At 40.3% G+C, this 576,716-nt stretch overlaps 7 protein-coding genes, 2 long non-coding RNA genes and 1 pseudogene across 15 annotated transcripts; 4 read left to right on the top strand and 6 right to left on the bottom strand.

Annotated features, from left to right (window-relative positions):
• Positions 1–170,858: 170,858 nt before the first annotated feature.
• On the bottom strand, positions 170,859–175,318 carry LOC120495483 (uncharacterized). Its single transcript, XR_016150731.1, has 3 exons — positions 175,055–175,318; positions 173,076–173,216; positions 170,859–171,387 (listed from the first exon to the last, which is right to left on the bottom strand). It is a non-coding gene; the product is annotated as an uncharacterized LOC120495483 (long non-coding RNA).
• Positions 175,319–237,728: 62,410 nt separating this feature from the next.
• Positions 237,729–257,792, bottom strand: LOC148964971 (uncharacterized). The gene is made up of 2 exons (XR_016150741.1): positions 257,565–257,792; positions 237,729–239,032 (listed from the first exon to the last, which is right to left on the bottom strand). It is a non-coding gene; the product is annotated as an uncharacterized LOC148964971 (long non-coding RNA).
• Positions 257,793–258,464: 672 nt separating this feature from the next.
• Positions 258,465–259,568, bottom strand: fibina (fin bud initiation factor a). The gene has a single exon (XM_039656642.2). The coding sequence runs from the start codon at positions 259,469–259,471 to the stop codon at positions 258,800–258,802; it is 672 nt and encodes a 223-aa protein (XP_039512576.2). The 5' UTR covers positions 259,472–259,568; the 3' UTR covers positions 258,465–258,799.
• Positions 259,569–260,422: 854 nt separating this feature from the next.
• On the top strand, positions 260,423–303,986 carry slc5a12 (solute carrier family 5 member 12). Its single transcript, XM_039656672.2, has 15 exons — positions 260,423–260,824; positions 262,462–262,527; positions 262,637–262,688; positions 268,409–268,476; positions 281,480–281,634; positions 282,096–282,236; positions 283,687–283,816; positions 289,946–290,034; positions 290,270–290,382; positions 296,334–296,401; positions 296,494–296,580; positions 297,229–297,401; positions 299,812–299,915; positions 303,393–303,502; positions 303,575–303,986. Exons 1-15 carry the CDS (start codon positions 260,471–260,473, stop codon positions 303,734–303,736), a joined length of 1,872 nt encoding a protein of 623 aa, XP_039512606.2. The 5' UTR covers positions 260,423–260,470; the 3' UTR covers positions 303,737–303,986.
• A 2,709-nt stretch (positions 303,987–306,695) lies between these two features.
• On the bottom strand, positions 306,696–456,311 carry ano3 (anoctamin 3). Of its 7 annotated transcripts, none has more exons than XM_089127566.1 (28): positions 456,248–456,311; positions 386,975–387,172; positions 380,649–380,779; positions 379,873–380,028; positions 373,004–373,104; positions 372,876–372,920; positions 372,446–372,580; positions 365,566–365,672; positions 361,928–362,014; positions 359,059–359,114; positions 358,833–358,954; positions 355,068–355,202; positions 354,797–354,893; positions 344,496–344,556; positions 337,845–337,927; positions 337,667–337,693; positions 333,106–333,246; positions 331,714–331,878; positions 329,700–329,736; positions 329,457–329,568; positions 323,790–323,847; positions 323,303–323,400; positions 320,650–320,795; positions 318,986–319,138; positions 318,562–318,709; positions 316,728–316,814; positions 316,521–316,626; positions 306,696–315,777 (listed from the first exon to the last, which is right to left on the bottom strand). In XM_089127566.1, exons 2-28 carry the CDS (start codon positions 387,168–387,170, stop codon positions 315,595–315,597), a joined length of 2,973 nt encoding a protein of 990 aa, XP_088983692.1. In that variant the 5' UTR covers positions 387,171–387,172; positions 456,248–456,311; the 3' UTR covers positions 306,696–315,594. The 7 variants fall into 7 exon arrangements, with proteins under 7 accessions (XP_088983692.1, XP_088983694.1, XP_088983691.1 ...); XM_089127568.1 differs by lacking the exon at positions 456,248–456,311 and adding an exon at positions 425,834–426,101; XM_089127565.1 differs by lacking the exon at positions 456,248–456,311 and adding an exon at positions 411,683–411,819.
• Positions 444,231–445,117, top strand: LOC148964970 (E3 SUMO-protein ligase ZBED1-like; annotated as a pseudogene).
• A 2,659-nt stretch (positions 456,312–458,970) lies between the features above and the next one.
• On the top strand, positions 458,971–464,914 carry svip (small VCP interacting protein). Its single transcript, XM_039656635.2, has 4 exons — positions 458,971–459,395; positions 460,170–460,220; positions 463,149–463,262; positions 463,907–464,914. The coding sequence occupies exons 1-4, from the start codon at positions 459,333–459,335 to the stop codon at positions 463,919–463,921; spliced, it is 243 nt and encodes an 80-aa protein (XP_039512569.2). The 5' UTR covers positions 458,971–459,332; the 3' UTR covers positions 463,922–464,914.
• A 707-nt stretch (positions 464,915–465,621) lies between these two features.
• On the bottom strand, positions 465,622–524,205 carry gas2a (growth arrest specific 2a). The gene is made up of 9 exons (XM_039656839.2): positions 524,067–524,205; positions 523,435–523,702; positions 515,911–516,059; positions 507,919–508,043; positions 486,191–486,332; positions 481,964–482,027; positions 479,958–480,162; positions 479,364–479,471; positions 465,622–468,613 (listed from the first exon to the last, which is right to left on the bottom strand). Exons 3-9 carry the CDS (start codon positions 516,056–516,058, stop codon positions 468,404–468,406), a joined length of 1,002 nt encoding a protein of 333 aa, XP_039512773.2. The 5' UTR covers position 516,059; positions 523,435–523,702; positions 524,067–524,205; the 3' UTR covers positions 465,622–468,403.
• On the top strand, positions 524,200–525,541 carry fancf (FA complementation group F). Its single transcript, XM_039656838.2, has one exon. The coding sequence runs from the start codon at positions 524,200–524,202 to the stop codon at positions 525,217–525,219; it is 1,020 nt and encodes a 339-aa protein (XP_039512772.2). The 3' UTR covers positions 525,220–525,541.
• Positions 525,542–548,976: 23,435 nt separating this feature from the next.
• slc17a6a (solute carrier family 17 member 6a) lies at positions 548,977–573,237 on the bottom strand. Its single transcript, XM_039656765.2, has 12 exons — positions 572,713–573,237; positions 570,856–571,111; positions 570,552–570,670; positions 569,006–569,120; positions 558,755–558,842; positions 558,586–558,672; positions 558,345–558,487; positions 555,065–555,214; positions 553,202–553,334; positions 552,990–553,100; positions 552,733–552,860; positions 548,977–549,428 (listed from the first exon to the last, which is right to left on the bottom strand). Exons 1-12 carry the CDS (start codon positions 572,796–572,798, stop codon positions 549,081–549,083), a joined length of 1,764 nt encoding a protein of 587 aa, XP_039512699.1. The 5' UTR covers positions 572,799–573,237; the 3' UTR covers positions 548,977–549,080.
• Between the last annotated feature and the right edge of the window lie 3,479 nt (positions 573,238–576,716).

Genomic DNA, 576,716 nt, shown 5'->3' with positions numbered 1-576,716 from the left:
AGGTTTTTTTTTTGGGCGAAAAATTAAGTTTCTCCAATCTTCCCAAATTCTGATAGAGGGCCATGAGACTTAGACCTGAGTGCAACAATGGAGGCTCTAGAACCTTCCAGAGCTGAGATATCGAAATTCAAAATTTCGACCAGAAAAAAAACGACAGTGTTACCCCTTACGTTTTTTTTTTTGGGCAAAAAATTAAGTATCCCCAATCTTCTCAAAACTCTGGATTCTGATAGAGGGCCATGAGACATAGACCTGAGTGCAACAATGGAGGCTCTAGACCCTTCCAGTGCTGAGATATCGAAACTAAAAATTTCGACCCGAAAAAAAAAACGACAGTGTTACCCCTTACGTTTTTTTTTTGGGCGAAAAAAAATTAAGTATCCCCAATCTTCCCAAAACTCTGGATTCTGACAGAGGGCCATGAGACTTAGACCTGAGTGCAAAAATGGAGGCTCTAGCCCCTTCCAGAGCTGAGATATCGAAACTCAAAAATTCGGCCCGAAAAAAAAACGACAGTGGTACCCCTTACGTTTTTTTTTTTGGGCGAAAAATTAAGTTTCTCCAATCTTCCCAAATTCTGATAGAGGGCCATGAGACTTAGACCTGAGTGCAAAAATGGAGGCTCTAGCCCCTTCCAGAGCTGAGATATCGAAACTCAAAAATTCGGCCCCAAAAAAAACGACAGTGGTACCCCTTACGTTTTTTTTTTGGGCGAAAAATTACGTTTCTCCAATCTTCCCAAATTCTGATAGAGGGCCATGAGACTTAGACCTGAGTGCAAAAATGGAGGCTCTAGCCCCTTCCAGAGCTGAGATATCGAAACTCAAAAATTCGGCCCGAAAAAAAACGACAGTGGTACCCCTTACGTTTTTTTTTTTGGGCGAAAAATTAAGTTTCTCCAATCTTCCCAAAACTCTGGATTCTGATAGAGGGCCATGAGACTTAGACCTGAGTGCAAAAATGGAGGCTCTAGCCCCTTCCAGAGCTGAGATATCGAAACTCAAAAATTAGGCCCGAAAAAAAAAATGACAGTGTTACCCCTTACGTTTTTTTTTTTGGGGCGAAAAATTAAGTTTCTCCAATCTTCCCAAATTCTGATAGAGGGCCATGAGACCTAGACCTGAGTGCAAAAATGGAGGCTCTAGCCCCTTCCAGAGCTGAGATATCGAAACTCAAAAATTCGGCCCGAAAAAAAAAACGACAGTGGTACCCCTTACGTTTTTTTTTTTTGGGCGAAAAATTAAGTTTCTCCAATCTTCCCAAATTCTGATAGAGGGCCATGAGACTTAGACCTGAGTGCAAAAATGGAGGCTCTAGCCCCTTCCAGAGCTGAGATATCGAAACTCAAAAATTCGGCCCGAAAAAAAAAAACGACAGTGGTACCCCTTACGTTTTTTTTTTTTTTGGGCGAAAAATTAAGTTTCTCCAATCTTCCCAAAACTCAGGATTCTGATAGAGGGCCATGAGACTTAGACCTGAGTGCAAAAATGGAGGCTCTAGCCCCTTCCAGAGCTGAGATATCGAAACTCAAAAATTCGGCCCGAAAAAAAAACGACAGTGGTACACCTTACGGTTTTTTTTTTTTGGGCAAAAAATTAAGTTTCTCCAATCTTCCCAAATTCTGATAGAGGGCCATGAGACTTAGACCTGAGTGCAAAAATGGAGGCTCTAGCCCCTTCCAGTGCTGAGATATCGAAACTCAAAAATTCGGCCCGAAAAAAAAAATGACAGTGGTACCCCTTACGGTTTTTTTTTTTTGGGCGAAAAATTAAGTTTCTCCAATCTTCCCAAAACTCAGGATTCTGATAGAGGGCCATGAGACTTAGACCTGAGTGCAAAAATGGAGGCTCTAGCCCCTTCCAGAGCTGAGATATCGAAACTCAAAAATTAGGCCCGAAAAAAAAAAACGACAGTTGTACCCCTTACATTTTTTTTTTTGGGCGAAAAATTAAGTTTCTCCAATCTTCCCAAATTCTGATAGAGGGCCATGAGACTTAGACCTGAGTGCAAAAATGGAGGCTCTAGCCCCTTCCAGAGCTGAGATTTCGAAACTCAAAAATTCGGCCCGAAAAAAAAACGACAGTGGTACCCCTTACGTTTTTTTTTTTTGGGCGAAAAATTAAGTTTCTCCAATCTTCCCAAATTCTGATAGAGGGCCATGAGACTTAGACCTGAGTGCAAAAATGGAGGCTCTAGCCCCTTCTAGAGCTGAGATATCGAAACTCCAAAATTCGGCCCGAAAAAAAAAACGACAGTGGTACCCCTTACGTTTTTTTTTTTTGGGGCGAAAAATTAAGTTTCTCCAATCTTCCCAAATTCTGATAGAGGGCCATGAGACTTAGACCTGAGTGCAAAAATGGAGGCTCTAGCCCCTTCCAGAGCTGAGATATCGAAACTCAAAAATTAGGCCCGAAAAAAAAACGACAGTGGTACCCCTTACGGTTTTTTTGGGCGAAAAATTAAGTTTCTCCAATCTTCCCAAATTCTGATAGAGGGCCATGAGACTTAGACCTGAGTGCAAAAATGGAGGCTCTAGCCCCTTCCAGAGCTGAGATATCGAAACTCAAAAATTAGGCCCGAAAAAAAAAAACGACAGTGGTACCCCTTACGTTTTTTTTTTTTTTGGGCGAAAAATTAAGTTTCTCCATTCTTCCCAAAACTCAGGATTCTGATAGAGGGCCATGAGACTTAGACCTGAGTGCAAAAATGGAGGCTCTAGCCCCTTCCAGAGCTGAGATATCGAAACTCAAAAATTCGGCCCGAAAAAAAAACGACAGTGGTACCCCTTACGTTTTTTTTTTTGGGCGAAAAATTAAGTTTCTCCAATCTTCCCAAATTCTGATAGAGGGCCATGAGACTTAGACCTGAGTGCAAAAATGGAGGCTCTAGCCCCTTCCAGAGCTGAGATATCGAAACTCAAAAATTCGGCCCGAAAAAAAAAAAACGACAGTGGTACCCCTTACGTTTTTTTTTTTTTTGGGCGAAAAATTAAGTTTCTCCATTCTTCCCAAAACTCAGGATTCTGATAGAGGGCCATGAGACTTAGACCTGAGTGCAAAAATGGAGGCTCTAGCCCCTTCCAGAGCTGAGATATCGAAACTCAAAAATTAGGCCCGAAAAAAAAAACGACAGTGGTACCCCTTACTTTTTTTTTTGGGGCGAAAAATTAAGTTTCTCCAATCTTCCCAAATTCTGATAGAGGGCCATGAGACTTAGACCTGAGTGCAAAAATGGAGGCTCTAGCCCCTTCCAGAGCTGAGATATCGAAACTCAAAAATTCGGCCCGAAAAAAAAACGACAGTGGTACCCCTTACGTTTTTTTTTTTGGGGCGAAAAATTAAGTTTCTCCAATCTTCCCAAATTCTGATAGAGGGCCATGAGACTTAGACCTGAGTGCAAAAATGGAGGCTCTAGCCCCTTCCAGAGCTGAGATATCGAAACTCAAAAATTCGGCCCCAAAAAAAACGACAGTGGTACCCCTTACGTTTTTTTTTTGGGCGAAAAATTACGTTTCTCCAATCTTCCCAAATTCTGATAGAGGGCCATGAGACTTAGACCTGAGTGCAAAAATGGAGGCTCTAGCCCCTTCCAGAGCTGAGATATCGAAACTCAAAAATTCGGCCCGAAAAAAAACGACAGTGGTACCCCTTACGTTTTTTTTTTTGGGCGAAAAATTAAGTTTCTCCAATCTTCCCAAAACTCTGGATTCTGATAGAGGGCCATGAGACTTAGACCTGAGTGCAAAAATGGAGGCTTTAGCCCCTTCCAGAGCTGAGATATCGCAACTCAAAAATTAGGCCCGAAAAAAAAAATGACAGTGTTACCCCTTACGTTTTTTTTTTTGGGGCGAAAAATTAAGTTTCTCCAATCTTCCCAAATTCTGATAGAGGGCCATGAGACCTAGACCTGAGTGCAAAAATGGAGGCTCTAGCCCCTTCCAGAGCTGAGATATCGAAACTCAAAAATTCGGCCCGAAAAAAAAACGACAGTGGTACCCCTTACGTTTTTTTTTTTTGGGCGAAAAATTAAGTTTCTCCAATCTTCCCAAATTCTGATAGAGGGCCATGAGACTTAGACCTGAGTGCAAAAATGGAGGCTCTAGCCCCTTCCAGAGCTGAGATATCGAAACTCAAAAATTCGGCCCGAAAAAAAAAAAACGACAGTGGTACCCCTTACGTTTTTTTTTTTTTTTGGGCGAAAAATTAAGTTTCTCCAATCTTCCCAAAACTCAGGATTCTGATAGAGGGCCATGAGACTTAGACCTGAGTGCAAAAATGGAGGCTCTAGCCCCTTCCAGAGCTGAGATATCGAAACTCAAAAATTCGGCCCGAAAAAAAAACGACAGTGGTACCCCTTACGGTTTTTTTTTTTTGGGCAAAAAATTAAGTTTCTCCAATCTTCCCAAATTCTGATAGAGGGCCATGAGACTTAGACCTGAGTGCAAAAATGGAGGCTCTAGCCCCTTCCAGAGCTGAGATATCGAAACTCAAAAATTAGGCCCGAAAAAAAAAAACGACAGTGGTACCCCTTACGTTTTTTTTTTTTTTTGGGCGAAAAATTAAGTTTCTCCATTCTTCCCAAAACTCAGGATTCTGATAGAGGGCCATGAGACTTAGACCTGAGTGCAAAAATGGAGGCTCTAGCCCCTTCCAGAGCTGAGATATCGAAACTCAAAAATTCGGCCCGAAAAAAAAACGACAGTGGTACCCCTTACGTTTTTTTTTTTGGGCGAAAAATTAAGTTTCTCCAATCTTCCCAAATTCTGATAGAGGGCCATGAGACTTAGACCTGAGTGCAAAAATGGAGGCTCTAGCCCCTTCCAGAGCTGAGATATCGAAACTCAAAAATTCGGCCCGAAAAAAAAAAAACGACAGTGGTACCCCTTACGTTTTTTTTTTTTTGGGCGAAAAATTAAGTTTCTCCATTCTTCCCAAAACTCAGGATTCTGATAGAGGGCCATGAGACTTAGACCTGAGTGCAAAAATGGAGGCTCTAGCCCCTTCCAGAGCTGAGATATCGAAACTCAAAAATTAGGCCCGAAAAAAAAAACGACAGTGGTACCCCTTACTTTTTTTTTTGGGGCGAAAAATTAAGTTTCTCCAATCTTCCCAAATTCTGATAGAGGGCCATGAGACTTAGACCTGAGTGCAAAAATGGAGGCTCTAGCCCCTTCCAGAGCTGAGATATCGAAACTCAAAAATTCGGCCCGAAAAAAAAACGACAGTGGTACCCCTTACGTTTTTTTTTTTGGGGCGAAAAATTAAGTTTCTCCAATCTTCCCAAATTCTGATAGAGGGCCATGAGACTTAGACCTGAGTGCAAAAATGGAGGCTCTAGCCCCTTCCAGAGCTGAGATATCGAAACTCAAAAATTCGGCCCCAAAAAAAACGACAGTGGTACCCCTTACGTTTTTTTTTTGGGCGAAAAATTACGTTTCTCCAATCTTCCCAAATTCTGATAGAGGGCCATGAGACTTAGACCTGAGTGCAAAAATGGAGGCTCTAGCCCCTTCCAGAGCTGAGATATCGAAACTCAAAAATTCGGCCCGAAAAAAAACGACAGTGGTACCCCTTACGTTTTTTTTTTTGGGCGAAAAATTAAGTTTCTCCAATCTTCCCAAAACTCTGGATTCTGATAGAGGGCCATGAGACTTAGACCTGAGTGCAAAAATGGAGGCTCTAGCCCCTTCCAGAGCTGAGATATCGCAACTCAAAAATTAGGCCCGAAAAAAAAAATGACAGTGTTACCCCTTACGTTTTTTTTTTTTGGGCGAAAAATTAAGTTTCTCCAATCTTCCCAAATTCTGATAGAGGGCCATGAGACCTAGACCTGAGTGCAAAAATGGAGGCTCTAGCCCCTTCCAGAGCTGAGATATCGAAACTCAAAAATTCGGCCCGAAAAAAAAACGACAGTGGTACCCCTTACGTTTTTTTTTTTTGGGCGAAAAATTAAGTTTCTCCAATCTTCCCAAATTCTGATAGAGGGCCATGAGACTTAGACCTGAGTGCAAAAATGGAGGCTCTAGCCCCTTCCAGAGCTGAGATATCGAAACTCAAAAATTCGGCCCGAAAAAAAAAAACGACAGTGGTACCCCTTACGTTTTTTTTTTTTTTGGGCGAAAAATTAAGTTTCTCCAATCTTCCCAAAACTCAGGATTCTGATAGAGGGCCATGAGACTTAGACCTGAGTGCAAAAATGGAGGCTCTAGCCCCTTCCAGAGCTGAGATATCGAAACTCAAAAATTCGGCCCGAAAAAAAAACGACAGTGGTACCCCTTACGGTTTTTTTTTTTTGGGCAAAAAATTAAGTTTCTCCAATCTTCCCAAATTCTGATAGAGGGCCATGAGACTTAGACCTGAGTGCAAAAATGGAGGCTCTAGCCCCTTCCAGTGCTGAGATATCGAAACTCAAAAATTCGGCCCGAAAAAAAAAAATGACAGTGGTACCCCTTACGGTTTTTTTTTTTTGGGCGAAAAATTAAGTTTCTCCAATCTTCCCAAAACTCAGGATTCTGATAGAGGGCCATGAGACTTAGACCTGAGTGCAAAAATGGAGGCTCTAGCCCCTTCCAGAGCTGAGATATCGAAACTCAAAAATTAGGCCCGAAAAAAAAAACGACAGTTGTACCCCTTACATTTTTTTTTTTGGGCGAAAAATTAAGTTTCTCCAATCTTCCCAAATTCTGATAGAGGGCCATGAGACTTAGACCTGAGTGCAAAAATGGAGGCTCTAGCCCCTTCCAGAGCTGAGATTTCGAAACTCAAAAATTCGGCCCGAAAAAAAAACGACAGTGGTACCCCTTACGTTTTTTTTTTTTGGGCGAAAAATTAAGTTTCTCCAATCTTCCCAAATTCTGATAGAGGGCCATGAGACTTAGACCTGAGTGCAAAAATGGAGGCTCTAGCCCCTTCTAGAGCTGAGATATCGAAACTCCAAAATTCGGCCCGAAAAAAAAAACGACAGTGGTACCCCTTACGTTTTTTTTTTTTGGGGCGAAAAATTAAGTTTCTCCAATCTTCCCAAATTCTGATAGAGGGCCATGAGACTTAGACCTGAGTGCAAAAATGGAGGCTCTAGCCCCTTCCAGAGCTGAGATATCGAAACTCAAAAATTAGGCCCGAAAAAAAAACGACAGTGGTACCCCTTACGGTTTTTTTGGGCGAAAAATTAAGTTTCTCCAATCTTCCCAAATTCTGATAGAGGGCCATGAGACTTAGACCTGAGTGCAAAAATGGAGGCTCTAGCCCCTTCCAGAGCTGAGATATCGAAACTCAAAAATTCGGCCCGAAAAAAAAAACGACAGTGGTACCCCTTACGTTTTTTTTTTGGGCGAAAAATTAAGTTTCTCCAATCTTCCCAAATTCTGATAGAGGGCCATGAGACTTAGACCTGAGTGCAAAAATGGAGGCTCTAGCCCCTTCCAGAGCTGAGATATCGAAACTCAAAAATTAGGCCCGAAAAAAAAAACGACAGTGGTACCCCTTACGTTTTTTTTTTTGGGCGAAAAATTAAGTTTCTCCAATCTTCCCAAATTCTGATAGAGGGCCATGAGACTTAGACCTGAGTGCAAAAATGGAGGCTCTAGCCCCTTCCAGAGCTGAGATATCTAAACTCAAAAATTCGGCCCGAAAAAAAAACGACAGTGGTACCCCTTACGCTTTTTTTTTTGGGCGAAAAATTAAGTTTCTCCAATCTTCCCAAATTCTGATAGAGGGCCATGAGACTTAGACCTGAGTGCAAAAATGGAGGCTCTAGCCCCTTCCAGAGCGGAGATATCGAAACTCAAAAATTCGGCCCGAAAAAAAACCGACAGTGGTACCCCTTACGTTTTTTTTTTTTGGGCGAAAAATTAAGTTTCTCCAATCTTCCCAAAACTCAGGATTCTGATAGAGGGCCATGAGACTTAGACCTGAGTGCAAAAATGGAGGCTCTAGCCCCTTCCAGAGCTGAGATATCGAAACTCAAAAATTAGGCCCGAAAAAAAAACGACAGTGGTACCCCTTACGTTTTTTTTTTGGGCGAAAAATTAAGTTTCTCCAATCTTCCCAAATTCTGATAGAGGGCCATGAGACTTAGACCTGAGTGCAAAAATGGAGACTCTAGCCCCTTCCAGAGCTGAGATATCGAAACTCAAAAATTCGGCCCGAAAAAAAAACGACAGTGGTACCCCTTACGTTTTTTTTTTTTGGGCGAAAAATTAAGTTTCTCCAATCTTCCCAAAACTCAGGATTCTGATAGAGGGCCATGAGACTTAGACCTGAGTGCAAAAATGGAGGCTCTAGCCCCTTCCAGAGCTGAGATATCGAAACTCAAAAATTCGGCCCGAAAAAAAAACGACAGTGGTACCCCTTACGCTTTTTTTTTGGGCGAAAAATTAAGTTTCTCCAATCTTCCCAAATTCTGATAGAGGGCCATGAGACTTAGACCTGAGTGCAAAAATGGAGGCTCTAGCCCCTTCCAGAGCTGAGATATCGAAACTCAAAAATTCGGCCCGAAAAAAAAAAACGACAGTGGTACCCCTAACGTTTTTTTTTTGGGCGAAAAATTAAGTTTCTCCAATCTTCCCAAATTCTGATAGAGGGCCATGAGACTTAGACCTGAGTGCAAAAATGGAGGCTCTAGCCCCTTCCAGAGCTGAGATATCGAAACTCAAAAATTCGGCCCGAAAAAAAAACGACAGTAAGTAAGTAAGTAAAATTTATTTGTATAGCACTTTTCTCAGATGAAGATCACAAAGTGCTTCACAACAAAAGAAAGCATACAACTCTCATAAATACATTGCATCACAAAAACAAAATAAAATACATAAAATAAATAAAATAAACAATACGTACACATTAGACCAGCCTAACCACCCTACAATCTAGTTAAAAGCCTCTTTAAAAAACAGAGTTTTCAGATGGTTTTTAAATTGTTCCACACAATTTAAGCCGCGTATGGAAGGAGGCAAAGCGTTCCACAACCTGGGTGCAACAACTTGGAATGAACGGTCCCCCCTAGTTTTAAAATGTGAAAGGGGGACAACTAATAGTCTCTGGCCTGTTGATCTCAGACTACGTGAGGATGTACGCAGCTGTATCAGGTCAGAGATGTATGGGGGTGCCTGTCCTTGTAGGGCTCTAAAAGTTAGGACCAAAATTTTGAAGTTTATTCTTAGTTTCACTGGTAACCAATGAAGTGAAGCTAAAACTGGAGTAATATGTGCCCTTTTACTCGTGTGGGTTAAAAGCCTAGCAGCAGAATTTTGGACAGTCTGGAGACGACCAAGATCCTTCTTATTAAGGCAAATAAAAAGACTGTTGCAATAGTCTAAGCGAGACGAGATAAAAGCATGAATGATCATCTCCAACTCGGCTTTTGACACTAAGGCTCTTATCTTAGAAATGTTCCTTAATTGAAAGAAACAGTTTTTAATAAGATCTTTCGAGTGCTTCTCCAAAGACATGGCCGCATCAAAAACAACACCTAAGCTTCTGAGACTGGGCTGAACAGACGAACCTAAGTCACCAATGTGTTGCCTTATCTGAGGGATGCTCTGCTCAGGGGCAATAATTAAAGTTTCAGTCTTGGCTGAATTCAACATTAAAAAGTTGTCATTCAGCCACTGCTTGATCCTACTCAGACAGTTCATCAAAGATGAAAGTTTAAAAAACTCAGTAGGCTTAAAGGAACAGTATAACTGAATGTCATCTGCATACAAGTGATAAGAGACATCCTGAAACTGGCTTATTATCTGTCCTAGAGGGAGCATATACAGAAGGAAAAGAATAGGTCCCAGGACAGAACCCTGAGGAACACCACTCGATAAACCAGCAGTATCTGACATTTTCTGATTTATATAAACACTGAAACTTCTACCAGTAAGGTAAGATGAAAACCATTTTAGAGCTGATCCGGATATCCCTAATAGAGCCTGAAGTTTATTAAGCATAATATTGTGATCAATAGTGTCAAAGGCAGATGTAAGGTCCAACAAGACTAACACTGTGTGCTTCCCAGAATCAGCAGACATCAAAATATCGCTTGAAACTTTCACCAGTGCAGTTTCCGTAGAATGTTTTTTACGAAAACCTGACTGATATTTATCAAAGATATCATTTATCTCTAAGAAATTAGTAAGCTGCTCTGCTACCACTTTCTCTAGAATCTTTGCCATGAAAGGGAGTTTAGATATAGGCCTATAATTCGAGGGTTGCAATGGGTCTAAACTGGGCTTTTTAAGAACAGGTTCAACAATAGCATGTTTAAAAAAGTCAGGAACCACCCCAGTTAAAAGAGAAGTATTGATCATTTCCACAACACAGGGGCCAATACTATCAAAAACCTGCTTAAACAGCATAGTTGGGAGAACATCACTCTGGCCATAGGAGGGCTTTAGCTTATCTAGCAGAGTAGTAATATCAGATGATGACACAGATTTAAAGGAGAAACACGGGTAGGAAAGAACCAAAGTACAGGCCTTGTATGCTGGAGGTGGTAAAATGCTAGCTCTGATATCCTTAATTTTCTCAACAAAGAAGTCAAGGAATACATTACTATTTGACAGAGTGAGCACCGCATTTGGAGAAACAGATGGAGAAACAATAGAGTTAATAGAGTCAAATAAGAATTTGGGGTTTTTCTTGTTGGAGGATATTAGCTGAGAGAAGTAGTTAGTTCTAGCATTCTTCAGAAGTTCATTTAGAGAAGCGGTTAATTCCCTAAGGTAGAGCCTGTGAACTTCGAGTTTAGTAGCTTTCCATAAGCGCTCTATTTTCCGGCGTTTACTTCTAAGGCTCTGAACAGATGAATTTATCCACGGGCAGGGCTTTTTAACAGACACAATGCTTGATTTCATTGGTGCCACTTCATCTAGAATTGTTGAACATTGCCTGTTAAAAGACTCCACATACACATTTACATCACTACAACCTCCTAGCTGGCATGGATCAAACAAAGTAGAAAACTTCCCAGCAACATCCTGGTTAAAAACTCTCCTCTGAGCCTTAATTCTCAGAGGCGGGGGGTCCCGTGGTAAATTCAGGTTAAAGAAAACACAACTATGGTCACTCACATGGACATCCTCCACACTCACATTTACTATCTCAAGACCTAATGAGAAAACAAGGTCCAGGGTGTGCCCCTTTAAGTGAGTAGGACCTGAAACATATTGCTTAAAGTTAAAAGAATCAGTGATAGATAAGAGATCTGTAGCTGCAATACATGACATATCATCAATATGAAGATTAAAATCTCCAATAATTAAAACTTTCTCCAGCTTGATTATGGAGGTTAATAAATCAGTAAAATCAGTGAGGAAGATACCTGCAGGGCCAGGAGGACGGTAAATTAACACACAATAAAATATGTTAACAGAACCGACCTTAATCATCTGTGACTCAAACGAGGAAAATGTTTCACAGTGGATTCCTCTGCATAAAAAACTGTCTCGGTACACAACAGCAAGACCGCCACCTCGGCGAGCCGTTCGAGGTGTCCCAATCGCTGAGCAACCTGCAGGGCAGAGCTCATTTAAGTGTACGGCTTCCTTATCCTTTTGCCATGTTTCTGTGAGGAACATAAAATCCGTCTTTTCCGTGAAAATAAGATCGTTAATGGCATGCGCCTTGTTTGTGATGGAACGAGCATTCAGCAGTGCTAAACGGAGCGATGATGGCAGACCGGTCTCCTTAATAGCAGGTTGTAGTGGCCGCAAACACCTAGCACAGTCACGTGATTTCCAGCGGTGTCGTGGGACCAATCGCTGGTCAGGCAGGTCGGACACAGACTGCAGTTTCCCAACTGCAAGTCCACCGCCGTCCGGTGGTAACCAAAGGGGATCCCGTCCAGCGGACAGGACGAGCTGAAGGCGACCCTGCGACAGAGCACCCCCGGCACCTATATCCCGAGGAAAAACCGGCAGCAGCCACCGCGGCTGCCGCCTGCAGAGAAGCCCGGGCACCCCCATCGCCGAAGACAGCCTCATCGCGACCCGAACGCCAGCTCTGCAACCCCTTTTCCTTCGTCTCTTCTTAGGATTTCCACGACCCCGAAGCAAAAATCGGCAATCAAATAGGCTGGGTACGCACACCAGCGGAGGTGGAAAAGTTTGACTGTAACTCTCCCAGCTGTTACTGAGTCCTTCCATATACACTCCAATGTTCATCAGGGTGACACGATCGTATGTCAGAACAGCGGTAGCACAGTGGTTTAAAGGCAGGGTTAATGTGACCATAAAAGAGATATACACAAACAAATAAAAACGACATAAATGAGACGCAGCAACGGCCATGCCAAACAAAGGCGCCATCTTGCTGTGCTGAGCTGCGCTCCTGGCTACGACCTTGTTGTGACAAGCCTGTGGTACCCCTTACGTTTTTCTTTTTTGAGCGAAAAATTAAGTTTCTCCAATCTTCCCAAATTCTGATAGAGGGCCATGAGACTTAGACCTGAGTGCAAAAATGGAGGCTCTAGCCCCTTCCAGAGCTGAGATATCGAAACTCAAAAATTAGGCCCGAAAAAAAAACGACAGTGGTACCCCTTACATTTTTTTTTTTGGGCGAAAAATTATGTTTCTCCAATCTTCCCAAATTCTGATAGAGGGCCATGAGACTTAGACCTGAGTGCAAAAATGGAGGCTCTAGGCCCTTCCAGAGCTGAGATATCGAAACTCAAAAATTCGGCCCGAAAAAAAAACGACAGTGGTACCCCTTACGTTTTTTTTTTTTGGGTGAAAAATTAAGTTTCTCCGATCTTCCCAAATTCTGATAGAGGGCCATGAGACTTAGACCTGAGTGCAAAAATGGAGGCTCTAGCCCCTTCCAGAGCTGAGATATCGAAACTCCAAAATTCGGCCCGAAAAAAAAAAACGACAGTGGTACCCCTTACGTTTTTTTTTTTGGGCGAAAAATTAAGTTTCTCCAATCTTCCCAAATTCTGATAGAGGGCCATGAGACTTAGACCTGAGTGCAAAAATGGACGCTCTAGCCCCTTCCAGAGCTGAGATATCGAAAATTAAAAATTCGGCCCGAAAAAAAAACGACAGTGGTACCCCTTACATTTTTTTTTTGGGCGAAAAATTACGTTTCTCCAATCTTCCCAAATTCTGATAGAGGGCCATGAGACTTAGACCTGAGTGCAAAAATGGAGGCTCTAGCCCCTTCCAGAGCTGAGATATCGAAACTCAAAAATTCGGCCCGAAAAAAAAACGACAGTGGTACCCCTTACGTTTTTTTTTTTGGCGAAAAATTAAGTTTCTCCAATCTTCCCAAATTCTGATAGAGGGCCATGAGACTTAGACCTGAGTGCAAAAATGGAGGCTCTAGCCCCTTCCAGAGCTGAGATATCGAAACTCAAAAATTCGGCCCGAAAAAAAAACGACAGTGGTACCCCTTACGTTTTTTTTTTTGGGGCGAAAAATTAAGTTTCTCCAATCTTCCCAAAACTCTGGATTCTGATAGAGGGCCATGAGACTTAGACCTGAGTGCAAAAATGGAGGCTCTAGCCCCTTCCAGAGCTGAGATATCGAAACTCAGAAATTAGGCCCGAAAAAAAAACGACAGTGGTACCCCTTACGTTTTTTTTTTTTGGGCGAAAAATTAAGTTTCTCCAATCTTCCCAAATTCTGATAGAGGGCCATGAGACTTAGACCTGAGTGCAAAAATGGAGGCTCTAGCCCCTTCCAGAGGTGAGATATCGAAACTCAAAAATTCGGCCCGAAAAAAAAAACGACAGTGGTACCCCTTACGTTTTTTTTTTTGGGCGAAAAATTAAGTTTCTCCAATCTTCCCAAATTCTGATAGAGGGCCATGAGACTTAGACCTGAGTGCAAAAATGGACGCTCTAGCCCCTTCCAGAGCTGAGATATCGAAACTCAAAAATTCGGCCCGAAAAAAAAAACGACAGTGGTACCCCTTACATTTTTTTTTTTTGGGCGAAAAATTACGTTTCTCCAATCTTCCCAAATTCTGATAGAGGGCCATGAGACTTAGACCTGAGTGCAAAAATGGAGGCTCTAGCCCCTTCCAGAGGTGAGATATCGAAACTCAAAAATTCGGCCCGAAAAAAAAACGACAGTGGTACCCCTTACGTTTTTTTTTTTGGGCGAAAAATTAAGTTTCTCCAATCTTCCCAAATTCTGATAGAGGGCCATGAGACTTAGACCTGAGTGCAAAAATGGAGGCTCTAGCCCCTTCCAGAGCTGAGATATCGAAACTCAAAAATTAGGCCCGAAAAAAAAAACGACAGTGGTATCCCTTATGTTTTTTTTTTTGGGCGAAAAATTAAGTTTCTCCAATCTTCCCAAATTCTGATAGAGGGCCATGAGACTTAGACCTGAGTGCAAAAATGGAGGCTCTAGCCCCTTCCAGAGCTGACATATCGAAACTCAAAAATCCGGCCCGAAAAAAAAACGACAGTGGTATCCCTTACGTTTTTTTTTTTTTGGGCGAAAAATTAAGTTTCTCCAATCTTCCCAAATTCTGATAGAGGGCCATGAGACTTAGACCTGAGTGCAAAAATGGAGGCTCTAGCCCCTTCCAGAGCTGAGATATCGAAACTCAAAAATTCGGCCCGAAAAAAAAAAAACGACAGTGGTACTCCTTACGGTTTTTTTTTTTTGGGCGAAATATTAAGTTTCTCCAATCTTCCCAAAACTCAGGATTCTGATAGAGGGCCATGAGACTTAGACCTGAGTGCAAAAATGGAGGCTCTAGCCCCTTCCAGAGCTGAGATATCGAAACTCAGAAATTAGGCCCGAAAAAAAAAACGACAGTGGTACCCCTTACGTTTTTTTTTTTGGGCGAAAAATTAAGTTTCTCCAATCTTCCCAAATTCTGATAGAGGGCCATGAGACTTAGACCTGAGTGCAAAAATGGAGGCTCTAGCCCCTTCCAGAGCTGAGATATCGAAACTCAAAAATTAGGCCCGAAAAAAAAACGACAGTGGTACCCCTTATGTTTTTTTTTTGGGCGAAAAATTACGTTTCTCCAATCTTCCCAAATTCTGATAGAGGGCCATGAGACTTAGACCTGAGTGCAAAAATGGAGGCTCTAGTCCCTTCCAGAGCTGAGATATCGAAACTCAAAAATTCGGCCCGAAAAAAAAAACGATAGTGGTACCCCTTACGTTTTTTTTTTTTGGGCGAAAAATTACGTTTCTCCAATCTTCCCAAATTCTGATAGAGGGCCATGAGACTTAGACCTGAGTGCAAAAATGGAGGCTCTAGCCCCTTCCAGAGCTGAGATATCGAAACTCAAAAATTAGGCCCGAAAAAAAACGACAGTGGTACCCCTTACGTTTTTTTTTGGGGCGAAAAATTAAGTTTCTCCAATCTTCCCAAATTCTGATAGAGGGCCATGAGACTTAGACCTGAGTGCAAAAATGGAGGCTCTAGCCCCTTCCAGAGCTGAGATATCGAAACTCAAAAATTCGGCCCGAAAAAAAAACGACAGTGGTACCCCTTACGCTTTTTTTTTTTGGGCGAAAAATTAAGTTTCTCCAATCTTCCCAAATTCTGATAGAGGGCCATGAGACTTAGACCTGAGTGCAAAAATGGAGGCTCTAGCCCCTTCCAGAGCTGAGATATCGAAACTCAAAAATTCGGCCCGAAAAAAAAAACGACAATGGTACTCCTTACGTTTTTTTTTTTTTTTGGGGCGAAATATTAAGTTTCTCCAATCTTCCCAAAACTCAGGATTCTGATAGAGGGCCATGAGACTTAGACCTGAGTGCAAAAATGGAGGCTCTAGCCCCTTCCAGAGCTGAGATATCGAAACTCAAAAATTAGGCCCGAAAAAAAAACGACAGTGGTACCCCTTACCTTTTTTTTTTTTTGGGCGAAAAATTAAGTTTCTCCAATCTTCCCAAATTCTGATAGAGGGCCATGAGACTTAGACCTGAGTGCAAAAATGGAGGCTCTAGCCCCTTCCAAAGCTGAGATATCGAAACTCAAAAATTCGGCCCGAAAAAAAAAACGACAGTGGTACCCCTTACGTTTTTTTTTTTTGGGCGAAAAATTAAGTTTCTCCAATCTTCCCAAAACTCTGGATTCTGATAGAGGGCCATGAGACTTAGACCTGAGTGCAAAAATGGAGGCTCTAGCCCCTTCCAGAGCTGAGATATCGAAACTCAAAAATTAGGCCCGAAAAAAAAACGACAGTGGTACCCCTTACGTTTTTTTTTTTGGGCGAAAAATTAAGTTTCTCCAATCTTCCCAAATTCTGATAGAGGGCCATGAGACTTAGACCTGAGTGCAAAAATGGAGGCTCTAGCCCCTTCCAGAGCTGAGATATCGAAACTCAAAAATTCGGCCCGAAAAAAAAACGACAGTGGTACCCCTTACGTTTTTTTTTTGGGCGAAAAATTAAGTTTCTCCAATCTTCCCAAATTCTGATAGAGGGCCATGAGACTTAGACCTGAGTGCAAAAATGGAGGCTCTAGCCCCTTCCAGAGCTGAGATATCGAAACTCAAAAATTCGGCCCGAAAAAAAAACGACAGTGGTACCCCTTACGTTTTTTTTTTGAGCGAAAAATTACGTTTCTCCAATCTTCCCAAATTCTGATAGAGGGCCATGAGACTTAGACCTGAGTGCAAAAATGGAGGCTCTAGCCCCTTCCAGAGCTGAGATATCGAAACTCAAAAATTAGGCCCGAAAAAAAAACGACAGTGGTACCCCTTACGTTTTTTTTTTTGGGCGAAAAATTAAGTTTCTCCAATCTTCCCAAATTCTGATAGAGGGCCATGAGACTTAGACCTGAGTGCAAAAATGGAGGTTCTAGCCCCTTCCAGAGCTGAGATATCGAAACTCAAAAATTCGGCCCGAAAAAAAAACGACAGTGGTACCCCTTACGTTTTTTTTTTTTGGGCGAAAAATTAAGTTTCTCCAATCTTCCCAAATTCTGATAGAGGGCCATGAGACTTAGACCTGAGTGCAAAAATGGAGGTTCTAGCCCCTTCCAGAGCTGAGATATCGAAACTCAAAAATTCGGCCCGAAAAAAAAACGACAGTGGTACCCCTTACGTTTTTTTTTTGGGCGAAAAATTAAGTTTCTCCAATCTTCCCAAATTCTGATAGAGGGCCATGAGACTTAGACCTGAGTGCAAAAATGGAGGTTCTAGCCCCTTCCAGAGCTGAGATATCGAAACTCAAAAATTCGGCCCGAAAAAAAAAACGACAGTGGTACCCCTTACGTTTTTTTTTTCGGGTGAAAAATTAAGTTTCTCCAATCTTCCCAAATTCTGATAGAGGGCCATGAGACTTAGACCTGAGTGCAAAAATGGAGGTTCTAGCCCCTTCCAGAGCTGAGATATCGAAACTCAAAAATTCGGCCCGAAAAAAAAACGACAGTGGTACCCCTTACGTTTTTTTTTTTGGGCGAAAAATTAAGTTTCTCCAATCTTCCCAAATTCTGATAGAGGGCCATGAGACTTAGACCTGAGTGCAAAAATGGAGGTTCTAGCCCCTTCCAGAGCTGAGATATCGAAACTCAAAAATTCGGCCCGAAAAAAAAACGACAGTGGTACCCCTTACGTTTTTTTTTTTGGGCGAAAAATTAAGTTTATCCAATCTTCCCAAATTCTGATAGAGGGCCATGAGACTTAGACCTGAGTGCAAAAATGGAGGCTCTAGCCCTTTCCAGAGCTGAGATATCGAAACTCAAAAATTCGGCCCAAAAAAAAAACGACAGTGGTACCCCTTACGTTTTTTTTTTTGGGCGAAAAATTAAGTTTCTCCAATCTTCCCAAATTCTGATAGAGGGCCATGAGACTTAGACCTGAGTGCAAAAATGGAGGTTCTAGCCCCTTCCAGAGCTGAGATATCGAAACTCAAAAATTCGTCCCGAAAAAAAAACGACAGTGGTACCCCTTACGTTTTTTTTTTTGGGCGAAAAATTAAGTTTCTCCAATCTTCCCAAATTCTGATAGAGGGCCATGAGACTTAGACCTGAGTGCAAAAATGGAGGTTCTAGCCCCTTCCAGAGCTGAGATATCGAAACTCAAAAATTCGGCCCGAAAAAAAAAACGACAGTGGTACCCCTTACGTTTTTTTTTTTTTGGGCGAAAAATTAAGTTTCTCCAATCTTCCCAAATTCTGATAGAGGGCCATGAGACTTAGACCTGAGTGCAAAAATGGAGGTTCTAGCCCCTTCCAGAGCTGAGATATCGAAACTCAAAAATTCGGCCCGAAAAAAAAACGACAGTGGTACCCCTTACGTTTTTTTTTTGGGCGAAAAATTAAGTTTCTCCAATCTTCCCAAATTCTGATAGAGGGCCATGAGACTTAGACCTGAGTGCAAAAATGGAGGTTCTAGCCCCTTCCAGAGCTGAGATATCGAAACTCAAAAATTCGGCCCGAAAAAAAAAACGACAGTGGTACCCCTTACGTTTTTTTTTTCGGGTGAAAAATTAAGTTTCTCCAATCTTCCCAAATTCTGATAGAGGGCCATGAGACTTAGACCTGAGTGCAAAAATGGAGGTTCTAGCCCCTTCCAGAGCTGAGATATCGAAACTCAAAAATTCGGCCCGAAAAAAAAACGACAGTGGTACCCCTTACGTTTTTTTTTTTGGGCGAAAAATTAAGTTTCTCCAATCTTCCCAAATTCTGATAGAGGGCCATGAGACTTAGACCTGAGTGCAAAAATGGAGGTTCTAGCCCCTTCCAGAGCTGAGATATCGAAACTCAAAAATTCGGCCCGAAAAAAAAACGACAGTGGTACCCCTTACGTTTTTTTTTTTGGGCGAAAAATTAAGTTTATCCAATCTTCCCAAATTCTGATAGAGGGCCATGAGACTTAGACCTGAGTGCAAAAATGGAGGCTCTAGCCCTTTCCAGAGCTGAGATATCGAAACTCAAAAATTCGGCCCAAAAAAAAAACGACAGTGGTACCCCTTACGTTTTTTTTTTTTGGGCGAAAAATTAAGTTTCTCCAATCTTCCCAAATTCTGATAGAGGGCCATGAGACTTAGACCTGAGTGCAAAAATGGAGGTTCTAGCCCCTTCCAGAGCTGAGATATCGAAACTCAAAAATTCGTCCCGAAAAAAAAACGACAGTGGTACCCCTTACGTTTTTTTTTTTGGGCGAAAAATTAAGTTTCTCCAATCTTCCCAAATTCTGATAGAGGGCCATGAGACTTAGACCTGAGTGCAAAAATGGAGGTTCTAGCCCCTTCCAGAGCTGAGATATCGAAACTCAAAAATTCGGCCCGAAAAAAAAACGACAGTGGTACCCCTTACGTTTTTTTTTTTGGGCGAAAAATTAAGTTTCTCCAATCTTCCCAAATTCTGATAGAGGGCCATGAGACTTAGACCTGAGTGCAAAAATGGAGGTTCTAGCCCCTTCCAGAGCTGAGATATCGAAACTCAAAAATTCGGCCCGAAAAAAAAAACGACAGTGGTACCCCTTACGTTTTTTTTTTCGGGCGAAAAATTAAGTTTCTCCAATCTTCCCAAATTCTGATAGAGGGCCATGAGACTTAGACCTGAGTGCAAAAATGGAGGTTCTAGCCCCTTCCAGAGCTGAGATATCGAAACTCAAAAATTCGGCCCGAAAAAAAAACGACAGTGGTACCCCTTACGTTTTTTTTTTCGGGCGAAAAATTAAGTTTCTCCAATCTTCCCAAATTCTGATAGAGGGCCATGAGACTTAGACCTGAGTGCAAAAATGGAGGTTCTAGCCCCTTCCAGAGCTGAGATATCGAAACTCAAAAATTCGGCCCGAAAAAAAAACGACAGTGGTACCCCTTACGTTTTTTTTTTTGGGCGAAAAATTAAGTTTCTCCAATCTTCCCAAATTCTGATAGAGGGCCATGAGACTTAGACCTGAGTGCAAAAATGGAGGTTCTAGCCCCTTCCAGAGCTGAGATATCGAAACTCAAAAATTCGGCCCGAAAAAAAAAACGACAGTGGTACCCCTTACGTTTTTTTTTTTTTGGGCGAAAAATTAAGTTTCTCCAATCTTCCCAAATTCTGATAGAGGGCCATGAGACTTAGACCTGAGTGCAAAAATGGAGGTTCTAGCCCCTTCCAGAGCTGAGATATCGAAACTCAAAAATTCGGCCCGAAAAAAAAACGACAGTGGTACCCCTTACGTTTTTTTTTTGGGCGAAAAATTAAGTTTCTCCAATCTTCCCAAATTCTGATAGAGGGCCACGAGACTTAGACCTGAGTGCAAAAATGGAGGTTCTAGCCCCTTCCAGAGCTGAGATATCGAAACTCAAAAATTCGGCCCGAAAAAAAAAACGACAGTGGTACCCCTTACGTTTTTTTTTTCGGGTGAAAAATTAAGTTTCTCCAATCTTCCCAAATTCTGATAGAGGGCCATGAGACTTAGACCTGAGTGCAAAAATGGAGGTTCTAGCCCCTTCCAGAGCTGAGATATCGAAACTCAAAAATTCGGCCCGAAAAAAAAACGACAGTGGTACCCCTTACGTTTTTTTTTTTGGGCGAAAAATTAAGTTTCTCCAATCTTCCCAAATTCTGATAGAGGGCCATGAGACTTAGACCTGAGTGCAAAAATGGAGGTTCTAGCCCCTTCCAGAGCTGAGATATCGAAACTCAAAAATTCGGCCCGAAAAAAAAACGACAGTGGTACCCCTTACGTTTTTTTTTTTTGGGCGAAAAATTAAGTTTATCCAATCTTCCCAAATTCTGATAGAGGGCCATGAGACTTAGACCTGAGTGCAAAAATGGAGGCTCTAGCCCTTTCCAGAGCTGAGATATTGAAACTCAAAAATTCGGCCCAAAAAAAAAACGACAGTGGTACCCCTTACGTTTTTTTTTTTGGGCGAAAAATTAAGTTTCTCCAATCTTCCCAAATTCTGATAGAGGGCCATGAGACTTAGACCTGAGTGCAAAAATGGAGGTTCTAGCCCCTTCCAGAGCTGAGATATCGAAACTCAAAAATTCGTCCCGAAAAAAAAACGACAGTGGTACCCCTTACGTTTTTTTTTTTGGGCGAAAAATTAAGTTTCTCCAATCTTCCCAAATTCTGATAGAGGGCCATGAGACTTAGACCTGAGTGCAAAAATGGAGGTTCTAGCCCCTTCCAGAGCTGAGATATCGAAACTCAAAAATTCGGCCCGAAAAAAAAACGACAGTGGTACCCCTTACGTTTTTTTTTTTTGGCGAAAAATTAAGTTTCTCCAATCTTCCCAAATTCTGATAGAGGGCCATGAGACTTAGACCTGAGTGCAAAAATGGAGGTTCTAGCCCCTTCCAGAGCTGAGATATCGAAACTCAAAAATTCGGCCCGAAAAAAAAAACGACAGTGGTACCCCTTACGTTTTTTTTTTCGGGCGAAAAATTAAGTTTCTCCAATCTTCCCAAATTCTGATAGAGGGCCATGAGACTTAGACCTGAGTGCAAAAATGGAGGTTCTAGCCCCTTCCAGAGCTGAGATATCGAAACTCAAAAATTCGGCCCGAAAAAAAAACGACAGTGGTACCCCTTACGTTTTTTTTTTCGGGCGAAAAATTAAGTTTCTCCAATCTTCCCAAATTCTGATAGAGGGCCATGAGACTTAGACCTGAGTGCAAAAATGGAGGTTCTAGCCCCTTCCAGAGCTGAGATATCGAAACTCAAAAATTCGGCCCGAAAAAAAAACGACAGTGGTACCCCTTACGTTTTTTTTTCGGGCGAAAAATTAAGTTTCTCCAATCTTCCCAAATTCTGATAGAGGGCCATGAGACTTAGACCTGAGTGCAAAAATGGAGGTTCTAGCCCCTTCCAGAGCTGAGATATCGAAACTCAAAAATTCGGCCCGAAAAAAAAACGACAGTGGTACCCCTTACGTTTTTTTTTTTGGGCGAAAAATTAAGTTTCTCCAATCTTCCCAAATTCTGATAGAGGGCCATGAGACTTAGACCTGAGTGCAAAAATGGAGGTTCTAGCCCCTTCCAGAGCTGAGATATCGAAACTCAAAAATTCGGCCCGAAAAAAAAAACGACAGTGGTACCCCTTACGTTTTTTTTTTTTGGGCGAAAAATTAAGTTTCTCCAATCTTCCCAAATTCTGATAGAGGGCCATGAGACTTAGACCTGAGTGCAAAAATGGAGGTTCTAGCCCCTTCCAGAGCTGAGATATCGAAACTCAAAAATTCGGCCCGAAAAAAAAACGACAGTGGTACCCCTTACGTTTTTTTTTTGGGCGAAAAATTAAGTTTCTCCAATCTTCCCAAATTCTGATAGAGGGCCATGAGACTTAGACCTGAGTGCAAAAATGGAGGTTCTAGCCCCTTCCAGAGCTGAGATATCGAAACTCAAAAATTCGGCCCGAAAAAAAAAACGACAGTGGTACCCCTTACGTTTTTTTTTTCGGGTGAAAAATTAAGTTTCTCCAATCTTCCCAAATTCTGATAGAGGGCCATGAGACTTAGACCTGAGTGCAAAAATGGAGGTTCTAGCCCCTTCCAGAGCTGAGATATCGAAACTCAAAAATTCGGCCCGAAAAAAAAACGACAGTGGTACCCCTTACGTTTTTTTTTTTGGGCGAAAAATTAAGTTTCTCCAATCTTCCCAAATTCTGATAGAGGGCCATGAGACTTAGACCTGAGTGCAAAAATTGAGGTTCTAGCCCCTTCCAGAGCTGAGATATCGAAACTCAAAAATTCGGCCCGAAAAAAAAACGACAGTGGTACCCCTTACGTTTTTTTTTTTTGGGCGAAAAATTAAGTTTATCCAATCTTCCCAAATTCTGATAGAGGGCCATGAGACTTAGACCTGAGTGCAAAAATGGAGGCTCTAGCCCTTTCCAGAGCTGAGATATCGAAACTCAAAAATTCGGCCCAAAAAAAAAACGACAGTGGTACCCCTTACGTTTTTTTTTTTGGGCGAAAAATTAAGTTTCTCCAATCTTCCCAAATTCTGATAGAGGGCCATGAGACTTAGACCTGAGTGCAAAAATGGAGGTTCTAGCCCCTTCCAGAGCTGAGATATCGAAACTCAAAAATTCGTCCCGAAAAAAAAACGACAGTGGTACCCCTTACGTTTTTTTTTTTGGGCGAAAAATTAAGTTTCTCCAATCTTCCCAAATTCTGATAGAGGGCCATGAGACTTAGACCTGAGTGCAAAAATGGAGGTTCTAGCCCCTTCCAGAGCTGAGATATCGAAACTCAAAAATTCGGCCCGAAAAAAAAAACGACAGTGGTACCCCTTACGTTTTTTTTTTTGGGCGAAAAATTAAGTTTCTCCAATCTACCCAAATTCTGATAGAGGGCCATGAGACTTAGACCTGAGTGCAAAAATGGAGGTTCTAGCCCCTTCCAGAGCTGAGATATCGAAACTCAAAAATTCGGCCCGAAAAAAAAACGACAGTGGTACCCCTTACGTTTTTTTTTTCGCGCGAAAAATTAAGTTTCTCCAATCTTCCCAAATTCTGATAGAGGGCCATGAGACTTAGACCTGAGTGCAAAAATGGAGGGTCTAGCCCCTTCCAGAGCTGAGATATCGAAACTAAAAAATTCGGCCCGAAAAAAAAACGACAGTGGTACCCCTTACGTTTTTTTTTTTGGGCGAAAAATTAAGTTTCTCCAATCTTCCCAAATTCTGATAGAGGGCCATGAGACTTAGACCTGAGTGCAAAAATGGAGGTTCTAGCCCCTTCCAGAGCTGAGATATCGAAACTCAAAAATTCGGCCCGAAAAAAAAACGACAGTGGTACCCCTTACGTTTTTTTTTTGGGCGAAAAATTAAGTTTCTCCAATCTTCCCAAATTCTGATAGAGGGCCAAGAGACTTAGACCTGAGTGCAAAAATTGAGGTTCTAGCCCCTTCCAGAGCTGAGATATCGAAACTCAAAAATTCGGCCCGAAAAAAAAAAACGACAGTGGTACCCCTTACGTTTTTTTTTTTGGGCGAAAAATTAAGTTTCTCCAATCTTCCCAAATTCTGATAGAGGGCCATGAGACTTAGACCTGAGTGCAAAAATGGAGGTTCTAGCCCCTTCCAGAGCTGAGATATCGAAACTCAAAAATTCGGCCCGAAAAAAAAACGACAGTGGTACCCCTTACGTTTTTTTTTCGGGCGAAAAATTAAGTTTCTCCAATCTTCCCAAATTCTGATAGAGGGCCATGAGACTTAGACCTGAGTGCAAAAATGGAGGTTCTAGCCCCTTCCAGAGCTGAGATATCGAAACTCAAAAATTCGGCCCGAAAAAAAAACGACAGTGGTACCCCTTACGTTTTTTTTTTTGGGCGAAAAATTAAGTTTCTCCAATCTTCCCAAATTCTGATAGAGGGCCATGAGACTTAGACCTGAGTGCAAAAATGGAGGTTCTAGCCCCTTCCAGAGCTGAGATATCGAAACTCAAAAATTCGGCCCGAAAAAAAAAACGACAGTGGTACCCCTTACGTTTTTTTTTTCGGGCGAAAAATTAAGTTTCTCCAATCTTCCCAAATTCTGATAGAGGGCCATGAGACTTAGACCTGAGTGCAAAAATGGAGGTTCTAGCCCCTTCCAGAGCTGAGATATCGAAACTCAAAAATTCGGCCCGAAAAAAAAACGACAGTGGTACCCCTTACGTTTTTTTTTTTGGGCGAAAAATTAAGTTTCTCCAATCTTCCCAAATTCTGATAGAGGGCCATGAGACTTAGACCTGAGTGCAAAAATGGAGGTTCTAGCCCCTTCCAGAGCTGAGATATCGAAACTCAAAATTTCGGCCCGAAAAAAAAAAACGACAGTGGTACCCCTAACGTTTTTTTTTTTGGGGCGAAAAATTAAGTTTCTCCAATCTTCCCAAATTCTGATAGAGGGCCATGAGACTTAGACCTGAGTGCAAAAATGGAGGTTCTAGCCCCTTCCAGAGCTGAGATATCGAAACTCAAAAATTCGGCCCGAAAAAAAAACGACAGTGGTACCCCTTACGTTTTTTTTTGGGCGAAAAATTAAGTTTCTCCAATCTTCCCAAATTCTGATAGAGGGCCATGAGACTTAGATCTGAGTGCAAAAATGGAGGTTCTAGCCCCTTCCAGAGCTGAGATATCGAAACTCAAAAATTCGGCCCGAAAAAAAAACGACAGTGGTACCCCTTACGTTTTTTTTTTGGGGTGAAAAATTAAGTTTCTCCAATCTTCCCAAATTCTGATAGAGGGCCATGAGACTTAGACCTGAGTGCAAAAATGGAGGTTCTAGCCCCTTCCAGAGCTGAGATATCGAAACTCAAAAATTCGGCCCGAAAAAAAAACGACAGTGGTACCCCTTACGTTTTTTTTTTCGGGCGAAAAATTAAGTTTCTCCAATCTTCCCAAATTCTGATAGAGGGCCATGAGACTTAGACCTGAGTGCAAAAATGGAGGTTCTAGCCCCTTCCAGAGCTGAGATATCGAAACTCAAAAATTCGGCCCGAAAAAAAAACGACAGTGGTACCCCTTACGTTTTTTTTTTTGGGCGAAAAATTAAGTTTCTCCAATCTTCCCAAATTCTGATAGAGGGCCATGAGACTTAGACCTGAGTGCAAAAATGGAGGTTCTAGCCCCTTCCAGAGCTGAGATATCGAAACTCAAAAATTCGGCCCGAAAAAAAAAACGACAGTGGTACCCCTTACGTTTTTTTTTTTTGGGCGAAAAATTAAGTTTCTCCAATCTTCCCAAATTCTGATAGAGGGCCATGAGACTTAGACCTGAGTGCAAAAATGGAGGTTCTAGCCCCTTCCAGAGCTGAGATATCGAAACTCAAAAATTCGGCCCGAAAAAAAAACGACAGTGGTACCCCTTACGTTTTTTTTTTGGGCGAAAAATTAAGTTTCTCCAATCTTCCCAAATTCTGATAGAGGGCCATGAGACTTAGACCTGAGTGCAAAAATGGAGGTTCTAGCCCCTTCCAGAGCTGAGATATCGAAACTCAAAAATTCGGCCCGAAAAAAAAAACGACAGTGGTACCCCTTACGTTTTTTTTTTCGGGTGAAAAATTAAGTTTCTCCAATCTTCCCAAATTCTGATAGAGGGCCATGAGACTTAGACCTGAGTGCAAAAATGGAGGTTCTAGCCCCTTCCAGAGCTGAGATATCGAAACTCAAAAATTCGGCCCGAAAAAAAAACGACAGTGGTACCCCTTACGTTTTTTTTTTTGGGCGAAAAATTAAGTTTCTCCAATCTTCCCAAATTCTGATAGAGGGCCATGAGACTTAGACCTGAGTGCAAAAATGGAGGTTCTAGCCCCTTCCAGAGCTGAGATATCGAAACTCAAAAATTCGGCCCGAAAAAAAAAACGACAGTGGTACCCCTTACGTTTTTTTTTTTTTGGGCGAAAAATTAAGTTTATCCAATCTTCCCAAATTCTGATAGAGGGCCATGAGACTTAGACCTGAGTGCAAAAATGGAGGTTCTAGCCCCTTCCAGAGCTGAGATATCGAAACTCAAAAATTCGGCCCGAAAAAAAAAACGACAGTGGTACCCCTTACGTTTTTTTTTTTGGGCGAAAAATTAAGTTTCTCCAATCTTCCCAAATTCTGATAGAGGGCCATGAGACTTAGACCTGAGTGCAAAAATGGAGGTTCTAGCCCCTTCCAGAGCTGAGATATCGAAACTCAAAAATTCGGCCCGAAAAAAAAACCGACAGTGGTACCCCTTACGTTTTTTTTTTGGGCGAAAAATTAAGTTTCTCCAATCTTCCCAAATTCTGATAGAGGGCCATGAGACTTAGACCTGAGTGCAAAAATGGAGGTTCTAGCCCCTTCCAGAGCTGAGATATCGAAACTCAAAAATTCGGCCCGAAAAAAAAACGACAGTGGTACCCCTTACGTTTTTTTTTTCGGGTGAAAAATTAAGTTTCTCCAATCTTCCCAAATTCTGATAGAGGGCCATGAGACTTAGACCTGAGTGCAAAAATGGAGGTTCTAGCCCCTTCCAGAGCTGAGATATCGAAACTCAAAAATTCGGCCCGAAAAAAAAACGACAGTGGTACCCCTTACGTTTTTTTTTTGGGCGAAAAATTAAGTTTCTCCAATCTTCCCAAATTCTGATAGAGGGCCATGAGACTTAGACCTGAGTGCAAAAATGGAGGTTCTAGCCCCTTCCAGAGCTGAGATATCGAAACTCAAAAATTCGGCCCGAAAAAAAAAACGACAGTGGTACCCCTTACGTTTTTTTTTTCGGGCGAAAAATTAAGTTTCTCCAATCTTCCCAAATTCTGATAGAGGGCCATGAGACTTAGACCTGAGTGCAAAAATGGAGGTTCTAGCCCCTTCCAGAGCTGAGATATCGAAACTCAAAAATTCGGCCCGAAAAAAAAACGACAGTGGTACCCCTTACGTTTTTTTTTTCGGGCGAAAAATTAAGTTTCTCCAATCTTCCCAAATTCTGATAGAGGGCCATGAGACTTAGACCTGAGTGCAAAAATGGAGGTTCTAGCCCCTTCCAGAGCTGAGATATCGAAACTCAAAAATTCGGCCCGAAAAAAAAACGACAGTGGTACCCCTTACGTTTTTTTTTTGGGCGAAAAATTAAGTTTCTCCAATCTTCCCAAATTCTGATAGAGGGTCATGAGACTTAGACCTGAGTGCAAAAATGGAGGTTCTAGCCCCTTCCAGAGCTGAGATATCGAAACTCAAAAATTCGGCCCGAAAAAAAAAACGACAGTGGTACCCCTTACGTTTTTTTTTGGGGGGCGAAAAATTAAGTTTCTCCAATCTTCCCAAATTCTGATAGAGGGCCATGAGACTTAGACCTGAGTGCAAAAATGGAGGTTCTAGCCCCTTCCAGAGCTGAGATATCGAAACTCAAAAATTCGGCCCGAAAAAAAAAACGACAGTGGTACCCCTTACGTTTTTTTTTGGGCGAAAAATTAAGTTTCTCCAATCTTCCCAAATTCTGATAGAGGGCCATGAGACTTAGATCTGAGTGCAAAAATGGAGGTTCTAGCCCCTTCCAGAGCTGAGATATCGAAACTCAAAAATTCGGCCCGAAAAAAAAACGACAGTGGTACCCCTTACGTTTTTTTTTTCGGGTGAAAAATTAAGTTTCTCCAATCTTCCCAAATTCTGATAGAGGGCCATGAGACTTAGACCTGAGTGCAAAAATGGAGGTTCTAGCCCCTTCCAGAGCTGAGATATCGAAACTCAAAAATTCGGCCCGAAAAAAAAACGACAGTGGTACCCCTTACGTTTTTTTTTTTGGGCGAAAAATTAAGTTTCTCCTATCTTCCCAAATTCTGATAGAGGGCCATGAGACTTAGACCTGAGTGCAAAAATGGAGGTTCTAGCCCCTTCCAGAGCTGAGATATCGAAACTCAAAAATTCGGCCCGAAAAAAAAACGACAGTGGTACCCCTTACGTTTTTTTTTTTGGGCGAAAAATTAAGTTTATCCAATCTTCCCAAATTCTGATAGAGGGCCATGAGACTTAGACCTGAGTGCAAAAATGGAGGCTCTAGCCCTTTCCAGAGCTGAGATATCGAAACTCAAAAATTCGGCCCAAAAAAAAAAAACGACAGTGGTACCCCTTACGTTTTTTTTTTGGGCGAAAAATTAAGTTTCTCCAATCTTCCCAAATTCTGATAGAGGGCCATGAGACTTAGACCTGAGTGCAAAAATGGAGGTTCTAGCCCCTTCCAGAGCTGAGATATCGAAACTCAAAAATTCGGCCCGAAAAAAAAAACGACAGTGGTACCCCTTACGTTTTTTTTTTGGGCGAAAAATTAAGTTTCTCCAATCTTCCCAAATTCTGATAGAGGGCCATGAGACTTAGATCTGAGTGCAAAAATGGAGGTTCTAGCCCCTTCCAGAGCTGAGATATCGAAACTCAAAAATTCGTCCCGAAAAAAAAACGACAGTGGTACCCCTTACGTTTTTTTTTTCGGGTGAAAAATTAAGTTTCTCCAATCTTCCCAAATTCTGATAGAGGGCCATGAGACTTAGACCTGAGTGCAAAAATGGAGGTTCTAGCCCCTTCCAGAGCTGAGATATCGAAACTCAAAAATTCGGCCCGAAAAAAAAAACGACAGTGGTACCCCTTACGTTTTTTTTTTTGGGCGAAAAATTAAGTTTCTCCAATCTTCCCAAATTCTGATAGAGGGCCATGAGACTTAGACCTGAGTGCAAAAATGGAGGTTCTAGCCCCTTCCAGAGCTGAGATATCGAAACTCAAAAATTCGGCCCGAAAAAAAAACGACAGTGGTACCCCTTACGTTTTTTTTTTTGGGCGAAAAATTAAGTTTATCCAATCTTCCCAAATTCTGATAGAGGGCCATGAGACTTAGACCTGAGTGCAAAAATGGAGGCTCTAGCCCTTTCCAGAGCTGAGATATCGAAACTCAAAAATTCGGCCCAAAAAAAAAAACGACAGTGGTACCCCTTACGTTTTTTTTTTGGGCGAAAAATTAAGTTTCTCCAATCTTCCCAAATTCTGATAGAGGGCCATGAGACTTAGACCTGAGTGCAAAAATTGAGGTTCTAGCCCCTTCCAGAGCTGAGATATCGAAACTCAAAAATTCGTCCCGAAAAAAAAACGACAGTGGTACCCCTTACGGTTTTTTTTTGGGCGAAAATTTAAGTTTCTCCAATCTTCCCAAATTCTGATAGAGGGCCATGAGACTTAGACCTGAGTGCAAAAATGGAGGTTCTAGCCCCTTCCAGAGCTGAGATATCGAAACTCAAAAATTCGGCCCGAAAAAAAAACGACAGTGGTACCCCTTACGTTTTTTTTTTTGGGCGAAAAATTAAGTTTCTCCAATCTTCCCAAATTCTGATAGAGGGCCATGAGACTTAGACCTGAGTGCAAAAATGGAGGTTCTAGCCCCTTCCAGAGCTGAGATATCGAAACTCAAAAATTCGGCCCGAAAAAAAAAACGACAGTGGTACCCCTTACGTTTTTTTTTTCGGGCGAAAAATTAAGTTTCTCCAATCTTCCCAAATTCTGATAGAGGGCCATGAGACTTAGACCTGAGTGCAAAAATGGAGGTTCTAGCCCCTTCCAGAGCTGAGATATCGAAACTCAAAAATTCGGCCCGAAAAAAAAACGACAGTGGTACCCCTTACGTTTTTTTTTTCGGGCGAAAAATTAAGTTTCTCCAATCTTCCCAAATTCTGATAGAGGGCCATGAGACTTAGACCTGAGTGCAAAAATGGAGGTTCTAGCCCCTTCCAGAGCTGAGATATCGAAACTCAAAAATTCGGCCCGAAAAAAAAACGACAGTGGTACCCCTTACGTTTTTTTTTTTGGGCGAAAAATTAAGTTTCTCCAATCTTCCCAAATTCTGATAGAGGGCCATGAGACTTAGACCTGAGTGCAAAAATGGAGGTTCTAGCCCCTTCCAGAGCTGAGATATCGAAACTCAAAAATTCGGCCCGAAAAAAAAAACGACAGTGGTACCCCTTACGTTTTTTTTTTTTGGGCGAAAAATTAAGTTTCTCCAATCTTCCCAAATTCTGATAGAGGGCCATGAGACTTAGACCTGAGTGCAAAAATGGAGGTTCTAGCCCCTTCCAGAGCTGAGATATCGAAACTCAAAAATTCGGCCCGAAAAAAAAACGACAGTGGTACCCCTTACGTTTTTTTTTTGGGCGAAAAATTAAGTTTCTCCAATCTTCCCAAATTCTGATAGAGGGCCATGAGACTTAGACCTGAGTGCAAAAATGGAGGTTCTAGCCCCTTCCAGAGCTGAGATATCGAAACTCAAAAATTCGGCCCGAAAAAAAAAACGACAGTGGTACCCCTTACGTTTTTTTTTTCGGGTGAAAAATTAAGTTTCTCCAATCTTCCCAAATTCTGATAGAGGGCCATGAGACTTAGACCTGAGTGCAAAAATGGAGGTTCTAGCCCCTTCCAGAGCTGAGATATCGAAACTCAAAAATTCGGCCCGAAAAAAAAACGACAGTGGTACCCCTTACGTTTTTTTTTTTGGGCGAAAAATTAAGTTTCTCCAATCTTCCCAAATTCTGATAGAGGGCCATGAGACTTAGACCTGAGTGCAAAAATGGAGGTTCTAGCCCCTTCCAGAGCTGAGATATCGAAACTCAAAAATTCGGCCCGAAAAAAAAACGACAGTGGTACCCCTTACGTTTTTTTTTTTTGGGCGAAAAATTAAGTTTATCCAATCTTCCCAAATTCTGATAGAGGGCCATGAGACTTAGACCTGAGTGCAAAAATGGAGGTTCTAGCCCCTTCCAGAGCTGAGATATCGAAACTCAAAAATTCGGCCCGAAAAAAAAAACGACAGTGGTACCCCTTACGTTTTTTTTTTTGGGCGAAAAATTAAGTTTCTCCAATCTTCCCAAATTCTGATAGAGGGCCATGAGACTTAGACCTGAGTGCAAAAATGGAGGTTCTAGCCCCTTCCAGAGCTGAGATATCGAAACTCAAAAATTCGGCCCGAAAAAAAAACGACAGTGGTACCCCTTACGTTTTTTTTTTCGGGTGAAAAATTAAGTTTCTCCAATCTTCCCAAATTCTGATAGAGGGCCATGAGACTTAGACCTGAGTGCAAAAATGGAGGTTCTAGCCCCTTCCAGAGCTGAGATATCGAAACTCAAAAATTCGGCCCGAAAAAAAAACGACAGTGGTACCCCTTACGTTTTTTTTTTTGGGCGAAAAATTAAGTTTCTCCAATCTTCCCAAATTCTGATAGAGGGCCATGAGACTTAGACCTGAGTGCAAAAATGGAGGTTCTAGCCCCTTCCAGAGCTGAGATATCGAAACTCAAAAATTCGGCCCGAAAAAAAAAACGACAGTGGTACCCCTTACGTTTTTTTTTTCGGGCGAAAAATTAAGTTTCTCCAATCTTCCCAAATTCTGATAGAGGGCCATGAGACTTAGACCTGAGTGCAAAAATGGAGGTTCTAGCCCCTTCCAGAGCTGAGATATCGAAACTCAAAAATTCGGCCCGAAAAAAAAACGACAGTGGTACCCCTTACGTTTTTTTTTTCGGGCGAAAAATTAAGTTTCTCCAATCTTCCCAAATTCTGATAGAGGGCCATGAGACTTAGACCTGAGTGCAAAAATGGAGGTTCTAGCCCCTTCCAGAGCTGAGATATCGAAACTCAAAAATTCGGCCCGAAAAAAAAACGACAGTGGTACCCCTTACGTTTTTTTTTTGGGCGAAAAATTAAGTTTCTCCAATCTTCCCAAATTCTGATAGAGGGTCATGAGACTTAGACCTGAGTGCAAAAATGGAGGTTCTAGCCCCTTCCAGAGCTGAGATATCGAAACTCAAAAATTCGGCCCGAAAAAAAAAACGACAGTGGTACCCCTTACGTTTTTTTTTGGGGGGCGAAAAATTAAGTTTCTCCAATCTTCCCAAATTCTGATAGAGGGCCATGAGACTTAGACCTGAGTGCAAAAATGGAGGTTCTAGCCCCTTCCAGAGCTGAGATATCGAAACTCAAAAATTCGGCCCGAAAAAAAAAACGACAGTGGTACCCCTTACGTTTTTTTTTTGGGCGAAAAATTAAGTTTCTCCAATCTTCCCAAATTCTGATAGAGGGCCATGAGACTTAGATCTGAGTGCAAAAATGGAGGTTCTAGCCCCTTCCAGAGCTGAGATATCGAAACTCAAAAATTCGGCCCGAAAAAAAAACGACAGTGGTACCCCTTACGTTTTTTTTTTCGGGTGAAAAATTAAGTTTCTCCAATCTTCCCAAATTCTGATAGAGGGCCATGAGACTTAGACCTGAGTGCAAAAATGGAGGTTCTAGCCCCTTCCAGAGCTGAGATATCGAAACTCAAAAATTCGGCCCGAAAAAAAAACGACAGTGGTACCCCTTACGTTTTTTTTTTTGAGCGAAAAATTAAGTTTCTCCTATCTTCCCAAATTCTGATAGAGGGCCATGAGACTTAGACCTGAGTGCAAAAATGGAGGTTCTAGCCCCTTCCAGAGCTGAGATATCGAAACTCAAAAATTCGGCCCGAAAAAAAAACGACAGTGGTACCCCTTACGTTTTTTTTTTTGGGCGAAAAATTAAGTTTATCCAATCTTCCCAAATTCTGATAGAGGGCCATGAGACTTAGACCTGAGTGCAAAAATGGAGGCTCTAGCCCTTTCCAGAGCTGAGATATCGAAACTCAAAAATTCGGCCCAAAAAAAAAAACGACAGTGGTACCCCTTACGTTTTTTTTTTGGGCGAAAAATTAAGTTTCTCCAATCTTCCCAAATTCTGATAGAGGGCCATGAGACTTAGACCTGAGTGCAAAAATGGAGGTTCTAGCCCCTTCCAGAGCTGAGATATCGAAACTCAAAAATTCGGCCCGAAAAAAAAAACGACAGTGGTACCCCTTACGTTTTTTTTTTGGGCGAAAAATTAAGTTTCTCCAATCTTCCCAAATTCTGATAGAGGGCCATGAGACTTAGATCTGAGTGCAAAAATGGAGGTTCTAGCCCCTTCCAGAGCTGAGATATCGAAACTCAAAAATTCGTCCCGAAAAAAAAACGACAGTGGTACCCCTTACGTTTTTTTTTTCGGGTGAAAAATTAAGTTTCTCCAATCTTCCCAAATTCTGATAGAGGGCCATGAGACTTAGACCTGAGTGCAAAAATGGAGGTTCTAGCCCCTTCCAGAGCTGAGATATCGAAACTCAAAAATTCGGCCCGAAAAAAAAACGACAGTGGTACCCCTTACGTTTTTTTTTTTGGGCGAAAAATTAAGTTTCTCCAATCTTCCCAAATTCTGATAGAGGGCCATGAGACTTAGACCTGAGTGCAAAAATGGAGGTTCTAGCCCCTTCCAGAGCTGAGATATCGAAACTCAAAAATTCGGCCCGAAAAAAAAAACGACAGTGGTACCCCTTACGTTTTTTTTTTTGGGCGAAAAATTAAGTTTATCCAATCTTCCCAAATTCTGATAGAGGGCCATGAGACTTAGACCTGAGTGCAAAAATGGAGGCTCTAGCCCTTTCCAGAGCTGAGATATCGAAACTCAAAAATTCGGCCCAAAAAAAAAAACGACAGTGGTACCCCTTACGTTTTTTTTTTGGGCGAAAAATTAAGTTTCTCCAATCTTCCCAAATTCTGATAGAGGGCCATGAGACTTAGACCTGAGTGCAAAAATTGAGGTTCTAGCCCCTTCCAGAGCTGAGATATCGAAACTCAAAAATTCGTCCCGAAAAAAAAACGACAGTGGTACCCCTTACGGTTTTTTTTTGGGCGAAAATTTAAGTTTCTCCAATCTTCCCAAATTCTGATAGAGGGCCATGAGACTTAGACCTGAGTGCAAAAATGGAGGTTCTAGCCCATTCCAGAGCTGAGATATCGAAACTCAAAAATTCGGCCCGAAAAAAAAACGACAGTGGTACCCCTTACGTTTTTTTTTTTGGGCGAAAAATTAAGTTTCTCCAATCTTCCCAAATTCTGATAGAGGGCCATGAGACTTAGACCTGAGTGCAAAAATGGAGGTTCTAGCCCCTTCCAGAGCTGAGATATCGAAACTCAAAAATTCGGCCCGAAAAAAAAAACGACAGTGGTACCCCTTACGTTTTTTTTTTCGGGCGAAAAATTAAGTTTCTCCAATCTTCCCAAATTCTGATAGAGGGCCATGAGACTTAGACCTGAGTGCAAAAATGGAGGTTCTAGCCCCTTCCAGAGCTGAGATATCGAAACTCAAAAATTCGGCCCGAAAAAAAAACGACAGTGGTACCCCTTACGTTTTTTTTTTCGGGCGAAAAATTAAGTTTCTCCAATCTTCCCAAATTCTGATAGAGGGCCATGAGACTTAGACCTGAGTGCAAAAATGGAGGTTCTAGCCCCTTCCAGAGCTGAGATATCGAAACTCAAAAATTCGGCCCGAAAAAAAAACGACAGTGGCACCCCTTACGTTTTTTTTTTCGGGCGAAAAATTAAGTTTCTCCAAACTTCCCAAATTCTGATAGAGGGCCATGAGACTTAGACCTGAGTGCAAAAATGGAGGTTCTAGCCCCTTCCAGAGCTGAGATATCGAAACTCAAAAATTCGGCCCGAAAAAAAAACGACAGTGGTACCCCTTACGTTTTTTTTTTTGGGCGAAAAATTAAGTTTCTCCAATCTTCCCAAATTCTGATAGAGGGCCATGAGACTTAGACCTGAGTGCAAAAATGGAGGTTCTAGCCCCTTCCAGAGCTGAGATATCGAAACTCAAAAATTCGGCCCGAAAAAAAAAAACGACAGTGGTACCCCTTACGTTTTTTTTTTTGGGGCGAAAAATTAAGTTTCTCCAATCTTCCCAAATTCTGATAGAGGGCCATGAGACTTAGACCTGAGTGCAAAAATGGAGGTTCTAGCCCCTTCCAGAGCTGAGATATCGAAACTCAAAAATTCGGCCCGAAAAAAAAACGACAGTGGTACCCCTTACGTTTTTTTTTTGGGCGAAAAATTAAGTTTCTCCAATCTTCCCAAATTCTGATAGAGGGCCATGAGACTTAGACCTGAGTGCAAAAATGGAGGTTCTAGCCCCTTCCAGAGCTGAGATATCGAAACTCAAAAATTCGGCCCGAAAAAAAAAACGACAGTGGTACCCCTTACGTTTTTTTTTTCGGGTGAAAAATTAAGTTTCTCCAATCTTCCCAAATTCTGATAGAGGGCCATGAGACTTAGACCTGAGTGCAAAAATGGAGGTTCTAGCCCCTTCCAGAGCTGAGATATCGAAACTCAAAAATTCGGCCCGAAAAAAAAAACGACAGTGGTACCCCTTACGTTTTTTTTTTTGGGCGAAAAATTAAGTTTCTCCAATCTTCCCAAATTCTGATAGAGGGCCATGAGACTTAGACCTGAGTGCAAAAATGGAGGTTCTAGCCCCTTCCAGAGCTGAGATATCGAAACTCAAAAATTCGGCCCGAAAAAAAAACGACAGTGGTACCCCTTACGTTTTTTTTTTTTGGGCGAAAAATTAAGTTTATCCAATCTTCCCAAATTCTGATAGAGGGCCATGAAACTTAGACCTGAGTGCAAAAATGGAGGCTCTAGCCCTTTCCAGAGCTGAGATATCGAAACTCAAAAATTCGGCCCAAAAAAAAAAACGACAGTGGTACCCCTTACGTTTTTTTTTTTTGGGCGAAAAATTAAGTTTCTCCAATCTTCCCAAATTCTGATAGAGGGCCATGAGACTTAGACCTGAGTGCAAAAATGGAGGTTCTAGCCCCTTCCAGAGCTGAGATATCGAAACTCAAAAATTCGTCCCGAAAAAAAAACGACAGTGGTACCCCTTACGTTTTTTTTTTTGGGCGAAAAATTAAGTTTCTCCAATCTTCCCAAATTCTGATAGAGGGCCATGAGACTTAGACCTGAGTGCAAAAATGGAGGTTCTAGCCCCTTCCAGAGCTGAGATATCGAAACTCAAAAATTCGGCCCGAAAAAAAAACGACAGTGGTACCCCTTACGTTTTTTTTTCGGGCGAAAAATTAAGTTTCTCCAATCTTCCCAAATTCTGATAGAGGGCCATGAGACTTAGACCTGAGTGCAAAAATGGAGGTTCTAGCCCCTTCCAGAGCTGAGATATCGAAACTAAAAAATTCGGCCCGAAAAAAAAACGACAGTGGTACCCCTTACGTTTTTTTTTTTTGGGCGAAAAATTAAGTTTCTCCAATCTTCCCAAATTCTGATAGAGGGCCATGAGACTTAGACCTGAGTGCAAAAATGGAGGTTCTAGCCCCTTCCAGAGCTGAGATATCGAAACTCAAAAATTCGGCCCGAAAAAAAAACGACAGTGGTACCCCTTACGTTTTTTTTTTGGGCGAAAAATTAAGTTTCTCCAATCTTCCCAAATTCTGATAGAGGGCCATGAGACTTAGATCTGAGTGCAAAAATGGAGGTTCTAGCCCCTTCCAGAGCTGAGATATCGAAACTCAAAAATTCGGCCCGAAAAAAAAAACGACAGTGGTACCCCTTACGTTTTTTTTTTCGGGTGAAAAATTAAGTTTCTCCAATCTTCCCAAATTCTGATAGAGGGCCATGAGACTTAGACCTGAGTGCAAAAATGGAGGTTCTAGCCCCTTCCAGAGCTGAGATATCGAAACTCAAAAATTCGGCCCGAAAAAAAAACGACAGTGGTACCCCTTACGTTTTTTTTTTTGGGCGAAAAATTAAGTTTCTCCAATCTTCCCAAATTCTGATAGAGGGCCATGAGACTTAGACCTGAGTGCAAAAATGGAGGTTCTAGCCCCTTCCAGAGCTGAGATATCGAAACTCAAAAATTCGGCCCAAAAAAAAACGACAGTGGTACCCCTTACGTTTTTTTTTTTGGGCGAAAAATTAAGTTTATCCAATCTTCCCAAATTCTGATAGAGGGCCATGAGACTTAGACCTGAGTGCAAAAATGGAGGCTCTAGCCCTTTCCAGAGCTGAGATATCGAAACTCAAAAATTCGGCCCAAAAAAAAAAACGACAGTGGTACCCCTTACGTTTTTTTTTTGGGCGAAAAATTAAGTTTCTCCAATCTTCCCAAATTCTGATAGAGGGCCATGAGACTTAGACCTGAGTGCAAAAATTGAGGTTCTAGCCCCTTCCAGAGCTGAGATATCGAAACTCAAAAATTCGTCCCGAAAAAAAAACGACAGTGGTACCCCTTACGGGTTTTTTTTGGGCGAAAATTTAAGTTTCTCCAATCTTCCCAAATTCTGATAGAGGGCCATGAGACTTAGACCTGAGTGCAAAAATGGAGGTTCTAGCCCCTTCCAGAGCTGAGATATCGAAACTCAAAAATTCGGCCCGAAAAAAAAACGACAGTGGTACCCCTTACGTTTTTTTTTTTGGGCGAAAAATTAAGTTTCTCCAATCTTCCCAAATTCTGATAGAGGGCCATGAGACTTAGACCTGAGTGCAAAAATGGAGGTTCTAGCCCCTTCCAGAGCTGAGATATCGAAACTCAAAAATTCGGCCCGAAAAAAAAAACGACAGTGGTACCCCTTACGTTTTTTTTTTCGGGCGAAAAATTAAGTTTCTCCAATCTTCCCAAATTCTGATAGAGGGCCATGAGACTTAGACCTGAGTGCAAAAATGGAGGTTCTAGCCCCTTCCAGAGCTGAGATATCGAAACTCAAAAATTCGGCCCGAAAAAAAAACGACAGTGGTACCCCTTACGTTTTTTTTTTCGGGCGAAAAATTAAGTTTCTCCAATCTTCCCAAATTCTGATAGAGGGCCATGAGACTTAGACCTGAGTGCAAAAATGGAGGTTCTAGCCCCTTCCAGAGCTGAGATATCGAAACTCAAAAATTCGGCCCGAAAAAAAAACGACAGTGGTACCCCTTACGTTTTTTTTTTGGGCGAAAAATTAAGTTTCTCCAATCTTCCCAAATTCTGATAGAGGGCCATGAGACTTAGACCTGAGTGCAAAAATGGAGGTTCTAGCCCCTTCCAGAGCTGAGATATCGAAACTCAAAAATTCGGCCCGAAAAAAAAAACGACAGTGGTACCCCTTACGTTTTTTTTTGGGGGGCGAAAAATTAAGTTTCTCCAATCTTCCCAAATTCTGATAGAGGGCCATGAGACTTAGACCTGAGTGCAAAAATGGAGGTTCTAGCCCCTTCCAGAGCTGAGATATCGAAACTCAAAAATTCGGCCCGAAAAAAAAAACGACAGTGGTACCCCTTACGTTTTTTTTTTGGGCGAAAAATTAAGTTTCTCCAATCTTCCCAAATTCTGATAGAGGGCCATGAGACTTAGATCTGAGTGCAAAAATGGAGGTTCTAGCCCCTTCCAGAGCTGAGATATCGAAACTCAAAAATTCGGCCCGAAAAAAAAACGACAGTGGTACCCCTTACGTTTTTTTTTTCGGGTGAAAAATTAAGTTTCTCCAATCTTCCCAAATTCTGATAGAGGGCCATGAGACTTAGACCTGAGTGCAAAAATGGAGGTTCTAGCCCCTTCCAGAGCTGAGATATCGAAACTCAAAAATTCGGCCCGAAAAAAAAACGACAGTGGTACCCCTTACGTTTTTTTTTTTGGGCGAAAAAATTAAGTTTCTCCTATCTTCCCAAATTCTGATAGAGGGCCATGAGACTTAGACCTGAGTGCAAAAATGGAGGTTCTAGCCCCTTCCAGAGCTGAGATATCGAAACTCAAAAATTCGGCCCGAAAAAAAAACGACAGTGGTACCCCTTACGTTTTTTTTTTTGGGCGAAAAATTAAGTTTATCCAATCTTCCCAAATTCTGATAGAGGGCCATGAGACTTAGACCTGAGTGCAAAAATGGAGGCTCTAGCCCTTTCCAGAGCTGAGATATCGAAACTCAAAAATTCGGCCCAAAAAAAAAAACGACAGTGGTACCCCTTACGTTTTTTTTTTGGGCGAAAAATTAAGTTTCTCCAATCTTCCCAAATTCTGATAGAGGGCCATGAGACTTAGACCTGAGTGCAAAAATGGAGGTTCTAGCCCCTTCCAGAGCTGAGATATCGAAACTCAAAAATTCGGCCCGAAAAAAAAAACGACAGTGGTACCCCTTACGTTTTTTTTTTGGGCGAAAAATTAAGTTTCTCCAATCTTCCCAAATTCTGATAGAGGGCCATGAGACTTAGATCTGAGTGCAAAAATGGAGGTTCTAGCCCCTTCCAGAGCTGAGATATCGAAACTCAAAAATTCGGCCCGAAAAAAAAAACGACAGTGGTACCCCTTACGTTTTTTTTTTCGGGTGAAAAATTAAGTTTCTCCAATCTTCCCAAATTCTGATAGAGGGCCATGAGACTTAGACCTGAGTGCAAAAATGGAGGTTCTAGCCCCTTCCAGAGCTGAGATATCGAAACTCAAAAATTCGGCCCGAAAAAAAAACGACAGTGGTACCCCTTACGTTTTTTTTTTGGGCGAAAAATTAAGATTCTCCAATCTTCCCAAATTCTGATAGAGGGCCATGAGACTTAGACCTGAGTGCAAAAATGGAGGTTCTAGCCCCTTCCAGAGCTGAGATATCGAAACTCAAAAATTCGGCCCGAAAAAAAAAAACGACAGTGGTACCCCTTACGTTTTTTTTTTTGGGCGAAAAATTAAGTTTATCCAATCTTCCCAAATTCTGATAGAGGGCCATTAGACTTAGACCTGAGTGCAAAAATGGAGGCTCTAGCCCTTTCCAGAGCTGAGATATCGAAACTCAAAAATTCGGCCCAAAAAAAAAAACGACAGTGGTACCCCTTACGTTTTTTTTTTGGGCGAAAAATTAAGTTTCTCCAATCTTCCCAAATTCTGATAGAGGGCCATGAGACTTAGACCTGAGTGCAAAAATTGAGGTTCTAGCCCCTTCCAGAGCTGAGATATCGAAACTCAAAAATTCGTCCCGAAAAAAAAACGACAGTGGTACCCCTTACGGTTTTTTTTTGGGCGAAAATTTAAGTTTCTCCAATCTTCCCAAATTCTGATAGAGGGCCATGAGACTTAGACCTGAGTGCAAAAATGGAGGTTCTAGCCCCTTCCAGAGCTGAGATATCGAAACTCAAAAATTCGGCCCGAAAAAAAAACGACAGTGGTACCCCTTACGTTTTTTTTTTTGGGCGAAAAATTAAGTTTCTCCAATCTTCCCAAATTCTGATAGAGGGCCATGAGACTTAGACCTGAGTGCAAAAATGGAGGTTCTAGCCCCTTCCAGAGCTGAGATATCGAAACTCAAAAATTCGGCCCGAAAAAAAAAAACGACAGTGGTACCCCTTACGTTTTTTTTTTCGGGCGAAAAATTAAGTTTCTCCAATCTTCCCAAATTCTGATAGAGGGCCATGAGACTTAGACCTGAGTGCAAAAATGGAGGTTCTAGCCCCTTCCAGAGCTGAGATATCGAAACTCAAAAATTCGGCCCGAAAAAAAAACGAAAGTGGTACCCCTTACGTTTTTTTTTTCGGGCGAAAAATTAAGTTTCTCCAATCTTCCCAAATTCTGATAGAGGGCCATGAGACTTAGACCTGAGTGCAAAAATGGAGGTTCTAGCCCCTTCCAGAGCTGAGATATCGAAACTCAAAAATTCGGCCCGAAAAAAAAACGACAGTGGTACCCCTTACGTTTTTTTTTTCGGGCGAAAAATTAAGTTTCTCCAATCTTCCCAAATTCTGATAGAGGGCCATGAGACTTAGACCTGAGTGCAAAAATGGAGGTTCTAGCCCCTTCCAGAGCTGAGATATCGAAACTCAAAAATTCGGCCCGAAAAAAAAACCGACAGTGGTACCCCTTACGTTTTTTTTTTTGGGGCGAAAAATTAAGTTTCTCCAATCTTCCCAAATTCTGATAGAGGGCCATGAGACTTAGACCTGAGTGCAAAAATGGAGGTTCTAGCCCCTTCCAGAGCTGAGATATCGAAACTCAAAAATTCGGCCCGAAAAAAAAACGACAGTGGTACCCCTTACGTTTTTTTTTTGGGCGAAAAATTAAGTTTCTCCAATCTTCCCAAATTCTGATAGAGGGCCATGAGACTTAGATCTGAGTGCAAAAATGGAGGTTCTAGCCCCTTCCAGAGCTGAGATATCGAAACTCAAAAATTCGGCCCGAAAAAAAAACGACAGTGGTACCCCTTACGTTTTTTTTTTTGGGCGAAAAATTAAGTTTCTCCAATCTTCCCAAATTCTGATAGAGGGCCATGAGACTTAGACCTGAGTGCAAAAATGGAGGTTCTAGCCCCTTCCAGAGCTGAGATATCGAAACTCAAAAATTCGGCCCGAAAAAAAAACGACAGTGGTACCCCTTACGTTTTTTTTTTGGGCGAAAAATTAAGTTTATCCAATCTTCCCAAATTCTGATAGAGGGCCATGAGACTTAGACCTGAGTGCAAAAATGGAGGCTCTAGCCCTTTCCAGAGCTGAGATATCGAAACTCAAAAATTCGGCCCGAAAAAAAAACGACAGTGGTACCCCTTACGTTTTTTTTTTCGGGCGAAAAATTAAGTTTCTCCAATCTTCCCAAATTCTGATAGAGGGCCATGAGACTTAGACCTGAGTGCAAAAATGGAGGTTCTAGCCCCTTCCAGAGCTGAGATATCGAAACTCAAAAATTCGGCCCGAAAAAAAAACCGACAGTGGTACCCCTTACGTTTTTTTTTTTGGGGCGAAAAATTAAGTTTCTCCAATCTTCCCAAATTCTGATAGAGGGCCATGAGACTTAGACCTGAGTGCAAAAATGGAGGTTCTAGCCCCTTCCAGAGCTGAGATATCGAAACTCAAAAATTCGGCCCGAAAAAAAAACGACAGTGGTACCCCTTACGTTTTTTTTTTGGGCGAAAAATTAAGTTTCTCCAATCTTCCCAAATTCTGATAGAGGGCCATGAGACTTAGATCTGAGTGCAAAAATGGAGGTTCTAGCCCCTTCCAGAGCTGAGATATCGAAACTCAAAAATTCGGCCCGAAAAAAAACGACAGTGGTACCCCTTACGTTTTTTTTTTTGGGCGAAAAATTAAGTTTCTCCAATCTTCCCAAATTCTGATAGAGGGCCATGAGACTTAGACCTGAGTGCAAAAATGGAGGTTCTAGCCCCTTCCAGAGCTGAGATATCGAAACTCAAAAATTCGGCCCGAAAAAAAAACCGACAGTGGTACCCCTTACGTTTTTTTTTTTGGGGCGAAAAATTAAGTTTCTCCAATCTTCCCAAATTCTGATAGAGGGCCATGAGACTTAGACCTGAGTGCAAAAATGGAGGTTCTAGCCCCTTCCAGAGCTGAGATATCGAAACTCAAAAATTCGGCCCGAAAAAAAAACGACAGTGGTACCCCTTACGTTTTTTTTTTGGGCGAAAAATTAAGTTTCTCCAATCTTCCCAAATTCTGATAGAGGGCCATGAGACTTAGATCTGAGTGCAAAAATGGAGGTTCTAGCCCCTTCCAGAGCTGAGATATCGAAACTCAAAAATTCGGCCCGAAAAAAAAACGACAGTGGTACCCCTTACGTTTTTTTTTTTGGGCGAAAAATTAAGTTTCTCCAATCTTCCCAAATTCTGATAGAGGGCCATGAGACTTAGACCTGAGTGCAAAAATGGAGGTTCTAGCCCCTTCCAGAGCTGAGATATCGAAACTCAAAAATTCGGCCCGAAAAAAAAACGACAGTGGTACCCCTTACGTTTTTTTTTTGGGCGAAAAATTAAGTTTATCCAATCTTCCCAAATTCTGATAGAGGGCCATGAGACTTAGACCTGAGTGCAAAAATGGAGGCTCTAGCCCTTTCCAGAGCTGAGATATCGAAACTCAAAAATTCGGCCCGAAAAAAAAACGACAGTGGTACCCCTTACGTTTTTTTTTTCGGGCGAAAAATTAAGTTTCTCCAATCTTCCCAAATTCTGATAGAGGGCCATGAGACTTAGACCTGAGTGCAAAAATGGAGGTTCTAGCCCCTTCCAGAGCTGAGATATCGAAACTCAAAAATTCGGCCCGAAAAAAAAACCGACAGTGGTACCCCTTACGTTTTTTTTTTTGGGGCGAAAAATTAAGTTTCTCCAATCTTCCCAAATTCTGATAGAGGGCCATGAGACTTAGACCTGAGTGCAAAAATGGAGGTTCTAGCCCCTTCCAGAGCTGAGATATCGAAACTCAAAAATTCGGCCCGAAAAAAAAACGACAGTGGTACCCCTTACGTTTTTTTTTTGGGCGAAAAATTAAGTTTCTCCAATCTTCCCAAATTCTGATAGAGGGCCATGAGACTTAGATCTGAGTGCAAAAATGGAGGTTCTAGCCCCTTCCAGAGCTGAGATATCGAAACTCAAAAATTCGGCCCGAAAAAAAAAACGACAGTGGTACCCCTTACGTTTTTTTTTTTGGGCGAAAAATTAAGTTTCTCCAATCTTCCCAAATTCTGATAGAGGGCCATGAGACTTAGACCTGAGTGCAAAAATGGAGGTTCTAGCCCCTTCCAGAGCTGAGATATCGAAACTCAAAAATTCGGCCCGAAAAAAAAACGACAGTGGTACCCCTTACGTTTTTTTTTTGGGCGAAAAATTAAGTTTATCCAATCTTCCCAAATTCTGATAGAGGGCCATGAGACTTAGACCTGAGTGCAAAAATGGAGGCTCTAGCCCTTTCCAGAGCTGAGATATCGAAACTCAAAAATTCGGCCCAAAAAAAAAAACGACAGTGGTACCCCTTACGTTTTTTTTTTTGGGCGAAAAATTAAGTTTCTCCAATCTTCCCAAATTCTGATAGAGGGCCATGAGACTTAGACCTGAGTGCAAAAATGGAGGTTCTAGCCCCTTCCAGAGCTGAGATATCGAAACTCAAAAATTCGTCCCGAAAAAGAAACGACAGTGGTACCCCTTACGTTTTTTTTTTTTGGGCGAAAAATTAAGTTTCTCCAATCTTCCCAAATTCTGATAGAGGGCCATGAGACTTAGACCTGAGTGCAAAAATGGAGGTTCTAGCCCCTTCCAGAGCTGAGATATCGAAACTCAAAAATTCGGCCCGAAAAAAAAACGACAGTGGTACCCCTTACGTTTTTTTTTTTGGGCGAAAAATTAAGTTTCTCCAATCTTCCCAAATTCTGATAGAGGGCCATGAGACTTAGACCTGAGTGCAAAAATGGAGGTTCTAGCCCCTTCCAGAGCTGAGATATCGAAACTCAAAAATTCGGCCCGAAAAAAAAAACGACAGTGGTACCCCTTACGTTTTTTTTTTGGGCGAAAAATTTAGTTTCTCCAATCTTCCCAAATTCTGATAGAGGGCCATGAGACTTAGACCAGAGTGCAAAAATGGAGGTTCTAGCCCCTTCCAGAGCTGAGATATCGAAACTCAAAAATTCGGCCCGAAAAAAAAAACGACAGTGGTACCCCTTACGTTTTTTTTTTTGGGGCGAAAAATTAAGTTTCTCCAATCTTCCCAAATTCTGATAGAGGGCCATGAGACTTAGACCTGAGTGCAAAAATGGAGGTTCTAGCCCCTTCCAGAGCTGAGATATCGAAACTCAAAAATTCGGCCCGAAAAAAAAACGACAGTGGTACCCCTTACGTTTTTTTTTTTGGCGAAAAATTAAGTTTCTCCAATCTTCCCAAATTCTGATAGAGGGCCATGAGACTTAGACCTGAGTGCAAAAATGGAGGTTCTAGCCCCTTCCAGAGCTGAGATATCGAAACTCAAAAATTCGGCCCGAAAAAAAAACGACAGTGGTACCCCTTACGTTTTTTTTTTCGGGTGAAAAATTAAGTTTCTCCAATCTTCCCAAATTCTGATAGAAGGCCATGAGACTTAGACCTGAGTGCAAAAATGGAGGTTCTAGCCCCTTCCAGAGCTGAGATATCGAAACTCAAAAATTCGGCCCGAAAAAAAAACGACAGTGGTACCCCTTACGTTTTTTTTTTTGGGCGAAAAATTAAGTTTCTCCAATCTTCCCAAATTCTGATAGAGGGCCATGAGACTTAGACCTGAGTGCAAAAATGGAGGTTCTAGCCCCTTCCAGAGCTGAGATATCGAAACTCAAAAATTCGGCCCGAAAAAAAAACGACAGTGGTACCCCTTACGTTTTTTTTTTTGGGCGAAAAATTAAGTTTATCCAATCTTCCCAAATTCTGATAGAGGGCCATGAGACTTAGACCTGAGTGCAAAAATGGAGGCTCTAGCCCTTTCCAGAGCTGAGATATCGAAACTCAAAAATTCGGCCCAAAAAAAAAAACGACAGTGGTACCCCTTACGTTTTTTTTTTTGGGCGAAAAATTAAGTTTCTCCAATCTTCCCAAATTCTGATAGAGGGCCATGAGACTTAGACCTGAGTGCAAAAATTGAGGTTCTAGCCCCTTCCAGAGCTGAGATATCGAAACTCAAAAATTCGTCCCGAAAAAAAAACGACAGTGGTACCCCTTACGTTTTTTTTTTGGGCGAAAATTTAAGTTTCTCCAATCTTCCCAAATTCTGATAGAGGGCCATGAGACTTAGACCTGAGTGCAAAAATGGAGGTTCTAGCCCCTTCCAGAGCTGAGATATCGAAACTCAAAAATTCGGCCCGAAAAAAAAACGACAGTGGTACCCCTTACGTTTTTTTTTTGGGCGAAAAATTAAGTTTCTCCAATCTTCCCAAATTCTGATAGAGGGCCATGAGACTTAGACCTGAGTGCAAAAATGGAGGTTCTAGCCCCTTCCAGAGCTGAGATATCGAAACTCAAAAATTCGGCCCGAAAAAAAAACGACAGTGGTACCCCTTACGTTTTTTTTTTGGGGCGAAAAATTTAGTTTCTCCAATCTTCCCAAATTCTGATAGAGGGCCATGAGACTTAGACCTGAGTGCAAAAATGGAGGTTCTAGCCCCTTCCAGAGCTGAGATATCGAAACTCAAAAATTCGGCCCGAAAAAAAAAAAACGACAGTGGTACCCCTTACGTTTTTTTTTTTGGGGCGAAAAATTAAGTTTCTCCAATCTTCCCAAATTCTGATAGAGGGCCATGAGACTTAGACCTGAGTGCAAAAATGGAGGTTCTAGCCCCTTCCAGAGCTGAGATATCGAAACTCAAAAATTCGGCCCGAAAAAAAAACGACAGTGGTACCCCTTACGTTTTTTTTTTCGGGTGAAAAATTAAGTTTCTCCAATCTTCCCAAATTCTGATAGAGGGCCATGAGACTTAGACCTGAGTGCAAAAATGGAGGTTCTAGCCCCTTCCAGAGCTGAGATATCGAAACTCAAAAATTCGGCCCGAAAAAAAAACGACAGTGGTACCCCTTACGTTTTTTTTTTTGGGCGAAAAATTAAGTTTCTCCAATCTTCCCAAATTCTGATAGAGGGCCATGAGACTTAGACCTGAGTGCAAAAATGGAGGTTCTAGCCCCTTCCAGAGCTGAGATATCGAAACTCAAAAATTCGGCCCAAAAAAAAAAACGACAGTGGTACCCCTTACGTTTTTTTTTTTGGGCGAAAAATTACGTTTCTCCAATCTTCCCAAATTCTGATAGAGGGCCATGAGACTTAGACCTGAGTGCAAAAATGGAGGTTCTAGCCCCTTCCAGAGCTGAGATATCGAAACTCAAAAATTCGTCCCGAAAAAAAAAACGACAGTGGTACCCCTTACGTTTTTTTTTTTGGGCGAAAAATTAAGTTTCTCCAATCTTCCCAAATTCTGATAGAGGGCCATGAGACTTAGACCTGAGTGCAAAAATGGAGGTTCTAGCCCCTTCCAGAGCTGAGATATCGAAACTCAAAAATTCGGCCCGAAAAAAAAACGACAGTGGTACCCCTTACGTTTTTTTTTTTGGGCGAAAAATTAAGTTTCTCCAATCTTCCCAAATTCTGATAGAGGGCCATGAGACTTAGACCTGAGTGCAAAAATGGAGGTTCTAGCCCCTTCCAGAGCTGAGATATCGAAACTCAAAAATTCGGCCCGAAAAAAAACCCGACAGTGGTACCCCTTACGTTTTTTTTTTTGGGGCGAAAAATTAAGTTTCTCCAATCTTCCCAAATTCTGATAGAGGGCCATGAGACTTAGACCTGAGTGCAAAAATGGAGGTTCTAGCCCCTTCCAGAGCTGAGATATCGAAACTCAAAAATTCGGCCCGAAAAAAAAACGACAGTGGTACCCCTTACGTTTTTTTTTTGGGCGAAAAATTAAGTTTCTCCAATCTTCCCAAATTCTGATAGAGGGCCATGAGACTTAGATCTGAGTGCAAAAATGGAGGTTCTAGCCCCTTCCAGAGCTGAGATATCGAAACTCAAAAATTCGGCCCGAAAAAAAAACGACAGTGGTACCCCTTACGTTTTTTTTTTTGGGCGAAAAATTAAGTTTCTCCAATCTTCCCAAATTCTGATAGAGGGCCATGAGACTTAGACCTGAGTGCAAAAATGGAGGTTCTAGCCCCTTCCAGAGCTGAGATATCGAAACTCAAAAATTCGGCCCGAAAAAAAAACGACAGTGGTACCCCTTACGTTTTTTTTTGGGCGAAAAATTAAGTTTATCCAATCTTCCCAAATTCTGATAGAGGGCCATGAGACTTAGACCTGAGTGCAAAAATGGAGGCTCTAGCCCTTTCCAGAGCTGAGATATCGAAACTCAAAAATTCGGCCCAAAAAAAAAACGACAGTGGTACCCCTTACGTTTTTTTTTTTGGGCGAAAAATTAAGTTTCTCCAATCTTCCCAAATTCTGATAGAGGGCCATGAGACTTAGACCTGAGTGCAAAAATGGAGGTTCTAGCCCCTTCCAGAGCTGAGATATCGAAACTCAAAAATTCGTCCCGAAAAAGAAACGACAGTGGTACCCCTTACGTTTTTTTTTTTTGGGCGAAAAATTAAGTTTATCCAATCTTCCCAAATTCTGATAGAGGGCCATGAGACTTAGACCTGAGTGCAAAAATGGAGGCTCTAGCCCTTTCCAGAGCTGAGATATCGAAACTCAAAAATTCGGCCCAAAAAAAAAAACGACAGTGGTACCCCTTACGTTTTTTTTTTGGGCGAAAAATTAAGTTTCTCCAATCTTCCCAAATTCTGATAGAGGGCCATGAGACTTAGACCTGAGTGCAAAAATTGAGGTTCTAGCCCCTTCCAGAGCTGAGATATCGAAACTCAAAAATTCGTCCCGAAAAAAAAACGACAGTGGTACCCCTTACGTTTTTTTTTTGGGCGAAAATTTAAGTTTCTCCAATCTTCCCAAATTCTGATAGAGGGCCATGAGACTTAGACCTGAGTGCAAAAATGGAGGTTCTAGCCCCTTCCAGAGCTGAGATATCGAAACTCAAAAATTCGGCCCGAAAAAAAAACGACAGTGGTACCCCTTACGTTTTTTTTTTCGGGCGAAAAATTAAGTTTCTCCAATGTTCCCAAATTCTGATAGAGGGCCATGAGACTTAGACCTGAGTGCAAAAATGGAGGTTCTAGCCCCTTCCAGAGCTGAGATATCGAAACTCAAAAATTCGGCCCGAAAAAAAAACGACAGTGGTACCCCTTACGTTTTTTTTTGGGGCGAAAAATTTAGTTTCTCCAATCTTCCCAAATTCTGATAGAGGGCCATGAGACTTAGACCTGAGTGCAAAAATGGAGGTTCTAGCCCCTTCCAGAGCTGAGATATCGAAACTCAAAAATTCGGCCCGAAAAAAAAAACGACAGTGGTACCCCTTACGTTTTTTTTTTGGGGCGAAAAATTAAGTTTCTCCAATCTTCCCAAATTCTGATAGAGGGCCATGAGACTTAGACCTGAGTGCAAAAATGGAGGTTCTAGCCCCTTCCAGAGCTGAGATATCGAAACTCAAAAATTCGGCCCGAAAAAAAAACGACAGTGGTACCCCTTACGTTTTTTTTTTTGGCGAAAAATTAAGTTTCTCCAATCTTCCCAAATTCTGATAGAGGGCCATGAGACTTAGACCTGAGTGCAAAAATGGAGGTTCTAGCCCCTTCCAGAGCTGAGATATCGAAACTCAAAAATTCGGCCCGAAAAAAAAACGACAGTGGTACCCCTTACGTTTTTTTTTTTGGCGAAAAATTAAGTTTCTCCAATCTTCCCAAATTCTGATAGAGGGCCATGAGACTTAGACCTGAGTGCAAAAATGGAGGTTCTAGCCCCTTCCAGAGCTGAGATATCGAAACTCAAAAATTCGGCCCGAAAAAAAAACGACAGTGGTACCCCTTACGTTTTTTTTTTTTGGGCGAAAAATTAAGTTTCTCCAATCTTCCCAAATTCTGATAGAGGGCCATGAGACTTAGACCTGAGTGCAAAAATGGAGGTTCTAGCCCCTTCCAGAGCTGAGATATCGAAACTCAAAAATTCGTCCCGAAAAAAAAACGACAGTGGTACCCCTTACGTTTTTTTTTTCGGGCGAAAAATTAAGTTTCTCCAATGTTCCCAAATTCTGATAGAGGGCCATGAGACTTAGACCTGAGTGCAAAAATGGAGGTTCTAGCCCCTTCCAGAGCTGAGATATCGAAACTCAAAAATTCGGCCCGAAAAAAAAACGACAGTGGTACCCCTTACGTTTTTTTTTGGGGCGAAAAATTTAGTTTCTCCAATCTTCCCAAATTCTGATAGAGGGCCATGAGACTTAGACCTGAGTGCAAAAATGGAGGTTCTAGCCCCTTCCAGAGCTGAGATATCGAAACTCAAAAATTCGGCCCGAAAAAAAAAACGACAGTGGTACCCCTTACGTTTTTTTTTTGGGGCGAAAAATTAAGTTTCTCCAATCTTCCCAAATTCTGATAGAGGGCCATGAGACTTAGACCTGAGTGCAAAAATGGAGGTTCTAGCCCCTTCCAGAGCTGAGATATCGAAACTCAAAAATTCGGCCCGAAAAAAAAACGACAGTGGTACCCCTTACGTTTTTTTTTTTGGCGAAAAATTAAGTTTCTCCAATCTTCCCAAATTCTGATAGAGGGCCATGAGACTTAGACCTGAGTGCAAAAATGGAGGTTCTAGCCCCTTCCAGAGCTGAGATATCGAAACTCAAAAATTCGGCCCGAAAAAAAAACGACAGTGGTACCCCTTACGTTTTTTTTTTCGGGTGAAAAATTAAGTTTCTCCAATCTTCCCAAATTCTGATAGAGGGCCATGAGACTTAGACCTGAGTGCAAAAATGGAGGTTCTAGCCCCTTCCAGAGCTGAGATATCGAAACTCAAAAATTCGGCCCGAAAAAAAACCGACAGTGGTACCCCTTACGTTTTTTTTTTTTGGGCGAAAAATTAAGTTTCTCCAATCTTCCCAAATTCTGATAGAGGGCCATGAGACTTAGACCTGAGTGCAAAAATGGAGGTTCTAGCCCCTTCCAGAGCTGAGATATCGAAACTCAAAAATTCGGCCCGAAAAAAAAACGACAGTGGTACCCCTTACGTTTTTTTTTTGGGCGAAAAATTAAGTTTCTCCAATCTTCCCAAATTCTGATAGAGGGCCATGAGACTTAGATCTGAGTGCAAAAATGGAGGTTCTAGCCCCTTCCAGAGCTGAGATATCGAAACTCAAAAATTCGTCCCGAAAAAAAAAGACAGTGGTACCCCTTACGTTTTTTTTTTGGGCGAAAATTTAAGTTTCTCCAATCTTCCCAAATTCTGATAGAGGGCTATGAGACTTAGACCTGAGTGCAAAAATGGAGGTTCTAGCCCCTTCCAGAGCTGAGATATCGAAACTCAAAAATTCGGCCCGAAAAAAAAAACGACAGTGGTACCCCTTACGTTTTTTTTTTGGGCGAAAAATTAAGTTTCTCCAATCTTCCCAAATTCTGATAGAGGGCCATGAGACTTAGACCTGAGTGCAAAAATGGAGGTTCTAGCCCCTTCCAGAGCTGAGATATCGAAACTCAAAAATTCGGCCCGAAAAAAAAACGACAGTGGTACCCCTTACGTTTTTTTTTTTGGGGCGAAAAATTTAGTTTCTCCAATCTTCCCAAATTCTGATAGAGGGCCATGAGACTTAGACCTGAGTGCAAAAATGGAGGTTCTAGCCCCTTCCAGAGCTGAGATATCGAAACTCAAAAATTCGGCCCGAAAAAAAAACGACAGTGGTACCCCTTACGTTTTTTTTTTGGGCGAAAAATTAAGTTTATCCAATCTTCCCAAATTCTGATAGAGGGCCATGAGACTTAGACCTGAGTGCAAAAATGGAGGCTCTAGCCCTTTCCAGAGCTGAGATATCGAAACTCAAAAATTCGGCCCAAAAAAAAAAACGACAGTGGTACCCCTTACGTTTTTTTTTTGGGCGAAAAATTAAGTTTCTCCAATCTTCCCAAATTCTGATAGAGGGCCATGAGACTTAGACCTGAGTGCAAAAATTGAGGTTCTAGCCCCTTCCAGAGCTGAGATATCAAAACTCAAAAATTCGTCCCGAAAAAAAAACGACAGTGGTACCCCTTACGTTTTTTTTTTGGGCGAAAATTTAAGTTTCTCCAATCTTCCCAAATTCTGATAGAGGGCCATGAGACTTAGACCTGAGTGCAAAAATGGAGGTTCTAGCCCCTTCCAGAGCTGAGATATCGAAACTCAAAAATTCGGCCCGAAAAAAAAACGACAGTGGTACCCCTTACGTTTTTTTTTTGGGCGAAAAATTAAGTTTCTCCAATCTTCCCAAATTCTGATAGAGGGCCATGAGACTTAGATCTGAGTGCAAAAATGGAGGTTCTAGCCCCTTCCAGAGCTGAGATATCGAAACTCAAAAATTCGGCCCGAAAAAAAAACGACAGTGGTACCCCTTACGTTTTTTTTTTTGGGCGAAAAATTAAGTTTCTCCAATCTTCCCAAATTCTGATAGAGGGCCATGAGACTTAGACCTGAGTGCAAAAATGGAGGTTCTAGCCCCTTCCAGAGCTGAGATATCGAAACTCAAAAATTCGGCCCGAAAAAAAAACGACAGTGGTACCCCTTACGTTTTTTTTTTGGGCGAAAAATTAAGTTTATCCAATCTTCCCAAATTCTGATAGAGGGCCATGAGACTTAGACCTGAGTGCAAAAATGGAGGCTCTAGCCCTTTCCAGAGCTGAGATATCGAAACTCAAAAATTCGGCCCGAAAAAAAAACGACAGTGGTACCCCTTACGTTTTTTTTTTCGGGCGAAAAATTAAGTTTCTCCAATCTTCCCAAATTCTGATAGAGGGCCATGAGACTTAGACCTGAGTGCAAAAATGGAGGTTCTAGCCCCTTCCAGAGCTGAGATATCGAAACTCAAAAATTCGGCCCGAAAAAAAAACCGACAGTGGTACCCCTTACGTTTTTTTTTTTGGGGCGAAAAATTAAGTTTCTCCAATCTTCCCAAATTCTGATAGAGGGCCATGAGACTTAGACCTGAGTGCAAAAATGGAGGTTCTAGCCCCTTCCAGAGCTGAGATATCGAAACTCAAAAATTCGGCCCGAAAAAAAAACGACAGTGGTACCCCTTACGTTTTTTTTTTGGGCGAAAAATTAAGTTTCTCCAATCTTCCCAAATTCTGATAGAGGGCCATGAGACTTAGATCTGAGTGCAAAAATGGAGGTTCTAGCCCCTTCCAGAGCTGAGATATCGAAACTCAAAAATTCGGCCCGAAAAAAAAAACGACAGTGGTACCCCTTACGTTTTTTTTTTTGGGCGAAAAATTAAGTTTCTCCAATCTTCCCAAATTCTGATAGAGGGCCATGAGACTTAGACCTGAGTGCAAAAATGGAGGTTCTAGCCCCTTCCAGAGCTGAGATATCGAAACTCAAAAATTCGGCCCGAAAAAAAAACGACAGTGGTACCCCTTACGTTTTTTTTTTGGGCGAAAAATTAAGTTTATCCAATCTTCCCAAATTCTGATAGAGGGCCATGAGACTTAGACCTGAGTGCAAAAATGGAGGCTCTAGCCCTTTCCAGAGCTGAGATATCGAAACTCAAAAATTCGGCCCAAAAAAAAAAACGACAGTGGTACCCCTTACGTTTTTTTTTTTGGGCGAAAAATTAAGTTTCTCCAATCTTCCCAAATTCTGATAGAGGGCCATGAGACTTAGACCTGAGTGCAAAAATGGAGGTTCTAGCCCCTTCCAGAGCTGAGATATCGAAACTCAAAAATTCGTCCCGAAAAAGAAACGACAGTGGTACCCCTTACGTTTTTTTTTTTTGGGCGAAAAATTAAGTTTCTCCAATCTTCCCAAATTCTGATAGAGGGCCATGAGACTTAGACCTGAGTGCAAAAATGGAGGTTCTAGCCCCTTCCAGAGCTGAGATATCGAAACTCAAAAATTCGGCCCGAAAAAAAAACGACAGTGGTACCCCTTACGTTTTTTTTTTTGGGCGAAAAATTAAGTTTCTCCAATCTTCCCAAATTCTGATAGAGGGCCATGAGACTTAGACCTGAGTGCAAAAATGGAGGTTCTAGCCCCTTCCAGAGCTGAGATATCGAAACTCAAAAATTCGGCCCGAAAAAAAAAACGACAGTGGTACCCCTTACGTTTTTTTTTTGGGCGAAAAATTTAGTTTCTCCAATCTTCCCAAATTCTGATAGAGGGCCATGAGACTTAGACCAGAGTGCAAAAATGGAGGTTCTAGCCCCTTCCAGAGCTGAGATATCGAAACTCAAAAATTCGGCCCGAAAAAAAAAACGACAGTGGTACCCCTTACGTTTTTTTTTTTGGGGCGAAAAATTAAGTTTCTCCAATCTTCCCAAATTCTGATAGAGGGCCATGAGACTTAGACCTGAGTGCAAAAATGGAGGTTCTAGCCCCTTCCAGAGCTGAGATATCGAAACTCAAAAATTCGGCCCGAAAAAAAAACGACAGTGGTACCCCTTACGTTTTTTTTTTTGGCGAAAAATTAAGTTTCTCCAATCTTCCCAAATTCTGATAGAGGGCCATGAGACTTAGACCTGAGTGCAAAAATGGAGGTTCTAGCCCCTTCCAGAGCTGAGATATCGAAACTCAAAAATTCGGCCCGAAAAAAAAACGACAGTGGTACCCCTTACGTTTTTTTTTTCGGGTGAAAAATTAAGTTTCTCCAATCTTCCCAAATTCTGATAGAAGGCCATGAGACTTAGACCTGAGTGCAAAAATGGAGGTTCTAGCCCCTTCCAGAGCTGAGATATCGAAACTCAAAAATTCGGCCCGAAAAAAAAACGACAGTGGTACCCCTTACGTTTTTTTTTTTGGGCGAAAAATTAAGTTTCTCCAATCTTCCCAAATTCTGATAGAGGGCCATGAGACTTAGACCTGAGTGCAAAAATGGAGGTTCTAGCCCCTTCCAGAGCTGAGATATCGAAACTCAAAAATTCGGCCCGAAAAAAAAACGACAGTGGTACCCCTTACGTTTTTTTTTTTGGGCGAAAAATTAAGTTTATCCAATCTTCCCAAATTCTGATAGAGGGCCATGAGACTTAGACCTGAGTGCAAAAATGGAGGCTCTAGCCCTTTCCAGAGCTGAGATATCGAAACTCAAAAATTCGGCCCAAAAAAAAAAACGACAGTGGTACCCCTTACGTTTTTTTTTTTGGGCGAAAAATTAAGTTTCTCCAATCTTCCCAAATTCTGATAGAGGGCCATGAGACTTAGACCTGAGTGCAAAAATTGAGGTTCTAGCCCCTTCCAGAGCTGAGATATCGAAACTCAAAAATTCGTCCCGAAAAAAAAACGACAGTGGTACCCCTTACGTTTTTTTTTTGGGCGAAAATTTAAGTTTCTCCAATCTTCCCAAATTCTGATAGAGGGCCATGAGACTTAGACCTGAGTGCAAAAATGGAGGTTCTAGCCCCTTCCAGAGCTGAGATATCGAAACTCAAAAATTCGGCCCGAAAAAAAAACGACAGTGGTACCCCTTACGTTTTTTTTTTGGGCGAAAAATTAAGTTTCTCCAATCTTCCCAAATTCTGATAGAGGGCCATGAGACTTAGACCTGAGTGCAAAAATGGAGGTTCTAGCCCCTTCCAGAGCTGAGATATCGAAACTCAAAAATTCGGCCCGAAAAAAAAACGACAGTGGTACCCCTTACGTTTTTTTTTTGGGGCGAAAAATTTAGTTTCTCCAATCTTCCCAAATTCTGATAGAGGGCCATGAGACTTAGACCTGAGTGCAAAAATGGAGGTTCTAGCCCCTTCCAGAGCTGAGATATCGAAACTCAAAAATTCGGCCCGAAAAAAAAAAAACGACAGTGGTACCCCTTACGTTTTTTTTTTTGGGGCGAAAAATTAAGTTTCTCCAATCTTCCCAAATTCTGATAGAGGGCCATGAGACTTAGACCTGAGTGCAAAAATGGAGGTTCTAGCCCCTTCCAGAGCTGAGATATCGAAACTCAAAAATTCGGCCCGAAAAAAAAACGACAGTGGTACCCCTTACGTTTTTTTTTTCGGGTGAAAAATTAAGTTTCTCCAATCTTCCCAAATTCTGATAGAGGGCCATGAGACTTAGACCTGAGTGCAAAAATGGAGGTTCTAGCCCCTTCCAGAGCTGAGATATCGAAACTCAAAAATTCGGCCCGAAAAAAAAACGACAGTGGTACCCCTTACGTTTTTTTTTTTGGGCGAAAAATTAAGTTTCTCCAATCTTCCCAAATTCTGATAGAGGGCCATGAGACTTAGACCTGAGTGCAAAAATGGAGGTTCTAGCCCCTTCCAGAGCTGAGATATCGAAACTCAAAAATTCGGCCCAAAAAAAAAAACGACAGTGGTACCCCTTACGTTTTTTTTTTTGGGCGAAAAATTACGTTTCTCCAATCTTCCCAAATTCTGATAGAGGGCCATGAGACTTAGACCTGAGTGCAAAAATGGAGGTTCTAGCCCCTTCCAGAGCTGAGATATCGAAACTCAAAAATTCGTCCCGAAAAAAAAAACGACAGTGGTACCCCTTACGTTTTTTTTTTTGGGCGAAAAATTAAGTTTCTCCAATCTTCCCAAATTCTGATAGAGGGCCATGAGACTTAGACCTGAGTGCAAAAATGGAGGTTCTAGCCCCTTCCAGAGCTGAGATATCGAAACTCAAAAATTCGGCCCGAAAAAAAAACGACAGTGGTACCCCTTACGTTTTTTTTTTTGGGCGAAAAATTAAGTTTCTCCAATCTTCCCAAATTCTGATAGAGGGCCATGAGACTTAGACCTGAGTGCAAAAATGGAGGTTCTAGCCCCTTCCAGAGCTGAGATATCGAAACTCAAAAATTCGGCCCGAAAAAAAACCCGACAGTGGTACCCCTTACGTTTTTTTTTTTGGGGCGAAAAATTAAGTTTCTCCAATCTTCCCAAATTCTGATAGAGGGCCATGAGACTTAGACCTGAGTGCAAAAATGGAGGTTCTAGCCCCTTCCAGAGCTGAGATATCGAAACTCAAAAATTCGGCCCGAAAAAAAAACGACAGTGGTACCCCTTACGTTTTTTTTTTGGGCGAAAAATTAAGTTTCTCCAATCTTCCCAAATTCTGATAGAGGGCCATGAGACTTAGATCTGAGTGCAAAAATGGAGGTTCTAGCCCCTTCCAGAGCTGAGATATCGAAACTCAAAAATTCGGCCCGAAAAAAAAACGACAGTGGTACCCCTTACGTTTTTTTTTTTGGGCGAAAAATTAAGTTTCTCCAATCTTCCCAAATTCTGATAGAGGGCCATGAGACTTAGACCTGAGTGCAAAAATGGAGGTTCTAGCCCCTTCCAGAGCTGAGATATCGAAACTCAAAAATTCGGCCCGAAAAAAAAACGACAGTGGTACCCCTTACGTTTTTTTTTGGGCGAAAAATTAAGTTTATCCAATCTTCCCAAATTCTGATAGAGGGCCATGAGACTTAGACCTGAGTGCAAAAATGGAGGCTCTAGCCCTTTCCAGAGCTGAGATATCGAAACTCAAAAATTCGGCCCAAAAAAAAAACGACAGTGGTACCCCTTACGTTTTTTTTTTTGGGCGAAAAATTAAGTTTCTCCAATCTTCCCAAATTCTGATAGAGGGCCATGAGACTTAGACCTGAGTGCAAAAATGGAGGTTCTAGCCCCTTCCAGAGCTGAGATATCGAAACTCAAAAATTCGTCCCGAAAAAGAAACGACAGTGGTACCCCTTACGTTTTTTTTTTTTGGGCGAAAAATTAAGTTTATCCAATCTTCCCAAATTCTGATAGAGGGCCATGAGACTTAGACCTGAGTGCAAAAATGGAGGCTCTAGCCCTTTCCAGAGCTGAGATATCGAAACTCAAAAATTCGGCCCAAAAAAAAAAACGACAGTGGTACCCCTTACGTTTTTTTTTTGGGCGAAAAATTAAGTTTCTCCAATCTTCCCAAATTCTGATAGAGGGCCATGAGACTTAGACCTGAGTGCAAAAATTGAGGTTCTAGCCCCTTCCAGAGCTGAGATATCGAAACTCAAAAATTCGTCCCGAAAAAAAAACGACAGTGGTACCCCTTACGTTTTTTTTTTGGGCGAAAATTTAAGTTTCTCCAATCTTCCCAAATTCTGATAGAGGGCCATGAGACTTAGACCTGAGTGCAAAAATGGAGGTTCTAGCCCCTTCCAGAGCTGAGATATCGAAACTCAAAAATTCGGCCCGAAAAAAAAACGACAGTGGTACCCCTTACGTTTTTTTTTTCGGGCGAAAAATTAAGTTTCTCCAATGTTCCCAAATTCTGATAGAGGGCCATGAGACTTAGACCTGAGTGCAAAAATGGAGGTTCTAGCCCCTTCCAGAGCTGAGATATCGAAACTCAAAAATTCGGCCCGAAAAAAAAACGACAGTGGTACCCCTTACGTTTTTTTTTGGGGCGAAAAATTTAGTTTCTCCAATCTTCCCAAATTCTGATAGAGGGCCATGAGACTTAGACCTGAGTGCAAAAATGGAGGTTCTAGCCCCTTCCAGAGCTGAGATATCGAAACTCAAAAATTCGGCCCGAAAAAAAAAACGACAGTGGTACCCCTTACGTTTTTTTTTTGGGGCGAAAAATTAAGTTTCTCCAATCTTCCCAAATTCTGATAGAGGGCCATGAGACTTAGACCTGAGTGCAAAAATGGAGGTTCTAGCCCCTTCCAGAGCTGAGATATCGAAACTCAAAAATTCGGCCCGAAAAAAAAACGACAGTGGTACCCCTTACGTTTTTTTTTTTGGCGAAAAATTAAGTTTCTCCAATCTTCCCAAATTCTGATAGAGGGCCATGAGACTTAGACCTGAGTGCAAAAATGGAGGTTCTAGCCCCTTCCAGAGCTGAGATATCGAAACTCAAAAATTCGGCCCGAAAAAAAAACGACAGTGGTACCCCTTACGTTTTTTTTTTTGGCGAAAAATTAAGTTTCTCCAATCTTCCCAAATTCTGATAGAGGGCCATGAGACTTAGACCTGAGTGCAAAAATGGAGGTTCTAGCCCCTTCCAGAGCTGAGATATCGAAACTCAAAAATTCGGCCCGAAAAAAAAACGACAGTGGTACCCCTTACGTTTTTTTTTTTTGGGCGAAAAATTAAGTTTCTCCAATCTTCCCAAATTCTGATAGAGGGCCATGAGACTTAGACCTGAGTGCAAAAATGGAGGTTCTAGCCCCTTCCAGAGCTGAGATATCGAAACTCAAAAATTCGTCCCGAAAAAAAAACGACAGTGGTACCCCTTACGTTTTTTTTTTCGGGCGAAAAATTAAGTTTCTCCAATGTTCCCAAATTCTGATAGAGGGCCATGAGACTTAGACCTGAGTGCAAAAATGGAGGTTCTAGCCCCTTCCAGAGCTGAGATATCGAAACTCAAAAATTCGGCCCGAAAAAAAAACGACAGTGGTACCCCTTACGTTTTTTTTTGGGGCGAAAAATTTAGTTTCTCCAATCTTCCCAAATTCTGATAGAGGGCCATGAGACTTAGACCTGAGTGCAAAAATGGAGGTTCTAGCCCCTTCCAGAGCTGAGATATCGAAACTCAAAAATTCGGCCCGAAAAAAAAAACGACAGTGGTACCCCTTACGTTTTTTTTTTGGGGCGAAAAATTAAGTTTCTCCAATCTTCCCAAATTCTGATAGAGGGCCATGAGACTTAGACCTGAGTGCAAAAATGGAGGTTCTAGCCCCTTCCAGAGCTGAGATATCGAAACTCAAAAATTCGGCCCGAAAAAAAAACGACAGTGGTACCCCTTACGTTTTTTTTTTTGGCGAAAAATTAAGTTTCTCCAATCTTCCCAAATTCTGATAGAGGGCCATGAGACTTAGACCTGAGTGCAAAAATGGAGGTTCTAGCCCCTTCCAGAGCTGAGATATCGAAACTCAAAAATTCGGCCCGAAAAAAAAACGACAGTGGTACCCCTTACGTTTTTTTTTTCGGGTGAAAAATTAAGTTTCTCCAATCTTCCCAAATTCTGATAGAGGGCCATGAGACTTAGACCTGAGTGCAAAAATGGAGGTTCTAGCCCCTTCCAGAGCTGAGATATCGAAACTCAAAAATTCGGCCCGAAAAAAAACCGACAGTGGTACCCCTTACGTTTTTTTTTTTTGGGCGAAAAATTAAGTTTCTCCAATCTTCCCAAATTCTGATAGAGGGCCATGAGACTTAGACCTGAGTGCAAAAATGGAGGTTCTAGCCCCTTCCAGAGCTGAGATATCGAAACTCAAAAATTCGGCCCGAAAAAAAAACGACAGTGGTACCCCTTACGTTTTTTTTTTGGGCGAAAAATTAAGTTTCTCCAATCTTCCCAAATTCTGATAGAGGGCCATGAGACTTAGATCTGAGTGCAAAAATGGAGGTTCTAGCCCCTTCCAGAGCTGAGATATCGAAACTCAAAAATTCGTCCCGAAAAAAAAAGACAGTGGTACCCCTTACGTTTTTTTTTTGGGCGAAAATTTAAGTTTCTCCAATCTTCCCAAATTCTGATAGAGGGCTATGAGACTTAGACCTGAGTGCAAAAATGGAGGTTCTAGCCCCTTCCAGAGCTGAGATATCGAAACTCAAAAATTCGGCCCGAAAAAAAAAACGACAGTGGTACCCCTTACGTTTTTTTTTTGGGCGAAAAATTAAGTTTCTCCAATCTTCCCAAATTCTGATAGAGGGCCATGAGACTTAGACCTGAGTGCAAAAATGGAGGTTCTAGCCCCTTCCAGAGCTGAGATATCGAAACTCAAAAATTCGGCCCGAAAAAAAAACGACAGTGGTACCCCTTACGTTTTTTTTTTTGGGGCGAAAAATTTAGTTTCTCCAATCTTCCCAAATTCTGATAGAGGGCCATGAGACTTAGACCTGAGTGCAAAAATGGAGGTTCTAGCCCCTTCCAGAGCTGAGATATCGAAACTCAAAAATTCGGCCCGAAAAAAAAACGACAGTGGTACCCCTTACGTTTTTTTTTTGGGCGAAAAATTAAGTTTATCCAATCTTCCCAAATTCTGATAGAGGGCCATGAGACTTAGACCTGAGTGCAAAAATGGAGGCTCTAGCCCTTTCCAGAGCTGAGATATCGAAACTCAAAAATTCGGCCCAAAAAAAAAAACGACAGTGGTACCCCTTACGTTTTTTTTTTGGGCGAAAAATTAAGTTTCTCCAATCTTCCCAAATTCTGATAGAGGGCCATGAGACTTAGACCTGAGTGCAAAAATTGAGGTTCTAGCCCCTTCCAGAGCTGAGATATCAAAACTCAAAAATTCGTCCCGAAAAAAAAACGACAGTGGTACCCCTTACGTTTTTTTTTTGGGCGAAAATTTAAGTTTCTCCAATCTTCCCAAATTCTGATAGAGGGCCATGAGACTTAGACCTGAGTGCAAAAATGGAGGTTCTAGCCCCTTCCAGAGCTGAGATATCGAAACTCAAAAATTCGGCCCGAAAAAAAAACGACAGTGGTACCCCTTACGTTTTTTTTTTTGGGCGAAAAATTAAGTTTCTCCAATCTTCCCAAATTCTGATAGAGGGCCATGAGACTTAGACCTGAGTGCAAAAATGGAGGTTCTAGCCCCTTCCAGAGCTGAGATATCGAAACTCAAAAATTCGGCCCGAAAAAAAAACGACAGTGGTACCCCTTACGTTTTTTTTTTCGGGCGAAAAATTAAGTTTATCCAATCTTCCCAAATTCTGATAGAGGGCCATGAGACTTAGACCTGAGTGCAAAAATGGAGGCTCTAGCCCTTTCCAGAGCTGAGATATCGAAACTCAAAAATTCGGCCCAAAAAAAAAAACGACAGTGGTACCCCTTACGTTTTTTTTTTTGGGCGAAAAATTAAGTTTCTCCAATCTTCCCAAATTCTGATAGAGGGCCATGAGACTTAGACCTGAGTGCAAAAATGGAGGTTCTAGCCCCTTCCAGAGCTGAGATATCGAAACTCAAAAATTCGTCCCGAAAAAAAAACGACAGTGGTACCCCTTACGTTTTTTTTTTTGGGCGAAAAATTAAGTTTCTCCAATCTTCCCAAATTCTGATAGAGGGCCATGAGACTTAGACCTGAGTGCAAAAATGGAGGTTCTAGCCCCTTCCAGAGCTGAGATATCGAAACTCAAAAATTCGGCCCGAAAAAAAAACGACAGTGGTACCCCTTACGTTTTTTTTTTTGGGCGAAAAATTAAGTTTCTCCAATCTTCCCAAATTCTGATAGAGGGCCATGAGACTTAGACCTGAGTGCAAAAATGGAGGTTCTAGCCCCTTCCAGAGCTGAGATATCGAAACTCAAAAATTCGGCCCGAAAAAAAAACGACAGTGGTACCCCTTACGTTTTTTTTTGGGGCGAAAAATTTAGTTTCTCCAATCTTCCCAAATTCTGATAGAGGGCCATGAGACTTAGACCTGAGTGCAAAAATGGAGGTTCTAGCCCCTTCCAGAGCTGAGATATCGAAACTCAAAAATTCGGCCCGAAAAAAAAAACGACAGTGGTACCCCTTACGTTTTTTTTTTGGGGCGAAAAATTAAGTTTCTCCAATCTTCCCAAATTCTGATAGAGGGCCATGAGACTTAGACCTGAGTGCAAAAATGGAGGTTCTAGCCCCTTCCAGAGCTGAGATATCGAAACTCAAAAATTCGGCCCGAAAAAAAAACGACAGTGGTACCCCTTACGTTTTTTTTTTTTGGGCGAAAAATTAAGTTTCTCCAATCTTCCCAAATTCTGATAGAGGGCCATGAGACTTAGACCTGAGTGCAAAAATGGAGGTTCTAGCCCCTTCCAGAGCTGAGATATCGAAACTCAAAAATTCGGCCCGAAAAAAAAACGACAGTGGTACCCCTTACGTTTTTTTTTTTGGGCGAAAAATTAAGTTTCTCCAATCTTCCCAAATTCTGATAGAGGGCCATGAGACTTAGACCTGAGTGCAAAAATGGAGGTTCTAGCCCCTTCCAGAGCTGAGATATCGAAACTCAAAAATTCGTCCCGAAAAAAAAACGACAGTGGTACCCCTTACGTTTTTTTTTTTGGGGCGAAAAATTAAATTTCTCCAATCTTCCCAAATTCTGATAGAGGGCCATGAGACTTAGACCTGAGTGCAAAAATGGAGGTTCTAGCCCCTTCCAGAGCTGAGATATCGAAACTCAAAAATTCGGCCCGAAAAAAAAACGACAGTGGTACCCCTTACGTTTTTTTTTTCGGGTGAAAAATTAAGTTTCTCCAATCTTCCCAAATTCTGATAGAGGGCCATGAGACTTAGACCTGAGTGCAAAAATGGAGGTTCTAGCCCCTTCCAGAGCTGAGATATCGAAACTCAAAAATTCGGCCCGAAAAAAAAACGACAGTGGTACCCCTTACGTTTTTTTTTTTGGGCGAAAAATTAAGTTTCTCCAATCTTCCCAAATTCTGATAGAGGGCCATGAGACTTAGACCTGAGTGCAAAAATGGAGGTTCTAGCCCCTTCCAGAGCTGAGATATCGAAACTCAAAAATTCGGCCCGAAAAAAAAACGACAGTGGTACCCCTTACGTTTTTTTTTTTGGGCGAAAAATTAAGTTTCTCCAATCTTCCCAAATTCTGATAGAGGGCCATGAGACTTAGACCTGAGTGCAAAAATGGAGGTTCTAGCCCCTTCCAGAGCTGAGATATCGAAACTCAAAAATTCGGCCCGAAAAAAAAACCGACAGTGGTACCCCTTACGTTTTTTTTTTTTGGGGCGAAAAATTAAGTTTCTCCAATCTTCCCAAATTCTGATAGAGGGCCATGAGACTTAGACCTGAGTGCAAAAATGGAGGTTCTAGCCCCTTCCAGAGCTGAGATATCGAAACTCAAAAATTCGGCCCGAAAAAAAACGACAGTGGTATCCCTTACGTTTTTTTTTTGGGCGAAAAATTAAGTTTCTCCAATCTTCCCAAATTCTGATAGAGGGCCATGAGACTTAGATCTGAGTGCAAAAATGGAGGTTCTAGCCCCTTCCAGAGCTGAGATATCGAAACTCAAAAATTCGTCCCGAAAAAAAAAAGACAGTGGTACCCCTTACGTTTTTTTTTTGGGCGAAAATTTAAGTTTCTCCAATCTTCCCAAATTCTGATAGAGGGCCATGAGACTTAGACCTGAGTGCAAAAATGGAGGTTCTAGCCCCTTCCAGAGCTGAGATATCGAAACTCAAAAATTCGGCCCGAAAAAAAAAACGACAGTGGTACCCCTTACGTTTTTTTTTTGGGCGAAAAATTAAGTTTCTCCAATCTTCCCAAATTCTGATAGAGGGCCATGAGACTTAGACCTGAGTGCAAAAATGGAGGTTCTAGCCCCTTCCAGAGCTGAGATATCGAAACTCAAAAATTCGGCCCGAAAAAAAAACGACAGTGGTACCCCTTACGTTTTTTTTTTTCGGGCGAAAAATTAAGTTTCTCCAATGTTCCCAAATTCTGATAGAGGGCCATGAGACTTAGACCTGAGTGCAAAAATGGAGGTTCTAGCCCCTTCCAGAGCTGAGATATCGAAACTCAAAAATTCGGCCCGAAAAAAAACCCGACAGTGGTACCCCTTACGTTTTTTTTTTTGGGGCGAAAAATTAAGTTTCTCCAATCTTCCCAAATTCTGATAGAGGGCCATGAGACTTAGACCTGAGTGCAAAAATGGAGGTTCTAGCCCCTTCCAGAGCTGAGATATCGAAACTCAAAAATTCGGCCCGAAAAAAAAACGACAGTGGTACCCCTTACGTTTTTTTTTTGGGCGAAAAATTAAGTTTCTCCAATCTTCCCAAATTCTGATAGAGGGCCATGAGACTTAGATCTGAGTGCAAAAATGGAGGTTCTAGCCCCTTCCAGAGCTGAGATATCGAAACTCAAAAATTCGGCCCGAAAAAAAAACGACAGTGGTACCCCTTACGTTTTTTTTTTTGGGCGAAAAATTAAGTTTCTCCAATCTTCCCAAATTCTGATAGAGGGCCATGAGACTTAGACCTGAGTGCAAAAATGGAGGTTCTAGCCCCTTCCAGAGCTGAGATATCGAAACTCAAAAATTCGGCCCGAAAAAAAAACGACAGTGGTACCCCTTACGTTTTTTTTTGGGCGAAAAATTAAGTTTATCCAATCTTCCCAAATTCTGATAGAGGGCCATGAGACTTAGACCTGAGTGCAAAAATGGAGGCTCTAGCCCTTTCCAGAGCTGAGATATCGAAACTCAAAAATTCGGCCCAAAAAAAAAACGACAGTGGTACCCCTTACGTTTTTTTTTTTGGGCGAAAAATTAAGTTTCTCCAATCTTCCCAAATTCTGATAGAGGGCCATGAGACTTAGACCTGAGTGCAAAAATGGAGGTTCTAGCCCCTTCCAGAGCTGAGATATCGAAACTCAAAAATTCGTCCCGAAAAAGAAACGACAGTGGTACCCCTTACGTTTTTTTTTTTTGGGCGAAAAATTAAGTTTATCCAATCTTCCCAAATTCTGATAGAGGGCCATGAGACTTAGACCTGAGTGCAAAAATGGAGGCTCTAGCCCTTTCCAGAGCTGAGATATCGAAACTCAAAAATTCGGCCCAAAAAAAAAAACGACAGTGGTACCCCTTACGTTTTTTTTTTGGGCGAAAAATTAAGTTTCTCCAATCTTCCCAAATTCTGATAGAGGGCCATGAGACTTAGACCTGAGTGCAAAAATTGAGGTTCTAGCCCCTTCCAGAGCTGAGATATCGAAACTCAAAAATTCGTCCCGAAAAAAAAACGACAGTGGTACCCCTTACGTTTTTTTTTTGGGCGAAAATTTAAGTTTCTCCAATCTTCCCAAATTCTGATAGAGGGCCATGAGACTTAGACCTGAGTGCAAAAATGGAGGTTCTAGCCCCTTCCAGAGCTGAGATATCGAAACTCAAAAATTCGGCCCGAAAAAAAAACGACAGTGGTACCCCTTACGTTTTTTTTTTCGGGCGAAAAATTAAGTTTCTCCAATGTTCCCAAATTCTGATAGAGGGCCATGAGACTTAGACCTGAGTGCAAAAATGGAGGTTCTAGCCCCTTCCAGAGCTGAGATATCGAAACTCAAAAATTCGGCCCGAAAAAAAAACGACAGTGGTACCCCTTACGTTTTTTTTTGGGGCGAAAAATTTAGTTTCTCCAATCTTCCCAAATTCTGATAGAGGGCCATGAGACTTAGACCTGAGTGCAAAAATGGAGGTTCTAGCCCCTTCCAGAGCTGAGATATCGAAACTCAAAAATTCGGCCCGAAAAAAAAAACGACAGTGGTACCCCTTACGTTTTTTTTTTGGGGCGAAAAATTAAGTTTCTCCAATCTTCCCAAATTCTGATAGAGGGCCATGAGACTTAGACCTGAGTGCAAAAATGGAGGTTCTAGCCCCTTCCAGAGCTGAGATATCGAAACTCAAAAATTCGGCCCGAAAAAAAAACGACAGTGGTACCCCTTACGTTTTTTTTTTTGGCGAAAAATTAAGTTTCTCCAATCTTCCCAAATTCTGATAGAGGGCCATGAGACTTAGACCTGAGTGCAAAAATGGAGGTTCTAGCCCCTTCCAGAGCTGAGATATCGAAACTCAAAAATTCGGCCCGAAAAAAAAACGACAGTGGTACCCCTTACGTTTTTTTTTTTGGCGAAAAATTAAGTTTCTCCAATCTTCCCAAATTCTGATAGAGGGCCATGAGACTTAGACCTGAGTGCAAAAATGGAGGTTCTAGCCCCTTCCAGAGCTGAGATATCGAAACTCAAAAATTCGGCCCGAAAAAAAAACGACAGTGGTACCCCTTACGTTTTTTTTTTTTGGGCGAAAAATTAAGTTTCTCCAATCTTCCCAAATTCTGATAGAGGGCCATGAGACTTAGACCTGAGTGCAAAAATGGAGGTTCTAGCCCCTTCCAGAGCTGAGATATCGAAACTCAAAAATTCGTCCCGAAAAAAAAACGACAGTGGTACCCCTTACGTTTTTTTTTTCGGGCGAAAAATTAAGTTTCTCCAATGTTCCCAAATTCTGATAGAGGGCCATGAGACTTAGACCTGAGTGCAAAAATGGAGGTTCTAGCCCCTTCCAGAGCTGAGATATCGAAACTCAAAAATTCGGCCCGAAAAAAAAACGACAGTGGTACCCCTTACGTTTTTTTTTGGGGCGAAAAATTTAGTTTCTCCAATCTTCCCAAATTCTGATAGAGGGCCATGAGACTTAGACCTGAGTGCAAAAATGGAGGTTCTAGCCCCTTCCAGAGCTGAGATATCGAAACTCAAAAATTCGGCCCGAAAAAAAAAACGACAGTGGTACCCCTTACGTTTTTTTTTTGGGGCGAAAAATTAAGTTTCTCCAATCTTCCCAAATTCTGATAGAGGGCCATGAGACTTAGACCTGAGTGCAAAAATGGAGGTTCTAGCCCCTTCCAGAGCTGAGATATCGAAACTCAAAAATTCGGCCCGAAAAAAAAACGACAGTGGTACCCCTTACGTTTTTTTTTTTGGCGAAAAATTAAGTTTCTCCAATCTTCCCAAATTCTGATAGAGGGCCATGAGACTTAGACCTGAGTGCAAAAATGGAGGTTCTAGCCCCTTCCAGAGCTGAGATATCGAAACTCAAAAATTCGGCCCGAAAAAAAAACGACAGTGGTACCCCTTACGTTTTTTTTTTCGGGTGAAAAATTAAGTTTCTCCAATCTTCCCAAATTCTGATAGAGGGCCATGAGACTTAGACCTGAGTGCAAAAATGGAGGTTCTAGCCCCTTCCAGAGCTGAGATATCGAAACTCAAAAATTCGGCCCGAAAAAAAACCGACAGTGGTACCCCTTACGTTTTTTTTTTTTGGGCGAAAAATTAAGTTTCTCCAATCTTCCCAAATTCTGATAGAGGGCCATGAGACTTAGACCTGAGTGCAAAAATGGAGGTTCTAGCCCCTTCCAGAGCTGAGATATCGAAACTCAAAAATTCGGCCCGAAAAAAAAACGACAGTGGTACCCCTTACGTTTTTTTTTTGGGCGAAAAATTAAGTTTCTCCAATCTTCCCAAATTCTGATAGAGGGCCATGAGACTTAGATCTGAGTGCAAAAATGGAGGTTCTAGCCCCTTCCAGAGCTGAGATATCGAAACTCAAAAATTCGTCCCGAAAAAAAAAGACAGTGGTACCCCTTACGTTTTTTTTTTGGGCGAAAATTTAAGTTTCTCCAATCTTCCCAAATTCTGATAGAGGGCTATGAGACTTAGACCTGAGTGCAAAAATGGAGGTTCTAGCCCCTTCCAGAGCTGAGATATCGAAACTCAAAAATTCGGCCCGAAAAAAAAAACGACAGTGGTACCCCTTACGTTTTTTTTTTGGGCGAAAAATTAAGTTTCTCCAATCTTCCCAAATTCTGATAGAGGGCCATGAGACTTAGACCTGAGTGCAAAAATGGAGGTTCTAGCCCCTTCCAGAGCTGAGATATCGAAACTCAAAAATTCGGCCCGAAAAAAAAACGACAGTGGTACCCCTTACGTTTTTTTTTTTGGGGCGAAAAATTTAGTTTCTCCAATCTTCCCAAATTCTGATAGAGGGCCATGAGACTTAGACCTGAGTGCAAAAATGGAGGTTCTAGCCCCTTCCAGAGCTGAGATATCGAAACTCAAAAATTCGGCCCGAAAAAAAAACGACAGTGGTACCCCTTACGTTTTTTTTTTGGGCGAAAAATTAAGTTTATCCAATCTTCCCAAATTCTGATAGAGGGCCATGAGACTTAGACCTGAGTGCAAAAATGGAGGCTCTAGCCCTTTCCAGAGCTGAGATATCGAAACTCAAAAATTCGGCCCAAAAAAAAAAACGACAGTGGTACCCCTTACGTTTTTTTTTTGGGCGAAAAATTAAGTTTCTCCAATCTTCCCAAATTCTGATAGAGGGCCATGAGACTTAGACCTGAGTGCAAAAATTGAGGTTCTAGCCCCTTCCAGAGCTGAGATATCAAAACTCAAAAATTCGTCCCGAAAAAAAAACGACAGTGGTACCCCTTACGTTTTTTTTTTGGGCGAAAATTTAAGTTTCTCCAATCTTCCCAAATTCTGATAGAGGGCCATGAGACTTAGACCTGAGTGCAAAAATGGAGGTTCTAGCCCCTTCCAGAGCTGAGATATCGAAACTCAAAAATTCGGCCCGAAAAAAAAACGACAGTGGTACCCCTTACGTTTTTTTTTTTGGGCGAAAAATTAAGTTTCTCCAATCTTCCCAAATTCTGATAGAGGGCCATGAGACTTAGACCTGAGTGCAAAAATGGAGGTTCTAGCCCCTTCCAGAGCTGAGATATCGAAACTCAAAAATTCGGCCCGAAAAAAAAACGACAGTGGTACCCCTTACGTTTTTTTTTTCGGGCGAAAAATTAAGTTTATCCAATCTTCCCAAATTCTGATAGAGGGCCATGAGACTTAGACCTGAGTGCAAAAATGGAGGCTCTAGCCCTTTCCAGAGCTGAGATATCGAAACTCAAAAATTCGGCCCAAAAAAAAAAACGACAGTGGTACCCCTTACGTTTTTTTTTTTGGGCGAAAAATTAAGTTTCTCCAATCTTCCCAAATTCTGATAGAGGGCCATGAGACTTAGACCTGAGTGCAAAAATGGAGGTTCTAGCCCCTTCCAGAGCTGAGATATCGAAACTCAAAAATTCGTCCCGAAAAAAAAACGACAGTGGTACCCCTTACGTTTTTTTTTTTGGGCGAAAAATTAAGTTTCTCCAATCTTCCCAAATTCTGATAGAGGGCCATGAGACTTAGACCTGAGTGCAAAAATGGAGGTTCTAGCCCCTTCCAGAGCTGAGATATCGAAACTCAAAAATTCGGCCCGAAAAAAAAACGACAGTGGTACCCCTTACGTTTTTTTTTTTGGGCGAAAAATTAAGTTTCTCCAATCTTCCCAAATTCTGATAGAGGGCCATGAGACTTAGACCTGAGTGCAAAAATGGAGGTTCTAGCCCCTTCCAGAGCTGAGATATCGAAACTCAAAAATTCGGCCCGAAAAAAAAACGACAGTGGTACCCCTTACGTTTTTTTTTGGGGCGAAAAATTTAGTTTCTCCAATCTTCCCAAATTCTGATAGAGGGCCATGAGACTTAGACCTGAGTGCAAAAATGGAGGTTCTAGCCCCTTCCAGAGCTGAGATATCGAAACTCAAAAATTCGGCCCGAAAAAAAAAACGACAGTGGTACCCCTTACGTTTTTTTTTTGGGGCGAAAAATTAAGTTTCTCCAATCTTCCCAAATTCTGATAGAGGGCCATGAGACTTAGACCTGAGTGCAAAAATGGAGGTTCTAGCCCCTTCCAGAGCTGAGATATCGAAACTCAAAAATTCGGCCCGAAAAAAAAACGACAGTGGTACCCCTTACGTTTTTTTTTTTTGGGCGAAAAATTAAGTTTCTCCAATCTTCCCAAATTCTGATAGAGGGCCATGAGACTTAGACCTGAGTGCAAAAATGGAGGTTCTAGCCCCTTCCAGAGCTGAGATATCGAAACTCAAAAATTCGGCCCGAAAAAAAAACGACAGTGGTACCCCTTACGTTTTTTTTTTTGGGCGAAAAATTAAGTTTCTCCAATCTTCCCAAATTCTGATAGAGGGCCATGAGACTTAGACCTGAGTGCAAAAATGGAGGTTCTAGCCCCTTCCAGAGCTGAGATATCGAAACTCAAAAATTCGTCCCGAAAAAAAAACGACAGTGGTACCCCTTACGTTTTTTTTTTTGGGGCGAAAAATTAAATTTCTCCAATCTTCCCAAATTCTGATAGAGGGCCATGAGACTTAGACCTGAGTGCAAAAATGGAGGTTCTAGCCCCTTCCAGAGCTGAGATATCGAAACTCAAAAATTCGGCCCGAAAAAAAAACGACAGTGGTACCCCTTACGTTTTTTTTTTCGGGTGAAAAATTAAGTTTCTCCAATCTTCCCAAATTCTGATAGAGGGCCATGAGACTTAGACCTGAGTGCAAAAATGGAGGTTCTAGCCCCTTCCAGAGCTGAGATATCGAAACTCAAAAATTCGGCCCGAAAAAAAAACGACAGTGGTACCCCTTACGTTTTTTTTTTTGGGCGAAAAATTAAGTTTCTCCAATCTTCCCAAATTCTGATAGAGGGCCATGAGACTTAGACCTGAGTGCAAAAATGGAGGTTCTAGCCCCTTCCAGAGCTGAGATATCGAAACTCAAAAATTCGGCCCGAAAAAAAAACGACAGTGGTACCCCTTACGTTTTTTTTTTTGGGCGAAAAATTAAGTTTCTCCAATCTTCCCAAATTCTGATAGAGGGCCATGAGACTTAGACCTGAGTGCAAAAATGGAGGTTCTAGCCCCTTCCAGAGCTGAGATATCGAAACTCAAAAATTCGGCCCGAAAAAAAAACCGACAGTGGTACCCCTTACGTTTTTTTTTTTTGGGGCGAAAAATTAAGTTTCTCCAATCTTCCCAAATTCTGATAGAGGGCCATGAGACTTAGACCTGAGTGCAAAAATGGAGGTTCTAGCCCCTTCCAGAGCTGAGATATCGAAACTCAAAAATTCGGCCCGAAAAAAAACGACAGTGGTACCCCTTACGTTTTTTTTTTGGGCGAAAAATTAAGTTTCTCCAATCTTCCCAAATTCTGATAGAGGGCCATGAGACTTAGATCTGAGTGCAAAAATGGAGGTTCTAGCCCCTTCCAGAGCTGAGATATCGAAACTCAAAAATTCGTCCCGAAAAAAAAAAGACAGTGGTACCCCTTACGTTTTTTTTTTGGGCGAAAATTTAAGTTTCTCCAATCTTCCCAAATTCTGATAGAGGGCCATGAGACTTAGACCTGAGTGCAAAAATGGAGGTTCTAGCCCCTTCCAGAGCTGAGATATCGAAACTCAAAAATTCGGCCCGAAAAAAAAAACGACAGTGGTACCCCTTACGTTTTTTTTTTGGGCGAAAAATTAAGTTTTTCCAATCTTCCCAAATTCTGATAGAGGGCCATGAGACTTAGACCTGAGTGCAAAAATGGAGGTTCTAGCCCCTTCCAGAGCTGAGATATCGAAACTCAAAAATTCGGCCCGAAAAAAAAACGACAGTGGTACCCCTTACGTTTTTTTTTTTCGGGCGAAAAATTAAGTTTCTCCAATGTTCCCAAATTCTGATAGAGGGCCATGAGACTTAGACCTGAGTGCAAAAATGGAGGTTCTAGCCCCTTCCAGAGCTGAGATATCGAAACTCAAAAATTCGGCCCGAAAAAAAAACGACAGTGGTACCCCTTACGTTTTTTTTTTGGGGCGAAAAATTTAGTTTCTCCAATCTTCCCAAATTCTGATAGAGGGCCATGAGACTTAGACCTGAGTGCAAAAATGGAGGTTCTAGCCCCTTCCAGAGCTGAGATATCGAAACTCAAAAATTCGGCCCGAAAAAAAAAAACGACAGTGGTACCCCTTACGTTTTTTTTTTTGGGGCGAAAAATTAAGTTTCTCCAATCTTCCCAAATTCTGATAGAGGGCCATGAGACTTAGACCTGAGTGCAAAAATGGAGGTTCTAGCCCCTTCCAGAGCTGAGATATCGAAACTCAAAAATTCGGCCCGAAAAAAAAACGACAGTGGTACCCCTTACGTTTTTTTTTTCGGGTGAAAAATTAAGTTTCTCCAATCTTCCCAAATTCTGATAGAGGGCCATGAGACTTAGACCTGAGTGCAAAAATGGAGGTTCTAGCCCCTTCCAGAGCTGAGATATCGAAACTCAAAAATTCGGCCCGAAAAAAAAACGACAGTGGTACCCCTTACGTTTTTTTTTTTGGGCGAAAAATTAAGTTTCTCCAATCTTCCCAAATTCTGATAGAGGGCCATGAGACTTAGACCTGAGTGCAAAAATGGAGGTTCTAGCCCCTTCCAGAGCTGAGATATCGAAACTCAAAAATTCGGCCCGAAAAAAAAACGACAGTGGTACCCCTTACGTTTTTTTTTTGGGCGAAAAATTAAGTTTATCCAATCTTCCCAAATTCTGATAGAGGGCCATGAGACTTAGACCTGAGTGCAAAAATGGAGGCTCTAGCCCTTTCCAGAGCTGAGATATCGAAACTCAAAAATTCGGCCCAAAAAAAAAAACGACAGTGGTACCCCTTACGTTTTTTTTTTTGGGCGAAAAATTAAGTTTCTCCAATCTTCCCAAATTCTGATAGAGGGCCATGAGACTTAGACCTGAGTGCAAAAATGGAGGTTCTAGCCCCTTCCAGAGCTGAGATATCGAAACTCAAAAATTCGTCCCGAAAAAAAAACGACAGTGGTACCCCTTACGTTTTTTTTTTTTGGGCGAAAAATTAAGTTTCTCCAATCTTCCCAAATTCTGATAGAGGGCCATGAGACTTAGACCTGAGTGCAAAAATGGAGGTTCTAGCCCCTTCCAGAGCTGAGATATCGAAACTCAAAAATTCGGCCCGAAAAAAAAACGACAGTGGTACCCCTTACGTTTTTTTTTTTGGGCGAAAAATTAAGTTTCTCCAATCTTCCCAAATTCTGATAGAGGGCCATGAGACTTAGACCTGAGTGCAAAAATGGAGGTTCTAGCCCCTTCCAGAGCTCAGATATCGAAACTCAAAAATTCGGCCCGAAAAAAAAACCGACAGTGGTACCCCTTACGTTTTTTTTTTTGGGGCGAAAAATTAAGTTTCTCCAATCTTCCCAAATTCTGATAGAGGGCCATGAGACTTAGACCTGAGTGCAAAAATGGAGGTTCTAGCCCCTTCCAGAGCTGAGATATCGAAACTCAAAAATTCGGCCCGAAAAAAAAACGACAGTGGTACCCCTTACGTTTTTTTTTTGGGCGAAAAATTAAGTTTCTCCAATCTTCCCAAATTCTGATAGAGGGCCATGAGACTTAGATCTGAGTGCAAAAATGGAGGTTCTAGCCCCTTCCAGAGCTGAGATATCGAAACTCAAAAATTCGGCCCGAAAAAAAAAAGACAGTGGTACCCCTTACGTTTTTTTTTTCGGGTGAAAAATTAAGTTTCTCCAATCTTCCCAAATTCTGATAGAGGGCCATGAGACTTAGACCTGAGTGCAAAAATGGAGGTTCTAGCCCCTTCCAGAGCTGAGATATCGAAACTCAAAAATTCGGCCCGAAAAAAAAACGACAGTGGTACCCCTTACGTTTTTTTTTTTGGGCGAAAAATTAAGTTTCTCCAATCTTCCCAAATTCTGATAGAGGGCCATGAGACTTAGACCTAAGTGCAAAAATGGAGGTTCTAGCCCCTTCCAGAGCTGAGATATCAAAACTCAAAAATTCGGCCCGAAAAAAAAAACGACAGTGGTACCCCTTACGTTTTTTTTTTTGGCGAAAAATTAAGTTTCTCCAATCTTCCCAAATTCTGATAGAGGGCCATGAGACTTAGACCTGAGTGCAAAAATGGAGGTTCTAGCCCCTTCCAGAGCTGAGATATCGAAACTCAAAAATTCGGCCCGAAAAAAAAACGACAGTGGTACCCCTTACGTTTTTTTTTTTGGGCGAAAAATTAAGTTTCTCCAATCTTCCCAAATTCTGATAGAGGGCCATGAGACTTAGACCTGAGTGCAAAAATGGAGGTTCTAGCCCCTTCCAGAGCTGAGATATCGAAACTCAAAAATTCGCCCCGAAAAAAAAACGACAGTGGTACCCCTTACGTTTTTTTTTTCGGGTGAAAAATTAAGTTTCTCCAATCTTCCCAAATTCTGATAGAGGGCCATGAGACTTAGATCTGAGTGCAAAAATGGAGGTTCTAGCCCCTTCCAGAGCTGAGATATCGAAACTCAAAAATTCGGCCCGAAAAAAAAACGACAGTGGTACCCCTTACGTTTTTTTTTTCGGGTGAAAAATTAAGTTTCTCCAATCTTCCCAAATTCTGATAGAGGGCCATGAGACTTAGACCTGAGTGCAAAAATGGAGGTTCTAGCCCCTTCCAGAGCTGAGATATCGAAACTCAAAAATTCGGCCCGAAAAAAAAACGACAGTGGTACCCCTTACGTTTTTTTTTTTGGGCGAAAAATTAAGTTTCTCCAATCTTCCCAAATTCTGATAGAGGGCCATGAGACTTAGACCTAAGTGCAAAAATGGAGGTTCTAGCCCCTTCCAGAGCTGAGATATCGAAACTCAAAAATTCGGCCCGAAAAAAAACGACAGTGGTACCCCTTACGTTTTTTTTTTTGGGCGAAAAATTAAGTTTATCCAATCTTCCCAAATTCTGATAGAGGGCCATGAGACTTAGACCTGAGTGCAAAAATGGAGGCTCTAGCCCTTTCCAGAGCTGAGATATCGAAACTCAAAAATTCGGCCCAAAAAAAAAAACGACAGTGGTACCCCTTACGTTTTTTTTTTGGGCGAAAAATTAAGTTTCTCCAATCTTCCCAAATTCTGATAGAGGGCCATGAGACTTAGACCTGAGTGCAAAAATTGAGGTTCTAGCCCCTTCCAGAGCTGAGATATCGAAACTCAAAAATTCGTCCCGAAAAAAAAAACGACAGTGGTACCCCTTACGTTTTTTTTTTGGGCGAAAATTTAAGTTTCTCCAATCTTCCCAAATTCTGATAGAGGGCCATGAGACTTAGACCTGAGTGCAAAAATGGAGGTTCTAGCCCCTTCCAGAGCTGAGATATCGAAACTCAAAAATTCGGCCCGAAAAAAAAAAACGACAGTGGTACCCCTTACGTTTTTTTTTTGGGCGAAAAATTACGTTTCTCCAATCTTCCCAAATTCTGATAGAGGGCCATGAGACTTAGACCTGAGTGCAAAAATGGAGGTTCTAGCCCCTTCCAGAGCTGAGATATCGAAACTCAAAAATTCGTCCCGAAAAAAAAACGACAGTGGTACCCCTTACGTTTTTTTTTGGGCGAAAAATTAAGTTTCTCCAATCTTCCCAAATTCTGATAGAGGGCCATGAGACTTAGACCTGAGTGCAAAAATGGAGGTTCTAGCCCCTTCCAGAGCTGAGATATCGAAACTCAAAAATTCGGCCCGAAAAAAAAAACGACAGTGGTACCCCTTACGTTTTTTTTTTTGGGCGAAAAATTAAGTTTCTCAAATCTTCCCAAATTCTGATAGAGGGCCATGAGACTTAGACCTGAGTGCAAAAATGGAGGTTCTAGCCCCTTCCAGAGCTGAGATATCGAAACTCAAAAATTCGGCCCGAAAAAAAAAACGACAGTGGTACCCCTTACGTTTTTTTTTTTGGGCGAAAAATTAAGTTTCTCCAATCTTCCCAAATTCTGATAGAGGGCCATGAGACTTAGACCTGAGTGCAAAAATGGAGGTTCTAGCCCCTTCCAGAGCTGAGATATCGAAACTCAAAAATTCGGCCCGAAAAAAAAACGACAGTGGTACCCCTTACGTTTTTTTTTTTGGGCGAAAAATTAAGTTTCTCCAATCTTCCCAAATTCTGATAGAGGGCCATGAGACTTAGACCTGAGTGCAAAAATGGAGGTTCTAGCCCCTTCCAGAGCTGAGATATCGAAACTCAAAAATTCGGCCCGAAAAAAAAAACGACAGTGGTACCCCTTACGTTTTTTTTTTGGGCGAAAAATTTAGTTTCTCCAATCTTCCCAAATTCTGATAGAGGGCCATGAGACTTAGACCAGAGTGCAAAAATGGAGGTTCTAGCCCCTTCCAGAGCTGAGATATCGAAACTCAAAAATTCGGCCCGAAAAAAAAAAACGACAGTGGTACCCCTTACGTTTTTTTTTTTGGGGCGAAAAATTAAGTTTCTCCAATCTTCCCAAATTCTGATAGAGGGCCATGAGACTTAGACCTGAGTGCAAAAATGGAGGTTCTAGCCCCTTCCAGAGCTGAGATATCGAAACTCAAAAATTCGGCCCGAAAAAAAAACGACAGTGGTACCCCTTACGTTTTTTTTTTTGGCGAAAAATTAAGTTTCTCCAATCTTCCCAAATTCTGATAGAGGGCCATGAGACTTAGACCTGAGTGCAAAAATGGAGGTTCTAGCCCCTTCCAGAGATGAGATATCGAAACTCAAAAATTCGGCCCGAAAAAAAAACGACAGTGGTACCCCTTACGTTTTTTTTTTCGGGTGAAAAATTAAGTTTCTCCAATCTTCCCAAATTCTGATAGAGGGCCATGAGACTTAGACCTGAGTGCAAAAATGGAGGTTCTAGCCCCTTCCAGAGCTGAGATATCGAAACTCAAAAATTCGGCCCGAAAAAAAAACGACAGTGGTACCCCTTACGTTTTTTTTTTTTGGCGAAAAATTAAGTTTCTCCAATCTTCCCAAATTCTGATAGAGGGCCATGAGACTTAGACCTGAGTGCAAAAATGGAGGTTCTAGCCCCTTCCAGAGCTGAGATATCGAAACTCAAAAATTCGGCCCGAAAAAAAAACGACAGTGGTACCCCTTACGTTTTTTTTTGGGGCGAAAAATTTAGTTTCTCCAATCTTCCCAAATTCTGATAGAGGGCCATGAGACTTAGACCTGAGTGCAAAAATGGAGGTTCTAGCCCCTTCCAGAGCTGAGATATCGAAACTCAAAAATTCGGCCCGAAAAAAAAAACGACAGTGGTACCCCTTACGTTTTTTTTTTTGGGCGAAAAATTAAGTTTCTCAAATCTTCCCAAATTCTGATAGAGGGCCATGAGACTTAGACCTGAGTGCAAAAATGGAGGTTCTAGCCCCTTCCAGAGCTGAGATATCGAAACTCAAAAATTCGGCCCGAAAAAAAAAACGACAGTGGTACCCCTTACGTTTTTTTTTTTGGGCGAAAAATTAAGTTTCTCCAATCTTCCCAAATTCTGATAGAGGGCCATGAGACTTAGACCTGAGTGCAAAAATGGAGGTTCTAGCCCCTTCCAGAGCTGAGATATCGAAACTCAAAAATTCGGCCCGAAAAAAAAACGACAGTGGTACCCCTTACGTTTTTTTTTTTGGGCGAAAAATTAAGTTTCTCCAATCTTCCCAAATTCTGATAGAGGGCCATGAGACTTAGACCTGAGTGCAAAAATGGAGGTTCTAGCCCCTTCCAGAGCTGAGATATCGAAACTCAAAAATTCGGCCCGAAAAAAAAAACGACAGTGGTACCCCTTACGTTTTTTTTTTGGGCGAAAAATTTAGTTTCTCCAATCTTCCCAAATTCTGATAGAGGGCCATGAGACTTAGACCAGAGTGCAAAAATGGAGGTTCTAGCCCCTTCCAGAGCTGAGATATCGAAACTCAAAAATTCGGCCCGAAAAAAAAAACGACAGTGGTACCCCTTACGTTTTTTTTTTTGGGGCGAAAAATTAAGTTTCTCCAATCTTCCCAAATTCTGATAGAGGGCCATGAGACTTAGACCTGAGTGCAAAAATGGAGGTTCTAGCCCCTTCCAGAGCTGAGATATCGAAACTCAAAAATTCGGCCCGAAAAAAAAACGACAGTGGTACCCCTTACGTTTTTTTTTTTGGCGAAAAATTAAGTTTCTCCAATCTTCCCAAATTCTGATAGAGGGCCATGAGACTTAGACCTGAGTGCAAAAATGGAGGTTCTAGCCCCTTCCAGAGATGAGATATCGAAACTCAAAAATTCGGCCCGAAAAAAAAACGACAGTGGTACCCCTTACGTTTTTTTTTTCGGGTGAAAAATTAAGTTTCTCCAATCTTCCCAAATTCTGATAGAGGGCCATGAGACTTAGACCTGAGTGCAAAAATGGAGGTTCTAGCCCCTTCCAGAGCTGAGATATCGAAACTCAAAAATTCGGCCCGAAAAAAAAACGACAGTGGTACCCCTTACGTTTTTTTTTTTTGGCGAAAAATTAAGTTTCTCCAATCTTCCCAAATTCTGATAGAGGGCCATGAGACTTAGACCTGAGTGCAAAAATGGAGGTTCTAGCCCCTTCCAGAGCTGAGATATCGAAACTCAAAAATTCGGCCCGAAAAAAAAAACGACAGTGGTACCCCTTACGTTTTTTTTTTGGGCGTAAAATTTAGTTTCTCCAATCTTCCCAAATTCTGATAGAGGGCCATGAGACTTAGACCAGAGTGCAAAAATGGAGGTTCTAGCCCCTTCCAGAGCTGAGATATCGAAACTCAAAAATTCGGCCCGAAAAAAAAAACGACAGTGGTACCCCTTACGTTTTTTTTTTTGGGGCGAAAAATTAAGTTTCTCCAATCTTCCCAAATTCTGATAGAGGGCCATGAGACTTAGACCTGAGTGCAAAAATGGAGGTTCTAGCCCCTTCCAGAGCTGAGATATCGAAACTCAAAAATTCGGCCCGAAAAAAAAACGACAGTGGTACCCCTTACGTTTTTTTTTGGGCGAAAAATTAAGTTTCTCCAATCTTCCCAAATTCTGATAGAGGGCCATGAGACTTAGACCTGAGTGCAAAAATGGAGGTTCTAGCCCCTTCCAGAGCTGAGATATCGAAACTCAAAAATTCGGCCCGAAAAAAAAAACGACAGTGGTACCCCTTACGTTTTTTTTTTTGGGCGAAAAATTAAGTTTCTCAAATCTTCCCAAATTCTGATAGAGGGCCATGAGACTTAGACCTGAGTGCAAAAATGGAGGTTCTAGCCCCTTCCAGAGCTGAGATATCGAAACTCAAAAATTCGGCCCGAAAAAAAAAACGACAGTGGTACCCCTTACGTTTTTTTTTTTGGGCGAAAAATTAAGTTTCTCCAATCTTCCCAAATTCTGATAGAGGGCCATGAGACTTAGACCTGAGTGCAAAAATGGAGGTTCTAGCCCCTTCCAGAGCTGAGATATCGAAACTCAAAAATTCGGCCCGAAAAAAAAACGACAGTGGTACCCCTTACGTTTTTTTTTTTGGGCGAAAAATTAAGTTTCTCCAATCTTCCCAAATTCTGATAGAGGGCCATGAGACTTAGACCTGAGTGCAAAAATGGAGGTTCTAGCCCCTTCCAGAGCTGAGATATCGAAACTCAAAAATTCGGCCCGAAAAAAAAAACGACAGTGGTACCCCTTACGTTTTTTTTTTGGGCGAAAAATTTAGTTTCTCCAATCTTCCCAAATTCTGATAGAGGGCCATGAGACTTAGACCAGAGTGCAAAAATGGAGGTTCTAGCCCCTTCCAGAGCTGAGATATCGAAACTCAAAAATTCGGCCCGAAAAAAAAAAACGACAGTGGTACCCCTTACGTTTTTTTTTTTGGGGCGAAAAATTAAGTTTCTCCAATCTTCCCAAATTCTGATAGAGGGCCATGAGACTTAGACCTGAGTGCAAAAATGGAGGTTCTAGCCCCTTCCAGAGCTGAGATATCGAAACTCAAAAATTCGGCCCGAAAAAAAAACGACAGTGGTACCCCTTACGTTTTTTTTTTTGGCGAAAAATTAAGTTTCTCCAATCTTCCCAAATTCTGATAGAGGGCCATGAGACTTAGACCTGAGTGCAAAAATGGAGGTTCTAGCCCCTTCCAGAGATGAGATATCGAAACTCAAAAATTCGGCCCGAAAAAAAAACGACAGTGGTACCCCTTACGTTTTTTTTTTCGGGTGAAAAATTAAGTTTCTCCAATCTTCCCAAATTCTGATAGAGGGCCATGAGACTTAGACCTGAGTGCAAAAATGGAGGTTCTAGCCCCTTCCAGAGCTGAGATATCGAAACTCAAAAATTCGGCCCGAAAAAAAAACGACAGTGGTACCCCTTACGTTTTTTTTTTTTGGCGAAAAATTAAGTTTCTCCAATCTTCCCAAATTCTGATAGAGGGCCATGAGACTTAGACCTGAGTGCAAAAATGGAGGTTCTAGCCCCTTCCAGAGCTGAGATATCGAAACTCAAAAATTCGGCCCGAAAAAAAAACGACAGTGGTACCCCTTACGTTTTTTTTTGGGGCGAAAAATTTAGTTTCTCCAATCTTCCCAAATTCTGATAGAGGGCCATGAGACTTAGACCTGAGTGCAAAAATGGAGGTTCTAGCCCCTTCCAGAGCTGAGATATCGAAACTCAAAAATTCGGCCCGAAAAAAAAAACGACAGTGGTACCCCTTACGTTTTTTTTTTTGGGCGAAAAATTAAGTTTCTCAAATCTTCCCAAATTCTGATAGAGGGCCATGAGACTTAGACCTGAGTGCAAAAATGGAGGTTCTAGCCCCTTCCAGAGCTGAGATATCGAAACTCAAAAATTCGGCCCGAAAAAAAAAACGACAGTGGTACCCCTTACGTTTTTTTTTTTGGGCGAAAAATTAAGTTTCTCCAATCTTCCCAAATTCTGATAGAGGGCCATGAGACTTAGACCTGAGTGCAAAAATGGAGGTTCTAGCCCCTTCCAGAGCTGAGATATCGAAACTCAAAAATTCGGCCCGAAAAAAAAACGACAGTGGTACCCCTTACGTTTTTTTTTTTGGGCGAAAAATTAAGTTTCTCCAATCTTCCCAAATTCTGATAGAGGGCCATGAGACTTAGACCTGAGTGCAAAAATGGAGGTTCTAGCCCCTTCCAGAGCTGAGATATCGAAACTCAAAAATTCGGCCCGAAAAAAAAAACGACAGTGGTACCCCTTACGTTTTTTTTTTGGGCGAAAAATTTAGTTTCTCCAATCTTCCCAAATTCTGATAGAGGGCCATGAGACTTAGACCAGAGTGCAAAAATGGAGGTTCTAGCCCCTTCCAGAGCTGAGATATCGAAACTCAAAAATTCGGCCCGAAAAAAAAAACGACAGTGGTACCCCTTACGTTTTTTTTTTTGGGGCGAAAAATTAAGTTTCTCCAATCTTCCCAAATTCTGATAGAGGGCCATGAGACTTAGACCTGAGTGCAAAAATGGAGGTTCTAGCCCCTTCCAGAGCTGAGATATCGAAACTCAAAAATTCGGCCCGAAAAAAAAACGACAGTGGTACCCCTTACGTTTTTTTTTTTGGCGAAAAATTAAGTTTCTCCAATCTTCCCAAATTCTGATAGAGGGCCATGAGACTTAGACCTGAGTGCAAAAATGGAGGTTCTAGCCCCTTCCAGAGATGAGATATCGAAACTCAAAAATTCGGCCCGAAAAAAAAACGACAGTGGTACCCCTTACGTTTTTTTTTTCGGGTGAAAAATTAAGTTTCTCCAATCTTCCCAAATTCTGATAGAGGGCCATGAGACTTAGACCTGAGTGCAAAAATGGAGGTTCTAGCCCCTTCCAGAGCTGAGATATCGAAACTCAAAAATTCGGCCCGAAAAAAAAACGACAGTGGTACCCCTTACGTTTTTTTTTTTTGGCGAAAAATTAAGTTTCTCCAATCTTCCCAAATTCTGATAGAGGGCCATGAGACTTAGACCTGAGTGCAAAAATGGAGGTTCTAGCCCCTTCCAGAGCTGAGATATCGAAACTCAAAAATTCGGCCCGAAAAAAAAAACGACAGTGGTACCCCTTACGTTTTTTTTTTGGGCGTAAAATTTAGTTTCTCCAATCTTCCCAAATTCTGATAGAGGGCCATGAGACTTAGACCAGAGTGCAAAAATGGAGGTTCTAGCCCCTTCCAGAGCTGAGATATCGAAACTCAAAAATTCGGCCCGAAAAAAAAAACGACAGTGGTACCCCTTACGTTTTTTTTTTTGGGGCGAAAAATTAAGTTTCTCCAATCTTCCCAAATTCTGATAGAGGGCCATGAGACTTAGACCTGAGTGCAAAAATGGAGGTTCTAGCCCCTTCCAGAGCTGAGATATCGAAACTCAAAAATTCGGCCCGAAAAAAAAACGACAGTGGTACCCCTTACGTTTTTTTTTTTGGCGAAAAATTAAGTTTCTCCAATCTTCCCAAATTCTGATAGAGGGCCATGAGACTTAGACCTGAGTGCAAAAATGGAGGTTCTAGCCCCTTCCAGAGCTGAGATATCGAAACTCAAAAATTCGGCCCGAAAAAAAAACGACAGTGGTACCCCTTACGTTTTTTTTTTCGGGTGAAAAATTAAGTTTCTCCAATCTTCCCAAATTCTGATAGAGGGCCATGAGACTTAGACCTGAGTGCAAAAATGGAGGTTCTAGCCCCTTCCAGAGCTGAGATATCGAAACTCAAAAATTCGGCCCGAAAAAAAAACGACAGTGGTACCCCTTACGTTTTTTTTTTTGGGCGAAAAATTAAGTTTCTCCAATCTTCCCAAATTCTGATAGAGGGCCATGAGACTTAGACCTGAGTGCAAAAATGGAGGTTCTAGCCCCTTCCAGAGCTGAGATATCGAAACTCAAAAATACGGCCCGAAAAAAAAACGACAGTGGTACCCCTTACGTTTTTTTTTTTGGGCGAAAAATTAAGTTTATCCAATCTTCCCAAATTCTGATAGAGGGCCATGAGACTTAGACCTGAGTGCAAAAATGGAGGCTCTAGCCCTTTCCAGAGCTGAGATATCGAAACTCAAAAATTCGGCCCAAAAAAAAAAAGACAGTGGTACCCCTTACGTTTTTTTTTTTGGGCGAAAAATTAAGTTTCTCCAATCTTCCCAAATTCTGATAGAGGGCCATGAGACTTAGACCTGAGTGCAAAAATGGAGGTTCTAGCCCCTTCCAGAGCTGAGATATCGAAACTCAAAAATTCGTCCCGAAAAAAAAAACGACAGTGGTACCCCTTACGTTTTTTTTTTTGGGCGAAAAATTAAGTTTCTCCAATCTTCCCAAATTCTGATAGAGGGCCATGAGACTTAGACCTGAGTGCAAAAATGGAGGTTCTAGCCCCTTCCAGAGCTGAGATATCGAAACTCAAAAATTCGGCCCGAAAAAAAAACGACAGTGGTACCCCTTACGTTTTTTTTTTTGGGCGAAAAATTAAGTTTCTCCAATCTTCCCAAATTCTGATAGAGGGCCATGAGACTTAGACCTAAGTGCAAAAATGGAGGTTCTAGCCCTTTCCAGAGCTGAGATATCGAAACTCAAAAATTCGGCCCGAAAAAAAAAACGACAGTGGTACCCCTTACGTTTTTTTTTTTGGCGAAAAATTAAGTTTCTCCAATCTTCCCAAATTCTGATAGAGGGCCATGAGACTTAGACCTGAGTGCAAAAATGGAGGTTCTAGCCCCTTCCAGAGCTGAGATATCGAAACTCAAAAATTCGGCCCGAAAAAAAAACGACAGTGGTACCCCTTACGTTTTTTTTTTTGGGCGAAAAATTAAGTTTCTCCAATCTTCCCAAATTCTGATAGAGGGCCATGAGACTTAGACCTGAGTGCAAAAATGGAGGTTCTAGCCCCTTCCAGAGCTGAGATATCGAAACTCAAAAATTCGGCCCGAAAAAAAAACGACAGTGGTACCCCTTACGTTTTTTTTTTCGGGTGAAAAATTAAGTTTCTCCAATCTTCCCAAATTCTGATAGAGGGCCATGAGACTTAGATCTGAGTGCAAAAATGGAGGTTCTAGCCCCTTCCAGAGCTGAGATATCGAAACTCAAAAATTCGGCCCGAAAAAAAAACGACAGTGGTACCCCTTACGTTTTTTTTTTCGGGTGAAAAATTAAGTTTCTCCAATCTTCCCAAATTCTGATAGAGGGCCATGAGACTTAGACCTGAGTGCAAAAATGGAGGTTCTAGCCCCTTCCAGAGCTGAGATATCGAAACTCAAAAATTCGGCCCGAAAAAAAAACGACAGTGGTACCCCTTACGTTTTTTTTTTTGGGCGAAAAATTAAGTTTCTCCAATCTTCCCAAATTCTGATAGAGGGCCATGAGACTTAGACCTAAGTGCAAAAATGGAGGTTCTAGCCCCTTCCAGAGCTGAGATATCGAAACTCAAAAATTCGGCCCGAAAAAAACGACAGTGGTACCCCTTACGTTTTTTTTTTTGGGCGAAAAATTAAGTTTATCCAATCTTCCCAAATTCTGATAGAGGGCCATGAGACTTAGACCTGAGTGCAAAAATGGAGGCTCTAGCCCTTTCCAGAGCTGAGATATCGAAACTCAAAAATTCGGCCCAAAAAAAAAAACGACAGTGGTACCCCTTACGTTTTTTTTTTGGGCGAAAAATTAAGTTTCTCCAATCTTCCCAAATTCTGATAGAGGGCCATGAGACTTAGACCTGAGTGCAAAAATTGAGGTTCTAGCCCCTTCCAGAGCTGAGATATCGAAACTCAAAAATTCGTCCCGAAAAAAAAAACGACAGTGGTACCCCTTACGTTTTTTTTTTGGGCGAAAATTTAAGTTTCTCCAATCTTCCCAAATTCTGATAGAGGGCCATGAGACTTAGACCTGAGTGCAAAAATGGAGGTTCTAGCCCCTTCCAGAGCTGAGATATCGAAACTCAAAAATTCGGCCCGAAAAAAAAAAAACGACAGTGGTACCCCTTACGTTTTTTTTTTGGGCGAAAAATTAAGTTTCTCCAATCTTCCCAAATTCTGATAGAGGGCCATGAGACTTAGATCTGAGTGCAAAAATGGAGGTTCTAGCCCCTTCCAGAGCTGAGATATCGAAACTCAAAAATTCGTCCCGAAAAAAAAACGACAGTGGTACCCCTTACGTTTTTTTTTTGGGCGAAAAATTAAGTTTCTCCAATCTTCCCAAATTCTGATAGAGGGCCATGAGACTTAGACCTGAGTGCAAAAATGGAGGTTCTAGCCCCTTCCAGAGCTGAGATATCGAAACTCAAAAATTCGGCCCGAAAAAAAACCGACAGTGGTACCCCTTACGTTTTTTTTTTTCGGGCGAAAAATTAAGTTTCTCCAATCTTCCCAAATTCTGATAGAGGGCCATGAGACTTAGACCTGAGTGCAAAAATGGAGGTTCTAGCCCCTTCCAGAGCTGAGATATCGAAACTCAAAAATTCGGCCCGAAAAAAAAACGACAGTGGTACCCCTTACGTTTTTTTTTTTGGCGAAAAATTAAGTTTCTCCAATCTTCCCAAATTCTGATAGAGGGCCATGAGACTTAGACCTGAGTGCAAAAATGGAGGTTCTAGCCCCTTCCAGAGCTGAGATATCGAAACTCAAAAATTCGGCCCGAAAAAAAAACGACAGTGGTACCCCTTACGTTTTTTTTTTCGGGTGAAAAATTAAGTTTCTCCAATCTTCCCAAATTCTGATAGAAGGCCATGAGACTTAGACCTGAGTGCAAAAATGGAGGTTCTAGCCCCTTCCAGAGCTGAGATATCGAAACTCAAAAATTCGGCCCGAAAAAAAAACGACAGTGGTACCCCTTACGTTTTTTTTTTGGGCGAAAAATTAAGTTTCTCCAATCTTCCCAAATTCTGATAGAGGGCCATGAGACTTAGACCTGAGTGCAAAAATGGAGGTTCTAGCCCCTTCCAGAGCTGAGATATCGAAACTCAAAAATTCGGCCCGAAAAAAAAACGACAGTGGTACCCCTTACGTTTTTTTTTTTGGGCGAAAAATTAAGTTTATCCAATCTTCCCAAATTCTGATAGAGGGCCATGAGACTTAGACCTGAGTGCAAAAATGGAGGCTCTAGCCCTTTCCAGAGCTGAGATATCGAAACTCAAAAATTCGGCCCAAAAAAAAAAACGACAGTGGTACCCCTTACGTTTTTTTTTTTGGGCGAAAAATTAAGTTTCTCCAATCTTCCCAAATTCTGATAGAGGGCCATGAGACTTAGACCTGAGTGCAAAAATTGAGGTTCTAGCCCCTTCCAGAGCTGAGATATCGAAACTCAAAAATTCGTCCCGAAAAAAAAACGACAGTGGTACCCCTTACGTTTTTTTTTTGGGCGAAAATTTAAGTTTCTCCAATCTTCCCAAATTCTGATAGAGGGCCATGAGACTTAGACCTGAGTGCAAAAATGGAGGTTCTAGCCCCTTCCAGAGCTGAGATATCGAAACTCAAAAATTCGGCCCGAAAAAAAAACGACAGTGGTACCCCTTACGTTTTTTTTTTGGGCGAAAAATTAAGTTTCTCCAATCTTCCCAAATTCTGATAGAGGGCCATGAGACTTAGACCTGAGTGCAAAAATGGAGGTTCTAGCCCCTTCCAGAGCTGAGATATCGAAACTCAAAAATTCGGCCCGAAAAAAAAACGACAGTGGTACCCCTTACGTTTTTTTTTGGGGCGAAAAATTTAGTTTCTCCAATCTTCCCAAATTCTGATAGAGGGCCATGAGACTTAGACCTGAGTGCAAAAATGGAGGTTCTAGCCCCTTCCAGAGCTGAGATATCGAAACTCAAAAATTCGGCCCGAAAAAAAAAAAACGACAGTGGTACCCCTTACGTTTTTTTTTTTGGGGCGAAAAATTAAGTTTCTCCAATCTTCCCAAATTCTGATAGAGGGCCATGAGACTTAGACCTGAGTGCAAAAATGGAGGTTCTAGCCCCTTCCAGAGCTGAGATATCGAAACTCAAAAATTCGGCCCGAAAAAAAAACGACAGTGGTACCCCTTACGTTTTTTTTTTCGGGTGAAAAATTAAGTTTCTCCAATCTTCCCAAATTCTGATAGAGGGCCATGAGACTTAGACCTGAGTGCAAAAATGGAGGTTCTAGCCCCTTCCAGAGCTGAGATATCGAAACTCAAAAATTCGGCCCGAAAAAAAAACGACAGTGGTACCCCTTACGTTTTTTTTTTTGGGCGAAAAATTAAGTTTCTCCAATCTTCCCAAATTCTGATAGAGGGCCATGAGACTTAGACCTGAGTGCAAAAATGGAGGTTCTAGCCCCTTCCAGAGCTGAGATATCGAAACTCAAAAATTCGGCCCAAAAAAAAAAACGACAGTGGTACCCCTTACGTTTTTTTTTTTGGGCGAAAAATTACGTTTCTCCAATCTTCCCAAATTCTGATAGAGGGCCATGAGACTTAGACCTGAGTGCAAAAATGGAGGTTCTAGCCCCTTCCAGAGCTGAGATATCGAAACTCAAAAATTCGTCCCGAAAAAAAAACGACAGTGGTACCCCTTACGTTTTTTTTTTTGGGCGAAAAATTAAGTTTCTCCAATCTTCCCAAATTCTGATAGAGGGCCATGAGACTTAGACCTGAGTGCAAAAATGGAGGTTCTAGCCCCTTCCAGAGCTGAGATATCGAAACTCAAAAATTCGGCCCGAAAAAAAAACGACAGTGGTACCCCTTACGTTTTTTTTTTGGGCGAAAAATTAAGTTTCTCCAATCTTCCCAAATTCTGATAGAGGGCCATGAGACTTAGACCTGAGTGCAAAAATGGAGGTTCTAGCCCCTTCCAGAGCTGAGATATCGAAACTCAAAAATTCGGCCCGAAAAAAAAACCGACAGTGGTACCCCTTACGTTTTTTTTTTTGGGGCGAAAAATTAAGTTTCTCCAATCTTCCCAAATTCTGATAGAGGGCCATGAGACTTAGACCTGAGTGCAAAAATGGAGGTTCTAGCCCCTTCCAGAGCTGAGATATCGAAACTCAAAAATTCGGCCCGAAAAAAAAAACGACAGTGGTACCCCTTACGTTTTTTTTTTGGGCGAAAAATTAAGTTTCTCCAATCTTCCCAAATTCTGATAGAGGGCCATGAGACTTAGATCTGAGTGCAAAAATGGAGGTTCTAGCCCCTTCCAGAGCTGAGATATCGAAACTCAAAAATTCGGCCCGAAAAAAAAACGACAGTGGTACCCCTTACGTTTTTTTTTTTGGGCGAAAAATTAAGTTTCTCCAATCTTCCCAAATTCTGATAGAGGGCCATGAGACTTAGACCTGAGTGCAAAAATGGAGGTTCTAGCCCCTTCCAGAGCTGAGATATCGAAACTCAAAAATTCGGCCCGAAAAAAAAACGACAGTGGTACCCCTTACGTTTTTTTTTTGGGCGAAAAATTAAGTTTATCCAATCTTCCCAAATTCTGATAGAGGGCCATGAGACTTAGACCTGAGTGCAAAAATGGAGGCTCTAGCCCTTTCCAGAGCTGAGATATCGAAACTCAAAAATTCGGCCCAAAAAAAAAAACGACAGTGGTACCCCTTACGTTTTTTTTTTTGGGCGAAAAATTAAGTTTCTCCAATCTTCCCAAATTCTGATAGAGGGCCATGAGACTTAGACCTGAGTGCAAAAATGGAGGTTCTAGCCCCTTCCAGAGCTGAGATATCGAAACTCAAAAATTCGTCCCGAAAAAGAAACGACAGTGGTACCCCTTACGTTTTTTTTTTTTGGGCGAAAAATTAAGTTTCTCCAATCTTCCCAAATTCTGATAGAGGGCCATGAGACTTAGACCTGAGTGCAAAAATGGAGGTTCTAGCCCCTTCCAGAGCTGAGATATCGAAACTCAAAAATTCGGCCCGAAAAAAAAACGACAGTGGTACCCCTTACGTTTTTTTTTTTGGGCGAAAAATTAAGTTTCTCCAATCTTCCCAAATTCTGATAGAGGGCCATGAGACTTAGACCTGAGTGCAAAAATGGAGGTTCTAGCCCCTTCCAGAGCTGAGATATCGAAACTCAAAAATTCGGCCCGAAAAAAAAACCGACAGTGGTACCCCTTACGTTTTTTTTTTTGGGGCGAAATATTAAGTTTCTCCAATCTTCCCAAATTCTGATAGAGGGCCATGAGACTTAGACCTGAGTGCAAAAATGGAGGTTCTAGCCCCTTCCAGAGCTGAGATATCGAAACTCAAAAATTCGGCCCGAAAAAAAAACGACAGTGGTACCCCTTACGTTTTTTTTTTGGGCGAAAAATTAAGTTTCTCCAATCTTCCCAAATTCTAATAGAGGGCCATGAGACTTAGATCTGAGTGCAAAAATGGAGGTTCTAGCCCCTTCCAGAGCTGAGATATCGAAACTCAAAAATTCGGCCCGAAAAAAAAAAGACAGTGGTACCCCTTACGTTTTTTTTTTCGGGTGAAAAATTAAGTTTCTCCAATCTTCCCAAATTCTGATAGAGAGCCATGAGACTTAGACCTGAGTGCAAAAATGGAGGTTCTAGCCCCTTCCAGAGCTGAGATATCGAAACTCAAAAATTCGGCCCGAAAAAAAAACGACAGTGGTACCCCTTACGTTTTTTTTTTTGGGCGAAAAATTAAGTTTCTCCAATCTTCCCAAATTCTGATAGAGGGCCATGAGACTTAGACCTAAGTGCAAAAATGGAGGTTCTAGCCCCTTCCAGAGCTGAGATATCGAAACTCAAAAATTCGGCCCGAAAAAAAAAACGACAGTGGTACCCCTTACGTTTTTTTTTTTGGCGAAAAATTAAGTTTCTCCAATCTTCCCAAATTCTGATAGAGGGCCATGAGACTTAGACCTGAGTGCAAAAATGGAGGTTCTAGCCCCTTCCAGAGCTGAGATATCGAAACTCAAAAATTCGGCCCGAAAAAAAAAACGACAGTGGTACCCCTTACGTTTTTTTTTTTGGGCGAAAAATTAAGTTTCTCCAATCTTCCCAAATTCTGATAGAGGGCCATGAGACTTAGACCTGAGTGCAAAAATGGAGGTTCTAGCCCCTTCCAGAGCTGAGATATCGAAACTCAAAAATTCGGCCCGAAAAAAAAACCGACAGTGGTACCCCTTACGTTTTTTTTTTTGGGGCGAAAAATTAAGTTTCTCCAATCTTCCCAAATTCTGATAGAGGGCCATGAGACTTAGACCTGAGTGCAAAAATGGAGGTTCTAGCCCCTTCCAGAGCTGAGATATCGAAACTCAAAAATTCGGCCCGAAAAAAAAACGACAGTGGTACCCCTTACGTTTTTTTTTTGGGCGAAAAATTAAGTTTCTCCAATCTTCCCAAATTCTGATAGAGGGCCATGAGACTTAGATCTGAGTGCAAAAATGGAGGTTCTAGCCCCTTCCAGAGCTGAGATATCGAAACTCAAAAATTCGGCCCGAAAAAAAAACGACAGTGGTACCCCTTACGTTTTTTTTTTCGGGTGAAAAATTAAGTTTCTCCAATCTTCCCAAATTCTGATAGAGGGCCATGAGACTTAGATCTGAGTGCAAAAATGGAGGTTCTAGCCCCTTCCAGAGCTGAGATATCGAAACTCAAAAATTCGGCCCGAAAAAAAAACGACAGTGGTACCCCTTACGTTTTTTTTTTCGGGTGAAAAATTAAGTTTCTCCAATCTTCCCAAATTCTGATAGAGGGCCATGAGACTTAGACCTGAGTGCAAAAATGGAGGTTCTAGCCCCTTCCAGAGCTGAGATATCGAAACTCAAAAATTCGGCCCGAAAAAAAAACGACAGTGGTACCCCTTACGTTTTTTTTTTTGGGCGAAAAATTAAGTTTCTCCAATCTTCCCAAATTCTGATAGAGGGCCATGAGACTTAGACCTAAGTGCAAAAATGGAGGTTCTAGCCCCTTCCAGAGCTGAGATATCGAAACTCAAAAATTCGGCCCGAAAAAAAACGACAGTGGTACCCCTTACGTTTTTTTTTTTGGGCGAAAAATTAAGTTTATCCAATCTTCCCAAATTCTGATAGAGGGCCATGAGACTTAGACCTGAGTGCAAAAATGGAGGCTCTAGCCCTTTCCAGAGCTGAGATATCGAAACTCAAAAATTCGGCCCAAAAAAAAAAACGACAGTTGTACCCCTTACGTTTTTTTTTTGGGCGAAAAATTAAGTTTCTCCAATCTTCCCAAATTCTGATAGAGGGCCATGAGACTTAGACCTGAGTGCAAAAATTGAGGTTCTAGCCCCTTCCAGAGCTGAGATATCGAAACTCAAAAATTCGTCCCGAAAAAAAAAACGACAGTGGTACCCCTTACGTTTTTTTTTTGGGCGAAAATTTAAGTTTCTCCAATCTTCCCAAATTCTGATAGAGGGCCATGAGACTTAGACCTGAGTGCAAAAATGGAGGTTCTAGCCCCTTCCAGAGCTGAGATATCGAAACTCAAAAATTCGGCCCGAAAAAAAAAAAACGACAGTGGTACCCCTTACGTTTTTTTTTTGGGCGAAAAATTACGTTCCTCCAATCTTCCCAAATTCTGATAGAGGGCCATGAGACTTAGACCTGAGTGCAAAAATGGAGGTTCTAGCCCCTTCCAGAGCTGAGATATCGAAACTCAAAAATTCGGCCCGAAAAAAAAACGACAGTGGTACCCCTTACGTTTTTTTTTTTGGGCGAAAAATTAAGTTTATCCAATCTTCCCAAATTCTGATAGAGGGCCATGAGACTTAGACCTGAGTGCAAAAATGGAGGCTCTAGCCCTTTCCAGAGCTGAGATATCGAAACTCAAAAATTCGGCCCCAAAAAAAAAACGACAGTGGTACCCCTTACGTTTTTTTTTTTTGGGCGAAAAATTAAGTTTCTCCAATCTTCCCAAATTCTGATAGAGGGCCATGAGACTTAGACCTAAGTGCAAAAATGGAGGTTCTAGCCCCTTCCAGAGCTGAGATATCGAAACTCAAAAATTCGGCCCGAAAAAAAACCGACAGTGGTACCCCTTACGTTTTTTTTTTCGGGCGAAAAATTAAGTTTCTCCAATCTTCCCAAATTCTGATAGAGGGCCATGAGACTTAGACCTGAGTGCAAAAATGGAGGTTCTAGCCCCTTCCAGAGCTGAGATATCGAAACTCAAAAATTCGTCCCGAAAAAAAAAACGACAGTGGTACCCCTTACGTTTTTTTTTTTGGGCGAAAAATTAAGTTTCTCCAATCTTCCCAAATTCTGATAGAGGGCCATGAGACTTAGACCTGAGTGCAAAAATGGAGGTTCTAGCCCCTTCCAGAGCTGAGATATCGAAACTCAAAAATTCGGCCCGAAAAAAAAACGACAGTGGTACCCCTTACGTTTTTTTTTTTGGGCGAAAAATTAAGTTTCTCCAATCTTCCCAAATTCTGATAGAGGGCCATGAGACTTAGACCTAAGTGCAAAAATGGAGGTTCTAGCCCTTTCCAGAGCTGAGATATCGAAACTCAAAAATTCGGCCCGAAAAAAAAAACGACATTGGTACCCCTTACGTTTTTTTTTTTGGCGAAAAATTAAGTTTCTCCAATCTTCCCAAATTCTGATAGAGGGCCATGAGACTTAGACCTGAGTGCAAAAATGGAGGTTCTAGCCCCTTCCAGAGCTGAGATATCGAAACTCAAAAATTCGGCCCGAAAAAAAAACGACAGTGGTACCCCTTACGTTTTTTTTTTTGGGCGAAAAATTAAGTTTCTCCAATCTTCCCAAATTCTGATAGAGGGCCATGAGACTTAGACCTGAGTGCAAAAATGGAGGTTCTAGCCCCTTCCAGAGCTGAGATATCGAAACTCAAAAATTCGGCCCGAAAAAAAAACGACAGTGGTACCCCTTACGTTTTTTTTTTCGGGTGAAAAATTAAGTTTCTCCAATCTTCCCAAATTCTGATAGAGGGCCATGAGACTTAGATCTGAGTGCAAAAATGGAGGTTCTAGCCCCTTCCAGAGCTGAGATATCGAAACTCAAAAATTCGGCCCGAAAAAAAAACGACAGTGGTACCCCTTACGTTTTTTTTTTCGGGTGAAAAATTAAGTTTCTCCAATCTTCCCAAATTCTGATAGAGGGCCATGAGACTTAGACCTGAGTGCAAAAATGGAGGTTCTAGCCCCTTCCAGAGCTGAGATATCGAAACTCAAAAATTCGGCCCGAAAAAAAAACGACAGTGGTACCCCTTACGTTTTTTTTTTTGGGCGAAAAATTAAGTTTCTCCAATCTTCCCAAATTCTGATAGAGGGCCATGAGACTTAGACCTAAGTGCAAAAATGGAGGTTCTAGCCCCTTCCAGAGCTGAGATATCGAAACTCAAAAATTCGGCCCGAAAAAAACGACAGTGGTACCCCTTACGTTTTTTTTTTTGGGCGAAAAATTAAGTTTATCCAATCTTCCCAAATTCTGATAGAGGGCCATGAGACTTAGACCTGAGTGCAAAAATGGAGGCTCTAGCCCTTTCCAGAGCTGAGATATCGAAACTCAAAAATTCGGCCCAAAAAAAAAAACGACAGTGGTACCCCTTACGTTTTTTTTTTGGGCGAAAAATTAAGTTTCTCCAATCTTCCCAAATTCTGATAGAGGGCCATGAGACTTAGACCTGAGTGCAAAAATTGAGGTTCTAGCCCCTTCCAGAGCTGAGATATCGAAACTCAAAAATTCGTCCCGAAAAAAAAAACGACAGTGGTACCCCTTACGTTTTTTTTTTGGGCGAAAATTTAAGTTTCTCCAATCTTCCCAAATTCTGATAGAGGGCCATGAGACTTAGACCTGAGTGCAAAAATGGAGGTTCTAGCCCCTTCCAGAGCTGAGATATCGAAACTCAAAAATTCGGCCCGAAAAAAAAAAAACGACAGTGGTACCCCTTACGTTTTTTTTTTGGGCGAAAAATTACGTTTCTCCAATCTTCCCAAATTCTGATAGAGGGCCATGAGACTTAGACCTGAGTGCAAAAATGGAGGTTCTAGCCCCTTCCAGAGCTGAGATATCGAAACTCAAAAATTCGGCCCGAAAAAAAAACGACAGTGGTACCCCTTACGTTTTTTTTTTTGGACGAAAAATTAAGTTTATCCAATCTTCCCAAATTCTGATAGAGGGCCATGAGACTTAGACCTGAGTGCAAAAATGGAGGCTCTAGCCCTTTCCAGAGCTGAGATATCGAAACTCAAAAATTCGGCCCAAAAAAAAAAACGACAGTGGTACCCCTTACGTTTTTTTTTTTGGGCGAAAAATTAAGTTTCTCCAATCTTCCCAAATTCTGATAGAGGGCCATGAGACTTAGATCTGAGTGCAAAAATGGAGGTTCTAGCCCCTTCCAGAGCTGAGATATCGAAACTCAAAAATTCGTCCCGAAAAAAAAACGACAGTGGTACCCCTTACGTTTTTTTTTTGGGCGAAAAATTAAGTTTCTCCAATCTTCCCAAATTCTGATAGAGGGCCATGAGACTTAGACCTGAGTGCAAAAATGGAGGTTCTAGCCCCTTCCAGAGCTGAGATATCGAAACTCAAAAATTCGGCCCGAAAAAAAACCGACAGTGGTACCCCTTACGTTTTTTTTTTCGGGCGAAAAATTAAGTTTCTCCAATCTTCCCAAATTCTGATAGAGGGCCATGAGACTTAGACCTGAGTGCAAAAATGGAGGTTCTAGCCCCTTCCAGAGCTGAGATATCGAAACTCAAAAATTCGGCCCGAAAAAAAAAACGACAGTGGTACCCCTTACGTTTTTTTTTTTGGGCGAAAAATTAAGTTTCTCAAATCTTCCCAAATTCTGATAGAGGGCCATGAGACTTAGACCTGAGTGCAAAAATGGAGGTTCTAGCCCCTTCCAGAGCTGAGATATCGAAACTCAAAAATTCGGCCCGAAAAAAAAAACGACAGTGGTACCCCTTACGTTTTTTTTTTGGGCGAAAAATTAAGTTTCTCCAATCTTCCCAAATTCTGATAGAGGGCCACGAGACTTAGACCTGAGTGCAAAAATGGAGGTTCTAGCCCCTTCCAGAGCTGAGATATCGAAACTCAAAAATTCGGCCCGAAAAAAAAACGACAGTGGTACCCCTTACGTTTTTTTTTTTGGGCGAAAAATTAAGTTTCTCCAATCTTCCCAAATTCTGATAGAGGGCCATGAGACTTAGACCTGAGTGCAAAAATGGAGGTTCTAGCCCCTTCCAGAGCTGAGATATCGAAACTCAAAAATTCGGCCCGAAAAAAAAAACGACAGTGGTACCCCTTACGTTTTTTTTTTGGGCGAAAAATTTAGTTTCTCCAATCTTCCCAAATTCTGATAGAGGGCCATGAGACTTAGACCAGAGTGCAAAAATGGAGGTTCTAGCCCCTTCCAGAGCTGAGATATCGAAACTCAAAAATTCGGCCCGAAAAAAAAAACGACAGTGGTACCCCTTACGTTTTTTTTTTTGGGGCGAAAAATTAAGTTTCTCCAATCTTCCCAAATTCTGATAGAGGGCCATGAGACTTAGACCTGAGTGCAAAAATGGAGGTTCTAGCCCCTTCCAGAGCTGAGATATCGAAACTCAAAAATTCGGCCCGAAAAAAAAACGACAGTGGTACCCCTTACGTTTTTTTTTTTGGCGAAAAATTAAGTTTCTCCAATCTTCCCAAATTCTGATAGAGGGCCATGAGACTTAGACCTGAGTGCAAAAATGGAGGTTCTAGCCCCTTCCAGAGCTGAGATATCGAAACTCAAAAATTCGGCCCGAAAAAAAAAACGACAGTGGTACCCCTTACGTTTTTTTTTTCGGGTGAAAAATTAAGTTTCTCCAATCTTCCCAAATTCTGATAGAGGGCCATGAGACTTAGACCTGAGTGCAAAAATGGAGGTTCTAGCCCCTTCCAGAGCTGAGATATCGAAACTCAAAAATTCGGCCCGAAAAAAAAACGACAGTGGTACCCCTTACGTTTTTTTTTTTGGCGAAAAATTAAGTTTCTCCAATCTTCCCAAATTCTGATAGAGGGCCATGAGACTTAGACCTGAGTGCAAAAATGGAGGTTCTAGCCCCTTCCAGAGCTGAGATATCGAAACTCAAAAATTCGGCCCGAAAAAAAAAACGACAGTGGTACCCCTTACGTTTTTTTTTTGGGCGAAAAATTTAGTTTCTCCAATCTTCCCAAATTCTGATAGAGGGCCATGAGACTTAGACCAGAGTGCAAAAATGGAGGTTCTAGCCCCTTCCAGAGCTGAGATATCGAAACTCAAAAATTCGGCCCGAAAAAAAAAACGACAGTGGTACCCCTTACGTTTTTTTTTTTGGGGCGAAAAATTAAGTTTCTCCAATCTTCCCAAATTCTGATAGAGGGCCATGAGACTTAGACCTGAGTGCAAAAATGGAGGTTCTAGCCCCTTCCAGAGCTGAGATATCGAAACTCAAAAATTCGGCCCGAAAAAAAAACGACAGTGGTACCCCTTACGTTTTTTTTTTTGGCGAAAAATTAAGTTTCTCCAATCTTCCCAAATTCTGATAGAGGGCCATGAGACTTAGACCTGAGTGCAAAAATGGAGGTTCTAGCCCCTTCCAGAGCTGAGATATCGAAACTCAAAAATTCGGCCCGAAAAAAAAAACGACAGTGGTACCCCTTACGTTTTTTTTTTCGGGTGAAAAATTAAGTTTCTCCAATCTTCCCAAATTCTGATAGAAGGCCATGAGACTTAGACCTGAGTGCAAAAATGGAGGTTCTAGCCCCTTCCAGAGCTGAGATATCGAAACTCAAAAATTCGGCCCGAAAAAAAAACGACAGTGGTACCCCTTACGTTTTTTTTTTGGGCGAAAAATTAAGTTTCTCCAATCTTCCCAAATTCTGATAGAGGGCCATGAGACTTAGACCTGAGTGCAAAAATGGAGGTTCTAGCCCCTTCCAGAGCTGAGATATCGAAACTCAAAAATTCGGCCCGAAAAAAAAACGACAGTGGTACCCCTTACGTTTTTTTTTTTGGGCGAAAAATTACGTTTATCCAATCTTCCCAAATTCTGATAGAGGGCCATGAGACTTAGACCTGAGTGCAAAAATGGAGGCTCTAGCCCTTTCCAGAGCTGAGATATCGAAACTCAAAAATTCGGCCCAAAAAAAAAAACGACAGTGGTACCCCTTACGTTTTTTTTTTTGGGCGAAAAATTAAGTTTCTCCAATCTTCCCAAATTCTGATAGAGGGCCATGAGACTTAGACCTGAGTGCAAAAATTGAGGTTCTAGCCCCTTCCAGAGCTGAGATATCGAAACTCAAAAATTCGTCCCGAAAAAAAAACGACAGTGGTACCCCTTACGTTTTTTTTTTGGGCGAAAATTTAAGTTTCTCCAATCTTCCCAAATTCTGATAGAGGGCCATGAGACTTAGACCTGAGTGCAAAAATGGAGGTTCTAGCCCCTTCCAGAGCTGAGATATCGAAACTCAAAAATTCGGCCCGAAAAAAAAACGACAGTGGTACCCCTTACGTTTTTTTTTTGGGCGAAAAATTAAGTTTCTCCAATCTTCCCAAATTCTGATAGAGGGCCATGAGACTTAGACCTGAGTGCAAAAATGGAGGTTCTAGCCCCTTCCAGAGCTGAGATATCGAAACTCAAAAATTCGGCCCGAAAAAAAAACGACAGTGGTACCCCTTACGTTTTTTTTTGGGGCGAAAAATTTAGTTTCTCCAATCTTCCCAAATTCTGATAGAGGGCCATGAGACTTAGACCTGAGTGCAAAAATGGAGGTTCTAGCCCCTTCCAGAGCTGAGATATCGAAACTCAAAAATTCGGCCCGAAAAAAAAAAAACGACAGTGGTACCCCTTACGTTTTTTTTTTTGGGGCGAAAAATTAAGTTTCTCCAATCTTCCCAAATTCTGATAGAGGGCCATGAGACTTAGACCTGAGTGCAAAAATGGAGGTTCTAGCCCCTTCCAGAGCTGAGATATCGAAACTCAAAAATTCGGCCCGAAAAAAAAACGACAGTGGTACCCCTTACGTTTTTTTTTTCGGGTGAAAAATTAAGTTTCTCCAATCTTCCCAAATTCTGATAGAGGGCCATGAGACTTAGACCTGAGTGCAAAAATGGAGGTTCTAGCCCCTTCCAGAGCTGAGATATCGAAACTCAAAAATTCGGCCCGAAAAAAAAACGACAGTGGTACCCCTTACGTTTTTTTTTTTGGGCGAAAAATTAAGTTTCTCCAATCTTCCCAAATTCTGATAGAGGGCCATGAGACTTAGACCTGAGTGCAAAAATGGAGGTTCTAGCCCCTTCCAGAGCTGAGATATCGAAACTCAAAAATTCGGCCCAAAAAAAAAAACGACAGTGGTACCCCTTACGTTTTTTTTTTTGGGCGAAAAATTACGTTTCTCCAATCTTCCCAAATTCTGATAGAGGGCCATGAGACTTAGACCTGAGTGCAAAAATGGAGGTTCTAGCCCCTTCCAGAGCTGAGATATCGAAACTCAAAAATTCGTCCCGAAAAAAAAAACGACAGTGGTACCCCTTACGTTTTTTTTTTTGGGCGAAAAATTAAGTTTCTCCAATCTTCCCAAATTCTGATAGAGGGCCATGAGACTTAGACCTGAGTGCAAAAATGGAGGTTCTAGCCCCTTCCAGAGCTGAGATATCGAAACTCAAAAATTCGGCCCGAAAAAAAAACGACAGTGGTACCCCTTACGTTTTTTTTTTGGGCGAAAAATTAAGTTTCTCCAATCTTCCCAAATTCTGATAGAGGGCCATGAGACTTAGACCTGAGTGCAAAAATGGAGGTTCTAGCCCCTTCCAGAGCTGAGATATCGAAACTCAAAAATTCGGCCCGAAAAAAAACCCGACAGTGGTACCCCTTACGTTTTTTTTTTTGGGGCGAAAAATTAAGTTTCTCCAATCTTCCCAAATTCTGATAGAGGGCCATGAGACTTAGACCTGAGTGCAAAAATGGAGGTTCTAGCCCCTTCCAGAGCTGAGATATCGAAACTCAAAAATTCGGCCCGAAAAAAAAAACGACAGTGGTACCCCTTACGTTTTTTTTTTGGGCGAAAAATTAAGTTTCTCCAATCTTCCCAAATTCTGATAGAGGGCCATGAGACTTAGATCTGAGTGCAAAAATGGAGGTTCTAGCCCCTTCCAGAGCTGAGATATCGAAACTCAAAAATTCGGCCCGAAAAAAAAACGACAGTGGTACCCCTTACGTTTTTTTTTTTGGGCGAAAAATTAAGTTTCTCCAATCTTCCCAAATTCTGATAGAGGGCCATGAGACTTAGACCTGAGTGCAAAAATGGAGGTTCTAGCCCCTTCCAGAGCTGAGATATCGAAACTCAAAAATTCGGCCCGAAAAAAAAACGACAGTGGTACCCCTTACGTTTTTTTTTTGGGCGAAAAATTAAGTTTATCCAATCTTCCCAAATTCTGATAGAGGGCCATGAGACTTAGACCTGAGTGCAAAAATGGAGGCTCTAGCCCTTTCCAGAGCTGAGATATCGAAACTCAAAAATTCGGCCCAAAAAAAAAAACGACAGTGGTACCCCTTACGTTTTTTTTTTTGGGCGAAAAATTAAGTTTCTCCAATCTTCCCAAATTCTGATAGAGGGCCATGAGACTTAGACCTGAGTGCAAAAATGGAGGTTCTAGCCCCTTCCAGAGCTGAGATATCGAAACTCAAAAATTCGTCCCGAAAAAGAAACGACAGTGGTACCCCTTACGTTTTTTTTTTTTGGGCGAAAAATTAAGTTTCTCCAATCTTCCCAAATTCTGATAGAGGGCCATGAGACTTAGACCTGAGTGCAAAAATGGAGGTTCTAGCCCCTTCCAGAGCTGAGATATCGAAACTCAAAAATTCGGCCCGAAAAAAAAACGACAGTGGTACCCCTTACGTTTTTTTTTTTGGGCGAAAAATTAAGTTTCTCCAATCTTCCCAAATTCTGATAGAGGGCCATGAGACTTAGACCTGAGTGCAAAAATGGAGGTTCTAGCCCCTTCCAGAGCTGAGATATCGAAACTCAAAAATTCGGCCCGAAAAAAAAACCGACAGTGGTACCCCTTACGTTTTTTTTTTTGGGGCGAAAAATTAAGTTTCTCCAATCTTCCCAAATTCTGATAGAGGGCCATGAGACTTAGACCTGAGTGCAAAAATGGAGGTTCTAGCCCCTTCCAGAGCTGAGATATCGAAACTCAAAAATTCGGCCCGAAAAAAAAACGACAGTGGTACCCCTTACGTTTTTTTTTTGGGCGAAAAATTAAGTTTCTCCAATCTTCCCAAATTCTAATAGAGGGCCATGAGACTTAGATCTGAGTGCAAAAATGGAGGTTCTAGCCCCTTCCAGAGCTGAGATATCGAAACTCAAAAATTCGGCCCGAAAAAAAAAAGACAGTGGTACCCCTTACGTTTTTTTTTTCGGGTGAAAAATTAAGTTTCTCCAATCTTCCCAAATTCTGATAGAGAGCCATGAGACTTAGACCTGAGTGCAAAAATGGAGGTTCTAGCCCCTTCCAGAGCTGAGATATCGAAACTCAAAAATTCGGCCCGAAAAAAAAACGACAGTGGTACCCCTTACGTTTTTTTTTTTGGGCGAAAAATTAAGTTTCTCCAATCTTCCCAAATTCTGATAGAGGGCCATGAGACTTAGACCTAAGTGCAAAAATGGAGGTTCTAGCCCCTTCCAGAGCTGAGATATCGAAACTCAAAAATTCGGCCCGAAAAAAAAAACGACAGTGGTACCCCTTACGTTTTTTTTTTTGGCGAAAAATTAAGTTTCTCCAATCTTCCCAAATTCTGATAGAGGGCCATGAGACTTAGACCTGAGTGCAAAAATGGAGGTTCTAGCCCCTTCCAGAGCTGAGATATCGAAACTCAAAAATTCAGCCCGAAAAAAAAAACGACAGTGGTACCCCTTACGTTTTTTTTTTTGGGCGAAAAATTAAGTTTCTCCAATCTTCCCAAATTCTGATAGAGGGCCATGAGACTTAGACCTGAGTGCAAAAATGGAGGTTCTAGCCCCTTCCAGAGCTGAGATATCGAAACTCAAAAATTCGGCCCGAAAAAAAAACCGACAGTGGTACCCCTTACGTTTTTTTTTTTGGGGCGAAAAATTAAGTTTCTCCAATCTTCCCAAATTCTGATAGAGGGCCATGAGACTTAGACCTGAGTGCAAAAATGGAGGTTCTAGCCCCTTCCAGAGCTGAGATATCGAAACTCAAAAATTCGGCCCGAAAAAAAAACGACAGTGGTACCCCTTACGTTTTTTTTTTGGGCGAAAAATTAAGTTTCTCCAATCTTCCCAAATTCTGATAGAGGGCCATGAGACTTAGATCTGAGTGCAAAAATGGAGGTTCTAGCCCCTTCCAGAGCTGAGATATCGAAACTCAAAAATTCGGCCCGAAAAAAAAACGACAGTGGTACCCCTTACGTTTTTTTTTTCGGGTGAAAAATTAAGTTTCTCCAATCTTCCCAAATTCTGATAGAGGGCCATGAGACTTAGATCTGAGTGCAAAAATGGAGGTTCTAGCCCCTTCCAGAGCTGAGATATCGAAACTCAAAAATTCGGCCCGAAAAAAAAACGACAGTGGTACCCCTTACGTTTTTTTTTTCGGGTGAAAAATTAAGTTTCTCCAATCTTCCCAAATTCTGATAGAGGGCCATGAGACTTAGACCTGAGTGCAAAAATGGAGGTTCTAGCCCCTTCCAGAGCTGAGATATCGAAACTCAAAAATTCGGCCCGAAAAAAAAACGACAGTGGTACCCCTTACGTTTTTTTTTTTGGGCGAAAAATTAAGTTTCTCCAATCTTCCCAAATTCTGATAGAGGGCCATGAGACTTAGACCTAAGTGCAAAAATGGAGGTTCTAGCCCCTTCCAGAGCTGAGATATCGAAACTCAAAAATTCGGCCCGAAAAAAAACGACAGTGGTACCCCTTACGTTTTTTTTTTTGGGCGAAAAATTAAGTTTATCCAATCTTCCCAAATTCTGATAGAGGGCCATGAGACTTAGACCTGAGTGCAAAAATGGAGGCTCTAGCCCTTTCCAGAGCTGAGATATCGAAACTCAAAAATTCGGCCCAAAAAAAAAAACGACAGTTGTACCCCTTACGTTTTTTTTTTGGGCGAAAAATTAAGTTTCTCCAATCTTCCCAAATTCTGATAGAGGGCCATGAGACTTAGACCTGAGTGCAAAAATTGAGGTTCTAGCCCCTTCCAGAGCTGAGATATCGAAACTCAAAAATTCGTCCCGAAAAAAAAAACGACAGTGGTACCCCTTACGTTTTTTTTTTGGGCGAAAATTTAAGTTTCTCCAATCTTCCCAAATTCTGATAGAGGGCCATGAGACTTAGACCTGAGTGCAAAAATGGAGGTTCTAGCCCCTTCCAGAGCTGAGATATCGAAACTCAAAAATTCGGCCCGAAAAAAAAAAAACGACAGTGGTACCCCTTACGTTTTTTTTTTGGGCGAAAAATTACGTTCCTCCAATCTTCCCAAATTCTGATAGAGGGCCATGAGACTTAGACCTGAGTGCAAAAATGGAGGTTCTAGCCCCTTCCAGAGCTGAGATATCGAAACTCAAAAATTCGGCCCGAAAAAAAAACGACAGTGGTACCCCTTACGTTTTTTTTTTTGGGCGAAAAATTAAGTTTATCCAATCTTCCCAAATTCTGATAGAGGGCCATGAGACTTAGACCTGAGTGCAAAAATGGAGGCTCTAGCCCTTTCCAGAGCTGAGATATCGAAACTCAAAAATTCGGCCCCAAAAAAAAAACGACAGTGGTACCCCTTACGTTTTTTTTTTTTGGGCGAAAAATTAAGTTTCTCCAATCTTCCCAAATTCTGATAGAGGGCCATGAGACTTAGACCTGAGTGCAAAAATGGAGGTTCTAGCCCCTTCCAGAGCTGAGATATCGAAACTCAAAAATTCGTCCCGAAAAAAAAAACGACAGTGGTACCCCTTACGTTTTTTTTTGGGCGAAAAATTAAGTTTCTCCAATCTTCCCAAATTCTGATAGAGGGCCATGAGACTTAGACCTGAGTGCAAAAATGGAGGTTCTAGCCCCTTCCAGAGCTGAGATATCGAAACTCAAAAATTCGGCCCGAAAAAAAACCGACAGTGGTACCCCTTACGTTTTTTTTTTCGGGCGAAAAATTAAGTTTCTCCAATCTTCCCAAATTCTGATAGAGGGCCATGAGACTTAGACCTGAGTGCAAAAATGGAGGTTCTAGCCCCTTCCAGAGCTGAGATATCGAAACTCAAAAATTCGGCCCGAAAAAAAAAACGACAGTGGTACCCCTTACGTTTTTTTTTTTGGGCGAAAAATTAAGTTTCTCCAATCTTCCCAAATTCTGATAGAGGGCCATGAGACTTAGACCTGAGTGCAAAAATGGAGGTTCTAGCCCCTTCCAGAGCTGAGATATCGAAACTCAAAAATTCGGCCCGAAAAAAAAACGACAGTGGTACCCCTTACGTTTTTTTTTTTGGGCGAAAAATTAAGTTTCTCCAATCTTCCCAAATTCTGATAGAGGGCCATGAGACTTAGACCTGAGTGCAAAAATGGAGGTTCTAGCCCCTTCCAGAGCTGAGATATCGAAACTCAAAAATTCGGCCCGAAAAAAAAAACGACAGTGGTACCCCTTACGTTTTTTTTTTGGGCGAAAAATTTAGTTTCTCCAATCTTCCCAAATTCTGATAGAGGGCCATGAGACTTAGACCAGAGTGCAAAAATGGAGGTTCTAGCCCCTTCCAGAGCTGAGATATCGAAACTCAAAAATTCGGCCCGAAAAAAAAAACGACAGTGGTACCCCTTACGTTTTTTTTTTTGGGGCGAAAAATTAAGTTTCTCCAATCTTCCCAAATTCTGATAGAGGGCCATGAGACTTAGACCTGAGTGCAAAAATGGAGGTTCTAGCCCCTTCCAGAGCTGAGATATCGAAACTCAAAAATTCGTCCCGAAAAAAAAACGACAGTGGTACCCCTTACGTTTTTTTTTGGGCGAAAAATTAAGTTTCTCCAATCTTTCCAAATTCTGATAGAGGGCCATGAGACTTAGACCTGAGTGCAAAAATGGAGGTTCTAGCCCCTTCCAGAGCTGAGATATCGAAACTCAAAAATTCGTCCCGAAAAAAAAACGACAGTGGTACCCCTTACGTTTTTTTTTGGGCGAAAAATTAAGTTTCTCCAATCTTCCCAAATTCTGATAGAGGGCCATGAGACTTAGACCTGAGTGCAAAAATGGAGGTTCTAGCCCCTTCCAGAGCTGAGATATCGAAACTCAAAAATTCGGCCCGAAAAAAAAAACGACAGTGGTACCCCTTACGTTTTTTTTTTTGGGCGAAAAATTAAGTTTCTCAAATCTTCCCAAATTCAGATAGAGGGCCATGAGACTTAGACCTGAGTGCAAAAATGGAGGTTCTAGCCCCTTCCAGAGCTGAGATATCGAAACTCAAAAATTCGGCCCGAAAAAAAAAACGACAGTGGTACCCCTTACGTTTTTTTTTTTTGGGCGAAAAATTAAGTTTCTCCAATCTTCCCAAATTCTGATAGAGGGCCATGAGACTTAGACCTGAGTGCAAAAATGGAGGTTCTAGCCCCTTCCAGAGCTGAGATATCGAAACTCAAAAATTCGGCCCGAAAAAAAAACGACAGTGGTACCCCTTACGTTTTTTTTTTTGGGCGAAAAATTAAGTTTCTCCAATCTTCCCAAATTCTGATAGAGGGCCATGAGACTTAGACCTGAGTGCAAAAATGGAGGTTCTAGCCCCTTCCAGAGCTGAGATATCGAAACTCAAAAATTCGGCCCGAAAAAAAAAAACGACAGTGGTACCCCTTACGTTTTTTTTTTGGGCGAAAAATTTAGTTTCTCCAATCTTCCCAAATTCTGATAGAGGGCCATGAGACTTAGACCAGAGTGCAAAAATGGAGGTTCTAGCCCCTTCCAGAGCTGAGATATCGAAACTCAAAAATTCGGCCCGAAAAAAAAAACGACAGTGGTACCCCTTACGTTTTTTTTTTTGGGGCGAAAAATTAAGTTTCTCCAATCTTCCCAAATTCTGATAGAGGGCCATGAGACTTAGACCTGAGTGCAAAAATGGAGGTTCTAGCCCCTTCCAGAGCTGAGATATCGAAACTCAAAAATTCGGCCCGAAAAAAAAACGACAGTGGTACCCCTTACGTTTTTTTTTTTGGCGAAAAATTAAGTTTCTCCAATCTTCCCAAATTCTGATAGAGGGCCATGAGACTTAGACCTGAGTGCAAAAATGGAGGTTCTAGCCCCTTCCAGAGCTGAGATATCGAAACTCAAAAATTCGGCCCGAAAAAAAAACGACAGTGGTACCCCTTACGTTTTTTTTTTCGGGTGAAAAATTAAGTTTCTCCAATCTTCCCAAATTCTGATAGAGGGCCATGAGACTTAGACCTGAGTGCAAAAATGGAGGTTCTAGCCCCTTCCAGAGCTGAGATATCGAAACTCAAAAATTCGGCCCGAAAAAAAAACGACAGTGGTACCCCTTACGTTTTTTTTTTTGGCGAAAAATTAAGTTTCTCCAATCTTCCCAAATTCTGATAGAGGGCCATGAGACTTAGACCTGAGTGCAAAAATGGAGGTTCTAGCCCCTTCCAGAGCTGAGATATCGAAACTCAAAAATTCGGCCCGAAAAAAAAAACGACAGTGGTACCCCTTACGTTTTTTTTTTGGGCGAAAAATTTAGTTTCTCCAATTTTCCCAAATTCTGATAGAGGGCCATGAGACTTAGACCAGAGTGCAAAAATGGAGGTTCTAGCCCCTTCCAGAGCTGAGATATCGAAACTCAAAAATTCGGCCCGAAAAAAAAAAACGACAGTGGTACCCCTTACGTTTTTTTTTTTGGGGCGAAAAATTAAGTTTCTCCAATCTTCCCAAATTCTGATAGAGGGCCATGAGACTTAGACCTGAGTGCAAAAATGGAGGTTCTAGCCCCTTCCAGAGCTGAGATATCGAAACTCAAAAATTCGGCCCGAAAAAAAAAACGACAGTGGTACCCCTTACGTTTTTTTTTTCGGGTGAAAAATTAAGTTTCTCCAATCTTCCCAAATTCTGATAGAGGGCCATGAGACTTAGACCTGAGTGCAAAAATGGAGGTTCTAGCCCCTTCCAGAGCTGAGATATCGAAACTCAAAAATTCGGCCCGAAAAAAAAACGACAGTGGTACCCCTTACGTTTTTTTTTTTGGGCGAAAAATTAAGTTTCTCCAATCTTCCCAAATTCTGATAGAGGGCCATGAGACTTAGACCTAAGTGCAAAAATGGAGGTTCTAGCCCCTTCCAGAGCTGAGATATCGAAACTCAAAAATTCGGCCCGAAAAAAAAAACGACAGTGGTACCCCTTACGTTTTTTTTTTTGGCGAAAAATTAAGTTTCTCCAATCTTCCCAAATTCTGATAGAGGGCCATGAGACTTAGACCTGAGTGCAAAAATGGAGGTTCTAGCCCCTTCCAGAGCTGAGATATCGAAACTCAAAAATTCGGCCCGAAAAAAAAAACGACAGTGGTACCCCTTACGTTTTTTTTTTTGGGCGAAAAATTAAGTTTCTCCAATCTTCCCAAATTCTGATAGAGGGCCATGAGACTTAGACCTGAGTGCAAAAATGGAGGTTCTAGCCCCTTCCAGAGCTGAGATATCGAAACTCAAAAATTCGGCCCGAAAAAAAAACCGACAGTGGTACCCCTTACGTTTTTTTTTTTGGGGCGAAAAATTAAGTTTCTCCAATCTTCCCAAATTCTGATAGAGGGCCATGAGACTTAGACCTGAGTGCAAAAATTGAGGTTCTAGCCCCTTCCAGAGCTGAGATATCGAAACTCAAAAATTCGGCCCGAAAAAAAAACGACAGTGGTACCCCTTACGTTTTTTTTTTGGGCGAAAAATTAAGTTTCTCCAATCTTCCCAAATTCTGATAGAGGGCCATGAGACTTAGATCTGAGTGCAAAAATGGAGGTTCTAGCCCCTTCCAGAGCTGAGATATCGAAACTCAAAAATTCGGCCCGAAAAAAAAACGACAGTGGTACCCCTTACGTTTTTTTTTTCGGGTGAAAAATTAAGTTTCTCCAATCTTCCCAAATTCTGATAGAGGGCCATGAGACTTAGATCTGAGTGCAAAAATGGAGGTTCTAGCCCCTTCCAGAGCTGAGATATCGAAACTCAAAAATTCGGCCCGAAAAAAAAACGACAGTGGTACCCCTTACGTTTTTTTTTTTTCGGGTGAAAAATTAAGTTTCTCCAATCTTCCCAAATTCTGATAGAGGGCCATGAGACTTAGACCTGAGTGCAAAAATGGAGGTTCTAGCCCCTTCCAGAGCTGAGATATCGAAACTCAAAAATTCGGCCCGAAAAAAAAACGACAGTGGTACCCCTTACGTTTTTTTTTTCGGGTGAAAAATTAAGTTTCTCCAATCTTCCCAAATTCTGATAGAGGGCCATGAGACTTAGATCTGAGTGCAAAAATGGAGGTTCTAGCCCCTTCCAGAGCTGAGATATCGAAACTCAAAAATTCGGCCCGAAAAAAAAACGACAGTGGTACCCCTTACGTTTTTTTTTTTCGGGTGAAAAATTAAGTTTCTCCAATCTTCCCAAATTCTGATAGAGGGCCATGAGACTTAGACCTGAGTGCAAAAATGGAGGTTCTAGCCCCTTCCAGAGCTGAGATATCGAAACTCAAAAATTCGGCCCGAAAAAAAAACGACAGTGGTACCCCTTACGTTTTTTTTTTTTGGCGAAAAATTAAGTTTATCCAATCTTCCCAAATTCTGATAGAGGGCCATGAGACTTAGACCTGAGTGCAAAAATGGAGGCTCTAGCCCTTTCCAGAGCTGAGATATCGAAACTCAAAAATTCGGCCCAAAAAAAAAAACGACAGTTGTACCCCTTACGTTTTTTTTTTGGGCGAAAAATTAAGTTTCTCCAATCTTCCCAAATTCTGATAGAGGGCCATGAGACTTAGACCTGAGTGCAAAAATTGAGGTTCTAGCCCCTTCCAGAGCTGAGATATCGAAACTCAAAAATTCGTCCCGAAAAAAAAAACGACAGTGGTACCCCTTACGTTTTTTTTTTGGGCGAAAATTTAAGTTTCTCCAATCTTCCCAAATTCTGATAGAGGGCCATGAGACTTAGACCTGAGTGCAAAAATGGAGGTTCTAGCCCCTTCCAGAGCTGAGATATCGAAACTCAAAAATTCGGCCCGAAAAAAAAAAAACGACAGTGGTACCCCTTACGTTTTTTTTTTGGGCGAAAAATTACGTTCCTCCAATCTTCCCAAATTCTGATAGAGGGCCATGAGACTTAGACCTGAGTGCAAAAATGGAGGTTCTAGCCCCTTCCAGAGCTGAGATATCGAAACTCAAAAATTCGGCCCGAAAAAAAAACGACAGTGGTACCCCTTACGTTTTTTTTTTTGGGCGAAAAATTAAGTTTATCCAATCTTCCCAAATTCTGATAGAGGGCCATGAGACTTAGACCTGAGTGCAAAAATGGAGGCTCTAGCCCTTTCCAGAGCTGAGATATCGAAACTCAAAAATTCGGCCCCAAAAAAAAAACGACAGTGGTACCCCTTACGTTTTTTTTTTTTGGGCGAAAAATTAAGTTTCTCCAATCTTCCCAAATTCTGATAGAGGGCCATGAGACTTAGACCTGAGTGCAAAAATGGAGGTTCTAGCCCCTTCCAGAGCTGAGATATCGAAACTCAAAAATTCGTCCCGAAAAAAAAAACGACAGTGGTACCCCTTACGTTTTTTTTTGGGCGAAAAATTAAGTTTCTCCAATCTTCCCAAATTCTGATAGAGGGCCATGAGACTTAGACCTGAGTGCAAAAATGGAGGTTCTAGCCCCTTCCAGAGCTGAGATATCGAAACTCAAAAATTCGGCCCGAAAAAAAACCGACAGTGGTACCCCTTACGTTTTTTTTTTCGGGCGAAAAATTAAGTTTCTCCAATCTTCCCAAATTCTGATAGAGGGCCATGAGACTTAGACCTGAGTGCAAAAATGGAGGTTCTAGCCCCTTCCAGAGCTGAGATATCGAAACTCAAAAATTCGGCCCGAAAAAAAAAACGACAGTGGTACCCCTTACGTTTTTTTTTTTGGGCGAAAAATTAAGTTTCTCAAATCTTCCCAAATTCTGATAGAGGGCCATGAGACTTAGACCTGAGTGCAAAAATGGAGGTTCTAGCCCCTTCCAGAGCTGAGATATCGAAACTCAAAAATTCGGCCCGAAAAAAAAAACGACAGTGGTACCCCTTACGTTTTTTTTTTTGGGCGAAAAATTAAGTTTCTCCAATCTTCCCAAATTCTGATAGAGGGCCATGAGACTTAGACCTGAGTGCAAAAATGGAGGTTCTAGCCCCTTCCAGAGCTGAGATATCGAAACTCAAAAATTCGGCCCGAAAAAAAAACGACAGTGGTACCCCTTACGTTTTTTTTTTTGGGCGAAAAATTAAGTTTCTCCAATCTTCCCAAATTCTGATAGAGGGCCATGAGACTTAGACCTGAGTGCAAAAATGGAGGTTCTAGCCCCTTCCAGAGCTGAGATATCGAAACTCAAAAATTCGGCCCGAAAAAAAAAACGACAGTGGTACCCCTTACGTTTTTTTTTTGGGCGAAAAATTTAGTTTCTCCAATCTTCCCAAATTCTGATAGAGGGCCATGAGACTTAGACCAGAGTGCAAAAATGGAGGTTCTAGCCCCTTCCAGAGCTGAGATATCGAAACTCAAAAATTCGGCCCGAAAAAAAAAACGACAGTGGTACCCCTTACGTTTTTTTTTTTGGGGCGAAAAATTAAGTTTCTCCAATCTTCCCAAATTCTGATAGAGGGCCATGAGACTTAGACCTGAGTGCAAAAATGGAGGTTCTAGCCCCTTCCAGAGCTGAGATATCGAAACTCAAAAATTCGTCCCGAAAAAAAAACGACAGTGGTACCCCTTACGTTTTTTTTTGGGCGAAAAATTAAGTTTCTCCAATCTTCCCAAATTCTGATAGAGGGCCATGAGACTTAGACCTGAGTGCAAAAATGGAGGTTCTAGCCCCTTCCAGAGCTGAGATATCGAAACTCAAAAATTCGTCCCGAAAAAAAAACGACAGTGGTACCCCTTACGTTTTTTTTTGGGCGAAAAATTAAGTTTCTCCAATCTTCCCAAATTCTGATAGAGGGCCATGAGACTTAGACCTGAGTGCAAAAATGGAGGTTCTAGCCCCTTCCAGAGCTGAGATATCGAAACTCAAAAATTCGGCCCGAAAAAAAAAACGACAGTGGTACCCCTTACGTTTTTTTTTTGGGCGAAAAATTAAGTTTCTCAAATCTTCCCAAATTCTGATAGAGGGCCATGAGACTTAGACCTGAGTGCAAAAATGGAGGTTCTAGCCCCTTCCAGAGCTGAGATATCGAAACTCAAAAATTCGGCCCGAAAAAAAAAACGACAGTGGTACCCCTTACGTTTTTTTTTTTTGGGCGAAAAATTAAGTTTCTCCAATCTTCCCAAATTCTGATAGAGGGCCATGAGACTTAGACCTGAGTGCAAAAATGGAGGTTCTAGCCCCTTCCAGAGCTGAGATATCGAAACTCAAAAATTCGGCCCGAAAAAAAAACGACAGTGGTACCCCTTACGTTTTTTTTTTTGGGCGAAAAATTAAGTTTCTCCAATCTTCCCAAATTCTGATAGAGGGCCATGAGACTTAGACCTGAGTGCAAAAATGGAGGTTCTAGCCCCTTCCAGAGCTGAGATATCGAAACTCAAAAATTCGGCCCGAAAAAAAAAAACGACAGTGGTACCCCTTACGTTTTTTTTTTGGGCGAAAAATTTAGTTTCTCCAATCTTCCCAAATTCTGATAGAGGGCCATGAGACTTAGACCAGAGTGCAAAAATGGAGGTTCTAGCCCCTTCCAGAGCTGAGATATCGAAACTCAAAAATTCGGCCCGAAAAAAAAAACGACAGTGGTACCCCTTACGTTTTTTTTTTTGGGGCGAAAAATTAAGTTTCTCCAATCTTCCCAAATTCTGATAGAGGGCCATGAGACTTAGACCTGAGTGCAAAAATGGAGGTTCTAGCCCCTTCCAGAGCTGAGATATCGAAACTCAAAAATTCGGCCCGAAAAAAAAACGACAGTGGTACCCCTTACGTTTTTTTTTTTGGCGAAAAATTAAGTTTCTCCAATCTTCCCAAATTCTGATAGAGGGCCATGAGACTTAGACCTGAGTGCAAAAATGGAGGTTCTAGCCCCTTCCAGAGCTGAGATATCGAAACTCAAAAATTCGGCCCGAAAAAAAAACGACATTGGTACCCCTTACGTTTTTTTTTTCGGGTGAAAAATTAAGTTTCTCCAATCTTCCCAAATTCTGATAGAGGGCCATGAGACTTAGACCTGAGTGCAAAAATGGAGGTTCTAGCCCCTTCCAGAGCTGAGATATCGAAACTCAAAAATTCGGCCCGAAAAAAAAAACGACAGTGGTACCCCTTACGTTTTTTTTTTGGGCGAAAAATTTAGTTTCTCCAATTTTCCCAAATTCTGATAGAGGGCCATGAGACTTAGACCTGAGTGCAAAAATGGAGGCTCTAGCCCTTTCCAGAGCTGAGATATCGAAACTCAAAAATTCGGCCCAAAAAAAAAAACGACAGTGGTACCCCTTACGTTTTTTTTTTTGGGCGAAAAATTAAGTTTCTCCAATCTTCCCAAATTCTGATAGAGGGCCATGAGACTTAGACCTGAGTGCAAAAATGGAGGTTCTAGCCCCTTCCAGAGCTGAGATATCGAAACTCAAAAATTCGTCCCGAAAAAAAAAACGACAGTGGTACCCCTTACGTTTTTTTTTTTGGGCGAAAAATTAAGTTTCTCCAATCTTCCCAAATTCTGATAGAGGGCCATGAGACTTAGACCTGAGTGCAAAAATGGAGGTTCTAGCCCCTTCCAGAGCTGAGATATCGAAACTCAAAAATTCGGCCCGAAAAAAAAACGACAGTGGTACCCCTTACGTTTTTTTTTTTGGGCGAAAAATTAAGTTTCTCCAATCTTCCCAAATTCTGATAGAGGGCCATGAGACTTAGACCTGAGTGCAAAAATGGAGGTTCTAGCCCCTTCCAGAGCTGAGATATCGAAACTCAAAAATTCGGCCCGAAAAAAAAACGACAGTGGTACCCCTTACGTTTTTTTTTTTGGGCGAAAAATTAAGTTTATCCAATCTTCCCAAATTCTGATAGAGGGCCATGAGACTTAGACCTGAGTGCAAAAATGGAGGCTCTAGCCCTTTCCAGAGCTGAGATATCGAAACTCAAAAATTCGGCCCAAAAAAAAAACGACAGTGGTACCCCTTACGTTTTTTTTTTTGGGCGAAAAATTAAGTTTCTCCAATCTTCCCAAATTCTGATAGAGGGCCATGAGACTTAGACCTGAGTGCAAAAATTGAGGTTCTAGCCCCTTCCAGAGCTGAGATATCGAAACTCAAAAATTCGTCCCGAAAAAAAAACGACAGTGGTACCCCTTACGTTTTTTTTTTGGGCGAAAATTTAAGTTTCTCCAATCTTCCCAAATTCTGATAGAGGGCCATGAGACTTAGACCTGAGTGCAAAAATGGAGGTTCTAGCCCCTTCCAGAGCTGAGATATCGAAACTCAAAAATTCGGCCCGAAAAAAAAACGACAGTGGTACCCCTTACGTTTTTTTTTGGGCGAAAAATTAAGTTTCTCCAATCTTCCCAAATTCTGATAGAGGGCCATGAGACTTAGACCTGAGTGCAAAAATGGAGGTTCTAGCCCCTTCCAGAGCTGAGATATCGAAACTCAAAAATTCGGCCCGAAAAAAAAACGACAGTGGTACCCCTTACGTTTTTTTTTGGGGCGAAAAATTAAGTTTCTCCAATCTTCCCAAATTCTGATAGAGGGCCATGAGACTTAGACCTGAGTGCAAAAATGGAGGTTCTAGCCCCTTCCAGAGCTGAGATATCGAAACTCAAAAATTCGGCCCGAAAAAAAAACCGACAGTGGTACCCCTTACGTTTTTTTTTTTGGGGCGAAAAATTAAGTTTCTCCAATCTTCCCAAATTCTGATAGAGGGCCATGAGACTTAGACCTGAGTGCAAAAATGGAGGTTCTAGCCCCTTCCAGAGCTGAGATATCGAAACTCAAAAATTCGGCCCGAAAAAAAAACGACAGTGGTACCCCTTACGTTTTTTTTTTTGGGCGAAAAATTAAGTTTCTCCAATCTTCCCAAATTCTGATAGAGGGCCATGAGACCTAGACCTGAGTGCAAAAATGGAGGTTCTAGCCCCTTCCAGAGCTGAGATATCGAAACTCAAAAATTCGGCCCGAAAAAAAAACGACAGTGGTACCCCTTACGTTTTTTTTTTTGGGCGAAAAATTAAGTTTATCCAATCTTCCCAAATTCTGATAGAGGGCCATGAGACTTAGACCTAAGTGCAAAAATGGAGGTTCTAGCCCCTTCCAGAGCTGAGATATCGAAACTCAAAAATTCGGCCCGAAAAAAAAACGACAGTGGTACCCCTTACGTTTTTTTTTTTGGCGAAAAATTAAGTTTCTCCAATCTTCCCAAATTCTGATAGAGGGCCATGAGACTTAGACCTGAGTGCAAAAATGGAGGTTCTAGCCCCTTCCAGAGCTGAGATATCGAAACTCAAAAATTCGGCCCGAAAAAAAAACGACAGTGGTACCCCTTACGTTTTTTTTTTTGGGCGAAAAATTAAGTTTCTCCAATCTTCCCAAATTCTGATAGAGGGCCATGAGACTTAGACCTGAGTGCAAAAATGGAGGTTCTAGCCCCTTCCAGAGCTGAGATATCGAAACTCAAAAATTCGGCCCGAAAAAAAAACCGACAGTGGTACCCCTTACGTTTTTTTTTTGGGGCGAAAAATTAAGTTTCTCCAATCTTCCCAAATTCTGATAGAGGGCCATGAGACTTAGACCTGAGTGCAAAAATGGAGGTTCTAGCCCCTTCCAGAGCTGAGATATCGAAACTCAAAAATTCGGCCCGAAAAAAAAACGACAGTGGTACCCCTTACGTTTTTTTTTTGGGCGAAAAATTAAGTTTCTCCAATCTTCCCAAATTCTGATAGAGGGCCATGAGACTTAGATCTGAGTGCAAAAATGGAGGTTCTAGCCCCTTCCAGAGCTGAGATATCGAAACTCAAAAATTCGGCCCGAAAAAAAAACGACAGTGGTACCCCTTACGTTTTTTTTTTCGGGTGAAAAATTAAGTTTCTCCAATCTTCCCAAATTCTGATAGAGGGCCATGAGACTTAGACCTGAGTGCAAAAATGGAGGTTCTAGCCCCTTCCAGAGCTGAGATATCGAAACTCAAAAATTCGGCCCGAAAAAAAAACGACAGTGGTACCCCTTACGTTTTTTTTTTTGGGCGAAAAATTAAGTTTCTCCAATCTTCCCAAATTCTGATAGAGGGCCATGAGACTTAGACCTAAGTGCAAAAATGGAGGTTCTAGCCCCTTCCAGAGCTGAGATATCGAAACTCAAAAATTCGGCCCGAAAAAAAACGACAGTGGTACCCCTTACGTTTTTTTTTTTGGGCGAAAAATTAAGTTTATCCAATCTTCCCAAATTCTGATAGAGGGCCATGAGACTTAGACCTGAGTGCAAAAATGGAGGCTCTAGCCCTTTCCAGAGCTGAGATATCGAAACTCAAAAATTCGGCCCAAAAAAAAAAAACGACAGTGGTACCCCTTACGTTTTTTTTTTGGGCGAAAAATTAAGTTTCTCCAATCTTCCCAAATTCTGATAGAGGGCCATGAGACTTAGACCTGAGTGCAAAAATTGAGGTTCTAGCCCCTTCCAGAGCTGAGATATCGAAACTCAAAAATTCGTCCCGAAAAAAAAAACGACAGTGGTACCCCTTACGTTTTTTTTTTGGGCGAAAATTTAAGTTTCTCCAATCTTCCCAAATTCTGATAGAGGGCCATGAGACTTAGACCTGAGTGCAAAAATGGAGGTTCTAGCCCCTTCCAGAGCTGAGATATCGAAACTCAAAAATTCGGCCCGAAAAAAAAACGACAGTGGTACCCCTTACGTTTTTTTTTTTGGCGAAAAATTAAGTTTCTCCAATCTTCCCAAATTCTGATAGAGGGCCATGAGACTTAGACCTGAGTGCAAAAATGGAGGTTCTAGCCCCTTCCAGAGCTGAGATATCGAAACTCAAAAATTCGGCCCGAAAAAAAAACGACAGTGGTACCCCTTACGTTTTTTTTTTCGGGTGAAAAATTAAGTTTCTCCAATCTTCCCAAATTCTGATAGAGGGCCATGAGACTTAGACCTGAGTGCAAAAATGGAGGTTCTAGCCCCTTCCAGAGCTGAGATATCGAAACTCAAAAATTCGGCCCGAAAAAAAAACGACAGTGGTACCCCTTACGTTTTTTTTTTTGGGCGAAAAATTAAGTTTCTCTAATCTTCCCAAATTCTGATAGAGGGCCATGAGACTTAGACCTGAGTGCAAAAATGGAGGTTCTAGCCCCTTCCAGAACTGAGATATCGAAACTCAAAAATACGGCCCGAAAAAAAAACGACAGTGGTACCCCTTACGTTTTTTTTTTTGGGCGAAAAATTAAGTTTATCCAATCTTCCCAAATTCTGATAGAGGGCCATGAGACTTAGACCTGAGTGCAAAAATGGAGGCTCTAGCCCTTTCCAGAGCTGAGATATCGAAACTCAAAAATTCGGCCCAAAAAAAAAAACGACAGTGGTACCCCTTACGTTTTTTTTTTTGGGCGAAAAATTAAGTTTCTCCAATCTTCCCAAATTCTGATAGAGGGCCATGAGACTTAGACCTGAGTGCAAAAATGGAGGTTCTAGCCCCTTCCAGAGCTGAGATATCGAAACTCAAAAATTCGTCCCGAAAAAAAAAACGACAGTGGTACCCCTTACGTTTTTTTTTTTGGGCGAAAAATTAAGTTTCTCCAATCTTCCCAAATTCTGATAGAGGGCCATGAGACTTAGACCTGAGTGCAAAAATGGAGGTTCTAGCCCCTTCCAGAGCTGAGATATCGAAACTCAAAAATTCGGCCCGAAAAAAAAACGACAGTGGTACCCCTTACGTTTTTTTTTTTGGGCGAAAAATTAAGTTTCTCCAATCTTCCCAAATTCTGATAGAGGGCCATGAGACTTAGACCTAAGTGCAAAAATGGAGGTTCTAGCCCCTTCCAGAGCTGAGATATCGAAACTCAAAAATTCGGCCCGAAAAAAAAAACGACAGTGGTACCCCTTACGTTTTTTTTTTTTGGCGAAAAATTAAGTTTCTCCAATCTTCCCAAATTCTGATAGAGGGCCATGAGACTTAGACCTGAGTGCAAAAATGGAGGTTCTAGCCCCTTCCAGAGCTGAGATATCGAAACTCAAAAATTCGGCCCGAAAAAAAAACGACAGTGGTACCCCTTACGTTTTTTTTTTTGGGCGAAAAATTAAGTTTCTCCAATCTTCCCAAATTCTGATAGAGGGCCATGAGACTTAGACCTGAGTGCAAAAATGGAGGTTCTAGCCCCTTCCAGAGCTGAGATATCGAAACTCAAAAATTCGGCCCGAAAAAAAAACGACAGTGGTACCCCTTACGTTTTTTTTTTCGGGTGAAAAATTAAGTTTCTCCAATCTTCCCAAATTCTGATAGAGGGCCATGAGACTTAGATCTGAGTGCAAAAATGGAGGTTCTAGCCCCTTCCAGAGCTGAGATATCGAAACTAAAAATTCGGCCCGAAAAAAAAACGACAGTGGTACCCCTTACGTTTTTTTTTTCGGGTGAAAAATTAAGTTTCTCCAATCTTCCCAAATTCTGATAGAGGGCCATGAGACTTAGACCTGAGTGCAAAAATGGAGGTTCTAGCCCCTTCCAGAGCTGAGATATCGAAACTCAAAAATTCGGCCCGAAAAAAAAACGACAGTGGTACCCCTTACGTTTTTTTTTTTGGGCGAAAAATTAAGTTTCTCCAATCTTCCCAAATTCTGATAGAGGGCCATGAGACTTAGACCTAAGTGCAAAAATGGAGGTTCTAGCCCCTTCCAGAGCTGAGATATCGAAACTCAAAAATTCGGCCCGAAAAAAACGACAGTGGTACCCCTTACGTTTTTTTTTTTGGGCGAAAAATTAAGTTTATCCAATCTTCCCAAATTCTGATAGAGGGCCATGAGACTTAGACCTGAGTGCAAAAATGGAGGCTCTAGCCCTTTCCAGAGCTGAGATATCGAAACTCAAAAATTCGGCCCAAAAAAAAAAACGACAGTGGTACCCCTTACGTTTTTTTTTTGGGCGAAAAATTAAGTTTCTCCAATCTTCCCAAATTCTGATAGAGGGCCATGAGACTTAGACCTGAGTGCAAAAATTGAGGTTCTAGCCCCTTCCAGAGCTGAGATATCGAAACTCAAAAATTCGTCCCGAAAAAAAAAACGACAGTGGTACCCCTTACGTTTTTTTTTTGGGCGAAAATTTAAGTTTCTCCAATCTTCCCAAATTCTGATAGAGGGCCATGAGACTTAGACCTGAGTGCAAAAATGGAGGTTCTAGCCCCTTCCAGAGCTGAGATATCGAAACTCAAAAATTCGGCCCGAAAAAAAAAAAACGACAGTGGTACCCTTACGTTTTTTTTTTGGGCGAAAAATTACGTTTCTCCAATCTTCCCAAATTCTGATAGAGGGCCATGAGACTTAGACCTGAGTGCAAAAATGGAGGTTCTAGCCCCTTCCAGAGCTGAGATATCGAAACTCAAAAATTCGGCCCGAAAAAAAAACGACAGTGGTACCCCTTACGTTTTTTTTTTGGGCGAAAAATTAAGTTTATCCAATCTTCCCAAATTCTGATAGAGGGCCATGAGACTTAGACCTGAGTGCAAAAATGGAGGCTCTAGCCCTTTCCAGAGCTGAGATATCGAAACTCAAAAATTCGGCCCAAAAAAAAAAACGACAGTGGTACCCCTTACGTTTTTTTTTTTGGGCGAAAAATTAAGTTTCTCCAATCTTCCCAAATTCTGATAGAGGGCCATGAGACTTAGATCTGAGTGCAAAAATGGAGGTTCTAGCCCCTTCCAGAGCTGAGATATCGAAACTCAAAAATTCGTCCCGAAAAAAAAACGACAGTGGTACCCCTTACGTTTTTTTTTTGGGCGAAAAATTAAGTTTCTCCAATCTTCCCAAATTCTGATAGAGGGCCATGAGACTTAGACCTGAGTGCAAAAATGGAGGTTCTAGCCCCTTCCAGAGCTGAGATATCGAAACTCAAAAATTCGGCCCGAAAAAAAACCGACAGTGGTACCCCTTACGTTTTTTTTTTTCGGGCGAAAAATTAAGTTTCTCCAATCTTCCCAAATTCTGATAGAGGGCCATGAGACTTAGACCTGAGTGCAAAAATGGAGGTTCTAGCCCCTTCCAGAGCTGAGATATCGAAACTCAAAAATTCGGCCCGAAAAAAAAAACGACAGTGGTACCCCTTACGTTTTTTTTTTTGGGCGAAAAATTAAGTTTCTCAAATCTTCCCAAATTCTGATAGAGGGCCATGAGACTTAGACCTGAGTGCAAAAATGGAGGTTCTAGCCCCTTCCAGAGCTGAGATATCGAAACTCAAAAATTCGGCCCGAAAAAAAAAACGACAGTGGTACCCCTTACGTTTTTTTTTTGGGCGAAAAATTAAGTTTCTCCAATCTTCCCAAATTCTGATAGAGGGCCACGAGACTTAGACCTGAGTGCAAAAATGGAGGTTCTAGCCCCTTCCAGAGCTGAGATATCGAAACTCAAAAATTCGGCCCGAAAAAAAAACGACAGTGGTACCCCTTACGTTTTTTTTTTTGGGCGAAAAATTAAGTTTCTCCAATCTTCCCAAATTCTGATAGAGGGCCATGAGACTTAGACCTGAGTGCAAAAATGGAGGTTCTAGCCCCTTCCAGAGCTGAGATATCGAAACTCAAAAATTCGGCCCGAAAAAAAAAACGACAGTGGTACCCCTTACGTTTTTTTTTTGGGCGAAAAATTTAGTTTCTCCAATCTTCCCAAATTCTGATAGAGGGCCATGAGACTTAGACCAGAGTGCAAAAATGGAGGTTCTAGCCCCTTCCAGAGCTGAGATATCGAAACTCAAAAATTCGGCCCGAAAAAAAAAACGACAGTGGTACCCCTTACGTTTTTTTTTTTGGGGCGAAAAATTAAGTTTCTCCAATCTTCCCAAATTCTGATAGAGGGCCATGAGACTTAGACCTGAGTGCAAAAATGGAGGTTCTAGCCCCTTCCAGAGCTGAGATATCGAAACTCAAAAATTCGGCCCGAAAAAAAAACGACAGTGGTACCCCTTACGTTTTTTTTTTTGGCGAAAAATTAAGTTTCTCCAATCTTCCCAAATTCTGATAGAGGGCCATGAGACTTAGACCTGAGTGCAAAAATGGAGGTTCTAGCCCCTTCCAGAGCTGAGATATCGAAACTCAAAAATTCGGCCCGAAAAAAAAAACGACAGTGGTACCCCTTACGTTTTTTTTTTCGGGTGAAAAATTAAGTTTCTCCAATCTTCCCAAATTCTGATAGAGGGCCATGAGACTTAGACCTGAGTGCAAAAATGGAGGTTCTAGCCCCTTCCAGAGCTGAGATATCGAAACTCAAAAATTCGGCCCGAAAAAAAAACGACAGTGGTACCCCTTACGTTTTTTTTTTTGGCGAAAAATTAAGTTTCTCCAATCTTCCCAAATTCTGATAGAGGGCCATGAGACTTAGACCTGAGTGCAAAAATGGAGGTTCTAGCCCCTTCCAGAGCTGAGATATCGAAACTCAAAAATTCGGCCCGAAAAAAAAAACGACAGTGGTACCCCTTACGTTTTTTTTTTGGGCGAAAAATTTAGTTTCTCCAATCTTCCCAAATTCTGATAGAGGGCCATGAGACTTAGACCAGAGTGCAAAAATGGAGGTTCTAGCCCCTTCCAGAGCTGAGATATCGAAACTCAAAAATTCGGCCCGAAAAAAAAAAACGACAGTGGTACCCCTTACGTTTTTTTTTTTGGGGCGAAAAATTAAGTTTCTCCAATCTTCCCAAATTCTGATAGAGGGCCATGAGACTTAGACCTGAGTGCAAAAATGGAGGTTCTAGCCCCTTCCAGAGCTGAGATATCGAAACTCAAAAATTCGGCCCGAAAAAAAAACGACAGTGGTACCCCTTACGTTTTTTTTTTTTGGCGAAAAATTAAGTTTCTCCAATCTTCCCAAATTCTGATAGAGGGCCATGAGACTTAGACCTGAGTGCAAAAATGGAGGTTCTAGCCCCTTCCAGAGCTGAGATATCGAAACTCAAAAATTCGGCCCGAAAAAAAAACGACAGTGGTACCCCTTACGTTTTTTTTTTCGGGTGAAAAATTAAGTTTCTCCAATCTTCCCAAATTCTGATAGAAGGCCATGAGACTTAGACCTGAGTGCAAAAATGGAGGTTCTAGCCCCTTCCAGAGCTGAGATATCGAAACTCAAAAATTCGGCCCGAAAAAAAAACGACAGTGGTACCCCTTACGTTTTTTTTTTTGGGCGAAAAATTAAGTTTCTCCAATCTTCCCAAATTCTGATAGAGGGCCATGAGACTTAGACCTGAGTGCAAAAATGGAGGTTCTAGCCCCTTCCAGAGCTGAGATATCGAAACTCAAAAATTCGGCCCGAAAAAAAAACGACAGTGGTACCCCTTACGTTTTTTTTTTTGGGCGAAAAATTAAGTTTATCCAATCTTCCCAAATTCTGATAGAGGGCCATGAGACTTAGACCTGAGTGCAAAAATGGAGGCTCTAGCCCTTTCCAGAGCTGAGATATCGAAACTCAAAAATTCGGCCCAAAAAAAAAAACGACAGTGGTACCCCTTACGTTTTTTTTTTTGGGCGAAAAATTAAGTTTCTCCAATCTTCCCAAATTCTGATAGAGGGCCATGAGACTTAGACCTGAGTGCAAAAATTGAGGTTCTAGCCCCTTCCAGAGCTGAGATATCGAAACTCAAAAATTCGTCCCGAAAAAAAAACGACAGTGGTACCCCTTACGTTTTTTTTTTGGGCGAAAATTTAAGTTTCTCCAATCTTCCCAAATTCTGATAGAGGGCCATGAGACTTAGACCTGAGTGCAAAAATGGAGGTTCTAGCCCCTTCCAGAGCTGAGATATCGAAACTCAAAAATTCGGCCCGAAAAAAAAACGACAGTGGTACCCCTTACGTTTTTTTTTTTGGGCGAAAAATTAAGTTTCTCCAATCTTCCCAAATTCTGATAGAGGGCCATGAGACTTAGACCTGAGTGCAAAAATGGAGGTTCTAGCCCCTTCCAGAGCTGAGATATCGAAACTCAAAAATTCGGCCCGAAAAAAAAACGACAGTGGTACCCCTTACGTTTTTTTTTGGGGCGAAAAATTTAGTTTCTCCAATCTTCCCAAATTCTGATAGAGGGCCATGAGACTTAGACCTGAGTGCAAAAATGGAGGTTCTAGCCCCTTCCAGAGCTGAGATATCGAAACTCAAAAATTCGGCCCGAAAAAAAAAAAACGACAGTGGTACCCCTTACGTTTTTTTTTTTGGGGCGAAAAATTAAGTTTCTCCAATCTTCCCAAATTCTGATAGAGGGCCATGAGACTTAGACCTGAGTGCAAAAATGGAGGTTCTAGCCCCTTCCAGAGCTGAGATATCGAAACTCAAAAATTCGGCCCGAAAAAAAAACGACAGTGGTACCCCTTACGTTTTTTTTTTCGGGTGAAAAATTAAGTTTCTCCAATCTTCCCAAATTCTGATAGAGGGCCATGAGACTTAGACCTGAGTGCAAAAATGGAGGTTCTAGCCCCTTCCAGAGCTGAGATATCGAAACTCAAAAATTCGGCCCGAAAAAAAAACGACAGTGGTACCCCTTACGTTTTTTTTTTTGGGCGAAAAATTAAGTTTCTCCAATCTTCCCAAATTCTGATAGAGGGCCATGAGACTTAGACCTGAGTGCAAAAATGGAGGTTCTAGCCCCTTCCAGAGCTGAGATATCGAAACTCAAAAATTCGGCCCAAAAAAAAAAACGACAGTGGTACCCCTTACGTTTTTTTTTTTGGGCGAAAAATTACGTTTCTCCAATCTTCCCAAATTCTGATAGAGGGCCATGAGACTTAGACCTGAGTGCAAAAATGGAGGTTCTAGCCCCTTCCAGAGCTGAGATATCGAAACTCAAAAATTCGTCCCGAAAAAAAAACGACAGTGGTACCCCTTACGTTTTTTTTTTTGGGCGAAAAATTAAGTTTCTCCAATCTTCCCAAATTCTGATAGAGGGCCATGAGACTTAGACCTGAGTGCAAAAATGGAGGTTCTAGCCCCTTCCAGAGCTGAGATATCGAAACTCAAAAATTCGGCCCGAAAAAAAAACGACAGTGGTACCCCTTACGTTTTTTTTTTTGGGCGAAAAATTAAGTTTCTCCAATCTTCCCAAATTCTGATAGAGGGCCATGAGACTTAGACCTGAGTGCAAAAATGGAGGTTCTAGCCCCTTCCAGAGCTGAGATATCGAAACTCAAAAATTCGGCCCGAAAAAAAAACCGACAGTGGTACCCCTTACGTTTTTTTTTTTGGGGCGAAAAATTAAGTTTCTCCAATCTTCCCAAATTCTGATAGAGGGCCATGAGACTTAGACCTGAGTGCAAAAATGGAGGTTCTAGCCCCTTCCAGAGCTGAGATATCGAAACTCAAAAATTCGGCCCGAAAAAAAAACGACAGTGGTACCCCTTACGTTTTTTTTTTGGGCGAAAAATTAAGTTTCTCCAATCTTCCCAAATTCTGATAGAGGGCCATGAGACTTAGATCTGAGTGCAAAAATGGAGGTTCTAGCCCCTTCCAGAGCTGAGATATCGAAACTCAAAAATTCGGCCCGAAAAAAAAACGACAGTGGTACCCCTTACGTTTTTTTTTTTGGGCGAAAAATTAAGTTTCTCCAATCTTCCCAAATTCTGATAGAGGGCCATGAGACTTAGACCTGAGTGCAAAAATGGAGGTTCTAGCCCCTTCCAGAGCTGAGATATCGAAACTCAAAAATTCGGCCCGAAAAAAAAACGACAGTGGTACCCCTTACGTTTTTTTTTTGGGCGAAAAATTAAGTTTATCCAATCTTCCCAAATTCTGATAGAGGGCCATGAGACTTAGACCTGAGTGCAAAAATGGAGGCTCTAGCCCTTTCCAGAGCTGAGATATCGAAACTCAAAAATTCGGCCCAAAAAAAAAACGACAGTGGTACCCCTTACGTTTTTTTTTTTGGGCGAAAAATTAAGTTTCTCCAATCTTCCCAAATTCTGATAGAGGGCCATGAGACTTAGACCTGAGTGCAAAAATGGAGGTTCTAGCCCCTTCCAGAGCTGAGATATCGAAACTCAAAAATTCGTCCCGAAAAAGAAACGACAGTGGTACCCCTTACGTTTTTTTTTTTTGGGCGAAAAATTAAGTTTCTCCAATCTTCCCAAATTCTGATAGAGGGCCATGAGACTTAGACCTGAGTGCAAAAATGGAGGTTCTAGCCCCTTCCAGAGCTGAGATATCGAAACTCAAAAATTCGGCCCGAAAAAAAAACGACAGTGGTACCCCTTACGTTTTTTTTTTGGGCGAAAAATTAAGTTTCTCCAATCTTCCCAAATTCTGATAGAGGGCCATGAGACTTAGACCTGAGTGCAAAAATGGAGGTTCTAGCCCCTTCCAGAGCTGAGATATCGAAACTCAAAAATTCGGCCCGAAAAAAAAACCGACAGTGGTACCCCTTACGTTTTTTTTTTTGGGGCGAAAAATTAAGTTTCTCCAATCTTCCCAAATTCTGATAGAGGGCCATGAGACTTAGACCTGAGTGCAAAAATGGAGGTTCTAGCCCCTTCCAGAGCTGAGATATCGAAACTCAAAAATTCGGCCCGAAAAAAAAAACGACAGTGGTACCCCTTACGTTTTTTTTTTTGGGCGAAAAATTAAGTTTCTCCAATCTTCCCAAATTCTGATAGAGGGCCATGAGACTTAGACCTGAGTGCAAAAATGGAGGTTCTAGCCCCTTCCAGAGCTGAGATATCGAAACTCAAAAATTCGGCCCGAAAAAAAAACCGACAGTGGTACCCCTTACGTTTTTTTTTTTGGGGCGAAAAATTAAGTTTCTCCAATCTTCCCAAATTCTGATAGAGGGCCATGAGACTTAGACCTGAGTGCAAAAATGGAGGTTCTAGCCCCTTCCAGAGCTGAGATATCGAAACTCAAAAATTCGGCCCGAAAAAAAAACGACAGTGGTACCCCTTACGTTTTTTTTTTGGGCGAAAAATTAAGTTTCTCCAATCTTCCCAAATTCTGATAGAGGGCCATGAGACTTAGATCTGAGTGCAAAAATGGAGGTTCTAGCCCCTTCCAGAGCTGAGATATCGAAACTCAAAAATTCGGCCCGAAAAAAAAACGACAGTGGTACCCCTTACGTTTTTTTTTTCGGGTGAAAAATTAAGTTTCTCCAATCTTCCCAAATTCTGATAGAGGGCCATGAGACTTAGATCTGAGTGCAAAAATGGAGGTTCTAGCCCCTTCCAGAGCTGAGATATCGAAACTCAAAAATTCGGCCCGAAAAAAAAACGACAGTGGTACCCCTTACGTTTTTTTTTTTCGGGTGAAAAATTAAGTTTCTCCAATCTTCCCAAATTCTGATAGAGGGCCATGAGACTTAGACCTGAGTGCAAAAATGGAGGTTCTAGCCCCTTCCAGAGCTGAGATATCGAAACTCAAAAATTCGGCCCGAAAAAAAAACGACAGTGGTACCCCTTACGTTTTTTTTTTTGGGCGAAAAATTAAGTTTCTCCAATCTTCCCAAATTCTGATAGAGGGCCATGAGACTTAGACCTAAGTGCAAAAATGGAGGTTCTAGCCCCTTCCAGAGCTGAGATATCGAAACTCAAAAATTCGGCCCGAAAAAAAACGACAGTGGTACCCCTTACGTTTTTTTTTTTGGGCGAAAAATTAAGTTTATCCAATCTTCCCAAATTCTGATAGAGGGCCATGAGACTTAGACCTGAGTGCAAAAATGGAGGCTCTAGCCCTTTCCAGAGCTGAGATATCGAAACTCAAAAATTCGGCCCAAAAAAAAAAACGACAGTTGTACCCCTTACGTTTTTTTTTTGGGCGAAAAATTAAGTTTCTCCAATCTTCCCAAATTCTGATAGAGGGCCATGAGACTTAGACCTGAGTGCAAAAATTGAGGTTCTAGCCCCTTCCAGAGCTGAGATATCGAAACTCAAAAATTCGTCCCGAAAAAAAAAACGACAGTGGTACCCCTTACGTTTTTTTTTTGGGCGAAAATTTAAGTTTCTCCAATCTTCCCAAATTCTGATAGAGGGCCATGAGACTTAGACCTGAGTGCAAAAATGGAGGTTCTAGCCCCTTCCAGAGCTTAGATATCGAAACTCAAAAATTCGGCCCGAAAAAAAAAAAACGACAGTGGTACCCCTTACGTTTTTTTTTTGGGCGAAAAATTACGTTCCTCCAATCTTCCCAAATTCTGATAGAGGGCCATGAGACTTAGACCTGAGTGCAAAAATGGAGGTTCTAGCCCCTTCCAGAGCTGAGATATCGAAACTCAAAAATTCGGCCCGAAAAAAAAACGACAGTGGTACCCCTTACGTTTTTTTTTTTGGGCGAAAAATTAAGTTTATCCAATCCTCCCAAATTCTGATAGAGGGCCATGAGACTTAGACCTGAGTGCAAAAATGGAGGCTCTAGCCCTTTCCAGAGCTGAGATATCGAAACTCAAAAATTCGGCCCCAAAAAAAAAACGACAGTGGTACCCCTTACGTTTTTTTTTTTTGGGCGAAAAATTAAGTTTCTCCAATCTTCCCAAATTCTGATAGAGGGCCATGAGACTTAGACCTGAGTGCAAAAATGGAGGTTCTAGCCCCTTCCAGAGCTGAGATATCGAAACTCAAAAATTCGTCCCGAAAAAAAAAACGACAGTGGTACCCCTTACGTTTTTTTTTGGGCGAAAAATTAAGTTTCTCCAATCTTCCCAAATTCTGATAGAGGGCCATGAGACTTAGACCTGAGTGCAAAAATGGAGGTTCTAGCCCCTTCCAGAGCTGAGATATCGAAACTCAAAAATTCGGCCCGAAAAAAAACCGACAGTGGTACCCCTTACGTTTTTTTTTTCGGGCGAAAAATTAAGTTTCTCCAATCTTCCCAAATTCTGATAGAGGGCCATGAGACTTAGACCTGAGTGCAAAAATGGAGGTTCTAGCCCCTTCCAGAGCTGAGATATCGAAACTCAAAAATTCGGCCCGAAAAAAAAAACGACAGTGGTACCCCTTACGTTTTTTTTTTTGGGCGAAAAATTAAGTTTCTCAAATCTTCCCAAATTCTGATAGAGGGCCATGAGACTTAGACCTGAGTGCAAAAATGGAGGTTCTAGCCCCTTCCAGAGCTGAGATATCGAAACTCAAAAATTCGGCCCGAAAAAAAAAACGACAGTGGTACCCCTTACGTTTTTTTTTTTGGGCGAAAAATTAAGTTTCTCCAATCTTCCCAAATTCTGATAGAGGGCCATGAGACTTAGACCTGAGTGCAAAAATGGAGGTTCTAGCCCCTTCCAGAGCTGAGATATCGAAACTCAAAAATTCGGCCCGAAAAAAAACGACAGTGGTACCCCTTACGTTTTTTTTTTTGGGCGAAAAATTAAGTTTCTCCAATCTTCCCAAATTCTGATAGAGGGCCATGAGACTTAGACCTGAGTGCAAAAATGGAGGTTCTAGCCCCTTCCAGAGCTGAGATATCGAAACTCAAAAATTCGGCCCGAAAAAAAAAACGACAGTGGTACCCCTTACGTTTTTTTTTTGGGCGAAAAATTTAGTTTCTCCAATCTTCCCAAATTCTGATAGAGGGCCATGAGACTTAGACCAGAGTGCAAAAATGGAGGTTCTAGCCCCTTCCAGAGCTGAGATATCGAAACTCAAAAATTCGGCCCGAAAAAAAAAACGACAGTGGTACCCCTTACGTTTTTTTTTTTGGGGCGAAAAATTAAGTTTCTCCAATCTTCCCAAATTCTGATAGAGGGCCATGAGACTTAGACCTGAGTGCAAAAATGGAGGTTCTAGCCCCTTCCAGAGCTGAGATATCGAAACTCAAAAATTCGTCCCGAAAAAAAAACGACAGTGGTACCCCTTACGTTTTTTTTTGGGCGAAAAATTAAGTTTCTCCAATCTTCCCAAATTCTGATAGAGGGCCATGAGACTTAGACCTGAGTGCAAAAATGGAGGTTCTAGCCCCTTCCAGAGCTGAGATATCGAAACTCAAAAATTCGGCCCGAAAAAAAACCGACAGTGGTACCCCTTACGTTTTTTTTTTTCGGGCGAAAAATTAAGTTTCTCCAATCTTCCCAAATTCTGATAGAGGGCCATGAGACTTAGACCTGAGTGCAAAAATGGAGGTTCTAGCCCCTTCCAGAGCTGAGATATCGAAACTCAAAAATTCGGCCCGAAAAAAAAAACGACAGTGGTACCCCTTACGTTTTTTTTTTTGGGCGAAAAATTAAGTTTCTCAAATCTTCCCAAATTCTGATAGAGGGCCATGAGACTTAGACCTGAGTGCAAAAATGGAGGTTCTAGCCCCTTCCAGAGCTGAGATATCGAAACTCAAAAATTCGGCCCGAAAAAAAAAACGACAGTGGTACCCCTTACGTTTTTTTTTTTTGGGCGAAAAATTAAGTTTCTCCAATCTTCCCAAATTCTGATAGAGGGCCATGAGACTTAGACCTGAGTGCAAAAATGGAGGTTCTAGCCCCTTCCAGAGCTGAGATATCGAAACTCAAAAATTCGGCCCGAAAAAAAAACGACAGTGGTACCCCTTACGTTTTTTTTTTTGGGCGAAAAATTAAGTTTCTCCAATCTTCCCAAATTCTGATAGAGGGCCATGAGACTTAGACCTGAGTGCAAAAATGGAGGTTCTAGCCCCTTCCAGAGTTGAGATATCGAAACTCAAAAATTCGGCCCGAAAAAAAAAAACGACAGTGGTACCCCTTACGTTTTTTTTTTGGGCGAAAAATTTAGTTTCTCCAATCTTCCCAAATTCTGATAGAGGGCCATGAGACTTAGACCAGAGTGCAAAAATGGAGGTTCTAGCCCCTTCCAGAGCTGAGATATCGAAACTCAAAAATTCGGCCCGAAAAAAAAAACGACAGTGGTACCCCTTACGTTTTTTTTTTTGGGGCGAAAAATTAAGTTTCTCCAATCTTCCCAAATTCTGATAGAGGGCCATGAGACTTAGACCTGAGTGCAAAAATGGAGGTTCTAGCCCCTTCCAGAGCTGAGATATCGAAACTCAAAAATTCGGCCCGAAAAAAAAACGACAGTGGTACCCCTTACGTTTTTTTTTTCGGGTGAAAAATTAAGTTTCTCCAATCTTCCCAAATTCTGATAGAGGGCCATGAGACTTAGACCTGAGTGCAAAAATGGAGGTTCTAGCCCCTTCCAGAGCTGAGATATCGAAACTCAAAAATTCGGCCCGAAAAAAAAACGACAGTGGTACCCCTTACGTTTTTTTTTTTGGCGAAAAATTAAGTTTCTCCAATCTTCCCAAATTCTGATAGAGGGCCATGAGACTTAGACCTGAGTGCAAAAATGGAGGTTCTAGCCCCTTCCAGAGCTGAGATATCGAAACTCAAAAATTCGGCCCGAAAAAAAAAACGACAGTGGTACCCCTTACGTTTTTTTTTTTGGGCGAAAAATTTAGTTTCTCCAATTTTCCCAAATTCTGATAGAGGGCCATGAGACTTAGACCAGAGTGCAAAAATGGAGGTTCTAGCCCCTTCCAGAGCTGAGATATCGAAACTCAAAAATTCGGCCCGAAAAAAAAAACGACAGTGGTACCCCTTACGTTTTTTTTTTTGGGGCGAAAAATTAAGTTTCTCCAATCTTCCCAAATTCTGATAGAGGGCCATGAGACTTAGACCTGAGTGCAAAAATGGAGGTTCTAGCCCCTTCCAGAGCTGAGATATCGAAACTCAAAAATTCGGCCCGAAAAAAAAAACGACAGTGGTACCCCTTACGTTTTTTTTTTTTGGCGAAAAATTAAGTTTCTCCAATCTTCCCAAATTCTGATAGAGGGCCATGAGACTTAGACCTGAGTGCAAAAATGGAGGTTCTAGCCCCTTCCAGAGCTGAGATATCGAAACTCAAAAATTCGGCCCGAAAAAAAAACGACAGTGGTACCCCTTACGTTTTTTTTTTCGGGTGAAAAATTAAGTTTCTCCAATCTTCCCAAATTCTGATAGAGGGCCATGAGACTTAGACCTGAGTGCAAAAATGGAGGTTCTAGCCCCTTCCAGAGCTGAGATATCGAAACTCAAAAATTCGGCCCGAAAAAAAAACGACAGTGGTACCCCTTACGTTTTTTTTTTTGGGCGAAAAATTAAGTTTCTCCAATCTTCCCAAATTCTGATAGAGGGCCATGAGACTTAGACCTGAGTGCAAAAATGGAGGTTCTAGCCCCTTCCAGAGCTGAGATATCGAAACTCAAAAATTCGGCCCGAAAAAAAAACGACAGTGGTACCCCTTACGTTTTTTTTTTTGGGCGAAAAATTAAGTTTATCCAATCTTCCCAAATTCTGATAGAGGGCCATGAGACTTAGACCTGAGTGCAAAAATGGAGGCTCTAGCCCTTTCCAGAGCTGAGATATCGAAACTCAAAAATTCGGCCCAAAAAAAAAAACGACAGTGGTACCCCTTACGTTTTTTTTTTTGGGCGAAAAATTAAGTTTCTCCAATCTTCCCAAATTCTGATAGAGGGCCATGAGACTTAGACCTGAGTGCAAAAATGGAGGTTCTAGCCCCTTCCAGAGCTGAGATATCGAAACTCAAAAATTCGTCCCGAAAAAAAAAACGACAGTGGTACCCCTTACGTTTTTTTTTTTGGGCGAAAAATTAAGTTTCTCCAATCTTCCCAAATTCTGATAGAGGGCCATGAGACTTAGACCTGAGTGCAAAAATGGAGGTTCTAGCCCCTTCCAGAGCTGAGATATCGAAACTCAAAAATTCGGCCCGAAAAAAAAACGACAGTGGTACCCCTTACGTTTTTTTTTTTGGGCGAAAAATTAAGTTTCTCCAATCTTCCCAAATTCTGATAGAGGGCCATGAGACTTAGACCTGAGTGCAAAAATGGAGGTTCTAGCCCCTTCCAGAGCTGAGATATCGAAACTCAAAAATTCGGCCCGAAAAAAAAACGACAGTGGTACCCCTTACGTTTTTTTTTTTGGGCGAAAAATTAAGTTTATCCAATCTTCCCAAATTCTGATAGAGGGCCATGAGACTTAGACCTGAGTGCAAAAATGGAGGCTCTAGCCCTTTCCAGAGCTGAGATATCGAAACTCAAAAATTCGGCCCAAAAAAAAAACGACAGTGGTACCCCTTACGTTTTTTTTTTTGGGCGAAAAATTAAGTTTCTCCAATCTTCCCAAATTCTGATAGAGGGCCATGAGACTTAGACCTGAGTGCAAAAATTGAGGTTCTAGCCCCTTCCAGAGCTGAGATATCGAAACTCAAAAATTCGTCCCGAAAAAAAAACGACAGTGGTACCCCTTACGTTTTTTTTTTGGGCGAAAATTTAAGTTTCTCCAATCTTCCCAAATTCTGATAGAGGGCCATGAGACTTAGACCTGAGTGCAAAAATGGAGGTTCTAGCCCCTTCCAGAGCTGAGATATCGAAACTCAAAAATTCGGCCCGAAAAAAAAACGACAGTGGTACCCCTTACGTTTTTTTTTGGGCGAAAAATTAAGTTTCTCCAATCTTCCCAAATTCTGATAGAGGGCCATGAGACTTAGACCTGAGTGCAAAAATGGAGGTTCTAGCCCCTTCCAGAGCTGAGATATCGAAACTCAAAAATTCGGCCCGAAAAAAAAACGACAGTGGTACCCCTTACGTTTTTTTTTGGGGCGAAAAATTAAGTTTCTCCAATCTTCCCAAATTCTGATAGAGGGCCATGAGACTTAGACCTGAGTGCAAAAATGGAGGTTCTAGCCCCTTCCAGAGCTGAGATATCGAAACTCAAAAATTCGGCCCGAAAAAAAAACCGACAGTGGTACCCCTTACGTTTTTTTTTTTGGGGCGAAAAATTAAGTTTCTCCAATCTTCCCAAATTCTGATAGAGGGCCATGAGACTTAGACCTGAGTGCAAAAATGGAGGTTCTAGCCCCTTCCAGAGCTGAGATATCGAAACTCAAAAATTCGGCCCGAAAAAAAAACGACAGTGGTACCCCTTACGTTTTTTTTTTTGGGCGAAAAATTAAGTTTCTCCAATCTTCCCAAATTCTGATAGAGGGCCATGAGACTTAGACCTGAGTGCAAAAATGGAGGTTCTAGCCCCTTCCAGAGCTGAGATATCGAAACTCAAAAATTCGGCCCGAAAAAAAAACGACAGTGGTACCCCTTACGTTTTTTTTTTTGGGCGAAAAATTAAGTTTATCCAATCTTCCCAAATTCTGATAGAGGGCCATGAGACTTAGACCTAAGTGCAAAAATGGAGGTTCTAGCCCCTTCCAGAGCTGAGATATCGAAACTCAAAAATTCGGCCCGAAAAAAAAAAACGACAGTGGTACCCCTTACGTTTTTTTTTTTGGCGAAAAATTAAGTTTCTCCAATCTTCCCAAATTCTGATAGAGGGCCATGAGACTTAGACCTGAGTGCAAAAATGGAGGTTCTAGCCCCTTCCAGAGCTGAGATATCGAAACTCAAAAATTCGGCCCGAAAAAAAAACGACAGTGGTACCCCTTACGTTTTTTTTTTTGGGCGAAAAATTAAGTTTCTCCAATCTTCCCAAATTCTGATAGAGGGCCATGAGACTTAGACCTAAGTGCAAAAATGGAGGTTCTAGCCCCTTCCAGAGCTGAGATATCGAAACTCAAAAATTCGGCCCGAAAAAAAAAACGACAGTGGTACCCCTTACGTTTTTTTTTTTGGCGAAAAATTAAGTTTCTCCAATCTTCCCAAATTCTGATAGAGGGCCATGAGACTTAGACCTGAGTGCAAAAATGGAGGTTCTAGCCCCTTCCAGAGCTGAGATATCGAAACTCAAAAATTCGGCCCGAAAAAAAAACGACAGTGGTACCCCTTACGTTTTTTTTTTTGGGCGAAAAATTAAGTTTCTCCAATCTTCCCAAATTCTGATAGAGGGCCATGAGACTTAGACCTGAGTGCAAAAATGGAGGTTCTAGCCCCTTCCAGAGCTGAGATATCGAAACTCAAAAATTCGGCCCGAAAAAAAAACCGACAGTGGTACCCCTTACGTTTTTTTTTTTGGGGCGAAAAATTAAGTTTCTCCAATCTTCCCAAATTCTGATAGAGGGCCATGAGACTTAGACCTGAGTGCAAAAATGGAGGTTCTAGCCCCTTCCAGAGCTGAGATATCGAAACTCAAAAATTCGGCCCGAAAAAAAAACGACAGTGGTACCCCTTACGTTTTTTTTTTGGGCGAAAAATTAAGTTTCTCCAATCTTCCCAAATTCTGATAGAGGGCCATGAGACTTAGATCTGAGTGCAAAAATGGAGGTTCTAGCCCCTTCCAGAGCTGAGATATCGAAACTCAAAAATTCGGCCCGAAAAAAAAACGACAGTGGTACCCCTTACGTTTTTTTTTTCGGCTGAAAAATTAAGTTTCTCCAATCTTCCCAAATTCTGATAGAGGGCCATGAGACTTAGACCTGAGTGCAAAAATGGAGGTTCTAGCCCCTTCCAGAGCTGAGATATCGAAACTCAAAAATTCGGCCCGAAAAAAAAACGACAGTGGTACCCCTTACGTTTTTTTTTTTGGGCGAAAAATTAAGTTTCTCCAATCTTCCCAAATTCTGATAGAGGGCCATGAGACTTAGACCTAAGTGCAAAAATGGAGGTTCTAGCCCCTTCCAGAGCTGAGATATCGAAACTCAAAAATTCGGCCCGAAAAAAAACGACAGTGGTACCCCTTACGTTTTTTTTTTTGGGCGAAAAATTAAGTTTATCCAATCTTCCCAAATTCTGATAGAGGGCCATGAGACTTAGACCTGAGTGCAAAAATGGAGGCTCTAGCCCTTTCCAGAGCTGAGATATCGAAACTCAAAAATTCGGCCCAAAAAAAAAAAACGACAGTGGTACCCCTTACGGTTTTTTTTTGGGTGAAAAATTAAGTTTCTCCAATCTTCCCAAATTCTGATAGAGGGCCATGAGACTTAGACCTGAGTGCAAAAATTGAGGTTCTAGCCCCTTCCAGAGCTGAGATATCGAAACTCAAAAATTCGTCCCGAAAAAAAAAACGACAGTGGTACCCCTTACGTTTTTTTTTTGGGCGAAAATTTAAGTTTCTCCAATCTTCCCAAATTCTGATAGAGGGCCATGAGACTTAGACCTGAGTGCAAAAATGGAGGTTCTAGCCCCTTCCAGAGCTGAGATATCGAAACTCAAAAATTCGGCCCGAAAAAAAAAAAACGACAGTGGTACCCCTTACGTTTTTTTTTTGGGCGAAAAATTACGTTCCTCCAATCTTCCCAAATTCTGATAGAGGGCCATGAGACTTAGACCTGAGTGCAAAAATGGAGGTTCTAGCCCCTTCCAGAGCTGAGATATCGAAACTCAAAAATTCGGCCCGAAAAAAAAACGACAGTGGTACCCCTTACGTTTTTTTTTTTGGGCGAAAAATTAAGTTTATCCAATCTTCCCAAATTCTGATAGAGGGCCATGAGACTTAGACCTGAGTGCAAAAATGGAGGCTCTAGCCCTTTCCAGAGCTGAGATATCGAAACTCAAAAATTCGGCCCAAAAAAAAAAAACGACAGTGGTACCCCTTACGTTTTTTTTTTTGGGCGAAAAATTAAGTTTCTCCAATCTTCCCAAATTCTGATAGAGGGCCATGAGACTTAGACCTGAGTGCAAAAATGGAGGTTCTAGCCCCTTCCAGAGCTGAGATATCGAAACTCAAAAATTCGTCCCGAAAAAAAAACGACAGTGGTACCCCTTACGTTTTTTTTTGGGCGAAAAATTAAGTTTCTCCAATCTTCCCAAATTCTGATAGAGGGCCATGAGACTTAGACCTGAGTGCAAAAATGGAGGTTCTAGCCCCTTCCAGAGCTGAGATATCGAAACTCAAAAATTCGGCCCGAAAAAAAACCGACAGTGGTACCCCTTACGTTTTTTTTTTCGGGCGAAAAATTAAGTTTCTCCAATCTTCCCAAATTCTGATAGAGGGCCATGAGACTTAGACCTGAGTGCAAAAATGGAGGTTCTAGCCCCTTCCAGAGCTGAGATATCGAAACTCAAAAATTCGGCCCGAAAAAAAAAACGACAGTGGTACCCCTTACGTTTTTTTTTTTGGGCGAAAAATTAAGTTTCTCAAATCTTCCCAAATTCTGATAGAGGGCCATGAGACTTAGACCTGAGTGCAAAAATGGAGGTTCTAGCCCCTTCCAGAGCTGAGATATCGAAACTCAAAAATTCGGCCCGAAAAAAAAAACGACAGTGGTACCCCTTACGTTTTTTTTTTTGGGCGAAAAATTAAGTTTCTCCAATCTTCCCAAATTCTGATAGAGGGCCATGAGACTTAGACCTGAGTGCAAAAATTGAGGTTCTAGCCCCTTCCAGAGCTGAGATATCGAAACTCAAAAATTCGGCCCGAAAAAAAAACGACAGTGGTACCCCTTACGTTTTTTTTTTTTGGGCGAAAAATTAAGTTTCTCCAATCTTCCCAAATTCTGATAGAGGGCCATGAGACTTAGACCTGAGTGCAAAAATGGAGGTTCTAGCCCCTTCCAGAGCTGAGATATCGAAACTCAAAAATTCGGCCCGAAAAAAAAAACGACAGTGGTACCCCTTACGTTTTTTTTTTGGGCGAAAAATTTAGTTTCTCCAATCTTCCCAAATTCTGATAGAGGGCCATGAGACTTAGACCAGAGTGCAAAAATGGAGGTTCTAGCCCCTTCCAGAGCTGAGATATCGAAACTCAAAAATTCGGCCCGAAAAAAAAAACGACAGTGGTACCCCTTACGTTTTTTTTTTTGGGGCGAAAAATTAAGTTTCTCCAATCTTCCCAAATTCTGATAGAGGGCCATGAGACTTAGACCTGAGTGCAAAAATGGAGGTTCTAGCCCCTTCCAGAGCTGAGATATCGAAACTCAAAAATTCGGCCCGAAAAAAAAACGACAGTGGTACCCCTTACGTTTTTTTTTTTGGCGAAAAATTAAGTTTCTCCAATCTTCCCAAATTCTGATAGAGGGCCATGAGACTTAGACCTGAGTGCAAAAATGGAGGTTCTAGCCCCTTCCAGAGCTGAGATATCGAAACTCAAAAATTCGGCCCGAAAAAAAAAACGACAGTGGTACCCCTTACGTTTTTTTTTTCGGGTGAAAAATTAAGTTTCTCCAATCTTCCCAAATTCTGATAGAGGGCCATGAGACTTAGACCTGAGTGCAAAAATGGAGGTTCTAGCCCCTTCCAGAGCTGAGATATCGAAACTCAAAAATTCGGCCCGAAAAAAAAACGACAGTGGTACCCCTTACGTTTTTTTTTTTGGCGAAAAATTAAGTTTCTCCAATCTTCCCAAATTCTGATAGAGGGCCATGAGACTTAGACCTGAGTGCAAAAATGGAGGTTCTAGCCCCTTCCAGAGCTGAGATATCGAAACTCAAAAATTCGGCCCGAAAAAAAAAACGACAGTGGTACCCCTTACGTTTTTTTTTTGGGCGAAAAATTTAGTTTCTCCAATCTTCCCAAATTCTGATAGAGGGCCATGAGACTTAGACCAGAGTGCAAAAATGGAGGTTCTAGCCCCTTCCAGAGCTGAGATATCGAAACTCAAAAATTCGGCCCGAAAAAAAAAACGACAGTGGTACCCCTTACGTTTTTTTTTTTGGGGCGAAAAATTAAGTTTCTCCAATCTTCCCAAATTCTGATAGAGGGCCATGAGACTTAGACCTGAGTGCAAAAATGGAGGTTCTAGCCCCTTCCAGAGCTGAGATATCGAAACTCAAAAATTCGGCCCGAAAAAAAAACGACAGTGGTACCCCTTACGTTTTTTTTTTTGGCGAAAAATTAAGTTTCTCCAATCTTCCCAAATTCTGATAGAGGGCCATGAGACTTAGACCTGAGTGCAAAAATGGAGGTTCTAGCCCCTTCCAGAGCTGAGATATCGAAACTCAAAAATTCGGCCCGAAAAAAAAACGACAGTGGTACCCCTTACGTTTTTTTTTTCGGGTGAAAAATTAAGTTTCTCCAATCTTCCCAAATTCTGATAGAGGGCCATGAGACTTAGACCTGAGTGCAAAAATGGAGGTTCTAGCCCCTTCCAGAGCTGAGATATCGAAACTCAAAAATTCGGCCCGAAAAAAAAAACGACAGTGGTACCCCTTACGTTTTTTTTTTTGGGCGAAAAATTAAGTTTCTCCAATCTTCCCAAATTCTGATAGAGGGCCATGAGACTTAGACCTGAGTGCAAAAATGGAGGTTCTAGCCCCTTCCAGAGCTGAGATATCGAAACTCAAAAATTCGGCCCGAAAAAAAAACGACAGTGGTACCCCTTACGTTTTTTTTTTTGGGCGAAAAATTAAGTTTATCCAATCTTCCCAAATTCTGATAGAGGGCCATGAGACTTAGACCTGAGTGCAAAAATGGAGGCTCTAGCCCTTTCCAGAGCTGAGATATCGAAACTCAAAAATTCGGCCCAAAAAAAAAACGACAGTGGTACCCCTTACGTTTTTTTTTTTTTGGGCGAAAAATTAAGTTTCTCCAATCTTCCCAAATTCTGATAGAGGGCCATGAGACTTAGACCTGAGTGCAAAAATGGAGGTTCTAGCCCCTTCCAGAGCTGAGATATCGAAACTCAAAAATTCGTCCCGAAAAAAAAAACGACAGTGGTACCCCTTACGTTTTTTTTTTTGGGCGAAAAATTAAGTTTCTCCAATCTTCCCAAATTCTGATAGAGGGCCATGAGACTTAGACCTGAGTGCAAAAATGGAGGTTCTAGCCCCTTCCAGAGCTGAGATATCGAAACTCAAAAATTCGGCCCGAAAAAAAAACGACAGTGGTACCCCTTACGTTTTTTTTTTTGGGCGAAAAATTAAGTTTCTCCAATCTTCCCAAATTCTGATAGAGGGCCATGAGACTTAGACCTGAGTGCAAAAATGGAGGTTCTAGCCCCTTCCAGAGCTGAGATATCGAAACTCAAAAATTCGGCCCGAAAAAAAAACGACAGTGGTACCCCTTACGTTTTTTTTTTTGGGCGAAAAATTAAGTTTATCCAATCTTCCCAAATTCTGATAGAGGGCCATGAGACTTAGACCTGAGTGCAAAAATGGAGGCTCTAGCCCTTTCCAGAGCTGAGATATCGAAACTCAAAAATTCGGCCCAAAAAAAAAAACGACAGTGGTACCCCTTACGTTTTTTTTTTTGGGCGAAAAATTAAGTTTCTCCAATCTTCCCAAATTCTGATAGAGGGCCATGAGACTTAGACCTGAGTGCAAAAATTGAGGTTCTAGCCCCTTCCAGAGCTGAGATATCGAAACTCAAAAATTCGTCCCGAAAAAAAAACGACAGTGGTACCCCTTACGTTTTTTTTTTTGGGCGAAAATTTAAGTTTCTCCAATCTTCCCAAATTCTGATAGAGGGCCATGAGACTTAGACCTGAGTGCAAAAATGGAGGTTCTAGCCCCTTCCAGAGCTGAGATATCGAAACTCAAAAATTCGGCCCGAAAAAAAAACGACAGTGGTACCCCTTACGTTTTTTTTTTTGGGCGAAAAATTAAGTTTCTCCAATCTTCCCAAATTCTGATAGAGGGCCATGAGACTTAGACCTGAGTGCAAAAATGGAGGTCCTAGCCCCTTCCAGAGCTGAGATATCGAAACTCAAAAATTCGGCCCGAAAAAAAAACCGACAGTGGTACCCCTTACGTTTTTTTTTTTGGGGCGAAAAATTAAGTTTCTCCAATCTTCCCAAATTCTGATAGAGGGCCATGAGACTTAGACCTGAGTGCAAAAATGGAGGTTCTAGCCCCTTCCAGAGCTGAGATATCGAAACTCAAAAATTCGGCCCGAAAAAAAAACGACAGTGGTACCCCTTACGTTTTTTTTTTGGGCGAAAAATTAAGTTTCTCCAATCTTCCCAAATTCTGATAGAGGGCCATGAGACTTAGATCTGAGTGCAAAAATGGAGGTTCTAGCCCCTTCCAGAGCTGAGATATCGAAACTCAAAAATTCGGCCCGAAAAAAAAACGACAGTGGTACCCCTTACGTTTTTTTTTTCGGGTGAAAAATTAAGTTTCTCCAATCTTCCCAAATTCTGATAGAGGGCCATGAGACTTAGATCTGAGTGCAAAAATGGAGGTTCTAGCCCCTTCCAGAGCTGAGATATCGAAACTCAAAAATTCGGCCCGAAAAAAAAACGACAGTGGTACCCCTTACGTTTTTTTTTTCGGGTGAAAAATTAAGTTTCTCCAATCTTCCCAAATTCTGATAGAGGGCCATGAGACTTAGACCTGAGTGCAAAAATGGAGGTTCTAGCCCCTTCCAGAGCTGAGATATCGAAACTCAAAAATTCGGCCCGAAAAAAAAACGACAGTGGTACCCCTTACGTTTTTTTTTTTTTGGGCGAAAAATTAAGTTTCTCCAATCTTCCCAAATTCTGATAGAGGGCCATGAGACTTAGACCTAAGTGCAAAAATGGAGGTTCTAGCCCCTTCCAGAGCTGAGATATCGAAACTCAAAAATTCGGCCCGAAAAAAAACGACAGTGGTACCCCTTACGTTTTTTTTTTTGGGCGAAAAATTAAGTTTATCCAATCTTCCCAAATTCTGATAGAGGGCCATGAGACTTAGACCTGAGTGCAAAAATGGAGGCTCTAGCCCTTTCCAGAGCTGAGATATCGAAACTCAAAAATTCGGCCCAAAAAATAAAAACGACAGTGGTACCCCTTACGTTTTTTTTTTGGGCGAAAAATTAAGTTTCTCCAATCTTCCCAAATTCTGATAGAGGGCCATGAGACTTAGACCTGAGTGCAAAAATTGAGGTTCTAGCCCCTTCCAGAGCTGAGATATCGAAACTCAAAAATTCGTCCCGAAAAAAAAACGACAGTGGTACCCCTTACGTTTTTTTTTTGGGCGAAAATTTAAGTTTCTCCAATCTTCCCAAATTCTGATAGAGGGCCATGAGACTTAGACCTGAGTGCAAAAATGGAGGTTCTAGCCCCTTCCAGAGCTGAGATATCGAAACTCAAAAATTCGTCCCGAAAAAAAAAAAAACGACAGTGGTACCCCTTACGTTTTTTTTTTGGGCGAAAAATTAAGTTTCTCCAATCTTCCCAAATTCTGATAGAGGGCCATGAGACTTAGACCTGAGTGCAAAAATGGAGGTTCTAGCCCCTTCCAGAGCTGAGATATCGAAACTCAAAAATTCGGCCCGAAAAAAAAACGACAGTGGTACCCCTTACGTTTTTTTTTTTTGGGCGAAAAATTAAGTTTATCCAATCTTCCCAAATTCTGATAGAGGGCCATGAGACTTAGACCTGAGTGCAAAAATGGAGGCTCTAGCCCTTTCCAGAGCTGAGATATCGAAACTCAAAAATTCGGCCCAAAAAAAAAAACGACAGTGGTACCCCTTACGTTTTTTTTTTTGGGCGAAAAATTAAGTTTCTCCAATCTTCCCAAATTCTGATAGAGGGCCATGAGACTTAGACCTGAGTGCAAAAATGGAGGTTCTAGCCCCTTCCAGAGCTGAGATATCGAAACTCAAAAATTCGTCCCGAAAAAAAAACGACAGTGGTACCCCTTACGTTTTTTTTTTGGGCGAAAAATTAAGTTTCTCCAATCTTCCCAAATTCTGATAGAGGGCCATGAGACTTAGACCTGAGTGCAAAAATGGAGGTTCTAGCCCCTTCCAGAGCTGAGATATCGAAACTCAAAAATTCGGCCCGAAAAAAAAACGACAGTGGTACCCCTTACGTTTTTTTTTGGGCGAAAAATTAAGTTTCTCCAATCTTCCCAAATTCTGATAGAGGGCCATGAGACTTAGACCTGAGTGCAAAAATGGAGGTTCTAGCCCCTTCCAGAGCTGAGATATCGAAACTCAAAAATTCGGCCCGAAAAAAAAACGACAGTGGTACCCCTTACGTTTTTTTTTTGGGCGAAAAATTAAGTTTCTCCAATCTTCCCAAATTCTGATAGAGGGCCATGAGACTTAGACCTGAGTGCAAAAATGGAGGTTCTAGCCCCTTCCAGAGCTGAGATATCGAAACTCAAAAATTCGGCCCGAAAAAAAAAACGACAGTGGTACCCCTTACGTTTTTTTTTTCGGGTGAAAAATTAAGTTTCTCCAATCTTCCCAAATTCTGATAGAGGGCCATGAGACTTAGACCTGAGTGCAAAAATTGAGGTTCTAGCCCCTTCCAGAGCTGAGATATCGAAACTCAAAAATTCGGCCCGAAAAAAAAACGACAGTGGTACCCCTTACGTTTTTTTTTTGGGCGAAAAATTAAGTTTCTCCAATCTTCCCAAATTCTGATAGAGGGCCATGAGACTTAGACCTGAGTGCAAAAATGGAGGTTCTAGCCCCTTCCAGAGCTGAGATATCGAAACTCAAAAATTCGGCCCGAAAAAAAAAACGACAGTGGTACCCCTTACGTTTTTTTTTCGGGCGAAAAATTAAGTTTCTCCAATCTTCCCAAATTCTGATAGAGGGCCATGAGACTTAGACCTGAGTGCAAAAATAGAGGTTCTAGCCCCTTCCAGAGCTGAGATATCGAAACTAAAAAATTCGGCCCGAAAAAAAAAACGACAGTGGTACCCTTTACGTTTTTTTTTTTTGGGCGAAAAATTAAGTTTCTCCAATCTTCCCAAATTCTGATAGAAGGCCATGAGACTTAGACCTGAGTGCAAAAATGGAGGTTCTAGCCCCTTCCAGAGTTGAGATATCGAAACTCAAAAATTCGGCCCGAAAAAAAAACGACAGTGGTACCCCTTACGTTTTTTTTTTTGGGCGAAAAATTAAGTTTCTCCAATCTTCCCAAATTCTGATAGAGGGCCATGAGACTTAGACCTGAGTGCAAAAATGGAGGTTCTAGCCCCTTCCAGAGCTGAGATATCGAAACTCAAAAATTCGGCCCGATAAAAAAACGACAGTGGTACCCCTTACGTTTTTTTTTTGGGCGAAAAATTAAGTTTCTCAAATCTTCCCAAATTCTGATAGAGGGCCATGAGACTTAGACCTGAGTGCAAAAATGGAGGTTCTAGCCCCTTCCAGAGCTGAGATATCGAAACTCAAAAATTCGGCCCGAAAAAAAAACGACAGTGGTACCCCTTACGTTTTTTTTTTGGGCGAAAAATTAAGTTTCTCCAATCTTCCCAAATTCTGATAGAGGGCCATGAGACTTAGACCTGAGTGCAAAAATGGAGGTTCTAGCCCCTTCCAGAGCTGAGATATCGAAACTCAAAAATTCGGCCCGAAAAAAAACCGACAGTGGTACCCCTTACGTTTTTTTTTTCGGGCGAAAAATTAAGTTTCTCCAATCTTCCCAAATTCTGATAGAGGGCCATGAGACTTAGACCTGAGTGCAAAAATGGAGGTTCTAGCCCCTTCCAGAGCTGAGATATCGAAACTAAAAAATTCGGCCCGAAAAAAAAAACGACAGTGGTACCCCTTACGTTTTTTTTTTCGGGCGAAAAATTAAGTTTCTCCAATCTTCCCAAATTCTGATAGAGGGCCATGAGACTTAGACCTGAGTGCAAAAATGGAGGTTCTAGCCCCTTCCAGAGCTGAGATATCGAAACTCAAAAATTCGGCCCGAAAAAAAAACGACAGTGGTACCCCTTACGTTTTTTTTTTGGGCGAAAAATTAAGTTTCTCCAATCTTCCCAAATTCTGATAGAGGGCCATGAGACTTAGACCTGAGTGCAAAAATGGAGGTTCTAGCCCCTTCCAGAGCTGAGATATCGAAACTCAAAAATTCGGCCCGAAAAAAAAACGACAGTGGTACCCCTTACGTTTTTTTTTTTTGGGCGAAAAATTAAGTTTCTCCAATCTTCCCAAATTCTGATAGAGGGCCATGAGACTTAGACCTGAGTGCAAAAATGGAGGTTCTAGCCCCTTCCAGAGCTGAGATATCGAAACTCAAAAATTCGGCCCGAAAAAAAAAACGACAGTGGTACCCCTTACGTTTTTTTTTTGGGCGAAAAATTAAGTTTCTCCAATCTTCCCAAATTCTGATAGAGGGCCATGAGACTTAGACCTGAGTGCAAAAATGGAGGTTCTAGCCCCTTCCAGAGCTGAGAAATTGAAACTCAAAAATTCGGCCCGAAAAAAAAACGACAGTGGTACCCCTTACGTTTTTTTTTTCGGGCGAAAAATTAAGTTTCTCCAATCTTCCCAAATTCTGATAGAGGGCCATGAGACTTAGACCTGAGTGCAAAAATGGAGGTTCTAGCCCCTTCCAGAGCTGAGATATCGAAACTAAAAAATTCGGCCCGAAAAAAAAACGACAGTGGTACCCCTTACGTTTTTTTTTTTGGCGAAAAATTAAGTTTCTCCAATCTTCCCAAATTCTGATAGAGGGCCATGAGACTTAGACCTGAGTGCAAAAATGGAGGTTCTAGCCCCTTCCAGAGTTGAGATATCGAAACTCAAAAATTCGGCCCGAAAAAAAAACGACAGTGGTACCCCTTACGTTTTTTTTTTTGGGCGAAAAATTAAGTTTCTCCAATCTTCCCAAATTCTGATAGAGGGCCATGAGACTTAGACCTGAGTGCAAAAATGGAGGTTCTAGCCCCTTCCAGAGCTGAGATATCGAAACTCAAAAATTCGGCCCGATAAAAAAACGACAGTGGTACCCCTTACGTTTTTTTTTTGGGCGAAAAATTAAGTTTCTCAAATCTTCCCAAATTCTGATAGAGGGCCATGAGACTTAGACCTGAGTGCAAAAATTGAGGTTCTAGCCCCTTCCAGAGCTGAGATATCGAAACTCAAAAATTCGGCCCGAAAAAAAAACGACAGTGGTACCCCTTACGTTTTTTTTTTGGGCGAAAAATTAAGTTTCTCCAATCTTCCCAAATTCTGATAGAGGGCCATGAGACTTAGACCTGAGTGCAAAAATGGAGGTTCTAGCCCCTTCCAGAGCTGAGATATCGAAACTCAAAAATTCGGCCCGAAAAAAAAACGACAGTGGTACCCCTTACGTTTTTTTTTTCGGGCGAAAAATTAAGTTTCTCCAATCTTCCCAAATTCTGATAGAGGGCCATGAGACTTAGACCTGAGTGCAAAAATGGAGGTTCTAGCCCCTTCCAGAGCTGAGATATCGAAACTCAAAAATTCGGCCCGAAAAAAAAAACGACAGTGGTACCCCTTACGGTTTTTTTTTGGGCGAAAAATTAAGTTTCTCCAATCTTCCCAAATTCTGATAGAGGGCCATGAGACTTAGACCTGAGTGCAAAAATGGAGGTTCTAGCCCCTTCCAGAGCTGAGAAATTGAAACTCAAAAATTCGGCCCGAAAAAAAAAACGACAGTGGTACCCCTTACGTTTTTTTTTCGGGCGAAAAATTAAGTTTCTCCAATCTTCCCAAATTCTGATAAAAGGGGCCATGAGACTTAGACCTGAGTGCAAAAATGGAGGTTCTAGCCCCTTCCAGAGCTGAGATATCGAAACTAAAAAATTCGGCCCGAAAAAAAAACGACAGTGGTACCCCTTACGTTTTTTTTTTGGCGAAAAATTAAGTTTCTCCAATCTTCCCAAATTCTGATAGAGGGCCATGAGACTTAGACCTGAGTGCAAAAATGGAGGTTCTAGCCCCTTCCAGAGTTGAGATATCGAAACTCAAAAATTCGGCCCGAAAAAAAAACGACAGTGGTACCCCTTACGTTTTTTTTTTTGGGCGAAAAATTAAGTTTCTCCAATCTTCCCAAATTCTGATAGAGGGCCATGAGACTTAGACCTGAGTGCAAAAATGGAGGTTCTAGCCCCTTCCAGAGCTGAGATATCGAAACTCAAAAATTCGGCCCGATAAAAAAACGACAGTGGTACCCCTTACGTTTTTTTTTTGGGCGAAAAATTAAGTTTCTCAAATCTTCCCAAATTCTGATAGAGGGCCATGAGACTTAGACCTGAGTGCAAAAATTGAGGTTCTAGCCCCTTCCAGAGCTGAGATATCGAAACTCAAAAATTCGGCCCGAAAAAAAAACGACAGTGGTACCCCTTACGTTTTTTTTTTGGGCGAAAAATTAAGTTTCTCCAATCTTCCCAAATTCTGATAGAGGGCCATGAGACTTAGACCTGAGTGCAAAAATGGAGGTTCTAGCCCCTTCCAGAGCTGAGATATCGAAACTCAAAAATTCGGCCCGAAAAAAAAACGACAGTGGTACCCCTTACGTTTTTTTTTTCGGGCGAAAAATTAAGTTTCTCCAATCTTCCCAAATTCTGATAGAGGGCCATGAGACTTAGACCTGAGTGCAAAAATGGAGGTTCTAGCCCCTTCCAGAGCTGAGATATCGAAACTAAAAAATTCGGCCCGAAAAAAAAAACGACAGTGGTACCCCTTACGTTTTTTTTTTCGGGCGAAAAATTAAGTTTCTCCAATCTTCCCAAATTCTGATAGAGGGCCATGAGACTTAGACCTGAGTGCAAAAATGGAGGTTCTAGCCCCTTCCAGAGCTGAGATATCGAAACTCAAAAATTCGGCCCGAAAAAAAAACGACAGTGGTACCCCTTACGTTTTTTTTTTTGGGCGAAAAATTAAGTTTCTCCAATCTTCCCAAATTCTGATAGAGGGCCATGAGACTTAGACCTGAGTGCAAAAATGGAGGTTCTAGCCCCTTCCAGAGCTGAGATATCGAAACTCAAAAATTCGGCCCGAAAAAAAAACGACAGTGGTACCCCTTACGTTTTTTTTTTTTGGGCGAAAAATTAAGTTTCTCCAATCTTCCCAAATTCTGATAGAGGGCCATGAGACTTAGACCTGAGTGCAAAAATGGAGGTTCTAGCCCCTTCCAGAGCTGAGATATCGAAACTCAAAAATTCGGCCCGAAAAAAAAAACGACAGTGGTACCCCTTACGTTTTTTTTTTGGGCGAAAAATTAAGTTTCTCCAATCTTCCCAAATTCTGATAGAGGGCCATGAGACTTAGACCTGAGTGCAAAAATGGAGGTTCTAGCCCCTTCCAGAGCTGAGATATCGAAACTCAAAAATTCGGCCCGAAAAAAAAACGACAGTGGTACCCCTTACGTTTTTTTTTTGGGCGAAAAATTAAGTTTCTCCAATCTTCCCAAATTCTGATAGAGGGCCATGAGACTTAGACCTGAGTGCAAAAATGGAGGTTCTAGCCCCTTCCAGAGCTGAGATATCGAAACTCAAAAATTCGGCCCGAAAAAAAAAACGACAGTGGTACCCCTTACGTTTTTTTTTTCGGGTGAAAAATTAAGTTTCTCCAATCTTCCCAAATTCTGATAGAGGGCCATGAGACTTAGACCTGAGTGCAAAAATGGAGGTTCTAGCCCCTTCCAGAGCTGAGATATCGAAACTCAAAAATTCGGCCCGAAAAAAAAACGACAGTGGTACCCCTTACGTTTTTTTTTTGGGCGAAAAATTAAGTTTCTCCAATCTTCCCAAATTCTGATAGAGGGCCATGAGACTTAGACCTGAGTTCAAAAATGGAGGTTCTAGCCCCTTCCAGAGCTGAGATATCGAAACTCAAAAATTCGGCCCGAAAAAAAAAACGACAGTGGTACCCCTTACGTTTTTTTTTTGGGCGAAAAATTAAGTTTCTCCAATCTTCCCAAATTCTGATAGAGGGCCATGAGACTTAGACCTGAGTGCAAAAATGGAGGTTCTAGCCCCTTCCAGAGCTGAGAAATTGAAACTCAAAAATTCGGCCCGAAAAAAAAACGACAGTGGTACCCCTTACATTTTTTTTTTGGGCGAAAAATTAAGTTTCTCCAATCTTCCCAAATTCTGATAGAGGGCCATGAGACTTAGACCTGAGTGCAAAAATGGAGGCTCTAGCCCCTTCCAGAGCTGAGATATCGAAACTCAAAAATTCGGCCCGAAAAAAAAAACGACAGTGGTACCCCTTACGTTTTTTTTTTTTGGGCGAAAAATTAAGTTTCTCCAATCTTCCCAAATTCTGATAGAGGGCCATGAGACTTAGACCTGAGTGCAAAAATGGAGGCTCTAGCCCCTTCTAGAGCTGAGATATAGAAACTCAAAAATTAGGCCCGAAAAAAAAACTACAGTGGTACCCCTTACGTTTTTTTTTTTGGGGGCGAAAAATTAAGTTTCTCCAATCTTCCCAAATTCTGATAGAGGGCCATGAGACTTAGACCTGAGTGCAAATATGGAGGCTCTAGCCCCTTCCAGAGCTGAGATATCGAAACTCAAAAATTCGGCCCGAACAAAAACGACAGTGGTACCCCTTACGTTTTTTTTTTGGGCGAAAAATTAAGTTTCTCCAATCTTCCCAAAACTCTGGATTCTGATAGAGGGCCATGAGACTTAGACCTGAGTGCAAAAATGGAGGCTCTAGCCCCTTCCAGAGCTGAGATATCGAAACTCAAAAATTCGGCCCGAAAAAAAAACGACAGTGGTACCCCTTACGGTTTTTTTTTTGGGCGAAAAATTAAGTTTCTCCAATCTTCCCAAATTCTGATAGAGGGCCATGAGACTTAGACCTGAGTGCAAAAATGGAGGCTCTAGCCCCTTCCAGAGCTGAGATATCGAAACTCAAAATTCGGCCCGAAAAAAAAACGACAGTGGTACCCCTTACCTTTTTTTTTTGGGCGAAAAATTAAGTTTCTCCAATCTTCCCAAATTCTGATAGAGGGCCATGAGACTTAGACCTGAGTGCAAAAATGGAGGCTCTAGCCCCTTCCAGAGCTGAGATATTGAAACTCAAAAATTAGGCCCGAAAAAAAAACGACAGTGGTACCCCTTACGTTTTTTTTTTTTGGGCGAAAAATTAAGTTTCTCCAATCTTCCCAAATTCTGATAGAGGGCCATGAGACTTAGACCTGAGTGCAAAAATGGAGGCTCTAGCCCCTTCCAGAGCTGAGATATCGAAACTCAAAAATTCGGCCCGAAAAAAAAAACGACAGTGGTACCCCTTACGTTTTTTTTGGGGCGAAAAATTAAGTTTCTCCAATCTTCCCAAATTCTGATAGAGGGCCATGAGACTTAGACCTGAGTGCAAAAATGGAGGTTCTAGCCCCTTCCAGAGCTGAGATATCGAAACTCAAAAATTCGGCCCGAAAAAAAAACGACAGTGGTACCCCTTACGTTTTTTTTTTCGGGTGAAAAATTAAGTTTCTCCAATCTTCCCAAATTCTGATAGAGGGCCATGAGACTTAGACCTGAGTGCAAAAATGGAGGTTCTAGCCCCTTCCAGAGCTGAGATATCGAAACTCAAAAATTCGGCCCGAAAAAAAAAACGACAGTGGTACCCCTTACGTTTTTTTTTTTGGGCGAAAAATTAAGTTTCTCCAATCTTCCCAAATTCTGATAGAGGGCCATGAGACTTAGACCTGAGTGCAAAAATGGAGGTTCTAGCCCCTTCCAGAGCTGAGATATCGAAACTCAAAAATTCGGCCCGAAAAAAAAACGACAGTGGTACCCCTTACGTTTTTTTTTTTGGGCGAAAAATTAAGTTTATCCAATCTTCCCAAATTCTGATAGAGGGCCATGAGACTTAGACCTGAGTGCAAAAATGGAGGCTCTAGCCCTTTCCAGAGCTGAGATATCGAAACTCAAAAATTCGGCCCAAAAAAAAAAACGACAGTGGTACCCCTTACGTTTTTTTTTTTGGGCGAAAAATTAAGTTTCTCCAATCTTCCCAAATTCTGATAGAGGGCCATGAGACTTAGACCTGAGTGCAAAAATGGAGGTTCTAGCCCCTTCCAGAGCTGAGATATCGAAACTCAAAAATTCGTCCCGAAAAAAAAAACGACAGTGGTACCCCTTACGTTTTTTTTTTTTGGGCGAAAAATTAAGTTTCTCCAATCTTCCCAAATTCTGATAGAGGGCCATGAGACTTAGACCTGAGTGCAAAAATGGAGGTTCTAGCCCCTTCCAGAGCTGAGATATCGAAACTCAAAAATTCGGCCCGAAAAAAAAACGACAGTGGTACCCCTTACGTTTTTTTTTTTGGGCGAAAAATTAAGTTTCTCCAATCTTCCCAAATTCTGATAGAGGGCCATGAGACTTAGACCTGAGTGCAAAAATGGAGGTTCTAGCCCCTTCCAGAGCTGAGATATCGAAACTCAAAAATTCGGCCCGAAAAAAAAACGACAGTGGTACCCCTTACGTTTTTTTTTTTGGGCGAAAAATTAAGTTTATCCAATCTTCCCAAATTCTGATAGAGGGCCATGAGACTTAGACCTGAGTGCAAAAATGGAGGCTCTAGCCCTTTCCAGAGCTGAGATATCGAAACTCAAAAATTCGGCCCAAAAAAAAAAACGACAGTGGTACCCCTTACGTTTTTTTTTTTGGGCGAAAAATTAAGTTTCTCCAATCTTCCCAAATTCTGATAGAGGGCCATGAGACTTAGACCTGAGTGCAAAAATTGAGGTTCTAGCCCCTTCCAGAGCTGAGATATCGAAACTCAAAAATTCGTCCCGAAAAAAAAACGACAGTGGTACCCCTTACGTTTTTTTTTTGGGCGAAAATTTAAGTTTCTCCAATCTTCCCAAATTCTGATAGAGGGCCATGAGACTTAGACCTGAGTGCAAAAATGGAGGTTCTAGCCCCTTCCAGAGCTGAGATATCGAAACTCAAAAATTCGGCCCGAAAAAAAAACGACAGTGGTACCCCTTACGTTTTTTTTTTCGGGTGAAAAATTAAGTTTCTCCAATCTTCCCAAATTCTGATAGAGGGCCATGAGACTTAGACCTGAGTGCAAAAATGGAGGTTCTAGCCCCTTCCAGAGCTGAGATATCGAAACTCAAAAATTCGGCCCGAAAAAAAAAACGACAGTGGTACCCCTTACGTTTTTTTTTTTGGGCGAAAAATTAAGTTTCTCCAATCTTCCCAAATTCTGATAGAGGGCCATGAGACTTAGACCTGAGTGCAAAAATGGAGGCTCTAGCCCCTTCCAGAGCTGAGATATCGAAACTCAAAAATTCGGCCCGAAAAAAAAAACGACAGTGGTACCCCTTACGTTTTTTTTTGGGGCGAAAAATTAAGTTTCTCCAATCTTCCCAAATTCTGATAGAGGGCCATGAGACTTAGACCTGAGTGCAAAAATGGAGGTTCTAGCCCCTTCCAGAGCTGAGATATCGAAACTCAAAAATTCGGCCCGAAAAAAAAACGACAGTGGTACCCCTTACGTTTTTTTTTTCGGGTGAAAAATTAAGTTTCTCCAATCTTCCCAAATTCTGATAGAGGGCCATGAGACTTAGACCTGAGTGCAAAAATGGAGGTTCTAGCCCCTTCCAGAGCTGAGATATCGAAACTCAAAAATTCGGCCCGAAAAAAAAACAACAGTGGTACCCCTTACGTTTTTTTTTTCGGGTGAAAAATTAAGTTTCTCCAATCTTCCCAAATTCTGATAGAGGGCCATGAGACTTAGACCTGAGTGCAAAAATGGAGGTTCTAGCCCCTTCCAGAGCTGAGATATCGAAACTCAAAAATTCGGCCCGAAAAAAAAAACGACAGTGGTACCCCTTACGTTTTTTTTTTTGGGCGAAAAATTAAGTTTCTCCAATCTTCCCAAATTCTGATAGAGGGCCATGAGACTTAGACCTGAGTGCAAAAATGGAGGTTCTAGCCCCTTCCAGAGCTGAGATATCGAAACTCAAAAATTCGGCCCGAAAAAAAAACGACAGTGGTACCCCTTACGTTTTTTTTTTTGGGCGAAAAATTAAGTTTATCCAATCTTCCCAAATTCTGATAGAGGGCCATGAGACTTAGACCTGAGTGCAAAAATGGAGGCTCTAGCCCTTTCCAGAGCTGAGATATCGAAACTCAAAAATTCGGCCCAAAAAAAAAAACGACAGTGGTACCCCTTACGTTTTTTTTTTGGGCGAAAAATTAAGTTTCTCCAATCTTCCCAAATTCTGATAGAGGGCCATGAGACTTAGACCTGAGTGCAAAAATGGAGGTTCTAGCCCCTTCCAGAGCTGAGATATCGAAACTCAAAAATTCGTCCCGAAAAAAAAAACGACAGTGGTACCCCTTACGTTTTTTTTTTTGGGCGAAAAATTAAGTTTCTCCAATCTTCCCAAATTCTGATAGAGGGCCATGAGACTTAGACCTGAGTGCAAAAATGGAGGTTCTAGCCCCTTCCAGAGCTGAGATATCGAAACTCAAAAATTCGGCCCGAAAAAAAAACGACAGTGGTACCCCTTACGTTTTTTTTTTTGGGCGAAAAATTAAGTTTCTCCAATCTTCCCAAATTCTGATAGAGGGCCATGAGACTTAGACCTGAGTGCAAAAATGGAGGTTCTAGCCCCTTCCAGAGCTGAGATATCGAAACTCAAAAATTCGGCCCGAAAAAAAACCGACAGTGGTACCCCTTACGTTTTTTTTTTTGGGCGAAAAATTAAGTTTATCCAATCTTCCCAAATTCTGATAGAGGGCCATGAGACTTAGACCTGAGTGCAAAAATGGAGGCTCTAGCCCTTTCCAGAGCTGAGATATCGAAACTCAAAAATTCGGCCCAAAAAAAAAAACGACAGTGGTACCCCTTACGTTTTTTTTTTTGGGCGAAAAATTAAGTTTCTCCAATCTTCCCAAATTCTGATAGAGGGCCATGAGACTTAGACCTGAGTGCAAAAATTGAGGTTCTAGCCCCTTCCAGAGCTGAGATATCGAAACTCAAAAATTCGTCCCGAAAAAAAAACGACAGTGGTACCCCTTACGTTTTTTTTTTGGGCGAAAATTTAAGTTTCTCCAATCTTCCCAAATTCTGATAGAGGGCCATGAGACTTAGACCTGAGTGCAAAAATGGAGGTTCTAGCCCCTTCCAGAGCTGAGATATCGAAACTCAAAAATTCGGCCCGAAAAAAAAACGACAGTGGTACCCCTTACGTTTTTTTTTTGGGCGAAAAATTAAGTTTCTCCAATCTTCCCAAATTCTGATAGAGGGCCATGAGACTTAGACCTGAGTGCAAAAATGGAGGTTCTAGCCCCTTCCAGAGCTGAGATATCGAAACTCAAAAATTCGGCCCGAAAAAAAAACGACAGTGGTACCCCTTACGTTTTTTTTTGGGGCGAAAAATTTAGTTTCTCCAATCTTCCCAAATTCTGATAGAGGGCCATGAGACTTAGACCTGAGTGCAAAAATGGAGGTTCTAGCCCCTTCCAGAGCTGAGATATCGAAACTCAAAAATTCGGCCCGAAAAAAAAAAACGACAGTGGTACCCCTTACGTTTTTTTTTTTGGGGCGAAAAATTAAGTTTCTCCAATCTTCCCAAATTCTGATAGAGGGCCATGAGACTTAGACCTGAGTGCAAAAATGGAGGTTCTAGCCCCTTCCAGAGCTGAGATATCGAAACTCAAAAATTCGGCCCGAAAAAAAAACGACAGTGGTACCCCTTACGTTTTTTTTTTCGGGTGAAAAATTAAGTTTCTCCAATCTTCCCAAATTCTGATAGAGGGCCATGAGACTTAGACCTGAGTGCAAAAATGGAGGTTCTAGCCCCTTCCAGAGCTGAGATATCGAAACTCAAAAATTCGGCCCGAAAAAAAAACCACAGTGGTACCCCTTACGTTTTTTTTTTTGGGCGAAAAATTAAGTTTCTCCAATCTTCCCAAATTCTGATAGAGGGCCATGAGACTTAGACCTGAGTGCAAAAATGGAGGTTCTAGCCCCTTCCAGAGCTGAGATATCGAAACTCAAAAATTCGGCCCGAAAAAAAAACGACAGTGGTACCCCTTACGTTTTTTTTTTTGGGCGAAAAATTAAGTTTATCCAATCTTCCCAAATTCTGATAGAGGGCCATGAGACTTAGACCTGAGTGCAAAAATGGAGGCTCTAGCCCTTTCCAGAGCTGAGATATCGAAACTCAAAAATTCGGCCCAAAAAAAAAACGACAGTGGTACCCCTTACGTTTTTTTTTTTGGGCGAAAAATTAAGTTTCTCCAATCTTCCCAAATTCTGATAGAGGGCCATGAGACTTAGACCTGAGTGCAAAAATGGAGGTTCTAGCCCCTTCCAGAGCTGAGATATCGAAACTCAAAAATTCGTCCCGAAAAAAAAACGACAGTGGTACCCCTTACGTTTTTTTTTTTGGGCGAAAAATTAAGTTTCTCCAATCTTCCCAAATTCTGATAGAGGGCCATGAGACTTAGACCTGAGTGCAAAAATGGAGGTTCTAGCCCCTTCCAGAGCTGAGATATCGAAACTCAAAAATTCGGCCCGAAAAAAAAACGACAGTGGTACCCCTTACGTTTTTTTTTTGGGCGAAAAATTAAGTTTCTCCAATCTTCCCAAATTCTGATAGAGGGCCATGAGACTTAGACCTGAGTGCAAAAATGGAGGTTCTAGCCCCTTCCAGAGCTGAGATATCGAAACTCAAAATTTCGGCCCGAAAAAAAAACCGACAGTGGTACCCCTTACGTTTTTTTTTTTGGGGCGAAAAATTAAGTTTCTCCAATCTTCCCAAATTCTGATAGAGGGCCATGAGACTTAGACCTGAGTGCAAAAATGGAGGTTCTAGCCCCTTCCAGAGCTGAGATATCGAAACTCAAAAATTCGGCCCGAAAAAAAAACGACAGTGGTACCCCTTACGTTTTTTTTTTGGGCGAAAAATTAAGTTTCTCCAATCTTCCCAAATTCTGATAGAGGGCCATGAGACTTAGATCTGAGTGCAAAAATGGAGGTTCTAGCCCCTTCCAGAGCTGAGATATCGAAACTCAAAAATTCGGCCCGAAAAAAAAAAGACAGTGGTACCCCTTACGTTTTTTTTTTCGGGTGAAAAATTAAGTTTCTCCAATCTTCCCAAATTCTGATAGAGGGCCATGAGACTTAGACCTGAGTGCAAAAATGGAGGTTCTAGCCCCTTCCAGAGCTGAGATATCGAAACTCAAAAATTCGGCCCGAAAAAAAAACGACAGTGGTACCCCTTACGTTTTTTTTTTTGGGCGAAAAATTAAGTTTCTCCAATCTTCCCAAATTCTGATAGAGGGCCATGAGACTTAGACCTAAGTGCAAAAATGGAGGTTCTAGCCCCTTCCAGAGCTGAGATATCGAAACTCAAAAATTCGGCCCGAAAAAAAAAACGACAGTGGTACCCCTTACGTTTTTTTTTTTGGCGAAAAATTAAGTTTCTCCAATCTTCCCAAATTCTGATAGAGGGCCATGAGACTTAGACCTGAGTGCAAAAATGGAGGTTCTAGCCCCTTCCAGAGCTGAGATATCGAAACTAAAAAATTCGGCCCGAAAAAAAAACGACAGTGGTACCCCTTACGTTTTTTTTTTCGGGTGAAAAATTAAGTTTCTCCAATCTTCCCAAATTCTGATAGAGGGCCATGAGACTTAGACCTGAGTGCAAAAATGGAGGTTCTAGCCCCTTCCAGAGCTGAGATATCGAAACTCAAAAATTCGTCCCGAAAAAAAAACGACAGTGGTACCCCTTACGTTTTTTTTTTTGGGCGAAAAATTAAGTTTCTCCAATCTTCCCAAATTCTGATAGAGGGCCATGAGACTTAGACCTGAGTGCAAAAATGGAGGTTCTAGCCCCTTCCAGAGCTGAGATATCGAAACTCAAAAATTCGGCCCGAAAAAAAAACGACAGTGGTACCCCTTACGTTTTTTTTTTTGGGCGAAAAATTAAGTTTCTCCAATCTTCCCAAATTCTGATAGAGGGCCATGAGACTTAGACCTGAGTGCAAAAATGGAGGTTCTAGCCCCTTCCAGAGCTGAGATATCGAAACTCAAAAATTCGGCCCGAAAAAAAAACCGACAGTGGTACCCCTTACGTTTTTTTTTTTGGGGCGAAAAATTAAGTTTCTCCAATCTTCCCAAATTCTGATAGAGGGCCATGAGACTTAGACCTGAGTGCAAAAATGGAGGTTCTAGCCCCTTCCAGAGCTGAGATATCGAAACTCAAAAATTCGGCCCGAAAAAAAAACGACAGTGGTACCCCTTACGTTTTTTTTTTGGGCGAAAAATTAAGTTTCTCCAATCTTCCCAAATTCTGATAGAGGGCCATGAGACTTAGATCTGAGTGCAAAAATGGAGGTTCTAGCCCCTTCCAGAGCTGAGATATCGAAACTCAAAAATTCGGCCCGAAAAAAAAACGACAGTGGTACCCCTTACGTTTTTTTTTTCGGGTGAAAAATTAAGTTTCTCCAATCTTCCCAAATTCTGATAGAGGGCCATGAGACTTAGATCTGAGTGCAAAAATGGAGGTTCTAGCCCCTTCCAGAGCTGAGATATCGAAACTCAAAAATTCGGCCCGAAAAAAAAAACGACAGTGGTACCCCTTACGTTTTTTTTTTCGGGTGAAAAATTAAGTTTCTCCAATCTTCCCAAATTCTGATAGAGGGCCATGAGACTTAGACCTGAGTGCAAAAATGGAGGTTCTAGCCCCTTCCAGAGCTGAGATATCGAAACTCAAAAATTCGGCCCGAAAAAAAAACGACAGTGGTACCCCTTACGTTTTTTTTTTTTGGGCGAAAAATTAAGTTTCTCCAATCTTCCCAAATTCTGATAGAGGGCCATGAGACTTAGACCTAAGTGCAAAGCCCCTTCCAGAGCTGAGATATCGAAACTCAAAAATTCGGCCCGAAAAAAAACGACAGTGGTACCCCTTACGTTTTTTTTTTGGGCGAAAAATTAAGTTTATCCAATCTTCCCAAATTCTGATAGAGGGCCATGAGACTTAGACCTGAGTGCAAAAATGGAGGCTCTAGCCCTTTCCAGAGCTGAGATATCGAAACTCAAAAATTCGGCCCAAAAAAAAAAACGACAGTGGTACCCCTTACGTTTTTTTTTTGGGCGAAAAATTAAGTTTCTCCAATCTTCCCAAATTCTGATAGAGGGCCATGAGACTTAGACCTGAGTGCAAAAATTGAGGTTCTAGCCCCTTCCAGAGCTGAGATATCGAAACTCAAAAATTCGTCCCGAAAAAAAAACGACAGTGGTACCCCTTACGTTTTTTTTTTGGGCGAAAATTTAAGTTTCTCCAATCTTCCCAAATTCTGATAGAGGGCCATGAGACTTAGACCTGAGTGCAAAAATGGAGGTTCTAGCCCCTTCCAGAGCTGAGATATCGAAACTCAAAAATTCGGCCCGAAAAAAAAACGACAGTGGTACCCCTTACGTTTTTTTTTTTGGGCGAAAAATTAAGTTTATCCAATCTTCCCAAATTCTGATAGAGGGCCATGAGACTTAGACCTGAGTGCAAAAATGGAGGCTCTAGCCCTTTCCAGAGCTGAGATATCGAAACTCAAAAATTCGGCCCAAAAAAAAAAACGACAGTGGTACCCCTTACGTTTTTTTTTTTGGGCGAAAAATTAAGTTTCTCCAATCTTCCCAAATTCTGATAGAGGGCCATGAGACTTAGACCTGAGTGCAAAAATGGAGGTTCTAGCCCCTTCCAGAGCTGAGATATCGAAACTCAAAAATTCGTCCCGAAAAAAAAACGACAGTGGTACCCCTTACGTTTTTTTTTGGGCGAAAAATTAAGTTTCTCCAATCTTCCCAAATTCTGATAGAGGGCCATGAGACTTAGACCTGAGTGCAAAAATGGAGGTTCTAGCCCCTTCCAGAGCTGAGATATCGAAACTCAAAAATTCGGCCCGAAAAAAAACCGACAGTGGTACCCCTTACGTTTTTTTTTTCGGGCGAAAAATTAAGTTTCTCCAATCTTCCCAAATTCTGATAGAGGGCCATGAGACTTAGACCTGAGTGCAAAAATGGAGGTTCTAGCCCCTTCCAGAGCTGAGATATCGAAACTCAAAAATTCGGCCCGAAAAAAAAAACGACAGTGGTACCCCTTACGTTTTTTTTTGGGCGAAAAATTAAGTTTCTCCAATCTTCCCAAATTCTGATAGAGGGCCATGAGACTTAGACCTGAGTGCAAAAATGGAGGTTCTAGCCCCTTCCAGAGCTGAGATATCGAAACTCAAAAATTCGGCCCGAAAAAAAAACGACAGTGGTACCCCTTACGTTTTTTTTTTTGGGCGAAAAATTAAGTTTCTCCAATCTTCCCAAATTCTGATAGAGGGCCATGAGACTTAGACCTGAGTGCAAAAATGGAGGTTCTAGCCCCTTCCAGAGCTGAGATATCGAAACTCAAAAATTCGGCCCGAAAAAAAAAACGACAGTGGTACCCCTTACGTTTTTTTTTTCGGGTGAAAAATTAAGTTTCTCCAATCTTCCCAAATTCTGATAGAGGGCCATGAGACTTAGACCTGAGTGCAAAAATTGAGGTTCTAGCCCCTTCCAGAGCTGAGATATCGAAACTCAAAAATTCGGCCCGAAAAAAAAACGACAGTGGTACCCCTTACGTTTTTTTTTTGGGCGAAAAATTAAGTTTCTCCAATCTTCCCAAATTCTGATAGAGGGCCATGAGACTTAGACCTGAGTGCAAAAATGGAGGTTCTAGCCCCTTCCAGAGCTGAGATATCGAAACTCAAAAATTCGGCCCGAAAAAAAAAACGACAGTGGTACCCCTTACGTTTTTTTTTCGGGCGAAAAATTAAGTTTCTCCAATCTTCCCAAATTCTGATAGAGGGCCATGAGACTTAGACCTGAGTGCAAAAATGGAGGTTCTAGCCCCTTCCAGAGCTGAGATATCGAAACTAAAAAATTCGGCCCGAAAAAAAAAACGACAGTGGTACCCTTTACGTTTTTTTTTTTTGGGCGAAAAATTAAGTTTCTCCAATCTTCCCAAATTCTGATAGAAGGCCATGAGACTTAGACCTGAGTGCAAAAATGGAGGTTCTAGCCCCTTCCAGAGTTGAGATATCGAAACTCAAAAATTCGGCCCGAAAAAAAAACGACAGTGGTACCCCTTACGTTTTTTTTTTTGGGCGAAAAATTAAGTTTCTCCAATCTTCCCAAATTCTGATAGAGGGCCATGAGACTTAGACCTGAGTGCAAAAATGGAGGTTCTAGCCCCTTCCAGAGCTGAGATATCGAAACTCAAAAATTCGGCCCGAAAAAAAAAACGACAGTGGTACCCCTTACGTTTTTTTTTCGGGCGAAAAATTAAGTTTCTCCAATCTTCCCAAATTCTGATAGAGGGCCATGAGACTTAGACCTGAGTGCAAAAATGGAGGTTCTAGCCCCTTCCAGAGCTGAGATATCGAAACTAAAAAATTCGGCCCGAAAAAAAAAACGACAGTGGTACCCTTTACGTTTTTTTTTTTTGGGCGAAAAATTAAGTTTCTCCAATCTTCCCAAATTCTGATAGAAGGCCATGAGACTTAGACCTGAGTGCAAAAATGGAGGTTCTAGCCCCTTCCAGAGTTGAGATATCGAAACTCAAAAATTCGGCCCGAAAAAAAAACGACAGTGGTACCCCTTACGTTTTTTTTTTTGGGCGAAAAATTAAGTTTCTCCAATCTTCCCAAATTCTGATAGAGGGCCATGAGACTTAGACCTGAGTGCAAAAATGGAGGTTCTAGCCCCTTCCAGAGCTGAGATATCGAAACTCAAAAATTCGGCCCGATAAAAAAACGACAGTGGTACCCCTTACGTTTTTTTTTTGGGCGAAAAATTAAGTTTCTCAAATCTTCCCAAATTCTGATAGAGGGCCATGAGACTTAGACCTGAGTGCAAAAATGGAGGTTCTAGCCCCTTCCAGAGCTGAGATATCGAAACTCAAAAATTCGGCCCGAAAAAAAAACGACAGTGGTACCCCTTACGTTTTTTTTTTGGGCGAAAAATTAAGTTTCTCCAATCTTCCCAAATTCTGATAGAGGGCCATGAGACTTAGACCTGAGTGCAAAAATGGAGGTTCTAGCCCCTTCCAGAGCTGAGATATCGAAACTCAAAAATTCGGCCCGAAAAAAAACCGACAGTGGTACCCCTTACGTTTTTTTTTTCGGGCGAAAAATTAAGTTTCTCCAATCTTCCCAAATTCTGATAGAGGGCCATGAGACTTAGACCTGAGTGCAAAAATGGAGGTTCTAGCCCCTTCCAGAGCTGAGATATCGAAACTAAAAAATTCGGCCCGAAAAAAAAAACGACAGTGGTACCCCTTACGTTTTTTTTTTCGGGCGAAAAATTAAGTTTCTCCAATCTTCCCAAATTCTGATAGAGGGCCATGAGACTTAGACCCGAGTGCAAAAATGGAGGTTCTAGCCCCTTCCAGAGCTGAGATATCGAAACTCAAAAATTCGGCCCGAAAAAAAAACGACAGTGGTACCCCTTACGTTTTTTTTTTTGGGCGAAAAATTAAGTTTCTCCAATCTTCCCAAATTCTGATAGAGGGCCATGAGACTTAGACCTGAGTGCAAAAATGGAGGTTCTAGCCCCTTCCAGAGCTGAGATATCGAAACTCAAAAATTCGGCCCGAAAAAAAAACGACAGTGGTACCCCTTACGTTTTTTTTTTTTGGGCGAAAAATTAAGTTTCTCCAATCTTCCCAAATTCTGATAGAGGGCCATGAGACTTAGACCTGAGTGCAAAAATGGAGGTTCTAGCCCCTTCCAGAGCTGAGATATCGAAACTCAAAAATTCGGCCCGAAAAAAAAAAAACGACAGTGGTACCCCTTACGTTTTTTTTTTGGGCGAAAAATTAAGTTTCTCCAATCTTCCCAAATTCTGATAGAGGGCCATGAGACTTAGACCTGAGTGCAAAAATGGAGGTTCTAGCCCCTTCCAGAGCTGAGAAATTGAAACTCAAAAATTCGGCCCGAAAAAAAAACGACAGTGGTACCCCTTACGTTTTTTTTTTCGGGCGAAAAATTAAGTTTCTCCAATCTTCCCAAATTCTGATAGAGGGCCATGAGACTTAGACCTGAGTGCAAAAATGGAGGTTCTAGCCCCTTCCAGAGCTGAGATATCGAAACTAAAAAATTCGGCCCGAAAAAAAAACGACAGTGGTACCCCTTACGTTTTTTTTTTTGGCGAAAAATTAAGTTTCTCCAATCTTCCCAAATTCTGATAGAGGGCCATGAGACTTAGACCTGAGTGCAAAAATGGAGGTTCTAGCCCCTTCCAGAGTTGAGATATCGAAACTCAAAAATTCGGCCCGAAAAAAAAACGACAGTGGTACCCCTTACGTTTTTTTTTTTGGGCGAAAAATTAAGTTTCTCCAATCTTCCCAAATTCTGATAGAGGGCCATGAGACTTAGACCTGAGTGCAAAAATGGAGGTTCTAGCCCCTTCCAGAGCTGAGATATCGAAACTCAAAAATTCGGCCCGATAAAAAAACGACAGTGGTACCCCTTACGTTTTTTTTTTGGGCGAAAAATTAAGTTTCTCAAATCTTCCCAAATTCTGATAGAGGGCCATGAGACTTAGACCTGAGTGCAAAAATTGAGGTTCTAGCCCCTTCCAGAGCTGAGATATCGAAACTCAAAAATTCGGCCCGAAAAAAAAACGACAGTGGTACCCCTTACGTTTTTTTTTTGGGCGAAAAATTAAGTTTCTCCAATCTTCCCAAATTCTGATAGAGGGCCATGAGACTTAGACCTGAGTGCAAAAATGGAGGTTCTAGCCCCTTCCAGAGCTGAGATATCGAAACTCAAAAATTCGGCCCGAAAAAAAAACGACAGTGGTACCCCTTACGTTTTTTTTTTCGGGCGAAAAATTAAGTTTCTCCAATCTTCCCAAATTCTGATAGAGGGCCATGAGACTTAGACCTGAGTGCAAAAATGGAGGTTCTAGCCCCTTCCAGAGCTGAGATATCGAAACTCAAAAATTCGGCCCGAAAAAAAAAAACGACAGTGGTACCCCTTACGTTTTTTTTTTGGGCGAAAAATTAAGTTTCTCCAATCTTCCCAAATTCTGATAGAGGGCCATGAGACTTAGACCTGAGTGCAAAAATGGAGGTTCTAGCCCCTTCCAGAGCTGAGAAATTGAAACTCAAAAATTCGGCCCGAAAAAAAAACGACAGTGGTACCCCTTACGTTTTTTTTTTCGGGCGAAAAATTAAGTTTCTCCAATCTTCCCAAATTCTGATAGAGGGCCATGAGACTTAGACCTGAGTGCAAAAATGGAGGTTCTAGCCCCTTCCAGAGCTGAGATATCGAAACTAAAAAATTCGGCCCGAAAAAAAAACGACAGTGGTACCCCTTACGTTTTTTTTTTTGGCGAAAAATTAAGTTTCTCCAATCTTCCCAAATTCTGATAGAGGGCCATGAGACTTAGACCTGAGTGCAAAAATGGAGGTTCTAGCCCCTTCCAGAGTTGAGATATCGAAACTCAAAAATTCGGCCCGAAAAAAAAACGACAGTGGTACCCCTTACGTTTTTTTTTTTGGGCGAAAAATTAAGTTTCTCCAATCTTCCCAAATTCTGATAGAGGGCCATGAGACTTAGACCTGAGTGCAAAAATGGAGGTTCTAGCCCCTTCCAGAGCTGAGATATCGAAACTCAAAAATTCGGCCCGATAAAAAAACGACAGTGGTACCCCTTACGTTTTTTTTTTGGGCGAAAAATTAAGTTTCTCAAATCTTCCCAAATTCTGATAGAGGGCCATGAGACTTAGACCTGAGTGCAAAAATTGAGGTTCTAGCCCCTTCCAGAGCTGAGATATCGAAACTCAAAAATTCGGCCCGAAAAAAAAACGACAGTGGTACCCCTTACGTTTTTTTTTTGGGCGAAAAATTAAGTTTCTCCAATCTTCCCAAATTCTGATAGAGGGCCATGAGACTTAGACCTGAGTGCAAAAATGGAGGTTCTAGCCCCTTCCAGAGCTGAGATATCGAAACTCAAAAATTCGGCCCGAAAAAAAAACGACAGTGGTACCCCTTACGTTTTTTTTTTCGGGCGAAAAATTAAGTTTCTCCAATCTTCCCAAATTCTGATAGAGGGCCATGAGACTTAGACCTGAGTGCAAAAATGGAGGTTCTAGCCCCTTCCAGAGCTGAGATATCGAAACTAAAAAATTCGGCCCGAAAAAAAAAACGACAGTGGTACCCCTTACGTTTTTTTTTTCGGGCGAAAAATTAAGTTTCTCCAATCTTCCCAAATTCTGATAGAGGGCCATGAGACTTAGACCTGAGTGCAAAAATGGAGGTTCTAGCCCCTTCCAGAGCTGAGATATCGAAACTCAAAAATTCGGCCCGAAAAAAAAACGACAGTGGTACCCCTTACGTTTTTTTTTGGGGCGAAAAATTAAGTTTCTCCAATCTTCCCAAATTCTGATAGAGGGCCATGAGACTTAGACCTGAGTGCAAAAATGGAGGTTCTAGCCCCTTCCAGAGCTGAGATATCGAAACTCAAAAATTCGGCCCGAAAAAAAAACGACAGTGGTACCCCTTACGTGTTTTTTTTTTGGGCGAAAAATTAAGTTTCTCCAATCTTCCCAAATTCTGATAGAGGGCCATGAGACTTAGACCTGAGTGCAAAAATGGAGGTTCTAGCCCCTTCCAGAGCTGAGATATCGAAACTCAAAAATTCGGCCCGAAAAAAAAACGACAGTGGTACCCCTTACGTTTTTTTTTTGGGCGAAAAATTAAGTTTCTCCAATCTTCCCAAATTCTGATAGAGGGCCATGAGACTTAGACCTGAGTGCAAAAATGGAGGTTCTAGCCCCTTCCAGAGCTGAGATATCGAAACTCAAAAATTCGGCCCGAAAAAAAAAACGACAGTGGTACCCCTTACGTTTTTTTTTTCGGGTGAAAAATTACGTTTCTCCAATCTTCCCAAATTCTGATAGAGGGCCATGAGACTTAGACCTGAGTGCAAAAATGGAGGTTCTAGCCCCTTCCAGAGCTGAGATATCGAAACTCAAAAATTCGGCCCGAAAAAAAAACGACAGTGGTACCCCTTACGTTTTTTTTTTGGGCGAAAAATTAAGTTTCTCCAATCTTCCCAAATTCTGATAGAGGGCCATGAGACTTAGACCTGAGTGCAAAAATGGAGGTTCTAGCCCCTTCCAGAGCTGAGATATCGAAACTCAAAAATTCGGCCCGAAAAAAAAAACGACAGTGGTACCCCTTACGTTTTTTTTTTGGGCGAAAAATTAAGTTTCTCCAATCTTCCCAAATTCTGATAGAGGGCCATGAGACTTAGACCTGAGTTCAAAAATGGAGGTTCTAGCCCCTTCCAGAGCTGAGATATCGAAACTCAAAAATTCGGCCCGAAAAAAAAAACGACAGTGGTACCCCTTACGTTTTTTTTTTGGGCGAAAAATTAAGTTTCTCCAATCTTCCCAAATTCTGATAGAGGGCCATGAGACTTAGACCTGAGTGCAAAAATGGAGGTTCTAGCCCCTTCCAGAGCTGAGAAATTGAAACTCAAAAATTCGGCCCGAAAAAAAAACGACAGTGGTACCCCTTACATTTTTTTTTGGGGCGAAAAATTAAGTTTCTCCAATCTTCCCAAATTCTGATAGAGGGCCATGAGACTTAGACCTGAGTGCAAAAATGGAGGCTCTAGCCCCTTCCAGAGCTGAGATATCGAAACTCAAAAATTCGGCCCGAAAAAAAAAACGACAGTGGTACCCCTTACGTTTTTTTTTTTGGGCGAAAAATTAAGTTTCTCCAATCTTCCCAAATTCTGATAGAGGGCCATGAGACTTAAACCTGAGTGCAAAAATGGAGGCTCTAGCCCCTTCTAGAGCTGAGATATAGAAACTCAAAAATTAGGCCCGAAAAAAAAACTACAGTGGTACCCCTTACGTTTTTTTTTTGGGGGCGAAAAATTAAGTTTCTCCAATCTTCCCAAATTCTGATAGAGGGCCATGAGACTTAGACCTGAGTGCAAATATGGAGGCTCTAGCCCCTTCCAGAGCTGAGATATCGAAACTCAAAAATTCGGCCCGAACAAAAACGACAGTGGTACCCCTTACGTTTTTTTTTTGGGCGAAAAATTAAGTTTCTCCAATCTTCCCAAATTCTGATAGAGGGCCATGAGACTTAGACCTGAGTGCAAAAATGGAGGTTCTAGCCCCTTCCAGAGCTGAGAAATTGAAACTCAAAAATTCGGCCCGAAAAAAAAACGACAGTGGTACCCCTTACGTTTTTTTTTTCGGGCGAAAAATTAAGTTTCTCCAATCTTCCCAAATTCTGATAGAGGGCCATGAGACTTAGACCTGAGTGCAAAAATGGAGGTTCTAGCCCCTTCCAGAGCTGAGATATCGAAACTAAAAAATTCGGCCCGAAAAAAAAACGACAGTGGTACCCCTTACGTTTTTTTTTTTTGGCGAAAAATTAAGTTTCTCCAATCTTCCCAAATTCTGATAGAGGGCCATGAGACTTAGACCTGAGTGCAAAAATGGAGGTTCTAGCCCCTTCCAGAGTTGAGATATCGAAACTCAAAAATTCGGCCCGAAAAAAAAACGACAGTGGTACCCCTTACGTTTTTTTTTTTGGGCGAAAAATTAAGTTTCTCCAATCTTCCCAAATTCTGATAGAGGGCCATGAGACTTAGACCTGAGTGCAAAAATGGAGGTTCTAGCCCCTTCCAGAGCTGAGATATCGAAACTCAAAAATTCGGCCCGATAAAAAAACGACAGTGGTACCCCTTACGTTTTTTTTTTGGGCGAAAAATTAAGTTTCTCAAATCTTCCCAAATTCTGATAGAGGGCCATGAGACTTAGACCTGAGTGCAAAAATTGAGGTTCTAGCCCCTTCCAGAGCTGAGATATCGAAACTCAAAAATTCGGCCCGAAAAAAAAACGACAGTGGTACCCCTTACGTTTTTTTTTTGGGCGAAAAATTAAGTTTCTCCAATCTTCCCAAATTCTGATAGAGGGCCATGAGACTTAGACCTGAGTGCAAAAATGGAGGTTCTAGCCCCTTCCAGAGCTGAGATATCGAAACTCAAAAATTCGGCCCGAAAAAAAAACGACAGTGGTACCCCTTACGTTTTTTTTTTCGGGCGAAAAATTAAGTTTCTCCAATCTTCCCAAATTCTGATAGAGGGCCATGAGACTTAGACCTGAGTGCAAAAATGGAGGTTCTAGCCCCTTCCAGAGCTGAGATATCGAAACTAAAAAATTCGGCCCGAAAAAAAAAACGACAGTGGTACCCCTTACGTTTTTTTTTTCGGGCGAAAAATTAAGTTTCTCCAATCTTCCCAAATTCTGATAGAGGGCCATGAGACTTAGACCTGAGTGCAAAAATGGAGGTTCTAGCCCCTTCCAGAGCTGAGATATCGAAACTCAAAAATTCGGCCCGAAAAAAAAACGACAGTGGTACCCCTTACGTTTTTTTTTTGGGCGAAAAATTAAGTTTCTCCAATCTTCCCAAATTCTGATAGAGGGCCATGAGACTTAGACCTGAGTGCAAAAATGGAGGTTCTAGCCCCTTCCAGAGCTGAGATATCGAAACTCAAAAATTCGGCCCGAAAAAAAAACGACAGTGGTACCCCTTACGTGTTTTTTTTTTGGGCGAAAAATTAAGTTTCTCCAATCTTCCCAAATTCTGATAGAGGGCCATGAGACTTAGACCTGAGTGCAAAAATGGAGGTTCTAGCCCCTTCCAGAGCTGAGATATCGAAACTCAAAAATTCGGCCCGAAAAAAAAAACGACAGTGGTACCCCTTACGTTTTTTTTTTGGGCGAAAAATTAAGTTTCTCCAATCTTCCCAAATTCTGATAGAGGGCCATGAGACTTAGACCTGAGTGCAAAAATGGAGGTTCTAGCCCCTTCCAGAGCTGAGATATCGAAACTCAAAAATTCGGCCCGAAAAAAAAACGACAGTGGTACCCCTTACGTTTTTTTTTTGGGCGAAAAATTAAGTTTCTCCAATCTTCCCAAATTCTGATAGAGGGCCATGAGACTTAGACCTGAGTGCAAAAATGGAGGTTCTAGCCCCTTCCAGAGCTGAGATATCGAAACTCAAAAATTCGGCCCGAAAAAAAAAACGACAGTGGTACCCCTTACGTTTTTTTTTTCGGGTGAAAAATTACGTTTCTCCAATCTTCCCAAATTCTGATAGAGGGCCATGAGACTTAGACCTGAGTGCAAAAATGGAGGTTCTAGCCCCTTCCAGAGCTGAGATATCGAAACTCAAAAATTCGGCCCGAAAAAAAAACGACAGTGGTACCCCTTACGTTTTTTTTTTGGGCGAAAAATTAAGTTTCTCCAATCTTCCCAAATTCTGATAGAGGGCCATGAGACTTAGACCTGAGTGCAAAAATGGAGGTTCTAGCCCCTTCCAGAGCTGAGATATCGAAACTCAAAAATTCGGCCCGAAAAAAAAAACGACAGTGGTACCCCTTACGTTTTTTTTTTGGGCGAAAAATTAAGTTTCTCCAATCTTCCCAAATTCTGATAGAGGGCCATGAGACTTAGACCTGAGTTCAAAAATGGAGGTTCTAGCCCCTTCCAGAGCTGAGATATCGAAACTCAAAAATTCGGCCCGAAAAAAAAAACGACAGTGGTACCCCTTACGTTTTTTTTTTGGGCGAAAAATTAAGTTTCTCCAATCTTCCCAAATTCTGATAGAGGGCCATGAGACTTAGACCTGAGTGCAAAAATGGAGGTTCTAGCCCCTTCCAGAGCTGAGAAATTGAAACTCAAAAATTCGGCCCGAAAAAAAAACGACAGTGGTACCCCTTACATTTTTTTTTGGGGCGAAAAATTAAGTTTCTCCAATCTTCCCAAATTCTGATAGAGGGCCATGAGACTTAGACCTGAGTGCAAAAATGGAGGCTCTAGCCCCTTCCAGAGCTGAGATATCGAAACTCAAAAATTCGGCCCGAAAAAAAAAACGACAGTGGTACCCCTTACGTTTTTTTTTTTGGGCGAAAAATTAAGTTTCTCCAATCTTCCCAAATTCTGATAGAGGGCCATGAGACTTAGACCTGAGTGCAAAAATGGAGGCTCTAGCCCCTTCTAGAGCTGAGATATAGAAACTCAAAAATTAGGCCCGAAAAAAAAACTACAGTGGTACCCCTTACGTTTTTTTTTTTGGGGGCGAAAAATTAAGTTTCTCCAATCTTCCCAAATTCTGATAGAGGGCCATGAGACTTAGACCTGAGTGCAAATATGGAGGCTCTAGCCCCTTCCAGAGCTGAGATATCGAAACTCAAAAATTCGGCCCGAACAAAAACGACAGTGGTACCCCTTACGTTTTTTTTTTGGGCGAAAAATTAAGTTTCTCCAATCTTCCCAAAACTCTGGATTCTGATAGAGGGCCATGAGACTTAGACCTGAGTGCAAAAATGGAGGCTCTAGCCCCTTCCAGAGCTGAGATATCGAAACTCAAAAATTCGGCCCGAAAAAAAAACGACAGTGGTACCCCTTACGGTTTTTTTTTTTGGGCGAAAAATTACGTTTCTCCAATCTTCCCAAATTCTGATAGAGGGCCATGAGACTTAGACCTGAGTGCAAAAATGGAGGCTCTAGCCCCTTCCAGAGCTGAGATATCGAAACTCAAAATTCGGCCCGAAAAAAAAACGACAGTGGTACCCCTTACCTTTTTTTTTTGGGCGAAAAATTAAGTTTCTCCAATCTTCCCAAATTCTGATAGAGGGCCATGAGACTTAGACCTGAGTGCAAAAATGGAGGCTCTAGCCCCTTCCAGAGCTGAGATATTGAAACTCAAAAATTAGGCCCGAAAAAAAAACGACAGTGGTACCCCTTACGTTTTTTTTTTTTGGGCGAAAAATTAAGTTTCTCCAATCTTCCCAAATTCTGATAGAGGGCCATGAGACTTAGACCTGAGTGCAAAAATGGAGGCTCTAGCCCCTTCCAGAGCTGAGATATCGAAACTCAAAAATTCGGCCCGAAAAAAAAAAACGACAGTGGTACCCCTTACGTTTTTTTTTGGGGCGAAAAATTAAGTTTCTCCAATCTTCCCAAATTCTGATAGAGGGCCATGAGACTTAGACCTGAGTGCAAAAATGGAGTCTCTAGCCCCTTCCAGAGCTGAGATATCGAAACTCAAAAATTCGGCCCGAAAAAAAAACGACAGTGGTACCCCTTACGTTTTTTTTTTGGGCGAAAAATTAAGTTTCTCCAATCTTCCCAAATTCTGATAGAGGGCCATGAGACTTAGACCTGAGTGCAAAAATGGAGGCTCTAGCCCCTTCCAGAGCTGAGATATTGAAACTCAAAAATTATGCCCGAAAAAAAAACTACAGTGGTACCCCTTACGTTTTTTTTTTTTGGGGCGAAAAATTAAGTTTCTCCAATCTTCCCAAATTCTGATAGAGGGCCATGAGACTTAGACCTGAGTGCAAAAATGGAGGCTCTAGCCCCTTCCAGAGCTGAGATATCGAAACTCAAAAATTCGGCCCGAAAAAAAAACGACAGTGGTACCCCTTACGTTTTTTTTTTGGGCGAAAAATTAAGTTTCTCCAATCTTCCCAAATTCTGATAGAGGGCCATGAGACTTAGACCTGAGTGCAAAAATGGAGTCTCTAGCCCCTTCCAGAGCTGAGATATTGAAACTCAAAAATTAGGCCCGAAAAAAAAAACGACAGTGGTACCCCTTACGTTTTTTTTTTTTTGGGCAAAAATTAAGTTTCTCCAATCTTCCCAAATTCTGATAGAGGGCCATGAGACTTAGACCTGAGTGCAAAAATGGAGGCTCTAGCCCCTTTCAGAGCTGATATATCGAAACTCAAAAATTCGGCCCGAAAAAAAAAACGACAGTGGTACCCCTTACGGTTTTTTTTTTTGGGCGAAAAATTAAGTTTCTCCAATCTTCCCAAAACTCTGGATTCTGATAGAGGGCCATGAGACTTAGACCTGAGTGCAAAAATGGAGGCTCTAGCCCCTTCCAGAGCTGAGATATCGAAAGTCAAAAATTAGGCCCGAAAAAAAAAACGACAGTGGTACCCCTTACGGTTTTTTTTTTTTTGGGCGAAAAATTAAGTTTCTCCAATCTTCCCAAATTCTGATAGAGGGCAATGAGACTTAGACCTGAGTGCAAAAATGGAGGCTCTAGACCCTTCCAGAGCTGAGATATCGAAACTCAAAAATTCGGCCCGAACAAAAACGACAGTGGTACCCCTTACGTTTTTTTTTTGGGCGAAAAATTAAGTTTCTCCAATCTTCCCAAATTCTGATAGAGGGCCATGAGACTTAGACCTGAGTGCAAAAATGGAGGCTCTAGCCCCTTCCAGAGCTGAGATATCGAAACTCAAAAATTAGGCCCGAAAAAAAAACGACAGTGGTACCCCTTACGGTTTTTTTTTTTGGGCGAAAAATTAAGTTTCTCCAATCTTCCCAAAACTCTGGATTCTGATAGAGGGCCATGAGACTTAGACCTGAGTGCAAAAATGGAGGCTCTAGCCCCTTCCAGAGCTGAGATATCGAAACTCAAAAATTAGGCCCGAAAAAAAAACGACAGTGGTACCCCTTACGTTTTTTTTTGGGGCGAAAAATTAAGTTTCTCCAATCTTCCCAAATTCTGATAGAGGGCCATGAGACTTAGACCTGAGTGCAAAAATGGAGGCTCTAGCCCCTTCCAGAGCTGAGATATCGAAACTCAAAAATTCGGCCGGAAAAAAAAACGACAGTGGTACCCCTTACGTTTTTTTTTTGGGCGAAAAATTACGTTTCTCCAATCTTCCCAAATTCTGATAGAGGGCCATGAGACTTAGACCTGAGTGCAAAAATGGAGGCTCTAGCCCCTTCCAGAGCTGAGATATCGAAACTCAAAAATTCGGCCCGAAAAAAAAAACGACAGTGGTACCCCTTACGTTTTTTTTTTGGGCGAAAAATTAAGTTTCTCCAATCTTCCCAAATTCTGATAGAGGGCCATGAGACTTAGACCTGAGTGCAAAAATGGAGGCTCTAGCCCCTTCCAGAGCTGAGATATTGAAACTCAAAAATTAGGCCCGAAAAAAAAACGACAGTGGTACCCCTTACGTTTTTTTTTTTTTGGGCGAAAAATTAAGTTTCTCCAATCTTCCCAAATTCTGATAGAGGGCCATGAGACTTAGACCTGAGTGCAAAAATGGAGGCTCTAGCCCCTTCCAGAGCTGAGATATCAAAACTCAAAAATTCGGCCCGAACAAAAACGACAGTGGTACCCCTTACGTTTTTTTTTTGGGCGCAAAATTAAGTTTCTCCAATCTTCCCAAATTCTGATAGAGGGCCATGAGACTTAGACCTGAGTGCAAAAATGGAGGCTCTAGCCCCTTCCAGAGCTGAGATATCGAAACTCAAAAATTCGGCCCGAAAAAAAAACGACAGTGGTACCCCTTACGTTTTTTTTTTTGGGCGAAAAATTAAGTTTCTCCAATCTTCCCAAATTCTGATAGAGGGCCATGAGACTTAGACCTGAGTGCAAAAATGGAGGCTCTAGCCCCTTCCAGAGCTGAGATATCGAAACTCAAAAATTCGGCCCGAAAAAAAAACGACAGTGGTACCCCTTACGTTTTTTTTTGGGGCGAAAAATTAAGTTTCTCCAATCTTCCCAAATTCTTATAGAGGGCCATGAGACTTAGACCTGAGTGCAAAAATGGAGGCTCTAGCCCCTTCCCCAGATAGCAAAATTGTTGTGGCCCAGATCCGGCCCACAGTTGACACTTTCATCTGGCCCACATACCGCGTGGAATGATGGCACTTGGGCGGACCGCTCCTGTTTGCCAGATTTGGGCCACAATTAAGCCATAGCAATGCCACATGTCAGCCATAAAAAAAATGAATGAAGCAGAACTGGCCCACATCTGGCCCACGCACCAAAATTGCTGTGGCCCAGATCCGGCCCACAGTTGAGACTTTCATCTGGCCCACATACCGCATGGAATGATGGCACTTGGGCGGTCCGCTCCTGTTTGCCAGATTTGGGCCACAATTAAGCCATAGCAATGCCGCATGTCAGCCATAAACAAAACAAATGAAACCGAACTGGTCCACATGTGGGCCAGATGAAAGTGTCAACTGTGGGCCGGATCTGGGCCACAGCAATTTTGATGTCTGGGCCAGATTTGGGTCAGGTGTGCTTCATTCGTTTTTATTATGGCTGACATGCGGCATTGCTATGGCTTAATTGTGGCCCAAATCTGGCAAACAGGAGCGGACCGCCCAAGTGCCATCATTCCATGCGGTATGTGGGCCAGATGAAAGTGTCAACTGTGGGCCGGATCTGGGCCACAGCAATTTTTATATCTGGGCCAGATTTGGGCCAGTTCTGCTTCATTAAATTTTTTATGGCTGACATGCGGCATTGCTATGGCTTAACTGTGGCCCAAATCTGGCAAACAGGAGCGGACCGCCCAAGTGCCATCATTCCACGCGGTATGTGGGCCAGATGAAAGTGTCAACTGTGGGCCGGATCTGGGCCACAGCAATTTTTATATCTGGGCCAGATTTGGGCCAGTTCTGCTTCATTAAATTTTTTATGGCTGACATGCGGCATTGCTATGGCTTAACTGTGGCCCAAATCTGGCAAACAGGAGCGGACCGCCCAAGTGCCATCATTCCACGCGGTATGTGGGCCAGATGAAAGGGTCAACTGTGGGCCGGATCTGGGCCACAGCAATTTTGATGCATGGGCCAGATTTGGGCCAGTTCTGCTTCATTCGTTTTTTTTATGGCTGACATGCGGCATTGCTATGGCTTAATTGTGGCCCAAATCTGGCAAACAGGAGCGGACCGCCCAAGTGCCATCATTCCACGCGGTATGTGGGCCAGATGAAAGTGTCAACTGTGGGCCGGATCTGGGCCACAGCAATTTTGAATGCATGGGCCAGATTTGGGCCAGTTCTGCTTCATTCGTTTTTTTTTATGGCTGACATGCGGCATTGCTATGGCTTACTTGTGGCGCAAATCTGGCAAACAGGAGCGGGCCACCCGAGTGCCATCATTCCACGAGGTATGTGGGCCAGATGAAAGTGTCAACTGTGGGCCGGATCTGGGCCACAGCAATTTTGATGCATGGGCCAGATTTGGGCCAGTTCTGCTTCATTTTATTTGTTTCTGGCTGACATGCGGCATTACTATGGCTTAATTGTAGCCCAAATCTGGCAATCAGGAGCGGACCACCCAAGTGCCATCATTCCATGCGGTATGTGGGCCAGATGAAAGTGTCAACTGTGGGCCGGATCTGGGCCACAGCAATTTTGATGTCTGGGCCAGATTTGGGCCAGTTCTGCTTTATTCGTTTTTTGTTTTTTTTTATGGCTTAATTGTGACCCAAATCTTGCAAATAGGAGCGGGCCACCCAAGTGCCATTCCACATGGGCCAGATGAAAGTGTCAATTGTGGGCCGGATCTGGGCCACAGCAATTGTGGTGTCTGGGCCAGATGGGGGCTAATTCTGCTTAATTTGTTTTGTTTATGGCTGGCATCCAGCATTGCTTTGGGCTAATTGTGGCCCAAATCTGGCAAACAAGAACGAACCATTCAAGTGCCATCATTACACATGCGGTATGTGGGCCAGATGGAAATTAATGCACTTAAGGCAGTCCCCTCCAGTTTGCCAGATTAGAGCCACAATTAAGCCATAGCAATGCCACATGTAACCAAAACACAAACCAAATACACAGCTGACCACAGTTGCAATCCTGTTTGCCAGATCTGGTCCACAAGCAGGAAATTTGTTCAGCCACATGTGTGTCAAGAATTACATAAATAGACTATAACTGTGTGTTTTTGTTTTTGCATGCTGTGACTGACACTAAGAAAAATATACACTAAAGAGAAATTTAAAAATGCCCCCTTTCTATGTTAAGAGAAGTTACAACAGATGATTTAAACACATTTCTGAAAACATTTGCATTATTTATTAATATTGTCAAAGAACAACCAAGTGCAAGTTTCAATTTTCAAAACTGGAAAGCAATCAAAAAAAATAGTAATAATAAACAAACACAAAATATGTGCATATAAAGCATCTTAGAGCTAAACAAAAAACAAAACATGTTTCCAGTTGGTCACATCCAGAGCCACCCAAAATTAAAGAAGTCGACCTCCTTGACTGGGCCCATCTGGCAATCTTGCAAGCCTTTATTGGATACACACAAAAAAAAAAACAATTGTTGACTCAGTAACAGAATGCTGATTTTCAAAGTGTTTTACTAGCAATAGTAGAAAAATGGACTGGACCTATCAGTGCATTAAACAGTTTGGTAAATCTAAAGGGCTATTTATACTTCTTCGTCGAACTCATGCCATAGCTACGTTGTAGGCTGTGTGTAGCGCACGTACCCTTCGGCGTACCCTGACGTGCACCTCTCCAAAAATGTAACAACGTGTCAACTCTAAAGAAATGCAAGAGCTGTGATTTGTCTGCCAGGACTGCTACCTCGGATTTCACATGCTCCCTCTACAAGAGTAATTGCACGTCAACGCGGACAATGACGCTAAAGTATAAATGAAAACCAACGCGTTGCCTACAGCATAGAAGCTTCGGCGTAGGTCCGACGCAGAAGTATAATGAGGCCTCAAGGCTAGGGTTGGGTATCGTTTGAATTTGAACGATTCTGATTCCGATTCCTTGTTTCGATTCCGGTTCCTAACGATTCTCGATTCTTTTAAGAGGCAGGGTCAAAAAAGTTGGATCGCCGACGTAAGGTACTCATGTTCGACTCGCGTGGTTATGCCAACACTTCCGGTAGACGCTTCTTCGTTGATGTTGTTCAGCGGTTTCTTCTTCCGCTCGGCGGACTGTGAATATCGAAAGTAGGAATCGAAATTTTAACTTTTGAACGATTCCGGGAAAAATGAAAAGTTAGTCTCGGTTCCAATCGATACTCGATTATCGATACCCAACCCTACTCAAGGCCTTAATTGTGAACATTAATTAATGTATTAACTAGTATTAACTAACATGAAGTGCATTATTTATTAACCATTTTTGGTAACACTTTACAATAAGGTTCATTAGTTAATATTAGTTAACTACATTAGTTAACTAATGAACTAATGATGAACATCGCTTATACAGCATTTATTAATGTTTGTAAACGTTAATTTCAATTTTTACTAATACTTTATTAAAATCTTGTTAACATTAGTTAATGTGCTGTGAACTAACATGAACAAAGAATGAACAGCTTTATTTTTTATTAACTAACATCAACGAAGATTAACAAATACTGTTACAAATGTATTGCTCATGGTTAGTTCATGTTAGTTAATACATTAACTATTGTTAACTAATGAACCTTATTGTAAAGTGTTACCCCTTTTTTAATGTTTCAGTCATTCACTGTTTGTTCATGTTAGTTCACAGTGCATTAACTAATGTTAACAATTACAACTTTTGATTTGTATAATTATATTATATTATATATAATTTTTTTACTGGACATTTTAAAGCTCATAACCATATTTTATTGTTACTTAAACTTAGAGTTTAGTGTTATGTTGCATCATGCAGTATTTCTGCTGAAGAGTAAGAGTCAATGTCTGTTACCTCAATAAATGTTAAAAGGTCATTCCTATTTTATTGTGTACATTTTAATTATTAACATTACAAGCACCCTCTTTTTATGACTAAAATAACAGGTAAGGGTAAAAAAAACTGAATTCTCAAACATGGAAAATGAAAAAACGGAATTAGCAAAAATGAAATTGGAAAAAACAGAATTTGGGAAAAAAATAAAACTAAAATATTCTAGGGCCATAATCAAGTATTCAGACAGACCATGGTATTATACACATGGCAAAAACACAATGTAGCTGACTTACAGGTGTCTTGGGACCTCCTTCGTTTCTTGCTTTCTCTTCTCCCTCCGTCTCGGTCACTTGACAGATGAAGCCATTTTTTAATAAATGTTTCAATTTCTTGATCGGTGGCCGTAGCTGTCAGTCTATTGGTTCTGACAGTTCCTAAAAATATAGAACATTGTAAATGCAAGGATGACAACTTTTAAAATCTTAGGACACAATTAGCAGGAATACAAGCATTGACCAAGTGCATACTTTGCCAGTGCCACTCTAAAGAACATTTGGCCCAAGGCAACAAGGACACATTTCGGACAAGGACACTTTTTGTTTCTTTTGTTTGTTTTTGCCAAAAAGGCACAAGTTCAACCTTTTTTTAGCAAACCAGGGTGACTAGGAACATGTATTTGTATAGATATGTTTTCTTGTTTCAGAGGAGTTTAAATATACCACCAGCAATTTTCTGTAGAAAATCACATCGACATATGTTATTAAGGTGAAAAGCATCCTGACTCAAAACAGTAAATAAAAAAAATAAAAATAAAAACAAAGCAGAAAAACTCATTTTAAAATGACTAGGGTATACTAAAAATGTGAAATACAAAGTAATAATACCTGAACCAACTTGCTCAATAATATCTATTAGGCTATTGTTACTTTGTAATCATCTCATAAAAGCTTTTATTGTAATAAAAAGCATGTAGTAATTTGTGCTTTCACAAAGTAATACAACTACAGTGCAGTATTACTGTATGCCCAATGTACATGAATGAAATATTACACTGGGCTTTTATACATTTTTTATTGTTGTGCCAAAAAAAGCTAGAGTTAAATATTTTCACCATTCAGAACTGACTGAAGATTGGCAAGATCGGAGCACAGACACTACCGGTCAAAAGTTTTAGATCAGTTAAATGAAGTCTCTTCTGCTCACCAAGGCTGCTTCATTTGATGAAAAAACAAAATGACAAACAGAAATATTGTGAAATATAATGACAATTTTGAAATGACTGTTTTCTATTTTAATATATATTAAAATATAATTTGAAAGCTGAATTTTCAACATCATTACTGTCGCTGATTACAGATCAGTTTTCAGTGTCACATCACACATGATCCTTCAGAAATCATTCTAATATGCTGATTTTATGCTCAAAAAACATAAATTATTATTTTCAATGTTGAAAACAGTCGTGTATCATTTTCCCCCCAAACTTCTATGATGACTTCTATGATTTATTTAAAATATAATCTTTTCTAACATTAGAAATGTCTTTACTGTAACTTTAGATCAATTTAACTCATCCTTGATGAATAATAGTATTTTTTAAATTTATTTCCCCCCCAAAAATAAAAAAATAAAATCTTACTGACCCCATACTTTTGAATGGTAGTGATTAATGTTACAAAAGCTTTCCATTTCAGAATAATTCTGTTCTTTTGAACTTTCTATTCATCAAAGAATCCTGAAATAAAAATGTAAAAAACTGTTTTCAACATGGATAATAATCATAAATGTTTCTTGAGCATCATATTATAATAATTTTTGTAGGATCATGTGATACTGAAGACTGGAGTAATGATGCTGTAAATTCAGCTTCGATAATAAATTACACTTCAATATATATTCACATAGAAAACCGCTGTTTTAAACTGTAATAATATTTCATAATTACTGATTTTTTTGGGGGGGGGGTTGTATTTTTTTTTATCAAATAATTGCAGCCTTGGTGAGCAGAAAAGACTTCTTTTAAAAACATTACCGATCTAAAACATTTGACCGGTAGTGTAGCCTACATTAGCAAATGTAAATACTTTTGGCGCCCCTATTCAATCGATACTTGTTCATTTCGCATTCGAGAACCATAATAGTTCTAGCTTAGAGTTATACTGCCAAAATGATCTTACTTCAAGTATAGAAGTTATTCCATTAACTCATACAACAATAGGTATGAAGCAATCGCCTAGCCCTAGAAAATATAAATGTATCGATTATATCTTACCTTGGTGATTGTTTGCAGTATTCGTCCTCCCTCAAACTGACAATCCTCTGGCTTGGTTTCGAGCTCCTTTTTCGCGCTTCACGGCTAGGTTTAAATTTAAAGGCCCAATCGTCGGTTTGGTTTTTTTTTTTTCTTCTTCTAACTGACGTTGGTTTCCAGCGCCTTTTTCAAATTTTACAGCTACGTTTAAATTTAAAGCCCCGAATCGTCAGTTTGATTTTTTTTTTTTTCAAAGACAACTTCACATGCAGTAAATATTTTGTTACAAAGAAAATAGAGATCTTATCTCTAATAAATAAGTAGGCCTAAGCTGAAGCAAAAAAAAAATAAAAAATAAAAATAAAAATTGAAAAAGTTTATTGTCAAAATAATAATATTTTCTCACAAGAGCTTCACTAATTGTCAGTCATTTAATTGTATTTCATTAATTATAATGTTAAAATTATAGATATTGTTTTATCTTTAAGAAAGATCATTTATAGACTAAAAGTGACTTTTGTATAAATTTATATTAAGCCAAAAATGTAATTAAATTTTCATTTATGTATTTAAATACGTTTATTTTGTTTTAAAATATTACAATATTTTTTTATATTTTCAATATTGAATTTTTATTTTATTTGATTATAGCTATTTTAAATATTTGAATATTGTACAAGTCCTGTACGTTTGTTATAAAAATAGCCAAAGTAGGCTACAACATGTTCCTGGCTCAGCATCTTTATTGATCCTGGAACAGCATTCATATCGACAAATTAGAATTGAAGTTTGAAGTTGCCAACCATGCTTCTAGATAAGTGTTATTAAAATGTCCCTCCTACTTTAGGGATCGGGTTAGGGATAGGACTATTTTTATGAACAGGAATTATGTGCCTTGATCAACAAAATTATGTTGATACAGGGACATGTACTTGGCAAAATCATTGTGCCCTAAGCTTTGCACAAATAGCAATTAAGTATCTTCTTGCACATCCCAAAACCATAAACAGCTCTTTATAAGTTTGAACTTACACAATTTTCTAAACACTCTACCTACAAAACATATGTGAGCAATTGTCATATATGTGGCCTTACATCCAGCCTATCTAAGGCCATGTGTCCACCAAAGCGTTTTTAGCTAGCTGAAAATGCTATGGCAATCTGAAAAGGCCTAGCTGTAAGCGATTATGTTTTGGCAGTGCAGAAGTCATGATGTCATGTTGTTTTGTTGAGACACTTTGTTGCTATACAGAATATCCGTGGCACAGTTTACTTTTTACTGATTTCCCTGATAATTTGTATAATGCTAAAAATGTTTGTATAGTATGAATGTCATATAGACACGTATGTTCGGAGACCAGAAATATTATTTTTCCATCTACTCTGCTATTTGATGTTGTACAGAAAGAATGTTTTGACAGTTGGTCAGTGTGGTATGTGTGGTCCATTGTGATTGGACAGTCTGGTAACAAGTGACAGTGATGACCGTTGATGACTCTCGTAAATCTGTAAAAAAAATGTGTTCAGCACTTTATAGCCAAATAAAAAAAATTAAAAACACTCAGCAAGTCGTTACAGCGTTTTAAAGACGCAGCACTCCCATTAAAAACAATTTAATAAACACACCGGTCACATAAAAAAAAAAAATGCATTGGTGTACACGAGACACAGCCGTGTCTGCTGCATCTATACCAAAAAATATTGTTAATTGTTGTTAAAAAAATTTCAAGGCAGTTTAAAATTCTGCCCTTTGAAGCTAAATTAGCCATTGTCAGAAGTGTTGAAAAGCCAGACTTGTCACGTAGGTTTACATGTAGGTTTACGTAGGTTTTTGGGGGGCAAAAACCATACTTTTGCCAAAACTGGCCCAAATACATTTTAAGATGAATGGGCCACATTTTTAACATTACATGTGGGCCACTTTTGGCTCACATCCATATGAGCCAGTGGTCACTGAGCCATATATTTGCCAAACCTGGCCCTGATGTGTTATGAGATAACTGGGGCACATTTGCAACATTATATGTGGGCCACTTTTGAATCACTTCTAGGTGAGCCAGTGCCAACTGTGCCATATCTTTGCCAAAACAGGCCCAGAATTGTTTTAAGATAACTGGGCCACATTTTCAGTATTGTATCTGGGCCACTTTTGGCTCACATCCAGATGAGACAATGGTCACTTAATCATATTTTTGCCAAACGTGGCCCAGGTGTGTTAGAAGATAATTGGGCCACATTTGCCACATTATATGTGGGCCACTTTTGGCTCACATCCAGATGAGCCAATGGTCACTTAGCCATATCTTTGCCAAATCCGGCCCAGATATGTTTTGGGATAACTGGGCCACATTTGCAACATTATATGTTGGCCACTTTTGGCTGACATACAGATGAGCCAGTGGTCACTGAGCAATATATATTTGCCAAACCCACCCCAGATGTGTTATAAGATAACTGGGCCACATTTGCCACATTATATGTGGGCCACTTTTGGCTCACATTCAGATGAGCCAGTGGTCACTCAGCCATATCTTTGCCAAACCTGGCCCAGATATGTTTTGAAATAACTTGGCCACATTTGCAATATTATATGTGGGCCACTTTTGGCTTACTTCAGGATGTACCAGTGCTTGATGAGCCATATCTTTGTCAAACGTGGCCCAGATGTGTTATAAGATAACTGGGCCACATTTTCCACATTATATGTGGGCCACTTTTGGCTCACATCCAGATAAGCCAGTGGTCACTCAGCCATACCTTTGCCAAATCTGGCCCAGATATGTTTTGAGATAACGGGGCCACATTTGCAACATTATATGTGGGCCACTTTTGGCTCACATCCAGATGAGCCAGTGGTCACTTAGCCATATCTTTGCCAAACCTGGCCCAGATATGTTTTGAAATAACTGGGCCACATTTGCAATATTATATGTGGGCCACTTTTGGCTTACTTCAGGATGTACCAGTGCTCGATGAGCCATATCTTTGTCAAACGTGGCCCAGATGTGTTATAAGATAACTGGGTCCCATTTTCCACATTATATGTGGGCCACTTTTGGCTCACATTCAGATGAGCCAGTGGTCACTCAGCCATATCTTTGCCAAACCTGGCTCAGATATGTTTTGAAATAACAGGGCCACATTTGCAATATTATATGTGGGCCACTTTTGGCTTACTTCAGGATTTACCAGTGCTCGATGAGCCATATCTTTGTCAAACGTGGCCCAGATGTGTTATAAGATAACTGGGCCACATTTTCCACATTATATGTGGGCCACTTTTGGCTCACATCCAGATAAGCCAGTGTTCACTCAGCCATACCTTTGCCAAATCTGGCCCAGATATGTTTTGAGATATTGGGGCCACATTTGCAACATTATATGTGGGCCACTTTTGGCTCACATCCAGATGAGCCAGTGGTCACTCAGCCATATCTTTGCCAAACCTGGCCCAGATATGTTTTGAAATAACTGGGCCACATTTGCAATATTATATGTGGGCCACTTTTGGCTTACTTCAGGATGTACCAGTGCTCGATGAGCCATATCTTTGTCAAACGTGGCCCAGATGTGTTATAAGATAACTGGGCCACATTTTCCACATTATATGTGGGCCACTTTTGGCTCACATCCAGATAAGCCAGTGGTCACTCAGCCATACCTTTGCCAAATCTGGCCCAGATATGTTTTGAGATAACGGGGCCACATTTGCAACATTATATGTGGGCCACTTTTGGCTCACATCCAGATGAGCCAGTGGTCACTCAGCCATATCTTTGCCAAACCTGGCCCAGATATGTTTTGAAATAACTGGGCCACATTTGCAATATTATATGTGGGCCACTTTTGGCTTACTTCAGGATGTACCAGTGCTCGATGAGCCATATCTTTGTCAAACGTGGCCCAGATGTGTTATAAGATAACTGGGTCCCATTTTCCACATTATATGTGGGCCACTTTTGGCTCACATTCAGATGAGCCAGTGGTCACTCAGCCATATCTTTGCCAAACCTGGCTCAGATATGTTTTGAAATAACAGGGCCACATTTGCAATATTATATGTGGGCCACTTTTGGCTTACTTCAGGATTTACCAGTGCTCGATGAGCCATATCTTTGTCAAACGTGGCCCAGATGTGTTATAAGATAACTGGGCCACATTTTCCACATTATATGTGGGCCACTTTTGGCTCACATCCAGATAAGCCAGTGTTCACTCAGCCATACCTTTGCCAAATCTGGCCCAGATATGTTTTGAGATATTGGGGCCACATTTGCAACATTATATGTGGGCCACTTTTGGCTCACATCCAGATGAGCCAGTGGTCACTCAGCCATATCTTTGCCAAACCTGGCCCAGATATGTTTTGAAATAACTGGGCCACATTTGCAATATTATATGTGGGCCACTTTTGGCTTACTTCAGGATGTACCAGTGCTCGATGAGCCATATCTTTGTCAAACGTGGCCCAGATGTGTTATAAGATAACTGGGCCACATTTTCCACATTATATGTGGGCCACTTTTGGCTCACATCCAGATAAGCCAGTGGTCACTCAGCCATACCTTTGCCAAATCTGGCCCAGATATGTTTTGAGATAACGGGGCCACATTTGCAACATTATATGTGGGCCACTTTTGGCTCACATCCAGATGAGCCAGTGGTCACTCAGCCATATCTTTGCCAAACCTGGCCCAGATATGTTTTGAAATAACTGGGCCACATTTGCAATATTATATGTGGGCCACTTTTGGCTTACTTCGGGATGTACCAGTGCTCGATGAGCCATATCTTTGTCAAACGTGGCCCAGATGTGTTATAAGATAACTGGGTCACATTTTCCACATTATATGTGGGCCACTTTTGGCTCACATTCAGATGAGCCAGTGGTCACTCAGCCATATCTTTGCCAAACCTGGCCTAGATATGTTTTGAAATAACAGGGCCACATTTGCAATATTATATGTGGGCCACTTTTGGCTTACTTCAGGATGTACCAGTGCTCGATGAGCCATATCTTTGTCAAACGTGGCCCAGATGTGTTATAAGATAACTGGGCCACATTTTCCACATTATATGTGGGCCACTTTTGGCTCACATCCAGATAAGCCAGTGGTCACTTAGTCATATCTTTGCCAAATCTGGCCCAGATATGTTTTGAGATAACTGGGCCACATTTGCAACATTATATGTGGGCCACTTTTGGCTTACATTCAGAGGAGCCAGTTCTCGATGAGCCATATCTTTGCCAAACGTGGCCCAGATGTGTTATAAAATAATTGGGCCACATTTTCCACATTATATGTGGGCCACTTTTGGCTCACATCCAGATGAGCCAGTGGTCACTCAGCCATATCGTTGCCAAATCTGGCCCAGATATGTTTTGAGATAACTGGGCCAGATTTGCAACATCATATGTGGGCCACTTTTGGCTTACATTCAGATGAGCCAGTTCTCGATGAGCCATATATTTGCCAAATCTGGCCCAGATGTGTTATAAGATAATTGGGCCACATTTTCCACTTTATATGTGGGCCACTTTTGGCTCACATCCAGATGAGCCAGTGGTCACTCAGCCATATCTTTGCCAAATCCGGCCCAGATATGTTTTGAGATTACTGGGCCACATTTGCAACATTATATGTGGGCCACGTTTGGCTTGCATCCAGATGAGTCAGTTCTCGATGAGTCATATCTTTGCCAAATCTGGCCCAGATGTGTTATAAGATAATTGGGCCACATTTGCCACAATACATGTGGGCCACTTTTGGCTCACATCCAGATGAGCTGGTGCCACTGTGCCATATATTTGCCAAAACTGGCCCAGATATGTTACAAGATAATTGGGCCACATTTGCAACCCTATATGTGGGCCACTTTTGGCTCACATCGCGTTGAGCCAGTGGTCACTCAGCCATATCTTTGCCAAACCTGATCTAGATGTGCTACAACATAACTGGGCCACATTTGCAACGTCAAATGTGGGCCAGTTTTGGCTCACTTCAAGATGAGCCACTGCCACTGTTCCATATCTTTGCCAAAACTGGCCCAGATATGTTTTAAATAACTGGGCCACATTTACAACATTATATGTGGGCCACTTTTGGCTAACATATAGATGAGCCAGTGCCACTGAGCCATATCTTTGCCAAACCAGGCCCAGATATGTTTTAAGATAAGTGGGCCACATTTGCTGAAACATCTGTGGGCCATATTTGGTTTACATCCAGATTAGTCATAGTCAATTGTGCCACATTTTTGCCATAAGTGGCCCGCATTTGGTTTGTCATATTTGGGCCATATTTATTATCTATCAAATGGGCCACTTTAGGCTAAGATTCAGATTACACATTGCCACGAGTGCCGCATCTTTGCCTAAAATGGCCCACATGTGATTTACATTTTTTGGCCCATATTTGCCATTTTACATGTGGGCCACTTCAGGCTCAGACACATTTGGTCCGGGCCATAAGAAGGCCACCAGTGCCGAATCATTGCCTGAAGTGGCCCACACCCGTCTGCTATCTGGGTCCAGAGCTGAGATATCGAAACTCAAAAATTAGGCCCGAAAAAAAAAAACGACAGTGGTACCCCTTACGTTTTTTTTTTTTTGGGCGAAAAATTAAGTTTCTCCAATCTTCCCAAATTCTGATAGAGGGCCATGAGACTTAGACCTGAGTGCAAAAATGGAGGCTCTAGCCCCTTCCAGAGCTGAGATATCGAAAGTCAAAAATTAGGCCCGAAAAAAAAACGACAGTGGTACCCCTTACGGTTTTTTTTTTTTTGGGCGAAAAATTAAGTTTCTCCAATCTTCCCAAATTCTGATAGAGGGCAATGAGACTTAGACCTGAGTGCAAAAATGGAGGCTCTAGACCCTTCCAGAGCTGAGATATCGAAACTCAAAAATTCGGCCCGAACAAAAACGACAGTGGTACCCCTTACGTTTTTTTTTTGGGCGAAAAATTAAGTTTCTCCAATCTTCCCAAATTCTGATAGAGGGCCATGAGACTTAGACCTGAGTGCAAAAATGGAGGCTCTAGCCCCTTCCAGAGCTGAGATATCGAAACTCAAAAATTAGGCCCGAAAAAAAAACGACAGTGGTACCCCTTACGGTTTTTTTTTTTGGGCGAAAAATTAAGTTTCTCCAATCTTCCCAAAACTCTGGATTCTGATAGAGGGCCATGAGACTTAGACCTGAGTGCAAAAATGGAGGCTCTAGCCCCTTCCAGAGCTGAGATATCGAAACTCCAAAATTCGGCCGGAAAAAAAAACGACAGTGGTACCCCTTACGTTTTTTTTTTGGGCGAAAAATTAAGTTTCTCCAATCTTCCCAAATTCTGATAGAGGGCCATGAGACTTAGACCTGAGTGCAAAAATGGAGGCTCTAGCCCCTTCCAGAGCTGAGATATCGAAACTCAAAAATTCGGCCCGAAAAAAAAAACGACAGTGGTACCCCTTACGTTTTTTTTTTGGGCGAAAAATTAAGTTTCTCCAATCTTCCCAAATTCTGATAGAGGGCCATGAGACTTAGACCTGAGTGCAAAAATGGAGGCTCTAGCCCCTTCCAGAGCTGAGATATTGAAACTCAAAAATTAGGCCCGAAAAAAAAACGACAGTGGTACCCCTTACGTTTTTTTTTTTTTGGGCGAAAAATTAAGTTTCTCCAATCTTCTCAAATTCTGATAGAGGGCCATGAGACTTAGACCTGAGTGCAAAAATGGAGGCTCTAGCCCCTTCCAGAGCTGAGATATCAAAACTCAAAAATTCGGCCCGAACAAAAACGACAGTGGTACCCCTTACGTTTTTTTTTTTGGGCGCAAAATTAAGTTTCTCCAATCTTCCCAAATTCTGATAGAGGGCCATGAGACTTAGACCTGAGTGCAAAAATGGAGGCTCTAGCCCCTTCCAGAGCTGAGATATCGAAACTCAAAAATTCGGCCCGAAAAAAAAACGACAGTGGTACCCCTTACGTTTTTTTTTTTTGGGCGAAAAATTAAGTTTCTCCAATCTTCCCAAATTCTGATAGAGGGCCATGAGACTTAGACCTGAGTGCAAAAATGGAGGCTCTAGCCCCTTCCAGAGCTGAGATATCGAAACTCAAAAATTCGGCCCGAAAAAAAAACGACAGTGGTACCCCTTACGTTTTTTTTTGGGGCGAAAAATTAAGTTTCTCCAATCTTCCCAAATTCTGATAGAGGGCCATGAGACTTAGACCTGAGTGCAAAAATGGAGGCTCTAGCCCCTTCCAGAGCTGAGATATCGAAACTCAAAAATTAGGCCCGAAAAAAAAAACGACAGTGGTACCCCTTACGTTTTTTTTTTTTTGGGCGAAAAATTAAGTTTCTCCAATCTTCCCAAATTCTGATAGAGGGCCATGAGACTTAGACCTGAGTGCAAAAATGGAGGCTCTAGCCCCTTCCAGAGCTGAGATATCGAAACTCAAAAATTCGGCCCGAAAAAAAAACGACAGTGGTACCCCTTACGTTTTTTTTTTGGGCGAAAAATTAAGTTTCTCCAATCTTCCCAAATTCTGATAGAGGGCCATGAGACTTAGACCTGAGTGCAAAAATGGAGGCTCTAGCCCCTTCCAGAGCTGATATATCGAAACTCAAAAATTCGGCCCGAAAAAAAAAAAACGACAGTGGTACCCCTTACGGTTTTTTTTTTGGGCGAAAAATTAAGTTTCTCCAATCTTCCCAAAACTCTGGATTCTGATAGAGGGCCATGAGACTTAGACCTGAGTGCAAAAATGGAGGCTCTAGCCCCTTCCAGAGCTGAGATATCGAAAGTCAAAAATTAGGCCCGAAAAAAAAACGACAGTGGTACCCCTTACGGTTTTTTTTTTTGGGCGAAAAATTAAGTTTCTCCAATCTTCCCAAATTCTGATAGAGGGCAATGAGACTTAGACCTGAGTGCAAAAATGGAGGCTCTAGACCCTTCCAGAGCTGAGATATCGAAACTCAAAAATTCGGCCCGAACAAAAACGACAGTGGTACCCCTTACGTTTTTTTTTTGGGCGAAAAATTAAGTTTCTCCAATCTTCCCAAATTCTGATAGAGGGCCATGAGACTTAGACCTGAGTGCAAAAATGGAGGCTCTAGCCCCTTCCAGAGCTGAGATATCGAAACTCAAAAATTAGGCCCGAAAAAAAAACGACAGTGGTACCCCTTACGTTTTTTTTTTTTTTGGGCGAAAAATTAAGTTTCTCCAATCTTCCCAAATTCTGATAGAGGGCCATGAGACTTAGACCTGAGTGCAAAAATGGAGGCTCTAGCCCCTTCCAGAGCTGAGATATCGAAACTCAAAAATTCGGCCCGAAAAAAAAACGACAGTGGTACCCCTTACGTTTTTTTTTTGGGCGAAAAATTAAGTTTCTCCAATCTTCCCAAATTCTGATAGAGGGCCATGAGACTTAGACCTGAGTGCAAAAATGGAGGCTCTAGCCCCTTCCAGAGCTGATATATCGAAACTCAAAAATTCGGCCCGAAAAAAAAAACGACAGTGGTACCCCTTACGGTTTTTTTTTTTGGGCGAAAAATTAAGTTTCTCCAATCTTCCCAAAACTCTGGATTCTGATAGAGGGCCATGAGACTTAGACCTGAGTGCAAAAATGGAGGCTCTAGCCCCTTCCAGAGCTGAGATATCGAAACTCAAAAATTCGGCCCGAAAAAAAAACGACAGTGGTACCCCTTACGTTTTTTTTTTTGGGCGAAAAATTAAGTTTCTCCAATCTTCCCAAAAACTCTGGATTCTGATAGAGGGCCATGAGACTTAGACCTGAGTGCAAAATGGAGGCTCTAGCCCCTTCCAGAGCTGAGATATTGAAACTCAAAAATTAGGCCCGAAAAAAAACGACAGTGGTACCCCTTACGTTTTTTTTTTTGGGCGAAAAATTAAGTTTCTCCAATCTTCCCAAATTCTGATAGAGGGCCATGAGACTTAGACCTGAGTGCAGAAATGGAGGCTCTAGCCCCTTCCAGAGCTGAGATATCGAAACTCAAAAATTCGGCCCGAAAAAAAAACGACAGTGGTACCCCTTACGTGTTTTTTTTTTTGGGCGAAAAATTAAGTTTCTCCAATCTTCCCAAATTCTGATAGAGGCCCATGAGACTTAGACCTGAGTGCAAAAATGGAGGCTCTAGCCCCTTCCAGAGCTGAGATATCGAAACTCAAAAATTCGGCCCGAAAAAAAAACGACAGTGGTACCCCTTACGTTTTTTTTTTTGGGCGAAAAATTAAGTTTCTCCAATCTTCCCAAAAACTCTGGATTCTGATAGAGGGCCATGAGACTTAGACCTGAGTGCAAAAATGGAGGCTCTAGCCCCTTCCAGAGCTGAGATATTGAAACTCAAAAATTAGGCCCGAAAAAAAACGACAGTGGTACCCCTTACGTTTTTTTTTTTGGGCGAAAAATTAAGTTTCTCCAATCTTCCCAAATTCTGATAGAGGGCCATGAGACTTAGACCTGAGTGCAGAAATGGAGGCTCTAGCCCCTTCCAGAGCTGAGATATCGAAACTCAAAAATTCGGCCCGAAAAAAAAACGACAGTGGTACCCCTTACGTTTTTTTTTTTTGGGGCGAAAAATTAAGTTTCTCCAATCTTCCCAAATTCTGATAGAGGGCCATGAGACTTAGACCTGAGTGCAAAAATGGAGGCTCTAGCCCCTTCCAGAGCTGAGATATCGAAACTCAAAAATTCGGCCCGAAAAAAAAACGACAGTGGTACCCCTTACGTTTTTTTTTTTTGGGCGAAAAATTAAGTTTCTCCAATCTTCCCAAATTCTGATAGAGGGCCATGAGACTTAGACCTGAGTGCAAAAATGGAGGCTCTAGCCCCTTCCAGAGCTGAGATATCGAAACTCAAAAATTAGGCCCGAAAAAAAAAACGACAGTGGTACCCCTTACGTTTTTTTTTTTTTTGGGCGAAAAATTAAGTTTCTCCAATCTTCCCAAATTCTGATAGAGGGCCATGAGACTTAGACCTGAGTGCAAAAATGGAGGCTCTAGCCCCTTCCAGAGCTGAGATATCGAAAGTCAAAAATTAGGCCCGAAAAAAAAACGACAGTGGTACCCCTTACGGTTTTTTTTTTTGGGCGAAAAATTAAGTTTCTCCAATCTTCCCAAATTCTGATAGAGGGCAATGAGACTTAGACCTGAGTGCAAAAATGGAGGCTCTAGACCCTTCCAGAGCTGAGATATCGAAACTCAAAAATTCGGCCCGAACAAAAACGACAGTGGTACCCCTTACGTTTTTTTTTTGGGCGAAAAATTAAGTTTCTCCAATCTTCCCAAATTCTGATAGAGGGCCATGAGACTTAGACCTGAGTGCAAAAATGGAGGCTCTAGCCCCTTCCAGAGCTGAGATATCGAAACTCAAAAATTCGGCCCGAAAAAAAAAACGACAGTGGTACCCCTTACGTTTTTTTTTTGGGCGAAAAATTAAGTTTCTCCAATCTTCCCAAATTCTGATAGAGGGCCATGAGACTTAGACCTGAGTGCAAAAATGGAGGCTCTAGCCCCTTCCAGAGCTGATATATCGAAACTCAAAAATTCGGCCCGAAAAAAAAAACGACAGTGGTACCCCTTACGGTTTTTTTTTTTGGGCGAAAAATTAAGTTTCTCCAATCTTCCCAAAACTCTGGATTCTGATAGAGGGCCATGAGACTTAGACCTGAGTGCAAAAATGGAGGCTCTAGCCCCTTCCAGAGCTGAGATATCGAAAGTCAAAAATTAGGCCCGAAAAAAAAAACGACAGTGGTACCCCTTACGGTTTTTTTTTTTGGGCGAAAAATTAAGTTTCTCCAATCTTCCCAAATTCTGATAGAGGGCAATGAGACTTAGACCTGAGTGCAAAAATGGAGGCTCTAGACCCTTCCAGAGCTGAGATATCGAAACTCAAAAATTCGGCCCGAACAAAAACGACAGTGGTACCCCTTATGTTTTTTTTTTGGGCGAAAAATTAAGTTTCTCCAATCTTCCCAAATTCTGATAGAGGGCCATGAGACTTAGACCTGAGTGCAAAAATGGAGGCTCTAGCCCCTTCCAGAGCTGAGATATCGAAACTCAAAAATTAGGCCCGAAAAAAAAACGACAGTGGTACCCCTTACGGTTTTTTTTTTTGGGCGAAAAATTAAGTTTCTCCAATCTTCCCAAAACTCTGGATTCTGATAGAGGGCCATGAGACTTAGACCTGAGTGCAAAAATGGAGGCTCTAGCCCCTTCCAGAGCTGAGATATCGAAAGTCAAAAATTAGGCCCGGAAAAAAAAACGACAGTGGTACCCCTTACGGTTTTTTTTTTTGGGCGAAAAATTAAGTTTCTCCAATCTTCCCAAATTCTGATAGAGGGCAATGAGACTTAGACCTGAGTGCAAAAATGGAGGCTCTAGACCCTTCCAGAGCTGAGATATCGAAACTCAAAAATTCGGCCCGAACAAAAACGACAGTGGTACCCCTTACGTTTTTTTTTTGGGCGAAAAATTAAGTTTCTCCAATCTTCCCAAATTCTGATAGAGGGCCATGAGACTTAGACCTGAGTGCAAAAATGGAGGCTCTAGCCCCTTCCAGAGCTGAGATATCGAAACTCAAAAATTAGGCCCGAAAAAAAAACGACAGTGGTACCCCTTACGTTTTTTTTTTTTTGGGCGAAAAATTAAGTTTCTCCAATCTTCCCAAATTCTGATAGAGGGCCATGAGACTTAGACCTGAGTGCAAAAATGGAGGCTCTAGCCCCTTCCAGAGCTGAGATATCGAAACTCAAAAATTCGGCCCGAAAAAAAAACGACAGTGGTACCCCTTACGTTTTTTTTTTGGGCGAAAAATTAAGTTTCTCCAATCTTCCCAAATTCTGATAGAGGGCCATGAGACTTAGACCTGAGTGCAAAAATGGAGGCTCTAGCCCCTTCCAGAGCTGATATATCGAAACTCAAAAATTCGGCCCGAAAAAAAAAACGACAGTGGTACCCCTTACGGTTTTTTTTTTTGGGCGAAAAATTAAGTTTCTCCAATCTTCCCAAAACTCTGGATTCTGATAGAGGGCCATGAGACTTAGACCTGAGTGCAAAAATGGAGGCTCTAGCCCCTTCCAGAGCTGAGATATCGAAAGTCAAAAATTAGGCCCGAAAAAAAAACGACAGTGGTACCCCTTACGGTTTTTTTTTTTGGGCGAAAAATTAAGTTTCTCCAATCTTCCCAAATTCTGATAGAGGGCAATGAGACTTAGACCTGAGTGCAAAAATGGAGGCTCTAGACCCTTCCAGAGCTGAGATATCGAAACTCAAAAATTCGGCCCGAACAAAAACGACAGTGGTACCCCTTACGTTTTTTTTTTGGGCGAAAAATTAAGTTTCTCCAATCTTCCCAAATTCTGATAGAGGGCCATGAGACTTAGACCTGAGTGCAAAAATGGAGGCTCTAGCCCCTTCCAGAGCTGAGATATCGAAACTCAAAAATTCTGCCCGAAAAAAAAACGACAGTGGTACCCCTTACGTTTTTTTTTTGGGCGAAAAATTAAGTTTCTCCAATCTTCCCAAATTCTGATAGAGGGCCATGAGACTTAGACCTGAGTGCAAAAATGGAGGCTCTAGCCCCTTCCAGAGCTGATATATCGAAACTCAAAAATTCGGCCCGAAAAAAAAAACGACAGTGGTACCCCTTACGGTTTTTTTTTTTGGGCGAAAAATTAAGTTTCTCCAATCTTCCCAAAACTCTGGATTCTGATAGAGGGCCATGAGACTTAGACCTGAGTGCAAAAATGGAGGCTCTAGCCCCTTCCAGAGCTGAGATATCGAAACTCAAAAATTAGGCCCGAAAAAAAAACGACAGTGGTACCCCTTACGGTTTTTTTTTGGGCGAAAAATTAAGTTTCTCCAATCTTCCCAAATTCTGATAGAGGGCCATGAGACTTAGACCTGAGTGCAAAAATGGAGGCTCTAGTTCCTTCCAGAGCTGAGATATCGAAACTCAAAAATTAGGCCCGAAAAAAAAAAACGACAGTGGTACCCCTTACGGTTTTTTTTTGGGCGAAAAATTAAGTTTCTTCAATCTTCCCAAATTCTGATAGAGGGCCATGAGACTTAGACCTGAGTGCAAAAATGGAGGCTCTAGTTCCTTCCAGAGCTGAGATATCGAAACTCAAAAATTCGGCCCGAAAAAAAAACGACAGTGGTACCCCTTACGTTTTTTTTTTGGGCGAAAAATTAAGTTTCTCCAATCTTCCCAAATTCTGATAGAGGGCCATGAGACTTAGACCTGAGTGCAAAAATGGAGGCTCTAGCCCCTTCCAGAGCTGATATATCGAAACTCAAAAATTCGGCCCGAAAAAAAAAACGACAGTGGTACCCCTTACGGTTTTTTTTTTTGGGCGAAAAATTAAGTTTCTCCAATCTTCCCAAAACTCTGGATTCTGATAGAGGGCCATGAGACTTAGACCTGAGTGCAAAAATGGAGGCTCTAGCCCCTTCCAGAGCTGAGATATCGAAAGTCAAAAATTAGGCCCGAAAAAAAAACGACAGTGGTACCCCTTACGGTTTTTTTTTTTGGGCGAAAAATTAAGTTTCTCCAATCTTCCCAAATTCTGATAGAGGGCAATGAGACTTAGACCTGAGTGCAAAAATGGAGGCTCTAGACCCTTCCAGAGCTGAGATATCGAAACTCAAAAATTCGGCCCGAACAAAAACGACAGTGGTACCCCTTACGTTTTTTTTTTGGGCGAAAAATTAAGTTTCTCCAATCTTCCCAAATTCTGATAGAGGGCCATGAGACTTAGACCTGAGTGCAAAAATGGAGGCTCTAGCCCCTTCCAGAGCTGAGATATCGAAACTCAAAAATTCTGCCCGAAAAAAAAACGACAGTGGTACCCCTTACGTTTTTTTTTTGGGCGAAAAATTAAGTTTCTTCAATCTTCCCAAATTCTGATAGAGGGCCATGAGACTTAGACCTGAGTGCAAAAATGGAGGCTCTAGCCCCTTCCAGAGCTGATATATCGAAACTCAAAAATTCGGCCCGAAAAAAAAAACGACAGTGGTACCCCTTACGGTTTTTTTTTTTTGGGCGAAAAATTAAGTTTCTCCAATCTTCCCAAAACTCTGGATTCTGATAGAGGGCCATGAGACTTAGACCTGAGTGCAAAAATGGAGGCTCTAGCCCCTTCCAGAGCTGAGATATCGAAACTCAAAAATTAGGCCCGAAAAAAAAACGACAGTGGTACCCCTTACGGTTTTTTTTTGGGCGAAAAATTAAGTTTCTCCAATCTTCCCAAATTCTGATAGAGGGCCATGAGACTTAGACCTGAGTGCAAAAATGGAGGCTCTAGTTCCTTCCAGAGCTGAGATATCGAAACTCAAAAATTAGGCCCGAAAAAAAAAACGACAGTGGTACCCCTTACGGTTTTTTTTTGGGCGAAAAATTAAGTTTCTTCAATCTTCCCAAATTCTGATAGAGGGCCATGAGACTTAGACCTGAGTGCAAAAATGGAGGCTCTAGTTCCTTCCAGAGCTGAGATATCGAAACTCAAAAATTAGGCCCGAAAAAAAAAAACGACAGTGGTACCCCTTACGTTTTTTTTTTGGGCGAAAAATTAAGTTTCTCCAATCTTCCCAAATTCTGATAGAGGGCCATGAGACTTAGACCTGAGTGCAAAAATGGAGGCTCTAGCCCCTTCCAGAGCTGAGATATCGAAACTCAAAAATTCGGCCCGAAAAAAAAACGACAGTGGTACCCCTTACGTTTTTTTTTTGGGGCGAAAAATTAAGTTTCTCCAATCTTCCCAAATTCTGATAGAGGGCCATGAGACTTAGACCTGAGTGAAAAAATGGAGGCTCTAGCCCCTTCCAGAGCTGAGATATCGAAACTCAAAAATTCGGCCCGAAAAAAAACGACAGTGGTACCCCTTACGTTTTTGTTTTTTTTTGGGTGAAAAATTAAGTTTCTCCAATCTTCCCAAATTCTGATAGAGGGCCATGAGACTTAGACCTGAGTGCAAAAATGGAGGCTCTAGCCCCTTCCAGAGCTGAGATATCGAAACTCAAAAATTCGGCCCGAACAAAAACGACAGTGGTACCCCTTACGGTTTTTTTTTAGGCGAAAAATTAAGTTTCTCCAATCTTCCCAAATTCTGATAGAGGGCCATGAGACTTAGACCTGAGTGCAAAAATGGAGGCTCTAGCCCCTTCCAGAGCTGAGATATCGAAACTCAAAAATTCGGCCCGAAAAAAAACCGACAGTGGTACCCCTTACGTTTTTGTTTTTTTTGGGCGAAAAATTAAGTTTCTCCAATCTTCCCAAAACTCTGGATTCTGATAGAGGTTCATGAGACTTAGACCTGAGTGCAAAAATGGAGGCTCTAGCCCCTTCCAGAGCTGAGATATTGAAACTCAAAAATTAGGCCCGAAAAAAAAAACGACAGTGGTACCCCTTACGTTTTTTTTTTTGGGCGAAAAATTAAGTTTCTCCAATCTTCCCAAATTCTGATAGAGGGCCATGAGACTTAGACCTGAGTGCAAAAATGGAGGCTCTAGCCCCTTCCAGAGCTGAGATATCGAAACTCAAAAATTAGGCCCGAAAAAAAAAACGACAGTGGTACCCCTTACGTTTTTTTTTTTTTGGGCGAAAAATTAAGTTTCTCCAATCTTCCCAAAACTCTGGATTCTGATAGAGGGCCATGAGACTTAGACCTGAGTGCAAAAATGGAGGCTCTAGCCCCTTCCAGAGCTGAGATATCGAAACTCAAAAACTAGGCCCGAAAAAAAAACGACAGTGGTACCCCTTACGTTTTTTTTTTTTGGGCGAAAAATTAAGTTTCTCCAATCTTCCCAAATTCTGATAGAGGGCAATGAGACTTAGACCTGAGTGCAAAAAAGGAGGCTCTAGCCCCTTCCAGAGCTGAGATATCGAAACTCAAAAATTCGGCCCGAAAAAAAACGACAGTGGTACCCCTTACGTTTTTTTTTTTTGGGCGAAAAATTAAGTTTCTCCAATCTTCCCAAAACTCTGGATTCTGATAGAGGGCCATGAGACTTAGACCTGAGTGCAAAAATGGAGGCTCTAGCCCCTTCCAGAGCTGAGATATTGAAACTCAAAAATTAGGCCCGAAAAAAAAACGACAGTGGTACCCCTTACGTTTTTTTTTTGGGGCGAAAAATTAAGTTTCTCCAATCTTCCCAAAACTCTGGATTCTGATAGAGGGCCATGAGACTTAGACCTGAGTGCAAAAATGGAGGCTCTAGCCCCTTCCAGAGCTGAGATATCGAAACTCAAAAATTAGGCCCGAAAAAAAAAACGACAGTGGTACCCCTTACGGTTTTTTTTTTTTTTGGGCGAAAAATTAAGTTTCTCCAATCTTCCCAAAACTCTGGATTCTGATAGAGGGTCATGAGACTTAGACCTGAGTGCAAAAATGGAGGCTCTAGCCCCTTCCAGAGCTGAGATATCGAAACTCAAAAACTAGGCCCGAAAAAAAAACGACAGTGGTACCCCTTACGTTTTTTTTTTTGGGGCGAAAAATTAAGTTTCTCCAATCTTCCCAAATTCTGATAGAGGGCCATGAGACTTAGACCTGAGTGCAAAAATGGAGGCTCTAGCCCCTTCCAGAACTGAGATATCGAAACTCAAAAATTCGGCCCGAAAAAAAAACGACAGTGGTACCCCTTACGTTTTTTTTTTTTGGGTAAAAAATTAAGTTTCTCCAATCTTCCCAAATTCTGATAGAGGGCCATGAGACTTAGACCTGAGTGCAAAAATGGAGGCTCTAGCCCCTTCCAGAGCTGAGATATCGAAACTCAAAAATTCGGCCCGAAAAAAAACGACAGTGGTACCCCTTACGTTTTTTTTTTTTGGGCGAAAAATTAAGTTTCTCCAATCTTCCCAAATTCTGATAGAGGGCCATGAGACTTAGACCTGAGTGCAAAAATGGAGGCTCTAGCCCCTTCCAGAGCTGAGATATCGAAACTCAAAAATTCGGCCCGAAAAAAAAACGACAGTGGTACGCCTTACGTTTTTTTTTTGGGCGAAAAATTAAGTTTCTCCAATCTTCCCAAATTCTGATAGAGGGCCATGAGACTTAGACCTGAGTGCAAAAATGGAGGCTCTAGCCCCTTCCAGAGCTGAGATATCGAAACTCAAAAATTCGGCCCGAAAAAAAAAACGACAGTGGTACCCCTTACGGTTTTTTTTTTTGGGCGAAAAATTAAGTTTCTCCAATCTTCCCAAAACTCTGGATACTGATAGAGGGCCATGAGACTTAGACCTGAGTGCAAAAATGGAGGCTCTAGCCCCTTCCAGAGCTGAGATATCGAAACTCAAAAATTCGGCCCGAAAAAAAAAACGACAGTGGTACCCCTTACGTTTTTTTTTTTTTGGGTGAAAAATTAAGTTTCTCCAATCTTCCTAAATTCTGATAGAGGGCCATGAGACTTAGACCTGAGTGCAAAAATGGAGGCTCTAGCCCCTTCCAGAGCTGAGATATCGAAACTCAAAAATTAGGCCCGAAAAAAAAAAACGACAGTGGTACCCCTTACGTTTTTTTTTTGGGCGAAAAATTAAGTTTCTCCAATCTTCCCAAATTCTGATAGAGGGCCATGAGACTTAGACCTGAGTGCAAAAATGGAGGCTCTAACCCCTTCCAGAGCTGAGATATCGAAACTCAAAAATTCGGCCCGAAAAAAAAACGACAGTGGTACCCCTTACGTTTTTTTTTTGGGCGAAAAATTAAGATTCTCCAATCTTCCAAAATTCTGATAGAGGGCCATGAGACTTAGACCTGAGTGCAAAAATGGAGGCTCTAGCCCCTTCCAGAGCTGAGATATTGAAACTCAAAAATTAGGCCCGAAAAAAAAAACGACAGTGGTACCCCTTACGTTTTTTTTTTTGCGCGAAAAATTAAGTTTCTCCAATCTTCCCAAATTCTGATAGAGGGCCATGAGACTTAGACCTGAGTGCAAAAATGGAGGCTCTAGCCCCTTCCAGAGCTGAGATATCGAAACTCAAAAATTAGGCCCGAAAAAAAACGACAGTGGTACCCCTTACGGTTTTTTTTTTTTGGGCGAAAAATTAAGTTTCTCCAATCTTCCCAAATTCTGATAGAGGGCCATGAGACTTAGACCTGAGTGCAAAAATGGAGGCTCTAGCCCCTTCCAGAGCTGAGATATCGAAACTCAAAAACTAGGCCCGAAAAAAAAACGACAGTGGTACCCCTTACGTTTTTTTTTTTTTTGGGCGAAAAATTAAGTTTCTCCAATCTTCCCAAATTCTGATAGAGGGCCATGAGACTTAGACCTGAGTGCAAAAATGGAGGCTCTAGCCCCTTCCAGAGCTGAGATATCGAAACTCAAAAATTCGGCCCGAAAAAAAAACGACAGTGGTACCCCTTACGTTTTTTTTTTTTGGGCGAAAAATTAAGTTTCTCCAATCTTCCCAAATTCTGATAGAGGGCCATGAGACTTAGACCTGAGTGCAAAAATGGAGGCTCTAGCCCCTTCCAGAACTGAGATATCGAAACTCAAAAATTCGGCCCGAAAAAAAAACGACAGTGGTACCCCTTACGTTTTTTTTTTTTGGGTGAAAAATTAAGTTTCTCCAATCTTCCCAAATTCTGATAGAGGGCCATGAGACTTAGACCTGAGTGCAAAAATGGAGGCTCTAGCCCCTTCCAGAGCTGAGATATCGAAACTCAAAAATTCGGCCCGAAAAAAAACGACAGTGGTACCCCTTACGTTTTTTTTTTTTGGGCGAAAAATTAAGTTTCTCCAATCTTTCCAAATTCTGATAGAGGGCCATGAGACTTAGACCTGAGTGCAAAAATGGAGGCTCTAGCCCCTTCCAGAGCTGAAATATCGAAACTCAAAAATTCGGCCCGAAAAAAAAAAACGACAGTGGTACCCCTTCGGGTTTTTTTTTTGGGTGAAAAATTAAGTTTCTCCAATCTTCCCAAAACTCTGGATACTGATAGAGGGCCATGAGACTTAGACCTGAGTGCAAAAATGGAGGCTCTAGCCCCTTCCAGAGCTGAGATATCGAAACTCAAAAATTCGGCCCGAAAAAAACAACAACACAGTGGTACCCCTTACGTTTTTTTTTTTTTGGGTGAAAAATTAAGTTTCTCCAATCTTCCTAAATTCTGATAGAGGGCCATGAGACTTAGACCTGAGTGCAAAAATGGAGGCTCTAGCCCCTTCCAGAGCTGAGATATCGAAACTCAAAAATTCGGCCCGAAAAAAAAAAAACGACAGTGGTACCCCTTACGTTTTTTTTTTTTTGGGCGAAAAATTAAGTTTCTCCAATCTTCCCAAATTCTGATAGAGGGCCATGAGACTTAGACCTGAGTGCAAAAATGGAGGCTCTAGCCCCTTCCAGAGCTGAGATATCGAAACTCAAAAATTCGGCCCGAAAAAAAAAATGACAGTGGTACCCCTTACGTTTTTTTTTTGGGCGAAAAATTAAGTTTCTCCAATCTTCCCAAATTCTGATAGAGGGCCATGAGACTTAGACCTGAGTGCAAAAATGGAGGCTCTAACCCCTTCCAGAGCTGAGATATCGAAACTCAAAAATTCGGCCCGAAAAAAAAACGACAGTGGTACCCCTTACGTTTTTTTTTTGGGCGAAAAATTAAGATTCTCCAATCTTCCAAAATTCTGATAGAGGGCCATGAGACTTAGACCTGAGTGCAAAAATGGAGGCTCTAGCCCCTTCCAGAGCTGAGATATTGAAACTCAAAAATTAGGCCCGAAAAAAAAAACGACAGTGGTACCCCTTACGTTTTTTTTTTGCGCGAAAAATTAAGTTTCTCCAATCTTCCCAAATTCTGATAGAGGGCCATGAGACTTAGACCTGAGTGCAAAAATGGAGGCTCTAGCCCCTTCCAGAGCTGAGATATCGAAACTCAAAAATTAGGCCCGAAAAAAAACGACAGTGGTACCCCTTACGGTTTTTTTTTTTTTGGGCGAAAAATTAAGTTTCTCCAATCTTCCCAAATTCTGATAGAGGGCCATGAGACTTAGACCTGAGTGCAAAAATGGAGGCTCTAGCCCCTTCCAGAGCTGAGATATCGAAACTCAAAAATTCGGCCCGAAAAAAAAAACGACAGTGGTACCCCTTACGTTTTTTTTGGGGGGGCGAAAAATAAAGTTTCTCCAATCTTCCCAAATTCTGATAGAGGGCCATGAGACTTAGACCTGAGTGCAAAAATGGAGGCTCTAGCCCCTTCCAGAGCTGAGATATCGAAACTCAAAAATTCGGCCCGAAAAAAAACCGACAGTGGTAACCCTTACGGTTTTTTTTTTTTGGGCGAAAAATTAAGTTTCTCCAATCTTCCCAAATTCTGATAGAGGGCCATGAGACTTAGACCTGAGTGCAAAAATGGAGGCTCTAGCCCCTTCCAGAGCTGAGATATCGAAACTCAAAAATTCGGCCCGAAAAAAAACCGACAGTGGTACCCCTTACGGTTTTTTTTTTTGGGCGAAAAATTAAGTTTCTCCAATCTTCCCAAAACTCTGGATTCTGATAGAGGGCCATGAGACTTAGACCTGAGTGCAAAAATGGAGGCTCTAGCCCCTTCCAGAGCTGAGATATTGAAACTCAAAAATTAGGCCCGAAAAAAAAACGACAGTGGTACCCCTTACGTTTTTTTTTTTGGGCGAAAAATTAAGTTTCTCCAATCTTCCCAAATTCTGATAGAGGGCCATGAGACTTAGACCTGAGTGCAAAAATGGAGGCTCTAGCCCCTTCCAGAGCTGAGATATCGAAACTCAAAAATTAGGCCCGAAAAAAAAACGACAGTGGTACCCCTTACGGTTTTTTTTTTTGGGCGAAAAATTAAGTTTCTCCAATCTTCCCAAAACTCTGGATTCTGATAGAGGGCCATGAGACTTAGACCTGAGTGCAAAAATGGAGGCTCTAGCCCCTTCCAGAGCTGAGATATCGAAACTCAAAAATTAGGCCCGAAAAAAAAACGACAGTGGTACCCCTTACGTTTTTTTTTTGGGCGAAAAATTACGTTTCTCCAATCTTCCCAAATTCTGATAGAGGGCCATGAGACTTAGACCTGAGTGCAAAAATGGAGGCTCTAACCCCTTCCAGAGCTGAGATATCGAAACTCAAAAATTCGGCCCGAAAAAAAAAACGACAGTGGTACCCCTTACGGTTTTTTTTGGGGCGAAAAATTAAGTTTCTCCAATCTTCCCAAATTCTGATAGAGGGCAATGAGACTTAGACCTGAGTGCAAAAATGGAGGCTCTAGCCCCTTCCAGAGCTGAGATATCGAAACTCAAAAATTCGGCCCGAAAAAAAAAACGACAGTGGTACCCCTTACGTTTTTTTTTTGGGCGAAAAATTAAGTTTCTCCAATCTTCCCAAATTCTGATAGAGGGCCATGAGACTTAGACCTGAGTGCAAAAATGGAGGCTCTAGCCCCTTCCAGAGCTGAGATATCGAAACTCAAAAATTAGGCCCGAAAAAAAAACGACAGTGGTACCCCTTACGGGTTTTTTTTTTGGGCGAAAAATTAAGTTTCTCCAATCTTCCCAAAACTCTGGATTCTGATAGAGGGCCATGAGACTTAGACCTGAGTGCAAAAATGGAGGCTCTAGCCCCTTCCAGAGCTGAGATATCGAAACTCAAAAATTAGGCCCGAAAAAAAAACGACAGTGGTACCCCTTACGTTTTTTTTTTGGGCGAAAAATTACGTTTCTCCAATCTTCCCAAATTCTGATAGAGGGCCATGAGACTTAGACCTGAGTGCAAAAATGGAGGCTCTAACCCCTTCCAGAGCTGAGATATCGAAACTCAAAAATTCGGCCCGAAAAAAAAAACGACAGTGGTACCCCTTACGGTTTTTTTTGGGGCGAAAAATTAAGTTTCTCCAATCTTCCCAAATTCTGATAGAGGGCAATGAGACTTAGACCTGAGTGCAAAAATGGAGGCTCTAGCCCCTTCCAGAGCTGAGATATCGAAACTCAAAAATTCGGCCCGAAAAAAAAACGACAGTGGTACCCCTTACGTTTTTTTTTTGGGCGAAAAATTACGTTTCTCCAATCTTCCCAAATTCTGATAGAGGGCCATGAGACTTAGACCTGAGTGCAAAAATGGAGGCTCTAGCCCCTTCCAGAGCTGAGATATCGAAACTCAAAAATTAGGCCCGAAAAAAAAACGACAGTGGTACCCCTTACGTTTTTTTTTTGGGCGAAAAATTACGTTTCTCCAATCTTCCCAAATTCTGATAGAGGGCCATGAGACTTAGACCTGAGTGCAAAAATGGAGGCTCTAGCCCCTTCCAGAGCTGAGATATTGAAACTCAAAAATTAGGCCCGAAAAAAAAACGACAGTGGTACCCCTTACGTTTTTTTTTTTTTGGGTGAAAAATTACGTTTCTCCAATCTTCCCAAACTCTGATAGAGGGCCATGAGACTTAGACCTGAGTGCAAAAATGGAGGCTCTAGCCCCTTCCAGAGCTGAGATATCGAAACTCAAAAATTCGGCCCGAACAAAAACGACAGTGGTAACCCTTACGTTTTTTTTGGGGCGAAAAATTAAGTTTCTCCAATCTTCCCAAATTCTGATAGAGGGCCATGAGACTTAGACCTGAGTGCAAAAATGGAGGCTCTAGCCCCTTCCAGAGCTGAGATATTGAAACTCAAAAATTAGGCCCGAAAAAAAAACGACAGTGGTACCCCTTACGTTTTTTGTTTTGGGCGAAAAATTAAGTTTCTCCAATCTTCCCAAATTCTGATAGAGGGCCATGAGACTTAGACCTGAGTGCAAAAATGGAGGCTCTAGCCCCTTCCAGAGCTGAGATATCGAAAAACGACAGTGGTACCCCTTACGTTTTTTTTTTTGGGCGAAAAATTAAGTTTCTCCAATCTTCCCAAATTCTGATAGAGGGCCATGAGACTTAGACCTGAGTGCAAAAATGGAGGCTCTAGCCCCTTCCAGAGCTGAGATATCGAAACTCAAAAATTAGGCCCGAAAAAAAACGACAGTGGTACCCCTTACGGTTTTTTTTTTTTGGGCGAAAAATTAAGTTTCTCCAATCTTCCCAAATTCTGATAGAGGGCCATGAGACTTAGACCTGAGTGCAAAAATGGAGGCTCTAGCCCCTTCCAGAGCTGAGATATCGAAACTCAAAAATTCGGCCCGAAAAAAAAACGACAGTGGTACCCCTTACGTTTTTTTTTTTTGGGCGAAAAATTAAGTTTCTCCAATCTTCCCAAATTCTGATAGAGGGCCATGAGACTTAGACCTGAGTGCAAAAATGGAGGCTCTAGCCCCTTCCAGAACTGAGATATCGAAACTCAAAAATTCGGCCCGAAAAAAAAACGACAGTGGTACCCCTTACGTTTTTTTTTTTTTGGGTGAAAAATTAAGTTTCTCCAATCTTCCCAAATTCTGATAGAGGGCCATGAGACTTAGACCTGAGTGCAAAAATGGAGGCTCTAGCCCCTTCCAGAGCTGAGATATCGAAACTCAAAAATTCGGCCCGAAAAAAAACGACAGTGGTACCCCTTACGTTTTTTTTTTTTGGGCGAAAAATTAAGGTTCTCCAATCTTTCCAAATTCTGATAGAGGGCCATGAGACTTAGACCTGAGTGCAAAAATGGAGGCTCTAGCCCCTTCCAGAGCTGAAATATCGAAACTCAAAAATTCGGCCCGAAAAAAAAAAACGACAGTGGTACCCCTTACGGTTTTTTTTTTTGGGTGAAAAATTAAGTTTCTCCAATCTTCCCAAAACTCTGGATACTGATAGAGGGCCATGAGACTTAGACCTGAGTGCAAAAATGGAGGCTCTAGCCCCTTCCAGAGCTGAGATATCGAAACTCAAAAATTCGGCCCGAAAAAAACAACAACACAGTGGTACCCCTTACGTTTTTTTTTTTTGGGTGAAAAATTAAGTTTCTCCAATCTTCCTAAATTCTGATAGAGGGCCATGAGACTTAGACCTGAGTGCAAAAATGGAGGCTCTAGCCCCTTCCAGAGCTGAGATATCGAAACTCAAAAATTCGGCCCGAAAAAAAAACTACAGTGGTACCCCTTACGTTTTTTTTTTGGGCGAAAAATTAAGTTTCTCCAATCTTCCCAAATTCTGATAGAGGGCCATGAGACTTAGACCTGAGTGCAAAAATTGAGGCTCTAGCCCCTTCCAGAGCTGAGATATCGAAACTCAAAAATTCGGCCCGAAAAAAAAAAAACGACAGTGGTACCCCTTACGTTTTTTTTTTTTTTGGGCGAAAAATTAAGTTTCTCCAATCTTCCCAAATTCTGATAGAGGGCCATGAGACTTAGACCTGAGTGCAAAAATGGAGGCTCTAGCCCCTTCCAGAGCTGAGATATCGAAACTCAAAAATTCGGCCCGAAAAAAAAAATGACAGTGGTACCCCTTACGTTTTTTTTTTGGGCGAAAAATTAAGTTTCTCCAATCTTCCCAAATTCTGATAGAGGGCCATGAGACTTAGACCTGAGTGCAAAAATGGAGGCTCTAGCCCCTTCCAGAGCTGAGATATTGAAACTCAAAAATTAGGCCCGAAAAAAAAAACGACAGTGGTACCCCTTACGTTTTTTTTTTGGGCGAAAAATTAAGATTCTCCAATCTTCCAAAATTCTGATAGAGGGCCATGAGACTTAGACCTGAGTGCAAAAATGGAGGCTCTAGCCCCTTCCAGAGCTGAGATATTGAAACTCAAAAATTAGGCCCGAAAAAAAAACGACAGTGGTACCCCTTACGTTTTTTTTTTTTGGGCGAAAAATTAAGTTTCTCCAATCTTCCCAAATTCTGATAGAGGGCCATGAGACTTAGACCTGAGTGCAAAAATGGAGGCTCTAGCCCCTTCCAGAGCTGAGATATCGAAACTCAAAAATTAGGCCCGAAAAAAAACGACAGTGGTACCCCTTACGGTTTTTTTTTTTGGGGCGAAAAATTAAGTTTCTCCAACCTTCCCAAATTCTGATAGAGGGCCATGAGACTTAGACCTGAGTGCAAAAATGGAGGCTCTAGCCCCTTCCAGAGCTGAGATATCGAAACTCAAAAACTAGGCCCGAAAAAAAAACGACAGTGGTACCCCTTACGTTTTTTTTTTTTGGGCGAAAAATTAAGTTTCTCCAATCTTCCCAAATTCTGATAGAGGGCCATGAGACTTAGACCTGAGTGCAAAAATGGAGGCTCTAGCCCCTTCCAGAGCTGAGATATCGAAACTCAAAAATTCGGCCCGAAAAAAAAACGACAGTGGTACCCCTTACGTTTTTTTTTTTGGGCGAAAAATTAAGTTTCTCCAATCTTCCCAAATTCTGATAGAGGGCCATGAGACTTAGACCTGAGTGCAAAAATGGAGGCTCTAGCCCCTTCCAGAACTGAGATATCGAAACTCAAAAATTCGGCCCGAAAAAAAAACGACAGTGGTACCCCTTACGTTTTTTTTTTTTTGGGTGAAAAATTAAGTTTCTCCAATCTTCCCAAATTCTGATAGAGGGCCATGAGACTTAGACCTGAGTGCAAAAATGGAGGCTCTAGCCCCTTCCAGAGCTGAGATATCGAAACTCAAAAATTCGGCCCGAAAAAAAAAAACGACAGTGGTACCCCTTACGGTTTTTTTTTTTGGGTGAAAAATTAAGTTTCTCCAATCTTCCCAAAACTCTGGATACTGATAGAGTCAAGTCAAGTCACATTTATTTATATAGCGCTTTTCACAATACAGATTGTATCAAAGCAGCTTCACAGTGATAACATGTAAGTAGCACAACACAGATCAACAACATTGCTAAACACTAAATAAATAACCCCAACTGAGCAAGCTCAAAGCAAGCCAAAAGCAAGGCGACAGTGGCAAGGAACCAAAACTCCATCAGATTGGATGGAGAAAAAACCTTGGGAGAACCCAGGCTCAGTCGGGGGCCAGTTCTCCTCTGGCTTACATTCATATTGTTTAAATATAAATATTAAATATAAATATTGTTTATGAATCAAACGGCGCCATAACATATCGCAGGCGTTGAGTCGTCTCATCACAGGCGTTGAGTCGTCTCATCACAGGCGTTGGGGCATCCGAAATCCCCGTGAGAGGCTGGACACAAAACTGGACCTGACGAACGCCATTTTTCTCGGGACAAGCGTCCCGAGATAACAGCAGAAAGGCAGATGGGAAATAATTAGCATAGCTGATGTTCATAATAATTTCCGTTATAACTCACAAACTCTCCGTAACCCGAACTCTCCGCAACCCAACCATACGCGCCGACCCGTTTGTCTAAAAGGCTGTCGAACCCCACTGGTGCGTTAAGCAGTTTCAGTGGCAAACGGTTCCGTATGGCATAACAGACGACTAGAAGGTAAGCATTATGTGAATGCTTGACTAAAGAGAAGCGTCTTTAATCTAGTTTTAAACTGTGTCAGCGAGTCAGAGGCTCGGACCGTATCGGGAAGGCCATTCCAGAGTTTTGGAGCTAAATGCGAGAACGCCCTCCCTCCTTTACTGGACTTCGATATCCTAGGAATGACCAGAAGCCTTGAATTTAGTGATCTTAAGGAACGCGGTGGATTGTAGGGCGAAAGAAGGTCCGTTAAGTACATAGGTGCTAAACCATTTAGGGCTTTATAGGTCAGTAGTAGTATTTTGTAGTTGATGCGGAACTTAATAGGTAACCAGTGTAGAGATGATAAAATCGGTGTTATATGATCATATTTTCTTGACCTAGTAAGAACTCTAGCAGCTGCATTTTGTACTAACTGTAGCTTGTTTATTGAGGATGCAGGACAACCAGCTAATAAAGCATTACAGTAATCTAGTCTCGAGGTCATGAATGCGTGAACTAATTTTTCTGCATCAGAAATAGATAGCATGTTACGTAGCTTAGCAATGTTTCTAAGGTGGAAAAAGGTGGAAAAAGGCTGTTCTTGTAACATATGAAATATGATTTTCGAACGACAAGTTGCGGTCTAGTATAACACCCAGGTCTTTTACTGTTGTGGATAAAGTAACAGGACATCCGTCTATATTAAAGTTGTATTGTGAGAGGTTTTGTGAGTAGTTTTTTGGACCAATAAGTAATACCTCCGTTTTATCTGAATTTAATAGCAGGAAATTACGCGTCATCCAGCATTTTATATCTTTGAGACACTCTGTCATTTTAGATGAGTTAGTGTTTTCATCTGGTCGTGATGAAATATATAATTGAGTGTCGTCAGCGTAACAGTGGAAATTAATTCCATGTTTTCTTATAATATTACCAAGTGGCAGCATATATATTGAGAATAGCAGAGGGCCTAAAACTGATCCTTGCGGTACTCCATAGTCTACTGACGTTATCTTTGATTTTTTCCCATTTAAACAGACAAAATGAGAACGGTCCGATAAGTACGATCTAAACCAGCTTAATGCCTGTCCCTGGACACCGGTGAAGTTTTGTAGTCGATCCAAGAGTATTATATGATCTATAGTGTCGAACGCAGCGCTAAGATCAAGTAGGACTAGTATTGAGATACAGCCTTGGTCAGAAGCTAAAAGTAAATCATTTGTAATTTTAACTAGCGCAGTTTCTGTACTATGATGCGGTCTGAATCCTGACTGGAATTTTTCATAGATATCATTTTCTTGCAAAAAAGAGCACAATTGAGCGGACACTACTTTTTCAAGTATTTTGGACATAAATGGAAGATTTGAAATGGGTCTGTAATTTGCCAAGTTATTTGGATCTAATTGCGGTTTCTTAATGAGCGGTTTTATTACAGCCAGCTTGTATATTTTTGGGACATGACCTAAAGATAAAGACGAGTTAATAATATTGAGGAGAGGCTCTTCCACTACAGGTAATAGTTCTTTCAGTAGTTTAGTGGGTATTGGATCTAATAAACAAGTTGTTGGTTTAGATGCAATGATAAGTTTATTTAGCTCCTCCTGTCCTATCGTTGTAAAGCGGTTTAGTTGTTCTAGAGGGTCCATAATTGAAGCTGAATCATAAGACACCATAGCGGATTGTACATTTATAATTTTGTTTCGGATGCTTTCTATTTTCGCATTGAAGTAATTCATAAAATCATTACTACTAAACTGTAAAGGTATATTTTGCTCTGGTGATGTCTGTTTATTTGTTAGTCTAGCCACGGTGTTAAATAAAAACCTTGGATTATTTTGGTTATTTTCGATTAGTTTGCGGAGATGCTCAGCCCTGGCTGTTTTTAGTGTCTTTTTATAACGTGACATACTGTCTTTCCACGCGATTCTAAAGACCTCTAAATTAGTTTGTTTCCATTTACGCTCTAAGTTGCGAGTTTCTCTCTTGATAGCATGCGTAGCACTGTTGTACCACGGTGCTTTAATTTTCTCTCGAACCTTTTTTAATCTAATTGGCGCAACAATATCTAATGTACTAGTAAGAATGGTGCTTAAACTGCTAGTCATTTCCTCTAATTCATCTGTTTGTTTGGGTTCACTTAGCAGCTTAGATAGATCAGGTAAGCTATTTAGAGGGCCATGAGACTTAGACCTGAGTGCAAAAATGGAGGCTCTAGCCCCTTCCAGAGCTGAGATATCGAAACTCAAAAATTCGGCCCGAAAAAAACAACAACACAGTGGTACCCCTTACGTTTTTTTTTTTGGGTGAAAAATTAAGTTTCTCCAATCTTCCTAAATTCTGATAGAGGGCCATGAGACTTAGACCTGAGTGCAAAAATGGAGGCTCTAGCCCCTTCCAGAGCTGAGATATCGAAACTCAAAAATTCGGCCCGAAAAAAAAACTACAGTGGTACCCCTTACGTTTTTTTTTTGGGCGAAAAATTAAGTTTCTCCAATCTTCCCAAATTCTGATAGAGGGCCATGAGACTTAGACCTGAGTGCAAAAATTGAGGCTCTAGCCCCTTCCAGAGCTGAGATATCGAAACTCAAAAATTCGGCCCGAAAAAAAAAAAACGACAGTGGTACCCCTTACGTTTTTTTTTTTTTGGGCGAAAAATTAAGTTTCTCCAATCTTCCCAAATTCTGATAGAGGGCCATGAGACTTAGACCTGAGTGCAAAAATGGAGGCTCTAGCCCCTTCCAGAGCTGAGATATCGAAACTCAAAAATTCGGCCCGAAAAAAAAAATGACAGTGGTACCCCTTACGTTTTTTTTTTGGGCGAAAAATTACGTTTCTCCAATCTTCCCAAATTCTGATAGAGGGCCATGAGACTTAGACCTGAGTGCAAAAATGGAGGCTCTAACCCCTTCCAGAGCTGAGATATCGAAACTCAAAAATTCGGCCCGAAAAAAAAAACGACAGTGGTACCCCTTACGTTTTTTTTTTGGGCGAAAAATTAAGATTCTCCAATCTTCCAAAATTCTGATAGAGGGCCATGAGACTTAGACCTGAGTGCAAAAATGGAGGCTCTAGCCCCTTCCAGAGCTGAGATATTGAAACTCAAAAATTAGGCCCGAAAAAAAAAACGACAGTGGTACCCCTTACGTTTTTTTTTTTGCGCGAAAAATTAAGTTTCTCCAATCTTCCCAAATTCTGATAGAGGGCCATGAGACTTAGACCTGAGTGCAAAAATGGAGGCTCTAGCCCCTTCCAGAGCTGAGATATCGAAACTCAAAAATTAGGCCCGAAAAAAAACGACAGTGGTACCCCTTACGGTTTTTTTTTTTTGGGCGAAAAATTAAGTTTCTCCAATCTTCCCAAATTCTGATAGAGGGCCATGAGACTTAGACCTGAGTGCAAAAATGGAGGCTCTAGCCCCTTCCAGAGCTGAGATATCGAAACTCAAAAACTAGGCCCGAAAAAAAAACGACAGTGGTACCCCTTACGTTTTTTTTTTTTTGGGCGAAAAATTAAGTTTCTCCAATCTTCCCAAATTCTGATAGAGGGCCATGAGACTTAGACCTGAGTGCAAAAATGGAGGCTCTAGCCCCTTCCAGAGCTGAGATATCGAAACTCAAAAATTCGGCCCGAAAAAAAAACGACAGTGGTACCCCTTACGTTTTTTTTTTTGGGCGAAAAATTAAGTTTCTCCAATCTTCCCAAATTCTGATAGAGGGCCATGAGACTTAGACCTGAGTGCAAAAATGGAGGCTCTAGCCCCTTCCAGAACTGAGATATCGAAACTCAAAAATTCGGCCCGAAAAAAAAACGACAGTGGTACCCCTTACGTTTTTTTTTTTTTGGGTGAAAAATTAAGTTTCTCCAATCTTCCCAAATTCTGATAGAGGGCCATGAGACTTAGACCTGAGTGCAAAAATGGAGGCTCTAGCCCCTTCCAGAGCTGAGATATCGAAACTCAAAAATTCGGCCCGAAAAAAAACGACAGTGGTACCCCTTACGTTGTTTTTTTTTGGGCGAAAAATTAAGTTTCTCCAATCTTTCCAAATTCTGATAGAGGGCCATGAGACTTAGACCTGAGTGCAAAAATGGAGGCTCTAGCCCCTTCCAGAGCTGAAATATCGAAACTCAAAAATTCGGCCCGAAAAAAAAAACGACAGTGGTACCCCTTACGGTTTTTTTTTTGGGTGAAAAATTAAGTTTCTCCAATCTTCCCAAAACTCTGGATACTGATAGAGGGCCATGAGACTTAGACCTGAGTGCAAAAATGGAAGCTCTAGCCCCTTCCAGAGCTGAGATATCGAAACTCAAAAATTCGGCCCGAAAAAAAAAACAACACAGTGGTACCCCTTACGTTTTTTTTTTTTGGGGTGAAAAATTAAGTTTCTCCAATCTTCCTAAATTCTGATAGAGGGCCATGAGACTTAGACCTGAGTGCAAAAATGGAGGCTCTAGCCCCTTCCAGAGCTGAGATATCGAAACTCAAAAATTCGGCCCGAAAAAAAAACGACAGTGGTACCCCTTACGTTTTTTTTTTGGGCGAAAAATTAAGTTTCTCCAATCTTCCCAAATTCTGATAGAGGGCCATGAGACTTAGACCTGAGTGCAAAAATTGAGGCTCTAGCCCCTTCCAGAGCTGAGATATCGAAACTCAAAAATTCGGCCCGAAAAAAAAAAAACGACAGTGGTACCCCTTACGTTTTTTTTTTTTTGGGCGAAAAATTAAGTTTCTCCAATCTTCCCAAATTCTGATAGAGGGCCATGAGACTTAGACCTGAGTGCAAAAATGGAGGCTCTAGCCCCTTCCAGAGCTGAGATATCGAAACTCAAAAATTCGGCCCGAAAAAAAAAAACGACAGTGGTACCCCTTACGGTTTTTTTTTTTTGGGCGAAAAATTAAGTTTCTCCAATCTTCCCAAAACTCTGGATTCTGATAGAGGGCCATGAGACTTAGACCTGAGTGCAAAAATGGAGGCTCTAGCCCCTTCCAGAGCTGAGATATCGAAACTCAAAAATTCGGCCCGAAAAAAAAAAACGACAGTGGTACCCCTTACGTTTTTTTTTTTGGGGCGAAAAATAAAGTTTCTCCAATCTTCCCAAATTCTGATAGAGGGCCATGAGACTTAGACCTGAGTGCAAAAATGGAGGCTCTAGCCCCTTCCAGAGCTGAGATATCGAAACTCAAAAATTCGGCCCGAAAAAAAACCGACAGTGGTACCCCTTACGGTTTTTTTTTTTGGGCGAAAAATTAAGTTTCTCCAATCTTCCCAAAACTCTGGATTCTGATAGAGGGCCATGAGACTTAGACCTGAGTGCAAAAATGGAGGCTCTAGCCCCTTCCAGAGCTGAGATATTGAAACTCAAAAATTAGGCCCGAAAAAAAAACGACAGTGGTACCCCTTACGGTTTTTTTTTTTGGGCGAAAAATTAAGTTTCTCCAATCTTCCCAAATTCTGATAGAGGGCCATGAGACTTAGACCTGAGTGCAAAAATGGAGGCTCTAGCCCCTTCCAGAGCTGAGATATCGAAACTCAAAAATTCGGCCCGAAAAAAAAACGACAGTGGTACCCCTTACGGTTTTTTTTTTGGGCGAAAAATTAAGTTTCTCCAATCTTCCCAAAACTCTGGATTCTGATAGAGGGCCATGAGACTTAGACCTGAGTGCAAAAATGGAGGCTCTAGCCCCTTCCAGAGCTGAGATATCGAAACTCAAAAATTAGGCCCGAAAAAAAAAACGACAGTGGTACCCCTTACGTTTTTTTTTTGGGCGAAAAATTAAGTTTCTCCAATCTTCCCAAATTCTGATAGAGGGCCATGAGACTTAGACCTGAGTGCAAAAATGGAGACTCTAACCCCTTCCAGAGCTGAGATATCGAAACTCAAAAATTCGGCCCGAAAAAAAAACGACAGTGGTACCCCTTACGTTTTTTTTTTGGGCGAAAAATTAAGTTTCTCCAATCTTCCCAAATTCTGATAGAGGGCCATGAGACTTAGACCTGAGTGCAAAAATGGAGGCTCTAGCCCCTTCCAGAGCTGAGATATCGAAACTCAAAAATTCGGCCCGAAAAAAAAACGACAGTGGTACCCCTTACGTTTTTTTTTTGGGCGAAAAATTAAGTTTCTCCAATCTTCCCAAACTCTGATAGAGGGCCATGAGACTTAGACCTGAGTGCAAAAATTGAGGCTCTAGCCCCTTCCAGAGCTGAGATATTGAAACTCAAAAATTAGGCCCGAAAAAAAAAAACGACAGTGGTACCCCTTACGTTTTTTTTTTTTTTGGGCGAAAAATTAAGTTTCTCCAATCTTCCCAAATTCTGATAGAGGGCCATGAGACTTAGACCTGAGTGTAAAAATGGAGGCTCTAGCCCCTTCCAGAGCTGAGATATCGAAACTCAAAAATTAGGCCCGAAAAAAAAACGACAGTGGTACCCCTTACGGTTTTTTTTTTTGGGCGAAAAATTAAGTTTCTCCAATCTTCCCAAAACTCTGGATTCTGATAGAGGGCCATGAGACTTAGACCTGAGTGCAAAAATGGAGGCTCTAGCCCCTTCCAGAGCTGAGATATCGAAACTCAAAAACTAGGCCCGAAAAAAAAACGACAGTGGTACCCCTTACGTTTTTTTTTTTGGGTGAAAAATTAAGTTTCTCCAATCTTCCTAAATTCTGATAGAGGGCCATGAGACTTAGACCTGAGTGCAAAAATGGAGGCTCTAGCCCCTTCCAGAGCTGAGATATCGAAACTCAAAAATTCGGCCCGAAAAAAAAAACGACAGTGGTACCCCTTACGTTTTTTTTTTGGGCGAAAAATTAAGTTTCTCCAATCTTCCCAAATTCTGATAGAGGGCCATGAGACTTAGACCTGAGTGCAAAAATGGAGGCTCTAGCCCCTTCCAGAACTGAGATATCGAAACTCAAAAATTCGGCCCGAAAAAAACGACAGTGGTACCCCTTACGTTTTTTTTTTTTGGGTGAAAAATTAAGTTTCTCCAATCTTCCCAAATTCTGATAGAGGGCCATGAGACTTAGACCTGAGTGCAAAAATGGAGGCTCTAGCCCCTTCCAGAGCTGAGATATCGAAACTCAAAAATTCGGCCCGAAAAAAAACGACAGTGGTACCCCTTACGTTTTTTTTTTTGGGCGAAAAATTAAGTTTCTCCAATCTTCCCAAATTCTGATAGAGGGCCATGAGACTTAGACCTGAGTGCAAAAATGGAGGCTCTAGCCCCTTCCAGAGCTGAGATATCGAAACTCAAAAATTCGGCCCGAAAAAAAAACGACAGTGGTACCCCTTACGGTTTTTTTTTTTTTGGGCGAAAAATTAAGTTTCTCCAATCTTCCCAAACTCTGATAGAGGGCCATGAGACTTAGACCTGAGTGCAAAAATGGAGGCTCTAGCCCCTTCCAGAGCTGAGATATCGAAACTCAAAAATTAGGCCCGAAAAAAAAACGACAGTGGTACCCCTTACGTTTTTTTTTTTTTGGGGCGAAAAATTATGTTTCTCCAATCTTCCCAAAACTCTGGATTCTGATAGAGGGCCATGAGACTTAGACCTGAGTGCAAAAATGGAGGCTCTAGCCCCTTCCAGAGCTGAGATATCGAAACTCAAAAACTAGGCCCGAAAAAAAAAAACGACAGTGGTACCCCTTACGTTTTTTTTTTTGAGCGAAAAATTAAGTTTCTCCAATCTTCCCAAATTCTGATAGAGGGCCATGAGACTTAGACCTGAGTGCAAAAATGGAGGCTCTAGCCCCTTCCAGAGCTGAGATATCGAAACTCAAAAATTCGGCCCGAAAAAAAAACGACAGTGGTACCCCTTACGTTTTTTTTTTGGGCGAAAAATTAAGTTTCTCCAATCTTCCCAAATTCTGATAGAGGGCCATGAGACTTAGACCTGAGTGCAAAAATGGAGGCTCTAGCCCCTTCCAGAGCTGAGATATCGAAACTCAAAAATTCGGCCCGAAAAAAAAACGACAGTGGTACCCCTTACGTTTTTTTTTTGGGCGAAAAATTAAGTTTCTCCAATCTTCCCAAACTCTGATAGAGGGCCATGAGACTTAGACCTGAGTGCAAAAATTGAGGCTCTAGCCCCTTCCAGAGCTGAGATATTGAAACTCAAAAATTAGGCCCGAAAAAAAAAACGACAGTGGTACCCCTTACGTTTTTTTTTTTTTTGGGCGAAAAATTAAGTTTCTCCAATCTTCCCAAATTCTGATAGAGGGCCATGAGACTTAGACCTGAGTGTAAAAATGGAGGCTCTAGCCCCTTCCAGAGCTGAGATATCGAAACTCAAAAATTAGGCCCGAAAAAAAAACGACAGTGGTACCCCTTACGGTTTTTTTTTTTGGGCGAAAAATTAAGTTTCTCCAATCTTCCCAAAACTCTGGATTCTGATAGAGGGCCATGAGACTTAGACCTGAGTGCAAAAATGGAGGCTCTAGCCCCTTCCAGAGCTGAGATATCGAAACTCAAAAACTAGGCCCGAAAAAAAAACGACAGTGGTACCCCTTACGTTTTTTTTTTTGGGTGAAAAATTAAGTTTCTCCAATCTTCCTAAATTCTGATAGAGGGCCATGAGACTTAGACCTGAGTGCAAAAATGGAGGCTCTAGCCCCTTCCAGAGCTGAGATATCGAAACTCAAAAATTCGGCCCGAAAAAAAAAACGACAGTGGTACCCCTTACGTTTTTTTTTTGGGCGAAAAATTAAGTTTCTCCAATCTTCCCAAAACTCTGGATTCTGATAGAGGGCCATGAGACTTAGACCTGAGTGCAAAAATGGAGGCTCTAGCCCCTTCCAGAGCTGAGATATCGAAACTCAAAAACTAGGCCCGAAAAAAAAAACGACAGTGGTACCCCTTACGTTTTTTTTTTTGAGCGAAAAATTAAGTTTCTCCAATCTTCCCAAATTCTGATAGAGGGCCATGAGACTTAGACCTGAGTGCAAAAATGGAGGCTCTAGCCCCTTCCAGAGCTGAGATATCGAAACTCAAAAATTCGGCCCGAAAAAAAAACGACAGTGGTACCCCTTACGTTTTTTTTTTGGGCGAAAAATTAAGTTTCTCCAATCTTCCCAAATTCTGATAGAGGGCCATGAGACTTAGACCTGAGTGCAAAAATGGAGGCTCTAGCCCCTTCCAGAACTGAGATATCGAAACTCAAAAATTCGGCCCGAAAAAAAAACGATAGTGGTACCCCTTACGTTTTTTTTTTTTTGGGTGAAAAATTAAGTTTCTCCAATCTTCCCAAATTCTGATAGAGGGCCATGAGACTTAGACCTGAGTGCAAAAATGGAGGCTCTAGCCCCTTCCAGAGCTGAGATATCGAAACTCAAAAATTCGGCCCGAAAAAAAACGACAGTGGTACCCCTTACGTTTTTTTTTTTTGGGCGAAAAATTAAGTTTCTCCAATCTTCCCAAATTCTGATAGAGGGCCATGAGACTTAGACCTGAGTGCAAAAATGGAGGCTCTAGCCCCTTCCAGAGCTGAGATATCGAAACTCAAAAATTCGGCCCGAAAAAAAACGACAGTGGTACCCCTTACGTTTTTTTTTTTTGGGCGAAAAATTAAGTTTCTCCAATCTTCCCAAATTCTGATAGAGGGCCATGAGACTTAGACCTGAGTGCAAAAATGGAGGCTCTAGCCCCTTCCAGAGCTGAGATATCGAAACTCAAAAATTAGGCCCGAAAAAAAAACGACAGTGGTACCCCTTACGTTTTTTTTTTTGGGCGAAAAATTAAGTTTCTCCAATCTTCCCAAAACTCTGGATTCTGATAGAGGGCCATGAGACTTAGACCTGAGTGCAAAAATGGAGGCTCTAGCCCCTTCCAGAGCTGAGATATCGAAACTCAAAAATTAGGCCCGAAAAAAAAACGACAGTGGTACCCCTTACGTTTTTTTTTTGGGCGAAAAATTACGTTTCTCCAATCTTCCCAAATTCTGATAGAGGGCCATGAGACTTAGACCTGAGTGCAAAAATGGAGGCTCTAACCCCTTCCAGAGCTGAGATATCGAAACTCAAAAATTCGGCCCGAAAAAAAAAACGACAGTGGTACCCCTTACGGTTTTTTTTGGGGCGAAAAATTAAGTTTCTCCAATCTTCCCAAATTCTGATAGAGGGCAATGAGACTTAGACCTGAGTGCAAAAATGGAGGCTCTAGCCCCTTCCAGAGCTGAGATATCGAAACTCAAAAATTCGGCCCGAAAAAAAAACGACAGTGGTACCCCTTACGTTTTTTTTTTTTTGGGCGAAAAATTAAGTTTCTCCAATCTTCCCAAATTCTGATAGAGGGCCATGAGACTTAGACCTGAGTGCAAAAATGGAGGCTCTAGCCCCTTCCAGAGCTGAGATATCGAAACTCAAAAATTAGGCCCGAAAAAAAAACGACAGTGGTACCCCTTACGTTTTTTTTTTGGGCGAAAAATTACGTTTCTCCAATCTTCCCAAATTCTGATAGAGGGCCATGAGACTTAGACCTGAGTGCAAAAATGGAGGCTCTAACCCCTTCCAGAGCTGAGATATCGAAACTCAAAAATTCGGCCCGAAAAAAAAAACGACAGTGGTACCCCTTACGGTTTTTTTTGGGGCGAAAAATTAAGTTTCTCCAATCTTCCCAAATTCTGATAGAGGGCAATGAGACTTAGACCTGAGTGCAAAAATGGAGGCTCTAGCCCCTTCCAGAGCTGAGATATCGAAACTCAAAAATTCGGCCCGAAAAAAAAAACGACAGTGGTACCCCTTACGTTTTTTTTTTGGGCGAAAAATTAAGTTTCTCCAATCTTCCCAAATTCTGATAGAGGGCCATGAGTTTTAGACCTGAGTGCAAAAATGGAGGCTCTAGCCCCTTCCAGAGCTGAGATATCGAAACTCAAAAATTAGGCCCGAAAAAAAAACGACAGTGGTACCCCTTACGGTTTTTTTTTTTGGGCGAAAAATTAAGTTTCTCCAATCTTCCCAAAACTCTGGATTCTGATAGAGGGCCATGAGACTTAGACCTGAGTGCAAAAATGGAGGCTCTAGCCCCTTCCAGAGCTGAGATATCGAAACTCAAAAATTAGGCCCGAAAAAAAAAACGACAGTGGTACCCCTTACGTTTTTTTTTTGGGCGAAAAATTACGTTTCTCCAATCTTCCCAAATTCTGATAGAGGGCCATGAGACTTAGACCTGAGTGCAAAAATGGAGGCTCTAACCCCTTCCAGAGCTGAGATATCGAAACTCAAAAATTCGGCCCGAAAAAAAAAACGACAGTGGTACCCCTTACGGTTTTTTTTGGGGCGAAAAATTAAGTTTCTCCAATCTTCCCAAATTCTGATAGAGGGCAATGAGACTTAGACCTGAGTGCAAAAATGGAGGCTCTAGCCCCTTCCAGAGCTGAGATATCGAAACTCAAAAATTCGGCCCGAAAAAAAAACGACAGTGGTACCCCTTACGTTTTTTTTTTTTTGGGCGAAAAATTAAGTTTCTCCAATCTTCCCAAATTCTGATAGAGGGCCATGAGACTTAGACCTGAGTGCAAAAATGGAGGCTCTAGCCCCTTCCAGAGCTGAGATATCGAAACTCAAAAATTCGGCCCGAAAAAAAAACGACAGTGGTACCCCTTACGTTTTTTTTTTGGGCGAAAAATTAAGTTTCTCCAATCTTCCCAAATTCTGATAGAGGGCCATGAGACTTAGACCTGAGTGCAAAAATGGAGGCTCTAGCCCCTTCCAGAGCTGAGATATCGAAACTCAAAAATTAGGCCCGAAAAAAAAACGACAGTGGTACCCCTTACGTTTTTTTTTTTTTGGGCGAAAAATTAAGTTTCTCCAATCTTCCCAAATTCTGATAGAGGGCCATGAGACTTAGACCTGAGTGCAAAAATGGAGGCTCTAGCCCCTTCCAGAGCTGAGATATCGAAACTCAAAAATTCGGCCCGAAAAAAAACCGACAGTGGTACCCCTTACGGTTTTTTTTTTTTGGGCGAAAAATTAAGTTTCTCCAATCTTCCCAAAACTCTGGATTCTGATAGAGGGCCATGAGACTTAGACCTGAGTGCAAAAATGGAGGCTCTAGCCCCTTCCAGAGCTGAGATATTGAAACTCAAAAATTAGGCCCGAAAAAAAAACGACAGTGGTACCCCTTACGTTTTTTTTTTTGGGCGAAAAATTAAGTTTCTCCAATCTTCCCAAATTCTGATAGAGGGCCATGAGACTTAGACCTGAGTGCAAAAATGGAGGCTCTAGCCCCTTCCAGAGCTGAGATATCGAAACTCAAAAATTAGGCCCGAAAAAAAAACGACAGTGGTACCCCTTACGGTTTTTTTTTTTTGGGCGAAAAATTAAGTTTCTCCAATCTTCCCAAAACTCTGGATTCTGATAGAGGGCCATGAGACTTAGACCTGAGTGCAAAAATGGAGGCTCTAGCCCCTTCCAGAGCTGAGATATCGAAACTCAAAAATTAGGCCCGAAAAAAAAACGACAGTGGTACCCCTTACGTTTTTTTTTTGGGCGAAAAATTACGTTTCTCCAATCTTCCCAAATTCTGATAGAGGGCCATGAGACTTAGACCTGAGTGCAAAAATGGAGGCTCTAACCCCTTCCAGAGCTGAGATATCGAAACTCAAAAATTCGGCCCGAAAAAAAAAACGACAGTGGTACCCCTTACGGTTTTTTTTGGGGCGAAAAATTAAGTTTCTCCAATCTTCCCAAATTCTGATAGAGGGCAATGAGACTTAGACCTGAGTGCAAAAATGGAGGCTCTAGCCCCTTCCAGAGCTGAGATATCGAAACTCAAAAATTCGGCCCGAAAAAAAAAACGACAGTGGTACCCCTTACGTTTTTTTTTTGGGCGAAAAATTAAGTTTCTCCAATCTTCCCAAATTCTGATAGAGGGCCATGAGACTTAGACCTGAGTGCAAAAATGGAGGCTCTAGCCCCTTCCAGAGCTGAGATATCGAAACTCAAAAATTAGGCCCGAAAAAAAAACGACAGTGGTACCCCTTACGGTTTTTTTTTTTGGGCGAAAAATTAAGTTTCTCCAATCTTCCCAAAACTCTGGATTCTGATAGAGGGCCATGAGACTTAGACCTGAGTGCAAAAATGGAGGCTCTAGCCCCTTCCAGAGCTGAGATATCGAAACTCAAAAATTAGGCCCGAAAAAAAAACGACAGTGGTACCCCTTACGTTTTTTTTTTGGGCGAAAAATTACGTTTCTCCAATCTTCCCAAATTCTGATAGAGGGCCATGAGACTTAGACCTGAGTGCAAAAATGGAGGCTCTAACCCCTTCCAGAGCTGAGATATCGAAACTCAAAAATTCGGCCCGAAAAAAAAAACGACAGTGGTACCCCTTACGGTTTTTTTGGGGGCGAAAAATTAAGTTTCTCCAATCTTCCCAAATTCTGATAGAGGGCAATGAGACTTAGACCTGAGTGCAAAAATGGAGGCTCTAGCCCCTTCCAGAGCTGAGATATCGAAACTCAAAAATTCGGCCCGAAAAAAAAACGACAGTGGTACCCCTTACGTTTTTTTTTTTTTGGGCGAAAAATTAAGTTTCTCCAATCTTCCCAAATTCTGATAGAGGGCCATGAGACTTAGACCTGAGTGCAAAAATGGAGGCTCTAGCCCCTTCCAGAGCTGAGATATCGAAACTCAAAAATTCGGCCCGAAAAAAAAACGACAGTGGTACCCCTTACGTTTTTTTTTTTGGGCGAAAAATTAAGTTTCTCCAATCTTCCCAAATTCTGATAGAGGGCCATGAGACTTAGACCTGAGTGCAAAAATGGAGGCTCTAGCCCCTTCCAGAGCTGAGATATTGAAACTCAAAAATTAGGCCCGAAAAAAAAACGACAGTGGTACCCCTTACGTTTTTTTTTTTTTGGGCGAAAAATTACGTTTCTCCAATCTTCCCAAACTCTGATAGAGGGCCATGAGACTTAGACCTGAGTGCAAAAATGGAGGCTCTAGCCCCTTCCAGAGCTGAGATATCGAAACTCAAAAATTCGGCCCGAACAAAAACGACAGTGGTAACCCTTACGTTTTTTTTGGGGCGAAAAATTAAGTTTCTCCAATCTTCCCAAATTCTGATAGAGGGCCATGAGACTTAGACCTGAGTGCAAAAATGGAGGCTCTAGCCCCTTCCAGAGCTGAGATATTGAAACTCAAAAATTAGGCCCGAAAAAAAAACGACAGTGGTACCCCTTACGTTTTTTGTTTTGGGCGAAAAATTAAGTTTCTCCAATCTTCCCAAATTCTGATAGAGGGCCATGAGACTTAGACCTGAGTGCAAAAATGGAGGCTCTAGCCCCTTCCAGAGCTGAGATATCGAAAAACGACAGTGGTACCCCTTACGTTTTTTTTTTTGGGCGAAAAATTAAGTTTCTCCAATCTTCCCAAATTCTGATAGAGGGCCATGAGACTTAGACCTGAGTGCAAAAATGGAGGCTCTAGCCCCTACCAGAGCTGAGATATTGAAACTCAAAAATTAGGCCCGAAAAAAAAAACGACAGTGGTACCCCTTACGTTTTTTTTTTTTTTGGGCGAAAAATTAAGTTTCTCCAATCTTCCCAAAACTCTGGATTCTGATAGAGGGCCATGAGACTTAGACCTGAGTGCAAAAATGGAGGCTCTAGCCCCTTCCAGAGCTGAGATATCGAAACTCAAAAATTAGGCCCGAAAAAAAAACGACAGTGGTACCCCTTACGGTTTTTTTTTTTTGGGCGAAAAATTAAGTTTCTCCAATCTTCCCAAATTCTGATAGAGGGCCATGAGACTTAGACCTGAGTGCAAAAATGGAGGCTCTAGCCCCTTCCAGAGCTGAGATATCGAAACTCAAAAATTCGGCCCGAAAAAAAAACGACAGTGGTACCCCTTACGTTTTTTTTTTTGGGCGAAAAATTAAGTTTCTCCAATCTTCCTAAATTCTGATAGAGGGCCATGAGACTTAGACCTGAGTGCAAAAATGGAGGCTCTAGCCCCTTCCAGAGCTGAGATATCGAAACTCAAAAATTCGGCCCGAAAAAAAAACGACAGTGGTACCCCTTACGTTTTTTTTTTTTGGGTGGAAAATTAAGTTTCTCCAATCTTCCCAAATTCTGATAGAGGGCCATGAGACTTAGACCTGAGTGCAAAAATGGAGACTCTAGCCCCTTCCAGAGCTGAGATATCGAAACTCAAAAATTCGGCCCGAAAAAAAAACGACAGTGGTACCCCTTACGTTTTTTTTTTGGGCGAAAAATTAAGTTTCTCCAATCTTCCCAAATTCTGATAGAGGGCCATGAGACTTAGACCTGAGTGCAAAAATGGAGGCTCTAGCCCCTTCCAGAGCTGAGATATTGAAACTCAAAAATTAGGCCCGAAAAAAAAACGACAGTGGTACCCCTTACGTTTTTTTTTTTTTTGGGCGAAAAATTACGTTTCTCCAATCTTCCCAAACTCTGATAGAGGGCCATGAGACTTAGACCTGAGTGCAAAAATGGAGGCTCTAGCCCCTTCCAGAGCTGAGATATCGAAACTCAAAAATTCGGCCCGAACAAAAACGACAGTGGTAACCCTTACGTTTTTTTTGGGGCGAAAAATTAAGTTTCTCCAATCTTCCCAAATTCTGATAGAGGGCCATGAGACTTAGACCTGAGTGCAAAAATGGAGGCTCTAGCCCCTTCCAGAGCTGAGATATTGAAACTCAAAAATTAGGCCCGAAAAAAAAAACGACAGTGGTACCCCTTACGTTTTTTGTTTTGGGCGAAAAATTAAGTTTCTCCAATCTTCCCAAATTCTGATAGAGGGCCATGAGACTTAGACCTGAGTGCAAAAATGGAGGCTCTAGCCCCTTCCAGAGCTGAGATATCGAAAAACGACAGTGGTACCCCTTACGTTTTTTTTTTTGGGCGAAAAATTAAGTTTCTCCAATCTTCCTAAATTCTGATAGAGGGCCATGAGACTTAGACCTGAGTGCAAAAATGGAGGCTCTAGCCCCTTCCAGAGCTGAGATATCGAAACTCAAAAATTCGGCCCGAAAAAAAAACGACAGTGGTACCCCTTACGTTTTTTTTTTTTGGGTGAAAAATTAAGTTTCTCCAATCTTCCCAAATTCTGATAGAGGGCCATGAGACTTAGACCTGAGTGCAAAAATGGAGACTCTAGCCCCTTCCAGAGCTGAGATATCGAAACTCAAAAATTCGGCCCGAAAAAAAAACGACAGTGGTACCCCTTACGTTTTTTTTTTGGGCGAAAAATTAAGTTTCTCCAATCTTCCCAAATTCTGATAGAGGGCCATGAGACTTAGACCTGAGTGCAAAAATGGAGGCTCTAGCCCCTTCCAGAGCTGAGATATTGAAACTCAAAAATTAGGCCCGAAAAAAAAACGACAGTGGTACCCCTTACGTTTTTTTTTTTTTGGGCGAAAAATTACGTTTCTCCAATCTTCCCAAACTCTGATAGAGGGCCATGAGACTTAGACCTGAGTGCAAAAATGGAGGCTCTAGCCCCTTCCAGAGCTGAGATATCGAAACTCAAAAATTCGGCCCGAACAAAAACGACAGTGGTAACCCTTACGTTTTTTTTGGGGCGAAAAATTAAGTTTCTCCAATCTTCCCAAATTCTGATAGAGGGCCATGAGACTTAGACCTGAGTGCAAAAATGGAGGCTCTAGCCCCTTCCAGAGCTGAGATATTGAAACTCAAAAATTAGGCCCGAAAAAAAAAACGACAGTGGTACCCCTTACGTTTTTTGTTTTGGGCGAAAAATTAAGTTTCTCCAATCTTCCCAAATTCTGATAGAGGGCCATGAGACTTAGACCTGAGTGCAAAAATGGAGGCTCTAGCCCCTTCCAGAGCTGAGATATCGAAAAACGACAGTGGTACCCCTTACGTTTTTTTTTTTGGGCGAAAAATTAAGTTTCTCCAATCTTCCCAAATTCTGATAGAGGGCCATGAGACTTAGACCTGAGTGCAAAAATGGAGGCTCTAGCCCCTACCAGAGCTGAGATATTGAAACTCAAAAATTAGGCCCGAAAAAAAAAACGACAGTGGTACCCCTTACGTTTTTTTTTTTTTGGGCGAAAAATTAAGTTTCTCCAATCTTCCCAAAACTCTGGATTCTGATAGAGGGCCATGAGACTTAGACCTGAGTGCAAAAATGGAGGCTCTAGCCCCTTCCAGAGCTGAGATATCGAAACTCAAAAATTAGGCCCGAAAAAAAAACGACAGTGGTACCCCTTACGGTTTTTTTTTTTGGGCGAAAAATTAAGTTTCTCCAATCTTCCCAAATTCTGATAGAGGGCCATGAGACTTAGACCTGAGTGCAAAAATGGAGGCTCTAGCCCCTTCCAGAGCTGAGATATCGAAACTCAAAAATTCGGCCCGAAAAAAAAACGACAGTGGTACCCCTTACGTTTTTTTTTTTGGGCGAAAAATTAAGTTTCTCCAATCTTCCTAAATTCTGATAGAGGGCCATGAGACTTAGACCTGAGTGCAAAAATGGAGGCTCTAGCCCCTTCCAGAGCTGAGATATCGAAACTCAAAAATTCGGCCCGAAAAAAAAACGACAGTGGTACCCCTTACGTTTTTTTTTTTTGGGTGAAAAATTAAGTTTCTCCAATCTTCCCAAATTCTGATAGAGGGCCATGAGACTTAGACCTGAGTGCAAAAATGGAGACTCTAGCCCCTTCCAGAGCTGAGATATCGAAACTCAAAAATTCGGCCCGAAAAAAAAACGACAGTGGTACCCCTTACGTTTTTTTTTTGGGCGAAAAATTAAGTTTCTCCAATCTTCCCAAATTCTGATAGAGGGCCATGAGACTTAGACCTGAGTGCAAAAATGGAGGCTCTAGCCCCTTCCAGAGCTGAGATATTGAAACTCAAAAATTAGGCCCGAAAAAAAAACGACAGTGGTACCCCTTACGTTTTTTTTTTTTTGGGCGAAAAATTAAGTTTCTCCAATCTTCCCAAATTCTGATAGAGGGCCGTGAGACTTAGACCTGAGTGCAAAAATGGAGGCTCTAGCCCCTTCCAGAGCTGAGATATCGAAACTCAAAAATTCGGCCCGAACAAAAACGACAGTGGTAACCCTTACGTTTTTTTTTTTGGGCGAAAAATTAAGTTTCTCCAATCTTCCCAAATTCTGATAGAGGGCCATGAGACTTAGACCTGAGTGCAAAAATGGAGGCTCTAGCCCCTACCAGAGCTGAGATATTGAAACTCAAAAATTAGGCCCGAAAAAAAAAACGACAGTGGTAACCCTTACGTTTTTTTTTGGGGCGAAAAATTAAGTTTCTCCAATCTTCCCAAATTCTGATAGAGGGCCATGAGACTTAGACCTGAGTGCAAAAATGGAGGCTCTAGCCCCTTCCAGAGCTGAGATATTGAAACTCAAAAATTAGGCCCGAAAAAAAAAACGACAGTGGTACCCCTTACGTTTTTTGTTTTGGGCGAAAAATTAAGTTTCTCCAATCTTCCCAAATTCTGATAGAGGGCCATGAGACTTAGACCTGAGTGCAAAAATGGAGGCTCTAGCCCCTTCCAGAGCTGAGATATCGAAAAACGACAGTGGTACCCCTTACGTTTTTTTTTTTTGGGCGAAAAATTAAGTTTCTCCAATCTTCCCAAATTCTGATAGAGGGCCATGAGACTTAGACCTGAGTGCAAAAATGGAGGCTCTAGCCCCTTCCAGAGCTGAGATATCGAAACTCAAAAATTCGGCCCGAAAAAAAAACGACAGTGGTACCCCTTACGGTTTTTTTTTTGGGCGAAAAATTAAGTTTCTCCAATCTTCCCAAATTCTGATAGAGGGCCATGAGACTTAGACCTGAGTGCAAAAATGGAGGCTCTAGCCCCTTCCAGAGCTGAGATATCGAAACTCAAAAATTCGGCCCGAAAAAAAAATGACAGTGGTACCCCTTACGTTTTTTTTTTTTTGGGCGAAAAATTAAGTTTCTCCAATCTTCCCAAATTCTGATAGAGGGCCATGAGACTTAGACCTGAGTGCAAAAATGGAGGCTCTAGCCCCTTCCAGAGCTGAGATATCGAAACTCAAAAATTCGGCCCGAAAAAAAAACGACAGTGGTACCCCTTACGTTTTTTTTTTGGGCGAAAAATTAAGTTTCTCCAATCTTCCCAAATTCTGATAGAGGGCCATGAGACTTAGACCTGAGTGCAAAAATGGAGGCTCTAGCCCCTTCCAGAGCTGAGATATTGAAACTCAAAAATTAGGCCCGAAAAAAAAACGACAGTGGTACCCCTTACGTTTTTTTTTTTTTGGGCGAAAAATTACGTTTCTCCAATCTTCCCAAACTCTGATAGAGGGCCATGAGACTTAGACCTGAGTGCAAAAATGGAGGCTCTAGCCCCTTCCAGAGCTGAGATATCGAAACTCAAAAATTCGGCCCGAACAAAAACGACAGTGGTAACCCTTACGTTTTTTTTGGGGCGAAAAATTAAGTTTCTCCAATCTTCCCAAATTCTGATAGAGGGCCATGAGACTTAGACCTGAGTGCAAAAATGGAGGCTCTAGCCCCTTCCAGAGCTGAGATATTGAAACTCAAAAATTAGGCCCGAAAAAAAAAACGACAGTGGTACCCCTTACGTTTTTTGTTTTGGGCGAAAAATTAAGTTTCTCCAATCTTCCCAAATTCTGATAGAGGGCCATGAGACTTAGACCTGAGTGCAAAAATGGAGGCTCTAGCCCCTTCCAGAGCTGAGATATCGAAAAACGACAGTGGTACCCCTTACGTTTTTTTTTTTGGGCGAAAAATTAAGTTTCTCCAATCTTCCCAAATTCTGATAGAGGGCCATGAGACTTAGACCTGAGTGCAAAAATGGAGACTCTAGCCCCTACCAGAGCTGAGATATTGAAACTCAAAAATTAGGCCCGAAAAAAAAAACGACAGTGGTACCCCTTACGTTTTTTTTTTTTTGGGCGAAAAATTAAGTTTCTCCAATCTTCCCAAAACTCTGGATTCTGATAGAGGGCCATGAGACTTAGACCTGAGTGCAAAAATGGAGGCTCTAGCCCCTTCCAGAGCTGAGATATCGAAACTCAAAAATTAGGCCCGAAAAAAAAACGACAGTGGTACCCCTTACGGTTTTTTTTTTTGGGCGAAAAATTAAGTTTCTCCAATCTTCCCAAATTCTGATAGAGGGCCATGAGACTTAGACCTGAGTGCAAAAATGGAGGCTCTAGCCCCTTCCAGAGCTGAGATATCGAAACTCAAAAATTCGGCCCGAAAAAAAAACGACAGTGGTACCCCTTACGTTTTTTTTTTTGGGCGAAAAATTAAGTTTCTCCAATCTTCCCAAATTCTGATAGAGGGCCATGAGACTTAGACCTGAGTGCAAAAATGGAGGCTCTAGCCCCTACCAGAGCTGAGATATTGAAACTCAAAAATTAGGCCCGAAAAAAAAAACGACAGTGGTACCCCTTACGTTTTTTTTTTTGGGCGAAAAATTAAGTTTCTCCAATCTTCCCAAATTCTGATAGAGGGCCATGAGACTTAGACCTGAGTGCAAAAATGGAGGCTCTAGCCCCTTCCAGAGCTGAGATATCGAAACTCAAAAATTAGGCCCGAAAAAAAAACGATAGTGGTACCCCCTACGGTTTTTTTTTTTTTGGGCGAAAAATTAAGTTTCTCCAATCTTCCCAAATTCTGATAGAGGGCCATGAGACTTAGACCTGAGTGCAAAAATGGAGGCTCTAGCCCCTACCAGAGCTGAGATATTGAAACTCAAAAATTAGGCCCGAAAAAAAAACGACAGTGGTACCCCTTACGTTTTTTTTTTTTTGGGCGAAAAATTAAGTTTCTCCAATCTTCCCAAAACTCTGGATTCTGATAGAGGGCCATGAGACTTAGACCTGAGTGCAAAAATGGAGGCTCTAGCCCCTTCCAGAGCTGAGATATCGAAACTCAAAAATTCGGCCCGAAAAAAAAACGACAGTGGTACCCCTTACGTTTTTTTTTTTTTGGGCGAAAAATTAAGTTTCTCCAATCTTCCCAAATTCTGATAGAGGGCCATGAGACTTAGACCTGAGTGCAAAAATGGAGGCTCTAGCCCCTTCCAGAGCTGAGATATTGAAACTCAAAAATTAGGCCCGAAAAAAAAACGACAGTGGTACCCCTTACGTTTTTTTTTTTTTGGGCGAAAAATTAAGTTTCTCCAATCTTCCCAAATTCTGATAGAGGGCCATGAGACTTAGACCTGAGTGCAAAAATGGAGGCTCTAGCCCCTTCCAGAGCTGAGATATCGAAACTCAAAAATTCGGCCCTAACAAAAATGACAGTGGTAACCCTTACGTTTTTTTTTTTGGGCGAAAAATTAAGTTTCTCCAATCTTCCCAAATTCTGATAGAGGGCCATGAGACTTAGACCTGAGTGCAAAAATGGAGGCTCTAGCCCCTACCAGAGCTGAGATATTGAAACTCAAAAATTAGGCCCGAAAAAAAAACCGACAGTGGTACCCCTTACGTTTTTTTTTTTGGGCGAAAAATTAAGTTTCTCCAATCTTCCCAAATTCTGATAGAGGGCCATGAGACTTAGACCTGAGTGCAAAAATGGAGGCTCTAGCCCCTTCCAGAGCTGAGATATCGAAACTCAAAAATTAGGCCCGAAAAAAAAACGACAGTGGTACCCCCTACGGTTTTTTTTTTTTTGGGCGAAAAATTAAGTTTCTCCAATCTTCCCAAAACTCTGGATTCTGATAGAGGGCCATGAGACTTAGACCTGAGTGCAAAAATGGAGGCTCTAGCCCCTTCCAGAGCTGAGATATCGAAACTCAAAAATTAGGCCCGAAAAAAAAACCGACAGTGGTACCCCTTACGGTTTTTTTTTTTTTGGGCGAAAAATTAAGTTTCTCAAATCTTCCCAAAACTCTGGATTCTGATAGAGGGCCATGAGACTTAGACCTGAGTGCAAAAATGGAGGCTCTAGCCCCTTCCAGAGCCGAGATATCGAAACTCAAAAATTAGGCCCGAAAAAAAAAACGACAGTGGTACCCCTTACGTTTTTTTTTTGGGCGAAAAATTAAGTTTCTCCAATCTTCCCAAATTCTGATAGAGGGCCATGAGACTTAGACCTGAGTGCAAAAATGGAGGCTCTTGTTCCTTCCAGAGCTGAGATATCGAAACTCAAAAATTAGGCCCGAAAAAAAAAAACGACAGTGGTACCCCTTACGTTTTTTTTTTTTGGGCGAAAAATTAAGTTTCTCCAATCTTCCCAAAACTCTGGATTCTGATAGAGGGCCATGAGACTTAGACCTGAGTGCAAAAATGGAGGCTCTAGCCCCTTCCAGAGCTGAGATATCGAAACTCAAAAATTCGGCCCGAAAAAAAAACGACAGTGGTACCCCTTACGTTTTTTTTTTTGGGCGAAAAATTAAGTTTCTCCAATCTTCCCAAATTCTGATAGAGGGCCATGAGACTTAGACCTGAGTGCAAAAATGGAGGCTCTAGCCCCTTCCAGAGCTGAGATATCGAAACTCAAAAATTCGGCCCGAAAAAAAAACGACAGTGGTACCCCTTACGTTTTTTTTTTTTGGGTGAAAAATTAAGTTTCTCCAATCTTCCCAAATTCTGATAGAGGGCCATGAGACTTAGACCTGAGTGCAAAAATGGAGGCTCTAGCCCCTTCCAGAGCTGAGATATCGAAACTCAAAAATTCGGCCCGAAAAAAAAACGACAGTGGTACCCCTTACGTTTTTTTTTTGGGCGAAAAATTAAGTTTCTCCAATCTTCCCAAATTCTGATAGAGGGCCATGAGACTTAGACCTGAGTGCAAAAATGGAGGCTCTAGCCCCTTCCAGAGCTGAGATATTGAAACTCAAAAATTAGGCCCGAAAAAAAAACGACAGTGGTAGCCCTTACGTTTTTTTTTTTTGGGCGAAAAATTAAGTTTCTCCAATCTTCCCAAATTCTGATAGAGGGCCATGAGACTTAGACCTGAGTGCAAAAATGGAGGCTCTAGCCCCTACCAGAGCTGAGATATTGAAACTCAAAAATTAGGCCCGAAAAAAAAACGACAGTGGTACCCCTTACGTTTTTTTTTTTTTGGGCGAAAAATTAAGTTTCTCCAATCTTCCCAAAACTCTGGATTCTGATAGAGGGCCATGAGACTTAGACCTGAGTGCAAAAATGGAGGCTCTAGCCCCTTCCAGAGCTGAGATATCGAAACTCAAAAATTAGGCCCGAAAAAAAAACGACAGTGGTACCCCTTACGTTTTTTTTTTTGGGGCGAAAAATTAAGTTTCTCCAATCTTCCCAAAAACTCTGGATTCTGATAGAGGGCCATGAGACTTAGACCTGAGTGCAAAAATGGAGGCTCTAGCCCCTTCCAGAGCCGAGATATCGAAACTCAAAAATTAGGCCAGAAAAAAAAACGACAGTGGTACCCCTTACGTTTTTTTTTTTTTTGGGCGAAAAATTAAGTTTCTCCAATCTTCCCAAATTCTGATAGAGGGCCATGAGACTTAGACCTGAGTGCAAAAATGGAGACTCTAGCCCTTGAAACCTTGAAAATAATAAATGTTTTTTGCATTTTAAATAATAGACCATTTCTCAGTGATCGTCAATAAATCAAAATTAGGCAATAATAAGCCTAATGAACTGCCCCCTGGTACCCCCTGGCACCTCCACCTCCCCTGGGGTGAGGGGAGGTGGAGGGGGACCACACCTGTTTTACAGGCCTCAGCCTTCTTTCTATTAGAAAACTAAATTACATTAGATACTAAATTACATGGCATCAGTAACTAGTTTAGTAAGTTTAGAAAATATTACCTTGCTGGGGAATGTTTTTGTTTCATTTTGACTTGGTTCACACTTCTTCTGGTTCCAGAAGGATTAACGTTTCACCTTATAAGAACCTAACATATAACTAGCCAATTATGTGCATTACTACTGTAATATTAAGAAATGTATGGAGGCCAACAAGTAAATAGGCTACTTGTCTATTTTTAAATGCCCCAGATAATTTTTGCCTAATGACAGGGGGAAATATCCCATTTATAATTTTTTTTTAAAATAAAATTTATAAAACTCATCCATTTACTCTGTCCGTTATTTTTTGCCAAGCCAACTCTCTTTCTTTTGCTGATGCAGCAATATTGTTTTTTTTTTTTTTTTTTTTTTTTTTTTTTTTTTTGTTATAATGGGCTTGTAGTCTTCATAAGCAAGCATTAAAACCTCCAACTCAGTTTCACCGAAGTATGTAGCTCAGTTTTTTGTGCCTTGGTTTCCATGGTGACTCCTGAAATCTGCGATCCATTGAAAATGTCTTTATGAACTCGCCGTGCACGCGCATTAACTCTGGGTTACCAATAGGAGGTTGATTAAACTAACTCCTCACAGGTGTTTTGGAACCGACATACCCAGAGTAAGCAAGTTTGGGGTTAATCAACCAAGAGTTCAAGGTTTATCTGACGGTAAGTTAACCTTGCTTTCTGGAATACACCCCAGGTTGAAGAAATGTTGTTTTGGCCACTTTGTTTGATATAATTACAACAATTGAACGTAAGCAAGAATGGGAATTGAACTCAGGTCTTCTTGATTAAAGCCCAACGCTTTATCAACTGAGCCACTGAATCTGTTGAGTTCAAGGGTGAATTGGATGGGGTTTTGTTGCGGGTTTGGTTTTATTTGTTGGAAAAATAAATATAGAAATATAATTTGATATAGTTTGAAAAAATATAGTTTGAACTAAACCGTGACATCTACACATTTTCCAAAGTGGACCAACATGATTATTTCACGTCTTGTCGTGATACGGGTTGGGCACTGAAGTTACAGGAGTTTCTTCCCGCAACGGAACTAGGTAGAGTATTTAAAAGGTTATGGTTAACACCGTTAACGTGGTTTAACGTCGATGTAATACGTTGTTTTAGCGTACCTTTTGCTTAAACGTGGAGCTGGGGGACGCCCAAAAAAATAGACATTTTACTCATTAGGCTGCTTCATTAAAAACGTGACATTTAGACGTGTTCTTCGGCGTGGATCCAGGCAAAAGAATCCTTTTCACCTTGAAAATAATAAATGTTTTTTTTTTTTTTGCATTTTAAATAATAGAACATTTCTCAGTGATCGTAAATAAAACATTCGGTTTAATGAAAACCTGACATCTACACATTTTCCAAAGTGGACTATTTAGGCTGCTTCATTAAAAATTTGACATTTAGACGTTTTCTTCGGCGTGGATCCAGGCAAATGAATGCTTTTCACCTTGAAAATAATGGGTTTTTTTTTTTGTTTTTTTTGTTTTTTGCATTTTAAATAATAAACCATTTCTCAGTGATCGTAAATAAAACAAAATTCCATTTTTCTCGGTTTAATGAAAACCAATAGGTCGTGATGGTAAGTTTCAGTTTAAGTGTAAGTTTCACGTTTGAGCATAGCTGTCAACCCTCCCGTTTTTTCCGGGTTTCTCACGTATTTTTGCTCTTTTCCCGCTGTCTTCCCGTTTTAGTATCTTCCCGTAAAATATCCCGTTTTTTTACTATGATTGTGTGAGACGTTCGAGCTCGGGCTGATTCGGCTTGAAGTCGTTTATCCTCGGATGCGGCGCCGCGCGCGCTGGCCGGAGACACACTGGCTGTGTGGCATGTCCGTTTTTATTTCGGCTCCCATGTTAACTAGTGATGGGAAGTCCGGTTCTTTTCCGCGAACCGGTTCTTTCGGACAGTTCGTTTTAATGAACCGGTTCAAAAAACCGTTTCACCAGTTCTTTTACGTCATCACGTAATGACGTCAATTCTATCATACCGCCGGTGTTCTGACATTCCATCCTACCCGTCAGATTGTCCTACCAAGGCTTACTGCGCATGCGCACATCAATAATACGTCATTTTTGTCACGCTGAACAACACGCCCATAATATTTTACTACTTGCGCGAGATCTTCTTCATCTGAGGTAAGTTTTTCACTATTTTTGTCAATTATTACTATACAAAGATATATAGCAGTAATGAGAACTGTTTACTCTCACATTCATACAAAGCAAATTCATATTAGCATTTTTTTCATGAAAACATTAACGTAAAATCATTCTACTCGTTTATTTCATACTGGTAGGACAATCTGATGAGGCATTTTGCAACGTAAAATCATCCTATCGTTTATTTCATAGGACAATCTGAAGAGGTAACGTTACTTTGCACTGTAAAATCACCGTAACATGGCCTAATAAGAAAATTCGGCAAAGTTACACAGAAATATTTTATGTAACTTAGTCACAGACGCGAAGCAGAAACGCTCAGTAGGATTTTACGAGGTAGGAAGAACCGATAGATATGGCTATAAATTTGCGCTACGGTAGGAAAATCTGACAAGGTAGGACAGATCGACAGAACACCGGATAAAAATACATTAAATTAAAGGCATTTGTAATCATAACTTCAGTCAAATAATAGTACGCATCCTCATAATCATCTTGGATAAGTTTCTTACATTTACATTTTGAAAACGAACCCTGCTGCAGCCTAGGCGATGTGCTAACGCGGATGTTTTACATGTTTTAAATATATAAAATGCATAAATGGTCTTCATCATTTTATTTGTTATTAAATAAACTTACATTTCGCCGATTCGCCCTCTCATTTAAGTCCTGGGTTCACCCGTACTACTGCGTGCTCATGTTTTTTTTTTTTTTTTTTTTTTTTTTTTTTTTGAACGTATTGTTTGTTTATTAAATATTTTAGCAACATAACATCTGTTAATATATACATTTTTTTTTTTTTTTTATTCAACTTTTACAAAAGCTTATAATGACATTTTACAGCAAAGACAAACACATAATGGGGAAAACACATAACAGATCTTACATTGTACAGAGTAAAACATTAAATTCTACAAACTATTTTTTCCAAAATTTGAGATGTTTTTATGCATTTCTTATTTCTAGTAGTTGAAATCAATGAGTCATGGAATATTTTAATATCTTTACAAAAGAAATTAAAAGATGGTTTTATAGACATTACTTTGGCTTTATGAATATGGAATTTCCCAAGAAGAATTATTAACTTTAAGGTGTTATCAATTATTTCTGAGCCAGTATTACAATCTAAGAAGACAATCATTGCCTCATCTATTCTGATTATTTTGTAGAATGTATCAAAAAACATCATAGAAACTTGCTTCCAGAAGTCTTCAGAATATTTACAATTACAAAATAAGTGTAATAGAGTTTCAGAGCCAATATTACAAAAACAACATAATGGAGAGAAGTCTTTCTTAAACTTATTAAGAAAAGCATTACAGGGATAATATCTGTGTAGTATTTTGAAATGAGTTTCTTTGACCTTATTTGGCAGTAAAAATGTATTACTTGCAGACCAGATTGTCTCAGAAGAGGGGACAGAAGAGAAGAATTGTTTCCATTTCACAATTGCTTTAGGGTAGCAACTTACATCTTGATTAAGACACTTTCTGATATAAGAATTATTACATTTCAGATCCAAAATATTCACACCTCCAATAACAAGTTTAGGAATCTGCCGCAACACTGAGTTGTAACTGAGATGCGCTTTCACAAGATGAAGTAATTTAATGGATATGCTTTTAACAATCATACGGTAGTCTCTACATGTAGATTCAATCCCTGAGAGAGCAATAAATTGTTGATAGTTATAGATCTCACCATTAGAGTTTAATAAGTCAGAAATAAAAATAACTCCCTTATCAAACCATTCTTTTTTATATATACTTTTCCTTTTAGATAATACATATTGGTTATTCCATATTATACAAGTGTGAGGGGAAAAATTATGTTTATAGGCAAGTTTCCATGCATCAAGCGCTTGCTTGTGAAAATTCGATAATTTTATGGGAAGTTTACTACATTTAAAGTCACATGATAATAAAAATTTTAACCCTCCACACTTTTCAAAAAACAAATTGGGGATATAAAACCATATAGAGTTATTCTGGGCCAAGCAGTGTTTTATCCAGTTAATTTTAAAAACGGTGTTAAGAGTACTGAAATCAAGAACGTTGAGCCCACCCTCCGAAAGAGCTCTAATAATCGTTTTTCGTTTTATATATTCAGTCCTGTTTTTCCAAATGAACTTAAAAATGGCCCTGTCAATATCTGTGCACATTTTAGAGTTAACATACAAGGAGAGAGCAGGATATACCAGCCTCGAAATTCCCTCAGCTTTGGAAAGCAGAACACGTCCATGGATAGACAAGTTTCTCTGAGACCAGCAATTAAACACCATTTTTGCTTTATGTAAACATGTAGTAAAGTTATTTTCAACTCTTTCATGTATAGATTTATTAATTATAATGCCAAGATATCTAACCTTTTCTTTTACTTTAATTCCACATATATCTGGGATAACAGAATGATGAATTGTCATAATCTCTGATTTACTCTGATTAACAAAAAGGCCAGAAGCATTTGAGAATTTTTTTAATGCCTCTAATATAATGGGGACTTGTCTTTTATCCTTCAGGAAAATGCATGTATCATCTGCCAGTTGACTGGTTAGAATAGTGCGGTCTGCAATTTGGATGCCCTCAATATTCAAACAATTCACTATATAAAGGTTAAGAAGCTCTGCAACCAACAGAAACAAAAAAGGAGAAATAGGGCAGCCTTGCCTGATGCCTCTCTCAATGACAAACCGAGGTGAAGTCCCATTAGCTAAGGATACATTACTATTGATGTCTTTATACAGGGTCTGAACAGTTTTCATAAATTTTGGACCGAAGCCGAATCGTCCTAATGCATCATACATAAAGGTGTGCTCTACTGTATCAAATGCCTTGTAGAAATCTAAAAACAAAATAAGTGCATCATCATTAACTAACTCAGAATAATCTAAAAGATCTAAAACAAGACGAATATTATTTGAAATGTGTCGACCTTTCATGAAGCCAGATTGTGTGAGTGAGATAACTTCTTCTAAGCAGGGTTTTAGTCTCCTAGCATAAACTGCAGCTAATATTTTGTAATCAGAATTAAGCAACGTTATAGGGCGCCAATTGTCTAAAAACAATTTATCTTTATTTGGTTTAGGAACTAAGGTAATAAGACCTTGTTTCATCGATGCAGATAGTTCCCCTCGATCTAAACATTCTTTAAAAACATCTAAAATTAAAACTTTTATATCATTCCAAAATGATCGATAAAATTCAAATGGTAACCCATCAGGACCCGGACTCTTATTGAGTGGGGTCTTTGTAATTAGAACGTCTAGTTCTTCCATAGTTATCTCTCCCTCACAAACAGCTTGACTATCTACACTTATAGATGAAATAAAAGGATCCACCTCCAAAAAAAAAGTATTTGAAAATTCAGAATGAAATGAAGAAGTATAAAGTCGTTGATAAAAGTCAGATACAAATTTTGAAATTTTGCCTTCATCAGAAGTGAGATTACCATTAATATTAAGGGTTGAGATCCTTTTTAACTCGCCTCTTCTTTTTTCTAAATTAAAAAAATATGTAGAGTTCTTTTCTCCAAATTCTAGCCATTTTGCTCTTGATCTGATGAATGCACCTTTGGCCTTTTCTGCATAAAGAACATCAAGGTCTTCCTTCAATAAATACAACTTCTCCCTGTCCTGTTCACTGGGAGATGACAGACATAAAATATTATTTATTTCCTTTATGATCGCAGAGCTTCTCGACTCCTTTGCCTTAGAGAGTCGTTTACCAAACTGTATAGAAAATTTTCGGCACTCATATTTAAAAAATTCCCACTTTGCAATAGCAGAGTCTGAATTAAGTTTACATTTCTCGATAATATTCTTAATGCCTGAGCAATATGAAGGAAGTTGCAGAAACGAAGTATTCATCTTCCAGTATCCTGGTCGCCTCTGAAAACTGTTACGAGCTTCAGATATTTCAAGATTGATACATGCATGATCAGTTAGAGGGGCAGGAGAAATTGTACAGGAGCTATTAAAAGAAACTAGGCAGTCAGATATAAGCCAAAGGTCTATTCTAGATTTTTGTGACATGTCTGCTTTAAACCATGTAAATGACGAGGTACTGTTTCCATGGACGTGTCTGTAAGCATCCAACAAAGAGAGCCTGCTACAAAAACCATTTATTACTAAATTAAGAGAATTAACATTAAGTCTTGGGGGGAATCTATCCAAGTGCAGATCAGGGGCTTCATTAAAATCCCCTCCCACAATAAATGCTGCTGAAGGAAACTTCGACTTTAAGGCAAGTAATTTTGTCGATAAAGATTGGAAAAGAATATGGTTTAAGTTAGAGCTATTAAAGCCATATACATTACATAAGATAACAACAGCATCTCCAGACTGAACAACAGTCATTATCCACCTACCCTCTAAGGAGAAGTGTGACTCCAGAATTTTACCACTAAAATTATGGTTAAATAAAATTACAACTCCCCCTGAGTGAGTAGACCCATGTGAAAATAAAGTTTTGCCTCCCCACTGTGCTGACCAAAAAGACTCATCATTAACACTAGAATGAGTTTCTTGTAGAAAATAAACATCTCTTTTTTTAGAATTACAAAATAAAAATAAAGCTTTTCGTTTAGTAAGATCGCGAATCCCCCGAACATTAAGAGAAAAACAAGAAAAGTTAAAAGACATTTAGGAATAGAAAACAAAAAAGGAACAATCTGCCCTACAGGGCAAACGAGTTAAGTATGCGAGAAGGAACAAAGTGCAAAACTTATCTCTTTAACCTTCCACACCAAGCATCAAATGGCTTAGATAATATCAAACCTATAAAAAATATTAACGTTAATAGGCCAAGGAAATGACATGAGAGAACAAAAAGGACACCTTGCAAAGGTTACATCCATCGACCTACTTGTATCAGAGGTTCAATGACCCTTTTTGGGACCAAAAGGAAACGTTAACATGATTCACATATTGTCCGCTGTAATCTTCTTTCCATCAATAATGGCAACCGATCCCTTGAACCCAGCTCGTTTTCCATCTTTCCTGGCTTGACTTACCAGCGGCCACAGTTTATTCCGTGCGTCCCTCGCCCGTTGTGTCAGATCTTCTGTTATTTTGATGCCTTTTTGTTTGAGAACTTCAGAGTTTTTCGCATCCATCCAGATGCGATCCCGATGAGTGCGTGACAAAAACTGCACAATAATCCTGCGTGGACTCGCGCCTCCTGTTTTCGGACCGACTCTGTGTGCAACATCAATGGACGTCTGAAGAACGTCTCTCAATCCTGGCGAGATTCGGGAAACAATATCCATTGCGATCATTTTAACGTTTTCTCCTGCTTCCTCCGGAACACCAGACATTTTCAGATTCCACCGTCTTTTATATGCCTCCAGTTCGTCGACTTTTTCCCACAGTTGTTTGTTTTCAGTGACCACAGCCGCTACTTGAACACCTAGTTCGTTAGTTTTAGCTACAGCCCTCTCCGTTTTGTCGGCAACTGAATCAACCTTGGTGGTGAGTTGGGATATCATGGTCGAATTGGATGTAACGGACCTTTCAATTTCCAGTAGCTTCTCCATGAAATCATCTTGCTTTTTTCCCAACCTCTCAATCGCCTTCAGTATATCATTTAGTATTTCCGAATTTAAAGGCTCAGATACCTGCCGTCGAATCTTCGGAAGAGGGCTGTTAATCGGGGTGTCTGAAGATTGCAAACAATCCATGCTTAGATCATCTTCGACTTCGGGGGTGAGTTTAGCATAATCGTGCACACGCTTCGGCTTCACACTTTCCGCCATTTCTTCCATTTATCTCAGGTTATGTTTCAGCAACGTGAGTTTCAGTCAATGCACTCGGCAGGCCACGACAGATGTTCAACAGTCTCAGAAGGCAATTATTCTCAATTCCAGCTTAAAAATGTCGTAGCATCATTCAAAACATACAGACAATTGTAGAAGCAAAGCAAAAATCACGGAAGGAAAAAATAGACTAAGTTTTGCACAAAAGTTTATGCGAGACAGAAACGATTCAGCTACTCAGACGCCATCTTGGCGCGAACTCAGCGTGCTCATGTATCAGCACAGGATCAGCCGGCCGAAAGAAAGTTCTGTTCAGAGACGGTGATATCACGCATGCGCAGTATCTCCAGCTCATCGGTTCTCAGTATCGAACGTGTCCGAAAGAAACAGTTCTCGGTTCTGCACTAGTGATTCAAGAGCTGCAACAACCAGTTCTCGACTCGAGAACCATAGCATAGGCTTGTATGTGCTGAGCTGAAACCTGAATATACAGTCGACAAAACTAAAAAAATCGATGCATGTCTGTCTCTAATATAGCCTTCTGCAGCCTATGCAGTATACATCATGTTTATAATGTGTTAACATAACGAATTAAATGTTTAATTCGTTATGTTAACACATTATAAACATTTACTAAGCAGTGCACCATTAAAACCTTGGCAAGAGTTTACATTAAAGATTTATATTGTTACTTAGAAATTAAACGAGCTGTTTAATTTCTAAGCTGAAAATATTATTTTAGTCTAATAATAAATGTTTAGTAGTTTGACAGTTTTAGAATCCAATCATTGTTTCCAATCGTCAAAATAATACAGTGATAATACAGTAATTATGTGATAAACATGTTTCCAAAATGTTTTATTTTTGTTACACTTACTGATGTTCAACTAAAGACATGGAAACGTACATTTCGTCCCTCAGAAAAAAATGCACGCATGCTCAGCTCATCAACTCATCAGTTCTCAATATGTCGAACGTGTCCGAAAGAAACAGTTCTTCTCGGTTCTGTACTGGTTATCCGACCGATGTACGTACGTTCGGTAGTACACGCATGCGCAGTATCAGCTGCTCGTGCTCATCACTTCTCTCAGCACCAACATATGTCTCCGTTGAGTGAACTTTTTGAGTTACTGGAATAAAATGTACTTCTGGATATTGGTTTATTTCGATTCGGAGGGACTGTGTTAACAGATTAGAGCTTGCACACTGCCCGCGTGACACGCGCGTCTTCAGAAAACGCGTGCATGCTAGAAATAGAACTGACGCCTATTTTTTCAAGCGACATGCAAGCGTGTTGAAAGCGTTTCCAGGCAAAAAAATAAATAAAAAATAGGAAACGATGTTTATATGTCATTTTGTACTCGAATAGCCTACATTTTACATTTTGATGTTTGAAAGTCAAGGTTTTTACATAAATTCAGATATCAATGTAATTTAAACAAATAATAATTATAATAATCGATTTATATTGCCATTAGTTTTGCCTATGTATAATTTAAGGTCATATAACATATGAATAAAATATCTTTTCTTTTTTTTTTTCATTTGTTTCTTATGCTCTTAACAATGTGATTACACGAAGAAGAAGAAAAAACTTTTGAAAAAAAAAAACGTTCTGGGCCTCAGGAGGATATAAAGATACGATAGGCTACAATAACAACAGTGTGTCTTCTGAGTGACGGTCCACCACCAGGCTAAATATAGGCTCTTTAAAACTACACAAAATGTGTAAATGTAATTGAAATAAACAGACTGCGCACTTCCCTATTTTGTGGGGTTGGAAGATGTGATAACAGTTGAAATTGTTGTCGCAAAGGCAAGAGCAACACACCGCTAATCCAAATGTAGATTTTTTTTTTCTTTAAATGACACTAGTTTCTAGGCTAGTTATTAACTCTTTAGACTTTTAAGGATTAGTGCTTTATTTTTAAAGTTTGTGGGTAAGAATCGTGTAAAAAAAAAAATCCCTTATTTTGGGGATGGATTCCGGGAAAACTCCCTTATTTTCAGTGTTCAATGTTGACAGCTATGCGTTTGAGGGGGTTTAAACCGTGACATCTACACGTTTTCAAAAGTGGACCAACGTGATTATTTCACGTCTTGTCGTGATACCGGGTTGGAGAAATGTTGTTTTGGCCACTTTGTTTGATATAGTCACAACAATTTAACGTAAGCAAGAATGGAATTTAAACTCAGATCTTCTTGCTTAAAGCCCAACGCTTTATCAATTGAGCCACTTAATCTGTTGAGTTCAAAGGTGTATTGAATGAATTTTTATTGACGGTTTGGTTTTATTTGTTGGAAAAATAAATATAGAAATATAATTTGACACAAGAGGGCAGTATAGGTCTATTTATGGTTTTGAGTTTAAACTAAACCGTGACATCTACACATTTTCCAAAGTGGACCAACATGATTATTTCACGTCTTGTCGTGATACGGGTTGGGCACTGAAGTTACAGGAGTTTCGTAACTAGGTAGAGTATTTAAAAGGTTATGGTTAACACGGTTAACGTAGTTTAACGTCGATGTAATACGTTGTTTTAGCGTACCTTTTGCTTAAACGAGGAGCTGGGGGACGCCGGAAAAATAGACATTTTACTCATTAGGCTGCTTCATTAAAAACGTGACATTTAGACGTTTTCTTCGGCGTGGATCCAGGCAAATGAATCCTTTTCACCTTGAAAATATTATTATTATTTATTTATTTTTTTTGCATTTTAAATAATAGAACATTTATGATGGACAGATGCACTTTTATGATTGATAGATGCACTTTTATGATGGACAGATGCACTTTTATGATGGATAGATGCACTTTTATGATGGACAGATGCACTTTTATGATGGATAGATGCACTTTTATGATGGACAGATGCACTTTTATGATGGACAGATGCACTTTTATGATGGATAGATGCACTTTTATGATGGACAGATGCACTTGATGGACAGATGAACATTTATGATGGACAGATGCACTTTTATGATGGACAGATGCACTTTTATGATGGACAGGTGCACTTTTATGATGGATAGATGCACTTTTATAATGGACATATGCACTTTTATGATGGATAGATGCACTTTTATGATGGACAGATGCACTTTTATGATGGATAGATGCACTTTTATGATGGACAGATGGACTTTTATGATGGATAGATGCACTTTTATGATGGACAGATGCACTTATGTGATGGACAGATGCACTTTTATGATGGATAGATGCACTTTTATGATGGACAGATGCACTTTTATGATGGACAGATGCACTTTTATGATGGATAGATGCACTTTTATGATGGACAGATGCACTTTTATGATGGATAGATGCACTTTTATGATGGACAGATGCACTTTAATGATGGATAGATGCACTTTTATGATGGACAGATGCACTTTTATGATGGACAGATGCACTTTTATGATGGATAGATGCACTTTTATGATGGATAGATGCACTTTTATGATGGACAGATGCACTTTTATGATGGACAGATGCACTTTTATGATGGATAGATGCACTTTTATGATGGATAGATGCACTTTTATGATGGACAGATGCACTTTTATGATGGACAGATGCACTTTTATGATGGATAGATGCACTTTTATGATGGACAGATGCACTTTTATGATGGATAGATGCACTTTTATGATGGACAGATGCACTTTAATGATGGATAGATAGTTATTTCAGGTGGGGATCATCAACATTTGCTTCTTAGACATCATAAAGACTGTAAAAGTACAAAAGTTAGAAAACATATATCAATATGGTCCTAAGGGCAGGAGTTCCAGTGATCCAATGTCACAATTTATTTTTCCTTTTGTTGGTGTTCATTTGAGTGTTTATGCACTATACATCATCTAATCAAGACAATCCTCATATCTATCAATTCCTCATGCAAAGACGAAGAGAAAATGGGGTAGATTGTGTCCGTAGGATGTATTGTTCAGAAGATTTAAAGTTTTCATTTTACGCAGCCAAAAATCAAGCACGGACACAAAAGATGATACAAAAAATCACATATGGGACAAAAATTTGCGCGGGGAACATCAAAATTAATTTTCTAGACACCTTAAGGATTACAAAAACTAGGTTAAAAAAGTATATCTTTCGGGTGCAGGTGAACCCCCCCTTCCTACCAGACTAGTCCCTCCCTCTCTGTGGAGGTGTTTTAGGACCCTCGCTTCCCGAGCTCTGGTGTTAGTCAAGCTAGCTTTCCCATCTACGAGTGTCAGCCCTCCTCTCCTTCGAGAGTCAAGTCAAGTCACCTTTATTTATATAGTGCTTTTTACAATACAGATTGTATCAAAGAAGCTTCACAGTGATAACATGAAAAGAATACAACACAGATCAATAATATTGTTGAATATTAAATGTCCCCAACTAAGCAAGCCAAAAACCAAGGCAACAGTGGCAAGGAACCAAAACTCCATCAGATGACAGCATGGAGAAAAAAACCTTGGGAGAAACCAGGCTCAATCTCTGCTTCAATGTCATCATGTTGAGGCCTCCGTACAAACAGCCCTCCAGGTAGAGCTTGAGAAGTGATCCCTCCCTCTCTGAGGAGGAGTTTTAGGACCCTCGCTCCCTGAGCTCTGGTGTTGGTTAAGCTAGCTGTCCCATCTGCATGGTTAGGCCTCCTCTCCTTCGAAAGTCTCCTTCTGAGGCCTCCATATTCCAGCCTGTTAGCTGGATGATGAAGGTGTAAGTCTGGTAGGCCCCCTTTTTCTAACAGAGTTATCCTGCTGAGGTCCACTTCCACTTTTCTGATCAGGGCTACTGCCCTCGTCAGTAGCGAGCGCATGGTGGCAGGCAACAACGAAATTCCATGGCACTTCACCGCAAGGAGAACCGAGTTCCACTATTCACAGTCATTGAAGTGCAGATGAAGAATGCAGATGCTAAAATCCTAATATTTAGGCCAGAACAACCGAGAACGAAGGGCTAGATTGGCCGCTTCATGAAGGCAGAGAAATCTGAGTAGCAGATGGCGTGCGCGAATTGGCGTGATTATAAACAGGCTTCGGACACACCCGGCACACCCAGAGGGCGTTCCCACTGCGTCTTAGCTACGCAGCGTTGAGTGAACCTATGGAGAAGAACAGACATAACGCATCATAACATTAACGGAGACAGGACAAGGAACTGATCAGAACACAGGGCTTAAATACACGGGACTAATGAGTTCATTAACAAGATGACTGGTGAACAGGATAACTAATCAGACACACTAGGAAACTGGGTCAAAATACATGCACAGGGAAAACAAAAACAAAACTATCAATCTGTCATAGCGAATGACATCATATGATCCCCATTCCAGCTTCAGCGAGGGACGAGTCAAGGATGGCCATTACTCTTCACTCTAATAGAGCCTCTAGCTGCCGCAGGAAGGCAGAATGATAATAACACCAATCATAAAATTTCTCTATAGAATTTTATATTGGGATTTTGTATGAAGAGTAATACGTCATCAGCGTTGATGACGTATTACTCTTCATACAAAATCCCAAAACATCACTAACAGAAATAATTCTGCCACTCAAACTGGACCAAATCAACAATCTTACAATTGAATATGACGTCACATGACACCAGCATGGACACACCATGCATGCACAATAAATAATATTACATTAGGAATAAACATATCCCAGAATCTCTCCGACTTATTTAACCTCAATTTTATTCAACTATTAAAAACAATAGAGGATGATCTAACTCAAATACGTTTCTAAAAAAGGGTTACAAAATAAAAATAATTTAAAAAAAAAAGCTCAATGAGGTCTAGCAGCACCAGAATTTCAGACCAGGCAGAATATCAAGAAATAATGTCAATAAATGTCTGATCTTCTATCAAAAAAAAATCTATGATCATCAAATCAACTCTGACAAGCCATGAACTCACACCATACAACTCTTATATATGGCATAATCCTGGTATTAGATAACGGTCTGCAGAACTACTCCTATCTTATGTACAAACACAAATCCCTGAAGAGCTTGTGTCAACTAGGCCTCATTGACACGACAGCCATCGGCACTGATCCTCAACAAATCCGTCTCCATACGCGCGTTATCACTCTGATCTTCTACAGATGAACTGAATAATATAATGCTTCTATCCAATCTGACTCCTGACCTATAATGCTGCCTGAATCATAATCATACAATGTTGGTTGTTGGTTCATTGGCCAGAGGAGAATCAACCAATTTTGGCTCAATTCTGGATCCATCCTGCCCTGTTACCAATGTGCAGGCTGGTGGTGGTGGTGTAATGGTGTGGGGGATGTTTTTCTGAGCATTGTTTCTGACCATGTCCATTCCTTCATGGCCATCCATCCTCTGATGGCTATTTCCAGCAGGATAATGCACCATGTCACAAAGCTCGAATCAAATTGGTTTCTTGAACATGACAATGAGTTGACTGTACTAAAATGGCCCCCACAGTCACCAGATCTCAACCCAGTAGAGCATCTTTGGGATGTGGTGGAACGGGAGCTTCGTGCCCTGGATGTGCATCCCACAAATCTCCATCAACTGCAAGATGCTATCCTATCAATATGGGCCAACATTTCTAAAGAATGCTTTCAGCACCTTGTTGAATCAACGCCACGTAGAATTAAGGTGAAAGGGGTCAAACACAGTATTAGTGTGGTGCTCCTAACAATCCTTTAGGTGAGTGCATATAAATGCACTAAACTAATAACTTTTTCAACCATGAAAGTGAACCATCACTGAACTTAGTTAAGTTCTTCTAAATCTGCTGTACAGCAGGAACAAACTTTGTTGCATTGTTTCCTGTTATCTTCCTGTTAAAGCTGCTATATATGTAAAAAGCCCTATATAAATAAAGCTGACTTGAATTGACTAGACAAATATCCAGTTAATTCTGTATATAATTGTACATAGAACACATCACACAGCACACAATGTTTAAAACGGTATTAAAACTTCTGACAGATGCAATCTTAAAATACCAGACTCTTACTTTCATGCATTCCTGTAATGTTTATTTTTAGGATTTGTAAAGCTTCTATTTCAGTGCCTGAGGAAACATAAGTCATGAACTTTAGTTTGGGTTCCTGAGATCTTCACTCCTCCAAACCACATTCACCATGACCTCAGACAGAAGATTTGCCTCATCCAAGCTAAGCATTCTTTGGATTCAAACTAAACTAAAAACAGTTCATTCAAAAAATATTGCTTGACTAAGAAAAATTTCTCATGTGGTGTAACAAAGTTCGTATTTAATATTTGTTTCTGATTGGCCAGTTGAAGGCACATAATTCCAGTGCTCAGATTTCTTGTTGTCCGTGCCTGTGGGTAAAATGTGGAACATTTTGTTTTAGAAAATCATTTGTCACTTGAGTATGAGTCACTGTTCATGTCTAGAAAGGGTAGATCTGTCTTTTTTACTGTGGTAAACATTCAAATTTTTGAAATCAACTCCATATCCATATTTGCGTCAGAAAAATGACTGGAAAATTGGAATATTAGGAAAAATTAGGAGATTCATGCTATGAATGCTTCAGTGTTTTTTTTTTTCTGGCTAGGATGTGCATATCTGTTTTTGTAAAACTCTTTGGAAGAAGGGTTTGCTAACACAGCATCTCACTTTCTTCATATGCTGGAATCTGAAACAGAAACAATAGAGAATCCACGTCTGTGTGTTTGCACAGATGTCTGACATCTAACTTTGTACAAATTGCATGAAACTCTTAGTTCAGTAGATTTCTGGAGCCTTCAACAAATAGGGTACAAAATAAAGCCTGAAGTATTTTATTATTTGTCATTTTTACCAAATGCTGAGTAAAAGGTTGCTGACACTGACCAATGTGTCAATCTAAATAGTATTTGAGAAATGTTTTATTTTCTGTTCCTTTTTTACAGGGTTATTATTAAAACGGGTTGTATGCCTGCTGTGTGCTATATTTGTCCAATCAGTGTTATTAACTTCATAAATATGCAAACATGAGATTGTAAAATCGCAAAAACTGATTACCCAGGATGAATTATTCCAGTATAAAAGGCCTATATGAAATATGGTGTTTGTCTTACATATGGAACAACATGACCCAGGATAATGTTTGCCCAGGGTTAAGAATGACATTTTCAAGTGTGAAAAGTCCATTTGGATCCCGAAATGAGTCCTCCTCCTGTTTCTGATTTGTTCTGGTTTTCACTTTGAACGTCCAAATACTAGACTAAACAAACGAATCTAGACTAAACATTTGAGTGCAGTTTGCACTGTGCAAAAGTTACTGCCGAGTTGGGTTGTTACTATTGTATTGCTAAATAGTTTCTATGAGTGTTTGCTAAGATACTCACAGGCCCAAGTCAAAAGGGCCTATTCTCAAGTATCTACAGTATGATATTCCAGTCTCTACCCCTTGTGAAAAAATAGGTACACTTTAGCATATTTTTAAATTAAGTAATTAAAGGATTAGTTCACTTTTGAAAAAACTTTTGCTGATAATTTACTCACCCCCATGTCATCCAAGATGTCCACGTCTTTCTTTCCTCATGCAGTCGAAAAGAAATTAAGGTTTTTGATGAAAACATTCCAGGATTTTCTCCATATAATGGACTTCAATGGGAACCAGACGGTCCAAGGTCGAAAAGAGATTAATAACAGTTTCAGATGCAGCTTCAAATGTCTTTAAACGACACCAGACGATGAATAAGGGTCTTATCATGCGAAACGATCGGTTATTTCAAAACTTATTCCAAAAATGTAACTTTTCTAAGGACAAATGCTAGCCTTGCTCTATTCTGTGAGGCGCGTTTGTAACGTCACGTAATATGTAATTACGTTCAAGAGGTCACGGGTGACGTAGCCGGAAGTGTCTAATTCGTACGACCTCACTCGTACGAATTAGTACGATTTTGCTAAATCGTACATATTTTACAAATTGGCCAATTCGTATGAATTCGTACGAATGACCTACCCCTTACCCCACCTCTAAACCTAACCATCACGTGGGTTTATACAAATCGCACAAATTTGTACGAGTGAGGTCGTACGAATTAGTACGAATTAGACACTTTTTAATCATGCGTCGAATTCGTACGAATTGGTCGTGAGATAGCGTAGGCCGACACTATGTTGCTGCCTGGAAACAAACATTTATGATCAACTGAAATATACTTCAATGTCATTTCTGTTTGAAAATTGTTTGTTACATTAAATATATTTTTGATTACACATTTGTAAAAATGATGCTGAAATTTAGTACAAAACTAAATTTTTAATGTAATACCGAAAACCATATGACAACATATGTTATAAAAGTACTTAATATATCAGTCATGATCACCAGCTGGAGTGTCCTGGTTGTTCTCTAAAGGGCACTCCACCCCGGACTGTTGTCATTCCCTCATAGACGTTGGCTACGTCCACATTAATCTGGATAAATTTGAAAACAGGGGTTTCGTTTAAAAACGCTCTCTGTCCACACTAGCGTTTTCAGGCGTTTTCCGACATTTCAGTGTGGATGAGAAACTTCTAAATTCACTTTACTGTGCATGCATGAAACTTCACAAAAGCTCACTGAGAGGGGAAAATAAATAATAAAGTTATCGCGCAATTCTTCTAACAGGATAGTTTTATTTAGCAAAATATCTCACCATCACTGATGCGTCCAGGTCGCATATGTTTGGTCTAAAACGCAACTGCTCTCCTGTTTTGCCGCAGGACAGCAAATGTGAGTAGACTACATTATCTGTCATCTTTGCGGTACTGTGCTATGAACAATAGCACAAATTAAGTAAATTAGAAAGTAACATATTTTAGCAACATTGTAAAAATGAATAACACATAACAGGCACAATACCGATAAACATGAATATCTATTGGTACTACATGGATCACATGACTAAACTTACATCATCGTTTTGAAATACCTCCGGTTTCACTGTCCACACTACGACGCGAAAACGGCGTTTTCAAATTTATCCACTTTGGAGAGCGTTTTCCAAACGATACGTTTTCGTTGACTTAAAACGGCGTCTCAGTGTGGACGGAAGGCCAAAATGGAGAGAAAAATATACGTTTTCAAACGAAAACGTATTACTGTGGACATGGCCTTTATTTCCCACTGGCCACACTCGTAATCAATGATTACTTCCACCTGTGTGTCATTACCTTGTTTGGCTCACCCTTTATAAGCCTGCTCGATTCAGTCATTCATTGCGAAGTCTGCTTTGTGTCACTGCAAATGTAATCCATTTATCCTGTGTGTCCTGGTTCTTTTGAGTTTCTCCCTGTTTCTTGGATCTCCCCGTCTGCCTCCCCCCTGCACTCAGTTAATGTCTGGATTGTGTGTTTGTGTATGACCTTTGCCTTTTCTGACTTAAATTGTGGATTACCCTTATAGTAAACCACTGCATTTGGATCCTCAGCCTTCACATCTCTGTCCAGTGCGTGGCAGAGTAAAAGTACTTTATGTGCTCTTTATTTATAATATATACTGTAGATTATTAATACATAATGATTTACTTCGATAGCCCACTTTAGACATTCTATTAACCATGGAGCTTCATGTCAACTAACTGTCATTAGAGTATTAGTAACTGTCTGCTAACACTGTATTTTGTTGGTTCCCCAACAGACACTCAACTGACTATAAGTAACTTGGCAACTACAAGTCATCTTATTCCCCTAACCCAAACTTAACAGCTGGCATGTAGTTGAAAAGTTACTTGTAGTTAAAATGGTCTATCGAAATAAAGTGTAACCTGTTCTTCAAAGTAAATACGGTCATGCAGGCGCCACACACTGAAGCATTTCACATTCTCCAGTGAGAAGTGCTGCTCATAAAAATGCACTTATGCATTTAACTTCACATAAAATATTTCATTATCCGTAACCTGAATAATGAAGCTATAGTGGTTGTGGTTTGGAGCTGGTGTGTGAGCGCCTGGAGGCTGGATGGGGCAGGGCAGGACGGGGTAGGCTTGTGTTTGGACTGGGGTCCCACTTGGGGAAAAGGGACTCAGAGGTGAGACACTCAAAGGAAGGCGGCGATCGGGATCAGCTCTGTCTCAGCATGCCAAACTTCAGACCGCCCTAAATTCCTCCTCATAGGAAAGTATTATCACTCATCGGATTTCTTTAAAATGTATTTTTATTTTACACTTTATTTTACTGTGTCCTTCTTACACGTTACATGTTGTTAGTATAGTGATTACTATTGTGTATAATTACATAACACTAAACCAAACCCTAACCCTAATTAAATACACAACCGGTAGTTACATTAGTAGTTAATTGTTATTACTCAGTATTTAAATGTGTAATTACACTGTGACAAGCTTTATTACATGTTTCTCCACCAGACACTTGGTGTACATAAAAAAGTGATTTATCCCCATCAAAACACTGAAAAAAATCGAAGAAACGTTTGCGTTCAGCCCCAAAGAGAAATGTTGTTTATATGATAATGACTGATGGAGTAACTGAAATAATATAAAACACACTTAACAGCTTAGAATGGATGAAGCTGTTCTTTGTTGACATAGTTTGTGTCAGACTTGTGTGTGTGTGCGATAGTAGGTGCGGGGGTGCTATGATGAGCACCAGCTGCTGTTTGTTTACCAAGGGCGGATTCCAGGAAGACACACTCACACAAAGGTCTGAGGAGCTAATGACAGTTACTACACTACCCATAACCCTCAGAAGAAACCTGTTGACATCATTACATTCATAGTCATACATGATTTGGCTGACTTGTGAGCATTTCAAATATTGATTACCACATCAAATCACATTGGTTTTCCACATGCTTCACCCTATTTTTGAGGACATTTTCATAAATTTAGTCTAAGTATAGCTAAATCTGCACACGCACACACACACACACGCACAGTGCAGATTTATTGTGTGACAAAGTAACAAACTACACAACCAAGAACACAAATGGCTTTACTGAAAGCTTGACTTGAACATAATTTGACAAAACCTTTCATGAGCTTAATAAACTTGTTAGAGTAAATATTCAATGCACGACAACAGACAAGATAAATATGAGGGAATTTATTTATACAAAAACAAATTACTTAAACTAGGAACACTTGGGCTGAATTCATTAAAAACGTACTTTTCAAGTGCTTTTTATTTGGAATACCTTCAGGGACATACTACATCTATAATTTTGAATTTATTCTTTGAATTTGTTATTTTTCAATGAATGGACCCTTTTCACATTTCTGGGGCTCTCAGATGTGTTAGTCTTCATAGTAGAGCACTACTATGGTGGTGAACAGGAGACGGCAGCAAATGTACTTTTAAATGTACTGCATTCCCATTTGCTCCAATAGCAAAAAAGAAAAAAAAAAAGAAAAGAAAAATCCATGATTGCATTTCCATGACTTTGTAAAAGAGGAACAAATATAGATTAATTGCAGCAGTCAGAAGAGAGAATGAAGTCAAAGTTGCCGTCATTTTCCCAACTGCAGTCCTAAGCCCCTTTCACACAGAGATTCCGGAAAATACACGGATAATGTGACCCAGCATTTGCCCCGGTTTTTCTTGTTTTCGGTTCATTCACACTGCCAGTGATTTGCCGGGATCTGTGAGTGCGTTCTCACACAACCCGTAAAGATCCCGGAAAGACACATGACGTTAGGACGAGACGTGTAACGTACGCGTCGAAAACATGTACACGCGCATACCGTTCCACAAAGCTGGTGAACGATTTCAGCTTCAGCGACGATCTCTTGGTCTCTGCTTTGTTCGAGTTTGCAGATATTTGTTCGTCCTTTCTTAGTTGATGACGAACACAAACTTTCTTCTAAGAGCAACAGAGTCGCGCGATGGCACTATAACACACTCCTTACGGCATTGGTCTTGGCTTTTGTTCGCACAGCGCGCGTTACGGGACTGATTCCAGCAATGTTACTAGGTCCCCAACCCGGGATCGATGTCGGTATCAATCCCGGGTCGTGTTTGCGTTCACACAGATCAACGCGCTGTGTGAAAGGGGCTCTAGAAACACCCTTGCAGCAGTAAATGTGTCTTCTCTAATTCTTCTCTAATCAAAGTGATAACACAAAAGTATAGCAGTATAAATGTAGATTTACATTAAAAAATAAAATAAAGATATGAAAACCTTGTCACGAGGTATACCTAAACCCGTGATCACAGTCTTTGAAAAGGGTCCATAACATATAGTAGCAACATGGTGTGAGAAGCTGTGACATGGTGAGGAATTGGCTGTGGCTGTGCCTGAGACTGAGACATCAATGACATGAACTGGACCCATTACAGACAATGGCATGGGCATCTCTGGCCTTCGAGGTGCCCTAACACTCATTAGTACTCGCGCCAGTGGCCTCACTTCATTCCCACGGCTCTCTGCCCAGACCTGCTTTCCACACCTGAAGACCTTGATTAAGCTAATTTACATGCGTTTGCTTAGGGATGGAGCTAAACTCTGCGGGAAAGTGGATCTCAAGTAGCCATAGAGTGAAAGGGAAGGATTAGACTGACAGAGGGTGTGAAAAGGCTCACAAATAGAAACTAGGAATATAGATAACCATGAAAACTGAAGTTCTTGCAGCAGCTTTAGCCTAGAAATGCTTACTGTGAGCAAGAATGTAACCTTTTCTCTTTCAGAGGTGAGGAAGGGACAAAAAATAGGGCTCTATGAAACAGTGGACCTGGTGTTTTTCCAGATAGATGATGGGCACTGGTGGATGGGACTGGTGCATGTGCCTTACATCCTGCCCTGCCTCTGTGACATGACTGGGGACAGAAGTGTCTGTGACCAGGCTCGACCTTAGTCAGTGAGACAAAAACCCTTCTTCTCCGTGTGAACAGAAAGAGCAGATGAGATTCCCCAGGATTATGGGCTGTATTGATGTCAGTGAGTGTATACAAGTTACTTTCTTGACCATACGGTCCTCTTAGAGAGATTGCGATACTGGAAGGGGATATCTGGCACTGTTTTAGACTGGTTTGTATCTTATTTGTTTGATTGCACATCTTCTTATTTTACTATGAAGTATGGTGTGCCACAGGGGTCGGTCTTGGGACCAATTTTATTTTCATTATATATGCTTCCTTTAGGGCACATTATTCGAAGACATGGTGGGCCCTATTTTAACGTTCTGAAACGCAAGTATCGAGCTCAAAGCGCAAGTAACTTTATGGGCGGGTCTTGGGCGCTGTTGCTATTTTCCCGGCGGAATAAATGACCCTTGCGCCCGGCGCAAGTTTAATAGGGGTTGGTCTGAAGTAGCTTCATTATTCATAGGTGTGTTTGGGCGTAACGTAAAATAATCAGAGCGTCATCCAGCATACCCTTTAAGAACAAGTGCGCATGTTGCATGGCGGATTGTTATTATAGGAGCGTTCACAGCCGATGAGACCGATGTTCTTGTTAGGGCAGTGAAAGATAGAGAAGTGACGTTGTATGGAGATGGGAGAAACCCACCCATATCAGCGTCAGTTAAACATTATATACGTATGTTTCTTGCCACTATTGGGCAAACAGGTCTGATCCTTCAGTACTACAATTAGCCTTAAAAAATTGGGTAATTGGGTTTTTCATCTTCATGGACACCACAATGATTTCCCTCATGTGTTAATATTTTTTCCTTGTTATAATGTATGATTTGCAAAAATAAAAACTGCTGCATCTGTGTTGATGAGAGAATCAAAGTGTATGCGTGTTGTGCACCCGCTACATTATGGCCAAGCATGAATAGCATTATGAACAACGCGCAACACGGAGTGGTGGAAGAAGTACTGAATCTTAGTACTTAAGTAAAAGTACAAATAACCAGATACATATTTACTTTAGTAAAAGTAGAAGTAACACAATGACAACCATACTTAAGTAAAAGTACCTGATTTTAAATGTACTTTAAGTATTAAAAGTAAAAGTAGCCTACTTGCATAACAATTGGTTGACTATTTTCTAATGATTAATAAAACATTTAATTCTAACTCATTCAACCTAATAATCCTATAATGATGTTCAATAATGATGGAAAAAAATGTTTTCTGAAATGTTTTTTCACCATTTCTGAAACAAGCTTGCAATAGGCAATATAAACCATGCTTATCCTTACTATATGTTAATAACTATGTTTGGCAGTAAACGCGATTCATTTATGGTGTAATTCTGAACCTCTTGGCTTGCCATAATCCTAACCAAACGTATATTACACACGGTGTGTTTCCTATGCATGTAAAAACAAATTTTCGCGTATAAATTGCACGATAAACACACTGCGTGCGAGACGCATTTAGTTGATGTATCTATGGCAACCAAACATCACTGGTGAGACAAACGTGCAACGAACGGACGGTCAGATTGCGTTTTGGCAGGGGGAAAAACTGATCAGAAAATGTAATGAAAATGTAACAGAAGTTGTAGAAATGTAGTGGAGTAGAAAGTAGAATAATTGCTGCAAAATGTAACGAAGTAAAAGTAAAAAGTATGCACTATTTATTCAACTTAAGTAAAGATACGTGAAAAATGTACTTAAGTAAAGTAACAAAGTATTTGTACTTTGTTACGTTCCACCACTGGCAACGCGCAGTTGATTTCTGGAAGTGTAAAATAGCACCAGGGAATGTTTGCGCCGAAACACGCCTCCTTTTTGTGCCGATCCGCCCAGGGAGCGCAAGTTCATTTCCTAGTTTACCGACGTGCGTCTGTGGAGGGAAAAAGCCCGCTTTGCGCGGTTGAAAAATAGGAAAGAAAGACATGCATTGGTGTATAAAGTCATTTGCGCCGGGTGCACGATAGAGCCCGGTGACTCTTTTCATTTTTATGCAAACGATACACAGTTACCTGCCCATTAAAGGTGACATATCATGCCCCTTTTCATAAGATGTATTATAAATCTATGGCGTCCCCAGAATGTGTCTGTGAAATTTCAGCTCAAAATACCACCCGGATCATTTATTATAGCTTGCCAAAATTGTCCCTTTTTGGAAGTTACAGAGAGACTCAGGAAGAGGTTCAACTTTTAGACAACTCTCTGCAGTTGTTGTGGAGTTACATTGATTGTCTCGTTTAACTTTTACACAAGTTGACAGTTGCCTGAGGTCTTTATAAGACAGCTATGACATGTTTTGGTCAAACAGTGTTCTGTGCTCGTCTGTGCAGCAACGACAGAGCAGTTTGCATGCTTTGCAAAATTTTACTCTGTTACTCCGTTTTACACTGTTGTCGCTTACATAAACCAAATAACGACACCACGGGTGGAAACGTGCAGATTAAGGGGTGATAATATTATGATTATATCCCCTTCCCTTCCTACGTCAGAAAGTGAACAAAATCAGACGGCTTATTTTTTGTCATGCTTGCAGAGAAAGGGTTGCCAAAATAAAGTTGGGTTGTCACTTTTCACATTTTTAGGGTTGGTAGATGCACAGGGGAAGTAATTAAAGTACTTAAAGCTGCAATACCTAAGATTTAGATGCCGCTAGAGGGCGCTACATTCAAAACAACAACAACGGCTTTGCTTGATGACGCCGTGGAGGAACGCGGAATGATGGGAACTGTTGTTTTCAACTCCACCGTGGATAAATCAGTCAGACGGGAATCGAAAATTAGTTGTCATGGATGAGGTAAAGTTCGATTTCTTTAAACGTTGCGTTTAATGACATGCTTGTTTTTCATTAAACTGAAATAACCGCAAGAAAAGTCAGGTTTAAAAGTAAATTAGTTACTGTACGAGTCACTGGACGAAGCTATGGTGGAGAGGGTTTGAAGGGGCAGGTCTCTTGCAAGGAGGTGAAGTGGCTGGTCCTCCTTGGTAACTTTATAAAAAATAAAAAATCAATTTAATGTACATTTGACACATCTTTTCATGTCGTGTAAGTATTCAACCACAGCTACAGTTTCACAAAATTAACGTTAAGGGGGTCGCACACCGGACGAGAAGCTGCAGCGCCGCGTCGCACCACATAATTATTCGAACACATTATTATCTATAAGTGTACACATACCGGCGGCACCATTCGGCGTCTGTCCGCGGCGCCCAGCAATGCCTCAGGACCGTGTTTAAAATCCTGCAGCGCCACAGAGCGCCATTTACATAGTTTTATATAAAATTTTAATTATTTTTGTCTCAAACCGTTGCTAATGGATCCTGACTTTGCCCTTTGCTGCAATATGCATTTAGTTTTGCAGTGATTTACAGAAATTAGCTGCTTGAATGACAATTGCTGATGTTATTATTAGATTTTTCAGGTGAGATTCTCAATTCATTCAGTTAATGGATGATCTGAGGTAAAGTTTTCAGAATGCAGACTCAGCAACGGTTGTATTTAATTGTACAGTACAATCATAACATAGAACAGACATAGAACAGACATTATCTTCATTTTCTGTCAACATGCTGGCCATACACTGATGAGAAAGTGCGCGTCCGGTGTTCGATACTGTGGAGTTGTCCTAAACGTGGCGCGACGCTTCTCGTCCGGTGTGCGACCCCCTTTACAGCCAACAGTTCACATTCCGAGAATAAATGAAAAGAATAATTGTGCTCCATTCCATAACAAATGCGCGAAACAAGCTGTCGTTTGTTGCTTGATAGACGCTAACGCACAACTACAACTTCCGCATTTGTCCAGGACTACACGCAGTACGAGCGGAAACCGAGGTAACGCGGATATGACGCGATTGACTAGCGGCTCCCAGCTCACCCCTGCTCACACGTCCTGTTTCCTTGGTTAAAATCTCAATTTTCTCGCGATTTAAACATTGTTTGAAACATATGGAATATTGTGAGTTGTCATCTTAACTAAATGTACAACACTGGCCTTGTGATTTTGGGATATTTTAATGCAAAAATCTATAGGTATTCCACCTTTAAACACGGAAGAAAATACTGTAGTCCCCTTTAAATCCACTGACCCTGCACTGTTGACTTTTTAACTTTTAAAGATACTGAGACATTTTACACGTTTTTATTTCATCACGTTTGAACTCTGCAGTCATCTTTTTAATTGCCTGAATCAAAAATCTATTGATTGACACCAGTCTGTTCAGAACTGTTCTGCATTACACTGGCTCCTGCTATGTTTTAGAATTGATTTTAAGATGTTACTGATTACATTTAGGCTTTACATCTTACACACCAGCTTTTACCCTTCTTAAACATACTTCTACCGAATTCCCTGATTTTATTTGAAGTACAATTTCGGAAATACTTTTATTTCTCAAATGTGTGTTGTTCTACTTCTGTTTGTTTTACAGTTATGGATTTGGCAGACACTTTTATCCAATGCGATTTACATTTTTGCATTTGCATTTCAAGGTACACATTTACATTCTTATTAGTTCTTTCCTTGGGAATCAAACCAATGACCTTGGTGTTGCAAGCACCTTCTGTTTGAGGGACAGGAAAGATTACAGTAAAAAAATGTAAAAAAATGTGGATAACGCACCTTCACTCTATTCCACTGTAGTAAGTGAAGCCGCCAGTGTCCCAATATGGCGCTGACATCTTGAGTCTGCGCAGTAGTGAGCGCGGATCAAGGCCCCGCCCACACTTGCACGGATTTGGTTAGCAGAGTTTATATACTGTAGGTGTTAAACAAACAGTTATGGAAATGTAGAAATTAAAGTTCTAGCATCAATCTCCTCACGAAGATCCCAAAACAATCCAGTTGGCGCCTCAGTGATCAATCATGACGTCACAACGGTCACATGCCCGTTTTTATCAAATTACTAAACAAAACCAAACTTATTTAAAGAACTAATATCAGCTTGATGAAAACTGTCTAAAATTATAGAATCCCTCTTTAGAAAAAAATTGAAATGTAATGTGATGTTTCGGTTGTCTCACCTTCATAAGAAAGAGTGGACTATACAGGGAATTACATTGGCAAAGCGGCCCACAGTCATTACATGGCACAGCATTGAGAATAGGAAGCACATTCTTACAGAGCTCTGGAGACAAGCTCAGTGTCCGCATTGGTGTAATATACTAGAGGAAAATCAATAAGCTATTTTAAATGAGCAGTTTTTATTGCAATTCTTAAGTGGACACTTTACCACGAGACAGCAAGAGGAGTCGTCATATTAGCAAATGGCAGGGAACAGTTATGTGGCTGACATTTATAGGTCACATTAAATGCCAAATTGTATTCATTTGACGCCCATGCTGACTTTGTGGAATGTACATGAATAAAGGACAGTGACATCACACTGACGGTATGCAATTCCTAATACAGTTTCTACATCTGGGGAGCAATCGATTAAAGGTTGTATCAGCGATTGTGGGTGACCTCACTTCTGTTTGTGTTTGAAGCGAGATCCCAAACAAACCAAGTTAGCTCACCACTCCCTCCCCTTTCGCGCATCATGAAAAAAACGATCATTAAAGGTCCCCTGACATGAAATTTTCACTTTCTGAGGTTTTTAACATTACTATTAGTTCCCCTAGCCTGTATTTAGTCCCCTCGTGTCTAGAATTTTCAATCGGTGTAAACCGAGCTTTGGCTATCTTTCTCTTCTCTGCAGCTCAGACGCACTGATCTTGAATCTTTATGACGTTATAACGAGGACAGGTTACCTCCCCTTTCTCTGGTAAATAAAAAATAAAATAAAAGTAATATAGACCTAAACATAAAGCAAATTTGTATGTGAACGCTTTACATAAATACAATATACGTAGGTAGGTCTAAATCCGGGTGATCACTTATTTCAGAGATAACACTGTCAGTATAAACATAGCCTATATATATCATCATATCGTCCAGCCCTAAAACTTTATGGTTTTTCTTTTGGTCAGTGTTAATTAAAAAAAAAAGTTTATTAAAAAACATCCAATAATGCAGAATATGCAATGATAAATATTTAATTGATGAGTTATTATATCACAATAAAAAATATATGGGTATGGTTTTACCCCTAAATTCAGCATATTGACACAAAATGATAACTGCAAATCCAGCTTTCGCTGACTGGAGTCCAGTGGTTTCATTTGCTCCTCTTTCTATAGCAGTCTGTAAAAATATACCTCCGATTTTTTGTCAAATTTCGTTGTAAAGTCAATCGCAAAGCTCTTTCCCACTTTATATGAGTGTTTGTTTTTCGCGGCATTCACGCTGAAAACATATACAGCCGCTCAGTCTTTTTGCCACTCACTGTGAGGAACTGCAGGCGCTCCGGCCGACGGTGACGTCACGCGCTATAAAGAACCTTTGTGCCAAAAGGGTTCTTTCTTGTCATTATGGAACCTTTTTCAGCATAAAAGGTTCTTTGGAGTTGAGTAAAGAGCTCTATGATTCATATATAGAACCCCAATTAACCCTTTTTTCTAAGAGTGAGTTTATGTCAAAGTTCTGTTCTTTTATTTAATAAAAAACACCGTTGCACTTGGATCCTGCTTCATAACAATATAATTACTAATTCAGAACAATCCCATTTTAAAAGCTAACAGATTGGTATCTCATTTTTTTAATGCAACTTATTGCAGTTGGCACATGAAAGCTACAATGAGCATCTGATATAATCTTACTTTAAACAACACCAACACATCATTCAAAGCCCTACTAGAAGGTTGGAAGATCAAAACAGCATCTCCCCCAGTATCTTACTTAAAATAAACATCTTTATTTATTCATGTAATTTTTTCAACAAAACCACTGAGACCAGATCCGAAATGTTACTGAACTGGTAACACTAAACCATTAGCATTCTTTCCTTGAGCTTTAACCTCCAGCAAGAATACAAATCTGAAAGAGAGGAAGACAAAGAAAACAGTCGCAGCCCAGGGGACTGTGGGGAGAAAACATCTACAAGTACTTCACTGTTCTGGTTAGAGATTAAAATTCAGCCGCAACACAGTGCTTTCGGTACAACATTATGGTTTATACTTCTGTGGTTTGGGTATGTTTTATGCTTCAGCGTAGTGTTTTGTCATGGATGGACTAGAGTTAAAGGTTAAAACTGTTCACCAGCAAATATCCCTGCATTCTTGTAGAGCTGGAAGTAGAAACGGTAGATTGTGTTTCTTTGTATATGCAGACTTTGATTATTCTTCCACATGGCAGAAAGAGACTTTCTGTTCTAATAACACAGGAAATACCAAATCTCAACCAGCTTGTTTAACCACCAACCCTCGAACTTCCTCAATCATCCGGCACTGAATGTCAGCGCTCAGCATTACACAGACAGCTGAGAGAGACCAGACGACTGAGTACCTAAAAACTCAAACTGCCGTTGTTTTCATAATGGAGATCTGACTACGCTACCTCACAACCAATTCGTACGAGTGATTAAAAAGTGCCTAATTCGTACTAATTCATACGACCTCACGCGTACGAATTCGTACGATTTGTCCAAACCCACGTGATGGGTAGGTTTAGGGGCGGGGTCAGGGGTAGTCATTCTTACGAAGTTATACGAATTGGCCAATTCGTAAAATATGTACGATTTAGCAAAAATCGCACTAATTTGTACGAGTGAGGTCGTACGAATTTTTACGAATTAGCCACCTCCCAAAATTTGTGCGAATTCTCGTGAGATCGGGTTGGATCTGATGGGAATTTTTTTAATTAAATCTTATTAAACAATATTTTTTATTTAAATAAAACCAGTTAAATTAGATGCTACACCTCATGAAGCGCATTTAAGGTTACCAGAACCTAAACGTGACTCATAGGTATCTAACAGTTTAATCATTTGTGCAACTAATCAAATAAAAAAAGGCATACACATTTAAAGGTGTATTAAAGTTTTTGCCTGTATAGAGTGCCGAAGTTGTCACGTTGTTGGCCAAAACGCGGAAGTGAGTTAGCATTTTAGCACTCCCGGCTCCCTCGCTCTAAAGTCTATGGGATTTTTCATTGGGTTTTTGCTAAATCGCCTGAATAAGGTCTGTGGTGAACAAAGCCTCTAAATATTTTCACGTTTTGATCTATGACATAAAACACACAGTTATAACCTTGTGGTTTTTTTAAACTTTATTGTTTCTGCTTATGTTTTTTTTTTTTTAAACTTTATAGGCTTCAAAATGTATAAATTTTGGATTAACTTGTAAAGATTATCTTGATAGACAAAATGTGTAAGGGTCATATCTCTTTGCTAAACACAGATCTTATTTTTTTTTTTTTTGCGATTTTCCAAAAGTCAATCGGGAAAATGCATAGCTTTTCGATGGAGGGAAGGAACCCATGCGCCGCTAGCTTCCGAGTTGTCCTACAAAGTGACATCATCACTTGGGCACTCTACAGGTGAATATATTTTAACTTACAGATATCACCATGACACTTTACCAGTTGATTACATGAATAGGAGTAAAAAAAATTATTGCAAGTTTTATGTAATTTTATGTTTAAATATGCTAATCAGGCTATATCTAATTAAATATGCACTCATTTGCATATTTTGAAGTGAAAAATCTGACCATTGAAAAAAACAATGTTCAAAATAATTTGAATTTTAATGAATTTTGTTGATAGATTCAGTGAAAAGACATTATCAGAAGGGATTCTGAATATCTCTTTTTGTTACCCTGTAAATCGGAAAATACTGCCAATTGCCATAAAAAAATGATTTCTGCCCTATTTTTAGGTATAAAATGTCATATAAATCAGGCCAAGACTGATATATTAACAAATCCCTTGGACAAGCCATCATAATATATTCAGGATTACGACTGTAACGTTAGCTGTATGCAGGTGCTACAGCATTTGCAAATCGTCACTAGGAGTGTGAGAAAAAATATTTTTAAAAAACGGCCTTTAAAGATTTTTAAGACAAAATTCCACTAATTTCTATATAATATATGCTTTAGGTCCAAGTAAAATACATATATCACACTGTTTAACATCCAAAACTAATTATTGCTTCATCCATCATGGTCATAACATCCAAAACAACACATCAGATTATCAATAGTCCATCACACAGGTGAATGTCTCTGACTGAGAGACTCCAACCACCTTAGGATCGCACAATTACAGATTTGATTAGTATTATATAGAATTAAATCGTCCACTTACTTCATGATTGGTTGCTGATAAACAGGAAATGACCATATTTGGATCCGGCAGCATTGCAAAGGAGAGAGAGAGAGAGAGAGCTTTCTAACGCCCTGTGTGATGACGGTGCAGACAGCGATCACGGAGCAGCGGGATGATTAAAAACGGCAACTTTTGATGAATTTAGGCGAAATTCACACACGCAAACACACAGAGTGTTGTAAAATAAAGACCTAAATGTGTATTTTGGACTTTTTTTCTACACAAGTCTGAAATAAGACATGTTATTGAAGACAAATTGCCCAAAATCTCAAAATTGAACGTTTTTGCCTGCCGTGTCTCGCCTTAAAGCATGAAAATAAATACCATAATATTGATATGATATTTAGGAAACATGCTGAGTTCACATATTCGTTTCTCTGAAAAACAGTTCTACAGCCAGTTATTTTACTTTGAAATGTGCGTTTGGGAATGTTTCTGTTTTTGTTTTGGTCTGTGTGATACCGCCCACTGCCAGTTCACCCAATAGGCTATTTCGACACCATGGGATGCCAGCGGGACAGAGACTGCAGATTCTACCCAACCTAAAAAGCCACGGTATCCATCTAAAACATCTGAACAAGAGCATATTGAAACACAGATAATCATCAACTCATCAACTTACAGTGTCCTCGCTTTCATGGTCAATTGCGCTTGTTCCTGTTGTGTGTCCTCAAAATGGCAACCCGCCAGCATGGAGTCTAAGGAGGAGGGGGCGGGGAAACAGCGATTACGATATTTTGGATTTGGACTGCAGTACCTATTTCGACCACTAGCTGTCTTCTTACAGACTGCACCTTTAAAGGAGTTCACTTAAAAAAAAAAAAAAAAAAAAATTCGCTGATAATTTACTCACCCCCATGTCATCCAAGATGTCCACGTCTTTCTTTCTTCAATCAAAAAGAAATTAAGGTTTTTGATGAAAACATTCCTGGATTTTTCTCCATATAATGGACTTCATTGGGAACCAAACGGTTCAAGGTCCAAAAGAGAGTTTCACTGCAGCTTCAAAGGGCTTTAAACGACAACAGACGATGAATAAGGGTCTTATCTAGCGAAATAATTGGCCATTTCAGAAATAAATAATTTTTTTTAGTTTTAGCTCAAATTCTCGCCTTGCTCTGTTCTGTGATGCGCATTTGTGACTCTCCTGTTCGAACTCGTTCATCAAAATGAACAAATCTTTTTTCGAGTCATGACTCGAAGGGTCCTAGATAAGACCCCTATTCATCGTCTCGTGTCGTTTAAAGCCCTTTGAACAGTTTGCACTGAAACTCTCATTTGGACCTTGAACCGTTTGGTTCCCATTGAAGCCCATTATATGGAGAAAAATCCTGGAATGTTTTCATCAAAAACCTTAATTTCTTTTCGACTGAAGAAAGAAAGACATGGACATCTTGGATGAAATGGGGGTGAGTAAATTATCAGTAAAAGTTTTTTTTTTTTTAAAGTGAACTAATCCTTTCATCTTGGTTGATTGCATGCCCAGAGACAAAAATTGCACAATGGAAATATTTAGAAAATGTTTTCAGAAATAAGACTTCTGTATTTTACATTTACAGACACACAAACATTTTTGGAGGTTTATAGAGGTACCTGCTAATACATGTTAATACATCTGAATTGGCATTACTTTTTTAAGTTTATATATATATATATATATATATATATATATATATATATATATATATATATATAAAGAAACCCTAATCCAAAATGGTTCTCTACTATTGAATTTTGCTTTATTTTTATGAGTGAAGGAACCTCAAAAGAGAGTTTCATGCATGGGAAATTTAAAGAATTTAACAGAGATGCAATAACAACCCAAGTTGGACTGTAGTCTGTCCAGAATATCTGAGTCTAAACACTCAGGTAGTCATTTTTCAGTCGGCTCAACCTCGACCCATGACTCCGAATGATCAGAGAGATGAGCTCATGTTTATCCTTGAGTCCGGAGGAGATGTCTAGGGTTTCCTGCAGGGTGTCCCTCACACTATACATGGGGTTGATAAAGTTATTGGTGAACTCATGTTCCTCTCTTTGCTCCGTCTCCTGGCTTTGCTTGAATTTCGTCTCCAACTCCAGAAGAGATTTCTCCACGTTTGTAAACGCATCGCTGATTTGCACAATCTCCCTCTTCAGGTATTTCGCGTAACTGTCCTCACCGTCCAGGTCGTAGGAAATGCTCTTCCCAAGGCTCTCCAGAACGCGCGCTGCGTCTTCAATCTGCTGTTTAACGATGATAAAATCCTCTCGAATGAGCGAGTCCTGGTCTTCCTCCAGTGGACATGGTCTGCGGTCGATCCATTTGAAAAGCATCTGGCATTTCTCCGGGTCTTCGGTCTCCTCGTAATCGCCGTCCGGGACGAAGAAATGGTGAAAAGTCCCGTTGGACATTTCGGGGAGTAAAGGTCCCGTGTAGACCGTAGCGCAGAGCGGCAATAAAAACAGACCGAGTGTGAAGGCTAACATGATAGACAGCTTCTGTCCACTCCGAAGGTCTGACTGACCTGACGGAGACGATGTCCACATCTGGAACTCCTCATGCGAGTATGCGCACTAGAGGAGACGCTCAAGGCTGTAATCTGAGTCCCGCGCGCTTTTACGCGCTCTCAAATGACCTCACTGAGCAAACAAGCACGGTGAAAGGAAAAGAAAAAAAATAGAGAGAGCTTTTAAACTTACTTTTTACGTAACCTATATATGTGTAACACTGTACTAATAACTCTAATTGGTTATATCATAGTTGATCATTTATCGGTCATAAACAAACATTGTAATTTACAGAATGATACCGAGTGAATACAAGAGAGGAACTAGAAAATCAGCATTAATTTACTTAATCCTATATCTGGGATGACTAATGGTCTGCACTTGACATGTTTTCACACTATTCTATTCTATTCTATTCTATTCTATTCTATGTTGGTCTTATTATACTTTTGACTGAATATTGTGATGTCCCTCAATGCAAGTGGATTTGAATCTGTTTGAAAATGTTTAACATTATCACATCTGTCAAAATGTGCAGCATTCAGCATTCTTTCTGCTTATGGCAACACTTTGTCAGCAGTGTGCCAGGATAAAATAAACATCCGACAGTTTCACGCATGATAAAGCCTTACAAACATCACTCAAGCACATAAGTTAATAAAGAAGTGAGATAATAATGAACAAAATGCTAAGCCAAGTAAAATATGTTGACAGTCACCATTACTGCCCTTCAGATCCAAAATAAACACTGATTACTTTGATTAAATAAAACATGATGATAGATAGATAGATAGATAGATAGATAGATAGATAGATAGATAGATAGATAGATAGATAGATAGACATCTTTGTGGAAATTCATGAAGTCAAGCGTGAGTACTGTAATGACTAATAGACCCCTCGACCCTTGTCTTCACTCATAAGCGTTTTTTAACCTGTTAAAACTCAATGATTAACACGATTAACATGTGAGGTGTCTGAACTGATCCTGGAGCCTAACGACCTGTTCCATCAGATTCTGTCTCTAACTAAAGAAACATGGAGAGCAATAGTCCCACTGTGGGAACCTTCCAGGTCGGGGACTATGTGGTGTTTGCGCTTCTGTTTGTGGTCTCCTCAAGTATTGGGGTCTTCTTCGCCATCAGAGAGAGGAACAAACCTTCATCTAAAGATTTTATGGTTGGGGGCCGTCAGATGACTTGCGGGCCGGTGGCCCTTTCCCTCACCGCCAGCTTCATGTCTGCAGTGACGGTGATTGGGACCCCATCAGATGTGTACAGATTCGGGGCCTCTTATATCATCTTTGGGGTCGCCTACACATTTGTGGTGTTTTTCACCGCAGAGCTTTTCCTGCCTGTGTTCTACAGGTCAGGCATCACCAGTACATACGAGGTATGAATGTGCATTTCAAATTCGCTTTTGTCGTTTCATATCGACACAACTCTTACTTACTAATAATAATACACATACACTTAAAAATATTTAGGGCTAAGTTTAAGATTTATGAACTTGAATTGAACATAAAAATTTCCAACTGGATTACAGTTTTAACAAAGTAATAAACTCAACATGATATATTTGCAAATAATAACTGAATATTGTTACAGCTAGCCCTATTTTAGGGCTATGTTCATTCATTTTTGATTGACTTATGTTGATTCCAAGTAATTTGAATAAATGCATTAATTAAAAACAAACAAACATTTATTTAAATCAAATCAAATCGATGTAAATAGTTAATAATAAAATAAAGTATGCCATGGTTTTTGTGTGCAGAAATCTTGTGAAATTTGTGACTCACAATCACAAATATGCATCACATTAAAGGAAGAACATTTTTGTTCACCAAAATACAATTTCTGTCATTAATTACTCACACTCATGCTGCTCCAGACCCGTAAGTCTTTCGTTCATCTTCTGAACAAATGAAGGTTGTTTTGATGAAATCTGAGAGATTTCCTTCCCTCCATTGACAGCTAAGCAACTACCACTTTGACGAAAGTTCCAACCCGATCTCACGGGAATTCGTACAAATTGCCACACGAGGTGGCTAATTCGTAAAAATTCATACGACCTCACTCGTACAAATTAGTACGATTTTGCTATATCGTACGTATTTTACGAATTGGCCAATTCGTATGAATTCGTACGAATGACCTACCCCTGACCCTGCCCCTAAACCTAACCATCACGTGGGTTTAGACAAATCGTATGAATTCGTACGAGTGAGGTTGTACGAATTAGCCACTTTTTAATCACTCGTACGAATTGATCGTGAGATAGGGTAGAAAGTTCATAAAGAGGTCATTAAACATAATCCGAATTGAGCGGTTTAGTCCAAATATTTTTGTCTCGATTGATTAATATGATGAACAAATTTAATTTAGGCTTTTATTTACATTGAAATGCCTAAAAAGATTTCGGATTTCATAAAAAAAATATATAAACCGAAGATGAACAAAAGCTTACAGGTTTGGAACAACACGAGTGTGAGTAGCTAATTAATGACATAATTCAAAATTTTTGAGTGAACGATCCCTTTAAGTTTTTTTTTTATTTTATGTTAAAACTGTAATCGAAATGAATAGAAATGCAATTCAACGACTTAATAGACCTTTACATTTTTGTGTAGTGTGTCTTTTTAATACTACACTGTAATAATCTCAAAATGTTTAAAATGTATTTTGTTTAGTCAAATAAAATCAAATATTATATTAGTTTTGTCAATCAAACTGACATTGGCTTACAAAAATAAAAACAAAATACTTTATGGTAACTTTTATGGCACATTTTTACTTTACAATACATTAATATTACATGATCACATTATTGCATAATATATTAATATTACCATATTCAAATCAGAAATAGCAAATCCAGCCCTGTCAGGTGTGATGTTGGCCAGATGTTGCTAGGCTTTTAGAGGTCATGACTTTTAGTAATAAATCCTGTGTCAGCTCTAGTTATGCAAGTTAGGGCCCAGCACGACACTTGTTTGTTCTGATTTGTAATTTGTGTTTTTCTCACAGTATTTGGAATTGCGGTTTGGTAAGCTTGTTCGGGTTTCAGCCACTATAATTTATATAATTCAAACGGTGAGTGTGATTCAATGTTCATACACTTAAAATGCATATTATGTAGTTTGTGGTTTGGTTTTTGACAAGTTTTTTTTTTATGCTGATTGTTCTGTTGTTAATTCCCCAGATTCTGTACACTGGAGTGGTAGTGTATGCCCCTGCTTTAGCTCTGAATCAAGGTTAGTCTGCATTCATCACAAACAAATAAAATAACTTGACTTGAATCTGAGTGGGTTGTTCATTTTTTTTTTTTTGAGATGCTTTAGGAGGATTTGTGAATGTATTTCCCATGTGCAAAAGAAGTGCACTTAATTGTATTGAATGTGCACTGGTAGTTTACTTCAATTCTTAAAATTATATTTAAAAAAAGAAAAAAAATATATATTAATGAAATAAAATTCCACTGAAGTGTACTTAATGACAGTGGACTTTCAAGACAAAAGTATACTTTTTAGGTCAAATTAAAGGTTTTATATTACAGTTTTCCTCAATCGCTGTTTGCTTGAACATCAGAACTCTATTGCATGTCTGCAAAATGTAACTCACCCAAAACATTTAATTCATGTTTCAAAACGTAATGTGGCTGAAAAAACTCGCACAATGCCACCAAAATTAAAAAAGTGTTTTTGGCAAAGTGTGAGCCCAGCATTAAAGGGATACTCCACCCAAAAATAAAAATTCTGTCATAATTTACTCACCTTTAAGTTGTTGTAAACCTGTTTGAGTTTCTTTCTTCTGCTGAACACAAAGGAAGATATAACGATTAAAAAAAAACAAAAAAAAACAGTTGTTTGGCACCTCTAACTTCCATTGTATAAAAAGAACTCTATAGAAGTCAATGGTGCCAAGATTTATGTAATTCAATTGAACATTTCCATCTGGATTTCAGTTTTAACAAAGTAATAAACTACATTATATATTTGCAAATAATAAGTAATAAACTCAACATGATATATTAGCAAATAATAACTGAATATTGTTTGTTCCAATGCTAGCCCAAGCTCCAATTGTTCTTCAAAATACTGAGCCCGTTCTCATCCCAAAGCGCCATATAGGACGCTTTTGCAAAAGCGTAAATATCCAACGCACATGGCACCCTTTAACGTAAAATGAGACGCAGATATATTTGGGCAGAAGGCGCCCCCTAGTGGTCTAACCCTTACCCTACACCATACCTAAACTTAACCATAACCGAAGCGTCTCATTAGACGTTAAAGGGTGCCATGTGCGTTGGATAGTTGCGCTTTTGCAAAAGCGTCCTATATGGCGCTTTGGGATGAGAATGCATTGAAATACTGTATCTTGCTTTGTGTTCAGCGGAAGAAAAAACTCACACAGGTTTGCAACAACTTGAGGGTGAGTAAATTATGACAGAATTTTCATTTTTGGGTGGAGTATCCCTTTAAGGTTGGTGTAAGGGGTAAGAGACGGGTGAACAATGTAATTCTAGATTTAATTAGAGCTGTTATTACATGCAGGTCTTTTATACATGTAAAAACACAATAAGTGCGTTATATCAAATATTTAATTTAAATGTTAGTACATAGTAATTAAAGACAACTAATATCAAGTGGGAACGAATATTTTCTATTTATACAGCACATTTATTTTTGTAGAAAAGTGTTACATGTAAACTGGAAATTCACAGTTCTTCCCCTAACACCACACATTCTTACACATTCATATTGCACTTCCATGACAAGAAACGTCCTGGTTGCGAATGCAACCCACCGTTCCCTAAAGGAGGGAACGGAGGACGTAGTCGACGGTCGACTGAATGGGGGTCGCATCAGAGAGCCAATGTTCTTCGAGTAATATTGAACGAGCCAAATGGAATTGTCATGCGTGATTAGCATCACACACTCCGCCCCCGCGTCACGGGTATAAATACGGAAGTGGATGCACACACTGGTTGCTTTTTCGCTGAGGAGCTGAGCATAATCCAGAGTCAGCAGGTCCAGCGGTAGTGGCAAGGGGACTATGTCCTCCGTTCCCTCCTTCAGGGAACGGTGGGTTTCATACGCAACCAGGACGTTCTCTTTCAGTCGAGAATGTCGGACATAGTCAACGGTTGACTGAATGGGGATAACCTTTGAAAATGCCACTAAAGCTGCCACTTTCCAGGGCCTATACAAAAGCCTCCTGATGCCCCCGCAATTTTAAGGTGGGCTTAGGCAAGGGAAGTCACTGTTGTTCCTAGAGGACCACTGGGAAAGCGTTCCCCATTCATTGGAAGGAAGGGACGCTGCGGAAGCCACATTCAATCCGGAGGGAGGTAATGTGGAGAATACACATGAACTGGGTGGATGACTGGGCAGTACGACATATGGAATATCACTGGAGTGGCTCCAGCCTATGACGGGGGGAGACTCACCGGACAGTGACGGCAGAGGGACTCTGCCGAGGGAAGAAACAGGCTCACTGTAGGGAGCCGTATCGTTGAAGAGAACACATGGAATCACCGTAGGGGCCGCATCATATGTACCCAACCTAACACAAGTTCTACACTTGCTTACGAGTGGTAGGCCTAACACCAGACATTCCGCACGTCCAATGATGGAGGGATGTGGAGGAACTCAACAGGGTTCGGTTTAAGGGAACTCAACTGGAGTAGAAGGCGCACATATCCAGTCCATAGGAGGGGAATGGTGCAGCAAGCCGACACTTGAACCGGGCTCATGGTGAAACTGGAAGAGCTGGTCTGAGGTCAAAGGCTTGTACACATCAAAACGCTATGAACACAATCCCAAGCACAACACCTGAGTGCGATGAACTTCACTGAGTTTCAGGAGCATTTCTGCTCAACATGTGAGAACTCACCCGGGGGGAGGGAGTGGATCAGTGACCTACTCCAAGAGCCTCCTCCTCCATCCTGGGCTGCCCACTCCGGAATGCTCTCGCTGTTGCTTGCCACCTGGCTTGGCAGTGCCTGGAGCGGGCTGGCCGTCCCTATTCCTTGGCTTCATGCTGAGGCCTGGCTGGAAGCTGCTGCAGATACCCAGCAGAAGCTGAGGCCAGGGAACGCACTCGGCGATGAGCATGCAGAGGAACTGCCACCAGCGGTGGGGTGGAGGCAGCAGCGGGGCAGGATGTGCCGGATGGCCTCCGTCTGCACTTGGGCAGCAGAGAACTGTTGGATGCAGATCTCTACCATGTCGCCGACCAGTCCAACCTGGGAGATTGGGGAGACCAGGAACCGAACCTTGTCATCGCCATATCAGCCAGGCTAAGCCAAGTATGGTGCTCCCACATCGATCTTGTACCATGACACTCGTACCCCAGAGGGAGAGGACGGATGCAGTGCGGTGCTCACCTATGAGTGCACGGTCTGGACTACCCTCGTGCATGTCAATGGGTGCCCTGGCCTGACAGACCTGTAGCAGCGCTATGGCATACAAGAGGAGGCAGCTTGCCCAAAGGCTTCTTAAACGCTGCCCATTGAAACGGACGAGAATTCACAGGCCTTAAGGGGGGACGAGAATCCCCCCGAAAGGCAGCAGCCGCCAGACACAGGTGCACCAGGTGCAGGTGCATAGGTGCATGACAGACCGCTCCAATTGAGGGACACCTCACAGCCCTTCACCGTTCCTCCATCAAGGGTAGTGAGGGGGAAAAGCTATTCAGGCAGTTTCTGGCAGAGAAAGGTGCCGTTCACCCTCTGATAAGCTCTCTGTGCATTTCGGAAAAGAAAAGCCCTGGGGTGGCAAGCTAAGAACCAATCCTCCAAACGAGACTGAACGGGACACGGTGGAGTTTTCACTCGAGCCCGGCATCCTTGGCGGCCCGTTTCAACATAGCTGACATTTCTGGATCTGGCTCGGGCAATGTTACACTACCAGAGGGAGATGACACAACCGAGTCGTCATCTCCAGAGGCCAGCTCACCCTCCGATGCTGCTATCGACATCTTATCCTTTAGAGGTACCCCCATTGAAACAGCTGATCGGTCCATTACAGAGGGACCAGTGAAGAGCCCACAGGGAATGGTTACCGGGTGAGACATCCATCTCTATCCTCCGATCACCCATCCCACATGGCACCCGGGGATGGGGGATGGTAATGGGGACTCGCACTTCGCGGACGAAGGCAAGTCTTAATCTCAACACCGCGACAGTCATATTCCCGCAATAAGAACATGAGCCATCCACAAAAGCTGTCTCAGCATGCTGAACATATAAATATATATATATATATAGACATAAAAATATAGCCCAAACACGTGATGCAACAATTGTGACCATCAGAAAGGAAAAGAGAAAGACCGCATCCAGAAACGCACAGGTGGAATGACATCTTGAAAAAGACGTAAACGCACCCGTGTTCCTCTTTCAGGAAATAGGACCCATCACCAGTGCCAGAGCACAAATGGGAATGACCGCGGCAACACAGAACAGTGAACTGAAACAGAGAAGCACTCACTTTTCTGCCCTCTAACCAGCCGTTAACACCGCACCGCTGCACTCGCGCAGTAGAACACCAGCACTGGGAGAGTCTTCCTGAAGAACACAGACACACTCGCTTGTTGTAAACCACAGCACTCTTCAGAGACAGCGAAAGGCAACTGGTGCGTGCATCCACTTCCGTATTTATACCCGATGCGAATCATGCACGCCAATTCCATTTGGCTCGTTCAATAGTACTCGAAGAACATTGGCTCTCTGATGCGATCCCCATTCAGTCGACCGTCGACTCTGTCCGACATTATAGACTGAAAGGGAACTGTGAGATTACATGCACAGTTTTCAGTTTACATGCAACACATTTCTACAAAAATAAACTGCTGTTGCTGTTTAGGGATTTAGATGTTCCCCCATGTTCAAAAATGGTAGTGATTGTGCAGGGCAAACTCAGTCTACTGAGTAACAATAGCCTACTGTATGCTTCCAGACTTGACTGGTTGATTGGCAAGATTGGGATTCCTATTTCATTACAATGGCAGGCCATTTGTCAGTTTAGCAGACATACAAACATTCCATGTAATAGATATTTATCCACACAAGTAGGATAAACAGTGCAACTTTTTTCCTTATTTTGTTGAATAATGACAAAATAATCCACAATTTTTTTAACTCAAAAACTGAGGTGCATAAGCTTAGATCAATGAAGCCTACGTCAGTCAGTTTAAAAAAGAAAATATCCTAATTAAAGGAAACAAGCTTGGACCCAATATAACGAGCAGTTTACAAGCAATATTTAAAAGGCTGGTCATTTTTGACTGCCAACATTAGAGGATACAGGGTTTTCAACAGCGTAAGCGTTAAAAGAAGAAAATCACATAAAATTATCTCAATTTCTGTCATTCTTTTAAGTGGAACCTGAGAAATGTAGGCGAAAAAATAAATCTCTATAAAGAACAAGCTTCATAAAGAGCAAAAAACAAACAAAAATGTATCTTTTGAGGTTATTCCCAATAAAGCATGGTTCACTAGAAGTTTATGCAGTTCCGGACAGACTTTGCCATTTTGACCTGTAGTTACAGTTGGTGCAGTTTAATAAAGTTCTGTTGGTTAATTTAGACTATTTTTACTGTATGTTTATTGTGACTTTTTATTTTAGTGGTTCTCAACTTTTTTTTATTCCATGCACCCCACCCTCTACCCTCTTGTTCCAATCCTATAAGCTGATATACACCCCTGATATACACCCCTGTTGTTATAAAAATAAACTTTAAACAAATAATTCAGTTTAATATTTGATTTGCTTGTTTTCTTGTTTATTTGTTTATTTATTTTGCATTTTAATGAAGATTATGTTAAATCATTTCATAATAATTTGGTCATCCCCTTGTGTGTTCCTGCCTCCTGGTTGATGATTTATATTAAAGTCAGCTCTACATTTAGGAGACATTCATGCATAATACCATGTATATAAATACATTCTTATTATTCTTTACCCATCAGTGACAGGATTTAATCTTTGGGGATCCATATTTGCCACTGGCATTGTCTGCACTTTTTACTGCACATTGGTGAGTGTTGAATAAAGCTTTGAACTGACTTGATCATGATTGTAATTATGATTATTATCTTTGATTATAAGTGTGATGGTGATGTGATTATGACTGTAATCGATTTAGTGTAATTGATATTATATTGGTTATCATTATGATTACTATACTATTCATAATCTAACAGGACTATGAACAGGACTAAGGGCACTTATGTTAAGTGAACTATTTGTTTGTGAAGGAGCAATCATCATACAAAGCAACAATATCCAGGAGATATTGTCTCAGTTATGTATGTAACCCTCATCCCCTGAAGAAGGGAATGAAGTTACATCAGGAATGATCTGATGAATCAGGGAACGAGGGTTACATAAGAGACCGATGCGTTCCCTATCAGTCAGTCATGTTCAACATTACGTCAGATGTGATCTGACCAATTTGGATCCCTACTCTACACTGGCACGGAGACTGACCCGGCGGGTTAGCCCCCACAGTAATCAACTGGTCACCCTGGCTATTCACCGAAGTAGCCATCTTCCTTTCAGAAGAGGAGTTAGATAGGGGTATAGACTAGAGGACTCTACCTCGTCTGAGGTACTTGAGGCTCGATTACAACACCGTGATGGTCATCATCCTGCAGTGGGTACATGACTCATCCACGAAATCTAGCTCAGTGTGCATGATGCCCAGACATGTGAGGCAACGATCGTGACTATCACCCAGAGCTAGTCTCATTCTCAGACATCTCGCCCACGAAACATTGGCAGAACTTCTGATACCAACCCGATCTCACGACCAAATCGTACGATTTCGACGAATGATTAAAAAGTGGCTAATTCGTAACCATCCATACGACCTCACTTGTACGAGTTAGTACGATTTTGCTAAATCGTACATATTTTACGAATTGGCCAATTCGTATGAACTCGTATGAATGACCTACCCCTTACCCCGCCCCTAAACCTACCCATCACGTGGGTTTAGACAAATCGTACAAATTCGTACGAGTGAGGTCGTACAAATTAATACGAATTATAGACACTTTTTAATCATTCGTCGATTTCGTACGAATTGGTCGTGAGATAGCGTAGCTGATACAGGATTTCCGGAGACTTGTTTGTCGCGTTCTTTATCGGTCTACCTGGAAACAAATGCCATGACTCCAAAACCCCTTGTGGAAGCAGTCATGTTTACAACTGTGACAATGAGTGCTTACCAGGATCAACTAAACGCTGGATTTTCAAAAGTATATGAAGTATGCGGCTCCATTGTTGCAGTAAACTTGCACACCATTTTTGAATGATTAATTTATTAGATGCACGCCGGTGTGTTGTTGTGGGGACATCAACAATGTATTGTCACGCCCCTAAACATGACGTGCAACAAAACAAACTTTGATTGGTTGTGTTACATGTCAGTCAAACGTCCTCTTGTGCGGTACTTGGCCAAGAAAAACTGTGATAGAGTCCAGACCATTGTGCCGTCAGTCTGAAGGCTACACCGGCGCTAGGTAAAGACTGCATCCAGAAACGCATGGAAAAACACATTTCACTTGATTTTCTTTACTACTATGCCCTTTTCAGCCCGTTCTCATCCTTTAGCGTCACATAGAACGCTATATGACAAAACGGCGCTATACTATGCACATGCCACCCTTTATCGTTAACATAACACGTGAACCCAAGTCTTCATAAATCCTTTAGCGTAATATGAGAGTACCCTACCCTACCCCACACCTAAACTTAGCCCTCACAGCGCGTGTTAAATTAACGATAACGGGTGCCATGTGCGTAGTATAGCGCCGTTTTTGCATATAGCGTTCTATATGACGCTAAAGGATGAGAATGCGTTGTCTTGATTTTATTTTTGGGGTGTACCAGAAAATGCTTGTTCAAAAAAACTCAAGATGTTAGGTCTGAGAACTCATCATTGACAGGGCTCAATCCGGAAGCGGGATAAACGGTTGTCTTTCAAATTCTCTCTGCACGCAATTGGATAGTTCTACAACCAATCAGAGCAACGAAGGAGGTGACTGCTGAGTCCCATGCGTTTTTCCACCAGCCGATCAAGTTGATATATTAAACTTTTACCGTATCCAGTTGGCAAATCTCCGAACACATCTATTTTTTTTTTTTTAAATGACTCAAGTGCCGTTCTTTGTTCTGGTTTCAAAGAAAAGCTTAAGTTCAAATCATCCAGAGTAGCGGTCAAAACCGTATCGAAAGACAGATGATCGCCAGCAGCAGCCATCTTTGTTTTCAAGTAGCAGTGAACCGTCGCAACTCTGTCATCATTATATTAAGCCCGCCCGCCGACTCTATACACGATGTGATTGGCCTGACCAGAGTTTGGTCTTTCCAACTAAAACGTCTATGGAGAGTTCCTAGACCACACTGGCTGCGAAATAATTTTTGCTGCCACTAGGTGCATCTAGATTTCTAGGCTAGACCTTGGAGGTTTCACAGAAGAAGAGTGAGATCATGGTGTACTTATTCCCGCAAAACGGCCCCACCTGGAGGAATTGTCCGAGGCTCTCTTCTAGGGCATGCAAGTTTACCTCATCGCTCACAGTGAGAGCTTACAGTCTCCAACAGGCAGTCTCTACACTGCATGCAACGGCCATCCTGCAAGTCTCCCTTCGGGCTACGAAGGTCACGCCACAGGCCCTGGATCGGGTGAGGTCCACATTGGTTGTCTAGGAGTGTGATCTGTGCCTAAACCTTGCAGAGATATGGGATGCTGAGAAAGTTTGCTTTCTCAACGTCTCTATTGCCCAAGACAGCCTCTTCAGTGAGACTGTAGAGGACTTCGCACAGCAGTTCTTGGCAGTGACAGAGGCCATAGAGAGGAAAGCGTGCAGCACACAATAACATATTCATCTAAAGCTGCTCTCAGCAGCGTGGGTGGCACCAGGAGCTTTGCTAATAGTATACCAGCAGTCATGTATTTCGAACTGATATATATATATATATATATATATATATATATATATATATACATATAATGGTTTAAAGAGCCCCTATCATAGCATTTGAAATGTTCCTATTTTTGTTTTAGGAGTTCCCAAAACGGTTTAACGTGTATGCTAGGATAAAAAACACTTTATTTGTCTTATAATAATTATGCATTTATTTTTAACTCATTTGCTCAACGACTCCCAAATGATTCGTTCGACGATTCATTTTCCCAAACACCTCCTTTGAGTGACGCGAATCTGCGGCGATTGGTCAAATGACCCAGTCTGTTGTTATTGGTAAACCGTAGGCAGAGACCGTCGGCAACGGAACGCCCATAAGCAGGATTATAGCTTGTCAAGTGTTGAAAATTGTATATAGTGTTTGAACAAAGTGTCAGAAAAAGTGCACTTTCCACACGGTCCCTTTTACTCGCGTCTCCGTCAAGAGCGAGCTTTCCCCGCGAAACTCACATTGCGGCAGCTTTTGAGGGGCAGTGCTTATTATATAGAGAGAAGTCATATTTGGCTAAGTCGTTTAGGAGGTAATTGCCATTTTCCAATGAATGTCTGGTGAATATCAAAAACAAAACTAACTTTACCCTGCTTAGAAGCTGCGCGGAGTGTACACAACACACACAACACAATATAATATATTGTGCATGCTACAGAAAACATAACAGCAAACATTATTAATATTACTTACAGATTGTGATTCGGAGGAGGACGAACCTGATCCATATACACTGGATACTGAGCTCTCCTTCAGGAACAACCGGCTTGCGAATGATTCGTCATTAAAATGATGAGAACACAAGGTTCGGGCTATACTGTTGTGGTATCTTTGCAAATATGAACTCTGACCACTGATTCTTCACATGCTCATCCGTGGACAATGGAAACAAGTGGCTGAACTGTCTTTGCAATGTAGAACACAGCGTCTTCTGGACATGATGCGATTCAGCTGAAGTATTCAAGTCTGCGCGCGCAGTTGTTGGGAGCGGCCAAACCTCTCTACGTCACGATGTAACAGCTAATGACTCGTTTCAAAAACAATTCATTTCATAGACTCAGAGTCGACTCTCACTTTTGAAAGACAATAACTTTATATACGGTGCACTTTCAGATATAAATCTTTGCAGGATGTTTTCATTCCCTTAGAGCTATATTCCACACTTCATGAACCATCATTTTCAAAAATCCATGATAGGGGCTCTTTAATTTAAAAAAAATTGTAACACTTTAGAAGTAACTATGCAGGAAGTAATGCAGGACTTTAGTACTACCTTAAAGGCTTAGTTCACCCAAAAATGAAAATTCTGTCAGTATTTACTCGCCCTCATGTTGTTCCAACCCCGTAAGACCTTCGTTCATCTTCGGAACACAAATTAAGATATTTAAGATATTAAGATCACTCCTGCATACTAGTCCATATAGGCTTCTTGAGGGAATGACTTGCTGTCCTTTAAAAGTCATTAAAGACATCGTTAAAATAGTCCAAGCGACTACAGGGGCTCAATCTTAAGTTTATCAAACGACGAGAACACTTTTGTGCGCAAAAAAAACGACTTTATTTCAACTATTCGTTTTTTTCTCCCTCTGCGCGAGTCAGGTTACTAGTTTAATAGCGTAAGCTTCTGTTATTGTACGTCACACGCATCACACACACGACCAGCGTCGGCCAATAGTGAGCCTACGTGTGACGTAGCTTTACGCAATCACACTACGTTAACTGACTACAGGCCCATGGAGAAGGAAGTGAACAGTTGAAATAAAGTCGTTATTTTTGTTTGTTTTTGCGCACAAAAAGTGTTCTCGTCGTTTGCTAAAGTTAAAATTGAGCCCCTGTAGTCACTTGGACTATTTTAACGATGTCTTTAATGACTTTTCGATGCCAGCAAGAGTTATTCCCTCAAGAAGCCTATGGACTAGTATGCAGGAGTGATCTTAATATCTTAAATAGGGCTGTAGTCAAGACCACCTTTGTCGAGTCCAAGACAAGTCCAAGACCAGGACTAGTCGAGTCCAAGTCAAGACCGAGTCCAAAAAGGTTCGAGTCCGAGGCAAGACCAAGTCCAGGACAGGAAAAAAAAGGTCTTCAGGGCCTGAATTTCGTTTTTGCCAAACAAAATTATTAAATTTATCTTGCCTAAATGTTTGTGCTCATTGCATTTTTTACAATGGGGTAATGTTGTTAAGAATTTACACAACACAAGGCTTGATTTAAATTGTTCAGTTAAAATGAAAAAAGTTACACAAATAAATACAATAAAGATACAAATATAAAGAGAAACGTTTTTGAATAGGTCTACTACTAGTATACATAGACAGAAACTGAATAAAGTAATCAAATTGAAAATAACACTGGATAGTATTTTAGTCCATTAAACACATAGGCTATTAATCCCGATTCCTTTAACTTAAAGCTCTCTTTTGTTGTTTTGACGACACAATTAATGACCGACACATATGGTTACTGTCACTTTAAGAGCTAGTGTATGGATTCTCTCTTCATTATACTGGCATGCGTTTTATGCATATTAAAGACAAAACCGACTATGTTTAGACCATTATTGAGAATGAGGAGTCACGTGCTTGGGCGGGGTCTGAGCTGGTCGGCCATGATGGTAGGAGAAGCTATCGGTTACCAGGGGCAACGCCTTTAGAACCCATAGACGCGAGTAAACATTCCAGAGCTCTTTAATTTTCGCGCATTTATTATTTTGGCAGGACAGAGATGGATCTAAGAATATGAGGAAAAAAAAGGAAGAAAGTAAAGCAAAGCTAAAAGATAAGGCGAAAGGAAAGGGACCTTACAGGAACAAACTCACACAAAGTGCAAAACAGCTGTATTTGGAGAAGCACCATCAATATATTTGTTCTTTTGCACTAATAACACTATTATTATTTTATTATTATTACTTATGTTGTCCATGAAACTTATGTTGTCCAAATAGCCTATTTCAGTTCTCAATAAATATTGTTAGGCCATATCAAGTTGTTTCAAACATTTATTTCAATGAAAAAAAAAAAGTAATAAGGCACTCAAACAACACTTTTGCATATGTTCGTTAAGGCACAGCAAACAGTGAAAATCGTATACTAAAGGCATCAGCAAACCCATCAATCCGCGTCTCCTCGTCAGGTCAGACTCTCCCTGCTGTGTCCATTTCGATAACCCCAAAAACTGTATTCCATTGTTCCTATGTTTTCCATATGTCTCGTGTGAGTTACTGGAGGAGTTCTTAACGCAGCAGTGACTTCCAGGCATGGTAAAACAGTGCGGTATTGCGAGAAACTCCTCTACTACCGAGCTAAAAACACACGTATACAATACTGTTTTGCCGTGGGAATCCTACCAACATGGCGGAGAGGGGAGGGGCTCTGTAAAATGACGTCAACTCCTCATTCTCAATACTCACGAAGATCGAAATTGACACGGTTTGGAGTGTTAAAGCAATATAGCTAATCCGTGAAAAATGACTTTTGTTACTGGCCAGCTGTTCTTGAGGTGGATTGTCTATGAATGTGCGCATATAGTCATCCCAGAGAGCGCACGAGGACTGATAGTTTCAAATTGCTTGAATGTTAAACTGGTAAAACTTAAAAAGACGTGCAAATGGTAAGCTTTATTCACGATGCACTACTGGCCCGAATGCAAGTGAATATTCTGTCATGTCCCGACTCCTGAACGCGAGTGTGTATTATCGCAGCAGCGCTTGATGCGCCTTCCACAACACATGAGAGAAGAGAAGACGCGGCACCGTTGAACGCTCACGCTGTTTGTGAAATTGCGTGTGGCAGATAGTTATTAAAAGAATGATTTAATTTTATAATCTGTGTGGATTACGATTGCGGGAATATCCCACATTATAAATGGGAGACCTGCAGGAATCATTAGAATTGTGCGCAACACCCAGTAGGCTAACTATAGTGCATGAGAAGACGCGCTCCGTTGTAGTGAGCGCTTGGTCGGTTAATTTGGGCAAGTTAACGTTACCCTGATAGGCTGGTAAAAAATGAACACACATACAAAAATGTTGGACTCGAGACCAAAAGCCATATTTGGCAAGACCAGTGGCCGAGACCGAGACAAGTCCGAGTCCGAATACCAGCGAGTCCGAGACAAGTCCGAGACCATAGAAAAACGGTCTCGAGTCCGGACTCGAGTCCAAGACCGGACTCGAGTACTACAGCCCTGATCTTAAATAGCCTATCTTAATTTGTGTTCCGAAGATGAACGAAGGTCTTACGGGGTTGGAACAACATGAGGGTGAGTAAATACTGACAGAATTTTCATTTTTGGGTGAACTAACCCAGACAGCAAACTGACATTGAATCAACGTGGAAACGACGTCTCTCATGACATTGAAACAACGTTGATTTTGCTCATCAAATTAACGTTGAACCAACGTCAGACGCGGCATTCTTCAAAGCTAAATGAAAATCGAAAATTGGTTTGCTTTCATAACGTTGAAACAACGTTGATTTCAAGTTGATTTTCAAGTTGATTTTCAGTTAGTTTTGAAAGAATGACGCGTCTGAAGTTGGTTTAACGTTAATTCGATGACGTCACGGTTTAACCCCCTCAAACATGAAACTTACACTTAAACTGAAACTTAAACTTACCATAACGACCTATTGGTTTTCATTAAACCGAGAAAAATGGGATTTTGTTTTATTGATGAGAAATGGTCTATTATTTAAAATGCAAAAAAAAAAAATAATAATTTTTTTTATTATTTTCAAGGTGAAAAGGATTCATTTGATCCATGCCGAAGAAAACGTCTAAATGTCACGTTTTTAATGAAGCAGCCTAAATGAGTAAAATGTCTATTTTTCCGGCGTCCAGCTCCACGTTTAAGCAAAGGGTACGCTAAAACAAAGTATTACATCGACGTTAAACAACGTTAACCGTGTTAACCATAACCTTTTAAATACTCGACCTAGTTCCGTTGCTTAGCAACGGGAAGAAACTGTAACTTCAGTGCCCAACCCGGTATCACGACAAGACGTGAAATAATTACGTTGGTCCACTTTGGAAAACGTGTAGATGTCACGGTTTAACCCCCTCAAACGTGAAACTTACACTTAAACTTAAACTTACCATAACGACCTATTGGTTTTCATTAAACCGAGAAAAATGGGATTTTGTTTTATTGATGATGACTGAGAAATGGTCTATTATTTAAAATGCAAAAAAAACCCCAAAAAATAAACATTTATTATTTTCAAGGTGAAAAGGATTAATTTGATCCACGCCGAAGAAAACATCTAAATGTCACGTTTTTAATGAAGCAGCCTAAATGAAAATGTCTATTTTTCCGGCGTCCAGCTCCTCGTTTAAGCAAAGGGTACGCTAAAACAACGTATTACATCAACGTTAAACCACGTTAACTGTGTTAACCATAACCTTTTAAATACTCGACCTAGTTCCGTTGCTTAGCAACGGGAAGAAACTCCTGTAACTTCAGTGCCCAACCCGGTATCACGACAATACGTGAAATAATCACGTTGGTCCACTTTGGAAAACGTGTAAATGTCACGGTTTAACTGATATAGTGATAGTTTAAACCAAACTCAAAACCATAAATAGGGCTATAGTAAGTAGTAAGTAAGTAAGTAAACTTTATTTATATAGCACTTTTCACAGACATGAAGGGTCACAAAGTGCTTTACAGTAAAAAAAACAAATAATAAAAGAAATAAAAACCACAACACACATTACAACACCACCATATAGCTAGTTAAAAGCTTGTCTAAAAAGATGTGTTTTAAGGTGTTTACTAAAATTTTCTACAGTGTCCAAAGCTCTCAAGACTAATGGAAGAGAATTCCAGAGCCTTGGAGCAACCACACAAAACGCACTATCACCTCTTGTTTTAAAACGTGTTCTAGGAACATTAAAAAGGTCTTGGCCTGAAGACCTCAGGGAGCGACCGGGAGACTGAAATTTATCATGAATATTATGTAGATTTAAAGCATTATTTAGCTGGTACGCCACAACCTTTTCTAGAATTTTAGAAATAAATGGCAATTTAGAAATAGGCCTATAATTTTTGTATGAAGCTGCATCAAGTTTGCTCTTTTTCAAGACAGGCTGAACTATAGCATGCTTAAAACAACTAGGAACCTGGCCCAGCTGAAGAGATAAGTTTAAAATTGAAACCAAACATGGGCCAAGATAATGTATGGATTTTAAAAGCAGAGATGTAGGTAGAATGTCAACTGGGCTTTGAGAAGGTTTCATCGTCCCAACTAATTTAAGGATGTCATTCAGGGAGATAGGGCAGAAAGAGTCCAATATTGAAGGTCTGACTCTGTGCTGATTAATCTGGGGGTCTGCTGACGGAACAATGCCTGCCCTGACAGTTCTAACCTTGTCCACAAAATAACGCAGAAAGTGGTTGCAGTCAGCATTAGAAAACACAGAGACACTACAAGTAGCAGGAGACACAATGTTGTTAATAGTATCAAAGAGAGCTTTAGGATTGTTTTTTATTTGCAGATATAAGATTGGTAAAGTAAGAGACTCTAGCAACCTTAATCATTTTGTTTAAGTCCATTAAAAGCTCTTTAAGATACAGGCGGTGGACTTGTAATTGAGTCACTTTCCATAAGCGCTCCGTTCCCCGACAAACACACTTTAGACTGCGGATGGCATCATTTATCCACGGGGCTGTATTAACAGCAGAAACTTCTCTAGTTTTAAGTGGTGCCACATTGTCCAACAGCAGGGTGCAGTGATCATTAAAGGCCTGTGCACAAGTGTCCACGTCATTCGAAATAAGGACCAGGCTTGAGTCAAATGCAGCTGAAAAACTCTCAACAGTTAATCAAACGTGAGCGAGACGCTCGTTTAAGAAGATCCTCATCACAAATAAGATCAAATAAAATGCAATTATGATCACTGACAAATACATCTTCAATACAAACATTATTAATGTTTACCCCATATGAAAGAACAAGATCGAGTGTATGTCCCTTGCTGTGCGTAGGACCAGAGACATGCTGAGTGAAATTAAAAGATTCAGTAGAAGCATTTTTGCAAGTATCATCATCCACATGGATATTGAAATCGCCAACAATAATCACTCTATTCAGCTTAATTATAGATGATAGAAAATCAGAAAATTCAGACAGAAAAGAGGCCACAGGCCCAGGAGGCCGGTAAACTAGGATACAATAGAATGCATTTGAATGACCAACCTTCATCATCTGAAGTTCAAACGAAGACGTGTCAGCGCTAACTGACTTCTTCTTCTTCTTTTCGTTTCATGGCCGTTCACTCCTTTGGAGTATTACCGCCACCTACTGTATACCTTACGCACATGATTAATGGATCTGATTAAGAAGGAGGGAAAGGAAAAAAAAAACCCATCCCATAGTATCAGAGCTCGTGTATCAGCTGACGCTGCGTGTTCAGCTCCTCCAGCTTCTACACTGAGCTTCTCAAACCTCCAGGATGATCAGAAACTTGTTCTCCTCCTCTGGCTAGATCCTGTGATCTAGTCCTGTAAGCTCTAAAAAAGTTATCACTTCCCTAAACCTTTCTCTATCACTCAAACCCTTTCCCAATAGGTCCATAATGCTCACTGGCCTGTTCTTTATATTTCTAAAAAGAGCCCTACGCTGATCTTCATAGCCTACTTCTACTGTTTCAAGTATGCCACATTCATCACACATACCATTACCATGCTTTCCCATTAATGCTAGTGTTGATTTTAAACCTGTATGACCCATCCTTAATCTAGAAATCATGACTTCTTCCTTTCTATGTCTTCCATAGCACGAATATTTTATCCCTACTGATTTTACAATACTATAATACCACCTACCTGTACTGCTACTTTCCCATCTTTGTTGCCATATTCTTATTATTTCTCTATTAATTATTGATCTAACTTCATTTCTTCCTAAAGGTATCTTAATATCTACCAAGTCTTTCCTTAATGCTTCTTTTGCTAATTTATCTGCTATTTAGTTTCCTACTATCCCAATGTGTGCCGGTACCCAACAAAAGTATTCAAGTATCCCCTCTATGTTCAGCCTATAATGTATAAATTTCTACCATCAAGTCTTCTCTGTCTGTTTTTGTTGATAGTATACTTTTAAGTGCTGATGCAGAATCTGAAAAAATTACAGTCGCCATCCTATTTGGCTTAGTCTGCTCTAACCACGGCAATCCTACAATTATAGCAGTTAATTCTGATGAATATGCGCTAACTGACTGGCAAATTAAACGTTTTTTACTGTAAACACCACAGCGAGATCTCCTCCCCGGCCTTTGAGTCTTGGCGTGCTGATGAAATATACTGCCATCTTGTGTCAAATTATATTTCTATATTTATTTTTCCAACAAATAAAACTAAACCCGCAATAAAACCCATCTAATACACCATTGAACTCATCAGACTCAGTGGCTCAGTTGATCAAGTGTTGGAGTTTAATCAAGGAGACCTGAGTTCAAATCCCATTCTTTCTTAAGTTAAATTCTTGTGATTATATCAAACAAAGTGGCCAATTTTAAGACGTGAAATAATCATGTTGGTCCACTTTGGAAAACTTGTAGATGTTTAACCCCCTCAAACGTGAAACTGAAATTTAAACTGAAACTTAAACTTACCATGACGACCTAAACCGAGAAAAATGGGATTTTGTTTTATTGATAATGACTGAGAAATGGTCTATTATTTAAAATGCAAAAAAAAAAAAAAAAACATTTATTATTTTCAAGGTGAAAAGGATTCATTTGATCCACGCCGAAGAAAACATCTAAATGTCACGTTTTTAATGAAGCAGCCTAAATGAGTAAAATGTCTATTTTTCCGGCGTCCAGCTCCTCGTTTAAGCAAAGGGTACGCTAAAACAACGTATTACATCGACGTTAAACCACGTTAACGGTGTTAACCATAACCTTTTAAATACTCGACCTAGTTCCGTTGCTTAGCAACGGGAAGAAACTCCTGTAACTTCAGTGCCCAACCCGGTATCACGTGAAATAATCACGTTGGTCCACTTTGGAAAACGTGTAGACGTCACGGTTTAATTGATAGTGATAGTTTAAACCAAACTCAAAACCATAAATCGGGCTATACTGCCCTCTTGTGTCAAATTATATTTCTATATTTATTTTTCCAACAAATAAAACCAGACCCGCAATAAAACCCATCTAATACACCATTGAACTCATCAGACTCAGTGGCTCAATTGATAAAGCCTTGGGCTTTAATCAAGGAGACCTGAATTCAAATCCCATTCTTTCTTATGTTAAATTCTTGTGATTATATCAAACAAAGTGGCCAAAACAACATCTCTCCAACCCATGATAAGACGTGAAATAATCACGTTGGTCCACCCTTTAACACTTCAGCTACTTCTTCTATTAACTAATGTGGAAACAACCTTAACTAATCAGTAATTAATTAATATCGAATTTAGGACTAAGATAGTTTCTTATTAGGCAATCAATAATTACTTAATGAAATTGGCATCATTAAGAACTAATAGTTAATTATGACAAATTATAAAGAATTACTGCCAATCACAACATTAATCAGACATAATCAGTCATTTTTGCTCTAAATATAGTCATAAAATGCATCACTAATTACTCAAGTGTTACCTAGTCACTCGTCTTCAAGGACTACTAGTGATCTGGACTATTATTTTAAAGTAAAAAACATGTTTTTCAGTTTAAAATACTGGTCCAGATCACCAGTAGTTCCTGCTTTGTGGTTGTGGTCAGGACAATAAATCAAGAACAATTGTGTTTTCCGACATGACTATATTGTCTATATAAAATGAAACGTGTAGACAATAAAAATGAAAAGTATCAATTCCTACACTGTTAATATATCATTATCATACCTAGAAATTATAATCTGTTTCATGAGAAAACATGAACTGTTTGAATTAACTTGTGAAATGTTTGATTGTTGAAATATTACTGTATATTTAAACCTTGGAGAAATGTTTAAAGTCTGGTGAATGGGGCATTCACATGGACTCAGTGGCTTGTGATCAGACAGAAACAGGAGAAACAGTGCCAGTGTGTGTGTGTGTGTTTAGGGTGGATTGAAGGCTGTGGTCTGGACAGATGCCTTCCAGATGGTGGTGATGGTGGCCGGGTTCCTCACTGTTCTGATCCAGGGAGCGAATAGAGCGGGGGGGATTGAGACTGTTTGGAGAACAGCTCATGAAGGAGGCAGACTGGAAGTCTTTGAGTATGTATGTGTTCAGACACTCAATTTACTGGTTATACTCTTTATTTCATTATTGTACACTCTATACACTTTATATCATTACATGTCATTATTGATTTATGATAGCCCATTCTCGCCCCCAGGGCGTCACCTAACTGACGCCTTGGGAAGCATTTTGACCATGCTTCAATATCTGACACTTTAGGCACCCTTTAGCATCAGTTAGATGACGCCCTAGGATCGCGTGTAACCCTACCCCAGACCTAAACCTACTCGCGTCATCTAACTGACGCTTTCCTTTAGCGTCAGTTAAATGACGCCATAGGATCGCGTCATGTAACTGACGCTAAAGGGTGCCTAAAGCGTTGAATATTGAAGCATGGTCAAAAGGTGATGCCTTGGGGTGAGAATACATTGTTTACCAGCATCAATGAGTTCATTTAAATAGTGATATTTTGTAACAGGTTCAAATATTTTTCCAGCTTTGACGTCAATCCTCTAAGGCGGCACACGTTCTGGACTCTCACTGTAGGGGGCACCTTCACATGGTTGGGTATCTATGGGGTAAATCAGTCAACGATCCAGAGATGCATCTCTTGTAAAACAGAAAGTCATGCACGCTGGTGAGCTCCCATTACACGTAACTTTCCATAATATTCTCAAAATCTGGTCATGCATTTAAAAAAAAAAAAAAGATTACCATTATATATAGTCTATAGAAAAAAAGACATTTATGTATTTAAACAAATACATTTATCTGGTCACTTTGCAAATCAATGTGTTTCATCATTAAAAGTGGAGAAAATTATTTAGCTTAAATTGTGAAAATAATAAACAATACTATTTTCACATTTTATATTGGAAATATCAATTGTTTACTCTAAAACTGTGAGAAAATCAAAGTTGTGCTCCACATTTTTGGTAGATATATATCAAAAAATGTACTTTCACTAAGATTTTGTTTGGGCGCAGTACCGAGCGTTTCCTCTAGATGAAATTCATCTAATGATGATTACCAAATTTCTGGAGGAACGCGTTCAGTTAATTTACACGAGTGGAGTGAACTCAGTCAATGATTACAGATTCAGCAATCTCACCTCACTCCATCGATATTGTTTAGCAGCATCCCTCCACACTTCCAGTCCTAAACACTTACATAGGAGGGAGTACTCTGGGTTCGGGCCAAACTCCGAGCTCGAAGCCCTCCCCCCGGACAGCACACCAAATACGCGTTTACCCATTACAAATGTAACACCACCGTATTACATTTGTTTCCAATGCAAGTCATTTTTGACCGTGAACAATACAAGTGTGTCTATTTTTTTTCCAGGACCGTGTAACTTTTTCGAATCATGTCCATGATTTACTTTTGTGTGTTCACATAACAAGTGGCAAAAAACATAACCTTTAGAAATACTGAAAAAACAAAACAAATGTAATTGGCCGAACAGCACTAGAGGGTTAATCTAACTTGTACTTCTACCATTTCCAAGGGAAACATTATAAAAAAAATTCTCCCTTTTCTTTGTGAATTTTTTATATTATATTTTATATATATATATATATATATATATATATATATATATATATATATATATATTCCAGTCAATAAATCTGTAGTCAACAGGTTTCAGACAGCATCTTAAACAGCATCTTACATAATAAGGACATTGAGAACACAGTAAATTAAACAGGATGCTTTCAAAAGTTTGTGCATCAAATATACTTTAACCAGTTAACTTACAATACTTTAGTACAATTAAAGTCGACACAAAATGAAAAGTCACCCTATTTTCAATATTATAGATCTTATCGTGAACAATTAATCTGTTTCATTTTTTTTTTTTTATGTTTTGAACTCGTGTTGTTTAATCAACATGATATTACTGGACCTTCTGATGAAACTAACAGACTTCTCTCTGGTGACATATGCAGGACTTCTCCAATCATTTAGTCCGCTTAAACCCCACCCCCAGCAAGCTCACGTTCTTCTGCCTCAAGTTTTCAAGCACCAGCTTTTCATTTATATTTTGAGTTCAGTTAATTCCAAAAATGGTATTCCTTTTGTCTTAGGGCTCTGTATCTGAATCTGCTGGGTTTGTGGATCATTTTGTTCTGTGCTGTGACATCTGGTCTAATGATGTACGCTTTCTACTCCCAATGTGACCCCTGGTCAAGTGGATTGGTCTCTGCACCAGACCAGGTGATGATCTCTAAACATTTATTTGAAATAAACCTCTAAAATATAATCACCTTAATGAAACAGTAGAGTATCCACATGTCAATGGTTTAATATAATTTGTTTAGCAGTATTATTAGTGGAACTCACTAGCAAAGTAACTATTGCTATATCACTATTCATTCTTTGCAGTCACGTGACACCATGGATAACTGGCGGGTATAGCGACAAACAGTGGCCAGCCAGGGGAATTGCAGCCTTGCAAATTTCTAATACTAAAATCAGTTAACTATTTAGACCATATGTTACCAAATGTTAAAATTAGATATCAAAAAAAGATTAACATACTTGGAACGTGTGATCCATACACAGCATCCGCTGATGTTTTCATTGCTTTGAAGCTGGCAAAGACTGAGATATTTACATTATATTATAGAGAATCCATCACCTTACACCGCACACACAATTAAAGCCTACAAAAGTACAGATAGCTATCTTTTTTTAAAGAGTGGATGGGTTAACACACTGTCCAATGGGAGGTGAAAAACAGGAATATCTTCATAATCAAAGCAAAGGTCCGTTTACTTATTGCAGCTATAAAACAAAGTGACATCTGTTCCATCGTGTGATGAAGTCTTCATCTGGATATGTACAGTACACCCTGCCTGGCTAGCAGGATGTCAAACATTGTAGCCTACCTGCTCATTTGGGGGATTGATTGTGATCCACTCCACATAGCATCAGACAACAGACGAGAGCAGCGAAATGCGTATAATCCTGTAAGCAATCTGTTAGGCTGTGATGTAGTACAGTAATTCATTGAATTTAAAGGGGTCATGAACTGGTTTTTAAATGTTATTATATTGTTGTCTGAGGTCAACTTAAGACGTTCGCTTGGTTTTTGCATTCAAAAACATCAAAATGAATAAGTAATAGGCTATTTTGTACCCAAGTTGTGAGCCTTCCTGAAAAACGGTCGGTTTTTATGGGCGTGTCGCGCTGAAGACTTGGAAATAAACGCCCACTGCTGCGAGTGGAGAACAGTTTTGCATATTATAATGAGTTTAACTCACCCGTCGGTGTACGTGGGGGAAAACGTCCAATGTTGTCAAATGGCAACCGGATTCGCCCATACATGTTCGACCCAGAGTCCGTGTGTTGCACATTTCCTGTCAGATCCAATATAGACGGCACAGCACCGTTCTTTACTCTTAATCGGTCTGCAAATCCAGTCTTGTTGACAAAACAATCCTCAGTGAAATGAAGCGAACAGACGACGATGTTTTACCCTCATCAGCTGGAACGTCATTAAAAATAAAGTTTATCCATGAAGTCCTACTGGAATCCAGAGGAAGCTTATGCAGCGACTGTCTTCTTTCACAACCAGGCACTGCAAAATATTCTGTATTGCTCGGTAGAATGATCCGGTTTCATCACGAGGTAGGCATGCAAGTTAGGCTACTTAGCTATGCGTGTAATGCGCGAATCGGTGGGCGGGGCTAAACCGGCCGTGTTGAAGTAGGTGTTGATCTTCTTCTGCGGGGGTGGTGTTTTAACCCCTTCGACGTCATAGTTTCCCACTTTTCAAAACGAGACGTTTTCAGAGGCTGGTGTAAATAAAAGCTTTTATTGGACTAACAAGGACGTTTTCAGTTCTGAAACTTACAGGATATTCTTATAATATGATAACCTCTTAGATATCAAAAGTAGGGATCGACCGATATGGATTTTTTAGTGCCGATACCGATACCGATTTTTTTCCCATCAGCCTTAGCCGATGACCGATACGGGCTGCCGATTTTCTTGAGCCGATATTTGGAGCCGATACATTTTGCTCCCTCAATTTACATCTTAAAAATAACATGATGTTAACAAATGTTACAGGTCTCAATTTAATAAAAGTAACATTTAACTAACTTCAAAAATGAATATTTAACAAATAGTAAAAACATGTGAGGTAGAACAAGAACAAGTAGATAAACAATTTAAAAAATATTAAAAACATGAAGTAGAACAAAAAAAGTTCAGTGCTGAAAATGAATATTTAAGCATAAATTAAATAATTACACTATTGCACACAGTAGCAACCAGCATAATAAAGTGCACAGTGCACACTGTACTTCATTTTAAAAGAAACGAACTATGTACTGCATGGTTTCAATTTTCCTACATAAAATAAAATGAGCATGTCTAGTCTCTAATATTACTGCGATTGCGAGGGAGACAAACTCCACACGCCCCAAACCTCAGCCAGGTGAGCGCTGAATAAATCTCCCACAAAAAGCACAGAATAACGTTGGCATTCCTTAATCCTATGACCAGAGTTCGTTACCGTATGCATACTAGGGCTGTCAAAATTGCTCAAATGGCGTTTGCATATTCCCTCTAAAAAACATATTCGAACATCCCGTTGCGCGTTTTGTTGTTGACGCGCATTACATCAATAACAGGACACATTAATAAAAAGAGACATAACTACTAGTATTAGATGGTTTATTTGAGTTTAAACATATTTGACAACGTATTAAAAAGCAAGTAAATCAACTAATGGCCAAGACCGCAGAGCTCACTCTGTCTCGCCCTGGACTCGCTCAGGCACTCTCTCTCTCGCCCTCACGGTCTCTGCGCGTCGGTTAAATGAACAACAAACAAATGTTGAGTGCTAAACAAGAGTTTTGTGCAAGCAATTTAAGGTTGCGAGTCGCGACTCTTGTCCCAAATATAGCAGGCTTCAGTTCATTCAGTGATTGAAGTTTCACAGTATATAACCGACAGTGAGCGCTCCGAGCGAGCTGTGCAGCTGTAGTAACGTTATTAGTCTGCAACCGCGGGCGTGTTTTTCCACATTCAAATATTAATTTTCACCTTCAAAATTAATAGATATTCGAATGTAGAATATTCATAGACAGTCCTAATGCATACTGAACGGATAACCTACACCTTAACTATTTGCAGCTTCTTAATACAATGGCAAGCAGTTAAGTTTTATAGACGAGGCATTCGCGTTTTCCATTTGGACCCACAAACTTGCTTAGTTGCAAGCACATAACAGTTATAGGGCGACGTGTTTCCATTTTTAAAGTGTTTGACAATATTTCAGGAGTCAAACATTTAAAAGATCCTTTGAAAGTTTAAGTTACCATTCTCGTGAAGAGCAGGTTGCACTCTGCTAGTGGAGGAGGGCGGGGCACGTGAACTGCAGCATCTCCAGCAGCACAGAGCTGCCCGTGGCCGCCTGTCTATAAATAACGGCGGGAAAAAAAAACTATCGGCGAAAGCGCAGCGGTGTATCGGCCGATTCCGATACACGTAAAAACCTCAAATATCGGCCCGATATATCGGCCGGCCGATATATCGGTCGATCACTAATCAAAAGCTCAAGGAAAATTTAATTTCTCAGTTCATCACCCCTTTAAAGGGTACATATCATGCTTTTAAATCATTCATTTTTACATATAAATCATAGGGATGCACCGAATATTCGGCCGCCGAAAATTTTCGGCCGAAAATGGCCCAAAAGTGCATTTTCGGTTTTCGGCCGAAAGACTTTTATCACCGAAACAATACGGCCGAAATGTTGTGATGACGCAAACAGAAACCGCGACCTGCACGTGCATGTCTGAAGCAACATGTCTGCGGTGTGGAAGTATTTCAGTGTATCTGAACCCGCGAGGAGATGGAAACCTTGTTTATCCACCTATATCTGCTCTAAACAATGCGTGCCGCCATGACGACGAATCCGGTTGCGAGCGGGTCAAGAGCGGTGCGCGCGCTGTCTGTGGAGACTCGAGCTGCGGAGGCAGGCGAAAGTATTAAACAAGGCAGCGCGAGTCTCCACAGACAGCGCGCGCACCGCTTTTTACCCGCTCACAACCGGATTCGTCGTCATGGCGGCACGCATTGTTTAGAGCAGATAAAGGTGGATGAACCAATTAAAAATTATAAATAAGACTCGCGCTGCAGAGGCAGGCGAAAGTAAACAAGGCAGCGCGAGTCTCCACAAACAGCGCGTGCATCGAGGCGTTTATACTTCGTTGCGCGTCTTGTTGTACTATTCCTTGAAACGACAGGGGACGACTCAAGTAGCTGTCCTCAGTCTAACCAATCAGGAATCGGTGAGAAGAAGACAGATAAATACATGACAATGTTTATTTTTTAGTATTCCACCACCAATACAAAAATAATCATGTAAAACCCAGTAAACCCTGAGATTATTGCTTGTTACATTACAAAAAAAATATGTATATGGGAACATGTATGTATAGAACTAAATTAATGCTCTCTTAAATATTTTCTGCATTCACTAAACATGTTTCATTAAGTTTCATGTACATTTGTATTAAACATGGACCATTGTTCATTTAAAAAGGCTTTTTATGCTATTGTATGCTAAATTTTTAAAATGTAACTAATTTAGACGTGCAAACTGGGTGCTAGTGTGATGAGAAGTTTTCGCTCGGCTTTGTTTTTGAGAGAACATTTCATTTTAAAACCTTTCTGCAGGCCAGTAGATTATTATTTAGTGTACACATGAGTGGGGTCAAGTTAAACATTTTAGTTTGAATTTTATTTTATACTGTGCATTGTGCTAAATAAATATTTGCAAATATTGTAATTTTTTTTTTTTTTAAATGTTATATTAATTTATGCAATTGCAATGCCTTGATTTTAGTAAAGTTTGTACACAGTCATAGCCATAAATGCAATGATACTAATAATTGGCATAATTTATTTCGGTGTTTTGGTTTTCGGCCTTGGTTTCCTCTTTTTCGGTTTTCGGTTTCGGCCAAGAATTTTCATTTCGGTGCATCCCTAATAAATCATACCATTGTGGTCTATATAAAACATAACTGCAATGCTTGGGTCTGAATTCCTCATTATTATAGCTCCACAAGCCCCTTTTCTACCCCTTTTCTGATGTGCATCTTTGAGCGACCCGTTTCAAAGCGGCCCCTTTAAATAAAAAGGAGATGCGTCATACCCCACACGCTCTCAAGGTCGATGAGTTCGCGGTCAGTTCAACTCCCCACGTTCGGCCATTATTGTAGTTTGATTAGAGATATACGATTATATACGATCCCTTAAAAGAACATTTTTATTCACACGTTAATAAAATGTCAACAACAGAAGACTTGTCCATCAAGCCTTACATATTGGAACCAGAGCGAGTGAGTTGATAAAGACGACGACGAACCTGCAGCAACAACCTTCATATGGATGTATTGGTATGCGAGTTAACTGTTTTGTGTTATTAGTGAAAGTCGACTATTTCTCTTGTTAAAACAAGCACACTGACAAGATAAATGACTACGGTCTAATCTTACCACAAACAATCTGTCAAACAAAAGCATCAGAAAAGCAGCTAAATGACCATTGATGAAACTCAAGAACAATAATACTGCAGACGTGTAACGTTAGTTACTTCAAAACAAAAACAAAGAAAGACAAAGGTACTGCTAAACCATGACCACCATGTGTTTTAAGAAAGTAAAGTACTTTATTTTTATTAACGATATTTACAGCTTATCGAAATGCTCTGTTCGTCGTCTCCAAAGATAGAAGGAATTTACCTCTCATTCAGACGAAGTCAATCGGCAAACCCTTCTGTATAACGTTACTGGCGGAGGTTGTTGAAGTGGGAATCATTGAAGTGCTTCAGGTCACTACATCCAAAAACCGCTTTTGACTTGCCCTCTCGTAACTTCTGCATCATTGAGCTCGGACTACAAAATTGGAGCGAGAAATAATAATGGCGGATTTCTCGAAGTGTTGGACCGGTAGTCGATGTCCTTATTTGGCAGTTCTGCTGCAAATACGCCGACGTTGTAGTTCAAAAAACGTCATAGAAAACAGAAAAATCTGAACAGGTTGAAAAATATGACCAAAACAGAATATAAAGATATAAACGAAGCACCTGAAGAGAATAATTGCATCTTTTCTTTACTTATAAACACTCCAAATATTCAACAAAATGCATTTAAGGGCTAAAAAAAGTGGATTTTGCATGATATGTCCCCTTTAAGATCCTTGACTAGTTTACTGGGTTTCGTTGCTAGAGAACGACGTTCTTGCCCGCCAGCCAGTACTTGTGACGTCACGTGCAAAGTATGAGTTGCTCATTTTGTTAACTTTAGCATATCCATTTCTTCTCAGCTCATGCCATATTTTGTGATGGAAATTCTTGGGGCATTTCCAGGACTGCCTGGGTTATTTGTCGCATGTGCATTCAGTGGAACTCTGAGGTAAAGCGGAGGCATTCTGTCTCTCAATGAGTTTCCAAAAGTTCACAGTAACATATGCGTTAATGTAGTAATATAGCTTACATTTAAATAAAAAAAATAATTTGCTTAATGTTTAATTATAAAGATGTTTCTTAGATTTAGAAATACGGTACCACTGATTTAGAGACATATATCTATATTTCATAATACTTCTGACCTATAAAAGGAGACATCATGTTCTGTTTCTCTTTTTCAGCACAGTAGCTGCCAGTATCAATGCGTTGGCCACGGTAATGTATGAGGACTTTGTGAGCCAGTGTTTTGGAGATCTGTCCAACCGAGCAGCCAACTGGATCAGTAAAGCACTGTGTAAATACAGTACATCCAATGTGTTCAAACCTTTTAAGGGATTCAATGGAGGATTCTCATAATGAGAATATTAATTGTGTCATATGGCATAAGAGCAGATTTATCACTGAGAAGTCTTACCTCAGTGGATCAGTACATCATTATGAGTCACAGCGGGGGGGAAAACAACCTGAAAAATCTGTCCGTTCTGCAACTTTAAATGGGCAGAAATGGAAATTCAAGAGATCATTGGATCTTCAGATTTTACCAAGAAACGTCTGACGTTTTAACAGGCAGAAGTAGGTCAAACAAACGGCAGAGTGAACCAAAACGAAACCCAAGCAACTGAACACTCATGAGAGCACAGCTTTATAAAGCTGGTCTAGAAATCATCAAGTTACACACTCAGCACTTGGAACATTAAGCAATGATCATTTCACCATAAATGAGTGATATTTGCAGATTTGAATGAATCTTGGAGAACGTCTTGGGTTATGACTAAAAACCTTGTTCCCTGAGAAGGGAACAAGACACTGTGTAGTTGAAAAACGACTCTTTGGGGACGCTCCCTAAGCATACGCTTCTGAGTATTGGTGTTGCGTCATGTCGTAACATGTGACGGAATAACCGGATGCATAAAAGTGACGCTGACACACACACACACACACATCAGCCTCTCGATGAAGCAAGCCGCTCAAAGGCCTCGAAGGGCATGGCAAGACGACTCAGTGTCTCGTTCCCTTCTCAGGGAACAAGGGTTATAGTCATAACCCGAGACGTTCCCTTTCGAGGGAACTCAACACTGAGTCATTGAAAAACGACTTTTTGGGGAACGAATGCCCACTCGGCCACGCACCGAATAGGCCTGTCACCGAATAGTGCCTGAATCAGTGAAACTGATTCAGGCACTCAGCTAGGACGAGAGCATGTGTGTGCCAGGTGGACAGACTATAAAACCTGATAAAAGTGTGCAGGGTAGCCCAACCGGCTGCCTCACAGATCTCCTGGAGGGGCACTCCCAAAAGAAGGGCCCTAGAGGACGCCATGCCTCTAGTAGAATGAGCCCTTACGGCCAAAGGTGAATGCAAATTGTGCACCTTGTAAGCCAAGGTAATAGCCTGAACAATCCAATTGCTAATGGTTTGCTTGGACGAGGTACAAGGTAAACACTCAAAGCTCTGACGGGGCAGAGCAAATGAAGCTTCTCTTCTTCTGCCGACACATGAGGTGGAGGATGGAATGCCTGCAGGACCGTAGACCGAGCCATATTAGCAGGCACTTTAGGCATATAGCCCGGACTCGGGTGCAAAAAGGCCTTTACTCTGCCAGGGGCAAACGCCAAGCAAGCTTGTGTCACTGCCAGGGCTTGGAGATCTCCCACCCTCTTAAGAGAGGTGATAGCTAAGAGAAAGACTAATTTAAGGGTAAGATCTTTAGGCGAAGCTGACTTGAAGAGGTTTGAAGGGGGCCAGGGAACGCGAGCCTGACCGTGCTCGTCAAAGCACGCCAGCTGGGAGCGCAGCACTCTCATAGGTAGTGTTTCACAGTTTCCACAGGCCCCTCGAGAGCTGCCCGGGGGTGCTGCGCTCCCAAACAGTTTATGCACAGAACATGCGTGTCCCCACCCGTAATGAAACGAGGGCAGGGGTGCACACACTTCCTAAACTGCTTGCTGGCCATTTTATGTACTGCATAAGACAAACAACACCAAATAAGACAGACAGCATTCAACACAGAGTGCTTGCTGAAGAGCGAAAGCTGATGTGTGTGTGTGTGTGTGTGTGTGTGTCAGCGTCACTTTTATGCATCCGGTTATGCTGTCACGTTACGTCACGATGACCAATCGGGATTGGATTAAGGCGGGCATACACTGTGCGATTTTCGTCCGATTTTGAGCCGAATTCTGACTCGTGCGACTCATTTTCGTGTCGGACCGATTTTCAGCTTTGTCGTGCGTCGTTTGTCGTGCAGTGTTCGTGCAGTGTACAGGGAGAAACGAGAGGCGATTAACCTCTCACGATCGACAATCGGATGGTCGGATGAATTTCTGGCATGTCAGAAATTTTGGTCGCTCCTCGTGACTATATCGCACAGTTGAAGCAAAGCTACGAACCGATTGCCCTAAACTCAGTGTTTTTTCCCTCACTGCACCTGCGCGAAAACAGAAGTTTAACCATTTCATCTGCAGCAAAAATAAAATTAAAATAAAAACGAGCTACAAATTACTGTTGCTTACCTCCAGTTCGTGTTGCAAAATGGATAATATTACCCACCGTCTTCAAGCCACCTGATATGTAACACCTCTTTTATTATTTTGTCAAACAATGTTTTTGAAATAAACCTGTTTTTAATTTTCATTGATGATTAATAATGGCAATGTTCGGACATATTATAGACTGTTAATAGTTATTTTATATATAATTCATTGTAATCGACTTAAATGTTTTAGACAATTTTTAATGAGGAGTAAGATTAATATTTTATTATCCTCACAGCACGTTGGTTATGTGCGGTGAAAATATTGCGTGGCAAATTAATTATAATAGCGGATCAATTTAATAGTAAAATTAGCCTATAGGCCTCCCCTAATAATGATAATATAATAATAATAATAATTAAATGCATAAATTGAAAATACTAAATCATCTTGATACTGATAGCAGATGCTTGTTTTGACAATATCTCTGGATACATGCACGTAAATAGGCGCAATCTAGGGGGTTATCGCAGATATTACACGTATAGTGTGAGCAGTGAAGTCGCAGCTCGACGATCGGACCGTACAGTGTGAGCACATAAATCCTGAACTTTGGCTTTGCATCGCATGCGATTTACTCGTTCAGTGTGAGTAGGTACCTTGCGGAAATCGCACAGACATCGCACAGTGTATGCCCGCCTTAAGTTTCATTCATACTTCAGAAGTGTATGCTTAGGGAGCGTCCCCAAAGAGTCATTTTTCAACGACAAAGTGTTGAGTTCCCTCGAAAGGGAACATTGTGCTTTAGAATACTTTTAAAAAGAGAACTTTTATTGTAAAAGAAAAGTTGTAAATTAGTACACTTTAAATATATTTCATTGGAAGAACTTTACATGTTTTCTGTTTGTCAACGCATCAAAACAAATGTACACTTTAGAGCACAACAAAAGATTACTAAAACATAATGATCGATAATGTACTTTTTAATTTCAAATTATTACAAAGTTCACTTTTGAGGAGTGTTACATGTGTTAAGAAACATTTATGAAAGTGTACTCTCTTTAAGTGGCTTTTGTTTAATTAATTTTATAGTACATGTAGCACCCTCTTCCCTCTCAATTATGACGTACTTGAGCTCTTAGGGCGGGTACTCAGGTTCGAATTTTAGTCTCTCGACTAAACTATAAGGGAACTCACTTAACACCCTTTAGCACAACTCCCTATTTCCTCAGTTTAGCTATAATCGGGCATTTTATGAGAATAACTTAACCCAAAAGAAATGAAGAGTTCAGATGCAAAAGCCTCTAAATGCCATTTGAAATTTTCTTCTTTAATGATGATTTTTTATCAAACTTGTATATTTAAGTTCAGTAATTTCACTTAAATGGCAATGATAATTGCCTATTAATTGTTATTTAAGTGAAATTACTGAACTTAAATATACACGTTTGATAAAAATCATCATTAAAGAAGAAAATTTCAAATGCCATTTAGAGGCTTTTGCATCTGAACTCTTCAAATATTCAATTTAACTTCCAAACAAACCAATCAGTAAGACTTGATGAAATCACTTCAAGTAAACAATTAAAATGTTTATTAACAAAAAATATGAAATTAAATAAAAAAATGGAAAATTTGAAATAAAAGGGAGGATAAATAAGCAGTAGGCCTAAATTACAATGTACTGTCTATTTTAAAATTGTCACAACCGGTCGGTTGGAATCCTAAAATTATACACAATTTCTCAGATTAATGTACTTTTAGAATTGAATATCAATCACAAATGAATATGAATTACAGTTGAGTATGACTCTTTTTACCCAATAATAAATCAAATGTCTCTCAATATGGTTTTACACTTTTTTAAATGCCCATACAAATAGGCTACATGAAACTTCACTTTAAAGTCCCCGTGAACCGGAAGTTGCAAACGATTTCTCTCCAGTGCTGTGACGTTTTCCAAGTGAAACGGAATATTGAACAGAGGGCAGGGTTTTACTCTAGCGCTCCTCCTCTCCATCTCTCGCTCATAACAAACTAACGGTTTGAGGGGAGTGGTTAAGCGTTTTCCCACCCAAGCTGTGAAACCTACGTCATCAGAAAAAGAAACCGTTCCAGACCGGAAGTAACTTTTCAGATTTTGATTAAAGATTACCAAGGTAAAACATTTGTTTAATATATTTTTACTTGCACGGATTAATTGTTCACCACAAGACTAGTAATATGCGCTAACAAAGCAAATAGGTTCAATTTTGATTTCACAGGGACTTTAACAGAAATGAATAATAATAAATACAACACCCCTCAGGAAAATAAACGGCAGTTATAATTTGACAAATAATCACATGAACTTTAGTGGGCCCACACACACACACACACACACACACACACACACACACACACACAATCAAGCTCACCCCTCGTTGCAGGCCTGTAACCGTTGCTCGAGTGCGTTGTGGCCGCAAAACAAAAGGATAATTGGCCGCTTCACTCCGAAGAGCCAAATAAATATTTAAGGTGATACCTCAACTCCGTAGTGAAAAGTCCTCCCTCGTTAGGAAGCTTTTCTCACTGATATGCGTCCTGGCGATCCTCGCAATCCCCCGTTGCCAGGGGAACCCTGAACCTCTCGGTGATTCAGGGCGCTACCTGGATCGTGCAGCTTCTCCTTATCACCGCTATTCACGCTGGTATTTAAAGTCCACTTTAGTATTTAGCTAACGTTACTCAGTCACTAATTCGTTTGTAGTAAGCACTAACTCGCCTGGAACTCACACAAGTGTACTGAACAGAAAATCAACTCAGCGTTCAGTTTACAGCCGGCAAACCTTACAAAACAAAATCAATGCTGCTAAATCAATACTTTTCTGATAGTTTCAATACTTTTCGTTGCTCAAAGAAATAAAATCAATAAATCCTATTCGGATTAATCGTGATTCTCTCTCACACATACATCGGCGCGCTTCGACACACACCTCCTTCGCCTTGACTCTTCCTCTATTCTTTCCCCTCCCCCTTCCCAAGAACCAATCAAACTTCACATTACGTAGATATAAGGTGGGCTTATTCAATAATTAACCAATGAATAACGGACAAACACCAACTTGTTGGTAAAACCCACGTTTTGCACATGTAAATTACAACCAAACTATCAGGCGAAACGATGCTCTTAAAGGGGTAGATACCCATAAAGACATTGTAAAGAACTATGTAATTCAGTACCCGAAACATTATCATTAAGGACCTAAATACTTTTGTTTAACTGTGAGGAGAAATCCCAGGGTTACATACATACAAGTACTTTTTTTAAAAATATACTTTTAAGATACACATATAATTACACATAAGTAAGTACACATATAATACAGTCCAGTACACTTATTTTTTCACAAAAGTTGATGAAACATGTGGTTTCACATCATGATGAATCGACAATAAGATTAGAAATGCCTTAATCTAGTATTCCATTTGATTGTGCAAAACTCTTCGTCATTGATGCATATTCTGTTCTTTAGATATTGATTCTATTGTATCGTTTTTTTTTTTTTTTCATTAATAAGGTGAAAACTTTTAAAAGAACTCTCCTCTTTGTCAATTTTTATAAATTATTTATACCCATTACACAAATGGTGTGAGATGTGCCAAATTTTCATACTTAGGGTTAGGGGTTTGTTCAAATTACTAACCCTGAATATAAGAATTGTAGTTATGCTTGACTAGAAAGAACTACTGTATTTCATTAATACTTCTACACTGACTGTCTGCTGATGATCAGGTGTGGTGTTTGGTGTGGCCTGCACTACTATGGCCGTGGGTGCTTCATATATGGGAGGAATTGTGCAGGTATGTGGCTCATGGTATTCTCATTTGGGTCCAGATGATCTGTTACTGCTTAGTTTCCTGTCGTTGAGTATCTTTTTCCTCTTGTGCCTCAGGCGGCCCTCAGTATCCATGGCATGTGTGGAGGCCCAATGCTGGGCCTGTTTTCTCTTGGAATCCTGTTTCCTGTCACTAACCTAAAGGTTAATCTAAACTTTCATACCAGACTTGTATAATGGTTGGATTTAAATTTTAGTTTTCTCTCAGTTTTGGAGTACTAGAGACATCTGAAATAATAGCAAAAAAAAAAAAAAAAAAAAAAAAGCATAAACATTTAAGTTTTTACATTTTTACATCTCATTTACCAATTACATTAGAATTTTAAAATACAACTTAATTTGCCAATTTTAAATATTAAATATTCAAATGCAATATTTAATCTTTCATAATGGTAAAATCTCCTATTTTTACTTTGTAAGACTTTAAATAATATAGCTGTTTCTTTTTTTTTTTAAATACTTTTATGTGTATTTATGAGCCTAACCTAACTTATATTAAAGCTAGGGCTAGGAAATGTGTTGCTATGAAGTCTATATAATTTTCTAAATAGTATATAATACAAATCAATAAGACAAAAAATCTTTTTAGAGATAAAATGTAACAAAAGCAATTTCCCCTATTTATCTGCAGAACCTATTTAATAGAAATTATGAATGAGTCTAAAAAATACTATCAACATTACATGTGCATTATTTTATCATGTAAAATAAAACATGAATTAATTTTTAATTTGTGCTTCACCAAAGTTCATATTGTTCACATCCTTTGTGATTTGTGGTCTTTAACTTTAGGGGGCATTTGGAGGATTGATTGTGGGCATCAGTCTCTCATTCTGGGTTGGTGTGGGAGCGTTCATTTATCCCGCATCCAGCAATAACACACATCCCCTTGAACTCAACACTGCAGGCTGCAACTACAGCATCTCAGCCGATGGATCCAACCAAACATTACTCTCCTCTGACAGGTGCGATATGCTTTTATTAGTCTTCTGAAGTTAAAATACAGAAGACCCCACATTTGTGGAAATTAATTTGTGTTTGTCAAACCATTTCATGGGGTACAAGAGTGCACTCAGTTGTCCTGGAAAATAAGAATGCAATTTCTATAAAAAATATTATCACAGACTAGACATAATGACCAACATCAAATGAAAGTAAATGATTACATTTTCTGACAGTGATAGTTTCTATCCTTTTTATAAGGAATACATATCATTCAGTTCAGCCATGAAACTCTGGGGTGAAGGACCCTAACATGCAATCTGCAATTACGTCATTACAGCATGGCACAAATTGATTGGCCTCTGCTAATCCTGCAGCCAATGAGACTGCTTGCTCAACATTTAAATAGTCTGGTTCAGTGTTTGTTGTTCAACACTATAGAGTTCCTCTGAACAGGGCAGTCTGAAGGATGTTGGGGGCCCCAAGCAAAATGGCCCCCTCCCCCACAAGCACACACAAACACACACACAAGAAAGCCTACAGGAACACGAGCATGGCCATACTGTTTAAGTTCACCCACACATATATCCCAACACTAGCACATTAAGATAAGTAATGAAAAAAGGATGTTCCTCTGCCTCTTTCTGGTTAAATAATGTTTATAAATGGGCAAAGTTACAAAGTATTTAACTAAAAAGACTGTTTGCTAACAGTTAACCCAGACAGCAAACTGACATTGAATCAACGTGGAAACGACGTCTCTCATGACATTGAAACAACGTTGATTTGCTCATCGAATTAACGTTGAACCAACGTCAGACGCGGCATTCTTCAAAGCTAAATGAAATCGAAAATTGGTTTTCTTTCATAACGTTGAAACAACGCGTTGATTTCAAGTTGATTCTCCGTTAGTTTTGAAAGAATGACGCATCTGACGTTGGTTCAACGTTAATTCGATGAGCAAAACAATGTCAGATCAACGTTGTTTCGATGTCATGTTTCCACGTTGATTCAATGTCAGTTTGCTATCTGGGAAATTACAATTATCTAAAGGTTAAATAACTAACAATTTACCATCTATTAATGATGGTTATTATAAAGTGTTAACGAAAACTACGTTAGCATTTCTAACTACGTTAGAAAAGATACGTTAGCATTTCCATATTTTGATATTAGAAGCGAAGGGGTGCAGCTGATTTCACAACCAGTGCTTAAAAACAGCCCAAGCTAATGTTTGATGCACGGAATTTATTGTGTGGTTTTCCTAACCCCCATTGCTAAATAGATTATCACGGTGGAATAGTTGTTTAACATGCTATGCCACTTTCATCAAAACCTATTGCAAAGCTATAGCAATGTCATTTCATTAAATACGATAAACAGTGATTCTGGAACACATCTGCGTCTTCCCAATCCTGTCAAAAACACAGTATGTAACCATATTCTGTCCGTTCGGGGAAAACAAATGTTGCACTGACTGTTCGTTACATTACAAGCAGCATTTTCCGTCAGGCAGGTAGCTAACATAAACATATTTTTGCTAGCCTACCTCCCCCAGCTCCACCTGCTTCGATATGCTACAGGATATGTGTATGTCTATTTATGCAGCAGCAGCAGCATATCTTACATGCTCACAGAAGTGTCTGTGTATCTATTGACAATAAAGGTCCTTGCACACTGAGTCCGAAATTCTCGTCCGAAATTTCTGCATGTTAAAAAATAAATACGACCTCACGTTGAGTTAATCACGCTTACACACTGCCCCCGAAACTTTCGTCAGTCATATTCAGATCGGGTTTGATTTTCTGAGTTTTTTGCATCCATAGCAAGCATTTTGATCGGTGTTTTGACAATTCAGAGACACCGAATGACAAATACGAAAAAACGTATACGGAAATTTCAGACTCAGTGTGAAAGACCTTTAGTCAGTTCTTGCTCTGCAGCAGCAGTGTGGCAGATGTAGTCCAGCAAAACCACACACTTAAACTTTGCCATTTTGAATAAGACACTAAAACTGTTTCAAGAGTTGTCATGATTGAAATGAATTGGTTTTTATTTGAAAAGTTTTTATAATATAATATAATAATCTATTGACAGTCCTATTTTTACTGTACAATTGTAAACATGATGCACTTTCATTATAATATAATTTAATAATCCTTTGTTGACAATTATTCATTACTTCAATGAGTTCATTGTTTCTGCGTTAAATTGTTAAATTGTGATTTTGACTGTTGACTGATTTTGTATTTCTGAAATACATTACTTAGGCAGTTATCCCAAATAATCAATCACTCTAAATTGTATTGTGGTTTACATTTTTCTGTAAAGATACGTTGAAATGTTGTTCATTGTGAAAAGCCATATACAAATAAATGTGAATTGAATTGAATTGAATTAATATGATGTAAATGATTTCTGTCTTGTGTTCAGACATTGGCTGGCTGATTCATGGTACTCCATGTCCTATCTATACTATAGTGCAGTGGGCTTTATTGGCACTATAGCAGCAGGCCTTCTTATCACACTGCTGACAGGTGAGAGCAAAATTTCATTAGCTCATCTATTCAATCACATACTGGCAGCAACAACAATAAAAAAATCTGCTGCTCTCAGAGATAGAGAAAGATCATTCCTACCAAAGAATCTGAGAGCTATGAATAGTCCTATCAAAGTTATTTTAAAGAAGTCATACATCAATTTATTCATACACGTATAATGTTAGTCAAGGTTGTCTTTCAGTCGAGACAATTAGTCAACGATGACTGAATGGGGATCAGGCTAGGGAGCCAATCGTCTTCGAGTACTATTGAATGAGCCAATGGAATTGGTGTGCATGATGACACACACTCCACCCCCATGGAGCAGGGTATAAATACGGAAGTTGATCCATGAACTAGTTGCCTTTTGCTTCGGGGCCGATCGTTTGGGTGTATCTGAAGTGTGCTGTTGGTTTCAACAAGCGAGTGTGTTGGTGTTCTTGTGGGAAGACCTTCCATTGTTGATGTCTCTACTGTGCGAGTGTAGTGGTGATGGACTTTTTATCTCAGACGACCGAGTTGATCCTTCACCCCTGCCCAGAATTGTGGAGACTTTGGGCTTGACATCTGAGGGGGCCCAGCTCATAAGTTCAGGTCTATCAACTGAGAATGTTGACCCCCCCCCCACCTCAGAGCTCCCTCCACGAGGAAACTCTACACCTTGAAGTGGAAATTGTTCACTTCCTGGTGCGGAGAGCACCAGCTGGACCCAGTTATCTGCCCTGTCGTTGTAGTGCTAGAGTTCCTACAGGAGCATTTCTCTGCAGATCTATCCCCCTTCCACACTAAAGGTATACATGGCGGCCTCAGCTGCTTACCACATCCCTTTTAAGTGGTGTATCCTAGGGGAGAAACCCTGTAATATGTTTCCTTTGCAGCACTGTTATGCGTCTGACCAAGATTCTTGGAGTATGGCTGCCTCAAAGGCTTTAATATTGGGGGTTTCCCTCCATGACATCTGTGATGTGGCAGGCTGGTTCCTTATCGCATACATATGTTAGATTTTATGACTTGGATCTAGGCTCCACTCCGGGGTCTAGGGAGCTTGCTTCTAAGTGTGCGCAATAACTTCACACACAACAGGCATTTGCTATTATGGCGTTCGTAGGTGTGGTGTTCCCACCGCATCTCGATGCAGCTCAAGTTCCCTTGAAAGGGAATGTCTCAGGTTACGTATGAAACCCTTGTTCCCTGAGAGTGTATGAGACACTGCGTCTTCCTGCCATACTCTCTGCATGCCTGTGACCAACTTGGTTCGGCTTTTCAGAATCTAGCGCGGCCTGTTTTCAGATGTGATTTATAGTTTCCTAGTTGATGGTCCCGGCGCACAGGCAATAGACACTGGTGCCGACGTCAGGAGTGCTGGAGGAACTCAGGGCTTTCGGGGAAGCTCACCTGAGGAAAATATTGCACATATCCAGTCCAGAGAGTGGAATGGCGAGCAAGAGAAGTATCCTGAGCAGGTCTGGTACTAGCTGGTTGAAGCGAGTACATGAGAGGACACTGGCTCCACTTGGAGATTGTAGAATCTAGCGAATGTGTTAGGTGTCGCCCAGCCTGCAGCTCTGCAGATGTCTGTTAGAGAGGCACCATGGGCTAGAGCCCAAGTGGACGCCACACTCCGGGTGGAGTGGGCAGTCACACCAAGGGGGCAAGGTGGTATGCTGGTATGCCAAGCAATGGCGTCCACTATCAAGTGGGGCAGCCTTTGCATGGAGAGAGCCTTTCCCTTCAGCTTTCCACCATGACAGACAAAGAGGTGGTCTGAGCTCCTGAAACACTGCGTTCTGTCTACATAGGTGCAGAGAGCACGTACTGGACAGAACAGTGCCAAGGCTAGGTCTGCCTCCTCCAGTAGCAGTGATTGCAGGTTCACCACCTGGTCCCGGAAGGAAGTGGTAGGAACCTTGGGCTCATATCCAGGCCGGGGTCTTAGGATCACGTGAGAGTAGGCCGGCCCGAATTCCAGGCATGCTTCATCAACGGAGAAGCTCCACTGATTGCAAAGGCTCAAGGGGAGCACTCTGCAGGGCAGTTAGAGCCACTGAAAGGTCCCAAGAGGGTGAAGAGGATTCAGTCTCCTCGCTCCTCTCAGGAACCTGACGATCAGGTCAGGTGCTTCCCCAAAGTCTTACCTTCCACTGGGTCATGGTGTGTGGCGATAGCGGCAACGTTGACTTTTAGGGGGGAGGGAGACAGCCTTCGCTCCAACCCATCTCGAAGGAAGGAAAGCACGACATTGAACGAACATCTTCTCGGTGAGAAGAGCACCAGTTGATGAAGAGGTTCCACTTCAACGCATAGACGTGTCTCGTGGACGGCGCTCCAGCAGAAGTGATGGTAGCCACCACCGCTGGTGGTAGGGTACTTAAACCTGCCCAAAGATCGGGACGAGGGTGCCACAGGGTGCCCCGTCCCTGAGAAAGAAGGTCCTTCTTCAGAAGAATTAGCCAGGGAGGTGCTGTCACGAGGAGTATAAGTTCGGAGAACCAGGTCCGGTTGGGCCAGTGTGGCGCATCCAGGATGACCTGCTCCTCGTCCTGCCCGTAGACAACTGAGGTTCGTCCACGGTTCTCCGACATGGGGTGAAGGTTTGACGGCAGGCCGGAGTCACTGGGACTCTGAGCGTGCCTTGATGCCATGCACACCTCAATGGCCAGTGCTGAAGCAGTCTCATATGAAGCAATCCAAGCGGCATTGCTGTGGATGCCATATGCCCCAGGAGCCTCTGAAAAAATTCCAGTGGAACCGCCCTCTTGCCCTTGAACTGTCTCAGGCAAGTCAGCAGTGACTGCATGCGCTCGCTCGTAAGCTGTGCTCATGGTGACCGAGTCGATCTCCATACCTAGAGAAGAGATCCTCTGCATGGGGCAGAGTTTGCTCTTCTCCCAGTTGACCCGTAGGTCCCTGTGTTCGCAAAACTGGTCTCGAGAGAGAGCTAGGATCAGCCAGTCATCGAGATAATTCAGGAATCTCACAAGTCCAGCATTTACGCTTCCTCAGCCCCAGTCCAAGGCAGAACCTGTGATCATGGACAGAACAGGACAGAACCTGTGATCTTCACCTGCTTTACCCCTTGTTATAAGCATAATAAGTGCCTTGGCCCCAAGTGTCTTCATTCTGGGCTAGCAGGACGGTCTCGGTTCTGTGATTGTAGCACGCTACAATTAGATTGTGTTCCTCATAGTGTCAGCAACTGATGCAATGTGAGGCAGGGGGCATTTGGGTTACTAATGTAAACTCAGTTCCCTGAGATAACGGGGTGGAGCATTGCATAGTTGGTCGTGCCACAACACTGGGCCAAGCAGTCTCGATGCCAAACTGCCAGCTCTTGTGACTGACATTACAACCAGTATGTTTTCTGGTATGTACCAGTTTTCTGCTCAATAACTTGTCTGGATGAACTGAGAAAGGAGTTTTATTTTGAGAAATTAGATACATTTTTGTATATAACTGCAATTCTGGTGTCTGCAGGACCAATGGACCCCAAAAAGTTGAAGCCAGGAATGACTCGATCACTAAAGGACGTGGTCTGCTTCTGCTCTGAGAGATTCATACACGCAGATTTTAGTGAAGACAAAGAGGTACTGAGCGTCTTTTAGAATGTGCCTTTGAGTTGTCTGAATGCAAACTGAACCTTTATTTGCTTCTATTAGGATTTGGGAGACTTTGGCAAGGCATGGGAGAAACATCCAGACCAGGAAGGTGTCATAAAAATGGAGATGGTCAAGAGCAGTAATGATAACCTGCAGGAGAATGCTTATACTAATGCTACCTTTGACCATAATGAAACTAATCAAGTTCAAGTAAAGCTGTAACTTTTTGAGTTCAGTATCATAAATGTAAATAGTGGTCAATGAAGTCAAAGAATACATCAGTTATTTAATTTAAAAGATACAATCAATATTTTATTACAGAAAAGTGTGATCCAAATCTATGTTACATACATGTTTTGTACAAATCCTGTATGCATACTATTATTCGCGTTACACGTAAACAATGACATCATAAACAAACGATCTCATAAACAGCCTTATATATAGCCTTAACTATACAAAATAAAATAATGTGGTGTAATTCAGAGCTGCATTGAACATTATTCAAGGTTACTGTTAATTTGCCAGTTTGAATGTGCTCCTGGACCAACATTTTAAAACCTGGAGTACTCAGTCCTGTTCCTGGAATATATCTTCCTGCAAAGTTCCCCTCCAATTCTATTCAATTGTACCTGAAACAGAAAATTAGGATCTTCAGGAACACTTGATAATTGCACACACGGTGTATTGGAGCAAGGCTGGAACTCTATAGAAAGGTCGATCTTCAGGTACAGGAATGAGCACCTCTGCCTAAAACTCATCTAATTTCTCCACTGAATCCCTACTTGTAACCCTTAGGCATACATCTGACCCTAACCCTGCTCCTAACCCATGGCCCTACCTCCTATTCAAAAGTAACCCTAATCTGTAATATTAAATGTAAACTCTAAACTCAAACCTCTATTTCAAAACTTGACTCTAAACTCAACTGACCCTAACCCGAATTTCTTGATTCCAACCTCCTAATTTTCTTCATAGGTACACTTCAACTATGAGATACAAAATGAAAAAAAAAAAAATTCAGGAAATCACATTGTAGGATTTTTAAAGAATTTATCTGTAAATTATGGTGGAAAATAAGTATTTGGTCAATAACAAAAGTTCAACTCAATACTTGGTAACATAACCTTTGTTGGCAATGACAGAGGTCAAACGTTTCCTGTAAGTCTTCACCAGGTTTGCACACACTATAGCTGGTATTTTGGCCCATTCCTCCATGCAGATCTCCTCTAGAGCAGTGATGTTTCAGGGCTGTCGCTGGGCAACATGGACTCCACAAACTTTCTATGTGGTTGAGGTCTGGAGACTGGCTAGGTCACTTCAGGACCTTGAAATGCTTTTTACGGAGCCACTCCTTTGTTGCCCGGTGATGTGTTTGGGATCATTGTCATACTGGAAGATCCAGCCACGTTTCATCTTCAAGGCTCTCACTGATGGAAGGAGGTTTTGGCTTAAAATCTCACGATACATGGCCTCGTTCATTCTTCCCTCAACACAGAACAGTTTTCCTGTCCCCTGTTCCTGTTCTTCCTCCAAACACGACGAGTTGAGTTTACCAAAAAGTTCTATTTTGGGTTCATCTGACCACATGATATTCTCACAATCCTCTTTTTGGATCATCCATACGCTCTCTGGCAAACTTCAGATGGGCCTGGACAAGTACTGGCTTAAGTAGAGGGACACGCCAAGCACTGCAGAATTAGAGTCCCTCTCGGTGTAGTGTGTTACTTAAGGTAGCCTTTGTTACTTTGGTCCCAGCTCTCTGCGGGTCATTCATCAGGTCCCTCCGTGTAATTCTTGGATTTTTGCTCACTGTTCTCATGATCATTTTGACCCCACGGGATGAGATCTTGCATGGAGCCCCAGATCGAGGGAGATTATCAGTGGTCTTGTATGTCTTCCATTTTCTTACAATTGCTCCCACAGTTGATTTCTTCACACCAAGCTGCTTGCCTGTTGTAGATTCACTCTTCCCAGCTTGGTGCAGGTCTACAATTTTCTTCCTGGTGTCCTTCGACAGCTCTTTGGTCTTGGTCATGGTTGGGTTTGGCGTGTGACTGTTTGAGGCGGTGGACAGGTGTCTTTTATACAGATAACGGGTTCAAACAGGTGCCAATAATACAGGTAACGAGTGGAGGACAGAGGAGCCTCTTAAAGGAGAAGTTACAGGTCTGTGAGAGCCAGAAATCTAGCTGGTTTGTGGGTGACCAAATACTTATTTTCCACCATAATTTACAAATAAATTCTTTAAAAATCCTACAATGTGAATTCCTGGATTTTTTTTTCTCATTTTGTCTCTCATAGTTGAAGTGTACCTATGATGAAATTTACAGACCTCTCTCATTATTCTAAGTAGGAGAACTTGCACAATCAGTGGCTGACTAAATACTTTTTGGCCCCACTGTACTATACACGATATGATAGGGAAGGAGAGAGAATTATAAGCAGGATATTTGTAGAAAGACTGCAGAAAGAGAAATGGCTGAGATATTACCAAAAGAGGAAAAGGTCAGAGGAATATAATTGGAAAAAGAAGGCAAGAGCTAAGACCTGCATTTACATTAGAAAAGCTTTCCAGTGCTGGAAAGATTACTGAGTGTCAAGGCCTAAAAACAGATGCCGGGTTACTTTGGTTCTGCTCAATACACAAGTAACATTGGTTTTGCTATGTTTCATAGAACCAATATATGCTGTTGTATACAATTGTTGCTAGACAGTGTGTTTTATTGAGGGCGCTGCAATAAAGGGAGGGGAGTGTTTCTATGGGCTATATGCACGCATAAATTCCGCATTTGACGCAAGGATGCTCGTCCATTTCCGGTTGTGGAGATTAAAGCGGAGGAAGACCGAGGAAAACGGGATTATGGCAGTCTTCAAAATTTACTGTCCTCCAGCCTTTGAAATGAAACGTACATACGTTTAGATGTAATTTTATATATAGTTATATTTATTTAATATAATTTTCAAAAGAAGCATAAACACAACGAGGGGTGTCTGTTTTATCTGTTTTTGTGACTAACGTTTCTTTAGTATAACCATGGAGTATAAAATTCAATATAAATTCTCGCTATTGCATTGGACTCTACGATCGGCGGAAGTTATCGAGCATCCCTAATCCTTCACCGGAAATACCGCCGTGCATAGAGCCCATTGAGTAGTGGTGTACTTTTTTGGGCGTGAATTTCAAATTTCTCAGAAATGGATTACTGCACCTTTAATCTGTTAAATTTCTAAAACCCAAACCAAAGCTAACTCTAATATCAGATACAAATATTTTTGTCAAGACCGAACCTCAACTCAACCCCATGAATGCAAGCTCATTCAAAGTTAACATAATCCTCACCAATGAGTCACATGTACGCTGTGATCTTGCAAACTCCCTTCTCAGACTTTAACGGACTGCATAAATCCAAAATAATCTAACTGGTGATATGCCAAAATATGAACACATCCATGATTGTGTAAATTTGAGTCAGAATGGCTTTGCAAACAATTTGCACAAAAAATAATTTTGCTCAAGTTTCATAATGAGGCCCATTTGGTTCTACACAGAGCCTAGAGTCTCTCTGCCATTTGAATATACAATTAAACAGAACTCTGAAATGGAATATTGAATTTAAAACTAATTTTACAGCATAATGGCATCCATCTTTTTAATTGTCACAATTGGATTTCTTTGAATTAGACTGACGATTGATGTTGCAGGAATCAAGTCAAGTCTGTGTAATATCTGTTAAGCATTGACTATGATTTTATAATACATGCTGTTACTCATTACTTCTAAACATTTGTATTGTTTCATGTGATTTTGACAGGCATTTTCAATGAAGACATGTTATACACTACCAAGCGTGTTTAATAAACCCTGAATGACATATGTTGCCCAATAGCCTGTAAAAATGTTAACGAGATTGCCACAAACCCATTAACAGCTGATCATTCGTGATGATGAACACATCTCGAAGATCTATCTTCTCTGGTTTAAGCAGATATAGGCCATGCACACTCCACAGTAAAAAGTGCACAAAAATACACAAAGGTTTATCAAGAGCCCTAGATGGGCTGGGCTAATAAATCAGGGCATGCATAGATTACAGTACACCAAGAGAATGGTGTATTACATAAAAAAAAACTACTTACTGTTTAAGATCAGCCTCACATTTTCAATCTAATGAGAACTGTTGGTCCTGCTTAGCATCCATAACATACAAAGCATCAAAGCAAAGATTGGTTTTCTAATACAGTGGTTCCCAACGGGTCTTGATTTGAATGGGACCCAACACCACGCTAAAATTGGGCTGTCCACATCACTACAAAATTAGAGCAGGGACTAGTTTTTGGGTTACACACAGTGATCAGTTTTAACATAGATTTTTATTTCAACTGTGATTCTAAATAGAGTTAACAAGAAATAAATAACACTCCTAAAGCGTTTTCATGAAATTAAACTTTAATTGGACCTTTCCCAGTGTAGTGAAGTATCTATAAGGCAAAAACACAATTTAAGCTTCTTTTTTGAGTTTTTTTTAATATCTAAACCCATATGGGGCCGGTACCCATGCAAATAGAAAGTGCAAAAATATATACCTAAAAAAGCAATACTTGATTCAAGCTAGGAAAATATGACAGAGTTCTCATCTGCAAATACTCAAAGGGCCTGAGGAGGACATGTAATGACTGTGTTCGAAATGGAATACTAGCGTACTTTTTGCATACGTACGGCATACTACATAGTATATTTATATTAGTATATTTTTTAAAGTATGTTAAAAAGAATAAATAACGAAATGCTAAATATTTTGAACAGTAGTATGCTACATAGTGGTCACATGGCCTCATTACATCTAGTTATTTCTAAAATGAAAATGTTTATTTTGCACTGTTGATCAGAACATGAGAAATGAGAATCATGGTTCATATTACTTTCAGTGGATTGTCAAACTATAATGTAAGGTCAAGTTGAGCGCATTGCATTTTGGGATACAGTATCAATCTCACACACTGCTCAACTGCACTTTTTTTTCCTCACATGTAGTAAGCCATAATCCATGCATACACAAAATGAACATACTTCACACAGTATACAAACTCCATACCGAAGAAACAGTATGAGTAGTTGGATAGTATGCTATTTCGAACATAGCCATTGTGTTGGGTTTTGAAAAACTGCGGCATGCTGGGAGCACTCACTTCATCAGCTTTACAAAACACTCTCTTTCACACACACACATGCAAACACACAATTATAACTGCACATTTAAACGTGCACACATACACACCCAAAGAAATTTAAACAGAGAAAACAAAACGTTTAAATTTACAAAGAAATGAAACAAAAAAGCATAATGTCGAATAAGAAAAACTGTCTTACATGTCTATTGTCCCAGTGTTAATTCTATCATCTGTTTTATGCTCTAATGGTAGACTGATTGATATGAGTTATGTTTGGAGTGGAATATTAGCTTACTGCTGCACAGTTTGTGTAGTATGTGAAACAGCATCCATTATGCAACGATAAATGTTTCAGACAGTAAGCCTAGTATGCTACATAGTTGCTACATAACTCAAGTAATGTCTAGTAAGCGAGTCATATTTTGGAAATAATATGAATTTTTTGGTATTCCAATCAAATAATTAATCAAAAATGATTTAATAATTAGTTCATTAATCAAACTGAAAAATTAGTGCTGCAGGATGACATATTTTTGTAGATGAAAACCTGGAAATGAGTTAGCATTTTAGCACTTCTGATTCCACTTCCTGAGTCATTGGGTTCTTGGTTAAATACATGAAATAAGGTTTTGGGTTGACGAGATCAAGATATTTTTATATACACCAATTCCCTTTCGAGGGAACTCGCAATGCGTCAATGATGCTGTGTGAACGCCCCTGCATGAATGCGTCTGAGCACTTGTGTCAACTAGTCCAATGGCGAGAAAGAGCGTCACAGGCGGGTAACTTCATGACCAGGAAAGGATAAAAGCACATCCAAAATCACCCCGGATCAGCTTCTGTGCCGTTCTGTGTTACTTTGTCTGTCATTTATTGTTGTCTGTCACGGTACACAAGCAGTCAATTTATATGAAATGGCGTCCAAACAAGTGTTTAAGCAGTGTGTTCCTCCTTGCCCTTGTTTCCTTATGGGTGGGAATTTTTGCTTTCAAGCTTTGTGTCATTTATTTGGGAGCGGAGCATGCGGTGTCAGCCTTTGAGGGGGCTGACTGCGAGCATTATGAAAGGCTGCCGCTTCACACCCTCCGCTCTCGCCTGTCACTCTTTAAGGAGTGTGTTTAGGTGAGGGTTCCCTTCGGCTCAGGCCCCGCTGCTACCGAGGCAGCACGGAAGCTCTTATCGTGGGGATCGCAAATGGATCTTACGGCGGGGTTTGAGACAGGCCCCGCCCTTTCTCAGCCTTTACCCGTGAGATCTAGCCTAGAAATCTAGATGCACCCTAGCGGCAGCAAAAATTATTTCGCAGCCAGTGTGGTCTAGTTACTCTCCATAGACATTTTAGCTGGAAAAACCAAACTCTGGTCAGGCCAATCACATTGTGTATAGAGTCGGTGGGTGGGCTTAATATAATGACGACAGAGTTGCGACGGTTCACTGCTACTTGAAAACAAAGAATGGCTGCTGCTGGCGAACAGCTGTCTTTCGATTCACTACTCTGGATGATTTGAACTTAAGCTTTTCTTTGAAACCAGAACAAAGAATGGCACTTGAGTCAATTTTTTTTAAAGATGTGTTCAGAGTTTTGCTGGATACGGTAAAAGTTTAATATATCAACTTGCTCTGCTGGTGGGAAAACGCATGGGACTCAGCAGTCACCTGATTGGTTGTAGCGCTATCCAATTGCGTGCAGAGAGAATTTGAAAGACAACCATATATCCCGCCCCTCAGATTGAGCCCTGTCAATGATGAGTTCCCAGACCTAACATCTTGATGTAGGTCTGGCATGCCAGGCTTTGTGAGATCCAGTGCTCTCTCTCCGGAGTCGGAAGCCCGTGCTGCAGTTCCTTCTGCTTCAGGAGAGGCACCGGTGCTTCAACTGTCTAGTTCTGAGGAATTGGACGTGTTGAGCATCAATATGGGGGAAGAAGAAACGCCAGCTTCTTCCCCAGTGCATGAGGAGCTGGTGGAGATACTCTGGTGGTGGAGGCGCTTTTTGTCATCCAGCTCAGTGCCTCCACCAAGGGGACTTCCCTTTTTCTACGATCTACATAAAGAGCTATCAAGATCGTGGAATAAACCTTTTTCTTCCAGTGTTTTTAGCCCTCAAGACCACGTTTATTCTGATATTAGGGGGTTGAAAGAATATGGTTATAGTACGATGCCGCCAGCAGAACAGCCGCTTGCCAGTTATTTATCCCCGGCATCGTTCTTGAAGTCCCCAGTGCTGCCTACTAAGCCTTTAAAAACGACTTCGACATTAGAGGGAAAAGCATTTACGGCGGCAGGTCAGGCCAGGGCATGCTTGCACACTATGGCCATTCTCCAAGCATACCAGGCTGACCTGCTGAGGGACCTGGAGACGAGCGAGGGGGCGGGGCCCGAGGTAGTTCGAGAATTAAGTTGGGCATCTAGCTCTCAGAGCCACAAAAGAGACAGCACATGCTATTGGGAGGTCAATGGCAGCGAATGTGGCTACTGAGAGGCATCTTTGGTTGAATTTATCATATATTAATTATAACGATATTTTTTTCCTTTTGGACGCACTGCTTTCGCCTTCTGGCCTCTTCGGCGAGTCTGTGAACACCCTTTTCGAGAGGTTTCAGGAGGCTAAAAAGCGGAGGCGTTCAAACGATATCCCCCTCACCGTCAACAGGTCCCTGGGGCTGCTGGCCGTGAGCAGCCCCTGTTGGTTAGCTCCTCATACTGAGCGCAACAGAAGAAGTGTGTTGCTTCGCGTGCTCTACCCCAAAAACCGTGGGGCGCGGGGCAACAGTCTCAGCTGTTGTCTTCTAAGCAGCAGGCCGATTAAGTAGCAGGCCGAGGACCGCTCTGTTAGTGAAGATGGGTTTGGCAAAGAAGTGGTCCTGACGCCCATGCGTCAGACTCCTGAGGGCAGCCCCCTCCGGGGTGGGGCAGTGTTCACCTCATCTTACGTCGTAATTACTAATTGTCCCGTACTAATGTCCCATCCAGGTGCCCTCAGGATACCGTCCTGCCAACTCTGACACCCTCAGCGCTTCAGGGCGCAGCGGTTTTCAGCGAACTCCAGACCCAACCTCTCTGCTACGATGTGGCGTCAGGTTCGCACCCTCTGAGGAGGCTCGAAAGTCAGTCAGTTCCAATATCTCCTGCCAGTATGCTTCAGGCCACCGAAGTGACAACTGTTTTTACACCAAAGGCCAGCCTCGAGAGGCTGGATCCCTTAGTAGAATATTTATCGGAATGGAAGATTCTGCCAAATATATCTCAATGGGTCTTGCATATAGTTGAGAAAGGGTACAGAATCCAGTTCGGTTCTCGTCCACCACGTTTCATCTGGGTTTTACTATCAGTGGTACACCCAGAGCAGGCTCTGGTGACGGAGCAAGAAGTGAAAACTCTGTTAGCGAAGGGAGCTATAGAGGAGGTTTCTCCGGACGACAGAGATACAGGGTTCTACAGCCGGTACTTCATTGTTAGAAAAAGGATGGGGGGTTGCGTCCCATTTTAGATCTTCGTCTTTTCTATCGCTCAGTCATGAAGTTGAAGTTCAAGATTCTGACATTAAAACAGAGAGTGACCCAAATCAGATCCAAGGACTGATCTCAAAGATGCATACTTCCATGTCTCCATCCTTCCTCAGCACAGGAAGTTCCTAAGGTCTGCTTTCGGGGGCAAAGCATACCAGTATCGGGTTCTTCCATTTGGCCTAGCTCTTTCACCCTGCACATTCACGAAATTCAGCTCTAGCCCCGCTCAGGCTGCAGGGCATACATATTCTGAATTGCGTCGACGATTGGCTTATCTTAGCAGTCAGAGGTGCTTGCGGTTTGGCATTGAGATGTCGTTCTTACACACATAAAAACTTTGGGGTTGAGGTTGAATGCCAAGAAAAGTGTACTTTCTCCAGCTCAGAGAATCACCTTTCTGGGGGTAGTGTGGAACTCGGTATCAATGAGGGCCATGCTCTCTCCTGCCTGTGTCACTTCGATCCTCACAGCCGTAAAAGAGTTAAGGCTAGGCCAGTCGCTCACTGTGAAACAGTTTCAGAGTCTGATGGCAGCTGCATCCAACATTATTCCGTTCGGCCTGTTGTGTATGAGGCCCTTACAGTGGTGGCTCAAGACCAAGGGGGATCCCACTTAGTATGAAAGGGAACGTCTTAGGTTACGACTGTAACCATAGTTCCCTGAGATAGGGAACGAGACGATGCGTCACTTTCGAGGTTGTCGGGGACATAAACGTTGTCTACTCACTAGTTCACTTTCACAGCCTTGCTGTGTTTACAATCGAATTCCTGCAAGTAACTTAATAGAGAATTTATTTATTTATTTATAAAGACTGAAAGAGTTTGAGAAGCTTAATGGTTGTGACATTGAAGACATGCAACCATGGTGTAGCTTGTTTATAGCCTACATTTAGCTTTTTATTTCTGGCGATTGTATTAAGACTTTAAAGGGATAGTTCACCCAAAAATCCGAGTGATTACAATGGCTCAATCTTAAGTTTATCAAGCGACGAGAATACTTTTTGTGCGCAAAAAACAAACACCCAAAATAACGACTTTATTCAACTATTCATTTCTTTCTTCGTGGGCCTCCAAGATTTCACATAGTGTAATTGCGCAACGGTTTTGTGTTGTACATCTCAAGGCTCCCTATTGGCCGACGGTGGTCATGTGTGTGATGCGTGTAACATACAACCTAGAAGCTTTGCGCAGTTTCACTACATGATATATCGAGGTCTACAGAGAAGGAAATGAATAGTTAAAGTCGATATATTTTTTTTTTTGCGCATAAAAAGTATTCTTGTCGCTTGATAAACTTGAGGTTAAGCCAATGTAGTCACTCTGACTATTTTAACGATGTCTTTAATAACTTTTGGGCCGGCCAGTTTCGATCCCTTAAGAAGCCTATGGAGGAGTGATCCAGCTCTCAGATTTAATACAAAATATCTTAATTTGTATTCCAAAGATGAACAAAAATCTTACGGGGTTGGGACAACACGAGGGAGAGTATTTACTGACAGAATTTTCATTTTTTGGTGAACTAACCCTTTAAAATTAATAAAAGCTGTTAATTTGAGAAGATTGTCATAATGAACAAAACATGTAAGAATCATAAACTTTTATTGGTCACGCAACTTGTTTTCAGCACTAATCCAAAAGAAGAGGGAACAAAATCATATTGGCGTGTTGTTGAAGCAGGGTGATGCTAAATTCTGGGTTGACCTACAGAAATACGTCATCACTGTAGCACTCTATGGTACTGTAGGTTATGTCGGAAGCATTGCATTATTGGATATTGCATTTTATTCAACACACTCTGGTTGTATGCTGAACACTTTTTCAATTGTAGTGTGTCATCTATGCATACGGAGAATTCACAGTACATACATGCAGTACTATATACTGTAGAGATCCACTTCCGTGAGCTTAGGTAGGTGGGCACATGGCCGGATGGAGCCATAAACACACAAAATACATCACAGCTGAGCAACAAACGCAGGCATCGGAACAGATACACTCACACATCAAATTCAGCACACACACTACAAAACCAGACATAGACAAGGACATAGTCTTTTATAAAATGATAATAATAAAAAAAACAAAGAAACAACATGCAATTAAAAAATAACATGCATGTTATTTATATCACCATTTTGCCAAAATTGGCAATTTATTTTACCTAGACAAAATTACATTGTATTGAAAGACAGATCTGCATATCTTTTCAAGGCGATGTAGAACATAAAAAACGTTCAATTGCATAAACAAACGGATTTTTATTTGGTAATTTTTTTTTTGTTTTGTTTTGTTTTACCAGAAACCACTTTTGTAACAAGAATCACAATGTGAGATGCTGGCAAAGCGAAGAGAGAGGGCGTATTCGGTAAATACGTTCGTAAGTAAACGTCGTCACATTGCCTGGCACCAGGTAGAGATCTGCTTCACAGCGGGATGATAGCTGCCACGCACAGAGATGCAGACAAGTAGACAAGCAGAGAACAGGAACAGCCCCTTCATCTGCATAGTAAACAATCCAACCGCACGAGTGCTCCATTCAGAACTATAATAGGACACAGATGAAAGAGCGCGTCTGCAGGCCATGCTGGGAAGGATTTGTGTTTAATGGATATTTTCAAAGTTATTTCTCATCTACACACTTGAGTTTACTGTGTATCAGAGAACACTGTAATCCATTGATTTAAAACTTGATGATCCGGCACTTGGATATAGCGAGGGTTCTCCTTCATATGACCTTCACTTTGAACTCTTTCAGCAGTGTACTCTGGAACAGACTTTTTCTTTTGACCATTGAGAAGGTAGGTGGGTCCATCCACGAAATATCATCAGAGCTTTCTCTGGTACCGTGGTTCTCAAACTTTTAAATGTGGCAAACCACCATTTTTTTTTCTAATGCCAGGTTGCTATTTTGTTCCATTCATAACTACTTTTAGCCAATTAACTAACCCAACTTTTTTTTTTTTAAGTACCCAATCAGTACAGTTTGAGAACTACTGCTCTAGTGAGTAAACACAATCAGCAGGATGGAAAAAAAACAGGATAATAGAGGTCTCAGGCAGGGTCATGTGACTGAGAAGAACCTCTTTGGTGCAGAGTAGAGCTGCCAACTCCTGGTTCCAAAGGCCCACTCGGAGATCAGGTTTTGATCTCAAATAAACACTGAATCCGCTCCCTGGTTTATTACAGCAATGAAAATCTGAAGTGGCCAGTCCATGCATGGAGTCAATGAAGCCAGACATCCAAGGCAACAGAACAGTCGTACATGAATGCCTGTGTTCACATTTGTGCTGCAGTTGCGCAAAGACGTTTGTTTACCACTCTCAAGCATTTATGTGCTTTTGTGGGTAGGGTATGTGATTCTCCAGTGGGCATTTATCTGTGTATTTATGGTCAGGCACGGCTAAGGCCACTCATGGTGATAACGTTTGCCATTCTTTTTCCGCTCTTTCTGCAGGTGCTCCAGTTCCGCCTCATACACCATCTCTTGCATTAGGTATTTCTCCCTGCGCATGCGATCACTCAGGTCTTTGGGCATGTCTGGAATCATGTGGGCTATGAAGGTCTTAATGCCAAAAACAAGGTGCTATGGAGAGTACAACAGACAATAAAAATGCATAAATATTATATTGCAGTATTGAGTAACTAACGACTAAATCAGCCTTTTTTTTTGCCAACTATTTTATGAATACTGTGCATTTGGACACACTACGCATTTGACTAATTTATTTATTTATTTATTTTTTTAATAAAAACATTTTGGAGCAAAAGAGACAAGGTCTGGCTCAGTGAGATTATATACTTTTGTAACTTGTTCCTCTTGGCCTACTCTGAACAGGGTCTAAATTGAGGTGTGCTGTCAAGTTTGCTAATGACCACAACATGAGGTTTATATGCACAGCTAGCATGTACCGGTTGGCCTAGATTTACACTGACCATTTACACTAAACCGCATTCCCACCCGGGTCACGGCACCACTTTAACTAGTTCCTCGCAGGGCACTCCAAGAAGGGCTTAAACCAGTGATAGTCGGCATGAGGGTTGGGCAACTGTTAACCAGAATGCTAAAGACTATTTAGTGTCAGTCACCTCCTGAGTCCAGGGTGAGTGAGGTTTACCTGAATAGCTCTCTTGGCTTCCATTACACTAGTCACTATTAGTAGTATTGTAACTTTATCAAAGGGCAGTTTTATTTTAACTTAACTACTTAAAATTATGAATAAAGTGTAGCTTTGCAAGCTAAACTTTCAAAGTAGCTTCCCAAAACTATTTGCGAATGCTAAAAAACATTACTTAAATAAGATTACAAAAACGTGAAGTAGCACTGACCTCAAAGACAATGATGAAGGCTAGTCTGGCAGCCAAAACATGCCAGAACTGCAGGGTGAAATCATAGGGTTCAGGACTCCACGGTGGTGCTCTGTAATCTCGATATCTGTTGAGGGAAATAACAGAACTTGAGCTCCACGAAAATGACAAAAAAACCCAAATTGAATAACATTTGACAACGTAAAACTAGTAAGAGTGTTACAGTACCTGCAGTACTGATTATGGTAACTTCCATTTTTCAATTCATTCATGTCAAAAACAGACAAGCTGTTGTTCAAATATCCTCTTAGACATCTGTGTAAACAAAGGGAAAACACAAATATATAGCATTACCAATATAAAAAGCTTCATTTAAAGATTTTGAATGCAACCTCTAAGTCGCCCGGAGAGCGAGGTCAGTGGCAGGACACAGTTGATTAAAAGCCCCTGGGTCAGTCCCACCCTCAGCAGCTTTGCTTGAAATACCTGCAAGGTGCTCATGGCGTGCAGGGCAGCGGCCGCCTGTCCCGCAGCTCTATAAGATCTCGCCGCTATTGACGACGAGAACCTACAGGCTTTGGAGGGGTGCTTAGGAACACCGCGAGAGGATGCGCTCTGAGGACACAGTTGCATCGCAACAGAGCGCTCCACCGGGGGAACCCCAGCGTACCCACGGGCAGCCGCGCTGTCGAGGGGAGGAAAGGCGGGGGAGACTGCTGAGCCCTCACGGGAGGTCAAAGGAGCCTTCCAGGTCTTCGTCAGTTCCCCATGCAGTTCGGGAAAGAATGGGATTGGGGTCGGCTGCGGCCGTGAGGCAGCAGCCTTGCCCAAAAAACAATCATCCATCCGCGAGCGATCAGGACAGGGCGGAGAGTTCCACTCTAGCCCAATGCTCACGGCGGCCTGAGACAGCATGGCCGTCATCTCGGGATGAGACACGGGCAACGCTGGTGCTCCCGAGGGAGGCAACGCAGCCGCATCCTCACTTCCCAGGGAGTCTAGCCCACCTTGTGATGCCGCGATCAACATCGACTCATCCTCCGGAGCACCGAACGAAACAGACGGTACCTCAGAGGTACTTGTCTTCCTAGGGTGTGGCCCGAGGAACAAGCGTCGGGGCTTTATTCCACACCATGACCGTCAGATCACCCTGTCCGCGAGCCGAAGAGCTCCCCCTAGTAGAGGAAGCAGAACGGGTAGCGGACACGGGGACTCTCCCAGTAAGATCATTGAGTCTTAATCTTAGTGTTGCGATGGTCATGTTCCCACAAAAAGAACATGAGTCATCCACGAACGCTGCTTCTGCGTGCTCAACGCCCAGACACACAAAACAGCGCTCGTGCCCATCAGAGGAAGATAGGAATCGACCGCAACCAGAAGAACACGGGCGAACCATCTTTAAAAAGACGTGCCACATGCAGCTCTTTCAATGAGAGGAGGAAATTCACTCTTTCAGTGCTGAGGCGACCAGGGAGAAGCGCAAAGTTTGGCAGACCACTGCTCAGATCACAGGCAATGCAGAATCTCGCTGGGTACCGCCGTCACACCAACGCTGGAGAGGACGCTCGACTCGAAGAGTCTCTTGACTCCGAAGCGAAACATACTGCGGTTGCGTCCGCTTCCTCCTTTTATACCCACGAGGTGGGGCGGAGATACGCTATGCAAATTCCGCAGCCCCAAGGCATTTTCATGCCATTGGCTCGTTTTTAAATACTCGAAGAGGATTGGCTTTCTATGCGAAACCCCCATTCTCCGTCATCCGACGTAACTCGGAGTGAATACGAAAAAGGGAACTTAATTTTTATTTGTTTTTCAGAAAACAAGTCATAATATCTTATGCCATTTAATTGTAGTATTTACATCTAGTAAATGAATCTTGATCCAATAAGTTTTAGATATTTGGACTGGAAATGTGACAAACTTTTTTTTTTTTTTTTTGCAGTGCACCCATCTCCACCAGAGTGGTTAACAAAATTAATCTGCTCAGCTTTACAATAAACACATTTTTTTTTTGCTTTTTTTTTTTGCCCTGTAATTGCTGGAAATTGGGAAATTTTCGTACTTTTCGTGCCGGTAACCCTTGTCCACACAGGGCCCATATTTGAAAGCATAGACGAAGCGAGGGATGTAATCTGAAGTGATGGCAATGACAAAGGCGTTTGTTATGACAGCCACAACACCAATTCCCTCCAGGATTCCATGCCAGATACCTAATTAAACAAACAAACAAACAAACAAAATTACCAATCTTTCAAAACATATATATTGAAATATACCAGGACAGATAATACATATATCTGTAAAATATTCTGCTATATTAATGTATCAGCTATTAAGCATTAATTTATTCTGTATAATGTAAATATTGGTGTTAACAATCAAAATTGACAATATACTAAATGTAATTATAACAAATGACTATTGTGTTTCTTGTCTTTAGGTTGGGATAAACTGACATCAAGCTAATTGAGGTGAAAAGGGCTGACCGATGTCAGTAGCGCGGGCGGGCATCGGTCTCCTCCACTGCGTGACAAACTTGTAGGCGTCTAATCGGATCTCAATGATGTTATTGAGCAGAGCCAGGAGAGGAGCCAGAGGAAACGCCGCCACAAATATTGTAGTGAAACCAAACTGCAGAACTGTACAGAAAACAGATGAAATAAAGATCCCATTTAGGCAACAAGCTAATTATTTGCCGAATTAAAACACTCAATATAATTAAGCATTTACCCTTTTGTGGTTAAGCCAGTCTAAAAATGGTTCCTTAGGGCAGAAACATACTTTATGAAAATGTGCAAAATCTGACCAGCCCGTTCTTATCCCAACAAGGCGTCATATAGTAACACTTTTGACAATGCGTAGACATCCAACGCACATGGCACCCTTTAGCGTCAATATGTGACGCAGATATATATCGGCCAGAAGGCGCCTCCTAGTGGTCTAACCCTAACCCTACCCCAGACCTAAACCTACCCATAACTGAAGCGTGTTATATTGACGCTAAAGGGTGCCATGTAATTAATTGGTTTGAGTTGGACAAACTTAAATTCAACGAATTAGTTCAGTCAAATTAATTTTTATGAGTATTTAGCACTTTCTTTTTCTTTCAAATTCACAGAACTGATATATTTTATGTAAACTGAACTGTTTGATTGTTTTGAGTTTTATGAAATTCTTTATTTTAATTTAGACGAACTTAAGTTTAACTGAAACGGCTGGGATATCTATTTCCCAGCATGCTTTGCCGATGGCACTCGAAAGAGATTGTAAATGCCAAAATTAAGTGCAATATAATGTTTTTTTTTTTGTGTAAGATTAATGTTAAGTGTGAGATTTAATAGTGATTAATGTTTTGTTATGCTAATTTAGAAGAATTTCTGTTAATGTTGGCTTTAAGATAGTTACCATCATGCTGACAAGTGGTGCATTCAGAGTGAGTTGAGAGCAAATTAACCCTTTATATTATTACGCTCATACAGCAAGTGCTTCTGTGCTTTACTTTGTCAGCAGATTAGCTTTTAAAGCTACCTAAGTTTATATAATTAAAAATGATTTGAGTTCTGCCAACTTATTTGGGTTTACAGTGTACTTCTTAGATTTAAGTTATAGTAACTAATTAGTACTATTAACTTTATTTACCCAAGTTATCTTAACAATAAGTTATTGAGTTACTTGGAAACAAATCAAATATTTTTTTATGCTTAAATTGTTTGAGTTAATAAACTTAAATGATTTAAGGCGATCAGTTTCCTCAAACGGTTTGAGTTGAACTAACTCATCAGGTTTTACAGTGATATGACACCCTAGGATGAGAATCCGTTGAACTGACGCAATTGCTTGGCAAATGCATTGCAGTAATGCGTTCCTGTTGAAAATTCTTGACAGTCTGTTCTAGTGTATCCTGTAATCATAACAAACCTCAGTTCTCAAATGGACAATAGAGTCAACCACCTGTGCTATTAAATCAGATGTGTTATTCATTTTAACTAACTTCCTTGATGTGGCAAGCAGGATGTGGCCGAGAGTCGTGAGCTTCGTTCCCACAGCTCTCGGCCTCGTCCCGCTTGCAAAACTTGGCAAGATTCTATTTTGCCACTTGAAAATGACCCACTTTATATCTCACTATAGGTGTTCGTCAGGCAGAACTCACCCATTTCCAGGTACTCGTCCACCAGGCCATGTGCGTTCATGGGCTGTAAGTTCCAGTCTCTATCCCATTGCGGAAGCCCTTCTTTACTGTTGTTTTGCTCACCTGCTCGTTTCATCTTACGCCGAGACCACCAGTTCTGCAACAGTCTGGTTGATGAAAAAAACAAACAAACAACAACAACATTTGATTTAATGTGATACGAAAAATGTGAAAAGTGATGAAGAGTAGTTAGGGCCATAGCTAATAATATTCCAGAAGGAGCCAGTGTATTTTACATCATAAAAACAATGACTAATCAATGCGAGTAGAAAAAATCTGACCAAAAAATCCATTTGTGTATTTAAATGATCCTTTGTTCCACAAAAAAAAAGTCAACAAGGGTTTATAATGAAATAGTGAGAAGAAATGAGTGAATAATAACAGAGTTGTATATTTTCTTGTGAACAGTATTGAATGTCCCCTCATCATGTTTTCCTGATAGTCTGTTAAGTTGCCATGGCTCTTTCTGATGAAGCATGCATTTTACTCTATACTGCAGGGTTGGCAAAGTCAGTCATCATTAAACAAAGTGGACTTCAGCTAAGGACAAACTGTCCAGTGAAGCAAACATTTCCTATTTGGGATAATAATTGAGTAACAGAGACCTGTGTTTGTACACTCAATAGCAATGCCAGATCTTCTGAAATAATGTATGTGTAATGTAAATAATGACAAATATAGCATGAAAACCTACTGTTTGAGGATTAGGGGATTAGTGGTTGGAAAAGAAGCAATCAAATCAAACTAAATGTCATATATGCTCCATCTGAGAGGAAAAGGGGTTTCTGTAGTAGTAGTAGTAGTACTGTATTCTTGATTGTCCTCAAAAGGAAATGTGTTTTGGACTACAGAGAAGAAACAGTTGATTTTACAAATTTAAAATTAATAAGAGACACTGTTATTCAGCATTCGTACAAATATAGGAACATAGAAATTATTATACCGATTTAGTTTGCGCAATAGGGACTATATCTTCTACCGGAGGGGAGCATTTCATACTGTGAATCCAAAAAAATGAGTTTAGTCCCCCACGATTGTCTGATTCAGAGTGCGTTTTTAGTGCCGTCAACACCAGGTGTGCCAATTTAGATTTAAGCTGTATAAATAGGTCCCAAACCATACTGTAACACCATCTTTCTTAAAACTATGCTTTCCAAAACAGCTTTGTAAAACAACATCATGATATTCTTATATTAACCCCATAAAAACATACTCTACATAAGAAATACAGTCTGTGGTGCAGCCGGGTGCAAACCAGTTCCAAGTAAGTGAGCTGTGAAGAATGTATTTGACTCCGATTGCGAGCAATTTGACATAAGCACCTTCCAACATCTAGGTGAAATATGTTATCTGTGATCTAAACAATATACAATACTGTCTGATTTATTATGTAATGATTAGGTGAGATGCCGGATAGCATTCCGTTGGTCAAATCGGCAATACAACATTTAGGTTTGTAAGCAGTCTTTCAAAGCCCCGAGTTGCATCCCAAATTACGCACTATACAAATATGCACTTACATGCTTACAATGTACTTATGAACAATGTACTTATCCAAACAGTGTGTGAATTTCATAAGATTGTTTTGTCTTTCAACATCGGAATCTGATACAAGATAGTTTTTTTCTCCATTCTGCCACCTGATGGAGTTTCGGCTCCTTGCCAATGTCGCCTTTTTGCACCTTTGTTGCCATTGGCTTGCTTAGTTGGGGACATTAAATTCAACATTTAATTTAATATTCAACAATAATACTGTATATTGATCTGCATCTGACACTATTAAACAAGAACTGAACTGAGCTGGACGATAACATCATGGTTTACTCCAGAGTGGCTATATACAGTATAAATGAATAACTTTTTTTTAAAACAAAAATGAAACATCACTGAATTTACTTCAGCTGGACTGTAATGCTATTTTCTTCTGGAAACAAACTTTTTGGCATTGTTTTCATATTATCTCTGCAAAGCTCCGTAAAAATGTATCTGTGTCTCCGTTATCTGCATTGTAAAAAATCGTTATATAAATAAATGTGCCTTGACTTGACTTAATGTTTATTTACTGTATTTAACTGAATAAATGTGTCAATATTAAGTATAATTGAAACATGTTGAATAAAATTATAATAAATAAATAGAACACAGTTTATGACTTTGACTCCTCATTTCAGAACACTGCATGCCACTGCTTTTTACTAATGGTTGTGATTAATTTAAACTATACATTTATTCATTTAATATACACTTTTTTATGTGTCAATCAAGCTGATCCATTCTTCTTAGGTGCCACCCACCAAAAAAAAAAAAAATAATATATATATATATATATATATATATATATAAATAATCTGATATATTTTAGATGAGTTTTGTGGCATAAGTCAATATTGTTGAAGATGAGTAAGTTATTTTTCTAGGTTAGGTTTTTTACAAAATAAGCCACTGTAGATACTGTCAAATGCAGCTTGAAATTTAGAACATAGAACTGTGGAACGATTTATTTTTCGCAGTTATCAAAACCGTTTAACAATCATGTCAGATTTTTTTATATATATATTTTTGTTGGCCTCTCCATGTGTACCCCACTGATGCCACTGTGTCTGCTTATACTCACGGGTAGCCCAGCTCCATGAAGTTGTTCCAGATCTGTTTCAACACCATGATCACTCCCATTTGTAGGCACAAGTCGATCAGACAACCACTGGGATGACACTAGCGGGAAATAAAGCATAAACATTTTGATCTCTCTTGTGAAGTACATTTAATCATACTTTTAAAAATACTGATTACAGGAATAATAAACTTTATAAGAAAAGGCATTTGACAAGAGCACTTTTTAAAACTATACTAAAGTCTGTTCAAGCACACAAGGGTGGTTTTGATTTTACAACTTGATTTACACAGACAGTCTACTTGCGTTACGAGCAACCAGAGTTGTTATTGTTGAGGCATTTATGAGAAATCTGCACTGAATAATAACCATTTTTATTTAAATCTCATTTAAATAACTGAGGCAGATATTTGATAGGGGGATGTTGATCATGCTGAAGGGCACTAATAACTAAGTGCGAGAAGACTCATTACAGCCTCATCTCACCCACCTCCTCCATCCTCCACCGGTTAAACAGCTTATTATAATCCCCCGGTCTGCCGGCAAACCTGTGGAGTACACACAAACATAATTCATGCACATAACAATAACACATTTCCAAATTAGCTTTGGATTTCCACTAGCCAAAGGCTGGGGTTTGTGTTTGCATGTATGCCATCGCCAACAGTGAAAATATCGAGTTCCTTTCAATCGAGAACGTGAGACGTAGTCGATGTGGAATGAATGGGATCATGTCAGGGAGCCAGTCATCTTTTGGCGCTTTTCCACTGCATAGTACGGTACGGTTCGGCCCAGTACGTTTCGACTCGGCGCGGAACAGTTCGGATCGCTTTTCGTTTCCACTGCAGTAGTACCCCTTCAAAGTGTGTGGGACTGATCGTTATTTGCGCGCGCCTCTACTGCCATGACATCATCTTGAAAGCGCCACATTTTCAAACCCACAACACAGGAACAATGGAGACTATCGAGGGGATGGTGTTCCTGATTCTCAGTATGTGGTTGTTTTTAACTGCTAGACGGAAAAATGTGTTTAAAATGAGGCTGATGGCAGCAAAACAAAAATACTGCTAAAAAAAGTGTCTCGTGTCTCGTGTCGCAAATCCAATGACGCTAGTAGTGACGCTGGTAGTGACGATTCTGTCTGACCAATCAGTGATCTGCAGTGTTTCACGTCACATTTTAGTACCGGTACGGTACGCTTGGAACCTCAACAGACCAGGTACCATTTAAAGCAACCTGAAGTGAACCGTACTGTACCGTACCATGCAGTGGAAAAGCACCACAAGTGAGACGTACCGAACCGTACCGTACTATGCAGTGGAAAAGCGCCTTTTGAGTACTATTGAATGAACGAGCCAATGGAATTTGGCCTGTGTGACTTGCGTCACACACTCCGCCCCAGTGGCGCGGGTATAGATACGGAAGTGGATTCATGCACTGGTTCATGCCTTTCGCTTCAGAGCTGATCGTTTGATGTCTCTGAAGAGTGCTGTTGTTTACAACGAGCGAGTGTGTCGGTGTTCTTTTGAAGGATTCTCCCAGTGCTGGTGGCTTCTACAGCATGAGTGCAGTGGTGATCAAGAGCTTTGAGCTCTCAACGGCTGTTTTAACAGCATCAAATTTCTAAATGTTCGTTGATGGCTGCTTAGAGGGCTGAAAGGTGAGCGCTTCACTGTTTCAGTTCACTGTTCAGTTTTGTCGCCGTCATTCCCTTGTGTGCTCTGGCACTGGTGATGGGTCCTATTTCCTAAAAGAGCATCACTGGTGTGTTTGCGTCTTTTTCAGGATGTCATTCCACATGTGTGTTTCTAGATGCGGTCGTTCCCTGTTCCTCTCTGATGGTCACAATTGTATCATGGGCTTGGACTTACAGCACGCCGAAGCAGCTTTTGTGGACGGTTCATATGACTGTCATGGTGGATCCTCGTCTCCCCCCTAAGGCCTGCGAGTTCTCGTTCATTCCGACGGGCTGAGCTTATAAAGCCTGTGGGCAAGTTCCCCTGCCAATCACAGAGGGGGTTTCCCTGCCGCCACTCCCGATGGGCCTCCGCTGCAGCCTCCAGCCAGGCCTCAGCTTGGAGCCGAGCGCAGTAGGGACGCCAAGCATGCTCCAGACACTACCAAAGCCAGATGGCAAGTGACAGCAAAAGCATTCCACAGAGGAGGCAGACCCAACCCTGGATTTTCTGTCCGTCCCCTGCACTGTGGTTTTATGTGCTTAGAATGCAAAGCCTGGACCTCAGACAGCTCGTGTTTGTTACGAGACCAGCAGAAGGGAAGGCTGTTTCCAAACAGAGGTTGGCCCACTACATGTGTTTGCCTTCATCTTGGTGGAAAAGTTTCACAAGATGCACGTGCCCACCTGGGTGGTGAGCTCCTCCTACAATAAGTGAGTGTATTGCTCCCTCCTAGGCATTGACACAGATGTTAGGGGCTGGGCGACACCCATCACGTTCGCTAGAGAACTATCATACATGAAGCCAGTTTCACTGTAAGCCCAGTTTGAAGTGTTGGCTTGCTGTACAATTCCCCTCCTATGGACCGGATACGTGTGCAATTCTTGCTTCAGTAGAGTTTCCATTATTAGCCGAACCCTGTCGAGTTCCTCCATACCTTTCGGCGACGGATGTGGCGGAATGTCTGAAGCCAGGCCTATAACTTGTGTGCACTGGTGGAACTTGTGTTAGAATGGGTCCATATGTTGTGATCCCTACGGTGATCCCATATGTGTATTCTTTCACAGTACGACTCCCTCTGGCAAGCCTGTGTCTTCCCTTGGCAGAGCCTGCTCTGCAGTCACTGTTTATTTGATCCTCCCCCCATTATAGGCTGGAGTCATCCCAGTGACATTCTATATGTTGTCCTGCCAAGTCATCCGCCCAGTCCATAAGTGTATTCTCCACATGTTACCTCCCTTCTGCCAGGATGTGGTTTCCTTCCATTGATGCCTTCCCAGTGGTCCTGTGGAACATCAGTGACTTCCTTCCTTGGCCTAAACTCTTCCATCTCCGCCTCAAGTTGCGGAAGGATCACAAGGCAAGGATTACAGGAAGGTGGCAGCACTAGTGGCGTTTTCAATGGTGATACCATTTAGTTGACGTCAACTACGTCTGAAGTTCTCGACTGAAAGGGAACGTCCTGGTTGCGTATGAAACCCAACGTTCCCTGAAGTGGTGAACAGAGGACAGTCCCCTTGCCACTTCTGCTGGACCACCGCTGACTCCGAGTTACGCTTGGGTACTCAGCGAAAAAGCATCTATTGTGTGCATCCACTTCCATATTTATACCCACGCCACGGGAATGGAGTGGGTGATGCAAGTCACACACGCCAAATTCCATTGGCTCGTTCAAGAAGATGACTGGCCTCCATTCAGTCAACGTCGACTACATCCCCCGTTGCCTCCTTCAGGGAACAGAGGGTTGAATACGCAACCAGGACATTCCTTGTATGCATTAGGCAAACAGGCGAAACTTATCGGACTCACTTTATATTAGGTGTCTGTAATTAGTATGTAGTTACATAAAAAACTTACATGTACTGATGTTGAGGTGTGATACGGGAAAGGTTAGGGACAGGTTTAGGGGTATGGGTTGGGGTTTTTGTGTGTATGTGCAATGCATTCTCATCCTTTAACGTCATATACGTAGAATGCTATATGCAAAAATGGCATATATTGTCATTGTCATGACAATGATTCACGCTAAAGGATTTATGACGTCTTGGGTTCGGGTGTTATATAGGGTTGGGTATCGTTTGAATTTGAACGATTCTGATTCCGATTCCGATTCCTTGTTTCGATTCCGGTTCCTAACGATTCTCGATTCCGATTCTTTTAAGAGGCAGGGTCAAAAAAGTTTAGCTAACCTTGCTAACCAACGGTCTTTCTGAAGGAAATACTCCTTCTGGAAAAATACACCTTTTGTCACAAATTTTGCATTTTGCCGAGATTTCGTTATTTTTAGAAAAGTGAAGCCACACTTTGGATCGCCGACGTAAGCTACTCATGTTCGACTCGCGTGGTTATGCCAACACTTCCGGTAGACGCTTCTTCGTTGGTGTTGTTCAGCGGTTTCTTCTTCCGCTCGGCGGACTGTGAATATCGAAACTAGGAATCGAAATTTTTACTTTTGAACGATTCCGGGAAAAACGAAAAGTTAGTCTCGGTTCCAATCGATACTCGATTCTCGATACCCAACCCTAGTGTTATATTAACGATAAAGGGTGCCATGTGCGTAGTATAGCGCCGTTTTTGCATATAGCGTTCTATATGACGTTAAAGGATGAGAACGGGCTGGTATGTGACATTGTAAAGCATTGTGCTATGTAAAGTTGCTATTGCTACAAGGGTGGGTTAAGATGTAATGGAAGGGTCTACTCCTGATGCAATTAAATTTTAAAATGTAATTAACCGTAAAAACCTGTATCTACACTGTAAAATGCATCTATACTGTACTCTTTTTAATTATTTGTAAAAAAATGTACTAGCAATTTGAGGGTTTTTTTTTTTCAAAGTAAACCCTACATAATTTTTTTCCAGGGTACACAATAAGTGCATTGCATTAAATTATTAATTTAAATGCTAGTACATAGGTAGTTCTTTTCCCTGCCATTAGTGCACATTTACGGCACTCCATGTTTTCACCTGTTATACAGTAGGGGAACTATTAAGCATTTTCTGAAAGAGGACATGATATTACAATCAAAATACAGGTGAAAAAGCAGCAGAAGCATACAATAAAAGTGTTGCTTGAGCACATGCAAGATAACGTGATTATCATACATTCAACAGCATATAAATCAAAAATGCCTAAAGTTAATTAAGGAAAAGTCGACCCAGGACAAGGTACATGACTGTGAAGCTTTGGGTGTGTTGTGGAAGCAATCTTCTCCAGCTTTGTTTTGATCATCATACTGAATCCGATCAGGACATAGTCTTTAATATTAAACAATTTCCACAGCATTTCGTTGTAAACCAATTTTTTTTTTTAAATAAAATACCTACATTCAAGTGTTGATAAAAATTGAATGCATGAAGATATAATTGTTTTCTTCTTATATATTGCATGTTCAGATATAAATTCAATACAGTAAAATATTCTGGGGGCCATGACATTTTTTGTGAAAATGATAAAAAAAAAATCTGGCAGTGGCAGGCAATTATTATATTGAACAAAAACACTTAAATGCGCAGTATATAATTTTGACAGCTAGCAATTTAAATGGCTAGTGCAGTTCAAAAAAAAAAAATATTGTAGAATTTGGACACTCAACTGAGATTGCCCTGCTCTCAGTAATTGAAGCTCTGAGACTTTCTTAGCTTCCAAATCCTCAGTTCTCATCTGCTGCCTTTGAGGAAGTTAACCACCAAATCCTCCTGTCAATCCTGAAAACAAAGGGGATCTCTGGAATTCTGGTTCTTTGGTTCTTACCTCTGTCTAAGGCCCAACATCTAGCAGCTGAGATACCACAGGGCTCAGTGCTTGGACCACTTCTCTTCTCCATCTACATGACATCACTAGCATCTGTGATTCAGAAATATGGCTTTTCCTAACAATGCTACACTGATGACACACAACTCTACCTCTCATTCAAGCCAGACGATCCAACGGTTGCTAGGTATAAAAAAACAAACAAAAAAAAAACAACTAGGTATAAAAATAGATCCCCTACATTTTTTAACTTAAAGTTATATTTGGCGAAACAGCCAAATCTAACTTTAAGTTAAACCAGACTGATCTCATGAAGTAGCGTATGTATGACACGCCAATTCGTATTTCCATTTTTGGCGTGCTATCAAGGCAAAATGCTGTGTTTTCTGCCAACTGGTAACTTGGGGTTTCGAAATACTTTTGGGTATTTGGCAGTGGGCGAGATCACACAGACCAAAACAAAAACAGATATTCCGACACGGAAGACACATTTCAAAGTAGAATAACTGGCTGTAACTGCTTTTCAGAGGGGAAAAAGAATGTTTCCTAAATATCTGCAAACATATTATGGTGCATTTATGCTTTACTACAGACAAACTAATAAATCAAGCACCTTTAAAATAAAATGGGACAAAAATAACAGTGGTATAGTCAGGGCAAATGGAGGCAGCATCATCAGGTAAAACAAGAAGTGAATAATATGTGAACTAGGTCAAGAGTTGCTTACCTCCCTAAAAAGAAAGCTATGTAGAAGGTAGAGCTGTTGAGATTGACAAACTGGAAGAGGAACATCTTGAGGGCAAAGCTGTTTTCCCATTCCGACTCTGTCCGTGGGTGTTCTATATCACATGAAAGCCATGCGAGAATCATTTGGGAAGTTCTGCACTGCATGTTATAGCCATGAGGTAAAGTTTCTCACATGCAGTGTGACGACTGCACGGATTTCACTCTCAACCGAATCAACACCTACCCAGGTTTGTAAGTAGGTAGGCCACTTTTTCATAGACCTGTTGGGTGAAAGAAAATGGAAATAGTACCATTAGAGAAAGGAAATGGAAATAGTACCAAAGCTGAAAATATGGACTGGAAAAACAAGAGCATTTCCATTCCATGTGTTCAGGAGAATAAAATTGTCACATTAGTGCCACATAGTTACTTTTAAACTTATTGTAACCTTAACCCTACCAGTATACTAATACTGGTAACACTTTATTTTGATGGTCCCTTTTGATTCTGTTGACTATACGCAAGTAACTTTGCAACTACATGTCAACTAACTCTCATTAGAGTATTGGTGTACGGTCTGTTTAATCTCTGCAAACTCTTTATTGTGAGGATCATCAATCTACTGACTATAAGTAAGTTTGCAACTACATGTCAACTTATTCTAACCCTTCAGTCTGCCAATACTCTACTAAAAACGGAGACCTTTTGCTACGTTTGCACCTTCTGTGCAGACTAAGGCCCTGTTTACACGAGAACGCTCGCGGGTGAAAATGTAAAAATATTTTATCGGATGTGCCTTTCGTTTTCACTGCGACAGCTTTTTTGGGGCTTAAAAACGCAAAAAAGTGAAACCACCCTCCCGAGTGAAAATCTTCCGTTTTAGGTCTTCGTTTATTTTCCGTTTTAGGCTACACGGCAACAATTCTGAAGAGAAAACGCAAAAGTGGCGTTGCGTTATCACTTTTTATTCTTCGTTTAGACGAGCGTTTTGGGTGGGAAATCCGCGTGCAAATGGTGACGCAAAAGTGTGTGAAAATCCAACATGACATCATGACTTTTGCGTAAACATACACGCCACTTTCGAGTCAAGTGGCGTGTTATCTCTACGCATTTTGAGCTATCCGCATGTATCCACGTGTATGCGTGTATGTCTACGCCATTAACGTCCGAGTGATTCCGCGTGTCTGTACACGCCGTCAAATGTCCGAACGAAACGAAGCAAAATGTAGATCTAATTCTGGGGAGCGATCTTTTTTTTTTCCTAGAATGGTAAGGGAACAGTCATAAATGCCATTAACCCCAGTGACGGGTAGGTTTAGGGACGGGGTAAGTCATATATTTATATAGCGTTAAGTCAACAGCGTACATAAACACGCTGAAAAGCGATTATGCGTCTTGATAGCACGCCAAAAATGGAAATACGAATTGGCGTGTCATACACACGCTACTTCATGAGATCAGTCTGGCAAATCAATGTAGTATCCACTCCAGGCCGCCAGGTGGCAATGTGGAGCACCGCCACACAACAACACCAAGTCCGCGCGCCTGAGTACAACCTTCACTGTCAAGCAGACTTTTACGCTTTTACCCTTTACACGGGATGTCTCGTCCAATCAGCGATCAGTATTCCATTCGCCACATATACCTACCTTTTCCGTTTTGTCTGACTTGTCGTTGTGTTTTCTGACTTGTTAATTTGTTTTCAGATTTGTCGTTGTGTTTTCAGATTTGTTAATTTGTTTTCAGATTTGTTGTTGTGTTTTCTGAATTGTTTTTTTTTGTTTTTAGAATTGTGATTTGTTTTGCACCTCTCGGCCACCGTAGGAACGCGCCGGTGGAGCGTTTTTTTAATATTTCCACTCTAGAGGGTGGTTTCACTTTTTTGTGTTTTTAAGCCCCAAAAACGGCGTCGCCGTGTAAACGAAAGGCACATCCGATAAAATATTTTTTACGTTTTTACCCGCGAGCGTTCTCGTGTAAACAGGGCCTTATAGACAATTGAATGTGTTAAAGGGAAGATCAAAATAAAGTGAAATTCTAATACTCTACTAACAATCTAATGAGAGTTAGTAGACATGTAGATGCAACAATACTTATAGTCAACGGAATGTATTAAAGTGACCGTCAAAATAAAGTGAAACCAATTATTTTTCCCTCTTTTTGTGTCGAGCTTTTGGATAAACTTTTTAGTTTAGGGGGACTTTATTGTTTCTCTCTTGGTGGTAAGAGGCCTTCGGGACAAGATAAAAAACACTAACCACATTCAGAGACATTATAATCATAAAGTTGATGCAGACTCCAGTGCCTGAGGTGGCGAATTGCCAATTCTTCTTCACAAACTCCCACTGGAAGGACGCAAACTTCTCCATGGCAATGAGCCGGAACACCACCACAGCAAACACGGCTGTCAGAACCAGAGAGATCTGGAAGAAAAATGATGAGAGGTGAACAAGGTGTCAAACTGAAATGATGGAAATATATTCGGTTAAGTCTCAGAATTTTTCTTTATAAACTTAGGCATGGTTTTGATATGCATTGTCTTTTAATCTAAGACCACAAGAGGGAGACAGTTATTTATGTGAGATAACTTTAGCTAAATTGTTTCTTTTAAATTGAAATACTCTTTAGGGCTACAAATAGTGTTGGGAACTGAAATACTGGAATCAAAATGTTTATGACATTCTGTAATATCTGCATTAATTTGCCTGTATAGATGGAGCATCAGCATAACATATAACATATGCAGCAGACTACATACAACAGGCTCCATTAGAGTCTTTAATCAACAATTACATTTTAACTACACTCTTAGAAGAAATGGTTCTATTTAGAACCAGAAATGGTTCCATCCCCCGCTTCATATATGGAACTCCAAAATGGATATAGAACCATCTTTTTTTGGTAAAAGGTTCTATTGACCAAATATGGAACCCCAGGGTTCTATATAGAACCCAGATTAACCCTTTTAATAGTGTATAGAACCTTTTAGGGGTTCCAAATACGTAGCGCTGATAGAACCTTTTCTTCTTTACTTCTAATTATTTTCCCATGAGTCCCACTGATGTGGTGGACATTACTTGGCTTTTATGTAATTAAAGTGTAGCAAGTGTTGCAAATACTAAATAAAATAAAGTACATGTGCTAATTAAATGGTTAAGGTTTGGGTTCGGTTTGCTTGTAATAATGCATAATTTACTGTTATTACTACATGTAACGTGTAACTATGTCTTGTTAAAGTGTTGTTTTAATAATTGTATATACCTATTTTTCTTGAATTATAATATAATGTATTATTAATTAAATTATCTCATTGCATAAGTGGCTGCTGGAAGCATTGATAAGAACTGTCTTCTAAATGTTGTCAATTCCTCCTTACTCAAAATTGCTAAAAAGATGGGTTACCTTTTTAGTGCCTACATGTTCCATGCATTTACTATAGAAATAACAGAAAATGATGCATAACAAACAACAGCTTACCCTAGTGCATATTGTTAACTGATGTGTAATTACACAATAACAAGGACATTTAAAAAAAAAAAGAGTGAAAACATGTTTTTATGGAATTGTTACAAATTTTCATGACGGGTGACAATAATTCTGTTCTGACTGAGGTATAGCTCTATAGGGATATTGTGAACACTGAATCTTACCATGAAGAAGATTCCCGAAACAGACACCATGAGTCGGCTGAATTTGTCTGTGAAGGGCTGGAAGGGCTCTGGTTTCCCTGAGATAGGGTTCACTCTCTCCTTCCGGGAGTATTTGGCTTCAAACTGGGGCCGTAGTTCCTCCTTTTTAACAAACACATCATATTACTCATAAAACATTTGTTTGAAGATATTTGTACAGCTTTCATGAATGAATCTCATCACACAGATGTTCAGCATCATCATCTGCTTTGGCTGGGCATGATGGCCAGTGATGATGTCATCCAGAAGTTGTTCACATGAGCTGAATGAGTTAACATCAGTGCCTGAACATGATATACATTTATTAGTACATTCTGCAAAATGGCAGTTAAATATATAAGGGACTGTATACGGCTGCAGTTCTCAAACTTTTCAAGCCAATTATCACGTCTGATCGAAATACACCGTCCAAGTATCACCCTTACTCTTCAGTGTACCAATGTCGATGTAAGAACATAGGATACATATTAAAAACAAAGATAATAGGATTAGTTCACTCAATGAAATGAAAATTCTGTCATTCCGAACCCATATTGCTTTCTTTCTTACTTGAAACACAAAATATGTTTCTAAGACTTATCATGTTGCTCTTAAAAACATAAAAGTTAAGCTCCAAAATAGGCAAAAAGCACAAATGTAGTCAGTGAAAATAGTGTGTTACATTTAAGTCAAGCCTTATTAAGTCATTCGATAACTTTACGTGAAGACCAGACCAAAATGTCATTACGCACGAGAATAAAAATTCCACAGTTTTGTGGAAGAATAAAAGTCATACGATTTAGAATGACATGAGTGAGAAGATAAAAGAAGGCAGAACCTTAAATTTTAATTCATATACGTTATTTTGAAATGATTACAAATTTGAAATAAAATATATTGAAATAAATGTAAGATGTTTTTAAATAAATTTAAGTTGTGCACACTTGCTGCCCCTTTTCCACCAGCATTAGTTCTGGTGCTAGTTCCCATTCCATTTCCACCGGGTTCCGGACCGAGAAAGCTGGTTCCACGCCAGCCCTAAAATCTAAATCTGATGTGGAACCAGGAACCAATTATCAATTAAAACTTAGATTAAATTTTTCTAATAACAGTTTGGCTAACTAGCTGCTGTGTTAACATCTGCAGTAAAAAGTAGCTATTAAAGGGTTAGTTCACCCAAAAATTTAAATTCTGTCAGTATTTACTCACCCTCATGTTGTTCCAACCCCGTAAGACCTTCGTTCATCTTCGGAACACAAATTAAGATATTTAAGATATTAAGATCACTCCTGCATACAGTCCATAGGCTTCTTGAGGTACTGGCTCTTGCTGTCCTCGAAAAGTCATTAAAGACATCGTTAAAATAGTCCAAGTGACTACAGGGGCTCAATCTTAAGTTTATCAAACGACGAGAACACTTTTGTGCGCAAAAAAACAACAAAAATAACGACTTTATTTCAACTATTGGTTTATTTCTCCCTCTGCGCGAGTCAGGTTACTAGTTTAATAGCGTAAGCTTCTGTTATTGTACGTCACACGCATCACACACACATGACCAGCGTCGGCCAATAGTGAGCCTACGTGTGACGTAGCTCTACGCAATCACACTACGTTAACTGACTACAGGCCCATGGAGAAGGAAGTGAATAGTTGAAATAAAGTCGTTATTTTTGTTGGTTTTTTTGCGCACAAAAGTGTTCTCGTCGTTTGATAAACTTAAGATTGAGCCCCTGTAGTCACTTGGACTATTTTAACGATGTCTTTAATGACTTTTCGAGGACAGCAAGTGTCATTCCCTCAAGAAGCCTATGGACTGTATGCAGGAACGATCTTAATATCTTAAATATCTTAATTTGTGTTCCGAAGATGAACGAAGGTCTTACGGGGTTGGAACAACATGAGGGCGAGTAAATACTGACAGAATTTTCATTTTTGGGCGAACTAACCCTTTAAAAACAAAAACAAAAAAACTACCACAGCTTCATGACCGTTATCGCTGCGGTTCTTGAAATTGCAAGGCTTAGCACCACCTCTGGCACGAGAATCAGCACCGTCTTGGTGGAAAAGAGGTTTGTAAAATGCTTCAGGTGCATGAACCAGTTTGAGAACCACCATTATACAGAAACTAGCGACAACAGAATTCTACTGGGCAACGAATGCAAACGCCACAGCAAGAATCCAACCACATCTGATCACTTTGATCTCTGGATTATTTTGAGGTGTTCCCTCAAACGCTTTAAACGTTCACGCATCACACAAATTAAAAAAAAACAAAAAAACAATGCTCAATACATGAATTCGCCGTCACTCTGCGCATGCTGATGTGTGATATATGATTCAAGAAGGGCTGTTCACACTGAGATTTTATCACGGAAAGTGAATATAACTGTAAATCTGGCTATGGTTGGGTTTTGCTGAGAGTATAGGCTCATTGGAAAAACGTGCCTTTATCTGCCTTATTTTAGCTAAACTTCAAAAACTTAACTATACATATAATTCAGTGCAGTTTTCATCTGAAATGACATGAGTAGCAACAACAACATTTATTCCTTTTCACACAAATTATGATTATTGATCAATGGATTTTGACGTGGTTCCTAGCGCAAGACTATTGAATGACCTCAAAACATTTTTTTACCGTACTCCATGATTTCTAAACTAATACTTTACAAGTTCACACGTACAAATAAATGTATTTGGTGCGCTGTCCGAGGGGAGGCTCCGAGCTTGGGCTGGGATAAAAACTAGGCGAGAGTGAGGAGACAGAGTGGTGGAGGGATGCAGAAATCTTTGGAGGAACATGGGTGACTTGGTTTTGTATATGCACTCACCTAAAGGATTATTAGGACACCACACTAATACTGTGTTTGACCCCCTTTCGCCTTCAGAACTGCCTTAATTCTACGTGGCATTGATTCAACAAGGTGCTGAAAGCATTCTTTAGAAATGTTGGCCCATATTGATAGGATAGCATCTTGCAGTTGATGGAGATTTGTGGGATGCACATCCAGGGCACGAAGCTCCCGTTCCACCACATCCCAAAGATGCTCTATTGGGTTGAGATCTGGTGACTGTGGCGGCCATTTTAGTACTTTAGGGGCCATTTTAGGGGCCTAAAGTGTGCCAAGAAAACATCCCCTACACCATTACACCACCCCCACCAGCCTGCACTGTGGTAACAAGTTCTCATTCTGTTTACGCCAAATTCTGACTCTACCATCTGAATGTCTCAACAAAAATTGAGACTCATCAGACCAGGCAGCATTCTTCCAGTCTTCAACTGTCCAATTTTGGTGAGCTCTTGCAAATTGTCGCCTCTTTTTCCAATTTGTAGTGGAGATGAGTGGTACCCGGTGGGGTCTTCTGCTGTTGTAGCCCATCCGCCTCAAGGTTGTGCGTGTTGTGGCTTCTTCACAAATGCTTTGCTGCATACCTCGGTTGTAACGAGTGGTTATTTCAGTCAAAGTCGCTCTTCTATCAGCTTGAATCAGTCGGCCCATTCTCCTCTGACCTCTAGCATCAACAAGGCATTTTGGCCCACAGGACTGCCGCATACTGGATGTTTTTCCCTTTTCACACCATTCTTTGTAAACCCTAGAAATGGTTGTGCGTGAAAATCCCAGTGACTGAGCAGATTGTGCAGACGTCTGGCACCAACAACCATGCCACGCTCAAAATTGCTTAAATCACCTTTCTTTCCCATTCTGACATTCAGTTTGGAGTTCAGAAGATTGACTCGACCAGAACCACACCCCTAAATGCATTGAAGCAACTGCCATTTGATTGGTTGAATAGATAATTGTATTAATGAGAAATTGAACAGGTGTTCCTAATAATCCTTTAGGTGAGTGTACATGGCTTTTCTGACATAGTAAGACCACATGGAGCACTACGAATCCCATGAATCGCTAGTCACAACACTCAATAAAAGAGCTTGAACACTAAAGAAGCAAGGTATAATTGCATAGTTGTTTCAGCAAATGTGTTTTCTCATGTTTCATGTTCTCATCAGTTTGGTCGTAAGGGTAAGCAGAAGTAGTGTAGGTAATACGTTATTATCAAATGCGAGTATGTATCTTTTAGAACCACTCACTAGGTATTTCATTTCCAAACTGCTTTGATATGTATAACAACCAGCATAATAAAACATTCCCAGATTCACATTTATTATCGGTTTAAGATGAAACTGAACACACTTTTTTAAGCGTCACTCACTGGACATTTCACTTTGACACTTTTGCGCAATGTGCTAGAAACAAAGTAATATGATTTTGAAGAAATATCGCTACAGGCACTTTTTGCCAAATAGCCTGGGTTGAAGCAAAACCTATTTCCCTTCCATCTTGCTGACATTTGACTACAGCATCCAACAGAAGACGTATACTCCCGTCGGCAGACGCCGAATCACGTCACAGCTCATTTGCTTGTTAAAGTTAAACCAGATGTTTTGTTAGAACTAATCAGTGTGAACACCCTTAAGACGTATTCCCATTGGGAGCTAAGCATGCACAACAAAACATTATACAGTAGGAGGCACACTCACAGAACACACCATGACAGGGATTTTACACTATAGGAAATACAACAAACAGCACATAGATTGGCCACACACCAGTTACAATCGTTAATGAGCTTAATGGTCATTTTAACAGGTCTATTTGGAAAGACATTATAACATCAAGCAACACAATTCCAGCTGAAAGGCAGGAAGGCAGGCTCACCTCCTCCTCCTCCCAGTCAATCAAATCCCAATCGTAGGTTAACTCCGCTCTTCTCCTCTTCCAGAACTCAAGGAATACTGTGGCTGTGATGGTACAGGAGGAAGCGGTTGGATATGAACATAGAGCTTTGGAATACAGGACAGTTGGACTTAAAGGCATTAGTCACAGTGTTTAAAGGATTAGTTCACTTTTGAAAAAACTTTTGCTGATAATTTACTCACCCCCATGTCATCCAAGATGTCCATGTCTTTCTTTCCTCAGTCGAAAAGAAATTAAGGTTTTTGATGAAAACATTCTAGGATTTTTCTCCATATAATGGACTTCAATGGGAACCGGATGGTTCAGGTCCAAAAGACAGTGTTAATAACAGTTTCAGATGCAGCTTCAAATGTCTTTAAACGACACCAGACGATGAATAAGGGTCTTATCATGCGAAACGATCGGTTATTTCAAAACTTATTCCAAAAATGTAACTTTTATAAGGACAAATGCTAGCCTTTCTCCATTCTGTGAGGCGCGTTTGCAACGTCACGTATTACGTAATTACGTTCAAAAGGTCACGGGCGACGTAGCCAGAAGTACAGAGTCAGAGTGTTTACAAGTTGAACGCATAGGTTGAACGTGAAAACTAACTCAAACACCGTTTACAAAAAAGGAATTAAAGGGTAAAACAGCGATGTCGGACGATTTTGATTCTGTACTTCCGGCTACGTCGCCCGTGACCTTTTGAACGTAATTACGTATTACGTGACGTTACAAACGCGCCTCAGAGAATATAGCAAGGCTAGCATTTGTCCTTAAAAAAGTTACATTTTTGGAATAAGTTTTGAAATAACCGATCGTTTTGCATGATAAGACCCTTATTCATCGTCTGGTGTCGTCTAAAGACATTTGAAGCTGCATCTGAAACTGTTATTAACCGTCTTTTGATACTTGAACCATCCGGTTCCCATTGAAGTCCATTATATGGAGAAAAATCCTGGAATGTTTTCATCAAAAACCTTAATTTCTTTTCGACTGAGGAAAGAAAGACATGGACATCTTGGATGACATGGGGGTGAGTAAATTATCAGCAAAAGTTTTTTCAAAAGTGAACTAATCCTTTAAGGTGAATAGGGCAGGTCCCTTTAGGCCTACACATACTCAATGTACGTACATGATATAAGTTCTTCAACTATGCATTTTATTATGCATTTGAGTTGATTATGCATTTGAACTATGCATTCCACTCCACAATTTCTGCTGGTTTTGTTTTTGTGTTCATAAAGTACATAATATGTCTTATCCACACACCTGGTTGGTTTCGTTCACCCCACAACATGTTATCAGAGATGTGTTTATCCGCATTTCACGCCAGCTTTGAATGTTCATTCAATCAGAATTTTGGAATCGAATCGATTCATCTTATAATTGTTTCAACTCACTGGTAGACATTCAAATTCAATATTGCTTACAGAATGTAATCAGCTAGTTTATTCAAAAGCATGACTTTTCATAAATAATACTAAATAAATGAAGTAAAACTAAGTTAAGTACTGTGAGGTTTTCATGTTAAATGTAAAAAGTGAACAAAACTACAGTACTAAGTTCACATCAAACATTTCTACCAAAGGACTTCATGACCCACTTTTGTTTCAAAGCAAAAGAGCTGGATGGAGAGAGAAAGAGAGAGAGAAAGAGCTGTCTTAACATATGAACTTTCAGGAATTCGACATGCAGACCCCCCTGGGTCTCTATCAGGAACAGTATGGTCCCAATTTTTTTTTAGACTCTGTGAAGCGAAGCGCTAAATGAAACTTTTTGGTTAGTACCCATCACATAAAACATTATTTACAGATGATGCGCCATGTATTGCATCACTATGTGGCACAATTTGTCTCATATTTCTTGTTTAATAAAGTCTATGCAGTGGGATGAATAACATAGTATCTAATAAAAGCAAATCAATAGCACAAGTAGAAAATCAATTGCCATCCATTAGCCGAGCAATTACCACTGAGATAAATGGAAGATTTCCTCGGGTATTATCACCCTCCTTAAAGCTACAATACCTAAGATTTTATGCTGCTAGAGGGCGCTACATTCAAAACAATAACAACGGCTTTGCTTGATGACGCCGTGGAGGAACGCGGAATGATGGGAACTGTTGTTTTCAACTCCACCGTGGATAAATCAGTCAGACGGGAATCGAAAATTAGTTGTCATGGATGAGGTAAAGTTCGATTTCTATAACTGTTGCGTTTAATGACATGCTTGTTTATCATTAAACTGAAATAACCGCAAGAAAAGTAAGGTTTAAAAGTAAATTAGTTATCACAGATGTTAGAGGAGAGCCGGGATGGTTGAACACTTTTCAGATAAACGTTGTTTTCTAAGATTCAGCCAACAGTTCACATTCTGAGAAGTATTCGCGATGAATATGACCTTACGATTTTTCACATCATATGCATAAACAACAAGACATTCTAACAATAATACTAATTTTTTTGCATCGTTTACTGACATGAAATTTGAATACAGAACACGGCGTCACTCACCTGTCAAGTAAAACACATGCAAGATCTGCGTATCTTTCTAGTTGGAGTTTTTCACGAAGTTCTCTCCATTTCGGAAATGCCACACCGATGTTGAGCTGGTTTTATTTCTCTGGGTCGTTTGGTTAAACCGTTCGTTGACGTTTGCGTTTATGAGACTTGTCTTTGTCGACAGAACCAGGTGCAATCGCTAAAGAATAATTGTGCTCCATTCCATAACAAATGCGCGAAACAAGCTGACGTTTGTTGCTTGATAGACGCTAATGCGATGATATGACGCGATTGACTGGCGACTCCCAACTCACCCCTGCTCACACGCCCCGTTTTCTTGGTTAAAATCTCAATTTTCTCGCGATTTAAACATTGTTTGAAACATTTGGAATATTGCAAGTTATCATCTTAACAAAATATATAACACTGGCCTTGTGATTTTGAGATATTTTAATGCAAAAATCTTAGGTTCCTACTGTTCCTATACATATATGGATTGCCTTTATTTTTTTCATAATTTACAGCGTATCATTTTTTTTTTCTATCTGGTGCAAATGTAATTGCCTCCCGTAACGTTATCTATAGTGATTTATGTGGAGGTCAAAGCATGACATGTTTATGTTAAGAGGTGCGTTGAAGCCCTTTCAGTTATGTCGTACACTGAAAAAAGTGAAAAGACTGTCAGTTATTTAAAGTGAATTTTATATTGGCGAGTCAAGGCGAGTGCCAGTGTAGAACGCGAGCTCCCAGACAAATCGGTTAAACTGCCCTGTTTTATTTAACTTTATGAATTTATGAACAAATATGGAGGAGAAGAAACAACGAAAAGCTAGAAGCAAATCATCCCAAAGAACTGAGAAAACAGAGACGACGATGACAACACTGGTGTGAACGAGGCTGCGGAAACAATGCAAGTTTGCATCAGCCCTATATATTCTGAAATTAAGGCTATCCGATCTGACGTGAAGACAGAACTAAACAGCTTTCAAGAGACTTTCACCAGAGACTGGAAAACTGACTTGGCAAGCCTGACCTTAAAACATCAACTTTAAACTGAACGAAATTGCTAAATATCTGAAAGACGCGGTGAATAGAGTGGAGAAAGCCGAACGGGTGGCGGATTTAGAAGAGTGGAGTTCGGAGGCTGGAGAAGTGCTTTGCCAAACCTTGATGTTCAACAAAAAATGCAAACAAAGCTGACAGATTTAGAAGCAAGATCACAACGAAACAATGTAAGCTTGTACGAAATCCCGGAGGAGGCCGGAGGTGACAACATACAGGAGTTTGTTGAAAGTTTCATCAAGACGGAATTGTCCCTCCCCGATTCTGAAGTTGGGATACAGTCACAGGGCGATCAGCCACAAGCCACCGCCAAATGCGAATCCCAGAATCGTTTTTTTTGTACTTTCCTGAATATAGGATTTAAGAGCTGGTCCTCTGTTCGGCATGGAAAAAGAGAGAAGGCGAGGGAGGCGAGTGTACTTCGACCAGGTTTACCCCACTGAGACTCCAAAGAAGAGGAAGGCATAAAACTCCTATCAGGGAAATACTCAAAGAGAAGACTCTCCGTTTCCAGTCACCACCCCCAGCTAAACCTCGGGTGTTTTTTGAGGATGGTCCGATTGTTTAGAACAGCGCCACAGAGGCGAGGGAAGACTTAAAAAAAGAAATGATTGACCACGGCTAGCACCAGAGAAGATGACACCGCTGCTTCAGCTTCAATGAAGAGGGTAAGTAAAATCTCCTGGTCAACAGCGACGCAACCGAGATGTCCACCAAGAGAGGGCACGGAAAACATGAAACAAATAACCTCCCATCTTGTTTTTGCTGCATTCTATAGTCAGATGAGTGCATGAAGTCTCCTTGTGGTGCCCGTAAAAGGACAAGTAGGGTTGAGCGTGCCCCCCAGTGACTCCAGAGCTCCTCAGTGGTTTCCCTATGGGTTGAGTTGCAATGACAAGAGTTTTTTGGCTTTATTCTGTGCCACACTCATATTTGCATCCCTTCTGATGAAGTGAAGGTTATATTCCCCCCCTTGGAAGTGGTAGATAGAAGGTATTTGTTGAAAAACTCCCTTTGATAAGCTACTCCCTTGGGGATTTATCAAAATATTGGCAAAGCTTTTGCTCTTGGGGCTTTTGAGGGTTTTTTTCGCCTGCCCTTGAGCTTAGAGATTGGCTCCAATAAGCAGTCTATTAGTTGCAAGGTTGACACGCTCTGACTCCAACTGAGTGATCTGAGACAATCTATGTTATTCCTACTATGTTTGTGCATATCCACAGAATAGTGAATGAGGTAACACTGACGGAAGCAATCACCATTTACAGTATGCCTTTAGTCAGGTACAAACATCTCTGATACTGTATTTCATTTTTATCATAATTTTTATTTTTCATTATTTCTTATTTGTTATTCTAAACTGTTTTAATTATTCTGATTTCTTTTGATTATTTTAATTTCTTCCATGTAAAGCACTTTGAATTGCCATTGTGTATGAAATGTGCTATATACAGTAAATAAACGTGCCTTGCCTTACCTTGATAGGATTAAAGTTGGCATTAAATGCTAAAGAAAAAATAAATAATGGAAATATGAGTGTCAGAATCCCCATTTACATGTTTTTGTTCACTATTTACAATTAGTTTTTTGTAGAATTAAGCAGTATATGCCTATTGCAATTAGTAGCCTATAGTAACCTATTTTATGTTAAACTAAACAGCTTTATTGCAGCTAGCCTAAATGTGATAGCGTTAGTGGCATCTGTGTCATGCATTATTTTTTATAGCCAGCAGATAAAAATATGGCTGTGATTAATAAGTTGCTTTGATTAGATTCCACACGTCACCTACTGTATAGTTCTGCACCTGCAAAACTTGCACAGATGAATCAAAAACACACAAAAAAATTACAAAATATATGAATGGAAACACATATTAGCCTGGTTCAAACCAGACCATTCTCAGTTGTAACCGAGTAATCGTCTGGCAAAGCGTCATAGACAAATCATTTCCAGAGGGGCGTCACCAACGGACGTCGTGGGTAGACCTAAAACCAATCAGAGCGATGAAGGAGATGACGTATGAAGATTGGCGAAGAAACATCTCTGAGTGTTGTTCTTTGCTCGGTTTTTAACAAAAAAGGAAACGTTCAAATCGCTTAAATCAGACATGATTGCTGATTCGAACGAGTGATGTTCGATGCCGGCATCCATTGTAATGTAGGCTACAAAATCTGCTTCAAAATCTCAGCGCTGTCATCATCGTGTAAAGCCCGTCCCAACGTTTCTGATTAGTGCCTCGATTTCGACAGATTGGAAATGGGTTTGAATGAGCTTTTTGCCAGACTAACTTCAAGTCTTCTAAATTTGCAAGAAGTTGTCTGGGTTTTCCCAGGCTAGTGTACTGCAGCTATGCTACTTCAATTTCACGCCTTCTGGAATATATCATAAACTGTAACACAATTATAAGGATTGCCACAAGGGAAATTAGTGTACAGTAATAAGCACTGACACAAGTGGGCATTAGTGGTAACTTTTATAGTGTGTTTTCCCTTTCGATTACTGTTATCGTGCAGCAACAGTTTGAAAATATTTTTTTTTTACTTACAAAGTTAGTTAAACTGCCATTTGTTTAATGTCACATTTAAAGGAAAATATCCACAGCAGTAAATCCACCATTATGTCTGTTCACATTAATATACTTTCATTTCACTCCAGGGAAGTGTTTCATTGGCTGTAGTCTGTCAATCAGACTGAATAATGAGGCCACAATTATCAAGCACAAAATCGCCACCAGGGATTCATCAACACATCCATTTATCACTGCTCTTGTTCAGAGGAGTAAACTAAAGTCTAAGCACTTTTGAAATATTTAAATGTTTGAGCTGTGAGTGCGGTCTACTGTGTCCTGATTGTATCATTTGTTGTAATGTGGGACAAAGCGGTGATTGATTACAGCTTTTAAGTCAATCCTTTTATAGCAGAACAAAGGCTGGTATAGATTCTTACCTGCCCAATGAAGGAAGTCTCTTTTATAATTATTTCATTTGTACTTCAAACCAATCTCTGACCTGTTTGTCTGTCTGCTGGTGGAAAGAGTAATGATTAGATGAAAAGATTCAGACTCACCCCATATTGCCATGAAGATAGCAAAGAAGACTGTGCCTCCATTATCAAAAAGATGGGTCACCTGGTAAGCACAAAAAAAGGCATTGCATTTTAGAACGTATAATTTGGAAATAACAGCAAGCTAAACAGCACAGTATATCAAGAAAAGAGTTGGCTTTTTAATAGTGAGAAGAATGAAGACAGGTTGTAAATGCAATAAATACCATTTGCGTCATTGGTTTCGCTTGCACACGCTACCCAGACAGCAAACTGACATTGAATCAACGTGGAAACAACGTCTCTCGTGACATTGAAACAACGTTGATTTGCTCATCGAATTAACGTTGAACCAACGTCAGACGCGGCATTCTTCAAAGCTAAATGAAATCGAAAATTGGTTTGCTTTCATAATGTTGAAACAACGCGTTGATTTCACGTTGATTTTCCGTTAGTTTTGAAAGAATGACGCGTCTGACGTTGGTTCAACGTTAATTCAATGAGCAAAACAATGTCAGATCAACGTTGTTTCGATGTCATATTTCCACGTTGATTCAATGTCAGTTTGCTATCTGGGTAGCGTCTAGCATCAGTCACTAGCACTGATGGGCAGTAACGCGTTAGAAGTAACGCGTTACTGTAATCCAATTACTTTTTTCTAGTAACGAGTAAAGTAAGGGATTACAATTGGAAAAAACAGTAATTAGATTACCGTTACTTCCCCGTAAACAGCCTGCGTTACTGCGTTAGTTAACCGTGATTTTGTTTAGTCAGACTGTCTCGTGACATGAGTCGTGCGTGAATAAAAATGATGAATGAGCGCCGCGACATCAGTGAGAGACGACTAGAGCGCGGGAGAGAGCAGTCGAGCTGCCAACTCTCACACACGCTCACACGACACACCCCCGATTTCTCGCGCTGAAGTGTCAATCCCGTCGGTCAAATGCCTGAAAGATGAGTTTATCTATAAATCTAACCGTTGAGCCACATTTGTGATTGACTAGTTATACCGCAAATTAGTTAAAATCTCCCGGAATCTAGAGCGAGCGCGCATGCGAGACTGTGTTCCAAAGTCCAAACTTCGTATCGCGCGCACGACGAGGAGAGCGAGAGAGAGACTTGCGTACTATGCAGAGAGCATCCTGATCTGGAAACAGGACCCCCGTTGGAGAATGTCTAAATTCTACCTCAAATCTGAGCAAGCATGTCACGAGACAGTCTCACACGTAAAGCAGCAAGCCGGTACAGGAATGTGAAACTCCCCCGTCTGACATGACCGCTGCGGCTACATGCTGATGGTACATCCACCACTGTTTAACTCCGAAAGAAAGAAAAAAAAAACAAAAACAAAAACAAAAACTTGAAGCCAAAATACGGCATGCAACAGCATTTTCTGTTTTGATCAACTAATTTTTACTCCTCTCTGCAATTTACTGTTAAAAGACGTAAGTGTTAATACACTGTAATAGAGTCAGGAGTGACTTTCATGATTTTATTTTAGTTTTACATCTATTCAAATGAAGGATTTTACAAAATATGTTTATTTTATATGCTGGAATATGTAGAAATTTATATTAACAGAAGAGGGGCTGTCTTTTTCATTAAAATGGTGGAATGTGCAGAAAATATAAATTTAAATGTTCAACAATTTTCTTCTAGTCTGAGACTGTTCCATTAATTTAATTTTTGCTTGATGCAATGTGCATGAAGTTAAAATATTGAAACAAATAAAACAAGTTTAAAAAAAGAGAATGTTTAATTTGATTAGATGATGGAATATGCAGAAAGAATAGAATTAGGCTGAAAGGTCTATGCTTTAGCGTATTCAGGTCGTGCATCATGTTTTTGAAAAGTAACTTTTATAAAGTAACTAATTACTTTTGAAAATAAGTAATCAGTAAAGTAATTGGATTACTTTCTTGGAGAAGTAATCAGTAATCAGTAACTAATTACTATTTCCAAGTAACTTGACCAACACTGGTCACTAGTGCACCTTTTGAGTCCAGGACAGTGAGGTTTGCCTTCACAGCTATCTCACGTCAGCTAGCCTGTATTACATTCCCCCCTCGAAACCTCAATCATATCAGGGTCAAAGCACCATTGTTACCAGTTCCTCTCGGCTCCCTCCGAGCTGGGCTTGAACTCGTGATAGCAGACATGGGAGTAGGGAGCTAACAAAGACGTTAAAGGCCACAGCCTTTAAAGAATTTCAGTAAGAAAAATAAGGAGCTTGGCATGAAGTGCCAGAATTGTTCATTCTGTCAGCAGTTTGCAGCAATGAAGTGGCCAGCGAATGTTCTTCAGTGCAAGAGCAACAGATAGACCCACTCATATCATTCTTGAGCCAAAAGACATTTTAATATTGTCAGCTACATAATCTGGAAAAGCCCAAACAGATATGTGCACAACAAACTGTATATGCCTGATAACATAGGTGGTGAGTAAGCAATCAGAGAGCCCAGCATGAAAGCTCCCAGGTGACACATTTGACAGCCCATTCTCATCCCAAGGTGTCATATACGACGCTTTTGCCAAAGACAACCAACGCACATGGCACCCTTTAGCCGTCAAATGAGACGCAGATATATATGGGCCAGAAGGCGCCTCCTAGTGGTCTAACCCTAACCCTACCCCAGACTTACACCTACCATAACCGAAGCGTCTTATTTGACGCTGAGACCGCGTCCTAACTACACGCGACGCCGCAACACGCGATAAAAGGTATTTTTTCCATGTTAATCAGAGTTTTTGTCCTAACCAGACGCGACGGCGACACGCAAAGTTTCTAATTTCGAAACGGTTCCTATTTCTGCGACGTCGCGGCTGACAGAATGAAGAAATTACACTGGCTATGAGTACACATTATTTATTTTTAGTTAAAAATAGGTCACTGTGCCACAAGCGATAACGGATAATTTACCTCAGATTTTGAAAGCATGTAATATAGCGTTCAAAATGAATTCTATGCAAACATACAACTGTACTTCAAAACAAAATTAGTCAATGAGTATATTTTGTTAATGTTTTGATTTTTAATAATATTATTTCCTGATTTGATTATGTCCTTGGTCCTTACTCATTTCCAATGCAAGTGCGGGCCAACAGTGCACTTTCACGGAGAGACTCACACGCTGTTCTGAATGTGTGGCATCTCAGTCGCGTCGCGTCTATTGTGGTCAGACACACTTGCTGTCGCTGGAATTTTATCGCGTCGCGTGTAGTTAGGACACGATGTAAAGGGTGCCATGTGCGTTGGATGTCTACGCTTTGGTATATGACGCCTTGGGATGAGAATGCGTTGGTATATCAGGTGTAAACTGTCTTATGACCATTTGTAATAAGACATGAGGTGGAAGTTAATGCTAGGTGTAAATGTTTGTATTAATATTGGTGCTGGGAATTTGCAATTGGTCTTTTACAAGTTATAAATAATGTTATAATTTGTGGGCCTAAAGATGGAGATGGGAAGAGATTCTAAAGAAATGCCATGTGTGCAGATTACGGGTGTAACGGTTCACAAAATTTACGGTTCGGTTCGATACGAGACACTTGTGTCACGGTTCGGTTCGATACGGTTTGGTGCGTTTCTGATACAGCAAAAAGAAAGAAATGGCAGAGAAATTTCCTTGATTTAATTTTTTTTATTATATTTTTATTAAAACTAACATCATAAAGTATGATATTTTTTTAAAGGGGGGGGGGGGGTTGACTGCGATTTCACTTTTTTCGTTTTAAATAGTGTGTAATGTTGCTGTTGGTGCATGAACAGTATCTGCAAAGTTGCAGCGCTGAAAGTTCACTGTAAGCAGAGATATCATCTTTTAAAAATCAGGAAGTATAATTGCCTACAAAAACGACTCGATTTGGACTACAGCTGGGACTACCACACATTCCCATCAACCACTCCCTCCGGAATATGCAGAAAAGGGCATGGCCATATTTCTGCGGCTCGTCGAGTGTGTTGTTCATCCAGCTGTCAGGTCTTCTGTGTTCGAGCTTCCCACGGACGCTGTACTTCGTCAACATACAATACAATTTATGTTTGATTATGTTCCTGAAAATGACGATCGTAATCTAGCTCTCTTTGCTGCGCATTTTACGGAAGTTCAATGCCGGATTCAACAAGAAACTGTTACTAAAACATGAAGCAGTTCCAACTTTAAAACCAGAGGCAGCAGTTGTTGGGCCACAACCTGTAAGTAGGCGAAGACTTCATCATTTTAAATGTATTTGCATGTATAATTCCAGACGTAGCCGTTGTGTTTTATTTTTTTCAAATGCCAGTGCTGGCTTGTAGCTACTAGGCTACTAGTTATGCTATTTTGTGTCTACGATAAACGCGTACAAACATTATGGACCTGAATTTTGTATAAGCACTAATGTTGTAAATGTACTTTTCATGTATATATGTTCTATGACGTTATTTTCGATTTGATCAAGAACGTAAACTAATGCCAACGCTGTTTGTGTTTAACATTAGTAGCCAGTCAGTTGCTATTGTTGCCAGTCAGATGCTATTGTGTAAAACAAACGTGTATAAAGTTAAAAAAACGTAGCAAATTATCATTCAGTTTAGTAAGAGCCGTGTGTGTTAAGTTTCTGCTTGACTCTCTTCATCGTGGCTTTCTCGGTCTGATTCTGCCTCAAACTGATACTGCAGTTCGACGCCATTATTTACATCTGGACCGGAGCTCATGACGTGCACGTTTCACCCGACAACGTGAGCGACAGTTTAGCCAATCACAACACACCGGCCCAAACTAACCAATCTGAGCCCACTGCCTGTTTCTGAGGGAGTGGTTTCATAGAATCAGGAAGTCACCCGCTCGTTCAGGGGACAGAGGAGAGCGCGGCTGACAAAAAAAGGTGAAGTTTATGAAAAATAAGACTTTTTAAAAAAGAAAACCCACGGATACATGTTATAGTGCACCACATAAACACAATCATGCAAAGAAAAAAAAAAAACAGTCAACCCCCCCTTTAACTTTGAGCAGTGATGGAGCTATACTTGACTCGTCTTAGGAGCATATAAAACAAAATGAAATGTAATATTGTAGTAGTTATAAACAAAGGTTTGTTTTAGTTCAGATTAACATTTGAGGGCAGCAATTGTATTCATAATGTCAAAATAAAACCGACATAATGTTACTTGAAAGCATTATAGCCGACTATTTTCTATTCTATGACTGTTCTGCTATTACTCCCATGGTTACAGTTAGTAGTGTTACTACAGTAAACCCATGGTGAATGTTGCTGATCTGTGGACACTCATTCATGGCACAATGTTTCTTCCTGGTTTCCACCTCAGTACTGTTCGATTCGTTAATAACGGAGAAATGTGAATGTTTCTCACTAGATCTCGAAGCGATGTTATACTTCAGTGGCGAATTCAAATGTTTTCTTAACTGGATTTCGCTGTGTAGTAACAGTCCAAGATCGGCTCGCGCTGCATTGGTCCAAACTGATAAACGGTCCGTCAACCACACAATAACGAGTAGCTCAGTTTCGTTCCGCTTACATTAGCCATTTGATGTTGGGCAATGTTGTGGTCACGTCAGCGTCTCTTACATTATGAGCGCGCTTGCCACGCCTACATTTGAAATAACAAAATTTTGGTCGGCAGGAAAAATGGTCCAACGAACCGTTCGGTTCAAAAATGCACATGGTTCAATATGAATACATGTATCGTTACAACCCTAGTGTAGTTGTGTCCAATTCTGCTCCTGGAAGGCCACTGTTCAGCAGAGTTCAAACAGCTAACTACTATTTCCAGGCAGGTGTGTTGACACTGGTCCTCCAAGAGCAGGTTTGGACACCTCTGTTCTGTACCCTTTTAACATTATTGGCAGTATTAGGCTAATACTGTACATTCCTTCCAATCATGAACTTTGTTAAAGTGTGTGAAGTAAGACAAGAAAGAGCTGTAGTAAAAACTCCAGCAGTAGGATGCGGTGAACTTGACTGGCATGTGCCAAATAACTCTCTATTGATATGATTCTTGAGTACAAAGTAAGACTGGGTTGTTGGTCTGACTCCCCAATGGGAGCTTTGTTTGTTGAGGAGGTGGAGATTTTGGCAGAAGAGATTCGAGCTGTAAGTCGTGAGAAGCCTCTGTGGGCTTGGCAGGGGGTTTTGTGTACAGCTCATATAATTGTTTATTTGACCTGTGTGGAAAGAGCACACTGACATTTAATCCTTTTGGATATGATAACAGAACCTGAATGGGGATTTTTATAACAACACCCGTTGAGTGAATTTTGAAGCCTGTTTGAAGAACCGTTTTTTTAAAGCAGACGTCTTCAGAGTCGCAGGAAGGTATTAAATCCTCTCTATGCTGAGAAATCAATGGGTTGAGAAAATCATCTTCAGAATTTTAGATTTTGCCAACATGTGACAAATTGTTTCACTGGTGTGGGAAGGACAAATGGTAAAAAAAAATAAAAAATAAAAAATGCTGAGTGGTGTAAGGACACTAGCTCATTTCCATTCGGTTGTTACCGCTGGCCCAAATCCAGCCCCGTAACATTAGCGGGTGGCCAAGAAAGACCCGTGTCAACAACATTGTATCCTGAGCTATTGTTCCTGCCCTGAAGAATGTTTTATTGCTTGAAGTTTGCACACTTCAAGCAATAAAACATTCTTCAGGGCAGGAACCAATTTTAATGTGTATTTTATTCAAATATTAGCCTCTTCCAGGCCAAATCACTACCTTGTTCCCTTGTCACAAAATAAACTTTTGGTTTTTAGTACTGGCTACAGAGCTTGAATAATCTGTGTTTGATTTGCACGTTTGGAACATTCAGAACCAAACACTAATTCAAAACATATGAATATTTTGACGTCAGACAAAACAGGCTTTCCTAATGAGGCTAGAACAAAAAGTTGGGAAACAGACATTCTTAAAACAAAGTTGTTACGGTAAAATGTATTTGCATAAAGATGTTTACAGGAAATATACAGTATCACCACACAGCTAAGATGTGTTTTCTTGACTTTCATGTTGTTTGTCTTGGTTTTCTTCACCATGAATGTATTATATCGGGCCCTTAAAGCCACACAATGCAGTCTTGGCAATTCTTATAGCTAGCCGGATCCTGGATGGGGGTGTGTATGTGTGCAGTGCCGTAAAACAATTTGTTACATCGTGAGACCTGATATTATGCGAAACTTCCTAACACTGAGGCTGGTGGCCTGCAAGGTTGCAAGGGTGTTTTTTTCCGAAAAAAAAAGTCATAACCATTCCAATGACTCCAAAGCTGTTTGGTTAGGCAAAAAAAAAAAAAAAAAAAGCAGCCAAGAAAAATAGAGTCGGGATAACTCCAGTTCGTGTGGCTACGCAGACTAGATTCTTATTGCAAGCCTGTAATCTATTAGCCTGACTTCGTCTTACTCATATTCAAGAGAGAATATGAGTCTGAAACTCCTCCATTAGGCTTTGATTATGAGGCGTGTCGTAACCGAACCAGGACAAAAAAAACCTCCGCACTCAATTGGATAGTCGGTAGACCTACAACCAATCAGAGCAACGCAGTAAGTCAACTCCTTTGCATAGCGCAGTTTTCAAATACAGAACGTAGCCTAACTTTATTTATTTTAGAAGTTAAACAACGAGTGTTGCTTCTTTTACTTGCCACCAAAGGAGAAACCACAACGACCACAGGCTTTTCATTACGTCCCATCTTCTTAGCGACCGTCAGAGCCAGCTGATAAGTTACACTTTTCCCGAATCATGTAGGAAGGACGCCAAAAATACGTATCTTTCCGATCGACAAATGCCTTGTTTTCAGTTCTCTGAAATGAATGTGCTGTCGATTTTTTTTTACAAAAGATGCGAGAGCGGAAACTATACATCTCAATTCTCCAGCTGCAGTCATCTTTGACAAGCGCACTTTGATGACGTGAGGATTACGTTACTGAAGACCACCTGTCAATCATCGTATAAAGCCCGCCCTGGCAATTTGATTAGCCCGATGATTTCTGAACCGATCATAATTACTCCACAATGGATCGAGTCCAGACCGAACTTCCCGTCCAAAAAATGTTGTGGGCGGAGCTCGGGCTGGCATCCAGGCTAGTAATCTATGGCCTGCCTCGGCACACGCGAGATCCGAGATCGAGTCACAGAATTTTTATTGACACCTTAATCTACGCGCTGCCTCTGCAAACGCCGAGATCTGAGCCAAAGATCCCTATTGACTCTCTTCCCTCGAGAAGAAGCCAACAGAAGTAGAGCTAAAACTCTCGATAGTGCAAATGTTAAACATCGGGAATTTAGGAATGAACACTGTCAGGCCCCTTTTACTAGAGCTGACCATACATGCTCCACTCTCAAACAGACAACACATGAACCACGTGTGTCCCCACTCGTAATGAAGCAAGGGCAGGGGCAAACACACGATCCAAAGCTGTTTGCTTGTTTCCATACTAATGTATAAATTTAAAATGTATGCTTGATGTATAAAATGTATACAGAGCGCATGCTGAAGGTACAGAAGTTAGCGCGGTCAGTTTTCAGGTGTGAAACGTATGCCTATGGCGTCTACATTGGACTGATTATACACATGCTTCATGACGCAATCATGCAGGGGGCGTTCCCACAGTGTCTCGACGCAGCTCGAGTTCCCTTGAATTGGAACTGAACTGAGCTGGGGTGCGTTTCCCGAAAGCATCGTTAGCCAACTATGGTCGCAAGTTCCGTCGTTATCAGCATAGTTCAACGAGTCGGTGTTTCCCGAAACAATCGTTCCAACGAACATTCGCAAACAGCATCGCAAAGTTGTGTGGTTTGAACGGCAGCTCTCGACCTGTGGTTAGAGGCATCGTTTCGATATTGCATCACATTTGGACTTAATAAATCCTTATCTTGAGCAAAATAAGCAAGCTGACATTCAGTACAACTGGTGGCTTTTATTTAGAATACATACAAATGTCATTTACGTCTTTTAGTTTGTCAAAAGATGCTCTACTATGTGAGAACGCGCCAAATATTGAGTCTGGTAATAAAGCAAAATAACTGAGAACAATTAGAAATAGTCCTCAGATGACATGTCTGTAATTTAGATCTAAAAAATCTAGCGTTAATTGGATCTCAAACAGTTTCATTAAAAGTAGTTATTACTCCAACACGTGCGAGACGTCATAAACCAATGTGGTTGAACGATACTTTGCGACAATTTCGGGAAACAGTCGTGACTAGCTAGTTGATTTCTCCAACGATGCTTCGTACAATGGTAGTGAAGCAGCGAACTAAATAGTTGTGCAGGAAACACACCCCTGGACGATGGCATCACGGTTGTCTCCAGAGCGGCTATTTATAATATAAATGAACTAAATTAATAACTTTTTTACAACAAAAATTAAACGTCACTAAACTTACTGAAACTGGACTGTGATGCTATTTTCTTCTGGGAAAAAAAACTTTGTTGCATTAATTTCCTATTATCTCTGTTAGGCTGCTTTGAAACAATCTGTATTGTAAAAAGCACTATATAAATAAATGTGATTTGACTATTAAAAGGACAGATGCCAAGATGCAAATTGGCTCAAGCAAATTGAATCAAAGACATAGAAGTCATGATGAAAATTCAAGATACATATGCATTTCTGTTAACTTCTATTTGACTTGAATTTACTATCAACCATTGTAAAATGTATTATATTCCTTTTTTTTCTTTTTTATTTAATTGTATTAAGAGAAAACTATGGCAACATTTTCCTGGTAATGGTTCAACAAAGTGAATTTATCAGGACCAATATCAAGGTGGGACAATGTCCATTTGAGTGACTGGCTTTTATTTTACCCAAAACTGAAATGTCTATATAATTTTCTGCCAGGACATTATCTCATGTTTACCAGGTCACTGTTTATATTAACTCTTTCCCTGCCAGGATTTTATATTCAATTTTTTTCACAAGAAAAAAAAAATATATATATTATGGCCCCCTGAATATTTTGTTGTATGAATATCTGAACATGTAATTTATCAAAAGAAAGATCAGAGCCTCTGTAAATACAAAGTAGTTAAAGACACAATATAAAGTGTGTGAGTTTATGGAGATTCCTTTAACACTAAAACACAAAATATGGGTAAAACACAGGTGAAGAAATTGATACAGAATATTCCTTTATATTAACAGTGCAATGAGCCCGACTTTTTCACAAGCATCATTATTTAGCCTTACCTTCTGCATTAACTATCAAATATCTTTTTTTTATTTAATGGTGCTTTGATTTGTGATTAGAATTATCTATCAAAATGGCATTTGTTTTAACCATACAGTATACAAACTGTGGTTTAAGCCAGAAGAAGGCAGGTGTGCGGTACCTTTGCATAGACACAGCTGTCACTAAGCGTCCACGAGCTACAGTTGCCTTCACACATGGGGCACATGATGGTGGTGTTGGCCTCACAGATCTCTTTACTGAAACGAAACAGGGAAACAAACACTCATGAATATGTGCTTTATTGAGAAGAATTTATAGGGAAACTAAAAATGTGATGTAATATTAATGTTTTGACATATAGACTGATGGGATCAGGTTCAGGCATACTGGGGGAAATTTTTAAACAGCTGAAAACGCCAGCAAGGACTCACCTTACTTGGCTGGAGTCCATAGTGAAAAGCCCATAGAGGAAGACAAAGAGGCCAACTAGAGCAGCAGGGATCAGCATACCTGTATACCAGCCCAACCAGGCAAAATACAGCCCGATCTTCTCTCCGAAGTACCGCCTGTGAGACAGACAGGCCAACAAATGAAGAAATATCAGTAAGAAACATTGAACACAATGATGAACACAAACACAACGATGAACAACACAATGATGAACACAAACTAAAAGTCCAAAACAAAACAGAACAAAGACAGTGAATTGATATGAATTGCATTTTTTATTGTTTTTTTATAGTTTAATAGATTAAAACTTAAAATACACAGGTTAGATACATAGAGGTGACTGAAAACAGGGACATGTAATTGACTTAAAATATACCAGGTCAGGGCAGTTACATAATTCCACAAATGGAGAGATGGTACTCACTGCAGAAGACGAAATCCAGAGGGAGGAGTTGGACTCCTCCCACCTTACATATACCTAATCCTACCCGTCTCTGCCCCCTGATCCCTAACACCACCCCTAATCCTATCCATCTCCGCCCCTGATCCGTAACACCACCCCTAATCTTACCCATCTCTGCCCCTGATCCGTACCTAATCCTACCCATCTCCACCCCTGATCCCTAACACCACCCCTAAACCTACCCATCTCCGGCCCCTGATCCGAAACACCACCCCTAAACCTACCCATCTCCGGCCCCTAATCCATAACCCCACCCCTAAACCTACCCATCTCCGGCCCCTGATCCGAAACACCACCCCTAAACCTACCCATCTCCGGCCCCTAATCCATAACCCCACCCCTAAACCTACCCATCTCCGCCCCTTGATCCATAACCCCACCCCTAAACCTACCCATCTCCGCTCCCTGATCCGAAACACCACCCTAAGCCTACCCATCTCCGGCCCCTGATCCGAAACACCACCCCTAAACCTACCCATCTCTGCTCTCTGATCCGTAACCCCACCCCTAAACCTACCCATCTCCAGCCCCTGATCCGAAACACCACCCCTAAACCTACCCATCTCCGGCCCCTAATCCATAACCCCACCCCTAAACCTACCCATCTCCGCTCCCTGATCCGAAACACCACCCCTAAACCTACCCATCTCCGGACCCTGATCCGAAACACCACCCCTAAACCTACCCATCTCCGCTCCCTGATCCGAAACACCACCCTAAGCCTACCCATCTCCGGCCCCTGATCTGAAACACCACCCCTAAACCTACCCATCTCCGGCCCCTGATCCGAAACACCACCCCTAAACCTACCCATCTCTGCTCTCTGATCCGAAACACCACCCCTAAACCTACCCATCTCCGGCCCCTAATCCATAACCCCACCCCTAAACCTACCCATTTCCGCCCCCTGATCCGTAACCCCACCCCTAAACCTACCCATCTCCGGCCCCTGATCCGAAACACCACCCCTAAACCTACCCATCTCCGGCCCCTGATCCGTAACCCCACCCCTAAACCTACCTATCTCCGCTCCCTGATCCGTAACCCCACCCCTAAACCTACCCATCTCCGGCCCCTGATCCGAAACCCCACCCCTAAACCTACCCATCTCCGGCCCCTGATCCGAAACACCACCCCTAAACCTACCCATCTCCGGCCCCTGATCCGAAACACCACCCCTAAACCTACCCATCTCCGGCCCCTAATCCATAACCCCACCCCTAAACCTACCCATTTCCGCCCCCTGATCCGTAACCCCACCCCTAAACCTACCCATCTCCGGCCTCTGATCCGAAACACCACCCCTAAACCTACCCATCTCCGGCCCCTAATCCATAACCCCACCCCTAAACCTACCCATCTCCGCCCCCTGATCCATAACCCCACCCCTAAACCTACCCATCTCCGCCCCCTGATCCGTAACCCCACCCCTAAACCTACCCATCTCCGGCCTCTGATCCGAAACACCACCCCTAAACCTACCCATCTCCGGCCCCTGATCCGAAACACCACCCTGAGCCTACCCATCTCCGGCCCCTAATCCATAACCCCAACCCTAAACCTACCCATCTCCGCCCCCTGATCCGTAACCCCACCCCTAAACCTACCCATCTCCGGCCCCTGATCCGAAACACCACCCCTAAACCTACCCATCTCCGGCCCCTGATCCGAAACACCACCCCTAAACCTACCCATCTCCGCTCCCTGATCCGAAACACCACCCTGAGCCTACCCATCTCTGCTCTCTGATCCGAAACACCACCCCTAAACCTACCCATCTCCGGCCCCTGATCCGAAACACCACCCCTAAACCTACCCATCTCCGGCCCCTGATCCGAAACACCACCCCTAAACCTACCCATCTCTGCTCTCTGATCCGAAACACCACCCCTAAACCTACCCATCTCCGGCCCCTAATCCATAACCCCACCCCTAAACCTACCCATCTCCGGCCCCTGATCCGAAACACCACCCCTAAACCTACCCATCTCCGGCCCCTGATCCGAAACAACACCCCTAAACCTACCCATCTCCGCTCCCTGATCCGAAACACCACCCTGAGCCTACCCATCTCCGGCCCCTGATCGAAACACCACCCCTAAACCTACCCATCTCTGCTCTCTGATCCGAAACACCACCCCTAAACCTACCCATCTCCGGCCCCTAATCCATAACCCCACCCCTAAACCTACCCATCTCCGGCCCCTGATCCGAAACACCACCCCTAAACCTACCCATCTCCGGCCCCTGATCCGAAACACCACCCCTAAACCTACCCATCTCCGCTCCCTGATCCGAAACACCACCCTGAGCCTACCCATCTCCGGCCCCTGATCGAAACACCACCCCTAAACCTACCCATCTCTGCTCTCTGATCCGAAACACCACCCCTAAACCTACCCATCTCCGGCCCCTAATCCATAACCCCACCCCTAAACCTACCCATCTCCGCCCCCTGATCCGTAACCCCACCCCTAAACCTACCCATCTCCGGCCCTTAATCCATAACCCCATCTCCACCCCTTAGATCTGGATCAAACTCCACCCCCTGGATCTCTTGTACTGCAATGAGGTGCAACTGCAGATGGAGGATGATATTACTCTCCAACTGATTAGACGCTACCAGCATTGAGTTGCTGTGTCTGCACATCACCAACGCAATTATTTTTCTGTCTCCACTTTAAAAGGAGGGGGCTCGAATCCAGCGTCAATTTACGATTGTTATGAACCTGAGATTGCATTTTCTCTCACGTTTGACGAAAGCTGTGATTTACACAAGAATGCTGTGGTCAGCTACACCAACAAAATGTCCTGCACATATGAGTTAGTGAGATTAAAGCTGTTTTCACACAGCGGATATTTCCGATCAAGATGGATTTCACTGCCATTCTGATTCAACAAGAACCTTTCAGATTTTTTTTTTTTTTGAAGACTCAAAAAACTTTGCCATATTCTAATCTTAATAATGCTCTGGCTATATTCACAGTGCACTTCAATTCAACTGATTAAAATACATTTTGTAATAAAACAAATATATATATATATATATATATATAATTTAATATTTATATATAATTTATTAATTATATATAATTTATTAATTATATATATTTTATTAATTTATTAATTCATGTATTCAATAAAATGTTTTTCAGACTATAAAGAAAAAATAATAATTGGATATGCCAAAAAAAATCATTTTGTTTCCCAAATTCCTTAAATATAAAAAGTGATACATTTGTTTAGACAGCATAATAAATGTGTTTAAAAGTTCTGTTCTTACCGTATGAGGTCTAAAGGCTGGTATTTGTACCAGATTCCCCAGCGTGCCCATCTTTCGTACAAAAGGTGTCTGTGGTTTTGAGCCCCATGGGTTTTAATCGGATGTCTGCTTTTGTAACTTCCCTAAAAAGTAAATAGCATAGTTTTCAATATCACATAAGAAAACTTCAACAGTAAGAATAAGAGGTAAAAACTACATTGTGACATTGTGTGAAGACTAATTTTACCTCATGTGGAGGAAACGCTGCCTCATATGTGCTGTTGCCAAGTAACCGATTAATGCCTAAAAAAATAGATGGAAACAGAAAAAACTAGCATGAATTTATGTTTCTTCAATCTTGGCTTCTATTTTGCGTCTTAGTGCCTTAATTGAAAGTGCTGTTGTCTGACTGTCTGATTATTCTATATTGCAAGAATGCAATTCAAGGATTTGCAGAAATAAAATAGCGATCTAAAAAGTCTAACATTCAAACACACAATGTATAATTTCATGTAAAATATTCAGTACTGCCACATTCACCACAAATGAGATGTTTTGACTTCTAAAATGTAACACACATACTAATGCTATGGTGAGGTTGGGAAATTAACTTTTTCAACCACCAGCCACAGCGACAAGTGAATGCCAGTTCCCTTTTTCGAGGGAACTCGTGCTGTGTTGAGAATCGACACATTGGATTCAGCCAATTGGATTGCATTGGATCCAGCACAACGAGTCTGAAGCCTGTATGGATCTAGTCATATCTCGATTGGTGTTGCATCATTACATCACTCATGACGTCGCATGTGACCACAATGCGGAAGCAAGAAAAGGATGCCGATTGACAACAGCGTCAGCTTTCTGGTCTTCAGCAAGTCTCATCCCAAGAAGTCATATAACTGACGTCTTGGGACGTCTTTTGATCATACGTCAATATCCTCCTTTTTAGGGTCACCTTAAACGTCGGTTGATGACGATCCTGGGACGTCATACAACTGACGCTTTACCTTTAACGTCATTAGGTTTAGGGGTAGGTTTAGGTCTGGGGTAGAGTTAGGATCTGATAACGTCATCAACTGACGTTTAAGGGTACCCTAAAAAGGCAGATATTGACGCATGGTCAAAAGACGTCCCAAGACGTCAGTTATATGATGTCTTGGGATGAGACTGCGCTGATCAAAACATAATAACAATGTTCGATTCAGAGCTGATCAAGGGTATTATTGATTGGTTAATTAATTTAAATATCCCAAAATTAGTTGGACACAGTTAACTGCCCAGTGGCTTCAGTGCTGGAGTAGCTTCTCTGATGGGCTATCCCCAACCACATAGCTGCCTTCCACACGCCTCTAAGGGTGGGCACTATGGGGAGGCACCCACTTATAGTACAGTTATCGTTGAGCTAGGAGGCCTGTCGTCCAGACCAGGGTCCCCATGTGAGATCTAGCAGTGGTTCTTGAAGGGCTATCCCTGGCACCCTTTGAAACCTTGAATGAGGTGTCTGAAAAACGCTGTAGGTGGCCTTTCTGCTAGCTATTACATCCATAAAGAGAGTGGGGGACCTGCACCCTCTTGCCCAGAGTTTGCTCCTGGCAGAGTGAAAGCCATTCTTCATCCTAGATTTGGCTATGTTCCTAAGGTGCCTTCAAATGTGGCATAGTCAGTCTGTAATCTTGCAGGCATTTCATCCTTCACCGTGTGTCGGCTGATCAAGCTAAGCTACATCGATTATGCCTGGTCCGAGCTCTGCAGGCCTATGTACACAGGTCCTCAGGCTGGAGTAAGTCGCACCAGTTGTTTGTGTGTTTGGGTCACCTAAGGAGGGTTCCCCCTGCCTCTAAACAAACTATTAGCAGATATAGTATAGTAGAGGATATTTCTTCAGTGTACGAGGCACGCAGTTTGCCTTTGCCTCTCCTTATAAGAGCCCACTCAACTAGAGGAGTGGCATCCTCCAAAGCACTGCTCGCAGGGGTCTCCCTCCAAGAGGTCTGTGATGTCGCCAGCTGGGCCTCCTGACACACCTTCATAAAACATTATAGACTGGATCTGCCCTCTACACCGGGTTCACAAGTTCTCTCGTCTTGAGTGTGCTAAATTCCTTCACACCAGGGCTTATATAAGTCAGTGTGGCACAGTGAACACTTTGTTCCCCAATGTGTCCATTCTCTACGCAGCGCAAGTTCTCTCGAAAGGGGTTTGTCTCGGGTTACGACTGTAACCCTCATTCCCTGAAATGCTGCGTCCCTCGGCCACACTTCCTGCACTCCTGAGAACGACTTGCTTCGACCTATCAGAAGCTCAAGCTGTTCTTTTATAGATTCCGCATCACCGTCACGTGCGACGTCACAAATGACGTAATCATGCAACACCAATTAAGATTGGACTAGTTTCATACAGGCTTCAGACGAGTCACGCTGAAGGCCTTCCCCAATGTGTCGATTCTCAGAGAACGAGGGTTAAGGACATAACCCGAGACACAACCTCTTAATATCAACATTTGAGAGATGTTTTGAGGTAAAGTCATCAAATTTAGTGTCTCTGGAAAATAGGGAACGATGTCAGAGAAAAGTTGTTTTTAAGTGAAGATTTAATTAGTAAGATAAGCCACCCAGAATGGGCAAACAAGGACCTGAGTGGCATGTTGTTACTAGTGTTATTATTACATTATTAGGATACTTGAATTATTAAGTCAATTATTAAAAAGTGTCTCGGTCACAAAACCAAGAATAAACCAGATGGAATTGACAAAACCCTGGCATCAGATGAATCTCTTTTACTGGGATTCTGCTTTGTCTGTCTGTGGGTTATTCAATATATATATATAAAACACATGCATCATCATCATCCTACACATAGTAAACTTGTACATTAAAATATGTTACAATTTATTCTATGTGGATGCTAAGGTGTTTGCTTGGAGAGGTATTTTGGTTTTTGCATAGGGGTGAAATCTGACCTGGACATTTCAAATTTGTGAGATTCTACCCAAAACGTCATTAAAAAGCACTCGTCACATTTTCTCCCAATCTTACTGATGCTACTTTTAGAGATGTGATGATATTTGGGGATCCCTGTGTGCCCATACAACAGAGACTGTACAGCACTGTACGCACCTTCCCATGAACTCCCTGACTGGCCCATGAAGAGCCGCTCGTGATGGCCATAATAATTAAGCAGATACAGACAACACAACGGAGGAGCTGCAGAGAGACGGAGACCGTGTGACCAGCAGAGACATGCAAATACACGCTCACACATAGGACCATGGGGGACACTGACTGACGGGGACTGTTCCAGTTCTGTGATGTTTATAATGTGATTAGTGCTGATCATAATGAATGGAGTTTTAAGGCTTGATGAGTATGTGGTGAAGGACTGGAATACTAAAAAGAAAAATGGATTCATACAAATGGGTGAATGAAAAAATGCCCAGAACATAAAAGATTATCTAAAATTGTAATGTTGTAGAATTCATGACTGGTCTTAGTCTCAAGAAAAGGAAAAGGTAAAATTAGGAATATTAGGGCATCTACTGTACCTTTATTGCTAGATGCCCAAATATCACAATCTGGCCTGTTCAGCAAGGCGGTAAATGCTATTACTGACAGGTTTAAAGCGGCTAAGAAACAAATTACAGCATTTAAGCAATTTATCCCTCACCATGTCCAAAGGCCGGAGGCCTCAATCAGACAGTCTCGGCCTGGCCCTAGCTAAGGCCAGTGTGGCTGTTCATACCCCCCCACACACACACAAGGACTGGAGGCCTGGGCACCATACACAATCTCAGCCGTTTAGGGTGAAGACAGGTCTGAGAAAGCGTTCTGACACCAACCAACTGGGGGAAAAGAAGTCTTGACACCATGGCTGTTGGGGCATCATTTGGGGCATTTTGAGGCTATATTCTATCTTTTACCCCTGACCAGAGATTTGAAACCTGCGGGCTGGCCCCTGAGAGTGATCAGCTCATAGATTCGGATCTCTCAAGCAGGATTATTGAGAACAATATTGTAATCCTAAGCCGCGTTTCCACCGCAATAACCAGGAACTATTTGTCCCAGGAACTTGTTTTAATAGGAACTTTTTTTGCCCCAGACCGGTCACCACAGTCTAAAGTACTGGGAAGATTATGGTGACGTTGAACTGCGGGCAACTGCTTCTCCCAGTCGGCTGGTTTGTGTTGAGTTTTGAGTGCGTTTTAAGTGTGGAGGAGATTCAAGCTGTACTGCTTTTGAGTACGATCTATTGATTTACTAATGAGGTAATTAACAAAACGGCAGAAAAGAGACAAGCACTAATACTAAATCGTATTCAGAAAGCTCGTAATGCTAGATATTAATATTGCTGGGGGGGGGGGGGGCATCTCAGCGCCGTTGGGGGGGATCCCCTGAAGTGGCATCTCAGCGCGATTTTGACCCAGTCTACGGCCCAGTTGGTTCAATGCTAGAGTTCCTGCAGGAGCGTCTTTCATCAGGGCTGTTACCCTGTTACCTCCCTGGTCTTCTGTGGGAGTCGCCCTCAAGCTTCTTGCACTCATTGTGCTTTTGGTCTATCTCAATGTTATTGGTGCTAACTTCGCTCAAAAAAGTTGAAGACTTGCAGGCAAATTCAGTAGCTGCGTCCTGCTTAGTCAAAGTCATTGCACCCTAGGAAGGATTATGATCCTAAGGTGTCTTCCTCGACTTTTCATCTTTTCATCATTCTCCGTTTGCCATTTGAACTCAACGGAGCAGGAGAGGCTTCACTATTTGTATCCAGTCAGGGCCCTTAAGGTGATAATACACAGGGAAACTATTAGAGCAATGTTTCTCGGCAATGTTGGCGAGCGAATGTTGCTTTTCCTATTGAGAATTGGCAATCAATTTATATCTGAATAATTTAGATTGGTTGTGGGTCTTGTGTCTCACCTGGTTTTGCTCATTGCTCAAAAAGTTGCCAAGTACATCATCACCTTTAGGATTTATGCTTTTAGGTTTTGTTGCCACCAAGCAGTGCTTGTTGCACAGTATTAATAATGCGATTTCTTTTGCCAATGAGGCATCTGGTCTGGCCATTGCATCAGAGCTCACTCTACTCAGAGTATGTTTTTTTCTAAGGTGCTATCCAAGGTGCATATTTGCAGGATGAGTCTCTCCACAGATATTCATAGAGTTTTACAGCATGGATATGTATTAAACCTGTTGGGTTAATTTTATTTTGCTAGCCAGAGGATCTATGCTTATACATATTTTTAACAATCTTGTTAGGCAAGCATATTTCAGTATGGTGGCAAGGATATTAATGTTCCCATAGCATCAGCAACTATGGCGCACCGTTGAGTTCACTCAAATGGCAATGTCTCAGGTAATGCTCCCAGAGGATGGAATGAGACACTGCGTTGCTGTGCTGAAAATGCTTCTTCGAGTAAACAGAATCTGGGAATTCCATGATGTAAGTGAACTCTAATGGTCGTGATGATGCTTCTACGATTCATCGCCTGACCACTGTCAGCCAATAGAATTGGCGTGATTGTCTATGTGCTTCAGACACTGGCCAACACTGAAGGCATTCCCATACTGTCAACAATCATGATTAGGGTTGGGTATCGAGAATCGAGTATCGATTGGAACCGGGACTAACTTTTCGTTTTTCCCGGAATCGTTCAAAAGTTAAAATTTCGATTCCTAGTTTCGATATTCACAGTCCGCCGAGCGGAAGAAGAAACCGCTGAACAACACCAACGAAGAAGCGTCTACCGGAAGTGTTAGCATAACCGCGCGAGTCGAACATGAGTAGCTTACATTGGCGGTCCAAAGTGTGGCTTCACTTTTCTAAAAATAACGAAATCTCGGCAAAATGCAAAATTTGTGACAAAAGGAGTATTTTTACAGAAGGAGTATTTCCTTCAGAAAGACCGTTGGTTAGCAAGGTTAGCTAAACTTTTTTGACCCTGCCTCTTAAAAGAATCGGAATCGAGAATCGTTAGGAACCGGAATCGAAACAAGGAATCGGAATCGGAATCAGAATCGTTCAAATTCAAACGATACCCAACCCTAATCATGATACAGCGTCTTGTTAATAGTTTAGACTATTATTTACTATTATGGTTCATTTGGTTAAAACTCACCAGATTTGTAAACAATGTCTCTTTTGCTGACGATGTTTTGAGTTCACTAGGACATTAAACTGAGCTGCAGTGGCATGATTAAGCAGGATTTATAGGGGATTTAGAGTTCTTCTCCCAATATAATCTGGCCTGAGCGAGTGGGCGGTCATTATTAATCTATTAACATGAAAATCCAACTTGCAAGACCAGCTTTAATCAGTCGAAAACGACAACAGCAGGCAGACAAGAAAACCAAATAAGAAGGGCATGAGTGTGACATTAAAACAGGAGGACTGACAGAAAGATTTTTTTTTTTTTGGGGGGGGGGGGGGGATCCTATAATCTATCTATCTATCTAGAACTATAATCTATATTTTGATGGCCTTGTGATTTCCTCACATTTTCTTGGGAGGTGTTTGTCTGAGCACACTGTCTGAGCAAAACGAAAAAAAAAAACCTTAACATAAATTATATTCACAATTTAACCAATTTTGTAAATGACTATAGTCTTTTAAAATAAAAAAATACTGAATAAAAAGATGATGTGTGAGAGGACATGATATATCATTATGTATATGATATAGATGGATAATAGAAAGTGCGAGGAAAAATATGTGCATGACATGTTAGATCAAGATGGTTTCAGGGGTGATTAAGCTGACCTCTTACCCATCTTAGACTTCCCGTCCTCATACTTTGTTCGCTGTAGTACATGATGTACTATTCTGCTTCTGGTTGAGTTTGAGAAAAATGTCTCTCTGTTGTTGATGGTAAAGCTAAAAGAAAGTAAAGTACATTGTTTTAATACACAAATATGTAATAGGTTGGATGCATTCATCTACAGTACTTTACTGAATAGAGTAAAGATGAATACGCTACAGCAGCCTAGAGATCAGAACGCAGATATTTAGTGTGTCAGTGTAAATATCAAATTAGAGAGGATTGTAGCTGAGCTGACCCAACACATCAAGCTCAGAGCAGATTGTGTGGATTACTCCCAGCTGTCGCAGTATACAGACAAAAAATTATATATTAAAGAATGGCTTCTTTTCCCTCATGAATCATATCAACAACATGTTAAGGTCATTCACCTCAAAATAAAAAGAAAGGAATCAGAATAAAAAATTTGGGTTGCTATTTTTTTTCAGTACATGTACTTATGTGCACTTTTCAGTACATGTACTTATGTGCACCTAGAGCTCCCCAGAGTCAAGTCCAGTGTCTGTTCCTACAGCCCCAGAGGGCATTCAGTAGCCCCTTAGAGCTCGCTTGAGTCAAGTCCAGGGTCTGTTCCTGCAGTCCTGGATGGTATTTCAGTAGCCCCTTAAGCCTAGTTCACACTACGTGATTTTAAGCCCGATTTAAGCCCGATTTGCAAATCGTTGAGTCGCCGACAAGTCAGGGTGTTATCGCGTGCAAATCGCGGGCGATTAGCGGACGATTAACACTCGCCAATCCGATAGTGTGAAAGAGCCAACAACGCATCAAAGACAGCTCGCAGACAGGTCACCGAGCTCAGAAAAATATCTAGCATGCTAGATATCTCGAGCAGTCGCGCGACTCAATCTCAGTGATGTCATGAGTACAGCCAATCATAGCAACGCATGGGTTGAGGACACCAGGTAAATCTTACTTTTTCTTTTTTGCATTTTTTTTTCTCAGAGCATATCGTCGAGCAAACAGTGTGCAGCACTAGTTTCTGTCTGACGTCCATATTCGCGTGTTGTGTTCTTCTCTGCAGTTTCGCGTCATTTCTGGTTCGTTTTATTGCGTGGTTTTTCGTGACAAAACATGGTTTCTAGACCAGATAGAATCGTGTTGTTGTCAATTCGTTATTTGTTTGATTATTTTCAGGATTTAGACCGTACTATAGTACTGAAACAGCTCTCATTGAGTCACAAATGATATGCTCTTATCATCCGATCGTGGTTGTATCTCTATGCAGTGCGTTGTTAACTCGTGTAGTGAGTTACGTCCTGTTGTGGATCAATCACGCTGTGTTGTGTGGTGTGAACAGCTAAACAACTTGAACACTCATGATTTCACTGAGAGCAAGTCATGTAGTGTAAACTGCACAGTTCAGCCCGACATTTTAAAATCATGTAGTGTGAACTAGGCTTTAGAGCTCGCTTGAGTCAAGTCCAGGGTCTGTTCCTGCAGTCCTGGATGGTATTTCAGCAGTCCCCTAGAGCTCCCCTGAGTCAAGTCCAGTGTCTGGTCCTGCAGCCCAAGAGGGCATTTCAACAGCCCCCGAGGGCCACACTGAGTTAAGCTCATGCCCCACAGGGCATTTCAGAAGCTCCAGAGAACACCCCTGACTCAAGTCCAGTGTATGTAATTTGTTCATGATTTTTATTTGTCATGTAGGATAGACTACGACTGATATCATGTGCATTACACTGGCTTCCTCCTAGCCATGGCCAAAAGGCCTACAGTATTTCTCTCAAATATTGTTCACAAATCTGTCTAAATCGTTGTTAGTGACCTCTTCTCATTTGCTGAAATAATCCATCCACCTCACAGGTGTGGCATATCAAGATGCTGATTAGACAGCATGATTATTGCAAAGGTGTGCCTTAGGTAGTGTTGTGGGTAACGTGTTATAAAGTAACGAGTCAGAGTACTCTAATTACCTTTTTCGTGATATGTGTAACTTAACGCATCAAGTAATCAGTAACTTTTTTTTTAATTTTTTAAAAAAGCAATCCGTTATTTTAAGGAAAGGAAAATCCTGACTGCAGCCTGTTTTTTGTCCGACAGTAGTATGCCTAGGTCTACTGTGTCACCTGCGGATTTATCAATGGAGACGAAGCACTGTAATCATAAAGTCAATGGCTGTGATACGACTGTGCCCTGCTCCCCCTGTGTGTGTTTTTTCAAACTCCCGGCAAGATGGCAGAGAGGACAGAGTACGCACATTATTTTCAATTTGTCAACGAAAAGGAAAAGAACATAACAGTAAAATGCACACTTTGCGTTGGTGAAAAGCTTCTGTCGCCCGCCAAAAATTCTACCTCAAATTTAAAAATCATCTCACATCCAAACACCAATCTATCACTCTGGTAGCAAAGCCTGCTGAGGAGGATGACGGTGGTGCTCCAGCTCCAAAGCAACAACGTTTGAGTTTTAACACCGATAAAACAGTCCCCATCAGTGAAGTTCACAAACTTGTGGCCAGTTATGTAGTTGCGGAGATGCTTCCAATTCAGCGCAGTCTCATCCCAAGACGACATACAACTGACGCTTTTGACCATACGTCAACATCCGCCATTTTAGGGTACCCTTAAACGTCGGTTAGATGACGTTATCTAATCCTAACCCTACCCCAGACCTAAACCTACCCCGTCACCTGACTGACGTTAAAGGTAAAGCGTCAGTTGGATGATGCCCCAGGATCATCATCTAACCGACGTTTAAGGGTACCCTAAAACGGCAGATGTTGAAGTATTGTCAAAAGCGTCAGTTGTATGACATCTTGGGATGAGACTGTATTATCCAATTACAAATGTGGAGTGTCCATCTTTCCATAGATTAATCAGTAAAATCCCAACTACACGTAACACAGAGGGAACCGTGCCTGACCGCAAAACATTTGCAAGCTATCTGGACAAATCCTTCACAGACATGGAGAAAGAACTGAAAAAAAAAAAACGTTTGAAGAACTGCAATTTGTTTCTACCACGGCAGATTTGTGGACAGCTAATAATAAGAGCTTCATGGGAATGACGGCACACTGGATACATCCATCCACTCTGAAGCGGGGGAAAGCTGCAAACGCATAGGCGGATGAGAGGACGGCACACGTATGGTAGTTGCAGGGGAGATCGTGCAAATTCATACGTCATATGGCCTTGGTGGGAAAACAATGGATCTAATTTTGTTGAGCCGTTCAAGGTGTTTCACAAAACGGCCTCGGACTCAGAGGAAGAGGAAGATCGAAGTGAAAGTGTCACTTTCGAGAATATAAACAATGTGCTGTGATCAGTATCCCTGCTCACCAGAGATGCGCGTCTCATAAGCTAAATCTGATATCCACCACTGACATAGAAAAATGGCTGTCTTCCAACAGTGACACAAGAGCACAAGAGTGTTCTTGCTAAATGTTCGGCACTCTGGACCAAAGCGAGCAGATAAGCATTTGCATAAGAAACTGTGGAAAAATTCAGCAGGAGAAACCTCCTTGTTCCCACGACAACGAGATGGAACTCTTTTTATGAGGTTTTGTGCAGGGTCATGGACATCCCCATCACTGACCTGCACAACTTATGCACCCAGCTGGGCATCAGGTGCATTACTGACAGGGAGTACCAGTTTATTAAAGAGTACTGTGTGATTCTCAAACCGCTGGCCGTAGCCCCAGACATTCTTCAAGTGGAGGAAAACTGCTTTTATGGAACTATCCTGCCGACACTGGAGGCCCTGATGGCAAAAACGGTGGATTTAAAAGACAGTCTTTCCCAGATGACATCTGGCCTGCCTGATGTTATAGTTGAGGTAAAATAGTTTGTTTGTCTGTTTTTTTTTGTTGTATTTGCTCATATCTTACAAGCTTTACTAAAACACTGTTGCTAAGATTTACACAACTAATTTCGATATGCCTGCCTGTATCTTGCAGGCCATAAAGACACGCTTTGCATCCACGCTGGACTGGCTGCAGTGACCATTCCTAAATTCAAACTGCGCTGGATAAAAGATAAGACTACAAAAGACGCCGCCAAGGTGCTGCTTGCTGCCGAGTGCCGTGCGCTGGAGCATCCGCTGCTTGAGGAACTGCCACCTGCACCCGTCAGGAGACGCCGTTTTCATTTACGGAGGACAGACAGGTCTAAGAGATGTTGGACACTGAAATTGCTGAGTATTTTAATTCAGGTGTCGAGATCGAAATGTTGAACAAGTTCCCCAGGACCAAGACAGTGTTTCTGCGCTTCAATACCCCACCGCCCTCCAGCGCACCCGTGGAGAGACTTTTCAGCCTCAGGAGTCTCGTTCTTCCTCTCAGGAGCAATCGACTGTCGGACAAACGTTTCGAAAATCTGCTTCTTCTACGTTTTAATCACGACTTTGAAGAGTAAATGTAAGATGAGAGGACTATGTTAAAGCGAATTTAGCTGAGTCACAAACGTTGTTACACTTTATTAATATTTTGTTTGGCTATTAAAGGAGAACTCCGGCGAACAATGAACCTTTGGTCTAATAAAACATCGGTACTTAGTCAATCGTTCTCTGAGTTTTGTTTTCATGATAATCGAATGTAAAGAGTTTTATCTCTAAAAACTGTTTAGCGTATAATGCTAGTAATGGGGGCATTGAGTAAGTAAAAAGAAATCGCTAGTTTATACCACTAACAAGGCTCAAAATAGCCCCACACTAACACAGTAACATAATGTGGGTCCATACATGCAAAACGAAGCATTGAGAACTTTGTAAGTGTACAGACCGTTTAATAAGAAGATACTTTATGAAGACAGTTCTCTTCACGTATACAGGCAGGAGCCATCTTAAAAAATACTCTCGATAAGTCGATCCCCGAACGCCGTTCATAAAGTTCAGAAGTTCATCGAACTTCATAGAGCTTACCAACTTCAGTTTAATTTTCAACGACTTTAAAGGAGAACTCCGGCGCAAAATGACCCTTCAGTTCACAGTTCACTTCGTGTATACAGACAGGAGCCATCTTGGAAAACAGTCTCGACAAGTCGAACCACGAACTGTCTGTATACACAAAGTGGACTGTCTTCATAAAGTACCTTCTTATTAAACGGTCTGTACACTTACACAGTTCTCAATGCTTCGTTTTGTATGTATGGACCCTCATTATGTCACTGTGTTAGTGTGGGGCTATTTTGAGCCTTGTTAATGGTATAAACTAGCGATTTCTTTTTACTTAGTCAATGCCCCCATTACTAGCATTATACGCTAAACAGTTTTTAGAGATAAAACTCTTTACATTCGATTATCATGAAAACAAATCTCAGAGAATGGTTGACTACGTACCAATGTTTTATTAGACCAAAGGTTCATTGTTCGCCGGAGTTCTCCTTTAAGCCATTTGTCATTTGCCTGTGTGACAGTGAATGATTTTATTCGGTTTGTAATCATTTTTGTTTGACAGACAGCTGTTAATTTCTGTTAGATCTGTTAGACTGGTTGTTCATTTCCAACTGCATTAGAGTTAAAGAAAAAATATAGGCTAGCCTAGGCTACCCGGTCGGATGACTGACGTTATTCATAAAAGGCAATTCTAAAATGTGTAGTTTTACTGTATTGGGGAGTCCGACGGGGTCCAGGGGTCCGATAGCGTGTTCCAAGTCCTGTCAATATCCAGCAACTTCGAACAGCCATTGAAAAGGGGTGGACCAACATTCCACCTCCCAATAGAGTTAAACTGCACGTTTTAGAGTGCCCTTTTATTGTGCCCATTCTAAGGCACACCAGTGTAATAATCATGCCATGTCTAATCAGCATCTTGAGGTGGATGGATTATAAATAAAGTTTAAACGTGCTAATGTGAATTGCCTTTATAGAGTTCTGTTTGTTCTGAGAATAGAAATGACTTTCCTCACTGGAATTCCTCCACAACATTCTAAAACAGCTTCCGGAAGCTATAAATACTACATTAAGGCAATACTAAGATAGCATTCTATGCATGCCTGTCAATACTCAATAACTCAAGGACGTTAGACCTCTGCCAAAAGTGTGTCTGCATGCGTTCAGCTTTTAGAATATAAAGCTTACAAAATGTTTAATCATACACTAGCACTAAGATCCAGAATCTAAATTATTAAACCTAAATTTATGGGCAGGAAAAAAATAAGTAACACTAACCTAAATAGAACCATAACCCAAATCCTAAAAATGACAAAAGTTCAAAACTACTAGAACTTAACTTAAAATGAAAATGATAATAAATAATAAAAGCTATGTTAATAAATTATATAAATAATACTGTTTTATATATTCAAAAAGATGAGATTCTTCCTTTTGCTGCGGTCTAAAACTCTTTATAATGATACTCTGCAGAAAGATCTTTTTAAATATTTTATGATCAATTATTTGTTTAAAGTTATTTTGAAAAGAAAGAATAAACCCTGCTTATTCCAACATTTCTGTGCATACAAAACCTCTGTTCAACCCTTACTAATAGCACCTCCTTAACAAAAAACAATTTTACCTCAGGACACAGTGATTTATGAGGTCATGCATTTAAAATGTTCTCTGATCTGTAAAGTGGATGTCAGCAAGCAGTAACTTCAGTGCATTCACAAATAGTCATCAAGTTCAAGTACATCAAGTACATGATCTAAAGTGCTTCCATCATAAAATCTGCAATGAAAGGGTCAGCTGAGGCTGAATTCCGTCCATTGGTTGATGAAGGTTGCAGAATTGTAGTTTCAGCTTCAGTGTTCAGCTATCTAATTGCAGTATCGTATTTCCAGAAAGCAAAAGGTGTCATGCAATGGCATCTGTTCTGTCATAAAGTAGGCCTATGAGATTTTTTGAAAAATACATGATATTTGGTCATGAAAGAGGTCATGAAAGAGGAACATACTGGTGCGCTCTGGCCCTGCTGAAGGGGGCGGTGTAGCAATCTGTTTCCTCCAGATCTGGTAACGCCTCCTTATCCAGTTTCATAGGGTTCCTTGGTAGCCAGCTTTTCATCTGACGAAATCTCAGCTGAAATTGACTGTAGAGATACATTTGCATTGTGTTATTGTCTCCAATAAATAAAAAAAACCAACAGGTAGTTTCTTAGTAGTTTCTCCATTTCAAAATAAAAGTCACCTCTAAAGTTTTCTTTTCTTATGCAAATTAAATCAAGCCTGATTTAGTCCCTGACTCAAATTAAAATGCATGTAAAATTAACAAAATGGATGTACTGAATGGGTTTTTACAACTAGAATGCAAATAAAATGAAATAATTAACTCCCAGCCATATTTGTGGAAACACAGAACAGTAAGATCAACCAGCATTATCTTACCTTCCCATATTTTTTTTCTTCCAGTCTGTGAAGTAACACTTTTTCCTGTAAAATACATATATGATATAATCACATTGAATTTACTTATAGTATGAAGTATAGCAAAGTACAATGACAATGAGCTCTACCTGAAAGGCATTCTAATGTTCATTTGTTCTGCATATTTACACAGCGTGTCCCATGGGGCATGGATCTTCACAAACAGGATATCACTGTTGGTTAATGAGGGCTGTCAAAGTGAAAGACAAATCATTATCAGCATGTTATAAACCAGGGGTTCTCAAACATTTTGGTGCCAGGGACCCCTTTCAGGGGAAAAAAAATTCCAAGGACCCCCCTCATATTTATAACAGTTATTGAGCACAAAGTTAATGTGTGAGCGGCAAATGAAATATTTTTGCACAAAATGAATGGTCTCCACCCAGGGTACTATGCAGGAATTTCTAAATAGCCTACTGAGATAACGAAAGTGATCTTGCTAGGAATCACTTAGGATCCCTCACATAGGAATTTTTGATGTTCTTGATCTACACATGTGCATTTTAAGGTGTTTTACAGACGAGAAGGTCAGTATCATCGCGATGTGCATCCTTGCAACCTCAGTTGTGGGTACGGCCCTGTCACTATGCACTTTTATTTTGATAATGATCAGACTTCTAATGTCAAATCTACAGTAGCAGTGCTAGAACTGACTATTGTGCGTGCGCGCACGCGAGACGCCGGCGCGCAATTACATGGAAATTTTTCCTCAGCAGTGGAAACAGGAATACTCTTATTTATGGTTGGTCATAGATAAGACAAGAGTGCATCATCCGAAACGGTAAAGTGTCCATTTTTTTATTTGTGTATAGGCTACATTATAAATGACTACAAAATGTCATGCCTTTTAAAAATACAGAAAAGAACCGGATGCGGGTTCATGCCGTCTCTCTGTCTCCTTTCTGGCGCACGTCCCGCAAAATCAACAGCAGCGAATCTACTTGACGCAAAGACATAGATTATCTATCTATAGAAAACTTTAAGTGTCTACTTTGTATTGTTTTATGTTAAATGCTTAAGTTACTTAGGAATAAACAGCATGTTTTCAGATGATAAAGAAAACATGACTCATAGCATGGAAAAAAACGTTAGGTTGTAAATTATTTCGCGGACCCCCTGGCTTTAGCTCGCGGACCACCAGGGGTCCGCGGACCCCACTTTGAGAACCACTGTTATAAACAGTCATATAATGAAGATGTATCGGTTAGTTAGCTGGTTAGTAGCAGACTCTGTTCAAAAAGAGGGTACCAGATATTGTCTGAAAGTCTTGAAGTTTTTTTTTTTTTCTTGTAAAAGAGGCATTTAACCTTCAGAAAATGCTGATTGTTTTATTTTCTATTAATTGTACATGAAATAATAAAATTTTTGCACCTGAATCAGTTTCAAAACTCAGTGTAATTAAGTAAACATTTGAATTGTAAAATGTAAATACTGTAAAATGTATGAAATTCAGTATAAATAGTAATAATTGAAAAAGTAACAGGGTTGTAAGTTACCAGTGTCAGGGTTATATTTAGTTCCCTTTCAAGGTAAGACGCTGTGGGAATGGCCCTGTGTGCTTGCATCATGAAGCACGTGTATAATCAGTCCAATGGAGAGACGAGACCTCATAGGCAGGTGACGTCATCGGCCAGGATGTGATCGGCAGGCTGGTCCTCACCACATATATTTGTTACATTTTTTGACTTGGATCTAGGCTTCACTCCAGTGTCTAGGGTGCTTGCTTCTAAGTGTGCGCAATGACTTCACATAGAACAGCAATTTGCTATTATGGCATCATGGGTATGGTGTTCCCACAGCGTCTCGACGCAGCTTGAGTTCTCTTGAATATATAAGGGAATATCTTATTTTTAACATTTGTAACACTAGTTCCCTGAAGAGGGAACGAGACACTGCGTTGCCCTTCCATACTCAATGCGTGCCTGTGATCGACTTGCTTCAGCCTATCAGAAGCTAGCACTAGATGCAATCATGCAGGGGCATTCCCACAGAGTCTCAACGCAGCGTCTCGTTCCCTCTTCAGGGAACTAGGGGTTTTTTTTAGGGTATTTTGCTGTTACCATTTTGCTTGTGTTTCTAGTCATTATTAGTTTCCATATTTACTCATTAGTCATTCTCATTCTGTTCTTAGATCTGTTGATTACTCTGTGCATGAAACAATCGCACGACGAAGAGAATGAACTAGAATAACCTTTAATCAGGAATACATTTGAAATGCAACCACAATAACCGACAAAAGAATTGAACTGAACAGAGAGTATATATGTACGGGATAATCATAAACTAAATAAGATACAGCTGATGATAATTAATCACAAAAACTAAACAGAGCAGGAAACCAGGAACTAAACCAAAAAAGAAAGGAAATATCAGAATAAGAATCTACAACCGTAAGCGTACTCCCCACTCCCGGAAGGCACATCAACTCGCTGTAATTGATAGTTCAAGTGTGGAAGGAGGGAATGGGCTTTGGAGGAGGGTGTGGAACTGGTGATAGACAGGAAGGAGGAGGAGTCATGGAGAGAAACACCACTGTGGAGCCAACGGTGTGAAGAGCCAGGGTGGGACTTTGGCTGAATGCCCGGGCTGAACCCGGAGACCGACTGACGGAGACGGGTAGAGGCCCAAGGTGGAGCTGGTGGCTTGCGGGACAGAGGCGGAGATGGGGGCTCGGCAGACCAGGCAAAGATGGAGGGAGTGAGTACAACTGGGAAGCCAGAGGGAAGGAGAAGCCCAGTGGAGCAGAAGGGGTGGAGGGTTGACGCGGATCCAGAGACCCGGAAGTCTATGGCGGACACAGAGGAACAACTGACTGAGGCTAAGCTGGAGGGACGAAGGGGCTTATTTATTAAAGACTGTCTCTGTTACTGTATATTTTCCCATCATCGTGCGTTCATTACAAGCACCAACTGGGTACCAGGTTGTCAAGACATTTGGATCTCATGTTTTTCAAGGTTATGCCAAGAAGTACGCTAAATCTCAAACAGATTATTGAACGGATAATGCCCCTAGAGGGCAAAAAATCACATAGCATAGCTATAAGTGTAACTACAGTGTTAACATGGGTTTGAGCCTCCTTTTAATCAGAACAAATAAAAATAATAAAAAAGAAAATAATAATTACTTTTTCCTACAGGGTCAACATTTCCTGAAGGTTAAGCCCCTCATTTCCTATTACCTTGTTGAAAACAGCTTTGTTAAATTGTGTGCGTCAAAACCATTGATGGGCAGTAACGCGTTAGAAGTAACGCGTTACTGTAATCCAATTACTTTTTTCTAGTAACGAGTAAAGTAAGGGATTACAATTGAAAAAACAGTAATTAGATTACCGTTACTTCCCCGTAAACAGCCTGCGTTACTGCGTTAGTTGACCGTGATTTTGTTTAGTCAGACCGTCTCGTGACATGAGTCGTGCGGGAATAAAAATGATGAATGAGCGCCGCGACATCAGTGAGAGACGACTAGAGCGCGGGAGAGAGCAGTCGAGCTGCCAACTCTCACACACGCTCACACGACACACCCCCGATTTCTCGCGCTGAAGTGTCAATCCCGTCGGTCAAATGCCTGAAAGATGAGTTTATCTATAAATCTAACCGTTGAGCCACATTTGTGATTGACTAGTTATACCGCAAATTAGTTAAAATCTCCCGGAATCTAGAGCGAGCGCGCATGCGAGACTGTGTTCCAAAGTCCAAACTTCGTATCGCGCGCACGACGAGGAGAGCGAGAGAGAGACTTGCGTACTATGCAGAGAGCATCCTGATCTGGAAACAGGACCCCCGTTGGAGAATGTCTAAATTCTACCTCAAATCTGAGCAAGCATGTCACGAGACAGTCTCACACGTAAAGCAGCAAGCCGGTACACTAATGTGAAACTCCCCCGTCTGACATGACCGCTGCGGCTACATGCTGACTGTTTAACTCCGAAAGAAAAAAAAAGAAAAAAAAACTTGAAGCCAAAATACGGCATGCAACAGCATTTTCTGTTTTGATCAACTATTTTTACTCCTCTCTGCAATTTACTGTTAAAAGATGTCAGTGTTAATCAACTGTAATATAGTCAGGAGCGACTTTCATGATTTTATTTTATTTGTACATCTATTCAAATGAAGGATTTTACAAAATATATTTATTTTATATCCTGGAATATGTAGAAATGTATATTAACAGAAGACGGGCTGTCTTTTTCATTAAAATGGTGGAATGTGCAGAAAATATCTAAACAACAGTTTTCTTCTAGTCTGAGACTGTTGCATTTATTTGAATTTTTGCTTGATGCAATGTGCATAAAGTTAAAATATTGAAACAAATAAAACAAGTTTAAAAAAAGAGAATGTTTAATTTGATTACATTTTAGATGATGGAATATGCAGAAAGAATAGAATTAGGCTGAAAGGTCTATGCTTTAGCGTATTCAGGTCGTGCATCATGTTTTTGAAAAGTAACTTAGTAAAGTAACTAATTACTTTTGAAAATAAGTAATCAGTAAAGTAATTGGATTACTTTCTTGGAGAAGTAATCAGTAATCAGTAACTAATTACTATTTCCAAGATACTTGACCAACACTGGTCAAAACTTATTTAGACTCCATATGTGAAAAGTGGCAGAACTGGGAAAAGCGAGTATTGTTAGCAAGTTTGGAAAAAGTTATGCTCCGACATTACAAGCACATCTACGGAAGAGATGTAGAGGTAAAGAAATACTGCCAGAGTTATGCTCAGTATAAAAATAGAATGACAGATCTGGGAGAAGAAAAGTAGGTTAGATAAGTTCAGGTGTTCAGCTTACAATATAGAACACTGGTTACCAAAGAAACCACACAAGACACACAAAATTGCAAAACTTTGCAAAAGGGCCTGAGTGCCTGAAAAGGGTGTCTGGATTGCACGTTATCAAATCTTCAGAGTGATTAGAATCAAGGGTTTGCACAGAGTGCATTCGGATCTTGAGGGAGTTGAATGCATTCATTGTGATACGTTCGCTGTGGGAATCTCCACCCTTGCTAGACTCTCTCTTAAGGGATGAGATTCGAGCTTCGGCACCTCGTGGTTCAGTCCTGCTGCTGCCGAGGCGGCAGGGTGGGATTGATCCTCCTGGGGATCTGTTGCTCTCATGTTGGTTCATAAAACCGCTCCATGGCTCCACTGCCCCACATATAAGTATGTGAGTCTTTTTTCCTCCCAGATAGTATCAAGAAAAAGAAGAAGGAATCTGTATTCAGCCCCTATATTGTCTCCCATGTAGTCTAATCATTCGCATGTGGAGGGGCTGTGTGGGCAGCGGTATGTGAGGATGCCCCGCTTGCGAGCTCTCTACTGCAACCTCTGTGAATGCTCATGTCTTGCCAATGGGGGTAGAGCGAGCACGTTTGGTTCTGGAGAGAGCTGAGTGCACTCACTATCACAGTGAGGGAGCTCCCCTCCCGCTTTACTCTTTACTTGTGGGGTGAGAGTCAAATGTTTGCACCTCGTGGGCCAGGCCCCATGTCTTTGTGAAGCAGTCCATTGGCTTCTCTCGTGGACTATTTTAGGCTTTTAGACTTTTTGACTCTTGACTGATAGCCATTAGTTTGGTTCTAAAACTAAGTGAGATGTAACTGTAATGCAAGATTGCTACATGAAGGGTATTCCAAAATGTACTTAGCAATATGTATTATTAGGTTTCTTAGAATATTATATAGTTACCATAGCAACATGCTAACATCAGACTCTATTAGAATCAATTATGAGTCAAGTTTCCTGTCTTCACATCACATTAGGAGAGACATAGTGGCTGTCTATGAAGAGTTTTACTTCTAAGGTTCCATTTCAGACAGGAAGCATTTAAAGTCAGCATCCTGCAGACAGTAAGACTTTGAAGAATTTGGAGTAGAGCTAGCTTTTCAATTTTCCATTGGAATTCAAAACTGGTCAAAAGAAATGGGAGCTCTAGTGCAAGTTCTACCAGGAAGACTCTAATATCATGTCATTCTTTAATCGCGTCATTTATTAACCACAGATCTAGCCAATCACCACTCAACATATGGAGTATTAAGCCCTTTTAACACCCATTACTACGTTTGCAGAAACTGAAGCCGCTGTTCACCCCCATCCTCCCCAGCACCACCGGGTTGGTCTCTGTCCATCCATCAGAGGTACGCTCTGCCGCTGACTTCATCTTCATGCAGAAACTGCAAGTGTCTTCTACCCTTCGGACTTGGGTTACGGACTACGCCAAAGAAATGTAACATTTCATTTTGCATACAAACTGTTAAATAAATCGTATGCATACGTTCACTTGCCTCCGGAGTTTTTCTGGTAGAACTGATGGATCTGTATTCTTTCCTTAAGCACTATAATGGCGTTTTTCCATTACCAGTACCAGTTCGTCTCGACTTGGCTCGCCTAGGCTCGGCTCGACTCGGCTCGCTTTTCGTTCCGTTTTCAATTGCAGACAGTACCACCACAAACAGTACCCAGTCGTCAAAGCCTTTCGTTCCACGTTGCCCTATCAAGCTCTCGCTGGAGCCTCTCTTCGGCCACCAAACAAAGGAAAGTCTGCACCTCCTCGTTTGACCATGGCGTATTCTTCCGAGTTGTCATAATAAAAGTAGTTTAGTAACTATCTCTGGCTAAACTATTTAAACATGGCGGGGTTATTCTGGATACTCCATCTGGCGCGTGCAATGATGACGCAGTGAATGGTGACGATTCTCTCTGACCAATCAGCAGTCGGCACTGTTTTCACGTCACATTTTAGGATCGCCTTAGCTCGCTCAGAACCTCGCCGGAGGTGGTACAAAAAAAGTACCCGAAAGCAGGTACAGGTACAACTTTTAAACAATGGAGAACCAAACAAAGGCGAGGCGAGCCGAGTTGAGTCGAGTTGGTACTGTGTAGTGGAAAAGCGCCATAAGAGTCAATCCAAACAAATGATGTTAAAATACAACAGTCATCTAGTTAAAAATATTGTTCTATACCTCCTTTTCCAGCATTAGACCTTCCGCTCGCAGGTTCCTCTCAAACGTGCACCTCTTCTCCACCTGAAGGCTGGATTTCTTATACACCAAGATGTAGTCGATGCGCTTCTTCCCATCTCTAAACATCAACCCTGAGGGGTTTTGTAAATTGTTCCCCTGAAAACAATCAGAACATGTCTTTATTTCATTAGATTTTATTAGAAAATATGAAGCAATAGAACTTACTTTTTACATAGTTTTTACACTTTTATTCATTTAGCTGATGCTTTTATCCAAAGCGACTTACAATTGCTACTGTATATATGTAAGTGTCTTGCTCAGGGACACTTTGGTGTCTCACAGTGGATTCAAACCTGGGTCTCTCACACCAAAGACATGTGTCTTATCCACTGCGCAACCACCACAACCCCATCTGGTGTTGAACTGTTCAGATTTAATCCTTAAACCCTCAGAAATGTCAAAAATCACTTTTGAGGAAGAACTGTAATTTATTTTGCAAAAAACAACAAAAAAACTGGAAAGGCTTGTTACCACACACATTTTTATAACCATAGATAAAAAAAAAAAATTAACCTCACTCGAATTTCAAGAAGAATTCAGTTTTTTTGCTGTTGTCTTACAAATTGACGTCTATATTCATTTTTTAACTAAGGACATGCTTTTTACATTTTCAGAAAAAAATCTCTACTCAAGATTGAATTCATTACCAAGCATGAATTTGGAGGAATAGGTTGGTAGCATCTTAGCAGTTGCCACCAAGAAGGGAGATGTTGTACCTGTATGGATTCCGTGCGGGCCTCTAGCTTTCCTCTGGACACCGGCTTCTGCTGGACATGGTGCGTTTCATCTGTTTTAGGTGCAAAATCCCCCGCCTCCCTCTCTTCCATATAGGCATCCTGACCTGTGTCTGTTCAAGAGTGAAATATTGGAGAATATTATTGGAGTGGAAATCAACAAATCCACCTAAAGCCTCAATGTGGTTATGTGATCTAATATCATATTTAAAATTAGAGAAAATTAAATATTTAATGAAAGGATCGGTTGAAAAATTTTATCAGACTTGGCAACCCATGATTACATATTTTGAGAAGATGAGGACTCTCCCACCTATTGATCAATGTTAGATGTGATTGTCAATTTGGGTATTGTTCTGTAGTTATGTACGGACCACGAACATGTCAGAATTTCATTATTGGCTATGTATGTTTATTTATTTTATTATTTATTTTTATTTATTTATTTATTTATTTTTTGTATTTTGTTTTTTTTTTTTTTTTTTTTTGGGGGGGGGGGATATTATTATTATTGATATTTTTGTTTTGACTTGTATGTAATATATTGTTATTTATTTTGGCGGAATGGGTTATTGTGGGGGAAAAACTTTAACTTTGATTGTATCTGCTTTATGTTAATGCTTTCTGTTAATGCTTTGAAAAAGTTGATAAATAAATATATATAAAAAAAAAAAAAAAAGAGTGAAATATTGGGTTCTATGATAATAACTTGTGATAAATACAAATGTGCATCTGGTGCATAAAAAAAAAACATTTAGAAATGTTTTATTTATCGTTTTGTACTTGTTTATGTAATTTTTTAGTGATTTTTAGCCTTTTAATTAATATCATGTTAAAGGTGCAGTCTGTAGTTTTTTCTCTTTGTCGCCATCTCTGTTCGAAATCTGCAATTGCAGTTATTGGCGGAATTGTCAACTTTACCTGGGTTGTACCTCGGCACGGCACAGCGCGTATGAATCCAATGTTTTGAGGAGAGTGTGTGGCTGTCAGTCACCGCGCCGGTGTGGATACTGCAATCACAGATTCTACTTTTGGAAGTATGACCAACATTAGAATTTCGTTAGAAATAACATCCACTTTTGTTCTGACCAACTAAGCGCAAAAAAGCTAACGTTCTAAATCTAGCTATCTAACGATCGCTTATAATATCACATCAAACCATGCAAATTATATATTTTTTTTCCACAAATTGTTAATGTTAACAACATTAGCATTGGTCACCACATTTAATGCCCTTCCAATATTTATCCTTGTTTTCACAAGGGCCGGTTGCAGTCTCTTGTTGTTTGCAGCCACTCTTTTGCATTTTACAACGGGTGAGTATCCAGTTGTCACCGGTGATTGTCGTTTAAACCTTTCTGGATCCGCCATCAAATTGATAAGTTTATATCAAGTGCTGTGAGTTAAGGCTATAAATCTCCAACATCCTCACACACAATATATTGTAGCCGAGACTCCTTCTTTATGTGTACAGATCTGACGTAATGACGCAAAGACATGCTTGAATCTCCCGTGGAAATCCACCAGTACCATTGGAATTAAAAACATTATTACAAGCTTACCGCTTTGAATCGAGCTCGGTTATGTACTTGCTCAACAATTTATTTACAGACTTAATGTAAATAATTATAAGACTTATTAGGGCTTCCTTGCAGTATCCTGGTTGAGAAAGACTGTTCTACAAGGAAATTAGCTAAAAAAAATGTGTTGGCTGAGCAAGAAAGTAGCATATATCTGGTGCCAGAACATTCTTAAAGGTACTATATGCAACTTTTCTTTTAAAATGAATCATTTGTATTGCCTCTCTCTCTCTCGTTGTGGTTTCCACAAAAAATATTTAGCAGCTAATCAGCATATCAGAATTTCTGAAAGGTCATATGACATTGAAGACTGCAGTAATGATGCTGAAAATTCAGCTTTGCCATCTCAGGAATGAAGTAACCCTAAGTGAGCATAATACATCATTGTCTGTAGTCCCCTAGGTAATGTTCCAGTTCTGCCGTCGTACAGTCATTACAAAAGTCAGACCTGAAGATTCTTTGTGTGAGCATGTGGACCAAAGCCACAGAATAACTCAAATCAGCTGGCTTAGAACAACCGTCTCATTATCCATTATTCATTCAGTTGTGTTGAGCTCATCAAGTCATGTGCTTCTGCTAAAAGATCTTCTGGCAGCAGCGTTGTGTCCAAATGATGGCCATTAGTGGGTGGTAGTAAACTCAAGGGAGAATGCAATGCGCTTCTTTAGAGGATTGTGGCAGTGTCAGCACATGGAAAGGATCCCAGCACCTTCACATCTCGTCTACACACCTGTGGAGCTAATGCGGGTTAATGACTGCAGCAGCAATCTCAGAGAAGAGAAGATAAAGTGGACAAATACTGGGGATGAAATCAATAACTTTGTGTTGGCAGTTTTTTTTTTAATGCTTGTTGCTTAAATTCAAGGTCCTTTGTCAAACAAAAACCAACCTTTCAAATTCAGTTAGGTCTATAACACCTAAAGAAAACCATTTCCAATCTGCCTGACAAGCGTAGTACACTTCTGCAAGTACATGACCTGCATTATCCAAGTCCTGATGGCACCACATGGCCTTTCACTAGTGACTAGCCTTAGCTGTGAGGAAAATGCAAAATATCACCCTCTTAAGAGAAATAGGGGTAACACTTTAGAATACTGTAATTAATTTCTAACTACAAAGTAATCTTAACATTATAATAACTACAATCAACTAACAAGAAACTGATTAATTAATTAGTTTGTAATACTAATTGAATGTCTCGGTTGAATGTGGGGTTAAGTAGGGCCTCAGCTCCCCCATTGGATTCATTGGGGTGGGCAAACTGGACAAACTGCATTATATCCTATGTCCATTAAGACTTTTATATTCATTAAGTAGGCGTTCACTCTTATGGTGCGTTCACACCGGACGCGAATAGCGCGTCAGGCGCGAATGATTTCAATGTTAATTCAATGCAAAGACGCGTTACGCGCGTAAAAATTCCTCGTTCGCGAGATTAATTGCACGAATTGAGCTTGTGGTGCGTTAAGCGCGAATTATTTAGTTAGTGCCATTTGTGCATTCACGCGTTTGACGCGAATTCGCGTCTGCCGCCCGAGTTGAAAAATCTGAACTTTGGCGTGAATTGGCGCCGTGTTAACCAATCAGGAGCTGCTTGCTCACGTGGTGAAGTGTCTGGATGCTTCAATAAATTATTTTGTTAATATGACTAAATGCATGTTGGGATTATGCACAACAAAGCAAATGTTTTATTATCACTTAAAACATTATTTCTATATACGAGACATGTTCATTTTGTATTGAATGTTATTAATTCCATATCTAGATTATATGAAATAGTATTATGATGTAAAGACAATCAACATACATGTGCATAAATTCGTGTCTGGACGTGAGAGAGAAAATAATCACGGGACAGGTTAATAACTTTTGGAAGCTGGCTCGATTTATCATCAAAACAAAAATAAATGACCGCTAGATTAGATGGATGAGGGCGAGGGTGATCCTCGCTCAGATGCGGGACAACAGGTCATCAAACTGGGCGCGGGACAGGCGGAAGTACCGCTGACAGCGGCCGTCATCCAGCGCAGCTCCTGGAGCGAGCAAATGGTGAAACTAGCCAAATGGTTCACCTCAGAAGGGTCCGGTGGACACAAATACGGCGACGATGATCCCCACGCCGCTGTTCTGCTCTCCAGAGTAAATAAAGAGCGGTGACTCTCTTGATGAATGCTCGATCGACATCGGCAAAAACAATGGCCGCCAACGGATTTCGATTTTGACGCGCGTCACACGCGTAAATTTCGCTTCAAACTTTTGTTTTTACGCGCGTTAGTTTCACTCTTGACACGCGAATTAACACAAAGTGGTCAAGCGTCAACCTAGGCGCGTCAGGCGCGAATTTGACGCGCTATTCACGCCTGGTGTGAACGCACAATTACACTACGTCTGTTTCACTGAGGTTTTTATACCTTACATGCTCCGTTTGGTAACCTCTCTAGAACCTTCTCAGAAATACAGCCGAGATGTTAGTGAGGCGCCTGAGTCGGTGTTGTGTATCCCCCCATTATAGCCCTCCTCTTGGGCTTCTGGCCGAGGCCTGTCCCGCAAGGGAGGGAGGAAGGTGTAACTGCCAAGTCTTCCCTTGCTATGGAGCAGAGAAGCTTGGGGTTTTCACTAACGCCTGAAAATCCAGGCTTAGGAGTGCAACTATTAAACTTTTGCAGGTCACACAGGATGCGCCCTGGGATTGACGCACTTTTGACTCTGACTAAGCGCTGTAGAATCATTGAGGGCTATGTCGTCTGTGAATATTCACAGCTTGGTGAGGCAGGCACCCCTTCAGCATGGCATAGTGTGTATTGCTTCCCCGTAGCATTAACACCAAGACGAAGTGTCGAAGTTCCAATTCAAAAGAGAACGTCTGGTTACGTATTTAACCCCGGCTCTCTGAGCAACAGCATTAAAGGAGTGGTTCACTTTAAAAAAAAAAACTTTTGCTGATAATTTACTCACCCCCATGTCATCCAAAATGTCCATGTCTTTCTTTCTTCAGTCGAAAAGAAATTAAGGTTTTTGATGAAAACATTCCAGGATTTTTCTCCATATAATGGACTTCAATGGGAACCAAACGGTTCACGGTCCAAAAGACAGTTTCAGTGCAAACTGTTCAAAGGGCTTTAAACGACACCAGATGACGAATAAGGGTCTTATCAAGCGAAACGATCACTCATTTAATAAAAAAGTTTGATAAGCTCAAATGCTCACCTTGCTCTGTTCTGTGATGAGTGTTCGTGACTCTCCTGTTCGAACTCGTTCATCAAAATCAACGAATCTTTTCCCGTTCGTTTCGTTCGTTGAATGAACCAAATGACACAAAAAAAGATTTGTTCATTTTGATGAACGAGTTCGAACAGGAGAGTCACGAACACTCATCACAGAACAGAGCAAGAGCATTTGAGCTTATAAAACGTAAACTTTGTTATTTATTTTTTAAATGATCGATCGTTTCGCTTGTTAAGACCCTTATTCATTGTCTGATATTGTTTAAAGCCCTTTGAACAGTTTACACTGAAACTGTCTTTTGGACCTTGAACCTTTTGGTTCCCATTGAAGTCCATTATATGGAGAAAAATCCTGGAATGTTTTCATCAAAAACCTTAATTTCTTTTCGACTGAAGAAAGAAAGACATGGACATCTTGGATGACATGGGGGCGAGTAAATTATCAGCAAAAGAAAGTGAACTACTCCTTTAATGGCAAATTTGTTCAAATGAATGAAATTGTGTTTTATTTCATTTACAATAAAACTATCAAAAACTCGCATACCCTACTGTACGTTACAATAATACGGTAAAATTACCGAGGTAAATGTCAATGTCAAATTTTATGCCATCTTGCAAGTTCATGATGGCACAATTACGACTCCCCAATTTGTAAATACGAACTTCCCAGGAGGACTTGAGTCACCATGAGTGCATCTACTTGGATAAATGATATAAGAATGTGAATCATACGAAAAATTTTAAAGGACAAGTTTGGTATTTTACACTTAAAGTCCTGTTTTAAGATCGTTTCTGATGAAATAGAACGGTTCAGATTGAAATTTGGACACATGCTACAGTACCGAGAATTTTCGGTTTCGTGGATGCACACAATGGTTGCACAGGTGCACTGGAACAATCCTCCCTAAAACGCATTAAAGGAGAACTCCGGCGAACAATGAACCTTTGGTCTAATAAAACACCGGTAAATAGTCAACCGTTCTCTGAGATTTGTTTTCATGATAATCGAATGTAAAGAGTTTTATCTCTAAAAACTGTTTAGCGTATAATGCTAGTAATGGAGACATTGACTATTGACTTCCAACAGGTTGTATCGTAGTTTTTGTCCAACTCCATTTCATCTTTGGCAGCGATTTTTGTGTGAGCATATCAGTGAACACCCCAGAGCACTCGGTGAGTTTCACCATCTAAACAATCTTAAAACAGGGCTCTAAGTGTGAAATACCAAACATGTCCTTTAAGAGATAAAGTAAGCCAACTCTGCCCCTAAAAATAACCATCATACGAAAACCTATGAATGAGATTTCTTATTGAGATTTTAATTTCATACAAATGACCAATTCACCAAAAGGTAATAGATATTAATTGAGATTATGATTGTGAATTTGAAACACTGAAGGGTTTGTTATGTGTATTATTAGTTAGGATATGCTATCATGCTAATAGGTTAGCTTGCTAACATGATCTAACTAAAAAGACCAAGAAAAGCTCTGCTAGCGCTCACCTGTGGGAGGAGGTATGATGTGTGTGCAGGAGGCACTGACGCTGTGACTGTATGTTTTGCGGTCAGGACTCAGAGGCACAGACAGGAAGTGATTGAGGTTCTCAGGATGTGTCTGACTCTGAGCCAGACATGGCAAACTGCGGCGGGACGACTTTAGCGTTTTCTCCTTCAAAATCTCACTGATGCTGGTGTGCATACCTGTGACAGAGAAACAGAAAAGAAAAATACACAACTGAGACATGGGATTAAAAAAAATCTAAAATTCTACGTTGAAAAATTCATACGGCATTGACACATTGAGCAATTAATAAAAACACACAATTTGTGTGGCAGGTGGTTGTATTGAAGTGTGAATGAATACCAACGGACACATATTAACCCAAATATTATTAATAATATTATACTTTTGTCCCATGTGTCTAGAATCAGTGTAATCTGAATCTGATCCTAAGGCCCTGTAATGCAATACACCAGTAAAACTCATTACGCTGTCAAATGCAAAGGTATTGTGATCACAGTAAGGATAACCAGTGCATTACATTTATGTAATTAAATAACTCCTCAGAGTCAGTCTTTATTGACTCACAAGGTCATCTAATGAACTACATTCACAAACTACATTTCAATATCACATGGGACATGCGGTTTGCAATAGCGACAGAAGATGCTAGGTTGGTAACACAATAATAATTTCCATTATATGGGCCATAAAAAAAGTTGATATGGAACATTTGATAATAGGTTTCATTTATAATATTAGGTATTGTATTAGTTATCATGAACATTTTAATAATCTTTCTACATGTAGACCTACTATTTATGAACCTTTCAAGTTTAGAAATAAGCATTAGTCTATGAATGAATATGAATTTACAAATTTACACTAACAGTAACAGAGCTGTAAATGATGTAAATATGTTGTTTATTTTTAGATCAAACGAACTAGTCTAGTCTATTTATACTTAAAAGGACAACTCCGGCGCAAAATGAACCTTTGGTCTAATTACACATTGCTACCTAGTCAACCGTTATCAGAGATTTGTTTTCATGATTGCCGAATGTTTTAGTTTTATCTCTAAAAACAGTTTAGCCTATAACGCTAGTTCAATGCTAGTATATAGGGCATAGAGTAATGACAAATAAAAATCGCTTGTTATTACCACTAACAAGGCTCAAAATAGCCTTGAACTTTGAACTTTGAGAACTTTGTCAGTGTCCACACAGTTTAATAAGAAGATATTTTATACACAGTCAACTTCGCGAATACAGGAAGACGCCATCTTTGAAAAATAGTCTCTACCAGTCGATCTACGAACGCCGATCCAAGTGAGCTGAACTGTGCAGAATCTCATATGATCCGTTGTTTCCAGAAGAAACACAAACACAAACCGTTTACTTGTCTTCAATATGTACACGTAGCCTACTGTTCGCGCTCAACTTATCACCTTATTCACATCTCACCAGCGCAATTGGATTGGCGTTCGTAGATCGACTGGTAGAGACTATTTTTCCAAGATGGCTTCTTCCTGAATTCGCGAAATTTACTGTGTGTATAAAATATCTGCTTATTAAACTGTATGGACACTGACAAAGTTCTCAATGCTTCGGTTTGAATGTAGGGACTCTTTTTATGCTGTCGTGTTGCTGTGGGGCTCTATGCACGGCGTTATTTCCGGTGAAGGATTAAGGATGCTCGATAACTTCCGCCGATCATAGAGTCCAATGCAATACCGAGAATTTATATTGAATTTTATACTCCATGGTTATACTAATGAAACGTTAGTCACAAAAACCGATAAAACAGACACCCCTCGTTGTGTTTGTTTCTTTTTAAAATTATATTAAATAAACATAACTATATATAAAATTACATCTAAACGTATGTACGTTTCGTTTCAAAGACGGGAGGACAGTAAATATTGAAGACTCTGCCATAATCCCGTTTTCTCCGGTTTTCCTCCGCTTTAATCTACACAACCGGAAATGGACGAGCATCCTTACGTCAAATGCGGAACTTATGCGTGCATATAGCCCATTTTGAGCCTTGTTAGTGGTAATAACAAGCGATTTTTATTTGTCATTACTCTATGCCCTATATACTAGCATTATACTAGCGTTATAGGCTAAACTGTTTTTAGAGATAAAACTATTTACATTCGGCAATCATGAAAACAAAAAATTTAGATAACGGTTGACTAGGTAACAATGTGTAATTAGACCAAAGGTTCATTTTGCGCCGGAGTTGTCCTTTAATGCATTAACATTAGCAAATAGAAGAAAAAAAAATGTTGTTATGCATTTAAAAATGTATTTTTTTTTTTACACATTTTATTTTTCTATTTGGTAATGCATTAATTATACATAGACCGTTTGATCTAACAATAAACAACATATATACATCATTTCTATAGAAACATGTCATTTTAAAAATCTCTCACTTGAAATATGAATATGGTAATGTATTTGGCGCATATCCCATACGCCTTATTCTTCCTTTGTATCAAGGAAGTGATGTCAAAGGTTGATGGCTAGAGCTGCAATTATTCTAACAGTGTGGACAGCGATCCTGTGGCAGGACACATAATCCTGGGAGCAATTTCAATTTATGTTTTGAATTTAATATGAGATGATTATCCAATGACCCATATGGCTCCTTTACTAAGCCTTTAACATGTATGCATCAATGCATTACAGATTAAAAGAGAGAAAAATGATTGTACATTTAAATGCATCAAAGTTTCATTGCAGTGTAAATCACCAGGATCTGAAGAATTATATGATGTGTAATGCTTGTAAATGTTATTAATAAAAGTCAATAAGTTAATACAGAGTGTTTCTCTTTAAGATGACAAATACCAATGCTAAAACAAACCATAAAAACAAACCTGTCAAGTACAGTACCAGAATGCCAGCAGAAGCATCATCACATCTGGATAAATGATTCTGCGCAGCCATTTAATACAGTTAATTCATTAATTAATAAAAAAAAAAAACATTTCACAGTCGACCGTCTCATTCAAGGTGACACTAACACACATCCAGTGAAAAGCTCATTTGCAAGCTGGGAAAATGCCTGGTCTTCCCCACATGACTGCACATAATAGAAAGAGCTGATGTGGAATTCCTCTCTGCGTGACCTTGCCCATGACGGCTGCATCAATCTAACCCATTCTCAACCCACGGAAAACCTTTTAATACCAAATAGAGCTAACATGAAACAAAAACAAGCAATGAGAGAGAGAGAGAGAGAGAGAGAGAGAGAGAGAGAGAGAGAGAGAGAGAGAGAGAGAGAGGAAAACAAACACATGCAGGGCTGAATTAATCAAGATTTTCACACATTTTGGATGTATCTTAAGTACTCGAAATTCAGAACAAGTCTCTTGAAACCCAAATCCTCAGCCCTAAAATATCCCCTTCTTGTAGCATCTTGGGATCCAGATACAGGACACATATACTTAGGAAAAACTCTGCCTGTAAAAAGCAGACATTTAGGCCACGTCCACACGAGCTTCCCCTATCCGATGTTTTTTTTTTCTCGTTAAAAAAAGAAAAAAAAAGTCCGTAAACACGACAGCGTCTTGTTATAAAAATATCTTGTAATAAAAATTGTTATATTTTTATAAAAATAAAAATATCTGCGTCCACACGAAACCACTGAAACCGACCGAAAACGATGTAGTAGACATCCCAGACCAGTATGTGGCGCTGTAATTCTGCCATAGAGATACACTAACAATGCGGAAAGAAGACTTAGAGCATCCGCATAAAACCTTGCGCGCTGTAGGCAGTAAAATAAAAAGCTATGAAATAATATTACGTACAGTTGCTCATTTTCTTTTTTACCAATAACTTTATTGAACAACCATAAATTGCCTGGTACAAAATAGGGAGTCACGATATTCGATTAGTTAGCGGACTCAGAAAGCTTGCCACAAAAAAACGGCAAAAGTAACGAATTTGTCAAATATAGACATTTTAATTGTTTATTAATAAACTAATGTTTTCTGTGTCATTCTTGATTGAAAAGAGGAAGTTGATGATGCTGACTCGCCACTTCACAGTATTGTGAACGCGCATATGGAGTAGGCTAATGCACTTCATACCCAGACAGCAAACTGACATTGAATCAACGTGGAAACGACGTCTCTCATGACATTGAAACAACGTTGATTTTGCTCATCGAATTAACGTTGAACCAACGTCAGACGCGGCATTCTTCAAAGCTAAATGAAATCGAAAATTGGTTTGCTTTCATAACGTTGAAACAACGCGTTGATTTCAAGTTGATTTTCCGTTAGTTTTGAAAGAATGACGCGCCTGACGTAGGTTCAACGTTAATTCGATGAGCAAAACAATGTCGGATCAACGTTGTTTCGATGTCATATTTCCACGTTGATTCAATGTCAGTTTGCTATCTGACTACGGATTAGGCTATAAGAGAGAGTATATGTTTCTTTTCGTTTTGAAATTGTTGTTTGTCGATGTTGTTTAAACGTACTAGACATTTCAAGATTTCTATATATTTCTGAGTTTCGGTTCATTTATGGGACGAGCTCCAGTTCACGAGCAATGCAAGTTATATCGCGCCAGGGCGTCCATGTCCTGATTATATTCTGCTATAGCCTATATTTGCTTCTTTTATTAAATCCAGGTAACTGGTTGATGAAACATTTATTAAAACAAAATTCACTTCAAAGAAGGGCTTTATACAAAACAAAACTTAATGTGGTTAGCTCTCCCGACATAGCCTATTGCGCATTTGCACGTGGTTCACTATTCATAATCAACATAGATTCAATAAAAAAATAACATATTTAAACATAAATATCAAACTAAATACATTCATTTAATGGATATAACACGTACACTTAACCTACAGAGAAATGTAATGTCGGAGTGGAACATTAGGGGTGCATTTTTTGAATAGCCAAAATAACCAAATAATTCCCATCGATCGTCGAATATTATTTTTGCTTTAAATCCCCATCCCTACAAAATAAGAAACGTCTTTATCAGACAACAGACCAGCACCATAGCATGCAAAAGAAAGTATAGGCCTAAAAAAAAAATTCAAGTAAATAATAAATAAAGAAATTCAAGAGGCTCAGAAGTTTCTGCCGCATTATATATTATATTATATTATATTATATTATATTATATTATATTATATTATATTATATTATATTATATTATATTATTATACAAGCAGTTCGGCAGTTGTTGTTGCTGTTACGTGACTGTCTGACTAGTCGACACATGGGGTGATGACATCATCGTTTCACAAAATATTCGAATTGGCCGTACACACGAAAAAGCAAGGGTGTCGTTTTCAGATTTATCCACCCTGGGACCCGGTTTCAAAAAATAGCGGTTTCACTCTTCCAAAACGGCGGATCCGTGTGGACGAAACGCCAATACGATAAAAAATACGTATACAGAGAAAAGTGTCTTCGTGTGGACGGGCCCTTACTTGCATTTGACGATGATGTGAGAGGCGCTTGACTGTGCCCTGCTCTCCACCAATGCGTGTGTAGTTGCCAGGCTGTTGCTATGGTGTTTTAAGTGTTTTTAACATCTTGCTATGTGGTTTCTAGAGTTATCGGGAGTGTTTCCTGAACAACAATGCAACACACTGCTCAACCGCCATTGTGCAATGCATAGTCAGAGAAATGAACTTCCCAAAACCATCACACATCCGTCGTTTTAACTATATTGCTTCAACAATATATGTCTGTCGTTAATTATGTCATTATGTCATGCACATACTTTTGCAGATTAATCAATTCGATCTTTAATTCAAGATCTGATCCTTTTTTAATCACGTTTACATCCAGCGTAACTGGCATATGTTTTCCTCCTATATACATGCGGTTCATTCAGTCAGCTGCTTTCTACACAATGCAATTTTTTTGAGATTCTGATACATTACACGTCATCAGCGCGTTCAGTAAGGCTATGCAGAGTTGTAGACAGACAGTCACGAACGACACAAACAAACAGCAGATTTACAGTTCCTCCTGAACCAAAACAACGAGAAATGGTGCATTCACACCAGTCATAATTGTAATTACCAGAATTACAAGATAGCAACCTGTGATGCATTTCTATGGCAACACTATCAACGCCGAAATGGATCTGCAGCAGTCAGGTACAAAGTAAGACGAGTCCTTTAAGTTGTTCACGTACATTATTATTGTGATACTATGCGCTTATATGGGGCAATTTAACACTGTCTCTCTGTTGTGTGTGTTCATGTGTTTTGGAGGAGGCATGGCTATAAATGCTCTGTGGGGAGGGTGGGATCTCATGCTGTCAAAGCTAGCATGCTATTGCTAGCCTCTCCGAAAATTGCCTACCCTACAGTACATTTAACAGAGCAATAAGGCCCGCGAAGCCGTGTTTTACAGGGAATTTAGAACAGCTAAGGGTTGTGGAGCCGAGTTACCAACCTTACGGTTCACGCCATAAAAATGTTTATATCTATTTTATTCATAAAATAAACACCAGCAACAACAAAATATATTGTTATAACACATGCATTCCTCTGCCAAGCAACACACGCAGCAACAAAGAATCTCAAACAGCAGTTGCGCAGTAACACTAATGGAATGCGCTCACAGGTGTGTGTGTTGAGTAATTTACAACAGCTTTGAATGCGGATCAGCCAATCAGAATCAAGGACTGGAACAATCCGTTTTTTTTTTTTTTTTGAGAGGTGATCTAAATTAGGGCTGGGTAATAAATATCGATTTCTCGATATTAATCGATTCCCATTTTTACGAACCGATATCGATTCTTAAATCTCAAGAATCGATTAGTCATCCTGTTTCATTTGAATGAATGGATCATTGTATCGCGGCTGCGCACTTCCAACAAATCTCAATAATCTTTGTCCTTTGTTGCTATTGATATGAAACAAAGTCTCAATTTTCAAATTATGTCCATTTTCTTTAGAAATTCAAAAACATAAATAGTGTTTTGTCGCTGTGGCGTGAGATCGCTCTGGAGAAGCAGCAGCGCTGATCTCTCTTCCGGCTTAATAATACCAGTCACAGCGCCAAATAAACATGAACGAGCATCTGAAAGTGTGTTAAAGATAGAGTACAACTTATCCAAATCCGGATCATGTCACATTGATTCGCTCAATCAGCGTTTCAACCGTGGAAAGACGTCAGTAAAACAGCTTGTAATCAATGTCATCGTCATATTTACCTCAGAAACATAAACTCGTTAGTCCACACTCGTTAGTGTTCTTCAATATTTAATGCATATTTGAATAAATATGGCAAGTTTTTTATGACAGCCACCATTTAAATGTTTATATTTCATATAATCTTCTTATTATAAAAATAAATAAAAGTATAATTTAAGTGTTTGTATAGCTACAAAACAGTTCATTATTACCTTCATATTAGGCTAATGAAGCCTATAGGCTACAACTAGACTCCCGTAGTTTACAGCATTAGTTAAGAGATTTGATTCCCTTGAGAAAAATTGCCATTTATTGTAACTGATATCCAAAATAATCGATATGGAATCGAATCGAATCGTAATCGAAATCGAATCGAATTGCAAGCTTGTGAATCGAAATCGAATCGAATTGTGAAATTTGTCTCAATACCCAGCCCTAATCTAAATATTTGTGGCTTGAGGCCTCTGTGCAGTTCTATGCATATTTTGCCCTCCAGGTCTCTGCGTCAGTCTCGTGACTGAAAATTGTTAATTAATGATTCCCCACTGAATATAAACTGAACACAGCATGAAAGTTTCAGGGACTGAATAAAACACATGAATATTTAATGAGGTAAGCAGTGAAGCAATTATGATTGATTGTCTGTTGCTTAACAACTCACAGTACATTCTAGCACAGCATTGTTTCACACCGTAAACTCAAAACCAGCGTTAACTCTGCTCTGTACCAGGGTTTTGTAGTGGTAGACTAAAATTAGTGTGTGAAACTCTGCTTAACTTAGGGTTAGAACTTACAAAAGCAGCATTAAAGGGTTAGTTCACCCCAAAATGAAAATGACATCATTAATGACTCATCCTCATGTCGTCCCAAGCCCGTCAGACTTACGTTCATCTTCGGGACACAGTTTAAGATATTTTAGATTTAGTCCGAGAGTTTTCTGTCACTCCATTGTACAGTAATTGTGTGTACGGTATACTGTCCTAAGGAAATAAAGACATCATCAAAGTAGTCCATGTGACATCAGTGGGTTAGTTACAATGTTTTGAAGCATCGAAAATACATTTTGGTCCAAAAATAACAAAAACTTTGAATTCAGCAATGTATTGTCTTCTGGTTCTGGATCCGCGTTTAGTGACGCTGCTGACGTAAGACGTGGCTGACGTGTGTCTGGTGCGTCCGTGTATTCGGGTTCAAATAAATATGGCTGGACAAACATGCAAGTGTTCCTCTGTGTGGAAATCCTTAGACATGTTTGTGAAGATTGTTTTGTAGAGAGTGCATCTCCCTCATCAGCCTTTTTGTCTTCAGGATGCGCTCGTCTAAGGCCCCTTCCACACTACTGCGTTTTCGTTTAAAAACGGAGAATTAAAGCGAATACGATCTCCATCCACACCAGCGTTTTATCTGCGAATTAGAAATGATCTCCGTAAAACGACTGAAAACGCGGATCACGTGACCATTCACCAACACTGGGCATGCGCGTGCTGGTGTAAGCAGTGGTTGGCGAATCAGGGAAGGATACGTCATGACTGATGACACCCAATCATAGAGCCGAGCGTCAGCCTCTGCGTCAGCGTTTCTAAACTCCACCATTTTGTCCCGTCCTCACTAAAACGCCCTCCGGAGATTCAAAACGAAAAACGCAGCTGCAGCGTTTCTAAACTTCTCTGTTTTAGGTCTTCGTTTTTCCCGTTTTGGTCTGGACGGGAGATGCAAACGTAGCAAAAGGTCTCAGTTTTTAAACGAAAACGGAGTAGTGTGGACGGGGCCTCAGACTGTAACCGAAGCTCACTCGCACCAGACGCACGTCAGCCGCGTCTTACGTCAGCAGCGTCACTGAACGCGGATCCACAACACAATACAATGCTGGATAAAGTCTGAGTTTTTGTTATTTTTGGACCAAAATGTATTTTCGATGCTTCAAAACATTGTAACTAACCCACTGATGTCACTGATGACTTTGATGATGTCTTTATTTCCTTTCTGGACATGGACAGTATACCGTCCAATAGAGGGACAGAAAACTCTCGGACTAAATCTAAAATATCTGTGTCCCGAAGATGAACGTAAATCTTTCGAACGACACGAGGGTGAGTCACTAATGACATAATTTACATTTTTGGGTGAACTAACCCTTTAAGGGTTTCTAAAATGTATTTTTAATGCAGAGCAGCATATATTCTTGTGGCAAGCAAAGAATTAATTGAAAATAAAATTCAATATGGCGGATTTTATTGTATCTATAAATAATATAGTTCAGTCAGTGGAATTAAAAATTTATTATTTTACCCAATATTTGTGTGTGTTTATGTATTGTGGCATTAGCTTAGCAGCATGCTAAAAACAAACTCAATTAGTAACGTGAAGCAGTATTTGTGCAGGAAGCTGCTTGACACCCCTTAAATACATTTAAAAAAATCCTTATAAGTGTCTGCCAAATGAATAAACAAGTCAAATTTGAAGCAGACATTCATTTTTTTTTAAGTACATTCTCAACACATTTAATCAGACAGGCTTGTTAAGGCTTCAATGACGCTTATAGAGTGGGTACGAGTGCTGCATGGTCAAATTTAGATTTCTCGGTTACACACACATTCTGGTAAAATTGTTTAGATGATGCTGTGTGTGTGTGTGTGTGTGTCTCCCTCACACATCAGTGTAATACCGCCATATTGTGTGTAGAGATGTATCACCACTGCCCAGATTCATTACGCTCCACAATAACACCAGCTCCACACAGGCAGAGGAAATATACCATATACTCTAAACGCAGACTAATTATCTCCTTCGCTTTATCTCGGTTTGGAGATTTCTGTGCAGGAGAAGAGCAGATGGTGCTACGGGTGCCAGTGTGCCACAATGAGAATATTTGACTCTCATCAGACATTAGTACTCTTTCCATGATTGTTATAGCATAGATTATTTCCTGAGATTGAACCTGAGAGAATAAATCCACATTAAATGTTTGGCAGGTATTTTAAAGTTGGCATTTATAATTATAACCCTTAAAAAAGTGTGCTTAAAATTGGATGTTGACTAACATACTAAAGCACATGTAAAGTATTTGATTCTTATTTTAACTGTATTGTGTTATTCAATATTACATTTAAAGGCAATACATTTTAAGTATTAAATTGCAACTTTATCTTCACAAATTTGTAATAGAGTGCCGAAGTTATCACGTCACTTTGTAGGCCAAACGCGGAAGCTAGTTAGCATTTAGCACTCCCGGTTCCCTCGCTCTAAAGTCTATGGGATTTTTGAATGGGTTTTTGCTAAATCTCCTGAAATAAGGTCTGTGGTGAACAAAGGCTCTAAATATTTTTGACATAAACACCAGTTATAACCAGATTGTGGTTTTTTTAACGTTATATAGGCTTCAAAATGTATAGACCATTTTGCAAGATGTAAACAACACTTCCTGTTTCAGTTTGTAACGGTTTTCTTTATTTGTCATGTAAAGAAAAAATCTTAAAGATGTTTGTTAAACTTTTTGATTCAGTTTTATATGTTGTATATGTTATATGTTTAACACTTTTAAAGTTGGTTGTATTTTATCCCAGTTTTTATGTAGTGTTAAAAAACTGAAACAGGAAGTGCTTCTGGACCAGTTTTGTTTACATCTTGCAAAATGGTCTATACATTTTGGATTAACTTGTAAAGATTATCTTGACAGACAAAACGTGAAAGGGTCGCAACTCTTTGTTGAACGCAGATCTTATTTTTTTGCGATTTTCCAAAAGTCTATGGGGAAAATGCATAGCTTTTGGATGGAGGGAACCCATGCGATGCTAACATCCGAGTTGCGCGTCATCACTTCGGCACTCTATTGTAATTACAAATATATTTAAATACATGATATCAAAGATTTAACAGAAATAACAAAAGCTTGATGTTATTGATGATCTATAATCTATGGATGCCAGGTCACCCAGAAAAGAAACTTGTTTGACAAGTTATTACAATTGAATGAAAGAACACAAAGATATTACTTAGAATAGCATGCACTGATTAACTGTGCACAAATAAATATATATTTAAAAAAAGAATTGATTTCACGTTGGCTTAAAACTGATATAGACGTCCTACACGTCTGCTCATGCTGTTGTAGGAGCAGGAGGTTCTCGTGAACTCATTGTGTAGGTTTAGATAAATATATAAAAGCCGATTTTGATTTTAATCTTGCTCTGTCTGAGCTATATCTAAGAGTGGTTTGTCAGGAAAAGAAACGTTAATCCTACGGCTATAATTTATGGAGGTGTATTAGGGTTGAAGAATAGAGTTAAATACTTAAAAAACTTCAGTGTGCAACTATTATAAAACATTAGAGAAACGCAGAAATTTAGAGGACAGGAGAAAGAGCAATAGAGTTTAATGGGTATATGTAAGGATCCACCGGAGGCAAGTTGTAGCAAGAGAACCCAAGTGCAGTTGAAACAAAACCGTGACTTACGCAACAGTGGTCACGGAAAACAATACTTGACAAAGACACATGGAAAACATAGATATGGCCAATCTATGGCCAATGGAGGTCGACATCCGCACCTGGCGGCCATCTTGTTACAGGCAGCTCGCTCACTCGTAACATGTGTTTTAATGGTGCATGTACTTTTTAAATAACCATAACTTGCTCAATTTTCTACCGATTTTTAAACAAGTTGGTTTGTTATAAACGTCAGAGATGTAGTTATGACACTGTATACTCATGAAAAATAAGTGTATAAATAATCACCCAGAATTATAGCCATGTTAATAATGTTTGTAAGAACCAAAAACGTTTTTAAATCCGTCAAGATTTCAGCAAGATAAGAGTATTTTTGTTCGTGCTGATCACTCATCTTACATCAGCTTGCATGTGACAAGATGGCCGCCGGTGATGACGATAAAGACTCTGCTGTCAGACACCTAGCTTTATATGGATATCTATGGCTTAACATGGTTCCTGCACACTTTTTAAAGTAAAATTTAAGGCTTTTTAAGATCTTTTTAAGACCTAAAGAAATCAAAATTAATACCATACATTAGGGGTGTGCAATATTGACAAACATATATATATATATATATATATATATATATATATATCAGAGTTTCCGCTTGAAAAAATGGCGCCGGTCAAAAGTGACCGGCAGAGGTTTAGTTTACTGGACATTTTGATGATATGCCGGTCAAATATCGCCTCTTAATTAGTCAAGTTGAGGAAAACTGGAGTCAGGCTATGTAACTTAAAAAATGACATAATCAGGCCGTATAGAATGCAACATGTTTATTAGCATAACTTTCAAATAGACGGAAACCATGAAAACATGAACGTCCGATTGGCGTCAATCAACGCCAATTGTTTTTGCTATGGTTTCACATTAGTTTAACAAAGCAATCCCCCCTCCCCACATACAATATCTGAATAGTAGTTTTTACTCAAGCGAACTTAATGATATACACCCTCAGTAGCGTCTCATTTAGCTGGTAACATTGAAATTGGCCACCTTGTCAAATTAATTGGAACAAACAAATGACTAGCCCTATAACACTGTCTCGCGTAATTTTAGGCTACTTTTTTACACTGTTTTGCAGTGCTGAAATGTGCAGCTGCCGACTTAAAATCAAAACTTCGCAGCGTCTCTCCACAACTTGCAATGCGCATAAGCCGCGTAACCTTGTTCTCTGCAAGGCGACTTCGCTGCTTCGTCTTGATCCTATTCTGCAGTGAGAACCCCCTCTCTGGCTCTACAGTAACACTCGAGACAGGGATTACACAGGCTATCTTGGCGAGCTTGGTCCACTCTGGATAGATTTAGTTGAAATCGCATATGAGGACTTTTGCTGATTCGCAGCAGAGCATGTGAGCGGATCTTGGACAGAGCGCAGAGCGGCATTTTTAAAAGGACGGAGCGTCGGCTTATTTCCCGCTCCGCTCCGCTCACACCAAGAGAAAACTCCACGTCCCCGTCTAACTAAAGTTGATTGCATTGTATTCAGCATCCCCAAGCGAGTCTGCGAGCGCAGAGAGGGTTTTCTCCGCCTTGGCCTGCTTTCAAGAAACCACCGCATGTGTCTGAAGCCTCAGACTTGTCCAAACTCGTGTTCTTGAAGGTGAACTCACAAGAATTGTAGGCTAGATAAGGAAAGCAATTCTTTTTTTTTTTTAAGTTTGAGACAATTTAAATTGTCATGCACGTGCTCTCTGCGCAAAAATTCAGTTAGATATCGGCGTCTGGTGGCCTAATAGTACCGAAATGTATTTAATTTAACACATTGGTGTGATTATTTTTATTTATATAAATAGGCCCATTGATTTGTTTAATTTTACATTTTTTGTTAGTTTTTTTTTTGTGTAGCTACAGATGATATAAGCCAATTTAAATTTTAATATTGGGCGCTGCGCAAAAATCAGTTAGGCTTATCAAAATCTGGCCTAATAATTAATTAGTTAGTTCTTTGCAAGATAAGGCTGTGGTCTGACCTAAAAGTGAAATAAAAATACATGCAGATTTTTTTTTTTCCCGACCCAGCGCCGGGAACAGTGATTTTATTATTGATTACGAGGTTGAACTGGCCGTGTGACAGAGCGGCATAAGATGTACACGAGCGCGAATTAATAACTTGGAGCGTTATTAACCAATTGATCCATTTGCTCCGGATTTTAAGTGTGTGCCATGTGCCGTCTTTAATAACATTCAAATGGTAGAGCCTGTTCCTTTATAACATAGCCAAATGACGGTGTATTTTTGCTTAATACATTTTAGGCTTATTCTCTAATTCAGATTGTGGTAGGGGGCGGGATTATTAGGCAATTTTAATCGGACAATTTGACCGGAGAGATTTAATTTTGTCGGACATTTAATTTTTTTCCCGCCCAATGTCCGGTAATTACCGGACAACGGAAACCCTGATAGCACGTATATATATATATATATATATATATATATATATATATCGATGTTTTCAACGTTTTGTTGGTAACAAGCAAATTTGAACAAGCAAATCCACAAAGATAGAATAGGCTAATAAAAATAATACGTGCGCAAATAAGATATTTTTAATTTGGAAAACATTGAGATATGACTAAATCAAAGTGTCATCTAAAATTTAAGACCTTTCATAAGTAAAAATAAGAGTTTTTATGGCCTTATATTTAAAAAAATCTAATTTAAGACTTTTTAAGGATCCGCGGGAACCCTGCTTAAATACACAGAATAATGACAAGACAAGGGACTCCTGAGAACAATGAACAGACGATTAACCAATGACAAGACACATGGCAGGATCACATGACAAACAGGGAATCACATGACAGACTCTCCAACCCTAATACACCTACATAAAGCGTAGCCGTAGGATTAACGTTTCTTTTCCTGAAAACCACTAGATTGAGCTCAGACAGAGCAAGATTAAAATCAAAATCGGCTTTTATGTATTTATATAAACCTACACAATGAGTTAAACAGACATGGAACGTGACAGAGACAAGACCGAAACGTGACAGTATATTGGTTGGATTCAGTCTTATCAAGCACATCTCCAGCACTAATTTAAAATGTAAGAAATGGTTCAATAGAAACACACACTATTCATGCAGTGCCATGTCGACTGTGCCAGGGCCGAAAAATCTGCAATCCTGGATTTAGACAGAGGTAAAGTCAATAGGACTCTGTGATTGAGTGAGATTATCTCTCTCTGTGTGTGTGTGTGTGTGTGTACTTATCCATTTTTATACAACACAGTGTAAACAAAAGTAAATGGTACATATATATGTATTCCTGTGGATATGTATGTCTTTATAGATGATATGATGATGACAATAATTAATTAATTAACCATTTCAATTTAGCTTCTACCCAGAGGCATATCATGACACTAGATATTAGTAAGGAATATTAATATCGCAAAATGGTTTTAGTTAAAATAGTTTAACTTAATTTGCCAAAAATGTGCAATATACCTCACACTGTAAAAAAATATTGTTGCTTTAACTTAAAAAAGTAAGTAACCTTGTTGCCTTAAAATTTTAAGTTGATTGAACTGGAAAAAAAGTGAGTTAATACAATGAAGTAGATTAATTTAACCATCAGAAACTCAAAATAATAAGTTATCTCAACTAAATAAATTATTATAAAGTTGATTTGACAAAAGAAAATATATTGTGATAACAAATCTTGAAAATATTTTTTTACAGTACAAGAGTTATTTTAAATCAATAGTTCACAATATTAGTGGTTTTACTGTAGTTTTAGATCAAATAAATAATGCTCTCTTTGTGAGTATGACACCAAAAACGTTTAAAAAAAAATCCATTATTTTAATGACATTTGAGCCCATTTTCAAATTCATAAAATTTTGTATGTAAATCAGCACGTTTTAAAAGAAATACAACACGTACTACAATTATATATCAAAACTGCAGAATGTAAACAATATTACTATTGGTTTACATTACATTAATGACAATATGATTTAAGTAAAAAGTATGAAATCACAATGCAATCTAACTGACAGGCTTCATGAAATGTCATGTTAGGACAGATGTTGAGGAAATTACAAATACAAATACAGCTGGATTAGTGTTGATATAATGCATAGAGCCAGAGAACATCGCCACGATTAAGGGGATTTTCTATTTCCTACTGTAACCAAATAATAAAATGCCCTGTCGAAAGCAAGAGAATAAAAGCAGCATTTAGGAAAAAGAAAAAAAAAGAGCTTTCCTTGCTGGAGGAGAACGAGAGAGAGAAAAGATTGCAGTAAATGAGGTCAGTGGGTTTGCCCGTCTTCCCCATCTAAAAAGCGTGCATAATTCATCACTGGTTCCCAACAGCTCTCGCTCACAGGAGTTTCACATGGCCCTGCCCCACTAACTGATGCTTTAAATAGAGCAGAGGCGAGTGGGTTGGGTAACTCTACACCCCTCTCAGAGACAGTCTTTACGGGACGTACCGGGGCTGACGGTCAGATGGGGCTGAACATTAGAGATCGTAGCTTGACTGAGGCGTTTTTCTAATTTAATGCGTGTGATTTGACTGATTCTATGATATTGTTATTCAGCCTAAATCAATTACAGTTGAATTATAACTTTAATTTCCATCAGTCTGGACTGTAACTTTGGAGACATTTCCCAAGCTGAATATATGAAAGCAGGCATGAGCAAATTTATGTCATTATAATGATGAATTAGCAGAGCCCCGCCGTGATAAATTAGCAAAACATGATCTTTCGTGTAACGTTTTATTAGTATTAGTAAGATCGCATACGTTTGTTTTTCTCATCTCCAGAACTGATCACACTAGGCCTTAAAGGGATAGTTCACTTTGAAATAAATTTTTGGCATGTTTTATCTTACCTCAAGGGCATCCAAGATGTAGGCGTCTTTGTTTCCGCAGTATTTTTAATTTTGATATTTTTAGGTCAAACCGTTGTTGTCTGTCAGTATATAATGGAGGTCTATGGTCACCACCTCACAGAGCATGCACAGAGAAGTCCAAATTAAACATGATTTAATGACTCGTAAATGTAAGTACACATTGATGGCCTAAGACACGAAACGAGCGGTTTGTGTGAGAAAATATTGAAGTTTATATAGTTTTTACCTCTTGTAACCACAGCCACGTCCAAGTGATCTGAAGGCATGGGCGCTTCAGTCAGTCGGAAGTGATCTCTCGTGCGGTTACGAAAAAAAAAATCTGTCTGTTGATATATCGAAATCGTCTTCCATTGCAATTTCCTGTATATCTAAATATGTTTAGATCTTCACAGTGAAGGGTAACACTTCTGAAATCTCTGTGTAAACAATGAGTGAAGTACACGCGCGAGAGATCACTTCCGACTCTTTCCAGCGCTTGCGTAGACCGAAGCGCCCGTGCCCTCAGATCACTTGGACGTGGCTGTGGTAACAAGAGGTAAAAACGATATAAATACTGTTCGTTTTCATTAAATCATGTTTAATTTGGACTTCTCTGTGCATGCTCTTTGAGGTGGTGACCATAGACCTCCATTATATGACTGACAGACAAGAACGGTTTGACCTAAAAATATCAAAATTGAAAAAAAAAAAGCGGAAACAAAGACACCTACATCTTGGATGCCCTTGAGGTAAGATAAAACATACCAAAAATTAATTTCAAAGTGAACTATCCCTTTAACCGAGCGAGTTAGTGTGCAGTTAGTAGCAGATGGCATGCTTCCAGAGCTTAACTGAATTTACCACAGAATTACACGAGCCAGTCAATGACGTGCTGAAATATAAAGACAGAAGATTACAGAGTCACTCACTCCCTCTATTCCTGTCCGGCCCGGTCAAACAATGTCATCTGCTGTGTGTACGCCTAAACATACAAATTGCAATACGCTTGTGTTCCCTGTCCATTATAAGGAACATCTTGTACTGTCTTGCTAAATCCCAAAGTCAATAATGAAAATATTATTTTCACCTGGAATAACACTTGACACTATTTCAAATAGCTTCAAATGCTGTCACTTGTTACTGTCAGATGTTACTTCTCTAATTGTCAGCGAGGAGTGAAGAAAAGATGGAAATTAAAGTGATGGATCTATTGGTAAGGAGTTTTTAATGAAGACAAAACTTAAAATGACTCTTCTCGGGAACTCAGGGATGATGAACCTGAACCAAACACCAGTGTTGTGCAAGTTACTTCCAAACTGTAATACATTAGGTATTACTTGTTACTGTTATTTAAAAGTAATTCATTACCTTACAATATTACTGTCTCAGAATTGTAATGCGTTACATTACTCATGTATTACTTTTGAGTTACTTTCACCAAAATAACTAAGTAGAACTTAACTTTGGGGCTGTAACGATATGCAATATGAAACCGAAATCGTGATTCGCCACACGACTCAGATCCACAAACCTACAGAATCGCGACACACCTCTTCCAACTCCCAGCGTTATTCTCCTTACCGTCCAGATCCAATGCTGCCTTATCCTTAAATTAGGATATTAGTATTATTTGAAGTTAACATTATAAAATACATAGACCTGGCTACACCACAAAACTAGTTGAGGATAAATTATTTAAAATTGGGGAAGTCCAGCATTATGGACATGATGACATTTGCAGTCAAAACTTGAAATAAAAATTCTCATAAAATACATGTATTGAAACGTATATAGGCTACTTCCTTAAAGGACTCCAGACATTAGACAAATATCAGTCTATGTTTTATTTTTAATATTAGGGAAAAGACACACATTCATGCGTGACAAAAAAATAGGAGGTAAAATATATTTTTTGTAATTCTGTTAATTAAACTGCGCAAATCGGATGAGGAAGGGTTCGCTTTCCAGTCTCCATAGAACTTAAAATATTCATTTTATTTTAGTTTTCGTGTTCGCATTTATGAGGAAAAAAACAATGTTACAGACGCGACCGCTCTGAACTGGCACTAAAAGACTGCTTTAAAACTTTCACATAGTCTGTTGCCTTTAAGAAGTAAAATACACTGTAATACAACTGTAATACAAGCCTCACTGAACATGTAACGAGTAAAATATTACTGAAAATTGATTAGTAATGCCTTACACTACTGCGTTACAGCAAAAAGTAATATGTTACTGTAATGTATTACTTTTGTAATGCGTTACTCCCAACACTGCCAAACACTCACACTATAGGCGGAGAACCAAATCCAGGGAAGCGCTTCCTCTTTAAGAAATAGTTTGAAGTTACATATCGTCTAGCAACAAACTATACATCCCAGCATAAACACTCTCGATCAATTATTTTCATTATGTCGGGTAATGAAATATAGGTTACGTGTTGTTGTTTTTTTTTTGTTGTTTTTTTTTTACTGTATTTTTAAGGTAAATCTGTAACACTTAAAATGTTTCTATCATAAAGTTCTGCCAAACTCATATATATATATATATATATATATATATATATATATATATATATATATATATATACATATATTCACTCTAGGAATTTCAATGGTTTCTCCATAATTTTTCCATTTTAAATATTTACATACATTTCTAAGCCAGTTTAGTGTTTTCCATAACCATGGAAACTAATTAGGGTATATACATGTGAAAAATGTGTTCAACTGGCAGGTATGAAAATGAAATTCACATACATATATATATATATATATATATATGAACAGTTCAGATGCAAAAGCCTCTAAATGCCATTTGAAATTTTCTTCTTTAATGATGATTTTTATCAAACTTGTACATTTAAGTTCAGTAATATCACTTAAATAACAATTAATAGGTAATTATCATTGCCATTTAAGTGAAATTACTGAACTTAAATATACAAGCTTGATAAAAATTAAAGAAGAAAATTTCAAATGGCATTTAGAGGCTTTTGCATCTGAACTCTTCATATATATATATATACAGTATATATATAATAATTTAATATTCAATTAAATAATCGATTTAAATAATCAATGTATTGGTCTGTCTGGTGTCCGTGAGCCACAGCCGTACTCATCCCCATCTGTGCGTTACGTAACATGACAGGTGGCGAGTCTGTGGTTCATGGGATGTTGTGCGACACACACGCACCCTTGCTTTGACACAAAAATCACAAATTCACAGCTCCCCTGTGGAGGAAGCCATCTCTCCCTGAAAGTGGGCCCTCTCTTTTTTTATAGCAATAGTTTAAAAGCTCACCTGTCCTGTCAGTTCCATCTTGCATATAGTTTCATAGTTTGAGAGTGTATACAATCATGAGAACCAGAACTGAATATGAGAGATGTTAATGCCACCAGCCTCCTACTAACTCGCGATTGCTGGAGAGTTGCCCAAATCGCAGGAAGTGCTTGTGGCTGGCCAATCTGTTTGTGCTACACTGCAAGAGATCAGAACCACCACCGCACAACCAGAAACCCAAGTTAACTGCTTGATTTTCAATTTCAGATGTATGGACAGAAATCAGTTTGTTCACTTATCCTGCTGTATGCCATATGGTGTGGTTTCTGTAAGGGCCCACTGCCGTGCCTTCAAACGCGCAGCATTATTCAGTGTGTTCATGTCATTTCCACTGAAAACCCAGCAAACAAATTTAGGTTCTGGGAACGTTCTGGAAACGTTAGTTTTTGGTTCCCAGAACGTTCCTAGAACTTTCCTTTAAGGTTCAGGGAACGTTCCTGTAACATTCTCCTTACGTTATAAAAATGGAACCTAAAAATAACCTACATGGAACGTTCCTATAACGTTCTTGTTTGGTTGCCAAAAAAATAACCAATAGCATTTTGTTTATATTACAGAAAACTTGGCCAAAACCATTGAGCTCAGTAAAGCCACAGTTTCTCTAACCATTTCTCGATTTCGATTTAAAATACAGAATTCTGTGCAGAATTTAAACGGTTCCATATGTTTTGTGGTCTGTGTCGACTCGATCATAGTTGAACTTTATTGTCTAAGAGTGTAAATTTGTCTTGAAGTCACATAGATACATTCACATTAGTGCTTAAAAGCATATCACCCATTAACATCACAGACACAGAATTGACAAAACTATAGAATTAAACACTCTTTCCATCATAAAAAATAAACAGAAAGAGCACACACTATAATGCCAGCCATTCTATTGTGTCACTTTAGAAAATTGTACGATTTAAAGGGGTCATGAACTGGCTATTTAAATTGTATTATATTGTTGTCTGAGGTCAACTTATGACGTTCGCTTGGTTTTTGCATTCAAAAACATCAAAATGAAGAAGTAATAGGCTATTTTCTACCCTAGTTTTGAGCCAAGCTGAAAAACACTTGATTTTTATGGGCGTGTCGCACTGAAGACTTGGAAGTAAACGCCCACTGCTGTGAGTGGAGAACAGTTTTGCATATTATAATGAGTTTCGACTCACCCGTCGGTGCACTTGGGGGAAATTGTTTTGAAAACGTCCAATGTTGTAAAATGGCGACTGGAATGATTCGCCCATACATGTTCGACTTCTTAAGGTTAAGGGAACGTTCCTGGAACATTCTACTTGCGTTATAAAAATGGAACCTAAAAATAACCTACATGGAACGTTCCTTTAACGTTCTTGTTTGGTTGCCAAAAAAAATAACTTCATGGGACCATTCGGGAACGTTAGGGGAACGTTCTGTGTTTGCTGGGATATACGTTTGGGTAGAATTAGTGGTGTGGTTGCGTGTGTATTACACGCAAATGAACTGCGTATCAAATGCACGCAAAAAACTGTCTCATATGCGCGTAAAAACTCATTTTCGCGTATAAATGACGTGTTATAGAGATGCATTTACGTGAGAACAGGCTGGTGCCATTCACTCTGTAGAAAATAGTAAATGTTTGAACAAATGACCGATTTTGGCTGCAGTGTGTTTATAGCATAGGGGGCGGGACACTTCAGATTCTACTGAGCATTTGATTGGACAAAATCTGATTAGAAGCTGAAGTGCAGAGTGATGTCATCAAATATTGGTGGAAGTGAGAGATAAACGCTTATATATTAAATGTGAATTTTGTCATTGTTTCGGAGCACACAGTTAGCTAACATATTCATAGCGTCCTAAAAGCCAAAATACATCCATTTTGATTTCATGGGGGATTTAACAGTAAGGCCTTTATTATGTCTTCCATCTTTTTTCCCAAGAAGGACTCTGAAGGCTTGTTGCTCGTATGCCGAAGGGAGGCGTATAAAGTTTCACCGCTGCCGAGGCATATATCAGTTTATTGCTTTCTGTTATTGTGCTGGTTGGAATTGATTTTGGAGCTTCACTGAGTCTTCGATGGCTTGAAGATGTCAGCACAGCAGCTATTATACTTCTGAGAAATGGTGGTTATTTGGCACTGGCTGGTCTTCGATCTCAATCTTTATTCTTTATTTGTGTCTTCCACATGTGGCTCGTCTTGAATGAAAGTCTAGTTCTCTTCTGTTCAAGTTATACTAGTCCAGCTTTCATTAGGTTGACATCCACAGATTGATGTATTGTATCAAATGTATGTACAGTCCGTAAAAAAGGTTGAGTTCCAATCTAAGTGGTTGATTTCTGTCCAATCCTGGTGTCAGGATACACCTTTCTATCAGTCCACTGGGAAGCTCATGGGGTTGTAAGAGAGTGTCTGCTTTGTTCAGAAACGGGTAGTTAAACTGTTACAGTGTTGGATTTTCTTCTTGGTTCGGTTTTCTGTCACAAGACAACATTTCAGCATTCTGGGATTCTGCTCATGGCATCATCCATCGAGCAGTCATTGCACACACATCACACACTTAAACAGATGTACTGTAGAATCCTTTATTCTCGCTTTAACTGATACATATACAATCTGTAACTATTTAAAGGGCACCTATTATGCCCCTTTTTACAAGATGTAATATTGGTCTCGGGTGTCCCCAGAATGTGTTTGTGAAGTTTCAGCTCAAAATACCCCACAGTTAATTTATTATAACCATTTGAAAATGTCATTTTGGGGCCTGTTTAAAAATGAGCTGTTTCAGGGGTATACGACCTTAAATGCAAATGAGCTGCATATCCCCGCCCTGCCTTTGGATGAGGGCGTAACTTGATACCTATGGCAGTCGGTACTGAGAGAGTGAGAGAAACCGCTGTTTTGAACGTCATTCAGCGTACGTTTGAATCGGAAACTATAAATAGTACGAAGAGACTCCGGCAGAATAAACAAATGAGAATGGACCAGTACGTCTCGGTATGGTTATTTGATACATTTAAGTACTTTGGAGTTGTAATCGTGTCCGGATGTGCAACACACACACAGACACACACAAACACTGAAGCTGGCGCAATATTTTGAAACTACATACACATTCTGTGATAAAGTTTGCTACGTACGTACAAGCGAAATTACATTTATGCGAGGGACCTGTTGCGTCATGTTTACTTGTTGTCATACAGGTGCTTCTTTGGCAAATGTGAGGAGATGGCTAACTTACAGACAGAACAACAACATATATGCAGTTTTTAATACAATATCTTTAAATATATATATATATATATATATATATATATATATATATATTTATAAACCTGTGGTTACACACTATACAAACAAGGTTTAAATTATATAGCCTACACAGACATCCTACGACGACAACTTTAGACGCATTTGTTGTTGAATTGGCTGACATTGACTGAAAAGACTATTTGCTCAAAATTCATAAAATACACTTACTGTTACTGGATGTGACGGTGGATCGCAAACAGTAGATGACGATCCACACTTGAGGATTAACTTTTAAGCTACAACAACAGGATTAACCCACGACAGAACATTTATGTTTCCAAGAGACATTACCGGCTGTCGTTGAAACAATGGAGGATGGTGTACAGATCACCGAGGGCGGGGTCTATGCCACAACCACACTGTCAATCAAACCCCTTTCTCACTTTCTACGTCACAAAGAGCTGGATCTCAGAACAGCTCGTTCTGACACAGTGCATATGATTTATTGAGATTGTAAAAAAAACCACTGGGTGGATTTTTATCGTTCTAGGGTGGTTTTGCTCACACACTGCCAACACACATTTATGTTCAAACACCATGTAAAAGTGAATTTTCCATAATAGGTGCCCTTTAAGATGAAGATTCATTTTTTGGTTAACTCATGTGCTCACCCAGAGACAGAGCCTGCTGCTTTCTCATTTCCAAGTATGAATTATGATACATCTTGGTTCATTGGTCTGTTGGATCAGATTGCTTTCTCACCACAAGTGAACCGACCCAGAGATTGATTTTAATCGGGCTGAGACCACTTTGTTCTCCAGCCAATTGTTTTTTGGTGTGGATCCGAGCACAGTTGCTGTTTTCCTATATGCCTAAATGAATAAACTGGAGAAAATGTGCCAGGTTCTGAAACAAATGCTCTTAACAAGCCAGGTGTGAAAGCGCCTGCAATATCTGAAAGATATCCAACAGTCCAGAAATAGTTTTGTTGAAGCGTTAGCAGCTGGTATCGCATATCTATAGTATATTTACGGTACATTTTGGAATATAAAAATGTCATGTGTCAGTCAAATAGTTCCTTGTAGTCAATATTCTGGCTGCACAACACCTGATTTGTTGATTCAATACTGTTTGAATGAGAAGCAGCAACGCAACTAAAATTAGTCAAATAGTTTTGTTCTTTTTGTAAGCCTAAAATCGGTGTTAATGTCTAATTTTAGATAGCGTATTACAGCTAAAGTTATCCAGCAATGAGTGGCTGGTTTCCTCCTTTTCTGGTTTAGTTAATGACATTAAATTCCTTGTGTGTCCATGTGTTTAAACCCAATAAGAAAGTAGCACAAAGTTCATTCAGGACTATATTAGCTCCAGAAAACTGTGTTGTACACCAAGTTTTAACCAAGTTTTGTTTCACATCGAAGCCAAGTGTTTTCCAAAATGCTTAAATAATCTTACTCCGTAAGCATAAAACTTTATATAAAATCTCACTGAATTTATACACCGAGATCAGACATAATAAAGGTGCCATTTTTCTAGCATCCTTTTGGCAAAATTAAAAGTGTCCAGGTCACAAAATTGCCATTGACTATATGTTGGAACATCACATGCAATGCGACTGACCTCGTGTTTTGATGCAGGGTCATGTTTGACAGCAATGGTGGGTTCATTTTCAGTCAGGAATGTAACATGAAGTAACATTTTTCTTTCAAAAACACAAAGCTAGTCCAAAATTGGCCGCCATCTTGATTGTTTTGGGCTGAATGGATCACATGACTGCATCACATGACTATCATCATTTTCAGAAAGCTCAGTTTTCACTGATTTTTTATTAAACTTATTTCTTGCTTAAATGGCTGAGAAATCAAATAAATGCTGAACAACAAACTGTAATTTGTATTATAAAAATATATATAAATATAAAATATTTTGTTCCCCTATATTTTCCTAATGACAATTTTATGATTGGTTAATGTACAAACACTTCATCATGGATTTTATATAACGTATAAAACGAAAGGAACCACCATTTTATGAATATGTTTTGATATTAGTTTGAGCAATATCACACCAGCCATATCTCACTGCTACGAGTTATTGCGTTTATACAACAGTTTGACGGCACACGTGAGTAAATAAATAAGAAACAACAATAGAGTGTCTTTAAAAACCCTCTTTTGAGCTGAACTACTTCTTCCTTCCGACATGGACTCGGTTGAGCCCAACAGTCGAGCACAAGCCTCCGTTAATTATTCTAGAACAAGTAATGAAGGAACGCTGACTCGCTTCATTGAAGATTATTGTATTATGTAGAGTATTATGAGAGAGAGATTAACTAAACAAGTGTATTACCTGCATCTGCAGTGTATTTCCATATATTTTTGTTTCGTAGGGACCATCCACATACCCCACCAGCCGTCTGTCACGCTTCCTACAATTATCATTAGCTAAGAATTCATCTCACGCTGTCACCATTAACCGTTAAACAGCAGATTTTCCATTCATTATGGAATTGAATTAGCAGAGCATTAATTAGTGTAATATTCATTATCAACACTCAAATGAATGATCTGCGTTATAATCAAAAAGCATTTTCCTGGCATATTTCTGCAAAAATGTGATATGCCAGTGAAGGAGTGTGTGGCCAAACATGCTTTAATGTGGACATACTGTAACTGAATATAAAATCCACTCTTCTGTTACAGGCCTAAACATCAGAGTCTCTTTCCCTCTATTCCCATCTCATCTCACCTTCACTGACTGAGGTTTCTCTCTCTTGTCCACACATCACTCTTATATCACTGTTTGGGCAAATACATCCATTTAACTGGACAGACGTGTCAAAATAAAAAGCCCCCAAAACAAATAATGAACTCAACAAGAAAGTGAGAGAGAAAGGACAAGGTGGAATTTCCTGCTGTATAGTTATTTTGTCATGCTTGGTCAGTCTGGGAGACCAGCTTAAGACCTATTGATGTTATGTGTCCAAAAACTGAATTTGTTTAAATGGAAATTTACCATTAAAGAGCCCCTTTTATAGCATTTGAAATGTTCCTATTTTTGTTTTAGGAGTTCCCAAAAACAGTTTAACATGCATGCAAGGATAAAAAAATATTTTTAACTGATTTGCTCAACGACTCCCAAATGATTCGTTCAACGATTCATTTTCCCAAACACCTCCTTTGAGTGACGCGAATCTGCGGCGATTGGTCAAATGACCCAGTCAGTTGTTATTGGTAAACCGTAGGCAGAGACTGTCGTCAACGGAACGCCCATAACCAGGATTATAGCTTAAAGTCCCCGTGAAATCAAAATTGAACCTATTTACTTTGTTAGCGCATATTACTAGTCTTGTGGTGAACAATTAATCCGTGCAAGTAAAAATATATTTAAAAAATGTTTTACCTTCGTAATCTTTAATCAAAATCTGAAAAGTTACTTCCGGTCTGGAACGGTTGATGACGTAGGTTTCACAACTTGGGTGGGGAAACGCTTAACCACTCCCCTCAAACCCATAGTGTGCTATGAGCGAGAGATGGAGAGGAGGAGCGCTAGAGTAAAACCCTGCCCTCTGTTCAATATTACGTTTCACTTGGAAATACGTCACAGCACTGGAGAAAAATCGTTTGCAACTTCCGGTTCACGGGGACTTTAAGTGTTGAAAATTGTATATAGTGTTTGAACAAACGTGTCAGAAAAAGTGCACTTTCCACACGATCCCTTACTCGCGTCTCCGTCAAGAGCGAGCTTTCCCTCACATTGCGGCGGCTTTTGAGGGGCAGTGCTTATTATATAGAGAGAAGTCATATTTGGCTACGTCGTTTAGGAGGTAATTGCCATTTTCCAATGAATGTCTGGTGAATATCAAAAACAAAACTAACTTTACCCTGCTTAGAAGCTGCGCGGAGTGTACACAACACACACAACACAATATAATATATTGTGCATGCTACAGAAAACATAACAGCAAACATTATTAATATTACTTACAGATTGTGATTCGGAGGAGGACGAACCTGATCCATATACACTGGATACTGAGCCTTCCTTCAGGAACAACCGGCTTGCGAATGATTCGTCATTAAAATGATGATAACACAAGGTTCCTGCTATACTGTTGTGGTATCTTTGCAAATATGAACTCTGACCACTGATTCTTCACATGCTCATCCGTGGACAATAGAAACAAGTGGCTGAACTGTCTTTGCAATGTAGAACACAGCGTCTTCTCGACATGATGCGATTCAGCTGAAGTATTCAAGTCTGCGCGCGCAGTTGTTGGGAGCGCCCAATGACCTCTCTACATCACGATGTAACAGCAAATGACTCGTTTCAAAAACAATTCATTTCATAGACTCAGAGTCGACTCTCACTTTTGAAAGACAATAACTTTATATACGGTGCACTTTCAGATATAAATCTTTGCAGGATGTTTTCATTCCCTTAGAGCTATATTCCACACCACATGAACAGTCATTTTCAAAAATCCATGATAGGGGCTCTTTAACTCTTTCTCTGCCAGTGTTTTTTGTTGTTTTTGTTGAAGTTGCCAGCCACTGCCAGCATTATTTATAGTTTTCACAAAAGTTTCATTGCTCCCAGAATATTTTGTTTGTTTAAATAATATCTGACATTAAAAAAACATCAGTCAGCATACAAAGAATCCTACAACTTCATTAAATAACCCTATTCACAATAGTGTAAAAAGACAGGAATTTTGACCACGTAATCATTCAATTGTGGCACGCACCGATAATGAAAAGTGACAGTATCAGGCAGGCTGTAGATGGAAGTTTTCCTATTCCCAGTGAAATAACAATACATCGGCTTGGGTCTTGATCGCCTAGGAATGGATAAAACAACTCTCCTGCACTCTAAAAAATGCTGGGTTGTTTTAACCCAATTTTGGGTCAAATATGGACAAACCCGAAATGTTGGGTTAAAAATGTAATGTAAAAATTTAACCCAACAGCTGGGTTAGTCCATATTTGACCCAAAGTTGGGTTAAAACAACCCAGCATTTTTTAGAGTGTGACCTCCCTCTCCTTTTCATGGCGTTTCTGGTTCCCTGATTTATGTTTACTTTTCTGATCGACATTTTTCAGTCTGTCGGTCTCCTGCTTTTCCACCAAGTCCATCCTTATCTTCAGGCTCTGCCTCCTCAACTCGGATTGGTTCTGTTCACGAGCTGGGGTGGGACTTACAATTTTATTGGGCCCATCTGATGTTTGTCACTGCCTAAATAATTCATAAATACTTTAGATCGGACTAAACCATTTTTATGGGGGGTAAGAGAAGAAGATATTTGGAAAAATATTTAACCAAATTGTTTTTGTGGTTTTCATTTAAATCTCAGGCATACAACTAATATAAATAATTATTCGTACAACAGGGGCCTAAGTAGTATAATTGCTGGATTTTGTGGGGGCCCCTATAATTGTCACCAGCTTTCACCCCACTAGCAACGGCCCTGAACACACAACTCTGCATTCCATTTGTGAATGTATTATTCTGGGAAACACTTAAAGGTACAATATGCAGGAAATTTCACCACCAGGGGTCGCTAACCTCTTACAATAACAAAGGCGTATATTAATGACGTATTGGATCTTGTCGTCAAGCTGTTGGATCTTTTATGGATGTGTGAATACACTGATGTTTTTATCATGACTGTAGTATGAAGCACTGCGCGATTGCTAATGAGAGACAGATCTCAGCGCCACACGCAACACGAGTCCCGCGGATATAAAGGAATAAGGACATTTCATTCTACCAAACTACACGCAAGTGCTTAATTTATACTTACACAGGTCAGTTTATTAGACAAATTAAACTTGAGGTAACGCACTAATCACACTAAACGGCATCTGCGTGTTAAGCGTTGCTAGTTAGGTTGTGTGTTGGCTGTATGAGACTAAGCTAGATTAACATTAGAGAATAATAGAGAATAATATAAATAATTTTGATTATAATCATTATAATCATTTAATCATTGATTAGTTTTATGTAAATTTGCTCACTTGTCTAATAAAGTACATGCAACACTCGCATCTCAGTCAAGTCGAAGTTAGTCGTGGCCGTGGAACTCTTGGCATCTCGAAAGATGTTTATCTTTGTTTTAGTCAACAGCGTGAGCGTCCTTATGTGCATAACTGGCATTACCGCCATAACCCAGTTGTCAAGTCTGTCGCCATGGTTACTACTGCAGTATGAGGTCAAAACTGTCGGGAACCGGGGGTAACGAGATATGACGCCATTGACTGGCGACTCCTCACCCCTGCTCACACGCCCGTTTCCTTGGTTAAAATCGCAATCACGTAAAAATTTCTCACGATTTACAAATAGTTGGACACATTTGGATATTGTAAGTAATCAACTAAACACAATATATAACATTGGCCTAGTGGTTTTTGGATATTTTACTGCAATAATCCTGCATATTGTACCTTGTACCTTGTAATGATGGGACATCTAGTAGGCCTACAATCTATATCTGACTATCCATTTATATATAACATATTTATTTTACATCTTGCCGTTTGTAAAGAGTGCTGTAGAATCCCATTGGAACCTCAGAGAATGATTGAAGAGTGAATCAGTGAAGATTGAAGTAGTCCTGGTGCCATGTTTGTTATTTACCAGTGGCGGTTAGTGGCTTTTAAAATAAAGCCACACAATGTTTTAGCGGTCAGATACCCACCCAAGGATTTTTAAAACGCTTTAAAATGGCTTTTTTGGTCACTTTTAGACGTAAAATTTACAGAAAACAACACATCTAGTGTCAAAAAATTATATTGCAGCCAGTGAGGTCTAGCATAGACGTTTTAGAAACGCTGGTCAGGCCAATCACATTGTGTATAGAGTCAACAGGCGGGCTTAATATATTGACGACAGAGTTGCGACGGTTCACTGCTACTTGAAAACAAAGAATGGCTGCTGCCGGCGAACATCTGTCTTTCGATTCACTACTCTGGATGATTTGAACTTCACTTGAGTCATTTAAAAAAAAAAAAAAGATGTGTTCGGTTTTGCCGACTGGATACGGTAAAAGTTTAATATATCAACTTGATCCGCTGGTGGGAAAACGCATGGGATTCAGCCGTCACCTCCTTCGTTGCTCTGATTGGTTGTAGAGCTATCCAATTGCGTAAAAAGAGAATTTGAAAGACAACCGTTTATCCCGCCTCCGGATTGAGCCCTGTCAATGATGAGATCCCAGACTTAACATCTTGATGTAGGTCTGGCATGCCAGGCTACACATATACAGCAAGACAACATAAATATAATATGATTCGCCTAGCCCATCACCCTTCTGGGATGTCCTCTAAATGTCCGCTTTAACAGAGCACATTTGGCTGTTTAGTGAAGCTGACTCCTGTAGCCTATATATCAGCTTACCTCATAGATATAGGTCTTTCATTTTTAATTTAGCTTTTGTTCAAATGGTAGTTTGTTAAATTTGTTTGCGATCAAATATTCAATATCTCTACTCTCCATACATAGTAAGTACATCAGTTCAGCCATGTTACTTTTCTCAACACTCCTAATCAGTGAAAACTAAACACTCAATGGTGATTGGCTATATTTTTTCCCCACCGTAAGTCTCCAGCTATGGATTTGCCTCCCTCTCCCTTTCTCTATCCCCTCCAAATTTTGGGTAGCCTGTGCCTCCCTTGCCTCCCCATATGAGCCACCACTGTTATTTACAGCAATAATCAGACATTCCTTCAAATCTTGAACAAATTAATTAGAAGAATATGACTCCAGCCCTTAATGACTTCAATAACAACAGTTCCAAGTTGTTAATCGACACTGTTTTAAATGTTGTGACTAGAGTGAATTTCTCCAACGATGCATTGAATGATGGTAGTAAGTAGAGCCCGACCGATAAAGGATTTTGAAGGCCGATACAGATACAAATATTTTTTGGTTTTAAAATGCCGATATATCGGCCGATTTAAAAAAAAAATAATTATTTCAGAAAGGCGCAACAAAACATTAACAGATTTCCCTAACATTAGTTTTCAATATAACTTACGAACAATTCATGTCAACTTATAATTTTCCCGTAAAGTTTAGAGAATTTAACTCGGTTATTAAAGCTATTCCTCTGACACTTCGTCAACTTGTCAAATGTCATATTTGTTACAATTCTCTATCTGTGACAAACCCAAATTTAATTTTAGAAGGTGTTGGGTTACTTGAGAAAAAATGTAATAACAAACATATTTGTAATATCTTCCAAAAACAAAACAAAATATCTCCCAGAGGGAAATTTTTCTGGAACTCTAAGATTGAAAATATTGAATGGAGAAGAGCTTGGTTAATTCCATTCAAATACTGTATTAATAACAAAATAAAAGAAATACACTACAAAATTCTACATACCATTTATCCTTCTAAATCTTTAATATCAAGATTTTTTGATATTGATGATATGTGCTGTTTTTGTAATAATGAGAAAGAGACACTGACTCACTTATTTTTTGACTGTGAAGTCGTGAGCCAGTTTTGGACTGATTTGGCAGACTTTATATTTAATTTGTTGAATACTAATTATTGCTTTACTTTAAAGGATGTTACCTTGTATTATGAAAATAAAAATAATAAGGATCTGGAATTTATTGTTAACCTTTTTATCTTATTAGCAAAATTTCACATACATAAACAAAAATAAATGTTAAATTTATTTTGTTATGACTTTGATTCCTACATTTCTTCAATAAGATTGTTAAAAAATGAAAAAAAATCTGTGAAATATTTACAATGCTATATGCACTCTTCAATACCCCTGGTGTTTTGTAATACTCTTATTTGTTAAAATTGAATGTGAACTATGCTCTATTATTTATTTATGTATTTATTGTTGTTTTGGTTGTTTATGTTCTGTTATTGTCTGTATATGTTACCTTTCTGCAATAATAAAAAAAAAAAAACGTTTTCAATATAACTGGCCAAGGAAATTCGGCCGGCCACAAATTTTGTCATGCTGATTTGAGTTCAGAGAACTGATGGGGATGTTCTTTTAATTGTTATTCAAGCAATGTATGTATCGTGACCAACTCAACGAGTGTTGCCAACAGGAACGGTGTAGAGTGCCCTCTGGTGGACAAACTATACAACTCCAACACTCATGACATGGTTCAAGCGTTTCGTCCGTTTTTATTTTATTTGTGAAATATTCATTTATCGCCACTATAACTGCCGATAAGTTTGGAAAATGCCTAATATCGGCCTGTCGATATATCGGTCTGGCTCTAGTAGTAAGTAAGGCAGCTAGTTATGTCGTTGAATTGGAAACACACCCCAGATCAATCATTCGTCTGTCATTTGTGGCAAAAAAAATCTGGATTTCAGTAGTACAACTTGAAGTGTACACTCTTATAATATCCGTATAAGTCGGTAAAGTGATTATAAAGGTCGTTGGTGTGGTATGTTCACCGTTGCACTATTCTGACTCCAGTTTAGTTTTGTGGAGACCTTCGTGGATTGCAAGAGAATGCCAATGTAATAAGTCGCTTTGGATAAAATCATTTGCTAAATGACTGCTTACTGTAATAAAAAAGAAATAGCACATGGATGCGTTTTTCTCGAATCCCTGAAGAAAGCGCTGTCAATAGCTTTACCTCTGTCCTGGAATGAGCACGAGTCCTAAATAATTAACTGTGAGTCATTAGAAAGCTTTAATGCTTGTGATAATCTGTATATTCGCTCTTGGATCGATGGCTAATGACCGTGACAGAGTCAAGTCTAGCTAGTGAGGATGTGAAGTGCCTCTATAAATACATGCCACTGTCATTATGTTTCAAGGGGAAATGTGTTATTACGGTGGCACAGAAGGAAATTGCTTGAAATATTGAGAAAATATGTTCCTTTTTGCATTTATTGGTTGGCCTTGCTTTGAACTCATGACATTGGTTGAGCTAATTTGGCTGTATTGGGATGTACAGGAAATGCCGCCACACTGTAGCCAATCACATGACATTCAGAGACAAAATGAGGATGCGGTGGGGAACTGACCCTCCTCTATAGTCCTGCCCGTCTCAGTTACTATTATAGCCCTATAAAGCTTTCCAGCACATTTCTGCTGTCACTAAACCTGTAGAAAATTAATCAGGATGAGTGAATTACCTTCGGGAATTATTGCATAATATCTGGATTAACTGGGATTTTAGATCCAGTAATTATATTTAGTGCTAAAAAGAATCCAGAATTGTAATAATAGTAACTTTTCCATTATTAGTTATTAGGATAAATACTTTTCCTGGTAGTAAATTCTTCATATGTGTGATATGGTCACATACATTAGATGTTGCAAACTTTCCTTCTACAAAGTACTTCCTCTTGTTGTTATTGGTATTAGTATAATTGTTATCATTTTTATTATGTTTCAGAGTGATCTCATGAAATGGCGTATGTATGACACGGCAGACACGCCAATTCGTATTTCCATTTTTGGCGTGCTATCAACACGCATAATTGCTTTTCAGCGTGTTAATGACCGTTGACTTAACGTTACGTTACTGTATATATAAATATATGACCTACCCCAATCCTGTCCCTAAACCTACCCGTCACTGGGGTTAATGGCATTTATGAGTCTTTCCCTACCATCCTAGCAGTGGCGGCTGGTGAAAAATATTGGAGGGGGGGCTGAATAAGAGGGGGGTCTGGGGGTTCCCCCCCAGAAAATTTTGAATTTAGTAGATGTGATTTCCTGCATTCTGGTGCATTTTAGGCCTTAGGCCATGCCCTTACCTATACCAATAAAATAACTTAAACCAGTCAATACCAATGGTCAAATAATACAATAATAATAATAACAACAGTTTGACAGTTAATGATAATGAACAAGTTGCATGTTTATTATGCTCTGTGTGCTGACAGAAAAAGTGCAAACGCATAATATTGATAAATTATAATATAGGTAATACAAAAATAATAGGTATCTAGTTTAATCAATCCCCAGCTGTAGACTACATATTTTTGACAAATTGACAATTGGATAATGGATAACAATTTGTTGATACTAGAGAAAGAGAGAGAGAAAAGGCTTTGAAAGAGAGGGTGGGACAACTTTCTTGAGGGTAACACCCAAGTATGAGAAGAAAGTTGATTTGAACTAGTATGAAACACAGTAATCTAGCTCAGAACTTAAAAACATCAAAAAACAAAGCAAACACACAGGTATTAATATTCCTATAACTACATTAATATCAAATGTGCGTGAAACAGTGTGTGTGAGTGAGTGAGTGAGTGACAGAGACAGACAGGTCAATTCCCACGACTAACTTTACATTAGTTCCACTCGACGTCACTGGCGCTGCCATTCTTCTCTCATCTGAGGTAAAAAAAAAATGTCCCGTGGTGCGCGTGCACGGTGCACTCCCCTAATCTGATACTGTGGGCGATATTTTCAGCCCCCCCAAACCATAAAATTTGACGACGCTGATTGGCGAAATAGAAACTTTTTTGCATAGCAACCGGGGAACCATTGGCTTAAATTCCAGCACTGTGGGGCTGAGCGAACTGGCGCCCTGAGAAGACAGCCTATTGGCTATACTACTACACCAACGTGATAAAAGTAACGAAAGTGAATGCAAATATCATTCTGGTGAGTTCAAAACACTTTTCAAAGTAAAACCATTATTAGCATATAATTAACACAGATTATTTTTCAAAATGATAAATTATAATATATATTAAAAAAACAGACAGACAGGTCGGAGGGAGGGCGGCGCCCCAGCGCCCTCTATGGGCGAGCCGCCCCTGCATCCTAGGGAAAAAAAATATCGCTCCCCAGATGTAGATCTACATTTTGCTTCGTTTCGCTCGGACATTTAACGGCGTGTACATACAGGAATCACTCGGACATTTAACGCCGTAGGCATACACGCGGATAGCTCAAAATGCTTATAGATAACACGCCACTTGACTTGAAAGTGGCATGTATGTTTACGCAGAAGTCATGATGCCATGTTGTATGTTTCATTATTTATTAATTACATTTCCATTAAAAAGTGCATATGACCAAAATATTTGAGAAGGTTGAGATATTCATTGTTAATTGTATCGTCTACTGCTAATGCTGGGTACACACCAGTGATGCGCGGGTTGATCCGAAATGAGCGGGTGCCTGCGGTCACCCGCGGTTACCCGCAGTTACGGGTCATCCAAAAATGTTTTTAATGATATTCGGGTCGCGGTCGGTCGGGTCGTTTGAAAAAAGATGCCAATTAAACATTTGTATTTAGTACTAGACACAATTTTTGATGAAATATACAGCCCTACACATTATTGGCTGAATAACTGGCACGAAGATAACACACAAGCTCAGTCTAAACAGTTCTCGGTTCTTTAGGTGATTGGAGAACCGCTGTCCCTGTGCGTTCGGTAGTACGCAGTATCTATGCGCAGTATCAGCTGCTCGTGCTCATCACTTCTCTCAACAGTGGCACCAACATGTCTCGGTTCAGTGAACTGTTGGAGTTACTGGAGTAAAATATAATTCAGGATATTGATTTATTTTGATTCGTAGGCGACTGTCAGGCATGTCTGAAAGTGAGTAACTTTAGTAATTTGTGGATCAGCACTGACGCAAGACGCGAACTGTTTCGAACGATTCAGTTCGAGTGTACTGGTTCGATCGGTTCACTAAAAAGAACCGGTTCAAAAGAACGATTCGTTCACGAACCGGCCATGTCTATGATCGCTACAGTCTGCAGAGAGATGGAGGCGGCAAGAGAAAAGGTGAAGACTGGGGAGTGGAAGCTCCGCAAATACACAAATAGAAAGAGTAAAAGTGTGGGAGACATTTGCTGAAATAATGAAAGATGATGACCAAAGTGCTGGCTTTGCCTTTGTTATGTGTAGGCCTACGTCTTCTTGCGATGCCGTGTTGTTACACGTCTATGGCCCAATAACGCTCCAATGAGCATTTAAAAAAATGCGGTCAGGAAGCGGGTCGGGTACAATGTTTTTTTTTTTTACTTTTTTTGCGGTCCAAGTTGCGGGCGGGTAGCTGAAAACGTCGCTCGGTTGCGGGTTGTTTATACATTGACCCGCATCACTGGTACACACCTAAAGATAATTTGCTGATAATCGGGCTGATTTCCCCCCCTCCGACAATCCTAGCTATGTCCCGATTATCTTGATGGTTCTACAGATATCAGATTCTCCCTTGGTGTGAGGTGTGTTAAGAGTGTCCGAACCTGTTAGGAAGAACGTCGGAGCCGCCCCGATCACGAATCGTAAATATTCAACATGTTGAATATTTCAACGCATTCTCATCCAAGGGCGTCATATACTGACGCTTTCGCCAATGCGTATACATACAACGCACATGGCGGATAAATCTGTTGTCACTGGTGATTGTCGTTTTAACCTTTCTGGATCCCCCGTCAAATTGCTAAGTTTAATCATATCAAGTGCTGTGAGAAAAGGCTACATCTCCACCTCCAGCATCCTCACACACACCTACTGGCCGAGACTCTTTTTATGTGTACAGATGTGACGTAATGACGCGAAGACATGCTCGGATCTCCCGCGGAACAATTATTATAACAGTTAAAAACATTATTACAAGCTTACCGCTTCGAATCAAGCTAAGGCAAGCAGAGCGTTTTGAACACTGGCTGGTTATTTACTCGCTCAACAATTTATTTTGGATCATTTTTAACCCAAAAAAGTTACAGACTGAAGCTTTAATGTTAAAGGAGTAGTTCACTTTAAAAAAAAAAACTTTTGCTGATAATTTACTCACCCTCATATCATCCAAGATGTCCATGTCTTTCTTTCTTCAGTCGAAAAGAAATTAAGGTTTTTGATGAAAACATTCCAGGATTTTCTCCATATAATGGACTTCAATGGGGTCCAAACGGTTCAAGGTCCAAAAGACAGTTTCAGTGCAAACTACAAACTGTTCAAAAGGCTTTAAACGATTCCAGACGATGAATAAGGGTCTATATCAAGAGAAACGATCACTCATTTAATGAAAAAAAAATAGTTTAAGTTTTATAAGCTCAAATAGTCGCCTTGCTCTGTTCTGTGATGCGCGTTCGTGACTCTCCTGTTCGAACTCGTTCATCAAACTGAACAAATCTTTTTCCTAGTCAACTCGTTCATTTCGTTCGTTGAATGAACCAAATGACACGAAAAAAGGTTTGTTCAGTTTGATGAACAGGAGAGTCACGAACGCTCATCACAGAACAGAGCAAGGCGACCATTTGAGCTTATAAAACTTAAACTTTGTTATATTTTTTTTTTTAAATGAGTGATCGTTTCGCTTGATAAGACCCTTATTCGTCATCTGGAATCGTTTAAAGCCCTCTGAACAGTTTGCACTGAAACTGTCTTTTGGACCTAGAACTGTTTGGTTCCCATTGAAGTCCATTATATGGAGAAAATCCTGGAATGTTTTCATCAAAAGCCTTAATTTCTTTTCGACTGAAGAAAGAAAGACATGGACATCTTGGATGACATGCGGGTGAGTAAATTATCAGCAAAAGTTTTTTTTTAAAAGTGAACTACTCCTTTAATTTCAACATTTACAAATATCATAAAAATCCTGCTAACATTAGTAGAACAAACAATGAACAGCTTTATTTTTATTAACAAAGATTAACAAAATACAGTAACAAATGTATTGCTCATGTTTAGTTTATTTTAGTTAATAAATATTGTTAACTAATGCATCTTATTGTACCATATTCTGGGGTTCTCTAAGCTAAAATGCTGCATAAAATCGATGCAAAAATAACAATCTTAACAACTCACACTCAAATACACAGTGACAATGCAGGTCTTTCTTACAGTCTTTTGACCCTTTCAATCTCCCAGTCTCTGTAATAACATCTTGTAATATTACTCATGAAATGTGTTTGTTTACACTGACCTCACTCTGAGAACTGTAATCATATCTGTTCGTGTTACTGTATCTAATATCTTCTATACAAGAATCAAATGCACTTTAAACAAACTGCAATGTATGTTGCTCTAATATATCACAACATGCACTAAAGTTTTTTTCCTTTCATCCCATGGAGAGCTACTAAAACCAGCAAAATTGGCTCTTTTTTGTCCATCTCGCTGTAATCACATCAGTTTAGTCCGAATCTTCCTGAGAGCAGCGATTTTTTTTTAACGCAGTGTGATTTAATGGGCAGAGATGACCACTTAGTGTGTGTGTCGACCCCATTAAACAAGATCCGGGAAAATCAATGGAACCCAGAGTCAAAATATACCAGTAAATGTGTTTTTGTTATTTTATTAATATTCTGCTTCATGTTTCTGATCATCAAAACTGCAGCTATAACGAGAGTGGACCAACATCCATTATGCAAACAAAACTCAAATGCCAAAAACAAGTTAGAGCTTGTTGTTGTAGAACATAATATGATGATATCAAAACAGAGACGTAGGCTATCCCTGATCTATAGCTACTGATAAAATGTATTTCCTTACAACTATGGGATCAATCAAGGACAATCAAAATATACTATCATATATGACGTATGTATCATACCTATATTAAAACTTCTCCTGTGCCATAAACATTCAAATCCATGAGATCTAAATGCGAAAAAGCACCAATTGTCTCACTCGTGATCGAGCCTATTCTATTCACGATATTATATTGCAGTGGCATCCTATATGCGCCAAAGTTGATCATATCACGAAAGCATCTCCAAAACGGGGCATGAAGTGCAGAAACCCACAGCCCGAAACACGTTATCACACACACACACGCACACGCAAATCAGCGCTCACACTGACCCTTCTGCTGCTTGAAGGACTGTATGGATCCAGAATGATGCACCATGGTGATTCCCGATAGAGATCCTCGCGGGCAGAAGATGAAGGAAGGATACATGGGAAAGTATGGAGCGATCGCGTGGGTGTCTCTCCTCTGCGCAACCCAACACCTGTCTAGCCTCGCGCGCCACAATCCGGGGCTGTTGTCATGGTTACGGGCTGTAAGACGATGGATGGACGGACACCCTTCAGCGGCTCGATAGAAGAATGACCCGTGTTCTGGAGGACGTTTGTTACTCTGTTTTTAATTGGTGGACACAGGCACGTGTGCGTCAGACTGACGGCTGGCTTTTATCGCGTCCGCCATAGCGTTGCGACTGTAAAGACGCGCTGTCAACTGTGTCGAGTTAAAAACATTTCAACTTTCAAAAACATATCCCCCATGCGTTCTGTTCTGGGGGTCGTGTCAATGACAAAACCAGTGCAGAAATGATCCTTTCCAACTATTTGCCCCGTGTTGTAAGATAATTTCGTCCATAATTTGTCATTTGCCAAGGCACAGTTTTCAGTAGTGTAAAATTGGAAAAGTGTGGTGGAAGCCTGGTTAATGTTTTTACGACAAAATACCACAGTTGCAGCAGTTATGCTGTGAAATCATATTATTGTATATGAACTACTATTTCAAATAGGGGAGAGCGGGGCATAACGCAACACTTTTTGACTTTGTTGATTTGTGTAAATCTACTTGGGGTTTAGAGAATTCCCCATCATTTACCACATGTCTAGTACAATTATGTGGTTTTGTTTTATTAATACAGTGTATACTTTTTTTCTTGATTTACCCTGACAGAATGGAAGTGAAATGTGACAACATGCCCCATGTTGGGGTACATTGAAACATGTGAGGGGCACATTGTAACATCACCATATAACCGCTTAAAATGCTATCTGATCTAATCAAATAAATATACAAGTCAAACCAAAATATTTTGTTAATAAAATACAATTATTAACTTTTTCATATAGAAAATAATGGCATTTTTTTAATAATTAAAAATATGAAGAGTTCAGATGCAAAAGCCTCTAAATGCCATTTGAAATTTTCTTCTTTAATGATGATTTTTATCAAACTTGTATATTTAAGTTCAGTAATTTCACTTAAATAACAATTAATAGGTAATTATCATTAAAATTTAAGTGAAATCAATGAACTTAAATATACAAGTTTGATAAAAATCATCATTAAAGAAGAAAATTTCAAATGGCATTTAGAGGCTTTTGCATCTGAACTCTTCATATACACATTTTTGAGTTTGTCAACAAACACACCGCAAAACACAGCTTGTACAGTTCAAAACTATGTGGTTTTGTTTTATTAATACAGTGTATACTTTTTTTTCTTGATTTACCCTGACAGAATGGAAGTGAAATATGACAAAATGCCCCATCAGCTTAAAATGCTATCTGATCTAATCAAAAAAATATATACAAGTCAAACCAAAATATTTTGTTAATAAAATACAATTATTAACTTTTTCATATAGAAAATAATGCCATTTTTTAATAATTAAAAATATACTAATTTTTGAGTTTGACAACAAATACACTGGAAAACACAGCTTGTACAGTTCAAAACTATAAATAATAATTAATCATTTCTGAACATTGACTCTCAGTCTTTATTTACATGTTTCTCTTGCTTTCTCAATAGAATTCATAAAAGTATAGAATATACTGGCATATTTCTAATAGGGGCACATTGTAACCCAGTGTGACAACATGCCCCAACTGCACAACTGGGGTTTAAACCCTGCTAGTGTCTTCTGCTAGTTAGAGAAGCATTAAAGAACTATATCAACTGTTAAACAACAGATTGGAGATTAAAATAATATCAGATTTGTCTAATTTTAAATAAACACAAAAAATTGAGATTAAAAATAAACTTAAGTAAGAAATGAACTTTTGCTGTGCAAATAATTGTTCAGGGATATCTTACAAAGATTTCTGAATTTTGGCGCAATCTTTTCTCTGTATAGTGTTGAAATGGCAACTAGTAAATACACCAAGTTTCGTCATGCTATGTGTGTAAGTATTTAAAACAAGTGTGTTACAACTAGCACAGCGTTACGTCGTGCCCCGCGCTTAGTGTAAGACTCTTGTGTTAAAAAACCAACAAAATGTACTCTCATTAAACATCTTTGATCAGAGCAAGAGTATTCTTGAAGATATTATTGGTTATTAACTACTTAAATTTGTGCTACTGTAATAAAATATTAGACATTTGTTCCAGAAAATAAAATGTAAAAATGAAAAAATGAGCTTAAACAAAACAATTGCTATACATTTTGTCCAAACTTAATTTGATTGTGTTCAATCTGCTTAAATATATGTAATATTTAAGTTTACTTAATCCATTTGTGTTGGATTACATGAATGATTTGTGTTGCGTTAACTGAAATACCAGGTGCTGCTTGTTAGTTAGTGGTGCTTGTTAGTTCCCAGCATGCTTTGCATATGGTTGAATTAAGAGAGAATACATGATAAAATTAAGTGTTATTTTAAGTGTAAAAATTTAGAAAAGGGGAAGACTTGGTTGTGCGTATTTGTGTTTAATGTTCAATTGCATTGAAATTATTAAACCATTTAAATTATTGAATTATTGAACCATTTAAACCATTTACAGTGGGTTGCGATTTTGGAGAAGAGTGGAGCATTTGGTTCGGCTGTCGACTGATTCTGCAACATTCCCAGCATTTGCTTTGGTGGATGAATCAAATATATCATTTATCATTTAAGATGCTAAAATGTGCAATTTAGTGTGACACTAAAATAAATTATATTGCATTGGATGAATGAATATATGAATTTGAATACATGAATCGTCTTCATACTGGCCGACCTGCATATTTTTGGAATTTTTATAAAACCTAATAAATTCATTTAAAATCTCCACTTCCCATTTCAGGATCTACTTCAATTGTTCTGTTTCCTATGTGCATTAAAATGTGAATTAAGGTCTATACAGTGTTTAGACACTGATGATTTCATGCTCCAGTATGATGGTCAGTCCGGTCGGACAGATTACAGTTGGTCTCAGAAAAAGGCATTAATTCATGCTGCTGCGATCACAAACCCCATGATCACCGTGAACACTGAAATATTATTGGGTCGTGTGATTCTGGGTCTAGTCAGTCAAACTGACACGCTCTTTCAGACCTCAGTGTGAGATCTTTGAGACACTGGCGGGACAGATGTGTTTCAGTACGCTGCAGTCTATTTAGTCCTGACTGAAATCTCACATATTTTTCTTCAACCCAACAGCGCCAGGAAAAAAAAGTATAAGAAATCAATATCCATTTAGGTTAGTGCTGACACCTCAAACGTGAGTGACAAATGACAGAGACATCTGCTGAAACCAGCGGAAAAGAATTAATCATAAAATAATTTGCGCACACACACAGAACGACAACAACATTTAGACTGAATATAAAGGATATCTGTGACACTGCACTGATGCATCCATTCATTAGCTCATTCCTCAACCTTTCACGCCAAGTATAAAACTACACCATATGACTAGGAGTGATATCTCATATTCTGCAGCTCGTTGAGGAGAGGTGATCTATTGCAGCCTTTCACAAACTTTTTTCAGTCAGGGCACCTTTCAAAAGTGCATAAAATCTCAAGGCACCCCAGTGTAAAATATCATTTAAAAACACTGCATAACCCAAATTTAAATGCAAATGTCTTGTTTAGTTAGACAGAACAGTAATGAACAGAGCATAATATGAACTGTAAATAACAATAATAATAAAAACTTTATAGCACCTTTCGGAATCATCCCTTGGTTTGACAGTTTCATCCCACATATTAGACACAAAGGGAGAGGGCATGTTGCATCCCCAGTACTGATGAAGCCAAATTTTAGGTAGCCTAACTGTCGTTGTATGTTCTCATTTTTAGCCTTGTCTAACGTTAACTTTGCGACCTTTGGTGCCGACTCAGAGCTGGTGGAGGAAGGAAGTAGTAGGCTGAGGCTCCATTTCACAGAAAAACTGTCCGGCTCTTGTGGGGATTTTCTTTTCAAAAAACGATCCATAATGCTGTAACTAAAGTGGCCTAAATTCATGTTTATTTTTACGTTTCTGTCAGTCTGAGGTGTTGTTGCTATAACACGTTGACGTCACTTGCGTCAAGTTGTGTGTCTTGCTTCGGTCTTGTGAGACGGATTTTTTTATGATTCATTTTATATATTTATCTAAAATGAATTTACAATTTTATTAATATGTTCATATGTTTAAAAAGAAGAATGTAAATATGTAAATTCAAATATATTTACATATGAAATGTCAGCTGTTTTTTTTCTGTTGGTTTTTTTTTTTCAAAATTTTTTTTTAGCCTACGTAATTTTTTGGCGGCACCCCTGACACAGCTAGGGGGCACCCCAGTGTGCCGCGGCACCCACTTTGAGAAAGGCTGATCTATTGTGGTCCATCCACCTATGAATGATAAAACGTACATTATAAACCAGACAGATCGACACTCGGGAGTTGCTACTATCTTGCAAACATCCATACACCCTAGAAATCTCAGAATACATTTCAATAGCAATGTTAACAACCCTAGAAGACTTTACAAAAACATAGGAACACATATGTACACATAAATCATGCACCAATGCACTTACAACCCCTCAATTGCATTAGCATACCACCTATGAACACACTAGCAACACATAATAATGCTCTTAGTGACCATACAGCCACAATACCCAAGGCACTATGTGCTGACAACTAGTCAGAATACTGTACCTGACTAACTACACAGCGCCCTAGCCATCACTAGAACATCCAATCAATCGGTTAATAACACATTAACCCCAAGAAACCCATAGCTAATAATACACAGTTGTTTGAACACAAGTCAGTTAAGCAAAACCAAGCGTGCCGCGGCGCACAAGCCCTCAAAAGTGAAGCCAAAATGTCTCGATCGCCCCCCTGTGACCGGACCTAGTATAGCTCATAACCCCCTCCTCCTCATGTTATTCAATGGGACGCGAGACCAACTAAACAATTAAATTACACTTCACATATCCTTTTTCCAAAGATTCTGTCATTTACTGTAGTTTCTATCACGTTGATGTAATTTCAAGTGTTCGTTTTTAAAATAAGTTTGTTTTTAGTTAGTTATGTGATGATAAAATAACGGTGCTCTGACATCATGATTGACAGGTTCTCTGTGCGAGGTAGTCACTGAGGCACCAGCGGACTTTTTTTTAATAATGTTGATTATGTGGTTAGTAGTTGTATTTACCTTATTTTAACGAGGTTCTGCAATCAGCGGACATCATTGGAGAAGAACGAAGCAGACAGAGGACACTTAATGAAAGTGCGGGGCGTCACGCTTGCGTTTGATTCAGCGAGAATGAGGGCGCGGCCTTGAGTTCGCGGCTTTACTTCCTGTTCACGACTGCGCATGACTGGTCCCGAAACACGCAAGTGCGCAAACTCAAGTTCCAAGATGTCAGCGTCATATCGTGACCGTGACACTGGCGGCTTCAGTTCAATCTGATGGAAAAGAGGGGCGTCGTCCATCTTTTTTTACAGTCTATGAGCAAAACTAGTTGAGCACAAACCCCTTCTCCAACCCTCACCTTATACTATAGCATGTTAGTAGGACATCCTGAGAAATGGCATCCAGATTAACCACATAGCAATAAGGCCAAGTCCACACGAAACCGGTGCGTTCCCGGTCCGATTTTTTTTCCTCGTTCTAAAAAATAATCCGTAAACACGACATCGTCTCAAGAAATATCTGCATACACACGAAACCACATAGTGTAGTATATATGCCAGACCAGTATGGGGCGCTGTAATTCTGCCACAGAGATACACTATACACGGAGAAGAAGACTTTGAGCATGTGCATAACCTTGCACGCTGTATACGAACCAAGAAGAAGAAGACGAAGATGGCGTGTAACGCAGCCGACACGTGATGTGATGACATCATCGTTTCACAAAATTGGCTGTACAAACGAAACCGCAAGGTTGTCGTTTTCAGATTTATCCACTTTAGGACCCGGTTTCAAAAAATAGCGGTTTCACTCTCCCAAAATGCCGGATCAGTGTGGACAAAACGCCAATACGATTAAAAAAAAAAAAATGTATACGTATACAGCAAAACGCGTCTTCATGTGGACGGGCCCAGTCAAATTATCAAAATTGTGCTTATGAAAATTGTCAATATTGTAATGATGTATGCAGCACAACTCACTAGTCACTAATAAACCAAATATTAATATTAGTCCCTAATATAAACCAAATAGCTTCCTGTTGGTCAAAATCAAAAAGGGGAAATACTTTGCCCTCAAGCAAAATTCTTGATCGCATGGTTTCGAATTAAAAGGAATGTACTTTTGTTTAAAATGACTGTGAAAATTCGTCGAACAGTAAATGTGATTACAACTTAACAAGCACATAGAGCTCCACAATTTCTTTTTTTTTAAAGATCTAGTTTAGTAGATAGCTTTAGCTTTGTCCTCGAGGGCCAAAGGATACACCACGGAATTAATGCAAGAATGCAACAGCAATGATAAATGCAGCAACTCTACCTCTAGTATGCTTGTTTACTATGGAGTTAAAGGTGCAGTAAAAGGCGCTTTTGACTGTAATCTCTATTAAACCACTAGATGGCACTAGAAGCACTTTCCTTAACCGCTTCTGATGATGCATGTGGAAATTTGTCTGATCCTTGACGCGTTCGCGGACAGCAATGCAGAGTTGTAGATTTATGTAGCATGAGAATCGATAAATTATTGACTATATTTTGAGACAAAGTTCTTAGTGATTTTCAGTTCTTTTCAATAATGGAAGAACATGAAGAGTTCAGATGCAAAAGCCTCTAAATGCCATTTGAAATTTTCTTCTAAAATGACCATTTTTATCAAGCTTGTATATTTAAGTTCAGTAATTTCACTCAAATGACAATTATTAGGTAATCTTCATTGCCATTTAAGTGAAATTACTGAACTTAAATATACAAGCTTGATAAAATGGTCATTTTAGAAGAAAATTTCAAATAGCATTTAGAGGCTTTTGCATCTGAACTCTTCACATGTAAAAGTATGGTATTTGGGGTAAAACACGGCCCTGTGGTCAGGACGAAAGACACAATAATTATGATAATAAACAGCTGACTGACGCGAGGCCGGTGGGGGGATGATGAGCGACACCTGCGCGACGCACCGTTCTCGTATCTCTCACGGAGGAGCGGAAGCATAAAGGAGCACTGACGACAGTGAAGGGTGAGAGAGGACCAGGCCAGGACTGTTTTATTATATGTGACGGCAGTCGTCCGTCAGGGATTGCTGTCTTTACTTTCGTTTTGTGGTTCATTTATTGTATTTATTGAAGTTTTTGAATGTTTCCTGCCTCCTTCTTCCCACAACTTCTAATTTTGCTACAAACATATTTTAATGACAGTATATTTATTGAACAAAAATGTATTCTTTTATTTATCAAAATAATCTAACTAAAATAGTATAAACTTGAGTAAATTAATTGTTTTGAACAAGTATAAACTTAGAAATTATTAAAAACAGTATTTATATATCAATGCTGTGTGTCTTTACTCCGTGTGTCTGTGGAGTAAAAGGCCTACCTTCCCGCCTCATCCATTTATACGATTTTTAAACCAAACAAACAACTTTTATTACTACTTTCACACAAAATCTGTTGCTCCATCAATGTTCAGTGCAAACATATTATAATGTTTTAAGATGTGCCGTTAGCCCCTTTGTACCCTATAATGAGTTTTCTATAACATTAAGTGAAACATGCTATTGGTTTACCTGGATATATAGAGTTATTATACTGTTGTAAAACGGTCACTGAGAGCAGAAACTTTTGAGCATAATACAGAAATGAACGCACGATACAAGTGGACAAGACAAGCAAATGACTAAAAGGACAACACTAATAAAACAAAGGCCAAAACAGTAGACTCGATGTCTTGCACAAAGCAGTCAACAATGTTTTGGCACAATTGAAACACCATTTAGGTGCTAAAGGCTTGAGTTTTTAATCAGCTCTCGGCCTCTTTAAACGATTATTCAGAGTCTGAGAGCTATTGTGAAATTCACTGGAATCAAAATGAGCTCTCCTTTTTTATTGCTTCCTAGACAACTGCAATAAATTACAATAAATTAAACAATGAGCATCTCTTCTGATCCTGGATCAGCCCATTCATCTCTCTGATGTTTATGTTTTCAGTGCCCGATGTTTGGCTGGTCTGATGAGATGGCCGTCCAAACACTTTAATGTCAGAGTCGTGGTAAACAACACGTAAACACAGATGCATTCCAGAACATGACTGTGGGAAACTGAGAATCTGTGAGAGTTTTCATGTATTATTGAGGTTCAGTCCTCATTTTCAATCCCTCATTGAGGAGTGTTTTCCTCTCCTGCAATCGCATGTCTGCCTCCCCTGCAAACTGTCCCCCCACAGTCTTTGTCCTGTCCTATTGGGTCACATGATTGTGATCTCAACAACACACCAACCTCAAAAGCCTCCCACAGATGATTTAATCTCGGTGCATTAGCACGGTCTTGTTTTGATCTCCTGGTCAAACGACTTTGCTGCAGTGTGCCGCATGTCATTTCCTGAGATGTAATGCTGCCACCCACTGGAGAAGTGAAAAACTATTCATGTGCCCACCTCGTCCTTCTATACTAGGAGTTATTTGGCTTGCCAATCAAAGTGTCTGCTTATATTAGTCTGTTATATCACAGCATGGTATGTCATTTTATAGATGACAGTGGTTATGAAGCTATTTATCAAACTAAATCTAAAGCTGTTTCATAAACCATAATGTATGAGATGATTGCATAGATGTAATTTTGAAAAAACATAGAGCTTCTACTAAAAAAAAACACCATTGAATACTTTTTTTTTGTAAATTAATCAATTAAATAAATGTAATATTTTTAAATAAAACAGTACTATTGTGAAATTTCATTTCAATATAAAATACCAAGTTGAATAGGCTATATTATGTTAGATAATGTTCAAAAATCATAGGAATACATTACATTTTATTTTCAACATATGTATTTTAACTTGTAATAATATTTCACAATATGACTCTTTTAACCTGGTAAACCCTATACATTATGGGGACAAATTTACATTTTGGGGAAAACAGTTTATAAATCATACTAAGTGATGTTTTTTGAAAGTTTTGGGTGATTTCAATTTCAAAACACTTTATTTGTCCCCAAGGGGCAATTTGTGAGGCCACATATAGTAACGAAAACATTATGCATTGTAACATCCTACGTTAAATAAATAACACAGTATATAAATACATATTAATGAATACCTAATATATATTAAAAAATAACTAACTCAAGACATAATCAACAAGGGGCTAAAATGGTTGAGAATTTAAAAGCTGCACTGATCTGGGAACAAAGGTTGCCTTCCTCCTTTGTGTCCTACAACATGGACTACGGCGTCGCCGCGAAAGAAGCCACTCAAAAACAGTAAACATCACGTGTGATGTGTCACGCAAGATCCTCCCCGCCAACCTCAGCGTTTGCTGTTCACTTATGCTAGAAAGATGTGTACAGTTTAGGGGTGGGGTTAGAGTAATAGGAGAGAATATACACTTTGTATCAAAAAATCATTGTATCTATATGGAAAGTCCCTCATAAAATATGAAAACACAACGTGTGTGTGTTGGGCTGGCGAAAAAATGTATTCACTTATCGCATTTTATTTCTTATTTAAAGTTTTTAAAATTGATTTTCTTTTCATTCCAGAATCAATATTAATTCATATTAAATTACTTTATTTTAGTCCTTGCTTTGCAGCGGGAAGTTACAAAGCTCTTTTATGAGCGACATGTGTTGTATCAGTGAAAAACGGCAAACTGAGAGACATCTACGGATATACGGCCTGCACCATCATGTATAAGTGTATCATTAAACTTTTTCCTTATCCCCATTGTTTACAGTTAAAAAGCAAACAAAAGTCATAACACAAATATAATCGCAATACTTATATGATATCAGCACCCAAGTATCGTGATAGTATTGATTCGGGAGATATGTGTATTGCGTATCCACACCAAACTCAACACAAGCGTTAACAACAACCGACAATGAGAACACAAAACACAGACAGATAAATACTGAGGGAAACAAGGATAATAATGAAATAGCTGGGCAGAATAAACAAAATCACATCAGTTACCATGACAACTAAAGACGTCTGGGACTAGAACAATTTAGAGTGAACAGAAACAAACTAAAAGTCAATGAAAAGGATAAGACAAAAATAACCTGTAATATGTTAGATTAGACTCTAGGGCTGCACGATTAATCGCAATTTCCATGTTATCTCACTTGAAACCGATTTGGCTTATCGCGAGTTTTTTTTACTTTGCTTTAATTTTCTTTACTCAAAACTCACTTCATAATAACAGTTGAGCATGCTTCTGTGAGATGATGTGGCTTCTTAAACAGAATAAAGAAATTGTGTATTTATAAGTAATGTTTTAGTCCGCAAGCCCATGGAGGAATGGTGATGTCGACCCAGGTGGAGCCGATGGTACAAAAGAGCCCGGCTCGGACAGTGGACAATGGTCCACGATCAAGCGGAGCGTTAGTTCTGACAGGTCATGTCATTCAAGATTGTTAGCGTTTTTCAGGAGCTAATTCCCTCCTCCATCCCCAGCTCCTCCTCTCGTCCAGTCGGGATTTGGCATTCTGTTCTGTTTACCCTGAGGGGGGTTATCGCTGTGCTCCTGCTCTTATCCATGCTAGGCTACATGGATGTACAAGGAGTTCTTGCCCAGAACAGAACTATACCGCCAATCTAAACTATATGCTAATTATCAATCGTCTTTGACCATAGTGGTCCGGAGCGCACTCTTTCAACGAAGAGTTAAAGGTCATTGACATAAGTTACCAAAGAAATAATTCAGGCTAAGTTCATTCCTCATCTGTGGAAATGAACAAAGTAGAATGCGAAAAGGAAAAACAAAACTTTACAAAATAAAACAAGACTAAGACTAAAAGGAAAGGACAAACCTGGAGACGTCCAACATAGGAAGCCGCCGGAGAAGAGGTCCAAAGAAAAAGAGAAATCTTGATGATCAGTGATTTTAAAGCGTGAAGATGTCGCACCCTCTGGAGGTGTGTGAGCCAATGCGAAACTGTCCCTTTGGAGGGAGTTTTACGACTCTTTGTCTCCTCGCCGGGCATTTGAATGTTCAATTTCATTGGGTGTTTACGAAAATATACAAGATTCTTATAATACTAATGTGTCATAAAGTTAGCAAAATGTAATGTAAATTAAAGCTGCAAGCAGCATTTATCGGTGTTCAAGCAGTTCAGGCCTTTAAGCACAAAAGCATTGAAAGGCATTCAATTTTATTTAACATGCATTTATGCACGGACATAATAGATGTAAAACACCATTTACAATCAATACATTACACGATTATAGCGCCACCTATGATCCGATCCTCACGAAACTTTGCATGCTTCCTAAGCATGTTAGGACACATATGCTCACCGATTTTTGTGAAGTTGTGACTTTTGACTGAATTTTGCCACAGACCACTATCTTAATGAGCCTGTTACAGCCAACCAAATGCAAAATTTCAACTTTTTTTCGATAATTATTGATCTAGAGAGTCCAGAGAATAGGCCTAGACTGGTTTGGTCCCGATTGGGCAAAAAACCAGGGACTAGTTCGCAAAAGTGGGTTTTGGACAAAAACCAAAATAACAAATTTTTGGTTGCTCCAAATGGAAATCCGAGATATACATCTTGTCCGTCTTGAGCCAGGGATTACAGTGGTGTAAAAACATTGAAGCTAAGTCAAACTGTCTAGGAGTTATGAGCAATTTAGTACTTTTGGTTGCTGTAGCGCCACCTATGGGCCAATCGGGGTCATACTCTGATAGCTTCTCCACAATTCGAGGCCCTACCATCTGACAAAGTTTCACAGCTCCAGCCCTTACGGTTTGGGCTGCACAATGCATTTTAGGGGATTTTTTTTTTCTTTCTAGCAAATACAATAGGTTTTCAGCACTTCGTGCTTGAACACCTACTTAACAAATGGGGGACGAAGATTGGAGTTTATAGAGACTAAACATGCTACACATATGATTTTGGGTTAATCATAGTATGCAAGTCATGTCTTCAACCCAAAATAGTTTAGAAGAGAGAATGAATACATAGGCCAAACCACATAAAAGGAGTGAAATGTTAAAAGCTTTCCCCAAAACTTGGAATGGTTACGTCACGTGAGCCTGTCCAGATACCGTACAGGACGACGCGTCGAGGTGGGACAGAGCTTTCTTACGCCTTTTCCACCAACAAGAAACAAGGTGCTGGTTCAGAGCTAGAGCTAGTGCTGGTTCGGAGTTGGTTCGACTGACGATTTTCAAAGAACCGGTTTGCGTTTCCACAGGCTAGAGAGCCACCACAGAGCCAGATCTTACGTCACTGTATACATCTCATGTTGTCCAGCTACGCTAGCGCGGCACGCACAAACACACCAGGCTTGTTCAAGATGGTTCGGCACTGTGAATCTCGAACTGCGAGAGCGATTCGAAAAAACATTAGAAAAAGTTTAGATTCAAAAGCAGAAGGAGTCGTAAACTCTCCAAACACTCCAGCAGCTCCGATCAGTCCACGCTGCTCTGATGCATTTCGAACAAGCCTTCCATCAACAATGTCAGTTGTTGTGTTACAATTTATGCTCATGGCTTTGCAAACCTACATCGGTATCCAAACACGGCGAATCCAGCACGTCCGTGCAGCTCGCCGTAACTTTCATTTACGGAGATTACAATCAAGCTGCCATTTAAAAAATGGCGGTCACAAGTTTCTGTTCGTCTTGTTGGTCACGGTAACCCCGTCCCCAGCTGCTGACGTAAGCGGTTCTTACTTCTAGACCAGAAATGATTTGGTGCTACTGAAGAACCACTTTTACTGGTTCAGAGCTGGTGCTTTGGTGGTCGAAAAACAAAGAACCGATTTGAAACTAGGCTCTGGCTCCGAACCAGCACCAGCTCTGCCTTGGTGGAAAAGGGGTGCCCAATCCTGCTCCTGCTGATCGACTGTCCTGCACAGTTCATCTCCAACCCTAATCAAACACACCTGAAGCAACCAATTACTGTCTTTAGGATCACTTAAAAAATTAAAGGCAGGTGTTTTTGATTAGGGTTGGAGATGAACTGTGCAGGGCAGTCGATCAGCAGGAGCAGGATTGGGCACCCCTGGTTTAGTTCATCTCTTGTTCAATATGTTACATGGCTGGGTTTATAACCTATACTGGGACCAACCACCTGGGGGCGATCGAGATGCTTTGGCTTCACTTTTCAGTACTTGTGTGGCAAGCTTGGTGGTAATAGTTGGCCCCGATCCAAGAGAGACTGGTCTGGGGTGCGTTTCCCGAAAGCACCGTTAGCCAACTATGGTCGCAAGTTGGTCGCAATTTCCATTGAACTCTATTGGCAACGATGGAACTTGCGACCATAGTTGGCTAACGTCTCGGTTACGGATGTAACCCTCGTTCCCTGAGTAGGGAACGGAGTCGTTACGTCAGAAGTGACGGAGAATGGGGGTTTCGCATAGAAAGCCAATCCTCTTCGAGTATTTAAAAACGAGCCAATGGCATGAAATGTGCTAAGCGTGGTGTAAACAGGAACACGATATAGAGGAATAATATACAAACAGACTTTCTTAACAGAAATATATTCACACCAAACAATGTAAGTTAGAGGTCTGCACCCCCGCGGGACTCCCGCGGGACCCGCGGGTCGCGACGCAAAACAGTGCGGCGCGGGAGAAATTTTGAAAGGTCAATGCGGGAGCGGGCGGGCAAATTAAATATGAGTGTAAAATAAAATATATAAATGATTAAAGTAGCGTACATAATTTGTAGTTGTGAGGGAGATTCTGATTGGCAGCAATAAAAACGTTTTAAGCAGCCTAAACTTGTGAATATTGTCGGGTAGGGCGGGGCATAATCTCACGCACAGTCGCACACTTGTTTAGAGACAATTCCTTCCCGCTGCTCCGTGTTCGAATTCGAAAGCTAGTTCAAGTTCAAAATAGACAGCATGGACGAGAAACAGAGCGCCTCTAGTGCTTCAGATAGAGGCCTAAGCGCTTCAGATGTAAGTTACGTTACTTCTCTAAAGTACTTGTGGTAGGCACACAGGCTATTTCAGTTTAACACCTGCACTGAGCGGCTCAAAGCCCAAATAGTTTTTTAGTCGCAATGTTTCATGGCTAGCCTATAATGTGACAGGAGCATTATCGAATTATATATATTAGATAGATAATAATATTACCTAATCGAATATATATATTTTTTTTTTGCTACATGTTAAGCCTAATGGAATTTCGGCCGATTAATGTTATCTTTGTTGGCATTCCTTACTGATGCCTGTTTAATGTTTTGTAGCCTATGGTTGATTATGCAGGCTTACCAATAAATATGTTACCAAGTATTGGTAAGGAATTTTGTGAGCACGCATTTTTTTCCCCAGGGCCAAGACCTTTCGTCAGAAAGTGCGGGCGGGAGCGGGACATTATATCACAGATGCGGGCGGGAGCGGGACTAAAAATGACAAATCTTTGCGGGAGCGGGACTGAACACTGCGGGAGCGGGCGGGAGCGGGTCTGAAAATTGTGTCCCGCGCAGGTCTCTAATGTAAGTGTTAACGACAAGCAACAATAACAACTGAAAAGTCAGACAGATAAATACTGAGGCAAACAAGGAAAATTGATGACAGAGCTGGGCAGAATAACAAAATCATATCAGTTACCATGACATCTAAAGACTACCAACTAAAGACTAGCGGGAATTGGAACAAAGGAGACTGGACATAAACAAACAAAAAAATAAAAAATAAAATTAAGCTAATACAAAAAATAACTAAATATGTTAAAATTAGATTTTATTTAGACAAATGTCTACAAAAACTGCTTCATATTGTTCAAATATGTTAAAAATAATTACATACTATGTGAACAATAAAACAGTATTTTCTTTGCATTCAGTAATAAAACATTGAAAAAAAAATCAAAAATTTATCAAAACAAAAAACTGATTTACGTTCATTACCTTTAAAACATTTACTGAGAACTGGGTCAAAACTGTTTTTGAATCTTCTGATTCTAGTCTTGATATTGGTCTGGTCTCATCTCAAACTGCCACTGCAAGGGAATCACTGTCATTGTTGTGCCAGTTCTGCACAGGACAGACCCTAATTTCTCTAATTTCACTAGAATAATTACATATTATTCTAAAGGTCTGGCTACTAAGACATAATTTGATTAGAATAGAACAGATGGTCAGACGTGAAGGAATTGTGATTGGAATTGACGTGAGGTAAATGACGTTCCAAAGCAATAAGATTCCAACAAACTTCACTCATCTCCAGCTTTTGGGCAATTTGATTAAATAAATGAAACATGGCAGTCTCTTTCACTGATTAAATATTTATCAGACCTTAAATCAATGAACCAAGAAGACTGATCACTTCATCAAACTGAATGAATGTGTGGAGGACATTTCAGACATTTAGTGCTATTGATTTCAGTGTTGTTTATAGACACATTGTGTATTTCGGGCAGTTAATAATTTCAGGCTTTCAGCCCAACACAAATCTGTAGACAAAAACTTCTTATGTAACGACTGTAACCCTCGTTCCCTGAGAAGGTAACGAGACGCTGCGTTGAGAATCGACACATTGGGGAAGGCCTTCAGCATGATGCGTCTGAAGCCTGTATGGAACTAGTCCAATCTCGATTGGTGTTTTGTCATTACATCACTCGTAATGTCGCATTTGCCAGTAAGTCGGAAGCTATAAAAGGATTCCAGTTCACAACAGCGTCAGCTTCTGATAGGTCGAACCAAGTCGGTCTCAGGAGTGCAGGAAGTGTGGCCGAGGGATGCAGCGTCTCGTTCCCTTTTCAGCGAACAAAGGATACCGTCATAACACGAGACGATCCCTTTCAAGGGAACTCACGCTGCGTCGAGAATCGACACATTGGGGAATAAAATGCCCACTGCGCCACACTGACTAGTACCCGCCCTAGTGAAAAGGAATCTGGCACACTCAAGACGAGAGAACTTGTGAACCTGGTGTAGAGGGCAGATCCGGACTATAATGTTTTATGAAGGTGTGTCAGGAGGCCCAGCTGGTGGCATCACAGACCTCTTGAAGGGAGACCCCTGCGAGCAGTGCTTTAGAGGATACCACTCCTCTAGTTGAGTGAGCTTTTATCAAGACAGGCAAAGGCAAGATAAGATGAAGAAATGGCCTCTATTATCCATTTGCTAATAGTTTGTTTTGAGGCAGGGGCAACCCTTCTTAGGTGACCAAAAACACAAGCAGCTGGTCCGACTTACTCCAGCCTGAGGACCTGTGTACGTAGGCCTCCAGAACTCGGACCGGGCATAATAGATGTAGCTTAGCTTGATCAGCCGACACATGCGGTGGAGGATGGAATTCCTGCAAGATTACAGGCCATGCCACATTTGCAGGCACCTTGGGCACATAGCCGGGTCAAGGGTGGAGTATGGCTCTCACTCTGCCAGGAGTGAACTCAAGGCTAGAGGGAGCAACATACAGGTCCCCGACTCTATTTAGGATATCTTTTAGACTCTTTTTACATATTTCTTGGACACCTCATCCAAAGGTTCGAAGGGTGCCAGGGATAATCCTTCAAGAACCACTGCCATGTGGGGATCCTGGTATGGACAACAGGCCTCATCCTCCTAACTCCAAATGTAACCCCTAACACCCGGGTCCTACTCGCCCCGCTCCGAGCGGGCCTCGAACCCAGGTCTCCGGCATGAGAGTCAGGCGCGCTAACAAGGAGGCTAAAGACTGCAGCCTCTAGCGTCTGTCGCTAGAGCGCCTATTGAGATCAGGAAGTGAGGTTTACTCACACAGCAACTACTAGCTGGCTTCCGTTACACTCACCCCCCTAAACCTCACTCTCATCCGGGTCACGGCACCATTGTAACCCCCTTTTCTGGTTCATTCTTTCGACCCTCCCGGAAAGGACCACACGGAGACGGAGTCGAGACGATTCAACATCCATCAAGTGTTTACTGGAGATATGTGAAATAACACCATACAGACTTGAAATACAGCTCATCCGGTCACATAACATTCTCCTCAACAGCTCGCATAAACTCTTTCATTAATTCAACAAACAATAAATCACGTTTTTATCGCAATTAAAAGCTCAGTTTCTTTTCTTTCTTTTCTCTAAACACAGAAAACAGTACATCATACCTGGAGATATGTGAAATAACACCATACAGACTTGAAATACAGCTCATCCGGTCACATAACTGTCAAAAATAAATATAAAGTAAATCACATGTGCTTAAAAGAGAAATAAAGTCATCACTGACAACTTTTATTTCTGTTTGACCGGAGAGAGATTTTCCACCTACCATTCTCCTCAACAGCTCGCATAAACTGAAGAGAAAATGGCGGATAGCACTAATAGGATCTCGCCTGTAGGTGTCCCCATATCCTTTTCTTAGATGCACTTGGTACATTATAGAACATGAACAAACATTTTGGCATAATTCATTACAAATTTCTTTTATCCGTTACACAAGGAAACATATTATAAGTGGGTGTCTCCCCAAAGTGCCCACCCCTAGAGCCATGTGGAAGGCAGATATGCCACCACATAGACCTTAAGCCTGGACGAGAAAATCCTGTCAGAGAATCGACTTGCGAGGAACTCCAGCACTGAAGCTGCTGGGAAGGTAACTAGGTCCAACTGATGTTCTCTGCACCATAGAGTGAATATATTCCATTTTAATGCAGACAGTTTCCCCGTGGAGGGGGCTCTAGAGTTTAAGATGGTCTCAACAACCTCAGTTGAGAGACCAGCATTTAATAGTTGGTCCCTCTCAAGGGCCACACCCACAGCTCCAGCTCTGGCCTGAGACGGAATGTTCCTCCTAATGGGGATTTGCCATGGAGGGCTTGCTAGGAGAGCTATTACCGGTATGTCTGAAAACCAAACTCGGGCCGGCCAGTACGGGGCTACTCGGGCCAATCTGATCCTGTGCCGCTGGACCCTCTCTAGAACCCCTGGGAGATGAGCAGTCAGAGGAAATGCGTACAGACGTTGCCTCGGCCACGCCAGCAACATGGCATCCAGTCCCGGGGGAGCTGGATGAGTATGGGGGGAAAAAAAAGGGAGAGAGTGTGTTTGCGTGAGAGGCGAACAGATCCACTTCCACCTGACTGAACTTCCTCCATATCAACTCTCCACTGAAGTCTCCATTCCCCAGGCCTCAGCCCCTGCCTCGACAGTGATATTTTTTTATAACTGGTAATTGATTGCACATTTATGTTTCTTGGCAGGTATGTGACTGAGCTTTTGGGAGGAGAACAGTACATATCCTGCTCCGTGGTCCTGCCTGCACTGTGTCATTTGTTCCGGTTGATGACTGCTTCTGACGATGATCCAGGTTATGTGCTCCGGTTTAAAGCGGCCTTCAAATCTGACCTATCAAAGCGAAAACAAAGCACCAATCTCCAGTGGTTGAAAGTAGCAACAGTGCTTGACCCCAGATTTAAGGATCTGAAATGCCTTCCCAGATCTGACAGGGAGGAAGTCTGGAAGTTGATTAAAGAGGAGAGTGCCCGGCAACCTGAGCCTCGTAGAGAACCTGAGCCAGGTCCACCTAAAAAGAAGATGCACTTTCTGTTAGCTGCTGCATCAGATTCAGATGACGAAGAAGACCCAGCATCTGACACATCTGTGGATCGGTACAGAGGTGAGCCCAGCATCTCCATCGATGACTGTCCATTGGAATGGTGGTCTGGACATGCCAGGGCCTACCCAACCTTGGCACCTCTAGCACAAAAATATCTGGCAACACCTGCAACAACGGTACCGTGTGAAAGACTGTTCTCACTCTCTGGTCACATCTTGCACAAAAAAAAAAGAGAGCAGCACTGTCCACTGCTAATGTCAACAGACTAGTGTGTATTAGCAATTGGATTAAAGAAAATAAATAGGAGAGACAACTTAGAACTCAGATAGTTCTGAATCTGAATCTCAATTCATGCAATATTTTTCATTTCCTCCTACTGTCATTTGGACTTGTTTTCATCCATGTGCAGCACAGGTTAATTACAAGGATGACATTCGTCATTTAAAACTAGAAAATGTTAAAAATATCCCGCTGTGGCCGTCAATGTTTTAGACTGTTCTGTTTGTCATAAGCGAGTTAGAAAGAGTTAAATATCACTTGATTGCTGTTATTGCTAGGAATTGTTTTGCTAATAATGTTATTGTTTATTTTTGAAGTAGGTTAAGAGAGTGGCCTGATAAATGTCATCTCTCAAAGTAAGCACTGCGTTACTTTATTCCTCCTAATATTTGGAAGATGGTCTACATTGCACTTTTTTAAAATTTTAATAAAAAAATGTTCAAAAAGGAAATTGTATGCGCTCTTTTGTTTCCCAATGAAAACTCTGGTAAGATATACTACATTATAGGCTATTGGGCTTAGAACTGTCATGATTTGCAAAATAACAGAATTTTACACATGCAAAAAAAAAAAGAAAAAAAAAAAGAAAAAAAAAGTTAACTATGAAGCTTCTGCGATTAATTGCGATTAAAAAAAATTATCGCTTGACAGCCCTAATATATATATATATATATATATATATATTGTACACTAAATATTTTATAAATATATAATATAGAAAATCATACTTCATATTTCATTTGTACACTAAATATTTAATAAATATATAATATAGAAAATCATATTTCAAAAAAGGTTATTGTTCTGTATAACTGATATTTTCCAAATTTTCAATACAGAATTACTTTATAATTTTTTTGCCCTTTTTGAGAGTTAAATTTGCTGCTACAGTACTTAAAAACTACAACTGATAAGCTTAATCATTTATGCTGAAAGACTAGATTTGTATATATTTACAACAAAATTTTAATTTATAAAAAGGAAGTGTTTATCATTATGACAACAATCCCTTATGTATTCTATCATATTTGCCTATTGGCTTTAATATCTTATCAGCAGGGTTTGCACAACGATGCATTTCTAAACAGAAATCTACACACACTCCATGCACAGATAAAAATAAATAGTTTTCATCGGCCAACACAGAAGCATGTTAACATGAAGATTACATTATTTTCTTACACGCTTTTGCCCCATAATAATGACAGCCTGCGGGGCTGAGACGTCAAAATTAGACGGACAGTGGACATGTACATGCCTGCCGGACAGGCTGCAAGTGGACAGACCATCATTCCCAGAATTCAGTGCTCATCCATCAGTGCTCAGCACTCTCTGCCTGTCTTGTGTCACAAATATACTTTATCTGCATGCATACAGTAATATCCATGTAAAGCAATATCGCAAATCCCAACTTGATTATTTATGTCATAAAAAGTAAACTATATTATCGCCCTATATTATATTATTTATACTGTAAACACTATAAAGTCATGATTTTCTCTAAAGCTAACTGCTTTGATGTAATGTGTATGAGCTATTGAAATAAATTTGATTTGACAATTTACTCTTTTATTGATACATTTTTTTTAATTCTTGTAAAAAAAATTGGAACATTTTATGAAATGTATGATAAAATACAGTATAATATGATCCATACCAGTGATTTCTGTCTGCTTTGAGCCTGACAGAAGTCTGTAAACAATGGTTTTATGGAAAATAGCAGCTTTAAGGACAGACACAGAGTAAGAACAACAATATTTGTTGATATCCGGATGTTGACATCCATTTAAAAGCACCTCACAGCATGTGAGACTCATGTTGCCTGATGCTCTTGCATCCGCATGATCGACTGTCTCTGTCTCACACTTCCTGCGTATTGATTATTTGGTATAACAATTAAGTCTCTTAAATGGTATTGAGCCTGAACCTCTTTAGATAAACACAATTCCACTTCACCACTTAAAAACTTGCAAGATATGTGTCAGTTCTCTCAGGTAACAAAGTAGTGATTTAGCTCGTGTATTACCAATATTCACAGTAGAGAATATGAAGGAACATTTGTCATCTGTGTGTCACATTCACCTCAAAGTCAAAAAAAAAAAAAAAAAAAATTATAATTTGTGTTACAAAAAAAAAAAAAAATCGATAAAAGAATGTATTTTTTAGCTATATATAAACCAGTCAAGACTATGAGCTTGTAGATAAAAGCTAATAAATAACACACTGTAAATCAATCTTGGCTAATTTATACAAATAGTTGATTATCAAAACAGTTAGTTTCAGCCCCAAATACAAATCATAAGAGCTTTAAATGTGTCTCCTAAATGATCCTCTTAAATTGAATTGAAAATGAAGATGAACACAGAGAATTACCAGATTCCTGTGATGATGAGTGTCCTCGCCATTTCCCCAACTCAAAGCTTTCCGGCTCTTTGCTGTTGTCCGACGGGATTGGCTGAAACAGCATCTCTGCAAAGTCCTTCACCACTGACGTTTGTTCATTGTGATGTTTTGAACTATATTGTGATATTCAGCAGAAAGCTGGTGCCAGTTATGAGTGGTGTTTATCAGTGCTGTGTCATCATCCATCTCAGCAACCACACATGGGGTGGAGTTTTATATATTTGCAAAAAGTTACAGTCACTGTATAATGTAAAAGTATATCCGGCCCTGATAACAATCTCCCATAAATAATGTAATGGGTAATATACAGTAGTTCTGTTATCGTCTACTATGCCTTAAGTGCTATAGTTTGAGTGCAGCTGCTGTCTGGCTTCACTTCAGTCTAAACATGCCGTGATTATGAGTCCTGGCGAATGGCGACTGCTGATTGGTCAGAGAGAATCGTCACCATTCACTGCGTCATTATTGCACGCGCCAGATGGAGTATCCAGTATATCCCCGCCATTTTTAAACAGTTTGGCCAGAGATAGTTAAGCCTGTTTTATGCTTCTGCGTCGAATCGACGGCGTACCCCTGCAGACCCCTATCCGTCGACGCGAACCCCTCTCCGACCCCTCCGCCGTAGCTCGACGTGCACCTCCAAAAATTTGTAACTAAGCGTCGAGGCGACGCAGACAGCAAGGGCTTTGATTGGTCAGATTATACATCAATTCAGGAGTGTAGCTTTTCCGATTTCCCCCTCCCGCTATTAGCGCTATTTTTAACATTTGCACCCTCGTTCTGATAATTATAATACTCTTATAAAGAAAGTAAATAAAGAATTAATCTAAAAATAAACTGTTTTTTTATTTCATTGTTAATATATACGTCTATATTCTTTTCTTTCTTTTTTGCTCGCAATAAACTTCAATCAATCAATAAATCAACGTTTGTTTTGAAACACAGTTTGTTGTTTATTTTCAATACAATGTTCACGGTTACATCATTGGTAATACAGTACTAACCAAGTCTGCCACTGACTGGACACATTATATCCTGCCATAGCACAGTTCCACGTGGAGACTGAAAAAATCCTTTAAGTCATTCCGAACAGGTATCGTTATGGCAGCTCGGGTGGAACCTTTATTTTATTGTCTATGGGTGGAACGGGCCCTGGACATCCGTGTTGATTCTGTGGGGATAAAGTTTGTGTCGTCTTGTTATTCAACGTCGATTAGCTCCAGCTGGCAGATGCAACAACATTCTCTCTCTTTCGCTCGCGGCGCACGGAACCAAAGAGATTCGCGAACCCCCCTAGCGTTCTGGCGGCGAAATGCACCGCGATGCACCACAACCTCACGCAGAAGTATAAAACGGCCACGACGCCGTAGCAGTGACGACGTAGCTACGCCGTGGAGTTGACGCAGAAGCATAATGAGGCCTTTACTAAACGTACTACTCTTATTATGGCAACTCGCCGTGGTCAAACGAGGAGGTGCAGACTTTCCTTTGTTTGGTTGCCGAACAGAGGATCCAGAAAGAGCAACGAGGAATGAAAGGCGTCGCTATGACGACCGGGTACTATTTGTGGCGGCACTGTCTGCAATGTCAAACGGAGGGAAAAGCGAGCTTGAGGCGAGTCGAGCTGGTACTGGTAATGGAAAAGCGGCAAAGTCTCGGCCCAGATCCGTTACATGTGATGTTGCTATGTTTTGATTTAATTTATTAGTGTATCAAATTGTCACATTATGTCTGAGGGGCCATTTACACAAAACTAAAACGTAAATTTTCTTCTGTGTTTTGGGGGCCTGAAAATATAAACTTGTAAAAATAGATTTTTAAAAATGATATCGTTATTATCTCCATGTAAACTACAAAAATGTAAATTTGTGTAAACGGTGATGTCATGTGCATGTGTATTATGTGAACAGTCTATAGGTGCGCAGTGTTTCTTTACAAAGTGACATCGCCAACTACTGGTCTGGAGCAGAACACAGCGTTTTTAGTTTTCGCGGATCTGTGTGATCGGGGATCGTTTTGATGACTTTGCTGTACGTGAAAAATACAAAAGAAAAACTTTTCTGTTTTTACATTGTTCTCGTGTAAATGTACGTTTGAGTTTAGTTTTCATTGTGTCCTGTTTTTTTTTGTATCCTTGGTTTTTCCTTTTGTTTGGTTGTTGTATGGTTGTTCTTTTGCTGCGTGTTTGTATTCTGATCTCTTGAAAGTTTGTTATTTTGATTTGTGTGTTTATTTAAATGAACTGCTTCGTTTGTCACCTTTGGCTTTTGGCTTGCTTAGCTGGGGACATTTGATATTCAACAATATCATTGATCTGCCTGCATAGACACAGTTATATGAGAACTGAACTGGATGATGACGTCAATGTTTTCTCCAAAGCGGATGTATGGATGAATTAACAACTCTTTTACAAAAGAAAATTGACAGAACCATCACTGAACTTACTTAAACTCAACTATGACACTATTTTATTCTAGAACAAAATAAACTTTGTTGCATTATATTCCTTTTAACTCTTTAAAGTTGCTTTGACACAATCTGTGTTGTAAAAAGTGCTATATTAATAAAGGTGACTTGACTTGGGAGTTTTATTGGAGTATGTGGGAACGGAGTGACCCAGACTCCCGAGGCTGATGTGAGTGTGCAGGGCTCAGTGATATGTGAGGAATCAACATGACATCATGACTTTTGCGTAAACATATACGCCACTTTCGAGTCAAGTGGCGTGTTATCTCTACGCATTTTGAGCTATCCGCGTGTATGCGTATGTCTACGCCATTAACGTCCGCGTCATTCCGCGTGTCCGAACACGCAGTCAAATCCCCAGTCATAAATGCCATTAACCCCAGTGACGGTTAAGTTTAGGGATGGGGTTGAGGTAAGTCATATCTTTTTCTTTCCTAGGATGGTAAGGGAACAGTCATAAATGCCATTAACCCCAGTGATGGTTAGGTTTAGGGACGGGGTTGAGGTAAGTCATTAGGGCTGGGTAAAAATATCGATTCATCAATGCATTGCAATTTTTTGCTTCTCAATTCAATATCGATTCATCAAATCCTATGAATCGATTCAGCCATCCAGGCCAGTGGCGGCGCTGTGGGCTACACTCTAGTGAGAGCGTTCAGCGTTGTACAAGTCGCGCTTTAGCCCTTAGCAAAACAGCGCGATGACGGACAGCAGCTGCACTCCGTTCAAGCCTGATTCAAGCCTGCACCGCCAACATTAAAAGCCGACGTTTGGGCTCATTTTGGATTCCACTGTAAGCCGGGAACTATGGAAGCTTGTTTACGCCACAGAATGGAAAATAAAAAAGGTAATTGTGACTTTTTATCTCACAATTCTGACTTTTTTTTTCTCACAATTGGGAGTTTACCTCTCGCAATTCTGACTTTATTTCTCAGAATTGCAAGATATAAAGTCAGAATTGCGAGATATAAAGTCACAATTGGGTGTTATAAAGTCAGAAATGCGAGATATAAAGTCACAATTGCGTGATATAAAGTCGCAATTGGGTGTTATAAAGTCAGAATTGCGAGATATAAAGTCACAATTGCGTGATATAAAGTCGCAATTGGGTGTTATAAAGTCAGAAATGCATGATATAAAGTCAGAATTGCGTGATATAAAGTCAGAAATGCATGATATAAAGTCAGAATTGCGTGATATAAAGTCAGAAATGCATGATATAAAGTCAGAATTGCGTGATATAAAGTCAGAAATGCATGATATAAAGTCTATGAGATATAAACTTCTGAGAGGGAAAAAGGTTAGTATTTTTCCCCCTTAGAATTGGCCTGAGATCAGCTATTAAGTGTTATTGTTTACAAAATTATAATTAGAATATAATATTGCACTTTTTTGAGTATGCACATTTTGTGCTTCTTTTTACATTTCTTTTTTAACTTGAATGTATAGGAAGAAAGAAATATACTTTCTACTACTTAGTTACTTGCACTTTAGAGGTGTTGTTAAAGCACTGTACAGTGCTCGTCACAGTTCTGTTTGAATTCAACACATACAATATTGTACATTTGTATTCTGCTGAATAAACCATGACAGGAAACAAACATGCTGGGGTCAATTTGTTCTTTAACATTGGTAAAACTGCGCACATTACTTAAAAATATACTCAGGCACTTAATTACTTGTGTATTTACTTATTATTGAATCGATATCGAAGCTAATAAGTCAATATTGAATCGAAATCGAATCGAAGCCTCAAGAATTGAAATCGAATCGAATTGTGAAATACCTAACAATACCCAGCCCTATAAGTCATATATTTATATAACGTTAAGTCAACGGCGTTCATAAACACGCTGAAAGGCGATTATGGGTCTTGATAGCACGCCAAAAATGGAAATACGAATTGGCGTGTCATACACACGCTACTTCATGAGATCAGTCTGGAGGAATGATAAAGATCTGTTCCCAGAGTCCTTTGCCGGTCCTGCCCAACTCTGTTTCGTCACCCATCACCAAATCTCAACACCATCAAAACGAAGGAGCTCATCGTGGACTTCAGGAAAACGTCAAGAGGAACACACGACACCATCCACATCAATGGAATGGCTGTTGAACATGTTTCCAGTTTCAAGTTCCTGGGGTTATGTCATTTCGGCAAACATGTCCTGGACAACCAACACTTCCTGCCTGGTCAAGAAAGCTCACCAACGCCTTTTCTTCCTAAGGACACTGAGGAAGAATCAGCTCTCCACGACTCTTCTGGTGAAAGCATCCCGACCAACTGTGTTAAGCCCCGTTCACACCGCCAGCGACACGCAGCGACAAGATCCCATTAATTTCAATGGAGCGCTGGCGACATACGGCGACACGAGCGACAGTGACCATTGGCGACAGAATGTGGGTGTGTCAAGCGACAAGAGACAAGCGACAAAAGTTGAGAATTTTCAACTTTATGCAAATGAGAAGCGATTTTCGCGAGCGAAAACCAATAGGAAAGAAGACTTTCAGTGGAGCTCACGTCACCGTCTCGAGTGCAGGCAAGACAGAAAGAAAGAGTTTGAGGACGATTTCACTGTTTTATATGATTTGACTGTAACCACATACATGGATAATAAAATGATGCATGGAAAAGAAACTGTCGAATGTCTCAGTGAGTTTAATTCAGAAATTTAACGTTATAGTTCGAGTGTTTTAATTTTATGATGCACGTTTAGCACTGCGGCAGTTCATTTGACAAGAAAATTGATTATTTGTCAAATTCGAATGACGTTTTTATAGTTTGTGCCAGTATGAGTGAGTTTAATTTGTTGATTGATTGATCGATCGTTGATCTAGTAAATGATTTAATCCACTGAACACTGCTGTGGTAATATAAAAACACTCTCCCAACAGCATACGGTTTGTTTTTAGCCTTAAAAGTAATTTATTCCCAGTCAAATTAAAATTATATAGTTGTATACATCACTTGTGATGGTCTTTTGTATATATGGCCAGATGTGCAGTCTACCAACAACATCAGAGCGACAGCACTACGAACGCCCACAAGCGACATCACAGTACAGAGACTAACGACACACAGCGACAAAATCGCTGGCGGTGTGAAAGGGGCTTTACAGTGTGGTACGCGAGCTGCTCTGTTGCGCAGCGCAAGGCATTGCAGCGGGTGGTGAAAACCGCCCAGCGCATCCTTGGGACTCCACTACCTGCCATCGAGTACATCCAGAGGAAACGCTGTCTGCATCGAGCCCACAGCATCCTTAAAGGGATAGTTCACCCAAAAATGATTTAGTTTATGTTTGGTTTATCTTCGGAACACGAATTAAGATATTTTTGATGAAATCTGAGAGCTGGATCACTCCTGAATATAGTCCATAGTAGGGATGAGCAACGATTAATCGCGATTAACCGCATCCAAAATAAAAGTTTGTGTTTACATAATATATGTTTGTGTAGTGTGTATAATTAATTTGTATATATAAATACCCATTTCCATGCATGTATATATTTAAGAAATATGTGCATGTATATATTTTATATATATTTATTCACAATTAATATTATATATAAATATAGATATTTGATATATTAATAACACTTTTCTTGAATATACATGCAAACTTAAACTGTTGTTGACGAGACGGGAATATGACGGCAGACATCGCGAACAATGTTTCTATGTGCAGTTTGTCAACATATAACATTAGACATCGTCTTTTTGTCTAAAGGTTTTCAAAAGGTCACGGGCGACGTAGCCGGAAGTACAGAATCAAAATGGTCCGACATCGTTGTTTTTCCTTTTAATTCCTTTTTTTGTAAACGGTGTTTGAGTTAGTTTGCACGTTCAACCTATGCGTTCAACTTGTAAACACTGACTCTGTACTTTCGGCTACGTCGCCCGTGACCTTTTGAACGTAATTACGTAATACGTGACGTTGCAAACGCGCCTCACAGAATATAGCAAGGCTAGCATTTGTCCTTAGAAAAGTTACATTTTTGGAATAAGTTTTGAAATAACCGATCGTTTCACATGATAAGACCCTTATTCATCGTCTGGTGTCGTTCAAAGACATTTGAAGCTGCATCTGAAACTGTTATTAACACTATCTTTTGGACCTGAACCACCCGGTTCCCATTGAAGTCCATTATATGGAGAAAAATCCTGGAATGTTTTCATCAAAAACCCTAATTTCTTTTCGACTGAAGAAAGAAAGACATGGACATCTTGGATGACATGGGGGTGAGTAAATTATCAGCAACAGTTTTTTCAAAAGTGAACTAATCCTTTAAGTCATCGAATGGACGAGGGTTTTGTCATGCTTAACAATCATATGGACACTTAGGAGATTAAAATTCGTGAATTACAGGCTATTTTATATGATCAGCATGAGAGGCTTAAAAATACTGTCCGTGTATAGCAAAAGATTGTTAATAGTTGGGGGTGAGAATAACGAACAAGTGCTTTCCGTATTAAATGATCAGCTTCGGGAACGACAAATTAATTCTTCTCTGTGTTATGAGTCATGATGTAGGCTACGTCGAAGATATATCTTCTTTTATTTTGTTTTACACATTCTACTATGTTGTTTTTTAATGTTATGAAGTGTGATTGTAGTGCCTTTCACTTGCGTGTATTGTAATGATTTTTTACATTTGTATGTAGCCTATGATTCGTGTGGATTTGTGATATTTCATAATTTCAGGGGGAATAAAGATTGGTCTAAAATAAAAACTAAAATGGCTCATGTTAAAAAAGAAAAAAATCCACAGCCGACGCACAATACTGTCGTCCAGACCAAAATCTCTCAGACCATTACAGCAATTGTTTGAAATCCAAATGTGTAGCCCCCCAGAGAATGTGTGATGTCAACTGAAAACATCAACATCAACTGAAATTCCTGAATTCGGGATGTGACTGCCTGTGTCTAGATTCCTGTGTCTAGACCTGCAACTGCAATTCAGAGCACCTGTTCCTGAAGTCTGACCACCCTGACTCTGACTAGCCACAGGTAGGGAGCTGCTCTGGGTTCCAGTGATGCAAGGGCTGGGGTCTGTTTGCAATTGCACCTGATCTGTCTGTTTGTGCTTCTTTAAAAAAGAACTCTGACATCTGTCCCCTTCTTTTCATGTTTAATTGACCCTGTTCAAAATATGAAAAATTGAAAATATGATTCCAATCATATTCATTTCTAATAATAATCATCCAAATAACCAACATTAAAAATAAAAATCAGCCACCATTAGCGTTTTTGGTCATTTTCACAATATCTGAACATGTCAAAAGAAAGAACAGATCATGTGCTTTAAAAAAACGGTTCTATTATAGGCCTAGCTTTATGAAACTTTTTTTATAAACACTCGAATGTTGGTAAGTTTTTAATAAAAAGCAACATGAGCAAAAAGCTGAGAAAATTGCATTCATCAAAGACTACATCTAGATCCGATTCTGGTGTGGGTTTCCCGTACAACTAACTTATGCTGCCCTACAAATGCAAAGTGCAGTAACTAACGTTACGCAAACAAAGAAACGGAGGAAAAGGCCTTTAAAGTTTTTATACCAGCCAGTCAAACATGTTATGGGTAGATTATGTGGTAATGCATCTCCGAAACAGGACATAATTTAACCCATTTTTTCACAAGACAGACATGTCATAAAGCCCATTACAAGTCTTAACTCATTTTGACCAAATATTTATGTAATTTTAGTTACTGCGCTTTGCCTTTGTAGGGCAGTGTGCAGGGCTGCCAACTCTCACGCATTGAGTGTGAGAAAATTCTCACGCTACACCCCCGATTTCTCATGCTAAAGTGTAAAAAAAATACCTTAAAAGATGAGTTTATCTATAGTTCCACCCGTTGAGCCACTCGTGATCGACTAGTTTTACCGCAAATTAGTTAAAATATCCTCTAATCTAGAGAGAACGTGCATAGCCTACGAGACAGATGTTGAGCTCCTAACGGCGCGGACGCAAAGCCAGGACTGGAGCCAAAGCCCGTTCCTCTCTGCACTCTAAGCGTTCTGTTATCACTCCGCCTCCATCCACTACGGGTTTTCCAGTCTCACGCACAGGACAAACGGACGATTTTAAAAGATAAACTTGTTTTATTTTTTTTTTAATTTAAAAAAACTACTCCGTGTCCGATTTTAAAAGATAAGTTAATCTTATTTTTTGTTTTTATGTATAACAAACGTCTGAATTTATAATAGTGTAATGGCTTGGAAAGTATTCTACACGTTTAATTCATTTTCCAGCTGCCTTTGCACCCAGGTAAAAAGAACAATTATACAAATTCTACGAACACTTTTAGTTTGCTAACAAAAAATATCGTTGTCATTGAACTATGCTGATAACGACCGACTTGCGACCGCATAGTTGCCAACGATGCTTTCGGGAAACGCACCCAGAATGATGATCAAAAAACAGTAACTACACGGCATGGTAGCCTACTGTATGCGTGTATTAATGTATTCGGAGTAAACAACCCTGATGCTAAAACTTACTTCAAATATATGATGTTTCTTCTGTGAAGATGAAGACGTATCCTGACTTGCAACCATCTCTCGTCCTGTCCTCTCTGCTGCTCGTCTGTTTGAAAAATGCGCGCGTGCTGACGAACTTCTTCTTCTTCTTCTTCTTCTTTGAGCTTATTGGCGGTTCGCATTCTTAAAAAGAGCGTTACCGCCATCTACTGCAGGAATAGATCAGAGACACACTTATACCACAACTCCCAGAACACTTGTGCTTTCAATGTTGCTGCGTGTTCAGCTCCTCCATTTACAGCCAAAGTCCATCATCTTCCAGAGAAGGATACTGATACTAATAATACTAATAGCCTATCTATATTCTAAAGATCAAATTTGTTCTACTTAAAAACTTTATTATTATTAACCTACTCCCCTCTGCTGAGTTGAAAACCATCTTTAACGTTAATTGTTGATTATCTTTCAACTTAAATTCTTCAATCATTTTACTTCTTTCCTCAGAATATTTATTACACTTAATAAGTACATGCTCCACTGTTTCTCTGATTCCACACCATTCACATAATCCTGTAGGATGTTTTCCAATTATTTGCATTGTTGAATTAAGTCCTGTATGTCCCAGTCTTAATCTAGAAATAATACAGTCTTCCTTCCTTCTCCCAATTGAATTCCTTCCTCTACCTACCAATGGTTGTATTAAATGTAAATGTCTACCTTTTTCCTCATTATCCCAATACGATTGCCAATTTTTATTTATCTCCCTTTTAATTATTGATTTCATTTCTAACTTACTATACCCAATTTGAATATCTATATTTTCCTTTGCCATAGAGTGTTTTGCTAGTTTATCTGCTGCTTCATTTCCAGACACTCCAGTATGTGCCGGAACCCATAAAAACTGAACTATCTTATTTTTTTGTTGCATCATAAACAATATCTGTAATATTTCCAACACAATATCCTGTCTAGTATCTGATTTTTGAGCTTCTAGGCACATCAAGGCTGAACTTGAATCTGAGCATATTAAAGTTTTATTTATCCCCATTTCACTTATTTTATTAATTGCTACCATAATTGCTAGTAGCTCTCCTGTAAACACTGCCACTTTCAATCTGGGAATGATATATGCTACCCCTACCTGTCCCTTCTGTGGATCCTTAGATGCATCTGTGAAAACCTTTATATATTGTTCATATTTAATACCAATATACTCTTTTGCCATCTCTGCTTCCGACATCCTCTGTTCTTTATCTTTTCTTGATTCCAATAAGAATAGATCTACATATGGTTGAGGTAAAATCCATAATGGTGTTATTGGTAATATTACTGCTGGAATAACTCTATACTCATCTAATTTCATACTCTGAACTAAATCCTTAATAATCCAACCAAAACTGTTAACTTTTCCTTTCCCATATTCCCAACATGTTTCCATTATACCTTTTGTTGGATGACTATCCTTCTGCCCTTTTAGGTTTCCGTGCTGACGAACGTTTTTTTTTTTTTTTTTTTTTTTTTTAAATCAGCATTAGCAACTGCCAATACAATTTTGGGGTGGCCAATCGCATGTCAGGGGTGTCCAGTGCCACCCCGGACCCCCCTCTGGCTCCGCCACTGTCTGATACGTAAGGGTGGGGATGTAAACGGGTGTCAAATTCTACCTCAACCTCGTTTCAATAGTATTGATTTGCGTAGGACTATGAATCTCAGGGATAACTCATCAATAGATGGCAGTGTAACATTTTCCTACTTTTTCCTCTAGTTGCTCCCCACAAAACATCTATTTGTACAAAATACTATGGTATTCCGATGTTTCTGCTTTTTATTATTATCAAGATAATCATTCAGTATTAGTGTAAAGAAACTACACCATCAATTTACAGTGTTGCCGAGGCCATACACTTCCATACCGCAGCATGGCGCTGTTGAGCTGCTCTCAACCATCAGAGCTGCTGTAAAACCTGTCATCCTGACAACTTTCAACTCCACAGTGGATGTGTCCTGCAGTATTCTTGGATTTTTATAGTAGTTGTTGAAGATATAGGGTTCAAACTGTTTATCACGCAATTGTGACATGCATCTAAATATCCTGCAGGGTAATAGGGAGGAGAAAAGGTTTTGCTTGTAGTCCATCAGACACACAAAAAGGTTATTTTTTGTTGTTGTGCGGATTCGTGTTTGGCATTAAAGTCACTGCAGTCATTCACATCTCACAGTAGGAAGGATATAGTTAATTGAGATATAAAAATCTTTATAGATTTAAGAATATGAACATCATGATACTATATAGCCTAATTATGTGTATACCAGCACATAAGGATAAAGGGCAGTGAAGTGGTTGATGGAAAATTAGGAGATCTATCTATCTATCTATCTATCTATCTATCTATCTATCTATCTATCTATCTATCTATCTATCTATCTATCTATCTATCTATCCATGTATCTATCTATCTATCTATCTGTCTGTCTGTCTGTCTATCAAAATGTTTAGATCTGTCTGTCTGTCTGTCTGTCTATCTATCTGTCTATCTATCTATCTATCTATCTATCTATCTATCTATCTATCTATCTATCTATCTATCTATCTATCTATCTATCTATCTATCTATCTATCTATCTATCTATCTATCTATCTATCTATCTATCTATCTATCTATCTATCTATCTATCTATCTATCTATCTATCTATCTATCTATCTATCTAGTCCACACTCCAATACAATAGATGGCGATAATGTACCTTCACGTTGGTGTCACCCGCAAGAAGAAGAAGAAGTTCACTTTCAGCCAAATTAATATCAAATTTATTTACACGGCAAAATCAAAAAACATATGTCTGGAGCCTTGAGAAGGAGGTGTGCTGAAGATTGTATTAGTCCGTTAGTGTGCTGAGCGGTATTTATTAGTAGCTGGCTAAAATAGCTAGCCTAGCTTTGTGTACAGTGCTAGCTCTGTTCAAGCAGCTTTTCTGTGACAGTGGCTTTAGAAAAGCTTTGAAACTGTAGAGTTCATCTTAGCGGCCTGGCATCATCATATGTGATCTCAATATACTGTCATTTGGCTGAAAGAGTTGTGTTTATCCCTGTGCTACAACATCAGTATGGGTTTGTGTTTACCCTGTCTGGGTGGAGCTGGAGATGATGTAGTTGTCACACCAGACCCTGTGAGTACTTTTAATAATGTATTTATGCGTTCATTTACATTACATATTTAACCGTGTTCATCTTTCAAGTGTTGTCATTTCCTACACAGCCTAAAGGGAACCCCAACTTCGTTATAATGATACGAGTGACATGAAAATGATAATGACCTGCACATTTTGTGGTCGTGAGGATAAAACGGGTTATTATTACTGTTATTTATTTTTTATTTTTTGTTTGTGAAGTGTATGGAAAGTATATGGAATTTTTCCTAATTTCTTCAAAATTTTTTTTATCCATAAAATATAGTTTTGGGGTACATACTGTCTCTCACATGTTTTTATTTATTTTTATTTAGGCAGACTAACTTTTCAAATATATTTGTTTAACTAGGACTAGTAGTTCAAAAATGTGTCCGGTTCCTGAATGAATACTATTGATAATGTTTAGCCTGGTTTTCCCTGCTTGTCAATGTTGTCCATTTGATTTATTTACTTTTAATGAGTATTATTTTTTTTTAAATCATATCTATTTCTTTATATTTACATTTTATTAATTTATTTGTGCAGGATCATTTCTGTTGAGAGAGAGAGAGAGAGAGAGAGAGAGAGAGAGAGAGAGAGAGAGAGAGAGAGAGAGTGAGAGAGAAATAATATAATTTTAGTTTGTCAATGATTAATAGTATTTTTTTAAAGAAATTTATAAATAGGCATCTTTATAGGGCCTCACTTTAGTTGTTTGTGGAGCTTGACAGACATTTAGGTGATTTTGAAAACATTTTTCTTTTTTTTTCACAGGAGACAAGGAGAAGACAGTTAGCAGACGCTGCAGAGAAGAGACAGAAAGAGGTATGATTTCCAAACTTTTTTGTTTAAGTTAAACATTATATGATTATATAGGGGAACGTGTATACCATTCAAGTTAGTGTAACTTAAATAGTCCTTTATCCTGACCAATAAATGTACAATTCCATAAAAACTGCATTCATGAGAAACAACAGTTCACAAACAACCACTCGACAATAAACACTTTAAATTTCACTTTATAAAAGAACTTTAGAATTATGCATTGAACAAATTGAGCTTAAAATGACCACAAAATGGGGTAAACATGCCTTATGTTGGAAATACTATTGGAAATACTGGAAATACTATTGGTGAATTGTGCTTCAGTGGAGCTCTGCTATTATTAATGGATCAGAACAAACTCCTGTCATCATCACCAGCTCTGACCCCAGTAGATTGTTCGTCACTGAGGCATTACACATTTACAGCCACTATCACAATATAAGATCAAATTTATATATTAATAATCTAACAGGTCTCAGCAGCACCACATTCATTACAATAACAGGACTCGACATTAAGCCTTTTCATGTGCTCTCCTTCACACAACTAAATATGTTTACTTGCCAGAGTAAAAAAGTTTAATATAATTAGTTGTAAAGAGATACCTGTATGGAATATTCCATAGACCCATGTGTCACTTTACAACAAATCGGTTTTGTTATACTCATCCTCTCATTACCTGCTCCGCATCGTTTTGCTTTTATTCATTCTTCTTCAACCTTTCAAGGAGAGAAATAGGGATCCCATTTGAGATCCTTTTTAAACATCCAGTGTTTTATGGCGTAGTGATTTTAGTTTCGCCACATGTAATTGGAGGGCTATTTCACTGTCTCTCAGAGGTTTAAGGGAAAGCATAGGCCTAGATCTGCTAAAGCGTCACGGTAAGTACTCGTCCTCCTTCCACACTTCTGGACGCATCCTACAGCTGAAACACACGGCATTGGTTCTTACTGCCGCTGGAATCTCACAATGCTTGTGGCCGTACAGTTCTTTTTTTTCTGCTAGCATAATGCTAGTACTTCGTCATTATAATTAAGTCCCATTACCTCTGTTACTGTCGAATTTATTAGTATTATAAAGTTTGACTCATGAAAAGGTTCATTTTGAGTTGATGTGAGCCAGTGAGTGAGTTGTAATCGAACCACTTCGATTCAAATTGAAGAACTACTGCAAGACTACAACTATAATACCACCACAATATATATATTTATTAGTGCTGTCAGTTAAACGTGTTATTAACGGCGTTAAGGCTAAAGCGTTTTTAGCCAGCTGAAAATGCTAGAGGCTCTGCTGAAGACGCCGTGCTTTGGGCGCTTGAGAGCGTTTTGTCAGCGCAGCGTTTTTTTCCGTTGAGACGTTTCGTTGCTATGATACAGAATATCCGCAGCAGATTGAATGTTGACAGTTGGTCGGTGTGGTATTAGGCCGTGTGTCCACCAAAACGTTTTCCCACGCCCCTGGCGTATGTTTTCAATTGTTTTCAATGGGAGTGCCGCGTTTTTCAAACGCCATGAGCGTGACGAGGCACTGAGCGTTTTTTCACGCTGAAGCACCAAACGCCCAGCGTTTTTACTGGTCGCTGGGAGTTGAAAAATGTTCAACTTTGGATAAAACGCAGTGCTCATCACTGTCACTTTTTACCCAGCCATCCAATCACAGTGGAGGAGGGGCGGGACTAAACCACACCAACCAACTGTCACAACATTCAAACTGCTGCATATATTCTGTATCATAGCAACGAAACGTCTCAACAGAAAAAACGCTGCGCTGCCAAAACGCTCTCAAGCGCCCAAAGCACGGCGTCTTCAGCAGAGCGTCTAGCGTTTTCAGCTGGCTAAAAACGCTTTGGTGGACACACGGCCTTAGTCCCGCCCCTCCTCCACTGTGAATGAACATTTTTCAACTCCCAGCGACCAGTAAAAACGCCAAGCGTTCGGCGCTTCAGCGTGAAAAAACCGCTCAGCGCCTCGGAACGCTCATGGCGTTTAAAAAACGCGCCGCGCCCATTGAAAACAATTGAAAACATACGCCAGGCGCGTGGAAAAACGCTTTGGTGGACACACGGCCTAACGCAAACCCATTTTAACGGCGTTCATTTTTTTTTATCATGCGATTAACGGTCTTTTTGGCCTAGCAAACTTTGTCGGGTTTTTTTCACATGCTTTTGCAACAGGACACGGCATGCGTAGCGCTGCGCTATTAAAGCCATTTATTTCAATAGCTTGCGCCGCGCGGGGATGTTGTTTTTTCTTCGCCGACCAAAGCGCAAGCCGATCTAGCTAGACCTGAAACAAAACAACAGGCACGCCGCACACACTCGTTTGGGTTTGTGAGCCGGCCAAATAGTTGGTTAACGTTACGTTTTGAGTGGATGACGAGCGCGAGACGCCGAAGTGGATGCCAATAAGATTCTGAATGGAAAGTTTATTTTTAAAAAGTTGCCAAATTCAATAAAAAACATTTGCGCAAAGCAAGCCGATCCACTTTTGCGTGTTGATAAGAGAATTAAAATGAGAAAAAAATGATGGGACAAAAATAAATCAATAGATATTTAGAATAGAAAAAAATGTGCGATTAATTGCGAGTTAACTATGTCATTGATGTGATTAATCGCAATTAAATATTTTAATCGTTTGACAGCACTAATATATATATATATATATATATATATATATATATGTCATTGGCTAGTTGTATGTCATTGATGTTATTGTAGACCCATTTTAGTTTTTGCACACTGTTCTCTGCACGTTTCCAGCTTGTCTAAGGTGCACCAGGAGTCAGCACGCGAGCACTGAATAATATCACACAATTCAGCTACTAGTTCATGCCTTGATTCATTTGTGAAATTTGCTGTTGTTCTTACTGAATAAGTGTTTGGGTAACAAGTATGGCGTGGTAGCTGTATTTTGTCTGATGTTTGTGTAGATTACCTACAGAGGTATCAAAAACCCGGAAGCCTTGGAGAGGAAAAAGAAGAAACAGGAAGAAACAGAGAAACAGACCATGAACTCTGTTCCTGCTGGAGGCGGGGGGCTGAGGGTAATCTATAAATTCATTTATTTATTTTTGCATAGCACAGAGTCATTTAACCAAAAGTCTGTATCACTTCTGTAGTCTTTAATTTAAAATACAATTATAATTATATTTTGACATAAATCAATATTCATTTTTATAAAACGCTCTACTGTTGGCATCAGTTTTTTTATCTAATTAAAATGAATATATTTATTCAGCAATGATGTTAAATTGATTTAAATTATTTAAATTGATCATTGATCATCATTTACAAAAGATTTCTACATTAAATGCTGTTAATTTGAACTTTCTCTTACAGTTTCCACTTAAATATTAAGCAGCACAACAGTTTTCAACAGTGATAGTAATAAGAAATGTCAAATCAACATATTTGACTGATGCGACACTGAAGACTAAATAACTTTCAGGATCCAGGATTTAATTAAAAACATTTATATATGTTTTTTTTAATTCTAAAAAATAAATGATCCAACGAATTATAGCCAATCCGAACTAAATACATGAAAATACATCTCTAATATAATAAATTGAAAATATTTGATAATAATAATTATTGGGTTGGCCTTCTGAGACCTTCTCTCACTGATATCTGTTGATTAATTCCCCACTGAATGAGAAAAGTAAGATTGTGTTGTTCTTCTCTGCAGTGGCAGGTTGGCTAACACCGGCTGAAGGGACGATCACTGGTGTGTCTACATTGGGGATCAGCCTTGAACCTTCATCTGCAGTATTTCCCGCTGACTTGAGATTCTTAAAACTCTTTGTGATTTCTTTCTTTATTTTGAAGTGTACACTAGCCAGGGGAGTTTGCATAGAGACTGCCAAGCTCTTGCACAAAGCTAATCCTCCAGCTCTTCTGATTCGCCAGAGTGCATTCAGGCCACGCCCCTTTAATGCCAAGTTGGGCTAGCTTGTGGGTTCCTGCGATACCGATTTTAGCGAATAATGCATTTTTTCACAAGTTCATGCATCATTTTCACACGCAGCTTTTGTACCAATGTGCTCTCTATTTTTGACATTTTTTTCACTTTAATACACATTTATACAACCGAAAAGCATGTTTTATATTGGATTTTGGGTCATTTAATCCATATTTAGCCGTTTACATTTAAGCATCAGTTACCAGTGTGTTTTGGTTTTCAAGCTCATAGGATTTTTCAATGAGCAAGTGGGAAATGTTGTGATATTTAAGAGTGAAGAAGTTAAACATGAATGAAGGATTTCTGTTAGTTAGCACTTTCACTGCCTGTTGATTGTATGACTTGCTGTTCTTATGAACCAAGTAGATTGTGCATCACTTTATCTTATTAGACCTCAGTTTCTTACCCTGTCTGAAGGGCTTTGGTTGTGTAAAGTTAAGAAAATCTTAACTTGCATTTAAACTCAACCTCCATATTTGTGGGCCATGCAACAGTGACATGATATGACTTGTTAATTACCAGTATGTAGCAGCCTGGGCTATTGTGATTAGTGTGAAATATGTTTTATCTATAGGAACTTGGAGTGAATTCTTCATATTGCCTTTGATATGCATTTCTTTTTAAGAGACCGTTTTAAGTTGTGTTAAAGGAGTAGTTCACTTTAAAAAAAATAAACTTTTGCTGATAATTTACTCACCCCCATGTCATCCAAGATGTCCATGTCTTTCTATTTTCAGTCGAAAAAAAATTAAGGTTTTTGATAAAAACATTCCAGGATTTTCTCCATATAATGGACTTCAATGGGAACCAAACGGTTCAAGTTCCAAATGAGAGTTTCAGTGCAACCTGTTCAAAGGGCTTTAAATGATTCCAGATTATGAATAAGGGTCTTATCTAGGATCCTTCGAGTCATGACTCGAAAAAAGATTCGTTCATTTTGATGAACGAGTTCGAACAGGAGAGTCACAAATGCTCATCACAGAACAGAGTAAGGCGACCATTTGAGCTTACCGGTATAAAACTTCAACTTAAAACGTTTTTATTAATTTTTTAAATGAGCGACCGTTTCGCTTGATAAGGCCATTATTTATCGTCTGGTGTCGTTTAAAGCCCTTTGAACAGTTTGCACTGAAACTGTCATTTAGACCTTGAACTGTTTGGTTCCCAATGAAGTCCATTATATGGAGAAAATCCTGGAATGTTTTCATCAAAAACCTTAATTTCTTTTCGACTGAAGAAAGAAAAACGTGGACATCTTGGATGACATGGGGGTGAGTAAATTATCAGCAAAAGTTTTTCTTAAAAGTGAACTACTCCTTTAAGTTGTGTTAGTGAGTTGTTACCTCCGCCTACAGCAATCACACTCTGTGCTTGTGACAGGAAATCGATTTGCACCAAATAATCAACAGAATATCCTCCCAAGTGTCTTTCAGAAGGGGATATTAAAGGATTTATTTTTTTATTTTATTTTATTTTTTTTTACAATCATTGGACTCAATAGTTAGGTCACTTTTCAAAACTCTCCACACAGTGAGCACAGCATCAGTCCATCATGTATCATTGCTTCGGTACGAAATGCAATCAACGACAAACATCTCAAACAATACTCTATGCCCCTATGCTTACACTCTTTTCAACATTGTTTAAAGCCTAACATGATATGAAACTAAATAAGACTGCGTATCTAGTTATACAATATTGGATATATTCCAAATCTAAAAAATAAACTAATCAAAACGATTTGATGTTGCTGAACACACAGGTTTTAGTTTTTCCATTTCAGCAAATCTAATAAAGGGGAAAACTTGTGTAATTCTTGTTTTGCAAAGAAGATTCTTGTCTTTAGAAAAGAAAACATTGTATAATACTACATATTGTTAGTGTTTTTGGTGATTGCTTTACGAGTGACCGTGTGTTTGCTGGGTGGAAATTTTGAGGCGAGCTGATTTGAGACGTATGAAGTGTTTTTGGTAGGTTTAGAGCAGTTTTTATGTAAAATTTACTGCTGAGCTGAAAGTTGCCGAAGAGAACTGTGTGAAGAGTTTTGAAAAATACATGGGTCCTACAAATTGTAAAAAAAAAAAAAAAATGTAACTGTATGATGCTACAATAAATCAAAGTACTGCAACGTTCATGTTTACCAATTGAGGGCAGTGACACACTTTCAGACCAGGAACTGTTTTAGAAGCACAACTGCAAAGAGTCATTGCTTAAATAAAGATTGTTTGATTAAAAAAAAAAAACTATTATTTTTTGCAACTATTTGCTGCTAAACGGAAAAACCTCGTCTTGTAATTACTCACTCAGACCTCTTGCACTGCTACTATACTGCAAATAACACTCAGTGCTCTGTTCACTCGGTTAAACCTTGATTCAACGAAGAGATAATGGAAATAGGGATGGGACGGTATGCAAATTTCATATCACGATTATAGTGTCCAAAATAATCGTGATTATCAATATTATCACGGTTTTGTTAAAAATTTATGAAAGTGCTCAAAAAGAACTGATTTTTTATGAACAAGTTTTATAATTGAAAATCAACAAACAACAAATAAAACAAGCCTCTCTATGCAGTTTTTTAAGCTTCTTTATAATGCCCGTCGTCAATAGCAACGCATTATTACACAGCGCACATCCATATCACAACGGACGCGCGCTCTCGTTTCATTCAAATACAACTTGCCGTCTTGCATCTCCGGTTTTTGATTGTATTGCAAAAATGAAATCAGAGTTGATTTATTGCTTACAGAGTTTGATAATATTGGTGTGATATATCTTGTCTGGACGATTGTTTTACAAAATGAATTCATAAACAGGTAAGATTTAAAACATTAGCTAATCTCATTATCAATTCAATATGTTCCCGTAATAATGTGGTTAAAAAATAAAATTGGTTTAATACGTGATGTATCTATTTTACTATCCCTGAAAATCACTTTTAATAATAGTCTTGTTTGAAGTTGTTCGTTCGTCTTTAGCTCAAATCCACTTGCTACGAACTTTTCTTCGCGGAAGCTTCACGTCTATTTCAAGTGAAATGTTTCAACTCAAAACAACATTTCGTGCCCAATTGTTTCCCAGACGTAGTTTTGGTATTAAGGTCAAAGTTAACTTGCCTTGAGTTCGGGTGATGATCACACAAGACGACTCTGCAGATTTGAAGTGTTTCTATTGCAGTGACTTTTTGTTCGGCAGACAGGGTGACCATCCTCGATCAAGTTTCCCTCAGGACTTTTGTAAAACCCAAAATATGACCACACCTCAGATTTGGTCCTCTTAAAAGGTTGTAAAATCTCCTGAGCACGGTCACTGCCTTCCGCCATTCCTTCTTGAAGAGTAATTTAAAAAAAATATTGCGTGCTGCGCGCCTGCGTCAGACTGGCCGACAGGATTCAGTGAGTTATTAAAATCGTGATAATCAAACACGGTTTAATGATAATTAAATTTTAAACGATAATACTAACCGTCAGTACATCTTATCACGTTTTATCATGAAACCGGTTATCGTCCCATCCCTAGCTGGAAATAAATCCTTGGGAATTCGAAGTGCTCTATTATTACACTGAATGCATGTTTGAGTTTCCTCCTTGTAATGTGTCTTCAGGTGTGTTCTTCTGCATTGCACTGTTGTGAAGTTTCCAGTCTGGCTATTCTTTGACTCTTTCACTGGATGGTCTCAGGAGATCAGCAGTTTCTAAATCCACCATTGCAAGGTCACATGACATTTCTTCCTACTCTGATGTTTGGCAAGAACAAAAGCTGAACCTCTTGATCATGTCTTCATGCTTTATGGGTCTATTCAGCCACATGATTGGCCGATTAGATTCCATTCTCCAAAACAGCAAGGCCATAACATTTAAACACAATAAATGCCAGAAAATATATATCATGACATCAAAAGATAATAATAGTAGCTACCCCCATACACATTATTAATATTGTTAGCAAATGAAGCACTGAAAGGAATAGCCAGTGCAGAAGTGAATATTTAAATTCATCCAGCGATTTCATTTGACAAACATTCCAGTTCGCTCAGTATCTTAGTTATACATTGTCCAACTAGCTGATCTACACTGTCATTGCTGTGTGTTAAAATTAGTTTTCTCCTTTAAGCACTAGTTAGTTTTACAAAGCCAATGGAAGTTGGCATGTCCTACAACTAGCCAGTGAGCTGTGCTTCAGTTACATTAAAAGTCTTTGTTTCATTAGTACGTTTCTTCTTTACTTCTTGCTTTTGTAGTGGGCCGCCACTACCAGGTAGCTGTCAGGCGCGAGGTCTTTGATGTTTGGGGATTTTCCAGAGATGGGCGAGATCTTGCCTTCGACACGCGAGATCTGGAGCATGCGGCATGGGTCGTGCTTTAGCAGGTAGCTCTCAAACGTCTCCCAGCCTCCACCAACACGCACCATCACATGTTTATTATGCAGCATCTGAGGAGACAGAGAAAAAGAGGTTAGAGATAGACATCCCTAGGTTGGTTGGTTAAGTTTGACATCCCAACATATAGTGCACTCTATGCAAGTATTAGCTAAAAGCTTGTCATACGTTGGTACTGATTGGATTAGCACGTTTGTGCAAGATGACTCGCATTCATCAGCAGAGATGAATTTAGACGCAACTCCATTGTACATGTCCATTACATGTTACTTCTCCCAAATGGAATAACTTTGGATGTTTTGAAGCAAAAAATGGATAATACACATGGATTGAGCTACCACAGAACTTGAAAAGCCCCTATTAAAGACTCCTGCGTTCAGTCTTTAAGATTCAAGGACAAGTTTGGTATTTTAAACTTAAAGCCCTGATCGTTTCTGATAAAATAGAACTGTTAAGAATGAAATTTGGACACAAAGTGCTGGCCCAAGAGTTTTCAGTTTCTGTGGCCCCCACCTCCACAATGGTTGCACAGGTGCACTGGAACAATCCTTCATAAAATCCAAAACAATCCTTTCTTTGGTCTCGACTCGGACTCGACTCTCTTTGGTCTCGGTCTCGACTCGGACTCGACTCTCTATGGTCTCGGTCTCGACTCGGACTCGACTCTCTTTGGTCTCGGTCTCAACTCAGACTCGACTCTCTTTGGTCTCTGTCTCGACTCGGACTCGACCCTCTATGGTCTCGGTCTCAACTCGAACTCGACTCTCTTTGGTCTCGGTCTCGACTCAACCCTCTATGGTCTCGATCTCGACTCGGACTCGACTCTATTTGGTCTCGGTCTCGACTCGGACTCGACTCTCTTTGGTCTCGGTCTCGACTCGGACTCGACTCTTTGGTCTCTGTCTCGACTCGGACTCGACTCTCTTTGGTCTCGGACTCGACTCTCTTTGGTCTCGACTCGGACTCGACTGTCTTTGGTCTCGGACTCGACTCTCTTTGGTCTCGGTCTCGACTCGGACTCGACTCTCTTTGGTCTCGGTCTCGATTCGGACTCGACTCTCTTTGGTCTTGGTCTCGACTCGACCCTCTATGGTCTAGGTCTCGACTCTCTTTGGTCTTGGTCTCGACTCGGACTCGACTCTTTATGGTCTCGGTCTTGACTCATACTCGACTCTCTTTGGTCTCAGTCTCGACTCGGACTTGACTCTCTTTGGTCTCCGTCTCGATTCGGACTCGACTCTCTTTGGTCTTGGTCTCGACTCAACCCCTCTATGGTCTCGGTCTCGACTTGGACTCGACTCTTTGGTCTCTGTCTCGACTCGGACTCGACTCTCTTTTGTCTCGGTCTCGACTCAGACTCGAATCTCTATGGTCCCGGTGTCGACTCATACTCGACTCGCTTTGGTCTCAGTCTCGACTCGAATCTCTTTGGTCTTGGTCTTAACTCAACCCTCTATGGTCTCGGTCTCGACTCAGACTCGACTCTCTTTGGGCTCAGTCTCGACTCAGACTCGACTCTCTTTGGTCTCGGTCTCGACTCGGACTCGACTCTCTTTGGTCTCGGTCTCGACTCGGACTCGACTCTTTGGTCTCGACTCAGACTCGACTCTCTTTGGTCTCGTTCTCGACTCGGACTCGACACTCTTTGGTCTCGACTCAGACTCGACTCTCTTTGGTCTCGTTCTCGACTCGGACTCGACTGTCTTTGGACTCGGTCTTGACTCGGATTGGTCTCTTAACAATTGAAACTATCTTAAAACAGGGCTTTAAGCGTAAAATACAGAACTAGAGTGACTAGAGAGAGCAAGAGTCTGAAGACAATCAGACCATCGGTTAAAGCTAGCTAAGTGTAACATGTTTGAAAAACATGAAAACATGTTTAACTTCCAATGAACACTATGACTTCCTTGAGAACTGAGGGTCGTAACTGCCACAGGAAGGCAAGACTTATTGTTAATTTAGTTGTTTGGGACTCCACGCTTACATTACATTGGTTACGCATTTGAATCTTGGTTAATGCGCAATTTTATGTCACAAATATTTTCACATGATCCGTTAAGCCTCTGACACTAAGGGCTGCAGTCTTTAGCATGCCCAACTTATTGAGCTCAAACCAGCATATGTGGAACTGATTACAGTGGTGTCGTGAGCCAGACGGAGATGAGTGTGATGAGACCAGCTGGTACAAGATAAACCTCACTCTCCTGGCGTCAAAAGGCATGCTAGCAACTAACACTAGAGACTCTCGGCCCGTAGCGTCCTTATTAGAACGCCCAACTCCCATCATCAGTTCGAGCTCTTCTCAAAGTGGGCCTTACTGAACGATTACACTGGTGCTGTGACACATTAGCGACTTATGCTAAGTTAGGGCATCCAACTCCCATGCTAATTATTGATGGTTTAAGCTCTGCTTTAATTGGTGCCGTGACCCAGATGGACCCAATACTCTGGCCAAGCATTCGAAAAAGTTTTGGGCCTTATCATTCATGAAAGCTCATTTGAACAATAAAGTGTTTGGCATTAAACTCCTTTAACACCTCCAGTGGCGTAATCACACCCTTTTATTGGCTATCTGTCACCTGCGGTTCCCACTGTGAAACTCCCTCTAGGCAAGGAGGCGTGTGAGACTGAGATTATTTTTTTTAATTATTTTTTTCAGCTGCCTACATTCTCCAGTGGTCTAAGGCCCCGTCCACACTACTGCGTTTTCGTTTAAAAACGGAGAATTAAAACGAATACGATCTCCGTCCACACCAGCGTTTTGTCTGCGTATTAGAATTGATCTCCGTCCACATTAAAACGACTGAAAACGCAGATCACGTGACCATTCACCAACACTGGGCATGCGCGCGCCGGTGTAAACAGTGGTTGGCGAATCAGGGAAGGATACGTCATGACTGATAACACCCAATCATAGAGCCGAGCGTGAGCCTCTGCGTCATCGTTTGTAAACTCCTCCGTTTTGTCTCGTCCACACTAAAACGCCCTCCGGAGATTCAAAACGCAGCTGCAGCGTTTCTAAACTTCTCCGTTTTAGGTCTTCGTTTTTCCCGTTTTAGTGTGGACGGGAGGTGCAAACGTAGCAAAAGGTCTCCGTTTTTAAACGAAAACGCAGTAGTGTGGACGGGGCCTAAATGGAGGACTCCACTGCCTCGTCACAACATCTGTTATTACCTCAGATTATCCGATCAAGACAGTTCCTAAACAGAAAGAATTATTATTAGGCTCAATGACATGACATGCATATTTTTGTGTCCAAGTGCATTATTTACCTCTAAAATAATTAGATAAATGCATGACATAAACTGTATCACTTTATTCTATAAATCCTATTTAGTTCATTTTACATTTAAATAATACATACAGTATTTTATGTTTTATCTTAAACCCCCAAAATGTCCGATGGCGGAACTGTCTGATCAAATGAACAGACTAAGAAAATGATTAAAAATGACATCTTAATAATAAAAAATTGCAACATTTATTATATAAAACATTTGCAAAAATGTGGGGAAAAAAAACCTTCATTAGCATTATATGTGGTTAATAAGTAACATTTAAAATAATTTAAAAAATCCATGCAACTTTTTTTTCACAGTTAGTCAAATCTTTGGTTTGAATTTACTTTTACAACATTTTTAAAGCACAGTATCGTCTAGTGTCACAACCTTCTATTTCACCAACCAATAACAATGAACTCTTAATCAGTCTGCAAATCCAGTCAAACCCCCCCCCCCCCCAAAAAAAGCCATATATACACACTTCAAACCTCCACCACATAACAGTTAGTCACAGCCCCAATAAAAAGCAGCAATTCTGCTGTGATTCATCCCTCTATTGCAGCCTCCGTCCCAGCGGCCTTGAACACACAAGCTGCAAAAGAATCGTTCATAAAGGGTGAGAAATGACAAAATGTCACTCTGATAATGCACTGTAACCTTCTCCAGTGGGATAAAGAGCTGAACAGCCGTAGCCTGCAGACACACGCTCAAAACAGTTATGTGAGGACGGGAGAATTATCTGAACACTAAACAATAAACAACAGCAGAGAAATCTCATACTGTGAGCTGCAGCTCATATTAACCCTGCAGGGAAATGATATTAAAGATTCATAAGGCTCTTAGTCTTAGCAGGCTGATGGAGGGACATTGTGGCCCTCAGGCACTGGAGCCACAAATATATTACCAATCAGACTCTACAAGTCACCACATGACCTCCACACACACACATTTTTGTTAAATACAGCAGTTCAGCTCTGTGATGTTGAAGGTTATCCCCCTAAAAGTCCCTCAATAGGGAACATGCACAGTCAATTTCTCTCAAGAGCACCAAAGTTCAACAGGCTAAAAGAAAAACACACACTGAAGCACATGGTGTATTTAAATAAAAACGCAGCTTTCTAATAACTCTATCCTAAACCATCTGGGGAATCTGAGGGGTGTTTCAACAAGAAAGGTCTTTCTCAAAGACAAACACAAAAAGGAATGTGTCCTTGAGACGTATTCACAGGATTCGCTCATTTCACAGGAAAATGATCAAGAAAGTAGTTTTTTTTTTTTTCCGAGCCTTAGCCTTGGTTGCTGGGCAACACATTTCAAGGCGGTCTCTTTGGAAAATGAAAGGAAATTATTTTCATATTTTTAATTCAAGAAATAAAATGGATCTCCATTTAAAAAACAAACAAAAAAACAATTGCATTTATCTCCAGTAAATGGGAAAATGCTCTTCTCTACAGTTATCTTACAAAAGTGAATAAACATGACTTTTAATTTAAACATTTGTTAATATTATTATTGCATATGACATGCGTAAACAGCAGAAGTATGACTGTGTTTGGTCATCTGAATATCAGTCTTGAGTAATTCACAAAACATGGATTTACGGTTGGCACACACTGTATTCAGTGAGGTCTGGTATTTGTAATTTTGTGTAGTTTTGTTCATTGGTTTTAAGGAAGAGGGTGTTGACATTAGCCTAATTTGATTTTAAAATACAAGCGAGTTTAATTTTCTCTCCAGACTGTGTAATGTAAATGCATGGTGGGTTAGTATCGCATGTTGTCTTTATTTTTTATTTATTTAAAGGGACTCTCGATGTATCAAGCAGCACAGTCTTTGTTCTGGGTGCATAAAGAATGCAATCGCTGGTGCAGTTGTTAGTTTATATCTATAGGGGGCGGAAGTGACACAGCCTGATTCTCAGGGACAGAGCAATTAAAATCAGCACTGACTAATGTGATTCTCCACAGGCAACTGAATTAATAGCAATTTCAGGGGTTTAGCTTGATGAACCGCTGCAGTCAGTGTTTTAAATGAAATCTGAGCACTCGCATCTAAACCTGAAAATGAGGAATCACAGGAATTGTGCAATAATGAGATCTAGACAGCTAGAGGAAAGTTCAAATCTAAATCAAACAGAGAGAGAAGGAGAGCAAGAGAGAGCGTATTTAATTTGTCTACTATGAATGTCCGACAATTCATAAGAGCATTTCTTAATCTATATAAACAAATGTATGAAAGCGTGTTTCCACCATTAAATAAAAAAGGAAAAAAAAACTTTTCTCTCAGAATTGAACTTGAATTAAACTTTGCAGAATTAAACTTGCACTTTCATGTTATAAAGTCAGAATTGCGAGATGTAAACTTTAAATTCCCTGGCGGAAATATATTTCCATACAAATGTCATTTATATATATATATATACATACACATACAGTATGGCGGTTCACGTGACACTAAAGTGAACCCAGATTTCATTCGCCCCAATATAAAGCACTAGATGAATTGTTCCCTCTCCCCCATATACTAGCGCATTAACATTTAACATTTATTCATTTAGCTGACGCTTTTATCCAAGGCGACTTACAATTGCTATATATGTCAGAGGTCACACGCCACTGGAGCAACTAGGGGTTCAGTGTCTTGCTCAGGGACACATTGGTGTCTCACAGTGGATTCAAACCTGGGTCTCTCACACCAAAGGCATGTGTCTTATCCACTGCGCCATCACCACCCTTGTATGTACCATTCACCATGTAGAAAATAGTAAATGTGTGAAAAAGTGACTGATTAAAACGCTTTACATTCTAGAGAGCATTTAATTGGACAGAAAATTTCATGAAAAGCTTAAGTCCAGAGTGATGTCATGGTGGTGATGGCGCAGTGGATAAGACACATGTCTTTGGTGTGAGAGACCCGGGTTCGAATCCACTGTGAGACACCAATGTGTCCCTGAGCAAGACACTTAACTCCTAGTTGCTCCAGAGGCGTGCGACCTCTGACATATATAACAACTGTAAGTCGCTTTGGATAAAAGTGTCAGCTACATGAATAAAAATGTGAATGTGAAATGTAAAATTTGGCATTACTGTGAAACTACAGAAACAGTTTCAGCAGCAATCAGTTATAGGATTTTTTTTTTTTAAGTTTTGAACTACATCATTTAGACATAAAAAAATCAGTATATGAATCTCAACAATGGTGACAATAAACTCCGAACATCACAAAACAGGATACAAAATATTCACAACAAAAACAACAGCAAAATAAAAGCAAATAAGAAAAAATAAAAAGACCATTCAGCTGCATAATTTATTCATCCTAAAATGCATGCAAGAAGTTTTATACTATGCTGGCCCGCGGCTGCATAGATCCATAACAGACAGCAGAATACCCCATTACAAATGTGCTTCAACAGTTACAACAGCCAGAGAAAAACTCATGTTAGAAAGTCAAGGGTCCAACTAAAGCAAACACTGATCACCATAGTGGTGATCAAACAAACCTGTTAGTTTTATAAAGCATCTACATATTTCTTAACAAGAACTTTTGTACATGCTGAAAGAAATTATGTAAAACTATTTTGTAAACTGGTTTCACAGTCACAGTGTGAAAGGGCCTAGTTATTGTGTTTCTGCTCATCTCTTCTCTTTTTTTCTGTTCTTGTTTCTCTCTCCTTGCTTATCAGGTGTTCATCAGTGTCTGAATTCACTCACTTCTTTTCATTCACTGTCAAGTGGACTATTTTTTTATAATTCTTTTTAAACTATATAAATGATTACTTTGTGGTAATGCAACTGTTTAGCATGATGTTCATGAACAAGAATGTGTATGTTAGGCCATAAAGCCACAAAAACGTTGCATGCACATTTGCTTTGTTGTTGCCACCTCTTTGGCACATACCCCCCCCCCCGATCCAAACTTTATGCCTGCCAATGGTCAGTTATCTTTGACGGAAATGGTCCTGACAGAATTGCATTTTCATTAAGCCAGTCTGCCTTTCTGCATTGGTCTGAACAGACAATTAGCAAGTGAAAATCTGACCTAATTTTCATGCCAAATATTTGTTTAGGTGCCAACACATTAATTTGTATGTTTTAGGGGTGGACCTATTGTGATTTTACTTACAAATGTAGGTATGAGTCAGATTGTCAAATTCATACAAATTTTATAACAAACATTTTATAACATGACAAAAATTTTATTTTTCAGGTTGGCGCAGCTAATGTGCAGTGATTGTCTCAAGTGTTTGATTTTCATCCTTATTGAGTTCATTGAGCCACCATATTGAGTTTGGTGATTTCCCTACAAGCAGCCTGTCTCCTCCACCTTTTTGTCTCTGGTGAAGCTCGCTTAATTGACCTTATTCTGGGCAGCGCCATGACAGGTATGAAAGTGAGGCTGTGAGGGATAGACCTGCCTAGTTTTCAATGCCATCCACTGTAAGAAGCCATATAAAGATCCTAAATCACTTCAAATTCTCCATAGCTCATATTGTCGGGAGTTTTTTGTCTAATGAAGTCTCTTGGCAAGATATGTTTGAAGTGTTTCATCCACATAACGATCCAAAAAACACATTACATAGTAGTATAAGCCACTGAAGATATGACTGTCTCTCCCTACAGCCTCGCTTTCATTCCCATTAAAAATCAAAGATGACGCTGCTGTGAATCAGGTCTATGGGGACGCCAACACAACACAACAAATGCTGGCGAACTATGTTTTAACCAGAGATGTCAGAATTATTCACATGGATTATTCAATCTATCCCTTTTTCCCTCTCAATTTATATCTAAACTTCAAAAAAATCTCTTAGAAACACTCACACCTGCATTTTATTAAAGTTTAAGCAGTCAACCAGGAGTTTCTAAGACCTGGCCACAATTCCTCCTATTTATTGAGTGAGAACACTCATTTAACACGGCTCCTAATGAGCTATGACGGATGGGGGTGATGTAATCACTCAAATATCCTCTCATGAGAGCAGTTATCAGTGTTTTACTGCACAGCTCGGAGTATTAACACACAACTGAACACACAGATACACAATGAGGATCACTCAGATCAAAAGCATCTTTAAGTCAATTGTTGCCAAGTAACAGGTTCCCATGGTAACCAGGCCTGCCTCACTAATCACTATTTGTCAGTTAGTGGAGTTTGTGCTGTTATGGGACACCCCACTGGCGTGTGTGTGTGTGTGTGTTTAACAGACTCATTAATGTGATCACACAGTAGTGGATAATAAAAATGTAATCTCTGTTCCAAAGCCTAATTAGCTGCCTTTCTAGAAATCATTATAAGGCATCATCTGCTTCCTGACACAAAAAAAGAGAAAGCAGCATAAGGGGCATTCACACAAAACACGTTTTTATGGTAAAAATTGTGAAATGGAAAAAGACGAGGTCTTGAGATGCGTTTTAAACGTCTCATTCTTTGAACGCTGTGTCCTGCAAGACACGATGAGCACAGCGGTCAAACACATCCATCTAGCGCATGTTATTTTAGATGGAAAAGTAGTGCAGTGGAGTTGAATTTTATGTATCTCAGAAAACATTTGAAGCGACCCAAGATGGTGAGACTATAAATATACTTTATATAAAAATAGTCCAAAAATATTTATTTCAAAAAATATTATATGTACGGTTCCAAGTAATTGGTATTTCCTTTACAAGGACTTGAGTTATTACTATTCAGAAGCTCACAATGCCCTCAGTCATTACTTGGGAGTTATCTTGTTTTTCACTTTAGATTATTATTTCAAATAATTAGTAATTCCTTCTGGAATATTTGGTAATAATTGAGTTATTAATAGTGTGTTACCATGATTTTCACTTTAAAATTAATTATACATTATGCATTATTCACATTAATTATGAGCCTGTTAAAGTATACAACCCCATTTCCAGAAAAGTTGGGACTAGAGATCAGTGTTGGGTGTAACTAATTATTAAGTAATTAGTTACTGTAATTTAATTACTTTTCCCTTGAAAATGTAAAGTAAAGGATTACTCTTAATTTATCTGTAATTTAATTATTGTTACTTCTGATGTAATTGAGGGAAATACTGTGTATAGATCAATCCGATCTCACAGTGATTCGTATGCATTTTATGAGGTGTCTAAATGTTACGACCGCACTCGTACAAATTCGTACGAATTATTGTAAAATAGGTATGAAAAAAGTGTGAAATGTCATGAGATCAGACATAAAACAATAGTGGGTTTAACATCAAAATGTATTGTCTGATGTTATAAAAGTATGTTTTTATAATGTAGCCTTCTCCACCTTGGTCAGTTTAAGGATAATTCATACAATTTTATAGTATTTATTAGAAAAAAATAAAACAGATTCATGTCTATCCTTGTATTATTCAGCTGGTTGAGATTGATATGGGATTTTGAAAGTAATTAGTAATTAAAAGTAATTAAATACTTTTTAAAGAGAGTAATTAGTACGTAATCTAATTAAACTGTTGAAGAGGTAATTAGTAACTAGTAATTAATTACTTTTTTAGAGTAACTTACCCAACACTGCTAGAGATGCACCGATTACAGTTTTCTAGGCCGATCCCGATTTCCGATTTTTCCTCGAGTTTGACCTGCCGATTCCGATTTCATTTTTTCAAACCACTTTACAGCACACACACATTTATTTTCTATCTTCTCTTTAATAGAACATTTCGCGACGCTCACACGCTCCGACGGCTCCCGGTGTGAATGCACTCATTGATTAACATGCACGCCGAACAAAAAAAAAAACGTAATTAACGAGGTTTACTACATGTGCGTTCCGTGTGCACGTGTGATGGTGATGTTGCGCGACGTTAATCACGCGGCGCCCGAGTGCATTTGACCGGCATAAAATCCGCATATTCGCATACAATCCGCATACATAGGCCGATCTTGAAAATCGCCATTTTGTATAATGCAATAAAATCTAGAATCTGTGATTTGTTAAAGGGTAACTAAACACTAAACCAACTTTTTTTAGTTAATGGTCTGTAAGAATGGGGCTTTTTAAATGCTGATCATTGATTCGAGTAACTTTTTTACCATTTTGGTATAAAGTGTTTTATTTCTACAATATATGGTGTAACGTATATGATGTAGGTTGTCGCCCACTTTGACACTATACGAGATAATATTATCGAATCTTGTGTCCCGACGCCCGTTGTCGTTTACGAATCCCCACGGCACCCTACGTCAAACGGATCGTGGCAAAATCGGGCTATAATGGTGTAATCTGAACCAGGCATAACTTGGATATTCTGCAATCTTTTCACTTTTATTTTGACTCTGTGCCAATTTTTTCGGAGTGTGTTTCATATTCATGAGCCTGGGCTGCTTAATTTACCTATATATCTGCAATGGAGGAATTGTTTTATTGCTTATAGCGCCTCTTGTGGACGTGCCGCCTGAAAAGTCCAGCAAAATAAACATGGAGTCTCTCATGTAGGCAGAGTCACATATTTCCATATTTTTTAAATATGGCATCTAACCTGAGGTCTGTTGCGATTTTTACTTACTCTGATAAAAAGCATTTTCTCTCCAACACGGTAACGGCCCTGCGATTGTCGCTCTATGCAGAACTTATTTGGGCACTTACAAGGTGGATCTTCAGAAATGTGCTTCACCTGAAACACACATTACATGTAAAATGACAGAAAACTGCACATTCTCATTTGTCAGAGTTAAAGTTACTGTGGTACCGATAACAATAGTGATCAGGGCTCTCAAGTGCCACGCATTGAGCGTGAAAGTCACTAATTTCGGTCTTTTGTCACGCGCTCCCGCCACACATTGTATTTCTCATGCTGAAAAACTCAGGAATCAAGCGCCTCTCCCCTGGATTTCTTAGTCGAGCCTGCCACTTATCAGCCAATCAAAAAAAGAAAAAGAAAGGGGTTACACAATAGCCAATCAGAAAATGGAAATACTGTATCTGGGTAAGATTCAAGATAAGTTATGATCTCCTTTTTTAATGTTACAAAAAATTTGCAACTTGTTTGACACAAACAATGACTGTTGTTTGAGAATGTAGAGTGTAGAGATGTCACTCTTGCTTGTCTTTAAAACTTGAGAGCCCTGAGTGATATCTGAGAAAGAAAAATGTTACTCACAGCATCATCCAGTAGCTTGCCGGTACTTTTCTTGCTGGAGTTGGTCTTGCTGAATGGAGAGACAGATAACGAGATGGACGGAGAAACGGATGGAGATTGAGAATCGGAAGCGGGAGGTACAGGAGACAGTGGAGGTTCAGGTCTCTTCTCTTCCTGTTCAATCTCTTTCTCCAGCTTTATAAGTCCAGGTGGCTCTACCTTATACCTGTCACAAGAGTGACCATTCACACTTTATGGTTTGATTACATGTACAACACAATTGTGATTTTGAAACATACAATGCAAAATTGCTTATTAACAAAAAATGTTCTTTGAGTGGGTTTGGCCAAATTAATTTGCCATTACTTGTAAGATTTAATAATAAATTATATAATTTTTTTATACATACTATGGGATTAAATACAATTATATACATAATATAAGCACTGTAAAAATAAAACCGTAATTTTTACAGTAAAAAAGCAACAGCTGTGGTTGCCAGAACTTTACCGTTAAAAAAAATACGGTAGGAACGTTAATGGTTTTACAGACTTAACTTAAACTTAACAGTAATAAACCGTATTTCATTATCTGATAAAATGTTGATTTATCTACCTTTCGTAAAATTTATATCTATTTTGTACCATTGTAATACACTGAAAACCAACAAATCATATGTTCAATCCAAGCTCATCACAAGTAAGAAGGTTAATACTTATATAAAGAAGCTGCACAGTGTCATTCACACAAACATTAAACTGCAATGCAATAAACACTAATTTAACAATATTAAACGTAACATAAAACCCTAATGTACATAACTGATTAGAAAAAAAAAAAAGAAAACTATGAGGAACCATAGATATTTCAACAAACATACATCAAATGTGAAGTGTCACACAGGGAATTGTGGTAATGTCAATTTACGTTTTTTCACTGTAAATTATACAATGAGTTGTTCTTTTTCACTTTCAAAAACTGTAAATTTAACGGTATTTTACAGTAAAATGATATCACAGTTATTTACCGTATATAGTAAGGAAACTTTCTGTTAACCAATTAACAGTTTTGTACAGTAGCATTTTACCGTTACGTTACCGCTATAACGGTCTTTTACTATGAAAATCACGATTATTTTTTACAGTGAGTCAATGAGAACCAAAACTGTTTGGTTACCAACATTCTTCAAAATATCTAATACACTGCAAAAAAAGAAAGAATTCTTACTCAGGATTTTTGCATTTTTATTTAGTACAAATGTATAGGTAGGGTTGGGTATCGTTTGAATTTGAACGATTCCGATTCCGATTCCTTGTTTCGATTCCGGTTCCTAACGATTCTCGATTCCGATTCTTTTAAGAGGCAGGGTCAAAAAAGTTTAGCTAACCTTGCTAACCAACGGTCTTTCTGAAGGAAATAATCCTGTAAAAATACTCCTTTTGTCACAACTTTTGCATTTTACCGAGATTTCGTTATTTTTGGAAAAGTGAAGCCACACTTTGGATCGCCGACGTAAGCTACTCATGTTCGACACTTCCGGTAGACGCTTCTTTGTTGGTGTTGTTCAGCGGTTTCTTCTTCCGCTCGGCGGACTGTGAATATCGAAACTAGGAATCGAAATTTTAACTTTTGAACGATTCCGGGAAAAATGAAAAGTTAGTCCCGGTTCCAAACGATACTCGATTCTCGATACCCAACCCTATGTATAGGCTAAACTTTCTAACAAAGATACATATACTTATGAAGCGAAATGAAAAGATAAGTCTTGTTTAATTACAAACTGATTCAAATTAAGTGAGTTTATGCTTAAAACAAGAAAAAAATATCTGCCAATGAGGTCAGAGAAATAAACTTGACATGCATCTTGATTTAGGAATGATTAGAAAACAAGACAAAAATACAAGACATCAAAAAAGAACAACATTTTGGATTGTTTTTCACCAAATAACCAAAGTCATAACGTTTGGAGCGACATGAGAGTGTGAGTGATGAAAGGATAAAATAAAATAAAAAATGTAGTGGATTACCTGGATGCTATTCTTCCCAGCTCCAGCAAGCACAGACACACTTCTCTTGGCTGTTTGTGTAACACTAGAAGAACATACAAATAAAAACATGAGACATTAAACATACACTGTATTTTGTGCTAACATACTGTACAAATCAAACTACTGAAAACATCAACATGGATGAATGATGAAACCAAGACACGGTGATGATGCAATAGTAAGTCACTATTACACTCACTGACAGCTAATGTGCTCAGCGTGAGACTCTCAGTGTGTTTTGAGCATGAAGTGATTGAACAACACACCATGCGTTTCTACATTTCCCATGATACAGTGAGGTTGAGTGATGGCAACACAAAACCACATGCATTCAAATCCGTAATCTCCATATCAAACCTCAGAACATCCCACCTGAACATAACGCATCCATGTTTTCACTTAGCTATTTCTGAGGGGGAAAGGAAGAAAAAAAGTAATTTAATATTTTTTTCTCTTTCAAATGTGTTTTTCTTTTTCATTTTTAAAATAGCTGAATAACCCTTAAATTACCACATCATGTACCACACCTGCTAATATGCTAATTTGAAGATTAGCCCGTTTTTGGTATATAGAACAGATTTACAACAACACACACTTCACAAATCTGTTCCTGCACTGATTTGCATTTTATAGGGCACCTATTATGGAAAATTCACTTTTACATGGTGTTTGAACATAAATGTGTGTTGGCAGTGTGTGAGCAAAATCTCAATAAATCATATGCACTGTCTCAGAAGGAGCCAAGAGGTCCTCGCTGCAGTCTGTAGCACGATGACGTAGCTGGATGGTCCAATACGTAGTGGATGGAGGTGTGTTTTGGTGACGTCATATACGCATGCGCAGTGCCAATCTCAGGACTATAATTCGCATGCATTGGTTTTAAGTGATATGTAAACTCAATATTGTACTGAGATGATGTTCAAACCTGTGTAGTACAGTACTGTTAAATAATTATAAGTAATTATTGATGAATAAGTAATTATTTACAAATTGGATGCTTATACATAGGCTACATGTTATTTTACATTTTAAATCACATGATTTTAAACCTACATTTAATAGATTAATAGCATGTGCACCGCAAGTATTTTTTTAATGCGTGTATATAGAACATATTAAAAAGCAATTTTATTCATATTTGCTGTTGATTGAAAATGTCAAAGTAGTAATTTTAAAGGTACAACTGTAAAAATCTTAAAATACCAGTAAACATTTCAAAGGAAAATGCTAAAATAATAACAGCATCAGGAAAATAAATCTTGTCAGATGTAGGAAAAAAAAATAAATAAATAAATAAAAGCCTACATGTTCCTCTTAATTTGCTGTTCAGTGAGACATGTCTGGAAGCTTGTTTTCGCCACAGAGTGAGAAATAAAAAAGGTAATTGCGACTTTTTATCTCACTACTAGTCAGACTTTTTATCTCAGAATTTATATAAAGTCGCAATTGCAGGTTATAAAGTCAGACTTTCGTGATATGAAGTCGCAAATGTGTGTTATCAAGTCAGAGTCGCATGTTCTAAAGACAGAATTGCGTGAAATAAAGTCGCAATTGTGTGCTATAAAATGAGAATTCTGACTTTTTTCTCGCAATTCTGAATGTATAACATAATTGCGAGTTTATATCTCTCATTGCGAGTTATAAAGTCAAATTCTAAGGGGAAAAAAATCTGGCTACTTATTTTTTAACCTCAGAATAGTTCAATATCTCACAATTCTAACTTTATAACACGCAATTGCGACTTTATATTCTCCCAATATGCGTATTACAAAGTCAGAATTTCAAGTAGCCTCGCAATTGCTAGTTTATATCTCATAATTCTGACTTTATATCACGCAATTCTGTCTTTAGAACATGCGACTGAGGCTTTATTTCAGGCAATTCTGACTTTATATCTCACAATTCTGAGAAATAAAGTCAGTAGGCTATGCGAAATGTATACTCGCAATTGTAAGGAAAAAGTCGATTTATTTTTTTTGTTTTAAATATTACTCTGAAAGCTCTGAAAATAGCTTCCATACTCGTGACCATTTACATGTATTCTTAGAAGATGTGCGATTGTTCACCAACTCTCTACTCTCTACACTAACTATCAATTCTTAATGTGCATGTGCCATCAGCGTTTATCACAGTATCGCGTTTAAAGTCTGTTTAGAGAGAACGGTGTCGTCCCCTAATTCAAATTATCATTTCGACAGAGATGAATCAATCAAAACTAACTTTAGCTGGAAATAGCCTAACATTATTCACAAACCGCTATAAAGCCAAAACAATCTTTGTTACATTAAATTATATATGATTATGCGCATCTATGTAAAGCTTCTTTGAAACAATCTAAATTGTTAAAAGCGATTATATTACGTTACAGTGTCCACTACGTATTGGAGCATCCAGCTACGTCATCGTGCTACAGGCTGCAGCGAGGGGTGTCTCGAACGAGCTGTTCTGAGATTCAGCTCTTTGTGACGTAGAAAGTGAGAAAGGGGTTTGATTGACAGTGTGGTTATGGCATAGACCCCGCCCTCGGTGATCTGTACACATCATCCTCCATTGTTTCAACGACAGCCTGTAATGTCTCTTGGAAACATAAATGTTCTGTCGTGGACTCGTGGGTTAATCCTGTTGTTGTGGCTTAAAAGTTAATCCTCAACTGTGGATCGTCATCTACTGTTCCAGTAACAGTAAGTGTATTTTATGATTTTTGAGCAAATAGTCTTTTCAGTCGATGTCAGCCAATTCAACAACAAATGCGTCTAAAGTTGTTGTCGTCGTAGGATGTCTGTGTAGGCTATATAATTTAAACCTTGTTTGTATAGTGTGTAACCACACATTTATATATATATTTAAAGATATTGTATTAAAAACTGCATATATTTTGTTGTTCTGTAAGTTAGCCATCTTCTCACATTTGCCACAGAAGCACCAAGTAAACATGACGCCACAGGTCCCCGTCCCTCGCATAAATGTAATTTCGCTTGTAGTAGCAAACTTCACAGTATGTGTATGTAATTTCAGAAAAATTGCGCCAGCATTAGTGTTTGTGTGTGTCTGTGTGTGCGTGTTGCACATGCCCATCATTTCAAAGGGGAATGATGAAGACGAATGAAAAGACGAATTACAACTCTAAAGTACATAAATGTATCAAATAACCATACCGAGACGTACTGGTCCATTCTCATTTGTTTATTCTGCCGGAGTCTCTTCGTACTATTTATATATTCCGATTCAAACGTACGCTGAATGACATCCAAAACAGCGGTTTCTCTCAGTCTCTCAGTACCGACTGCCATAGGTATCAAGTTACGCCCTCATCCAAAGGCAGGGCGGGGATATGCAGCTCATTTGCATTTAAGGTCGTATACCCCCGAAACAGCTCATTTTTAAACAGGCCCCAAAATGACATTTTCAAATGGTTATAATAAATTAGTTATGGGGTATTTTGAGCTGAAACTTCACAAACACATTCTGGGGACACCCGAGACCAATATTACATCTTGTAAAAAGGGAGCCCTTTAAGGGCATCCAAGTCTATTTTTATGAATTTTCATAAGTGAGGTTAGGACAGCTTTTCACACTTAAATAGGGCTGCAGCTATCGATTATTTTTGTAATCGATTAATCTAGACCTTAATTGATCGAGTAATCGAGTAATCGGATAATTTGTTTGTGTGTCTTTTTAAACAACCAAAGGAGTTTGGCTTTTATTTCTTTAAAAAAAACTAGAGGTATTTATTCCAACTCCAACATTTGGCTCCAAAACTAAGCCTATTTATTGCAATTTTACCCATTTAGTATTTATAAGTGCCAGTGCCAACAATTATATAACAATACAGTTAAATCAATTTACTATAAAACATGTTACATGTAGCCCATAACATGTAAAACTTTGAATACAAACTTATAATGATTCCAAACTTTAGACATTCTCTGCCGTTTATGAGGTCACATGAAGTCAAATGCATCATGTGCTATGGTGTGCTTCCTGAACAACGGTCCGTGTGAAACAATCAGATCCCTGTGTGCGCGTCATAGGAATTTAACGAATATTTTCGTTAAACGAATTTGAGAATATTATCAGCAAAAGTTTTTTTAAAAGTGAACTACTGCTTTAAAGTCTTTACGGGGCAGATTTCAAAAAGGTAGAGATAATTATTTACCCATAAATCTTTGTTGCTGTGTCAGAGACGGATTTGTTTAAAAGACTCACCAAGTCCATCTGACTCGAACAGACAGGTGTCACCTACGCCCACCTCTCGACACCATGACAGGAAGTTGGCTGTGTTATCCCTGGCGAAAAAGGAACCAGACGCGGCGTTGGCGCGGCAAGGAATCCTGCGATTGGGGATCGACTGAAAGACAGAATTTGTTTCTCAATGGCATTGTAGACGGACATTTGCATTTAATTGTCTTACATGCAAGAGGAATGGCCTTGAAGAGAAGGCTGTCTTAAATCTAAACAGCCCAAACAATCTACGGCCAAAACATATGAATGTTGTTCCAAACCCGCAAGAGCTATGTGATGAGCTATAAGTATATGTTGATCAATGTATGAAAGCCTAAATTAAATCTGTTCAACATTTAAAGCTATCATGTCTCTTAAGAAGACTTTGATTAAACCGTTCAATTAATATGGATTACTTTTACAATGTCTTTTTGGATTTGTTAAAGCATAGAGGTTTTGGTTGCATGGGTTTTCGATGGATGGGCAAAAATGACGAGTGAATATTTTAATTTGAGTTTCGAAGAAAAAAACAACAACAAAACAAATGGCTTATGGGTTTGGAATGAAATAATGGTGAGCAAATGATGACATAAAATTCATCTTGGTCAGCTCACATAGGCCTACTTGCTAGAAGCTACCGTAATAACCAAATGCAAGTATACTGGCCAAGCGATTTAAATACTTGTGTAAAGAATGTTTCTGACCTAATATCTAAACATTCAAAAACAGTTAGCTGCCTTGCTATCTAGAGTAAACATGACATCTATACCTTCAGCCCGTTCTCACCCCATTCCCAAGGCGTCATATATGATGCTTTTGACAATGCGTATACATCCAACGCACAGCGTCAATATGAGACGCAGATATATATCGGCCAGAAGGCGCCTCCTAGTGGTCTAACCCTAACCCTACCCCAGACCTAAACCTACCCATAACCGAAGCGTGTTATATTGACGCAACAGGGTGCCATGTGCCATGATGTATACGCATTGGCAAAAGCGTCAGTGTATGACGCCTTGGGATGAGAATGCGTTGATATCTTCTGAGCAAGCCTTTCGAATTCAAATGAAACTTCTTAAGTGAGTTACTTAAATGCCTCACTTCCTGAGAAGAGTCAACTCACAATCATTTCCAATACCAATAGAGTTAGCATATTGTTAAGCTGTTAGAGTATGAATAATATCTGTAAAATTATAAAGCTCAGTTCAATGCAAAGCGAGATATTTTATTTAACAGAAGTAGCCTACATCGAACGGTCCGTTTGGACTACATCCCTACATTTAGAGAAGTTGTAGGAACTCTCACATTTCCCATCTCTTCCCCTGCATATCCTTATTCCCTACAGTTTTCCGTTTCCGCCACAGTCTCTCTGCGTGCTTTAGCCAGCAGACGTCACCTGCTAACCATGAACAGTTCGTGATCTCTCTTGTTTTTGGTCTATTTCTCTCTCCCACTCTTCCCCCGCAGGGGTCCAGATCGCAGGCTTCTAATATCACATATGCTTTCACAAACACAACCCAATCAATAATCAATAAGGATGAGAGTGACAGTGATAGATAAATGCATGCACAAGGAGATGGTTGAGGTCAAATAACATATGAATGTCAATGGGAGATTTACCCAGTGTATAGTTTCATTCAGCACACTAAGAAAGGTTAGATGAGGTCATGCTGGAAGAATGCAGTTGCTGGAATGGATTGTTTTCTCTCGCTTTTCTCAATCTTCCCCAATGACTAGTTATTAAAGTATTAGTTAATCTTCGATCATTGGAATGACGGGAGGAACTACATCAGAAACAAAACCAGCTATTATAATCTATAACACCTTTCTTGAAGTGTCCCATGTGTCTGAACTTTGAATTAGCTATAAAAAATAACATTTAAGACTAAAATAAAACAATAATGTACCCCGTTTCATTTCTTAATAAATGTTTGGGCATACACCACTGCTGAAAAATTGTGATCTGTGGGCAATCATTTGGGAATTATGGGATTGTTTCTGAGGGATAGTTCGCCCAAACAGGAACATTATGTCATCATTTACTCGCCCTCAAGTTGTTTTCGCCATCAGTTTTCTTTGTTATGTGGAACAGAAGAAAAAATATTATGAAAAATGTTTGTAACCAAACATCTGTGGGGCATTTTAGTTTCATAAAAGTAAACATTTTAATTTCCCTTTAAAGGGATACTACACCCTGAAATAAAAATCCTCTCATCATTTTCTCACTCTCATACCAGATGTGACTTCTTAAGAAAAACACAACATTTTAAAACAATCTCTCTATGAATGGGTGCCAATTTTTTGTACAGCCATCATGAGGGTAATCCATTCGACCCCGGTGGATGAATCAAAACGGTAGGTGTGTAAGAAAAATATGTGATTCAGTGGCAAGCAGTGGTGTTTTAAAATGAGGAAAGAAAGTCTTCATAGTTTTTTTTTTTGTATATCAAATGTAAATTTATTCATTCAATTATATTTGGTATATTTCCACTATATAATTAATGTTCTATTTTTTTTGTTCTTTTCTAGTCAACTTATTTGCATCAGTCATGAAGCTCAGTAAAATCACATGAAGATTTACCTTTATTTTACCACGCTAATTGCTCACAAAAAGAAAACATAGTCATCATGTTTTCAAGCCATTTCAAGTTTGAATTCGATATGAAAAAGTGGGATTTTTTGCGATAAACCATATCGAAATACAACCCATTATATCCAATCATAGAGTGAGATGATTGTTGTTAAGAGTGTTGTAGTTAAGACCACCTAACCCTAGACCGAGACAAGACCAAGACCAGAGTGTATCGAGACCGAGACAAGACCAGCCGAGACAAAACAAAGACCAGAGTGTATCGAGACCAAGACCAGAGTGTATCGAGACCGAGACAAGACCAGAGTGTATCGAGACCAAGACAAGACCAAACCGAGACACGACCAAGACCAGAGTGTATCGAGACCTAGATAAGACCAAGACCAGAGTGTATCGAGACCGAGACAAGACCAACCGAGACAATACCAAGACCAGAGTGTATCGAGACCTAGATAAGACCAAGACCAGAGTGTATCGAGACCGAGACAAGACCAGAGTGTATCGAGACCGAGACAAGACCAGAGTGTATCGAGACCGAGACAAGACCAGAGTGTATCGAGACCAAGACAAGACCAACTGAGACAAGACCAGAACCAGAGTGTATCGAGACCTAGATAAGACCAAGACCAGAGTGTATCGAGACCGAGATAAGACCAGAGTGTATCGAGACCAAGACAAGACCAACCGAGACAAGACCAAGACCAGAGTGTATCGAGACCAAGACAAGACCAACCGAGACAAGACCAAGACCAGAGTGTATCGAGACAAGACCAAGACCAGAGTGTATCGAGACCGAGACAAGACCAGGACCAGAGTGTATCGAGACCGAGACAAGACCAACCGAGACAAGACCCAGACCAGAGTGTATCGAGACCAAGACAAGACCAACCGAGACACGACCAAGACCAGAGTGTATCGAGACCAAGACAAGACCAGGACCAGAGTGCATCGAGACCGAGACAAGACCAGAGTGTATCGAGACCAAGACAAGACCAACCGAGACACGACCAAGACCAGAGTGTATCGAGACTGAGATAAGACCAGGACCAGAGTGTATCGAGACCGAGACAAGACCAACCGAGACACGACCAAGACCAGAGTGTATCGAGACTGAGATAAGACCCGGACCAGAGTGTATCGAGACCGAGACAAGACCAACCGAGACAAGACCAAGACCAGAGTGTATCGAGACCAAGACAAGACCAACCGAGACAAGACCAAGACCAGAGTGTATCGAGACAAGACCAAGACCAGAGTGTATCGAGACCGAGACAAGACCAGGACCAGAGTGTATCGAGACCGAGACAAGACCAACCGAGACAAGACCCAGACCAGAGTGTATCGAGACCAAGACAAGACCAACCGAGACACGACCAAGACCAGAGTGTATCGAGACCAAGACAAGACCAGGACCAGAGTGCATCGAGACCGAGACAAGACCAGAGTGTATCGAGACCAAGACAAGACCAACCGAGACACGACCAAGACCAGAGTGTATCGAGACTGAGATAAGACCAGGACCAGAGTGTATCGAGACCGAGACAAGACCAACCGAGACACGACCAAGACCAGAGTGTATCGAGACTGAGATAAGACCCGGACCAGAGTGTATCGAGACCGAGACAAGACCAACCGAGACAAGACCAAGACCAGAGTGTATCGAGACTGAGATAAGACCAGGACCAGAGTGTATCGAGACTGAGATAAGACCCGGACCAGAGTGTATCGAGACTGAGACAAGACCAAGACCAGAGTGTATCGAGACTGAGATAAGACCAGGACCAGAGTGTATCGAGACTGAGATAAGACCAGGACCAGAGTGTATCGAGACTGAGACAAGACCAAGACCAGAGTGTATCGAGACCGAGACAAGACCAACCGAGACACGACCAAGACCAGAGTGTATCGAGTCTGAGATAAGACCAGGACCAGAGTGTATCGAGACCAAGACAAGACCAACCGAGACACGACCAAGACCAGAGTGTATCGAGACTGAGATAAGACCAAGACCAGAGTGTATCGAGACTGAGACAAAACCAAGACCAGAGTGTATCGAGACTGAGACAAAACCAAGACCAGAGTGTATCGAGACTGAGACAAAACCAAGACCAGAGTGTATCGAGACCTAGATAAGACCAATACCAGAGTGTATCGAGACAGAGACAAGACCAACCGAGACAAGACCAAGACCAGAGTGTATTGAGACCAAGACAAGACCAACCGAGACAAGACCAATACCAGAGTGTATCGAGACAGAGACAAGACCAGACCAACCGAGACAAGACCAAGACCAGAGTGTATCGAGACCGAGACAAGACCAACCGAGACACGACCAAGACCAGAGTGTATCGAGATCAAGACAAGATCAGAATGTATTGAGACCGAGATAAGACCAAGACCAGAGTGTATCGAGACCGAAAAACAAAAATACAAGATTAGCAATGACCAATGAGTCACGTTATTGCTTGGATTTGAATCAGTACGTTTTACATACAATAAAAGCAAGGATGTTAACAAAAAATTAGTCAATATATGAACAAATTAGTGATATTTTCACAGTTATGGACTGGTCTTGAAAAAAAAAAGCGGTCGAGTCCGAGACCATCAAAAAGTGGTCTTGAGTACTACAACACTAGAGTGAGGGAAGCATTGACTTCCCCCCATTCATTCTCACCACGCGATTTGGAGGCTCTGTTAAAAGTCAATGGGCAAGCTTTACCTGCTGGTACCACTGTTTTTGTACTTTAGAAAACAAGTGATTCGTACACTTTTTTTAGGGCCAGACTTACTAAACAGGACAAATTAGCGTGAGAGTGTAATTTAAAAAAAGCGAAGATGTATCATCTTTACACAGATGATAGTGTCAAGTCCTGCACGTGATCTACTGACCACACACAAATGAAAGAACACATCCGGATCATTTCCATAATGAACAAAACAATCTAGTATCTGGTTTAAGATGTGCTTTTTTTTGGGCAGTAAATAATAGCGCAAACACCAGCAAACTGACTACGACAAACCTTAGTAAATCACGTAAGTTTGAAAGGGAAACTCCTACAAATGCATATGCAATAAGATCAGCCGCAAAAATAACCCTGTCCACGACTTACAGCTTTAATTTTTCACTGTGTGTCTTTAGTAAATCCTGACAGTAGTTTTTCAACACCACAAGAGGGTTAACGCAGGTGCAGGTTTTACAACATGCTTCAGAGAACACTTATGTGACATGCACAATGTGCTTATGTTTAAAAAGTTTAATGCATCTGTATATTTCTTACACACACCTATTGTTTAGCTTCAGAAGACATTTAAACAAACTCGCTTTCTCTTTAAAGGGTAGAGTTAGGGTTAGTGTTTGATCTCACTTCTCTGTAGCCTCTGGACTGTGTAATCAATGAACCGATGTTTACTCTCACTACCTCAAGTATTCCTCACATCCGTGCTGTGTTCGCACATATAACGATCTGCCAACCCATAATGCAGCAGGGCTATGACACATTTACACACATTTCAAAACATTGGCAGAATTTTGAATCTCACTTGTATTCACACTTAAAATAAAATTTACATAATTGAAAATAGTATTAACAGTAATTTTTAACCTGCTATTTATTTAGACATATTTGATTGGTGTTTTGAATGGATCTGTACTGGAACTGTATGACTGTAAAGTATTGACTGAAATTAAACAGTCTTGAAATTCAATCTTGTTCTCATGAAACCAACTGATTATGTTTCCCAGAAGCAAAGTCTGTGACGGGAACCTGAAACATGAACATGAAACGATATGTAGTCATCTATGTTAAATGTTTGGCCATCCATGTTATTTGGATAAATGTATTAAATATGTTTACTAACGTGTATATATATATATATATATATATATATATAGTATATACTGTATATATATATATATATATATATATAATGTATGTATATGCAGTTATTTTCAATGGTTTTGTATTTTTTATATTTCATGTGTTGCAAATTCCATGTGGTGGGGTATATTTGTATGTGTGTTATACATGTCATTTACGGGGGGACATGTCCACACCACTATTTGCCAGGGTTGATTTTGTCCCCACCACTTTTGAAACATCTCGCGGTACGGATGTACCAATACAAGTAAAACATCTCCAGTTAACCAGCAGAACATTAATTTTGCCCGTTTGTTAATTAAGAGGCGATCTAGCACTAATGTGTGTTGCTTGTTTCCTCTGCAATCAGTGGCGCGCACACAGTGTACTGTTGTGGCTAGCGCTTCACTCGGACTCGCCCTTCAATCCGTTGTGGAGATTTTATTCGTTCCAGTGAAATCGCAAAATAAAAACAAAAAAAACGTGTCCCTGCTTGTTGATATAAAACCACTGATAAACATAATCGGATTAGAACCCAGAACCTCTGACACGCTTGGCAAAAATTCTGCCACCATTACAGTACATACGTGAAAATTCATGACACTAACAACATAGTCGATCTCATTGTATGACCAATTAAACCTGACGTACTATTTAACCCCTCACCCATCACATTTTTTGGTTGGACATTATCACATATTTGTATACATTTTATTTTATTTACATCAGTAGGCCCATATAAAATAAATTGTCTCTGGTAGGCCTAAGCTACACGACATCATCGTTCAAAACATGACCTGCATGAAAGAGAAAATAAAATGAATGTGTCATTGTACCCAGCACTTTAGAAGATGCATTTCCGAATGCGTCTCTGTCCCCCGCACATTTCAAACCAAACTGACGCCCATGGATCACGCTTTACTTGTGTATTTTGGGTTTTTTTATGCTTTGTATTTTGTATGTTGGATATATCTTACATCTATTTTATTTGTAAGTTGTAGTTTAATACATAATGTTATTTTGATGTTAATTTCCAGAGCTTAATGCTCAATTCCGATTTTTTGAAAAAATTAGATTTTTTTGGAAGGCCGTTCACATTTCCAATTAAATGCGACCTTTTGTGATCTCCTGTGTGAACGTGAAATGACCCAGAAGTGACCCGCATGCGCAGAAGAGTAATCAACGGTCAACAATGTCACTTGTTGTTTGCGGAATAGTTCTCTTTTTTCATATGTTGCGAGTTTTTGTTTTATTATTATTATTGCCACAGCCCATATACAAACAAAGACAATAATTATTTTATCGACGGGCAGGTTGCACATAAATGTAAGATTTTTCCGATCCTCACCGACCTCGTCATAAGCCCGTTTAAAGGTTCTCTAAGCGATGCTGGGCCAAAACATTTTTGTCACATACATCAAACGTCTCCTCACTATCGGCTAGCTGCCTGTCCCCTAAACACACTGTAAAAAAACGCGGTCTCTGTAGACACCACAGGCTCCACAAACGGCAACAAAAACAATCATGTCTCACCCGGACCACGAAACCTAACAAACAGTGTTCCAGCCAATCACTGGCAAGAAGTATTTGAGGGTGGGTCTGGGGGGTTAGTGCGCAGGCACATGAAGGGTGTGTGTGTGTGAAGGAGAGAGAAGCATCAGAGGGAAGTTTGAAAAATTACCGAAACACGACCAAAGAGACGTCGTTCTGAAGAACAAATTAAAAAGAAGGAGGAGTCGGATAAAGAACGTGCGAAGTTCCGAATTTACGTCGGTAGCAAAGCTTTTGAACGATGGCGAGAACTCCGGCGGCAGAAGGGCTTCCAGTCCGACATTCAGGTTGCTCTGTTTTTGCTGGACAGGTGGGTAACGTTACATTGTTTTTTTTTCTTCTAAATTGACACTTATGTTCGCCAAACCCACACAAGGATATAATTAGCTAGAACTATACACGTTCACAATTATTTCAGGAGGAGATGAGATGCGGAGGAGGGAGGGTCTAGCTCCGATTTGTTTGAAAATATTCGAATGTCAACACCCAGGATCGCTTTGAGAACCTTTAATCGATAGTGCGTGTCCGCGGCGCTCCTTGCTTTGTCACCGGCGGCCGCGGTGCGACACTGGTGGCTGGTGTGGCCAGATTGGGTGGTTATTCGCTACATTTTTATGGCATGTTTACATGTGTTTTAGCCAGGTTTTCGCTTGGAAGGCTCTATATCTGGCACCCTACTGTACAAAGTTATACTGACAGAGAGCGCACGTTCACAGACATCAGAATGAACGTGTTCACAGTAATGTTCATCAGGCAGTAATACAGTATGTTTATTTTGGGCGAACGTGAATAATATGATACGCGAAAATATGAACGCGTTAGTGTTGTCAAAAAACTCGGTACTTCGGTACCAAGTCGGTACTAAAAAAAAAAAATGTTACGGTACCAGCTTTTCTAGGTACCGAGTACCAGGTTAATCCAGTTCTAGACGCGCTGTCTGAAAGGTGCACAGTCGCGTCCTCTTCATAACGCTGATATGCTCTCTCTCTCTGAATCCACAAATATAGGCGCGAGGCAAGCGCGCTCATAATAAAAACTCGTTGCATAGCAGCGACAGACGCCGCGTGAGAGCAAGCGCTTTGGAAAGAATAGTCGCAATTTCAAATATAGGCGCGAGGCAAGCGCGCTCATAATAAAAACTCGTTGCATAGCAGCGACAGACGCCGCGTGAGAGCAAGCGCTTTGGAAAGAATAAGCACGCGCAAAAATATAATAAAAAAAAACACGCGCGACATGTGAACGGCCTCTAAAGTGCTTTCGGGGTAGTTTTACGAGTACATGAGCACAGTAGTATCCACCCGACACTGGGTATTAGTATCGACGCATCCCTATTTATTATGTCAGTGCCAGTTCTAGGCGTATTCTTGCCTTTATAACTCAGCAGGTTTAAAAAGCCTTTTTAAAATTAAATATGAATGCAGTTTTAGATTAAATAAAAGTACAGACAAGTCAAATAAAACATGTTTTATCTCCTGTATAGTTTGGTAACGCTACAATAAGATAGCTACCATTCATCAACATTACTTAGTTCACATCAACACATTGAGTGAACAATATATTTTTACAACATTAATTAATGTTTGTAAATGTTATTTAATACAAACACTTGGTTGTTCATGTTTGTTCACTTCATTCATTGTGTATTAAATAAATGTTAACGGATTAAAACTTTACAAACAACTTTTAAAAATGTGTTAGTGCATACTATTGTTTATTTTAGGTCATTTTATCTAATCTTTTTCTAAAGTGTTTATAATGCAAATGTACAGTTTCCATACTTGTAACCGTGATAAACACTTAAATATATGTAAATTTAAACTAAGCTTTGGTACCGAGAACCGTGAATTTTTACTGGTATTGGTACCGAATACTAAAATTTTGGTACCGTGACAACACTAGATGCACTATCGTTCATTGAACGCGTTCAGGCACAACACTGGGGAAGAGACACGTCTGCAGCGGCCCATAACAGTGCAGAAACGCGTTGGAGTTAGCGTGTATTGGCTGGCTACAGGTGCGTGCAATGACGTGCGGGTCGGATATATGTGAACTGGCCGTTCAGATTGAAGTCGCATTTCAAAAGATCGGATACATATCGGATTTAGACCACATACCCAAGTGGCCTGGGTCGCATTTGAAAAGATCGGATCTGTGTCGTTCAGACTGTCATGAAAAAATCAGATACAGGTCGCATAGGGGCAAAAAAAAATCGGAATTAGGTCCGGTCGTTTCAGCCTGCAGTGTGAACGTAGCCCATAATTCACTTTCCTTGTGACCAATGGCTAATGTGAACAAAGAGACTAATACAATGAAAGCTTCACTGCTGTGACACACAACTATGGTCGTGATGTCCTCCTCATACAACCAACATCACACCACGCAGAGAGACAACTGTGTAAGCATGTCTGCTGTACTGTATGAAAAATTGCTACATTTTCTTTTTCTTTGGTATTCCAACACATTCTCATCCTAGAGCATCATATACTGACGCTTTTGACAATGTGTAAACATCCAACGCACATGGCACCCTTTAGCGTCAATATAACACACTTCGGTTATGGGTAGGTTTAGGTCTGGGTTAGGGTTAGACCACTAGGAGGCGCCTTATGGCCCATATATCAGTTCCTCAGAAAAAAATCAGCCAAAGTCCATTTATGCCGGGCCGCGTTTTTTCAAATACGCCTCACTTTCGCCGCATAAATTGCCGATTTCCGTGCAAAATATGCGGGGTTTGCATAATTTCATAATCCTCGCATTTTCGTTGCAAAAAAAGTCACATGTATCTTAGCAGAAAGTTGAAAAATGTTGCGTTTGCTTCACACAAGAGCAGCCATTTCCCCCTGTTTCCATGGGAACGTTATGAAGTGACGAAATTACGCGACGCCAGACAGACTCACGGAGGCGATTGATATCTCACAAATCGAACTCGTATAACTGTCCGTCACATCGTTACTTAATAAACAACATAAGATAAAAGAAGTAGCATCAAACAGAAATGACCCGCACACATGGGGTGTTCGAGGCGCACATATAACACTGCAGAGAGTTCAACAGGGAGCGCGCAGCTCTTAAAGGGACCACACCTTATTTACACTCGTTTCAGTCTGAAAGAAACCAAGATGAGAAATTATATATTCCCAGCACTTTCTATGATGTAGTATGCTTGCTTATCAAAGGAAGTAATACGAAATGACTCTTACATTAGCCTAGTGAGAACAGGGTGTTGGGGGAATCACTTTTCTTCTCTTTTTCATCAAACCTCAATTTTCGCAAGTTCCCTAAATTTTTTCACGCATAAAATTGCATAAATATCCTGCATATTCCATCACATTTTTAAAGAAAACGGGCCGCGTAATCAATCAATTTTTGCCCGCAACAATAAAAAAAAAAACTCCGCGTTTTTTTTGAAGGACTTAATACTATAATGGTAAATGTTATATATAAATCGCAAATTTTTTGACAAATTTTTGGAAATTACCACCACAAAATCAGTCATTCTGATCGCAAAAATCACACAAAAAAATCGTGAAATTCTGGAGGGACTGATGTATATCTGGGTCTCATATTGACGCTAAGGAGTGCCATGTGCGTTGGATGTATACGCCTTGGGATGAGAACAGGCTGTATATTCAGATAGGGAAGGGTGTATATCTAGAATACATCTATAATACAAGGTCGCAGAAATATGCTTTTATATTTCATGGAAATAACATGGTCTAATACATTGGAAAATCATTGAACCCGCCATGTTTGAAATTTGTTTTGATGAGCAAAATACATTTACCCTAAAGGTTTATTACATTTCTTAAGTACATCTGTCAATCACAGGCAGGTTTATATTACAGGTCCTTCATAAATATGTGGTCTTCTTACCAAACTCTCCTCTATTTAAACACCTATCTTTTGCTGGCGCATTCAGTGCATACAAAAAAATCATGATTGCTTTGATAGGTCAATTGGGAAAACTACAGGCCATGAGTTGTACTGTGTAGTTCTTGTGCTGTTATCCTTCAGAGACTCTAGTAGCAGAACTGGAGCGAGTCATAACTAACAGAAAGACCCATTCTGAGTATCTGTAAGAGGTGGTTTTTGGCCAAGACAAGCAGAAATATTTTCTTAATTTACCATCGAAAAAATCTCCTGATCATAATGGTTTTCCCATCTGGAGGAGTTAACAAGTCACAGCTTTCATTAGACTGCTCTGTTAAAACGAAAAAGCTCAGCGATTTTCCAAAGTTCATCGTCCCACAATGCCGAAGTTTGGCAGGAAAAAGCAAGGGGCCCTAAATACAGACAAAAGTCTTTGTACGAGAGAGAAACTAAAAATGCATTCAATACAAGCACCTGAACCCGATAAATGGCAGTATTTAATAAGCTTACATGCATTTCGGCAGCCATGCTGAATTCATTTATATTACTACTAAGGGCATACATGCAACAGTGCTAGAGTAAAGAAAACAAAGAAATAATGAAATCAAAGTGCTAATGCTCTAGTGTATGTTATGCATGTAGTTGAGGACATTGAATCTAACATTTAATTTAATATTCAACAGTAATTATTGATCTGCCTGCATCGACACCATTATATGAGAACTGAACTGAGCTGGACGATGACATCACTGTTTTCTCCAGAGTGTCTATATATATATATAAATTAACTAAATGAATACATTTTTTACAACAAAATGAAACATCACTGAACTTACTTAAGCTGGACTGTGATGCTATTTTCTTCTGGAAACAAACTTTGTCGCATTATTTTCCTGTTATCTTTGTAAAGCTGCTATGAACCTATCTGTATTATAAAAATAAATATCTCAAACGTTTGCACAAATCATGACTAGATCATGTAGTAACTGTCACAGTCTTCGTCTTCACCAGTTTGTCTCGTCATCTGCACCACGCTTCCCCGGATCCTTTTGTTTCCTCTCCAGATCTCACTCCCTCATCAGCCACCTGTTCCTCGTCTGTTCATCATCATTTTCACCTGTTTGCACTCCATTTAGTTTGATTCCTCTGTCTATTTAGTTCCTTCTTATTCAGTCTGTCTTGGTCAGTCGATGTTTGATGTTAATGTTACCCGGTGTTTGCTCCTGTTTCCCTGCCTTCCTGCCTGTATGTTTCAAATAAACTCGTAAATTGATGGTAAACTGGATTCCTCCCGCTCCTTCGTCCTGCACTCCTGCACCCCTGCACCACACCCCGTGACAGATCGACTGACCAAAAAGCAACATGGACGCCGGGATTTTCCAGGGGATTCTCCACCCGATTCGGCGCCCCCGTTTAAGGCTCGTCCCCCGAAAGCCGGCGCTCCCCGTCAGCCCTGCCGGGCCCGCGCTCACCGTCAGCCCTTCTGAGCCTGAACGCTCTTCACCGCTGGTTCCGTCCAGCTCTCCAGAGACTGAATGCTCTTCACCGCTGGTTCCGTCCAGCTCTCCAGAGACTGAATGCTCTTCACCGCTGGTTCCGTCCAGCCCTCCAGAGATTGAATGCTCTTCACCGCTGGTTCCGTCCAGCCCTCCAGAGATTGAATGCTCTTCACCGCTGGTTCCGTCCAGCCCTCCAGAGACTGAATGCTCTTCACTGCTGGTTCCGTCCAGCCCTCCAGAGACTGTATGCTCTTCACTGCTGGTTCCGTCCAGCTCTCCAGAGATTGAATGCTCTTCACCGCTGGTTCCGTCCAGCCCTCCAGAGATTGAATGCTCTTCACCGCTGGTTCCGTCCAGCTCTCCAGAGACTGAATGCTCTTCACCGCTGGTTCCGTCCAGCCCTCCAGAGATTGAATGCTCTTCACCGCTGGTTCCGTCCAGCCCTCCAGAGATTGAATGCTCTTCACCGCTGGTTCCGTCCAGCCCTCCAGAGATTGAATGCTCTTCACCGCTGGTTCCGTCCAGCTCTCCAGAGACTGTATGCTCTTCACCGCTGGTTCCGTCCAGCTCTCCAGAGACTGAATGCTCTTCACTGCTGGTTCCGTCCAGCCCTCCAGAGACTGTATGCTCTTCACTGCTGGTTCCGTCCAGCTCTCCAGAGATTGAATGCTCTTCACCGCTGGTTCCGTCCAGCCCTCCAGAGATTGAATGCTCTTCACCGCTGGTTCCGTCCAGCTCTCCAGAGACTGAATGCTCTTCACCGCTGGTTCCGTCCAGCCCTCCAGAGATTGAATGCTCTTCACCGCTGGTTCCGTCCAGCCCTCCAGAGATTGAATGCTCTTCACCGCTGGTTCCGTCCAGCCCTCCAGAGATTGAATGCTCTTCACCGCTGGTTCCGTCCAGCCCTCCAGAGATTGAATGCTCTTCACCGCTGGTTCCGTCCAGCTCTCCAGAGACTGTATGCTCTTCACCGCTGGTTCCGTCCAGCTCTCCAGAGACTGAATGCTCTTCACTGCTGGTTCCGTCCAGCCCTCCAGAGACTGTATGCTCTTCACCGCTGGTTCCGTCCAGCTCTCCAGAGATTGAATGCTCTTCACCGCTGGTTCCGTCCAGCTCTCCAGAGATTGTATGCTCTTCACCGCTGGTTCCGTCCAGCTCTCCAGAGATTGAATGCTCTTCACCGCTGGTTCCGTCCAGCTCTCCAGAGATTGAATGCTCTTCACCGCTGGTTCCGTCCAGCTCTCCAGAGACTGTATGCTCTTCACTGCTGGTTCCGTCCAGCTCTCCAGAGACTGTATGCTCTTCACGGCTGGTTCCGTCCAGCCCTCCAGAGATTGAATGCTCTTCACCGCTGGTTCCGTCCAGCTCTCCAGAGATTGAATGCTCTTCACCGCTGGTTCCGTCCAGCTCTCCAGAGACTGTATGCTCTTCACTGCTGGTTCCGTCCAGCTCTCCAGAGACTGTATGCTCTTCACGGCTGGTTCCGTCCAGCCCTCCAGAGACTGTATGCTCTTCACTGCTGGTTCCGTCCAGCTCTCCAGAGACTGTATGCTCTTCACTGCTGGTTCCGTCCAGCTCTCCAGAGACTGTATGCTCTTCACTGCTGGTTCCGTCCAGCTCTCCAGAGACTGTATGCTCTTCGCTGCTGGTTCCGTCCAGCCCTCCAGAGACTGTATGCTCTTCACTGCTGGTTCCGTCCAGCCCTCCAGAGACTGTATGCTCTTCACTGCTGGTTCCGTCCAGCCCTCCAGAGACTGTATGCTCTTCACTGCTGGTTCCGTCCAGCCCTCCAGAGACTGTATGCTCTTCACTGCTGGTTCCGTCCAGCCCTCCAGAGACTGTATGCTCTTCACTGCTGGTTCCGTCCAGCCCTCCAGAGACTGTATGCTCTTCACTGCTGGTTCCGTCCAGCCCTCCAGAGACTGTATGCTCTTCACTGCTGGTTCCGTCCAGCCCTCCAGAGACTGTATGCTCTTCACTGCTGGTTCCGTCCAGCCCTCCAGAGACTGTATACTCTTCACTGCTGGTTCCGTCCAGCTTTCCAGAGACTGTATGCTCTTCACTGCTGGTTCCGTCCAGCCCTCCAGAGACTGTATGCTCTTCACTGCTGGTTCCGTCCAGCCCTCCAGAGACCGTCCAGACCGTCCAGCCAGAGACCGTCCAGACCGTCCAGCCAGAGACCGTCCAGCCAGAGACCGTCCAGCCCGTCCAGCCAGAAACCGGCCAGACCGTCCAGCCAGAGACCGGCCAGACCGTCCAGCCAGAGACCGTCCAGACCGTCCGGCCCGAGACCGTCCAGACCGTCCAGCATGAGACCATCCACTCCCCATCTGCCCTTCACCCGGGGACTCAACCCAAATATTTTTTGGGGGGGGGCCCAGTGTCCCAGCCACGGCCGCCTGAAGGGCTCTCACCGCCGTGGCCTCCCGAAGGGCTCTCACCGCCACGGCCGCCTGAAAGGCTCTCACCGCCGTGGCCTCCCGAAGGGCTCTCACCGCCACGGCCTCCTGAAGGGCTCTCTCCGCCGTGGCCACCCGAAGGGTCCTCTCATCCTGCTCCATCCTGGCCACGCCCTCATCCTGCTCCGCCCTGGCCACGCCCTCATCCTGCTCCGCCCTGGCCACGCCCTCATCCTGCTCCATCCTGGCCACGCCCTCATCCTGCTCCGCCCTGGCCACGCCCTCATCCTGCTCCATCCTGGCCACGCCCTCATCCTGCTCCATCCTGGCCACGCCCTCATCCTGCTCCGCCCGGGCCACGCCCTCATCCTGCTCCGCCCTGGGGGGCTTCCTGCGCCTGACCACGTCCTCCACGGCCTCCAGGGCGCCCACCCCCCCTCCCCGCTGATGTTACGGCGTGAGGTCACGCCTACCGGGAGGGGGGAGTGATGTCACAGTCTTCGTCTTCACCAGTTTGTCTCGTCATCTGCACCACGCTTCCCCGGATCCTTTTGTTTCCTCTCCAGATCTCACTCCCTCATCAGCCACCTGTTCCTCGTCTGTTCATCATCATTTTCACCTGTTTGCACTCCATTTAGTTTGATTCCTCTGTCTATTTAGTTCCTTCTTATTCAGTCTGTCTTGGTCAGTCGATGTTTGATGTTTGATGTTAATGTTACCCGGTGTTTGCTCCTGTTTCCCTGCCTTCCTGCCTGTATGTTTCAAATAAACTCGTAAATTGATGGTAAACTGGATTCCTCCCGCTCCTTCGTCCTGCACTCCTGCACCCCTGCACCACACCCCGTGACAGTAACACTTAGTTAGTTCCAATGATCTTCACTTTATAATACGGATCCAAATAATTAGTAAGTAATAGCTCACAGATGAAAGTGTTACTAGATACTTCTGTGGGAATTACTAATTATTTGGATTCGTATTATAAAGTGAAGGTCATTGGAACTAACTAAGTGTTACTACATGATCTAGTCATGATTTGTGCAAACGTTTGAGATTTTTGGTGAACTTTAGTATACTTTTAGAAAATGTCTTTAGTAACACTTGAGTCATTACTAGTTAGTTCCAATGATCTTCACTTTATAATACGAATCCAAATAATTAGTAATTCCCACAGAAGTATCTAGTAACACTTTCATCTGTGAGCTATTACTTACTAATTAGTTAATAAGAGTTTCTTTTAGTTATTAGATTAGATTGTTAATAAACTTTTTCAGTAGTCTCTGGGAAGTATTAAAAAAATAGTAGTTATTGATCAGTTAATAGTGAACTACCACTTTCGTCTGTGCGCTATTACTTACTAGTTCGTTAATCAGAGTTTCTTGTTAGTTAATAATAGTTACTAGATTGTTAATATTGTGTCAGGGCTCCAGACTAACTTTTTTTACTAGGAGCGCTGTTGCCCCTGACTGAAAATTTTAGGAGCGCAAGCAAAAAATTTAGGGGCACACCTTAAATAAGCTTGCAATGCAATTATTCAAATTTCCCACAAAATAACTGTAATACTGACAAATTCTTTAATAATAAATAGACTTAACATTATGATATGCTGTTTTATTTTAACTTCACAGGGCTCCAGACCCAAAGTTGAGGGCAGAATCACCTCAAATGAGAACTCACAGTTCTATAAAAAAATAAAAAATAAAAATAAAAATCTGGTAGCACTGGGGCTAACAATAAATCACTAAGCTTAATTTAGGGTGTAGATGAAATTAACTTTAGTTTTTATCATTTATAATGTCTTAATATTAATTAATAAAAGTAGTGAAAATATGTATATGGAATGAAAATAGCCAATAAACATCCTACTGTTTACAATGGTATTATTATTATTATTTTAAGTGTTTAAATAAGAGTTTTCCAACATCTTAAAATTGTTCGTTTAAGGACAATCTTTAAAGGATGAACAAAAAATGTGTTGGTATGGTAATCACATAAAAAATACAAAAAAATAAAACATTTATAGGCTATATGATATTATTGAAGTGCTGGGAAAGTATGTGTAGTAGGCTACTTACACATTATCATATTTATGGTAAGAGTTAACTTGCCTAAATTCATGGTTCTGTTAGGCTGATTTGTGGACTGAAAGTCTTCTGTAAGTGTTTTTCCTGGTTTCCACGTCAGCGCTGTTTGATCTGATATGGTTTAACAGAACTCTGCGCCGAATCGGAGTGTTTCTCACTGGATCTCACTGGTGGTGTTAATGTTATTAATTCTGAGGCGAATTCAATGGATTTCTTCACTGGCTCTAGTAACAGTGTTGCGCGTGAGCGAGATCGGCCCGCGACTGGCAAGTTCGGGGCTTTATTTTGTCAATGGTTCGGATCGCTGCTGCAGCTGAGTGGCGTATTTTCGTTCCACTTTCATTTTGTTTGCATTCGTTGCTAGGTAACGACTAAAGAGTCGATAGATCGCTGATTGCTCAGACGCACATCAGGTTGTGATATTTGTTTCCGTCTCCTTCCCACAAACGTTTACGCGCGCTATTCTTGTCACGGATTCATTGACGCGCCTCTTCCACGCTTTACCATACGTTTAACGTGTGGCAAATTTACTGGTCGCACATGTGCGACTGGATGTAAAATTCAGTCGCACACTCTCAATTTTTGGTCGCAAAATGCGACCATTTGGTCGCAGTCTGGAGCCCTGTGTGTTACTCATTGGTTCTTGTGTAGTTATTCATTAACGAAGGAACCGTATTCTAAAGTGTTACCGTTCTTTATTCTTAAGTTCTTTGTTTTAATTGCGATATGCAATAGTGTCTGTAAACCGCAAAAAGACGTTTAAATATGAATCGCGTGTATGTGTCTTAATGAATGAACGGCACAGATGTGTGCTGTTGTTTATTTAAGAACTGCTTGCATCGTTGTTGTATAAACAACGTATTAAGCCCCGTTCACACTACACGCGACTTTATCGCTGCAGGTCGCCTGTGGATTCGCTGGAGAGCGTTCCCCACTTCTGGTTGCCTAGTAATGTTTGTGAGTGACATTCACGGAAGTTACTCTATGTTAGACAACAAATACGTTTTATTGCCACTACAAACCAATATTTTGGAAGGAAAAGTCTAAATATAAATGGAATCAGTACATAAAATGCATAATTTTAAAGATGAACAAGAAACAATGAGTGCTGTTTGCCATCGCGGCAATTTAACTGCAGAAAACGGGCAAATACCAGTTCCATTGACAGTACGATGAACACCACTGTATGTATACAGAGATATATCATAAATTATAGGACAGCTAAAATGAGCTTCTCGTTCAACTTGCCGCGGTCAGACTCCGCACTGAAGAGCGACGCGGTCCACTGACTTCACTCCTATTGGTTGTCGCTCGCGAAAATCGCTCTTCATTTGCATAAAGTTAAACATTTCTCAAATTTGTCGCGTCTCTGGACACGCCCCACCGGTCGCTGTCGCGCGTGTCGCCGGAAGTCGCCCGCTCACCATTGAAATGAATGGTATCGCGTCGCTTGTTCGCGTGTAGTGTGAACGGGGCTTTAAACTGCAAATTAACATTTATATGCTATTATATCATAAAAACGATATGTTACAGAAGAAATATGAATGTTTAGACAAGATTTCGTTGATTAGTTTTGGACAGATTGTAAAATTTTTACTGTAAAAAAAAAAAAAGACTACTGTGACTGTCACATCAAATAAGCCAAATTGTTCACCAATTTCTGCTCATATGTCAAATATATAGTAGGGCTGGGCGATATGGCGATATATATCGTTACCGCGATAGAAAACGTCAGTCGTAACAGATTTTTTTATTCCGTATATACCGCGAAATGCAAATAAGGGGGCGTGGTTAACTCCCCTGCAGCGCGCTTGACACTGATGCTGAGATTTGTCAAATAAACATGGAGAAAGCAGATCAAGAGGATCCACAAAGGAATTACATTTTATAAAGGATTGTTGTTAACGTGATATCTTCGGGGGGGAAAGGCAGCCGTCGACTTGAGCAGAGCAGCAGCACCCAGGCTACAGTTTAGAGGAGTGCACGTTCGCAACAGGGAAAGCATGAAGTTACAATAACAACATTTCATAGGCTATATCAATATCATTACGAGAAATAACCTTAAATAATGTATAGTTATCCGCATCTTTCCTTCTCTTATGTATAGTTACTTTTTAAACATGAAAATCGCTTTCAGCATGAATGAACATCCTGCTTGTTAAAACGAATGTATAATCTTGTTTCTGAGGCAAAATTACTAAATATGCAGCGCGAGTTATATATATATATTTAACTCCAAACAATTGCCTACTGGACCAGTTGATAAAATCTTCCTTTGATTCGATCCGTGATTACAACTTCACTCTCAAATTAATCGACCGCATTTTGTTGATGTTAAGACGCGCGCATGCACAACCACTGAGAGGGAGCGCGCGGTGTTCGACGCACTGTTATAAGTTGTGTATAATTTAAACTACTTAGTCAACACTAACAGTAGCTGCGGTTTGGTTTTCATATTGCTGCTCTCCTTCTTGTCACTTCTGAACTGACGGGTTGCCAGATATAACAAAAAGAATATAACAAAAACAAGCCCGTTAAAACAACAGTGTGTGCAGTCTCCGGTTGTGCAGGAATACCCTTCTCCGTTAAAAACGCAGTATAATAAGCACATGTGGTAAAAACAATATTATAATTATATTATATCTATTATAATTATATAATAAACTGATTGATGAAGTAAAGCAATGCATGAGATTGAAAAATTATTTAAAGTTGAAATGCACCTATGAGTTGTATTTAATATCAATCTGTTGTGGGAAGTTCATCTAAAAGTTTCAGTGTTTTTTGTTAAATATATTTTGATATAAAAATAGTTTACCAAATAAATAATTTACCAAATAAAATAAAAATAAAACAAGGTGACATACTTTTCATTTCTAAAGTATTTGGGTGTATTTATTATAAAGCCCTTTTTGTCGATTTTTATTTATTTATTTATTTTTTTTTTTGAGGATAACTATATAAATAACTATATCGTGAAATATATCGTTACCGTGAAATAAAATTAGTCATATCGTGAAGCACAATTTTGGTCATATCGCCCACCCCTAATATATAGTATGGGATGTTTTGTCAAAAATAAAGTAGGTATATTGAATTATCAACTAATCATTAACTTTGAAATACGTATGATCAAAGGTCAAAAAAGATTACTCTTTAAATATTGATTTACATGTGAAAACTTTTAATCAAATGGCAAAAAAATATATATGTAACAGGTACAGTAGATGTATCTTAATAGGTCAATATGACACTGAAGAAGTTCCCATAGCGTCAATGCGATGACGCAGCGTCTTGTTCCTAAAAACAATGGACCTCATTCACTAATAATTGTGAGGATTATTTCATATTTGTAGACCTTCTCGTGAAAAATCTCCACATAATTCACAACACGTTCTTACGCACATGAATGTGTTCTTCACATTGTCCTGATGTTATTGAATTTGGAGTATTCTAAATGATCGGCCGCGTGCACGAGGTTAGTCATTTGCATAAAACACGCCCAGATCATCTCCATATAAGGGCTTCCCGCACACGTTTTCCTCACAGCCTTTCGTCAAATGCTAAGTGAGCCATTCTCACCAGTTAAAACACAGACCCAGATTCGGAAACCATGAATCAGAAACCTTGCAGCTGAAGCTATACTTTAACTGTGGCCTATATGATGAAATGTATTTAAGATTAAATGAAATTGTGTTATTTAATGATTTTATTATATAATTTTATATACAGATTGTATAATACAATTAATGCAACATGCTTCAATATTATTATAGTCCTGTTATGATTAAATGTAATCGTGTTAAGACGTTATATGGCCTTACAGAGTAAGTGCTTTTTGCGTATAAACAATAATAAATTAGTACCTTTTCTGGTGAACTCACGTCGGATTCATTTTGCCTGAACTTGTCTTGCAGAGTCTCAGCCAGCTGACACAACAGGAAACCGTTATCTAACCTGTCCATGAAGCTCTCGGCTGTGATTTCCACACCTGATGGGAAATATGAAAGAAGGAGATTAATATCCCACAATTGGTTGCTCTTCATTGTACTTGGGTTATCTTTCATTTTTTTAAAGTACCATTTCAAACATTATTAACAACATATTATTGTTTATATCATTCCGGAAATACTCATTATTACTTATATCATACTCATTGTTACTTTATTATTGTAATGACTACGATGACATGTACTGTATATGTATAGGTATTCCTATTGAAAAATTAAATATATGATCAAAATCTAAGCTTACAGAATATTAATTTGCATTTATTTCATCTTAATTCTGACGTCACAACGTCTCAACTGTAGACATCTGTTGCAGCTATGATTCACAAACAAATCTCAGTCCCAAAGTGTTTCAGAAGGAAACAGCTGATTTATTCTCCAATAGTAATCCAGATGAATCACACACAGAAACACGGACTCATTTCTACAGAGATCAACATGTGGCGGCTGCATTTCACTGACTTCCAGACTATCATTCTTTCTACATGATGTCACTGTGAAACAGGAGGTGGTAGCAGGGGGTTGGGGTATCTGTGGAAAGAGCATATTTTCTCATCTACTCCATGTTTTTTTTTTTTTCATAAAGAGGGGGCGTCAGTGGTCGAGGGGGTTTAGATGTTTTAATGAGTTCCAAATGTGGTAATTGAGCCCAGTGGAGAGACGGAGGGCTCGTGAAATGCTTTCTTTATTTCGTCTCAGACCATATCTTACACTCGCTCCATCTCCAAAGTGGTCAAGTGAAGTTATACAGTGATTTTTACCATACAGATTGTTTCAAAGCAGCTTTACAGAGAATATAATGCAACAAAACCTTCCTTGAGGTTTATTTAATGTCATGTTTGTCATTTGTTGACCATTGTATGATTGCTCACATAATCATATGATGCGATCCGGGACAGCATTAAAAATAAACCATTAACTTGTTCCTGATGCTGGGGACCGTCTGAAGGTTGAAAATGCTGTACATGCTGTTTAAACCAAGAGGTGTCATTGTTCGGCAGTCAGCTCAGTGTTGATTCAGTTCCAATGTAAAGATCATCAATTATTAAATTAGTTCAATTCACCTATGAAGCAGCTTTCCAAAAAACAGTGATGTCATTATCCAGTTCAGTTCTCATCGAATAGTGAGTGCTGTCAGATCAATAATACTGTTGTTAGAAATTAAATACGCATCTGTATAATGTATCCAGTTTAGATGGAATCAGTGATTATGGACCCCTTTTGCGCCGACGTCACAATTATTCCGACGTCACAGCGCTAGCTGGAGGCAAAACAAACAGACAACTGGAGGCGGTCAATACAAACCAGCACAGATTCGGCTACATAATACGGAGCTTAAAGGGGAAATGAAGCGGTGAATCAAGTTTACATGATTTACAAGATGGATTTCCAATATAATCAACAATTATATAAGAAACATTACAAATGTAAACATTTAGAGGAAAAAAATAAAAAAACTTTGTATCTTTCGCCGCCAGGGCGCCGCCATTGTGCAGGTGACGTCACGGGGTTGGTTGGCTCAAGTTTAACAGGCTTTGGACATTGAAAATCGCGACATCAAACTGTGTTTATACCAGTGTTTTGACCGTGAACGACTAATGTTAGGTACAGTCATTAGACAAAAAGACGACGTCTCATGTTATATGTTGATAAACTGCACATAGAAACATTGTTCGCGATGTCTGCCGTCAGATATTCCCGTCTCGTCAACAACATGTAAGTTACGTTGCTATGTAGAACAGCCGGTGGTGGTTTCGGGCGAAGAGCGGGTTTGCAACGCTAACTTACCAGGTGTCAGTGTGGCTGTTGTAGCGTTACTGCCATGCCCTCCGTGTCAGAGTCCATCTGTTGTCAAGAGGTTGATCTTGAGCATGTGTTGCGTGGTCAATTCTGCATCACCGGCGCGCACGTTTACCATGCTGTGCCGGGAGTTAGACGTGTGGAAGTGGCGATGCTTTCCCTGAAGGATGTCAGAGCGGAGACACTTTTTCCTAGTATATGTACAGTAAGCTGTAGCTACTAGCACTACCAGTGCGAAAATATGGACGTTTCATTTCCCCTTTTACATATACATGCAAACTTACATGGTGGTGACGAGACGGGAATCTGACGGCAGACATCGCGAACAATGTTTCTATGTGCAGTTTGTCAACATTTAACATGAGACGTCGTCTTTTTGTCTAATGACTGTACCTAACATTAGTCGTTCGCGGTCAAAACACTGATGTAAACACAGTTTGATGTCGCGATTTTCAATGCCCAGAGCCTGTTAAACTTGAGCCAACCAACCCCGTGAAGTCACCTTTTTTCTTTTTTTCTTCTAAATGTTTACATTTGTAATGTTTCTTTCTTATATAATTGTTGATTATATTGGAAATCCATCTTGTAAATCATGTAAACTTGATTCACTGCTTCATTTCCCCTTTAAATTATTATTATTATTAAATGTCATCTTGTTGTGTTGTTTGGTGCAAGAATGAATGGGAAATGGATATGCTGCATCTGGAATTTTTATTTCTAGAAAATATTCACATCGTTAAAATCGCACTGCTGCGATATTACGTGTTATTACGTTATTACGTCTTTTAGGCATGCGCATTTGGCACATTGCTCTGTAAAATAATGTGTATGTGTGCAGGCGCGTAGTGTTTCTTTACAAAGTGACATCGCCAACTACTGGCCTAGCATGCATAATACAGCATCTTAGTCACAGTCAAGATTAGGGAAAAGAGGCCATGTAAATGGAGCTCTAGGTAAGTAGTTTTAAATTTTAGCACATTAATCATGTTACATTTTTATTGACTAGTCAGTAGACGTAGGTCGTAGCAGCAAACACACATTTCTGATACTGTCAGAAAATTACATTTTTCATATGTAAAACTGTCACAATGGTAGCATGGCTAGTGTAGTGTGAATGGATATTTTCTTTCTATGAAAAGTCATTTAAGTAATCTACTGTTTATGAAGATTATGATTTAACAATGGCAATTTAAACTTTAGCTCAAAACACCACAAATAAAAAGTCCAACAACAACTACTGAAAATGCAAATGAGCAAAACAATAAACAAATCTATATGGTTCCTGGCAAGATCAGCAAAAGGTTAAATTGTGTTCCTGTAGCACAGATCAGTTTCAGAGATCTGAGGAGTTATTTGTCTAAAAGAAATAACACAGAGACAGGAGTAAGCCACTAAAGAGTGTGGGAGATCTGGATAGGGATCTGGTGGTTGGTGTGTGGTTGTATATGAAGCCCATGTGCGTCCCACTGTGGCTCCTGGCCTCCTTTTGCTCCAGGCAGACCAAAGACAAAGTCCTGGTTTCAGCTGGCTGTTCACAGCCCGAGAGCTGCCAGAAATTCCACAGACATCCCCCTCCATCCACACACACACACACACACACACACACGCACACACACACAGAACAGACGCCAGGACCATGACACACTACCATTCTTTTCAGTTCAGAATTTGTCTCCTGGTTCAGATGGTGAGTGTGGCATTCATAATCGAATTAATGATGGGAAATGTTGGAAAAGGAAACATGTGCACATGCAATCGAATGCATGTTTGTATATGCACATAAATAGATTATATTAAAGGGTTAGTTCACCCAAAAATGAAAATTAAGTCATTAATTACTCACCCCCATGCTGTTCCAACCCCGTAAGACCTTCGTTCATCTTCAGAACACAAATAAAGATATTTTTGATTGAATCTGAGAGCTGGATCAGTCCTAGATAGACTGCCTAAGGGACTGGCTCTTGACGGCCCATAAAGTCATTAAAGAAAAGGTTTAAATGTTCCATGTGCCTACAGCGGCTCAATTATAAGTTTATCAAGCGACGAGACTACTTTTTGTGCGAAAAAAACATAAATAACGACTTTATTCCACTATTCCATTACTTCCTTATGGGCGCATGCGCGAGAACTGAGACGAGGACGTTCTCATTCGTCTACTTCTTGTTACCGGCTGCTCACCGCTTAGGAGTTTTACCGCCCCCTACCGTATAAGATGATGTGCTGATATAGCTGGAAGCGCAAAACTTTCTGTTTACAAGCAGAGGAAGATGCGCGCTGTACATACGCTTTTCAATTAGCGTATTTTCCGCACTATAAGGTGCACTTAAAAGCCTTTAATCTTCTAAAAAAACAACAGTGTTCCTTATTATCATCTTATACGGTAGGTGGCGGTAAAACTCCTAAGCGGTGAGCAGCCGGTAACAAGAAGTAGACGAATGAGAACGTCCTCGTCTCAGTTCTCGCGCATGCGCCCATAAGGAAATAATGGAATAGTGGAATAAAGTCGTTATTTATGTTTTTTTCGCACAAAAAGTAGTCTCGTCGCTTGATAAACTTATAATTGAGCCGCTGTAGGCACATGGAATATTTAAACCTTTTCTTTAATGGCCGTCAAGAGCCAGTCCCTTAGGCAGTCTATGGAAGACTGATCCAGCTCTCAGATTAAATCAAAAATATCTTCATTTGTGTTCCGAAGATGAACGAAGGTCTTACGGGGTTGGTACAGCATGGGGGTGAGTAATTAATGAATTAATTTTCATTTTTGGGTGAACTAACCCTTTAAATAAAATCAAAACATATTATGTGTTACACATACTGTATTAAGGACAGCATAATTGTACTGAAATAAACTAATTGATAGCAGCTTAAATAAATAAAAAGAAAGGTAAGAAGGATCCACAGAGTGTAGCTGGACATGCTCTGAGCAACCTAAGCAAATACTGAGACATGAATTTAAACCTTTCCTCTCCATCTTGCAGAATACTGTCCACCAGCAGAATGAAGGAGCATTAATGCACACACATATCTTAGTAGTGCCCAGGTTCACTGGAAATATGTGACAGCAGCTCCATTTTGTGTGGCGGATTTAGACGTGGCAAACTTGCTCACCTGATACGGCATTGTACTTGCGGCATTGATACGGCAAAACACAAGTCACAACCAGTGGCAGCACTAGGGCAAGGCCTGTCAGGGCTATAGCATTATCAGAAATGTGTATAGGCACTGGCGCAGCATGATGTGTTTTCGATGTAAACAGCATGTGTAAAACGTCATTGTGCCTTGTCTGGGCTCACAACAAGGTTTTCATAACGCTGTGTAATGTTAAACCAAGTTTAACTTAAAAAACATGTTTCGAGACCCTGCGCTCTAGTCCATTTTGTATTGTCAGGGCGGCAGTGGCTCAGTGGTTCATGTAGGTTGTCTACAAACCAGAAGTTTGGTGGTTCAATCCCTGGTTCCACCTAACCAAGTGTCGAGGTGTCCATGAGCAAAACACCAAACCCCAGATGCTCCCGACGAGCTGGCTAACACTGCCGCCGGTGTATGAATGAGTGAGGGAATGGGAGAATGTGAGGCAAATGTAAAGTGCTTTGGTGGCCATTGTTTTTGAAAGTTCATTCATTTAGCTCACAGCAATTTCTATTTAGCATGATGGTTGGTTTACTCATGCCAGTATGTTGGACTAAAGCGGCATGTTTGCTTCAGCAAATGGTAAAAGGACTGCATTTGTATAGCGCTTTCACACACCCAATGGCCACCACACATTCATTCATTCACCGACGGCGGCGTCAGCCATGCTCTCCTCCATCCATCTGGGGTTAGGGGTCTTGCTCATGGACACCTCGACACTTGGTCAGGTGGAACCGGGGATTGAACCACCAACCTTCCGGTTTGTAGACAACCTACATGAACCACTGAGCCACTGCCGCCCCTAATGCATTTTTTTCCTCACATTTGCTTTTGTTAACACTATCAGTTTAGGGTAGGGATTTGGGACGCACCGATGCTACTTTCTACAAGTAGTATCGAACTACAAGTTCGATACAGATGCTTTCATCTTTGGTGCTTGCCGATATGGAGAACCGATACCTGTATATTCATTGCATTTGTAAGTTTTGAAAGTATTGGGAGGAGAAACCAAAAGAATATGAATCAAATTAGTTGACTTAATACATTTATCAATATATTTCCTTCAGTTGTTCCGTTTTCAAACACTGTACACAGACAGCGTAGTATCGTGGTATATTTTTGGTATTGGATCATTTTGATCAATACGAGTAAATGAGCGCAGATATCAGGCCCAAATTACACTGATACTGGTATTGGTATCAGTGTATGCGGGGTATGCTAAATTCAAACGCGATAGAGCATTAACTCTTTCCCTGGTAATTTCCGTCATTTACGACACAACGCTTTCCCGCCATTGACAAAATTTCCAGAGTTTCAGAATTTCCACTGTTGTACGGTAGGGGGCGCTATTAGGCCTCTTCTGAAAGAGTAGATAATCTCCAGATCAAAAGACGTGAAGAAGAAGCAGAAACCAGCGATAGCATATGTAAGCAGGTGCATACAGTTGTGTACATCTGGTTCATTGGCAAAATTCAAATAAAATCTAATAAAATGTTGACCCAGGGCCAGGATGAGGTTTAGGACTGGTTGCAACCTAAAGCCTAGTACACACTACACGATTTTAAAACGTCGGGCTGTGCGGTTCGCACTACATGACTTGCTTTCTGTGACTTCAGGAGTGTTCAAGTTGTTGAGCTGTTCACACCACACGACACAACGTGATTGATCCGCAACAGGCGGTAACGCACTACACAACTTGACAACAACTCTGTCACCCAACTATTCTATCTCGTCTACAAACCACGTTAAAACGAACCGAAAAATGACGCGAAACAACACGCGCACTAAAACCCAGCGTAGAAGACGAAGAACACAACACGCGAATATGGACGTCAGACAGAAACTAGTGCTTCAAACTGTTTGCGCGACGATTTGCTCTGAGAAAAAAAAAACGCAAAAAAAGAAAAAATAAGATTTACCCCGTGACCTCAACCCATGCCTTACTCTGATTGGCTGGAGCTTATGACATCACGTAAGGTTGAGTCGTGCGACAGCTCTGGATATCTAGCATGCTAGATATTTTTCTGGGTTCGGCGACACGTCTGCTAGTCGTCTGCGAGCGTCTTTGATGCGTTGTTGGCTCTTTCATACTAACAGATTGGCGAGCGTTCATCGTCCGCTAATCCCCCGCGATTTGCACACGATAACACCCTGACCTGTCGGCGAGCTCAACGAATTTTAAATTAGGCTTAAAAACCATGTAGTGTGAACTAGCTTAGCTTTAGGGGGTGTTGATGGACTCGCTCAGTTTTTGCTCAAAATGTTGCTTTTTTATAAAACATTCAAGTGTTGATAAAAAAAGAGTGCATGAAGCTATAGAATAAACGTTTAAACACATTTTAAACACAAGTGTCTGTTCTTTCATTTTGATATATTGCATGTTCAGATATTCACACAACAAAATATTCTGGGGGCCGTGAAACTTTTGTCAAAGCGATAAAAAATGCTGGGGGTGGCTTGCAACTTTTTTCAAAAAACGCCGGCGGGGAAACATTCACCTCTCAACCGAACTGCCGTGATACAAAAAGCAACCAACGTAATAATATGCCACATTCACATTGAACAGTTTTAGAGGAAACTGAACATGAAATTTAATCCCAGTAACATTTTCCTGTGAGACAAACTACAAGCACCACAATATAATTGAGCAAAATGCAATGAAGAAAAACAATAGCACCTCTTGTGGACATGTGTGTCACAGCACAATGTACCCAGACCAATGCGTTTCAGGCTGAAATACAGCTATTTAGCTATCCCAACAATGTATAATTATGTTTTTATTTATAGCATTTTATGGTTAGTTGCATTATTTGTATTTATACAGCATTGACTCAGAACAGACCAGTGATCATTTTTGTTTGAGACTCAATTGATGCTGTTCTGAAAGACATGGGAAGCACTGAGATATAAAAGACTTACCCAGCATAGTGGAGAGCCAGAGCGCCAGGTCCTCCTTCATGGGCAGCAGACTGGCCTCATGTCTACTGGCCAGCCACTGACCGTACAGCTGCAGATCTGTGAGGCCCGGGCCAGCCGGCTGCTGCTTACCGCTCAGAGGACTGCACATGCTTCAGGAAACAACGACATCTACATCAGTACAACCAAATCACATTCATTCAGTCATTTGGCTCTGACAAAATTCACACAGAGCACAAATGTTGTCCTTCTCTCCTCTGACTCTGTTCCCCCACACTGATCCTCTCATCACAGTCCAGCTCCAGGCTCTCTTGTTTGTCCTGTGATAATAATATTCCCTCGCTTGTTCCTCGTTTTTATAAAGACAGAACAGCCACTCTCTCTGTCTTTGACCCAATAGCTCGACAAATAAACATGCTTTTCCCAATCAAACCTCAGAATATTCAGACAATCTGGATTACATTTCCTGAAGAAAATACGTCTTAGATAATGTGAACACGTTGACGGTATTCTCTGATCCGGTTTGACTGGATTCAGTGTCTAATGTTCTTTGCTAGGGATGAGATAAGGTGTTCAGAGTGTTTGTTATGGTGTTTGCAATGTGTTTTTTAGATGGTTTCTCCCTTCCCTAAGTCAAAAGCGTCCACCACCAGTTCTCTCTGATTTTCAGGTCTATATAAACTACAGTTCAATTGTTTGGGTTTTTGGAAATAAACTAACGTCAGAAAGCATTCAATTGATCAAAAGTGACAGTAAAGACATTTATAATGCTGCAAACGATTTCTATATCACATAAATAGTTCATATTTAAAGTTATTAAGATTCTCGAGCAGCAAATGAGCATATTGGAATGATTTCTGATGGATCATGCAAGCTTTAAAAGCTTGCATCACAGGAATAAATTACATTTTAAAATATATTAAAAACATGTATTTTAATTTGTATGATATTTCACAAAATTACTGATATTTTTATTCTAATAAGTGCAGACTTGGTGAGCATAATTGTAAAAAAAAAAAAAAGGATTCCCCTGACAGAGAGCGGCATTAAGTCATGAAAGTGTGGATTGGTTATTAATTGGTTATGTTGAGGATTATGAACCCTGTGAGGTTTTGTTTCATTTAGTGATAACAAATGTGTCTCTGTAACTAACAGAAGCTAGAGCAGTTATTGCAGAGACATTTCCATGTTTGTCTAAGGCAGTTCCCTGTAACAACCTGAGGCTATTTGATGAAGAATGTGTACCAATCCACACGGATGAAGACAGTGCATTCTTTTCTAGTGAATTCTGCCAAATGAATCTGGTTCAGTCTCTCAGAAAAGCTTGTTACTGCATATCATTGTTGCTTTTACATGCATTACATGCAGTGGTCTGGTTTATTGTGCAAAAATATTGTTGTTTAACTTTAAAAATTTGAAGTTCATTGAAATGGAAAAATTAAGTTAAAACAATGAAGGAGATTGATTTAATCATCAGAAACTTAAAATATTAAGTTATCTGAACAACAATGATCTAAGTTGATTTGATAAAAGAAAAAAAATGTGTTTTTACAGTGCAGAAATGTGGCGATAATTCGTGATGCCACCTAGCACTGCGAGGGATTTCCCCTTACCCATAATTCATTGCATCACATGTGAATTCCAGAGGCACAAGAGAAAAGTTATGAGTTCTGAGAAGTATAAAATCTTCAGTGATGCAGAATGGGGCCTCTTCCTACGTTTTTCTCTAAGCAACCTGGGAATGAGAACTTGGGTCCAACAATTGTCACATTGTTGTTGTGAGCTCTGAATGGCTGGCAGTCCAATACGAACTGAAAGTCAATCTGTATTTTTTTTTCTTGTTTCACAAAATAGCCAGAGTTCACTTTACCTGCCAAACGTCTATCAGATAAACCCAAATCTCCTCTTTTCTTTTCTTTCTGAAAGAGCTCCTGTGCTGGAAAAGGTTGAGAGGAAAAAAACGAGGTGTTACTGGCACTCTAGGGAATTAAAAAGAGGACAAATCGTCCCATATGGAGAAAGGAAGAGACAAAGCCTTTTGAGACATGAACAGCAGTCCACTAATAATATCAGTGCTGTCTGTTTTTAATATTTCCCAGACTGTGATCATTAGGGCTTGAATGATAATGCTGATACGATCTGAGATTGGCCTTATTATTAGTAGCGCTCAAAATGATCAGATCTGGCAGACGATAAAAAGCATGAGAAAATTATCCTGCACACTTATAGTAAAGGAGGAAGCCAAGCGATATATAGAAACCCAAATAATTAGACTTAATTATTTTGACATAATCAATAAACAACCAACAAACAACCTCCCAAGACCATAAAGCTACCTCTAAACACTTTAGCAATGACACAAACACACACTTTTACTGAAAATAAATATATATATATATATATATATATATATATGAAGAGTTCAGATGCAAAAGCCTCTAAATGCCATTTGAAATTTTCTTCTTTAATGATGATTTTTATCAAACTTGTATATTTAAGTTCAGTAATTTCACTCAAATAACAATTAATAGGTAATTATCATTGCCATTTAAGTGAAATTACTGAACTTAAATATACAAGCTTGATAAAAATCATCATTAAAGAAGAAAATTTCAAATGGCACTTAGAAGCTTTTGCATCTGAACTCTTCATATATTTATATACAGTGTGTGTGTGTACATAGAGAGAAATTGAGAGAGAGAGAGAGAGAGAGGGATGTCAACGTTCTCTATTTACAATGTGTTTGTAAAGCGCATTGTAGCCACTGACATGTTTGTTGAGCATGTGAAAGATGTGTTCAAGTTAAAGGTGGAATACCTAAGATTTTTGCATTAAAATATCCCAAAATCACAAGTGTTATATATTTAGTTAAGATGATAACTTACAATATTCCAAATGTTTCAAACAATGTTTAAATCGCGAGAAAATTTCGATTTTAACCAAGGAAACGGGGCGTGTGAGCAGGGGTGAGCTGGGAGTCGAGAGTCAATCGCGTCATATCCGCGTTACCTCGGTTTCCGCTTGTACTGCGTGTAGTCCTGGACAAATGTGGAAGTTGTAGCTGTGCGTTAGCGTCTATCAAGCAACAAACGTCAGCTTGTTTCGCACATTTGTTATGGAATGGAGCACAATTATTCTTCAGCGATTGCACCTGGTTCTGTCGACAAAGACAAGTCTCATAAACGCAAACGTCAACGAACGGTTTAACCAAACGACCCAGAGAAATAAAACCAGCTCAACATCGGCGTGGCATTTCCGAAATGGAGAGAACTTCGTGAAAAACTCGAACTAGAAAGAGACGCCGATCTTGCATGTGTTTTACTTGACAGGTGAGTGACGCCGTGTTCTGTATTCAGTAAACGATGCAAAACAATTAGTATTATTGTTAGAATGTCTTGTTGTTTATGCATATGATGTGAAAAATCGTAAGGTCGTATTCACCGCGAATACTTCTCAGAATGTGAACTGTTGGCTGTATCTTAGAAAACAACGTTTATCTGAAAAGTGTTTCAACCGTCCCGGCTCTCCCCTAACATCTGTGATAACTCATTTACTTTTAAACCTTGCTTTTCTTGCGGTTATTTCAGTTTAATGAAAAACAAGCATGTCATTAAACGCAACAGTTATAGAAATCGAACTTTACCTCATCCATGACAACTAATTTTCGATTCCCGTCTGACTGATTTATCCACGGTGGAGTTGAAAACAACAGTTCCCATCATTCCGCGTTCCTCCACGGCGTCATCAAGCAAAGCCGTTGTTGTTGTTTTGAATGTAGCGCCCTCTAGCGGCATAAAATCGTAGGTATTGTAGCTTTAAAGGGATAGTTCACTCAAAAATGAAAATGCAGTCATTAATTACTCACCCTCATGTTTTTCCAAACCCGCAAGACTTCCGTTCCTCTTCGAAACACAAATGAAGATCTTATTGATGAAATCTGAGAGCTTTCTGTCCCTTCATTAACAGCCACACAACTACCACATTGTGGTTGTATCTCTCTATTAGAGTTACTGGAGCTTAGTGCTGCATTTGATACCATTGACCACAACATTCTTTTAAAGCTGCAGTCTGTAGCTTTAGCTTTTTATGTTACAAATTATCCAAAATACATACTTGAGCAAGTACATGACCAGCCAGTGTTCAAAACTCTCTGTTTTCAAAAGCGGTACTCTTGTAATGTTTTTAACTCCAGTGGTAATGGTGGATTTCTGCAGGAGATTCGAGCATGTCTTTGTGTCATTACGTCACATCTTTACACACACATCTGTACACAGTCTCGGCTAGTATGAGGATGCTGGAGGTGGAGGTTTATTGCCTTTTCTCACAGCACTTGATATGATTAAACTTATCAATTTGACGGCGGATCCAGAAAGGTTCAAACGACGAACTGGAGACTCAACCTCTGTAAAATACTTAAGACTTCGTTTGGACTTCGGAGTGGCGACAGAAAAAAAGAGACTGCAACCAGACCCATGCGAAAACAAGGATAATATCGGAAGGGCATTACATGTAGTCACGCAATGCTGACGTTTTTAACATTTACAATTTGAGAACAAAGTATAATTTGCATGGTTTTGCTTGATATGATAAGAGATTTTTAGATTTAATCAGCACAATTTACTGCAATGTCAGAACCAGAACAAAAGTGGATGTTTTTCTGATGACATTTTCTAATGAAAATTGTTGTTCATACTTCCAAAAATTATAATCTGTGATTCTCAACGACAGTATCCGAAATGGTACGGTGACTGACAAACACACACTCTCCTCAAATAGTGTGTTCATCCGCGCTGCGCCGTGTCTAGGTACAACCCATGTAAAGCTGATTACTCACGAATGACTGTAATTGCAAATTTCGAACAGAGATGGCGACAAAGAGGAAAAACTGCGGACTGCAGCTTTAAATAGACTCGGAAATGATGTTGGCATTAGTGGAATTGAACAAGGTTTAAATCATACTTATCTGACCGTTATCACTCTGTAGAGGTAATGATGAAGAGATGTCTTATCGATCACAAGTTCAGTATGGCGTACCACAAGGCTCAGTTCTAGGACCGCTGCTGTTCACTCTGTACATGCTATCATTATGATGTATTATTAGGAAACATGGCATTAGTTTTCACTGTTATGCTACTCTTCACGCTCTGACAAAACTTACCAATTCACAAGCTGATATAAAAAAACTGGATGACTAGTAATTATTAATTCTGAAAAAAAAAAAAACTATCTAATTTTGGAAACCTGGGTGTGCTCTTTGACCAATCTTTCATTTAGTATCGTCTAGTATCTGTAAAATCGCATTCTTCCATCTTAAAAATATATCTAAATTACGACATATGCTTTTTTAGTGAAAAACGCGGTACAGTTAGTTCATGTGTTCACGACATCAAGGCTAGATTATTGAGGAAATATGACCATATTAGCCCGGGTCTGTCAACCTGCATTGGCTGCCTATTAAACATCATATACATTTTAAAATATCGCTGATGACTTATAAAGCACTAAATGGTTTAGCTTCGCAGTACTTGAGCGAGCTCTTAACGCATTATAGTCCGTCTGTAGCGATCTCAAAATTCTAGATAGCTGATAAATCGACTTAGATCTTTAATTTAGTACCTAAACTCGGGAACAATCTTCCTAACGCTGTCTGGGGAAGCAGACACACTCTGTCAGTTTAAATCTAGACTAAAAACACATCTCTCTAACCTAACATACATATAGAACACTATACATTTCTATTATTCAAATCAGTTTAATGATTATTAGGCTTCAAAGTTAGGTCAGAACCGGGAACACTTCCTATAACACCTGATGTACTCGTTAAATCATAAGAAGAATGGCATCTACGCTAAGATTAGTCTTTCTGCTTATTCTGAATCCGAGGTTTACTGTAATCAGCCGGATACGGGCCGTATCCAGATCAGATGGTGGAGTAAACCGCTCAATTCATATGGATTAGTTTTACGATCTCTTTATGAAATTTCTGAAGCGTCAAAGTGGTAGTTGCAGCTGTCAATAGAGGGAAAGCTCTCAGATTTCAATAAAAAAGATCTTCATTTGTGTTCTGGAGATGAATTAAAGTCTCACGGGTTTGAAAGGACATGAGGGTGAGTAAATATTAAATAATGACAGAATTTTAATTTTTGGGTAAACTAACCCTTTAAACCAGTTTTTGTTCAGCGTGAGCTCCGTTTGTACTTTGTTGGATATAATGAAATCATTTCCAAACATATACAGTGATTGTACATTGTTGGCTATTATGAAATGATAGCTATATAGCATTATGGCATGAGGTTTTGTGTGAAAAAGTGGCACTTAATAAAAGAGAAAAGCATTCACTAAAATCTCTCTCCTATCTCAAAGACTGCTAAACATCGGCTGACATTAGACGCTCACACGACTGTATGATCACCAGCTTGAAACAGATGCTCGGCAAACAATTACTGTACATACACCACCAATCATATAAACTCACATATTGGGCACATATGGGTGACTCCAAAGGTCAGTGTACAGTGTGACAGACAAACCTTTAGCTGGGACAATTATATTGAACAGCATAAGATTATTTCAGTCAATATTCTTTTAGCAAACAGATGAGTTTTAATTGAAGTTGCAAGTGTTGTTTTATAAAGGCAATAAGTGTCTCTAATAGGTTGTGTGAATTTCCTATCCGTAAACCAAATACTGACCATGACTAATGCAGAAATATAAGTGATAATACTCCAGCTCGATTATCTGATTCTGGTGCAGTTATTCGAGCTTCACCGCTGTGTCATGTTCATCAAGCACACAACACACATTGTATTCTGCCCTTAAAGGACTGTGAAGGGTAAATCACACACACACACACACACACACACACACACACACACACACCCACACACACACACGCACACACACACACACAGGACTTCTTCAGTCTCATGCAGTGGTCATCCCATCACATTTTCTAAATCCAACCTGATTTTTTTTCCTTTTACAAGTTCATTTTAAAGTGTATTTCCTTTCCCAGGTTATTCAGACTAGTTGTCTGCACAATCCCATTACATAATGTTTGATGTATCAGACTGGCTTTAATTATATTTACAGGCTTTAACTGTTAGTTTTAAGTGCACAATAACACATTTAACTGAGGCAGCCCATATGAGAGAAACTCAAATACCTTCTGCAGTCTAAGAGCAAAAAACTGTTATTTTCTATTTGTTTTCAAGTGGATATGCTTGACATTTTATGACGGTAGTAATATTTCCAAGCTGCTGGTGCTTTCATGAGCTATTTTTAACACTTAAAGAGAAACCACAAAAACAGACTATATTGTAGGCAGATCTAAAGATGCATTCCTCAAAAAAGTACTTCTGTAAGTATAATTAGGGTACTGAATGTTGAAGGAACTTTTTTCCACATGAATGCATTTTATTTTAAAAAGAATAAAAATATTTGTACTGTACTATATGTAATTCTATCTATCTATCAATGTATCTATCTATCTGAAACATTTCTCTTTCCAGAAAAATATCCACTCACCCTCCAGAATGCACTGCAGTCGTTTCTTCAACAGTAGACTCTCGTATCCAATGAATTCATGCTTTTCTCAAGCGCAGGGTCCTCAGACTGTTTACCATGACACTGAGCCTCAAAGAGCCGAATGTCACTGCGAGTCTCAGTTCAAAGTGCGCTCATCTCACCGCCTCCCTGAGAGACGCGACGCGACGCGTCTTTGATTCAGCGCGATGCGACAGCTCATGCAGGAGAGACCATACAACGACGAGCCACACAGTAGAGAAACACTGGCCTGAAAAATACAAATAGCATACAAATATGTTTTTTTTCTTTATGTTATAATACTATAGGCTATATATATATATATATATATATGGATATGAGATAAAATATGTATAAACCAGATAAAAATGACAGATAAAATTGTATACAACAATTAAAACAAAATAGGCAACAAAACGTGCTTTTCACAAAAAAAAAATACATGTAAAATGAGACTGTAAAAAAAAACAAGTGATCAAAGTTCTTCTATAGATCGTTTTATGTAAAAAAATTATAGTTGTGTATGTTATTATTCTATAAAATAACAATTTATATATATTTATATATATATGCAACTTTTATTTTGAAAGAAATAGTTTTAGGAAGTTCAGTACCGCGGAAAAAAAGTGACGTCATGCGCGTCCTCCACCAATAGCGAATCAAGAACGAAGCACGCGCTAGCTGAAGACTGAAGTTCATATTCCATGCTTGCTTGTTTATGTGCAGCGGTAACAGTGCAGGAGTTTCATGGAGGCTGTGCAGAGACAACTGACGAACATCCTAGAGTTACTGGCCGTGTCTCAGACGGACCGCGTGCGTGAATGGGACCAGCACAGCTTACAGCGGGCGTTTCAGTGGGCCGAGTACTGCGAGCAGCTCCACTCCCGCTTCCAGTCCAACCCCACGGTCCGGTCCGCACTGGAGGCCGGTCTGCAGGACACCAACCAGCGGCTGCAGGACGCGCTCCCGGCGCACTCTCCAGTCATGTTCTCGGACCTGGCTCGGTGTCAACACATGCTGCTCGTTCATCTACTCACAAACCCTTACTCCCCGAACTCCGTCGTTCAAATGCTTCTCCCAAATCCCAAAACTGCAGCACAGGAATTCCAGTTTGATCAAAGCAGCTTCATTACATGCAAATCTGCGTTTAATCTGCTCTGCCGCTCGTCTGACAGGACTAGTCATCCTGGTTTACAGGTTGAGGCAGAAGTGAGAGGCAAACTCCTCCGGGAACTCCTGAACTCTCTGCTAACTCGTCCCGGCAATGACGAGTATGCGAGAACGGTGCTGGATTCCATCCTTCGGGACAGCGCGGGAAAAACGGAAAGCCTGTATGACGTCATAGCAGCTGCGCTCCTCTCCAGCGATGACGACACGAACGCCGTCACTCAGCACTTTATCCTCGCCTGGATTCAAGATCACGACGGGTGTTGCGGTAAACTGTGCGGATCGCTGTCTCCCGGACTGTGTGCGGTCCTCTCCCGACAGTCTCCGGAGTTTAAACAGGCATATTGGGGTGTTTTGAAACGGTGGGCGTCCTGCTTGCAGTATGACGTCTTGGAGAGTGTTTGGGTGCCGACGTCAGATGGGCCAGTGACGTTTAATGTACTGGCTGATCGATTAAAAGATTTATTAAATTCAGGAGCAGGATTAAAAGAGGACACTGCGACTGAGCTTAACGCGCTCAAACTGGAAGATGGAGACTTTAATGTGAAGGGCATCAGTGTATGGACTGATTTAATCATTCAACTGAAGATTGGAAGATAATTCAATAATATTATTAGCTGGGCTATTTAACATTTGATGTTAGTTAAACTAATGGTAATGTGTTTTATTTTAGTTTATAACTGTGTGTGTATTTTCCCCATACACATTATAATTATTTATAGCCTATATTTGGCAAAGTTTTGAATTTTTATCTATTTTTCTAATAACCATATAAAATGCAGAGCCAGAAATGTCGAAATGGAGCCATTTTAGTCATTTCTGATGTTTTGTCATTTTGTAATAGTTTTCGGTGTTATTATATTATTTTATAAGAGCCATCATAATAGTGATTTTGTTTCTCCATTGCCTATATGTTTTTTTTTTTTTGGGGGGGGGGGGGGGGGGGGGTTTCTTCGTTATTAAAAAAATCAAAACGTAATTGTATCCCTCACTGAGAAACTTCCAGAGAAAGCTCTTTCCTTTGTGCTGTCATGATATTTCCAGCTCCCGGCCGACAGGGGGCGACAGCGCTCTTTACACCATCACACAAGTGCTTTATTTCAGAGCTGAGATCTTATAGCTGAATAAATAATAAAGCTCTTAAATTATATGTTTAACATTGTTTCTACCATATTTGACATTTATGCATTGCTTACAGTCCAATAATTTCATTATTTCATTATTTATTAATAATTTCATTCCAACAATTTCAATAATTTCATCACTTAAAACTCTATCCTGGTTGAATGCAGGGGTCATTGCAACTCTTTTTGTCAATAATAGTCTAAACTTCTATCCTTTAAAATACGTATGTAAATATTTTTTCCTTGAAAAATGTCCTCATGCCTTAAAATATGTTGGATGTAACATCCATGGCACGGTTCTATGAATATGCAAATTAGCCCCGCCTCCACTCACTCGGCTCAGACGATCACACATGGATCTGTTTGGTTAAAAGGTAGTTTGTGACGTCAGAAACAGCCAATATTATCTGTTTTTTTGTTTGTTGTTGTTTTTTTCACTGCAGTTTTAAGGAGAAAATACTAATGCAATTTGTTGATTGTGAATTTACACATGGTTTGTCTAAAACCACATTAAAAACACCTCATAGACATAAACAACATTAAAAGCTGGATTTTCACCACGGGGACTATAAGGAATACATGAAATGGAGTAGATTAGTGATATTCTGTCTCACTCAATTCAATATTTTGAAGAATGTTTGTAACCAGACAGATGTGGGACCCCATTGACATACCATAGAAGTCAAAGGTGACCGACATTCTTCAAAATATCTTTAGTGTTCAACAGAAGATAGAAACTTATACAGGTTTGGAACAATTTAAGCGACAACATTTTCATCTAGGATGAAACAGAAACACAAACTCTCCACGGTCATAATATCAGGTAAAAAAAAAAAATCTGGTAAAAATCAGCGCTTTGATCAACGCATGGTTGTTGTAAAGCGCTATATAAATAAAAAAAATTGATTGATTGATTGATTGATTGATTGAAAATGCTTTTTCTAAGCAAAATATAAAAATCATAGAACATTGGTCAAAAAGTGTGTAAACCCTGAGAAACATTACAAAACAGCAGTTTTGCGCTGTAGGTCTGAACTGTAATTCTGTTTTTCATCAGTGTGTAATTAATAACACACACACACCCCCCTTCATTAAAGAGATATGGCGCTGCTTTGAATAGGCTGTGTGACAGATGGTGGCATCGCAGTCGCCGTGGCAACCGTTGGCATTAAGCGCAGGATTCCATTTGAATAGAAGGAAGAGGCCAGGCAGCGAACGCGTGCGCCTTTAAATTGGTCCCCGGAGACACGCAGGCGCGTGCCTCATGGGCTGGGTTTCATATGTCTGTGACTGTCACATTAAGGAGGAGGAGGAGGAAGAGATCTGGAATCTGCATCGGCCGGGTCACGCGTTCATTGATTTACGAGGACACTTGAGATTGTTGAAACCCACAATCAAACCTCATTGCTCATGACTTCATCTGAAATCTCAACAGTATCGTGTTGTTTGCTAATACTTTAAAATAGAAAAGGGGTAGTTTCCTGTTCAAACAGGTTCTGTACTTGTAATAAATAATTAGTCAATCTTATCTCTAAATTGATTTTGAGTCCAATGACAAACAGGATCATTATGAAGAACTGAATAGGCTATTATATTTGAAACAGTTAGCCTATGGTTTCAAGTTACATGATTCGGGGTTGTCATAGACCTGATTTGGAAGGGATCAAATAAATAAATCTGTTTGTCTAAATATACATTGTTTGAGGATCTGTTGTGTTTTGACTAACTTTAGTATTTACACTTACAATACACTTGAGTTAAGGCATGTGAAATGTAATTATGTTTAAAAGGGGCTATAGGTAATAATTTTCCTATGAAAGCTTGACGACTGATTTTATTGTGACGTGTTCACCATAGATATCATATAGACGAATCCGACGAGCGTTCTGTCTAGGCTGCCATCTTGTGGCGACGCCATTACTGAGCTGTTACACAGGCGTATAGACATATGCACCGGTATGTAAACAAACCTCTGATAACGCGAACTCACCCTCGATGACAGCTACAGCCAGGCAGAATGACTTGTTGGTTTGATCTGTGACTGCAGTGGCCTCCAGTCACAGATGAAGGTACAAACGATCTTACAGATTAACGTTATTTATGAAAATAGCTTGGCAAGCTAGCTAGGCTAAGATCTGTCCATTTGGCAACAATAAATAAATGAATGAATGAAATCAAATAAACAAATTTATGTTTTTCATTTGTGTCCATTATTTATCTCATTTTCACATTGCAACAGGCAAGGGTAAGGTAACGTTACAGCTAGAAAGTATACATAATATCGACCAATTAGTGTTTTTAAACCATGGAAAGAGGTCAATATAACAGCAGGAAAACAATTATGTCACATAACGTTACATTTAGCTCAGGAAAGCCATTTAATGACCATAGCATGTTAATTGAATAGAAAAAATAGCAAGAGAGGAGATTTTGCTGATCACTACATCACATATTTATTATATTTTTTTTACTCATGTCATTAAATAATTGTTATTATACGCGAATGTCCACGTCTTGTCCTCGCCCAGGAAATCTGTAAACCGTACGGCACCAGACAGGGGCAGTCGACCCGGGGTATTCACAATGTTTTCTCTTCAAAATTTAAATTTTACTGCCACCATTGAAACAATTTATAACGGAAACTGTTTACCCACTCGACATTATACAAGGGATAACGTTGTAACGTTAGTGACAGTCGTAAATCGCGGGCTGTTTATTCCAGTGGACGCAAGTTGCAACTAAAACAATAGGAGGCAATGGCGCAACGCTACCCAGCAACAGCTCAGTAATGGCGCCCGCTTACTTCCGGTAGTTTCGCCGGATTCGTCTATAGAGAGATGCCCTATTGCAGACATCGCAACCTGCAAGAATTCATTTCAGGGAGGAAGATTTTTTTAAAATGTTTTAATATTTTATATAAAATTAACAAATGACTGTTTTAATTATGGAATTCTCCATAATTAATACTCCTAAACTTCAGTAGAGAACCATTCTTTGTAAGGAAGGAGGGGTTTCTTTATTGTACATTTATTTGTATGGTTTATATGTATGGTTTGCGCTGCGCTGTTTAAATTGGTCGCTAACGAATCGGACCATTGAATTACGCAGATGACATGTCAGCGCGGCGCGAGCTCAGTAAACCCCCGCTGTCTCGTTTTGGTTTGTTTGGCTTCCCATATTTCTGTCGTGCACGCGCCGCGCGCTATGTATGTTACGCGCGCATGTCTCCCGGAATCTCGCTCTAGATTCCGGGAGATTTTAACTAATTTGCGGGCATCCGGGAGACGCTATGAATATGCGGGAGACACCCGGAACTTCCGAGAGACTTGGGATGTCTGCTATTAGCCGCTGGGCACTGAGAAATCCGGCCGCCATCTTGAACCGGTCGCCATCCTATTGTAATGCATAGCAGTAGTAGATGCCAGAGCATATTCCAGCATCAATCGGCGAACTATCGCTCGGGAGTTACTTTTCACAAGTAAGATTTAAGATTTAACATTACTGTACTATTGGTTGTATTTTGTGAATAAAATACCCCATGTGTCCTGAATCATAGCTTTCGTTTCGTTTTCGTTTGCTGAAAACCCAGCGTGAAAATCAGTTCGCTATTCAGTGAGATATGATTCATTAAATGTGCTGACAGCTCATATCATCCGCCATACAGATTGCACTGAGTAGAGCGGACGACCGGTTTAAGATGGCGGCCCCACGGCTCGTCCGTACTTATAAGTACTTATATGATTTCGGTTTTCACCTTGAAAATCAAAAGGACGTTTTCTCACACTCCCGAGAGCCTCTCTTCCGTTCTGTGACACATGAAACAAATGCTTGTACAATGTTCAGGATAATGCCGAAAGAGCCATTCTGTGCTGTAATGTCAATGTGTCACGTAAAGAAAAGTTTTACATATATAGCTAGGTCTATATTAGTATAGCATGGGGGGGGGGTCAGCATGTGTCCAAATTTCAATCTTAACCTTCTATTTCATCAGAAACGATCTTAGCCTGGGAAAAACCAGACAACTTCTGGCAAATTTAGATTTGCTCTGAAAGTTAGTCTAGCAAAGAGCTCATTCAAGCCCATTTCCAATCCGTCGAAATTGAGGCACCAATCAGAAACGCTTCACACGAAGACGACAGCGCTGGGATTTTGAAGCTGATTTTGTAGCCTACATTACAAAGATGGACGCCGCCATCGAACATCACTCGCTCGAATCAGCTATCATGTCTGTTTTAAGCGATTTGAACGTTTCCTTTTTGTTAAAAAACCTAGCAAAGAACAACACTCAGAGATGTTTCTCCGCTGCTCTGCATACGTCATCTCCCTTCATCACTCTATCCGCGATGTCCATTGGTGACGCCCCTCTGGACATGATTTGTCTATGATGACGCTTTGCCAGACCACATCTCAGTTACAACTGAAAATGGTGTGGTTTTAACCAGGCTATTAAAACAGGGCTTTAAGTGTAAAATAGAGTGCGAGCAATAAGTTGCTGACTGCAGTTCACTTAACGGCCATTGGTGTCGTCAATGGCAAGGGTTTTTCAGTTCTACATCCCCTTTGAGCTTAGAAACAGTCCGTGTTTAAAATCAAGTTTTAAATGTTGATTACATGTCTGAGAAACGTACATTCATAAGTGGACAGCATTGCTGAGTATTTCCTCCTTAAAACTGCAGTGAACCAAAGACAGTCTCAAACACACGGTTTGAAATCGCTGGTGTTTCTGATGTCACACACTACCTTGTAACCAATCAGATCAATGTGTGATCGTCAACCAGTGGATCTCTGAGCTGAGTGAGTGGAGGCGGAGCTCATTTGCATATTCATATGACCGCGCATACTAAATGAGCTGAGGGTGTCGAGTTACATTCAAGATATTTTAATGCATGAAAAGGATAAAACGTTTAAATGTGTAATTCTGGTGATCAAAGATGAGTTTTAAGGGATATAATTATTGACTACATGGGGACTACTAACATTTTTTTCATTAATGAGCCAAAACCAAAAAGTGTTACAATTATACCGGCTCTATATCCTGCATTCAACCAGGAAAGAAATTGCAGACACGCTATTTTCACTCTTTTCTGACTCTAGAGCACATGCTCTGGAGATGCTGTGGTTTCTTTGACAGCAGACAAATAGTTCTTCTTTTTCTCCTCATCCCTGTCTCCTTGGAAACAAAGAAAATGTGTTTTCTCAGCTCAAATATGCAGCGAGAAAGCAGCAAGGCAATGCTGAGAAAACACAACCGTTTCCACAGTGAATAATCAGAGGCGAGACTTCCTAACACAGAAATTCATTATGGCCTCTTTTTTTTTTTTAAATGGAGGGGGGAGGGGGGACTTGATGTCATTATTCTGCTGTAATACAGATATTTTTCCTGCTTCTCATTTCTGGAGAGACATTAAGCAGGAATGTTGGAATGTCTTTGAAGTGATGTAAAAGCAGTACCAGTACACACAGGTTATTGTATTCCTTCCCATAATTGTGCTTGGGAAAACTAGCAAATATATTTTCCTGAGCGAAAATTTATCATTTTGATTTCATGAGATCTTAAAAGTCCATTCTTTCAGTGGACTCTTATCTAAGATCATGTGATCTGTCTTTGGTGGATTTAAGGTAGTTTTGAATGCCAAATAGATGCAATAGTATTGATTAAAGCACCACTATATAACACAATCTGCACACTCAACGCCATTAAATGGCTTCTAAATAACTAAAATATTACCAAAGAAATGGCTTATTTACTGGAACACACAGAATAAAGAAAAAAACATGTGTTTTCCATATATGAACACACACCTTTATTATCTGTATTCCCTATGGACTTGTGAGCTGGTGTGAGTGTGTGTTGGGGGCGGGGTGGTGACAGCACCAATGAGGACATGGTTTGTTAAGCATGTGATGAAAAGCTCATTTCGGAGAGACTGCAGACAGATGAAGGATACGTGCTTTTCAGAACAACAGGAGAAAAGAAGCTGACGAATACTGAAGAACAAACACCAGAAGAGTAATTATCCTGATCACATGGCTCTAATTGTTTACCCTGAGCTTAAAATGTGAATATATTTATTTAAGATCACTTATTATAGGACTATAAAGTTAAGAGAGGCATTACTGAGGTGCAACTTTTTTACTGTAAGTGAATTTAGTACTTTTAGAGTCGACCATGCCCTGAAATTACAACATAAAAGGCTCAAATTAATGCTCATTTTACCATGCGGTCTAATCCATCAGACAGTATACTAAAACATATTCACATCCTCTTTCACATGCAAAATACACAAACTGTAGATACAAAAAATGTCCTTCATCTGACTAACAGATGTCGTTCAATAGTGAAAACTTGTATAGTTTTATTTATCTATGCTGTGTGAGTAATAGAGTTACTGAAAGGTTTCAGACAAACTGTCTTTGGTTTAATTAACATTTGCTCTGTTTGTAATGTCTGCGGATCATTTGTTCACACCTCACTCTCTCAGTTCTGCACAATAGCACAAAGAATTTTAACTGAGGAAATTTTAAGATGATGATAAAGAGAGAAAGAAAGAAATCGCAAAATGAAAAGTAAACTCAAGATGGTTAAACATAATTGAAGATGAAATGAAGGGGAAGCAGAAAAGAAAATGAAAGAAGAAAGGGAAAGGGAAGTTGAGGAGAAAACAAATCGGAAAGTCAAACAAGAATGGGAATGGGATGAAGAAGTGGAATGACCAAAGAGAGTCGAGTCCGAGTCGAGACCGAGACCAAAGAGAGTCGAGTCCGAGACCAAAGAGAGTCGAGTCCGAGCCGAGACCGAGACCAAAGAGAGTCGAGTCCGAGTCGACCCGAGACCAAAGAGAGTCGAGTCAGAGTCGAGACCGAGACCAAAGAGAGTCGAGTCCGAGTCGAGACCGAGACCAAAGAGAGTCGAGTCAGAGTCGAGACCAAAGAGAGTCGAGTCCGAGCCGAGACCAAAGAGAGTCGAGTCCGAGTCGAGACCGAGACCAAAGAGAGTCGAGTCCGAGTCGACCCGAGACCAAAGAGAGTCGAGTCAGAGTCAAGACCGAGACCAAAGAGTGTCGTGTCTGAGACCAGAGAGGTTGAATAACCTAAGGTTTGGTCTCAAACAGACTTAAAGATATCTTCAAGAATATGTAAAATATTTGGTGGTAACAATAAAATTGGCACCATACTCAAACATCGAGTCGAGTCCAAGTCGAGACCAAAGACAGTCGAGTCCGAGTCGAGACCGAGACCAAAGAGAGTCGAGTCAAAGTCGAGACCGAGACCAAAGAGAGCCGAGTCTGAGTCGAGACCGAGACCATAGAGTCGAGTCCGAGTCGAGACCGAGACCAAAGAGAGTCGAGTCCGAGTCGACCCGAGACCAAAGAGAGTCGAGTCAGAGTCGAGACCGAGACCAAAGAGAGTCGAGTCCGAGTCGAGACCGAGACCAAAGAGAGTCGAGTCCGAGCCGAGACCAAAGAGAGTCGAGTCCGAGTCGAGACCGAGACCATAGAGAGTCGAGTCCCAGTCGAGACCAAAGACAGTCGAGTCCGAGTCGAGACCCAGACTAAAGAGTGTCCAGTCCAAGTCGAGACCGAGACCAAAGAGAGTCAAGTATGAGTCGAGACCCAGACTAAAGAGAGTCGAGTCCGAGTCGAGACCCAGACTAAAGAGAGTCGAGTCCGAGTCGAGACCGAGACCAAAGAGAGTCGAGTCCGAGCCGAGACCAAAGAGAGTCGAGTCCGAGTTGAGACCGAGACCATAGAGTCGAGTCCCAGTCGAGACCAAAGACAGTCGAGTCCGAGTCGAGACCCAGACTAAAGAGTGTCCAGTCCAAGTCGAGACCGAGACCAAAGAGAGTCAAGTATGAGTCGAGTCAGAGACCAAAGAGAGTCGAGTCCAAGTTGAGACCGAGACCAAAGAGAGTCGAGTCCGAGTCAAGACCGAGACCAAAGAGAGTCGAGTCCGAGTTGAGACCGAGACCATAGAGTCGAGTCCCAGTCGAGACCAAAGAGAGTCGAGTCCGAGTCGAGACCGAGACCAAAGAGAGTCGAGTCCGAGCCGAGACCAAAGAGAGTCGAGTCCGAGTTGAGACCGAGACCATAGAGTCGAGTCCCAGTCGAGACCAAAGACAGTCGAGTCCGAGTCGAGACCCAGACTAAAGAGTGTCCAGTCCAAGTCGAGACCGAGACCAAAGAGAGTCAAGTATGAGTCGAGTCAGAGACCAAAGAGAGTCGAGTCCAAGTTGAGACCGAGACCAAAGAGAGTCGAGTCCGAGTCAAGACCGAGACCAAAGAGAGTCGAGTCAGAGTCGAGACCGAGACCAAAGAGAGTCGAGTCAGAGTCGAGACCAAAGAGAGTCGAGTCCGAGCCGAGACCGAGACCAAAGAAAGTCGAGTCCGAGACCAAAGAGAGTCGAGTCAGAGTCGAGACCGAGACCAAAGAGAGTCGAGTCCGAGCCGAGACCAAAGAGAGTCGAGTCCGAGCCGAGACCAAAGAGAGTCGAGTCAGAGTCGAGACCGAGACCAAAGAGTGTCGTGTCTGAGACCAGAGAGATTGAATAACCTAAGGTTTGGTCTCAAACAGACTATATTATAAATATAGTATATATATAATATATTATATATATATAAAATATTTGGTGGTAACAATAAAATTGGCACCATACTCAAACATTAAACCAAATATACCATGGAATCATCTACACTGTAATGGTAAAAAGGTCACAGTGGTGTAAAGGTAATTTTAGTATAATTATGACTTACAATTATTACAATCAGTAAGTGCTCTTTCATATAGCATTACTGCACACAAATTCTGTGTGGCTCTTATATGCAAACTGAATTATGGATGATAAGGCAGACATTTTCAATACATAGTTGAGCTAGAGGCTCCACATCCCATCTGACCTGAGTCCTGCTGCATTTGCACGCCGCAAATGTTATAGTCTCAACTCTTGCGCAGCTGCGCACAAGAAAGTCAACAATCATCGATCAAACAACAATTTAAAGAAATATTAACAGTAATAGTCATGAAATAGTTTGAATGTGACTCGAGTGGACTTGGGAATAAGTCCGAGTCCTAATATGTTCGAGTACGAGTCAATTCCAAGTCAAAAAATGCACACGAGTCCATGACAAGACCAAGACCAAGACCATTAAAATATGGTCTCGAGACCGGGTCCGAGTCTTGAGTACACAACACTGGTAAAGAGAAAACAGAATAGAAAGGTGAACAAGAATTGGAATAAGCAGCAGAATGGTGAAAAAGAAGAGGGACCAGAAAGGAAGTGGAAAGGGAACCAGATAGGCAATGGAAAGGAAGGAAAAATGGAATGGGAACCAAAAAAGAAAGGGACAACAGGGTAAAGGGAAAGATAAGAGGACCATAAGAGTAAGTGGAACATGAAGGGAAATGGTCCCTCCAAAGATCATTGTTGTTGATCTAGGGGTGATAGCGGTTGATCTATCAGCTTGGTCATCTAGCTGACATGATCACCTGTCATTATTGCTTTGGGAGCTGATGTTCCAAATATGGTAAGGGGCGTGTCCTTTCCGTCACAGGCTTAAGGTTTTTGGGCCAATCACAATGCACTGGATCGCTGGCCAAACAGAGCACACTGCTCTTTTTAAACAATGAGCTTTTCAGAAAGGTGGGACACAGAGGGGCAACAATAATGTACAGTATGTGTGAAATAATTAATAAGACTTTTTTTTTTTTTACCTAAAACCACATAAACACATTGCATTACACCAAATACCCAAAATAATGGTCTTTTTAGAACCATTATGACCCCTTTAATTCTCATCTTGTGTTATAACAGCAACAGAGAACAGGTCTCAATCTTGTGTGATATTGCCTTGTGTTGCCTGGATTTCATCAGCAGACTTGATGCTGAACAGCACTCTCGACAGCTCTGCTGATAGATAACTTTATAAATAGATCTCCACATGGACCAGTCAGTGTGTTCACAGCAGCTGCTGTTAGTGAGAACATTTGAGGTTTGGTAGGAGTGTTTGCAACACATTCTGGGGTAATGAATCCAAGAAGTGATTTAGGTGTATGTAGGGTAGTGGTTGGATCTTTGGGCTGGATGATCCATATAGGCCCACTGCACTGAAGAGCTTAGCGGAAACCCTGATTAAAGTCACCTTACAGTCATTTTGTATTAACTCTCAAGACCTTAATACGCTTGCTCAGGTGTCTTTGATTGGGGTGGAGCTCAACTCCACAGGGCACTGGACCTCCAGGGTCAGATTTGAGGAAACTTGATGTAGTTGCTGGCTTCAACTTCAACTTCAAATGGGATGGTTGTTAAAGTTTCCTTATAGTACGGGATCTTGTCTTGAGGGCTTGATATCAAGTCTTGAGGGCCAATATCCTGCAGAGCTTAAGCCGGATACATTCTGTGTGAGCCCATTCTCATCCCAAGACGTCATCTAACTGACCCTTTAGGGTCATCTAACTTTTAGGGTACCCTTTAACGTCAGTTAGATGATGCTATCCTAGGGCGTCATCTAACTGAAGCTTTACCTTTAGCGTCAGTTATTTGACGCGTGTAGGTTTAGGTCTGGGGTAGGGTTAGGATTAGAAGGGTACCCTAAAACGTCGGAAGTCGACGTATGGTCAAAAGCGTCAGTTAGATGACATCTTGGGATGAGAATGTGTTGGCTGTGCGATTTTGGCCACGATTTGGCCTTCTGAGATACATTTTGCTAAGACTAAAAGACTCATCTGATCCTAGAATACTAAAAAACTAAAGTCTTTGATTGTTAGTTTGACATATTCACCGACAGCCGATTAATGACCATTGCTAACAAATTTGACCTCCAACCAAATTCTAGAAGAGACAGAAGATTTGCCTCTCAGTCCTGCATACGATGATCGTCAAATTGTCTTAGTTTTCAAGACAAGACATAACCAAAAATAACGTTAGAGATTTCTGTGTAGCCACCATTTCAATCCCGCAGGTAATGCAGCTCACGGTCACCGAACGTGTCATTGATTGATGTAAAACTCAAGACAAGTTTTTTTGCGTGTGTCAGTTTTAACACGTCTTGACCGCCGTATAGTCTGACATCAATGACAACTGAGATCTTACAGTGTGACTTACAGCGATGATGATCATGTTCGTAACGTAACGTACGCGTCGAAAACATGTACACGCGCATACCGTTCCACAAAGCTGGTGAACGATCTCAGCTTCAGCGCGGATAGCGAGGAGCTCCTGGTCTCTGCTTCATTCTAGTTTGCAGACATTTGTTCGTCTTTTCTTTGTTGATGACGAACACAAACTATCTTATAAGAGCAAAAGAGTCGCGCGATGGCACGAGCGTCATCACTATGACACACCCCTTGCGGCATTGGTTCTAGCTTTAGTTCACACAGCGCGCGTTCAGGGACTGATTCCGGCAATGTTACTAGGTCCCCAACCAGGCATCGATGTCGGTATCAATCCCGGGTCGTGTTTGCGTTCACACAGAAGGCGTTCTGGCAGTTTCCAGAGATCAATGTGCTGTGTGAAAGGGGCTATAGTGAAAGTGTTTTAACAGAACTGTTGACTTCAGCTGTGAGACCATCAACTATGGACTAAAAAAGTAAAGTAAAACATCCATCCTAGATGCTAAGCAAGATGGATACAAGGAACGCACTGCTACACCATCATTATTTCTGTGGACTTTTCATTTCGATTCAGTCCCAAGCCTTTTCATCTCTTCGTGTGTTTTTTCTCTCTCTCCCTGGTCTCATCTAAATAACATTTTAATCAAAGGCTGTGTCCAAGAGAGAGAGAGAGAGAGAGCGAGAGCACTAGGATAGGATTCATTAAAATCTAAGCCCCGTCTCTCTCTCAGACTCATGCACATACATGCACAGATCCCATCTGCTGAGGGTCAGCTCTGAATAGCAGAGTTGGTCCCCGGGGACGTGTTGGCCCTTCTCAGTGTGTGCTTAAGCAGATTTGGCTCCTGCTCTTTCTCGCTCTCTCTGTCTGTCTCCCTCTCCTGTCTTTCTCTAGAAGTCTCCCTCTCCTCTTAATCACTGTCAGAGAGAGAGAGAGAGGTGAGAGGCCTTGAGTCACACCTGAGACCCAGACCACAGGAAGAATACAACAAAGGAGATGTATTCTCATTTGTTTTTAGACAGCAATGCAATCAAATGAAGTGCGAATTTTGGGTATCTTCTGCTTCTCAGTTTATTCTCCAGAGAAAGACACCACTACTCTTTTCGGTTCACTTATTAAAATTATAAAACTGAGCAGTCTCTACCTTAAAATCTAGTGAGCATCTACTTGGCCAGGCTTTTTAGGCACTGTATTTACACAGTTTTAAGGACGTAATAAGGGCTGATTTTGATTTCACGGTGACTCAGTTACCTAACTGCGCATTTCTAGGCACCTCCATCATCTCTCTCTCCAGGATGGAGGAAGAATGCTAAATAATCCACTGCTGGTCTCTACAGAGCAAATCTGGCAACCCGAGCCAATGCAGAGATCTCTTTCCAGGGAGAAAAAATACTGTCAGTTCCCACGGCATCAGCGAGATCGGACTATTTTAAGATGGTGTGAAGAACAGGGCGGTGGAAGGGGGAGGGGACGATTCTCAAGCAGAGGAAAAGTGTTGATAAGTGATGAAATATTCATAGTTTTGTGCCTATATGTTTGCCGTTGAGCCACACTACCATCGTTTTTTTGGACCCCTTTCAACTGCAAACCCATCAGGTTTCAAACACAGAGATGTCAACCAGCATTTGTGTGATTCGCACAGAGTGAACTTCTATTCCCTGTGCATGGGGAAAGTAATTTAAAACCTAATTACATGAATAAATGCCTCAGGGCATCAATAGTTCATAAACATGACAGAGAGAAACAACTGGCCAACACATTCATAAGTCACCGGTCTCTTTTCCCCTAGGAGCTTCCTTTGTAATTTAGCACAACCTATGTTGATCAGTTCGATTCTTGAAACTTGATTTTCACATTTTATGAAGAAAAAATTCACCACTGTAATATTACTTAAAGGCACAATATATAATTATCCAACATATAATAATATGATATCCAAAAAACACTAGCACATTGTTATAGATTTAGTTGAATTATGTACTTAAATGATCCCAAATGTTTCCAACAATGTTTAAATCCAGAGAAATTTGTTATTTTAACCAAATTTAACCATTGCGTCACCTGTCAATGGCATCATGTCCCCGTTATCCTCGATTTACTGCTATATAAACCATGGCAACAGTGAAAAAATGGGAAAGTAGTAGTTGTAGCGTCAAACACGCCACTGTTGTTGTTTCGCACAGTCACCATGGACCACAATTGTTCATTATTGTTTGTAGCAGGTTTTGTCGCCAAATATAGCTCATGAGCTGTAGAGCTCTCAAATGATCCAAGATGAGTTTTTGACAAGAGAGGAAATAAAACCAGGATCAATATCGGAGTGGCATTTCCTAACACTGTTTAACAAGTCTGGTGAACAAGTCTATGGCCGTGAAATTAAATAGCCCAACGTATGTGTTATACGTAAATAGTAAGTCAGCCTTTTTGCAAGTGCTGTGGGCACGTATGATTGTTTTGAACGCGCAAACTGCGCTGCGTTACCCCACCATTTAATTCAACAAAAGTGACATGAGTAGTAATTTAGCATTAAACATGTGGCTAATTCATTAAAAAAAGTTATCAAACATAACGGTTATAAAATTGTATTTCATTACCTCATCCATGAACATGATTTGTGAGTCCTGTTGGATTTATTTCCATCGAAGTGGAGGTGAAGACGACATCTCCCTTCATCCCACGCTCCTTCCCAGCTACACCATTGTTATTGATTTGAATATGCGACCTCTAGTGGCAAAAATTACACACTTTTTATAGGTGGTGGCAAGAGCGTTTTTATGCGATTTCGGTCGAGTTCAGAGGGGAGGTTGGCGTGTTGTTATCTGATTGCTAAGGTGTCATGGTTTGTTGCTAGTGTAAGGGAGGCTAGCTAGCAAGTGCTGTGCAGGTAAACTTCCCTCTCTTGCCCTCAAGAAGCACACTGAGCATTTCTATTGATCAAACAATAGAGCGTGGTTTATCCATGACCTTGGCATTTCTAGGGAATATGTAGCCGCTGTGCTGGACTACTATGAGTCAGCAGCAGAAGCGTTGGAGGCTGGTATGTGTGGCTTTATTCTGTGCTGTCGTCTCCGCCAGTCTCAAAACATCTCGATACTAGGCTATTTTAATTTTCTGCTTTACCAACACTTACAATTATACAACCTTGTTTCTGCAGTGACTTTCAGCATGTTTCCTGTATAAGAACGTCTGACATGCTAGACTGACCTCATGAAGTAGCGTGTGACACGCCAATTCGTATTTCCATTTTTGGCGTGCTATCAAGACGCAGAATTGCTTTTCAGCGTGTTTATGAACGCCGTTGACTTAACGTTATATATGATTTACCTCAACCCCGTCCCTAAACTTAACCGTCAATGGGGTTAATGGCATTTATGACTGGAGATCTGACGGCTTGTACAGACACACGGAATGACGCGGACGTTAATGGCGTAGACATACACGCGGATAGCTCAAAATGCATAGAGATAACACGCCACTTGACTCGAAAGTGCCGTGTATGTTTACGCAAAAGTCATGATGTCATGTTGGACATGCGTACGTTTTTATGTGGCGTGAGAAAGTCACATTAACCAAGCAAAATCCGATTCAGTGCAGTCAGACTGAAACGGATTTTCAGAAATACGATTTGAATTTCCAGAAATTCACATTTGCTAATTAGATTCCAATTGGATATATGCACAATAATTTAATTAAGACTGACAGTGTGATTCTGAATAAGGTTCAATACCTGGTACACATTGTACAATTTTGGGCTGTCCCAGATGAAAGATGACCAATCGTGGAGATTTCTGTGGCTTTGGCTGCTAAACTCTGGTCCTGCAGTGAGAAAGGTTCAAAGATGGCAGTCGTCAAGGTCTTGCTACCAAAGATAGCCAGCAATAATTTTATGACAGTGTCATAAATTTAGCTTCATCCTACGTCTGCTATCCTTCTACAACCTACGTCTATTGACTAGCCAATAAAAATGCAACATGAAATGCCTTGTTGATCAACGCGAAATGGCGCTAAAACTTAAAACTACTTTTCTCTTAGATCTTTCTGGTCTAACACGCCATGAACTCCCATAGCACGTCATGTCACCACTGGTCCCGTCCCGACCAGCCCAGAGCCCTCACCGCCGGTTTAGTGAAACACAGCAGTCACAACATATAATACATTAATACAGGTGACCCACAACATATAAAATATGTTGGGATGAGTTTAACTAACTTAAACTTCGGTATTTTACAATTAAAGCCCTGTTTTAAGATCGTTTCTGATTAAATAGAATGGTTAGGATTGTTTTTTAGACAGATGCTGCTGTCACGAGATTTTTTGGTTTGTGTTAGCACCATAGGTGCACTAGACAATCATTCATAAAAACGCATACAACTTTAGTTTACAAAGACGTGAAACTCACCGAGTGGTCTGGGGTGTTCACTGATATGCTCACACAAAAATCACTGCAAAAGATGCTTTCCAACAGGTGTTTTCCCATTCATTATAAAACTGTAGACCTATTTTTCCGAACACATCACAGCCGAACATTCTTCCGTTGAGAGCTTGAAAAATAGACAATCCAGCCCAGTTGGTGGCGATAATGCACCTTTGCCAAATGCAAGCAAACCACTTGTATACACGCGACCTATACACGCGACTGCATAAGACTACAGAAAGAATACAAACAAGGCCCATTTCCGTTTCCAGGCGGCGGAGTAATAACGGACATCACAGAACACACAATACAAGTCAATGGAGATGGACCAAAACTACGATAAAACCTGTTGGAAAGCATCTTTTGCAGCGATTTTTTGTGTGAGCATATCAGTGAACACCCCAGACCACTCAGTGAGTTTCACGTCTTTGTAAACTAAAGTTTTATGCGTTTTTATGAATGATTGTCCCAGTGCACCTACCATTACAGAAACCAAAAAATCTCGTGACAGCAGCATCTGTCTAAAAAACAATCCTAACCATTCTATTTAATCAGAAACGATCTTAAAACAGGGCTTTAATTGTAAAATACCGAACTTGTCCTTTAATACTATTGATGCTTGCCTTAGCAAAGAAAATTTGAGAGAAAATAATTATTAGAAAGAGAAGGTTAAGATATAAGAGCCCAGTTTGAGTCACCATTGACTCATTCCTGTTTAGTCATACGTGACAGCAGGTTTAGAGAACATCATATTAATGTAGAGACTGCTTGAAAAAACCTTACTTCTGCCTCTCTGCATGACAGAGTCCATCTGATGAAACACCCCCTTTGCAATAACTGTTTATGGAGAGTTAAGTTGGGTAGGGTTGGGAGGGGTTCACAGAAATAATTGTGTTTGGATCCTGGTGTCCCATGAGCCCTACAGAGGTTTGGTCATTACATACTCATTCTGGATGCTGATTAGAGCCCCACGGCCCCTAGAGATGCTGGGATACCCTTCAACACCTGCTGCCCGGAGCACAGCACTGGATCAAACTCATTTATTACACACACACACATGCGCGCACACGCACACATCCATTAGTCTTTGTTTGGTTAAAAAACAGAATAGTGTTTTGAAAACTGACTAAGTTTAGCCTATTCCTATCAGTATACACCATCACTAATGTATTCATTCTGATGCACTTTAGGTGGGTGGGTGGGGGGGTTAAGATGATGGGTATCGCGCGGGTGGGTTTGTCACGGAGGCAATTGGTGTGACGCGTGTCACCAGTGGGCTGTGGGAAAACACGTTCCGGTCGGCTGGTGACAGCAGTGTGTGTCCTGTCACATTAACACATGCCACAGAGGAAGCCAGCCCAGGTCATTACAGTGAGACGGCTCATCTTTCCTTTCAACAGAGCATACCATCGTCCAGTCAAGACAGCAGTGTTGAAACGTAAAGGGGGAATTTAAAGATATTTATGCTGACTGATTAACAAATTAATGAATTTAGCCTATTCAAGTTGAAAGACTAAAAGAAACATCCTTTAAAATCAAACAACTGATTGAGGTCTTTATTGTTCTGGGGTTTGTGGTGTCTGTCTGGTCTAGGTTTCGTTTTTGGGAGTCTTGCACTGGTCTAGGTTTTAGTATTTGGGAGTCTGGCACTGGTCTAGGTTTTAGTATTTGGGAGTCTTGCACTGGTCTAGGTTTTAGTATTTGGGAGTCTGGCACTGGTCTAGGTTTTAGTATTTGGGAGTCTGGCACTGGTCTAGGTTTTAGTATTTGGGAGTCTGTGGCACTGGTCTAGGTTTTAGTATTTTGGAGTCTGGCACTGGTCTAGGTTTCGTTTTTGGGAGTCTTGCACTGGTCTAGGTTTTAGTATTTGGGAGTCTGGCACTGGTCTAGGTTTTAGTATTTGGGAGTCTGGCACTGGTCTAGGTTTTAGTATTTGGGAGTCTGGCACTGGTCTAGGTTTTAGTATTTGGGAGTCTTGCACTGGTCTAGGTTTTAGTATTTGGGAGTCTGTGGCACTGGTCTAGGTTTTAGTATTTGGGAGTCTGGCATTGGTCTAGGTTTTAGTATTTGGGAGTCTGGCACTGGTCTAGGTTTTAGTATTTGGGAGTCTGGCATTGGTCTAGGTTTTAGTATTTGGGAGTCTGGCACTGGTCTAGGTTTTAGTATTTGGGAGTCTGTGGCACTGGTCTAGGTTTTAGTATTTGGGAGTCTGGCACTGGTCTAGGTTTTAGTATTTGGGAGTCTGTGGCACTGGTCTAGGTTTTAGTATTTGGGAGTCTTGCACTGGTCTAGGTTTTAGTATTTGGGAGTCTGGCACTGGTCTAGGTTTTAGTATTTGGGAGTCTTGCACTGGTCTAGGTTTTAGTATTTGGGAGTCTGTGGCACTGGTCTAGGTTTTAGTATTTGGGAGTCTGGCATTGGTCTAGGTTTTAGTATTTGGGAGTCTGGCACTGGTCTAGGTTTTAGTATTTGGGAGTCTGGCATTGGTCTAGGTTTTAGTATTTGGGAGTCTGGCACTGGTCTAGGTTTTAGTATTTGGGAGTCTGTGGCACTGGTCTAGGTTTTAGTATTTGGGAGTCTGGCACTGGTCTAGGTTTTAGTATTTGGGAGTCTGGCACTGGTCTAGGTTTTAGTATTTGGGAGTCTGGCACTGGTCTAGGTTTTAGTATTTGGGAGTCTGTGGCACTGGTCTAGGTTTTAGTATTTGGGAGTCTGGCACTGGTCTAGGTTTTAGTATTTGGGAGTCTGGCACTGGTCTAGGTTTTAGTTTTTGGGAGTCTGGTACTGGTCTAGGTTTTAGTATTTGGGAGTCTGGCACTGGTCTAGGTTTTAGTATTTGGGAGTCTGGCACTGGTCTAGGTTTTAGTATTTGGGAGTCTTGCACTGGTCTAGGTTTTAGTATTTGGGAGTCTGGCACTGGTCTAGGTTTTAGTATTTGGGAGTCTGGTACTGGTCTAGGTTTTAGTATTTGGGAGTCTGGCACTGGTCTAGGTTTTAGTATTTGGGAGTCTTGCACTGGTCTAGGTTTTAGTATTTGGGAGTCTGTGGCACTGGTCTAGGTTTTAGTATTTGGGAGTCTGGCACTGGTCTAGGTTTTAGTATTTGGGAGTCTGTGGCACTGGTCTAGGTTTTAGTATTTGGGAGTCTGGCATTGGTCTAGGTTTTAGTATTTGGGAGTCTGGCACTGGTCTAGGTTTTAGTATTTGGGAGTCTGGCACTGGTCTAGGTTTTAGTATTTGGGAGTCTGGCACTGGTCTAGGTTTTAGTATTTGGGAGTCTGGCACTGGTCTAGGTTTTAGTATTTGGGAGTCTTGCACTGGTCTAGGTTTTAGTATTTGGGAGTCTGTGGCACTGGTCTAGGTTTTAGTATTTGGGAGTCTGGCACTGGTCTAGGTTTTAGTTTTTGGGAGTCTGGTACTGGTCTAGTTTCAGAAGGCCTGGGTTTTTGAAGGTTTGGTATGGTCTAGATTTTGAGTGGTCTGGTATTGGCCTTGGTCTTTAATTCTGTTCTATACTCTTATGTCTAATAACAAATAAAAGACCAGCACTCTCAGCAGTCTGTCGTAGGGCTGTTAAGTGATATTGATTAGAGATTTGTTTCCATCTAATTGCTGGTGGTAATCTGTCCTCTGTGTGTCATGCACCTAAATCAGATCCGACCATGGCGTAATGAGTCAAATCCATCGACTCTGGCTACACAAGGTTTACACACTAATGCTTGACGGATTTTTTTTATATAAAGTATATTTTGAGGATGTACGTTGCAGGAAGCATGGAGCATCGCTTTCACAAGCCCTTGTGTACAAACCCCTACACATTGGTATACTTTTTTTTTAAATGTATTTTTTTATGGAAATAATATTTTAAGTAATGTACTGAAAAGCATTTAAGTATACGTTAATGTAATTTCTATTAAACGTATGTCATTTATTTAACTATTTTTGTATTTGCACATTTGGAATGTTGCCATTTGGAATATTTGAAATATATTAACGTTAAAGGTAACATCGTTTAATACACTACAGAACTACAAGTACTTTTTATTTGCTTAAAAATGTTAGTCAACGCATCCACATAATTGCACTTTGACAGAAGATTATTAAAACAATGATTTAAAATACACTTTAAAATAAAACTAAAAAAAATATAATAATAAGTGCCCTTTTTTTAAAAGTATACTGAGAATCAATCATGAAAGTGTCCTCTCCTTCAAGACACTTAAGCGGCCTAATGTTTGATTAATATTATATACATTTATAAATAGTCAAGTTAAGTCACCTTAATTTATATAGCACTTTTGACAAAATAGATTGTTTCAAACCAGCTTTAGTGATAATATGAAATCAAAGTAACTGCTTAAATATAGTTTTAAGATTTGAAATGCACTGCAAATGCACACTTCTTTTTGACAAGGGCTGTGATGTATCAACCTCACTGAAATCAATGCGGTAAACTCCAGGCGCTGAAGAACTTTAACAACACATCATAAAAAGGTGAGATCCACTGAACTTTATCAAGCTGATGTTTGTAAAAGAGAAACTCAGTTGCAGAAAAGTCTGTCAAATCAACGAGAGACACAACAAATCAATGCCCAGGATGATTTTAATGACTATATCATGCAAAAATAATCATCATACTCTATAAAGAACATCAACTCTTATCTTTTCAAAACCAGAAAAATGCCTTTAAATTTTGGTCCACCGATCACAAAAATCAAAGGAAAGACATCATAATGTCTTCATCTGAATGATTGTATATAAAAATCACACTTAGTGAGCAGTTCATACAGTTTAACACTTTTTGACATCAACAAATCGCTCTGTTTGACACGACAACAAAATATAACAATCACTTGTGCACTTCAGTCTCAGGCAAGAGGCCATGAAAATTGTGTTATCACACAATACACAAATCTAGAAAACATTTAGCTGAGTTTCAGAACAACTTAAAGCATGGCTCAGATTCCAACCTCTGAAAATGTCCCCGTATCTTCTGATCAGAACACACATAAGCTGGTTCTGACGTTTCGAGAAGACTTTCGCAATCATTCCAATGACTCTGTAAACTAGACACAATCCAGATTTGTAGATGGCGAATATTACAAGATTGCTGATGTTATTGGTAAATTATTGCAGTACATGTTCTTAATAGTTGTGTTTTTTGATTTATTTAGTATTATTTTTTGATCAAGGAACAGCGTAAGACTTTAATGACACATTACTACATTACATGTGTAATAATGACACGTTACTGCTGGTTAACAACACACTGGTTTGTGTCATGCATGGAGCATCAGAGTGAATCTTACAAAACATGTGCAAGCTATAGACCATTTCACAAGATGTAAACAACACTGGTCCAGAAGCACTTCCTGTTTCAGTTTTTTAACAAAAACATAAAAGCTGGGATAAAATACAACCAACAGAACATTTAAAACTGAATCAAAAAGTTAAACAAACATCTTTAAGATGTGAAATAAAGAAAACAGTTACAAACTGAAACAGGAAGTGTTTCTGGACTAGTGTTGTTTACATCTTGTGTCATTTGCCAAAGAAAGTAAAGCCTTTTAATTATTACATTGGCATGATTTTCATGAAAATAAGCACCACCCAGGTTACTTATTTCTATAACAAAAAAATATTAATAATAAGACTATACTATTTCATTTAAAAGTATTATAATGTTTTATTTTTTAATCATTTGGGGGGAAATGTGCTTAATTGGCATAATTGTTAAAAAACAGGTCCTACAAACTTACTTGATTTTCTTAATGCAAAATATGTCTTTTTTAAAGGATTACTTCTAAAAATGATAACTAAAATTCTAACCCTCGTGTCACTCCAAACTCGTAAGATTTTGTTCATCTTCAGAACACCATTGAAGATCTTTTTGATGAAATCTGAGACGTTTCTGTCCCTCCATTGACAGCTCTGCAACTACCACTTTAATGCATAAAAACGTTCGTAAAAAGATCGTTAAACTAATCTGTTTGAGTTAAGTGGTTCAGTCCAAATATCCTCGATCGCTTTATATGATGAACACATTGAATTTAGGCTTTTAATCACATATAATCATCAACTCATACATCAGTTAAGTTAAAAAGAAGCTCAAACATGATTGCTTGACATGCAAGAACCAATGATGGTGTTTACCAATGAGGTTTGTTCTCTCGTGTCGAGTATATTCGCAGATGATTCGCTGAGGTGATGTGATTAAAAGACTAAATTAAACCTGTTCGTCATATAATGCGGTCAAGTCTATTCTGAAAGTTTGAACTAAACCACTTGATTCATACGGATTAGTTGTATTTATGAAGTGGTAGTTGCAGAGCTGTCAATTTAGGGACAGAAATCTCTCCGATTTTATGTAAATGATCTTCATTTGTGTTTCGAAGATGAGGGACAGGATGAGGGTGAGCAATTAATGACCATTTATTAATTTTTAATAAATACAAACTAACTGAAATAGGTGAAATAAGACCTGTAGACTCGTCCCTGACAGGTTTCGTGAGATTCACTCACATCAGCTTTGGCGCCAGTTAAACTCGTTAGATGATCACCTGGTCCTTATTCATGGTTCGACCATAGTTGCATCACAATACACATTCCACATGAACCGCCTCGCTCTTATGACAGTTTATATGATAAATATGGCCCAATAAACAGTATAAGCACAGATATCACTGACCCAGCTTCACAACAGTCTCACAGAAACAGTAAATCCATGTCAAAACACATACTCGAGAGAGAAATTACTTTTTTTTTTCTTTTCAAATAACAACATGTCAGTGCATTCAAAGTATCAAAATGTCTGGTTTGTCATTATATGGTGGTTAAAATGAAACATTTTAAATGAAGACCAGCTTAATACCACTTAAAATACAGGACTGTATTGCCAAACACACACTTGAATGTATCGTTGATGAAAAGTAGCGGAACAATTTATACAAGATTGCACTTTAAAAATTTCTCAAGTGTACTTTAGGACGTTTCAAACATTTAAAGGTTTTTCAATATATTTCACACTTATTTTAATACACATGAGTATCAGATATAGCAGTTATATTTGCAAATTTGTGCTATTAGATTCTTTCTGCACCAAGCGGTTGTCTATTTTTGCTCTACCTTCTAGGTTTATGTCCCATTTAAAGGGACCAGTTTATAATGTGTAATACAGTACATGAACATAATGATAAACAGCATTCTTTGAAGGTTTAAGTTATATAATATAGTCAAAGAACCCAAATTTTGCATATTTTCTGTAAGGTCAATGGCAAGAGCTCTTTAAACCAGAGTAAACACTTGTTTCTTTTGAACAAAACTACATGTTAATCTACTCTACTCTACTCTGATTGGTCCTCAACTACTCATCTATTAAAGTTACAGACACAAAACTAAAACAAAACCTGTAAAAAAAAAAAAAACAGCCAAGACCTGTGCTTTGATTACAGATGTCTGTGCTATTAAATATTGTCAGTTGATTAAATGTTGTAAACCACAGTAATAATTGAACATCTGTACTTTTAAAAGAAACATTTACATTGTCTTTAAACTGATTTAGCCATATAAATCCTTTGTATAATCCTAAATATGATATTTTCTATCTAATTAGCTGTATATTCTCATTTATATATCTCAATAAATTATTCCTTCTTAAATATTTTCTTTATATATTCACTTCAGATTGGACAAAGACTCTTTTTAAAAGACGTCTCTGACTCTACAGCTATGCTTGAGGATATCTCTCTTTATTTCTTTTTTTACTTTGTCTTATTTCAAAAGATTTGTTATGTTTTGACTCATTAGAAATGAAACATCTACGAGTACCCGTCTCCTCTATACGTCTGCTCGGCGTCCTCCTGGATGTATTCCTCGGATTTCTCCCAGCTTTTCGCCCATCCCCCATTGAGCTGTGTTGTGGCCCCATATGTTTTGGCGGGGCCTCCAAGACCGGCCTGGCCTCCGAAAGGAGCGCTGCTCAGCGTGATGTCACCGGTCTCCTCCGCCAACTCGTCTTCATCGATGAAGCCACACTTCTCCTCGCTGGTCTCCTCTGGATCTGCCCACGGCTGCTTTTCTCCGGACGCGAATATCCCGTAGAACACGACGCCACCGTAATGCACCAGTGAGGCGATCAGGAACACGTTCTGCCATTCCTCACGAGTCTGGGGGACAAGAAACAGACAATTTAGGGCCGGATTTACTAACAGCTTGCACCAGCGCAAACCCTCTTTTGGAGTTAAAAAAAAAAAAAAAAACTACTGTCATGATTACCTAAAGACACGCAGTGTAAAATTAGCGTTAAAGTCGTGGACGGGGTTATTTATGCGGCTGGGCTTATCGCATATGCATTAGTAGGAGTTTCCCTTTCAGAATCAACATCTATGGGAGAAGTGTATTTAAATGAATAGGTGATTTACAACTCAATTTACTGGTATTTGCACCATTATTTAATGCTAAAAAAGCTTGTCTTAAACCAGATGCTGAGTCACGCTGCTCTTGGAAGATAATGCAATTTTTGACTTTTGTAATTCAGAAAACAACAATGCAATTGTTGTAAAAATTATGTAGTTATATTTGGCTTTGTTTAAAATTGAATGCTTGTCTGTTGATCACTAACTGCAACATTATGCAACAATAAACATGTTGGGTTTTGTATGCTAGATTATTGTCACTATCATGATTCCTGTCTTGTGTGGACTTTTGTTGTTTCCTGTTCTGCCACACCAGAGCCCTCTGTGAAGATGACTGCTCTTCCAGAGTCTCGTCCCATCATCGCCGCCATTTCAGAGTCTCGTCCCATCATTGCCGCCATTCTACAGTCTCGTCCCATCATTGCCGCCCTTCCAGAGTCTCGTCATGACCGCCCTTTCAGAGTCTCGTCCATTCATTGCCACCCTTCCAGAGTCTCGTCATGACCGCTCTTTCAGAGTCTCGTCCATTCATTGCCACCCTTCCAGAGTCTCGTCACGACCACCCTTCCAGAGTCTCGTCACGACCACCCTTCCAGAGTCTCGTCCCATCATTGCCACCCTTCCAGAGTCTCGTCCCATCATTGCCACCCTTCCAGAGTCTCGTCATGACCGCTCTTTCAGAGTCTCGTCCATTCATTGCTACCCTTCCAGAGTCTCGTCACGACCGCCCTTCCCGAGTCTCGTCCCACCATTGCCGCCCTTCCAGTCTTGTCTCATCATTGCAACCCTTCCAGAGTCTCGTACCATCATTGCCGCCCTTCCAGAGTCTCGTCTCATCATTGCCACCCTGCCAGTCTCGTCACGACCGCCCTTCCAGAGTCTCGTCCCATCATTGCCACCCTTCCAGAGTCTCATCCCATCATTGCTACCCTTCCAGAGTCTCGTCACGACCGCCCTTCCCGAGTCTCGTCCCACCATTGCCGCCCTTCCAGTCTTGTCTCATCATTGCAACCCTTCCAGAGTCTCGTACCATCATTGCCGCCCTTCCAGAGTCTCGTCTCATCATTGCCACCCTGCCAGTCTCGTCACGACCGCCCTTCCAGAGTCTCGTCCCATCATTGCCACCCTTCCAGAGTCTCATCCCATCATTGCCACCCTTCCAGAGTCTCGTCACGACCGCCCTTCCAGAGTCTCGTCCCATCATTGCCACCCTTCCAGAGTCTCATCCCATCATTGCCACCCTTCCAGAGTCTCGTCACGACCGCCCTTCCAGAGTCTCGTCCCATCATTGCCGCCCTTCCAGAGTCTCGTCACGACCGCCCTTCCAGAGTCTCGTCCCATCATTGCCGCCCTTCCAGAGTCTCGTCACGACCGCCCTTCCAGAGTCTCGTCCCATCATTGCCGCCCTTCCAGAGTCTCGTCCCATCATTGCCACCCTTCCAGAGTCTCGTCACGACCGCCCTTCCAGAGTCTCGTCCCATCATTGCCGCCCTTCCAGAGTCTCATCCCATCATTGCCACCCTTCCAGAGTCTCGTCACGACCGCCCTTCCAGAGTCTCGTCCCATCATTGCCGCCCTTCCAGAGTCTCGTCCCATCATTGCCGCCCTTCCAGAGTCTCGTCCCATCATTGCCGCCCTTCCAGAGTCTCGTACCATCATTGCCGCCCTTCCAGAGTCTCGTCCCATCATTGCCGCCCTTCCAGAGTCTCGTCCCATCATTGCCGCCCTTTCAGAGTCTCGTCCCATCATTGCCACCCTTTCAGAGTCTCGTCCCATCATTGCCGCCCTTCCAGAGTCTCGTCCCATCATTGCCGCCCTTCCAGAGTCTCGTCCCATCATTGCCGCCCTTCCAGAGTCTCGTCCCATCATTGCCACCCTTCCAGAGTCTCGTCCCATCATTGCCGCCCTTCCAGAGTCTCGTACCATCATTGCCACCCTTCCAGAGTCTCGTCCCATCATTGCCGCCCTTCCAGAGTCTCGTCCCATCATTGCCGCCCTTTCAGAGTCTCGTCCCATCATTGCCGCCCTTCCAGAGTCTCGTCCCATCATTGCCGCCCTTCCAGAGTCTCGTACCATCATTGCCACCCTTCCAGAGTCTCGTCCCATCATTGCCGCCCTTTCAGAGTCTCGTCCCATCATTGCCGCCCTTTCAGAGTCTCGTCCCATCATTGCCGCCATTCCAGAGTCTCTTCCCGACCGCCCTCCCAGTGTCTTTGGACAAAATGGCCGGCGCTACGCCTCCCTAGCCTGGCCTGTTTGCTTCTGTTTCTGTGATCCTTGTGGTATTGTTCCTATGTTCTGTGTTATCGGTTTAACGTATTCCTGTATTAAACAACCTGTGTTTAGATCGTACTATTCTCTGCAATAAAGGCCTTCTGAAGCGATGCGTTCGTGTAAGAAAAATCCATTTTTAAAACTCAATCGACTTAAATAACTAGCTTCTGGCAGATGAACGTATGCATCGATTTACAGTGAAAGACTAATTCTTGAAAAATTGTTATTGCTACTTCCATGGACATCAGTGTGTATTTTGTCCAAATGTATTGTTTTACTATAGTACTTTTGTGTATTTAAATGTCTGAAACCTAAATTAAACATTATGTGTTTGAAAACACTGCAAACAGTTGTGATATATGACAAGTGCTGAGCTCGTCCGTCTCTCACTGCCAGCCAACCGCGAAAGCAGTTTTTATATAACTAATTACCTACCTTTTTTGCTAACTTATTCGGGTTTACAGTGTAAGGCATATTATTGAGAGATCTAGAGAACTGATAATATATGCATTTTATGTAAGTACAACTGTTTACTGTCTGCTTTACTGTTATAAATATCATTGATTTATATTACAAGTTATCAGAATTTAATCTCACTTTTTGGCCATATAAATAACTGCACCAAATGCTCAGTTTGGGCCTTTTTTTGTCCTCGAGTATGAGCTCCATATTCTTACTACTATATGAGCCATAAATGCCTGATTTTGTTTATTTATATGTGTATTAAAAAAAACATGATTAAATGAATAAAGAACATGTGAATAATTTCAGGATTTCTCACCTTATTTTTGGTCATAGCCCCAACAATGAGAGGGCAGACCATACCAGAAAGTGTGCCCACTCCATTAGAAATGCCCATCAGGATGCTGGCATACCTTGGCGCAATGTCCAAGTGGTTGACATTAAAACCTTAAAGAGGAGCCGGATTGAAAAAAAGAAATTCAGAACTATGGGGAAAGATTTATTTTATATATTGTTTTAAATCAAAATGGGATTTCAAAACTGTTGATGCCTATAACATGTTATAAAGCGTCTCACCTGATATAGCAAATCCGCTAAAACCAACGGCTAGCACCAGGAATGAGATGGCCACACCTTTGCTGTGAGAGAAACCAACCACTAACAGCAGCGTGGCCTCCATTCCAAACCCTACAGTCACATGGGTGGGTCAAAGGTCATACCAACAAATATTTTTTTTAATTTATTTCATAAAAGATACAAATAATGTAATCAAATACGGTCGCTCTCACCTCCGCAGTTCATGATCTTCCTGACGGTGGTGGTGGATAAGATGTTTTTTCTGCGCAGGTAGTCAGCCAGTTGGCCACCAATTGGCACGATGATGGTCATGACCAGGTGAGGTAAAGCAGAGAGCATACCGACCTGACAACAGCCAAAGAAAACATCACAATGAGGAAAACAGAAAATATAACCATTTACTAAATATACTGGTGGTACTAAATAAAACTACATGGGTTGTGTACTTTATTTTATAGACAGATGAACATTTATAGTTAAAAGTTGATGATGACATCTAACAATGCACGTACTTCAAAAAATATAATAAAGAATAAATACAAATAAAGAAGGCATAACTACTTATTACAATAGTTAATGTTTTTCACAGTCAGTAATTCATACTGTAACATTCGTTTGTTCGTTGTGTTTGAAACACTCGACGAAGTGCTAATCCTGTCATGACTTTTTGGTACATAACGGCTACCGTAGATGCAATGCCCATTTGAAAAAGCGAGACGCTGGACAGCACAATTCGTTTAAATGGAAAATACATTTTCACCACTATAAATGGCAGAAATTCCTACACATTGTCCCTTTAAATAAAATATCACAATTTGTAGTGGATGTTGAGATTTGTAATCTTGCAGATCTTTTTTATGCTCAAACAGCAACGTTACATTACACACAAACTAAAGTTGAAAAAGTGAACCAGCACAATAGGACCCCTTGAGTCCATCGGTTCATTGTCTGGTTTCGTTGAGTTTGCACCCGTTTTGCTTTATTTAATAAACCACGCTGCTATTTGGAACTACATTGCCTATCTTCATCTATATGAGACTAAAAAAATTGCAAAATGTGTAATTACAAATATTTTTGAGTACACAACATACACGTTTAAATAGAAGTATATTTTAGTTTACGATTAATGCTTGTCAGGACATTCAGCAGTACACTTTAACCATATTTCAAAGACAATTAAGAAATTACATTAATATGTAGTGGGTCAAAAAGCACTCTTAATTTCAGCTAATTTCCTTTCATAAGAATTTACACTATAATACATTATAATTTTATTCTGAATGGCATTCAATTAAGTGTCCAAAAACATTCAGGTCACACTTAAGTACTGTATATTATTTTAAAGTAGATTATTTCCATTATACCCTTTTTAAAAGTACGCTAAAAGCGTTTTAGAAAAAAGTTTTTAGACATTTTCAAGCTTATTTGCACATATTTCTCACACAAATTCAGTGTATGGCTTAAAACATAGCTTTAAGTCATTTGAACAACTTGTAAGATACTTGCATAACAACAGCTGCGATATTATGCAAATGTTCTTTAGTTTTCCACAGAAGAAAATAGTCATCCGGGTTCAGATGTTTCGGGTGAAATCACTGAAAGCCTCTACAATACAGCATCCTAAATAACCAAATGTGGCATAACAAATATCACTAAAATGGAAATCCTAAACAAGCCCTGGCTGATAAAACCCCAAAACAACTTGTAAGTCCAATCTCCCATACTGCACCTATGAGAGCGTTTGACCCGCAGAATTAAAGCAGCGGTTAAATTACTCCTGTCAGGCTTGCAGGATTTATATCACTCTCTCAGCTCAGGAGCCCAAGATCAATAACAATGTCAGCTTTCATTTATGAACGCCACTATGAACACACATTTCTGAATGCCCAACGTCTCAAATACAATCCAATACGGCGACTCAGTGAATGAGGGGTCAGACAGATAGTAATGATTCAAGCCTGGCCAGAAAGGATTGCATATGAGGACAATTCATACAGCAAACACACAAGCCTTACGAGCTGTCAAATATTGAGACTTGATTAATGCAAAAACATTTCCCCCCTAAACTCTCTCACCTTACTGATTTCAAAGCCAAACACTTCTTCAAAGTACGCCGGCTGACTGATGAGCAACAGATAGAAGGTCCAGCTCCGGCAGAAGTTGGCCACAATGATTGCATAGACCGGCATGGAGGTGAAGAACTTCCTCCAGGGTGTCTTGAATTTCTGTGGAAAAAAAGAAACATGTTAATAAATGTATAGAAAGACCTGTAGCATGAAGATTTTAAGCAATCAGAACAGTTCAACAAGCATGATTTTTTAACTACCACTTTCTAGTCCGTCTCAAGTTGAATGAATTCTGATGACAAAAAAAAAAAAACATTTTGAAAGAAACAAAGAAATAAAAATAAGATTAAACTGTAGTCGATTTTTGACCAACTTGTCACTTAATGAAGTGTTTTCAGTTTCATTTTCAACGACTTTAAAGGAGAACTCCGGCGCAAAATGAACCTTTGGTCTAATAACGCATCGGTACCTAGTCAACCGTTCTCTGAGATTTGTTTTCATGATAATCGAATGTAAAGAGTTTTATCTCTAAAAACTGTTTAGCGTATAATGCTAGTAATGGGGGCATTGAGTAAGTAAAAAGAAATCGCTAGTTTATACCATTAACAAGGCTCAAAATAGCCCCACACTAACACAGTAACATAATGAGGGTCCCTACATGCAAAACAAAGCATTGAGAACTGTGTAAGTGTACAGACCGTTTAATAAGAAGATACTTTATGAAGACAGTTCACTTCGTGTATACAGACAGGAGCCATCTTTGAAAAACAGTCTCGATAAGTCAAACCACGAACGCCGTTCATACAGTTCAGCTCGCTTAGCACGTTGTTCGGGGTTATTTCCTGTTAACTTTCTGTTGTCATGGTTTCTAGCACGTTTATCATTGGTTGTCATGGTTACTTGATTTCACACACCTGTTCCTTGTTATGCTCCTTAGTTAGTTGTGTATATAATGCCCTCATTTTCATTTACTCATTATCGGGTGATGGATGTGTTTATACTGTTTCTTTGATTCTTCGTGTTGGATTGTTCTCTTTTGGTTTGTTTAATAAATGTATGCTGTCATTTAGATCCGCTACACCTTGTCTCATCTTCTTCCTCAGCCTGAACGTTACACAGTTCCTGTATGTATTTATTTACACTCAATATTCATGTATATTCTCAAGCTGCACAACTGCCATTGACAAGAAAAGGAACCTAGAAGATTCTCAAGCTCTCAAGGGCAAAAGTGCTTTAAACACAGACAATTTGAGAAAAAAAAAAAACATGATTTGCTTCAGCACTGCTACCTTAAAGGGATACTCCACTTTTTTTGGAAATAAGCTCATTTTACACCTCCCCCAGAGTTAAACAGTTGAGTTTTACCGTTTTCTAATCCATTCAGCCAATTTTCTGATATTTCGAACTCGAAGAATATCAGTAACTAGGGATGTCCCGATACCACTTTTTCACTTCCGATACCGATACCGATGCCGCACCTTTGGCTTTTGCCGATACCGATATTAGTCCGATATTTTTTTTTTCGTGGTCCGACGTGCCGTATACGGCCCACAGGGTGGTTTATAGGTTTAACTTTGTGAAAGACAAAACAAAACAAACACAAAAGTAAACATAATACATATCTTTGGAAAGCTGAGAAACTCGTGATTCGAACGACGTAAACCATTTTAAGATACAATCAACACAGCGGGCACAATCTGTCTCTTTGTCAGACCACCAACAGCCAAAACAAACCAACACAAACTGGAAGAAACTCACCAATTAGCCATCTGTTAGTCCACATTCCAACAAAAATGGTTTGGTTTCACTGTAAAGCGTCCATACAATCCAATTTGAAGAAGTTTTTAGTCCAAAACAATTGTATATATGAATAAACATCCATGGAATGTAAATAGTAGCATTTCGCGTTAGCCGACAGCGCTATCACAACTTCGACGCACTAATGCTACGTTCACACCAGACGCGAATAGGGCGTCAGGCGCGAATGATTTCAATGTTAAGTCAATGCAAGAAAAATTCCTGCGGCGCGAATGAGGCGTGGAGCGCGGCGCGGAAGACGCGAATACGCCTCATCCGCGCGTCAAGTTGGCTGAACTTTGGCGTGAATTCGCGCCGCGTTAACCAATCAGGAGCCTAGCTGCTTGCTCACGTGGTGAAGTGTCTGGATGCTTCAATAAATTATTTTGTTAATATGACTAAATGCATGTTGGGATTATGCACAACAAAGCAAATGTTTCATCACTTAAAACATTATTTCTATATGGAGACATGTTCATTTTGTATTGAATGTTATTCATTCCATATCTAGAAATAGTATTATGTTGTAAAGACAATCAACATATGTGCATAAATTCGTGTCTGGACGTGAGAGAGAGAAAAAAATCACAGGACAGGTTAATAACTTTTGAAGGCTGGCTCTATTTATTATCAAAACAAAAATAAATGACAGCTAGATTAGATGGATGAGGGGCCGGGCGAGGGTGATCCTCGCTCAGATGCGGGACAACAGGTCATCAAACTGGGCGCGTGACAGGCGGAAGTACCGCTGACAGCGGCCGTCATCCAGCGCAGCTCCTGGAGCGAGCAAATGGTGAAACTCGCCAAACGGTTCGGCTCCGAAGGGTCCGGTGGACACAAATATACGGCGACGATGATCCCCACGCCGCTGTTCTGCTCTCCAGAGTAAATACAGAGCGGTAACTCTCTTGATGAATGCTCGGTCGACATAAAAACAATGACCGCCAACGGATTTTGATTCTGACGCGCGTCACGCGCGTAAATTTCGCTTCAAACTTTCGCTCTTGACACGCAAAGCGAGAGTGATTCTCTGCGCGCGTGTGCGTAAACACAACAATCATCACGTGACAGGCTGCGCCGCTAAACTGGATATCGCTCATATTTTTTTCTCCCCTCCGATCTCCGATCTAGCGTTCTGGGCCGGTATCGGCGCGATACCGATGCCGTGGATCGGATCGGGACATCCCTATCAGTAACCAGACAGTTTCTGGTCCCGTTGACTACCATAGTATATTTTATTTCCTACTATGGCAGTCAATGAGACCAGATACTGTCTGGTTACTGATATTCTTCTAAATATCAGAAAATCATCTGAATGGATTCGAAAATGGTAAAACTCAACTGTTTAACTCTGGGGGAGTTGTACGTATAATGAGCCTATTTCCAAAAAAGTGGAGTATCCCTTTAAAGCTAATAGACATGGACTGATACCCAAATTTGATTTCATGGGATCTTCGGATTTCTCCAGGAGAAACCACACAAGAAAACGTACCTCAGACGGCCCAAGTAGATTGGCACTTTCTCCAATACTCTCCTCTATGTAAGTTCTCTCTTCATCTGTGATGGTGGGATGATCTGCTGGGCTCTCATATGAAACCAGAATCCAAAACATGTACCAGAAAATCCCAAAACACCCTGTAGTCCAATGGAGAGAAAATCATGGAGAACAAGTACACACAAAAAATAACATTCTGTTATCATTTCAGAGTTCGCAGTCAAGATTATAAACCTACCATATATATAGAAGACAGAAGACCATCCTGAGTACTGGACTAATATTCCTGCCAGCGGCATGGCGATCACAGCACCCGCGTACGAACCTGAAACAGGGCGTTTGTAATGGTTTTATTTTGGGTATGGTGTGTTGTTGTGTATGCTTTTAAAAAGGCAAACTGTATTTACCACAAAAAGAGGTGGTTGCTAGGCGACTTCTCTCAAGGGGTGGAGCCCACTTGCTCCAAATTCCATGGCATGCTGGGTAGGTCACACCCTGGACACAATATTTGATATGTATTACAATATGTATACATTAAAAAAAGATACCTAGATATTACGGAGCCCCTCTAGTCCCACTTTGGTAAAAAAAAATTAATTATAACTATCTTATGGCCTCAAGATAGTAACTCGTGGCCTCAAGATACTAACTCGTGGCCTCAAGATAGTATACATATACATTAAATTAAAATATACATTAAAAAAAGATACCTAGATATTACGGAGCCCCTCTAGTCCCACTTTGGTAAAAAAAATTAATTATAACTATCTTATGGCCTCAAGATAGTAACTCGTGGCCTCAAGATAGTAACTCGTGGCCTCAAGATAGTAACTCGTGGCCTCAAGATAGTAACTTGTGGCCTCAAGATAGTAACTCGTGGCCTCAAGATAGTAACTCGTGGCCACAAGATAGTAACTCGTGGCCTCAAGATAGTAACTCGTGGCCTCAAGATAGTAACTCGTGGCCTCAAGATACTAACTCGTGGCCTCAAGATACTAACTCGTGGCCTCAAGATACTAACTCGTGGCCACAAGATACTAACTCGTGGCCACAAGATAGTAACTCGTGGCCTCAAGATACTAACTCGTGGCCTCAAGATACTAACTCGTGGCCTCAAGATACTAACTCGTGGCCTCAAGATACTAACTCGTGGCCTCAAGATACTAACTCGTGGCCACAAGATAGTAACTCGTGGCCTCAAGATACTAACTCGTGGCCACAAGATACTAACTCGTGGCCTCAAGATAGTAACTCGTGGCCACAAGATAGTAACTCGTGGCCTCAAGATAGTAACTCGTGGCCTCAAGATACTAACTCGTTGCCACAAGATAGTAACTCGTGGGCACAAGATACTAACTTGTGGCCTCAAGATAGTAACTCGTGGCCACAAGATAGTAACTCGTGGCCTCAAGATAGTAACTCGTGGCCTCAAGATAGTAACTCGTGGCCACAAGATAGTAACTCGTGGCCTCAAGATAGTAACTCGTGGCCACAAGATAGTAACTCGTGGCCACAAGATAGTAACTCGTGGCCACAAGATAGTAACTCGTGGCCTCAAGATAGTAACTCGTGGCCTCAAGATAGTAACTCGTGGCCACAAGATAGTAACTCGTGGCCACAAGATAGTAACTCGTGGCCTCAAGATAGTAACTCGTGGCCACAAGATAGTAACTCGTGGCCTCAAGATAGTAACTCGTGGCCACAAGATAGTAACTCGTGGCCACAAGATAGTAACTCGTGGCCACAAGATAGTAACTCGTGGCCTCAAGATAGTAACTCGTGGCCTCAAGATAGTAACTCGTGGCCTCAAGATACTAACTCGTTGCCACAAGATAGTAACTCGTGGGCACAAGATACTAACTTGTGGCCTCAAGATAGTAACTCGTGGCCACAAGATACTAACTCGTGGCCACAAGATACTAACTCGTGGCCACAAGATACTAACTCGTGACCTCAAGATAGTAACTCGTGGCCTCAAGATACTAACTCGTTGCCACAAGACAGTAACTCGTGGGCACAAGATACTAACTCGTGGCCACAAGATACTAACTCCTGGCCTCAAGATACTAACTCGTGGCCTCAAGATACTAACTCGTGGCCACAAGATAGTAACTCGTGGCCACAAGATAGTAACTCGTGGCCTCAAGATACTAACTCGTGGCCTCAAGATACTAACTCGTGGCCACAAGATAGTAACTCGTGGCCACAAGATAGTAACTCGTGGCCTCAAGATACTAACTCGTGGCCTCAAGATACTAACTCGTGGCCACAAGATACTAACTCGTGGCCACAAGATAGTAACTCGTGGCCACAAGATAGTAACTCGTGGCCACAAGATAGTAACTCGTGGCCTCAAGATACTAACTCGTGGCCTCAAGATACTAACTCGTGGCCACAAGATAGTAACTCGTGGCCTCAAGATAGTAACTCGTGGCCTCAAGATACTAACTCGTGGCCACAAGATACTAACTCGTGGCCTCAAGATAGTAACTCGTGGCCACAAGATAGTAACTCGTGGCCTCAAGATAGTAACTCGTGGCCACAAGATAGTAACTCGTGGCCACAAGATAGTAACTCGTGGCCTCAAGATAGTAACTCGTGGCCACAAGATAGTAACTCGTGGCCTCAAGATACTAACTCGTTGCCACAAGATAGTAACTCGTGGGCACAGGATACTAACTCGTGGCCTCAAGATACTAACTCGTTGCCACAAGATAGTAACTCGTGGCCACAAGATACTAACTCGTGGCCACAAGATACTAACTCGTGGCCACAAGATACTAACTCGTGGCCACAAGATACTAACTCGTGGCCACAAGATACTAACTCGTGGCCTCAAGATACTAACTCGTGGCCACAAGATAGTAACTCGTGGCCTCAAGATAGTAACTCGTGGCCTCAAGATACTAACTCGTGGCCACAAGATACTAACTCGTGGCCTCAAGATAGTAACTCGTGGCCACAAGATAGTAACTCGTGGCCTCAAGATAGTAACTCGTGGCCACAAGATAGTAACTCGTGGCCACAAGATAGTAACTCGTGGCCTCAAGATAGTAACTCGTGGCCACAAGATAGTAACTCGTGGCCTCAAGATACTAACTCGTTGCCACAAGATAGTAACTCGTGGGCACAGGATACTAACTCGTGGCCTCAAGATACTAACTCGTTGCCACAAGATAGTAACTCGTGGCCACAAGATACTAACTCGTGGCCACAAGATACTAACTCGTGGCCACAAGATACTAACTCGTGGCCACAAGATACTAACTCGTGGCCACAAGATACTAACTCGTGGCCTCAAGATACTAACTCGTGGCCACAAGATACTAACTCGTGGCCACAAGATACTAACTCGTGGCCACAAGATAGTAACTCGTGGCCTCAAGATACTAACTCGTGGCCTCAAGATACTAACTCGTGGCCTCAAGATAGTAACTCGTGGCCTCAAGATACTAACTCGTGGCCTCAAGATACTAACTCGTGGCCACAAGATAGTAACTCGTGGCCTCAAGATAACTCGTGGCCTCAAGATAATAACTCGTGGCCTCAAGATACTAACTCGTGGCCTCAAGATACTAACTCGTGGCCACAAGATAGTAACTCGTGGCCTCAAGATAACTCGTGGCCTCAAGATAGTAACTCGTGGCCTCAAGATAGTAACTCGTGGCCTCAAGATACTAACTCGTGGCCTCAAGATAACTCGTGGCCTCAAGATAGTAACTCGTGGCCACAAGATAGTAACTCGTGGCCTCAAGATAGTAACTCGTGGCCTCAAGATAGTAACTCGTGGCCACAAGATAGTAACTCGTGGCCTCAAGATACTAACTCGTTGCCACAAGATAGTAACTCGTGGGCACAGGATACTAACTCGTGGCCTCAAGATACTAACTCGTTGCCACAAGATAGTAACTCGTGGCCACAAGATACTAACTCGTGGCCACAAGATACTAACTCGTGGCCACAAGATACTAACTCGTGGCCACAAGATACTAACTCGTGGCCTCAAGATACTAACTCGTGGCCTCAAGATACTAACTCGTGGCCACAAGATACTAACTCGTGGCCACAAGATACTAACTCGTGGCCACAAGATACTAACTCGTGGCCACAAGATACTAACTCGTGGCCACAAGATACTAACTCGTGGCCTCAAGATACTAACTCGTGGCCTCAAGATACTAACTCGTGGCCTCAAGATACTAACTCGTGGCCTCAAGATACTAACTTGTGGCCTCAAGATACTAACTCGTGGCCACAAGATAGTAACTCGTGGCCTCAAGATAACTCGTGGCCTCAAGATAATAACTCGTGGCCTCAAGATACTAACTCGTGGCCTCAAGATACTAACTCGTGGCCACAAGATAGTAACTCGTGGCCTCAAGATAACTCGTGGCCTCAAGATAGTAACTCGTGGCCTCAAGATACTAACTCGTGGCCTCAAGATACTAACTCGTGGCCACAAGATAGTAACTCGTGGCCTCAAGATAGTAACTCGTGGCCTCAAGATAGTAACTCGTGGCCTCAAGATAGTAACTCGTGGCCTCAAGATACTAACTCGTGGCCTCAAGATACTAACTCGTGGCCTCAAGATAGAGTTAGTTAGTTATAGTTATAATTAATTTTTTTTACCAAAGTGGGACTAGAGGGGCTCCGTAGATATGCAAATATACTGTACATAAAAGAAAGATTTTAAATATTTTCATCACATAATGTAGACATGGTCAATACAAATCGGCTGAAGTTCAAACTGAGCATCAGAATGGGGAAGAAGGGAGATTTAAGTGACTTTGACCCTGGTGCCAACTATGGTCGCAAGTTCCGTCGTTATCAACATAGTTCAACGAGTCGGTGTTTCCCGAAGCCATCGTTCCAATAAACATTCGCAAACAACATCGCAAAGTTGTGTGGTTTGAACGACAGCTCTCGACCTGTGGTTAGAGGCATCGTTTCTATATCGCATCACATTTGGACGTAATAAATCCTTATCTTGAGCTGACATTCAGTACAACCGGTGCCTATAATTTAAAAATTAGAATGCATACAAATGTACTTTACGTCTTTTAGTTTTTCAAAAGATTTAAAGTTCCGTATTTGAAGAGTGCGCATGTGCGAACGTGCTCTACTATTTTGAACGAGCCAAATATTGAGTCTGGTAATAAAACAAAACAACTGAGAACAATTAGAAATAGTCCTCAGATGACATGTCTGTAAATATTAACAAATCTAGCGGTAATTGGATCTCAAACAGTTTCATTAAAAGTAGTTATTACTCCACAACGTGCGAAACCAACGTGGTTGAACGATACTTTGCGCAAATGGGTTTCGGGAAACAGTCGTGACTAGCTTGATTTCTCCAACGATGCATCGTACTATGGTAGTGAAGCAGCGAACTACACAGTTGTACGGGAAACGCACCCCAGACTGGTTGAGCTGATAGAAAGGCAACAGTGACTCAAATAAACACTCGTCACAGCCGAGGTCAGCAGGAGAGCATCTCAGAATGAACAACGCGTCCAACCTCCTGTCAGACGAGAACTGAAATTGAGGCTACAACTCATACGGGTTCAACAAAATCGGACAATAGAATATTGCCTGGTCTGACAAGTGTCGATCATAGCTGTCAACACACAGCAAATTCTGTTTTTTTGAATAAACTCCCTGTTAGTTAAAATCAACTCAATCTGAGTGTACATGTGAGACCATCAATTAGACTCCAGCGCAGAGGTAAAATAACTCTGCTCTTGGAGTTGAATTTAACACTTTTTTCAGAGTTAAAATGGAGTTAAAATACTAATCCTACAGAGAGTAAATATAACTCTAAAATTAATTATATAAACTCATTACCAGTGTTACCAGTTTAGTTTAACACTTCTTAGAGTTAACATTTATTTAACACAATATAATGTTTTGTGTGGAAATTACTACACTGGACACCATACTCTTGATTTACTGCCTTTATTTGAGCAAATCCATTTGGTTCAGACTTGAGGAGGAGTAACCTTCAACCGATTGCTGCAGGACAGTCGTCTGAAGATCACAAAAACAACAGCATGAGGCATAATATAATCTAGCACCATTCATTGATTTGAGAATGCAAAAATATATAAGCTGAAAATCACGCACATCGTGGGTCACCACTAATATAGCCTAACGTTACAATTCAATTGCCTGTAATGCATTGATGCATTAATTTCACGGCAAAACACTCATTTTCAGAAACACGGTGAATGGAAAGACGGTTAGCTAATGTTAACTCGTTTACATCGACAAAAAACCCACGCAAATAGCCATTTCAAAATTTGAAACAAGTAATTTAAACATGCGTTCAACAGCAAGTTTGTCATGGTCGTTGACGTTAATTAGTAAACAAACTAGCCTGTAACGTAACAGCTAGTTACGCGATGACCAAACGTGTTTGTTAGAAAATATATTTTTTAAATAGTTTTATATAAGTTACACTTTTACCTACCGACGAAGCATAAGTCCATTATTCCTTTGTGCAGCGGCAGGGTCGTGTCGTGGCGCACTTCTCAAAAATAACTCCAGGTGTGTTAAAACACGCTCCTGAACACCAATGAATGAACTCCAAAATACAACACAGCGGGGGAGTATCCAATAACACAAACCGTAGTCAGAGTTAAAAAAAAAAAAACTCCAAAAAATTAACTCTTTCACACTTTTTTGCCTAACTCATGATTTTTCAACTGTGCATTGAACAGTGAAAATAAGGGAGTGTAGCAAGGTTCAGGGAAGAAGGAGGCAGGAACCGGATGACAATCAAAAATACAACTTTATTTAAACGAAATAAACAAATTACCTGCCAGCAGTTCCTCACGGAGCTTTGACAAACGCATAACAATATGACAAACGCGACAGCGAAACATCTTGATAAAAGACAACTGTTATGGAGTGGTTTTGCAGAGCAAATCGGCGCCATCTAATGTCAGGGAATGAATTTGCATGTTCACTCGGCTCATCGTCAGCGAAAATCGCTTGGGTGTGAACACAAAAAGCGCGTTGAAAAACGCTGACGAATAACGTGCGCTGATATTCATCCCGGTGTGTACGGGAACAGAACCAACATGAATGTATTGCAGATATCATTAAATCAAGATTTTAAGTACATAATTAGAGAATTTTAGTCTGATTGATGGGAATCAGAATGCCATCCAGACTGGCGAGAGGAGGATCTGGGAATGTAGGAGGGAAATGTGAACACGTCACGACTATGGATCCGCTGAGAGTCCGCTGATGCGAGTAAGTCGCACAGAACTTTGAAATTGGTCGTGAAGCAACCGTTACCCTAGGATATTCACAATGGTAAATTAATGATTTTAATAAATGTAATGCACGCATGAATATATCTACACAAAACAAATGACCCTCAATTCATCTCAAATAAAAATACAGTAGTATAAATATTGGTTTAATAATTATAAAATATATTTTCTGCTATAGTTAATTATAACCAACATTTTACAGAGCGAGCGGTTACAGAAAAACATTAAAGAGTTAAAATATTGGTAATTCTAGCCTCGCGCTCATAGTTTTTAGAATACATCACTTCCGGTTGGCCGGTCGCATACGGTCTAGCCGCAGACGTTCAGATATTTCAACGGAACAGCTCAAAACGGATCCGAATTTTCCGCATACGCATATGATCGGAACTCCCCGCAGCTCCCGTACGACTCTCCATTGGAAATGAATGACTTCCGGTCCGACGGCGGTCGTTTGTTGTTTGCAGTGGAAAGGCGGCTTAACGTGACCTGCCGGATCTGACGCTACGCTTATGCAATAAAACAAATAAAAAAAAATGTAAAAGCTCTACAACAAAAGTTCTTAAGAAATACCTTACAAGGGGTCATAAAAAACAGATAAATATAACCCTGAACAAATTAACAGTAACGCAATTCAAATAAGGATTAATGATCCATGCATGCAGACTTGCGCAAACGCAGCAGATCAGATCTGATTCACCACAAACACACTAATGCTGCCCATTAAATCTTCATTACTAGCTAATTGTCACAGAATCAGTCACTGATAGACACAAATTGCTGCAGCCAGCAAAGGAGAGCACATCCGCAGAGCCAATGTCAATACACACAACACAAGCTAGTGTGGTTACAATAACCTCAAATGGGTTTTAATTCATGTACAGTCAGCACTCATCATACACTGAACAATAGTGTCGAATAGCAGGCGACCGGCGCACAGACAAAGCCAGCAAGCAGCTGCTAATACTCTTTCAGTGTTCATCTTTTGAGTTTTGTTTGAATAAGAGATGACATCAGAAGTCAGTAAACTCTCCCTTTCAAGCGTCTCATAATTTGTTTGTTCACTCCTGTGCTTTCGGTGTGTCTGCTGATACAGTGATGCAACTATTTTTGGTTCCCCAAAGAACTTTTCAGTGAACAGTTCTTAACAGAACCATTTTTTTTATTAGTGAAGAACATTTTCTTATTAATAATCTGAACCGTTTTCCAGTTGTTCCAAGGATGTTGGAGGTTCTGTGTGAAACCATCGATGCCAATAAAGAACCTTTATAAAGAACCTGGGACGTCCTACCTTTTTCAAGGAGGAAGATCAAGGAATCGGTTATACACTCTCAGAATAAAAGGTACAAAAGCGGTCACTGGGGCTGTACCTTTTCAAAAGGTACACTTTAGTACCCAAAGGCTGTATATTGGTACCTTAGTGGTACATATTAGCACCTAAAATGTACATATTAACACCTAAAATGTACATATTAGTACCTAAAATATATATTAGTACCTAAAATGTACATATTAGCACCTGAAATTTACATATTAACACCTGACATGTACTTATTAGTACCTAAAATGTACTTATTAGCACCTGAAATGTACATATTAAGACCTAAAATGTACTTATTAGCACCTAAAATGTACATATTAACACCTAAAATGTACATATTAACACCTAAAATTTACATATTAGCACCTAAAATGGACATATTAGCACCTAAAATGTACAAATTAGCATTTGAAATGTACAAATTAGCACCTGAAATGTACATATTAGCACCTAAAATGTACAAATTAGCACCTGAAATGTACATATTAACACCTAAAATGGACATATTAGCACCTAAAATGTACAAATTAGCACCTAAAATGGACAAAAGTTTACCTTTTGAATAGGTACAGCCCCAGTGACAGCTTTTGTACCTTTTTTCTGAGAGTGTAGAGGCAATACACAAATCCACCACACTACACAAAACGGGTGTTCTGTGTGTTGGTGTAAAATACATGGTTCAAAACCATCTTACTTTTATGAATTATTTTTATGAATTCTATTCAGGTAGATTTCAATATAATTTTGAAATACAAAATTCTTTCTGAAAAGTTCATCCTGAAAAGAAAAAAGATATTTCTCACTTTAATGACTTGATTTCTTCATAAAGAAGAGATATTTTGAAGATATGTGTAAAGTCAATGGGGTCCAAAATATTTCTTTTGTGTTTCAGATTTAAAAAAGGTAGTGAGGAATGACATTTTAGGTGAACTATCCCTCCAAGCACTCCCCAAGATTTAAAACTTTGAGCTTTATTATTTAAGGAAATCCACGTTGAACTGTTAAAAATGTATTGATATGCATATTATATTCTTTACATGTCTTTCTTTCTTCACTCGTAAAGAAATTAAGGTTTTTGATTAAAGCATTCCAGGATTTTTTCCCATATAATGGACTTCAATGGGGTCCAAACGGTTCAAGGTCCAAAAGACAGTTTCAGTACAAACTGCAAACTATTCAAAGGGCTTTAAACGATTCCAGACAATGAATAAGGGTCTTATCAAGCGAAACGATCACTCATTTAATAAATAAATGACAAAGTTTAAGTTTTATAAGCTCAAATGGTCGCCTTGCTCTGACGCACGTTTGTGACTCTCCAGTTCGAACTCGTTCATCAAAATGAACGAATCTTTTTCCGAGTCAATTTGTTCGTTTCGTTCGTTGAATTAACCAAATGACTCGGAAAAAGATTTGTTCATTTTGATGAACGAGTTCGAACAGGAGAGTCACGAACGCGCATCACAGAAGAGAGCAAGGCGAGCATTTGTGCTTATAAAACTTAAACTTTGTTATTTATTTATTAAATGAGCGATCGTTTCGCTTGATAAGACCCTTATTCATCGTCTGGAATCATTTAAAGCCCTTTGAACAGATTGCACTGAAAGTGTCTTTTGGACCTTGAACCATTTGGTCCCCATTGAAGTCCATTATATGGAGAAAATCCTGGAATGTTTTCATCAAAAACCTTGATTTCTTTCCGACTGAAGAAAGAAAGACGTGGACATCTTGGATGACATGGGGGTGAGTAAATTATCAGCAAAAGTTTTTTTCATAAGTGAACTACTCCTTTAATGGCAATACTTCGTTTTTTATTGTGCCTTTTGTTGTAACATTCATCTGTGTGTAACGACTTGAGTGCATTACTGTAATCACAATTTTGATTTGTTCTGAACAGAGAAATGAGTAGAAATTATTTCCAGTTTGTTCAGTTAAACTTGACCCCAATAATATTTCAACATCTGGTTGCTATGGGGGGCTGAACCTGTTATATGGTGTAAATGCTCTGTTAAATAATTAAACAGTGATTTGATAAGCATATGGATTAAAAGAACGACTCTTACTTCCACCAGGCCCTGCAGGATCCTGACGAACATGACACAGCCGTAGTGCACTCGTGCAGCCGAGGGGATGAACATGTTGAGTGTGGCCGTCAGCAGGATAGCAGCACCAAACACCCTGAACCACAGAAAAACAAGGTGTTATGGGTAATGACTCAAAATCATGGGCACCCGTCGAACTGTAAACTGCACCAGATCGGCAGTGACTGAAGAAACTGAGCAGGAAATACATGCCAAGAGCCGATTTACTCAGTTCAACCCGAAGGCATCGGTGTGTAGTAGAGAAATCATTCGAAAAACACTCAAAGGCAGGAAAACATGTTTTATTAATTGTGTGTGGAATCTAATTTACAGAGCTGCAACCATCTGGTTTAATGAGTGAAATCAAATTCATGTTCGTGAAATTGACATCTTGAAATTCTAAAGCCAAGATGCAAGGACAATGAAATCAAAAATCTACATTTAAACTTCTGGACTTGTTCCAAATGCAGGCTCGCAATGCGCACTTGCTTAAAGGGATAGTTCACTTTGAAATTAATTTTTGATATGTTTTATCTTTCCTCAAGGGCGTCCAAGATTTAGGTGTCTTGGTTTCCACAGTATTTTCAATTTTGATTTTTTTTAGATCAAACCGTTCTTGTCTGTCAGTCATATAGTGGAGGTCTATGGTCACCACCTCAAAGAGCATGCACAGAGAAGTCCAAATTAAACATGATTTAATGACTCGTAAATGTAAGTACACATTGATGGCCTAAGACACGAAACGAGCGGTTTGTGTGAGAAAACGAACAGTATTTATATCGTTTTACCTCTTGTAACCACAGCCACAAAGCGCCCGCGCCCTCAGATCACGGCGCGGGCGCTTTGTGGCTGTGGAAGAGGTAAAAACGATATGAATACTGTTCGTTTTCTCACATAAACTGCTCTTTTCGTGTCTTAGGCCATCAATATGTCATTAAATCATGTTTAATCTGGACTTCTCTGTGCATGCTCTTTGAGGTGGTGACCATAGACCTCCATTATATGACTGACAGACAAGAACGGTTTGACCTAAAAATATCAAAATTGAAAATACTGCAGAAACAAAGACACCTACATCTTGGACGCCCTTGAGGTAAGATAAAACACACCAAAAATGAATTTCAAAGTGAACTATCCCTTTAATTTACAACATTTAAAAAAACGCAATCTACATATAGCATATTATATATATACATATAGCTATACTGTATATATAGCTAGCCTATTTGAACAGGTCCTATGTAAAAATATGAGTGTATATCAGTCAAAGGGGGCTCTTTTGTGCCTCGGAAGCGCGAACACACGCGATCCTGTCCGCTGGTTAATGAGGTCTCCAGAGGAAAGCGTGTCTCTTCTGCATTCAGGGTTCATGGCAACCAAATAAAGCTCAGACAGGGAAGCATGTGGCCTTTCAACCTAATATAAACACCTATGTGATATAAATGTCTAGGCTATTTGTAAATATATAAATTGTGAAAATTAAACGTATTATAGCACATTTAGTTTCTAAATGCGTGTGGTGAGTTACCTGTTGGCAGCCAGTCGTGAGGATATGTATCCACCTGGGATCTGTGTCACTATATAGCCCCAGAAAAACGAGCCGTGGATCATTCCCACCGTCTCCGGATCCCAGTTAAACTTCGCTTTCTTATGGGGAAAATAAATGTATAACGCACGGTTAATTCAGCTGTCATTTTATAAACATGTATGTGTAACTTGAAATGCTTTCAGAGGAACATTTTCCCATTAGTGTTTCCACATAAAATGTAGATGTTTTTGAATTAGTGGAAGTGTGTCTTCACATGAGGATGCTCTGAGTGACTCAGGCTCACCTCTGTGATTATGATCTTGCCGTCTTTGTGAATGGTGCTGTTGTTGACCATGCCGACGATCGCGACTCCGAGGTTACAGCGGATCCCGAACGAGATGCAGAAGCCGAGGCCGCTCATGATGGCGATGATGTAGCGGCGCGGGAGCCCGAAGCACGTGCAGTCGCATAGAGGCGCTTTCTTCTCTTTCATTTGCGCGGGACGCCCATCTTCCGTCAGCTCGATCACCTCACCCGTTTTCTGCTTCTTCTCCATCACCCTGTGAAGATACAGCATTAGCCTACTCACTTTCTACACACGCACAAAAAATAATCTATAATTGTGTGTGTTTGTTCGTGTGGAGTGTCCTTGGAACGCCCAACAAATTTAGGTTCTGGGAACGTTAGTTTTTGGTTCCCAGAACTTTCCCTTAAGGTTAAGGGAACGTTCCCGGAACATTCTCCTTACGTTATAAAAATGGAAGCTAAAAATAACCTACATGTAACGTTCCTATAACGTTCTTGTTTGTTTCCCAAAAAAAAATAACCCCATGGGACCATTCGGGAACGTTAGGGGAACGTTTGCTACTGAATAAATAATAATAAAAAAAAATAGGGGGAAATAATCATAAGGCTAAACTACAACATTCGAATATTCGATCATCTCACAAAAACGTCACTGTAGGCTGTAAATTTCGAAAGGAACGTTATGGCTAGTCGAACGTTATTCTGTTTGCTAGACTATAGCCTACACAAATACATAACATATCTCTGTTAATAACAGATAGGCCTACATATATGTATTTTTTTTTTCATTCAATTAATTCTATTAATTGTAGGCTATTCCGTTTTTGGATACGATGTTATCATGTTTGTTTATTTTATTGAATAATTAACCATCAAGCATTCAGCAAAAGGACAAACAGAGTTATACATCACGATTTGGCAAACTGAGTTATTTGCACCGCATTGCAGCATTTTATCTCTTACATCCTTATAGAAATACATATCTATTTAAATGCAGACGTGACCATATTTAGCCTTTTTTGCTTTTCAACACATTTTACGGCTACTTCAACACTTACATATAGGCTAAATGGGAAAAAAGATTATAACAAACGAAATAGCCTACAATAAATATCGTTCTATATAATGCTGTGTTTAGATTAACCGTTGTGTATCAGATCATAGTGAAGTCTTTTTTTCTTTCTGTGATGAAAACCATTCACTGATTCGTTCCGACTCTGATCGTTTCATAACCACTGGCCTACAATGAAATAATCAAAATACAAAACGCTCTTAAACATGTTTTCATTGCACGGTTTCTATACAATAGCCTACAAATAATTTACACGATTAAGTAAAACGGAAAAGCAGTGATTCTATTCTGAAATTTAATTATACTAAAATAAATAGACTAGTCTACATTTTTTGAGCGTTTTTTAACGTTTAAAACGAACGAATAATAACGTTACTGATTTAATTAAAGGGATTTATAGCTCGTCATGTCACGACTTTCTTTCATGAATTATTAATTGATTCAGGAGCGCTGTGGGCAGAGGAACGATCCTCGGAGGAATCTCTAGATCTACACACGATCGAATCACGATCTTTAATGCACACATCATTTCTGTCGTATTTTCTCCTAACGAAAATCACGAAAAAAACGTGCCACACTTCACATTGTTTAATCGCTATAAATGATGCGTTATTTTGCCATTTCTGTGTAGCTAGGGAGGGGAAATAGGCTATTTGAATTTCTGTAGACATGAATATTGTACTTTGACATCGAGATAAAAAATTTTTTTTGTACAAATTTTTCCTGTCTTCATTTTTTTCTTTTTTTCTTTTTTTTTTTGAATGAAAGGGGCTGATAGCCTACCTGTGCATGTGTCCCAGGGTTTTCCCGGCCAGATTCCTCAATCTCTCCTTACCGGGAGCCAAAACTCGTTCCTTCACCGTATCCATCTCCAAAAATAATATTCCACTCAATATGAATAAGAGATTTTAATTTGAATTGGCTGTAAGATATTTCAGCATATTCCTTGAGTGTGGAAACCTGAGCAGTATTTTATGACCCAGTAAAAAAAATGCGTTTTTATTCCGTGTAGACGATTTACAAAACACCAAGATCAATCAATCAATTAAAATCTTGTTCCACAGTCACTGAAATGTCTTTCGAAACTCCCTTTCCGACTTCTGTTATTCCTCGCTTTTCCATTTTGTCGATAATCACAAACGAGAATAATCCATCAGAATTCACCCTTGAAATAGAGAATGAGAAAAATGAAAAAGACAGATGAAGAAAAAATAAACGTGGAGCGGTGGAAGCCAGCACTAGGTGCGGGAGCGCGTTCGGGACCACGGACAGGGAAAGCGCGCGTCCGTCCAGCTGTGCATGAACCCGCAGACAGCGAGTGAGCTGCGCGCTCCACACATGCGCGCTCCCCTCGTGCACTGCTTAAAAGAAATGTATTGACAACTAGTAATTAGCAGGTCCTTTGGCAAACATATTTATTAGTCATATTATAGTATTACAGGGCGCATTGGGTGGTTTTACAAAAATGCAATCCTTCAAGTCATCAGTTTTGACTGGCATTAAATGCACTCTTGGGACGAGATAATTGAGTAGGTTATTTTTGGAGTCAGAATTATAATTATTTGTATTACTTTAGAAATATTCATGATAGATTATTCCAACAATACCAACAATAATTTAGAAAACAGGGTTGGGCACGAAAAAATACTTCGAATAGAGACCGCAAGAGGGCGCTAGACTCGGTGTCGTTCTGTTTGCCATGATCCGTTAAATTATTCATAAATACATATAAGCAGTGCAACTCATAAATAAAATCATGACTTTGTGTGAATAGCTACTCTTCTTTCATATTTTTCAGTTACTTAAAATTAATTTTGGTTCAAAACTTTAATTTTGATTTTTATATTAGCTGTTAAAAAACATTAATTTTCACCAAGACAAAAAAACCCCAAAAAAAAAACAAAAAACAAAACATACAAAGTACAAAGATTATTTGGTAACAGTTTTCAATAAAGTTCATTAGTTAACATTAATGTAGCCTATTAACTAACGTGAACAATGTGTTACTGTATTTGTTAATCTTTGTTAACGTTAGTTAATAAAAATGCAGCTGTTCGTTTTTGTTCATGTTAGTTCACGGTGTATTACCTAATGTATTAGTATTATTATTATTACATTAATTATTATAAATTATAAGTAAATGGTGAGATTAATAGGCTATTAAAAACGATTCATAAATGCTGTATACGTGTAGTTCATTATTAGTTCATGTATTGTTAACTTTATTGTTAAGTGTGACCGATTATAGATCATGCTTAATCAATGGCTGTTTCTTTTAAATTTAGCAAATTGGCAGCTTCATTAGTAATGGAAAGATTAATATTGAACTCTGCCATGGAAACTATAAACCGTAATTAAAGAATTTAATAATAAAGTAAAAAGGAATTTAAACCTGCAGCAGTTTGGGAAATTGATGGATGTTTCAGCTACGGCGCCATCTTCTGGTCAGACACGGGAATGCATTCATGCATTATGGGTATTCGCCGTTGAAGTGAACCAGTGGTGTAGTAGCATAGACTGTAAAAAGTGTAGTAGTCTATACGTGATACGCAGGTAAGATCAATAATGAATGTGTTGCCTACGTTTTGAATGCATTTAGTAAACTTAATAACCTAGCTTTAGTAGCTTTCAGTGAATAAACGCGTCTGAGAAAAATATTCAGGCAAAATCAACCTATCAGTGACCCTATGTTTACTTTCTTCACTGACAGACAAAAATGAAAAGCCCTATCGCAGTCAAAGCTCAGCTTTAGGAGGGGAAGACACAGGGCAAGATAAAAACAAAGAGAAAAAGAGGGTGATGCTATCATATCACAGTATGATCACTACAAAAAACTAGACTACACCACTGCGTTGAACGTACATGACGGTTGTAGACTTGTTATTGCGGTGCATTGTGGGATTGAATCAGTGCACATGATAATGTCCACTATGGTTTTAGACACACCTACAAATGGCTGTCCCCTCAAATAGTACCCTATTTAAGGTTATAGAGAGTGATTTTGGACACATGCTTCGAAAGACTGTATTATTTATTCTGATGTATTTTTAAAATATGCATCATCTTTCCTTCTGGACTAAAATAGGCTAAATAAAAATTCAAGTCCAGATTAATGTCTGTGTCAGTAAAGCGTATAGTTTTGCATTTCAACTCTCTGGTGTTGTAATGTTTTTCAAGGACTTTTAATTTGTAATCATATTTTACAGATTCATTTGTTTCATTGATTACTTTAACACGTTTAATATTAAGTTCTATTATCTTGTGTATTTAAGGCCTTCAGTTCTCTCAGTGTTTGACTTTGTATATTAAAGTTCGGTGTGTTTTTGTGTCAGAATCATTGAAATAATTAAATTCTTGAGGAAAAAAGAGAGAAATAAATGTTGGCATATAAGTATTTTGTAATATTTCTTTCTTTGCATATACAGGGGTTGGACAATGAAACTGAAACAACATCAATTCGTCTTGGGAATGGCAGATAGCCCAGCAAACAAATTTAGGTTCTGCGAACATTAGTTTTTGGTTCCCAGAACGTTCCTAGAACTTTCCCTTAAAGCTGTAGGAAAGCTGTGCAAGTCATGGGAGATGTTAAACTTCACTTTCATGTTCATCTAACCACTCTGTCACTAATCTTGCTGTATTGATGCATTATCATGCTGATGCACGGCATCCCCTTCAGGGTACAACGTTTGAACCTTTAGGTGCACATGATCCTCCAGAACAGCTCAATGGTTCTTGCCAACAGTGTTGTAGTCGAGACCACCTCACTCGAGTCCGAGTCGACACCGAGACCAGAGAGAGTCGAGTCCGAGTCGACACCGAGTCCATAGAGAGTCGAGTCCGAGTCGAGACCGAGACCAGAGACGGTCGAGTCCGAGTCAAGACCAGTGAGGGTTGATTACCTAATTTACTTTTATTTACTTAGAGAAATCCTTTTTTTTTTTTTTTTTACTGAATTTACTTAGAGTTTAAAAAATATGATCAGTTTAGGGTAAAAAGGCCATATAGTAGGTGGTGTTAAAAGTAATTTTATTACAATTTGTCATGCGCAGTTGCGCACTAGAAAATCACCAATCACTGGGCGTGTCAATCAATTTAAAGAAATATTTTATTAACATACATTAATAATCATGAAAAATATTTTTAATTGAACTCGAGTGGACTCGGGAATAATTCCGAGTCCTAAAAAAAAAATGTTCGAGTACGAGTCAATTCCGAGTCCAAATGGACACGAGTCCATGACAAGACCAACACCATTAAAATATGGTCTCGAGACCGAGTCTCGAGTACTACAACACTGCTTGCCAATCAATCATCACAGAAGAGAAAGTCATGATATTTCAACCCAAACCATCTTCACTCTGGGCAGCAACAGTCTGAGTGTTCACTGTAACTCCCAGATGGTGAAGGAGGACTCAGTGACCCATCGGTGTATCGTGTTTTGTTTTTTTTTTGGAGCAGACTCTATCCTACAAGATATATGAAACTTGCCCTCTCCCAAAACTCAGAAAGTTGTGGCATTAGAATTCAAAGCAATGTTTGCAACAATTAAATACGATTGAATTTGTGGATTCAATAGTTTATTTGGGTGACAGTGGGTTGCTTAAAGTATGAAAAATGTAGTACATTTATGGTACATCAGCAGTGGAGAAAAACACCAGATTCACATCCACATCCAAAAACAACATGCATAAAAAAAACGTAAAACAGTAATTATCAAGAAAAACGTCTCTGGTTACTTACGTAACCTATGTTCTCTGAATAGGGAACGAGACGCTGCGGATAGCGCA

This window comes from Pimephales promelas, chromosome 25, assembly GCF_988280905.1.
Source record: "Pimephales promelas chromosome 25, fPimPro1.hap1.1, whole genome shotgun sequence".
Lineage (NCBI taxonomy): Eukaryota > Metazoa > Chordata > Actinopteri > Cypriniformes > Leuciscidae > Pimephales > Pimephales promelas.
The sequence above is the reverse complement of the archived record's forward strand: the minus strand, read 5'-3'. Positions and strand labels throughout refer to the sequence as shown.

Excerpts from the sequence above, each read along its gene's own strand:
- fibina (XM_039656642.2), bottom strand. The coding sequence starts at position 259,471 with ATGTGGACATCGTCTCCGTCAGGTCAGTCAGACCTTCGGAGTGGACAG.
- svip (XM_039656635.2), top strand. The coding sequence starts at position 459,333 with ATGGGTTTGTGTTTACCCTGTCTGGGTGGAGCTGGAGATGATGTAGTT. Across the intron at positions 459,396-460,169 it reads TAGTTGTCACACCAGACCCT|GAGACAAGGAGAAGACAGTT; the intron begins GTGAGTACTTTT and ends TTTTTTTCACAG. Across the intron at positions 460,221-463,148 it reads CAGAGAAGAGACAGAAAGAG|ATTACCTACAGAGGTATCAA; the intron begins GTATGATTTCCA and ends ATGTTTGTGTAG.
- ano3 (XM_089127568.1), bottom strand. The coding sequence starts at position 425,930 with ATGTATCCTTCCTTCATCTTCTGCCCGCGAGGATCTCTATCGGGAATC. Across the intron at positions 323,401-323,789 it reads ACCGGTGGAGGATGGAGGAG|TGTCATCCCAGTGGTTGTCT; the intron begins GTGGGTGAGATG and ends ATTTCCCGCTAG. Across the intron at positions 316,815-318,561 it reads AAGGGTTACCGGCACGAAAA|ATGTCTAAGAGGATATTTGA; the intron begins GTACGAAAATTT and ends TTGTTTACACAG.
- gas2a (XM_039656839.2), bottom strand. The coding sequence starts at position 516,058 with ATGTGCAGTCCTCTGAGCGGTAAGCAGCAGCCGGCTGGCCCGGGCCTC. Across the intron at positions 482,028-486,190 it reads GTTCGAGTCAGATGGACTTG|TGTTACACAAACAGCCAAGA; the intron begins GTGAGTCTTTTA and ends ATGTTCTTCTAG. Across the intron at positions 480,163-481,963 it reads CTGGGAAGAATAGCATCCAG|GTATAAGGTAGAGCCACCTG; the intron begins GTAATCCACTAC and ends CTCTTGTGACAG.
- slc5a12 (XM_039656672.2), top strand. The coding sequence starts at position 260,471 with ATGGAGAGCAATAGTCCCACTGTGGGAACCTTCCAGGTCGGGGACTAT. Across the intron at positions 290,035-290,269 it reads GCATTCAGTGGAACTCTGAG|CACAGTAGCTGCCAGTATCA; the intron begins GTAAAGCGGAGG and ends TCTCTTTTTCAG. Across the intron at positions 296,581-297,228 it reads TTCCTGTCACTAACCTAAAG|GGGGCATTTGGAGGATTGAT; the intron begins GTTAATCTAAAC and ends CTTTAACTTTAG.
- fancf (XM_039656838.2), top strand. The coding sequence starts at position 524,200 with ATGGAGGCTGTGCAGAGACAACTGACGAACATCCTAGAGTTACTGGCC.
- slc17a6a (XM_039656765.2), bottom strand. The coding sequence starts at position 572,798 with ATGGATACGGTGAAGGAACGAGTTTTGGCTCCCGGTAAGGAGAGATTG. Across the intron at positions 570,671-570,855 it reads GCAAGATCATAATCACAGAG|AAAGCGAAGTTTAACTGGGA; the intron begins GTGAGCCTGAGT and ends TTTCCCCATAAG. Across the intron at positions 558,488-558,585 it reads TTCTGTCTTCTATATATATG|GGTGTTTTGGGATTTTCTGG; the intron begins GTAGGTTTATAA and ends ATTGGACTACAG.